This window comes from Pezoporus flaviventris, unplaced genomic scaffold (genome assembly GCF_033815535.1).
Source record: "Pezoporus flaviventris isolate CSIRO_AGI_PZ_B2104156 unplaced genomic scaffold, CSIRO_AGI_Pfla_v1 ptg000015l, whole genome shotgun sequence".
In the NCBI taxonomy this organism is placed as follows: Eukaryota; Metazoa; Chordata; class Aves; order Psittaciformes; family Psittacidae; genus Pezoporus; species Pezoporus flaviventris.
The window spans coordinates 39,678,846-40,255,561 of NW_026892563.1; the positions used below are offsets into that span (position 1 = coordinate 39,678,846).

The window sequence follows — 576,716 nt, forward strand, 5'->3', positions numbered from 1 at the left end:
AGTAAGTAGATTTTGTAATTTGCTACATTAACAGCACTCTAAATTTGTATTTAATAAAATGTCCTCATTGTATCTTGTACTTTGCTAAGCATTCATGTTTTATTTAGAGCTGGGAATTGAACGCATATTCAACTAAGAAAGGCTGATGGAAGAGAATTCAGCTCTATTTCCTCCTAATCAAAGATCAATCATACACTCTATAGTTTTCCTTCCTGCTTCCTTAAAGTAGTTGGGACCATAATTGGTTTGATATTTAAAGTAATTGAGGAAATGCAGACCAGTTCATCATAGACAGCAGGGCAGGTTCACAAAACATGAGTACTCACATGTGAGTTAATACTCACATGACCAACTGCTCTACATCAAGGTGATGGACCTGTGCATACACTAAAGTATAGACCTGTCCTTGTGGTCAAAGGCAAAATGATGTAACAAACGGCATGTGCTGAGAATTCAGAAGAGTGCAGTTGTTAATTCCTTCCCCAATTTTCTTCAGGCTCTCTTCTCCGAAACCATGCCAGAGATGACAGAGAATGAGACACCTACCAAGAAGCAACACCGGTGAGTTGTACTTCTGTACTCTGTGGTCGTGTCACAGGTGTGAAGTTTCTAGCTAAGAGTTTGCAATTGGGTATTGACAAGCAGTTCTGAGGGTTGACCAGGGTCATTATACCGTTTCCAGGTTTTTGTTCTTTTGTAGTAGCACACTGATCTAATACCTGATTGGTAGGGGAATCCTTCAGTCCCTGGTTAAATAGAGCATTCATCCTGTGCTAGGTACCCATGTAGGATCTGATTTATGATTGGAGAGAACATTGATTTGTCCTACAGATACTTTTTCAGTATTCGTGGATTTTGGGACTCTTTCTTACCCCACTAAATAGTGGGGTTTTTTGTATTCTGTATTGGTAGTGAGAATCAAAGGGCAACTGGGTGTCTCCATGAATTATTATTAGAAACTATTTAATACTAATGTCTAAGACCAGTCCTTGTGAGTGTGACTTCTGCTACATCCTTATTCACAGAGCAGAATATAATATTTAGTATTTTTACCTGTAAATAAAATAATAAGAGAAGTATTTGTTTGTATACAGATTTCTTTTCCTTTCTGTTTCACATCACTGCTTTCCCTTTGTGTTTCACAGAAAGAAAAACCGGGAAACACATAATGCAGGTAGGAACATTATGCTTTGTTGTTTGGTCTGGAAATAAGCACTGATGCTTTGAACTACTAAAACAGATCCTGCATGGAGAAGGTTCCTCTGAAGGAGTTTACTGCATTTAAAACCCCACCCTTCCAAACACTTTCTGTGTCCTTGCATATCTGTGTAGAAGGGCATCTTGGTTGTTTGCTGTTTTCCATAGTACAGGGTTGCAGTAGCACACCCAAGTATGAAAGCAGGACCATCCCACTGGCTTACCAATGCTAGTGAAGTAAGAATTAAACAATTTCAGTTGTATTTAATTCTAAAGGGAAATAAATGCACAGCATTCACACGGTAATGTGTGAAAAAACAGAGACAGATACCTGACCTGAGAGCTTCACGGGTTCCCTGTATTAGAAATATTCCTGTAACCTGTCCCTGAGGCACCCATCTGGATGTTGGCATCCCAGAAATTCTGTACACATACTGGCTGTATGTTGTAGGAGTTGCATCCCTCAGGCTGAGTCCTATAAAACTCAGTTTGAAAGCAGTATCAAAACCTGACTTCTGAGAGGTAGTAACAAGTCCTTTCCACAAAGGAGTCCAGAACATCCCCACCTGTTAAAGGTATTGCTGCTTATGTTTACAGCTCTTCATTCAGTATGTGAGGTTTACTTTAGAGGAATTTTTTTCCCCTCTCAAGTTACTGAGGGTTCCAGTATACCATGAAATAACGTATTTATGAGTCTTTACACTGGTACTAGTTGGGCTGCTGTTGTGGTGACTTGCCCAAGCAGATGACACAGCATGTGTTGGTTTTGCTTAGTGGAGAGACATCGAAAGAAGAAGATTAATGCTGGGATAAACAGAATCGGAGAACTCATTCCCTGCTCTCCAGCACTTAAGCAGGTGAGTGTCCATTCGGAGGTGTGTACAAGTTTCCTGTAAAATGCTTGTGTGTTTCCTTGTGCAAGGAAGTATAGTTACTTTGCTGTTTGTCTTAGGGTGAAGGCAAAACTGTGCGAATTCATATGCTCCAAAATCTTACTAGTATTTAAAAATTATTTGTAATAGAATTCCTTTTAGCAATTAAGAAGTGAACAAGAGGTTTTGCAGGCAAAGCAGTTTCATAAAGGGAAGATGATGAAGGGGTTATGGCATGTTTTCTTTTAACATATTCTTCAGTATATTACTTTCAAAGTTATGCATACACCTTCCTGGATAATTGTTCCTTGTTTGTTTCTTTCCTAAGAAAATATTTCCAAAGCGATATCCTGGAAATTTCATGATGTATATGTTTGTTTGTGAACACAAATTTCAGGCTGCTCAGCAAGAAATGATGCTTGTTGTTTGGGTTCCATTGCCTTAGTAGCTACCGTTGGGTGTTGGAAAATGTCAGCTCCAGCACTGAAAATGTTATTCTGTAAAAGCTCATGGCATTGGGGTCAGTAGTATCAATGGATCTACCAACTACAGACCTTTCTCCTAATTTTATCTGCATGTTTTCTTTCAAAGAGCAAGAACATGATCCTGGATCAGGCCTTTAAGTATATAACAGAAATGAAAAGACAGAATGATGAACTTCTGTTAAACGGAGGGAACAATGAACAGGGTAAGTACAGATGCTGCTGGAGGCTCTAGAATTTCTATCACTTGCTTCCAGTGTGTGTCTGTTCGTACGGACTAACAGCAAAGCCTGGATCAACACGCTTGGGAATTCCAAGACGTTGTGCACATACAGGAAAAACACAGTTGTTTAGAATATCCTGAAACAAGAAGCCAGCAAAATGCCCAAGTGTGTGTTCTTGTACATAGCTGAGAGAATATGGAGCAATTGTGTTGTGATGTAATTACAGAGCTTAGAGGTGATTCAGCATTATCTAGTAGATTCCATCCTGATTTAGTCTGCTGTAGTGACCAGAATGATTTCTGACAAACTTTAGTGAGATTTTTTTCCATCAAAACAGTGGAGTTTGTCATGCATAGAGCCATTTTTTTCCCTTTTAGATGCTGTAAATGATAACAGCCTATTTAATAAAAATGCATCATCTCAAACCTTCTTGAACAGATGCATACAAATATTGTGATGGAGGTATGACAGAAATAATGTCAGAGCTCATTTGCAGTTTGTGAGTTTTATTTCTACCCACAGAATGGAGTTCTTGATAGTTTATTTTTATCTTGGTGGTGTAATTTGGCTTGAAAAACCTAGGTGATTTTTCTAGTTAGGTGAGCTGTCTCCAAGTGCATTGCTAGGGTTTGTGGCTGAACGTAAGTGCTTTGTATTTAATTCTGATTATCATTTTTAGAAGTAATGAAACTTAATTGTCCTGCAAAACCACGAGATTATCAATTATATACAAATGGTTTTAGTGTTTGCAGAGGAGCAGGGGAGAGAGCAAGTTAAATTAATGTGCTCATCTTTCAGTAATTAAACAATTTAATGAGTGTTCAGTTTCATCTGAGTTTGTCCTGATGGTGTTTAATAACTAAATAGTTTGATATGTCTTGCTGTTGGCAATGGGATAGTGTATGAAGTTCATTCACTTTCCCACTTAAGTAAAGAGGCTTATCAGGATAAGAGTCTTCATTTTCATTATGTTACCCATTTGAAGAGGTCATACATAATTAACAACTTATTTCAATACTGCATAGCATTTACTGTGCAAGTCATGCGGTAATGTTACCTAGTATTTGCTCTGGTGCTGATGTAATGGAGTGCTCTCACTGTTTTGTAGCTGAAGAGATAAAGAAACTCCGAAAACAGCTGGATGAACTGCAAAAGGAGAACGGGAGATACATCGAGCTACTGAAAGCAAATGATATTTGCCTGTATGATGACCCTACAATCCACTGGAAGGGGAATCTCAAAAATGCCAAGGTCTCGGTTGTTATTCCCAGCGATCATGTTCAAAAGAACATCATTGTCTATTCAAATGGGAGTCAACCCAATGGAAATAACCAGGGAGCATCTGTCCAGGGAATAACATTTAATGTTGGTCATAATTTACAGAAGCAAACAGCCAATGTTGTGCCAGTCCAGAGAACTTGCAACCTAGTGACTCCTGTGACGATTTCTGGTATTTACCCCACAGAAAACAAGCCATGGCCACAAACTACAGTTTCTCCGGTGGCATCTGCTCAGACAGCTCCAGCAGGGAATGTTCTTGAGCTTTCCACCCCAGAGAATGAGCAAGGCGTGCTTACCACTGCTACCGCTGGCTCGCAGAGCGCATCTCGATCTGGAACAGAACAGGAACTCCAGTGTTCTTCAGGTAATGCACTACAGAATGATCAAAACCATCCCAAAGGTAAAACTGATGAGGAGGGCACTAAATTAACTAAGAAAACAGTCCTCCAGGGAATCAGCCTTCCTTCCAGTGCCTCCACGGAAGCCTCCAAAGTTCAACAAGTGAATGCAGCTTGCTCAGATGCACAGAATTCTAGGAGTGACCTTCAGGAAAGCTGTGTCGTTTCAACCACAGACACAGCTGGTGTGCCATCTGTGAGACTGTCTGCTGCAGATAGTTCTTCCTCTGTAAATGTCCTCAAAAGTACAGACTTAGTAAGTAGTGCTGGGATGCCTGTGACTTCTGCAGCAGAAGGAGTTAAGGCTGCGACGGCAATAAGCACTCTGCCTGCCGTTTCCCTGGAGAACTGCTGGTCTTTTTCAGGCTCTTCAGGTGTTGGCACTTCGGACTTGAAAAACATGAGTAGCCTTACACGGATGCCTTCAGCTGGAAACACACAGACCACATGGACAACTTTGCAGCTAGCAGGAAATACTGTTCAGCCACTAAGCCAAACACCATCTGGTATAATGACTGCAGTATTAAACGAGCCAGTTAATGGTGCTGGTACTGTACCTTCTGCTCACAGCAGGCCTTTGACTGCGAGTATCAGTTTGAATACTTCTCTGCCTGGGGATGGCCAGGCAGCTGAACAGATTGTAGTTACCTTGCCCTCGTGCCCATCTTTACCTATGCAGCCATTAATCAGCCAGCCACAGGTTAAAACTCAGGCTGCAGGAAATCTCCTTCCATTAAATTCAGCTATGCAGGTGATTCAGATGGCTCAGCCAGTTGCAGCAGCGGTTACAGGAGCACCGGCTAACCAGAATGTCATCATTCTCCAGCCTCCAAACCCCACTCCATGCCCTCCGATTGTGAGAGCGGAAGTTCCCAGCCAAACTGTTAGTCAGCAAATTGTGATTATACAAGCTGCTAACCAGAATCCTCTTCCCCTCCTCTCTGCTCAGCCCTCTGCTTCTGTGAGAGTTCCCATGAATGGGCCAACTGCAATTGCAAACTCCAGCAGCTCCATCCAAAATGTGTCACTTCCACAGACTTTCGGAGGGAAACACCTTGTCCATATATTGCCAAGACCATCTTCTTTACCATCTTCTAGCTCTACGCAAACGTTTTCAGTTACAATGTCCAATCAACAACATCCTCAAACTATCTCATTAAACGGGCAGCTTTTTGCATTGCAGCCTGTGATGTCTTCATCTGGAGCTTCCAATCAAGCCCCTATGCAAATTATTCAACCCACCACCAGCGAAGATCCAAATACCAATGTTGCCCTCAATACGTTTGGTGCTTTAGCTAACCTCAATCAGAGCATATCACAAATGGCTGGACAGAGCTGCTTACACTTGTCTCTCAACCATCCTTCCAATCCCACAACTGTCAGTAACCAGATTGCCACAGTTAACTGCGTGTCATTGCCAGCTTCTGTGGCAACTTCAGTACCTGCGGAGGTTTCGGTATTAACTACTGTGTCCAGTTCAATAAATGCTTCCCCCAAAAAAGCGGCTGGTGGCTTGCCAGCCAATGCAAAGTCCAGAAGGACAAACAAAAAGCCAAGTACGAAGAAACACCAAGCGGTTATCAGTAAAGTGTCCTGCCCAGCAGTTCCTTGCAAAGACGCAGGGAAGGTGGACTGTACCGCTGTGGAAACGGTGGCAAAGCATTCAAATGGCGAGGGGCTGCTTGAAACCGCTCCAGCAGCAGCAGAAGCTTTAACGACATCGCAGGCGAGTGGTACGGCAGCATCGAGTGGTGCCAGTGCTCCTGACTCTCCTTCCAAAGACACTGCACACTCTGAGCAGGCAGCGAAAACCTGCCCTGCCCCTGAGCTGAGCTCTGCAGAGGCACCCACTTCCTCGCTGCTGGAGTCCGTGGTGTCAGAGCAGCTGCCCCAGGTCCCACCAGCTGCCAAAGATGCTCTGCACCAGCAGGCCCAAGGATCTCCGAACCATCCATCAACCAGCTCTGCCTCATCGGAGTCTTCCAGACCCTGTGACCCCCCCAGCACCTTAACGTCCTCGCCTACTGAAGCACAGCCCCAGGTTGCTGGGCCGTCAGCAGCACAGAGCAGCACAGCAGGTCATCCTTCCAAGGCAGGAACGGTTTCAGAGCCCTGCAGCGTTGCGCAGGATTCCTCAGCTGTGATGCAAGATGCAGACTTGCTGGAAGGACAGGGTCTAACGAAAATGCTGTCTGATCTCACAAAAGAAAGAACAACTGTGGAAAAAAACTCTTCGTTTGCCATTCAGGGGGAGCATTCTGATTTTCCCGTGAAAAACTCTAAATCAGCAGAAGCAAATGTGGATTTGCCTGACAAGCAGGAACTCTTGCTAATGAGCACGGAAGGTGATGCTCTCTCCCAGCATCACTCCTGCATTTCTGATCAGGAAGTGGTCAGTGCTTCCCTTATCGCTAGCAGGCAGGCAGACTCCCCCATGTCAACTAGCTCTGGCAGCAGTCGAGGCTTCTCAGTTGCATCTATGCTGCCAGATACCACCAGAGAAGACATCACTAGCAGCACTTCAACCAGTACATGTAATAGCTGCACATTTTCAGAACAGACTGACATTGTAGCTCTTGCAGCAAGAGCTATTTTTGACCAGGAAAACCTTGAGAAAGGTGGCGGAGGAATACAGGTTAACGTGAGGGATGCCATCTCAAAGTCAACTGAGGTTGCACCTTTGGAGAGAGAACAACAGCCTTTTAAACCTCAGCCAGTGAAAGAAAACAATGCTGGGCCATTGGAAGCAGCACCAAACAAATTCAGTGCTAAAGATACAGTCCAGACAAATGCTGATAGACAGGTTGAGAATCCAAGCTGCTCTGTAGGAGGTGTGGAAGCATCAAACACTTCTCTGCAGATTTCCTCTTCCCAGGCACCAAGCCTAACCAGTTTAAGCGTGAATAATCTAATACACCAGAGTCGCATTGTCCATCCCCTTGTGAGCTGCTCAAGTTTATCCCAGTCTTCAGAGCCAGCAATAGTCCCTTCAACTGTGAACCTCTCCCTTCCATCTAGCACGTATGTCAATCAGTCTCCAGGACCCGCTATGATGAGTGAATATGCTCAGGAACAACTGAATGCTATTAGGGCAAGCACCATGCAGGCTTCCCAGCTGCAGGAATCACACTTAAAGCAGCAAAATCATGAAGGTCGCAAAGACTCTGCCAAGCGGGCTGTTCAAGACGACCTTCTGCTTTCAACAGCAAAGAGGCAAAAGCAGTGCCAGACAACACCCATAAGGCTTGAAGGGATGGCGTTGATGAACCGAACACCAGAGAGTATTGCTGATCAGACACAGATGCTGGTCAGTCAGGTTCCCCCTAATTCATCCAATTCGGTGGTACCAGTGAGCAATCAAGGGCATACTGATGGCCTTAATAGGTTGTTCCCACCCAACAGCAACTTCGTGACAGCAGCTCTGAGGCAAACTGAAGTTCAGTGCAGTTCTCAGCCGTCAATTTCAGAGCAGCAAGGCCAGGCAGGGCAGCACTTGCAGCCAATTCAACACGCTCCTGCTCAAGGCATATCTCACCTTCACAGTAATCACCCATACTTAAAGCAACAGCAGGCTGGTCAGTTAAGGGAAAGGCACCACTTGTATCAGCTGCAGCATCATGTTACACATGGGGAAAACTCAGTCCACTCTCAACCCCACGGTGTCCACCAACAGCGAACAATGCAGCAGGAGGTGCAGATGCAAAAGAAGCGAAATCTCATCCAGGGAACGCAAGCCACACAACTTTCTCTACAGCAAAAACACCACGGAAGTGACCAGGCACGGCAAAAAGGTGGTCAGCCTCATCCTCACCACCAGCAGATGCAGCAGCAGATGCAGCAGCACTTTGGAGCTTCCCAGCCTGAAAAGAACTGTGAAAATCCTGCAACAAGCAGGAACCACCATAACCACCCTCAGAGCCATATAAATCAGGATATTATGCATCAACAGCAACAGGATGTTAGCAGCAGGCCGCAAGGTTCAGGTTCTGAACACGTGTCAGGACACAGTCAGATGCAAAGGCTGATGACTTCAAGGGGCTTAGAGCAGCAAATGGTGTCCCAGGCAAGTATCGTAACCAGACCGTCAGATATGACATGCACCCCTCACAGGCAGGAAAGAAACAGAGTTTCCAGCTACTCTGCTGAGGCACTCATTGGGAAGACACCCTCAAATTCAGAACAGAGAATAGGAATATCTCTCCAAGGCCCTCGCGTTCCTGACCAGCTTGAAATGAGGAGCTATCTTGATGTTTCTAGGAATAAAGGGTTGGTGATTCATAATATGCAGGGCCGCTTACCTGTCGACCATACAGTTGGCTCAGACGTGCAGCGGCTTTCTGATTGTCAGACGTTTAAGTCAGCTGGACCAAACCAACAACCAACAGGCAACTTTGATGTACAGGCTTCAAGAAACAGTGAAATTGGTAACTCTGTGTCATCCCTCAGGGGCATGCAGTCCCAGGCGTTTCGGATCAGTCAAAACACTGGGCCGTCCATAGAGAGGCAGAAAAGATTGCCCTACCAGCCAGTGCAGGGTATTCCCACAGGAAATACCCTGCCATCAAGGGAAAATGAAAACACGTGCCACCAAACCTTTATGCAGAGTTTACTTGCCCCTCACCTTGGAGATCAAGTTAGTGGAAGCCAAAGATCGATCCCAGAACATCAAAGGAACACGCAGTGTGGTGCCTCCTCCACAATCGAATACAACTGTCCCCCGGCACGAGAGAGTGTACACATCCGAAGAGATGGTGATGCTCAGAGCAGGGAGAGCTGCGACATGTCTATTGGTGCAATTAACACAAGGAACAGTTCTTTGAGTATTCCTTTTTCAACTTCCTCGTCCTCGGGAGATATTCAGGGTCGCAATACAAGCCCAAACATCTCTGTGCAGAAGTCCAATCCCATGAGGATGACGGACAGTCATGGAACTAAGAGCCACATGAATACACCTGTTTCTAGCAACATGCACGGGGTTGTGAGGCCGACTCACCCTCACCCTGCAGTTTCTCATGGGAACGGCGAGCAAGGGCAACCTTCTGTTCGCCAGCCAAATTCTTCAGTGACTCAGCGCTCGAGGCATCCTCTGCAAGATAACGGAGGTTCTAAAATACGTCAGCCCGAAAGGAATCGATCCGGAAATCAAAGACATGGGAATGTCTTTGACCCTAGTCTTCCGCACCTTCCCCTGTCCACCAGCAGCAGTATGATCCTTGGGCGCCAGCAGTCTGCCATAGAAAAAAGAGGCAGCATTGTCCGATTTATGTCTGATGGCCCTCAAGTGTCTAACGACAACGCAGCCCCTGACCAACATACTCTTTCTCAGAATTTTGGGTTCCCTTTTATTCCGGAGGGCGGCATGAATCCACCAATAAATGCCAACGCCTCTTTCATCCCACCAGTCACTCAGCCCAGTGCCACTCGAACTCCGGCTCTCATCCCGGTTGATCCTCAGAATACTCTGCCGTCCTTCTATCCACCTTACTCTCCTGCCCATCCTACCCTTTCCAATGACATTTCTATCCCTTACTTTCCCAACCAAATGTTTCCTAACCCAACCACCGAGAAGCCGAGCAGTGGAAGTTTAAACAATCGATTCGGATCCATTTTGTCTCCTCCCAGGCCTGTTGGTTTTGCTCAGCCCAGTTTTCCTTTGCTCCCGGATATGCCACCGATGCACATGACCAACACCTCGCACTTATCCAATTTTAACTTAACATCTCTGTTTCCAGAAATAGCCACAGCTCTTCCTCCGGATGGTTCAGCAATGTCGCCTTTGCTGTCCATCGCAAACACATCTGCTTCAGATTCTTCCAAGCAGTCCTCGAACCGACCTGCCCACAATATAAGCCATATTCTAGGCCACGACTGCAGCTCAGCTGTATGAGAACTGATAGTCTGACTCCTGGTCTGATGCGTCATTTATATATTTAAGAAGAAAGCGGATCTCACTGACATCCCTGAAGAGATCATTCATAGCATCACTGTTTATTTGCCTAAATGTATGTATATGGGTACTTTTCGTATTTATATACACACTGTGTTTCCATCCACCTTACTAACTTTAAAGCACCAGTGCCTATAGCAATGCTTACTTGTAAACAGTAAGGATGTAACACTGAGAGCTGTGCAAATATTGGTTGTTGATTTTCCAACAGTCAAGTTTGATGTGCAGTTGTTCCGGGGTAAGGGCCACCCTCAGTAACACATGGAGTGAGAGCATCTCTATGGGGCTTGGGAAACATGCTGCAGGTTTGGTTTTGTTTCTGTTGTGTTTACCTGAAACTACAGACAAACTTGGAAGTGGCTTGGGTTTCTCTCTTCCCTTTTGTAAAGTATCTTCAGGAGCCTCAGCACAAGTCACGGCTGTGCTAGCCAGCATTGACAGGTAAAGGCATTTGTTGGGCAGCTTTTGGCTGCCTGAAGTTTGTCACATGAATTTGACTTAAGGCTGACCTCCCCTAGCAAAAAATTCCTGTGCGTTTCCATGGTCAGCAGTTCAAAACAGGTTTAGAAAATTCAGATTTCTTCAACCTATGACTTTCTGCTTCTAGAAAGAATTTTGTTTGGATCCATTTTAACAGCGGCTTCAGTTCCTGCTGGACGTGGTCACTGTTTTAATGTAGCTCATGACTCCTGGTGTAGTCAGCAGAGACAGCAGTTGTATTTGTTGCCATTTCAGTGTTCATATGCTGCAAGTTACCTCAGGGTGGGTTTGTACCTTGTTTAGCACCTTCTTAATGTCTGTCTTTTCTTTTTACACACACATACACACACACACACACACACCCCCCCCTTTTCTTTGGCCCCTGCTCAAACACCAGCTCTCTGGTTCCTGTGAGTGACAGCCCTTTGTTGTACCAGGTAGCACGTGAGAGGAGGACTGAGCCTGTGGCATCCTGCAGAATGAGCATGGGTCCCTGGGGACACAGCTTTTACATAATGTTGCTGATAGGATCTTGCTGACGGGATTGAGCCCAAGTTAATATCAGTATTCTGCACTGGAATGCACCTTTAGTCTAAACCTGTGTGGTTGCGGCTGGCAGTGAGGAACGTGAACATGTCAAGACTGAAGTGCTGCGCACCAAGAAGATGTGATTTGAGCACTACTAGGAAGGGGGATGCTTTGGATGTGCACGAGAGATGGAGTGAATGTGTGGTTGTTGGCTGAGTCTCCAGGACTGAGACAAATTTCAGTCCTGTTTCTTCTAAAGGAAAGGGGAAAAACTAGGTAAGTTTTATTTATTTAATGGCTCTGCAGTGTGCTTTTCCTTCAAACAAGGCAGTAATATTTGTCTCTTGTGTGCTTGGAAATGCCATTCTGGCTTTGATTCTCAGATAACATAGTCACTTCAGGTTTCCTTGTATGCAGTACTCCCAGGCTGCAAAATCTGCTCTGGTGCCTCTTCTCTGGGCACAGTAAGTTTGAAACACTTGTGCTGCCCACCAGTGCACGGTCTTGCTGCTCCTGGAACCTGCCACAGGTTCTTCCCCAAAGCCTCTCCTAGTGGAGAGCAGGGATTTTTGTGGGGATTTTCTTCTTTGAGAGGCAAAGAGGAAGTTAGAGACCAGGACCCACAAAAAGGGACCTGATAAACATTTTGCCATAGCTTGACTGCCCAGCCTTTCTTTTTGCTAAGTCTTTTTGTAGTGATCCAGGGAAGCAAAGAGGCTTCAGCATGAAAATTCATTGGACTGTGTCTGTAGTTCATCTTGACAATGTCTCTGCCCTTGTGACCTGCGGTCTGATGTTTTTCTGCAGTTAATGGCTCTGATTCAAATTGGAATCACTTTTTAATTCAGATGAAGCTTATCTTAGGACACTAAAAAGTAAGCGATGCATGAGTTCTCTGTGTTTCTTAAACAGATTGACTCTTTATTTCACTTCACAGCAAGGCAGCTTGCCTAAGTTCAACTGAAAGCCAGGCCACCAAAGTGTGGTTACTGGCTAAATGGCAGCAACTGGCCTGTGCAGAGCAGAAGGGTCAGGAAGGATGCTCAGCCCTCAACTCCAAACCAAGGGAACTGCAGGTCTGGGTCTTACTTGATGAGGCTCTTGATCAGATTGATTTCCCAAGCACAGTAGATTCCAAAGGGGCTCCCTTGAAGTGAGTTCCGTAACAATCAGTGGCTCCGTGAGTTCTGGCTGATAAAGACAGGGATATTGAAGCAGCAGCTACCTTGTGCATTACATACTCTCTGGACCTTGAGGAGGGAAGCAAAACAGCCATTCTTGCACTCTTTAAATGGCATTGTGTGTGCATTGGTGTATTTGGCTTTCAGGACAAAGTAGTGAGAAAGCCCTGGCTTCCAGGACTTTATATAATCCTGCTCATCATTCCAGACATTTATGTAGCACCACATTAGTCCTGTGCTGAGAAAACTACTCTGCTTCATGATGTCTTTGAGAACTGGGGTGAGCATACACAGACCAGCTGCAACAGTTGAATGTTCATGTGTCCACAAGGCCCAATGGGATTCACCCCAGAGTACTGAAGGATGTTACTGTAGGACTCCTCTGAATCATCTGCCAAAGGTCTTGGCACTTTGGTTATGTCCCTGCTGACTGGGAGCTAGGCAGTGTTATTCCAATGTATGGCAAGGGTGTGAGAGAAGAACAACTTGGGGAACTACGGTGCTGCGAGTCTAACCTTAGTTGCTAGTAAAATTATGGAGAAGACCATACCAGGTACTATTGAAAGGCATTTAAAGAACAATGTAATCACCAAGGCAGTCACCATGGGTTCACAAAGGAAGAGTTCTGCTTAATTGGGTATCCTTGTACAATAAGGTCACCTGCCTAGTAGGTGAAGGGCAGGTGGTGAATGGAGTTTTCCTGGACTTTAATAAGGCTTTTGATGCTGTCCCTCAGTATCCTTCTGCACAAGTTGCCCAGCTGTGGGATGAGCTAGTCCATGGTGCATTGGGTGAAGAACTGGATGAAGGACAGAGCTCAAAGGGCTGTAGTGAATGGAGCTGTATCTAGCTGGTGACCGGTCACCAGTGATGTTCCTCGGGGTTCAGTTTTAGGGCCAGTTCTGTTCAATATATTTATCAATGATCTGGATGCAGGAGATGAATGCCCCATAAGCAAGGTTGCTGATGATACCAAATTGGCAGGTCCTATTGACTCTCTTGAGAGACAGAAGACCTTGCAGAGGGATCTAGCTAGGCTGGAGCACTGGGCAATGATTAATGGGATGCAGTTTAACAAGTGGAAATGCGGGATGCTGCAGCTGGGACAGTTGCACTGGGCACAAGTACAGACAGAGAGGGGTGGCTGGAAGCAGCCCTGCAGGAAGGGCCTGGGAGTTCTGGTTGGGAGCAGCTCAGTAGGAGCCAGTGGGGTGCCCAGGCAGCCCACAGGGCAAACCCTATCCTGGTGCATCAAACGCAGCACAGGCAGAGGTCAAGAGAGGTGCTTGTCCCGCTGTTTTCAGTGTTGGTGCGGCCTCACCTTGAGTGCTGGGTGTGGTTCTGCACCCCACCGTGTAAGAAGGACGTGAAGGTCCTTGAATGGATCCAGAGGGTTGCACCAAAGCTGGTGACAGGGCTGGAAGGCAAGGCCTGTGAGGAGGGCTGAGTGCTTTGGGCTTGTCTGGTTTGCAGAGAAGGAGGTTGAGGTGCAGCCTCATCACACTACAGCTGCCTGAGGAGGGGAGGTGGATTAGAAGGTGCTGAGCTCTTCCATTGGCTATCCAGTGATAGAATATGTGGGAAGGGTTCAGACCTGTACATTGGACATTAGGAGGCATTTCTTCACTGCATTGTGGTGGTCAGACACTGGAACAGGCTTCCTAGAGCAGTGGTCAATGTCCCAAGCCTGTCAGTGTTCAAGAGGCATTTGGACAATGCCCTTACAACATGCTTTTAAGTTCTGGTCAGCCCAGAATAGGTCAGGCAGTTGGACTAGGTGAGCATTGGAGGGCCCTTCCAACTGAAATAGTCTAGTCTATACTGTATATTTATTGTTTCATATTAATTTCGTTATTCATTTCGTTGGTGTTACAGAGAGGTCAAATGTGATCCTGAGTGTTCAGCTGGGATTCAGCTTGGTTGGTTTTCTGTTAATGCTGTACATCATTTCCTGAAGAGGCAGTAGCTGTGTCAGTCACTTTCATGAGCCTCTTCTCTGTACAGAAAGACAGCCAAAAAGAGTGCCCTTATTCCCAGGGTGCCTGTAGTGCAGGTAATCACAGCACAGGCACTGCAGCGATACAGAGACTATCAGGATTCAGCAGGAACTGCACCGTTTTGTGGTATGTGCCTCTACAGTAATGCCCATCAGTCTTCTCTAGAGGATTGGACCTCACGTTGCTGTGACAGGGCATGGTGATTCCTGTGGCATCACCACGCCACTCTGTCTTCCTTCCCAGGGTTTCCTCTGCAACCTGCTGAGGCTAGAATGGAGAAATACCATTTCCTTACCCTCCTTCAATTGCTACTGAAGTTCAACCACACACCAGTGTGAGTCTTTCTGTGTACCATAATTGATGCTGAATGATCCTCTGGTGTTGATGTGGAGTCAGGAATACTGCTTTGAGAAGAAAGGTGGGCTTTGAGAGCCTCATGTGAACAAATTGTCTGAACTCGGTTCTTTACAGTGATGACTGGCTCTTAGATCAATTTAATTAAAGACAAACAGGTTCTGTTGTGCAGGCTTTTGGTCTAACTGACTATCCAAGATGGTCTTTGAATGCTTAATCTGGCTAGGTCCCCTGAGCAACTCACTGGTTTGCCACAGATTTCAGCTTCTCACACGCTGATATAGTTACATGCCTTTAGGAGGAACAGTGGGTATTTCACATCAAAAGAGAAGAAATTAGGTGTTAAGTAATTCTGATTAGTTTTTCATTATGAAATTGGTTTTGGTTTTCCTCTTTACCATAAACTAACCAGTCCCGTTTCACACTGACCAGGCCTCTTGCATTTAGTTTGTAGGTCCGTGTTTCTGCTTCCAACTCTTGGCCCTTTCCCAGGTCTTTGGGCTCTGCTCTTGGGAAGAAGAACAGTGGGAACACCTTTACCATTGAATGGAAACTCTTCGTCTTTTTCCTTCTTTTTTTTCTGTCCTTTTTCCTTTCCCCTACCCCTGAAGCTGTTGTGTTTTGGTACTGGGTTGTTATGATGTTAAGGAACGTTCACCTTCCCTTCATCTATGCCAGGAGAAGGGGTGAAGTTCACCAACAGATGCATTTTCTTCAGCAAAAATCTATGATGCCAACCTGGCAATTAACAGTCCCTTTGTCTTTCAAGGTATATTTGGAAAAGATCATGTGGGTTTAGTTGCAACGTGTTAGCCCAGGAATGGCATTTTGTCTTCCATAATACCTTTTAGATGGTTACTTACACTAAGTGGGGGTTTGGTTTAACTTTGAAGAAGTAAAAATACCCAGTCCTGATTAATTAACCAAATCAGGAGCAGAAGGGAGAGTGCTACCTCTAAAGTTGGACTGCCACCATTGTGGCATAGCTGTGGCTTTTAGCTTGGCCTAAGTGACTTCAGCAGACAATGGCAAAGGTTATAGGGCTGGATTGCATATATGTCAATGTAGCCCTTGATCAAGCCCATTAGTAGTCTGGGAGAGTAAGAGCAGAGTCAGACCGAGCTGAAAGCAGGCAATAGGAAAGTAACGTGTGAACATTTATCTACCCTTTCATTGAGAGAAAGGACCTCAGTTAAGGACAGCTAAGGACACTGATTTGAGCTGGTGGCCGAGCCTGACTGGAATGTTTCCTGCTCCCAGCTCCAGTCTCTACACTGCTGCCCAGGTGGAAGAGCATCTCTGATAAATAAACTCACGCTGTGCTAGTGCAGAGCCTCCTGAATGTATGCCAGACACGTTTCCTACTGCACTTTAAAGCTGCGCTGCTGCTGTGGTTGGTGACTGCTGCTGTTGCAGGAAATCAGTTGTGTGGCAGGGCAACTGCAGAGGCATTACTGGAGGAAAGGGGTTGTTTCCTTATCTCTGATCTCCTGTTGTCTTTTCACCTTATCCAGAGGTACTTGCGCAGCCCTGGCTCCAGGACTTGGCCCCAAACTCCTGCTGTTTCTGGATGACTTGAGTGTAGTCAGCTGTGCTGAGAGCCATGGTCTTTTGTTAGTCGCCAGATACGTTCCATGCTCATCACTTTATAGCGCTCTCACTTGGACTGGAAAGGTAGAGCAGCATTGAATCTACTTATACCAAATTGGTCACATTTGTGTTGTTTTCTGATACAGTGACATAAGGATCTCCATTCTGTATTGTCATGTAACACAAGTTATCTGCTACTGCTGTTCCCTTCTCCCACTGCCACTGATGGAGCAGCCTCAAGGACAGGAGTGCTAGTGCAGACACAGGTTTGCATGTGACGGGTGTTTGCCTTTGCAATCCTTAGGGTAAATGGAAAACCTCAGAGCACCAACACTTTCTTCCCTCTGGTCACACTAAGCTCAAGTTAGTCTGAACCAGGGAAAGATTTAGCAGAGGTTTTTGGTCATGGCAATACAAAACCGTATTCTCTCTGTGAGCAAGCCCTGGTTTTAGCTATACCGAAGCCATTATTTTATCTGCTGATACCAGTGTTTAGGAGAGAAATGTAAAATAAAATTAGGAAAAGGGCATTTCTTTCCGTCTCAGCAGAACTGTTTTTACCAGCAGGTTCCCAAGTTTGCAATACGCGCGGCTGGTTTTGGCAGTCACCACCATGAAACAACCGAGCTCGCAGTGGGTCGTACCCCTGTTCTGCCCGCTCGCTGGGAGAGAAGCAAAGATGGATTTTGCCACAGGAGATTAATCAAAGATGCTGTTGCCCTCCACGATAAATTATTTATATTCAGTCCAGTGTTTTCTGCTGTGCTTCTGTTTTCTACAGCTTGCATACAGTCCCACGGAAAGTCCTTACTATTTTGTAATGGCAAAAAGGAACTCTGCAGTAGAAATCTGTAATGACTGAACAGGAACATCACCTTCCTCTTGTAAATAAGATCTTGTCCTGTTTATTTTGACAGCTTTTTACAACTGTGTTGCATTCAGGTGTAAATATCCCAAACCACGATCTTGTTCAGAGTTCGGAGATTTCTATTGTTAAATGTAATACTTTGTTTAATAGTTGTAATAATTATTTGTATAGATATGAACATGATAGTATTTTATTAAAAAAGAAAAAGGAAAACCCTGGGAGTTGTGTGTCCGTGTTGATGCAGCTCCTTTCCCCAGGGAAAGCCGTGTCACGCTGCGAGATATAGGTAAAAATGGAAGCTTTGTTTTGAGCCTGGGAACGTACAGTTACACCTCTGCACTGCTCTATATTCTCTGTGTACACCAGAGTTATGCACCGCCTTATTTGGCTGTATAAAATCACCTGATCCCAAAGAAACCCAGACTGATAATGAAGTACCTAAGTAACATTCTTGTGGACCCAGAAGATGCCATTATGAAAGATTATGTTTTCTTTAATTAAAACTTAGTATTATGATAGATGAGCTTCCATTTTGTTCCTTCAGTGACAGGCAGAACTGCAGTTTAATGATGGGAGTTGTTCAGAGCTCACTGGGGTTCAGACTATCAAGAAGCTGTGTGCAGGACTACCAGTGGTCTCTGAACAGCCACAGTAACCTACTCCCAGCCTGTCTGCCCAGCCTTGAAAGGGCAGTTCTGGCCCAAGAGGTGGCAGGGAGGGCTGGTTAACTGCACCCAGCACTGCCCAGGAGCATCAGCCCCAATGTCAGTGGCAGCAATGCTGCCAGCACCCTGGGTAAAGGTGGCATTCCTGCCGTAGCAACCTGCTCTGTCACAGTAAAGGGAGGGGAAAGAGGACAGGAGCCATGGGCTGATGCCCTCACCCCTGGCTAACTGCAGTGGGTACAGTGATGTGTGGGACATGGAACAGGGCTGCTGTTGCAGTTTCTGTGAGACCCCAGCAGCACCCAAGGGCAGTGAGGTCCAGGCTGAAAGATGCTGGGGGCGAGGAGGGCCCTCAAGGCTCATACAAACACGTGGTGTGGCCACATGCACATGAAGGAAACCATATCCAGAAGCACAAGTGAAACAGGCTCAGAGTGTTTCTTCTCCCATCTTAAGCTGGAGCTGGAACACAGCCCCAGCACCACACCTCAGTCTCAAATACACCCTGTTAACAGCACTGCTAAACTCAGTTCGTGTTGCCGTCACTGCTAACCCCAAGATCCTTTTCCCTCAGTTTAACAAGCACAGATAGTCTGTATTTAACATCTCCCCTAAAACCATGCCCTCACAGTTCAAAATGTAGTGTGCTGCCCCTGCCTTGGCTGTTCTGCCATCTCAGAGGTGGTGGTAGTAGCTGTAACAGTGTCAGTTTGTGTGATCCTCATAATCCATAATTCACTTTTCTAAACTGTGAGGGAGTATTAGTATTATTATACAAAAGCTCTTTTCGTCACCTTTGAGTTGGCAGAACAACAACTTTGCCTCCATTTCCTGATGCAACAGGGAGCCTGGGATGGTGGTACCCACCCCCCCTGTGTACCCAGGGCAGCACAGCTCTGGGAGAGCGGGAGACACCTTCAGGAACTGTGGAAAGAGAAGAGTACAGAACAGGGAAGAGACAGGGGGGCAGGTAGAGCAGAGCCTACTGATCTCATGGCTGTGGAGCACCCAAAATCCCTTGACCCAACCACAGCACTGCACTTGGACAGGTGGGGGAGGCCCAGGGAAGGCGCTGCAGGAGCTGTAACACAACAATTATACTAAGCTGAGTGTTAACAGGGTTTTTGCTTGTAAAAACCAGCAAACATCAGCTTATTTGTCAAATCACAAGATGAGTATTTAATGAGGAACTGCAAGCAGCTTTGGGCAGTCGTTCCTGCGCAGGAATACAGTTATGCTGGCAGCCACCATTCCCAGACAGGCCCGTTCCTCAGCCCCTACAGTGAGATTAGGAACAATTCCTTCCCCAGAGGGTGCTCAGGCATTGGAACAGGCTGCCCAGGGCAGTGCTGCAGTCACCATCCCTGCATGTGTTCATAACCAGCATAGACGAGGCCCTCAGTGCCATGAGTTAGTGGTGGCCTTGGCATTCCTGGGGAATGGTTGAACTGGATGGTCTTAAAGGTCTTTTCCAACCTGGCTGATTCCATGATTCTCTGATTCTACCTTCCCTGAGGGCAGTCACCTGGAGGAGGACAGAAGCACTAACGGCACACGCTGCTGGTCAGGGGGGCTGCAGAGCAGAGCTTGACACGGAGCTGCCCGAGGGCCCAGCCAGGCACCCACCAGGCAGAACCATGAAGGCAGTGCTGCAGCTGCTGAGTCAGGCGGGGCCTGAAGAGCTGAAGTACAAGCACAGACCAGCAGACAGGGCAAAAGTGGAGGCACAGAAGCAGCAGGGAGACAATTCCATCCCTTTCTCCTGTCTCTGAGGCTAGAGCTGCCTTTCCTTGTATTTATTTAAAGTTACTGCATGTTTTCCTGCTTGTTCTGTGCTGTTCTCTGCCCTCCCTCCCTCACTACTACCACCTTCCCCTTTTTATACTGTGCTCATCCTTGCTTAGCTCAGTGAGCCCATATGTTGCTCTTCTACCTCCTACGTTGAGCCTTCCAACTGCTGTTCAACATGAGTTTTTTCTGACGTCCCTATTTATTGAAGATACCGGCTTTCCAGCTAGAAACAAAACAAGCTTGGAACAAGGTCTGAGATTATAAACTATGGAAGACGCACAGAGAAGGAATTAAAACGCACCCCCAAAACTGGACAAATTTTGAGGCACACAAGCCCTTCTTCAGTCTGGCACAGAAATGATTGTCCTACTATTCCAAGACCTTATCCCATGTCCTTGATGTCTGCACACCGCAAAATATACCAAGAGCAGAACATACCTGTAGAAGAGGAAAAGCTGCTCAGCCTTCTCCACACCTAAACACAGGGTAAGGACAGTCCTGCAAGGCCAAGAGCCCATCCTGTACCCGACTAAGCAGGGGCATGAAGACAGCACAGTGAGCAAAGAGCACTTCAGGTTAGACTCACAAACAGCAGGATCCAACACTGGATCCTCCAAGTCTTGCTCTCCACTCGCCTCAATACCTGTTTGCTCACCGGTTCTGACCGTCTGCCAAGACCAACGTGTGTTTGAACTAGTGCCGCTCTTCTCCCCATCTCTCTGTCTCAAGGGAACTGAGGGAGGCAGCATTTGCTAATTCTCATAAGAAACCACACAGGAGTCTCTGGTCAGACTTGTCCACTTCATATGAAGGCATTCAGTGAGCTCTGGAGCACTTTACAGCTGCAAGGTGTGACTGGTGTATGGACACCGGAGAAACCAGGCAGTTACAGGATTAAAAGGTAGTGAAGCTCCTACAAGAGGCAGATGCTGTAACTGCTGAGCCTCATGCAGCAGCAGGGCAGTATCTTCGCTTCAAGCACCTTTAATCACCCCAGAATTGCCTCCCACCTTTGTCAAGCTCCCATCTTAGATGAAATCTACACATCTCCCTCCAGCTCCCAGAGGAGCAAGACAAGCCTTGACTCCAGTGGAGGCTTCCCTTTGGTTTAGCACTTCTTGGGAGCTGGTGCTGAACCTGCTAGTGCTGGCAGGCACTTTCTGGGAAGAAAAGAAGCTGTGGGCAAGCCCGACTAGCCAAGAACATATGGCAAGGCTGCAGGGTGGCTGAATGCAAAGTGTGGGCTACCATAAGCTTGACGCTCCTCTGCTGGTGCTACTCAGACAAAAGCAAGCGTCATCTCCTTCCCTGCAGCCCATGTTAATGCTGTTAAGGAAGAGAAGCTTGTCCTTCACAACAAGCCTGAGAAATATGCTGCTATTTCCAACAAGAATCATTCACGACTCCATCCACATGGCAAACCTCCCACGTCATGCCCAAAGCACTGTAATGTAAGGCAGCACACAAGGACCACCACCTGCTCGTTCTGGCATGCCCTGCCTGAAACACAGCTCCATCTCTGGGAAGGTTAACAGCCAGCAGCCTCTTGTGTCATTCCTCCTCCAGCCCCTCCTCACCCTGCTGAAGGGGCCTCAGTGAGAAACAAGTGTCTGTTCTTTACTCTATTTAGCCTCACAAAGGCAGTTTGTAACCAAGCAGGTCATCTGCACCTAAGCTCAGCTTTGTGAGGGTCCTAGGGATGACAGCAGCTGTGTGACACCATTGGTACCCCTCTGCCCTGAGTGCTCTCGCTGCTGCTGCTGAAAGCTGGAGCAAGAAGAATTCAGCTCATTCTGCAGAGCAGAGAACCAGGAACATTCATTTTATTGACCATCTTGACAAACACCAACTTAGGAAAAGTAAAATAAACACCAACTGGTGCAAAACCTTACCAGGAGATGCAGACTTCTCCAAGTAGAAAATTGCCACCACCTTCTGCTTTGGTAAGCACAAGTGGAATGGAGCCTTTGCATCACCAGGTACATGCACATACTCCAAAGGAAAAATGCTCAGACAATGACAAGAATAAGGACAGCAGGCCTCAAAGAATACTTTTTTAATTCAAAATTAGCAAAACAGGTCACGTTTTAAGTGCAAGGCCTGAAATAATTCACACCTTATTCTTGTTTTTTAAATAACTAAGAACTGAGGAAGAATGCAGAAGCCATTTAAAAACTTATTCCAGATGCAGAAAAGTTGGAGAGCAGGGAAGTTTGGTCCAGATCTTTAGCCAAAGAGCTCAACCCCAACTGCCCCAAAACCTCCTCCACATTCCCAGCCCAAAAGGGATCCTGCTTTGCCAAGTTTACCTAAAGCCAGCTTGTGAAAGGAGAAAGTCTGAGGCTGCTGGATGGCCTCTCCCTTCCACCTTGTTCCTTCAACAAGCCCACACAGCAGGAACCAAGGGCACAAGGCTGCCCAGGCACAAGGCTGCAGCCTCGCCACACTTTCTTAGGGCCCCTTGAGGACAGCAGTTCTGGTGTTGTCACACTGACAAGTGCCTGCATAGAACCCACCAGAGAGAACTGATGCTGTTCAACACAAGTAAGAGAGGGGCTGCAGGAGCAAAGCAGGAGGTTCTGCCTCTGGCAGAGCACTGGTGGGCAACCCTAGTCCATCCTCTCCCTGCAACACTGCAGTGGTTTGTTACCATGGCTCCCCACCAGCTACAGGAGCAGCATCCCACTGCCACCTCAGTTTGAAGTCCTTTGCTTCCTTGGCAGCTGCAGGACAGGAACCGAACACTCTCCCCATGATGCCAAAGGAACTATCAGAGGGCAGCAGCCTGCAGGGCACAGGCCACCAGCTGCCAATGCAGGAGGACCTGCACTGCACTTCTCAAGCCCGCTCACCAGACAGGAAGCAGAGCACGTCAGCAGGGAGGAAGGGAAGCCAAGGTCTCAAACACACCTCCTGTTTCCTCCCTCTTCACTGGCTCCAGCACCTGCTGCACCTACAAGCCAAAGGGCTGTGCACGGGCCTCAGCGCTGGGTCACGCCTGCCCCAGAGGATGTGGTGAGAAAGGAGAAAATGGCATCTTCCCTCCCAGTCCCACCTCAGTTACTGCAGCACCTTCACGCTTGCTGTGGGATCCGGCTCCCCTGCTCCCACAGGGCTGTTGGCCACAGGAGCAGGCTCATTCCCCACAGATGCCAATGGCCCAATGGCTTTGGTTGAGCAGTTTGGGACGCCCCTGCGCCCCCATCCCCTAGCGTTCAGAACACCGGGATCTTGTCCCTGCGCACCACATCCAGGTCATCATCCAGGGTCAGCAGGACCTGAGGAGGAAAGCACGAGGCAGCTTCAGGTCTCACTGGCCAGCCCACAGCTGGGGAGACTGACCAGCTCCTCGCAGCATCTCATCACAGGGGGGTTCCACCTGGGCCACATCTCCAGCATGTACAGGTGTCACAACTGCAACCCATGGAGATAAGCCAGATTCATTTTGCTTCTGTAATGCTCCTAGCAAGTCACTCTAGCAGCACAGCTGACAGGTAGCTCTGCCTACAGTGCTGCCAGAACCTGAGCAGGTAATCATGCCTCAACTATGACAGGGATGCTGCTTGTAAACTGGTCCTAGCCTCTGGAGAGCCATCCAGGAGGCAGCAGGGTGGGAACTGCTTGACCACAGCTCAGGCATTGCAAGTGGCCAGGCAGCTCCTTCACAGTTTGCACCTTGTGCAGCTAGGGTTAAGGTCCCCCTTTTTACTTCCCCAAAACAATATGCTCTGACCCCATCACAGGGGATGCCTCCACCTTTGCCACTGCACAGACCATCAGGCCTGAAAAGAGGTTCCAAGTAAAGGAGCATAGGAGACAATTATGGAAGTGATGGAAAGCTGAGGAGAGAGGTGAGCTCCACACCAGTGACTCTAGTGCCTGGGTCAAAGGGGGTAGGGTCCCTTCCTGGGAGGTCCTCACAAACCTATGAGAGGGTTGATCACACCAGCAGCCCCTTAGCTTCCCCACAATAGCTGTGCGACCCACAGCCCAGAGGGAATTTGATGTCAGGAAGCACAGGGAGCAACAAGCCAACTGACAAAGCCTGATCCTACTGTGAAGGGTGTCAGGAGGCAGAGCCAAGCAGAGAAGTTGAGCACTTCTGTGGGGTCCTGAGGCAGCCACAGCTCCATGTACACAGAGGGACATGAAGGAAGAGGAGAGAGTGAGACCACAGAGCAGAGTGGAAGGCCCAGCAGGACTCACCAGAAAGGAGAAGAACAAGGCAGCTGCAGAGAGGAAGTGCCAAACATCATGGTCATCGAAGAAGCCCAGCAGGATGCACGGCCGGTTCTTTTCCCGGGACTCTGCTGGAGTCTCCTAGGGGAGCAGGCAAGGGGTCACTACCCAATAGCCACTCATACAGGGACCTTTCTGGCCATGTTGGACCCTCTGGAGAACGCCCTGTCTTAACTCTCCATGCAGAAGCCAGGAAAAAGGACAGTGCTGGCTGGACATGTGGCGAGAGAAGGGCAGGAATGCAACGTCGTACTTAGACCTGGAGATGAATCTGGGGCCACCGCCCACGGCTGGGTGTCCCTCTGGTCTCCACACCTGAGGTTCTGCATAGCATAAGCTGCACAGTCCCCACACAGCTTCCCATGCTCCCATCCCAGTCTGCTGAAGGGGTTGAACCCTTTCAGCTCTCCAGGAGCAGCCCAAGACTCTTCCCCAGAGTATCTTTTGTGTAAAACAAACAACAGGAAGGAAGAATGATGAGACAGAGACGGACAGAAGGTCAGGGAAAGGGAAACTTTACCTCCCAGCTGCTGAGGGTCTGGAAGAAGAAGTACAGGGCAGCTGCCCACACCACTGCTGTGGCCACAATGCAGAACATGGGGACGGGCAGGAGCTTCTCAGAGCTGCGGAGCTGCAGATAGGTAAGTAGCCTCACATCATCCCCTGAGCCCTTCCCAGCGTCTGGAGGCATGCACAGGAATGACATGCCAGCCAGGACCAGCTGCAGCTACAAAGGGCGCCCCATCCCAGGGAAATACAACCCAGCCACCCCAAGATGGCTACACAGCATCCCTCCCCAATACCAACACCTTGTCGCACCCTTAGCCCCACAAAGACCCATCCACATCCCTCAGCAGCACCACAGGAACACAAACTGCAGCCAGAAAAAGATGCCCATCCTTTCCCCTTTGAGACAGGTGCCCCAGGGACAGGACAGCTACAGCTGCCTCCCTTTACCTTCATGATGATGTAGAAAGCCAGATATAGCAAGAGGTTACAGATAAAGATCCCCAGTATGTAGGAGGCGAAGTCTCTGGGCCTATACACCAGCCCAAAGATGGCACTAAGAGAGAGGGAAAAAGGGATGTTAGACAGCCCTTTACACTGGGGACAGGGTACATCCCCAAACTGACAGCCACCCACTGCCCACCAACCACAAGGCACAACACCACTGCCACAGCTTCCCAGTTCCCTGCAGGAATTGCACTGTTTGCCTCTGCTCCCTGCCAAGCAAACTTGGCCATGGTCAATGCCTGAGAGCAACCAGAGACCCCAGGGGACAGGCAAGGGCCCTGGGTTGCTTCCAACCCACAGCCAAACACATCTCACCCAATAGGAGCTGGCTCCACACCTGTAGGTTTAGCAGAAGGCATGTCCCCGAGAAGCACCTTTTAGTGAAAAGCAAGAGCTTTTCATAATGATCTTAGGTCTCATCCAAGAGCTAACTCCTCCCATCCACACAGATACTGCTGAGCCAGGCTCTGTGACTGTGACTCACAAGTGTCTGTCAAGTCTCCTGCACCTTGGCTGCGCCAGACACCTTCCAGCTACACAGAAAGCACATGTACAGCACAGTGCAACACCATAGTACCAGACAGCCCTATACAAGCTCAACCAGATGCAAGCCACCAGCTGAAATGCTCAGGGATGCTTCACATAGCTCTGTAGTGCTGCACTGCATCCTGTGATAGGCTGAGAACATTGGGGCTGTTCAGCCTGGAGAAGAAAAGCTGTGTGGAGACCTCAGAGCAGCTTCCAGTGTCTGAAGGGGGCTACGAGAATGCTGGAGAGGGACTCTTCATCAGGGACTGCAGTGATAGGACAAGGGGCAGTGGGTTCAAGCTGAAACAGGGGAAGTTCAGGTTGGATATAAGGAAGAAGTTCTTTACTGTGAGGGTGGTGAGGCACTGGCACAGGTTTCCCCACCAATTCAGGCCACCTGTATATCACTATCCTGCTGCCCACGTTTACGCAAGACACCAGCACCCCACTACTTACAAGGACCAGTTGACCAGGTTTCCAACAATGAGCAGCACCATCCTGTCCTGGGAGAGAAGACACTGGTGATCATATGAAAGCAGAAGGAAATGCACAGAGGTTTCTGCCTCAGGAATTCATGATATCATTATGTAAGGATTTGGAATCTGGCTCCTGCAAACACATGTGCACCTGGCTCTGAAGTTTGCGCTGCAGGAGCTTTTTCCAGATGGAAACTGCTCTGGCCTTTGCAAATCTGAAGAAAGCATTGCGAGGAGACTAAATATCCAAAGAAGCACAAGCCTAACACTTAAGAATCAGCCCCAGGAGGTTCTGCAAAGCCTTTGACTGTTTCCACTATTTTTCTAGCAAGATTCCTTCCCTCCCTCCATTTTACAGAAAAATTATTGCACAGAGGGAGGACATGCTTGAAAGAGGCTGCAAGGGAAGCTTTGCAATACCATCCTGCACATAGCCACAGGGCCTGTTTTCATCCATCTCATCATTAGCTAGGGAAGCCCTGGAACTGCAGCAGGCAGACATACTAGATCTGTGGAGCACGTGCATTTATGCTTACAGCTGCTTTCATTAAGGTCCTTTCCAACCCTAACTATTCTACGACTCTAGGATGCAGCTATTTCAGTCCAGCCAGCCTTACTTTATGCCTGAGTGTACCAAGTTTGCTTGCAAAACTTGGGCTGACACTTATTCAGAGATAGGGGAGTACATTCATTGAAAAACATAAACAGGATGCTCATGGATAAAGCTTCATTTGGCTTCAAGCCCTCATTGGCACCCTGTGCCAAGAAGAAAGTCATCAGTGGGACACAAGCTAGCAGCTACCATTTCTTACCTTTTCTTGCTGTCTGCCCTGAGGTGCTGTAGAAATAGCAATAGCTATTGCTTAAGCCACTGAACAAAATAGTCACTGCCCTCCCCAAAGAGGCTGCACTGCACAGAGCCTCATAGCCATCCCTTTGAATTTTGGGGAAAGCAAGGAGGGGAAGCAGGGAGCATCATCCCTCAAACAGCCACATCTCTTTCCTCTGCACATTGCCTAAAAATGAGCAATTGCTAAGAGAGGTGCCAAGGTGACAAATCACCTACCATATACATTGGTCGACTGCACCGCTGGATACAGTCTGTGTACAGCACCATCACTGCCCGTCGAAACATCCCCAAGTCTGTCAAAGAAGAGGATAAAAAGCCAGAACAGCCAGCAGAGTGAGCTCTGAAATGCCTATGGGGGAAGACACAGACACCCACTAGCTGACAACAGAGAACCCAGCCTGGGGGTGGTCAAGGTGTCAGCAGATTCATTTCTTGCCCTTTGGGAGCAGAAGGGAAGCCTCCACAGGGCATGGATGGCATGTGGCCAGAACAACAGGTAAAGCTTTGCAATCTCATCTCTGGAAGAGATGTTTGTGCAGGAAGGGGGGAAAAAAATAATCACCTTCCACGGAACAAGCTGCCAGAGCAAGGAAACATCAGGAACAGATCCCACAGCCCTGAGAGGGTCCTAGAGGGCCAGAGCAGACTCAAGACACTCCTGCTCTGAAAATCACTGCAGAAGCTTCACTGGAGAGCCATCAGTAGCAGAGGGATTGATAGACATGCATACACACACACCAACCACAAATGTGGAGCTTGAAAAGGCTCCTGCACGAAGATTGGAGCTCTCCTGTGCTGCATCACCACCTTCCTGCCAAGGAACAGGACTGGCAGTGCTGCTGGCAAACTGACTTCACTTCTCAAGAGCCCACCCCAGGTGGCACACGAGCCTGCCTCCCTACACACATCCATGCATATCTGGCTGCTACACCCCTGCTCAATCAGTTCAACAGAGAAAAAATGAGAGCTGCTGACAGTTACCTGATTCAGAGCCATCTGAGGCAGACAGGAGCAGAAAAGGAAGGAGAAATACATTTGCAAGCAGAGCACAAGAGCCAGCTTCCCCACCAAACCCTCTTCCCTCTCATCCCATGATAGGGTTTTATGTAGCTCACTGCTCTGAGCACAGTGCTAGGGAGAGCTGTAGCTGAAGGGCAGGCACCCTCAGAGCCCAGCTCTTTTGCCCCCACAGTGCAAACAGGTCCTGCTGACTCCCATGGGTATGGGAAGCAGCAGCAGAGCACTTCAGAAGATGCCAGGAGAGCATCAGATGGATAAGAGGACAGGATAACCCAGAATACAAGCACAGAACATGAGACTGTGCTCACAGACATGCTGCATAGGCAACTCATGCAGCTGAGGGCAGGAGGCACCTGCACACCCGGGAGCAAGCTGGTTCAATCATAGCACTTACCGATCTTGAAGCGACCCATGTAGTAGATCTGCGTGCTGAGAGCCAGCGAGGCCAGAACATGGATTATTGAGAAAATGACCCAAAACCAGATGTCATTTTTCCCAAACACCTGAAAGCAAAGAGCTCAGTTATCAGCAGCCTAATCCTTTCCTGTCCTATATCATTGTGGGGCATTAGACAACCTCACTGAGTGTGGAAGAGAAACCCCTAACCTTCCAACCTGAAAACAGATCTATAAATGCAAAACAAAGTTTAGAGAAGCAAGAGGAGCTCAGTATTCTGGAGAGGAGACCATTCTTTCTAAACACCCCTTCAGTGAAAAACAGCAGCTGGTCCAGGGAGCAGAAATGGAGGGACCCTCAGGCCAGGGAAGTTTTTTCTGCTGAGCTGGAAAGGAGCTGGATTTCTACAGAGGCTGTCAGGGAACCAAACATTAACAACTGCACTGCAGTAGACCAAAAGGCACAAAACTGCCCTGCAGGCAATTGCTCCACACTTTCACTTTAAGATCTGGAAGTGAATTACAAATGCATGTTAATGCTATATTAAAACCTTAGTTTTTCATTATACATTAAGGAGTCCAGAAACTCGGGTCTGCCATCAGGCTCTCACCACACACTCCCCTGGGGCACAGCACTCACCTGAACTTTGGTGGGAGAATCAAGCAGAAAAGCCACCTCTATATCAACAAAGCAAGGGAAACATGCAGCTTACAAGCTCCACTGAGCAGCTTAAAAGTATCCCACAAGAGAAGATAATAATCCCATAATAAAACCCCAGTGTTTTGAACCTGGATGTACAGATCTACCAGAGCTACCAAGAGATTCTTAGAAGGTCTCAGGTTCACTAGGTGCTCCTGCATGCCTTATTGGACAGTCTCCTATTCAGAGGCCTATGCAGAATCAATTGATACTCTGCTTTACGTGTGGTAGTAAGGGGCTGACAGCCCACTGGGATCTAGCTGCTGCTTCAGAGCACCTGAATGGAAGTAAGTCCTTAAAAAGAAGGGAAGCAGAGACCTCCAAGGTAAAGCACAGGTTGGGGATTCATGCAGGCCCAGCTCAGTAATTGCAATGCTATGAGCAAATGGGCAAAGCCCTGTACAAATCTGACCTGTCTGTGACTACTGGTGCACAAGAGCAATTCTAGTGACTCCTTTTGCTCCAGTGCCTTCTACAAGCAGGTCCAAGCCAGAAACTTGCCTGGGAGCCCGCAGGCTGTTATTGCAGCCCTGCACTTCCCCAAAAATAGGAAAGCCAACTGCAGGAGTTGTGCCCAGAAAACTCAACGTTTTCCAAAGGGCAGAAAGAGGCACAAGCAATTTGGTAGGGCTTCTCCTGGAAGCTCAGCCAGCCTCAGCCTCCTCCTCCAAGTTGAGCCACCATGCAGGAGACCAGCTGCATGCTTGGACACACACACACACTGGATGCACAAATTTTTCCTCTTAAGAAGGAAGGCACGTGGTGGTCAAAGCCCAAAAAGGAGCCCAACTAGAGAAAACTGCTCTGCTCTTCCCCTCCCTGCAAGCCCAGGGGAAGGAAGAAGGAAAACCCAGTGTACCAGAAGTTCAAATGCTAGCAGCTGCTTAACACGCTCTTATCGTACTCTGCTGCTCTCCCCAGTCATTTGCCCACTTAAGCACATCATCTCCTTCCCACAGAAGCAGGTAGGTAAGAATGACCCATACCACTCCAAGGACGGCCAGACAGATCACCACAGCAAATGAGGCATAGGCAGAGTAGGCACTGGCATTGATGTCTGGGTGGCGAGTCTGGTAGAGCTTCAGCATGCACAGTCCTGCGATCATGTACATGAAAGAGGTGTCTATGGAGGGAGCACAACAGGAACAGTTAAAACAGGTACTGCCAGTAGTACATTTTCCTGTGTTCAGATGGAGTTTCCTGTGTTTTAATCTGTGGCCATTGCTTCTTGTTCTGCCACTGGGTACTACTAAGAAGAATCTGTCTCACTCATCTTCATTCTAATTGGGTATTTATGCACATAGACAAAAACCAGCCTCAGTCTTCTCTTCCTCAGGAAGCCAAAGGAGCCCACAGAGGAAATGTTCCACAGAGATGGCAAACAGATGCTTCCTAGGCTTGAGCACTTTGCCACTCAAGCTGTTTGCTTACTGTGTTCAAACACTGAGCTGCAAAAGGGAGATCTTGCCAGCAGTGCACTACCAGAGTCCCAGGGTCTGGAGAGGAGCCTGAAATGTGTTAGTCCCCAGTATCCAAAGCCAAAGCCTCACTGCCTCCTGACTGAGCCCTGGAACAGGCAGTCTCCAAGGAAGTTTGCAAAGGTAGAGGGGTGTGAAAAATGAGCAACTCAGCAGAAGACAAAGCATGCTAAATCCTACCTCCAGCTCAAACGCTTGAAGGAAATTCAGCTTACCAAACTGGAAATTGGAGTAATTAGGGCAGACGTGATAACAGGCACTGAGCACCCCTTCCATCATCAGAGCAATGCCCATAGCATAGAAGAGACCAAAATGCTTTGGGATCCCATAGTCCTGGAAGAGAGCAGAGCTGTATAGCAAGTACCCTCACTGTTCTGATGTCAAGCAAGCTTCCACTCTCCCTCACTCCACCCCTTCTAAACCCTACACACATCCTTCAGTCACCAGTGCAGCACAGAGACCTCTACTCATCTCCTTGTCTTTGCAAGCCCAGGCTGGATCACTAAGGCAGTATGGACATACTGTAAGCAGCCAAGTACTGGGGTGTGCAAGAATGTAAGCATCCCACTGAGACCCTTTTCCAGCGTTGGAAAAAACAGGAGGATTCAATTCTCCAGCAAGGAAGGCAGAGGGAAACCCACTGTGTATCACTCTGCTTTGCAAGCTCTCCCTGTCTTTTCTCCCTCCACTCAGCTCCATGCAGCCGTGCTTCCTACCAGCGTATAGACATCTTTCATCTCCATGGCGCGACGGTGGAGAATGTCCCTGCGCAACACAATGAGGAGGAACAGAAAGCCCAGCAGCATGTGGCCCACATTGCTGAGGATGTTGTTGAAGGCACTGCAGGGAAAAAGAAGGTTTAAGACAAAGGCAGCACAGCAGCAGGAAGCTGAACTCTGGGCCCTGATAAGCTGAATCCATTTTGCTCCCCCCCTCCCATCCTCCACCTCAGCAGCTACCAAACACCTGCCAGTTTTACACCCTGGATTGCAACTTTAGGTTGAGCAGTTCACTTGCAGAGAGAGTGTTAAATGCACTGGGGCAAGATCCCAACTCTGAGCTGTCTTTGCACTCCCACAGTAGTTCAGAGGAACACTGCACGGTAAGGTCTGATCTGAACTTCTTTGCTGCTCACTGGATACAAATGAAGGTGTCCGGAAGAGCATGGGAGCACCTCTCTGCTGTGCCATAGGTTTGATAGGAGAACCCACATGCCATTTGATCCTGGATGCATGTGTCTCACTGCAACAGAAAGCCACTACTGAGCAAAAGAGAAAGCTCAGAGCCCTAAACTCTCAGTGGTCTAAACACTCTTATTATGAACCTGGCAAGGATAATATCCTGACCTGGGCTCAGCACAAACTCTCAGGAGGCACAAGACAATAATGCAGTGACCACAGGGCTCACTCACCTCAGCACCCCAAGGGGATGAGCACACAGAAAGTTGTAGTAGCAGATGTCCTGATTGCCTGTCACATTCACTACCTGGACAAAGAGGAGGTGCAAGACCCAGTATTAGCATATCCTCCTTGTTCTGTGGGGTTTGCTTCATCCAAACACAGCATGTAACACAAGGTGTACCAGGACACAGCCTAGCTCTAACACTGGTGCAGTGGGGTACCGACATCTGCAGTGAAGCTTTTTGTGGGTGGACAATATTACAGAGGGGCTGGACTACATGACCTTTGAAGGTCCCTTCCAATCCAAACTGTTCTGTGATTCATAGAATCATAGAATGGTTAGCATTGGAAAGGACCTTAAAATCATCCAGTCCCAACCCCCTGCCATGGGCAGGGACACTTCACACTAGACCATGTCACCCAAGGCTCTGTTCAACCTGGCCTTGAACACTGCCAGGGATGGAGCACTTATCACTTCTCTCAGCACCCTGTGCCAGCCAGTGCCTCACCACCCTCACAGTAAGCAACTTCTTTCTTATATCTAATCTGAACTTTTCCTGTTCTAGTTTAAACCCATCACCCCTTGTCCTGTCGCTGTAGTCCCTGATGAAGAGTCCCTCTCCAGAACCCTTGTAGCCCCCTTCAGACACTGGAAGCTGCTCTGAGGTCTCCAGGCAGCTTACCTTCTCCAGGCTGAACAGCCCCAAGTTTCTCAGCCTGTCTTCATACAATAAGATCTTGCCACAGGCCACAAACCTGACAATGGACTTCAGAGGAAACACATTTTGTGCTCTCAACCCCACCACTAAAATAGATCTGCTTGCAGATACCTGAATAACAGCAGGATAGCAAGGGTGAGGAGAAAAGAAATCGCTCATATCATAGCAAACCCTACTTGCTTTCAGTTGTCTTTTAGATGTAACAGCAGATTCCTCCTGCCTTTAAAATGAAATAGGACCCAAATGAGACATCAGATGAGCAGGAAAGCCAGCTACACTCCCACTTCCCAAGCAAAACTAGCAGAACTGCAAGCTTGGAAAGCCATGCTACACTTGACACAGAGCAGAGAGAGCAGCTAAGGTAAGCTCCTCAGCCTAGCAGGATTCCCAGGTTTCACTGTGACTGCCACCCTTACACCATGCAACCACAGAGCAAGTTAAAGGACAAGAGGATCCAAACAAGGGGGACAGACAGAACCCAACTCACCGTCTGGTAAGTGATGACAAGTTGGATGACTGGCAGGGCATAAAACACTGCAATGGTGATGATGTTCCTGCAGAAAAGAGACAGTAGCAGCAGCTACATACACCAAAACAATTGGTGCACACCCAGGACAGATCCCCACAGTGTTTGTAGAGGAAGGTGTACACTTTGATGCCTAAGGGCACAGACCCTGCAAGATTTATACTTCTGGGTATGATCTTCTGAAGCAGGAGATTAAACAAACGTGAGGCAAATGCTAAAGGCACAAGAAAAAGCAGCATGTGGACCACAAACTCACATGTTTGAGAGCCAATTTCTCCCCTCCCCCAGTATGTTCCAGCACACTGGTTGTTACCACACTTTAAAGCAATTATGCAAATGAGAATCCATTGCCAGGATCACATGTGCACTGGTCCACAAATATCCTTATTTGAGGTATGTGGATCTGCAGTTACTGGTTGGAACAGGGTCAGAACGTGTAGCAGGGTGGTTCAAGGAATACCATCATGTCTAAAGTGTTGGTCAGAAGGGCATGTGGGCAGACTTCACAACCAGAGACTGGTTCCAGAGCTTGGGCCTTATCAGTTTGTCTTCTTCTTACCAGAAATAGATTTTGTATTTTTTGCTGACAATCCTTCGGTCCTTCCTGGACAGGTCTGACAGATAGAGGAACACCTAAAATGTTAGTGGGAAGCAAAAGATAGAACAGAAAAGAACTAATAAAGACTACAGAAGTATTGGGACAACATGCAGCTTGGTGTTATCTGGACCATTTTTTAAACAGTAAGCTCATTGTGTCCTTTGATCCTATGGGGAATGAGTTCTGCAAAACTCTCTGACCTCCAGGAATGGCTCTGACCACATGGGTTAACAAAAGAAGGCATTTTGAGAACTGCTAGCTTAAAGCTCATCTGCATATCCACTGTAGCCACACTGCTCATACCAGGTAAAGACCCACTATTGCATATTATTTTCTCCCTATGTTCTTGCACCTCCTTGGACTTTCTGGGACACTCTGTGCTTCTTCCTCCTTTCTCAATAGTTCCCAATACATTCTGATTTTCCACACTAAATTGCTCATTTCAGCAACACACTCAGTACAGCATGAAAACTTTCTAGACTCTGACAAACCCCACTAAACAGCACATTCAGCTTTATTAAATTAGATCCACCTAAAAGAGAGAATCTGAAACTGAAGTGACTAGTGCTGGTCCTGGCACAGGTGTGTCCATGGCCCAGCATCACGGCCACAACTGACGTGCCAGCCGTACCTTAGTGCGGATGATGTTCTTATCACTTTCAATCTCTGGCATGGTGTCAAAGTCACTCTCCTCCTCCACAGAGCTGTCTGTGTCAGAGCCAGCCCGCGGCCTGCCCTCTGGGGAAGAAAACCGTCGTCCACCACTGGAGCTTGACTCATCTGGAGCAGAGTGAGGAGAAGGAAACCGGCAGGGTAAAGGCTAAATCCCTCTATGCATAGCAAGAAGAAAGCTGCCAAGCTCCCAGCCAGCCCATTGCTCATCCTCACATGAGCAGAACAGAAGTTTCTTCTTCATTTCCCAAATGCTTTTAAAGCGTTTCCTTGGGAACTGGGGAAGGGGGACAGGATGGTGCTGAAGCCCTCTATTCCAGGACTTAAATCCTCCTGAATTTTTCCAAAACCCCATGAAGTATCAGTTCTGTGTTTCTTTGTCAAGCATTCCGAGATATCACACCTTCACAGTCTAATAACTGGATGACATCTGGAGTATCAGGGCTGACTTTATACCACAGTGAACAAATGCATCCTGAGCAAGGACCAAAAATTACACCGATATGAGCAGCTGCCTCATGCTGCCTTGGACCTGCACCACCTCACCCTGCAACCTGGGTCCCCAGGCTGTCAAATTCAAGGATTAAGCTCAGAAGCCCACAACACTGAGCTATTCAATACCAATCCCTCCACAGGAGGGAAAACTGCTAAGGACTGAGAAATACTCTGGCAAAGGAAGGCACTGCCTATCATCTCTGATCAACAGGACCACTGAGAGGTTTTCTTCCTCCTCTGCTACAAGGGAATAGTTCATCTGTGGACAGAATGACATTATTTCTCCTCTAATGAAATCACAATAAGCTGTGATTCTGTCTTGCCTTGCAGCACACACCAACACTTATCAGGTGACTGAGATGAACGTTTCCAGTGACAGAACCTCTCTGGGCACCTCTTCCAGAGATGTGTCACCTTTCTGATGTAGATGTTTTGCCCTAAAGTGCAACCTGAACTTCCCAAGCTGCTATTTATTTTTGTTTTCCCAAGTAGTTGCAAGCTGCTCCTAAAGCAGTTTGCTGGTTTACTCCTTTCTGGCTTTAAAGCACCTTAAAGTTTCTTCTGCTCCAAACAGAACCCTCCCCATGTTCTCAGTTCTGGAAGATACTGTACCAATAGCACCATAGCTGCTTCCCTCAGGGGTGCTGGCTGTGATGGGTTGTGAAGGCGTCATGATCCCAGATCCTGCCATGGAAGCAGACCCAAAAGGGACAATTAGTTTCACATCAATGCTTCGAATCGTATCTTTGAGGTGAATATGAACAGCTTGAAGAGCTGGAGGGCTTGGGAAATTTCTCCAAACAAGTGGCAGTCTCCCTCTAGGGGCATACTGTGCAAAAGGGAAACCTCTGCTTTGCAATGAGAAGCAAACCCATCTCTTTCAGCCTCCCCACAGGCTGCCAGCTCGACTCACAGAAGTACAGGCCTCCCTCCAGCTCCCTGTAGGGATCACATTATGGGGCTGTAAGACATAGCAAATTCTAGAGCAAGTCTCCCAGTACTCAGAGCACCCTTCTGTATTTCTAATTCTTCTCCTTCCCCACCTCATGCATTTGTCCATTCAAGTTCAAATTACTGCTTTCCTTCGACGCATTGACTGCACTGCTTGGGCTGTAGAGAGCTGGTCTCCATTTCAGCTTCTCTACCCTCCTGCCCCATCTCTCTGATTAGACAGTGAACAGCCCTGAGGAGCATCAGAAGCGGACAACATGGCACGGACTGAGAACAGAAGGAAGGCTCTGGCACACTGCAGTTCCCCATGTGACACCCCTTCAGCCCTGAGCTGGGATTAGCAGGATGCCATTGTAGGTTGACACAGGAGCAAGAGCCACCTTCTACTCATCACCCACTGTGCAACCCTCCCTCTCTCATGGCAGTTTTTCCTGTTGCTTTAAAGTCACTTGGAAATCCAGATCACTAGGAAGAGGCTGAAAGAAGCATTACCCCATGTTCATGGCACCATGCACAATTCCTGCTCCTGTCCATTCTACCCCATAGGAATGCTTCCTCCTAATTTGAGACCAGGCTTTGCCCTCTCAAGTGACCTGTCAACCTTCTCTCCCAAGTCACCAAGGAAAGATTTAAATCTGGACAAAGCAGGAATGCCAGGGGGAAGTGGTGCTCTGCCCCATCTCTAACAGCTGCTCTGGACCCAGCTCAGCCACTAATTTCAGTCCCACCTCACAGTGTGCAAGTGAGTCAGCAAAGTAAATGTACCACACTAGGTGTGGTTCCTCCACCTACTGCCTCTACCAGGTAGTGATGATGTGGAATGGGAGGCATGCCATGAGCTTAGATAAAATTTAACCGTAGAAGCTGGGCATAAGGTGGGTGCAAAGGAGCTTTTGCATATGTCCCTTTGCATAAGGAGCAAAGGGGCATATGTTGTTACAGGATATTTGAAAACAAAGGGCAGAGACAGATTGCTCAGCACCTCCATCCACACGTTCTTGGTTGGAGAGGGGAAAGGAAAGGGGAGCAATGAAGGTAACAAGATCAGGGGTACTTTAGAGGAAGAGAAATTCCAGTGGGTGGGAAGAGAAAAAAAAAACAACAAAGCAAAACAAAAGAAAAAAAAAAACCACAAGAGAGAAAGCCAGCATGCCCTTGGTGATGTGGAGGACAGGGGGATGCTAGTTACCATTTTATAGGCATCAGTCAGATACACACCCTGCAGAGACACAATAGAGAAAGCAACAGCATGTGGGTAGGACACAGCTCCTCCCCAGAGGAGACGTGGCTCTGATGTGCAGTGCCAAGCATGTGAAGGTGTCAGAGTACAAGGAACAGGACAGGTCACAGAAGGAGAGATACCTCTGGGAGGAGCTGTGAAGGAACTGTGCTCCTCTGCCCTGTCACAGGGCTGGTATTCAGGACTCTTCCCTGCCCTGGAACCCTCCAGATCTGTGCTGAGCACAGAGTTTGTGCCCTGCAGCTTCTGGAGGGACTTCCCAACCACCAGAATTTAACTTGCACCTCTCTCCGGGGCAGCTTGGAAAGCAGCTTCTGAGCTGCCTTCAGCACAGGAACCCTCAGCTCCAGCACCAGCAGCACTCCTTGAGGCTCCTGGTCTCAGGCAGCTGAGGCTGTGCCTCCTTGCCTTAGACAGTGATCCCTTGTCACCACCCTGGAGCTCTTTCATAGCCTTCAGCCTCTGCCAGGTCCTTTTGGCTTTCCCAAACTCCCGACACACAGGCCCTTCCCATTTTTCCAGTGGCTTAAGACCTACTGTTGTCTCACAGCAGGATCCATCCCAAATGACTTAAAATTAGACTATTTTTAAGAACATCTTTTACAGTCCCCTGCTCATTTGGTTGTGAAGAAAACCTTTACACACATTCCACATACAGGGATGAATATGTGGATCTCAGTGGCTGAAGAATCCATATATACTCAGGTCCTCAGCAGAAACATTAATCTAAGCAATGCCAGGTCAGAGTGAAGCTCCACTGCTGATCTTTTAAGTACAGCTCAGTTATAATCATATGCTTATCTGGTGGCATGCAGACCAGAGAGACTGAAGGAGCTGAGGATTAAAGAAGGGAACACACCAAGAACTTTTCGATGCTGCCAAAAAACAACATCTTCCCTTTCTCCAGGAGGAGAGTACAAATGACAATGTCCTTAACACCACCAGTGCTTTGAACTATTCTGCAGGCACTAAATATTTAAACAGCCTCCAACACTGCTCCGAAAAGCAGGAACTCCCAGTGCCCCTCCTCACATGATGAAAATTTCCATCTTCCACTGGTACCCTGTCAGCTGCAGCTATGTTTGTATAAAGCAGAAATCTGCAGCATGTTGAAAGGTGGGTGCAGGATAAAGTAAACTGAATCCAATACCACAAGTAAATACACAAGCAGCACAACCAAACTGTATCAGTCATTCATTCACTTGTTAAAATATTTTCCAGTTAAAAACAAACTAAAATATAAATTAAATTTAAAAAATCAGAGACCCTATGTTTAAAGCAGGGAGATGAAATCTTAAAACATAAGAGCTGGCTACTTCAGAGTGCCCTGCTTAGAAATGAACAGACCTGGCATCAAGAACATTAGTTGATAACAAGATCTAGCCAAGGTTTACCCTTCATCTACCCCTCTAAAAGCCAGCTCCTTGGGGTACGGGGTCAGGACCAGGTTCAGGGGAGCCTGCTTCAGGCACCCTTGTGAGGGCAGAGAGGAAGCTCTAACATCTTTTATTAGCACCAGGAACTACTTGGTATGTGTACAGGGAAAAAAGCTAGAAGGGACAGAATGTACTTGTTGTGCTATTCATTTAAAAGTTGTCACAGAGGAAAGAAAAACCTTACCATCCTCAGGACACAGTCTCCCAGCTGAAGCCTTCCTCTGAACCCTGAAAAGGAACACACAGCACTCATGAGATAGCCAACAAAGCCCATCACCTGCCAGCCATATCTAGGACGCCAATAGGTAAATATGGTACAACCTCTACAAAACAAACCAACCCAATATAGATAAACCATAAAAGAAACAAAAGCAATAAAAAAGGAAAACAGTTTGGACCAGCCATGGTTCAGCCATGACTGCCTGCTACCGACCTCTCCCATTTCCAAAGCAACAGAAGGGATTCTACCGTCTCAACTATCCAGCAGGACAACCAGTTACATGACCATCCCATCCTACACTGCTCAGCATGGTGGGAGAGATTTTATTTCCCCCTCCTCCCCCTTTTTTTTTTTCCCTAGAACAACCTGTCATGGTACCTGTGCCCAAGTTCACTTCAGACACAGATATTCTCCTCAACACAAGCCCAGGCACCAAAGTCTGGGGCAGGGGACACAGGTCAGGAAGGAAACCAGCACTCTCAGGACTCCAGGGCCCTATTTGAGTCACTGCCACGTATTGCAGTACTCAGTCCAGCACTGTGAAGTACCTTTTCTCCACAGTGCTCTGGCACACTGTATCACACTGCCATGATCCCCATCTGGCTCATGGTCAGTAGGTGCCTATACTGAGTAGTCATGGACTTCTTTCACTGCTCTGTTCAGATGCTTGCTGCCCCACTGGCCCCAAATGTACTGCAGGGTGAGGCATCTCCGAGATGAAAGGTTGCTCTTGTAAAACCCCTCAGCTCACCTGATGTAGTGCACAAAAGCAACAACCACTGAGCCCAGGTAAAAGGAGAGGAAACTCAGGAAGCTGAAGAACATGGCCTGGACATAAACAGACTCTGAGGAAGGAGACAGCGTTATCAGTCAATGCAGAGCAGAGACAGCTCCTCACAGAGCCAGAGCTCCCATCCTGCTCTTCCCACCACCACCTGGTGGCAACACCCAACTCAAAACAGCCCCCCAAAGCCCATCTGCTTTCCTCAAGAGGAATTGCCACAACCTGTTGCAAGGTCTCCCCCCATTTCTTCACCCCAGCACTAGCTGGTCTGCCCATGAGACCACCCTGTGCCACACAGCACCTCCTGGAAGGGATCAGGGCTGCAGCTGGGTTTTGACTCCTTTGCTAGTGCTTTCTTCACCATCCCATCAGAGGGCTGCCAGCCCAGCCATACCCTTCTACACAGAAGGGCCAAGTAAAGTTGCATTGCTCTGCCCAAAGGCACTGACTTTTAACAGAGGGCACAATCGTCACTTGAAGGTTCTTTGTCCGCTGCAGGTTCCAGGTACGGTTGACGTTCCCTGTGAGAGGCAAAGTGTACAGCAAATATAAAACCAAACATTAAATCCCTGGCTCTGATCTTGGTTCTCTGCACTTGCAAAAAACACCAGCATCTGGCTTTTCACTATCACCTCTGTGTGGTTTTGCTCTAAACCTTACTCAGACGTATCAACACACAGCCTTTACTTTCCCTTCCTCCCTATCCACAGCCTGGTTTTCAGATGAGAAATCCGTCCTTGACCCTTCCATACACTCTTCAGGTCTGAATGCCTGAATCCAAAGAGCATCTTATCTCCTATTCAACTAGTCCCCAGAGGGCACTTTCTCCCACTACAGGTACTGTGACACCATTTTTCTTTTGGCCAAAGCTCTGCTGGCAAATCATTTCTGTGCAGGTTGCCACACTCGTGACTGGCTCCGTTTCAGCAGGGCTCAGCACACCCTGCCAGTACAACTCTACCTGATCCTAAAACTACCAGCAAAGACACCCAGAAGGTGCCAACTCTTGTTTTAAGGGTGCAATTGGGAGATAGGTAGAAGGAAGGGGCCGTAGAGGGAGCCCAGTATATTTATTGGTTGCAGTCTAGCTTCTCATACAGGAGGAAGCCATCTGGCTTTGAGGATACAAATGTCCCCACTCCAGCTACAGCCACTACATTAGTGGTGAAGGCTTTGCTTTTACCACTGCACAGGAAGTGAACACAGTGTTTTCTGGTTGGGAAAGGCAATAGATTTGTTGACTTGTTCTACTGCCTTTCCCAACCAGAGAGACTTTAAAAGTATCTGTGAAATTATCATCCTAAAATGACTAACTTTTCCAAAAAGCTGTAAACAGCATTCCCTGGCCATCTCCCAAGACTCCAGTGACTCTTCTGACAAGCGCATAACCCTAGTAAGCCAGGCACTGTACCAGCCAGCCACCTCCTGTATTGGTCAAGACTTGTAACCTATCCAACAATATCAAGTTTATACTTCACTCTTCCTCACAGGTATGTGGAAGAGACAGAGCTATAAGACCAACCTGTGTCCTCCCACAATAAGGTCCCAAAGGACTCCTGCTGCTCCAACATCAACCAAATCCACCCCCTAGCACAACTTACCGTGAGCAGAAGAAGGCACAGAACCCCCACAGGCATAATCCTCTGGCTTGATGACGAATACAACGAAGAACTGCTCACCTGGAAAATCTTTTCTCTGCACAGAAGGATAGAAGAGGACAGACTCCCTAAGATGTGAAGAAGCCTCTCCCTCCAATGCAAAGCAGAGGCAGTGCTCCAAGAGGCCAGAAATCAGGTTTTAGTCACTAGACAGGCAGCAGCCTTCCAGAGATCTGCCTGTTCTGCACAGAGCTTGGCTTCTGGGGGTGTTCCTCTCCTCCTTGCTGACAATAAGCTGACTGAGTTCAACACTATGCAGTACAGCAGTGCCCCAGTACAAGCAAGCTAATACTTTTACCTAAGCTTTGCTTATTACGAAGGCTCTACGACCACCACTCAGTGGTAGAAGAGCCAGGTTCAAAGAGAAGGCACCTGGCTGCAGCCACTCTGATCTAGAACCTCAGTACCTAAAGCACAACACACCTACCTAAGCAAACATAAGCAAGGTTTTGTAGTAAAAGGTAATATCACTTCTTCCACTTAGATCAGCCGACCTAAAAAGCAAAAGCTCACAGCACACCAGCATCAAAAGCAAGCTAGGAATGCATAGGACAAGCCAGTAAAACAGACAAACAAAACCAAACCCAAAAATAACCCAAAACAACACTGGGACAAAAATCAGCATCTTACCTGCACCGTTATGGCTGCCTGCTTAGTCATAGACTGGTAAACACCATTGAACTCCACATTATGGTCCAGGTCATATACTGGGCACTAAAACAGACACAACTAAGGGTTAAACCAGGGGCAGAATCTGAACTAATTTCACAGGAAGCCTGCAGGAGAACAGACAATGCAGAACAGCAGAAAAAAGGCCCTGCTCAGGATAACAAGGGGAACAGAACAACCAGGACCCATTCAGAAGTGAGGAAAGCTGCTCTGAAGTCACCAGTTGTGGCCTGCACTTACTGATCTTGGCATTATCACAAGAGGGCTGCAGTTTAATCCTAGAAGCATTCAGCCAGATTGATCACTCCATCATTCCCACAGGGCAGTGCATATGCTCAGCTGTACACTGGTTGTGTCATGCTTTGCAGTCTGTACTATATGCCAAGTGCTTGCCCTCATTTTACTTTTTCCCACTATTCTTAATATCTAGTAGGTTGAAAATCACCTGTCAGTCTCCACTCCTGCCCTTCTACCATTCAAACACAAGGATGTGGGCAGGAGTTGATGTTACTCATTCCTCTCCTCACCACAGGTATTAAAGGTGACTGCCAGGATTTCAGAGCCAGCAGGCAAGGCTGCTGCACCTCTGTGCAGCACCATGCATCTCTGTCACCATCGTGCTGCTTCCACAGTGCAGGTTCTTGCATCATTCAGGGAGCTGGGAAAGGAGGATAAATATGGGGCTATTCCCAGCTACAAGCAACAGCCAACTTCTACGACAGGGAACAGCTGATCTCCCCTTCCCACAAAAAGGGATGAGTAACTGCATAGAGAGGAAATAGAATGGGAAAGGAGGAGACACCTGTCTGGAAGTCAGAAGCTCTCCATGCTGCCCTGAGCCAGGAGAAGGCTCCATCAAGGGAACAGCACTGTCCTCCCTCAGCCACCAGCATTCCATCCAACACCACTCCACAGAGACAAAGACCCATATCACAGTGCAGCAAGATATTAAACCTTACAAGGAGAACATAACAAATGCCCTGTGTACAGGCTGGAGACAAACAGCTTGTTCATCTGTTTACAATTATTATCTGGGTATAAGCAGCCCTGTCTTCGCCTCCTTCCCACAGTTTCTGTTCCTCTTTCAGGGAACCTCTCTTCACCACCACCACCACACTAGGGCAAAGCCCTAGTGAAAAAGGCCTAGAAAAGACCAGGTCTTTTCTCTTTGTTGGAGCAGAGCCCCCTTCACAGCAGGACACAATGCTCCAGCAGGCAACTCCTTACTCTTCTCTGCTCAGGCTTACCACAATGTCCTGGACGGAGACAACGGAGCATGGATAGACGGCATCAGACACCACTTTAATGATGACTGAATCGACATCCTGAGGAAATCTGTACAGAAAATACTGAGGAGAAAGCAGAATGCTGAGAGTTACGGTCCAGAAATCCCCCTTGCCAGGAGCTTCATAGCCTCCCTAAGGTACCTCTGCACAGCCAAAGCTGGGCTTTGGGCTTGGATGTGAAGGCCTCTCACAAAAATTCAGATTTCAAATAATAGGACCTTATGCTACAGAAGAGCGGATTAAATACGTACAGACAACTCCCCCCCTTGCACAGCACGCTGTTAGACACACACACCTTGAACATGCAAGATACAGCACAGCTTCGGCTCCCCTTAAGCTTTTTTCTACCTGATGAAGTTAAAGTGACTTCATTTTATACCCTACTCCATTTTATGTTGCCATGAACAATTTCCAGATGTTTCCATACTGCTAGCTGTACTTTATGAGGAACATATCATAAGAGTTTCTCTCAGATGAATTGCCTCAAAAAGAGACTGGGAGAAATATTAGGTCAAATGCTTGAAAGTCTGTCAAGTGTTTCATAAATAAGTGCCTGATATTTGTTGTAGGATTTAGGATTTTTGGGTTTGAGGGCAAAGGGTAATGGGGGTTTTCTCTTACCAGTTCAGCTTTAAAAATAATTCAGCTATAGCTCTGAAAAACCTGGGAGATGCTAACACCTGCCAATATTCCTACTTTTCCTCTGGGGGCAAGGAATGGTGAGGTTTGTGCTCCCATACTTTCAGCAGGCCCACAGGACAGTCTGTAGCGTCAGGAAATACCCTTCCTTGTCCTAGCAAGGGTCTTTTCAGATCTGGGCAAAAGATGTCCCAGGAAATAGCGTTATTTGCATCTTCTTCCATTAAAAGTTTGAGGTCCTACACCAACTGGCTGCTGAAGGAGGAGGGTGTTTTGTGCCAGCAGGCAGGCTTGTCACAAGGGCTCCCATCAACCTACCTGAAGCCCAGATGCGGCTGCACAGGCTCGCAACCACAGTTTCCACAAGGGGCTGATGGGCACCTCACCCCAGAGTTTACCCTTAGGAAGTTTTAGGTCCTTGAAGGAGTCACCCATGAGGACTTCTCTATCATCATCTTTTTAAGCCACGCTTATACCAGAGTACAGAATTAACATAAGGGGCATTGACACCTACAGTTTTCTGCTTCATAGGCTGTGTGTGGTATAAGCACATTCAGGCAATACTCCTGACCTATACAATCACTTCTAATTTCTCCTTCTGCCCTAAGGCATGAACTGAGTTCCAGACAACAACTCCTTCAGTTGTCCTTCAGTTTTTTTCCAGTCTTAGGGCTATTCCAACACCCATATAGTTTTTGAATTGCCTTTTTTCCCCCTGAAAACTACTTAATACTTTGATATACAAAAGCCTCAGCACTATAGGAATGAAGAAGCACCTTCTGCTCTTTAACATCTGGTCTGTAATTAAAGTCATCAATCTCATATTATTAATTGTGATAAATAACAGACCAAACTCACAAAGTTAATTCCAGGCCACATCCTAAAGACTCAACGTTCAAATTACAAGATCCTAAGTAACAAGGGTTTATAAAGAGTCACCACCATTTCCTATTGCTTCTATAATGTAAAATACTGCATGTAACTGCAAACCAGCTTAAGACATTTGACAGCAAAAAAGATTAGCTGGAATGCCTGGTAATAGGAAACCTAAAATTAAGTGGTGTTACTAACAGTGATAGCACAAACAGAACTGGGGTACCAGACAGCCTGAGTAAATTACATACTTCCCCAGTTCTAAGAGCTCCTGTATCACTATAGTTACTGCCAACAGCATTTTCATTCAAGAGAGGACTTGTAGTATCTGCAGGGCTCTAAACAGAGCTGCTCAGCTAGATGTGCTGAACATGTGTGCACTCTTCTGAAGTAATAATGAGGCATTTAGTTTAGCACCTCCAAAGTCACCTTGCTGCCATGAGCAAGGAACAGCAGTCTGAGTTCTGCTGTATCATTAGCTTATTTATTTTTCTCCAGTAAAGACTGCGTCTTGGCAAGTCACACTTAGGCAATTGAACCAGCAATGGCTGGAACAAGATACTGGTGCACACCATCTCCTTTCCCATTAAGTGTAGCAGTCCAATGGCCTCTGGCCTTCTGTACATTTCTGGAATTTCCTGAACTACAGACACTGCTCATTTGCTCTGGTCATGGTTTTTTGGTTTACTTAACTGCTTTGCAAGAGGACCAAACCATGCCCCTAGAGGGGCTAAAGCACTGTTACCTCTTTACTATATCCACAGAAAATTCAAGAGGAAGGAAGTTTCCCTGCATCCTAAGAGAAATTACCTAGTCATGTAAGGTTTTTGCTATCTCTAACAAAGGACTGCATCAACCATTTGGATGTGGTAAGACACACAGTACACCTCCTTACCTGGGGTTGAGATGGGCTGGCAGTGAAGTTAAAGGCTTTGTTGGTCCTACAAAAGAAATGCCAGCATGTTGAAGTCTAAAACTTTCAGAGCTGGAACTCAAAAAAATACCTTTAGATTAAGCAAAATAAAACATAATCTCCTTTTGTTGTTCTTAGAAGGAAAAAGGGAAGAGTCACAGCAGATTAACCAAATCCCTATGGAACAGATACATGAAGAAATTACATTTGTGTTCTCACATCCCAGCTTACTCAAGTTGGAAGTTCTCAAGCCTGGTGACTAGGAGCTCATACGCAATATTAAACGGTGCCATGGAAGCAACGTCCACAAATATGATCTGGTCAGCGGATCCTGTCTCAGGTGTTGGCTCAGAAGGACAGAGGGTACGACTCACTTCTTGGTAATTGTAGGTCCTCTGATACCTACAACAGCCAGGGGAAGGAAGGAAGGGGAAATTGGATGGAAAAAGAGAGAGAAAGCAGTTAAAAAGTTCCTTGGCAGTTCCAAGAATGACATAATCCTCTGCTTGCATAACTGAAATACTAATCTGAAAGACCAAGATCATCGAGCCTTTTATTTAGAGCTCAAACTCCACCTCTGTTGCATCTTGTGGTTTGCATCAGGGAGTAGCCATCCCCAACATTTCACTTCCCTCAAGGCTGCCTGCTCCATCTGCAGATCTAGCACATCTGCCATTTGCTGGAGGTAGAGAGAGCAATGGCAGCCCAGGACAGCCATCAGGCAAAAGACTGCAGGGTATCTGCTGCCAGGCACCAGCATTTCAGTGGCAGGATGAAATTTCCCACCTCAGGTGGTCTAAGATGCTTGCAACGTCTCAGTACTTGCAGCCTGATGGGCTTTGAGATTGCTGAAGATACACATCAGCATCACTTTCACAAAGAAAATATTCCCAAAACAACCACCAGCAGCCATAATAGACTCAGCTTAGATGTACCTGGTGTGAGAAACAGAGGAGAGCTCTTATTGCCCAAACGCACTGTAACACAGCAGTTAGGGTGCTCTTCTGAGAGCTTGCTCCAAACCTGAGCACAAGAACTGCTTGCACATACCGTAAGCAACTGTGGAAGTGACAACAGTGCTGTGTGTTAGATTCACTGACTAGCAATACAGGCAGATCCCCGGCAGACAGATATGAGAAACCAAGCAGGCTGCCAACTAAGAGGTTACCTACCAAATCCTAGTCTTCCTGTGTTCAGCTGACAGTTAGCAATCACGCTTTGCAACCAAGCCCTGTGGTCTACACAAGCAGCAAGATGTAGCACTTGAGGAAGGCTGATGAGGGATACAGCTGGCAGACAAGCGTGTTACAAGGAAGAGACTCCAGTACTTACAGGCCTCGAAAAATTAGTGGGACCTGCCATGACAGCACTCCCTTCTGTTGGCGAACTACAAACAGGACAGGATATTGGAGGTTCTCAGAGCTGCTGTTCACATACACCCGCACTGCATCAACCTGTGGGAAGAGAAAGGAAAGTCAGATGGGTGTTAGCCGAAGGGAAAGAACAAGACAGCTTCAAATCCAGGTGGAAGAAGCCTGCCCCCTTCCTCAGTCTGACCTAGATGCTGGCAATATCCACAGGGAGATCAACACTGTCACTGCACTGGTTATTCATTCAGATCCAGAGGTCATTTATAGAAATGCCTCCTTGCTGCTGCTCTAATCCGGAATCACAGCCCTGTTCCCAGGTCAGAGGGGACTGTCAGACAAGACACAATGGACAGATGCAGCAGATGTAATAAGACATTCACTTACCCAAATGGGAGCAACCTGAATAACCTGTGCTATGAAAGCAAGCAAACATACACACAAAACAGCGAGATGACTATAACCCATACATACACCACCTAACAAAACAAGAATACACTGCTGACTGCCCTCAGCTACACAAGGAAGGCTGCTTCAGGTTGTGAGCAAGGGTTTTAATGGAACCCACTGCACCAGCAACTGGAGTTTCTCCTTACATTATCTGGCCACCACACAGTTGCAGAGGTAGTATGGCTGTGGAGTAGAATGCCCTCAGTTTTCTATTTGCTTTGAGAAGCAAGCAAGCAGTCTGTATGCACCAAATGGCAATGCCACCATTTCCATTTGAAGAGAACATCCCTCTCTCCAGAGCTGCACACGTCGCTAAAGAAAACAGGGTGTGAGAATGTAACTTATCAGAAGAGACAGCACACCTCTGTTGATGACACTGATGACTGATGATATATGGATGATATGATGTGATATGAGAGCGTATGAAGTAGATAAGACACACACATTTTAAGCCCACCACATCTTGAAAAATTAGAATAGTCTCTCAGTTGATCAGTGAAACACAGATATCTTAACTGTATGTCCTCCAAGAACAGCAAAGTAGAAAAAATATCCAGAGGTAGCAAGGTAGCAGAAGAACAGCTCCTCTGGATTGCAGCTTAAGCATACATTGAGCAAGTACCTTCACAGGTAGCTCACCGTTTGATGAGACAAGCCCTTAAATCCAAAGAGGACAGGCAAGCCTTGGAGCCTAATTTCCTTTGGAGTCTCTATCAAAAACCCATTTTGAAACAGCAATTCCTGCCCTTGCAGGAGACAGTAATTCACAGCACCTAACATGACACAAGCATCCCATCCCCACCTTTTGTAAATTTACTGTATCTTGCTCGAGGCAAAGTTGCTCAGGGCTCAGTCAGGTTCTGGATATCTCCACAGATGGAGACTCCACAACCTCTCAAGCAATCTGTTCCAGTTTTTGACTGCCCTCACAGTTAGGAAAAAAGAAAGAACAAAAAAAGTTCATGCAGAATTTCCAGTGTTTCAGCTTATTGCCCCTTGTCCTGTCACTAATACCCATGGACCCATTGAGAAGAGGCCAGCTCCCCCTTCTTCCATCGGGTTTTTATACACAGTAATGAAATCCCCTCTTCGCTGGGCTGAACAGTGCCAACCCTTGCAACCTCTCCTCATAGGACTGGACTGGCAGTAAGTCCATACAATTGCTGTATTGAGGAGAACTAGACACAGTATTCCAGGTGTGAAAGCTTTGTAACTGCCCAAGGCTAACCTGGGGAGCATGTGACCCCCTCATCTTTTACAACACAAGGCCACCTCTGTAAGAACTTCCTAGACAAGCCCAACAGTTCAACTGCTCATACAGGGACTCATTAGTGCTCCATTCACACACACTTTTACCCAGACACCCTCTTGCTTGTCTTAATGTCCACTGTTGAATCTAGCATCATCTGGGCCAACCTTTCTAGGCACTGAGGATTTCTTTTTTGAGATCTTAAGCCTGCCCCACATAGTCTAAGCAGTCAATTTTCTTTCGAGGACGGGAGGGGTGGGGAGAGAGAAGGGAGGGAGAAACCTGCCTATGAATCCAAGCCTATTAGACATTTACTTCACTAACAATAAGCAATGCCAAGACTAATCCATGCTGTTAAAGACTGATCTTCTATTTCCATGCAGCCCTGCTGCTGTGGCAAGTGCCACGCGAGATGCCTGCAGGGCCTGCTGAGGTAAGCAAAGACTTGTGAGTTTTAGCTTCCCGCATATAGTTACTATGCAACTACTGAAAGGTCTCTTGATTCTGCAATGACATGCTATAATCATCTCCATTCTACAGATGCCGAGACTCAAGTGTGCAAGAAGAGGCAGAAGGGCACAAGCAACATGTTCAGAGATTAACTTGTGGTGGTGCCTGAGACATTCAAAGCCCGAGATCTTCTCCCTGTATAGTCTGTACTGCATGACCCTCAGAAACATCACGTTAAGAGGGACGGTATCATAAAGCCTGCAGCTCACAGCTCTGTCCCCTTCCTGCTGCAGTACTGAATGGCCAAGAAGCCACCACATTTGCAGCTACCTGGGGTGCATATTTCCCTCCCAAGTCACATCCCTCCGGCTCCTTCCAGCAGTTGCCCAGCAATACTCTGCTCCCCAGATGACAGATCTGTAGTCTCTCTTCTGGGCAGCACTCAAGCAACTCACTCTCTTCCTTCATGCTCTGCTGATATCTCACCTGGAGCCCCTTGCCTGTTTTTTGAACCCTGGTGCTCCCCAAAGCTCCAGTGTTTGCAAACACACCTCCAAGCAATTTTGTTCATGCAATTCCACGAATTATCATCCCAAGGTTGTTATAAAGTTAGTGGAAGTGACCTCCTCAAGACGAAACCTCCATCTAGCCTAATCTTTGATCCTGATGACCAAAGCTTGTGCAGGATGACTCTTGGAGGACACTCCTTTTGCACCGAGGCAGGGGCAGGACCGCTTCAGAGACTTCTGCTCCTCACATTCCTTCCCATTGCCAAGCCTCTGCCATGTGTGACTCCCCTCTTCAACATCCAAGCTGATCGCATTTTTGTTTCTCAGATGAGTGACCTTGAGGTTTTTTCTGTATTTTGAGGTGGCCAGAGCAGTCAGACAGCTGAATAAAGAGAGCGCTCTCAGCACTATATAAAAACGTGTTAGACCAGGAAAGACAAATATTTGTACTTTGTTTCTATCACCACCCTGGAGATAGGGGGAGGGGGGAAAAAGGAAAGAAATAAACATATCTGGATACCATACTCTAGATCGGAACAGGCAGAAGGAGCCGGGGCCTGAATTCACACAGCTGAACAGGAGCAACACGGCTGCAAACATAAAGGAGAACAAACCGGACTCTTGTTGACACAAAGAGTCCTTGGACTGTTTATTAAGTCTGCATTTCTCACAGAGATTACACATCAGCTTAAGACTGCGGGGATATGAATTTAAGGGCAGGCAGGAGGTTGCAACAAGAGTTCCTGCTGCAAGCAAAGCTTTTCCAGAGCTTTCCTGTGGATTCCTTTCCACCACCTCACACCAAGCAAAGCCTTCGAATCACACCAGGGCTCCACCACATTCTCTGCCACACCTAACACACAAGCCACTCCTTGCAAGACCTCTGGGGATTATCTGTCCAAATTGCAACAGCACTTGGGTATGGACCTGAGAAGGCATCAAGCCAAGCCAGTGGGCAGGGAACACATCCAGCAAGCACACAGGGAGGCTGCTAGTTACAATGGAAGGTCTCAGTGCAGGGTGCGTCTACAAATGCCATGGAACTGCTGCTGTTGCACAAGAAAGAGGTGCTTCATCATACGTAAACCCCAAAATTAAGTGAAGTAGGATGCAGTTGGATGGGCTACAGCAATTGAAGCAATGAATGAAGTACATAGTTGTCAGTACCAAACTAAGCTGCTCTTCCCACTAACACAACAGTGGGAAGCTGAGACCCTGAAGGAATAGATACGAGACAGTGACAGGCACTACAGAACCTCTTTCCTGCCCTCTTATGAGATATGAGCACTCCTTCTGTCTAACAGCAAAATAAATGGAGCTCAGAGGAGCATTCCCTTTCAGCCTTTCTCTGTCTTTGTGCCCTAACATCAATAAGTCTTAATTGCCAAAAGCCATCTGTCAAATAACCTTGGCCCACAGTTTTCTTCCAGCATTTCTGCCAGGAGAATTAAATACCCTAAGCAGCATAAACTAAGCAGCAGACTCAGTGTGTCAGGCACAGCCACAGCCACATTAATGTAATTGTTCCAGGATTCGTATTTTTCATTTCAAAGTTCCACTTTGCGCAAACATGCTCTGTGGATTTACTGTCTGCCGTGGTCATTCCCAGGAGTTCACTTGTTTGCAAGAGTATCTGTGCAGCATAAATGGAAGACAAATACAAAGCATGTTAATATTTACCTTTTCCTGGTTTTGAAATGTTGTCCTCTAACCAATGTCACTAGGGAGCCTCCAGGACAGCCAGAAAGAAAAACCAGGAGCAGGCATGCTGGATGAAGGAGGTGCCTGTTCCTGACTACCCTCAGGCTTCAGGAAGACATTAAAAGAAAATAAGTTCTTTTTTTGAAGAGCCAGTTAAGAAACAAACTGTTCTCTAATAAATAGCATCTTCCTAACCCACAGGAGCTGGAACGCTGGGTTAGGGCAACCCTTGAAACAAGGGTGTTTAGAATCTTCCCAAATCTGCTCCCACTCCAAGCTCACAGCAATAACTCCAGGGATTACGGTCACAACATCAACATCTGGTTTTTTTTCTTGGCTCCCAGGTTCTTCACCTCAGTGACACTTCAGCTGTGGACTGAGTTACATATCCTACATGTTGCCTTCATCTCTTTGTTTAAAACCGTTGTTCGTTTGTTTTAAAACAAACTGAAGTAGCTGTTTCCATGCCCAAAGAAAAACATAAGCATAAAGAAATGAAGGCCGTTTCTGAAATCCTGTGTTTCTCTAAGTACACACAGCAGAAAATAACATTTGCTTATGCAAACACACTAAACTATATTCTCAACCCAAGCAGATGGCACACCCTTGCAATACAGCTTTTACAGGCTGCACTTTCATTCCCTAAATATCCCCCAAAAGAGCAGATGAAGTCTGTGTAGGAAAAGCTTTCTACCCAACAACTTCTACACAAGTTATTTAAGGACATTTCAGGCTCCACTTTCAATGCAAATGTTTGTAATACAAATTGCTGCACTGTTCTTGGAAAGGGTTCAAACCCAGGGGGGACACTTTGATGAAGTTACTCTTATTCAGCAATTTTTAGCGTTTTAATCGAAACATTTTGGGGGTGGGAAAGGGGTGGCAGGGGGGAGGGACACAGACAACAAAACCTGAGTGTCTTTGATTTCAAACAACAGGGCAGCCCAACAAGAGAGTGATTTAAAGATTAAGAACAAAATTCAAAAGAGATGCTTCAGTTCAATGGCAAGTTACCAGGCTTGACAGCATCAACTTACACATTGGAAATAAAAGTAAAGTACTTGCCAGCACCAAAGCGACCATCCGAAGGTCTGCAGGCCACTCTGCAAGAAACCAGAGTGGATCTCAGGCTTTTTTCTTGAAGCCTGCAAACTGATACCCTCCTTCAAGATGTGCTCTCTTTTTCCCCTCCAGGTAGGGAAACCCACAAAGAACAAAATCCTACAATGTTAATTAATAACTTCAGTTGAAGGGATTTAAGGTGGGCACACAATCTCATCCCCAGCTCAAAGCGAAGCAACCTCCCATATCGCTCTTTCACTGAGGATTTCCAATTGTTGCCAGAGCCAAAGTTTCCAAGACTGTGTTTTTTCTGCTGCAGAAAACAACAGTCCAGCTTGTGTTTTCAGTACATCCCCACTCCACTTCTGTCATAGTGTACTTTTGCTTTCTTCTGTAAGCAAGAGCTTTTCACACAGGGTGAGGAGCAGCCAAGAAACCCCGCTAAGAAGCGGCAAGAGCATTCCAAGTGCTGTGTGCTCTACACTGCTATGCTGTCATCTCCTAGGGTTGGTTGTTTCCTTTAAAGGAGATTAATTAGATATACAAAAGTTATTCCAAAAGGATTCTGTTGAACCTTGCTTGGCTTCAGACTTTATATACTAGAACTTGCTTTGGTTTTCCTTGATCTGACATTGTGCCAACATTTCTACCTCGTAAGAAATTTAATACTAGGCTCCAGAAATGGTGTGCTGAGGCACTTCCAGCATCCTGTGGTGAACAGACTAGTTCCAGCAACTGAAAAGTAACAGTGTTCAGGTCCTGGAGACCCTGCAGTAACAAAAGCTCTACTGACCTTATGAATGTTTGAACAAGAAGATCTCCTAGTTGTCTCAACTTGTGTTTTACCTCCATCTTTGTGGCTAAAATGCTGGGCTTCCACTCACATTACTGGAAGACAAAACCTTACCTGTGCTGCCCAATATAGCTAAGGTTCAGCCACCCCCAAACAGAAGATAACAGTTTTATTGTATGCATGGAATAGCTGTAGGCTGAAACTTGAACTAGAGCCAAGATTAACATTATGGAGAAGGCGCACAGGAGAGCAAGGGAATGCTTTGAGGCAGTTTAGAAGAGTTCTATACATGAAGCCCAAAACCAGGTGAAAAAATGGTTTCTAGAGGTTTTTATAATGAACATGGCTGCTGCTGGAGTGGGACCTACATTCACCTGTGAAACAGAAGATTTAATCACTGCCACTTATTAAACCAGACTGCCCTGTAGCAGATCAAGGAGTTTCCCTATAGCTATGACAGATGGCTTTGGTCTAAGCAAGTGACTCATCACAAAACCCCAGAGGGTGAATTCCATTTCTGGCTCTTTGCCCAGAGCAAAGGAAGTGCAGCTGCCATCTACACCTGGGATATAAGAGACCCATTCACTAGGGAACAGAGGAATCCAAATGCATTATGCTCTCTGGGCTGGAAAAAGCACTTGGTCTCTATTAGAGGGTCACAAAGCTTAAGACGTCTAACTAAAAGAATTCTGTTCTTCCTAGTGTTGATTCCCCTCTTCCTTTAGATCAGCCAACTTTTTCACATCTGCAATCATAAAGGAAGGAAAGGTAATGATGTTAGCAACTCTCCATGGTGGCACACAGCCTCTGTCACTCATTCACTGAGAGTAATTCTTTCTTACTTACCATCCCTCAGACAGACTCCATATAGGAAAGAGGCACTCCAGAGCTACCCATCCTCACAGGGCACAAGAAGACACAGCTTAATCTACTGCCAATCACAGCTTACAGTAAGGCTGGGCCATATGGTAACATACTGAGGCTCTGTTCCTAGTCCTGGCAAGGGAAGAGGAGGAAGAGGAGGAAAATATCACCCACTCTTTCTCCTAAAATAGGTGCAGCCCACTGCTCAGCTTGAGCTCATCATATAGGTGCAAGCCCACTGCTCAGCTTTTGGGCTTATCACAACGAAGATGCACTGCATGAATGTCCAAGAGCTGTATCTGGATTACAGCAGCTTTGCTTACAAATGGAAAGATGGAAACTTGTTCTCCCGAGAGATACCTGGACTATAGTTAGGAAATCAAGTATTTCCCAAATCATGCCTACAGCTGACCTGAGCTCCAACTTAGGAAGAACTTTTGTTGTCTCCAGCAGTCTTCTTCCTCATAATACTGTCCTACGCCACTTGGGACATGGTACAGGAGATACTCACATACACAATATTAGTGGTATTTGTGTTTTCAGCAAATCAACCACTAGCAACTACCAGAGCTTACAGAGGTGGAGTCATTCACTTCGAATTCCTTTGGTACTCCCACACACTCATTTTTTGCCTTTTGCAAGCACAGAACTAAGCAGGGTCTCTCACTTGTCACATAAAGGCTTCTCCAGTCAATGGTAAATCTACCAGAAACATTCTACAACTCTTGTTCAGTCTTCTAGGTAGGAACACACTGCACAGGTAGCCCCAGCAAATCCGTTCTCCTTCCTTCCACCCTCCCAAGTTGAGTTTGTTGAATTGGAGATGTTCATGAGTGTGCTCATTTTTTCCCCATCCTGACTGACTCCAGTTTAAACAATACTAAAATAAGTAATCCTATTTGCTCAAGTAACTGTTAACCAGACTTGTGATAGTGCACATCTGCCTTTGCTGTTAGAACAGGGGTGCAGTGACAGGCACAACAGCTGGGTTTATTACTGTCCTTTTTACACTCACAGTTAAACATTAAACAAACAGCTGTGCAGAGGGGAAGATTCCCAAGTGCAGCCAGGAGGAGAAGGGAACTAGAAATGCAATAAGGCTACCTTAGAACAAATGGAGACTTTCCACCACGAGGAAGCAGTTTCTCACATCCCTCTGTTCACAGGCCATCTTGAGAAGACTTGCGGCACAGGTGGCTGTGCTTCTCCTTACACAGCTTCACCCTACAGTTCCACCTCAGGAATTAAGTCCTAACTGCCAAGTACAAAAAAAGCCTGACACCTCCCGCTTCAAGACACAAGATGAAGCTTGCATAGCACGTAGGAGGATTCCTCCCGCTCCACACACACAGAGACCTGGCAACATATATGTGCATCAGAGTTCCAGCTAGGTGACTTGAACAGCATACGAGTAACCTTATTTTCATTTTACACATCCAAGAGCTGCACAGAAGGGAAGTCATCTGCCTGTCTCAAAGCAGCTGTGCTCCAGAGGCCTAAGTTGTACTTTCTTAACCTTGTACGCATCTGCTCGTCAACAGTCTGGTAGGACTTGCTTTTCCCTTTCCCTTGTGCATGCATACTTGTATCCCAAGGAGTAAGGAAGATTATGTGGATGAAGAACATCCTTTGAGATCAGGCAAGCACAACACTTCTCAGAAAGTGGTAAGTCTCTAAAGCACCAAACAGGATGCCACATCCCTGGCAGTGTTCAAGGCCAGGCTGGATGGGGCTTTGAACAACCTGGTCTAGTGGAAGGTGTCCCTACCCATGGCAGGGGTGGTTAGAACTAGATGAGCTTTAAGGTCCCTTCCAGCCCAAACCATTCTCTGATTATATGGTTTTACAATATAATTACTTCCTTTCTCTCATCCATCATTCAAACACTTGCTATATCCAGCTGCACTGTTACATGTGCCCAGGCAGCCATAGCACATGTGCAACCAGAACAAATCCAAAGAATCATGGGTTCTCAGCTCTTACATCTTACCCTTGGCTCCATGTCATCCCTTGCTTTGTAGGGCTGCCCTCATGAGGGAGAACAGCAGAGAGGGCAAACCAGCAGAACTTACAGCTCAGGGAAAAAAAAAATATCCATTTCAGAGCCAGACCACTCTGGCCCTGACTTTGCTTCAGAGGGAAAGCCATTAAACTCACCCACTGCAACCCTTCCACATAGAAAATGCTCTTTTTATTCAATTATATTTCCTGTAACTCAGGTTAATGGTCCATGTGGTATCTGCCTCAAGGTATCAGAGGCTTCTGGCTGACCTGCCATCAGCACAGACAGGAAGAGACTGAGAAAGCCCAAGATGAGCAGAGAGCTTGCAAGTGGCAGGCAACCGGCAAACTATGGCTGACATTTCACTCACTAAGAGTTCAAGGCTAAAGATTGCAGTGGAAGGCAAACACCAGTACAATGAGTTTTTGCAGGACTTACATTCCTTCAGAAGACTCAATAACTACCCAGAGGACAGCACCTCCCTAAGTATCTACACAACTTTTGCACAAGAAATACCTGCCCACAAGAGCACGGTACCAGATTAAAATCAAGATTTCCACTATCAAGCTTCTAAACCTTAAACAACCCTCATCAGCAGGGAGGTGCAGGATCACCAGAACAGATCAACTTCTGCTTCTGACCAGGCTGGCAAGAGGAGACCCAGCCGTGTTTGGCTCTCATTAGTTCAGGGCTGTAGGGGGAAGGGGGCTGTGCATACCTGCAGCTATTATCCTAGTTATGCCAGACACCTTCTTGCAGGCTTCTGCTTCAGCTCAGGAACAGCATCTGTAGGGCTTCTCAGTGAGGAACCATAGAATGCTTTTAGTTGGAAGGGACCTTTAAAGATCATCTAGTCCAAACACCCTGCCATGGGCAGAGGGACATCTTCACTAGATCAGGTTCCTCAAAGCCCCGTCCAACTTGATTTTGCATGCTCCCAATGATGGGGCATCCACAACTTTTTAGAGCAACCTGTTCCAGTGTCTCACCACTCTCATTGTAAAAAAATTTCTTCCTTGCATCCAACTCAAATCTATCTTCATTTCAAAGCTGTAGCCCCTTGTTCTGTCACTACAGACTTGTAAAAAGCCTCTCTTCATCCTTCTGATAAGACCCCTTTATATACAGAAAGGCCACAATAAGGTCTCCCTGGAGCATTCTCTTCTCTAGGACCTTCTCTATCCTCACAACCTGTTCTGGGCATCCCATGCCAGAAAACCTGGAACTGTCAATCTTTAAGTGGTCTTTCTCCTCCAAATTAGGTTTCACAGCAGGAGCTGATTGCATGACCCTTTTAAAGCACATTCCTGGCAGTGCTTAGAGAGTTCTGCATTAAAAAAATATTAAGCCTCAAACCAGAGGTTTCCCATCTTAGATATGCCCTTGACCTGCTCAGCATCTCTGCAGAAATTTCACGTTCCAGCACACAGGAACATGGAGATCAGTCCACTCAAGTTTATGCTTAAATGCAGCAGTAGTCTGGACTAGGTGGCTCTTCACAGCCATAGGAATGGTCTAGTGCCATTGAGCAACAAATGCATTTCAATGCCCACAAACACCACGGAGCAGCCATGTGCTCCCTGACTGCCTCCTCCCACTCTGCCATCACCCTAGATCTCCTTCTTTATGGAACGTGTCTGGCAAACACACACTAACAGACATTAAATCAAAAGAACTAGATTCATTTTGGCTGCAGTCAGTACTTGAGCTGTCACTACTAACAAGCCCCACTAACACATGGTCTGCCAACAGACTCTCATCCTAATACCCAATACGTGTAACACCTGAAAAAGCCTAATGCACATCACCATCAGCTTCCACACAGAGGCTCATGCCCAAAGCATGCTTTTGGCCTACTGGGTTCAGTAGTGACACCTAAGAGGTAAGTAATGCTGGGCTCAGTTGCGTCACAGCCCTGACACGCAACTCCTGCCCCATAAATACCAGCTGCATTTTATTACATAGTAACACACGTAATAGAAGAAAGAGGAGTCTTTAAAGCTCTGGAATTTCAGAGTAAAGCAAAGCCTCCCAAAGGGATGGTTAACACTATCTCCCCCTGCTTCACCTCCTCCCCCTTTTATCATGCTCTCTACCAACTCCCTTCATATTGAAATATGACAAATACAGTGTGGGAAAAGCTGCATTTTCCAATTGTTCGTGTCCTGTGCAGCTGAGGACAGGAGCAAAGATTCGTTTGCCAGGTTCACCATCTTTTTGGTTCATCAGAACATCCTGCCCAGCAATTAAAACCCAATCCAAACAACGGGGACAGTTTCCAAGGTACCACTTAGCTCCTCAGATAAACACGACATTAAAAAGGGGGGGAAGGGGAAAAAAGCCGCAATAGCTATGAGAGGTTTCCTCCCCCCATCACTAAGCCATGGCTTTAGCAGTGCTGCTGGGCAGCCTCCTCACATAGCACCTTACTTGTCTCACCTTCCAGGGGAGCGAACCCTGATCCTACAGGAGTGTTAAAGCGTGGGAAATGGTATTTTAAAAGGCTTATTAACTGCACAAACACACACACCCCTTTTATATAGATATATGTATTTTAGATAGTACTATTATCCTCTTAATTCCCTTCTAGACTTTAAGCCCATGTTGCTGCTGGCAGCACTGGCTACCAAACCCCCATGCGGGAGGCTGTACCGCCCACCCTGTGTCCTCTGGCCCCTCAGCCCCGTGTGTCCCGGCCGTGCCAGGGAAGCCGGCGGGAGGACGAGCGGAGCCCACCGGTGCACCGCGGCCGGCTCCCGCGGCGGCAGGAGGATGCAGGCAGGACCCCCCGGCCGCTGAGGGGCAGCCCGGCCCCCTCCCGCAGAGCGGCGGAGACGCAGCGGCGCCGGTTCCCCCCACCTCCGGCCACATCGGCGGGAAGAGGGCGAGGGGCCCCGGTACACGTCCCTGCCGCGGGGAAGCCGGCGCTCCGCGGGAAGCTCCTACCTGCCCAGGCTGGCTGCGGTAAGCGAAGGCGTAGACCCGCTCCGCGCTGATGTTCACGTTGCCCCGGTAGACACGGCCGAAGGCGCCGGGTGCGGGGCTGCCCTCGGGGCCGGCCACCGCCGCTGCCGCCGCTGCCCAGAGCAGGGCGCAGAGCGAAGCCCCGGAGGCCGGGGCCGTCCCCCGGGCCATGGGCTCGTCCGCGCCGCTGCCAGTCCCACGGATCAACCTCACGCCGGCCGGCCGACCGGTGAAGCACCCGGACCCACCTCCCGCCAGCTGGGCGGGCGCTGAGCCGCTGTATTTGCAATTTAAATGAACAGCTCAGCCACACGAGGGGGGAGCAGTCCCACACCCCTGTCCAGAGAGGGACCCTCTGCAGCCCGGCCGGAGGCGAAGGGGAGGGAGGAAAGGGAAGGGAGTCCGGCGGGCTGGCCCCGGGGAGGAGGGTCTCCTGCCTGTGCCCGGCCCCAAATTCTGAGCCGGCTTTGGCAGATGGTTGTCAGGGAGCATTTCCCCCTGGGGAGCTGTGCTGTGAGCTCAGGGGCACCGTCAGGCACATGGATACGGGGCCGCGGCAGCAGCATCCGCGGGGCTTCAACACTCCCAAGCCCACCGAGTCAGCGCTCTGCCGGCTTGCACCTGCAATGTATCTTGCACGGGGCCGCCCCCAGCCTTCATTTTTGGCTGCTCGTAACTTTGGGATAAATGCCCTCGTCTTTTAGTTCTGTCCGAAGGTGTGAGAGGCTGCAGCAAAACGTAATTTCGTTAATTCAAGCATGGCTTGGTACATCTTGCATTCTTTGAGTCGTTCGTGAAACTGCTATGACTGTGATACCCTTAACCTTTTTCAGCAAGGTGGGAGAGATACTGTTGGGCTGCGAAAGCTCCAGGGGTCTCTTGCATGGCTTAACCCTTCTGTGTTCTGCTGAAAACACATCTGGGAAATGTGTCACATGCCATGGCAGAGATGCACTTCTAAGTCAGAGAAGATAGATCGTTACTAGAAGGCAACCAGAAAGGTTTTTCTGACTGAGGATGAACTTGCAGGAGACCCCGTTTTATAAAGCCAGTCTGCAGTCTCCAACGGTGGTGATGCTGGCCACAGAAGTTTTACAAGCTTAGGTTTTGGCTTCAAGACTGAGAGATTTCCTGGGGGTCACTTGGCATCTTCAGAGGAAAAGTTGCAAAGCTCAGTGAAAAGAGCCAGCATGTGTTACGCTGTAGTTTTGATCTTCGAGCCTTTGTGTGATATCTGCCAAAAGAAACAAAACCAAAACAGTTGTCAGTGATTTCCAGTGTTTGTCCTGAAGCAGGCTGCTGTTCAAGTCACCCTGCCTTTTCGCAGAATCCCAGGAGGGGGTAGCATTGAGGGCAAAAACATATTTGGGCTCTGCTAGAAGATGGACACTCAAACAGGAAGGTTTTGCCTCTCAGCCTGTATTATTATGCTGTGCAGACCAGGAGACCTGTGCAATGTCACCTCTGAGCTCTTGTGACTCTGTCTTGCCTCTTACTGGGACACAGTATGACCTGTCCTGAGGGGACTTCAAGCAGTGGTGGCACTGGGAGACTTGTGGCTTCCCTTCCTCACCCTGTGGAGCCCTGAGCTCCTGAATCTATAGCTCCCTTCTCACCCACTGCCCTCTGGCAGGGTGAGCAGCCCTTTAGCAACATCTTTTCCCAGAGAAGAGAGGCTTCATGCAACAGGAGGAGGTATGGCACAGGGAGAGCACATCAGAGCCATGACAGGTTGCTCAGAGCAGTATGACAGATGGCACAAGGCCAGTATTCTGCAAATCAAGGTAGTTTTGACTGCTGCAAATGATTTTTGTGTCATTTGGTGCTGTGTGTATTTCAAATTGGGAGATCACTGTGTTATCAGTGCACTGTCCCTTCCCAGTCATGCTGTCCTCATGATGAAGAAGTGGCTTTTTATATAGTCCACATTTTCCAATGTATAATTACAGATTTCTTAAAGTACTTGCCCTGAGAGGATATACTTTTTGGTATCTTACCAAAGGCTTCACATTTTTTTCTTGTTTTAAATTTGAGAATTCAGCTTTTAGAAGTGTAATACTTTGTTCTTGTCTTCACTGAGTTTCATCTCACCGGTTTGAGGCTCTTTCTGCCATTTAGTGATGTTCAAATCTTTGCCTCCAAAGTGTGGTACTGCCTGACTCCCTGTTATTTGCAGAAGTTTGACATCAAAGGTCAGTCACTAGTTAAAGTAATCAACCCTAGCAGACAGATCAGATCTCATAATTTGATGTACCTTCCTATAGACAGCAAAATAGCCACTGCTACAGTTTGGGAATTGTTTTTAAATGATACATACCTCTCATGTTAATACCACCTGAGACCTATTTGCCTTTAGGAGGGTGGTGTTCCAGGCAATGTCAAAAGCCCTACTGAAGTCAAAAGACATTTCATCTATTCCTTTCAGGACCTACTTAGTCAGTTATCTCAGCAAAGAAATAAATTAGGTTACTTCGACATAATTTGTTCTGGACAAATGCACACTGCCTGTTTCTCATTACTTTATTGTTATTTAATTGCTTGCACACTGATTGCCGAACAGCTTGTTCCATTATCTGTTCAAATAACAAAGGGAGGTCAGTTGCTTTATAACTCTTCACTCAGACCCTTTGATAAAGACGGGTATACTGTTTTCCCTTTTCACTTCTACTTGGATCTTGTTCTTAAATGGCAGCATGTATTCTGGAAAAAAAGAACTAGTCCTGTAAGAGACAATATGCTGATCTAGACAAACCATGGGTCTGAGGAAGTAGCCTGGTATTCCTGTATGTGCCACAATACTCTGGCATCAGGGGACAGTGAGGGCCAGCTGCTCTGTAAAGGACAGGGAGCTGAGTGCTGGGACATGGCCAGTGGAGCACAGACCTCACTGGCCAGGGCCTCATCCCACAGGATCTGTGCAAGGTGAGCAGGGCACGCCTAGAAACGGCAGCTGGGGTCAATGGATAGTCCAGATTGCTGGACAAGTACAGGGTGACGGGATAGGTCTGATGAGTCAGGTCAAGCGACAGCAGTTGGTGCTGGACACAGCCCCATGATCAGCAGGCAAGTCCATAGCAGTGAGGCAGGTCTGAGATCTGGCCAAGAAGCTGGTCAGCAGGTCCAGGGAGATACAGGCCTGGCTGTCACAGAGCTGCAGTGGTAGCTCAGGCAGAGCCCAGCACCAGAGCCTCCTTGAGGTCTCCCTGCAGCCCTGCCTCCAAGGTCGCTGCAGGGAAAGGGGCAGCCCTCAGCTGTACTATCTCTGTACTATCAGTGAGCCCAGGGTGTCAGACCTCCAGGAAGGGGGTGATGCTCTCAGGGCCCTTGCCTCTGGCTGTGTGTGGGGCACGTATTTCCCAATGTGGCCTGTTTTTCCAATATAAGCAAATCCTAGGGTTGTGAGTGTTTCAGGAGAAGGAGGAACTGTGCTGAACCAGAGGCTCACAAGAGAGTGGGTTTGGTGTTTTTTTCCCTTTTATTTCTTCTTTCTTCTTTTTTTTTTTCTTTTTTTGCTGTAGCACAGAAGTAGAAAATCTCGTTGCTACTGGGGAGAAAAAAAAACAAACCAACACAGCTGAGAAATTACATTTCTCCTGGTAACCAGGGCTGCAAAAACATCCAAGATAAAGGAAACATCTTTGTTACAAAGGAATTCCCCAAATCATACTAGCTTGGAAGGGGGTGAGAAGGAGTATAAATGTATAACAAACCAAATGGTTTGGTTTTAAATCACTGCTCTTTGAGTATGTTGTCTGCATCTTATGTAAGCTCTGCTGTGAGTTAATAGATGCTGTAGATGCTCAGCTGGCTTCTGCAGAGATAAAGCAACATTTTCAGACTTTGCTGTAGATGCATGTGAGGACCAAGAAGAACTCAAGGGTAAACAGGCTTTTACAACATCTGATAGGACCTGCTCCCCGTTTTCTTATAGGTGGCTGAAGTGTTTGAGAATAGGGTGGGTGAATGAGAAATACCTCTGTCTTGTATTAAGTATTTAATGTTTATATTTGATTGTTAATAATACTCGCAGAGAGGTTTAAGGGGTTTCAAAGTGGATGGTGTGTTGATCTATTTGTGACTTTGTAACTTTAGTAGACCTTATTCTTTAAGACAGTTTAAGTCCATATAGAATCATAGAATCATAGAATACTTTGGGTTGGAAAGGACCTTAAGGTCATCTAGTTCCAACCCCCCTGCCATGGGCAGGGACACCTCACACTAAACCATGTCACCCAAGGCTCCGTTCAACCTGGCCTTGAACACCGCCAGGGATGGAGCATTCAACTTCCCTGGGCAACCCATTCCAGTGCCTCACCACCCTTACAGGAAAGAATTTCTTATATCTAACCTGAACTTCCTCTGTTCAAGTTTTAACCCATTACCCTTTGTCCTGTCACTACAGTCCCTAATGAAGAGTCCCTCCTCAGCATCCCTATAGGCCCCCTTCAGACACTGGAAGGCTGCTATGAGGTCTCCACGCAGCCTTCTCTTCTCCAGGCTGAACAGCCCCAACTTTCTCAGCCTGTCTTCATATGGGAGGTGCTCCAGTCCCCTGATCATCCTCATGGCCTCCTCTGGACTTGTTCCAACAGTTCCGTGTCCTTTTGATGTTGAGGACCCCAGAACTGCACACAATACTCCAAGTGAGTCTCGCGAGAGCAGAGCAGAGGGGCAGGATTACCTCCTTTGACCTGCTGGTCACACTCCTTTTGATATTAGGAGAGAACTCCAGGTACACCCTTGATTCATGCTTTTTGGCTCCAAATTTTCAAGCAGGGATTAATTAATCCAGTTCATTCCCTTGCACATGTGCCTCAGAGCAAGGATTTGTTTTACCACAGGTGTTCATATGTTCAGTTTCAGGTTGTGAATGGTATCTATGTCTAGTGCCTAGGCAGAAACTGAAGTTCAGATGCAACCTCCAGTATTCACGAAGACTTAGCCACGTTTGCAGCACTTCAGCACAGGCAACTGCTGATAGTATTTCTCTGTCACTTTTTTCTCCCCTCATAACTTCAACCTTTTGTATCACATGCAATGCAGTTCCTTCCCTTGGCATATTAACCCTTCACACCTTCACATGAATCTTCCCACAGTGATGTTGGTAAAGCCAGAACAGGATAGATGAGGACCTCAAGCACCAGGAAACCCTGGTGAAAGGGAGTTTTTAAGGAAGGAGTTTTGAATGAAAGGCTGATCAATCCTATGTCTTCACTTTCCAGCTCCCACAGACAAAACACTAAGCTCATACCGTAATACAAGATGTTAATTCTAACCCTTCAGGGTAATTTACATCTCCAGGTATGTGACAGGGAGGTGGAGGAGCTGTTGCTTTTCTGTGGGGCAAGTCTATAGGAAATACACTGTGTAAGTTAAATGACTTGTTTAAAAACAGCCAGTTGCTTTGTGGAAGCCAGAAATTCCTTGTGGATATGGAAGTACACCCTTCCCCAGCGGCATAGCTAATGGGATCTATTCATTAATACACCGAGGGCCACTCTTTAATCTGATGGGCTCTTAATGTAATAGTTTGTGTGATGTCCTGCTCTCAGTCGTCCCTAATAGGACCTGAAATACATATTGTTGCATGGGGAAGTTTCCAAGGCTTCCTCAGAAGAGGCCTGGGAGGGTGTTTGCAGTGAAGAGGGCTATAAATGAAAGGAAAATTAATGCCGGAGGCGGAAGACACGGCTAATTGACAGCGCTAGGAGTAGCTCGTGGATTTTCCCTGTGGAGTATAAAGAACCCTGTCCATACAGGGCTGGAACTGCCAAGGCGCTGCCCTACTTCAGAGGCGAGGGAACCGGGGTTCCCTCTGCTCCCCTGCGGTACTGCCCAGCGTGGGGGGCAAGGCAGCGGCTGCTTCCCCACAGCAAACCGGTGATGGGAGGGGAGCCGCAGGCACCGGCGATACCCAACCCCCTGGAGGGGCCGGCGGGGGGAACACGGCGTGAGGTGAGCGCCAGCGAGGACGGCGGGCGGGTAATGGCGCCGTCCCCATGGCAACGGCGGGAGGCTCCAGCCGCCGCCGCGGTGCCGTTGCGTTCCCGCCCCCTTCCCGCGGCGGGGCTGGTCATGTCGCTGCTGCGCGGGCCGAGGCCCCGCGGCGCCGGCAGGAAGGGCCCTAGGAAGCCGCTGCCGGTGAAGCGGGACTGGGACGTAAGTGCTTCCCCCTCCCCGGGCCTGCTCCCGCATGGGCGGTGTTTCCTTGCGGGCAGCACGGCGGGCCCGGCGGCGGGGTTGTTTGAGCCGGGTGACGGGGAAGACGGAGCTAAGGCCTCTGGCCGGCTGGGGAAGGGCCAAGGAGTCTTCGTGCCCAGCGAGGTGCTGGCTGGGGGGGGGGGTCACATACGGGACGTTCTCGGTTTGTGTGTGGATTTGGCTTGGTAAGGGTGTCGGTTTTGCTGTTTGCCTGCCTCGCTGACGGTGGAATGCTTTACAGGGGCTTAAAAATTCACAGCTCTATACTGTATATGATAATTATATTGCAATTTAGAGTTTCGTTTTGTATTTTTAAATGAAAGTTGAAAAAAACCCTAGTTTGTACTCGGTTCTGGCTTTTGATGTGTTCTGTGGTTCCTGTTTGCAGAGCACCGTCCATGATCTGACAGTCCACCGTGCAACTCCTGAGGACATTGTAAGTGTAATAGCAGTTGCTGCAGCAAGGAGATTTAGCTGGTTATCTGACATAAATGTTTACCATACTTTGGGGGATATTTCCCCCCCGTTTAAGCTTTGGAAAATGCTCTCTCCTTAGTGTTAGTTCTCTGTTCATGATACCATGCGTCCCCCAGCTCTGGTGGTTGGTGGTTTTCAGTTTTGTGTTTCCCTGGGGAAGCAGTAGCCATCATTTTTATTTCAGTAAACTGTATCCCATCATAAAATCTCAGTGGGTTTTGAAGTTAAGTCTCATCTCTGCTGGAAGGCCTGAAAGCCATGCTTTATTTTAGGAATCTCTCTAATTCAGAGTGTACTCAATTTTCATTTAATGGCTTAACGTAACTTCTTTATACTGAAAGGCCTGCTCATCACAAAATATGTAAGCTCTATTTCATTTTCCTTGATCTCACTGATTACCAGGATGGAATAGCAATATGAGATGTTGTTGCTTATGAATTTTGACAGGTTAGTCAGGACAGAGGGACACAATAGCAGAGAGAGGCCTGGTTCTATAAATGGTTGACTTCAAAGCTTCCAGACACTTTAGTAAGTGTTAGAAGAGAGAATATTGCTGGTGACTGACAGTGTTAAATCGGGAAAATGCATTATGTCTTTTTATGTGCATTAGAGGTAAAAGTGTTTGGGTTTTTTCTCCCTCTACAGCTGAGACAACTCTTGCTGAGTCAGTGGTGTGGAGCAGGTGAAAACTATGAGAATTTTCCTATTCGTCTTCAGACCCACTAAATTTGACTGGTACTGATGGCATTGTAAGCTTCTAGATGCTTGTGAGGCTGTTATTGGTACTACCATGAAGTTAACTTAAACAGTATTCAGCGAATGAATGATAAAATCAAGAAGAGCTAGTTAGCATCACCCTGCAAATTCTGCTTTAGATCATCCCTTGATTTTTGAAATGGTTTCTTTCATGTTTATGTAGCTGCGTCGCCATGAAATACACAAGTCAAAAAACAAAGCACTGGCGCAGCTGGAACTGCAAGAGAAAGCACAGAAAAGAAAATGGAAGAAGCAAAAGGCCACTGATTCCTTGGAGAAAAGAAAATTGATTCTGATGCGTGAGGTGAGAGCTAAACCCACACTTTCAGCCTGCTGAAGATTATTTGCAGCAGTAGTGGAAAACTGCTCTTGCACATAGGTCAGCATTTGCTCCTCTTGTTGGATAACTTGACTTTGTATATGCATACACTCTCCCTCCTCTATGTGCTGTGTGTATGCAGTGATTGGTATAGGCTAACTCGTCTACACAATTGTACATTTGATCCTTGTTGCCTGGCTATGCCCTGTGTAATTTGCAGGCCTCCTGGCATCTCAACAGTAACTGTTTGCAGAGTTAAACTCTGTGTTGCGAAAAGTATCTATTCCTTGTGTTCTTACTGCTATCTTGCCCTTTCCTCCTCCTCTCTAGTATTTTTCTTTGATGGAAACATCAGTGTTTCTGGGAGGGACATCCTTATCTACCATAGCCGTTATAAACAGAGAAAATGCAGTCATAGAGGTTGAAGGGGCGAGGCAAGAAGTTGGTAAGAAAGAGCTTGTCTGGAAGGAAAATCAACACAACAGAGGTTGAGGAACTGTGGCTGCTAGCAGACAAGCTTATCATCTGGGAATTGAAAAGGTTGTTCTCTAGGCAGTCTGAAGCACTCTGACTGAAAATGTACTGCTTTAACTGCTTTTAAATACTGAACTGTAGCAGGAAACCTAAGCTTAGCTAACAGACAGTAGATGTCCCTACCTGGAAGATTTCAGTGGTAGACATCCTTTTGTTTCGTATACCAGACAACTCCTTGCCGTATGTTACAAAAACTAGTCTCAAAACATGGTTGTTAGCTTTCAGACCTCATCAGCACTTGGACAACCTGAGAATTTTCTTGTTGGTAGAAACTGCTAATGAACAATGTTTACCTAGCAGTTCAGATAAACATGATCTGGTAGTGGTATAAATGTGCAGTGAGTTAGCCGTCACAGACCCCTTCTCTCTTTCAGTTCCTCTGCATTTTCAGAAGTCTTCTTCTGATCTCTCAGAACATTCAGACATAGAAACAAATTTAAGTACTTGGAATTGAAGTTCACCTTCTAGTTTCCTGTTTGACACCTGCTTCTTTGCAATCCTAGTAGAATTTTTGTGTTAAGGATACCATGCTGATCAAGCCTCAAAAATTAATTTTTACCTTTGTTACCTTCATATTTTTCTGCCAAGTGCATTTTCGTGGAATATTCAGAAAAGCTACGGGCTTTTATGCAGATTTCTCTAATGTAGTAGAAAGTTAGTTTCAATAAGACTTCCCTGCAGAAATAAATGATTTATCACAAAGTTAGGTTTGATAGCTATCCCGCTACAATTTGGCTGTACTACCTGTTACGTGATTTTACTCATTTCACAGATGTAGAACTCATCGATAGTCTTCTGAAGTTATTGCCAGTTCTAATGATAATGCACAAATATCAGTTCTTCCTGAGTGGCTTTGCCCTTCATACTTAAGAGGTTAGTTTACTCAACATACTGTATGTCTACTTCTGAATCTGAGAAAAGATGCTTCCAGACAGGAGGACAACAGGAGATGATGCCAGGCAAGATAAAACCCATCTGGCTGTTGCTGTTTGAAACACTGGCGTCTTCTTGAGTGGAGAGAAAAATGAAATAGATGGAGGAGAGTCACCACTTCTTCCTGTCTGGAGCTTTAATCTTGTTGATTACTAGGTCCTGTTGTTCAGAGTAATTGGGGGGATTCTTCAGTCTGTGTCTCCCAGTACAAGACACCACTGTGGACTGTCTCCTTGTCTCTCTTACCTTGGTGATCTCTTTACTGCTGTGATTGTAGCTTCCTAAGCCTCTTGAATCCTACTCAGTTGCAACAGACTCAGAGGCAAAAACTAGGAAGGTGCTGCTGCTAGTGTGTGTTTATTCTTGTATTTTGAAAAGTTATGAAATAGATAAGCAAAATTTTAATATTTTGGGATTTGTCTGCCTAAAAATCTGAACGAAAAAAATAATATGAGCTTGCCCCTGTAACTGTGGATTGTGGATGTGGAGGTGCCACATATGTTAATTTGTTGCACTGAAGGGTAGGTGGTGAATGGATTATCACAGTGGGGAGGTTTTAGGATTAGTCCAGTCTTTAATAACAATTTAAAGAGAAGATGAATTTTAAGGAAATTCACAGCTGATACTAAACTGAGAGAAAGTACAGCATTTGTCAAGGGCATGTAAATGAGCCCAGAGGGGTTAGAAGGAGATACCAGATTGTTTTCTGCTGGTCTAAAATACATGTGAGCTAAGCTAACTTGGGAACAATGTTCTGAAATGTTCATAATGTGTTCATCAGCAGGGTGAAGCTTCAGAAGCTGTGATGCTGAAAGAGGTCTAGTAGGGAAAGTGAAAAATGAATTGGGATAGCTTTTGTCTGATTAAACACACCACCTTAGTTTTAATTGCTTTGGGGAAAGAAATTATGTTTTGGGACAGGTAAATTATTATTTCCATGCCTTCCCTGTCTTTCTTGCATTCTTCTTCCTTCAGATCTGGCATAAGTTTGTCTAAAAACCTGCATTGTTTTGACATCAGATGGTGGAATGGAAAGACTAAGTTTAGTTGTGTTCAAGTGTGAAAGTCAAGTAGTGATTTGGGAAAATAGATATGTGAGATGATTGAATATTCACTGGTTTGCTGAATTGCTTATGAGGAAAAGTATAATGTCGTGCAGTGTAATTCAGGCTCAGAAGATTAGAAAGACGTGGAAAGTAGGTATGTGGGGAAACTTCTTGACATAACAAAGCATACTAAGGTACGGGAGTGGGCAGCAGGTGAAGCTGCCACTGCCCAGAATTTTTTGAATGAGGCTGAACATAAACCAGCAAATTTATCAATGGACATTGACAGAAGCTTAGTGGAGATAGTGGCATATAGTGCTGTGAAACTGCTGCAGACAAGTCCCTGTTATGATTCCTGGGAGAGCAAGAAAGCTCACTCAGTTCTCTAATCTTGAGTAGGAGAGCATACATACACCTGTCTTTTCTGCAGGATCTTCTGAAGTGCTTGCGGCCTCTCCAGCTAAATTGAATTAACCACAATGAAGTGGAGGTCACTCGCACATCTGGTCTCTTCTCGGTCATACAAGAGTAACTACCTTCTTCCCAAGTTGTGGGGTGTAATTTTAATAAGTTGAAATTTCCAGCTTTGTGAAGAACACCGCGAGTCAGTGAGGAGTTTTAAATTGTGTTCAATTCAAACTGGGGACACATGAAGCCGTTTTCCCCACTCAGCTCTATTTCAGCTCACAGTAGCTGAATGCCTCTTGCTTTGCACTTTAAGGCCTCTGTGGTGCCAACGATGGACTTCAGATGCTGGGGGAGGGAGACCTTGAATACAGGATCTGTGCCTTGTGAGAAGTGTGTGGAGATTCCCAAAACATCTTCCGATGCCAGATGTAGTCAGCTGTGTTTATGTCTGTTGAAACTTCTGTGGTGGTCAGTGGCTTAAGTTTTTCAGCAGGATTTTCAGTAGTCAAGGCTGAATGAAGCAAGTCTGCCTGAATTGGTTTGGATCTCACCAAACAGTACAGTTTTGGTTGTCTGTCAGATGTAGATAAGTGTTCTATGACTTGACAGTATCATTATCACATCTGATTGTTATCATGATCAGATGTAGATAAGGGATTTTGACTCAGTATAATTATCTGATAATTGTCTTTTTAATAATGTTATTTATATATTATAATTAAACTATCATCTGATAATTATTATCAGATCATAGGATAGTTAAAGTTGGAAAGGAGATCTAGGTAAGTTTTCTTTGACTCATCATTACATCTGATAATGATACGTGTAGAACACTTACTGACAACTCAGATCAAATGGGTTGCGGATATATACTGGGTTTTTTTTTAATCACCAGCTCTATGTCTTTGCTTTGATGATTGTGTCAAACACTCCTGTGTTTGTGTCAAGCTGAAAGGAGAAGAGAGAGGATTAATGAGGAAGAGTCAGTGCAGATGTGGGCCCCACAAATAATGACTGTTTAATTTTTCCGAAACCCAAGAATGAAGGATGTTTTTCTGCTCCATCTTAATCAGGATCTAATTGCACAGTACAAATTTGCAAACATTGTCTTGTTGGCTGTTCTCTTGCTAGCTGTCAAAAGAGCAATACTAAAAAAAAACAAAGGAAAAGTTTGTCTGCTTAGTATGGAATATTTCCTTATATGCTATACTTTCAGATCCTGTCTGATCAATACCAGTTGCAAGATGTATTGGAGAGAACTGATCAGGTTATAGCTGTGGCAAAAGACTTGGTTGGGGATGCTCCTCGCACACGAACAGGTAGACCATCTTACTTAAATATGGTAGCACATTTAAGGTTATCTCCTTGCTTTTCCTAAATAGTCTCACTTTGCAAAGTGTTACTTTTAACTGTTTTCATCTCCTCATGTGACGTAGTACATCAGATCCTGTTCATGTTGGATAAAACACAGATAACACCTCCCATGGCAGGGTAGAGCAACCCATGGCTGATTATGCTGCTGTACTATGGAATTGTGGACCACTTGTGGAATTTCAGATCATTTAGTTTGAAACACCTCATGCTTACTGTTTCTCACAGCCAAGCTACTGGCCTGTACAAAGCACCAGTCTGAGCCACTGTAGTAGTTTTGATGGTCATTACCACGTTGGTTGACTGCTTGGGTACTGTGGAAAATTCATCAGCAATTTGTGAGCAAGGCTTTTCATTTTCTTATCCTGGTTTGTGGGTCTTTATGCTGCTGAAGGCAGGATTGGCTGTTTCCATGTGGAATGTTAAACATAGGTTATTTTCTCTGTAGGCTGTCATATTCTTTGTTTCATCCTACATGCTGCTTCTGCACAAATGTATTCACATAGATGAGAAGGACAAAAGCCTGGTACGTGGCCAGATGTATTAAGATAACAATATAGTTTGCCTTTGGCAGTTGCTTAAAGCATTGTACATCCCTGTGACCCTTTTTGTGATAAGTATGGGAACTTGCTTTTTGGTACAAAGTCTTGTTACATACTACAGACCGAGCCCTCTATGTTCTTCCCTGTTTTGTCTAATTCCTCTAGGTATCCCTAATGTAACAATGGCTCCTAACTGTGACCTAGAATCATCTCAAGGACCCATTGTACAAAGATGTGATGCTCCCACTCAGCTTTCCATCCTTAGCAAATCTGTCATGCGTTCCCAGGTAATGTGTGTCCTGTTCTGTGCACGTCCTGTGGCTTTTTTGTTTGCACAAAGGAAGAATATTCAAAGGCAGAGTTTCCAAGCAGAAACCTGTCTTCTGTGTGTTGTATACTATGTTGAGAACGTATGTAGAAAATTGTGTTAAATGGAGCTGAGTTGGTTTTGTGAGACTCTGGGAATTGTGATTTTTGATTTCTTAAACTTCGCATATGAGCAACAAACGTGGCATAGAAGTGCCCTCATGTTAGCATGCTCTCTCTTTGCAATCCTGGAATTAACAACGTGAGAACAAATTACAGACTAAGGCAACTCTTCTGTCACTTAACTAATTGTTACATACTGAAATGTATGTATATTTCAATATTTAATATGTTTATATATATACGTATAAATAGTATATTTAATATATAAAACATACCTCTGATTTTCTAATTATGTCTGCATATATAGGGACGTAGCCAGTTGGGCTCGAATTTGTTTCTGACAACACATGTACATGTACTCCAGTTACCTCCACTGTCTTGGTTAGTCCTACAAGTTAAAGTTTTAATACTTCACAGTATTTTACAATTATTTAGATCTGTTTAAAAAGTTTTGAAGGTGTTTAAATTTGTTTAAAATTCCATTTAGGTTGACCTTGTATTCTGTTTTCATAATGTGAGTTGTACCAGGAATGCTCACTGTGGCTTGAGAACAGGCATATGACACTCCCAGAAAACAGCTCACTGATGAAGACAAAAAGAGCTATGCGAGCACAAGTGATGGTGTCTTATTCTCATGGTTCTCTAATCCTGTTTCTGACTTGCACAAATATCTGCAATTGGAGTTGCAGTACTTCTCTGTCAAGTATTTCAGTGTGGTATTTGGTTTGGGTTTTTTTTTTAATATGAAGAATTAAGTGTAGCATCATTGGTGAGCTGTGTGTCTGAATGCGTGCTGTAGGATAAGCTTACACTGTGCAAAAGAAACACTTACCGAGAGTTGTCTGCTGAACTTCTGTGAGATTTTCTTGTCCTTATTTGCCTACAAAAATCATAGTTAAAGGCTCTCTGGTGAAGCCTATCTGGAAGCATAGAGATCTGGTATTTTGAAGAACCCTAGTTCCCAATTTGATTGCCTGTTTTCCTATGAATGTAGGGCATAGAATTTTATCTTGCTCTGGTTGCATTTCACACATGGAATATAAATGTAATTTTACAGCTGTCATTGCAAAGTTGTTTAGTTTGTAATTTCAAAAGGCTGGAATTGTAGAAATGCTGTACTTTAAGTTGCTTTTTCTATCCTCTGCCTGCTATATCTCTGTATTTGTTTTGGTGCAGTCTTTAAAGCTTTTTTTTATCCTACAGTGTGTGTGGTCTTTCTTATTTAATACAAATAATAAAACCCAATATTGGAAATTGAATTAATCACTTGCAGTGATATTTTCAGAGGCAATTGTTAGTATCAGGATTTCATAGGTGCTGAAGTCCCCAAAAATTCTTGCCACAGAGGACTAGATTTCTCTTTGTTTTTCTTTTTTTTCTTGTTTTTCTTCCTAATTTCATTGCAGAAGTGGAGACTGGAACAAATGTTTTTTGTTTTTCTTGGAAACAAAGATTTATCTCTAACTTATTCCTAAAAATAAACTGAAATTGCTCTGAAAGTCACTTTTGTTTCCTTTGTTGTCTCCTGAAAAGGCTCTTAATGAAGTTGAAGAGGAGGCATCATCAATCTGTCAATCGGAAGATGGACACAGTGACTCTCTGCGTTTCAAATCCAGCATCAGTTCTGACAGGTCAGTACAAATATATCCTGTCAGGTTTCCACCTCCTTAACACTGGAAGAAGATTTTTTAATCTTTAAGGTGTTGCATGGTTGTAGTTAAATTAGTTTTTCATTTTTCCCTTGTCCTCCTTTCCTGACCTCAGAATTCCAGGGAAAGCCTTCCTTGTAACATTCAGAGTGGGAATTAATTTGAGGAAGGAACTCACCTGAGCAATTACAGCTATTTTAAAAAGCTTTTTCCAGACTGTACAGATAACTTAGAATCATGCTTTTATCCTGTTACAATTCACTGTTATGCTTGTTTTGTCTGTAGACTACTTCGGTTGTTGAGAGAAGAAAATTCCTTGGTGAATTCCCAGTTGTGGGCTGAAAAGGATATGAGAAAAACTGCCTTATCACAGGAATCAAACATGCCTTTGACTCCAACTGCTTCTCCATCATGGGATCAGTCAGGTTGGATTTGCCAAATCAGCATCTTAGGGGTGGTTAAGGGAGTGAGAGACAGAGACATGCTTATTTGGCTTTGATGAATTTCCAGACTAAAAAGCCAGTTCTTCTAATAAAATTAGTTTATAACATATTAACATTCTGAATATTCCTGAAATATTTCACTTACGTATTTTTTGTGTTGTGTTTAAATCAGCCCTCAATGGTAGCAGTGTAGTCAAGAGAATTCATTCAAGACTTCACAAGGAAGATGAAGAAGAGACTGGAGACTCCACTTACAGTGTGAGACAAGTGCTGAACCCAAAGTCAAGGAAACAAAAGCAAAGCACAGCAAAAGGTTTAGTACTTACCTCCCTTTGACCAAGGTCCTCAGTATCATAAGGTGACATAGATTGAAAGGGATCTTTGGAAGTCATCACAGGGTTAACTGTTGGGTTATGGGGAACATTGTCCATATGAGTCTCAAGCATCTGTAAGGATGGGCAGTTCATAGCCCCTTGTGTAGCCTATTGCCCTCTATCCTGCACGTTCATTGGCAAAGCAAATTCCATAGGAATCTGGGAACCATAAATACAGCCCTTTGATGCCATCTGTTACTTTGCAAGCTGTGGAGTTCTTTGCTGTGCAGGGTTTTTCTATTTCTTAGAATCACAAAATGGTTTGGATTATGAGGGACCTTAAAAGCTCATCCAGTTCCAACTCCTGCCATGGGCAGGGACACCTTCACCTAGAGCAGGTTGCTCCAAGCCCCATTCAACCTGGCCTTGAGCATTGCCAGGGATGGGGCAGCCACATTGGGCAACCTGTGCCGTTGTCTCACTGTCCTCACAGTAAATAATTTCTTCCTACTATCTGAATCTACCCTCTGGCAGGTTAAAGCCATTCCCCCTTGTCCTGTCACTACGTGTCCTTGTAAAAAGTCCCTCTTCAGATTTCTTGTAGCCTCTTTAGGCACTGGGAGCTGCTCTAAGATCTCCCCAGAGCATTCTCTTCTCCAGGCTGAACAAGCCTGGCTCTTTCAGGCTGTCTTCACTGAAGAGGTGCTCCAGCCCTCACAGCATCTTCGTGACCCTTCTCTGGACTCGCTCCAACAGGTCCGTGTCCCTGTTGTGTTGGGAGCCCCAGAGCTGGATGCAGTACTGCAGATGGGGTCTCACAAGAGTAGAGTAGAGTATAGGGGAGAGAATCACCTCGCTCAGCCTGCTGGCCATGCTGCTTTTGATGCAGCCCAGGGTACATTTGGCTTTCTGGCCTGCAAGCGCACATTGATGGGTCATGTTGAGCTTCTCGTGAACCAGTTTCTGTTACAGCTTTCTGTTCTATGCTGCACAGACTTGTGATGCATTTCAGTACCCATATTCTACACGTATTTGTATGTGGGAACTGATATCAAATACAAACTGTAACATGAAAGGACTGTTGTAAAAGAGTTGCTCACTAAATATGAGACCTGAAAGCAGCTGGTATTTTTCACCAGCTGTTCACTGGCAAATGTTTCCGTGCTGTTAGCTGAGAAGGAGGAAAGTATAAACAGGTATCTAAGATAAAAGCACCAAGCAATCATACTTGAGAGATACTAATGTGGTGGTAGAAGATGTGCTTTTGATGATGTGAAAACTGAAATGACTGAAATGACATTCTTTGATGGTCCATTCCAGCTCAGGGCAAGAGAGGGCTTCTTTGATTTGCTTTAATAAACAATGTCATTTCTCTGGTACTGCAAAGCTCTTATAAAAGTTGAAATTCCAATTACACTTTTTATGGTTTTTTTTTTTTCTCCTCAGTGAAAAGGAAACAAACTGCACAGAACTCTGCGAGACAGAGGAGAGATGGTTCCCCAGGTAATTCAATTCCCATTGACCTTCAGAGGGACAATAAATCCAGCCTGGATGTTCTCAACCACATGATACATGAAGTGGAGCATGAACTGGAGGAATATGAGCGATGTACAGGTCGTGTGGTTCAGAAAACTGAGAGAAGTGAAGGGCTCACTGGGTTTACCTTGTCACTGGTCAACACTCTCTGTCGTCTGATGCGCTACCTCAAAGAGGTGAGAAGACTTTGAATTGCTTCTGTAGAGTGAATAAAAAAGGGTATAAAGTTACTTTACAGCCATGAACTTCGGTCTTTTTTGCTCCCAGTCAATTCACTTTGAAGTCTGATTATCGTTGCTTATTATTCGGATTGCATGCAATTCAGAGTTAGAACTTTGTTAGAAATAGGTATCCCTAGGGAAAAGAGAGGAGTTGATTACAGCAAATGTCTCTCAGTGGAAAGTACCAGTTGAAATTATGTGAAATTTGGAGATGGGGTGTATTTCTCTTATTCAGGGATTCCTTTGTGTAAATACAGGCATCCATCTGTGGAAGAGCTCCATCTGCTAATATTGATGTGCTTATTTGACTTTGCAGCCTCTATTCATTTGTAGTGGTGGTCCAAAAAGTAGCAGTCCATTTACCCATTAAAGGTGGAAGGGACGCTTTTATGAACAGGAATGTTTATGAGCAGGAATGGGACTCCTTTATGTACAGGAAGCCTGGCTACTGCAGTGGTCTGTTTCAAAATAATAGACTGATAATCTGTTTAGTAATTGATAATAAATGATAGTCTGGAGAGGGACCTTTTACAAGGGCCTTTAGGGACAGGACAAGAGGGAATGGCTTTAACCTGCCAGAGGGGAGATTGAGATGAGCTCTTAGGCAGAAGTTCTTCCCTGTTGCCCAGAGAAGCTGTGTCTGCCCCATCCCTGGCGGTGTTCAAGGCCAGGTTGGATCGGGCTTGGAGCAACCTGATCTAATGGAAGGTGTCCCTGCCCGTGGCAGGGGGTTGGAACTGGGTGAACATTAAGGTGCCTTCCAACCCAAACCAGTCTGGAACAATATGGTAATATCTTGAGGGCAAGAGGTTCATTACAGTAAGGTCTTTTTCCTCATGCTCAAGTTGATTATTTATCATATAAAATTTTTTGGCTTTTTTTAAATAAATAAAAAACTAAATAACTAAACCCTGTAGAACTTTTCCTGAGGGATCACATTAGAAAGCAAGTACTTTCTCTATTTAGTCAAATTTGTGTTCATTAATGAATTAAGGAAACTAAAGAATAGGCACAAGTAGCACAGGATACTGACAAGCATCAGCACATCTGGAGTTACTTGGTTACTGCACAAAGATTCAGTGACTGAAAAAACAATATCCATGGAGAGAGACAATGCTGGTAGGTACAGCCTGGAAACGTTGTAAAGGCAGAAGAAAAAAGATGTACAGGATTCCCTACAGTGTTCTGGAGCAACAAAGAAGGAACAGTAAGCTCTCTGACAGTTCTCAAGCCATGAAAATTGGATTTTGTGAATGTAATTAAGTCGATTGAGCCATAGTGGGAAGAGCTGTTGCAGTTCGAGCTCCTGTTGACCCGTTCCTGGTTCTAAATAGAAATCTGTATTGGGTTATAGTAGGTTTTTAACTTTTTCTCCCTCTTTAGAGTGAAATGCAGCTGCGTGAGAAGGAGGTGATGAGGCAGCAGCATGAGGAGACGCTGAATGAACACAGAGAACTCATTGATGCTCTGACTGCAGAAATACTTCTAGTCAGGGAGGAAAACAATACTATGCAGGTACTGAGCTCCTTGCCCATTAGGATGACTTGTAGGAATACTGAGTTGTGTTGCACATATGGGCTGAGATGCATTGTCTCATGTTCAAGAGATGATAAAACTGAATGAGGAGCCTGAGAATTCCAACAGCAGGTAGGAGATGTGGGGAAGGAATGTTTGGAAAGTCATTATTTTACCTTAATTTAAATTCAAAGCCTGAGGAAAATGATAGTTCTGCGAAACTGACCTTTACTTTATCAGTCTAAAAGCTTAAGCATTTTCCTCGGCAGTTCTGTGCTGGTAACACTGCTGGAGCAACTGAGTAACCTGGATGTAAGACTGCATTTTCTCTTTTTTTTCCAATTTGCAGTGAATGTAGATTTGTTCAGTTGTTATTTTGGGGAATGAAGCAATAAAGCAACATTGGAGAGGAAGTGGGGTTGTGAGTTAGGAAAAGGAAAACCAAATAATTTATTTGAGTCAGGAGAGGAAATAAATGAGAAACCTGGAAACACTGGTATTTAATACCTCACTGGAATCCTACAGACACATGCAGTGGTATTAAGAGGCCAAATTTCTTCACAGGGCTGTTTGTAGTACCTAATTTTCTAATTCGTGAAGTACAAATGCCCATATCCCTCTCTTCTTTTTTTTTTCTTCTTCCTCCTTTAGAAGAAGCTTCAGCAATACATGACAGTAACAGATGAACAGCTGATGTCTCTCACACAAGCATTTAAAGGCCTCCCTTTGGTAGAACCCAGAAGAGAACAAAGTCCAAACCATTTTGGAGTTACAGGCAAAGGCCCAGCAAATGGCCAAGGTGTGTGTATGTGTGTGTGAAGGATGAAACGGGAGTTGTGGCTCGTTTATCCTTGTAGTGGGAAATCTGGTACTTAATAGTTACTCAAGCAGACATCTATGCCTCGCATGAGTGTGAATCTCACTTCTGGTAGTTCATATGCCATGGGTTCTGGAGTCTTTTGCTACAGATTATTTTTCAACAATATTATAGGTTGTATTCCATCCCCATTGGCATCATTTGGTCCGGATCAGGACTTCAAGATTAACCTTAAAACAAAACCCAAACAAGCAAACAAGGAATTGGGATCTTGCCTTTCTGTTGCTGAGGCAGCCTGACAGTACGAGATTGGTTCTTCCATGAGACGCTGGAGGTCGCTGCTGATAAGAAATAGCAGGTTCTGAGGCCTGTTAGCTAACCAGACAGAAATCTGCTACTTGATACTTGTAAACTGAAACGGGAAGTTGAGGTTAGATGTAAGGAAGTTATTTACTGTGAAGGTGATGAGGCACTGGAACAGGTTGTGCAAAGAAGTGGTGAATGCTCCAGTCTGTGGCAGTGTTCAAGGCTGGGTTGGACAGAGCCTTGGGAGACTTACTAAGAAGTACGGCAAGGCAAGGGCTACCTGGAAGGAAAGGATCCTGTTCTGTCAGTGTTCTGCTCTGATTTTCTGGGGGATAGAAGAAAAACACCACACAACCACTCTCCCCACAATAAACAGCCAAAGCCCAAACCTCCCTAATCAACTGTGCTGCAGGAGTAGGATTTTCAAATCTTTCCTTATTGGTCTCTCTTCTGAGGAAAAGGCATCTTCCTGAGAGGAAAGCTTCCTAAAGTTATGGAAATGCTTCCCAAAGTTACAAAACTATTTCTTCCTTCTCCTCCTTCAGAAAGAGATCTCTTGTACCCTTAAGGCATCTGACTGGATGTGAAACATTTGAGATAGCTGGTTTAGGACATAAACCATGTGTAAGTTAACAGAGGACTTCTCTGGAGAGAGAAAGAATGACTGAGAAAGGAGGGAGGGATATCACAGTGACAAATAGCAAGTGGGGAGGGTACTTCATAAATGCAGTTCTATACAGTGAAGCAGAACAGGAAGATCTTGCTCATTTCTTGCCAGGATCATTGAATAATAGGTGGTAGGTTTTCAATTCAGTCGTAGAATATCAGTAATGTGAACCATAAGCAGTATTTTATGCGAACAGTCTCTTCTGGCTCTTTGCCTTTGAAGGGTGCTTTTTGACTCTTGCATTTTGGAATCAGGTACGTTTTGCTTAATTTCCCACTAACGTCTCTTCTGGGAACAAATGTCCCGAACAAAATCATTAAGGGACAATTCAAAGATGGCACTGGCAAAGCATACTACTGTACTCTCGTAGGTAGCTAAAACTTTGATTTCATGTTTTACATCTTCTGCCTCTCTGGTACATTCAAAATAGATGGCAGTGTAGACGTAAACTATTTGTAGATAAATACAGAAGAGTAATTATTGTTTTTTTTTAATGTAGGAGATGGCTGATTTGAATTAAGTCAGAAAAAGATCATCAGAGTTGTAAGGCCACATGTAAGAGCCCTTCTTGCTTTTAAGGGCAGTAAAGATTTTTATTATGCTTGAATGAAGGAGTTCTGTACCTGTGAATCAGAAGGAAGTTTGGAGTGTGTCTCGAGCATACTCTAGTCTGTCTTTTCAGATACCTGAACAGAAGAGTTGTTATTGAGATGTTTCCTTCCACTGCTATTGCACTAAAACTAATTGTTTTATTTATTTATTGTTACTTTATCCCTGCTTTGTCTTTTTCTTTAGAAAAACCTGACTTGAGCTATTCTGAGCCCAGGACTGATGCAGACAACAGGGAAAATATGCCGAAATTCCCACAGGAAGAACTTCCTTTCACGTGTACCCCAAGGCCAGGCGCCTCAGGTGGTGTGGGATCTGGTAGAGGCTTGCCAGCTCACATCTTCCAGCCAGCTGTGCTATTGTCACCCCCCCGGCAGAAGAGCAGTCAGGAATTGTCTCCCCTCCAGAATGGTGAGATCTCTCTGCCTCTGGTAGACTTGGGAGTCTGTAGGGTGTTGATGTTTCAATCTCACACTGCCTTTGGAGATAAATTATTTGAAGGACATGGAGCTGTTGGGGCAAGTCCAGAGGAGGCCATGAGGATGATCAGGGGGCTGGAGCACCTCCTGTATGAAGGCAGGCTGAGAAAGTTGGGGCTGTTCAACCTGGAGGAGAGAAGCTGCTTGGAGACCTCAGAGCAGCTTCCAGTGTCTGAAGGGGGCTACAAGAAGAGGGAATCTTCATCAGGGACTGTAGTGATAGAACAAGGGGTGATGGGTTTAAACTGAAACAAGGAAAGTTCAGGTTAGATATAAGGAAGAAGTTTTTTACTGTGGTGGTGAGACACTGGAACGGCTTGCCCAAAGAAGTTGTAAATGCTCCGTCCCTGGAGTGTTCAAGGCCAGATTGGACAGAGCCTTGGGCAACATGATCTGGTGTGAGGTGTCCCTGCCCATGGCAGGGCGTTGGAAGTGAATGATCTTAAGGTCCTTTCTGATGCAAACCATTCTGTGATTCCATGATTTTTCTATTGAAAGTTTTTAATCTGTATACTTAAACACATTAGTCCTGTATGGCTGGAACACCCAGCTTGTGCATCCACGTATGCATTTCTTTGATTTGTATGCCTTTTGCTAGATTTCCTTTAGACTTTCTGTCTCCTGCAGTTCTCCATCTGCTGCCTGTGGTCCTGTCAGTGGCCATCCAGACTGGCATTTTTATTTTGTACTGGTTTTGATTGTCACTTCTGTATTATTGCTGTAGCTCTTTGATATCATCACATCACCTCAAGATTGCCATCTGCTGTTGGTGTAATCCAGCCTCCATCACCTGTAACAGTGGGACCACTGAAGGCTGTAAATTCAATGCCTATGCATTCTATGCTGCAGGCAAACCTGGGTGTCTCTAGGTTGCATATTCTTGCTTTGAGCCAATCTTCCCATCAGAGCTTTTTCTAAAAGCTTTGGGAGCAGATTTCTGTTTGGTTTCATTTAATACACAGGAAGTGGCTTGAAGAAGTTTGGGGTGAATTTGGGTGGTGCAGGATAACCAGAATAACTCAGCCTTGTATCAGCATCCACAGGTTTCAGGAGTTTTACAGGTCATACACTCAATTCTGGTTGTTAGGAGGAAGAAAGTTCATCAGAGGTAATTAGGGAAGGTATTTAGGACCCTTTGTGACTCCCCAAATCAGCTGTTTCCTCCTGCAATTGTCATTGTAACCACATGCATCTTACTGGATGTGCTAGGCTTGTGTAATCCTCTGTGCTGACCAGAAGCAGGGTGAAGTGGTGGGGTTTTATATCTCTCCCCGCCTCAGCTGTGTGGCTTTGTAAGTCTTTTCCAAGTCAGAAAAATAACCCAAGAGTCCTTTTGATTTCTAAGGAGTTAGCAGGGTAATTGAAAGATTCTGTCTAATTTAACCTTCTGGTGGGCTGCTGTGAGTGAGAAGGCACATCAGGAGGATATGAGCTACAGGTAGTGTTCTGCAAAGAGCAGCATCTAGTTTCAGTCCCATTGAGAACTGTCAGATACTGTCTGTTATTTGAAACAAGAATATAAGACTGTATTCCTGGGCTTGGCTACAGTTCAGCTTTGTAGAAGTGTATTGTTACTCTTTTAAGACAGTGAAGGATGCTAAATGACTTAACCAGTGTTAAACTTCTTGAATGTTTCTTTATGAAAAACAATTTGTAAAGCAGATTTGTGTGTAACTTTTTAAATGTCATGCTCTGCTCAAGAGGCAAAAGCTAAAGCTTGGGAAGGGATAGGCTATTTGGTATATAAAATGTAGGAAATCTGCGTTTGATCACAAAATCCAGCTTGGATTTAAAACGTAGCAGCTGACAGTGCAGTAACATGCTTAATGTGTGGTGTGTTACCTGTTACTAATGATGACTACACCACTATTGAGGCCAGAGTGTGGAAGTCCCTTTCCTAGAGGCTGAGTAAGTAGCCAGTTTATTATGCCAGAAGTCTGTATTATTTCATTTTATTATTCTACAAGTTTCATTCCCAACTCAGTATAAATATCCGAGCTGAAACGCAAAGTTACGATCCATTAGGTAAAGTAAGTGTATTTTGGGAAATGGAGAACTATCTAAGAAGTGGTGTTTGATCTATCAGCTAAGAAATTCAAACCAATTTATCTTCTCTCTGACTTCTCTCTCAATCTCTAATTAAAACATTTAAATGTAAGACTGCTTATAATAGGAAATGTTAAACCTGGTGAGTTCTTCCAGCAGAGTCTTGGATAAGATGATTTTTGATCAGCAACATAACACCATTCAAGCTAGATGTTACAATCCAAATGCCTGCTTGATTCTAACTAACCTGATGCAGTAAAGTCACTGTCAGTTTCCTTGATGAGGATCACATGTCTGTTTCCCTACTGTTCCTTTGTTTCTTGTTTGCAGCATTCACAGTCATTCCTCAGTCTCCTGAAAACACTGAAAGAGAACCGTGCAAGGAAAGGAGCTCACCTTCCTCCCTGAGAGCACAGAGCACAGCTGAGAACTGTCTCATCTCTCAAAGGCAGCCAGTTCCTCCTGGAGACAGAGATCTGGACAGTTCCCATGAGAAAAGCAGTGTGTCCTGCCCCTCTGACACTAGGAAAAGCAGCCCAGCTGAAGAGTTACTTCCAAACAGTGATCTGCTGGGACAGATAGCTGAGCTCACACGGCAGAACTCTCTCATTAAAGCTCAACTCAGCAAATTCAGAGGCTTCTCTGAAGACACAAGTGACTACCTACATCAGTTAGACCCACTACAAAATGCAAATCCTAGTCCAGCCTCTTCACAAGGACAGGTGAGAATGTAACGTAAATTATGGATTCCCCTTTCTGCTGATCTGCTTTCCTATAGCTTACTGATTACTAATACTGTTCCTTTTCTGTTGTAAAGAGCAGCAAACCAAATATTCTTTTAATTCATTTGCTTGGAGGCTTGTGATTTTTATCCTTCCCTAGGAGCTTAACAGTAGTTTCTTATATTTGGCTTATGTTGTATATTGAGTGCTGGAAAGTATGCAGCACATTTGTAAGTTTAGGATAAGATTATAACGTAAAAAAGAAGTGTGATTGCAATGTCATCCTCTTGAATGTTGGATAATACTAGTGAAAGCACTGCACCAACCCACAGCTTCTTGTCAAGCTTGTAAATTACATATTTAAACCCATGCAAAAGATTTTTTCTGCTACTATGACCCTAAAGCCCATGTGATTGAAGTTAGTGCAGGTACATCTCTTGCAAATACTTGATTATAGTGTATGTACTAATTGGGTCTGCCTTGTTAGTCCTGCTGTGTGGTGAAAAGCCCAAGATTGTTGGGAAAGGGAGAACTTAAAGGCTTTGGTTCACATAGAAAACCTTTTAATCTGAAACTAAGCAGCTATTCAGTGGTGCCCCTGAGTGGAATGAACATCATAGAAATGCCTAATCCCTGCCCTTGCTACCGTCTTTACTTTGGTTCCATCACAGTGGCTGAATTACTGTTCAGTTAAGGATCGTAAAGATTTTAACTCCTCATGTAAATGCAGGCTGGGAGTGTTGTTCCTTTCCTCATTCTATTATGTTGTGTAATATTTACTCATTTAGTCATGCAAAATGATGCAAACTTTTTGAAGTGGTGTTTTTGTGGAAGCAGTTCTGAAGGGGAAGAGGTCAAAGTGAATGAAAACCTGGCTTAAAGATGAGTTCCAGGGTTTTGTTTCCCCGTACCCTCCTGAATATGTGTATCTCTGAGTAAATACTTTCTTAATGATGGTTAATTGCTGGATGGCTGGGGTTTCTTCATTTTTCTTTTTTCCCTTAAATGATGCAGACAACAGTTGTTTGGGTTTTTTTCCTATCTGTAGGAAGACCAGTTTAAAACACTGTTGTGTTTAGTCAATGAAGGAACTAGAGACAGGACAGTGGAAGTGACAAAATGAGGTGCTATATCATTATGTTTACTTTCAGTTTGCAAATGAAATCCACAGAGGTACTTGAAGTACACTGTATACTCTCCTTGAAGGTGCAAATTGTAAGTTTTTAATTGGAAGTCCTTATCCAAGTAGATTCATCTCATGGCATCAAAGAGCTTGGAGGAAAGAATAGCAGAGCTGAATCGTCAGAGTACGGAAGCACGTGATAAACTGTTGCAGCTAATAGAGCAGCAGAAGTTAGCTGCTGCTGATATGGTCCCTCCAATGACATCTCCTGTTCTGCCCCAATCCCTAAATTATCCTGGTAAGTACCCAGCTTCAGGAGTAAACAAAACTAATAAGACAATGTTTTTCCCCTTTTGAGAGTTCTCTGTCCTTTTCCGATTGGATCAGCAGTTGTGGTCAGCAGTACAGTGGCTGTTAATGTCTCTGTGGTTCAAACACTCCTTACTTCAGAGAGCCAAAAATAGGTCAGCTAAATTTCTCCTAAAGTTAGTTTCTTAGTAATCAGCCTGCTGCAAATATCATGCTTCATGGTAAATCTGTTGTTTGCTACATCCTTGTCTGCAGAACAGCTCTGCCACATAGTCACGGATGAGCAGAACTAGGCTTTTTAATCAGTCCTCTCTGCTGGAGAATCTTTTATTAAAAGACTCCAGTGTCTAAAGGGGCCTACAGGAAATCTGGAGAGGGACTTTATACAAGGACATGTAGTGATAGGACAAGGGGGAATGGCTTTAACTTGCCAGAGGGGAGACTGAGATGAGATCTTAGGCAGAAGCTCTTCCCTGTGAGGGTGCTGAGGTGCTGGCACTGGGTGCCCAGTGAAGCTGTGGCTGCCCCATACCTGGCAGTGTTCAAGGCCAGGTTGGACAGGGCTTGGAGCAACCTGGTCTCGTGGAAGGTGTCCCTGCCCGTGGCAGGGGGTGGGAACTGGGTGAACATTAAGGTCCTTTCTAACCCAAACCATTCTATGAGTCTATGATAAGATTAAGTATTTACATTAGGTTTCTAAACATCATGGTAGAGTGGTTATCCAGTTTTCAAGCACTTTTAGTTTTTGGTATTTTGGGTGCTCTTTCCATTAGACTACCTTGCTGAGTTACTGCCAGTGCTAATAGAAAGAAATAACTGGAGCTTTCCAGTCATCTGAAGAGGTAAATTAGCAAAGAGAATATTCTTGCTAAATCAAGACTCAATAGATAAGCTTCCATGTGTAACTATAAACAGAAATGCTTTCCAGCAGGTGAGGGCTGCTATATCTTTTCATGGAGTCATTGTAATGATGGGCAGAACGTGAGCATGTAGACATGCTGTGTCTAGGACACCTACCCTTTTCCCCTTCCTAAACCACAGAGGATGTATAAAGGAAAGGACTTGAGGGGGAGAGAAAGGAGGGGGAAGGAGTGGGCATGGGTTTGTGCATATACATGCAGGTGCATATGCAATGACTCGTGCTGTGGGATCATAACAGTTCTAACACTTCTACTGCTGTTGTAACGTAAGTTCAGCAAGATAAGTAAAATCTTAAAAGAACAAAGTAGAGAAATCAGAATTCTTTATGCCTCTGACTGCCAAACCCAGAAGGTTTATCTATGGAAGAATCATTCTATGTCTGTGCGCATTGTCCCTAGTTGCTCTGAGTATCAGCCTTCAATAGCTGTTGTTTTCAGAGACTGGGTATGGGGTTGATGTTTAGCCTGGTGTTTTATGTCTCATCTGTGTATTCTGTGCAATGATGGAGAGATATGTGATGCCCTCAAAAAAATGGGAAAATTAAGTGACTGTTGTGTGATGTTGCTGTGTTCTCATCAGAATCAAGCTATTCTTTATTGCCTAGAAAATTCCAGGAGGACAATTGAAGTGTCTGTTCCTGTGGCAGCTGCTATGGACAGTTCCAAAGAAGACAGTGTTTCCTCTGCCAGTATGGTCAGTATAAGAAGGTAAAAGTTAACCCTTTACTATTTCATTTTTGTGGTATTTTGATTACCCATGCAGCTGAACTTGTTCACAATGGAAAAATTGCCATGTTTTTAATTTGGCTTCATGGACTTCCCCTGACTTCATCACACTCAACTCTATGGATATGGGACAAAGGTCCAATAGCTTTTTCACAACTTCCATTGTTTGTATTTGAGATACCTGCAGTGCGACATAACCCAGATGACCTGGGTTGTTGAAGGCTACTGATGAGGGGTCCTAACACAGGATTTGACACATAATTCTAATAGTCACTTCCATTTTTCACTTTTTCAATCTCCTTTTCAATGTCTACAGGTCAGTAGGAGACTCTAGCAAACCCTGTTCACCCCTGAGTGCCACATCAGAAAGTGTGAAATCAACTCCTGTCAGCCAAAGGCCAAAGGTAAGACTGAAAAGTCTTCAGCCAGAAGGTTTGCTTGTGGTTGTCCTATAAGGAAAAAGCAAGCCTGGTAAAGAAGGGGAGAGAGCTCTGTCCTATCTTAAAACTACTGAGGTGAATAGTAATCAATTCATGGTGGTTTGGATTCATAGAATGCCAGACTAGTTTGGGTTGGAAGGGACCTTAACGCTCACCCAGTTCCAACCCCCTGCCATGGGTAGGGGCACCTTCCACTAGACCAGGTTGCTCCAAGCCACGTCCAGCCTGGCCTTGGACACTGCCAGGGATGGGGCAGCCACAGCTTCTCTGGGCACCCTGTGCCAGGGCCTCGGCACCCTCACAGGGAAGAATTCTGGACAATTGGTAAGGGAAGCCCTAAGTGCAGTGCTAGTGACATTAGTTGTTTGCTACCACAGAGCTGTTACTTAGAAGTGAGTAATCCTGTAACTACATTTTCTGCTGTGGCATCTTCCTGCATTAGAACTGGGAACCTCTGGCAGTCTTTTACTGGTGGCTTGAGAATTTCAAGTAATCATTATGCTGTATTGGTAAAGCTACATGTAAGAGGACAGCGAGCTCTTACCTAGCTTTGCACAAGTTAGTTGCTGAAGGATAAATAAATCCAAATGTAAAGAAAAATCCCTAATCTAGATTTCTGATTCCTGATGTGCAAAGAAGATAGACTACAGTGAAATGCTTTCATGGGGAACTCCAGGCAGTAGCACAGTCTGGTGAATCAGTCATATATCTGTTTATATGTCTGAAAGCAACCATGAGGAGATTTTAACCATCTTTCCTGATGTCCAGAACAACCTAAACTAGGAGAGATAAAGAGAAACAAGTTGGGGTCCAAGACTGCCTGTCCTGACAGCAAAGCACACATCCCCTGAAGGGAAATTTGGAATACCTAAAGTAGATGTGGCTTAAGCTAGGTGTCTAAAGTAGGTGGTGTGACTCCCTTCATGGTGGCAATGGCAGACAGTTGCTACGTATTGGTGAACTGATATGTACCAGCCCTATGCAAGCCAGAACTAACTAGCAAGTCTGTGGGAAATTTATGATATGAGTTTCAACTGATTTCTTCTTTGTGCAGGTGGAAAAGCACAAAGAGGAAGGCTGGTTTGCGTTGTCAATGCACGTCACATAAAGCAAGCTGCACTCAAGTCCTGTATTTTGTATGGTTTCTTTATGAACCACACTAGGTCATAGTAGTCCTCCTCTCCAGATGTACAGTTTAACTCTGAAGTGCTTTCCTGTCAATGCCATTCACATTCCATGTGAAACTTCCTGGGAATGAGTTTCTGAGGTAGACATGCTGCTGTGACATCAGGTCTTTGCACCAAATAACTCTTTCACAAGTGTAAACTCAGGTTGCTGCAGTAATACAGCTGAGCATCTGATACCTGTGCTTAGATGTGCTGAAGACAGGAGGTTTTGGAAATTCCATGTGAAACTTCCTGGTTCATGTATTCACACGGGATGGAAATAACTTGTTCCTTCTATGGTTTACACTTGCTCCTAGAAGTTGTTTTCTATATTGGGAATTACATCTGGACTCAAGGATTGCTTTTTAAAGATCCCATTTAATATTTTTATACTAAATCCAAGGTGACTATTTGAAGTTGAAATCAGAATCTCTATTTGCTGTGTACTAAGGTATGCTTTCTTTGATACAACAGAAAACTGATGTGAGTGCGACTCTATTAAGCTGGTTTGTTATGGGTGTATGTAATACTCTAATGGCTGTATTTTTATATTGGGTTTATTTGACTTTTTAAAGTAGCCATTATTTTATTATTAATGATTAACAATAAAATCTAGGACTGAAGAAATGCTGATACATCGGTTCCTTTATGGTGTAGCAGATCTGGGCAAAACCTTTTATAATGGAGATAAAATCTGCATGTTTGGGGAAGAAAATACCTGCAAGTCTCAAAACTAGATTTAAGAGTCAAGTTGGTTTAATGTTTTTCTATTTTAAAATGTTCAATTTGGGGGTGTTTGAAACGGATTTAGAATGGGATTCAAAAGAGGACCTGCTCAAGTATTCATTGACACCTCTGCAATTTCTTTTTCCAGTGGTAACTTTGGGAAGTGAAGAAGGCTTCTAGTCTTGTATTTTGTGAAGTAACAGTTAAAAATGCTTGGAAGATGTCCCCCAGTTCCTGCAGAGGCAGGAATGCCAAGGTTGGGATGGGCTACCATAACCATAGTGCCTACGCATTTATACCATTGCTTCTGACTAACTGCAAGCTATCAGTTGCTATGAATGCTCCGAAACCATCTAGACAGAAATCTCCTTTTGGAGCATGGGATTGATCTTTTGAGTCATCCTTTGGCTTCCTTAACTGAAAGCTGCTCTGTCACATAACTGTTTGTTTGTAAGTTGAATCATCTTGCTATTTTCCAGTCTAAAAACCACTTGGTGAGGTGAGAAATACTGCAGCTTTTCCTTTGCATTGTTAGTGAAATGCAAGTCTCCTTGAGATCAGTAGAACTCAGGTCCAGGAGGAGAGTCAGGACTAGGTGGGACTCTGTTACCCCAAAAACTAGCATCTGTGGTGCCAGGCACCCATTTTGTCCCCATCTGAATGACCAGGTCCATGCAGAGCTTCAGCCTGCCTCCCTAAAGCTGCATTAGCAGAGCAGTTTGTTCAGGCTAGTAACTCCTTCCACTTGGCACAGCTAACAAGCTCATGTGTCACCTTGTACTGATGTGGCTGGTCTGGTGCCAGTGCTTGCTTCCAACAGTGGCCGAGTGTGCTGTGCTTATCTCAGAAGGCAAGAATGTGCTACCAGGTGTCTAGTCACCTTCCCACCAACTCCTCCATAGCCTTTGGCTGGGGGTAGGCAGCCAAGCAGCAGGACATTTGGCTACAGACAAGGGGTAAGCACAGTAGTAAAGAGCAGGGGAAGGGAAGAGCCTTTGTTTTCTCTTGTCCTTCTCTTTTACGAGGTGTACCACATAGGAATTGGTTTCCCTTTGAAAACATCCCCTATGGAAAGCAGGGGAAAGTTTCCTGTACATATTTTGGAAGCTGCTCTGAGGTCTCCACACAGCTTCTCTTGTCCAGGCTGAACAGCCCCAGTTTTCTCAGCCTGTCTTCATAAAGGAGGTGTTTCAGCCTCTGATTATCCTCATGACCTCCTCTGGACTTGCTCCAACAGCTCCATGTCCTTTTTATGTTGAGGACACCAGAACTGCACACAGTGCTGCAAGTGGGGTCTCACGAGGGCAGAGTAGAGGTGCAGGATCACCTCCTTCGACCCGCTGGTCACGCTTCTTTTGATGCAGCCCAGCATACAGGGGGTTTCTGGGCGTAAGCACACACTGAAGCAGCTCCATGTTCAGTTTCTCATCAACCAACGCCCCCAAGGCCTTCTCGGGCTGCTCTGAATCTCCTCTCTGCCCAACCTGTAGCTGTGCCTGGGATTGCATAAGCTCTTTTTAAACAGAAGAATCTCAAATGAGAGTCTTTTCCCCTGGAACCTTTAGCTATTTGGAATTGCCAGCTCCTCTGTGAAGGCAACCTGCTCATGTTAATTCATGTTGCTTGGATGGGTGCGAAGGTGACCACCCCTACCGACAGCGATGTAGCCCTGCAGGTCAGCAGTGACAGGGCCTGGTGCCAAGATGTCTTTTCAACTGTGGAAGCAAAAGGTCTCTCTTACAGCCTAAAGAACCCTGTGAACACAGAAAGGGGAAGGCTGCTAGGACAAAATAAGATCTAATTTAAGGATGCTTTAAAAGCCACATTTATACCAAAAGGGAGAGGAAGGTGCACAGCTCTGTAAGTCCTGGAATACTGGAATATTTTACTACTGCAAGATGCTTAATCAGCATAGTGCATGAATGAAAATGTGCTGCTTTATTTATCTTAGCTTTTCTCAATTTGTTGTATAGTGTAATTCCGTATTGTGCTGGAGGCTAACCAAACTGATGCTGGGATGCTGCCTCAAAGCGGTCCCATCAGATGGCACACTGTGGTGCTGTGCGCTCACTCTGCAGACACACTCTGCTGCAGGATCTGTTCCTCCCCACACGCCCCCCCTTAGTTGTATGGTCTGTAGATGCTCTGTGAACATCAGAATGAATTGAGCCTGTTTGTCTCTGGAGTGCTTCCCCATTTTTCTAGTTGCACACCCCCCCCCCCCATGCACATGTAATATCCTACTGTAATATCCTCCTGTCCATCATGGTCCTGACAACAAATGGCACCATTATGTTCCCAATGTGAGGATTAAGTGTCTGACTTACAAATCTTCTCTTGCTTGTAGAAGCTTCCAGTCTTTCAGGTCACTTCCCCTGTCTCATATATGGCTGAAGGGGAGGTAAAACCTTCTTTGTGGCTGGACACCACAAAGAACTTTCTTCCTTAGAAAACTTGGCTTGAAAACAAATCCAGTTTCATCTTCCCTCCACAAAATGCAGGCAGGATTCAGAAGAGATTACAAAGGACATATATAGCAGCAGAAAGCTGAAAGCAGCAGCAGGTGGCTGGAAAGCTGCAGGGAGGAGGGAAAGGCAAGAGTTGCCTGGTCGGATGTCACTGCAAGGGCAAGTCTGCACAAAGCCAGTGGTGCTGGGTGGTTCAGCTGCAACTGCTTGTGATTCAGAGTGCTGCTGCCAACTGAAAGTAATGCTGCTTGATCATCTCAAACACTGTGCTTCCTGTCACAAATGGGGAGGACAAGAGAGATCCACCCATCTCTGGTGCCACTTTCTTCATGTGGTTCCCGTGTTACCAGCTGTCTGTATCCTGTTTGCTTCCAGTTTGCTGTTTTTGGGGTCAAGCCAAGCACCTGAGTGTGTTTTTTTGTGCCCCCTTCCATTATTCAGTGAGCAACACAGGTTTAGTCTGCTGGATGTGTAGTTTTGCTGCCTTCTTCCTTCACCTCTCCTGGGTCACACAGCAGTGGCTTAAGCACTTGTACTGGAGCTTGGGTTTGACATATGGCAGCAGCTTACAGAAACGTGGAGTCCAGCATGGACATGAAGAGACCTGGGCTTATGTAAAATGAGGTCTCCTGATTTTCAGCTTAGTTCATTCCCTTAAGATCAACACCACACTGAAGAGCAAAACCTACCAGCAAGTTTAAAAGAGAGTGTATTAAGTAGGTGTGTTTGTCAGTGAAGGTGTTTCTCCAAAGGGCGAGTATCCCCAGAAATGCCTTGTAGAAAGTCTATGGGAGATCCCAGGGCAGAAGTGCTTACTGTCCAGGCCGAGCAGTGTCCCCAGGCAGGGGATCAGCGCTGTCCTTTTGCAGCAGCTCACATACACCCATGCTGTCAGGTTGCACAAGGTTTGTTACATGAGCTTTGGGCCAGGGCAGTTTGCTCATGTGCCCTCCAGGCCCAGCACAGGCACAGCTTTGCTGGCCTCCTCCTGGTCCAAAGGCAGACCTGCTCACTGCAGCTTCAGCCCATGTGCTGGAGCAGGCCCACTCCTTCAGCTCTGACAGAGCTACTGTCTAGTAGCTAGACTGCTGCAGGAGACAAAGGAGACGCCAACTCAACCCAGAGGTTCAGGCTGAGAAAGGGACACACGAACCCTTTGTAACAAGGCACGCACCAGAATTGTGTCTGAGACACTGCGTACAAAACCTGGAGCCCTGGGAGGGTCTTGTTCACAGAGAGCACATTAATGACACCTACTGAGCCTGTTACCAGATCTAACCTTGCTTCTTCACACCCTGAGCTGATGGACAGGCTTGTATGAGCACCGGCTCAGTTTTGTGAACTCCCCAAATAAGCCATTTCCCACTTCCCTCTGGCTGCCCTATGCCAGGCCGTGGCTCTGTGAATAGGGTTCTTACTGTGAATAAGGTTCTTTCTGAGTACCTTTCAGAGCTGCTTCTTTATCATCAGTGAGCTTGGACCTTCCTGCAAGCCCAGAGATTGCAGGTCTGCTTCTCACTGGCCTGTTCACTAATGGCTTTGGCTTCACCACCTTTTCCATTTGTTTCTTATGGCAGGATATCCAGAACAGCTCCCTAAAATTAACCAAATAGGCAGGAACAGGGAAGTGTAAGGCATCCTGTTCAAGGTGTAATGCCTGCTTTATGCCCGTGCTCCTCACGAAGAGTCTAGGAAGGAAATTCTGCCTCAAAGATTTGGTTTTGGAATGTGATATAAGAAGTTTTACCAGCATTTCTTCAGAAAAGAACACAAATGGAAAAGGAGCATAAAGCTTCCCCCAGAACAGGCTAATTAGCAACTACAATAGAAATATTACTTAAGAGTCCTTGAAGGGAAAGGAACCATCAAATCTTCTATGTCTCTGTGTGATAATCCAGTCTTAATGGTAGGAAATGAGAAGCAGATAAACAGGAAAAAAAGGGGAAGGAGCTGGCAGCAAAAGTGTCGGGAAAGAACAGGTCACTCAGAGCAAGTACCCTGAGAGGCTGACAGACATCTCTAACAATAGGAGCAGGAAAATGAGTTTGAAGAGGATTCCATTTCAAGTAAATCATGGATCACCTAAGGATAATTAGCCACCTATCAACTCTTCTGAAATGCAGCAAAAGGAAAACATTATTGCTTAGTGTGAGTTTAATGACATATTTCCATTGTTTCATTTTTGTAACTATGCTCCTGTATTGCCCACCAGTGTTTGTAAGTCAACACTTTCTTTTTTTAAAGCCTTACCTTTTGGCCAGTTACAATGCAAGGAGAGAGGGCCTCCCAGGCCAGTTCTTGCAGTGCTTTCTTGAAGATATGCACAGGCAGCAGTATACACATCCATTGAGTTATCTTCCACAATTTAGGGCTGTTGTGAAATGGGGGCTTCCTCCACTGATGGGCAGTAGCGAAGAAAGCAGTATTATGGGGAAAGCAACCCAAACCAAAGCACGAGCCTGTACTAACACAGGCCACTGTTCAGGCGTGGGTGGTTTTTGGCATTTCTGCTTCTCTTTTCTCTCTCTGAGCCTCCCGGGGCTCTCGGGACCATTCTCTCCAGCCCATTTCACTACCATTTCCTCTAGTCATCAGGAGGTGGCTGCGGCTGCCAGCTGATGACTCAGGGATGCATTACTCAGCAGTGATCTGTTCTGTGCTCCAACCTGAGCAGCTGGAGGGCAGGTATCAGATCAGGTCTGCTGGGGTGAAAGAAACCTCAGGTTTCCTCTGCAGCTGCCAGCCATGGCTTATTTCGTCATCTCCCTGCAGTGATGGAAGACGCTGACATTATGATTCTCCTCCTGTTTCCTTCCCACACCCACACTGATAGTATAATTTGCTATTCCTTCCTCCAGCACCATTAGAAGAACCAGTCTTTCCTCTGCCACAATATCTAGTATCGTTATCAAGTCATCTCATTTCACAATGACTGCAACTTTTACCCTGTCCTCAGCAACCACTTCACTACTAGTTAATCTGAAAGGAGGCTGTTAGAACATCTTCCTTGTTTGATCAGCTTCAAGGCTGTAAACACTTGATCCCAAATATGGGATAACAACATAATAACAACATAAAAGACACAGAAATGTGTTGCATGAAGAAGACATTGCATCAAGACATTGTGCCATTATCAGAGGGTTGTTAAATTAAGTGACAAATTAAGTGTGTACAGATAGGTTTAGATATGTTGCACTCAGCAGTCCTAAGGAAACCTGACGAGATCTTTGCTTGTTCATTTTTAATACAACTTAGGGAACTTAAAATCCAGCAGTCTCAGATTGTGTTCGTATCACAGAAAGGGCCAGCAGGATAGGACAGATAAGATAGCCATGGTCCTAGGCAAACTAATGGAGAAGCTGGGACAACATTCAGTCAAGGGCTGAACACTGCACACTATAGGAGTATCACTGGTGCTAGTCAACATGGTTTATAGACAAGAGAACTAAAAAAAAACATTAATCTGTTTTAAATCCTGGGCTGCATCCAAAGGAGCGTGACCAGCAGGTCGAAGGAGGTGATCCTGCCCCTCTACTCTGCTCTCGTGATGACACGCGGATTGACTCCACAACTCATCAGAGTTGTAAAGGAGGTATGCTTTATTCAGCGCTGAGGCGCATGGGGGTTGCTCCTCCAAAAGCATGCGCACCCCCTTTGTCACTCAGTTCGTTTATATTACATATAATGATTACCTGAACATGAGATGGCTTCACGCCTAATACATATGCAAAACCTATTCCTGTCTAGTATTATAATTAGTTTTCTGGGATTCGTCCCATTGGTGCGCCTGCGCAGTGCCTCCTGGTGGTGGTCGTTAGGGGGTCGTGAGGATGAAGGCCTGTAGTTCCTCTTCATCACTGCGAGTAACCTCTTGCTTTCACGCAGACTCAATAGGATTTCGGCCCCTGTCCAAACCTCAGGTTCAGTATAAGCCGGTTTTATGTATCCTAAAGCAGAAACTTGTCAAGTTTGCAAATTTTGTTACTCTGGCTATCTTTTGTTCCTTTTCTTTCTAAAGATAACTGTTTGAACAAGAATGTCGTAAATATTAAGTTATGAATCTTATCTACTACAGTTCTGCCTAGCAGCTGTAACTCCTACAATTCTGCTTTACCATTCTAGCAACTTTGACTCCTACGGTTCTGCTTCACCAAGCACAGTGACTGCTTAAGCAAGCAGGCACAATGTTAACCCTTTATTTCCTGGTATCAGTGAGACCTCACTTGGAGTATTGTGTGCAGTTCTGGTGTCCTCAACATCAAAAGGACAGGAACTGTTGGAACAAGTCCAGAGGAGGCCACGAGGATGATCAGGGGACTGGAGCACCTCCTGTATGAAGACAGGCTGAGAAAGTTGGGGCTGTTCAGCCTGGAGAAGGCTGTGTGGAGACCTCATAGCAGCCTTCCAGTATCGGAAGAGGGCCTATAGGGATGCTGGGGAGGGACTCTTCATTAGGGACTGTAGTGACAGGACAAGGGGTAACGGGTTCAAACTTAAACAGGGGAAGTTTAGATATAAGATATAAGGAGGAAATTCTTTCCTGTAAGGGTGGTGAGGCACTGGAATGGGTTGCCCAGGGAGGTTGTGAGTGCTCCATCCCTGGCAATGTTCAAGGCCAGGTTGGACAGAGCCTTGGGTGACATGGTTTAGTGTGAGGTGTCCCTGCCCATGGCAGGGGGGTTGGAACTGGATGATCTTAAGGTCCTTTCCAACCCTAACTATTCTATGATTCTAATTCTTTGAGGAGCTTACAAATCACTTTGACAACAGCAATCATGCAGATACCATCGACGCCCAAGGAGCTTCATGTAGGACTCCAACAACGTCCTTATTTCAAAGCCTGCCTTCTGCAGGCACAGTGAATCAATGCAGGCAGGCACCAGGGGGAAGCCCGGCTGTGTTGCGTTATTTCCATTAAGACCTTCCCGAATATCCCTGAGCTGCTCAGCAAGTTCACCGGTGATCGGAAGGGAAAACCCTGACCCCCTGAAGGCAGGCAGCGGCCCGGCAAAGGTCTGGTGGCCACGGCCGGTCACAGCAGGCTCCATCAGGAGGTGAACCTCAAGGTTTTGAGCTGGCAGAGCTGGGAACACAAAGCGTGGGGTGGGGAAAGAGGCTGCTTCCCAGACAACTGGCTTGGAAAGCACGGGGCGTATGAGGTGGCAAGCGGCAGGAGAAAGAGAAAAGAAGGAAAGAGGGAAAAAACAAAGAGAAGAGGGAGAGGACAAAGCGGGCTGTTGGGTCCCCCCCGCTCTGATCTATTCGTCCCGTCCGTGATGGAGAAGCCCCGGGCTCTGCCCTCACTCCGCGGCCCCACCGCCTCTCGCAGAGCCGCCATTGCACGACGCTCCCCCTCCCCACAACCGTCGCCCCTAGCAACGGGGCAGCCCCGCGCCCAACGGCCGGTGGTGGCGCGATGCTCGGCCCAGCGGCTCCGCGGCGGCGGCCGCGCTGCCGCCATGGCGTCCGGGCCGCGCTGCCCGGTGTGCCACCAGCCCTGGGTGTCTCCGCGGCTGCTGCCCTGCCTGCACTCGCTGTGCTCGCCCTGCCTGCGGCGGCTCGGCACGCTGGCGGAACCCGGCCGCGCCGCCGCCCGCTCCGTCCTCTGCCCGGTGTGCGACGCCGAGGTGTCGCTGCCGCCCGGCGGCGTCGGGCAGCTCACCCCCGACTACCTGGCCCTGAGCCGCGGCGGGGCGGCGGCGGCGGCGGCAACGGCGAGCTGCGACCTGTGCGTGGACGGTGCGGCCGTGAGGCGGTGCCTGACGTGCGGGGCTGACCTCTGCCACTTCTGCTGCCAGGCACACAGGTGAGCGGGCGCGGAGGTGCTCGGGGCCCTGCGGAGGAGGCCAGACAGCCGCCGTGTCGCGGTGTTCGTTCAGTCCCCTTGTTCGTTCATCCTTGCCGGAGGATGCTCTCTGTGTTCATAACAGGGACAGGCATGCTGCTGAGCAGTGGGTTGGTCATCCCTGCTCAGGTGAAGCCATTAAGGCCAAAATCAGGCCGCTCTCTGCATGTGGGGGTGTCCACGACCATCGGTGGGTGGGGAGACTCGCAGTGCTCCCAGAGGTATAGGGTGTAGACAGAGTGCCTCGCATGCTGTGCTGACCTGCTTTGGAGAAGGCACATCTCCCAGGGGAAAATGGGGAAGTTCAGCTGCTGGGCTGCCCTTCTCCACTTCCAAAAACGTTTACGGTGTGTATGTGCAAATGCGCCCTCAGGAGAAGCGAAAGGAGATAGCTGGAAGTCCTGACGCTAGCCTGCCTACTGTGGGTGCTACCTCCTGATGATCGACCCGTGTGTTTGCCTGTTAACTGGTGTGTGCATGTGTCTTGTGTGCATCTTCAAGGCAAGTGCCAGCAGGATGGTGCCAGACTCTTCTCGGTGGTGCCCAGCGACAGGACAAGGAGCAGTGGCCATAAACTAGACCACAAGTTTCACCTCAACATGAGGAAGAACTTCTTTACGCTGAGGGTGTGAGAGCACTGGGACAGGCTGCCGAGGGGGTTGTGGAGTCTGCCTCTTTGGAGACATTTAAACCCCACCATGGACATGTTCCTGTGTGAGCTGCTCTGGGTGGCCCTGCCTTGGCAGGGGGTTGGACCTGCCGGAGGTTCCTTCCAACCCTGATGATTCTGAGTCTGTGTTTCAGCGCTTCTGTGGGGCCAGGAGCTGTAGCAGTGTGCCTGATGGTGCGGGGTTTAGTTCTCTTGGAATATGGGAAAACTGAAGAAGTGGCAGCTGTGTAGAGGGAGACACATCAGTAAGGTGGGAAGCAGAGATGACTGCAGCAGAGGTAGGAGTTGAAGAGGAGGCGGCCACAGTGGCTGTGAGCGCAGCAGAGGACAGGCAGCACTAAGGAAGAAAAGTGTTAGCAAGTCTGAATGGCCTTCTGAAGCAAGGAGGTCACAGGCAGGGTCGGCAGCACTAGCCAGGGAAGCCTCAGCCTGGGTTAATCAGCTCAGCCCATTCCATCCACGTTTGCTGCTCCTTTCCGCTTGATTAGCAAATCCTTTCCCCACAAAGACCTGGGACATACTCCTCGCTGCCCTGCCCTCCCTGCAGACATGGTGCCTTGGTGAAGTGGCTGAGATTCTTAGTTACCTTTCCACCCCAGGCTGTAATTTTCAGCATACCATTCAGATTAGATAGTGCTTCATACCCCAGCAAGTGCTGACGAGTGATAAACTGAGACCCTGAATAGCAACAGGCTGCTGCATAGACAGAAATAACTGCAGGAGGTGTAAAGCAGTAGAAGAATTGGCCCCAGAACCAGCTTCCTTATTTACTGCTACCGTTTTCACCCTGCTAGCATCTGCAGACTTGCACCTGATTCAGTTGATGGTTAGAGCAGAATGTGGACCAAGAAGACACATTTTGAAATGATTCCTTGGTGTGTCGGGAAGATATTTGAGTGCCACTGTTGTGCTCCTTGGGAATAAGTGAGAGGGGTCTTAGGCTGGAGTCAGGGAAGTGGGAATGTGAAGGGTGTTATACAGATATTGCTGGAAGGCTTTGAAAAAGTGCTGGGCCCCAAAGGAGATGAGTGAGAAGTGAAAGGAGTCGCAAAAGGGCTGTGTCCTGCCCTGCGATGAGGTTGCTTTGTGTTGCCAGAGTAACTCTATAGAGCTTGATCCTCAGAGTACTTCCTTATGGCTTGGAGCTCCAGAAGTCACCAGTGCAGGAGACAAGGAAGGAGAGAAGGTGTTTACATCCTTCGCAATAACTAGTTCACTGAGTCCAAAATAGCATAAAGTGGAAACATTCTAATGCTGCCTTGTGACCAGGTGGATGTCTGGGTCATATCAGGTTCTTTGTGTCCCGTCATTGGCCTCCTCTGTACAGGAGCTAACCTGGCAGCCAGAAGGAAATGGAGTTTGGCTTTGGGCATGTTAAATGTTTTACCACAGACTGTGTTCTGGCAGTGGCCTAAAATGGATTTTCCCCTGAGGAATGTTAGAGCTCATTTGCCTCAGCAAATTCAAAGCTGGTGAAAATCACAGGCTAAAGAGCCTGGCACCTCCTGTTCCTCTGCAGATGTGACTGTCAGTGACCAGTTCTGTGCTGAGACACCTCCTGCCAGCTCTCACTTTGCAGGGCTCAGCACCCTCCTGCTGGCACAGTGGGCTCTGGGGGTCATTCCAAGTATCCCACTTCTGCCAGGCTTCATGAAGGCGCCGCTGGTAGACCGCCCTGACAGCCCATTCCCTGCTCTGTGTGTGGCCATGGTGGGGCATGACGTTCTTGTGTTTGAAAACAGTGCTGACTGCATGCAGGGAGCTCGAGAGCAGCCTCTAATGAGCTGCTTGCACGTGCTGTCCTCTTTTGTGTGGAGCCTTGTCCTCGGGAGACACAAAGTCCCTTCATGCAGAGTGGATTTCGAGTGGAGACAGGAGGGAGCAGCTCACACTGATGTTTGTATTCCATATCCAACATGCATAAAGTGATGTGTGGTTGCTCTCTTCTAGGAGACAGAAGAAGACAGCCTCTCACACCGTGACAGAGCTAGAGAACAGCAAAGATTGCAACCAGGCTGGGGAGCCTCTCCTTTGCCCTTCCCATCCCACAGAAGAGCTGAGGCTGTTCTGCGAGCAGTGCGACCAGCCAGTGTGCCAGCACTGCGTTGTGGGCAGACACCGACAGCACCCCTGTGACTTCACTGGCAATGTCATCCACAAGCATGGGGATGCCCTACGTGAGCTGCTGAAGAGCACCCAGCAGCACATGGGCACCCTGGAGAGTGCGCTGAGCCAGATTGATGCCACGGGCAGTGCTGTCCACAGTCGTGCAGAGGCTGTGGCCACGGAGATCTGTCTCTTTGCCAGTGGCTATGTGAAGGCCATTGAAGAGCACCGGGACCGGCTGCTGAAGCAGCTGGAGGACTTGAAGATGCAGAAGGTAAACCTGCTGCGCTTGCAGAAGGCACAGCTGCAGCAGCTGCTGCTGGACATGAGGACAGGCGTAGGGTTCACAGAGCACTTGCTGGCGAGCGGCTCAGACCTGGAGATCCTCATCACCAAAGGAGTGGTGGCAAGCCGGCTGGCAAAGCTGAACAGAGTTGCTTACAACACCCACCCCAACATGGATGACGGGATCCAGTTCTCTCCCCAGGAGAAGGCAGGGCAGTGTTGCGGCTATGAAGTTTTTGGGGCCATTCTCAATAAAGCAGTTGATCCAGCCAGATGTACCCTGCATGGGGAAGGTAATGGGGAGCTGTACAACAGCTGAATGGGAACGCAGCACTCCCTGAAGTCATCTCTCTGTTCTCTGTACCTATGTGGTGTGCAGCTTAGGCACTGTGGGCTCCTTGCTGTCCAGGCATTGCCTAGGGGCAGAGGTAGAGCTCTGCCAGAGGTTGCTTTGCTTGCTGAGGGTCTATGGAATGGGGCAGGGAGGCAGAGGCCTATCCCCATCCAGATGTACAGAGCATGTTGGAGCTGCCCTCTGCAATATCACTGACCTCAGCATGGGGCTCAGGTGTGAGGAGAGCAACCCTTAGGACAAATACCAGAGCTTATTTGGGATGGGAATGGTGCCTACAGTGTCAGTTCTTCTTGTCTCCTGTTCTGCAGCGTGGGCCCCTGCAGATACCCAATCTGGCTGAGCAGATAGTTTCATTTCCCTTACTGCTTCTGCTGGAATTGCCATGGGAATAACTGGCATTGATGGTTTCATGGATATTTGCTTATTAAGGACCTGCGGCAGTGCCAGCAAACAGATAACGTTCAGACCAGCCCACAGAGCAGAGCCATCACTGGCCAAGCAGATGAGGCAGACCCAGAGCTTGTTTGTTCTCTTCCCTACCAAACTGTAGGTTCTGAGGTCTCGGGGGCTCTACGCTGCACAGTGGGGCTGTTCCTTCTCCCTCCTGGTTGCATTGTGCACCTTAAGACCTTCTGGGAAGATGCCAGCTGGGCTTGGAGGGGGCAGGAAGACCACCCAGGACCATAGAGACCTGAGCTAAGCCTGCCTGACATCTCTGTGCCTATGGTTGTCGACTCTCCTGATCCCCACTCATATATTTACTTTTCCCTTTGAGTGGAAGGAGCTGTGCACCCCAGCAGCAAGGTCCTGACTGTGCTCTGATGGGACCACAGCACTGCCAAATAGGTGGGAGGTGGCAGTCATGGCTGGAGTGAATCCTTTCTGGTCCTGTTCTTCTGCCTTGCAGATCTCCATAGTGCCCATCAGAACCAGCTGACTGGCTTCACCCTGCTCTGCAATGACACCATGGGGGAGCGGATGGAGCGAGGAGGAGAGGCTGTGCAGGTCACCATCACCCACAAGGATAAGAAGGACTGGTGGGTATTTCACCTGAGAACTCCCTGGTTCTTTGCCTTTCTGCCTCCCTTATCCTGGCTGCCTCTGTGCAGGTGGGAGAACATGCTTCAGCATGTGGGTCAGAGTCTGTTGCAAAGGGCACTACTCTTCTTTACACTGGTATAGCAGTGTTTCTTACTGGTTGTATTTTACTATGTGGAGCTTGACAGTGTTGGCTTAGGTATGTATTGAGTCTTTGAGTGATGTGAGACATAAAGAATTCAACTCTCAGTGGGTATTAGATATTGTCAGAATGAGCTGTTGCTCCTTCCCCTCCCTAGCAGCAGACATCCAGGACTCCTGCTTTTGTTAACACCTAATGAACATAAAACATCACAACCCCAGAATGACTGTCCCAGGTAGGACAGTCCACCAAGGCCAGGAGCCTCTGGCAAGTGATGGAAATGCCTAGTTCGTGTTCTGGAGAAAGACTGTGCTGGGACTTTGTTGTGCTTTCTCCTGCTGTTGCAAGCATTGGGCACGTCAACATGTTTGGAGGTTTTCTAGCAGAGGCAGGGAAGACTGCCCTTGAGTTCTTTAGTGTTTCCACAGGGAAATTACCGTGAACAATGGTAACAAATGATTTGTAACTGCTTCCAGGCTGCACTTGTTACTATAAAGCAGACAGGAACAGATACAGAGCCACCAACAGGAGAACCAACATGGACTCACTCTAACAGCTCCAAGTCCTCTGGTGCTGGGGGCCCCAGAGCTGAGTGCAGGACTGCAGGGGAGGTCTCATAAGAGCAGAGTAGAGGGGAAGAATCCCCTCCCTCCACCTTCTGCTCACAGTCCTTTTGATGCAGCCCAGCACATGGTGGGGGTTTCTGGGCTCAAGCGCACACTGAAGCCGGCTCATGTTCAGTTTCTTGTCAGCAAACACCCCCAAGTCCTCCTCAGGGCTGCTCTCAATCCATACTCCACCCAGCCTGTGTCTGGGATTGCCCCGACCCAGGGGCAGGACCTTGTGCTTGGCTTTGTTGTACTTAATGAGGTTTGCATTGGCGCCTCTCAAGCGTGTCAGGGTCCCTCTGGATCCCATCCCTTCCCTCCAGTGTGTCAAGGTTCACAGACAAGGTAAGAAGGTGTGCACACGAGGATTGTGCCTTATGGGTTGCTGTGGTGGCATTAACTCAGTTCCTTGTTCTTGCGTGCACGCAGTTGCTCCATTTGTTGCTGGAAGCTGGGTTTGGGTTGAGGCACAGCAGTGACAGATGAGTGTGAAGTATGACCACACAGTTCATGGCAGGATATGATGCAGGCAGCTGTATTGATGTGAAACGATGAGGGGTGGGGAGTACAGTCTGCACATCTGCAATATTCTAAACTGTCATAAATCACCAGACTAGTTAGTGGGGATTATGAAGAACACCTTCCTCTATGCAGAGCTGCCTGGTAATTGGCTGTGGAAAGCTGTTTCCATCTCTGAAGCAGGCAGCCTGTCCCTGAATAACTAGCTGATTCTGCTTTCTCCCTGGCACCCTGTCCACCAGAGTGTGTTCTTGTGGAACACAGTGAGCTTCGCTTTGGAGAGTTCACCAGCAGGGACCTACAACTCCTCAGAGTCAATGTGGCTGGGACAGTGGTTGAAGTGATTCAAACCTGCCCTGTTTATGTCCCGTCTTCTTCACAGGGTCTTCTGGAGGTAACTGCTCTCTGAGACTGTGAATTCACCCCATTTCTGAGGGCTCTTATCTGACAGGATAATCTGACCTGCAAGTGTCTCTCATCTGCTCTTTTCAGCACTCAGGGTTGCTGCAGATTCATGCTGTGCAGCTAGCTTTGTGTGACTTCCTCTGCATGGTTGTTGCAGCTCCTAGTAGCAGGAGTAGTAGCATGTATAAGCAACTCTGTGCTTGAGCATTGCTCATGCATCCTGTTAAGCTTGCTTGAGACCCACAAGGCTGAGGGTAAGGAGCTGACCACACATCTAGGCCAAACAGTGGTTCACATGGAGAGCAATATTTTGCCAGTCACTGACCTCTTGGACTTCTTTCTTCATAGTACAGTCAAGCCAACAGTGTGTGATAATGGTGATGGGACCTACCATGTATCCTACAGCCCTGAGGAGCCAGGCGTGTACGCCGTCTGTGTCTGTGTGAAAGGGCAACATGTACAGGTAGCATTTCTTGTTTCTCTTGCACTGCTGCTGCTTTACCTGCTTTTCTTTTTTACGTGTTTGCTTTCAGTCTTTCTAAAAGGAATACCTCTACCTGAGACACCATCTGATAGCATGCACTGCAGCAGCCTTTCTGCTTGCTTGTCCTCCACAGGGCTCTCCATTCACTGTGATGGTGAAGGGCAAGTTCCGTGAGCACCAAGGTGTGTTTCACTGCTGCACGTTCTGCTCCAGCGGAGGGCAGAAGTCTGCTCGCTGTGCCTGTGGCGGGACCATGCCAGGTGGGTGCTCAGCTTTCCCCACACTGCTTTCATCAGAATACATTGCATTTGGTCCTCCACAGTGTAAGATACTGTAGCCCAGCTCTTGCCTTGCACATGCCTCGGATCTGTGGTAACCTTTATGTACATATGTTCTGGTAGGATGCAACTGCAGCAGTGAGGAAATCAGTAGGACACAGTAAGGGTCTTTGCAGCACACCCCATAAACAGAGACCTGAGCTAACTGTGCAGGAGATGAGCAGCACACCTCTGTCTTTCAGCCCATCTCAGTGAGGCTAAGCAGCACTATGTCTATACTGTTCCTGTGCTGGTATGTCGGAGAAGCCTCCTTGTTCAGGATGAGAGTTCAACTCTCTTACTTGTTTAATCCCAATCAGCTTCCGTGTCCTTAACCTGTGTGTTTTGCATGGTTTTAGTATGGAACTGACCTCTTCCTTTTACCGTGCTTAATCTGTGTCTAGCTCTGGCCATAGCCATTAGCAGCTGGGATGGGGTTCTGCAGGCCTCTGTCTTGCATTACTCAACAGGCAGTGGGACAGAAATCTTAATCTTTCCCCAGCTATTGGAACAGGGAGGTTCTCCTCAGTTTTTCTCCTTTCTTTTTGGGGCCCTGGTACTTTTTTCCTTGAATATGCCATACTTTCATCAGCACGTGCATCCCCATCTTAGAGAAGTGTTGAGGCTGAAGCACTGTCTGAAAGCCTCTGATGCACTGGGATTTTCCGGCCCATTTTGGGCTGAGCTGATGGTACCTCTTCTCTTGCAGGTGGGTATCAGGGCTGTGGCCATGGACACAAAGGTCACCCTGGCTGCCCGCACTGGTCATGCTGTGGACAGGTGAAGAAGAGCTCAGAGTGTTTGGGTGGGCCACCCAGTGATGCCTTGCAGAGGAGCTTGCTCAGGACAGTGGCACTCTGAGCAGCCAGGTGAGCTCCTGCAGCCCGGGGCACTGCTGCTGCCTCTGCATGGTCATAGACCATGAGGATCCCCACCATCATTGCATAGCCTTGATGCCAGAGAACAACGTTGTGATGGGTGAGAGCTGGGAAAGGGGGATGAGGGAAAATAAAATTGTGCCTTATATTGCACCCAGGGGTGTGTGTGCAAAATTGTTTTGTGTCTGAACAGGAGCAGACTGGGAATTGTACTCGGAATCCTACATTTCTGAGGAGTCAGGCTCTAAGGGGAAACAATCTGAGCAGTTACCTCACAGGAGGGTCAAGATACATCTCATTCTGCAGGATTGACAGTCTCTGTTGTCCCTCTTGAAGAGGCCGAAGCTGCTTGTTGGGGCACATTCCAAAGGGTTTGTGTTTGTGCCTTGAAAAGGTTTGGCAGCCTGAATATGGCTTCTGCCTTCCTCTTAGATATACGGCTGGATTCCAGCCTGGGATGTGTGCATTATACGCATATAGCAGAGTCACACTCCTGGGAGCTGCTGTTGTGTTTGCAGCTCTCATATTTTCTCCACATAAGATGCAGTCTCATTACACCCTCCCTGCAAAGTAGGAACAAGGTGGGTTAGTAATATATCTGAAGGAAATCCAAGGAAAACCCACAGCACTGATGGAAACAGGAATTAGAAAGTCATTCACCCAGTCTGCATGTTCTCCATGGAGACGGTGTGGGACATAACTCTGTTGGGGGTCATGCAGGAGCTGGGAGAGCACCCAGCTCACCGAGGGAAGATTTGGGCACAGTGTGAGCATCAGTAGGAGCCATAGGCACAAGTTTGCAGGTGTTTGTCCTGAACTGGAGCAACTAGGCAAGAACAGCAATAGATGGAATGCTTCAGAACTCCTGGATTTGGCTCATGCAGTCTTGGCAGGGCTCTGTTTAGGAGACCTTGTCCCGTTTCCATAGGGGAGAGGTGGGTATATCTCCTGGGCTTATGCATGCCCTGCCAGGCTGTAGTTGGGTAAAAGCAATTTGTGATGAGGGGGAAGAGGCACTTCCCAGGAAGGGCAACTGCTAACCTGCTGCTCTCCTGGGTGAAGCCTGGATACCTTCCTTTGTGAAATGCACCCGTGTCGAGACTGGGAATGCTACTGGCCGGGGTTAACCTTGCTAGTAGGTGAGTGTTGCTTGGGGCTCCTAATACTGCCTGGGGAGCTGGGGACAAAGGTCTGACTGTTGGTCACTTGGGGAGAAGAATGCTGCTCCAGTGTCAACAGTAAGGACTAGTTCTTGCTTTATGGCTGAAGGTGTCTGGCTGATAAATAGTAGAAACATGTGCTGTCTGCTTGCTCCCACCTAGAAGACTCATTTGTTGTTTGTTGTTGCAAAGCCGGTTTTGGAACCTCTTGTGCCCAGCAAAGGAGATATATATCCTTATGCAAATGCTATTTATAGCTTTCCATTAATCATCCAGAAAGGGCTGTCAAACAAACGGGAGAAGGTTGGGCAGTTTAACTCTCCAGGTTAGGCAATAGTGTTCTGAAGTGCTGACTCTGACTTTTCAAAGTGAAAGTTGAATGGGAGTAAACCTTTAATGGAACAAACAAGAACTCATTTTTCTCCTTGCTATGTGTGTAGTCAGTGCTCAGTACAGAATGGGATGTAACTTGAAATGCCTCATTTTCTGCGTCTTTCTGTTTCTTGCCCCCCACATGTGCGGTGTTCTTTCTTGGAGCTCCCATGCTGTATTGCAGAGGGAACATGTAAGAATAGCACTACCTTCTAGTGCATTCTTTCTGTCTAAAAACATCTTAGCTCAGACAGGGGAATGTGTTTTCCATCTGTGTGAGGCATCCCTTACACACCTTGGTGCTGACATTGACCAAGGAGCTCTTTGTGAGAAATACACCAGCAAACATAGAAACCCTTCAGGGAGCCGAGGTCAACTTGTGCTGAGCCCTGTGTTTGACATGAGAAGAGCAGTTTCAGACAGCATGGGCTACTAATCCTGCCAGGGCCAGTCTCTTGGATGATTTTTGTTAGACTTGAAGGCTCAGGCAGTCCCAGGGGTATATAGGACTGACTGGCTACCGCTGTGTTTGTGCTGCACACAAGGACAGCTTGCAGAACCGCATGCAGATTACTTTGTGGGGTTAGGTGCGAGTGTCTTCCCATAATTTGCAAGCAGACTTTGCCCTCAGTGTTCATTGCTCAGAATGGTTTGCCAAATGAATATATCCTGCTAATGTGCTGGATTCTCGCTTCCAGTGCTTGGTTGATAACAGCCTTGGGCAGGCAGTGGGTATGGAAGTGCTGTTAGTCTGCTGAGCTATGTGGTGTTGTTTCTGACCACCTGGTCCTTGAGATAACTAAGGTGTTTTCAAGACAGACAGGCAGTGCTGACAGAACTGCACCTATTGATGTTTTTCTATTAACTATTTCCATTAACTATTGATAACTATTGGTAACTATTGATGTTTTTCACAGGAGAAAAGCTCCCTCTGATAAATCTGCCTGTCTCCAAAGCTTGGGAAATAAAAATAAAATGGGGATGAACATGAGGAGGGGCTCTGGGAGGCAGAAAAGAAGGACTTACTCCCTAGAGTAAGGAAAACACAGCAAGAACAAGAGACTGTGGAAGACCTGGAAGGGGCCCTGGAGCCTGGAAAGCTCCATGTCCGGTGCCTCTGGAGCTGGGTGTCATTCTAGGTATCTCTCCCTTCTCAGAGGAGGCAAAACACGCTGGTGACGCACTGTGCTTGTAGCTCTGTGAGTGAGTGCCTGCTTGTCCCCAGAAGATCGCAGGAGCAGTGCAGAAGCTGGCTCAGCAGGGCTTCTTGGCCTTCCCATGGCAGGTGATTCACAAGGGGTGCACCGTTTGGAATGCAGTGTCAAGCCAGATCCCAGCAGTGGCACTCTGCCCCTAGAATTAGCTGCCCACCAAACCATGAGGTGTGTCATTTCTGTGTTAAATCAGACACGTTTCTTTAGGTGTGGGAGGTCTCTCTTGTTGCCCCAGTGACTAACCAAACCTCTGCTTTTGACTGCTCTGGTCGGGGGGAGCTGAGATTCCCATTGCTTCCTCATTCCTGAGAGTTCACTGCCTGGGCTCACCACTCCTTAGCTGAGTTCAGTTATTTAAGCAGGACAGCCTGGGAGACTGTGTCATGTGAAGGAGAGGAGCCGTGCTGAACAGCGTGGGACCTTTGGGCACCTGGTGTGTGGCTTGTCTTCATAGATGAGGTGGCCATGGCATCCCAAGGCCAGGTTGTTTTCTGGAGGTATGGTATTACCTGTGTCTGCTTTGGGAGAGAGGAGGGAGGGAATTGCATTTTCCAGACTCCTTGTCTGTCTCACCCTGCTATCAGGAGCTTTCAAGACAGCAGTTCTTTACAGCTTGCCTCATACTGTGCTCACCCAAGATACCTGAACACCATTATGGCTTCTTTTATACAGTCAGTAAGGCCATATAGCTATCAGAACCCCGTGTGCAGGCCATCAACTGCAGCCAGGATGGAGATGTGTGTCCTAGAAATTGCGTGGCTATATTCCACTACCTTGGGTTTGAATGCTGTGGTAGGTCAGGGTATTAATGGCTTGAGAAAAGCTCTGTGTTCCTGCTGTTGTAGGTTGGGATATCAATGTGTGGGTCAGGAGTAAGAGCTGGGAAGATGTGCAAGCTGGTTTGTGCCTCTCATTTGAATGAGCCTGCTTCCTTTGGATCTATTGACCAAGCCCTGGTGAGCTACAGTCAGAAAAAGAAATATCAGGGGAAGGCCATAAAAATATCTGCCTCATATCCTTATCTCCTGACTCATTGAAAATAACCCCCACCGGATGGGTAAAGTGGCAAACTTGCTTCAGCCTCCAATGAACAGATCAAGTTTGCATCTAACCTTGACTGCTTGAACAGACACACCAACAAGCTGTTTCCTTCATCCCAAGCGGGGCTGTTTCTGGGATGGATGGAGGCAGAAGCTCCAGCAAGGTGTGTGGAACACCCCTGCTTGTGCTCATTCTGTCAGGAAGGTTTCAGCTGTGATGAGCATCCATCTCATCTGAGCTCAACAGCGGTGGGGAGAAGGACAGTGCACGTGAACAGAAGAGACCTCTCATGCGTGAGCTGTGCTCCAGCTTTCTCACACAGAGCATCAAGGAAGATCTAAATAGAACTAAATAGTGATATTATCTGCACCCTTTCACTGAGGAGAGTGAGATCACCAGTGGGCATAATGTAACACGGTGTGAATATTCACTGGGCATCGTATTCCTCATGCAGCTGGGATGCATGCAATAACCAGCTCTGTTGTTCCCAAGAGGCAGCCCAGCTGCTTTTGCCAGGGATATGCACCAAGAACCAGCCCCTGGCTCTGTCAGCACCTCTGTCCACTGTGTGTGGCTGCACACAGCCAGACAGCAGCTGGTCAGGGGAAGCAGTGGGGTCCTGCAGACCAAACCAGACCAACCCAACCTAAATACCCCCCCCCCCCAAACACTAAACAAGATAAAGCTGGAGTGCTGAGAACAGCTGAGCTCTGCCATCATTAACTGCTCACTGGAATGGAAATCCTTCTTCTTGGGTTGCCTCTGCCATGTTATTTCTTTTCCATGGTAAGCTTTGATAAAAGGAGGAAGGTAGGGGACCTTTAATCTCTTCCTTACAGGTTTTTTGGTCTTCACACCTCCAAACCCATTCCTGAAGCAAAGCTTACTCTGAGTGGAGCTAGAGATGAGAGGGATTATGCCTCTGCCGCCTGTCACAGCAGGGTGACAAGCCTCTCTGTCCCTGGGCTGTGCTTGGCAGCATTCAGGTGGGGAATGAATGAATTTCATGCCCAATTCTGTTTGGCTGATGAGGAATGGGACCATGGAAAAGAGGATAGGATGCATGGAGCAGCATCCCACAGGCTGCCGAAGCGGTGCTGGGAACTGAGGGTAGCAGCAGGGCTCCAGCTCGTGCAGCCCCAGCCGTCTGCATCCATCTGTTCCATGCCTCTGAAACGCTGGAAGTATGATGCTGATGCATGGGAAATTGCTGTTTACTTGAACTGCTGGACCAGCCCATTGCAAAACAGCTCCTGTCAGCATGTGGCTGGGTTGCCAGCACCCTCTTGTTCACCCTGTGCTCCACTCAGTACCTATGGGTGGCTCACAGGCAAATTCAGACCCCTTTGGTTCTTGGCTCTTGCAGTGTCTGCAGAGGACACTCCAAAGGGTCTGATTTCCCCTCATCCCTGGCGAGGGGTGCTGAAGGGGATGGTGACACCTGTGCACCCAGAACTGACATCAGCCCTGTTGCTGTCCTGAGCCAGGATGTGGAAGCAGCTCTCCAGATGCAGAGCTAGCACGGCTTTGCAGCTACAGGGGCACATGATGCCTATAGCCATGGGGGACAAAAGCGTTGGTGCTAGCCCGTTTGTGCTGGTCTGTGTTTGTCTGTGAGCAAGATGAAGATGGTTTTGCTCAGCAGAGGTGGTGGTCAGGCCAGAGGGTCCTTTGGAGCACCAGAGACAAGTGTGGTGGCACTGAAGCACCCAGGGACTGCACAGGAAGCATCCTGGCTCCTGGTCTCCTGCCATACCCTGTCTGGTATTCACTGATGCAATGCCTGCATCCCTCAGCTCCCAGCTATTTCCTCCTGCCCATTCCTGGGAAGGAGGATCTGAATCTAGAGGGGTGAAGGCAAGTCACAGCTTCTGTGTGTTAGCTCCATGCTTCCCAGGCGTGAGAGCTGGGGCTGTTCATGGCAACCTTGGCTGAGTTTATAGCAACTCTCTTGCCCTGGGATCAGCGCCGTAGAGCTCCTCAAGGAGGCGGATGTGATTCAGCACACGGAGGAGGCTTTGTGTCTTCCCCAGAACAGGAAAGCACATGGTTGTCCATGGGGATGGGTCACAGATGCCCAGTGCCTGCGGCTGGAGGTTGTCTAGGCCTTTCCTCCCTGGTATGGTGGGCTGTGACTGGGAGGCAGAGCACTGCTGTCCACCCTGGTGGCAAGCAAAGGCTGGTGAGATCAGGGGCTCTGAGGGCATCTATGCAGGGAGCACTTGATCCCTCCTCCTGAGCACGCTGGTGTGTGCAGACAGGGATTCCTCTGAGAACCCACTGCGGGCTTTAAGGATGAGGATGGAAGGGAGCCGGCGGGAGGGCAAGCAAGCCTTCTGCACCACCTCCGCTCCTCTCCATCCCCTCTTTCAACCTATCTTCCCTTTCTCCCTTCCCTGCTGCTCCCTGCAGGAGAGGTTTGCTCACATGGCTCCATTTCAGCCCTGTGATTGTGACATTTGCAGTGACTCCTCAGACATTGTGCAAGTGGCTGATGCAGGCACACAGTAACCATGGGAGGAGTTTGTGGTTGCACAGGCACGGATGGGCTCTCATGCGGAGGCTGCCAGATGTGTTGGGAAAGAGCGTGCTGCTGGCCCTGTTTCCAGCCTCCTCCTGCCCACTCCCTGGCTCACACTGGGTGTCTCCCGGGGTCAGAAGCCTGTCTCAGTGCTCTGCTCACCTCCCTGCACAAATGGTCCCTCTCAAGTACCACCAGGGACTTGCTTATGCCCCAGGGATGCAGAAATGAGCATCCTGCATTGGGGCCAGCTACCTCCTCTCAAAGGCAAAGCATGGGTCACCTCCTACAGCATGGTCCCACCTTTGATGGTGAGTGCTCCCCTGAATGTTCACCACTACTGTGGTCGTGGGCTTTGTCAGTCCACCTCGCTCAATGGCTGTGGCTTACCCATTTCAACCTCTTTCCTGCACCAGTGGTGTAAGTCGTGAAGGATGTTGGCTGCATGGTAATGTTGTCCTTTCTTTTTCCCCCATGTAGCTTGATTACAGTCATTGCCATTCTGGCTGTAGTGACTGTCCTGATCATCGGGTTTGGTGTCTCAGGTATGTGACTGCTCGGGTTTCTTGCTGTTACCTGTGGAATAATGAACGTCTGCCCTGCCTCTGCCTCCATCCCTCCATCCTGTGCATGGGCTGAGGTGTGATCTTGTGTGAAAGTGCCACCTACAACCCTTGGCTTGCTTTATGAAGCTTGCACACCAGGTGGCTGAGTTAAGAGTGCACAGGCGACTTCCATTGTGGTCTTTCTCAACAAGGTATGGCTCCATCGCATCAAACCAGCAGGAGCTGTGCTCGCCCTGGAAACTGTGAGCTCTTGTGGGTTGTAAATAGTGCAGAGATTTATAGACACTGGCACAGGGTGCCCAGCGAAGCTGTGGCTGCCCCATCCCTGGCAGTGTCCAAGGCCAGGGTGGATGGGGCTTGGAGCAACCTGGTCTAGAGGAAGGTGTCCCTGCCTGTGGCAGGGGGTTGGAACTGGATGAGCTTTAAGGTCCCTTCCAACCCAAACCACTCCATGATGCTGCGTTAGCTGAAATGTCACTGGGCTTGGAGCCCTAAGCTTACACATACAGAGAGTCCTGCACATCCTGTGCTCCTTCTCCCAGAGAGGAGACAGTGGTATTTCTCGGGAAGTTGGGCAGCATCTGCCAGGATGGGGACATTCCCCTGCTCCCCCAGCAATGTGTTGCTTTGGCGTTAGCAGCCTCCTTGGGGTGTGCTGAGCAAGTACGTGTAGGGAAGGGTTGCACGGGAAAAAGGAGTCAGCTCTGGGAAAGAATTTATTCTGCAGTTTGCTGGTTAGGATTTGACTTGGGAAGTGTCCCCAGGGAAGGGAAATGCTGACTTTTCTTAAATGAGAGAAACTGGTTTGGATTCCAGTAAGAATGAAAGAGCAGCCTCTTGTTTCTCTGCCAGCATTACGCCCTGCAGTCACATTTATACTGCAGAGAGGGAGGTCCTGACTGAGAAAAGACACAAAAATCTCACTCTTTTGGAAGCTGCAAAGAGAAAAATCCCTGATCTATGCAATCAAGCAAGAAAACAGCATGCAAAATCTTCTCAAATAAGAGGAGCTACTTTTTGAAGCATAGTGCTTGCTAAAGGAATGTTCCTGTGCTTCATTTTGGTATAGAAGCCATAGGAGGTGACCTCTGCTAGCGGCACTGGTACCTGCTGGTGGTGTCCTTGTCTGTCCAGCCTCGGGGCTGGCGCACGACAGCCTCAGGGTGGTCTGGCCTTTCTCTGCCCTTCCCACCTCACCTTCCTCACACCGCCTTGCTTTCCCCTTGCAGGACAGCGCTCCATTCGTGTGACAGCTCTCCCATCTCCGGGGATCATCGGCCAGCGCGGCGTCCTGGGCTGCGCTTTCCAGCCCGACATCCGGCTGGGCAGCATAGCGATCCGGTGGGACAAGGCGGGAGCAGCCGGGCTGGTTCATGAGTTCCGAGGTGGCCAGGACCAGCTGCAGGAGCAAGCTGCGCCGTTCCGGGGCCGCACGGCCCTGTTCATGGAGCAGGTGATGGGCGGCAATGCCTCCCTGGAACTGCGGGATGTGCGGCTCTCTGATGCCGGCGTTTACCGGTGCTCCGTCACCACGGCCAGCGGGAGCGGGGCAGCGCTGCTGCGCTACAGGACAGGAGGTGAGGGGTGCCAGGGATTCCATCCTGGGGCAAAGCACGTGTTGGCGTGGCTTGGCTGGACCCACGTGTAGTTATGCTGGTGCTGGCACCCCTCCGGCAGTCACCATCGGGCCCTGCGCTCCTGAGCAGGACTAGGGTAGTATTTTGGCTTTTACAGAAGTGGTCATGGCTTTACCTGCTCTTTTGACACCCTCGTTCCAGAAACTATTAGTATTGCAGTGCTCTCAGTTGTCCGTAACTGACTACAAAGAGACCCTAAGAATGGGATTAGCTAGTTGAGCTTCTAAAGATCCTGATTTTATACGTGCTAGAGATAACACAATAGCTTTTTCTCTCTAGAATCAAGATATATATCCAGCCAGGAGAAGTGATGCACAGCAACAACTGTAGCCTTTTTAATGCATGTTTTCTCTGTTTTACAAAGTATTCAGTTTAAAAAAAAGTATTTAAACATGATGTATCAGAGTTATCTGAAATACTCCATATTTGCTAGCATTAAGAGTAATTTGCTAGCCTTGTTAGGATTAAACCACAAAACATGCCCAGGCACAGACAAATCTTCAATTGTGGATGCTTAATTCTCCTGAATCCGGTGGGTCTGGTCACTATGTTCAGTGCTGGCACAAAGCAATGTGTTCCCACTGACAGGAGGATGAAGCCAGGAGGGGGCTGGTTTCTGCTCCCAAGGAACAAGGGATAGGACAAGAGGAAACAGGCTCAAGCTGCAGCAGGGCAGGTTTAGATGGAGATGAGGAACAATTCCTTTCCCAGAGGGTGCTCAGGCACTGGAACAAGCTGCCTAGGGCAGTGCTGGAATCCCCATCCCTGGAAGTGTTCACACACTGTGGAGACGAGGCCCTCAGTGACATGGGTGAGTGGTGGCCTTGGCACTGCTGGGGAATGGTTGGATTTGATGAGCTTAAAGGTCTTTTCCAACCTAAATGGTTCTATGATCCCATGAAACCACAGGTGTTGGTCAGGCTCCTGTCAGCCTGTAGTCTCCAGCAGAGGTGAGTGGAGTTGTGCCAGCTGTGGCTTCTGCTTGGGGAAGCCGGGTCATTCAGCAGGCACTGGCAGTCTCAGGCTGCCCAGGTCTTGAGTCCAGGAGCTCTTGGGAAATGCTTGGTTTATTAGTCCAGGAACCAGCTTCTAACAGTTAAGTACAGTCATTCAAAGCCACTAAAGCCATGCCACAACCTCAGCAGGTCTCATCAAACTGCACTATCTTGTTCTAGGCGTCCCAGGTCGATCCCATGCAGTTATCCCCTGTAGCCCAACCTGTACAATCCTTTGTGTTCGGTGTGGCTACGTGCGGTGCTACAATGCTGAGCAGCGAGTAGCCCAGAAACACCTGGGACTGACCAGCAGGTGCAGGTGAGTGTTTCATGCCCAGTTCCTGGATATTTGCCTTTTTCCCTCCCAAAGCCTTCAGCACCCCCAGGGTCCACGTGGAAAGCAGCAGCAGTGGGGACACGGTGCAATGCGAAGCCCCGCGCTGGTTCCCTCAACCCACGGTGCGCTGGACAGCCTACAGCGATGCTGGGGAGTACCTGCCTCACGTGTCCAACACCAGCTATGAGCTGAACGCTGGAAGCATCACTCTGAAAGTGGTTTCCTTTCTGCACAACATCACTGCTAACACCACCTATACCTGCGTGATTGAAAACAGCATTGCCAAGGCTACAGGCGACATCAAAGTGACAGGTAAGGTTGAATGCCACGCAGATACCGTGAGCACTGGGGAGAAGAGTTTAAGCAGTGAGCCTGTGTGTGCTGGGGGTTCCTGCAGCACCTGTGTCAGTCAAGGAAGGGGCTGAAACCCATGGCTAATCCCTGGGATGAAGGAACAGGTCTGTGCTTGGTCCTGCTACATCAGATGTTCTTCATGGTAATAGTTGCTCCATCAGCACGGGGACAGAACTGCCCAGGAATGAGAGGGAAGGACACACCTGAAAAGAATGTATTCCTTTGAATGTTAATCCAGCAAAAGAGGCAGGATCTATCTTTATCAATCCTCAGAAAAATGGGCAGGATTGAATACCCTCATTTTGCCCTCCCTGCTGTGTTCCCCATTCTGGTAGCCTCTCACTATTCTTCTGCTACAGATTTCAACATTACAAGGGTGACCAACTTGCAGCTGGTTAACCTGGACACAGAGTCAGTGTCCTCTTCCCTTCCAAGCTGTCACTGGATGCTTCTGCTTCCCTTGTATCTGCTGTTGACATAAAGCCTCCATGAAACAATCAGAAACACAGCTGGATGTGGAGGTAAGCCTGGAAAGGGAAACATAATACATGCTTGGTATATGTAGACCTTCTTGCTGAGGTTGGTTACAGCAGCAGACCTATCTCAAGCCAGAATGGGAGATCATGTCTTTCCCCTGTGCCCACCATTTCCCCATCCCCAGCTTTAGGTGGGACACATTGCTTGTCCCTCCCACAGGCTCCCTAATGGCTTCTCCCATCACTGTCTGCAACCTTATAGCTTGCTCTCGTACACCATCAATTGTCACCTCTTACTTGTTCCCTCATTGTCTTTTTCTTCCCTCCTCAACCTGATAGACGTCTGTCCTGCTGCTCTGTGCACCCTTGGGGCCTTGGTTACTGTTCAGGGCTGCGAGGCACTGTGGGCTTTTCTCTCACTCTTCTCATGAGGCTGCCGCAGTACAAGCTTTGCTTGCACCCATTTTACTCAGACAACTCTGCTGCACAGTGCAGTATCTTCAGGGAGTAATACCTACTATGAACACCTTTAATAGGGCTAGAGGGAGTTGCCAGCCTGAGCAATCCCACCTAGTCCTGGAATAAGGAGGACTGAAGACAGGCAAAGCACATCAGCTGTGGGTGAGGGCTCTAGAGGTGATGGAGAGCTACAGAAAATCAGCCCAAAGGAACATCTCTGTCCTTCCACACAGAAGAGTTACAACAGCTTCCCTGACGGCAGGACACGCTTCATGCTTTCTTCCCTCTTGGGCTGAGAACTTCAGGAGCTCCTCCCACTTCCAGAACATGCAGCAGCACAAACATGAAGTCATCCACTTTCCCTTGTGTTATTTCTTACCCATGAAAACAACAGAATACTTTGACTTAGGAAAGAGAGCGAGGGATGTGCTAGAGACTTGCATAAACAAAGGAAAAACACTGATTGCAGGAACAAGATGCGTTCTTGTCTGTAGTAACCCAGTGACCAGAACTCTGATCACGGGCAGAATCTCAAAGACAAACATGAAAAGAGTTTCCTGCAATACATCTGAGAACTGGTCCTTCAAACTCATGAGTAGTAAAAAGGAAGCAAATCTTAATTCCCCTCAAACACATTTGATTCACCTGCCTCCTGCCTTGTGATTCTCTAAATGTACTAATAAAACTGTAAATAAGAGAGCCAGTTAATCTAGCTTCTCAGAACTCCCCTTCTCAAAAAGATGTGAATAGCAAGAGAGTAATGGGTTAGAAAATAGATGACAGGTTTGGAATACGTCAGGTTTCCAACCTGGCAAAGGCTACCAGTGTGTCTGAAATTCTGTGTGAGGACTAATGATTGCATTTGTAATGTGACATGAAAGAGGAATGGGTCAGTAGTTAAGTGTGGCAGCAGACAGAAGACTAACATACATGAGGAGGAAAAGAGGAAGGCTATCCAGTAAGATAACTACTGGGAAGTTCAAATTCGGAAGTAAACACAGTTATTGAACCCAGATATAATTACAGAGACGAATTTGCCTTATATGTTTTTAAACAAGTCTCTGTTTTGGCAACCTCTTTTAGGATGGCATCTCAGAACTTTGTTGAATGGTGGCATCTGTCAGGTCTTGTGCCACTCATGCTTTGGTCTTGGAAGCAGCCAGCAAGCCTTGAGAGGGAAGATACTTTACACATGCTCAGTAAACCTACTGCCTGCAGTTTAATATATAGCTCAAACTAAGAGGGAAGGGAGAAAAGGCAGGGGAGAAGCACTGAACAAACAAAACCCAAACCAGAGTAGCTGTTCAGAGATGCTGTTGGCACTACACGATGCATAAGGCCAGGGAGTAATTGTGGGTGCAATTTACCAGCCTGGAGAACAGAGATGAAAGATGTGGATGTTATTTTGCCAAAAACACTTGGGTCATCACTGCAAGCAGATAGGGGAGGAATCTCTTCAAACAGTGATCTCACATGCTGCATGCTACCATGGACACTGGCACTGGCAGTCATCTCCTTCCTCATCAAGAAGAGATGGGCCAGTTTGTAGCACACTGAGTTTGTATCACAGCTCACTGCCTTCCTCTTGTTAATAGCCCCACATAATGTTCAGGCCACTGTTTAAGCTGCAAAACAATGGCTGTATAATCCTGTGCTTTAGTACCATGATTTAGTCTCCAAACTGTAATTTCTTCGCTTCCCCTCTGTTTTTTGAGGAAGAAAATGCTTTAAAACCAGCAGTTTAATAATTACAATTAGGTTAAGACTACTCTCCCCTGTGGCAACTGTAGCTGGTCTGCAGAACGCCTGGCTCTGGCTCATAAACCAAGGATCTATGTTCTACCTCATTCCTCTTACAGCAAAGCCCCCTTAATATTAAGACAGATAGACACAGTGTTATTTAAATGTCATTTTAATAGCTTTATTTAGTAGATACTACTGCATAAAGTTCACACATTGTGTGCCTTAGCCCCAAAGTAACGGCTATCACATAGGAAGCATTCAACATCTCTCTTCCAAACCGTAACCCAGCGTCGCTGGTGGCAATGGTCCAGAATGACTGTTCAGGAATTCCAGTCACAGCAGCTTCCTGGCTGCGCCCTTCACCCTGTGCTCACAGACCTGTGCTCCCACTAGAAAGGAGATTAAAAGAAACTCCTAATCCCAGCAGGCATTTCCATAATTCCTCTCCCACTGGGAGAGATGTTAAGCAGTGGCTCCCACTCAGCAGTGGCTAGACGTCCTTCTCATCCTCTTGCTGTTCAGATAGCTCAAGGTGTCTTGTTCCACTTCCTTCACATCCAGGCACAGCAGGCTCAGCCGAGGTCCCACTTGTGACACAAATTCCACTTCATCGCACCGAAAATTCCTGAGCTGCAGTGGATCTGAAGGGGAAAGATACAACTTAAACAACTCAGCCCAGGGCTCCTGCTCTGTTCTAGCACACAGCTGTAGGAGCTGCTGGGGGAGGAAGGCCTTACAGCAGCTGCTTGGCATCTGCTGAACCTCCAAGGACAGCATGATTAATGAATCCAGGATGTAAGCAGATGAAGGCATTTGGCCAGCACCCCTGCAGCTTGGAGGAAAATATACTACATTGTGAAATGCTGTGAACTATGTGCTGCTCACACAGCTGATGCACTGAGCTTCATACCTTCTATCACTATCAGCAACCTGGCCTTACAAACTGTGTTAAATGAGAGCCAAAAGATAATGTCTCCACAGGAGAACATTCTCTGGTTAGCTCAGCAAATCAACCCCTGCAGTGCCGGGACACATACTCAAATGTTAGTGCTAGAGCAAATGGCTAAGACAAATGTCCCTTAACACAGGAACTGCACAGTTATGGCAGCATGAGCTCAGACATCAGCATCTATGGATTCAAAACTTCTCAGCACTTTGAATTCTGTGGCCATGGTGAGGATTTCCAGGCCCACTCTTGACACTACGTGCTGTCCTGCCTAAAGTTAAAACCTGCTTGATTTGAGAGGGCTGCGCAGTAACTGGCTGGCCAGAATCCCTTCCCATCCATGGACAGGGAACCTTGCTCTAAACCAGCTCTATGTTTCTGTGTAAAGTAGAAAAAAAAAATCATATATAATACCGTTGCAGATAGTGACTTTTATATTATTTCTGTATTTTTGTAACCATGGTTCTGCTAAGACACATCTTAGCTCTACACTACAGTGTTCACAATTCCATGGAAATCCTCCACAGACCTCGCTTTGTGGCAACTCTCCTTCCCCAGCCTGATGAGATGCCTCCTCCCTTCCGTCCCAGGTTAAAGCCAACAGTGCTTGCTTACCAGGCTGCAGGATCTTAGAGGGCTTCCTGTCTAGGCTGAAATCCAGCAGAATAGGGCGACAGATGAGAGGACTCCTGCACAGGCTCCTTAGGTAGCAGGCAATGAGATCCTCAGGTTCCTCTACACACTGAGGAAGGAAAGGGTGTGTTGCCAGTTAATGTGCAGAAGGAGGCAGGGAGCCTCTGGAACATCTACAGCAAAGGGAAACCCAGTTCACCCGAGGCTCAAGCCCAGCACACTGCTATTGCTACTGGAATAACCCACTCACCCCTGTGCCGGTAGCTTCCCCATGCTGAATGGACACACTGCCCCTGCTCTGCACGCAGTTCTGCAGCGCTTCCCACTCGAGAAGGCTCAGGCCCAGCATTGCCGCCACGTGCTGGTTCCGGCACAGCACCAAAGCATCGCCTGTTCCATCCTCCACCACCACCCTAAGGAGAGAGCAGGCAGACCAAGATATGGAGGAGGTCAGGACAATGGCTTCACAAGGGTCATGTCCCAGACAATGGATCTCAGTAAAGAGAGTGGGAGTTTTGGTCACATCTGGGAAGACATGACAACTCTACCGTCCATCTTTGCTATTCTGTCCACATCTCATCCTTGATCTGATTTTCCTCTCCCCTCTGTAGTGTAATTTGTTCCCTCCTACACACCTCTTCCCATACCCAAGCTCTACAGTGCTTACCGTGCACTGGCTTGCCTCACTCCAGTGTGTGATGGACATGGTGGACTGTGTCGGGTGCACCTCCCCTGAAGGAAGAGTAAAGCTACAGCTATGTATAGGGAGGGGTATAACAGAGAGAAGGGAAGGGACACTGCTTCTTTTAGCCCTCCCTTAATTACATATGCAAAGGATTAAGAAACTTTACTGTATTTCCAATGAGAGTCTTGGGAAAGGTTTATATGGAGACAAAAATCATGTGCTGCAAACTGCTGAACCCTAACAGCAGTGAACATGGGAAAAGCACAGCATTAACAGAGCAGGATTCTCCCCTGCAGTATCCTCACTTCAGCTGCCAGCCTGCCTGTCATGAGATACATGCTTCTAATCAGTTGCCACTCTGGTCCCTTTTTAATATGCAAAACCTTTTCAGACACTGGAAAAAGAGGGTTTGGAATTGGGACAGGAACTCTTGTTTTTTTTCCCTACATGGTAGCAAAGGATGTGTCAGAGTAGAAAGTCTGCAAAGCTCCTCACAAATTATCCCTGTAGAAGCTTGAATACCTCTTTGAAGATGCTGTTGCAAAGTGAGCAAACCCACTGCAAGGACAGCGTCAGCACACAGGACAAGTGGCATAAAATCCGTGCCTGGGACAGGCTTTGCAGGTGACATTGCAGGCTGGATAGAAACACTAGTGAGGGGGAAGAGTTTTCTCCTGCAGGACTAGAAGAAACAGGAATGTGATAAGCTTGGAATACAGAAACCTTTCTTAGGACACTGTATGTTGGGAACAGAAGCTGAACTCACCTGGAAGGAAAAGGTAGGGGAGAAGCTGGCAGAGATATGATGCTCACACAGCTGGAGGCAATGTAGATGCAATAAACGTTACAGAATCTGCAATATGAAAGAGCAGATGTCAGAAAGAGCTTGTAGAAGCCAAACCTCTCAATTTTCTTGAGATGGCTGGGCTGATCATCTGTAACACGGTAGGAAAATAATTTGTAGTAAGGGATTGGGATACATGAAGGTATGGACAAAGAATAAAGCAAGTTCTCATAAGAGGAGAGATTAAGAAATGGTTTCAAAGACAGTAAGAGAGGTCAGCAGCCTAGATCAGGGCTCTAAAGACAGAGGTACCTTGAGATTTTGCGTTCCAAGTTCTGGAAGAGGATCGTGGCTCCAGGTAGCAAACCCCAGAGATGCTGCAGATAGGTGGAAGCAATGTAAACATCCAACACAGCAGGGGAGCCTGGTGCAACTGAGACGCTGAGCTTCACGGTGTGCTCATCGGCTAGCAGACTCCCTGAGAGGGCACAGCACCACACACGCCATGAGCTCACTCACATGCAGGTAAGCATAATCTGTCACGGAGCTGGATCTGCTAGAGGTGTTTTCCCTCCCATCACAACGAGGCTATCACTGTTCCACCTCCCAGATTTTCCAGGTAGAGTTTTCTCATTCCCATCCCAACACACAAGCAGCATAGTTTCCCAACCCTCTAACATGCAATGGGGTGCAACACCCTGGCATACTTCCACTGTTGTCAGATATAGGAGCACAGTTGGCACTGTCCCTGAAACAGAGAAAAGCAAGAATCAATCTGTTGTTACTTGACAGGCTGTCAAAATCTTACCTTTCTGCTTTTGAAGGCTGACAGTCACAGGTGGCTTCTCGGTCTTGGGAGAGGCACACAAGGTCCTCTCCACTACATTGCCAGAGAAGGAAGCAAGGGAACCTGTGAAACTGAGAGCAGACCAGGATTTCTGAAGACAAAGAGAGTGGATGAAGGCCTGCCTTCAAGATGGTTGTAAAGGACAGGGTGGAGTGCTGCTGCTTGACCCTGGTTTCAGGGGAACCTGCCTTTGAGCACCTGAGTTACTGGACTAAAGGTAGCTTACTGCATCCTACCCCACCGCAGGGTCAAGAGGCTCCTTTAACTTGCTTTCTGTTTCTTCAGGCTCAGCAGTGAAGAATTAAAATGGAGAGGCATTACAGCCTTCCTATCTGCTTAACTCCTAATTGTTTTCCTTAATTAGAGGAAGGAGTCAAGCAAATCAAAACTCAGTTTGCCGTAAGGCACTGGGGAAGATTTCAGTGTGCATGCCTGTCACTCCAGATTAAACATCTGAACATGCTCTTGAACAGACGATCTTCTAAGCCTAGTATTTGGGCAAATTATGTTACAACAACCAAAAAACAACAAAAGCCATCACACATTCAGCTTCAGTTTCCCTGATGTGTCTGTTCCTGCTTCTGACAGGAATTTAGCAGACACCTTTTGTGACCTAGTCCACACCAGCAGTAGCTCAAATTTTGTCTGGACACCATCCTGCAGTCTTGTCACCAGCACTTCCTTTAGCTTTGCTAGACAGAACAGGGGCAGACTGAACTGCTTGCACATAGGAGGGCTTCCAAACCATATTTCTAAGCCAGATAATTCATTGCTGCTTAATGTAATCTGTTTCCAGTAAAGATGAATACAGACCCATTCCCTAAGACAGTCACATGTAATCTGGAGCAGACCAACATACCTGTTGCTAAGTATTTCTGGAATGGAGGAAATTTTCTGGTCCATGCCTGTCAGCACTGACCTGGCTGCCAGCTAGAAGTGAGGGAGACACAGCATCAGATGGATTGCAGTTTATAGCTGTCCCCAGCCAGAGCAGTAAAGACAAGCTCTGCATGCTTAGAGCTAGGTCAAGCTACTGATGCTTTTTTCCCAGATTAATTCTGAGGCAGGAAAATGTGAAGCCCAGCATCCTTCTCTGATGAAGTTTAGAGCAGAACAGTCTCATCAACAAGACATTCTGTAGACAGTTTTCTGAGCTACTTCTAGAGACATCTACAAGTCACCCGTGAAAGCCCAGAGCAATCAGGCACTTACCTCAGGCAGACAGGAGATCCATGTCACATGCTGTAAGTGCCAGGTATCTTGGACAGGCAGGCACAGGGGGCAGGATGACCTGCTCAGGAACTTTACTGACACAGGTGGAAAACAAAGCTTGTCAAACACTTCCAAGTCCTGAAGGAAGAGCGGTAAGGCAAGAAAGAAGACTGTTAAAGAAAGGGATGAAAACTATGTAGGAAAAAAAAATGAAGAACAATGGTTTAAAGTTAAAAGAACACCTAACTTTTGAACTCAGAGCTCCAAGAATTTTAACCAAACACAGAACTGAAGGAGTTCCTTGGCAAGATGGATAGGAATTCCAAGCCTCAAAAAGAGCTTAGTCACCCTCTGACACCTTGACGTGCAGTTCAGCAAGTCTCCAAGAGGAAACAGCGAGACAATCTCTCTCTTACCAAGCAGTGGGGCACAATGAAGCGATACAGCCCATCCAGGTGCAGAAATGGAAACCATCGTAGAGACTTCCCCATAAACAGCAGTAGTGCCTGGCAGGGGGAGGGAGAGAGACAAAAGGTGATGACGAATGTTAGGAATAAGGTAGGAAACTTAAAAGACAGCGAGAAGAGAGCAAGCCCAGCAGAAGACGTCTTGAGAAGTAAGGTTAGCACCGTCGAGGGTAAGGGAAGGGGAATGCACTTACAGGAAGGTGACAGAGAAGAGATGGAACTCCCTTGGGATGGAACAAGGAAGTCACCTGCATAAACATGCATCTGTACCCAACACAGAAATCACTTTCCCATTGATTAGGAATCTAGATACTTCCTTATCACACGGGCTCCCTGAAGAGCCAGCTCCCAGCCTTATCAAACCACACCCCAAGGCCGTCTCCTGCCTCACTTCTTGCCGTGTCATGTCCTCTTCTCCATCACAGCCGCTCTCCTCCAGCTCTGCTAGACTCCCAGTTTCTCTGGGGTGGCTCCAGAGCCGAGGTCTGCCAAGCCACAACACCGTGGCTTGGAAACTGCGCTGCAGCTCCCATCCTTCTCCATCGTCTTTCCTGGGTAGCTGGTAATTGCGAAACATAAGACCCTCTTTCTGGGTAACCAAGAAGAGGTGAGATACACAGCTCTTTGTCCTAGCGCTGCTCTGCCCCTCCTGACAATTTTCATCTCTGCGAGTATCTGGCTTGGGATCTTCCAATTTGAGCATTTTTGCCTCTGGGGTTTCCAGCTCAGATGTTAAGCTGCCACCATCTGTTTTCCTCAAAGAGGAGCTGTTTCCTCTCCCAAGGCTTTTCTGCATTTGTCCTTCCGCAGCACGGAGAACCTGAACATCCTCATAGTAGAACTGCACGTAGACACTGAAATGACAAATTGTAGCAGTGGAACTCCCTGATCCTGATAGGTTGTTGTCCAAAACAAGCAGTTACCTGGGAAAAGCACTTCTGGTGAGTATCCCACGAGTAGTCAGCAGGAAAGGGTCCTATGTGCAGATCCCTTTCTGCACGTATCAAAGGACAGTTGCTTTGGCACAACATACTATGCTGATCAGCAGCTTTGCCATAGTCCAAAATACTTGTGGAACTGAAGAGGGATGATTTTACTTGTGCACCAAATAAAGGGACTCACCTATGTTTTTTCTCTCTTATATGCTCCAGATTTGCCAGGTGCTCCCAGGAGGGAAAATCAGTCTGAAGGAATCTCTCCACTATGAGCTGATAGGTCTCCACCTGCAAGAGTGATCCTGCAAACACAGAGAGGAGCTAATAAAAAGGAAACATAAAACTAGTAAGGTTGATTTCCTCATTTTACAGTCTCAAGGCCAGGCAGTGCCAGTTCTGCATCTCCATACTAAGTCTCTTCTTCCTTGTTTTGGAGCTGGATGGCAGAACACCAGAAACTCAGCACTTTCAAATTTAACTTAGTGGGACATACCTATGGCAGCTGTATAAGCAAAGGGGCTACCATCCCTATTGCATATCACACAGGGCAGCGTGCTGCTCTTGTCCTGCAGCTGGAGGGAACTGCTCCTGGAGGAGACTCTCAGCACACCCAGCAGTATCTGCAACAGAAAGGAAGCTGCAAGGAGCATCAAACACTTCCCATCTTGGAAGGTTATAAATCAAACTGCATATAGCAGCAGCCTGAATTTGGCCTGTGTCCAACACACAAGTGAGAAAAACAGTGTCATTGCCGAACAGGAAGAGGCATCCATCAAACAGGGTGCTGGAAGGCATGGGGAGATCTGGGAAATCTCAAGGCACAGACAGTAAAGGGAACAAGGCACTTACCAGTTGGGGCTGGAAACTTCCTGCTGAGAATGTGCAGTAGGACCAGGCCAGTCTGCGGTTCAGCTCCTGGGTGCCCATGTGCTGTTCCTCCAAGGGGGAGAGCAACTGTGATGGACTGAAGCCTTCCCAGCTCTTCTCTTCTGCCACATGGCAAACTGCAGACAGAGATGGGGCCTGGCATGGGGGGTTCAAGGTTGAATACTAAGAAAACAAGAAAGAACAAATGAACCAGCTGAGTTTCTTCCCATCAGACAAACAGGAAGCAGCTCACAGACCATTTATTCACCTTCTGCAGGGGACACTGGTGTTTTCTATCTAGGATTTCACTGTAAATATCTCTTGCTTCCTGTCTATCTGGGACCACAGCTTGTAGAAGGGGGACAAGGAACTTCTCAGCAGCTCCAGGGTTTCGGTGCATGGAGCGAAGCAACGGGTGACAGCGGCCAAAGAAACAAGAAAACCTGGAAAAGAATGATAACAAAAAGCATTAGCAGTCCTAGCTTCTTACTGAGTTTTGCATGTAACTCAAGTGTTCTTTCTGCTTGTTATGAGTGAATGTGCTCAGCAGGACAAGAACTAGGGATGGCACAAAAAGAACATGAAGTGACTAAAAAAGGAACATTTAAGGGTGATGCAGACTGATGTCAGACAAGGAAGAGGGAAATGTACAGAAATGGAAGGACTGGCAAAACCTCAAAACTCAAGTGGACAAAAAAACCCCACCCCAAAACACCTGAAAATAGTCTCCCTCTAAGCCCCACAAATGGACCCCCATGTATTTTGCCTAAGCTTGGTATGATTACTCATGTTAGGTACACCTGGCTTTCTTTTACAGGATGCAATAAATAAATAAATCACAAGACAGAAACAACCACAGGCTGCTCTGCTTCCAGCATTGTCCTTGCGTTGTGATCCTGTCTCAAGTTTAGCTCACTGCTTCTGAATGTCTGGAAGTGATCACACTGCCGGTCGAAACACGACAGAAAGTGAACTCAAAGAGAGGTAGCAACTAACTCACTGCAACAACTTCCAAGCAGCAGCAGGGCAAAGCAGTCACATTTATAGAAAGTGAAAAAGCTAATGAAAACTGAAACTTACAGCTAGCATCATTCCCAGGGCAAACCTGAAGCTGTTTGATTGGAAAGCATAAAAATTCCACGGTGCCCGTAAAGCACGGGAAGACTGAGCATTCCATAAACTGCTACTTGACTGCCTGAGATTGAATACATAAATGTTCCTTTTTGAAGTCCAAGGCTGCGGTTAAGGTTCCAGAACAAACCCAGAAATAAATCCAGAAACTGGCCCACAGCTGTTATGCAGTGCAGCTGTCAGGGAGAGCACGAAGCCGTCTGGAAGACCTCTGCTAAGACAGAGGCTCTCAAACAAATGCTTGCATACTCAGAATATATCAAAGTGGTTTGCTGAGCAGCTCCAGCTGCTCCTCTGAGCAGCAAGAACAAAAAAGCCTTTATATTTGTTGTTATCTGGTTGTAGCAGCAGTTTCCAACTCCAGCCTGCATCCACCTTGACTTGCCAAGCAAACCACGTTGGCAGGCAGACATCCCTACAGTGCTTCCATATGTCAGGACAAAACTTCCTAGGCAGGAGAACAGGAGCAGGAGTGCTGCAACTTCCTGCAAGCAGTGGGCACACTGCAAACGCACTTGAAAAAAGTACAGGATTTTCTTGTAAGAGCAAATGCAAGGTACAAGCAACTGGATACCGTGTGAAATCTAGACGAATGGCTTACTGAAGCCAGTAAACCAGAAGTAATTACTAGCGCTATTAGTATCCCTCACAGTAATTTTGTGACCCTTTGGTCTAGAAGACACCCAGGTAGCTTACGAAGCACATTCATACATAGGCTGACTTCAGAAGAACTGTCCTCACCTCTCCTCGAATGTCTCCAGGAGGCTCACCAGCCAGAGGTACAGTGGCATACCAAGATTGTAGCGGAAGAGCAGCTCTAAGTAGAGATTTCCTGAAGAGGCTGGTGGCTGGTAGGGGGTGCTGAGCCTTGAAAAACCCTTCAGCACAATAGTGCTGCTCAGGCAAGCACCAAGTACAATGAAAGGGAAGGATACCAGAGGCTTCTGCAGGAGGTGGACATCGATGAGCTGACACACACAAATGTACAACTTAAGAGAAGAGATAGCTGGTCTGCCACCACTCCCCAAAACTATCACCCCACCCCAAATCCTTTATCACTCTACTGGATTATCTATAAATCAAATGGGCCTGAGGAACCTGGCACTGCTTAGGGAGGAATCAGATAATCATCATTTCAACACCCATGCCCAAACCTAGACAGCAAGATCCCCAATTCTGTTCCAGATACTTGACTTGCTGAAATAATTCCAACATTTCCATAGTATTCTGTTAACCCACACACTCGTGAGATATGCCCCGGGCCCAAGTCTTTTACACTGAATGCTTTATGCCTTCCTAAGTCACAAGTTACCTCCACATATGCTCCTGGTCGGAGTCCACGTGCAGAGCTCAACAACTGCTGATAAGCAAGGCACAAGCAGACTTTGTTATCCAGTAAAAAGAGACCAGCTTGGATATTGAGTATTTTGGTGATAAATCCCTAAAACAGAAAGCAAACAGAAAGTTATATGAGTGTAGAGAGCCCCAGAACACAAGAGTCTCATAGGCCTGAGCAATAAGGAAATAAATTCATGATGAAAAATAAGATCTTGCAGGCCAGGAGCTGAAACCCTACAGCATGAGTGGGTGAAGGGTAACCCTACAAATCCTTACCACATATGAGATGATCTTGGACTCTTTGGTTGATCTTGGCCTCTCCTCTTCAACTCTCAGCTCCAAGATACCACTGAGCTGCTCAGCAGTCTCAAGGGAAGAAGACTGAGTGGATTCGTCTTGCCAAGCACTGTCCAGTGACTGCTCCCTCACTTGCTCTGCACAGTAGGGCAGAAGGTGGGAAGAATCACTGGTAACAAATGTCCTTTGTCCAGATTTCTTCAGGCTGGTCAGGCTCAGGCCTGTGATTGCATACCTGCGACCCAACTGGAGGGTATGATGCCATGCCAGCTGGCTGGGCTTCTAGAGCAGAGAAATCAAAAGCAACATCAGCATCTTCTGCACTGGAAAAACTTCTTCCCGACCCCGATAACCCCACTCCAAAAAACCTTTTCCTTCAAGAGGACTGCCTCACACACCTAGCAAAAAGGTGATATCTGCAAGATGTTTAGGAACACTGCAACTGCATAAGGAAGGAGGGCTATATTTCTTCAGGGTATAAAACTAGAGTATTAGACTTCTTACACACAAGAGCTATTGTAGGCTACATGGAATAAAATAACTAACTAACTAGTAAAAGGAAGACTAAATCAAACCAGGAAGTCAAGGGCAAGCTTCAAAGAATTAATCAAGTAGCACATACACAGATACAGACAGTGAGTATGTGAGCAAAATTCCAAGCACTTGCCTGCACCAGCACAGGGACCCGAACACCTGAGACACAGCACTTCAGAAACAGAAAGAAGAATGTCTTCCGGTGAATACAAAGGAGAGGCCCGCGTTGGGTCAATTCACCTGCCACAGGGAGCTTTGCTCTTTTCTTACACGGACTCCTGGAGGACAATTGAAGAGGCAAAGGAAATCAGAGATGAAAGAAGAACTCGGAAGTGTCTCAAAAGCAAAATAAACAAATCTGCAGCACGCACTTTCTGGAAATAAAGGATCCAATGTGGATCACCTCTCAGAGAGGTTTTCAGAACAATATCTGGCTTCAAAATTCTTTAGTTTTATATGCTAAAACCATCTGACACTTTACAAACCCCTCACGTTTGAATACAGCACATGATCCATGACAACAACCAGGTTTTAAAAAGCTTTACCACAAATAAGAGATTAATTAGAGATCAAAAGGGAAGGAGACGGGGGAAGTCACAAGCTTCAGCAGAAAAGAGAACTTGGCTTTGTAGCTCCATGGAACGTGACACCGTGGAAGATCTACACCTATAAACAAAAGAGGCTTGAGAGCATTAATGGAACCTTCCTAACAATCTTGGCACAGACTGAAAGAGCAGCAAAACCGAAAGTAGATGAGATGAGAGAGGAGAGAGAGGCGACATTTCTGCAGCCAAACTTTCATTTAAAAACTGAAAACCAAAAATTCAAACATTTGGCATTTTCAACTCCAACTGGACTTGAATATAGCCCTCTGTGAACAAACACACCCTTGATTCTAAACCACACACTGATCTACCTTTATGACTTCTTAAAAGGGAAGTCCACACACACTAACACCAGCAATTCATTGGTAACATTTCTTAAGAAAGAACATGGAAAATTGTTCAACTATCAGGTAACAGCAGCAGAGAAGCCGCTCTGAGAATGTACACTGAAATAGGGAAAGATTTCTTGTTTAGAAAGGTCTGGTGAGCTACATGAAACACTTCACCTTAAAGTAAAGCAGATATAGCCAAAAAAGAAACTGCAGCAGCCTGACTAGTGACATTTTATTGTTATTACACCAAGAATTCTCTACTCAAGAAGATAAAATATGATCTACCACAACCTGAAATTATCAACTTCAGTAAGATTTGCAATTCCATTGGCTATATTTTCACATACTATATTATTTCCACTAAAGACAAGTTAATCTTAGCAGCTGACATTTAACTGGCACCTTTATCTCAGCAATCTGACAAGAATTTGACCAGTGGTATATATTAATTCCCCATTACAATCTAGAATTACTTTCAATAATACTTATAATACTTTTGGTTCATGGTCAAAGAAAAGGTTGTGCTAATCAAAAGAATGAATTTCAGCCTCAGTGAAAGCTGAATCATCCCTTTGTTCTCATGTCCTTTCTGTAATATCAAAATACACCTGGAAATACTTAAATTTGCTTTAGTTTGTCAAAATACAGAATTAAAACTTCCAATAAATGTTCCTGGGAAGCAACTGATTAATGAAAAGCAGCTTAATTGTATTACTTTTACTTCCACCACTCACTGTTACGCTTCCACCTGTGGCAGAAACAGAATCCAGCTCTTCCTAAGGCCAGTGCTCCTCATGGTACCTGCCAAACCAGAGCAACAGCGCTATGATGGAGTTGAGCATGCTAAGTACTTACCTGGAGGTAAGCAGTGTCTTGGCTGATGCTTGGTAGGTGACTGGAATGCTGTCAGGTACTTTCTTGAGAAGATTTACTGGCACTGGGTCCAACAGGATTTCCAAATACCCTGCTGCACTCTTGTCTGTCTGTGGTATGTATGACCAGCTTGGGAAGACAAACAGTGACTCCAGCCACTCAAGTTCAAAATGCAGGAGCTAAGACAAAAGATAACAAGGTAAATGCTTGAGATGAGTTAAGAGTATGTTTTCTCAGCATTACTTACAATGTGCATTACTAATTTGCACTTGCAATGCACATCACAAACTCTTGTTCTACTGCGGGGCTTCATTTCTATATGAGAGTGGTGTTTTCCGCTGACACTCTTATCTTGCACGGAGAACTTTTGTCCTTCCAGATGGAAATCTGGAACAAATTTGCTGCGCTCTGCAGCTAGCATTTCCTGGGTTATAGCTGCATCCTCCTGGCTAGGTGATCGTTAATTCACTGCAAGGCTTAGCTATTTTCAGACTATTCTAGAATTCCCATCTGCTTTCTTTTCCCCTTTGTTTTCAGTTAGAAGTTCATACCAATATAGCTTTTTTTCTTCATCTCCTTGGAAAGCACAACCTCAGTGCTCTTTCGTCACCGCTTCTAAGGGTTACCTCTTGTCTAGACTCCCCATGCAATGACTTTCAGAAGGCTTTTAATTCAATTATCAAGCAAACTTCTTATTTCGTGGCAGTATGTCACCATTGCATCACTGAGCACCCAGTATGACTCTACAGAAAGTTACTTCTGCTCCACTAGTTAGATCAAACAGAGGAGAGTGCTATGACTTCCAGGTCCCCCAGGCTACTTTGTACTGTTGAGAATTTAACAGAATCATACATTAGACTGCCTCTTTTCTCCAGGCCAGTGCATCCAATATTTGCCCTCCTAGCAATGACAAATTTGACATGTCCTATCCTCTCCCTAGGACCTGTTTTCCTGCCGGTTATACAAGCGTGTTATTTCCCTCACTAAACTTTGGCAGACCGTTTGAAGCCCCTGGTGGTCTGTGACACTGCCCCATCAGTGAGAATAAAAGCCGGATTCCTCATACTGAGAACATACCTCACATGGGATTATCCCAGTATTGTCTTTCACATATAGACAACCATCTACCACCTTTTCTTTGCTCTCTTGCCTTCCATCTGTTAAATAGCCAACCAAAATGAGGTAAGCCCTTGGCAAAGTGCTCTGTGTGGGTATAGCAGCTTGTCCTTGATGAGCCCATTCTTTAAACTCATTAGTGCTCCAGGTCAGGTGGCTGCAGCATGGCACACACTGCTGATGCTGCAGGTCAGAGATGGAGATGAAACTGGAAAAAAAAAAGAGAAGCAAGACTATAGAAGGATGTAGGAAAAAGTCAAGTCTACAAACTTTAGAGATTACAGTGATCATTCCAGTGCACAAAGCCTGGCTAAGTCAAAAAAGCCTTAGCTATTGGTATGGTCTGATGATACCACATGGCAAGAACCAACTCATTCACTGGCATTTATCAATGATCTCTCTCAGCTCAGTCAACATGTGTGTGCTGCTTGAGCATCCTCTCTGAAAACAGACATCCTCTGCTACTATGGTTACCTGAGCAGGCATGCAGAAGGCTTGGGGAAAAAATAATTGAAGGGTAAGAAAACAGAACATATTTCCTAGTACATGTGTGTGGGGGGGGAAGTGGGAAGGAGAACAGTTATTAATTCAGGCATTTTTAGCTTGAATGGGAGACTGTGAGAAAACCCCAACAACTGTTTGAACAGTTTACATACCAGTTACGAACACAGGTAAATACAGACTAATTCCATCATTGTGGGCTCAAGTTGATGAACTGTGGTAAAAGCAGGGTTGAAAACTTCTAGATGAAGATTACGACAGTTTTGTGACAAATTCTCTCCTGTGAATAGCTTACACAGTACAAAACTGAGAGACAATAAGCCAGTAATCTTAGACTGGGACTTCACTTATAACATCAGAGCCAAGCTAGCCCTGAAACTTCCCACCTACGCTCCTGGCTTTGGAGAGTGAGGCGAGGAGATGTAACATCAAATTGGCATGAGGCCATCCATAGTTTAGCATCTATCAAGCTTAGACTGGCCACAGTACCAAGTATGGGAGAGCAAGGCAGCATTCTCAGTACATGCTAAGCCTTTCCAGTGTATGATCCTGGTAGCATTCATCGTCATTGTTTACTTCCTGGCTCTGCATTCTAGAGAATTAACAGAAGTACCCTCTCCATGATAGCATAAATACATTAGCAGAAGTCGCCTCTCCACAACAACATAAATACTGAAAGACTGAATACAAACTGGCCTCCAGCTAGTGATTTTGATACTTGTTTCCAGTGAGGTTTGCTGACAATTTTAGGTTGTGAAACTGGAACTCTGTTTCAACACCCACTTGCTCAGTAGCAGGACATAATCAAATTGAGAGAATATGAATTTGATGAGTTTCAGTTGATTAGTTAGGTATCAAAGGTTCAAAGACAGAAACCAGTCCAGATGAGCAATGGGTCTGGACCAGCAATATATCATAGAATCAAATAGGTTGGACGCTTTAAGATCATCAAGTCCAACCATTCCCCAGTACTGCCAAGGCCACCACTAAGCCATATCACTGAGGGCCTGTCTAGACAGATTTTGAACACTTGTTCAAGATTAGCTGAAAATAACATAAGCAAATTGCTTTGTACTCAGAGTCAGAACAGCACCAGTAATAATACTGGTCTATCTACGATCTACAAGGAGAACGCAGCACTGGTTGTGTTGACATCACATGTGCTGTCTGCTTTTTGAGAGAAACCAAAACTACAGGAGTGCACTGGATCCTGGTTATCACATCCAGAAACCTAAATCGGCTCTTCTGGTAATCCAGAGCTTGACAGTTAACTGTGGATGGAGAACGCTGCTCACAAACAGACCACTGGCCTCATGCAAGAGAAGTATCAGCTCTTCTTGATGAATTCTCCTGTACATAAACCAAACTCTGTTTTAAACACTGTGAAATACAGTCTATAGAAAAAATATGGCTTTGATGAAATCAGTTTAGCTGGTCTGAAAGATGCATCATCTACATTTATAAACTATTAGTACAAAATTAAAGGTCATAAGACCCTAATCAATTCCAGTTGACCTTCCCCAAACCAGCTGTGCCAGGGGTTTTAAGAGACATCCTTCGACCATAAATTGGAGCAAGAGAGAAATAGATCCAGAAGAGCCACATCTTCCAAATTGGATCTCTCAGCAAACTGTGTGTTTTTCATGACGGTAAACACCTAAAAGCCTTTTACCAGCTAAAATGTGGATCATGCTATCCTAGATTCCCCCCTTTGGGAGACCACACACTTGAATGTAGACCTCAGCTGGCCAGCAGCCCTGGAGACTATGGCCAGGCACAGCCTCCTCAGCAGACCAGCAGGATCAGCGAGGTGCCCCACTTCGGTCACACACTCTCCCTACCGCAGATACGGTGCGTAATCAATACCGCAACAGCGACCGGGGGCGCACCGAAGCCAAGAACGCGCACGTGGTTATCTGCCTTTGAAAACAACCCTCCCACACCCAGCATCCGGGGCAGACACCGCATATGAGCGAGCGGCCCTGGTCCAGCGGCAGCCGCCGTGCCGAGCTCCCAGCTCCCGGGAGGACCCCACCAGCCCCGTTCCACCGGCCGCCCACGGGCCCTTCACGTGTGTGCTTGTGTAACTTCCTCCTCCGGACCATGCCGCGGGCGTGAAGGGCGGTCCGACCATGCCCATTCGCCCCTCTCCACCCTTCCTCTTCTCTCCTCCCCTCTCCACCCTGCTGTCACCTGTAGCCGAGCGGCAGGTCCCCGCCAACTGCGCTGCGCAGGCACCGCAGCACCGCGTCCAGCAGCGGCGGCCCCTCCGGTGCGCCAGGCCCCTCTTGGGCCGGGAGCGCTCGGCGGCTGAAGTCCTGAGCCGCCTGCAGCCAGCGCTGCTCCTAGGGAGAAGCAGAGACACGGGCCTTCAGCACCATGGGGCGGGGAGGTGCGCGGAGCCGCGCTGGGTCACTCACTCACCGCCGCGCTGGGCTCCGCCATGACGGCACCCGGGCCGAACGTGCGAGTCACGGCACTACCATGGCTACGCGGCGGCGGGAAACGCGCAGGGCGCGTCTCCGCCCCCTCCCTCCGCTCAGGCCAATGGCCGCCGCCGGAGGCGGTCGTAGCTCCTGAGGTAAAGTGTTGCGATGGCGGCGGCGGGAGCGTTTCGGCTCACTGAGAAACGGTTCTTACCCCTCGCACTGCCGAGAAACGGAACCCGTGAGGGCTCCGCAGGCTGGAACACGGGGAGACAGCGGGGAGGGGGGGGGGGGGGCGGCGTGGCCTGACCAGTTCTGGGGAGAGATGGGAAGTGCGCTGAGGCGTTTGATATTAGTGTAAATGTCAAGCCTGCAGCGGGCTGTGAGATCGCTTTCCCGTGCGGAGTGCAGGAAGAGGGGTTCCTCCGACACTTTTGTTGTTCTGGAGAAATGCTTTTTCTTGTTGTGGAAGGCTGAAGCTCCACTGAAGAGTGTGCCTGCGCCACTCATATGACAGTATGGGATAAATCTGAAACAGCCCATTAAAAATGTGATTTCCTTCTCCACGAAATATACTTACTGGTGGTTGAGGATTTTTCCCTTAGGCGATAATTTTCCTAGAATCCCAGACTGGTTTGGGTTGAAAGAACCTTAAAGCTCACCCAGTTCCAACTCCCTGCCACAGGGTCCTGTGTCCACCCTGGCCTTGAACACTGCCAGGGATGGGGCAGCCACAGCTTCTCTGGGCACCCTGTGCCAGCACCTCAGCACCCTCACAGGGAAGAGCTTCTGCCTAAGAGCTCATCTCAATCTCTCCTCTGGCAGGTTAAAGTCATTCCCCTTGTTCTGTCCCTACAGGCTTTTGTCCAAAGCCCCTCTCCAGGTTTCTTGTAGCCCCTTTAGGCGCTGGGAGCTGCTCGAAGGTTTCCCTGGAGCCTTCTCAGGCTGTCCCCATAGGAGGGGGGCTCAAACCCCCTTCCATTTTTTTTTTGTATTTTCCCAATGTAAGGCAAGGAAAAGAACTAGACAAAACTCAGTAAATTGTTTCTATTTCTATCCCCGGAGATGGCTGCAGACTTATAACGTATTGTTCTATTTTCTTCCCACTTGCAACTGCAAAATCAGAGCTGCTCAAGCCTGAAGTGTGGAGGAGAGCTATGTAGCTGTGTGGCCTTTGTCCTTTTCTCCTCTGCATGTCCCATTGCTGGCTTCCACGCTGAGATAAGCAACTGCATAGTAGACATAGCCCATGGAGCTGTTTGGCTTTCTTCACAGCAGTTCAGGCAGTGAACGGAGTGAATTGTATGCAGATTTTGGGCTTACATACATGAAATGGGTATATTCTTTCCAAACAGTGCTTAGCACCTCAATTTAATGGCTTTGTATAACAGAGATAGGGCAGGAAATGGGGGAGCATTCCCTGTCACAACCCGATCACTGGGAAGTAGGTGCTGTGGCTGTTTCCATTCGGGATCCCTCCCATTCATGATACCTGCCTCTTGTGGTAACAACCAACCAATTCCTATCACCCTTAGCAGACAAGCAGTCAGGATGAGGTAACTAACCTGGCAGCTGGTTATGTCAACTGGGAATAGTTCTGAAACAACATGGTGGGATCTTAATGTGCAACATATAAAAGGGAGTGCTTTATCTGTTTGCCACCTAATCCTTACTGTGTTTTTAAACACTATAATTAAAAGCATGTATTAAATGAAGCAGAGCTCGCATAGAATGCTACATTAACTTTATATTTGCATTGTCAATGCAGCTGGATAATCGCAGCATACAAGCAAATGTGTGTTTTAAATTAAAAAGTATAGGCATATATACTCTAAATATGCTACTTTGGGCTGATAAATACCATTCTTGAGAATTATTTAGGTGCTGACAAGGCAGTTGAGGTGCAGTGTGTTACCATCTCACCACTACATGGTTAAGTTTCACATGAACTCAACATTAACAGTAGGAGGTAAAGGTGAATTACTGTAGGAAATTTTAAGATAGACTCATAGAAGGGTTTGGGTTGGAAAACGCTCATCCTGCCATGGGCAGGGACACCCTCTACTGAGGTGACTCCTTTTCCAGGTGTTTTCCAGCAGGTTTAGCCACGGGACACACCATCGGTCGTTTCTTTTTAGCTTGTTCATCTCAGGGTTAAAGGAACGCCGCCGACAGCGGTCGGTTTGCGCCGGTGGGTAGGCGGGGCTGGGCCGCCTCCCGCTTTCCTCCTGGCGCCCCTAGAAAGTTGGAGGAGCGCAGCTCCGCTCCGTGCTGCTCCGGCCGGGGCCGGGCAGAGCTGGGACGGCTTCCTCCGGGCTCCGCGGGATCCTGCCATGGGGACGTAGTGGGCCGCGGAGCCATGCGCGGCCCTGCGCTGCCCTGCAGCTCGCTGCGGACGGTAAGTCACGGCGGGACGGGTCCGGACCCTGAGATTCCTCAGTCAGTGGCGGCGGCTCCGCTCCCGCAGCGGACGGCCTGTGGGCTTTTCCGCCGGAGCTGCGAGGCTACAGCGCGCTGCCCGCCGCGGAACAATGGGGCCCGAGCTCCCTTCGATCCTCGTGGTCCCCGTCGTTCTGGGGTCCGCGTTCCCCTCCCACTGTCCGGGACTTTCGTTTCCCTCACGGCAGCCCCGAGTCTCGGCGGGGAGCGAAGGAAGGGCGGTGGCAGCTCCCAAGGAGCCGTTATCACCTGAGGTGGGAGGTCGTGAAGGGAGGGGGCGGCTTGGTGCCCTGCTGTTGAGGCCGGGCCCGGCCCGCGATGCCGGCTCCCGCCCGCCCACTGCTTGGCCCCTGGATTCGCCGGGGCCGTTTCCGGGCTTTATCCCTGAGTCAGGAGAAAAGGCGGCTGGATTTCCAGGAATGGAGGAGGATTTCCTGGAGCGAGGCGCTGGGTTGACCCTGCCTCTCGGACTGGGCTGGGCTCCGTTCCCGGTGAGCGGGGGTCGGGGCCGGATGCAGGCGGCAGGAGGACGAGCCGCCTCTAACTCATCGGGCGCGGCTGTACCGCCGCGGACGGGACGGAACGGAACGGAACGGAACGGGAGCGTCGGTGCCGCTTGAAGCGAGGGAAGTTGTGTTGCTGCTCTGCGGGCTTTTAAACAGAGATTAGCGGGCGGTGCATACGACCCAAACCGTGGGGTTTGTTTATCCTCACCGGTGAATTGTCATTTTCCTGTGTGTCGAGCATCTTCTTTTAGATTTGACACCGGGAACAGTGAGTTGTGCTGAAGAGCTTAGCCCCCTTTTGCATTAAATTTTAAGGAGAACAGAAAGCAAGTGACATGAGGTATGAAATAAGTTAACTTTTTAATCCACTTGGGGGTTGACAAAGTTATGAAAACATCCCACATGCCTGTATGTCTGCACATGATCACTGTCATTTGCTTTTGTTGTCAGCATCCCTGGTGGTATTTAGAAGGCATGTAGATGTGGTTCTGAGGGATGTGGTTTAGTGGTGGACTTAGCAGTGCGAGGTTAGCAGTTAGACTCCATGATCTGAAACGTCTTTTCCAGCCTCAGTGACTTTACAGTTCTTTGGTATCATAGGTGAAGATTTTTAAGCTGTCAGCTGTAACTCTGCAGGTGAAAAAGTTACTTGTAAAAGAAATTGTGAGTTTTATGAATAACCAGTGTTGGCAGATGTATGATAAAGCTATGACAGTAGAGGTGGCATCAGCGCCATGACATGGCTATAAATTCTGCTGTAGAAGTTACAAGATCAAACTCTTTATTCCCTAATAGCTGAGCATTCCTGTAACTTGCACTTGACTGCACTGGGTCAGTTGTAATGCTGGGTTAATTGTTAATTTGCTGTCAGAAAATTGTGACTCATGGCTCAAAAGTTTACTTCTTCCAGAAGCTGTATTTTTTTGCACCTGAAAGCTTTCGGAAACCAGGTAATAAATAGCATTGCATTTAGCACTGGCAGGACAACACAACTAAAGTGATGGAGTAGAAGTTTACACCTTGACTCTAATTGTGGATCATTTACCATCTTGGGACATAGGTAGGATACATAAACTGACTTGCATATAGATTTCAAAGCAGTTAGCAAACCTGGAAAAGTGGTTTAAGTGTTAAGTATAGTGGTGCATATATTTTGCTGTAATTCAGATAGTATATATGACAGTACTCATATTATTGGTGATAAAATGCACGCAAAAAAGAATTTACTGTATTCCCCAAATTCATTATTATTATCTTCAGTTCAATAATATGCTGGAGAAGAGTATCCATCCTTCAGTGGGATTTATGTTTCTTTTTGAGGACATTTTTCCTCTCTTATTTACATGTCATTTCAAGTTCTCAATAGCACCATCCTCACTCATTACAGATAATGTTTATCTTTTCCATGAAATAATACTATTTTTTTAAGTGCTAACAATTCTCCCTCTGTTGCGTGCCCTTCCATCCTCCATGTATTTTCCATATCGTCCTGCGTTTTGCCCTCATGGCCTTTCCTACTCCCTTGATGCCCCCCATTTTAGTTTTTGATTCCTTTACATTTCCACTGATTCTTCAAAATTTCCTGTTGGCTGTTTCCATGCATTTTCTCTTTTTGTGTGTCTTTAACCTTGTTTCCCGGTCCTTTGTGTTTTCCCTGTGGACTTCCAGCATTCACAGTGAATAAAAGGGCACCTGTCTCTGCTCAGGCCCTTTTGCTCACTGTGAGAGTTGGAAGTGCACAGGGAAGGAAGTGCACAGTGCTTCAAGCATTGATGCCTTTTGAAGATAAAGGGAGGAAATGCAATTTTGAAGTTAGAAGCTATGTTATATAAAAGTTGAAAACCAAGCCACCAAGAGCGTTGTAAGAAAGAACTGTTGGGCTTACCATCCTGTTTCCTCTAGTGGCCAACAGCATGTATCTACTAAGGGTTTTGGAGCAGGGGGAGTATAAAACAGTGAAAAATAAAACCACTTTCCCAGCTTCCAGTGGTCTGTGACTGTAGGAATTCCCAAGTTGAAATGGGAATTTTGGAGCCCCGAGTGTGTTTTTTTTCTTCTGCTAATGAATATGATGATGCTTTTGGTACACAGGCACATTTCTGGCACCCCCCAGCACTCTGACAGGGAGTCCCACACATCAGTTGTGTGTTGGATAAAAAAGTTCCTCCTTGTATGTGTTTCAGACCTTTCTCCTGCTTGTTTAATGGGATACCTCTTAGTTCTTGCATTGGGAGAGATAGAGAACAGCCATCCCAGTTCACATTCTTCATGGCATCCATGACTTTAGGGTCCACTATAGTATCCTCTACCAGTATTTTTAATAATTGCCTTTATGGCAGCTAGTCTGTGCCAGTGATCATCCTTGTTACCTTTCTTTGTATAATATATGGGTTAATATATATTCTCAGGATTGGGGAGCAGAAACACAGTCAGGATTCAGTCCTTATGGATTAACATATTGGCATAACAACACTGTCTGTTTTGCCCTCAAATATTTTCCTAATAATTCATTTGATTACATTTCTGACTGTTTTCTGGGGCAGCTGTGTTGTGTTCTCGTCCATAATTGTGTCCTCATCCCTGGATAACTGACTGCTTCCTTTGAACTCTTGGTAACACAGATCTTTCTATTGCGGTCTTGGGAACCTGAGAGTGGAAAGCACATCTCAAAGCAATGTTGCTACGTTTCTCTATTAAACCAGGAGTATTTTGGTTCCAATGAGTAGGACTCCACATGACAATGACTTTTCTACTTTTTATCTCTGCTAATATGAAACACAAATTTCTAGCTTTGTATGCTGTATATGTATATGCACACACATTTTGTGATGTGAAGTCCATGATCTTTATGAGTAAAGCTCGTTGTTGTTGTTGTTTTACAGTGAAGATTTCTAAGGCCTTTCTTCATGGCATGAAAGCTCTTCCCAGTCTCCTGATTTTAGACAGGGCCCCTGTCTGATCTTCATAAAATGGAGGACTCTTCATAATAATAGCTCTTACACCCTTCTTTTAACCTTTCCAGATTTTAGTGAGCAATGAGAAATAATTCCTGTAAATGTTGCTTTAATATACATTTCTCAATGTGTAAAGCAGAAGTTCTGGTTCCCTGTGCATCATTGTATAGCAAACAAAAAAAACAATGCAAATCTCAGAGCTTTTGGAAATGTCTGAAGCAGTCAGGGAGCGTAAAGGTAATCTTGCACCCTGATTTCTTTGGTACCTCACTATGAGCAGAATCTGCTTTCCTCTGAACTTCCAAGCTGGCTGATTTTTTTTTTTTTTTTTAATTTTTTTTTTTTTAATGACTCCTCAAAAAGGCTAAGATAGAACTGGTGCATAGATTACCTGTGCATTGGTGTTTACCATGCTGAATCCTTTTAAGCAAAGGGAAATTTCTATTAATATATGTTTGAGAAATTCTAATGACTGACTTGGAACGTCTTCCCTTTGCAGGAAGTTCTTCAGTTTAAAAATGGAAGTTGTAAACTGAATGTCTTTACTGAGAGAAGAGGTTGAATAAGCTGTTGTGGTGGGGAAACACTTTATTAAATGAGTATGTTACATACTAAAAAAGGAGTAAGCCTCCATCTCTGGATTTTAACAGCAGATCTGGATTTATAAAATCATTTTATTCTGAAATTTTCCACTTTATGCTTTTGTATTAAGGTTTTTTAAACTCTGGAAATTATTAATTTGGATTATTTTAAACATTAGCTTAGTGATGAGCAATACTATGTGAATTGTTTGAAATACTCGTACTTGAGCAGCTGCTCCAGCAAGTATTGCCTTCCTGTGAGTTCACGTGAACAGGCACTGGGGTTTCCAGGTGCTGTGGTGGGGGCAGGAGTAACTTCTCACCTGTTCAATCCCTCCCTTCCTAGTCAGTTTGCTTTCTGTGACTCACCTTGCTCCACTCTGGACACCTCTGAGCATCCACCAACTTTCCAGGAGAAGGGAGTCTTGCTCCCAACGTGACCCTCTCCATCTTCTCTTTCCTGTCATACTGTCATACCTGTGTGTCACTGTACCTGCTTCCTGTGCCCTTTTACCTGAGGGTGAGGAGCCTTGTAGGTAGCAGCAAGGCTACAGCTCTTCATTGGGAGGGCAGAGCAAATGAAACATACATTCCATGCTGAGTGATTTGATATTTCCTAGCCTTGTGGGCATTGGCAGATAACCCTGATATGCTGCACTTCCCTGTCCTTGTCCCTCTGTTTCAGGTACTGTGCTGCCTTGGAGTGAGTCCAGAGGAGGCCACAAAGATGATCAGAGGGCAGGAGCATCTCTCCTATGGAGCCAGGCTGAGTTGGGGTTGTTAAGCCTGGAGAAGAGAAGGCTCAGGGGAGACCTTGTAGCAGTGTTCGAATACCAAAAAAAGGGCTAGAAAAAATGTGGAGAGGGACTTTTTACAAAGGCATGTAGTGATAGGACAAGGGGGAATAGCTTTAACCTGACAGAGGGGAGACTCAGATTATATATAACAAAGAAGCTCTTCCCTGTGAGGGTGCTGAGGCGCTGGCACAGGCTGCCCAGAGAACTTGTGGCTGCCCCATCCCTGGCAGTGTTCAAGGCCAGGTTGTATGGGGCTTGGAGCAACCTGGTCTAGTGGAAGGTGTCCCTACCCATGGCAGGGGTTTAGAACTGGATAAGCTTTAAGGTCCCTTCCAACTTAAACCAGTCTGGGATTTTACGATTCTTTTTCCTTGGCCTGAGAACAGTGCTCTCAAGTTCTCTTCTTATTTCCACCCTGCCCTCCCGATCTTCCTTGCATCTTGCTACATTCTTCACTTTTATCTTTCCTGTTCCTTCCTTTTTTTGCCTTACTCTGTAGAGATGTCACCTCACAGTTCTCTGGTCTGGTGAGGCAGAAGCAGCAAGCAAGGGTGTGAATTGTAGCGTTGGCAGTAATTCAAGGATATTTGAGGTTGAAGATGTTACAGGGGCTCCAAACTCCTGTCTCAGCTGTCAAAACCTTCCATAGAAGAGCTGCTGGGCTTGTGCAATGTTGTGGATTTTTTTCACTGTAGCTGTCCAACAGTAAGTGCTCTCATGAGACATGAGAAGGAGCTATGGTTTCCTCACATCTGAGGGCACACAGCTGTCACCCTGAGGGGCAGAATGATTTAGGGAAGCAGCATTCTGGTTTTGTTGTGTTTATTTCATCAGCAATTGCAGAAGTAAAACCTAGAGTTTCTGCTTACTCTTCTTTCTCCTGGGCGCTCCCAGCTCACTAAGAACGTGAGTCACTGGTGTGCATGATGTGGTTTGGTGGTTTGAGTTACCACTCAGCTGACGCATGCTGTCCACTCTTCTATGCAGCATTGGTTAGTGGCTACTCGTTCTTTCTCCTGGCAAGTGAAAATGGAGCATGTTGTAAATCTAACAATGGAAAACCATTTTCAGTTGTAGAAATCTCTGAACTTTGCCTTGGTGAGCTCTTACCTATAACTTGAGGCTTCAGTGCTTTGTAAGTGGAGCTGTATCTAGCTGGTGACCGGTCACCAGTGATGTTCCTCGGGGTTCAGTTTTAGGGCCAGTTCTGTTCAATATATTTATCAATGATCTGGATGCAGATGATGAATGCTCCATAAGCAAGGTTGCTGATGATACCAAATTGGCAGGTCCTATTGACTCTCTTGAGAGACAGAAGACCTTGCAGAGGGATCTAGCTAGGCTGGAGCACTGGGCAATGATTAATGGGATGCAGTTTAACAAGTGGAAATGCCGGATGCGCAGCTGGGACAGTTGCACTGGGCACAAGTACAGACAGAGAGGGGTGGCTGGAAGCAGCCCTGCAGGAAGGGCCTGGGAGTTCTGGTTGGGAGCAGCTCAGTAGGAGCCAGTGGGGTGCCCAGGCAGCCCACAGGGCAAACCCTATCCTGGTGCATCAAACGCAGCACAGGCAGAGGTCAAGAGAGGTGCTTGTCCCGCTGTTTTCAGTGTTGGTGCGGCCTCACCTTGAGTGCTGGGTGTGGTTCTGCACCCCACCGTGTAAGAAGGACGTGAAGGTCCTTCAATGGATCCAGAGGGTTGCACCAAAGCTGGTGACAGGGCTGGAAGGCAAGGCCTGTGAGGAGGGCTGAGTGCTTTGGGCTTGTCTGGTTTGCAGAGAGCATGCTTTAATTTTTGGTCAGCTCAGAATAGGTCAGGTGTTTGGATTAGGTGATCATTGGAGGGTCCTTCCAACTGAAATAGTCTAGTCTATTAGTCTATTCAAAGTTAATGTATTTCCTGAATATCATGAAGTGTGCCCCTGTGTAAATCTGCAGCTGCTGGACGGCTTGGGGAGCTGCTGAAGATGGTGGTGGTGGGGGGTTTCTTCAGTGTGAATACATTTTTCTGGAAGGCCAAGTCATTAGTTTGTGAGTCACTTGTGGTCTGTGGCTCTCCGATTGTCATCAGTAATAATGTGTTAACTCTGGGTTGATTACACTTATACACATGCTTTCACTTAATCTGAAAAATTTAAAACACCTTTCCTGGTTTCTTTTGTGATTTAAGGTGTATTTGACCAATTTTCTGTGGTTTTGGCTTGGTCTTTGGTGCTTTTCTGTTATTTCTATTGCTGACTTGTCTGACTTATGGGCCTGCTGTATATATTGCTATGTTGGGGATTAATCATTGGCTAGAGAATCAGGATTCTTGCTGTCAGACCATCTGTATGAATGATCTTTTACCCGTTTTCTTGCAGTCAAATCAATCTGTAGGACTGTCAGTTGCTGAAATGAGTTTTATTTCTTGCTGGGTTGTTGTTGGAGTGCTTACATGTATCCTGTGGTCAGATAATTAAGTCTGGAACAATGGTATTTAAACATGTGGTTTTCTTTTTCCTGTTCACCATTTTAGCATCTGTCTATTGAATATGTCTTTGTATGACAGAGCCCTCTGAAAAATGGGGTTTTTGCTTTGTCAGAGTTGCAAACTCCTCTCTTGCTTGAGGTTTTGAGCTGCTTTCATGTATGTGCCTTTCTCCCCAAGGCTTTAATTTTGAGAGAGCAACAGGACAGCGTGGAGCTGTCATAGTTGTCTCATCTTGCATATCCTTTCTTAAGCTCACAACCACAAAATTGGTATCGGCACTGTGGTTTGCCCTTATTGCTTTACTTTGCTTTTGCTGTAACTCTCCTACCTGAAAATGCAAAAAGGAGCCAGACTCTAAAGCTACTCCTGTACAGGCATCTTACCTTGTCCACAAGAGCAAGCTGGGAAAACATTACAATGTAGGGAAGCTGGTGTAGTAAAACTCAGTGTGAGATCGTACAGACTGGCAGGGTGGTGTTTATTTGCAAAACCATGTATTGATTTTCATGAATTCACTCAATCTAATGCGCACAGACTACGCTAGCACACTCTCTGTGACATACTCAGAAGTACCAACAGGTATACGGCCAGATGATGTAGCCAGGATCACATGTGTGCAGCACAGACAGTAAGGGATGCTGTGGTGGTGTGATTGTGCCGCTGGGGTTCTTTATGGCACTACAGACTAGTTTTTGGACAAGTCCATCATACTCTTTGGGAGTCATTGGCTGGAATGGGATGGGCCTTTGCTGTAGAAACTGGCTGGCTTTAGGCTCTGTATATCTTGGGCCACGTTGTTTCCTGGCTTTGTTTTTTTAACTTATTTTTTTATTATTGTATGGTTTTTTTTTTCTTGTCTTAATGTGTGTTTGAAATAGATGCTGAGGATCTGTTCTGTTGGGCCAACAGGCAAAGGAATCGTGTTTTTGATCTGCTGCAGTCTCGTGACCATCCTCCTGGTGCCTCTTTCGCTGATGAGTCATCTACACTGTCCTCTCACCAGTGAGACCTTTTGGCCACAACATAAACAGCACATTTCTCAATTTCAGTGCTGGGAATAGTGTTCTGAAAACAATGGCCAGGGAAATGGTGTTCTTTGTTATCAGTGCAGGCTGCTCTTTTAACCCTTTGTTCTGTTGTTCCTTCCCATGTGTGTGTACACATGCTCCCTTACAGTCATACTGCAGTCATTCCAGTCTTAATATTCCTGTTAACATTCTTGACAACTGCCATCTTAAAAATTAAGAATAGCAAGTAAATCCTAAAGGAATAATAAAAAAAAGGGGGGAAAAGTGCACATTTTTGTGACAGACTCTTCAGAATGTTAGTGGCTGCAGTTTAAGAGGAAGAATATATGTTTGTCAGGGGGAAAATTGAAAACCTAACTTTCCCATGTTTCTAGGGCTTGCTTGCTCAGGCGAAGTTCTGGAAGTTTTTCTGTACTTTGCATGCAGTGAGATCCTTCTCTGCCTTCTTATTCCAGGCTTCCCATCTGGTTTATTTATTCAGTAGAACTGCAAGTACTGGTCGTGTTCTTCTCTCTGAAACTGTTTCTGGATGGGCAGTCTTACTGCCTCCCTTAATAAAAACACTCCTATGCTCTTGAGTAACTTTCTTGCAAGCTGCAGCATTTTCAAGGCATTCCATTTATAAATTGCACATCATAAAAAAGCATTTGCTTTATATACAGCCAGTTGGTCATAGAGACCATTGTATGGAGTATTAATAACACAAACGTCAGGCATGAGGGTTTTTTGGTTGTCTTTTTTTCCTAATACCAGAATTTGTCAAGTCAATTGAACTCCCTTTTCTAACATTTTAGCGCTGTGCAGTCTAACATTTTAGTCAGCTGTGCAGTCTGCAAGGGGATATGATGTTTTCTCTCTTCCTTTCCCTCTCCTTCTTTCTCCGTCTGTATTTACAGGTTATCCTAACATTTGTCTGCATGTTGACGAAGGAATCTGTAGAAATTTCTCCAGTACCATCTGATGGACTGCAAGTCCATCAGATACCTTTGGATGGAAGAAATCCCTCTAGCTCCTTGAGTGAAAAAAGGCAGATACAGTGTCAACTGGGACAATATCTACATCCCAGAGAGACCCACTGCTGCATGAGGTGCCATGCAGGTATGTAGAAAAGGACAGTAATAGTGACCTTAGAGCATTTCCCTGCATACTTGAACTGTCTCTGTCCTACAGCTACATCAGTGCTCTCTCTACTTGGCACATGTCCCTACTCAGATAAACTATTACTCCTGATCTTTTCTTTTGGGCTGTGTCCCTCACAGTGGTGAGAGCTCTGTCAGAGCTCCGATAAGTGATTTTATTGCAGGTACCTACAAGGCAAAAGACTGTGATCGGCCTGACCAGGCACCCGTCTGTCTTCCGTGTGCTAATGGCACATTCACAGCTGTGGATAACACTATGTCTAAATGCTTCCAGTGCACACGTTGCCGTAGAGGTGAGCTATCTATAGAACTGAGGAAAAAGGCTGGTAGTTGGAAAGTGGGGGCTTGAGGGGATGGCAAAGTGAGTAAGGAAGCTTGGAAAAATGAACAATTGATTGGGCAGAAGGACAGTGTATGGGAAGGGATTGGGGACAGCAGGAATAAGGGTTACCAAATGTCTACAGCCTGAGATATAGTTTGCAGGCCTTTTTGGCCTTTCCTGGGAAGATTAGGGGATCATGATGCATCCAGTTGTAATAGTGCTCTCAGCTGAAGGTGAAGGAAGAGGTTGGAATAATCACTTCTTTCTTTCCTCAGAATTCCAGCAGATAGTAGAGACTCCCTGCACCCCAAAGCAAGATACCGTATGTGGCTGTCGGAAGAACCAGTACCAGATTGGCCTGGCCGATCTCTTCCAGTGTAGGAACTGCAGCTCATGTGTCAATGGGACTATTACTGACTGTGAGTATGGCATGGACATGGTTCCAGTACAGTTATACTGTTCTAGGGTAGACATTAACAGCCCTCTGTTTACTTTCTGATATGCTTCAGCCCCTTGCCCTGAAGTGATTGTGGATCAACTCTTGGTCTTGCCTGCCCCATTTCCCCAGGAAGACTGCCATTTTTTGCCTGCCTTGGTATCAATCCCTGTTTTCTGTCATAGTTTCTGTCTTCCTTCTGTGAGTGGCTTCTTGATATTGCCTGTATGAGGAGATACTCTTTACTCAATTCTGGTACCTCTGCCTTGCATGTACTGCATGTCTTTATGCTCTAGAGCAGATGTCAAGAGATCAAGAAAGCTCAGGTAATGCTAACTATACACCCAGTGGCATCAGGCATGACCTGGGAATGGTGCAGGTGTCTGGGAAAAGTACCCGTGTTAGCTGTCCTAAGCTGCCTCATCTCCAGTCGGGAATTGGGTCTTGACCAGATACTGCTTATTGCCCTCCACTTCAAGCTACAGTCTTGTTCTGTTTGTGTGCCATACATTGGCCTCAAGCTGTCTCCTCTTCTTTGCAAATTCTGCTTCTCCTGACACCTTTCCTGTCTCATAGCCTGTAGTGAGGTTTGCTGTCCCACTGGTGCATGTGTTCCTTCTGGTGCTGGGTAATCTTTCTCTGTCAGTTTCCAAACTTATGCTTACCCTCAAGGGTCATCATATGCTGGCCTTGAGCAATTTCCTTTCCTCTTGGCTGATGTAGAACTATTTTAGTCCTGTCCCTCACTTGTCACAGAATGCATGCTGCTTGCTATAGTATCTTTTCCCCTCCTGCAAGTTTACGTCCTTCTATAACTATTCTTGTCTGCTCCTCCCTATGCTTGTTTTACTCAGTCTCCATACTGTGACTTGCTTAGAAGCCATACATCTTTGATTTCTTACCCCTTCCAGTCACAGCATTGCAGATCACAGGAGTGAACGTGTCCCATGGCTGGGAAGTGATTTCTCCTTGCCCTGAACTGACTTCCTCACCAGCCCCAGCTGCTACGGGACCACTTCTCCCTCATCTTTGCCTAACTAATGCGATTTCTTCTTCCTGTCACGCTTGAACTTGAGTGACTTCTCCTGCTTTTGCACTGGAACTGTCACTATCCTTTAGACCAGTTTCAGCTGCACTGTAATTTTAGTCCCTTTCCCTGCCTACCAGGACAGCGGTACCCTTATGTGTTATTATTTTTATCTTCTCCCAACCCTGTTCTCAAATGCAGACAGAGTTCTTCTTTCTGTTCTTCAGACTCTGAGGTAAAATCTCCCACCTATCTTGGAGTGGATTTTTCTCCTTTTGTTTCCTTCTCTGTCCAGATCATGACAATGTTTCCTTCTTTTCTCTACAGGTACAAAGAACAAAGACGCAGTTTGCAGGTGCAAGCCTGGATTCTTCCTGACACTTAATAATGTTTGCAAGCCTTGCAACAGGTGAGCATTTTTCTCTATATGCCCATGTACTGAAGGGGGCATACCCCTCATAGGAGAGACAGCAGACAGGAGCCCCTGGTGTGCTTTAAGCCCAGCTGGTAACTTAGCACCACGCAGCTGCACGCTCACTTCTCCCCTTCTTCCCTCCCCCTCCCCCTGCTCCCAGAGGGACTGGGAGCAGAATGGCAAGAATGTAAATCCCATGGGTTGAGAGAAGAACAGTCCAGTAACGGAGATATAATACAAAACCACTACCACTAATATTAATAGTAATAATAATAATAATAATAATAATAATAATGGGAATAACAAAGGGAGAGAATATGAAACTAAAAAGGGAAGGGGAAAAAAACATCAATAAACACAAGTGATGCACAACAGAATGGCTCACCACCTGCTGACCGATACCCAGGCTGACCCAAGGAGGATTTGGGCCTTACGGGTGACTCCCCCCAGTTTAGGTACTGGGCACGACATGCTGTGGTATGGAATACCCCTTTGGCTATTTTGGGTCAGGTGTCCTGTCTCTGTTTCCTCCCAGCTTCCCGTGCCCCTCCTCACTGGCAGAGCATGAGACTGAAAAGTCCTTGATCAGAGTAAGCAATACTGAACAACAACTAAAACATTGGTGTGTTATCAGCGTTGTTCTCAGGCTAAAGCCAAACCACAGCACTGTACCAGCTGCTGGGAAGGAGAAAAATAACTGTTACAGCTGAACCCAGGACAGCCCCACAGGAAGAAATTTTTCTCAAGGCTCTGTCCATCTCAACATAACTTTATAACATTCTGCCTTTCTGGGGCAATTGAGTCTTCTCCTCTGTGATCCTTGGTCTTCTCTTAGTAGGCATTGGCCCAGTAAGAACCCAGAGTCACTAGCCACACTCCATTGCTCTGCTTTGTAGGCTCATCTTGACTTGTCTGTTACTTAGGATTGTTGCAAATGGCTTCATTTCATGCATGCTCACCTCTGATTTGCCCTTTCAGCTGCATTGATGAAGAATGCTTGCTGTGTCATAGCCCGGTGACTGCTTCACCGACTTCAACTGGGCTCAGTGAGTACTGGGGGAACTGAGAGGCAGTGGTATCTTTTCAGTGCAGGCTTTTGTTCTGCTAATGCCTTTTGTAAAGTCATCTTTTCTCCATTCTCTCACACTGCTCTTTTTCTCCCTGCTACTTACACATCTTCACTTGCTGTTCTTCCTCTAGCAATTTCCTCCTTCTTTCTCAGTCACTCTATAATTTGCTGTCTTCCTTTTGTCCAGATGGGAGCCTTGTCCTTGGCATCATCGTTGCAATATTTGGAGTTATTTTCATCCTCTACATTGTAAAAAAAGTAGTGAAGCTCATCCAGAAAAAGAGGATAACATCATCTTCCTACTCCTGTGGTGAGTACAGCATATGTGGCAATGTTATTTGGGATCGACATCATTCTCTGTGTGTTTGTGTATGCACAAGTGTGAGGGAGGGCAAAAAGTGGGATCCCATTGCTCTGCTTTGGTGCAAGGGCAAAGGAATGTGAGAACTTGACAGCTAAGCTTTTTGGAGCAGTAGTTCCTGCAGTTCTGCATCCATGCCCATAGCTGTGACTGGAAGTGTGTTTGAGCTTATTGCTGGAAGATGTGTTTTGCTAGAAAACCTTTTTGTGGGCATGACTGTGAATAGCTGCTTTCCTGTTTTTTTTCTGGAATGAGAGGAAATTAAAATAATGTTTGCTTTCTCTTTCCTTTTCTTTAAAGTCACTTTGCCGGAGACAACCAAGGAGCCAGTGTCTGAGGTGAGCAAGATGATGGGTATAAGAGCTTTCCTTCTGCTCTCAATTATGTTATCCTGGGATCCAGAGTAACAGTTTTCCCCATGGGGCTGTTTTCAAATGAGCTGAGTAATAGGGCTGTTAAATTTAGAAGTTTTCTTGAGGGTGGAGCCAGTAACATTTTACTTCCCCTCTTCTAGAGGATGCTTTTCAAACTCCTGCCTTTTTCTTTCTTTAGGTGCTTTTTTTTTCCAGATAGCTGGTCCTTAATCCCTTTTCCTCCTTGTACACCCCAAGCTCAGAGGATTTAACTAATTTCACTTCACTTCAGATCTTGACCCTACAAACTAGTCAGTGTTGCCTCACAGTATTCTCTCAGGTCCATTGTTGTTCGTCAAGTAAGCAGTAGTTGAGGTGGGATTTTCACAGCCTTACAGGATGATGGGAATGGTGGCATGTGGAGCTCCTAAAATGGTGGTGATTTTGGATACCAGCTTTACTAGGTATGGTAAAGAAATAATTTCTTCCGGACTACAGTTTTTTGATGCCAGAAGGGAGTTAAATTCCTTGGGTTCTTCTGGGAGGAAATGTTTGGTGCCTTCTGCTCAAAAAAGGCATATAGGAAGAATTAAAACCTTAGTACCTGCTCCCCTCCATCTTGGATAAATGTTAATCTATAAAGCTAGTTGCTCCTTGCAGGAGACAGGTGTATTGTCCTGCTGCAGGTGATTCAGGACTAAGAAAATGTGTCTTTCAGGTTGAGGTAAAAAGAGGTGAAATTTCCATCCTTCTTCCTGAGTCCCGGAAAGAAACAGAATTGTTGGTGAATGCAACACCATCACCTGCACCTCTGCCGCAAAGCTCACATGAGTTCCCAGACTGTGTGAGACCTGCCAGGAAGAGGCAGCTTCCAGACAGTAAGTGAAACTCCCTCATCCTTCCCTCTTTCCCCAGGCAAATGAGAACCTGATTATGCAGATGCAGCTTGGGAGGATGTTGGACAGACCTCACCCAGTGTATATGACCTGTTTCTGTACTTAATGCATGGCACAAAGGCAGTGCAAAGCCAGAAGTACACCCAGAGCCTGTGAGGCTGTATATGCTAAATATCTCTGCTAGGGTTTTCTGCTGTCCTTTTTCCCTACCAGCAAAATGGTTTGTCATGCGTAGTGACATGCTGTCAGTCTTAATAGCTCTGGGATGGTGACACAGAGCATTTTGGCTTTGCTGTAATGTGTGGTAGCAAGGCCTAAACATGTGTGCTCAACTTTGCTCATAACTTTACACAAGAGCATGTGGAAGCATTCCCTTTGCTTTTTGAGTCACAAGAGCAAATCTATGTGACTCTGTAGAAGAAACAAACAGGAGTGGGCAATGCACAATCCCAAGGCACCATCCAGCCCTGGATTTATTCACATTCTCCTTGAGGCAGCAGAATCCTGTTTCTCAATGCTATTTCTTCTCTTTTCACAGGCCCTTCTATTCTCTACACTGTGGTGGATCATGTACCGCCATCTCGGTGGAAAGAATTTGTGAGGCGTCTGGGCCTGAGCGACCATGATCTAGAGCGAACTGAGATGGAGCACCGGTGTTTCAGAGATGCCCAGTATGAAATGCTTAGACAGTGGAAACTGCAGATGAGCCATGCAGCAACTGTGGAGCACATCAGCTGTGTTCTCAACCAGATGGAGCTGAGTGGCTGCAGTGAAGCCATTCAGGAGGCTTTGCTAAACCAGAGTTCTCAACCTTGCAGCTTCCACATCCATCATTAGTCTATTTCTGCTTCAGCTGCCCTGGCTGAGGCTGTTAAAAGATGATCATAAGTCCCTCCCTTTCTTGTCTTCCTTTTCTCATACCTCCCTGTCTTTCTAACACTCATCTGGATTTGTTGGGAACAGCAGCACATTATGCTGGAGGAAGGCTGAGGTTTGCTTCTCAGCCACCATATATTCAATGCCTTTAAGCCAAGGCAGATCAGAGTGACTTAGATCAGATGTTTTATGGACTAGCTGTTTCTGAAATAGGTGCTCCATGCAGCATATGTGGTAAGTGAACTTGTAGGGTGTCTTGGTTAAGCTGGCTGTTCATATGGTAAAGTACTTACTCACTTTTTGCAGATCTGTGTTTCTGCAAGATCAGACAGTTGAACTGGCTCACATTGCAGCCCTTGGATTGCTAAATCTGACTCTCAGGAAGTGGAGAGAGGTTGTGCTTTTCTGAGAATAGGAGAGGACTGCCCCCTTTCGGCATCAACGGGTTATCCCTGTGGCAAAAGAGGCGTGGAGATTCAGAAGCGGTGGCTGTGAGAAACGGGAGTATGTTACCCTTTGCACACCCCCATTTTCCTCAGGTTCAAGTGGAGCAAGGATTCTGAGGCAGTGAGTCAGATGAGAAGGTTGGTGCTTTTTTGTCAAGTTTTTATTTTCCTATACCTGGAAACCATGTATGATAGCATTAACAAAACACCAGCTTGTGTGTTTGTTCAAGTGCAGAAGAGGAAGGAATGTGTTCATCTCTCTGGGTGAGAAGGTACCTATGTACCTGGTAGCATGAGCACCTCTGCACATCTGTGCTTGCACACAGGTTGGTAGGCTTGTGTCTACCTGCTGATCTCTCTCTGAATGATTTGCTGGATCTGATCTAACTGCAAATGGGACTGTGTATGTGTACATATATATATGTATGTGTTTTTAGCAGCTGTTAAATAATTTCACACTACTTCCTGGGCTGTACTCTGTGATTACTGCCTGGGTGCAAGAGCCGTTTGGTACCCTCTCCCTGCTCACACCATCATTTTCTCAAGGGTATTACGCTGGGTAAAGTGTAAACAGCAAAAATCAATTAGCCTACATCAGGTGCAGGCTGATTTGTAATGTGGACTGGTTTTAGTCTCTCATCCCTTGGCTGGAGAGACACTTTCTACTGTAAATACAGTAAATGCTCTGAATTAAAATGCATATTTTTACCTCTGCCTCCGTTCTGGTTTCTCCATATCAACTTCTGTGATGGGGCGTGGGCAGAGAAAGGAGAATAACTTCCAGAAGTTGCCAGAGTGGGTGGCTTGATGGTCTGATTTAAAAATGAAACCAAAACCCTTAAACAAGAGAGGGTTTATGAACTCCTGTATGTTTTATGAACTCCTGTATGTAAAGCTTAGCTGCCCATAAGTCACAGGATGCTGACTGAGGGCAGGAATTGGGACTGAATTTAAACTGGGCTGCAGGTCTTCTCAGATATCCAAGAGTCAGAGGGGGAAGCTGGCATATTTAAAGTGACTTTTTTAAACAGTAGGCAATGAGTCATTTTCATTTGTATTTGGCTTTTTAAAGAGAAAATACCTTAAAATAGTAGATTAAATGTTAATGCTAATCTCACAGGACTCTGTCTGAGGAACCAAAGCACCGTGTTAAGGCAGTAAGGACTGTTCTGACTCCACTGATTGGGAAACTTGGAAGTCAGTGACAAAGCCAGGAATTGAAGTAAAGCTTTGTTTTGTTACGCTTACATCCTCTTTTAGTTGAGGCTGATTCTTTTTCTATTTTCTTAATCAAAGGAGACAATACAAAGCTCACTGTAATACACATTGTCTTTCATAATTGATGGTCACCAAGCACAACTGTATGATAATGTCCTGGGTTCAGCAGTAGCAGTGATTTTTCTCCTTCTTAGTAGCTGGTGCAGTGCTGTGGTTTTGACTTTCAGCCTGGGAACAGCGCTGATAACACCGATGGCTTTAGCTGCTGCTCAGTAACGCTTACATTGACCAAGGACCTTCTGAGTCTCATGCTCTGCCAGGAGGAAGCCGGGAGGAAGCAGAGACAGGACACCTGACCCAAACCAGCCAAAGAGGTATTCCATACCACAGCACGTCATGCCCAGGATGTAAACTGGGGGCAGTTACTCAGAAGGGTTAGATCATTGCTCGGGTCGGGCTGGGTATCGGTCGGCTCGTGGTGAGCGGCTGCGTTCTCTCCCCTTTCTCTCTCTCTTATCATTATTATTACTGGTAGTAGCGGTAGTGGTTTGTATTGGTTTGTGTTATACCTTAGTTACTGAACTGTTCTTATCTCAGCCTGTGGAAGTTACATTCTTTCCGTTCTCCTCCCCATCCCTCTGGGAGCAGGGGGAGGAAGAAGCAGGGAAGTGAGCGAGCGGCTGTATGCTTCCGAGTTACCGGTTGGGCTTAAATCACGAAACAAACACAGAAGAGATACCTTAAATTCTTCTTTCCAAGAAGAAGACCTTACCATAAGCAGTGTAGCAGCAAATGCCACTGGGTGTTTGATAAGGAGTGGTGAGGAAATGCTGTATGCTCTCTACGTTTCTGCAAAGTTCGTGCAGAGGGAACCCAAACCCCTTTCTTCCACCTTTGGGATCGCCACAGTCAAATGAGTGCGTGGTATAAAAGCTTTTATTGGTACGTTCTGAACATCCAGATTTATTTACAGGGGCACCCTGCAGCAGTGCCCAGTGTGCGGCCACCATGGGCAGGGACATCCCTCTGGGCCTCCAGGGCACAGGCCCTACCTCAGGGCCAGCACCCCAAAGGCCTTTCACCAAGGGATGCTGGGCGAGGGGGCAGCAGCAGGGCTGCGGTGGGCAGGGCTGCGGGGGAACCGTCACCCCCATGTCATAGCGCCAGCACCCGGCAACGCAGCATCACAATGCTCTGGGGCAGTGTAAGTCCAGCGCCCTCCCCTCTCCCACTGCCAGAGTGCCCGGCGCTGCCACCAGGACAGAGCTGGCAGCCTGAGGGCATCCGAGAGGAAGCCCTTGAGGCATCGGGGGAATTACTGGGAGGGGGAGGGAGCTGATGGGGGGAGCACTTGAAGCAGCACGAAGCTGCAGGAGGTTCGGTGCTGCTGTTCCAACTCCTGGAGGGACCACACTCAAAGCTCATCAAATGGATGGATGGATGGATGGATGGATGGATGGATGGATGGATGGATGGATAGAAATCCTGCTTCAGTCATCAGAGAGTTCACCATCCTCATCTCCTCAGCACCAGGGAATTAGGTGAGGAAGGTGCTGAAGGAGTGACCATGAAGCTGCAGGAGGTTCTCTGCTGCAGTTGCAGCTCTTGGAGGGGCCATGCTCAAAGCTCATCTGATGGATGGGTAGATGGATGCATGGATGGAAATCCTGCTTCAATCGTCGGGGAGCTCACCATCCTCATGTCCTCAGCACCAGGGAATTAGGTGAGGAGGGTGCTGAGGGAGGGAACATGAAGCTGCAGGAGGTTCTCTGCTGCAGTTGCAGCTCTTGGAGGGGCCATGCTCAAAGCTCATCTGATGGATGGATAGATGGATGCATGGATGGAAATCCTGCTTCAGTCGTCGGGGAGCTCACCACCCTCATGTCCTCAGCACCAGGGAATTAGGTGAGGAGGCTGCTGAGGGAGGGATCCTGAAGCTGCAGGAGGTTCTCTGCTGCAGTTGCAGCTCTTGGAGGGGCCATGCTCAAAGCTCGTCTGATGAATGGACAGATGGATGGATGGAAATCCTGCTTCAGTCGTCGGGGAGCTCACCATCCTAATGTCCTGGGGAGAGAGTGGTAGCAGCCGGAAGAAATAGGACGCACAGTTGGTTCAGTGCCCTCCCCCAGTGCTCTGGAGCTCCACTGCCAAGCACAGGAAGATTCTTGCTCTGGGGAGTCATCAGACCATTGGCGTTCTGGTGGTGTTGGAAGCCCCTGCGATGGCTCCAGGAGGAGGCAGAAAAGGCAGTGCCAGCGTCCCCTTGTCCTCTCAGAGGCATAAGCAGCGTGTGGACCAGGAGCAGGTCTTGCTCACATGCTCAGGGAGCAGCCGATCGCCAGCACTGGGGTCAGGAAGGAATTTTCCCCCGGGGCAGATTGGCACCGGTCCCCGGGGGTTTTTTGCCTTCCTCTGAGCACTGAGCATCACCACTTGTCAGGGCTCCTGGGGCCGTTCTGGCTGCGTTATCGCCTGGTGCTCGTGCACCACGAAGGTGGCCCCTCGTGTCCTGCAGCTGGGGGAGGGAAGGCTTTTTTCTCCCCAGGCTGGACTAGCAAGCGTCCCTGGGGTTTTTTGCCTTCCTCTGCAGCCGAGCACAGCCCCTTCATGGGGCTCCTTTGGCTCACTGTGTCCCAAAGGCAGCTGCTCGTGCTCCACGCAGGTGGCCCTCGTGCCCCGCATCCGGGGGGAGGCAGCCTCCTGGACTCCCACGGTGGCCCCAGCGTGGCCCCGGGACTCGCTGCTGTCCTCTGTAGCATTGAGCACCACCCCTTGTCAGCTCTTGCCTGGCCCTTTCTGGCTGGCTGCTTCCTGCACTGCTCTCGCACCACCAAGGCACCGCTCCTGCCCTGCCTTTCCTTTGTCAGGCTCTAATGGAGGTTTTTTCCAGCTCAAGTGAAGGGTCTAAACTAAACCAGACTGAAATCAACTAAACTAAGCTAAACTAAACCCAGACAACTAAAAGAACTTTATTTCTGAATAAAACACTCTTTCTACCTGTAACCGTTCTGATTTGTGTCTTTGAAAGTGCTTTCGGTGCTGGAATTCCCTTGGCAGTTTGAGTTAATAATGGTCTCCTCATTGTACAACTCATTGTGAGCGTAGGGAATAGAATGGAATGAAATAGAACAGAACAGCTATGCTAAACATTACCCTGTGGAACAAACTGGCCTGGGTTCAGCAGTAGCAGTGATTTTTTTTCTCCTTCTTAGTAGCTGATGCAGTGCTGTGGTTTTGACTTTCAGCCTGGGAACAGCGCTGATAACACCGATGGTTTTAGCTGCTGCTCAGTAACGCTTACATTGATCAAGGACCTTCTGAGTCTCATGCTCTGCCAGGAGGAAGTCGGAAGGAAGCAGAGACAGTACATGTGACCCAAACCAGCCAAAGAGGTATTCCATATCACAGCACGTCATGCCCACTATATAAACTGGGGCCAGTTACCTGGATGGGTTAGAGCAGTGCTGGGGTCGGCTGGGGTACTGGTCAGCGGGTGGTGAGCAGTTGTATTCTCTTCCCTTTTTACCTCCTTTATCAGTATTATTATTGGTGGTTGCAGCAGTGGTTTGTAACCTTAGTTACTGGACTGTTCGTAGTTAATACCTTCTGCTAGACCAGGTTACTCCAAGCCCCTCTGTCCAACCTGGCCTTGAACACTGCCAGGGATGGGGCAGCCACAGCTTCTCTGGGCACCCTGTGCCAGTGCCTCAGCACCCTCGCAGGGAAGAGCTTCTGCCTAAGAGCTCATCTCAGCCTCCCCTCTGTCATGTTAAAGCCATTCCCTCAACCTTAAGAAATCTTTTCAATGTAGTGGATGTGACTTGGGCAGGTGATGGCGGTGAATAGCAAAGAGTGGTCTGAGCCTGAACAGGACTTTCAGCTGCTTGCACCATTTTATTCTTTTATCTTTATTACTCATTGAGTATCTAACTCTGAGGCGACCAATGTATATGAAACACTCAGGTAAAGTGCCTTGGTCTCTTCTCTATTCGGCCTCCGGGGACTCACTGCTCCCCCTTCGGCGCCGTGCTCTATGGTCTGAGCAGGACGACGCCCGCCTCCCTCCACCCCCCTCCGCCTGCCGCTCCTTGGTACGCCCCAGGGCACCGCAGTGCGCGCCGGGAGCTGGGTCGGTCGGCCCGCCTGTGGCGGGGGACGGCGTTGGCCTGCTGCGCTCGGGCGCCGGTTCCTCTCTCCTCGCCGCCATGGCCCTCAACAAGTCCATGCACGTTCGCAACCGGTACAAGGACAAGCCACCCGACTTCGCCTACCTGGCGGGCAAGTACCCCGAGTTCCAGCAGCATGTGCAGACCACCCTCACCGGCAGGGTGAGGTACGGCCCGCGCGGCGGCGGGGGTAGGCCGGGCCGGGCTGTTTGTGGCGAGCGGGAGGGCGCTGGCTCCGCTTTAAGCGCTGATTTGTACCTTTCAGCCTGAACTTTAAGGACCCCGAGGCGGTGAGAGCTCTGACGTGCACCCTCCTGAAGGAGGATTTTGGGCTTACGATTGACATCCCCGTGGAAAGGCTTATTCCGACCGTTCCCTTGAGGTTGAACTACATCCACTGGGTGGAGGATCTCATCGGTCACCAGGATGCTGGCGAGCGAGTCGTCAGACGAGGCATTGATATAGGTACTTGGTAAAACGGAATGTTTGGTGTGCTGTTTGCTGTCAGTAAAACTAGCTGGTGAGGCTTGTAACACGTCTATATCTAAACGTGAATTTCGAGAGACAGAAAAAGCTGAGCTGTGCTTGCCATGGGGAAATGGGCAGTCTGACTGCATTGGTATGTCATTTGGTTTCTTGGGGGGCAGGGTTTCTCTGTGCAAACACAAGCATGGCCGTAGCAGGCAACTGTTCGGCTTTTTGTGGCCTTGAACTTTCTTGAGCATAGCTTTGTGTGGTATGTAAAAATGGTGCTGCCACTAACCCAGGCAAAAATGTCACTTCAAAGGAATTAAAACAAGAGAGCAACTCTTCTCAGTCTTTTACCTAGTGAATTATGTTAGCCGTTACTAACTTTGCATTAGATTTCTACGTGAGTTTGTGAGTTGCATAGCAATGTTTTCTAGCATTCCTTTTAACAATGTTTTTCTGTGGTTCCAGTTGTATTTGACAGATGATCTCACTTTATAAACTGTATTTTTTTTTTCCTCAATGCAGCTATTTTTATGAGCTAAATTGGAAAAGAGCCTTAGTTAGAAACCAGGGCAAATGCTGGCAAAGCTGTGTTTTGTTTGTAGATGGTCAAAAATTTTCTGTTTATTGTTGAAAACAAAATATTTTGTAAACTCTACTGAGCATCCACAGGTGGATGATGTTGCTTCCAGTGCCATTTGTTCAGTTTCAATATCTGGATTATTGAATCATAAAATCGAGGTTGGAACAGACCTTTAAGCTCAAGTCCAGCCGTTCCCCAGCACTGCCAAGGCCACCACTAACCCATGTCACTGCAGGGATGGTGACTGCAGCACTGCCCTGGGCAGCCTGTTCCAATGCCTGAGCACCCTCTGGGGAAGGAATTGCTCCTGATATCCAGTCTGAATGTCCCCTGTACAGCTTGAGGCCGTTTCCTCTTGTCGCTTGTTACTTGGGAGCAGAGATCAGCCGCAGATGATCCCATAGGCACCTCCTACTGGGTCATATCTGGACAATATGGATAAAGCAGCAGATTAATGTGAACAGTTACTCATTAGAGATGTGCGTTTATAAGATGTACACTTATGCACAGAATTTGGTTTTCATTAGGAAAAAAATGGCAAGCTTTGTAAGAGATGGAAACTATATTCCACATGCAGATAATAAAACTGGCATTTGGAGTCCACATTTTGGGTGATTCTGCATGAATCATTTAAAAGGCACCTGTGATAGTATGTTTGGATTTAGTTCACACCCTTTATTTTTGTTGATAGACTCTTCCCTTAAGATTTCAAATGTTTGTTTTTGAAGATTGTTTTCTGCTGAAGTAAACTCATAATGAAATTGAGAGAAGCTGGAATTTCCTCTCTAACTTGTGTTTTAATGGTTGATATTAAAACTTGGAAGTTACTGATGCCCTCAAAGCTTGGTACAGTTCTCTTAGTGTTTGCTAATATGATTTATTTTTTTATTTTTAATGGAATTTTTGATCTCCTGAAATGTACTGACTTGTACTTTTAGCTGTATTTGTGATGCATACAAGCTTTGTATCATCACATGCATGGTGTGTGCATAGCTGCTTTCCTTTCATAACTTTTAAACTTGTTAACCAGCTTGTATGCATTTGATAGTAGGTTTCATTTTTGAAAACAATTTCTATGAACTTCATCATGGGTAGAAGAGACAGATCCTTTAAATCCTCCAAATATTGCAAAATCTTCAGTTTGAGTCTGCAATGAGTGTTGATGTTCCAACTCCTCGGAAGCAGTAAGTCGTCCAGGAGGAATGTGGATGTTGCAGGCGTGCCTCAAATAACCACACGCTTTTGTATACTGACAGACTTAGTTATGCTTCAGTAAGTCAGTGTAACAGTAGACTCATGATACGCCTCTGAACTCAGGGTTTGTGGTGGTGAGGTACCTTTCCCTTTTCTTGTATCTCATTAGTCCTAAGTTTGACTGTCATGGGTAACATGATCACCTAGATATGCCATAATTATCAGGAGGAATTATTTTGTGCTGTTGTGTCTTTCTGTTTGTTACCAGATTTTTATCTGTTGCATCTGTCTTTTTAGATGTCTTAACTGGCATTTCTGTTTCTTCGACCATTTTGGGCATTAGGGAAATACAGTCTGAAGGTGGTGAGGCCCTGGAACAGGCTGCCCAGAGAAGTGGTAAATGCTCCATCCCTGGCACTGTTCAAGGCCAGGCTGGACAGAGCCTTGGGTGATGTGATCTAGAGTGAGGAGTCCCTGCGCATGGCAGGGGGTTGGAACTGGATGATCTTAACACCCCAAACCATTCTGTGATTCTATGGAACAGAAATGTTTGTAGGGTTTCTTTGGTTGTGGGTTTGGTTTGGGGGATTGCTGTATGCATCAAAATAATTTATTTGTGGCAGATAATAGAAAAATGCAGAAGAAATATATATATGTGATTGAGAGGTTCTTCTTTTTTTTTTCCCCAGTAAAACCAGAATGTATTTGGCTTTTGCTATATAAGTTAATCACTGTCATATAGAAAAAAAAATAGGTTGATAATTTACTAAAAATATTTATTCCAGATTATTACATTCTTTATTTTATTAAAAGTGTATATTTGACAATGCTGTATTTCAAATCAAGAAGATAAAGTTCATTAAAGAACTGAGTAGCAGATGATTGTTAATCAGTACTTTCTGAAATCAGTTCTTTTTGTTGTAAAAAGTACATACTTAACAGTCACGCTGTGTATAATAGCAGAGACTTCTTTTGCCTTTCTCATGCCTTTTCACTTCTGCAGGGACAGGGGCATCTTGCATATACCCGCTCCTAGGAGCAACTTTGAATGGCTGGTATTTTCTTGCAACAGAAGTGGATGATATGTGCTTCAATTATGCCAAGAAGAATGTGGAACAGAATAACTTGTCTGATCTTATAAAAGGTAAGAGGTAATAACATATTTAGTAGCACCGGGTGGTTCATCCATCAAATTTATGTCTCTCCAGTTTAGAGACAAGGATGTTGTGTAGGACAGTGTTACAAGGGAAACAGAACGGATATGCAAAGAGAACGCATAACATTTTAATGTCAGTAATTTTAAATGTGAAGAACTTAATACAGGGAGAAATACTAAGTGTTTAATTTAGATTATAAGCCAGTGAACAATATGTTAATGTATTTTTAAAATGAACCATCCTTCTATTCTCATAGGAGTTAAAATTTGTTTCTCTCTTGTCTGTAGATTTCTGTACTCTGAAATGCTTGTGACTTACAGAACTGCAGCTTTGAAGTTAGTTGGTGTTCTAGGTATTATTCTTGCTACATATCACTGGAACACCTTGGTGATGGTCTGCTACCCTAATGACTTTGTTTTCTTAGGATTGTGATAAACATGGTAAATGTTAGAGGAATGCCTTCTGCCTCTGTTGTAAATATCTTCATTCTGTGTGCATTATCTGTGAGTTGCAGGACTGGTAAAGTCTGTAAGAAGTCCTTCTTCTAATAGTCTTTACACATGCTTTAACTGGACTTCATCCATATTTAAATTCCTGCTCCTTGGGCTGGAGTTTCTGTGGTCTTCAGCATATGTGTTACAGGACTTGACCACAGTTTCCAAAGGAATGATAACAGCCTTTGGGGAAAGGCAGTGGAGATCTACATTGGATGTTTGCTTTCATCCTTGTGATGGTGGACCCTAGTAAGCAGAATGTTTTCCAGAAAGGAACTCTTATCTGTTTCTTTTGTTGTGATTCTGATAAATTGTTTAAGACTATAGTATGTTTAAGACTACAGTGGTTTTGGTGTGTTTGTAGTTGCATCAGAGAGCTCAGTATAACTCAGCAGTTCTGATTGTTTTAAACAGCCTGGTGTAATTCTGCTGCTGTATATAAACATACAGTTTGTTTGTATGCTAATCCTTGACCTGAAGTCTCTTTTTGCATGTTGAGATTTGTTAACAGTTTTTGGTAGAAAGTATTGTTTAGAAAGTGTGGGTTTTATACAGTGTATTGTTTCAAGACACACTGAAATGTGAATAGCGTGCTAGATAAAATATGAAGTTCCTTACTGACCAAATTCCTGTTTTCTATTAGTGGTTAAGGTACCACAGAAGACTCTTCTAATGGATGCACTGAAAGAAGAATCTGAGATCATTTACGATTTCTGCATGTGCAACCCCCCCTTTTTTGCCAACCAGCTGGAAGCGAAGGTAAGCTAACAAGCTAAATGTTGCATATACTCAGTGGTTAGTGAGTGGGAGGGTAGCACCAATTTAACCTCTTCCCTTGAGGGGAGGTTGAGTGGAAAATCCCAAATCATTATGACATAGCATTTAAGTTTTCTTTTTCCATACCCACTGGCTCCAGAGGAGTTCTGAAAAAGTTAAATGTTGCCCTTCCCAGAGTGGAGGATGACCTGTAGAATTCTTTCACAGGTTCTTGCTGTCTTAGAGCATTAGTTTGGAAAATAGCTACTACATCCAAAATCAGGCGCCTGTTGTGTACCAGTGGTACAGAGGAATTAGCTTCTGGCATTGTGCCTGTCTGTGCTTTTTGTTTCCTTAGTGATCTAAGCAATATCATATATGTCAGAACAGTTCTTTCAGTACCCACTGAATACAGTCCGAAATGTAACTGTATAATATAGGGCAGAAAAAAATTTAAGTGTTGAGATTAAACACTATAGATTGTGTAGATGCATGTAACTAGCATATCTTATATGTTTTTGAACCACATACTTCTTATTAGCAGGATAGTGATGTGACAAGTAACTTACCTAGGTTTGAGATTGTAGGGGATTCACTCAGTTATGCTTATTTTTAATGTATTTCTCTATTATCCATGGTTATTATGGGGTGGGGAGGGTAACTAGAGGTGCTTGCTATCCATTAAAGACAGAGGCAGGAAGCAGTGTATAAAGCAGCCTAATGTTTCATTAAATGTTCATCTCAAGTGCTCTTTTTCATCCAGGGAGTGAATTCTCGAAATCCACGGCGTCCTCCTCCCAGTTCTGTGAATACAGGGGGGATCACAGAAATTATGGCTGAGGGGGGAGAACTAGAATTTGTCAAAAGGATTATTCACGATAGTCTACAACTTAAAAAGAGGTTACGGTAAGTGCTTTATTCCAGTTAAAAAAACACCAAATCAACCCCCTTTTATCATTTGCACGTGATTTCTGCCAAAGAATCGGGTATTTTAAGTATGAATGTACCTGTGGTCTGGTGGTATCTGTTTGGTTTGTTTAATGATACATATACATCACAAATTAGTCTCAGTTTATGTAAGATTAGTTGTTCTTGAGCATGAAAGGGTTACAACTCATCACTGGAGGCCAAAAAAACCTGTACAAGTGACACCTGCAGCTTGCAGCTGAATTAGCACACATGCTTGCTAAAGACAGTCAGGTGGATTCTTAAGGGCTTCTGGGTTGGGGGAGGATTTATGGCATTGGCTGTTCATGATCTAAAAGTTTCTTTTTGTGGCAGAATGTTGGTAACTTGCAGCTAAAGGACACTATTGTACTGAATGCTGTCTTGGGTGAGCATAAGCTGCAGGAAAAAACGAGTTCTTCTTTTGAGCAAGATGAGCAGATGGCACATCCTCAGTTTTCTGACTATCAGACTTCTGCTCCTCCAGCTGTGTACATTATGATTCTGGCTCTTCTGCAAGGCTCCTTTTAGTTTTTTGGTTTTGTTCTAATACCCTTCTAAATTACAGCTACTAATTTCTTTGTGTGTGTGTGTTACTGCAGTTTCATCAGTGCCCTAAGCAGAGGAAATACAGTCTGCTTTTTGTACATTGAAGAAGTGTTTTGCTTTTCGTTTATTCAGACCCAGCTAGGCTTAGCATTGCCTTAAAACCTCATCTTCATCTGTCTAATACCAAATTTTTTCTTTAGAATGCTTGTTTTCTAGTAATGGGCCTGAAAAAAATCAGGCTATATTCAGTTTTGGGAAAGAACAAGGCAAAGCAAACTGCACTGGGCTCTGTTAGAAATGCTTCTATCTTCTAGTGTTTTGAAAACAGTTGAGAACATTTGCAGAGGCTGCAGTTTTGCAAACCTTGAAATGTGTGGCTTTTTGGGGCCTTTTTTTTTTCCTTTACATTATGGTCTTCCTTTCTTTGTCACCCTCAAATCTTACAAAGTATAAAAGTGGGATAGATAGTATGTCAGAATGGTAAAATAGAGGTTTTGATGTTCAGAAGTGGTTCTCTAAGGTAGGGCAGAGGATGCATTTGTGATGACTTATTGAAAGGCTGTAGCAGCATGATTTCTGGTTCCACATGTTGTGTGTAGATCCAGGAGAAACTTGCTTTTGATAAGTTGCCATTCGATGACCTTCAGAGGAGGAGCAAATGTAGTAGAGAAATGACTGATGTTACTTTCAAGGCAAGAAGTCTTTGCCTTGTAAAGGTGAGATGGAATTATGAGGAATGCATCATCCCTGTATTGCTCCTCTTGGCAACATCACTTCTCTAGGAAAGAGGAGGGTATCTCTTGATCTGATAAATTGCTTAAAGCATAGAACATACCCCGGATGCTAACTTTGTGTCGTAGTTAGGGAAAATAAGAGTCTGTTACAGAAAGAACAGTTCACTTCAAATACCGTTTCCTATTTTGTTAAAGATTAGGTTTGGCAACTCCACCAAAGGGCAGTGTAATGAACTGTTAGTAAATAGAGATTCCCTTGGGACAGGACATGGTCTTGACTTACTTACCCCCATCCTCACTTCAACTAGGAGTCACAGATTTAGGATGTTGTCATTTTGGGAAAGATGTGTGTTTTCATTTTGCCAGAAATCTTGGGGTTTCATTTAAGTATTGTTGCATGAAATTCTGTCTGTCTATTGCATTATGTGTGTGCGCTCGCAGCCCAGAAAGCCAACCATATCCTGGGCTGCATCAAAAGGAGAGTGACCAGCAAGTCGAAGGAGGTGATCCTGCCCCTCTACTCTGCTCTCGTGGGACCTCACTTGGAGCATTGTGTGCAGTTCTGGTGTCCTCAACATAAAAAGGACATGGAGCTGTTGGAACAAGTCCAGAGGAGGCCACGAGGATGATCAGGGAACTGGAGCACCTCCCGTATGACGATAGGCTGAGAAAGTTGGGGCTGTTCAGCCTGGAGAAGAGAAGGCTGCGTGGAGACCTCAGCAGCCTTGAAGTATCTGAAGGGGCTTATAAGGATGCTGGGGAGGGACTCTTCATTAGGGACTATAGCAATAGGACAAGGGATAGCTGGTTAAAACTTAAACTGGGGAAGTTTAGATTGGATATAAGGAGGAAGTTCTTTACTATGAGGGTGGTGAGGTGCTGTCACAGGCTGCCCAGAAAAGTGGTAAATGCTCCATCCCTGGCAGTGTCAAAGCCAGGTTGGACGGAGCCTTGGGTGACATGGTCTAGTGTGAGGCATCCCTGACCTCATGGTCAGGCAGGGGGTTGTAACTAGATGATCTTAAGGTCCTTTCCAACCCTAAGTATTCTATGATTGTATGATTATGAAGAAGGCAAATTTAAATAATTGTCCCTTAACACCGCTGATAATACTTTAGTGTACAATATATTTGTGTATGTGAGCAATTAAAGTGCTTGTCTTCAGCTTAAATGCATATTCTTGAGAAAAGTGTCCTTTGATAACTGGGCACTCTTTAACATTTAATTTATGAATGAGCTTTTTGGATCCAGTCATCAAATAAGTATGGAAGAGGGGATTGTTGAGCTCTACTAGTGATTGACATGAAGAGCAGAGGTGTAATGTTTAGATATATGAAAGACATGGAGCTGGGTGGAAGGATGAGATTCACCAGAAGGGAAAACAGATGTCTTTCCTTTTTTCCCCTGTTGGTGTTTCCTGATGAAGTATGGTTTAGGTGATGGAATCCCATATATCAAGTTAGAAATGAGCAAAAGTGGTAGTCGGGTGTTTCTGAGGCACAAATGCTTGTCAATAGTTGAATATTCCTTCTTATTCTGATTCATTCTGCAAAGAAAGTGGAGAAATTGAAACAAATTATTGAAAGGGGTAACATCTTCCACGTAACTGAAGTCACTCTTTGAAACAAGATTCTTGGTTGTTTAGGTGCTGTTTCAATAATAGCTTTCATAGAATCATAGAATGGTTTGGATTGGAAAGGACCATAAGATCATACAGTTCCTCCCCCCTGCCATGGGCAGGGATACCTCACCCTAGACCATGTTGTCCAAGGCTTTGTCCAGCCTGGCCTTGAACATTGCCAGGTGTGCCAGGCATGGAGCATTTATTTACTAAAACCTCAAAGAGATTCCCCTGTCCAGTTTGTCTTTAAGCCTTCTGTTCCAATATATGTTGTACCATGTCCTAACTGCTGTGTTTCAGAGTGTGATTTTTGTTGTTGTCTTTTTGTTGTGTTTTTGAAATCTCCTACTGTTCTTGCAGGTTTCTGAAGAAAGTAGTTCTTCCTGGTAGTTGCCACTTTCAGTTGACCTGTCTTTGTGACGTACTTTGTTAATGTGTTCTTTTGTAGATGGTACAGTTGCATGTTGGGGAAGAAATGCAGTTTAGCACCATTAAAAGAGGAACTTCGAATCCAAGGGGTAAGTTCATGCGTAGTACTGTATATGTTCTATACAATATGTACTGTGTTCAGTGCATGTGGGTAATTATTATTGAATTATTTTACTGAGGTTTTTATTTGCAAGACAAAACTGTGATTCCTTGTTAGAGGAGCACTCAAAGTGGTTGAGATTTAATTATTGTAGATTCAAAGCTGATACATAAATAGAACGTATTGTCTCCAGATTTATGTTTTTATCACATGTAGTAGCAGGTCTTTGTCATGCTAGAATGTACAGGGATCCTGCTTTAAAATAACTTTAACAGGGCTGTTGTTAACAACCACAAAAATATAATCTAGCTCTCTTTCCTCTTAGCTAACATGAAATCTAGCAATTTGCATGATAAAAAAAATGCTAACATCATTCAAGAGGCAGCACTGGTTTTTTTGTGTTCAATTCTGGCACCAAGTAAAATTGAACCTTCTGCTACTGTTCTCATGCAAGAAGGCTGTGTAAGGACTTCTTAATGGCTTTCTGAAGGAAGTGTAGTCTTCTCTAATTTCCATACAAAGAAAATGATTGAGAGAGTTGTTCTTGTATGTGGTGGAAGATGGAAGGAAAGAGAATGCCTGCGAAATCAGTTCCCAGAAGGATGAACTGCAGGCCAAAGGGAGTCTGTAAACTCAGTGCCAAAAGCAGGTGCTGAGCTAGGCACAAAATTTCAAGTATCTGACATCTTGGTTGTTTAGGTGCTGTTTCAATAATAGTCTTAATGTGTTTCATGGAATCATAGAATTGTTTGGATTGGAGAGGACCTTAAGATCATCCAGTTCCAACCCCCTGCCATGGGCAGGGATGCCTTACCCTAGACCGTGTCACCCAAGGCTCCATCCAGCCTGGCCTTGAACACTGCCAGGGATAGAGCATTTACCACTTCTTTGGGCAGCCTGTGCCAGTGCCTCACCACCTTCGCAGTAAAGAACTTCTTCCTTATATCCAAGCTGACATCCATGAGCCGTGTCAGAAAGGATCTCCATTTCTGTTACGAGAAAATGACTCTATGCTAACTTTGTATTTTTTAAATATTTGAAAATGTGTGCAGGGAAGCAGTGTTGTTTATGAATATAAAATGAAGCTTGGTGTTGCTGCTTTGCACAGGTTCCTAAAGTTACCCATACTGAATTCTGTCAAGGACGCACCATGAGATGGGCACTGGCATGGAGTTTCTACGATGATGTGCAAGTACCTGTAAGCTGCTTCATTCTGGTTTGCTTGTCACTATCTCTGCCTCTTACTTGAGGAAGGGCCTAATGAGCTAGGACCACTGTGAAACAAATTGTCCTTCTTCAGACCAGAATACTAGATGTGTGGTGGGATTTCTTAACTGGCCACCAGTCTGTTAGCAGTCATTAGATACGATTCAGGAATAACCTGTTTTTAGGAAGGTAAAAGAAGCCTGTATAGGAACTTACTGTAGGTTTCAGTGAAAGTAAGGATCATTTGTAATATACTTCAAATAGCAATGTTGTAGTACTAGAAATATGCCAAGTATGGGACCAGATTTGAGCTTTAAGCTTCCCTCTGAGAACTTGGTTTTAATTTACTGAATAGATTCAGTACCAGCTAGACTTGAACATGCCTATTTCAGACTTGCCTATGAGAATGTAAGTGGAGCTTATTTACCTTGCATGAGCCAGTTGCTTTTCTGGATCCATATGTACACATACTTGAAGATAGGTATAGACAATAACCAGCCTTATAGAAGATGCAAGTAAACCTTCAGTGAACTTTCATCAAAATGTGGATATTAGCACTATTCTCAAGAGTAACCACACTTTTTCATCTCACAGAGAATAGTTTGAAGGAACCAATGAAACATTTTGGCTAACGTCTGAAGATAAACTCCCTGTCCATCAGGCTAGTGTACGGTGCATGATCCTGCTAGCTGGTTTTATTTTCCTGTTAGCTGTTTTTAATCTAAAACTCTTCGAAGTGAAACACAGGCCATGTCAATGACTGTTTAGTGGATTACATTTTACTCTTCATAGAAGCATAGAATCAACCAGGTTGGAAAAGACCTTTAAGACCATTATCCCAGGACTGCCAGGACCACTGCTAAAACATATCACTCTTAATCCCATGTCTTCTGAGTACAAAAGTCCTCCCACTAACACTGCATAACTTTATAATTTGTTTTTCTTTCTTCTTCTAGTCACCTCCCTCTAAAAGAAGAAAATTAGAAAAACCACGAAAACCAATTACATTTATGGTCTTGGCTTCTACAGTCAAAGAGTTATCCATTAAAGCTGCAGCTATGGGTTGGGATGCTGTAGAAGCCATTGCTGTGGTTAGAGCCTGGGTAGAGAAGATTCTCACTGATCTGAAGGTACAGTATAAAGTGTTATATGTTAAAACAACACCCTACTTGAAAGCATACCTGTGAGGACAGTATGAAGTTCTGCTGTTTTCTGCAATAGGTTCAGCACAAACGTGTTCCCTGTGGAAAAGATGAAGTTAGCCTGTTTGTGACTGCCATTGAAAACTCCTGGATTCATTTGAGGAGAAAGAAGCGAGAGAGAGTAAGGCAATTACGAGAACTTCCTCGAGCTTCTGAAGATGTTCTGCAAGCAATGGAAGAGGAAAAAAACAGCCAGAAGAGTGAGAGCAATAATTCAGGTTGTGAAAACTCCAAGACTGAAGACTCTGAAATGGCGTTTATGGCACCTGATGAGGATGTCCAGTTGACCACAGGTGACGAGCTACCAGAAGAATCTGCTGCCAAAGAAGAATGTGGTGAGCACGTGAAGGAGAAGGAGACGGAAGCAAAGCAGGGAGAAACGTCACTTGGCAAAGGTTCCAGTAATGCAAAGGAGGAATCTTGCTCTTCAGAGGAATCTAGCAATCTGACAGTTGAAAAAGAACAAAGCCCCAAAGAAACTAGTAGATGTTTTCTCTTTAAGTGTTTAATGAATGTCAAGAAAGAAGGAAACGATGTATTAGTAGAAATGCATTGGGTTGAAGGGCAGAACAGAGACTTGATGAACCAGCTGTGCACATACTTACGGAACCAAATTCTTCGACTGGTTGCTAGTTAGCCCTTTTTCCTACTTTGGTAAAGTAAGTCAGTCCTCAAATTTTGTAAACTATTTTTAATGGATTAAAATTTTCAGTTAGCAACACCTGGCTTTCCCAATTAAAAATAATATTAAAATGGAGCTAGAAGTCCTGTTAATATTTTAAATAGCTTTGTCAAAGCTGCACTCCATTGGACATGAGGTCATGGGGAAGTAATACATTTTGTGCTGCAATTGTAAAGCTACATGTTAAAGTGAAATATGTCGGTTTGAGTATTTCAGATAGCAACAGTGCTTATTCTGGTATATTTTCTGGTATAATAGACTTATATATTGTTACTAAGTAGAAATCTTTACTGAAATATTTTCTTCAGTATTTTGTCAATAATAAAGCAGAAAATGGTTAGTCTGCTGTGGGAATTGTTTTCTGCAGCAAGGAGTCTTCAACAAAGGATTTACGTATGTCTCTGTTCCCTTTAATGCATTCAACCTTTGGTCTGCAGGGCTGGATGCATCCTCCAAGGGTCAATTCATTAAAATAATCAGTTCAGAAGAAACACATGTTGTACCTTTATGGTGCTTGGACTTTGAAACACAGAAGAGGCTACTGTTAGCATCTGATACTGTAAACTTTAACAACGAAATAAGCTTTTTTGAGTTGCTTGCTTTAAGGACGTTTTATCTATATTGGCTGTTCCATTAGACCATTCCTTACACTAATTCAAATAGAATTGTCTGAAATGACAGCAGTGTTCTTAAAGGATGTTGTTTCCCTTTAATATTTTAAGATAGCTTTAATGACAGGAATGAGAGCACATGCTCATCTTTGTGGGCCAGAAATTCCTTATGCAGGACAGAGGGTACAGAAGCTTTAGGCTGTTGCGGAGGCAGACAGCTAGAAAGAAGGCTGCTGCTTGCACACTTGACTCCCTGCTCCTTTTTACCACCAGCTGTTTTCCCAGTGTTCCTGGGCCAGTGACCAGTTCTTGTGAGGAGAGAGGATGAGGGACATGGGTCTTGGGTGCCTCAGAGAGGGTATGTGCATGTGTTTGAAATGATGTGCACTGGCAGTGCTTCACATGAAGTCAGCCTCCCAAGCTGTGATCTGTTTCTCTGTAGAGATGTACAGAATATGGAGAGAAAGTTCTCTCTAAGGAAGAAGCTCTTCCTGTGAGGGTGCTGAGGTGCTGGCACAGGGTGCCTGGAGAAACTGTGGCTGCCCCTTCCCTGACAAGTGTTCAAGGCCAGGTTGGATGTGGCTTGGGGCAACCTGATCTAGTGGCAGGGGGTTGGAACTGGAGGAGCTTTGAGGTCCCTTCAACCCAAACCATTCCAGGATTCTATGAAAGTCTTTCTGAGAAAGTGGAACGTGTGTGTGTGTCAACCACAGTAAGATACACTGCTGATGGACAGAAGGAAATGCTGCATATGTTCATGCCATTGGAAACACTTCAAATGTTCACCCCTAACTCCCGATGTTTCTGGAAAGATTAATACATTGTCTTAAGTTGAAATTAAAAGCAACTTGGAGAAGCCTTCGTTTTCTCCCTAGAGTCTTACTCATTATATATCATGCTTCCTAGCACTGCAGGTGAGGATGGACAGAGAGCTGCATTTTTTGGGTATTGCAGAGTTTTCACGTACCTGCTTCTGACACTGATGTCACTGGGGAGAGATAAAACTGCTCTTTTAGAATCCAAAGAGGTTATTTTGGCTAGCTGAGCCATTCAAACCAAAGCAAGGCCGTTTGTACTGTCCCATCTTTATAATTTCAGTCTCTTCCTGCAACGTTGAAGAAGCTCTACCAGGTTAAGTCTGTGTGCTTGTGGCAAGGTTGTTTTGTTAAAGCAGACTCCTTTACATTGCTTCGTTAATTACCTGTGTCTTTCACCTGTATGATAACATAACATACACTCCTGAGTGTTGCTTAAACAGCCCCAGGTATTTTTACACAGAAACCCAATCACCTGGGGTCTGGATAACCATTGTAGGAGTTCAGACATTGTCTTGACACTTCATTTAAAACAAATACTGTAGCAGGGTACTGTGAACTCATTACAGGTGAACTGATTACAGCAGTAATGGGTTCAAACTTAAACAGGGATAGTTCAGGTTAGATATAACGAAGAAGTTCTTTACTGTGAGGATGGTGAGGTGCTGGCACAGGCTGCCCAGAGAAGTCCTGGCAGCGTTCAAGGCCAGATTGGACAAAGCCTCGGCCAACCTGGTCTAGTGTGAGGCATCCCTGCCCATGGTAGGGGGTTGGAACTGGATGATCTTAAGGTCCATTCTGTGAAATTCATTGACAAAGGTGAGTGTGGCGCTTGGGAGCCAATCCTGTGTTGGGAACGAGGAGCAATTAAACCCTGTGAGCTGTGTGTGACCGCAGAAGCTGCCGCAGGAGCTGTGGGATGCACGGGCGTGCCGGGCGGTGGGTACCCAGCTCGCTGCGGGGATGCCTTCCCCACGGCGGGCATGCGGCGGTGCGCGGCTCCCCTGCGGCCGCCGCGGGGAGCTGTCCTGCGGCACCGAGCCCGCCCGGCGGCCGCTGCAGCTCGGGGGCGGAGCCGAGGTTTGAATGGCGCGGCGGGAAGATGGCGGCGTCCTCCCCAGGGGCGGCTCCGCACCCGCGGCCGCGGCGCTCGGCAGGGGCAGCTCGGGGGGCCCGGGGCAGGCTGGCCCGCCCGGTATCGCCGCTCCCTGCCGCCGCCCGGTGCTGAGTCCGCCGCCCGGCCTCGACCTCTCCCTGCGCGGCAGCGGCAGCTCCGCCACTGGCTCAGCAGGTACCGGGGCAGCCTCTTCCCATCCCTCCCTTCGCTCCGGGTAGGGACGTGCAGGGGGGCAAGGACAGCGGGGCTGTCCCGCTCGGCCTGCGGGTCGGTGCCCGCTGAGGGCATGGAGCTGGGGCGGGCCCGGGCGGTGCTGGAAGGGGTCAGGGGCTCTCTGAGCCGCTCCCGGGCCGGGATGCGGGGCCTTGGCCCGGGGTCTGCTCGCCGTCGGGTGGGAGTAGGGTGCCTTTCCCCCGCGACGGCAGCGGCTGCAGCCGGAGTACGTTCTGATGGTAGCATGAGCGGTAGCGCACGAGTAGGAATCGAAGGATCTGGCAGCCCTATTCACTCTCTGGTTGAGGAAGGCGAGAAAACGTGTGTTGTGTGCGCAACTTGTGAAGTCGCGCTGCTTTCACTGTGTGTCATGCACCAGCAGCCTCATTCTTGGCTTGGCCTCTAGGTGCTACCATAATACAGACAATCAGTATTGTCTGCGCTTTTTGGTGTATGATACAGGGCTGAATTGTGGTTTTAAATTGATTCAAGGACACAATAAGCTGATATTGTGCTTTAAGTGGTCCTGGTTTGTGCCCTGATACCTGCAAATGTAGAAAAGTGTTTTATTACATGATATCTTGACTGTATCTATACACACACACACACAAAATTTCCAGGATGTTATATAAACATCTCGTGTTATATAAATAGCTCGTGGCAAGATGTCATATAAAGTGGGCCTGTCACCAGCCAGGACCACTGAAAGGGATGCTTCTAAATGCAGTACCTCTTACTAGCTCATTGTGCTCTCGAATCGAGAGAGAAATCAAGGTGTACACAGCATCGTGGTGTATCTGACATCTAAAATCAAGGTGTTTATATAACATCCTGTAACTTCATCTCTTCTGCAGTTTTTCTGTAACCCTTCAAAGCATTTACATCCTTCAGCCTCTTTCCCAGTCCTGTCGCATTTTCTCCCTGCTATGATTATGTTCTGCGAGATCCAGTCTTGTCAGCTTCTGCAAATGGAGCTGAGGGAGGCAATGGGAGTATTTCCACAGGACAACTCCTCAAAGACCACTGAGTAAGTGGCACACTTGTCTCCAGCTGGCACCACTTTTTGGAAGGGTTTCCTTTTGGAGAAATCTGATGTCTGGGGCTTTTACATAACACTGTGCATCTTCCTCATTTTGAGTGTGCATTATCCTCATTCCTTAGCACTTTTTTGGTAGGTAAAAAAGAGATTAGTGTCAGTGATATAGTCCTGTACACAGATCTTTAAAAACCTAGGCACAGGTTTCCATCTCATGTTCAGTCCTGATCTACAGATGTTCTCCAAACAGCAGAATCATGTAATCCATTCCTTTTTTCATCTTTTACATGTAGTTCATTGGTTTTAACATTAAGAAAGAAGCTTGAGATCCCATTGTGGATGTTGTTTTTATGTTTCTGAATCCTAATTCTGCCCTGTGAATCACTGTATTGGGTTTGCATGGGAATGTTTTTGGAAGCAGGGGGGGCTACAGGGGTGGCTTCTGCAAGGAGCCGCTAGAAGCTTCCCCTGTGTCTGACAGAGCCAGTGTCAGCTGGCTCCAAGATGGACCCAGCACATGGACCTAAGGCCAAGCCCATCAGTGACAGTGGTAGCACATCTGGGATAATGTGTTTAAGAAGGAGAAAAGTTGCTGCACAGCAGCAATTGCAGTGGGAGAGAGGAGTGAGAATAAGTGAGAACAACAACTCATCAGATGCCCAGATCAGTGAAGAAGGAGGGCAGGAGGTGCTCCAGACACAGAGCAGAGGTTTCCCTGCAGCCCATGGAGGTCCATGTGGAGCAGATACCCATCTGCAGCCCATGGAGGACCCTATACTGGAGCAGGGGGATGCCGAAAGGAGATTGTGACCTGTGCGAAGCCTGCGCTGGAGCAGATCCTGGCAGGACCTGTGGCCCTGTGGAAAGAGGAGCCCCCACTGGAGCAGGTTTGCTGCAGGACTTGTGACCCCCACGGGGGACCCAGCCTGGAGCAGCCTGTTCCTGAAGGCTGCAGCCTGTGGAAGGGACCCATGCTCAAGCAGTCTGTGAAGGATGCACCCCATGGAAGGGACCCATGCTCAAAAACAGTAGCAGCTTATCCCCAGTAGTGTTTCTGATCTAGCCTGCCCTAGTGCTGTCAGCAATGGTGGGAAACTCTTCTCAGCTCCTGGAATGTGCCAGGAGAAGAATGGCTGCAATAGAGGCAGTACACAGAACTGCTCGTTTTGCATTTTAGTTTGACAAGGTCTTTCACAGCCTGTTTTGTGGGAACTGTGTAGTCACAGGGAAGGCATTCCTGTGGATCGGAAACCTCTATCTCAGATGAAGAAAGGGACAAAACGTTGTAGTTTTCTCACTGATTTGGAAAAAGGGAAGAGGAGGGAAGGGAGGAGGCAATATCTGTAGCCAGCTGAAAATCATTTAGGGTCATAAAGACAAGAAATGAGACAATAATTAAGCTAGAGGTACTGGCCGTGTGCTGGAGATTCTCATCAGTGCTGATAAACTGAAGTAACACACATTGTACAGAGTAGCTTGAGATGCTCGTTTGCTTTGTGCAGGTTTGTTCATACATTCATAAAGCAAGACAAAGGCTGGGCAGTTCTGTGGTCTCTGAGGATTACTGAACTCTCTGTAGCAGTATAGGTAAAGATGAGATGGCAAATATGTTGTAACGCTGTTATATTAATCAATGCTGAGTATGTATTTGGTAATGGCTGCTCTGTCTCAAAAGCAAATATCAGAGCAAGTGTTTGGTGAAGAAATTATTTGAATACAGAAAATCTTAGAGGAGGAAAACTTGAAAAAATAATTTCAGGGGATAAGCAGAATGGTGAGCCATCCATAGGAAATACTGAGGAAAAGAACAGGGAAGATGGTTTCTTCTTACCTTTCCTCATAATACAGGAGCTTGCAGAGAAGTTTGACATTTAGGTGTATAACCTAAGTGACCTCAGGTTCAAGGATGATACTTGACTTCTTTGGTTTTTCATTTTCTCATCCTAAAGGGCAACATCCACAGGTAAATATTCCTGAAGAACAAGCAGACAAGTTGCTCCTTGCAAGCTGGGGTCTTCCCAGAGCGGTTCTGAAGAAATACCACAGCCTGGGGGTAGTACAGATGTTTGAATGGCAAGCAGAATGCCTAATGCTCGGACACGTTCTCGAAGGGAAGAACCTGGTTTACTCAGGTATGCTGACAAGCCCAGTCCCCCCTGACATTCCCAGTGCCCTTTACAGGAATGTATTGGTTCTGAAGGGTTCTGATCTGGCAGATAAAAAGGTCAAGATCCTGTTTATCCTGGAGAGACCCCATTGAGACCTCTTCCACTGCAGTACCTCAGACCTGGCTTAATGGACTCCTTTCCAGATGTGATGAGAGACTTTTCCCCCCATTTTCTCTGTTAGTATTCTTTTAGAAACTGAAAATTAGGAGTCAGTTAATGACAACTCTCTTAACCAGGAATCTGGGAAATGACAAATTCAGTGTCTGCTCTTCATGGGAAGCAGGTCCCAGAGCAGCACTGGGAGGATGAAGAACTTAGAAGGCAGGTGGGTGATTTTCTTAGGCTTGGAGTTGAGTTTTATTTACTTGATTCCAGAAGACTTTGGGCCTGACTGCTAGGTAATGGCTGTCCCCTGGTATGTGGCATCTCCTCTGCGGTTTTCTATAGACGATGGATGGGAAACAGCAATGCTCACCAAGCAGGATGGGTTAATACATGGGCTAAGTCAGTAAACTTGTGGCTGATCTCTACTGTCTTTTGTTTGATTACTTTTATCCCTTGCTTATCTCTGAGGTGCTGTTGCTTCTGGAGCAGAGCTAAAAAGACAAGGTGTGGTAGCATGGTGGAAGAGGCTGGAAGAGAAATACTTTGCAGTCTTCTGGGGTTAACTGAAATGTGGTTGTGGCTGTGGGAGAGGGGCATCAGTTGAGAAGTCCTGCCCAAGTTCTCCAGTAACTGCTTTCTATGCTAACTTTATAAAGCTTCTTTCTTGGGTTTGATTTATGTATTTCTTTTTAATTCCAGCTCCTACCAGTGCAGGAAAGACTCTTGTTGCAGAATTGCTTATTTTGAAGCGAGTCCTGGAGACTCGTAAGAAAGCTCTTCTCATCCTTCCCTTTGTCTCTGTGGCCAAAGAGAAAAAAAGTTACCTGCAGGTAAGTAGCATTCTAAGAGGGTAAAGTTACACGTTGTGTTGTTGGGTCACGTTTTTTAAGCAGTTAGAAGTTTTATGCATGAATTTGAGGAAAAAATAATATCGCAGAGTTGTTTCAGAAAGGATTTGTAGGTAGTTTAAAATGTGTTCATTGTAAGTTGAAGATAAAAACCTGGCAGTTTTAGCTGAAAAAGGGAGACTTGGAAAAAATTTAAGGAGTTGATTAAAACAATTTAATTTCAGCTTTGACTTCTAAAGCTTTGTTACTTGCATTTATCATAGAACCATAGAATAGTTCAGGTTGGAAAGGACCTTAAGATCATCCAGTTCCACCCCCCTGCCATGGGCAGGGATGCCTCACACTAGACCATGTCACCCAAGGCTCTGTCCAACCTGGCCTTGAGCACTGCCACGGATGGAGCATTTACCACGTTTCTGGGCAGCCTGTGCCAGCACCTCACCATCCTCACAGTAAAGAACTCCTTCCTTATATTTAACCTGAACTTCAACTGTTTAAGTTTAAACCCATTACCCCTTGTCCTGTCACTGCAGTCCTCAATGAAGAGTCCCTCTCCAGCATCCTTGTAGCCCCTTTCAGATACTGGAAGCTGCTCTGAGGTCTCCATGCAGCCTTCTCTTCTCCAGGCTAAACAGCTCCAATGTTCTCAGCCCGTCTTCAAATGGGAGGTGCTCCAGCCCCTCATCATCCTCGTGGCCTCCTCTGGACTTGCTCCAACAGCTCCATGTCCTTCATGTGTTGAGGACACCAGAATTGTACACAATGCTCCAAGTGAGGTCTCACAAGAGCAGAGCAGAGGGACAGGATCACCTCCTTTGACCTGCTGGTCATGCTCCTTTTGATGCAGCCTGGGACACAGGTGGTTTCTGGACTCAAGCTCACACTGAAGCCGGCTCATGTTTATTTTCTCATCCACCAACACCCCCTTCTCCTCAGGGCAAATTTATTCACAGATTTTTATAATACACAAACTTTAAAGGGATTTTCTAATTAGAGATGTCATCTGAAAAAAACTACAAAGAGAAGGTGCCAACGTTATCTGAATGGATAAAAGGATATTTTAGCTTTCCTTGGGGGTGTTCCACCAGAATTTAGTGCCTTTGATTTCACTCTGACTTCACTACAACTTTGCACTGACAGAATGTGGTTATGTCTTGGCTTCCCCACCCCAGCTATTTGAAAACAAAATTACAGTGGGAACAGTCTTTTTAAAACAATAAAAAAGACTTTTTCTTGAAAGACTTTCATAGCAAATGTGAGCTAATATGTCAAAGTAGCGACACTTACTAAGGCCAAATACAAAACCAGCAGGCACTTTGATCAGTTTCTGACATTTAAGACATTTTGGGTGTTAATAAACTGGCATGGTACCTTAACCTTGCAAATTGCTAGGAGATGCTACAAATTGAGTGCAAAAGCTACTTTGTAGTGACTGATGATGGAGACATGCTTTTGCTTTAACCTTGTAAAGCTGGAGGATTTTCAATGCTGTGCTGTGCTACTCCTGGCCTAAGGTTTGGCTGTAGCTGCGTGTACTTGAAATCCTACGGTATCCTCCCCATCTAGTTCAAATCTCTGTACCTTTTGTTAATGCAGTGTGTAATATCCCAAAGCGTTGGCACTGCAGTGCCAAGCTGTGAGGAAAAGAAGTTGTTTCTTAACTTTCAGTGGGAGATGTGACATCTTTGTGTTTGGGGTACCACGTTTGGTATTTCTCAGGAGCAAGGCTCCATCCTACATAACCCACTGTTATTATAAACTGTTGCACTTGTGTTGCATGGTAAATGTTTAATACAAAACAGTCGTCCCCATCTCTTACTCAGCTATGCACACTTTATCCTGCAGTGTGTACTGTGTGGCTTGGAAATAAAAGATGACACTGGGGAAAAAAAAAAAGATGTAGCAGTAAATAGCTGAGCTGTGGCTTTAATCTCATTACTTGGCATTGTAAGTACTAGAAATCATGGTTGTAGGTTGCAGGCTTTTATGTGGTTCTAGGCATTGGTCAGAACGCAGAGTTGTAACCTTGGCGTGTCATTCTGTATCCTTGGAAAACAGGCACTATTTCAGGATGTGGATGTGAGAGTTGAAGGCTACATGGGAAGCATGTCTCCTGCTGGACGTTTCTCTGCCCTGGACATTGCTGTCTGCACCATTGAGAAAGCCAATGGTCTAATCAATAGATTAATAGAAGAAAACAAAATGGACTCACTGGGTAAAATACTAAGGCTTAACTGTTGTGGGGATGAGGTTTATCACATACTCTGAGTATATGTGAAGTCATGGGATAGTTCGTGTTTGCTCAGTTCTGTATGTGACAGGCATGCAAGATAAGAAAATTGAGCAGTTTTTCTTCCTCCAGAGCACCTCTAATTTGGATTTAGGAAGGCAGTCAGGACTATTCCGTGTAGCTTGGTGGCTGGGGTGTATAGGTAGAAGCTGCAGTTCTTAGCTTCTCTGGTATGGATGGCAATCCATGGGCAGTGATTAGCTGCATTAAGCGGTGATCCCCACAGCTAGAAAATGTCTTCTAATTAATAAAATTGAGTTAAATGCCTGGGATTTGTTGGAGTTCAAGAACGTATGTATGTTTGTTTTGGACAGAGACTGTTATCCAGCATCCGTGGTTTTCTTCAGTTAGCTCAAGGAAGAGGAGGAATTGTGTTTGGTGCACATCTGGGTCCAGATAAGTGGAATGAACACACAGAGCTCCTTTGGGTAGGGACAGTGACTAAGGAAGGCTGTGGCATTCATTTCTCTCTTGTAGCTCACTCAAAAGCCCACTGTTCTTGTAATGTAGACTTCTGGATCAGTGTGGCCCTGATGGCCACTGGATAATTGTAATACTCATTTAGTGTTTGGGAGGAGAAAGCCTGAAGAAGCTTTATGTTTCCTTTGGAGAGAGATGTGTTTTGCTAGTCCAGTCAGAAATCTATTAGCTTTGCTTCCCTGCTCAGTAAAGCTATACCCAATTATATTTTATACAGTAATCCCTCCCAGCTTCATTTTGGCCTGTAACATAGCTGGTTGCTATTTTAAGACTATAAAAATTGGAAAACTAGATGAGTGTCCAAGTGCTGTGAGACCTCCACTTATGAAACTGCTGTTCCACGGGCATCTGGTGTCACAGTATTCTGCAGCATTATATGCCAGAAGAGTTTATTAAATACAAGAGAGAATAAGGGAAATAAAGCCTTGCTGTTTTTTTTCAGAGTGCGCTATCATGAGATAACTCATTCACACCTGCATCTATAGGGGCTGAATCACCATGAATGCTTTAGACTGCCAGTGGGCTGGAAGATGAGTGGGTGATCATGGTTGTGCAGCATTTTAAGCTCATTCAAATGAAGGCTCCTGCAGTCCAGCCTGATTCTTGAATGTATATCTTCATCCCTTCCCTTGCAAGAGAATGTGATTGTGCGGTTAGTTATTTCAATATATGGTTACTCAGTTTAGGGGTTTTTAGTCTTGTTTTAAATAAGGTTAGTTTGATCCTAGGTCACCACACTGTACAAGCTGTACTGCCAGCAGAAGGCAGAGTGGGGTCATGATGTTCATATTTATGTTGGCTTGGAAGCATGCTCAGTATACTAAAATACATTATTTAATGATAACATCTTTCAGAAGCTAGAGATAAGCAAAATTCCTTTGGTTGGTACCTTCATTCCATCCCTCCATTTTGTTGTGCTCTCTCAGGTGAATGTACCCGAGAAGAGTCATATAACCAACAAAGTGATTACAAGATATGTATGAACATGTGTCCTCAACACCGATACATCTCTGTTGCAATCCCTCATTTCTCTTGTGCTCTAATATAACTGTATAACTGAAAGAAGGATAAAAATATTGTGGGTTCCTTTTCTTTATGTCCTTATTTGAAATGAATTTTTAAGTTAAATTTGAGGTTTAAAATTTGTCAAGTTCTCGCCTTAAAGATGAGGTTTTATTTGGAGAGAAGTTTTCTTAAAAGCTTCAAAATACAGGCATGAACTTAAAATGCCAGCTTAACTGTCACCTAAAGCAAGGCAGCATGTCTGAAACTGCAAGATTGTACCTTGTCTTCTAATTAAGTCTAAATTTAGACCAGTTCATAACGAGGGTGTTTTATCTTTTGAGATGAGTTACTGGAAGATGACTGCAGTTCTGGCTGGATTCCATCTCAAGCTTGAGCTGTTCCTTTTGTTGATGTCAACCCCATGCTGATAGCTCACGTTGCCTTTGGAAATCGTCGAGAGAAACTCAAATCCCATGCCTGGCAGAGCTCTCTTTGCTGTATGAAGCAGTTAAAAGCAATTTTGTGTGGCTAATTATAATAGAACGTGTGTCAGGTTTGAACATCCTGGTACACAAAAGATGCTGTTCCTCTTCTTGTTCCACCTCTTGACACTGATGCTAGGGAAATCTTTAGGAAAGTGGTTAGAGAAGAATCTGCTGCCCTCTCAGTGTGTCAGCAGGGAATGGGTTTGTGATGTGCTGTCATGATACTTAATTTGTTTCTCTTCTTAATTTAAACTTAAAATTAAAAAATTACTGGTTTAATTGTATTAAAAAAAGGGAATAATCACATCCTCCCTGCCTGCTATTCAGACCTTTTTTGTTTTAAGCAGGATGTGCACCTGAAGGAGCCTAGTTATGCTACAGTAAACATGTTGGATAGCTCTCGGGTACTTTTCTGTGGGTGCTTTTCAGCAGTCTTCTAGAGACCTACTTGCAGACAGAAACAGGAGACTGAGGCCTCATCCTCAGGAGCAACACAGCGCGATTCAATTCTGAGCTTGCTGTTGAGTAGAAAATGCCATTGCATGCTGGGACCTGAAGTCCTCCTTGGCTGCAATTCCATTTCCAGATGAAGATCCACTTTGTGGAAAACGTTGGTTGCCTGATGGCTGCTGCTGTGTTATCCCAGCGGGTGTGCTCTGAGCACAGCCTAACCAGAGGAGAGCACTGTGCATCTGTGCCATGCAGGTCTCACCGGCTTGCAGGCTGTCAGGGCAATACAGCACACAGGTTTAACGTGGGCTTGAGTATGTTTTCCAGCTGTGTAGCAGCAGAAGGTACACAACAAGTAGCCGAAGCATTCCCTGTGCTTTGGCTTGTAGGTACCACTAGTGTTCTGTGCTTCGTTTCAGGAAGCAAAATGTGCTGCTTGGCACAAAGACTGGGAAGGTAACTTGCATGCGTTCCACTTTGGTAGGTACCCGATTATACTGTCCTGTCTCAGCTCCTGGGAGCATTCAGATGACTGTTGCATGGGGAAGCAGGAAGAGGCTTTTTCTGGTGTCTGAATAAATATGTATTTGATGACCAACAAATTACCATTTTTTACAAGTGAGCACAGAACAGAGGAAGTACAGGAAGACAGAGGAGCTGGATGGGTGGGAGTTTGTACAAGAGGCTGATGAAGCATTGCAGCACTCTTTTCTAACTTAAGTGCTTTGGAAGAGAAGGGGGGAGAAAACAGACGGAGAGAGAAGGAACATATGTAGGAAGGAGAGAAAAAAAATGAGCAGGAAAAACAGCATTGAAACAGATAATAAAAGGTCACACTTGCCCTTAAGCTCCTGCTATTTTAGCTGTACTGGAAAGATATTGCATAGCTGCACCAAAGAGGGAAAAAAACTCCTCAGCAGCAGAACTAATGAAGTCTGGTGTCTTCTATGCCCTGCTTTCTTTTATTCAACCTTCCTTCAGCCTTTTCCATGGCCCTGTGACCCTGTCGGCTGGCCAGAAAGGGTGCATACTGCTGCTAGTTGGGATGTGTGCAGGAGGCAGCTGAGTTGCTGTGGCTTTACGTTTTCTCCTCCTAGTCTGCTCTGCTGTCTTCAGCTCCTGACAGTCAGAAAGCTTTTTAGACATTATTCTTTTCAATAGCTCTGCATTTCTCACACATTCGGTGGAGGTGGCTAATAGATCAAAAAGGAATTTGCAGGAAATAGGATGACAACAAAACAGTTGTATCAGGATTTTTCTCAATAGAAAGGCAAAGTTAAATAGTAGGGCTCATTCAGGTTTGGTTAGTGAAAAAAGGTAAAATAGGATGCAGGGTATGCCAGTGTAATTACATGTGCTCTAGGGGGTTTTATCTGACCTTACTGGATTAGTAAGGAGTGATGTTTTTACCAAAGCAGTGATGTCAACAGAGCTTTTGACTAGCTCTTTTGGGCTCCTTTCTAGATACTCTGAAGCCTGGGGGTTTTTGCTTGCAAAGTGGTTCCAGTATAGAGGCTGCAGTACTGTTTTGCATGGAGGCCAGACTAATACCTCAATCTGTTCATGTTTATTTTTGTAAGAGCTGGCTGTGTGTGTAAGAGGTTTTTGGGGTGGGAGGGTGAAATGCCATGACATTGGTCATAATTTGCCTCTCTCAGAAGCATCAGTGACAGAAGGAAGTGGTCTTAGTAAGCACAGCTGCATTTGTGGATATAAATTTCAGTTCATCATGTGGAATCAGAAAGGAAAGAGGCTATCTGTTCTTAGTTTGTCAGTTTGTCAAATATAACCTGAGTGCTTCTCTTTATCAGGAGTGGTGGTTGTGGATGAGTTGCACATGCTGGGAGACTCTCATCGAGGATATCTGCTGGAACTCCTCCTGACCAAAGTTAGATATGTTACAGAGAAGGTTGCAAAACGGTGGGTACACCAAGATGTTTGTCTCTTAATGCTAAATTATGGGTGGTTCTAAATATTCTGTTCTATAGGTGACAGGAAATTTGGGTTAGCTCCAGGTTTTCTGAGAGCGGTGACCTATTTTGGTTATTAGAGTCTCATCCTACCACCTCTCAGGGGCCTGCCATTGTAGTCAAAACCTCTTGTCCTCATGGCTTTCAATTTGTGTGCTGCCATGGGATTCATTCTCTCAGGAAAAGAAATAAGGCTGAAGCTTTCATTTACTTTTTTTAGCCTACTTATGTAAAACAGAAACCCCAAGCCTGGATTTCTTTTAATGTTTTTGCCAGCGAACTTGCTCTGCTTCATCTTTCAGTGTTTCATGGAATGGGGTATTTATACTGCTGAAGTGGTCAGGTACTGTGGAAGAGTGAGCATGCTGTTAACTTGTCAGTGGTGAACTGATCAGAAGACTTGAGAGGATGTGCCAGTAGTCTGCTTAGGTAGCACTGCTCAGGATGATCTTTAGTGTCATGTGCTATCATAGTGCTTTCATGGTTTCTTGCCTTTAGCACAACTGACTGGACACTGGAGAACAGATTTGGTGTTTCAGAAGAGCTTTAGAGGCTTTTAAGAATTCAGAATCTAGATTCCCAGCACCAAACTGCCATAGTGCTCAACCACTGACAAAGTCACATAGAGGAGATGGTGCATCAAGCTTCTTAACCTTTGTTGGTGGTGCTGAGAGAAAGTCAAAATCAACTGTTTCCTTAGAGCTAAAAGCCAGATTTTGCCAGTTTTCTCTGTCGCTTCCTGTCTGGAGTTGTGCCAGTGCTTGGCTAAGCACAGACTACCTATTTAGTGCTGGAGGAACTGCCATTTCTACACTGGCTCTCCAGCAGACATGTTAGCCAGTGTTTCCTATCCTGATTTCCAGGATCCAGCAATGTTCTGCATTTAATCACCTCTGACTTTTTCTCATATTGTGCCCATAAGTCCTGCAATCCAGTACACTTCAGAGCTGTGTGAGTGGCTGCCACTCCTTTTACCTTGGCTTATCATGCAGCTGCAGCACAGGTGAAGTCCACTCTCTGCTTTCATCCCTTGCACTGAAAAAGCAGAAGGGAGAAAACATTTGTCAGGGAAAAAGGGACAGATGTATCAAGGAATGTTCCTGGGAAGACACAGTACTTCAGCCTTCATCATATAGGCCCAAATGCCCAAATTCAGCACCTCTTTGTTATGGTCAAGTTGGCACTGGTTCCCTGTACCACTTACAGACACAAAGGAGGTGGCTGCTAGTTTGGTTTTGGAATCCACTTGAGATTCCTGGAGTTGGCGACCATGTTTTATCTCAAATGTCCTCCCAAGTCTTTGCTGCTTTCCTTTATCCAAATTCTTTAAACACTGTTCAGCCTGACTGATTATCAGAGTGACCAGTGCCTTTAAGAGTTTTTTAAGTGGTTAGCTGGACATCCCACTGAAGTATAAGGCTGTGTCTTCTCACCAAGAGGATATCATCTGATGGCCATTGCCAGTGTGTGTGCTTTGCTTCTCCATGAGGCTTCTGCAGAGCCAGTCAGAATTCTGCAGTGGATCTTTCTATTTCCCAGTCAAAGAGTGTGTTGTGGAGCTGTAGGGGGGAAAATCTTCAACCTAGATGGCAGAGCTGTCCTAACAAATGCTTGAAGAGCTTGGATCACAGAGTCTGCTTCTCCACATCCTCCTTTTTTCTGTCTCATCTACTGTAGCTTCTGAGTAGTCTTTTTTCCTTTATCTTTGCTAAGATTACCTGGATCTTGTAAGGAAGGTTCAAGTTATTTCTGAGCTCACAGTGATTTGTCAGACATTTTCGTTTTTTAAAGTCTCAATTTGTGGCTCAGTGCAATACAAATGAGGAGTTTTCAAATGTAGGCTTGGGAGCATAACCCCCCCCCATTGTGTGGATGTAAAAGCCTGAATTGAAATATAGATCTGGGCACCTAAATTAAGGTTTTGTTGTTTTCAGATCTGTTAAGAGTCCATTACTTCTCACTGCCTTTAGTGGAAGCTGCTGTTCAGCACTTTGAGAACTGAAGCTGCTTGCTTCCTTGCTGAACTAAGGGCTTTGGTTCCCAACTCCAGGAAGACCTTAGTTGAGTATTATTTGTTCTGAAATTGAAACAAATGGAAGTGTTTTAATTAAGGCATTTAAGCTTAGAAAGAACCATTCAGTGCTCAAGGCCAGGTTGGACAGAGCCTTGGGTGACATGATTTAGTGTGAGGTGTCCCTGCTGATGGCAGGGAGGTTAGAACTAGAAGATCTTAAGGTCTTTTCCAACCCTAGCTATTCTATTGATTCCTTTTTTCCATGTTTTTGTGTATGTCAAGGAAATAGTTGATTTATTTGTTTGTTTCCACTTTCTCCAAATATGTAGTCAGTTTATGGCTGTTGTTACCTAAAGAAGCTTCAAGTTTAGGTTCAAGATGATAAAAAGTTGTATTATTTTGTTACCAATGCATGACCTGACATGTGTTTGCTAAGAATAGAGTATGTCTTGTTTCTTTGTCGAGATGTTGAATGAAACAGCTTTGCACTTTAGCCGCTGGAAGGAAGTAGATTCAGTTAGCTTTTCTGAATCCTGTTTTCCAGGACAGGAGCCTGTGCTGTCACTAACTTTCTTGTTCTTTTAACCACTTCCAGACAGGTGAAGATGACCAGTCCAGAATCTGGCGGGATACAGATAATAGGCATGAGTGCTACCCTCCCTAACTTGGGACTCTTAGCCTCATGGTTAGATGCAGAGCTCTACTGTACAGATTTTCGGCCTGTGCCCCTCAAAGAGTGGGTGAAAATTGGCAGCAACATTTATGACTCCTCCATGAATTTAGTGCGAGAATTCCAGCCCAAGCTTCAGCTGAAGGTAACAAAACTGAGCAGTGGCTTTGGAATAACAACTTTTATACGGCTAATGTTAAACAGACAGATACTGGTACGGTTTTAATTGGTTTCTTTTGGTAATAGATGACATTCCCAACTTCATTGTTTACTTCACAGATTGTATGCTTAAACTGAGAACAAAATTGGGGTTTTTGTCCTCTCCTGATTTAAACAAAAACCAAACCAAAACACACTCACACGCATGAAGTTTCTTGACTCTGACTTGAAGGCAAAGTTGACTGCAGTTATCTTGTTTCTGAGCATGTGACGGGTACAAAGGGTTTGTTTTTTTCCCTTACCACCCTGTCTTGTGTCCTGTAATCCACTTCACTTTCATAACTGAAAATATTTCTTGGTTGGGCCAAGGAATTTGCATTAATCGTTGGGAGAATATATTTGCATTAAAATCTAGTATTGAACCTGCTTATGTTAAACTCCTAAATGATCTAATTTTGTCATTAAGGCAGATGTCGACCCTGATTCTTCTGAATCTGCTTTCAGTAGTTAACTGTTTTGTGCACTTGAAAAAGATATGATAAGTTATGGGTAAAATACTGTAATGATTTGGAAGAACCAAATGGGTAGAAAAGGGAAATTTGCACTTCCTAATTGTAGGCTCCTTTTCTGTGGAGTCTTGAAGGGCGAGTTCTCTCCTCAGTCCTTCCAACTGCTTTGTGTAATACTAGTGTAGTAATTGGATGATATGGGCTGAATGTGAGCAGTACTTTGGAATATTTGGCACACAGTTTCGTGGTGCACCATCATTCTGCTGCCAGTAGCTGGGTGGCACAGCAAAATAAAAATAACCTCAAAGCAAAAGGTTAACAGTTGTGACAAGAATATCTGGAAGGTTGCTTTCGAGGTCATATTGAGAAGGTGGTGTTGCATCTCCTTTTCTGGCTGTTTTTTGAAGCAGTTGCTTTGGGTAGGTACTAAATTAAGTGAGAGAAAGAAGTAAACTAGGCTCATGACTCAATGGTTTAAGGGAGCCAGCTTATTTTATAAGACCAGATGATCCTCTTGGGCTTGAAATCTGTCACTGGACCTGCAGACTTCTGTGCCTTAGACTGAACCAGGAGAGGGAACTTGACCTCACCAATTCTGCTGAATTTGGCTGAATCCTTACCAATCTTTTGCTGTGTATATGCAGTTCCTGCCATTGCTCCCCTGTTTTCATTTGCATTTTAGTGCTTTTTATTTCTTACTGTACACCTACATTTTTCTCTTCCTCATTTTTTTTTTTCTGGAAGAGAATCTGGCTTAGCCAACCAAAACAGATCAGTTGCAGGCACTCTGTTAGAATCTTAAAACCTAAAAGGCAAGATGAGAACAGTAGGGGTTTGCATGCACATCTATGTAAGTATCCATAAAAGCCTTCCATTTGCACTCTTTGGTCAGCAGTGCTTGCTGCATGCATCTTATTGGGTATGCTTAAGCTCCTAAATCTCATGCTTTTAGTTCAGACTTCCTAGTTGATAAGTCTTTCTTAGTTATTGCAGAGGAATGTTTTCCCTTGGGCCTCTTCCTTGTTCTTCATCACTTCTGTAAGCCATGATACAGAGGTTGCAGTGATTTTTTTTGTGCAGTGTGGCCTTCATTCAGAAACAGAGCTATGAAAGCAAGAGGCAGATTTAGGGCTGTCCTTAACAATGTGGTCATACTGGTGCTTGGACTTCCAAAAGCAGAGAGAAGCTAAGAAACAGTGCTCCATCTTCTTTGTTTGCTCCCCTTTATGACTTGAAGTAGAAGATTCATACTGTGACACGGAAGAATGACAGCATTTGCAAGCCCCATTCAGTGTGCGAGTGCATTGACAATATTTTGTCTCAATTCAGGGAGATGAAGACCATGTCGTGAGCCTGTGTTATGAGACTGTTTGTGGTGGCCATTCAGTCCTGCTTTTCTGTCCGTCCAAGAACTGGTGTGAGAAGCTGGCAGACATCATTGCCAGGGAGTTCTACAGTTTGCAACAGGCTGAGAGTAAGAGAAATGTAGTTGATAGAAGACTGAAGCGAAATGCACAGTGCCTTGAATGAAAATTAATTTTAATAGAAACTATAAATGTATTTTCTATCTCAAGGTTCTGGAAAAAACTCAACCCTGGCCCCAGTGGCTGTGGACAGAGAAGGGATCGATGAGGTTCTGGATCAGTTAAAGCGTTCTGTCTCAGGCCTGGACTCTGTGCTCCAATGTACTTTGCCATGGGGGGTGGCATTTCATCACGCAGGTATTCCTGAATCTCTTGGCCTTGATGGTCAAGTATTACGGGTTCTTTTTGCTGTAGTTATCAGTAATTTACCAGCTGCTTTTTGAAGCCTTCTGTAGCTTGTGAGTGAATTAAAATGCTTCAAGAACCTCACAGTTGGAGGTAAGCTTGAAATTGTTTTATTGAAGCCTAAGACTTGAATTCACTCATTGCTATGATAAATCTTCTCTTGATTATGTTGAGTAACAGCAACTTTTTAAACACAACTTAATTTTTTATTTTTTGTGAAAAATCAGCTGATTTGCAGCCCAGGCATTTTCAACTTGTCCCTAAAGCTGCCAGAGTATTTCAGAGCAGTTTTCCTCCACTTCATACTGAAATAGATGAGTAAATAGAAGAAGTATAACAATGAAAGCATAAATAAAAAGAGCATGCGCTGCAAACGTTTCTGGCTAGGTCTTCTATTTCTTACTTAAGTTGGCACTAGTGTATGTGACCTGTTGATCCGCTGAGAGACTGACTCTGGAGGAGAGAACACTATCTATGGCATTGAATATGTAGTGTAAGTAATTCCAAATGCTTGAGTGTGGATTTCTTTCTCAAGAATAAAATTGGCCTGAAGCCCTCGAGGAAATGTAGTAAGATACGTATTAGACCTCTAACCTAGAATGGAAACAATGAAGGAGGATTCCAGGTTTAGGATGGCAAATGACTAATTCCTAGTTTCCTACTGTTTCTTACATCCAGTTTGCCTCTTTTTGTTTTCTTTCTTTCTCCCTCACTTGCACTGCTTGTAGATATGGAATAGATAGTTGCTCATCTTGTTATGATGTGTACAAGAACCTTAGAAAAGCTAGTTTATAGCTGTTACTGTCAGTTGAATAATAAAAACTTCCTGGTGAAGTTTTGCTTCACTTACAGTTTGAAAGAAGTCAACTGATTTGGTGTTGTAAGTCCTGTTCCTAACACTGAAAGGCAAATATTCATTCACTTTGTTCTTCCCCTTGCTGCTCAGTAATATTATAAGCTCTTAAATGCAGTCTCACCTTTTCTAGATTCACTAAAATTCATCTCTCCTCAGGTCTTACTTTTGAGGAACGGGACATCATTGAAGGAGCCTTTCGCCAGGGCTTGATCAGAGTCCTAGCAGCAACCTCCACGCTCTCATCTGGAGTGAATTTGCCAGCACGCCGAGTTATTATCCGAACTCCTATGTTTGGTGGCAGACTGCTGGACATTCTCACTTACAAGCAGATGGCTGGAAGGGCTGGCAGGAAAGGAGTAGACACAGAGGGTAAGCAGAGGCTTTATTAACGTTCTCTAAGAACAGCGTTAACCCGCTTAAATCCAGTGCAGTGCTTTGCAATTAGTTGTTGATCATGATGAATTCCTTTGGTATTCAGTATGATTAAGTTAATCAAGATGAATTTGTTTGGTATTAATGGAAAAAAAAAGTAATTCCCAGGGGATTCTTTTGACTGCATGAGACTTTGGTATTTACATGTCAGTTACTTCAGGAATGGGCTATTTTCTGATTGAATACTTTTTAGCTTCTAAGACTGTGCTGTTCATTTGCCTTAGTTCTGGAAACCTTGGTCTGGGATCCATGATCCATGGTCAGTTTACTAAAGCATTTACGGTTTCAGTGAAAATATTTATGGTGAACTCTTATTTCACAGGCCTAAAATGTAAGAAATGCACTTAAAGTCTACAACTAGAATCTGAAAACTTCCTTTGTTGTCTGAAGTTCTTATTTGGGTTTCTTCAACTTCCACTAAACCATAACCACTAAACCTGGATCTTGAAAGTAGCAATGCAACAGTGAAGCAGGGGAAGAAGAGCAGTGGTTTGTGGATAACATGGGGTCTTCATGCATACAGCGGCACTGGTTGATGTTCAACAAAATAATCCTGCCAGCTATTTTAATTTGCAATGGAAATTTGTCTTCATGGATGATATTTGGAAAAGTTCAATTATACAAGTATAAACAGGGAATCAGAAGCTTAACAGAAGCGGGAAGTGAGATTTGCCCTACTGATGGTGTGATTGGTGCTTGCTGGAACCCTGTGTAAGCAGACTGTTCTTACATTTCACTTTCTATTTTTGCTGGAGTAGCGTAGCAACAGAGCATTTTGCGACCTATATCTTTGGGAGCTATCCCCATGTGTTAAAGCAAAAGGCAGCTGCATGCTGTATTCTGAAATTGTACAGGTTTTGTCATTTGAGTAAAATTACATTATTTCTTGAAGTTTCTCCCCCCCCCCCTTCAAGATACAATAATTGGAGCCCATTTTTGACAGTTGTGATGTGTCTGTGTTTTGCACTGTGATCACTTGAGTTTATGCTGATGATCTTCGTAAATTAACCGAGTCTTTTGGAGAGAACACAAAGCTACATTACCAGCTGCTGCTCTTTCACAGAGTAGGGACACTGGAGGATAGCAACTTCAGCTGGAAAAAATGCCTTATGTGGGTATGAAATTCAGCTGACCGACAGCAGAGAAATGCTGTTGGGTTGATTTTCCCCTCTCCTCGAACATTGTAGTGTTGGATTGTCTCAGGTTTTGATTTTTTTTTTGCTTTTTCTAATTTGATGGAAATTTAAACCCATCATTTTAGAGAATGAAATTGGGTTATTTTTGTGTTCACCAAAACTGTCGTGTTCCCAAGGTGAAATAGATAAAGCTGTTCGCAATCCCTGAACGCAACTTAGAAATATAATAGGGCCTTTTTTTGCTTTTAATGGAGTTCTCTGAGTAGATAGCCAAAGTTTTCTGGTGCTCGTCTCATCTAATGGTAACCTAGACTTCCCATCTCATCTGAAATGGTCAATAAGGGTTCTTCAAGTAGCTTAGTTCCTTCCCTCCCCTCCTCCCCAAAAGCACACATACACTGTTCATTAGGTTGCAATTACTGGCTTTAAGTTCTGAGTTGCATCTTGGGAAAGAGTTTCCTCCAAGTCTTGAATGACTGTCAGATAAAGTAGAGTCAAGTGGATACCCGTCTTCTCTTACATTTATCACACTGAAGAGTCAGTGCTTTTAGAGGGAATTGGAGGTCATATCAGAACCCAACTATGTAACAAGGGAACGTTCTTTATTGCTGCAATCAAAATAAGCTTTACTTTCACAGAACAGTGCTTAAGGCAGTTTGTCTTCTGTACTCTCAGCTCTGGCAAAAATACCTGGTCAATAGATGTTAAAAGTTTCACCTGGCAGGATAAAAAAGATCCCAGAGACACGTGCTCTGAGCATGCCTTTCATTCTGTAATTCATTCATGTAATACTGTTTAAGCTCTATTCTGTTACTCACCTACACTGCATTTGTGCTATTTATTCTGTTCATTAAAGTGCAGTTGTGTTTTCATTACCTCTGGATTTGCTCATTACGGTAACATTACCACAGCTATGGTTTTATCATAGCTTAACATTCCTAGGATCTTACTGAGATATCCACTACCAAAAGTACCTTGGTGTTCAGACAGTGTGCACTTAAATCTCAAGTAGCTGTCAGAAGCCTATCATGGCATTTATTGTACAGCTAATCATATCTAATGCTCTCTTCTTAGTCAAAGGCAAGCTTGTCCTACCCATAAGTCATTTATCCTGTGCCAACTGGCAAAACATTTTACTAGGCTAGATCTCCCAGGGACCTAGTTTCAAAGAATCATAGAATGGTTTGGGTTGGAAAGAACCTTAAGATTATCCAGTTCCAAGCCCCTGCCATGGGCAGACACCACACAGTAAACCCTCTGTAATGGCTTTGTTGAAAAGATCTCCTTTATATGGCGCTGCATTTTCCATGGGTAGTTAAGAGATTCTCTTAATGATGTCTGAGAGAATTTTCAGGTAAGGTATATTTGGATGTATTTTCAGTGGAAACTATTCAGGATACTTAAGATACTCAAGATCTTAAGTATCTATTTAGGATACTTAAGATATGTGTGTGTAGGTATATGTGCATATATGAAAGTTCAGAGGATGCATAGTTACTTAGATTAATAACTTTGGATTTCTGAATTACTTTGGTGTCTGTGTTATTTCAGCTCAGGAAGCTGGTTGACTTAACCAAGCTGTTAAAGTGCTGTTCAGCTTTTATGTTTTCTTCTTGCTTTTTGGGAATCTTTTCAGTTTAATAATGTAGCATAGAAGAAAAATTGATGCCACTGGATATTATGGTTCCAGTCCATTCCAGAACAAGAAGTGATAGTTGTTCATAGAATCATAGAATAGTTCAGCAGCAAAACAGATGAGCAGAGAGGCTGTGGAATCTCCTTAGGTGATTTGGCAAGACCCTGACCAGCATAATGTAACTTCTAAGTTTGCTCTGCTTTTAGTTCTGAAAGTATTATGCTTCTGTGGAGTTCTGGCATAGCAAGGGATACACACTGTTCAAAGTTGCAAAGGAGTTTCTCTTTTTTGGTGTTCAGCTTTTTAAATAATACCTATGGTTTTCCATTCCATTAACATGTCTGTGATGAAAAGCTATTACACTGCCAAGATGGGATAAGAAGGTCATTGTTTGTTTGCTTATTCTTGTTTTTCCTCGTAGGTGAGAGCATTTTAGTTTGCAAGCCCTCAGAAAGATCAAAAGGAACTGCTCTGCTTCAGGGATCTCTCAAGCCTGTTCGCAGTTGTTTGTTTAGAAGAGAAGGGGAAGGTGTTGCTTCTAGCATGAAAAGAGCAATACTTGAGGTATAGGACATGCGGAGAGGGGTTAGAACTGGGTGGGTTTTTTTGTGAGACCATGAAATGTTTTCTGTGCACTTTCTTTTTCTTCTGTTTCCTCCCTTGTCAACCCAAGCAGCTTCAGAAGAAAATTACTTGGGTATGCCCAGCTTGCTTAAATATTCAGCATTTTGTTTGATATGATTCAGTCTCTGCTTGCTGCGTATTACTTGAGCACAGTCGAACAAGGGTTACTAAGCTTTGCTATTGCATTTACATATGCTCAGACTTCAGGCAGAAATAATCACACAATCATGGAATGGTTTGGGTTGGAAGGGACCTTAAAGCTCATCCAGTTCAACCCCCTTCCATGGGCAGGGACACCTTCCACTTGAGCAGGTTGCTCCAAGCCCCATCCAATCTGGCCTTGAGCACTGCCAGGGATGGGGGAGCCCCTGTTTTTCTGGTCACCCTGTTCCACACATATTGTGAGTTTTATTAATCCTGATGGTGGAAGTTTCTTTTGTCTGCATGTAAACTGCACACACTGGATGAAGCATCACTCTGCAGATGTGACCTGTCTGTGTTAACTGAGAGATGCTTGTAAACTACAGATCCTGGAGACTTTGTAGACTGAATCGGGCCATTATGATATTTGTAGAACTTTGGAAGGTTCCTTATTTCCTTCCTCAACTTATCTACCTCTTTTGCACAGAAATGATTGAAGTTTTGTAAGTAGATTTTTGGTGAACAGGCAGGTGTGGTGCCTGATCTGCTCCCTCTAGCCTGCTCTCCTCTGTAGAGTTCCTACAGGAGTAAAAAGGGCCAGAGGGATCTTTTTTTTCCACATATGTGAGCTTATCTCCTTTTCCAGAGCTGCTTTTGGTCTTGAACTGAGCTTAGGCTCTTTAAATACAGCTCATTTGCTGTACTACTTCTACTGCCTTGTGAAAGCTGCTGTGGCACTTAGAACTTGGTTGTGATTGCATAGATTTTGAATTTTTAGCAGACCAATGGAATTTCTAAAGGCATTTTTCTACCTAAGAGCCATCTAAAAGATGGGGGTTCCTTTTTGGTAGTGTTGATTTATAACATGAAACAAATCCATTGAAACCATGAAAGAAAGTTCTTATTTAAACACCTTGCTAGCTCTAGAAAGATACACATATGGCACTGACTTGGAAAGAAAAAACAGTTATGAACCAAAAAGATAACAAAATCCAGAGAAAAAAAATCACTTTCAATCAGGACAACAATAGTGGGGTATAGCCCGTTTGTTAAGAGCAAACTTCAGTATGCTGAAGAGCCTTGGGAGAACTCCTCCTTTCTGCTTTGCTTTCTGTCTTCAGAAGATTGCAGTTTGTGTTCTAACCTTTTAAAAGGATTTCACAATGTTGGCTAAGCAAAATGGCAAGGCAAAGTCTCAAATCTAAATTGATAGTATATGTATGTCTGCTATCAAAATAAGATTTTATAATTCATTCTTTCCCATAGCTTAGTCCTTTTACTTCTATCTAAGGTGTTTTAAGTTCTTGCCAAGAAAGAAAACCTTGCTTAAAAGTTGGCAGTTGCTTTGCCTCATGTTCCCCTCTCATACTGGTTCTTTAAAACTTAGATATCTGATGGATCAGTGTCTTTGATTCTCTGATCTATGATGCATCCTAGTGCTTCTCTGTCAATGTGAACAAGTAGTTGTCTTCAACAGATCATAGTGGGGGGAGTGGCCAACACTCCAGATGATGTGAAGACCTACGCTTCTTGCACTCTTCTTGCATCCAGCTTGAAAGAAGGCAAGTGGGAAAATGAGAAAGCACAAGACAAAGTGCAGACTGGACCTATTGAGGCTTGCGTGGCTTGGTTGCTGGAAAATGAATTCATTCAGGTTCTGGACTCTGGCAATGATGTGAAAGGTAATGTTGGTGTTCTCATGTGTTTCAAGAAGTTTTTAGCTTTCTGACGGGTGTCTTTATACCTGCTTTAACAGTTTGTGCATGCGCATGTTCTTGGAAGCCCCCTCTGCCTATTACCTCTGGGACTGATGCATCCTTGTCTACAAATGCCCAAAACATCCTTAAACAAGGCAGGCATACTTCTACTGCAGGATTTCTGCCCATTATCTGCAGACTGTGATTTTTGTCTTTCTCAAGAAGAACCAGTAAATTCTAAGAGAACACAAGTCTCTTCTAGAGCTGCTGCTTGGTGTACATGGTTGTACTTTTTCCTGCTTTTCTTAAAATGGCTAAGGATGAGACTCTTACAGTAATGTCAGGTAATCCCCATGAAAATCCCCATTCCAGGTAGTTTGTATCTCTTTGACAAGATGATAGGAGATATTTTGTGTTTCTAAGAAAGAAATACTTAAAAGTGATAACTCCTAGGCAGGATGGCAGACGGGATTCCAGTGTTTCGGTTCAAAGAGTTGTCACAGCTGTTAGTCTGACTAGTTAGAGGGATAGAAGCTTGTGATCAGCCCTCTGAAAAAGGCTGGGTTAGACTTAGGCAAGTCTAAACCCTTTATTGTTTCCGTTTTCCTTCAGAATGGAAAAATATGCTATTTCTTCTTGAGAAAGCAGTTGGGAAAAGTGAGTAGAATTGATATCTATAAAATACTTTGCAGCCTGAAAGTGAGATAGAAACTTGCACTTCAATGTTCTTCTGTGGTTTTGTTTTCTTTTTTACACAGCGAAGGTTTATCATCCAACACATCTTGGCTCAGCTACTCTTTCCTCTTCTCTTTCACCAACTGAAGCCATGGAAATCTTTGCTGACCTGCAGCGAGCTATGAAAAGCTTTGTTCTGGAGAATGATCTACATATTGTCTACCTGGTAGGTTCCCCCTTCTGTGTTTTGTATTTTGTCCTGCCAAAACTCAAGGGCTCCATGAATGTAGGGAGGTGTTTTGTGCCCTGCTTCGCTCATGGAATCACAGAATCATCTTTCATGAGGAAAAGTTTCTAAATTGAATGTCCTTCAGAACTAGTCTGCTCCCATAGTTTGTGTTGTGGAAGCAGGTGCTCTCTTCCCATCTAAGCCCGTTGTGGCCACTCCTGACTTGGAAAGATTTTGGAACATTGTACATTTTGGGTGTGTAGAATAATGGTAATTTTTCTGAGACACTCAGAATCGGTTTGTTGTGTGTTTGGGATCAGCAGGCTGTATCACAGATTACTTCTGGAGGCTCAGAAAACCTTTGGGGTTCTATCATCTATTTTGCCTACAAAAAAGCCTCAGAGAACTACACTGCTGTATTCCTATGGGTGGGCCTTTCTTCAGTTCAGTAGCAGTGAAATTCATCTCTGATTCGGTTTACTTGCCTGGCGATGCTTCCAGGGATAAAGGGAGAAGCATGATAAATCTTTTGAGGGGAACGTGTCCCAAAGTTGGTCATGTGCTCAAACACTTAAGCTAAGCAATGCTATTTAAGACCTTTGGAGAGGAAGCCATGAACATGTGAAGATTACTGAAGGAACAAGATGGAATTTCAGTGAACATCTTAGTATTCATGGCTGCCAGAGGTCCATCATACAGTCATCATCCACAACTTGATAGTTGTCTTTAGCTTCCTTAAGTATAAAGTGAATTCTCTTTATGAGGCTGATAAATCAAAGACAGTGACGGCAATAGAGTTTTCTACCTTGTACTTTTTCATTCCATGTCTAATGCAGCATGTCTAATGTTATTTTTAGTCAAATACACTGTTGAACAGAATGTTCTTGAGATTCTCCTCCATTAGCTAGCCTGAAACACTTTCTTGCAAATCTGTTCATTTCCAAGGGTTTGATTGGTTTTTATGGCTCTTCCTTATTTTTTAAAGAATTGTTCCTTATAGGCTAAAGGGAATTTAAGGGACATCTGCTAAAGGGACATCTGCTATAATGCTTCTTAATTCTTTAAGGCTTGAATCTTCTACTTGTTACAAATAGGAAACTTAATTCCAGCACCTTATATTTTAGGCAAGTGGATTAAGCAAGTATTTGCTAGTCAAGAAGAACTTGCAACAAAAAGAGCAGCAAACAACAAGAGACAATCCGCAACCTTAACAGCGTTTGTTCTTATCAGCAGATGAAGGGACATGGATGATTTACAACTATGTAGACATCTGGTACTCTGTGTTATGTTAAATATTCCCCAAGAACTATTAGTTGTTTCAGACTCATTAATCTTGCAGTATATCGATACAGATATGAAGACATTTTGTCTCCTCTTACTGACACTGACTCTGTGCTGACTGAGCTATAACAGAATTGCTTTTCTGTCTAAAAGTGTTTGAATGCTCTGGGTGGCTTTTTTCTTAGTGTTAATCAAAGCTGAGTTTTCTTGTACTCCAGGTGAATGAAAGCTTCAGCAAGTTCTGGTGAAGGCTATGATCCCTCTGGCTTTGTCAGATGCTGTGGCAGTGGTTAATGTGGTTGCTACTGGGTTTAATACCTAGCTGTCAGTTTTGTTACAAACAGCATAAGGCTTAGTTTTGTTAAAGGAAAATAAAGATGGAACTTAAACATCTTCTAGTGGCTTGGATGTAGGGAGCAATCTGACCAAGATTCCAGATTGTTTGATCATTAGAGTACCCATATGAGTCAGATCTCCTCAGTACAAATACGAAAAAACTAGGTTAGAAGAGCTTTTGCTTTCTTCAGGGTACATGGTTATGACTCAGTGCCTCTGAGTAGTGTGTAGGATGCTCCAACCACATTCCCTAGGCTGTATTTTTGTTTACCCAGAGCTCTGTTCTGTTTGTCTCTCTGAAACATGTTTTTGCATTGTCTTCCTTTCTTTAGGTCACCCCAGTGTATGAGGAGTGGACCGCAATTGATTGGTACCAGTTTTTCTGTTTGTGGGAGAAGCTGCCTGCCTCAATGAAACGTGTGGCTGAGCTGGTGGGGATTGAAGAAGGTTTTCTGGCTCGCTCTGTAAAGGGCAAAATCATCGCTAGAACAGAGAAACAGCATAGACAAATGGCCATCCACAAAAGGTAACCACAGATCGGTGTGAATGTGTGAAGATTAGAGGCTATAACATGTGGAGTGAACAGGCTTTGTATCTGTTTCCAGGATCTGGCTCTCTTGCTGAGTGTGCTGATAGCTCAGAGAGACTGGATCTGGTCTGCTCTGGACTGAGAACACTGCTGGCATAAGATGTTTGAGCTGATATTCTTGGAAGCCACCTTCTTTGTTTCTTTTGTGTGCTATGCTATTAGTACCATTCTGCCCTATGCTGTCATGGTACATTTTGCCATGTACACTAATGTGCACTTGTTGATGATTTTATGTCCATGTGTACTACTACTGCAGGTTTTTCACCAGTCTTGCCCTTCTGGATTTAATCAGTGAGGTTCCTTTGAAGGATATGACAAAGAAATACGGCTGCAGTCGTGGTCAGCTTCAATCTTTGCAGCAATCTGCTGCCACCTATGCAGGTGAGTTGTCAGGGCAAAATACTCCAGCAGTCATAGGCTAGTCTGTTTTCTTTCCTTTCAGATAGGATTGTCATAGTGTGGTACTAACAACAAGCAGTCTTGTAAGACCACTTCCAGCTTGATAGCTTCATCTGCGGTTGCCCCTGCTTTGAGATGGAACCACAGAGTGTGCTGTGGGAAGGGGGCCAGCTGAGTGGAATCAAGCAGTGCTGTAGCATGCTGAGGTCTGTGGAAGCCATCTGTGTGCTGTGCAAGAATTTGGTTTGTTCAATACTAAGTGTGGAAATAAGTACAAGTCCATCCTGAAGCTTTACTCTATCAGGAAAGAGTACCTTTCAATATGGGTAAAGTTTGGAGTCTCCAAGACTTAACATGGCTTTCTCCTGTTTGCAATGTTAATTGGCCAGAAAGTGTAAGTTTGTAGTTTTGAAAACAGTGTGAGTAGTTTCTGGGTCATTTATCACCATATAACAAGAAGACAGATAGCTGTCACCTTGAACTTCATTTCCTTAGGAGGGCTGAGTAGCAGTAAAAGTAACAGCCCACCATGTGGATGAGACATGCCTAAGTCCTCTATTACTCCATAAGTGGGTCTTCAATTTTTAAGACATTTTTAGCTTGATTTGCAAAACCTTGTATGTGGGTTGAGCATGAGTCAAAGCCCCAGAATGAAAAGGTCACACCAAGTGATGCAGAGTTGTTCAAATTAATTCTGGTAGTAGAAATAACTTTTTGTTGTAGCAGTTTCATAATTCTCTATTCCCAGTATTCATCATTTTCACAAAAGTAATTTTGGAAGTAAAATGAACTATTGACATGGCATACAGTTAAGAGATGATAAAAGTTGTATTCTCTAATCACTGTAAAAGTAGTCAGAAATGTGTGTCTTTCCCTTATTTTCATATTCTGAAGATGGAATGTGTGAGTAAGAAACTGTCTTTCTCTGCTCTTTAACACCTTCCATCTGCTGGGACCTGCAGTCGTAACCTTTATCACAGACTTTGCTACCGCCTGTGATGCTCTCAGTAACTGAAGGCCAAGATCTACAGGCCAAGTTCTGCTCTTATGGACATCAGTGCTGGCTTTCCTCAAAGATCTGTGGCTTCTCTTAGTGCCTCTCATCACTGCTTTTTCTGTCTTCTTCAGTGTGTGATTCCTCAGACTCCTGTTACAGGATATGTATGTGCTTCACACTTTCAAGATCAGCATCTTTGAAAAAGCAGTGTCATTCAGAATCTATGCCTCACTGATAAACTAGTTAATTCTTGATTAGAATCATAGAATAGTTGGGGTTGGAAAGGACCTTAAGATCATCTAGTTTCAACCCCCCTGCCATGGGCAGGGACACCTCCCACTAAACATGTCGCCATGTCCAACCTGCTCTTGAACACTGCCAGAGATGGGGAACCCATTCCAGTGCCTCACCACCCTAACAGTAAAGAATTTCTTCCTTATATCCAATCTAAACTTCCCCTGTTTAAGTTTAAACCTGTTACCCCTTGTCCTGTCACTACAGTCCCTAATGAAGAGTTCCTCCCCAGCATCCCTATAGCCCCCCTTCAGATACTGGAAGGCTGCTATGAGATTGAGTTCTGCAAGACCAGCTCCTAGTCATAGTTAAAAATGAACATGAGTTAGTTTCTGTAAGTAATGGGAAGTGAATGTAGATCAGATAAGGGGGAAAAATGGATTCAGCTTGGTAGAGCTGGAGCTGGAGTTAAGGCATTGCTGTAATTCTGTGTTCCAGGAATGGTAACTGTTTTCTGTAATCGACTGGGCTGGCACAACATGGAGCTGTTGCTCTCTCAGTTCCAGAGCCGCCTCACTTTTGGGGTTCACAGGGAGCTTTGTGACCTGGTACGAGTGTCTCTGCTGAATGCACAGCGTGCGAGGATGCTTTACAACGCTGGTTTTGTCACCGTGGCTGATCTTGCTAAAGCCAGTCCTGATGAGGTGGCAACTGCTCTGAAGAATTCAGTACCATTTAAAAGGTGAGAAGTCACAAAGTACGCAAGTCAAGTAAAGGAGTTTGTCAGGTGAAAGATTACTGGATGAAACCTGTAATATAATGTGGCAACCTTTTGGTACTTGGTGTCAAGCATTAGTTAGAAATAACTTGTAGGTCTCTGTTACTGCTCACAGTCATTCCATAATTATTTTGAAATTAATAGAAGCATCTTTTATTTGCAGCATAAGTTTGTGAGACCTAAATTTTCTTCTTATTCCTCTTTTCAGTCTTGGGTGAATTGTTAATGCTTTCTGAAGACTTTTTACTGCCTCTAAAAGGCGGCTCCACCGTATGATCAAAGGAGATGATGATTTATTACTGTATATCATTTGAGATTCTCTTGTGATTTTCATGTTGGTGCAATGACAAGCTTCCTTGATCAAGTACTTGTTGGACTGTGCCATGACACTTGTCTGGTTCATGCTTCTGAAGTTTCCTTGCTTTGGAAAACAGTGCCTGAAGGAGGATTGATTCAGAGCGTGAATCTTCTCCTAGGAGGGAGGTGGGACTCATCTGGGGTACACGCTTGGGCACGGAAACCTGGGAATGCTTCTGGGGTATACAGGCAGTAATATCTTTAACCAGTATCAATTCACATATAGAAAACTGAACCAGTTAATAGGAAATAACTGGTTATTTCCTATTAAGTGCATTATATTTTGGATATAGTGCTGCTCTGAAGCTAGGAAGCTGTGAAACTAAATGAAAGGGGACTGGGGAGAATAGTGCCATCTCCTTGTGTTGTTTGTTATTTTATGCATAAATGTTTACATCTGTCTGTTACCTTTCCCATAGTGTTCGTAGGGCTGTGGATGAAGATGAAGAATCAGCAGAGGAGCGTCGGACTGTGCGCAGCATCTGGATGGCTGGAATGAAAGGTTTAACTGAAAGAGAAGCAGCTTCCCGCATTGTGGAGGAAGCCAGGGGACTTCTCCAGCAGGATTTGGCACTGATGGGAGTACAATGGAACCCGGAGTCTTTTCTTGAGACTGATACATCTTCTGTGATCAGCAGTGAGCCAGAACTGGAAGACAGACTACATAGATCGAGTGGAGAGCAGTCTTCTGAGTCTTCGAGGGTGTTAAACAAGAAAGGCTGCAGAGTTGAACATTGTAATGGCCTCAGTTCTCAAAATGGAAACTTATCCCTTAGTAAAAAAGGGCACAAAAGGCGACTAAGCAGTAGTACAGAAAACTCTAGATTTGAGAGTGAACTCCCAGGCAGGAGACAGGCTCGAGCAGAGGAAGGCAGTGATGATATTGTGTGCAGTGCTAGGAAACGGCCAAATAGGTGTGGAGATAATGAAAATGTAGGAAGAGTTTCTCCGGTCAAACCCAAGCTGGATTCTGGGAGAGCAATTCCAGAACTCCCTACTGAACAAGCAAAAACACCAGCATTGAGAACAAAGTCTTCAGTCTCCAGATTGCTAAAAAGCATGGACGTGCATTTAAACCGGATTAGGAACAGAAATACTGCTTCAAAACTGCAGAGGTCACTTCTTGAAGATTCAAATACACTTACCATAGACACACCAAAGCCACCTGCTTTCCACCCCACCATTAAAACAGATAATCATTTTTCAGACCAAAGTAGTAAGAAGTTTATGGAAACAGGGTCTGGAGGTCATCAAGTCTCAAATTCTGTACAGACAGGGGAAATGAACCTTGAGAGGAAACATAAAATGAAAGAGTTATTTCCAGAGCCTACCACCACCAATGAAGGTGTGCCTAAGGGGAGAGTGTGTTTGCAGGCACCTGGTACATTGCAGGGTACTGCACACATTAATGTGGAGAAACATAGTACTGCAGGAAGTCTGGTAATACCTGGCAGTGCAAGGACACAGAAAACCAATACTGATGATAAGCAGAATGAAATGAGTCAAATACAAGCAGATGCAAGATGTGCTGAGATGATGATGGGTAAGCAGCAGATGGCTTTAGACACAGTCCATGGTAATGTAACTGCTAGCTGCTCTGGAAGCAGCCATGTCCATTGTGGCAGCAGGATACAGAAGCCTCTGCATTTTTGTCCTGGCGAGGACAAATCCTGCCGTATTCAGATTCAGAATGGTGGCCAAAATGGGAATGAGAAACTCAATGGAGTATTGCCACAAGCTGGAGCATTGCAGAAAGCCAACAGTCATCCTAAAGACTCTCTAGTTAAATCCAGAGGTGTTTGCAATGCAGGTGAAGTTCGTAATGGTCCATTCTCTCATCTGTTTTCTGACTGTAGAGACTTTGAAGATAGCTTCCAGTTGGACACTCAAACTGAGATGCTAATAAAACAGGAGGGAGCAGCTGGAATCACAGGACAGCAGGGAATACAAGGTTCAGAGCTGGCCGCAGTGCCACAGCAGGAAATCCCCAAGAAACTGAGCACTTCACGGACTGATAATGCTCCTGATGAAAAGCTGGCTGCAACACTTAGGAAACTGGGCTTATCGAGTCTTATCACAACAAATAATATTACAAAAACCACATCTCAGCCCTGCAGTAATAAATCGTTGGAGTCTGGGGGCCTTACTTTACAGCCCATAGTGAAGGAAGCAGAATCTGCACGTTTCCATTTAGGAAGTGATTTCTCAGTGACCGACTCTCAGCTACACAGCTTTCTGCAAGATTTCCAGACCCAAAAGTCAGCGAAAGGAGAGAGTGTGTCTAAAGACCTTAATAAAGCAACCTCCCCTTTTGGTAAGGAGCACGCTGTACAAGTAGAATGCCACCCTGTCGCTGAAACAAGCCTGAATATGAGTGATAGCTTGCTGTTTGATGATAGCTTTGGTAATGTCAATGACCTTCCAGCTGCTCACATCACGGAAGCTGGCAAAAAGGACCCTGTGGAGAAGCAAGAGGCTTTGCTTCCTCCAGATGGTCTTTTGCAGAACCTAAAGCCTCTTCAGAATAAATTTGATGTCAGTGGCAATCAGAAAGAGCATGAGGATCCTGTGCAGCCTACCAGTGTGTCTCCAGCATTCTCTGATATAATAGTTGAAGTTTTAGATCATGCAAACTCCCCGTCTTTTCTGGGAGATCTTCCTTCTATGTTTCACAGTCAGTCAGGATTAAGAAACCCAGTGATTTCTAACAGTAACCCTTGTCCAAAGGCTTTAGTAGGAGATCAAAGTGAGAAGCTCCAGAGAAGCCATCAAACTGTAGACAAGAAAACCCATCCAGCAGTGTGGACTGACCACTCATTTGAACTAAGCCCAGGATTGCAGGATGTATTAGACAAATGGCCTAGTGCCTCAGGCACTGAACTGCTTTCAGTAAGCTCCTGTTTGAAAGGAAAGTTAATTGCTCCTGTTGTTAATCAAGAGCAAGATCCAGGTTTAGAATCTGGCTGTTGTCAGCCAGAGCCTGTGCCCACTTGCCAGCGTTTGGAAAGCTCTGTCAAAGTTAAAGAAAACGAAAGAGAAAACTTGGGTCTTCAGAAAACAGACTGCATAACACTTCCATTGAGAGGAAACAACAGAACATCCTGTCCTCCACCAGGCAGTAACAATGGGTTTATTCCTCCAGCACCCTGCAAAGAACTTTTTTGGATGAGTTCTTTTTCTCTCCCTGTGACATCTGCAAGGAAGAGACAAGTCACCTGCATGGATGAAGGGCAGCTGATTCAGCCACTGCAGAATAGCAAGGACAATGCAGAGCAGCAGGTTAAAACACTCCAGGGCAATCTTGGAAGCGTAGACTCAATTGAGACTGATGAGATAAAAGATGATTCCACTATAGACCAAGGCTTTTCACTGCAGCTCTCTCAGGATGTTTTTCCACTTGTTCCCCTAAGTGCTGAAAGTTTCACTATCATTGATGTAGCAAGCGACAAAGAACTTTTCCAGACTTTTATTGCAGAATGGAAGGAGAAGAGCAGATTCTCCATCTCAGTGGCATGTGAAAGGACAAAATGTCTTTTGTCCCCCAAATCAACGATCGGTGGTAAATTCAGGCAAGGTCAGTTCCATGTTCAGGGTATTATTTTGTGAACAGCAGGGTGGCATCTGCAGCTGAAAGCAGGAGTGGAGAAGGAAGGGGACTGCAAAAAAAAGGATCACGATTACTGATATTAATTGGATATTGCCAGCTGAGTCTTAGCAGAGGAAGGAGAATTAGGGTCAAGCATTTCATTAGTAGGTCTTTGGTTAATAGTAATGAAGTGTTAGCAGCTTGTTTGTATGTGAGAGCATCTAAACATTAACGTTTCATTGTGTCTGGCTTGTGCAGTCCCTTTATCCATGTCAGAAACGATCTTAGGATCTTTTAAAATGAATAATATATCCAGCAGTAAACTGTACAGATTGCTCAGAGTCTCCACGGAGTTACTTGTGGGATTGCCTCTTAACCGAGGTTCAATGTGCATGTGTGAAATTCACATCAGTCTCTGGGTTCTTACAGTATTGTTTCAGTTTTTCCACAGGAGTATTCATATGCTGCAGTTTGCTGCTGCTGCTGCTTTATAGAAATACTCTTCCTTTAAAATGACAAGATTAAGCAGAGTTGGATTCTTTGCTGTCATATTGCCATAACAACAACAACAACAGTGTTCCTTACCTGACAGAGCAATGAGAAATGTCCTTCAGAGTAGAAGGAGGGAATATATTTCTGTTTCAGCTCTTGAAGAGATTGCCAGGCTGGAGTTTTGCAGGAATGCTCTCTGAGTGGTTGTTTCTGTTAAGAGAAAGTTTTGCTATTCTAAATTGGTTTGGTTCTGTGATATTTTTTCCCCCAAAAGAAACACGGATTTTTCTCCCTATACATGAAAATGAAAATAAGAAATTTAGCCTTAACTGCATGTTATTCCGGATCCAATCTCTTCTGTATTTATGGATGCCATTTAATAATTGTAACTTTAAAATGATTTCTTTAGCAAGTTCTCCTCAGCGGATGCAAGTTAAAGATGATGGATTTCCTGTCCAAGGCTCTGAAGACATCCTGGTAGTTGGACTGGCAGTATGTTGGGGTGGAAAAGATGCCTACTATATCTCTTTGCAGCAGGTAGAAGACCAGACTGGTAAGTGGGTGGTCAGGCTGCACTGTGTTACCTGACACTGCAGTTCAGGAAAGTACCTTCAGTAGCTAGGTTCTTGGAATTGTTTTGAGTGTCCCAAGTGCAGCTCAGTTGTGTGATGAAGTAATTTAGCCAGATTATTCAGCAATCTTAAGCTTTGAACACCCTTCAACATGCTGTTGTGGAAGCATCCATGCTGCCATATAAGGCCAGGTAACTGGCTCAAGCACTGGACTGCTGAGCATGCATATGGCTAAAATGTTACTCCCCTTTTCTTTTTAGCTTACGTGCTTTTCTCTTTCAGCCTCTTCCAGTTTTTTCTCTCCAGAAGAAATACGACACTAGGATGCTGGTTTATAACCCAGTCTGTGCTATGCTGCCTCATGTTTGGTAGTACAGACACAGCATATTATTTTCAGAGCCTTGTCTGGTTTGATAAAATATGTAATATCCATATAGATACTGTAGGTTTTGTGCTTTAGGTGATTGCATTCAAGATTTTTCTCTTGCCTTTCTTATCACGCAGTGGGTAAAAAAAGGACTTTTGCGTGTATTTCCTGCCTTAGAAATCAGCATGAGTTTGGCACCACCACCTCTGGACAAAAACCTGTCTGTAACAGAGAGACTGTATCAACTGCAGCTGTACCTGCAGAAGAAGCCCCAGGAGGAGCGCTCACTTGTGATGTATAACTTTATTCAACACTACAAGACTCTGCTGATGGCTTGTGGCATCTCCTTGGAAGGAAGCTTTGAGGATCCAAAGGTTTGCAGGATTAAGAAATTTAGCTTGGGTAAAACTACTAGTTTAAACACACAAGAGGAAAGATAGGAATACCTTCTGGTATTGTTCCTTCTGTCATTGTGATTTGAATATTCACACCTCTCAAGAGGTTTAGTGACATTTTCTTCCAGTGGGAAATCTATAACAGTATTTAGAGAAGACTTCTGCTATTTGTATTCATGGTGCCAGCAGGAGAAACAGGGCAGGTTCAGTGATAGGTTAACACATTCATCTTTTACACCTGATTGCTTGTGTGGGGAGGATGAAGTTAACTCTTTCCCATGTACCAGTGGACAGGGCTAACCTCTTCTTTTGCTGCAATAAGAAGCCTGGGACTGAAATGGCGAAGAGCTTCTGGTCAGGTTATTGATTATAACAGCAGAACACTTTGTAAGCAAAGATTTGCCCACTATGAGTATGGACCACCTTGCTACCACTATTTTCTCAAAACAAAGTGTACATGTAATTTCAAAAGGTTTGGTTACCATTTGTAGCTCAGAAGAAACACTAGAAAGAGGTAAAAGCACCTTCTTGTCCTTGTTAGGAAACGCTCTACATGCATCGAATTTTCTAGTGTTGATTTTAAGAGCTTGTATCCCACTTGGGCTGGATAGCAGAATGTCAGTATTAAAATCTGCAAGTAAGTAGCTAAGGTATTCAACACAAGAACAAACTTAGCTTTTCATACTGACATATTTTTATTTTAGGATATATTTAAAGATCAGTAAAAGTTGTGCCTTTCTCTGCACCGTTTCTTGTATTAAATGAAGTCATATTCATATTTGGTCATTTCAGTGATGCAATGAGTATATACATACTCATCCCTCCTGGCACCCTATATGTATACATATGGTTTTTAGCTTCTGCTTGCATGGTAGAGACAGTGCAGAAACCTATGTTTGTCCTATTTTGACACAAGAAACTGAGATATAGCTGTGAGTGAAATAGCTTTGAAGACAGTGGGAGGTATGAGGCTTACTGTGAATAAAATTTGCCTTATAGAATTCTTGGTACTAGTGCTGATGTGTAAAACATAGGAGAGCTCAGCTTGACTAATATTCTAGATCAACAGCAAGTTCTGATTTTTACAAAGTCAGTTTTCAGATTAAACATGTTTTTGCTTCTGATTTTCGCATCTAATCCCCTTTGTGTTAGGTTTGAATAAGTGAAAAAAGCCTCAGGCCAACACTTCTAGATGTGTTTAGTTGACAGGGGATAAGGTTTTCAACTCTGGGTGAGAATGAAGCTTTTCAGTGACTTATGCCCTCTTGAAGGTTTTATCTGAAATCATGTAAATTTTCACAAGTTGTGCCAGTCTGCCTGCCAAATGAAGACAAAATAACCTCCACTTTGACCTTATATTAACCTGCACTTAAATAGTTAAAATTGGTGCGATGACTAAAATGGAAAAAAGGTCTCATGGAGGTCTCCCTTCTTAAGGTTGCGTGTTGGCTGCTTGATTCTGGCTCTAAGGAACGTACACTCCACAACATGGTGACCAACTTTCTCCCCAGCGAGCTACCCCTACTGGAAGGGGTGGGCACCGGCCAAGGGGTGCAGAGCCTGGGGCTTAGTGCCAGCGGAGACCATTCTGGGCGGTACAGAGCAGCGATAGAGTCTGTGCTTTGCTTCAATGTCATGAACCAGCTCCATAATGAATTACAGAAGGAAAATATGACAGGTAAAGAGAGCAACTCCACTTGGGGGCAAAGATGGAGGGTAAAGGTAGCTGTCCTACGACAGGCTGAATGATCAGTGAAGAGAGGAGATGTGGAAGTTCTTCTCTAAGTGTATTCTGTGGCAAACCATTTGTGAAGAGAAAAGAGGGAGCTTCCCTTGGAAGTACATCCGTTTTGTCAAAAAAAACACCCTAAAATTGAATTTTGTATTAAAAGAAGTTTTTTACATCCCAAATATCCACCAGTTCCATTGGTTAAAGCAGTTGCAGAGTCTTACTCTAAGTCTCTGAATTAAGCTGATCTCTATGTCCCAGGTTAGTCCTCTGGCCATTCTGAGGGGACTTGTGGGTCTGTCTATGGTTTCTCATGAAAATTTTCTAAACTTTTTGCATTTCCTTGTCACAAACAATTCCTAAAATCCTCAGATGTTTTCTGAAGGAGTTTCTTGCTTCTTGCCTGCCCACATAGCATTGTTTGCCGTGTAGGTGTTGCATCCATGGAGCTTCTGATTCCTATAGTGAACGATCCAGTGTGTTTACACTAAGATTTGCTGAGTGCTTGTCTCTGTTTAAAAACAAGCAAAAGGAACTCCCAAAAGCACATAACTACTGGTGGGCTTTGTGATTGTTGCCCCTAAGTTATATCCAAAGCCTAAGATGAGGGTCCAGTCTTACTGAAGCCTTGCAAGTTTACCACATCATTTCTGATGATGACAATTAAACCTTAGAACATTTTTAAAAGATGTGGGTGGTGGAATGAATCATAGATCATAGAATAGTCAGGGTTGGAAAGGACCTCAAGATCATCCAGTTCCAACCCCCTGCCATGGGAAGGGACTCCACACACTAGACCATGTCACCTAAGGCTCCGTCCAGCCTGGTCTTGAACACTGCCAGTGATTTACCACTTCTTTGGGCAACCTGTGCCAGTGCCTCACCTCCCTCACAGTAAAGAACTTCTTCCTTATATCCAACCTGAACTTCCACTGTTTCAGTTTGAACCCATCACCCCTTGTCCTATCTCTGCAGTCCCTGATGAAGAGTCCTTCTTCAGCTTCCTTGTAGGCCCCCTTCAGATACTGGAAGCTGCTCTGAGGTGCATCAAGTTGGAAAGCTTTAAATTAAGCATGTCTATGGTTTACAAGATGTTGATAGTACAAAGAGATGTGTATTTCTTAGGGGAAAAAAAAAAGGCTGTTATTCCCATAAATATTTTTGTGCTACAAAGTTCTGGAATACTTATTATGAAATATTTATTACTATGAAATAGTTCAGAAACAAAAGTATTTAAATCTGTATTGAAAGATTTCAGTGTGTCAGGACATTCAGGATGTAAAAACCTGAGGATTCCCCAGTTCTGGGGTTTTTTACTGCAGTTGATCTGGTTTTGTGGTTATAAAAGCTTTTCTTGGCATTTTTACTTACTACAGATGTATTTTCTAAAGTGGAGATGCCCTCCCATTACTGCTTGGCTCTGCTGGAGCTGAATGGCATCGGCTTTAGCACAACGGCATATGAAACCCAGAAACAAGTCATGCAAGCTAAACTGAGTGAGCTTGAGACCGAGGCGTATCAGCTGGCAGGCCACAGCTTCTCCTTGACCAGCCCTGATGACATTGCAGAGGTATGTAGGGGTTAGGGCAGGAGAGGGAGAACTTTTGCCCCCAAGAGGGTCAGAAAAAAGCGTTCTTGAGGGGACTGCATATGGGGAAAAGACAAAATGCAAACTGAGTGCTGCTCAGAGCTGATTTGTCTGTACGCTCATGATGAGCTTGCAAGATGCTCTGTGTCTCCTGCTTGGTACTGATCATTCTGACGTGGAAGTAAGCATGTTGGAAATAAAAACCGAGTGGAAATAAGCATGTTAGAGAGGACCTTGGCTTCTCATAGTGCTTCTCCGATGATCTGACAGTTAAATGCCTTCTGGAATATTTTTGGTGAATGGTGCGGGACTAGAGAAGCTTTTTTTGCAATACCAGTGCTCTCCACATGAGATGTGATGTCATGTAGTTCGAGTCTGAGAATGGTACTGAATAAGCTGCGTATTACCCTGGTCCCTACACAGGCATGAAAGAGGAGGAAAGACTGCTTTAACTGAATCAAGTACTGTTTGATTTTAAGAACTGGTATAGAACTGGTTTCTTTTAAAGCCTAACAAAGTTTTCTGTGTAAATTAGCAAGGCATTTATTCCTGAAGGACTTTAATATATACTTATTAATGTACGTTGCATGGAACCGTAGGAATAGATTCTAATCGCTGTGCATGCTTTTCCTCCCATTTCTTTCTTGTCTGTATACTAATTGCTTGCTGAGGGACTATACTTCATATGGAAGTAGTCAAAATGTGCAAGCAGCCACCACTAAAAGAAGTTCTACGGAAATAATTCTCCCTTTTTGCAAATGCAGTTTTGCTGGGTGACAGGAGTGCGAGTTGGAACTGCTGCGATAACGCTTGGCTCCAATTTCACTCCTCCTCATGGGGAAGGGAAAGGAAAGTTTTCTCAGATGTGCTGTTCTCTGAACTACAGAAGCTTGTTTCCCATGCGGAACCATGTAAAGTATCTTGTGTAGGTTAGTAGAGCTTTACCCTTCTAATTTTGTGTCAGTACAAGTTTCGTGCTCTATAAATGAGGAAGATAAAACCTTTCTGCCGCTTCTATTCCTTTCTGCCAGCTGTGAAATGCAGCACAATAGCTGCTAAATAGTGTGTAATGCTACGTAAATGCAAAACGAAGACCCATGTTCTGTCTGTCACTAAGTGAGCAGATACTTCATTTTCCAGTTCTTGGCAGTGTTTTAGGAAAATTAATATTCCGGCTATTCTATATTTATGCCCACCTCCTCCTGTGCCATTCCCGTGGCTCTGAAGCCTGCTCCCTACTAACACCTCTTTTTTTCACCAATGTTCTTCCCACTTTCAGTCATCTTACATCACATTTGATTACAGCTGCCTGTCAGCAGTAACCTTACTTCTTGGATGGAGGTAATTACCTTTTCTGAAAGCATACCTCAAAGCGTTCAGAAAATGAGAGTTTTAGATTCCATTTTGTAGTTAATTAAAATGAGAAGGAATGGTGGTGAAGGCAGAGATCCTTCATTAGCTTTTTAATTACCTGAAGAGTTCATCCTGTCCTGTGGTTGGAACAAGTGTTTGTCGTTTCAATGCTTGGTTGGTTTTTGTGTTCTCCTGCGTGTTGCATGCAGAAACTGAAAGGAAATGCTGACATTTTCCAGGTTTTGTTCCTGGAGCTGAAGTTGCCACAGAATGGAGATGTGAAGGTTCAAGGGAACAAGAAAACTCTGGGTTACACCAGAAGAACAACTGCTAAGGGAAACAGGCTTAGGTTAAGCAAGCAGTTGAGTACAACCAAGGTACAGTAAAGCTGGGTTCCGGTCTGTACAAATAACTCCCTCTTGCTTCACACATTTGCTGCTTGGATCTGTCAGAGTTGGGTATGCTGACTTAAATGAAAATACATTTTACTTGCCTTTTGCTTCTCCAGTTACCACTGGAAATTCAAATTGGATTCTACCTTCTCTGCTAGCAGCCATTAGCTCCTCCTACTCTCCTAAAGCCTTAGTGTAGTGAGGACATGACTATAAATAGCAGGCATCAATAAGAATGAATCGGGCAGAATTTGATTTCCCAAACCACATGTAAGACCAAAATAGCACAATAATTTTGTAAAGCCAATAGGAGAAGAATTTTTCAACATCAGCTTGAAAGGTACTTAAATACCATGGTGATAAATCCAGTATTTTGACTGCCTGGTACAACCATATCTGTATCTTGTGCTTTAGAGATGGCTGATCTGATGTGCTTCGAAATGGCTGATCTGATGGCTTAACAAATTTAGTATATCAAAAGCTTGTATATATGTGAAGGCTCTTGACATACTTGCTAGTTGATAAATATTGTGGAGTTGCATTAATACCAATTGCTGCGAGCTAATGAGTTCTCTTGCCAGACAAGTGATATTAGCAGATATATGTGCTCCCTGTTTTCAGGACTCATTAATCTGTGTTGTTTTCTTAGTTTCCCCTTGTTCAGTGTAGTCAGTGCTTGGAAGACAAGTATTGATTTCTGAAACTCAAGTGGCAGTGATGAAGTGAGTGCAGTGGTGGTGGCAGAGCAGACAGCAAGAAGCAAAGTGAGGATTTCCTTCTTTGGTGATATGGAGGGGTGAGCTGCCTGCTGCACACAAAAACAGCGTTATTTTAAGGTGTTGGTGTGCCACTGCCTTTTGAAATTCTCATTAGTCCCTTTGTGTTCTGATCGAACTGAAAGGATTTGATTGCTAGTGATCAGCTTTGTCTTTCAAGGAGCATGGTCAAGGGCTTCATTTTATATGTTCCTGGTGTACGGATAGGAGAGAGCAGGGAGAAAAATACAGAAGAAGCTGGAGGAGAAGCATTAACGCTGGACAAGAGGAGACAATGTAGGGGACCTATGGCAAGTGATGCTTTATTTGATCATTTCACATGATTTATTGGTTGGTGCAGACTCAAAGGGGTGATGAGGATGCAAAAGTCCGAAGGGAAGTGACTGTGTAAACAACCTGCAGCTGTGTCTCATGGTGCTTTGATTGCCCAGGTGTAGGTGGCATAACTGCAGGGGATATCCATCTCATTTTAAGGTAGTGACACTCGAAGCTCACGGTGGGTGAAGGAGTCACTTTTTCCTGCAGAACCTTTCTAAACCAAGCTTTAAAGGCAGTTGATAATAGTTGTGCCCTTTTCTCCCCACAAGGATGTCTTGGAGAAATTAAAGAAACTTCACCCATTGCCAGGGCTGATACTGGAATGGAGGAGGATCAACAATGCCATTACTAAAGTGGTGTTCCCACTACAGAGGGAAAAGCGATTGAATTCTGCATTAGGAATGGAAAGAATATATCCAGTGTCACAGACTCACACAGCTACAGGTAAAGAAAAGTGTGCATAATCCTTACTTCTTAATGATTTTTCTTTTGGGGGGGGGGGGCAGCTTTCCAATGGGAAAAGATGGAAACTCAAGCCTGCTCTACTTAAACCAAATGAAAATACTGAAATAGTATTTGACGTGAATTTGAAAGCGTAGGTGTGTTAAAATAGCTTTTGTGTTCACTGAGCAGGATTATTAATTTCTTGCCTATATTAGCATGTTAATCTCTGACCCCAGAAGATCTTCTGGATTTGGGAGTTTCTTATCAGTGCTACAGAAATGCTGCAGGGGAACCATCTCAAGCCCATTCAATCCACATTGTTTTGCCTTCAGTTTTCTCAGCGGTCATGTCCTGTCCTGCCCTCCTGCCCCTTGGTTTTTGGAGCTGCAGATGTGTGTTCAGCTGTGTTAAGTTAGAGAGACTCCTTTTGGACCCTTACTTAGTTCTGCCTTGTCTTCTTTCTCAGGTCGAATAACCTTCACAGAGCCAAATATCCAGAATGTGCCAAGAGATTTTGAGATTGAAATGCCAACTGTGGTTGAAGAAAGCCCACCTTCCCGAACCCATGGGAATGTTAATTCCTGTGCTGTTTCTGGGGCCAGGTAGGAGGATCTTGGCAAAGCTTCTGCCTGCTCTTCTGATCTTACTGTGATTGTCAAATTCCTCTGTTGTGATTTCACCTGTGGCTGCTGTCGTGTCAGTTTTGACTTGTTCCTCAGTGTTTCTCTTACAGGTTCAGAGGAATAAATACCTAAAACTCAGTGATACATGGAATACCTAATAATGCTAACAGCATGTGGCACCATGCAGCCACTTGCTTTTTGAAGTCCTTCATGTAATCCTACAGTGAAATTAGCATTATGCTTCCAATAGTTGGGTGGAAACCTGAGTCCGAAAAGGAACTAAACTGACGTTAGGGTCTGTTTTGACTTTCTTAAGAGCTAATCTGAAAGAGGATAGGATATTGTGGAAGGAGCAGAAGAAAATTTCTCTCTTTTATGTTGTGCAGCCCCCTGTGTAAGGGAGCATTGGTAAATCTATTTTTCATTCTTTGTTAATAATTTGATTTGTATTAATGATCCTGCAAAAGCTATCAGGTTAGCAGAAAGAGATACCTAAATCTGGTGTCTGTTAACCAAACACCCTGGTTTGACAGCATTACATGCCAGTGCCTAAACAGTTGTGAGGAAAGAATTTCTGATGAAATATCAAGGTGGATCTTTTAGCAGCTAGATTATGAGCTTTGGGGCTTCAGACTTGGTAGTGGTTTTCTGTCCTTTCAGTTTCTCTTTCTGTTCAAGTTTTTGTCCCACGTCTCACCTGAGTGACTTCCTATCTTTTTTCCCATAGCAAGATAGGAGAAATGTGAAAAGCTTTTGGCTCTTCTTTCTTTTCCTACCTCTACATGTTTAACATCCTCATGCCTTGAGTAGATCATGGGAAGAGAACTCAGGAGTAGCAGGACCTTGTCCATCTCTCTTCAGAAGAACCAGCCTAGCCATGGTGGCAGAAATGTTGCTCTAGCAGTGCTAAGGCTTGCAGCAGCTTTGCAGGATGGTTGGGGGGTAAGGTGGATTCTGAAGAGCAGCACACCATCAAAAGCATGGAGTGCTTGCTGAACATTGAGAGAGGTCTTTTTCTCGGACTGACTCTTGGGACTACATTCCTTAATTAAGCAGCCACAGTGTTAGGGAAAAGGGCAGTTGTAAAGGCACAGAAAGGACTTCTGGCACAAAAGAAGCTGCCATACAGCCCAAGTCTGATAGGCCTTCCGAACTTCGGTCCAAACTGTCTTTTATCTTACTATTATTACTCTTTCCTCTTGTAAGAAGCTTCTGACCAGAGGAGTGTGGCTAAATTAAATCATGGTAATTTAACTAAATTGGGAGCCTATGCTGGACACTATGGTTCTCTACAGTTCCCACACGTTGTCCCTGACCTTTATTTCTTGTGATAATTTATTCCTCTGATCTTTGTGCTATCTTTCATCAACTTGATCCCCACTGTCCCTGGAATGACGAGGTACAAGAAGAAAAGTGAGTGCACAAGGGGAGGCACAATGCCTTTTTCTGTGCTTTGCTGAAACCAGTCTTGTTCTCGGAGATACCTTTTTTTTTCCCTCCTGCTAAAGAAAATCAAGTTGCTTCGGGGCAACTTTTTACTCAGTCTGTAGAGAGGAAATGTGCAGAGTTTGGTGAGCATATCTTCTGCAACTTCTGCTCTGCTTTTACAGGCTTACTGGTGTGTGTTTGTACATGCATGTGAACAGTCATGAGGTTGATGTCGGGGAGGAATCTTTCTGTCTCTGCTAGGTATGTGAGAATGATGTTGAGGGAAGACTTGGCACTCGAGGTGGGGTGTTGAATTTTTAGGATTAGGCACTCATCGAAGGTCTGGGGCCTTTCATCTTACCTGTTTTGAAGTGGAATTATCAAATTTCTGGACCAAGCCCTGATAGTGCAAGAAAGATTTATCCCTAAATCTGTTCGGAGTCAGTAAATCTCTTCAGGTGTACATGTGGTCTCCATCCAGTTCTGCCATGGTCATATATAGGTAGGGATTGTCCACAAGAGTGGAATAGAGGCTACTGTCGCACTTGTTTTCACCGATTCTTTGTAACAAAAACGATTATGCATCTTGACATGTTTTAGAAATTGGTGAAGAAGTCATTCTTTGTCTCCACAGATACAGAAAGCGTTCCAGTATTGCACCTAATGGCCTGAAGGTTCAAGCTGAAGACAGATCCAAAGAAAGAGGAATACCATTTTCTGTTAGCATGAGGCATGCTTTTGTTCCCTTCCCAGGTACTGCCCAGATTCTGCTCTGTAATTGTTAAGGATATGGGTAATGAAATATCCTAGGCCTAATGAAGAGTTAAGAATTGATGACAGTATATATCTAATTGAACAGCCTGCTTGGAAAACTAATGCAGTAGTTAGCATGCCCTCAAACTTTTTCACAAGACTGTAAAGGATAGAGTTTCAGTTGGGGAAGGTATTCAAATGTTCACACCTTCATTTCCTCTTTAAGAATACCTGGGTTTAAAGAGAGAGCTTAGATAGATCTTAATACACAACCTGAGTCCTTCCTGTCCAAACGTCAGTTCTCACGTTGCCTGCCCTGCCTCAGCACAAGTCTGCTGGTCTGATCCCTGTGCCGGTCATTCCGACGAGGTGCTACACTTTTACACAGACACCTGGATGGATACTTGTCTATGTGGTTTTGATGGATTCTAGATGGAAGGGCTAGATTGAAAGCAGGCATACCTGGGCATTGGGAAAACAAGCAAAACTTTGATAGACACGGCTGCGGAAAACTTTCAGAGCAGAAGGCACAAGGATAACTTCAGTCTTGCTTGCTGGTATTATGTTGGTTGGAATGGTGTTGAGTAATTTATATAATAATTTCTGCTAACTTCTTGCCTTCAGGTGGCTTAATCTTGGCTGCTGATTACTCTCAGCTTGAACTGAGGATCCTTGCTCATTTGTCTTGCGACTGTCGACTCATTCAAGCCTTGAACAGTGGTACTGATGTCTTTAAGAGTATTGCAGCAGAATGGAAAATGATTGATCCTGAAGCTGTTGGAGACAGGACAAGGCAACAAGCAAAACAGGTAAATTTTAGGAATAAAAATCAACAGCAGCTTTCTTACCAGGAAGGTTCAGTGTTCAAAACATCAGGAACTAACTATAGAATGGCTTTCATTTTGAGTTCAGCCCTGACTGGTCAGTAATTGCTTTGTATGTACCCCCACTCTTGGTACGTTTCAACTGGAACTGTCTGGGTTTTGGGGAATGAAGGTGGAAAAAACCAGTGTGAATGGCTTTCATTCAGAGGTAGTGTCTCTTCTTGAGTGCTTGCCCTTGTTCCCAATCGCTTGTCCATTGAATCACATTTTGATTTGGCTTTGCTTTCTCCGCATGACTCGCCATATGGTTATGGTTCTTCACACCATCCTCTGGCAGATTTGCTATGGAATCATCTATGGAATAGGAGCAAAATCTTTAGGCGAGCAGATGGGGATTGATGAAAATGAAGCTGCCAGTTACATTGAATCCTTCAAGTCGAGATATACAGGTTTGGATACGGCTGGTTGGGCGCTGTGTGGTGATGGTGCTGGTTGTTTTTAATCCCTTCTTTCCATGTCTCTTCAAATCCTAAATTTGTCTCAGCCCTCTACTATTTATGTCTCGTTTGAAAAAGTCTAGTGCATGAACACAGAGTTTGTTACTCTGTAGTGTTTTACTCTAAACTCCGGTTTGAATCATTTTTAGGACCTTGTCCCTTTCTCCCTCCTTATATTCATTATTTTGTTGGGGATTTTTTTAATTCATTAATAAGCTCTGGGGATTCCTTTTAAAGCTCTCAACTTTCTGAATAAGGAACCCTTTTCCTTACTAAAACACACAGCTTCAAAGGATATGCAGTACAGCTTTAGACCACACTTCTTTCTAAAGATGACCATTTCTCTCTACTCTTCTTGTCTTTTGCTTTATTTCTTTAGGAGATGGATGCTGAGAAACGGGGTCCTATTAAGAATCTGCTTAGTCCCCAGTAATTTCTAGGTAGTCTGGCCTTCCTGACCATTAGAAATGACTTCCTGCTTCTTTCCTCTCTGTACATGTACATACACACAAACTGCAACCTACCTTATATTTTAACTCCACTTCTTACGAATTTTCACCTCTGTGTATTGCCAGGCTGACACACTGAATTTTATACTTAACGAAGTGACTAATGGCCATGCTGACCATGACATAGTCTTGGCCTTGAATAGCTCCTGTTACATTTTATGTTCTGTAAACCTTGGAAAGAAATTGCCTAAAGTTAACTTTTTGCACTTCAGCGCAGTTGTTACCTGAACTTGCAGCGAAAAGGGCTCTTCCTATCTCGTCTTTCTTTCACATAAGTTTCTTTTTAATGCTCTTGGTGGATTCACTCCTTCCCTTGCAAAGTGCAGGTGGATGAGTTTCTTTCATCCTAGAATCTGAAGTGACACAGCCTGAAGTCAGGCAGCCTGAGGCATCAAGGACTTAGACTTCTGCTTTCAACTTACCCCCTTCCTACTACTTGTCTCTCTAGTGCTGGTTTAGGTCCTGACCTCTCAATTATCAGTAATGCACGTATTACTCTGTGCCTGGGCACTGTGCAGCATGGACTTCCTGTGTCCTTGTGCACAGCCGGATATCCCGACACTACACACTCTCTTCTACCTCAAAAGCCTTACTTAGGTTTCCCAGCAGAGCTGCAGATAGGCTAAAGGAGTGATCGTGTGCCCTTGTCCCTTGACATGGTCTAGGAAATGCAAAGAATTACCTTGGTGCTGTTTGAGCATCCCAGACTCCTTTCAGTGACCCCAGTGAGAAGTCCACAAGGAACATCAGCTGTGTTAGGGAAAACTTTTTCTCTTTCCTTTCACAGGGATTCAGAAATTCTTGAGGGAGACAGTGAGGAACTGCAGAAGAGATGGATTTGTGCAGACCATCCTGGGAAGACGGAGATACCTGCCAGCTATCAAAGATCCAAACCCCTACAGTAAAGCTCATGTATGTTGAGTGCAGTACAGGTTCTAGTTATTTATTAACTTTTTAAAGTATTGGATTTCTTTGCACATCTAGCTGTGGTTTTACAGGGTCTGTGAGCCATCTGGGTCATGACCTTCCACTTTTCACTTAGTTCATTGTTTCCTTGGTTGTGCTTTGAATAACAGAGCTTTTGTCATGGTCTGCTTGACGCAAGTCTGCTATGACTGGGTGTACAGCTGTCATCATGTGCTAAGCTCACTTCAAAACTCCCACGTTAGAACTGGAGTGAGTAATTTAGTGGAATAAGTGGACATGATTTTAAGAAGCCTCCACGCAGTGATGTGCTTTAACTCTTCAGGTAGTGCTCTTCAGTGGGAGCACTGAGTTGCTCCCACTCATCAGGCTTTGAATATTATATGCTGTCAGCACCTGAACAAGAAAGGGCATTTAAGTGCTATAATTTTTAGTATTTGTTCCTTATTTCCCCTCAAAGAAAACCCAAGCCTGTTAGATAAATAATTACTTAATATAAGCCTTTGTGTTGGCATTAATTTTTTCCAAGGTCATTTTGGACACACTTGTCTAACTCTACTTCAGTAAGTGTGAATTGACACACTGGGGTAATGCTGGCACATTTCTGTGGGGAGGAAGCATTATACTTCTCAGTAGGAAGCTGGATTAGGTTGTGTGGAATTGAAGACTTGAGTGGAAGGGAGAGGAATTGGGGGAGTTTATTGTACTCCAAGTGGTTGAAAGGGAAACAAGGAGACTTTCAAAAGACCTTTGAGATAATGTGACTGTTTAATCTGAAGGATACTTCAGCATGAAGCTTTGTAGATGCCCCTTCTGTTCAACTTTGATTTGTTCTTTAAAATCCTATTGAAGACCAGTTAATGAATTATCTTCACTTTCATGTCAGCTTCCTTGTAACTTTTTGCATGCATTTTGGCTCTAATCAAAGAGAGAGGAACCTTTGAATGTAGTTTTCTTATCTGACAGTTTGCTTGCGTGGGAGGAAATGCCACTGTGTCACAGTGTGGTCTGGTGTGGTTTTGCACAGCTGTAATGCTCTGGCAGTCAGGATTCAGTGCAGCAGACCAGGTTATTATAATGTTCATGAAGTCCAGCTTCTTACCTTTGGTTTCTGATGGTTTTGAAGATAGGCAGAATGGTACTTGGATGAACTGAGAGGTTTTTCTGCTCCTGAAGAAACTATTGCCATGTGTATATACTTCTCCATCTTGTAGCTTGTGACTCTTGCAGGTTATTACCCTTGATATTAATTCATTTTAAATTAGTGGGAATCCTGCTTCTGTCAGTCACCTGGAGAAATCTTCTGTCTGAAGCTAGTCTATAGCATCTCTTTCTTTCAGGCAAATGAAACAAACTCTATGTGAAGGGTTTCCTGTGCCTGTATTTAGCCATGTATTCATTAGTTTTAATGATGTCCAAGTGGCATGCAGGATTTGACTTATTTTTGAGGGTGACTTTTGAGAACATCTCTCTCTGTTTAGGCAGAGCGACAGGCTGTGAACACAACTGTTCAGGGATCTGCTGCTGACATTGTCAAAACAGCCACTGTGAACATTCAGAGGTGCCTGGAAGCTTTCTCCTCTGTGATCAAGTCCCATGGACATCTGGAGAGCTTCCTCCAGAGAGATCAGACTGGTAAGCTTGCCTCTTTCTTGCACACTAGGGCAAAACCTTCAGCAAATTGCCTGCAAAACCAAAAAAGCTAGGGCTTTTGGGCTAGGGGTGGATGACAGAATCATAGAATGATTTGGGTTGGAAAGGACCTCATGATCATCCGTTCCAACCCCCTGCCGTGGCAGGGACACCTCACACTAGACCAGGTTTCTCAAAGCCCCTTCCAACCTGGCTTTGAACACTGCCAGGGATGGGACATCCACAGATTCCTTGGGCAGCCTGTTCCAGTGCCTCACCACCCTCACAGTGAAGAGCTTCTGCCCTGTTTCTACCCTGAATTTCCCCTGTTATAGCATAAACCCATCACTCCTTGTCCTATGTCTACAGTCCCTGATGAAGAGTCCCTCTCCAGCATCCTTGTAGACTCCCTTCAGATACTGGAAGGCTGCTTTGAGGTCTCCACGCAGCCTTCTCTTCTCCAGGCTGAACAGCCCCAACTTTCACAGCCTGTCTTTGTATGGGAGGTGCTCCAGTTGCTGGTCATCCTCGTGGCCTCCTCTGGACTTGTTCCAACAGCTCCATGTCCTTCTTATGTTGAGGACACCAGAACTGTACACAATACTCCAGGTGGGGTCACAGGGGAATGAAATCTCATTGCTAACGTTGTTGTGCTTTTAGAAAACCAAGGATGGCTCATTTCATTTCGTGTAAAGTGGTGGCTTTTAGCTTGAAAAGACTATTGACATAGCGTCAATTAGAAATTATTGTACTAATAAGAGGAAAAGTATATTTGCTGCAGTATTAACCGTGCATTTCTATGTACATGGAACAGAAGCCTATCTAGTTTATCAAAGCAAAAGGAAATTTTCTTGTTACATGAAAATATCTTCCATGTAAATGAAAAGGCCTGATCTAAATGAAGCCAACAAACAAACTGCGAACTATGACACTTGAGGGAAATACGTAGGGAGAACGTCTGCTCAACACACAAACTAAAGCCAATGCTGTGATCAGATCAGAACCCCCAGCTGTCTCAAAGCAGATCTTCCAAAGGCTGGCAGTGGGAGTTCGTATGTGAGATGGACCATGATGCCACCCCAGAATTGTTCAAAAGCAGGAAGGTGAAACTGAGCACGTGTTCTGCCTTCAGAGGCAGTGTAAAGATAGAATGGAACAACTTCGGGTTCCAAAATACAGTTTTTTGTTAAAATCAAGTCTGGAAGTTGATGTCCAGAGGCTCCAGAGCAGTATTCTGTAAGTACTTAGCAGCATAGATTTCTCCTGGGTGCAGACAGCAAAGCTATGCTGGGGTACTTATTCCCAGAGGAGTGCTACGAAGGTTTTCTTTTGAACATAAAACAGTGTTTTGTTCATCAGTCTTGTGTTTTTAGAAAGGCAGCTGAAGGGGTGCAGTGCTGTATTTCTGTGGTAGTTCTTGTGCTTCAGGTGAAACATGAAGCTGTCTTAATAGGAGTATTCAGTCCTAAGGAATTAATCAGGGAGTTTTTATTTTACAGACAAGATTCAGAGGTCTGCTATGGGTAGAAGGCACGTGCTTAGCAGAGCTTCCCATCCCTTCCAGGAGCAGCAGCTCCTGGCCTTTGGTCCGGTAGTTGTAGGAAGGGAAGGAGATGCTTTTGTGACAGTTTTTGCTCCTTTGACAATAGCTGGTTTCAAGAACGGGAAGAAATTCCCTAAGTTCTCTTTCAGCACATTCTAAATGCCTGTGCCATCAGAGAAGGACCCTGCATCATGTGGCTTCCTCAACATTGATGCTCCAGTGTGAGGCTTGCGCAAGGAACTGATGATGCTGTGAAACCCTCCCTGTAGTTGTGAACCGGAGTCCTCCTGGTAGCTAACCTGAGCCATAAATAACTTGAGGCTCCGTGTGTGAGGTTGTGTTTGTTTCTTTCTTTTGGAAAGCTTTCAGCAGGGAACAGTTTGTTCTGCTTTATTTTCATCAGGCAAATGACAAAACGGGTTATTCAGCTGCTTGTTTATTCAAAAACTGCTCTTTTCGCTTCCCTTGTTTTCATCAGGAGCAGTAGCTGCGGTTCCAGATAACTGCGTTTGGGAGGAGGCTTGCTGCCTTTTTAGACTAGCCAGTAAAATGGATTTGGAGGAAAAGCAGAACTGTCATTCACTGCCAGAGAGGATGTTGGGCACTAACTCCTGATTAAACTTGACAGGATTTTGTTTAAACTTTGCTTTTTCAACAGATGGTTTCAGGAGACGCAACTGTCTCCTGTTTCTGTTCTGATTCATAGCTTTGTAATGGAAGGCTGAAATGTTTGTATCTAAAATGCTTCTCATTAACATTTTTCCCTCAGTAGCTGTACAAATATTGATAGAACAGTAGTGCTTTGCGGCTTTATCTGTAGGCATGGGCTTTTGCATTTTAAAGTTCTTTTGCTCCACATTAGGAATGTGGAAGGTTTCTTTGATACAAGAAACATGCCTTTTCATAATGGTATCTAATGAACTGTGCTCTTCACCTTTGTAGGAAGGCTAGGGAGGAAGAGAAGCAGAGGGATGTTACAGCCCACCAGCGGAGCTTTCTTTATCCTCCAACTCCATGATGAGCTCCTCTATGAAGTTGCAGAGGACAATGTCATCCAGGTATGGCCATGCTTTCTCAGCTATCTATGATGTTTGAAACCAGCCTTCTAGGGGTTCAGCTGCTCTTCCCTGCATCTCCTCTTGCTGTGTGCTAGAAGGTCTGTGAAAACAAAGCTGAACTGGATGAAAAATTCTGTTTGTATTCTTGACCCCTTTGTTTTCAGGCTCAAGCCATCCCATTAGCTGAAGTTCTTCACTGCTTCTAACAGCAGCTCGTACAACTTCTCTGCAAGACTCCATGAGTCAAGTCGCTTAATATCGGTGACAGGAGTGGGGCGAAGTGCTTGCTTTGTTTGGAGGTATTTTTGCCTCCCTGTTCACACTTGGGTTTTCTGGTGCCCAACTCAGAACATGTGTTGTTAGAGCTCTGGTTTGTACTCTGTGTAGGGAAAGGAGAATGCTGTACGCCAGGTACTTGTTTCCTCATTCTCACCCTACCTGTCTTTCTGGTAGGAGAGTTTCGGTGCTGAGGAGCAGCATGGTAGATGTAAGGAACATGCTGTGTGGACTGTGGTTGGTATCTGTATGGCAGCGTTCAGTAGCAAGTGTATTAGCTGGATTTTGGCAGCTCAGTGTTTTTCCAAGTCAGCACAAAAGCAAGAAGGCTTCCATAGCTTGGGGATGTCTTTGCCCGCTTCTGTTCCGTGCATACACATCTGTAATGACAAAAGGCCATTTCCTCATGGCAAGCAGTGACTCCTGATCTGAGGGACCCTGCAGCAGCCCTGACTGGTTTGAGCACGTTTTTAGAACACATTTTATTAAGAACAAAAGGTTTAATGTTTTCCTGTTGCATCTCAGCTCCGGCTTCTGCTCATTTTGCCAGCTCCATTCATATGTCTGCTGCTTCAATCTGGGCAGGCTGGTTTAGAGATGAAAAAGCTTCTGTATTTCCTTCAGTCGAAAACTGAAATCCCCTGAGTATAGGCGTTTATGTCTTTAGATACTGACATCAAGTTATCACAGTGTCTCCAGAAGAACTGGGGCCAAGAGAGTGGATTTCCTTATTATTCATGGTATTACATTTTCTCAGTAACAATTTCAACTATCACCAGCTTTTCTAACTTCCTTCAGCTCTATTTCAGTCCATAGATGCTCTGGGCAGTCACTTAAACCAGCATATGTGCACAAAGCATGTTTCCTAGACTCGGATTTCCCTTTGGCATGCCAGATTTGCTTGGTTTTCAAGGATTCCTGTCTAGATAAGACAACGGGGTACTTCTTACCCCTTTGATTAAATGTTTTTAGGGCCAGAAAGGATCTTAAAGGTCTTTTCCAACCTAAGGGATTCTAGGATTCTGTGATTTTTTTGGTGGTAATATTGCTTGCTGTGCTTTCAGATGCGCCATTAGGATTATCCCATAGTAGAAAGGTCTAGGTTTGAAAGGATCTCTTGAAGTCTGTCCCTCTTAAGGCCCCTCAAAGTAGGGTCTGACTGAATTAGACCTTTTGATCTACAATACACATTTTAGTGAGCAAGGAGTGAGCATTTCTTGGTTTCTGTATTGCTGAGGAGGGCTTTGTTCACATCTTGCTGGCACTAAAACTTTATTCTACAGTAAATCATGTATTTCTTGGCTGCAACAGCAATTTTTACGCAGACAAGTTAGTCCGGTCACAGGCTTGATGCTGGCTCAAGCTTATTGCCAGCTGCTGAAGTGCATAGAAGAAAATAAAGTGATCTTTCCATGCATATGTGAGTTTGTGTTTTGATCAGGGTGCCCTTACAGATGGTCTGTAAGAGAAACAATGCTAGTGAGTGTTCTTGTTTCATTCTCACTCTCTCAGTGAGCTAGCTTGCCTCTGTCAGAAAGGCCACACTAGGGTAATACCTGTTTGTTCTTGTGCTGAAGGTGTGAAATGCCTTGGGCACCAGACCTTTTCCAGGCTGTACAGCATGTCAAGGTGAAGAGGATGAGCTTTCGGGCCGTATCACAAAACCAAGGTTGTAGCAGTATTGCCAAAGGTGGTAGAAGAGGCTTGACCTTCTATTTGTTGTCAACCCAGCAATGAGAAACCAGGTAGGGACATAAAGGCAGGGACTAAATTCGGATTCAAAGGCTAGATGCTTTTTAAACTGCTTGCTTATTCCCAGTGGCATTGCAGGGATGTTTTTAAGATGCCCATTTTAGCTGAGTGCTGAGAGCCCTGAAATGGTGCTGTTTGCTTCACATACAGGGAATTCAGAGTCCCGAGCCCCCCCAAGCTCAGGTTGTTGGTGCATGTCCTGTCTCGTTCCATTGGCTTCCCCAGGAGCCTCGTTCAGGTTGTCGTGGCTCCCTTGTTCTAGGTGCAGCAGCCCTTACGTGATATTTCTGCTAGTGGTAGTGCAGGAGCTGCAGCTGTTCTCAAGGAATCTCCCTGCATGTGGTTCGTGTTTCCTTTGTAATACTGATGCGTGGGTAGACTCCACAACTTGTTAAAGTTGTAAAGTAGGTATGCTTTTATTCAGCGCTGAGGCGCATGGGGGATCGCTCCTCCAAAGGCATGCGCACCCCAGCGTTATTCTCCTCTAGTTTTTCCTCTAAACTGGGCCCCAAACTTGAGCATGGCTGGAGTGGATTGAACAGAGTGGGGAACGGATCTGTGTGTCACACAAGCAGCTTTTTCTGTGTTGCATTTGCTTTTTTTCTCACAGCAGTGCCTTGCTTAAGCCTTATCTAGTTTTTAATCTTGGATAACCCTGTTTTTTTTCCTGCTCAGGCAGTTATTTTTCATCCTACTTTTGAACAGTAGATTATTTCTGTGCCAATTTTCTACCCTGCTTCTTTCTGCTCTGCACTTGTCTGTGCTGAATTACATCCTATTTATTTTAAAGCAATTTGCTAGGTCATCAAGATCAGTTTGAAATGTGGTACGTAAGGGCATTGGGTTTGGGAAGACAAATCTCCCCCTAGTTCTTAATGCTGTTGTAAACACTTGTGCTCTGATCTCTTCAAATCCCCTCCTCCATTCCCCAGTAAGAGCTGTGGAGGAATTTGACTGTGAATACCTGTGAGGGGATTATGAAGCTGTGTGGAAGGGTCAGAAAGGTGGAGTAGTTCCTGTGCTGACACAGCGGCTGGGCTGAAATGGCAATAGTTTCAAAGCCTTTTTCACTCTGCTGTGGAAAGGGTCCATGGGATGGGTGTGGATCAAAAGATGCATTCCAATAAGCAATCCGGGACAGGTTGGATTCCACATGGGTCCAGGGGGAATGGATTTACAGTCAGGAAAAAAAGAAATCAGGTCTTTTACAATCCAAAAAGTCTCAAGCAAACATACCTTCTGGTCCTGTGTGTACTGGGATGAGGGTTTTCTTAGGAATACTCTTGGAATACTTGGAACTCTTGGAATACTTAGGAATACTCTTGGAACTTTCTTAGGAATACTCAGCAAACAAATTAGTGAGGGGGAAGCTGGGTGGTATTTTAGCACCTGCACTGAATGTGATCTGCTTTCCTTGAGGTTTGTAGTCTGTGTTTCAGAGTGCCTTTTGTGCCGACACCTTGAGAAGGAACACCGTTCCCTGCCTCTGGTGCATTTGCTTTGTGCCTTGCTTTCAGTACATTTCTGAGTAGTCTTAGTGCAGAATTAGTCACAACTCTGTGCTGCATTAAATATCACTGGCTTCATACAGTTTCTCCATTCATAAACCCCCATCAGGATCAAAATGCTCAGTTACATTCCCGGTGGTGGCAAGCGAGTGTGAGTAAATGCATGAGGTGATTCCAGGGGTCCAGCCAGCCCAGCTACTGCGAGGCAAACAGAGCACTGTATGACATGTGCATCTGACATTCCGCGTCTCCTCCTAGGTCGCGCAGATTGTCAAGCAGGAGATGGAAAATGCCGTCAAGCTCTCGGTAAAGCTGAGTGTTAAAGTGAAAATTGGACCTAGCTGGGGAGACCTGCAGGACCTGGAGCTCTGAGGTGGAACTGGGTAGGTTTGTGCACCGTGGACTGGGCAGGGCCAGTGCCTGGGACGGACCGGTGTGCGGTGACATCCTCCTGTACCGGGTTCGTACACGTCGTCGCAAGCTGCCTCCTGAGACGTGTGGTTGAAGCTGGTAGGAGTTCACCGAGGCAAACTCTTCAAAGGCCAGGCAGCACCGTGGAGCATGGACAGAACTGTGAAACGATTGCTAAAAGCACAGGATTTCAATGAATTCTGTTAAAATGTGCTTGATCCTGCCTTTTAAACCAGAACCCCAATGCCTAATGAATTTATTACACATGAAGTGAGCTGGATTATTCTATTAAAAGATGATTTGGCAGTTCTTGTGTTGTAACTGTGTCTAGGGTAAAAAGAATGCAAAGTCTGTGTGCACTGAACGTTGGATTCTCCAGGCCTCTGCTGGGATTGTTTTGTACTGGATTCACTGATGATATTCAGGTGCCGACATGGCCTTCCAGCTGGCTGGGTTTCTCACTGAGCAGCTGTGCAGCAGTCACAGTGCGTGGAACCAGTGCTTGGTTGGCCTCCAACTTTGAGGAAAGCATTTTGGTGACTGATTGCCGTCATTCATCCTACTGCTACCTTCCAAACTGGCCTTGACAGGGATGCTCTTTGAACACCCTTATAGTGAACACAAAATCACCAGCAAAACCATTCCTTTTTAAAGAATGAAACACAATTGAGTGGCTAAAAACTTACTTAATGGCAATTGGTACTTTTGTGAGGAAAAATCCTATCTCAGTGTGGGCAGCTAAGGTGACAGCCCCGCTGGGGTTTGAGGTCTGGTGCCGTAGAGAGCCGTGGTGGGTGACCTGTGGCTCTTTACTCAGAGAGCTCCCTGGGGAAGCCTCCTACCTTGAGCTAACAAGTGCTCAGGTTTCCCCTGTGCTTTGCTTCAGCACCTTTGACTCCATCCCTGTGACCAGGCAGGAAGTTTTCCTGGGAGATAGGGCTGGTCAAGCTGAGCTTGGTGCCGAGTCTGACTGCTGGGGTCAAGTGCTTCAAAAGAGGGGGCAAGGAGGGAGCTTGCAGGGAATTCATCTGCTGCTATTCAGTGTTACTCTCCTCACTAACACCTGGTCTGGCTGAACCTCACGTCACATGGTTCTGTTTCCCTTTCACATGGTGGCAACGGTTATACAAGTCCAGCTGCTTTTGTTCATTTCATACAATGCCTGACCTTGAATCTTGTTATTCTCATCATGTAGCTCTTGTATGTTCCAAGAAAAGGAGGACAGGTGCCTCCCGTCAGCTTCTTGATACCTCTAATGAAATTATCCCATCTTTCTTCTGTGGTTCCTCCTCAACAGAAGCAATCTCCATCTTCCCATTCTTGTCTCCTGTGAGAAATTGCCAAGCCCCTCGTTACTGTTTCCTTTCTGAACCTCTGCCGGCTCCTTTTTCAGAAGTGTACTTTTGAAGTTGCCTTTTCCAGCCTGATCCGAGGGGATGCAGGCTTGGCTTTCAACAGCCTGAGAGCCTGCTTGAGCTTGTTCACTTCAAAGGCGGCGCTGTTGGTGCGGCCGTTGTCCCGACATCAGAAGTACCTGGCTCCGAGGCTTCAAGACCATGGTGAGTTTTAAAGGATCTTAATGGGGCCTGTGTATAAAAGGCCACATCCTGGACTCTGATCCACCACCTGCCCACTGTGCAGCAAAACAGACACGTGGTATCGAGCCAAAGCCCCAGGCGAGGATGCTGCGACTGTCCTCAGCCTTGAGAGACCTGGCCTGCTTTCCTGTTTCTTGTTTCACTGCACATTGGGATGTTTGGTTTCCCTCCTGCCTCCTCTGTGCTGTGGTTTTCTACCACATCTGTCACTGGATGGATGAGCTCTTTATGCACAGCACTTGGTTGATGGACAGTTCTTTCTTTGCTTAGCTTATTAAAGCTTTTGTTATTAACAGAGCTGAGCTCCGGCACCCTGGTGTCTGACCATTTGTGTGCTCTGCCTGTGATGCTGCTGGGTTGGACTCATTATCGGTTCACATGATTTCCTGTCCCTGGGTGTCATGCAGTGACACACCTGTGCTCTATTTCAGGCCTCACTGGAGCTGCTGGAATGTGCTTGTTCTTTGGCACATTACAGCGTGTTCCTCCCGCCTGTGGCATTTCAGAAGGATGTATTTCCCAACAAGGTCTCCAGACACGCTGATGCTCATCAATAAGGGATTGACACAGACCTGAAGTTATTTTGCTCACCAAACTCGATGAGTTCATTTTAATTAAGCACTAATTTGGAGCAAACGAGAAGATAAAAGGTAGCTGCTGCTCTGTGAACGAGGCAGCAGTGGCATTTGAGTCATGATATTAGAACTGGTTCTGAGCTGTTGCCTGACTGCTGCTATTTATGTACCTTAGTTCTGATTAGACTTTAACTATTAATGAGACTGATCAGGGCAAGCGGGGAGGGCTTGGGTCAGGAGAGCAGAACTGAGCACAAGAGAATACCTGTTGTTTTCTGAAGGTGGTAGGAGACTGGCTGCTCGAGCTTACCTTTGCCTGTGGGCTCCTCTTCCCCAGCCCTGGGTGGGCTGGGGCCTGTGTTTAGCTGGAGACTGGGCTTTGTTCTAGCTCAGGACCTGATAACCTGAGTGCAGGTTACTCTCCGTCTTCTTGCGGACAGGATGGGACGCATCGGGTTGCGTCTGTTCTGTTCCTCAGCTGGTTCGTGTGTTTCTCTCTTTGCAGCCTGCTCCAGCCTCCTGCTGGTTGGTGCTGCACAGCACACGCAGTTAACACGCGTGGTCCCGCAGCCCGAGAAGGCAACGGATGGATGCTGTGGAAGGGGCAGGAGTTCTGTTTGTGATGGCAGCCCTGCCACTTGGTGTGCACAGAACGGCTGCTGCAGCCCAGTCCCGCCTTGTGCTGCCCTTGCCAGGCTGCTGCACCAGCAGGTGGGTCTCTGGAGCCCCCCCCCCCCCATTTCTTTTGGCAGACAAATGGCTGGTGTCACCAGGAACACTTTGTCTTCACATCATGTGAACCTGTGTGACTCAGCTCCTCGCAGGGAGAGCCCAGCCCCTGGACTGAGCAGCCTTGTGCTGTTCGGTTTCTATCCACTGTCTCATTAGAATGGCTGAGATTTCAGTTCAGCCTGCTGGTATGGGGCGAGTTATCGGTTGGCTGGTGCTGAGGTGTTGTATTCTCTTCCCTTGTTATTTCCTTTATCATTATTATCATTGGTGGTAGCAGTAGTGATTTGTGTTATACCTTAGTTACTAAACTGTTCTTATCTCAACCCGTGGGAGTTGCATTCTTTTTGATTCTGCTCTCCCTCCATCCCTCCAGGAGAAGGGATAGGGCAAGAAAGGGGGGAGTGAGTGAACGAGCTGAACGAGCCCTCTGACTGGTTTAAACCACGCTACCCGGCCCCCTGCAAGTGCTTTGTGCACTGTCTTGTAGCTGGGCAGTGGTGGGAGAGAGGCCGGTGACAAACGATGACACTTGCAATCGGATGTGTGCTGGTCCTTTTGCTTTTTGCCCGTGATATTTGTGTTTCATCAGGACGAGAACCATGGAGCCTTTCCTGCAGATCCATAGCTGAAAAGAAGGAGCTGGAAGCTTTGGCTGATGTTTTTGAGCCTCTCCTGGCAGAGCAAAACAAAGGTGTTGGTAAGCGCCCTTCAGTGTGCTCACTCCTGCCCTCCTGACAGTGCAGGTGGTAGGTGATGGCTTTGAACCCCAAGTGGAAGTGGCAGTTGGTGGGGAAGCCCGGGTCCAAGGCTGGCATTGCTGGGGCTGGTGCTGCGGTTATGAGCTCCCTGCAGTAAAGCACAGGAGCATGAGCTGGGGTCCAGGTTTTGTCCCTGTGTGAGCTGCTGGAGGGAGGGAGGTGGCCATCCCTGCCCCAGCAGCAACGGTGGCTGCGTTTCCATGTGCCTGAGTGAGTAGTGTGAACTCCATCCAAAGGCTTTCCATAAACCACTCACCTTTGACATACTATAAAGAATCCAGGAGTTGAAAGAAAAAAGGAGATCTACACCAGCCAATATCAATTCTTGCCTTTATTTTCCTTCCCTCTTCTTACTTTTTTGGTTGTCACTGGGGACTCAAAACAGCCTCAGTTAAAGATGCCTTGTTTTAACTTTTGTGATGCTGACTGAGGATACCTGTGCAAACAGGCCATGGTTAGTGCAGGAGTGTTCACCCTTCGGTCCGAAATACAGGTAACGCCTCGATAACAAACCCCACACGTATTCTGTCCGCGTCTCCTTGTCACTGAATCTGAATATTGGTTGCTATTTAAAAAAGTACAATGTTTGATTTGTTGATTTAATCACAAAACAAAACACATGGATGGAAACACTCATTTACGTGACTATTGCTTATACACCTAAGATGAAGAGTTGACTACAAATGGCCACACGTAGCTCCTTAACGAGAGAGAGTGTGTTCTTACTGAGACCATGCCAAGGCAGAAGAACACTGTGGACTGAGGCATGCTGTGCTTGAATTCACCTTTAGGCTATGGAGGAGGACGTATGGGGAGCACAGGGTGGGCATTTAAGGGCCATAAGTATCTGAAATGTGGGGGTTTTGCCTGTGTTACAATACACACGGTTTATATATGGAGTCCTGAGGCTGACACAGCTGCTCTTTAAGCTGCAGTGCTTTCTCCTTAAACTGTATACTGATAAAACCATTTTTGTATGTGTATCTTCATTACAATGCACACACTGTGGTGCAAAAGGGCTTCTCCAGAGGAATATGTAAACTGTTTTAGAGTAGTTCTGTATGTGCTAATTTTATGTGTTGTAAATAGAGTGTTTCTGTTAAACATTTGTATAACAAGCTGTATTTTGCTAATAGAGGAAATGTCTTATTGATACAAATAGTTGAAATGCGGAACCGTAAAAAGAATTTAGGAAACAGTTGATGATACAAAGCAAAACCTGATTTTCAAATTTTCCTTAATCAAGGTTTTGAATTTAGGATTTGAAGCAGAATTTAAGGCTCTAGGAAATGGATTTTATTCTTTTTTCATACAATAGCTTGTAATTCATTGAAGACTTGTCAACTCTCAGACCTTATAAATAACCTCACGGGTTTGCTCTGCATCCTCTGTCTACCTAAAGCTCTGGGCCTAAGTTTAAAAACATCTGGTTGGCGGCAGATGTGTGTGTCTGTGTGTGTATCTGGGTGTGGGTGGGATAGAGAGCTGAGGGAACAGGGTATCCAAATGCATTTGAAATCCAGCTAATATTCCCAGCCAATGGGGTCTATTGTAACAGGGGGTTGCGATGCTGAAGATAAGGCTGTGGTTAGGATTTTGCCTGAGGAGGTGCTGTCTTAAGGGGGAAGGTGAAAGCACATGATTTTGACAGCCAGTGTCCTCAGTGTTCTAATGGCAAGTCAGGTCAGATGCTGAGCTTGTTGCTTGGAATGCTGCATCTTTGTGCCTTTAGTAGTGGTCGGGTCAGGCCTCAACAATCCCACACTCCCCCTCATTTCACAATAAACCAAGCAGGCCAGAGGACTTCCTCCTCCCTCACTGATGTGTTTAAGTGAAGGCTGTTTGTTTTTTACACATACATGGTAAATCTGGATAGAAAGCATTTAACAGTGTGCACTAACAAACTTATACAACATATACATTACATATATATATTTATATATATAGAATGTTCTATATACAAACATATACAACGTTTTAGATCTCTACAGACTACAAGAAAATCGATAATTATAGTCACAAGTGGTGAACTTAACAGAAACAGCAATTTGTAACTGTCTGGCAAGATGTAAAATACAGAAGAGTGGAAAGCAAGATGCAGCTGTGCCCTGCTGGGCAGTGCGAGGGGAAGGCTGCTTCCAGGTTTACTGTTAAAAAGTGTCAGTTTGAGGGACGCTAAATTCTCACTTCTCTGTTGCATAAAAAGTGGAAATCTACTGGCAGGTTCCTCCCCCCCAATCCCTGGTGTTAAACTTGAGCCTGCTGGCAGCCAGAGGCAGTCAGGCTTTGCGTGAAAGACTCGCTGAGGTCAATCCTCTCTGGATGTGCTGCAGTGATCAGCAATTAGAAGTTGCTCTTACATTTTAAGCTGTGATGCTCAAAGCAGTGACCAGCTCAGGCTCCAAGCCTGGAGCCGTTCCCACTGGACTCGGTGTTAACCACACACGCGAGGTACAGCTGAGAACTGACACAGGACAGGCAGCTTCCTTGTCACTGAAGTGAGCCACATGCCAGCACTCATGGGGCTGCCTCCTGAACACCAGCTCATGGCCACGCTGGACTTGGTGATGGCCTTTCTGTCTGCACCAGCTCTGCAGCAGCAGACGGACCAAATGCTGGTGGCATGGCCTTGGTTTGGGGCCAGTGAAGACTGCTTTGCTTCTCTGTAAAAGCGGAGAAGGCAGAAAGAATAAGGGCTTGAAAGCTGGCTGGAGGGTTTGAATGCTGCCCCAAATGGTTTTTGGTGCCCAGGTTTGGAGCACAGGCCAGAGTCCAGGAAGGAGAAATGCACATTTAAACAGAAGATAGAATTGCTATAATGTTGTTATTTATTTCTCATTCTAGAGAATGAGAAAACAGGAATAAATGTGCTTCCTCACAGATGCAAGTGGCCAGTTCTGTGACCCAGTTGCTGCCAGGAGTTGCCCAGTTCCTGTTGCTATCGGGGGGTGAGTTTGCTGTTTCCTCAAACACTCAGAGACATCCTCTCAGCTCACAGACAATTCCAATTCCTTTACCCTTGGCAGAAACCCAGGCTTTGACCTTTTTCCCTGCAAGTTTCAAAGGTTCTGACAATTGTAGAGCAGTTTCCTCCATGACAGAGAGGAACTTGTTGAGGCTCAGTCCCAGCTGAGCTAGACCCGGCAGGGCCATCGTTTTGGTTTTGCCCACAGAGCAGTGTGAAAGTCCTGCAAACCATGACATTGCTGTGGTGCTACAATGTGGATTTAAAACTTAACGCCTCTGATGTGCTCCAGCCCTTTAACTTGCGCAGCTGGGCTGATGGTGAAGCCAGGCTTCTGGATGTACACCTTCCCAGGCTCCGTTTTATTGTAACAAAAGCAAGGATATGGGAAGGGCATCATCTGAACACTGGGGTGATAGAGACATGAGTGAAGTCAAGGTCTAGTTAGGAGGGGGATGCTGCCCCTCTGCACCAGTGTCTGTGAAGACCCTATGAAGGGACAGAGGTCCTCATTCTTCTCTTATAGAAAAACTTTTAAGTGCTGCTTCTCCACCTTTTCCTCTCTTTCTTGATTCGAAGCTGTGTCCAGGCACATGCAACCAAGCCTTCAGTGCCTTGTTTCCAAGCCAGTCTTGGAAAGACTTCTAACTTAACAGTTGACCTGTGTGGCACTGAGGCTCTTGTAGCACGCTCATGGACTTGGGCTCTAGTGGTGTAGACAGGTAATAGGTTCTACATACTGTTCTCTTCTCTAGCTGCAGGTTGGGGCCTTTTCTGCAGAGTTCATTAGCAATCAAACAAGCCACTTTGAAGCAGAAGCAAATGATGGTTAGCAGCATGTTTAGAATCTGAAGTGCTGCTCACCCATGGTGTCATTTCTAGATGTGTTATATGTGCATGTTGCCAATCGTTTTCATGCTCTTTCCCTGGCCCATCATTTAGTCTTGCTGCTGTGATCTTTGCCCCAGCCTTAGGGGGGTTACCATGCAGTTTCCTTAGCATCATTTCAACTGACCACTGGTGCACAAGCAGCTTCTGCCAGCAGAACTTGACAGGGCTGTGCTTTCCCATCTTGCTTTTCCTCACTTGGAATATGCCATTTCCTAAGCTGGTTTGCTATTCTGTGACTGGGAAATAAGGCAACCAAGTGACGCAGATGCCATGGGAATGACAACTGCCATAGCCCCCTTCAAGGACAACTGAGATGAATCTAGAGCACATGTTAGAAAGTACAGCTAAGGATGACACGTTGTGCTCTGAAGTGCAAATAAGCCTTCTATGCTCATGTTTTCATGACATTTCAGATAGTGTCTGTCTCGCTAGTTAAAAAAATCTGTAAATTTTGGGTATAGGATTTTGAATTTATTTATTCTTCTGGTGTGAGTTAGAGAGCACTGATTTCAAATAAGGGTTTTCAAGGGAAATAAATAGCAGATAGGTAAGAAAATGCAGCTCAACTAATTTTTATGTTGAAAACAATAGCAAACATGCTTGAAATGCACTGGCTTTTCGTAATGTCACTTCTAAAAAATAAAGATTTTTGCCATTTAAGTGTTTGGTTTGGTTTTTTTTTTTGTCTTGGAATAGAAATAAATCCCATTTGTCTTCGGTCACAACATGCTTTCTTTTTCTCTTTTTTTTTTTTGTTTTTGTTTTTTAAGATGTCACTCATGCAAAGGTTTATAAGTAAGTGCATTAACATTGGAGTTTGTACAGAGTATTTTCAACCAGATGCACTCCCCACAGTTCATACCTCTGAGAAACTACATGCCACAGTGATGCTTTCGGGAAAAAATTGTCTACCACATGAGCCAGCTGCTGGAGTAAGACCCACGTCATTTCAGCTTCCATCTCATGGTCTGTAACATTTCTCCTTGACTCCCACTGCGATGAATCCAATAATAGTAACAGGAAAACATCTTCTAGGAGAAAAAAAGCCTGTCTCTGGCCAGTGACTGGTAGATTTGGGAATGACTGTCACTTCCCTGAACAGTGTTCTTAAAGCCACAAGTAGCTTCTGTGAAAGTCTAAAACTGGTACCACTTTTTGTCCTTGTATTTCAGCATCACCTGCAGAAACAGGAAACAGACAAAGTGATATAAACCACTGCTCTGCAAAGATTCTGCCCTGTGAGGGTGCTGAGGCGCTGGCACAGGGTGCCCAGAGAAGCTGTGGCTGCCCCATCCCTGGCAGTGTTCAAGGCCAGGTTGGACACAGGGGCTTGGAGCAAGCTGCTCTAGTGGAAGGTGTCCCTGCCCGTGGCAGGGATTGGAACTGGATGAGCTTTAAGGTCCTTTCCAACCCAAACCAGTCTGGGATTCTATATCTCACACATGACGTGGGCCCAGTAACTGTCACAGCCCTCCGTAAGTTAAAAAGGAAGAGCAATGTGGTACTTTACCAGCAGTGTCATCAGGTCTCGAGTCCACTGAGGCCTCATCTTGAATTTCATAATTAATTGTGACATTTAAAACCAATAATTTTAAGAAGTGCCCTGCTCTTGCTGGGCACTGGGAGAGTTTTCCTGAGGAGCTTTGATTCATTTTCTACTGCAAAAAGTACAGAGCTATGGGAATAACCAGGAACTTTCTTTTTATTCCTTATAGAAAGAAGCTTGCTTAGGGAACACAGCAGATACACCCTGAATATAGAAACTTTCTGCATTTTAGGGCAGATTCTTTCTGTTAGTTTGGGGGAGTTTGGGGTTTTTTAGTGGTTGGTTTTGTTTTGGGTTTTTTTTTGTCATTAGACTTAAACAATGAAAATGTAAAGGTCTTGTCCAGAGATGCGATGGATGTTAAATAAAACCCATGCATTTTGAGAAGTATCCTTTAATGATTTATCTCCAAGGAAAATCACTGTGGTTGATTCCCAGCCTTAACAGCGTAGGATGGAAGAACTTTCCATTTCCAGCTCTAAGCACAGAAGTGTCTGTTCCAGGCAAGCCCTATTCTATAGAACTGTACCACAGGGTTGTACAAGAAACGTTCTCCTCCTCTTCCCAGTCGGATCTGTAAAGGTTCCTGTATACACATCCACCTACCTGTTTTCTGCCCTACTGCATAGATGTGCTGCACTGAGAGGCTTAAAAAAAACACCCCAACAGAATAAGAAAGGCGAGAGATGAGAAGTGCCGTGTTCTAAATTCAGAGGCTAGCAATGGATGCTCATTTAAGAAAACATGAAGGGAAGAGCTGTGCAATGGAAGTTTATTTTGGGTGTTCTCATTGTTTGGAAGCAGGAAAGATGGTGTGCCAGTTAACATGAGTACACCTAAACCAACTCGACCGGATGAACTGGGAGAACCATATCTGACTTTCCCAAAGGGAAGCAAAAGCTTGGTTGCAGGGTGGCAGTTCCTAGCTCTGGGTGTGTGGTGCCAGGGCCCCTACCTCATGTGCATGCTTGGAGAACGCCTCGGCGCTGGCCATCATGCTCGCAGTCCTTTCGTCCAGCTCTCCCAGCTTCTGTCCTCTCTCATCAAGGGCAATGCGTGCACGAGTCAAGTCCCCGATGACGCCTCCTGCAGCACCTCTCACACCTTCAATCCCACCCGATCCAGGGATGTGCTGGGCAAGACTGCGAGAGGCTTTTCCTGCTGTGGCCTCGCCAACTGCAAAAGAGAAATGGACAGAGAGAGAGGAATGAGTCCCTGGCCGTGGCTCTGTCGGTGCTTCTCATCCTCGAGCTGCAGGCCCACGGCGGTGATGCCATTCGATGCACAGGTGGCACGTGTGGAAGACGCTGCTCTCTGCACAGCTACACCACAGTTGTGCCGCACCCCATCCTCAACTGCTGGAGAGGAGCTGCCGAGGTGAAGGAATGGTGAGAGGCAGCTGAGGACCCTCCCCCTTGTTCATCTTTACTTTTTCATCCATGATCTGAACCTTGTGTACCACTCCATTCAGAGGTTAACAATGGATGGATGCTGAGACACTGAAACAATGGAAGGGGGGTGAGGCCCTGGCACAGGGTTCTCACCATGTGAAATGCCCCATCCCTGTCAGCGTCCAAGGCTAGGCTGGATGGGGCTTGGAGCAACCTGCTCTAGTGGAAGGTGTCCCTGCCCATGGCAGGGGGTTGGAACTGGATGAGTTTTAATGTCCCTTCCAACCCACATCAGTCTACAATTCCTCTATGACAAGGGCAGGGGATCCCATGAATTAATTTCTGAAAAGAAACCAGCCCAACCCCAAATTACTTACAAAGCTCCTCTCTATCAAAAGCTTGTCCACTTCCTCCAAAAAGTCCTTTGAGAAAGCCTCTGTTTTGGGCTTCTGGTGTTTCCACAGGAGTAAACAAATCCCCAAGCATGTCCTAGTAAAGTTAGACAAAAGTCCATGGGAAAAATTAGTGAGATGGAAGCAGTTCTGGGTGTTTTCTTTATTTGCATTAATGAGTCCACATGCATTGCATCTAATTGGCTCATTTTAAAAGGTTCTGTTGTGCAAACACTATTGAGTACTTAGCATTTGTGCTTCGTGACAGGCAGACTAACCAGACTAATAGACTAACCAGATTCACTCATGCTTTCAGAGGGACTTGGTTTGTCACTGCCCAGCCTTATGTTCATTACCACAGAGAAAAAAAATCCATATGCACTACAGAGTGTAAATACCAGTGATAAGATCACATTTTGCTTAGAAACAGCAGAGGCAACACTGTAATTGAATACACAAGCAGGGCAGTCAATCCTTGTTTTCCTTTTAGAGCTTACCTAACGTCAGCGCTTCCGAGCAGCTCACAGAGTTTGCTGGTTTCTTGTTTGGTTGGTTTCTGTGGGCTTCTGTTTGCTTAAAAATTAAGCAAATCCCACCACCTTCCATACAACCTCCCCATGTACTCCTCTGGTGGTGTGTATGGTGGCAGTGGCATCAGTAATGCTAAATAAGCTGAAGGCACTGTCATGGTTGTAGACCTTGGAGCTGTTGGCCCAACCAACTCTGATGCTCAGACTGATTTGCAGCAGTACTGGGAAAAGGGAGCTCTCCAGAATCAAACTGGGTTAGAAAGCATGCAATCCTACCCGTGTTTGGAACCGGAACACTCGCTGCCCTGTCGCTCAACTCTATTTGCTCACCCAAGCCCCAACACGGTGTTGTGCGGCACAGAGCACTGCTCCCGGGACAGTGAGTGCTGAGGGCAGCAGTGCTTCTGCTCCTCTGAACAGGCACCTGCTCTGGGAGAAAAATCACTGCAGCCCTTAGAGCCCAAGCAGAGGCACTCGTGAACCTGGCTCTGTTTTCCCAGGCAGGAGGTGACACCGGGTCATCTGCTCTGGGTACACACATGATGACCGGACAAGCCTTCTACCATCCTCTTAACATAAAGCCAAGGTATCAGCAGCCGCAGTATGGCAGCACAGAGAAGCAAGGGCTGAGCTTCCCTTTGGTTGTTTGCCATATGATGCTATTAAGGTTAATAAACAAAATGATGTAGCTTGTAAGAGCCTCTCACTGCAGGTCCATATTCTAAGGTACCTGGATCAAACCTTGTGATCATTTTATGGCTGGTTCCGTGCAAAACAGCCTCTTCTTCAATGTGCAAAACCTTGTGTGCAATGCTCGCTATTCACAGGGCTTTTTCAGACTTGAGACAGGCAGTGCTGTGATGGGGGATGAGCAGCTCAGCACATGTTATTCCATGGGGCATAATGAGTGCTGGCAGGACCATTTCTTTTATATTTCTATCCTAGTTCATTGCTAATTATATAACCTAGAGTTTACCCCCCCTCCTTTTTTTCCCCTTTTATTACTGCTTTTCTCCCTGTAACCTCTCACAATTCCTCCTCTTCAGTAAATGAAATTTTAATTTGCATTTTTATTGTAAAAAAAAACCAAACCAAATCCAACATTCTCACATTGTAAAGACCTTTTGCTCAAATTAATTCTTTTAATTAGATCTTTTCTACAGCTTCTGTATTTTAATGTACAATGGGAGATGCTTTCCTCGTGTGGAAGAAGGGGAGTACCAATTATTGGAGTAAAAACAATGGTAAATAATTAAAAATTAGATTAAAACAGAGCATAGTTTTTGCTGCTGACCACACTGGTTTGTCTCCTGCTCGCACTGATCTCCTGCAAGCTGCAGGTTAAAATCAAAAATGATTAAAAGTACAGGAAGGTATTCATATTGTTACTGAGGCAGTTTCTGTGGCTGGACACATGCTGGTACCAACCGTTGTAGCTGCTATCCATGTGTAGCTTCCCCTTCGTTCCCTTCAGTCATTTCTAACAGTTTTTCTTTCATACGGTAGGACTTAGAGAACTGGGCTGTGAAGAGTCCCACATGGGCACAAATCTGCCTCTGTATGGAGCCAGCAGAGACTGCAGCTAAATGTGGGCAAGATGTAGGCTCAGGGACAGGAGTAAAGTGACAGTGCCATGGAAAGGTCCAAACAGCAACAGAGCTGCTTTGGCATCATTCAGCCATGGCGAGTGGAGAGGAACATGCCTGTGCTGCTCCTGCAGCACAGCCTGCACTTCAGATACTGAAATCCAACAGGGAATATGTGGCAATTTGCACCTGATGCAACAGGCCCCCAGCCCTCCCACATGAGCACCAAGGGACCACAGCAAGAGTTTGAGCCTTACCTGCAGATTATCACACATCTCCTGGCTGTAAGTCAGGCGCTGGATCTCTGTGGGAGAGCTGAGATACAAAGCTTGCCCTTCGTTAGTGAAACAAAAGGTCCGTGCTATCCTCATGTCTGTTACTGGCAAGTAGTTGACATCCAGCAGTGGGCGAAGGCTGGGCAAGCTGCAGGGAAGCAGATACCCACGTTAGTTCACCGGTTGCCACTCCTGGTACACCTGCTTTGGGGCTGCATTTTAAACCAACATTTAAGTTCATACTTTCCATAACTGGAATAGTTAAAGCAGAGCTCTAAGCTGAAAGCTCTGCCATCAGCGTGTTCCCTTCCCACCATACTTTGCTTCCTTGGCTGAAGAAGTTTCAGCTGCCTCAATAACCCTTAATCTGCTGCTGCTGTCCAGGTCTGGGATGTGTATGACTTGTGCTATGGGGCTAGGCAGTTTGCAGGGTAAGGTCTGCCCCCAGTTATCACATGGGCATGGCCCCACTTCCAGGCCCTGCTCCCCCACCGCCTTCACTGTCCTCCAGCTTCCCCTGGCTTGCCATTTTGGCAAACCACTTCCAAAATGTAAATGGCCTGGCTGGGAAAATGGAGCGTGGAAGGCGAGGGCACAGCTAGAGGGCTACTGTGCAGCCAGCTCACTGATGGAGGTGACAATGAAGGGAAACCAGGTGCTCTAAGCAGAAAAGCTGAAATGGCAAGAGTGAGACTTGCTGCTTCACACCAGATGAACAGGACCCTTTGTGCCCGAGTTTTTCTGTCCTCCTCCCTACCTGACCTACCATAACTGAGCAAAATTATAAGGGTTTTCTTTCATGACAGTTAAAAATCATCAGCCATTAGTCATCATGTTGGGGGGGGGGTATGACTATGAAAGAACAGTCTGCTTTGCTACGCGACTGCCTTAACTCCCTGTGCGGAGACAGGCCAAGGAACACGTATGGCAGTGGCAAGGCAGGGCATTAAATGCACCCCCCAGGGAATTAATGCAAAGCATTAGGCGCTCTGGAGCAAACTCAAGTGGAATGTGACAGCACTGTGCCACCTCTTTGCTTAGTTTTGCCCCAAGGTGAGTTAGATAAGTACCTCAGTGTCATGATGTGCCCATTGGCACAAAAGCACGCCAGACAGACGCTGTTACAGAGGGTGACCACATCTGCTCTCAATAAAAAGGACGTTTCGGTGATGTTGTGGACATAAAGACACGTTTGGGAAGGCAATGAGAAGACTTTGGCTTGTTTTTCTGAACAAATGACCGCAAATTGATGATCACCCATGTCCTGGGAGGAGGAAGGGGAATGCATGACAAGCTTCCTTCTCCTTGTCTTTTCACCATCATCAGCACTGTGTGGGTCCCTCCATACTTCATACGGTGGATGTGTCAATGTCCCCATGCAGTCCAAGCACGCGAAGGTCAGCACAGCTCCTTTCAGTGTCAGAACTGTGCCTGCAAAACATAATTTGCTCTCACTGATGCTGGCCCCACAATGAGGCTGGTTGTCAGCACCGTGAACGCGTGCAGCACAGCTGATGTTCAGCTCTTCTAAACAGAGCAAACACATTCATCTAGCTGACAAGCCTTGCGTGCTTTGCTCTTCCTGACCACACAACAAGGTGAACAAACAGGCTGCCAATACTGAAAAAGTCTTAGGCAAGAGATACTAGATAATCTATATAGTACGTGCTATTGAATACCATAAAGATAGGCTGTTGTCTTTACATTACACTCGTAGGATATTTGTTCCCTAGCAGTAAAATTGCTGCTTTTAGTCTGGTGACCTTCCGCATTGCTCTTCTAAAGAAGCTGGTGGGTAGGAAACCCTCTATTCCTGCACATTCCCTGATTTTTGTCATGATTTTGCTTTAAAGGTTCTAAGTGCATACTGCCTCTCCTCGGACCTGACCTCTCCCAGCCCTCTGTTCTCTCTCCTACACCATCTGTCACTCACTCAGCCAAGGATCTCTCCAGGTACCTCAACCTGCCAACTTTTTTGTTTCCTTTTCTGAACTCCCTTCTGCCTCTCTGCAGCTTTCTGACACATAGACAGTGAATCACTTCCCAGCATTCCAGACAGGACTGCTACAGGATCAGAGCTGTTATGCAGGACTGTAATTTCACAATATGAAGGAACTTGCTAATTTTCCTGTCCTTACAAGAAATGTGTAACTTTGCCCATGACACACAGTACTCTTCAGAACCAACATAACTGAAGCATCTCAGTTCATGAAGCTGCAGGTCTCCCACGGCATCTGTATTTACCTGTGTGCCTTTAGTGTACTGAGTAACCATTGCTTCATACATGGATTAAGAAATTCCTGCCCCAAAGGCCATACAAAATCATGCAGTTATTCCCCCCTTGTACCAAGGCAGGTAATAGCCAGGAAAAGAGTTGCACTCTTACCACTTGGTGACACCATGACCGGCTCTGACTGCCGTAGCTCATCGCTAGCAGGCAGATTAAGGGACAGGATTAAGACCATACCAAGGCCCGTCCCAACCCAGAGACATGAGGAGACAGCAGAGTCGTTCTTTCGGGCAAAGGACTCCATGAAGTACAAAGCAGTAATTGCCTCCTTGGAGTCCCTGTCGATACTGGACACGCTGGAGCTTCGGGAACGGCTGAAGGAGTTTTCCCTATTTTCTGCATAAATAAATACAAGCAAACAGGCATAAATTGGCAATCCTCGAAGAGGCACAAGCCTGCAGCAAATACAAACTCCCTGTAGAGTACAGAAAATAGAGAGTTTCTGTAACCTGAGCAAACATTCTGATACCAGCTTGCTGCCAGTGTATAAGTGTGAAAAATGCTGTCAGACCTCATCAGTTAGATCTGCATTAGAAATAGCTGCTTATTATGGAGATTAGCATAGACTAATTAGAATTTACAACAGCCCTAGCTCAAAGGACTTGTTCTAAAGAGCATGGAATAATTTTAGACCCATATGTTACCAATGCATTTTAAATTAATCCATGTATCTCACTGCTGTAGGACATGAAGGGGGACACCATTACCAACTTCAGAGCATGTGTCCTTTGCTCTGCCCTTCTTTCCACTGCTAGGACGTTCTAGCACTGTGTTCATAGCCATCTTTTATTGTCAAGCTGTTAATAACTGCTCCCTGGGGAAAAGACTGTTAAACTGATCCCAGCATCCAAAACATCCTGGGGTAGAAATCAACTCTGTGCTCCCAGGGAGCAAAGAGAGAAACCTGCTCTGTGCCGCTGGCAACAACTGCATGGTGAGCCTGGGCTGACTGCTTCATCTTTCTGCCTAAGCTTCAGCAGGCAACAGCAGGAGCCAGCTGAAGGCAAAGTTGTATTGTCCTCACTGCAAATACATAGGTTTGGAGACTCTCTCCGAGCTTCTCAGAGAGGAACAGCTACAAACAGGGTCTAAGCTGCTGTAGGGCTAGGGATCTATGCTCTGCTTTGCCTAGTGCCAGGAAGGAAGCACAAAGCTGTGCAAAGGAGCTCCTGGCATTAGCAGGGACTGCAGGTGGTCACGCACTAGAGGCCATATAGCACACTGAGGCTAAAAGGTTACCAAAGAGTAGAGGAGCCAGAGGGATGAAGAGAGTAGGGCTGGCTGCTAGCACAGTCTTTGCAAAACAATCTGTGCTGTCAACTAGCCTGCAGTCAAACATACGGCTAGATCATTGGAAACCTCACATGTTCTTCTGAAACAATAACTAGAGGACCAGGAGGCTCTGGAGATGGAGAAATAGTTGAAGCTGTTGGACTTCACATAAAAGGCTCGCTTCTGAACCTATCATTATGAAGTAGATCTGTATCTGGTATGAAATGATCCTTGTTATAGCTCAGAAGAGAGAGAGAACTATTTCTTCAGAGCCAGTAGAAATGTCTAAAATGAGGAACACTTTCCGCCACAGCTGAAGAATAGAACTAGAAAAGAACTTTCTCACATACTCCAACTTACAACTGGGCTAAGCCTTATATTGTGTACATGGTTCCAGCTCTCCCCCCGAAGCAGCAGTTTTGCTGGTGAACCTTTTCCTCACGTCATGCACTGCAGCATTACATTCCTGTACTCAGATGACTCAGTGTAAACTGCTTTGAAATGATCCTCTTCACAGCAACTACCTGGGAAAGGCTGGAGACAACCATGGCAAAGCACTGCTGGAACCACACCAAGTGCTACCACATTTGCTACCTTAAAAGGTGGCACTCAGGGATGGGATGGGGGGGGGAATAGATTCTCCTGCTGCTCTTTCACACTTGGGCCAATTTCTGTTCCTTGAGGGCACCTGTAACTCGTCAAACAGGAGCTCCACAGGAATAGCCACCCCTGGCACTCATGGAAGAGAAAAGTACATGTACTTGACCTTCCAAAAGCTGCCCTCACCCTGTTTCACCTTCATGTAGGCACTGTTGTAGCTCTCTAGTTGTGGTTCAGTATTGCTAAATATATCTGCATAAAACTGGGATTGTTTATTCATGTGCAAACACAGCTTCGAATACCTTGAAAGTTAGTGTCTCCTATAACCCCTAGCACTTTGTACTTTGTCCCCCTGATTTGCCCAGCTTCTTCCTAAGCACAGTGACAGTTGCCAGGTAAAGAAGGGGAAGACAATAATTTCAAGTCAGAGATCACAGATCCGCATATATATATATATATATTTATATAGATTTTTTCCCCCCAAAGGGTACCTAATTTAAAGAAAATGTTATTATGTTATTCCTTTTCCCTTTAACAGGTGTATTAATATCACAGTCACACAGAATTCAACTATGGTGGTGCTCAAACTGAGAAAGATGTTGAAAGGACAAATGCAGTTAGTGTGGGCGACACACACGGAACTTAAAATATATGATGTGCCATTTGCATGTGTCATCAAGCTTTCTCCCTCCCTAAATTAACAAGAACTGTTCCTCACTCCTGTGCTCAGTTAACCAATACATCTTTGCAGAACTGCCTCTAACAGGCAGAATCTTTGGGACTCTTCTGAGAACACACTGTGCCATTTTGTATTAAATGAACTACTCAAACTGAAATTCTGAACACCAGTGTGATAAATGTCAAATTTTGATGTCATTAAACATATGTGAACAGTGACCCAAACCCCATGAAAGGCTGCAATCACTGCAATCACTGTGTGGCTTTACTGGTTAGCTCTAAAGCACAGTAGAAATCTCTTCCTCTTTCAGGATAAAATCCACCCTGGGGCTCCTTTCTCAAATTGATTCTACCCCAAATTCTCTATTTAGAAACCACCCAATTGTGTCCTGGAGAAATAGAAAACCGCTTTCTTTGGGAAATTTTAGAATTTGCCATATCCTTCCCTAGCATGATCAAAATGATGTCCCATTGTTTAAAGGCTGACCTGTATGAACACTGCCTATCTGTAGCAATCCTTAACCCATGCGCCATATTCCAGGTTTTCTCTTACATTTTTCTTTTCTCTCAGTGCATTCTGACTGTAGCCACAATGTCAGCTACAGCATCTTTCTACACAAGCCTGAACCAGGACCACATCTAGGTAACCCCTGCAACCTAGGTCAAACAAAGTTTATTTGGACCCCTTGCTTCAGTAAGGGGATAGGATGATGTATGTGAAAAGCAGGCACTTTTCTTCTCCTCAGTTCTTTCCCTCTTCTCCTCCTCTGCAGAACATCCTGTTAAATGACACTTCCTCATAAATGTGCTCCTGCCTCTGAATTGTCTCCTGCTTTGAGTCCAGGATTCCTTTTCTCCGAGAGGCACATATCCAACTCCCAGGATCCTTCTGCTCCCTCCCAGCCATCTCTCTCAGACGACCGTGTCCTTTTTCGTCCTCTTACACTTGCAGACCTGGATTTCCAAATAGGTCTCTAGGCTGCTCCAGCAGCTAGCAGCAGAGGGGCTGAGAGCACCAGACTAGTCCAGCATCCCCTGGGAGCTAACATGTGAGTCTCATTTGGGAGATGCTGCTATTCACGCTGTTAAGACTATGAGCAGCTCTGAGCAAAAGCATTATCATCTGCAGCCAGTGCATTTTAGAAAGCTGCATTCCATCGGTCAAAAGCATACAACACCACTATCACCACTAGAGTCTTGCTTTCTTCAAGGTGTTTTCATTCAGCCCTGTCCTAGGTATGGTTTGGGTTAGTGAGATGCAGATGGAAACTCAGGATCCAACTTCCTTGGTAACACCAGACTGATTGATAAACTCCAGCCATGAGCAGCAGCACACAGATAGAAGGCTTCTGATTTAAAAGCAACTGCAAAACTTCTGCTAGCGACCTCACTGACAGAAACACACGGAAGACTTCAACTCACATGCTAGGATAAAAACGAAGTCAGTGGTTTTGGGTCTTACCTTTGTTCATCCATGTGTGAGCAGTATAGTGACGCTCGTCGTGTGAGAATTTACTGATTCGATGTAATTGCTGAAGCATTGCCCGTCTGGAAATGTGACCTACTGCCACAAAATGCATGCATTGCAAAAGGACAAGAACAATTGAGCCAACCGTCATCATGACATTTATACGAAAGCAGCCCTGAGCAGTTATTGCCCTAGCTCTCTCCTTACATGACAGAGCTGTCCCACTGCAGCGCCCTGGTGTCCAGGAGATTTAATTCAGGGGGTTGGGGCTTTTCTGAGAATTTAAAAGAAACTCTTCCCTGTGAGGGTGCTGAGGCGCTGGCACAGGGTGCCCAGAGAAGCTGTGGCTGCCCCATCCCTGGCAGTGTTCAAGGCCAGGTTGGACACAGGGGCTTGGAGCAACCTGCTCTAGTGGAAGGTGTCCCTGCCTGTGGCAGGGGGCTAGGACTGGATGAGCTTTAAGATCCCTTCCAACCCAAACCAGTCTGGGATTCTGTGAGTAAATGATTCCATATGTTTCAAGATTGCAGAGATACACTTTTTTTATCTTAAACTTCCTTTTGTTTAGTGGAAATAAAACTGGAATTTCATTATTTTCCACAGAATTAGAAAAAAAAAGAAATAAAGGAAGGAGGATATTAATGAAAAACATGGACGCATCTTCAGGAGAATGTTCTGCCCTCTCTATTCTCAGCTGCAGCAAAGGCTTTGTAAAGGGAACACATCCTCACCTATCATCTTTTCCAAGAAATTTTCATTGTGACTATTCTAAAATAGTGGAGTTAGCTCTAACATGGAAGCACAAACTGATTTTGTTTTGGAAGTTAGGCTTTATGAAAGGAAAAGTATCAGTTGTTATGAGCAATGAAAAAAACCCGAAAAACCTGCCAGTGACCAAGATCAATATTTTCACAGCAAATGTTCAAATTCATTACTGAAGGGTTTTGCAATTGACTTGGATGCTATTTATAGGTACTTTCCCAGTTTTAACATGCCAAGTAATTGAGCTGCTTATAAAACACAGACAAAAATTGACCTTTTTTAATATGGAAACTGATACTTTCTGGAAACCAAATTAAATGGTTGCTGTTCTCCTCACTTTGAGATTTCTAACAGTTTTAAGGCCAAATATTAGAGCTAAGAGAAGCCAATGGAACTATTAAAACATTTGCCACTTCAAGGATCATCATCTGAAAACTTTAAGAGAAATCTGTCACTTTTAGAATGATATAGTCAGGAAAGCATGCAAAGCTCTGAATGCCTGTGTGGACATACAGTAAAGGAATTATACTTCAAACACGAATTTGCAGACATTAACATCAGAGACACACAGAGACTGACCCAGATTACTGATGGCAATGCTTCAGCAACACAGAGGAGAAAGGGGCAGGAAGTAACGCTGCAGGGCTTTCACACAGTTAAGAACACTGCACATTTACTTGGCTACAAACATCTTTGAACACATTTTAATAGCACCACTCTAAAGCTGCATTCCACATAAAGCAACTCGCTAAAAAGCAGCAGAAGTTGTCTTAAAGCACAAACAGCACAGTAATAATCTGGGATTTTCCTGTGAATGATTTCCTACTGGAGCAAATCAAGTAAGTTTCCCTAAGACTATGTTGAATAGCCTGTGTATACATGGCTTGCAGAGCATTCAAACCAGGGTGGTTATGTCTGCTCTTACACAAGCTCACAGCTGTGGGGTGCTCAGCCCTCCCTGGAAAAAGTTCTGCCACGTATTACCCTGAAGTTATAGCAGTGTAATCTGACTGGCTTCATGGAATCATGAATGATACAAGGCTGATGTAAATGATGGCAAATAAAGGCCTGAAAGAGAAAAGAGATCCAAGCCACCAGACTTGGATCTTTATTTTGATATTTCCAGAATATGGTAAAGTTCAGGCTTAGGTTTTAGTTCAACATGTTTTAAAAACCAGAAGGGAACTGTTAGGGCAGACCTATTCTTTACATTGAAAGTGAAGTAGAAATAAGCATTTTTTATGGAAAGATAAAAATGCAGGAGATCTTTACAGTAAGCAGTCTCTCAAACTTCCATATTCAATTGTATGAATCACTTCCCTTGACTTACACAAGCAACTGTCTTCACATTCAGATTACTAAGAGCAAGATCAATTTGGTATAGGTTGTAAGCTTGGAAATGTATTTTTTAATCTAAGATATCACAAGTCTCTAAAACTTAAATCTCAACCTAAAAATACCCATTCTGCTGAAGCGACTTTTGTAGCATTGATGGTTTGGGAAATAATAGGATGTTGCATAACTTTCATATGTGGAAGTACCCAAGAATAAGGTGGACACAAAAGGCATTATAGAAGAAAAACCTTGAGTTCATTCAATAACAAAGTCAAAATTGTTAATGTTATAACGAAGCAAATGGAAGCATTTTAAAGGACTCTTTTTAATCCCCCCACCCCATCCCCGCCCCATACATCTGCTTCTGTAACTGCAGTTAGAAAAGCTTTGGTTTTAAAAAACCCTTTGGAGCAGCTATTATCAGATAATGAACAATCTCAGAATATTCCCATACTCTTCCCTAGTTCTCTATACAGAACAGCCCACCACCTATTCCTTTCTGCCACCAAAGTACCAGGAACCACCCAATGGTGTGTCCCACTTCCAAAAATGTTTCCAATATATTTCAGATGTAAAAAAATGGCTTATGTTGATCTAAAGTGATTGCCAACAAGCACAGAAATGTTAAAGCTGAGCATGCAGTGCAAACTCTACATGCCTGGAGTACAGTGTGAAAAAGCTTAACTTGGAATCAACTCCAACTGAAAGCCTTTCAGTGGAATACGAACAAGTCAATTTTCATTAGTTGATGGTTTTAAAAACAAGAAAAAACTGCAGAGTCCTGTGAGAAACAAGTGGATCCTAACATCCCATAGAACCTGACAGAAAACGTACTCCAAGAAAAATCAAACATGAACTCTTACCTAGCCCAACAGAGTTTGATTTTAGACACCAGCAGCTCACAAGCATCCATGCAAGGCTCTTCTCCATTTCCTCCCAGGCTTTTCCTGAGACATGCTCTTTCACAAGGCACCACAGTCTATAGACAACCTCTCTCCATTACTTTTTCCGGGGACAGAAGATATTGAAAGCTCTATTGTGAACACAGTGAGGTGGATACACACTTAAATGCCACTTAAACATCTGACCTAACCTTAAGCCAGTGGTTAAATCCAATGAAGATCATGATTCCATCTAAATGACAACAGCACCACTGGCTTTTTGCAGTGGAGGATTTTATTTTACCTACAGTAGAATACAAGCACACACACTCTCAATCATAACTGAAAAAGAACTTAAGACTATGGACAAGTCACTTCTGGAAACAATTGTATTATCTCAAGAATAACCTATGGATTTTATAGTTCAGTGTTCAAATGGAATACTTGGATATAAAAACCTTACAGAAGATGCTCTAATATCCTTCCGTGGAGCTTTTTTGGTGCCAAATGTTTTTATTATAGCCATGCAGAATTTGCTGTTCTGAAAACCTGGAGTTCCGTGTCCATTAGAACAGAAGTGCTGTGATTTTGCTAAATACTGGAAAAAATAATTTCAGCTTCCTAACAACTTCTTTTTTATTTGGATAATGATTTGTGCAGTAAGGAACAGACTGTCTACAGATAGAACAGGTCATCTATACAACAACAAAATGTGGTCTATGCAACATTTTTATCTGCTTCTCTGCACAGACAAGAAACGTGGTGGCAAACTGAGCAGTCAGTGGAGACCATGGTTTACTATATTGTCTACTGTATATACTATATTGTATATGTAAGTTACTTCCTATTATAATATTCTTACCGTACTAGTTACAATGACGTAAAGTAACTTCAAATGAAATGATTCAGAAGGAAAACCAACATCATAAAACCCTCGGGTTTTCCATCTGCTCTGAAAACCTAGCTGTGAAAAGCCATGGCACCTAGGGGCCTCCTGCAATGTGCTCCCATGATTCCTGTAACATGCCCAGTGCTTCGGGTAGGTGTCAGTTTGGCTGGTTGCTTGGGCAAGGAAGTTTACCAAAATCATCCACTCTGCAGTATGGCAAGGCACGGCAAAAGGAATGCAGTGAGAGCAGGGAATACGAGCTGTTCTCAAAACTTGCTTGAGATGCAATAACCTCCTCAGGGGATCCATTTCTGTGGTTAACTGCCCTTGTGATAAAAATTCATCTCTGATTGTCTCCCTGAAGTCACGTCTCTGCCTCAGTAATTTACGTCCATTGCGTCCTGTCCTTTTCTCAGCAGCCAGGGACAGCAGATTATTCCCTTCCTCTCTGCAGTACCCTGCCAGGCATCTGAATAATTTCGTGCTTTTTCTTCAGTATTTTTCTAGATCAAACCACCAGCTCGTTTCTCTCTTCCCTTGGAGGCCCAGGAACTGCTGCCTTTGAGAACTGCAGTAATAAACTTCTAGGCCCCTGAGTTCAGACCCACGTGTGGGCTTCAGAGCCAACAGACCCAAGAAAAAAGGAGCTAATGATAAAACCAGAAATGTTCTATGACACAGGACATCGTGCTCAGCAAATAAAGCCGGGCGAAGAAGCTGGGAGTGGGGGGGACATTCAAAGTTCTGCCTTCCCAAGTAGCCATTATGCGTGATGGAGCCCTGCCTTCCTGGAGATGGCTAACCATCTGCCTGCTGGTGAGAATGAGTGAATGAATTAACTGGTTTGCTTTGCCTGTGTCGCAGCTTCTGCTTTACCTATTAAATTGTCTTTTTTTTATGTCAACCCATGAGTTTTCTCACTTTGTACCCTTCTGATTCTCTCCATTGTCCCACTGCAGGGGAGTGAGCGAGTGAGTGGCTGTGTTGCTGGCTGGGGTTATACCACAGCAAGAAAATCCTGCAATATGCAGCATGACATCAGCTAGGGCTGGTTTCTCAGGCTGCAGATGTTTTATAAGGTATCACATTTCCAAGACAGCACATTGGGCTTGTGAGAGCAATTTTCAGCCCTTTTCTATGGCTTCACACACAGATTTACAGGCTAATACTATTTAGGTAGATCAATCCTAAGACTTTGGAAACCTTGTTATAGAAACAACAGACCAAAGGCACAGGCTGCCATACATACACAGAAAATCTGCTGAATCTAAAAGCCAAAAGCCTCAAAAACCTCAGCACCAAAACCTAGACCAAAATCTATGGGGAAAAATGTCTGGAAACCCCTACCAGGCTGTCTATGAGGCTTCTTACGGGGATCCTCACAAAGACTTCTGACTAATAAAAGAAGTTTATAGTATACAGCAACTACTACCCGTTTCCAAGAATCATGCAAGACAACTTATCCCCCAAACACTTTTAGTCCCATATGAGATACAAAGGAAAATCTTCAAGTATAAAAAGTATACTGGATCTATTCGATTAAAATGGAAATTGTATTGTACTTGCCATAGAATTTTTGATTAGGTTATTAAAGATAATGACTAAATATTCCTGAGTGGTTTATTTTGCCAGCTCACAGTGACATTTCAAGTGCTCTATATCAAATTTTAACTACATATAATCAAGAGTTAATCCAAAAGCTGAGGTAAATGCTGAAAAGGAATTATTTTAAAGACAAGCTAAAGCACATTCAAAGACTCTTCCCTTAGCATTCCTAGCAAAATGCACAGCAAATCCTTGTTAGGATTCCTTGTTGAGAGGCAAGTTTGTAGCACTAAGACCTAAATGGCCTTTCTAGTCAAGGGAGATTAAGCTGGACTAATTAAAAACTACATAACGAGAAAGAAAAACAATAAGAAAAAAAGGAAGACGGTTTTCTCCAAGAGAAAACAGATTTCCAAACACAACATTTCAAAGGAAAAACTCCACTCTGTTTCTACTGTCTTCCCTAGAGGTATGATATAACCGCAGATGGACGATGGGCATACATATACAGAATGCCCCAATTTCTGTATGAATGCAGGCAAGGAGGTACAAAGGGCAGAGCCTGCCAGCGCGAGCTCTCGATGGCAGCAAGCAAGTCATGGAGAATGCAAACTTGCTTAAAAAAAGAGAATGTTTATAAAAAAAGCAATAACCAAGAAGTACCAAGCCTGAGAGACTTCTCAGAGTTGGTTCTCAGTTATAAAAGCAAAGAGGAGGACTGTGTGCTAGCGTATGTATCTGTGCACACATCCATGTACCCTCCAGCTATACAAGTGTAACCGCACTGAGTTCCCTCCCTCCCACAACAGTTTTATTTTTATTCTTTAATGTCAGTGTTTTCCTTAATCTAAAATTACAATTAAAAAGTTGACTGAAATACAGCTTTTGTTTTCCTATGCAGAAAAAGAGCAGATGTTTTGGGCCTATTCATCTACACTGAAATTCTTGATCAGGCCGAGATCTCTGCTGCTCTAGATGGAAAGGGGGCTTTAACAGGTTTAACAACTATGTGGTATTAGCTCTTAGACTGAGATGCAGTGTTTTAGGTCTATCTCACAGGACAGAAGGCAAGCCAGGTAGGGGTACACATTTCCTCCAAAGAAGCTAAACAGAAGGTTAATATAATCTGTATTCCAATGTTTCTGTCAGGATACCTGCAGACGAAATAGGGTGCTAGTCAGAGGTCAGAGCTGGAACAGGCCAAGACACGATGAGTGCAAATGGCCACAGCCATCACTAACTCCTAAAATCTCTAAAATGCCTGGTCAAAAAGGACTAGAAGAAGTGGAAAACTTTGGAGTTCAGCAATGGAATTTCCCATATTTGTGGGTTTGTTTACAATGCAAATAAATTCTTATATTATGGCAAGGAAGAAACAGCTTAATCAAAAGTATGTGAAAACAAGATTGTTTAGAATCAAGAACATGTTATTACGATCTTGTAAAGTTCTAATTTCTTGCTAAATTAGTGAATTTTGAGAATTGCACAGAATATTGAGAAACTACAGAATTCACTAGTAAAGCATCAGGATACCGCATTTATAAACCCAGAAGATGCTACAGAACAACAGGTAACATTTTAAATAGCATAAATGGTATTTGAGAAGTGCTGTATTGAATGTCTGGCTAATTACCAACAGAGATGTAACCCTAACAAGCTATTTGATCATGATACCAGTGTTTCGGGGGAAAAAATAAACCCAGGCTTTGAACTTGAAAGAGCAGTAATCCTTAGCTTGGAAGAAAATTTACTTGAGTTTAAGAAGTCGTAGAGCTTTTCAAGTTTTAACATGTTAGATGAGGATACTGGTAAAGTCATAGGTTTAAGCAGTAACAGTAACCATGATTGAAAGACATGTCTCTGCTGCTGTTACTCGGCTTTTGAATTACTCTGAGTGTGGAAGAAGTATCAGCACTTTATGAAACTGAACAGTTTGCAATATTTGGACCAGCAGAAAACCAGACACTCGCCCTCCCTCAATTCCCTTCCTATGATTCATCATTGCAAAACTGTTCTTCAAAAATGCTTTTCTATATCAGGAATCCTTCTGCACGTACGAAGAGGTAAGAGTCAGCAAAACCTTGACAATCAGCTAACAGGAATGAAGTCAGAAGAATTTATTGTGTGAAAATTGCTTGAAAACACACTTGACGAAAATGCTGGAAATGCAGTTCCTCTTGCACCAAAAAGATCAGATTTAAATAGGCAGATTTTGAAATCCAGTGTGAGAGGTGAAGACTGATTTATTCTTCTAAAAGGTATCTTATGATTAGCCACCAAAACGTATTATCTTTGTAATCAAATAATTAGGAGAGGATGTAAATAGCAGGAACTGGAAGCATGCATATTAAAAAATCTCCAGGTGTTTTTGGTGCCTCAGGGACAGACTCAAGGGAAGGTAAGAACCATTTACCCCCACACAAAGGCACATTTTAGTTTTAATGTAAAAAAAGGGTTTAACACTACGCCTCTCATCAAAATTCTACTCAGGTACAACAATAAAACCCTAGCAAATCCTAACCAGAAATACTACCTCTCGAGCAAGGACATAAAATGTGTATCTTGATTCACCACAGGAGAATATCTATATATACAGAAAAAGAATTTCTTAGGAATACATCTATTGTTTATTGCAGCATATGCTCTGAAGTAATCAATATACTCCTATCACAGAGAGGATTGTTTGATTTCTTTTGGAACAGCCCAACCAGGTGGTTTAGATTAAAGCCAGTTGCACATTTTGGAGAGAATGCTTATTCTCAATATATTCTTTCTCAAACCTTCTAACTCCTCATCTTCCTTCTCCCTCCCCCTCCTCTTTATCCCTAAGTGAAGACTTTCAAGGATCATGCCACCTTCCTTCCACCATATTATTTAGTATAAACACCTTCAGAAATAAATCAAACCACTTGCCAAAGCAGCATGTCTGGAAATTCAAGATGCATGAAGAACAGGGGAATGTCAAGTCATTCTAGCCAGCTCAGTTAGTAGAGCTAGAATACCACAGAATGCAAATACAATGGGCATCTAATAAATAAGTGTAGACAAGTTTGACAGATGGCTTTGTTTTAATGAGAGAATATAAATAATCAGACAATTATTGTAGTCTACAGGCCGGCTGGAAGGTGACTTGTACAAAAACCTCCGCACTCAACAACAAACCCAAACCATGCTCCATCTTATTACATGCTAGTATCAATTATTCTAAAGACTGTCTATCTCTTTCTTGCAACACTCATTTCACTGAACTTAATAAGGGTTGTAATATCATTTAAATAACATCACTCACACATCTAAATAGGGATTTCTTATGTCACAATCCTCATCCCTGAAAGAAAGTTATGATTATCTCTAGAAAGAGATATCCTTTAATAGTAAACCTGACAGGTATCTTTCATGACACAGAGATCATCATCATACCATCAAAAGTATCACTGTCTTAATAAACGTTTTGCACACAAGGATCACTGGGACCTTAAAGGGTTAAGGCTCTGCTTCTCAGTGACCCTACTTACTCTCAGCATTTGGGAGGGAAAAGAAAGGAAGCTGCATATAAGAATTAGGTAGTATCACGTCCTGGTTATGTGCAGGTAGTGCTGATGTTGTAGCAGTATCTGCCTACAAGAATTCCAGAAGAGTTTGGTACTACATAAGATGAAGAAAAACACACAGCAATAGAAACCCCTGTGGCAGTGATGTATTTTCCACCATGAGCTATCATACGACAATGGTACTTACCATATCTGTGTGGTTCATGAAGAGAGATAGATGAAAGGGTTATGCTACAAACACCATCAATAACTAATGTGGAGGAAAAAATGGTGATTATGCAGATGAAAACTGCCTTTATGTACAGGAATTTACAAACCCCTCAGAGGTCTGTAAATCTGCTTTAGTGCAATGTTCACACAGGAGCCATTAAATAATCCAAGTGAAAACTGAAATTTATAGTAGGTTTGGTATTTAAACAGGGTTACTTCTTATAACTGATTGCTGAGGATTACTCTTAGTTATATGCAGCCTACAATGCAATTTAACATTCCTGATGTTTACCCCATGAATCTTTGAAGAGTTCAAAACATTGTAATGTTCTCCTAAAGAAGAGATTGTTGGATGGTCACTGAAGAAACAGCAGTGTCAGTTGCAGTGTCACTGTTACCCAAGTTTCTGACCCTGCATAAGGTGAATACTAAACTAGTAAAGTCAGACAGATCATGTGGGCACTTCTCATTTGCTTTAGTGTAAATGGAAAAGCTGTTTAAGGAAAATGTTTCTGTATTTAAGCAGAAATTAACAACTCAAAGGATTTAATCTTTCACCAGTATCTGTCCTCCTGTGATAACCTCTAGTGATGGGAGGTCACTTCTAACAGAGACCTAAGGATAGCTAGAAGATAGTATCACCTTCAGTGAGCAGAGCCATTTTGCAGAGAGCCTCTAACCATGCTTTGCTCTTTATCTCACGAATGTAGGCAAATGCTGTCTTAAATAAAACTGAAGGAGCTGCTAGAGGACACTGCAACAGACCTAGGATATCAGCTCCATTCCAGCCAAGAACATAATCTTGGAACCCTCTATGCCAAATTAGGATGTTTTCTTACAGGGTCACACACACATAGACACTACTTGTTTTGTTGTATGCTCACTACATAAGTCAGAAGGGCCAAAAAAGTATTTGCTATTTTATATTATTGTAAATAAAAAAAAAGCAATCACAGATTCTAGCAATTTTCCACTAGTAACAAAGGTATTTGCAACAACTGCATTTAAAAAATACAAAATTAGATGCTGATTGATGCAATTTCTTTTGCTCTGTAACATTAAGAACCAGCAAAATTACAAAGTACTGGTTCCAGCTGTACAGAACTTCTGTCATGAAGACACCTTTGCAGGCAGGCAGGTTAGGGTACAAATGCCTCTGACAAGACAGAGGGCTTGTAGGGTCATGGTGCTGTCAACTGACTATCACTTGTACCATCACAGGGGGTCCTAGTGGTACTTGTAGCACCACAGGCCATGCTACAGCCCAGACAACAGCCACAGGAGATTATTATCTCCTAGGCACTTAAGAAATTATTCTGCAACTTGATTAAAATAAAAAGCTAGATTTTTAAAAGGCTTGTTAAAATTAATTATTTTATTATGAAAACAATAAACTAACTTCTGTTGTTTAAATACTGAATTTTTACCTATTATTAAAATGGAATACAATCAACACTTCTGTCCTACACCATTTATTTTGATGCTATGCTCTTTCAGTTTCTGATAGACTGAAGCGTTTCTGAGCAGACAATGCATTGTTCTATTGCAAGAATGCGGGGGAGCTGGAAGCATGGGAGACAAGGGTCAACGATACTACCAGCAGAGCTGGAACACTATCAAGGTTGAAGAAAAACACATCAGCTGAACACTTCTACTTAAATGATTTGCAATGAAACAGCTGCCACTGCTAAAATTAAAACGGGCTTCTGCTAAGTTTGAAGTCCAATGCATTGCCACTTTGTGTATCCCATCTTCATCCAGTCTCTGCACTTGGGTAGATTAGGATTTGAAGACTGTTTTTCAAGCATTAAAAGAAGAAACTTATGATAAACAAAAGAAACTGATCAGAGAATGGGCTATAAATTCACCAGAAACAGTGGCCAGAAATTGTGGAATTTTAGAGCGTCTTCAGCACCAATAAAGAAAGAAATAAAAATGTGCAAAGCCTGAACTCACATTCTAAAAATATCTTACTCCTTTTCAGACTTGGTAAGTAGAGACAATGAGAGTTTAAAACGTTAGTACTACCAGCTCTCACAATCACTGTGCATAAGCTGCTATGAACAATCGCACCCGATCGATCCAGGCGAGGGGACGGCTGTGAGAGTTTGGTGAGGTTCGGCATACTGCATCCCTAGGCAGCCCAGAGCTCAGGAACAGGCTTGTTAGTAACAACACTAACACACAGGGGTTGTTCTAATTCTAAACAGTCAAATGAACACAGCAGTTCAGGGCAAGGACAAAGGATCATGCTAAACTTATTTGCTTTCGCACCCAGCAAGAGATCCACAAATACCTAGCAGAATATTCACTGCCACCCACCTTCTGTGGTGACGGGGAGAGAAATCTCCATGCAGGCTGCAGACTGTGCTTTCCTGAAGGGGGGCCGCCCGGGCCCGCGGCGGTTTGCTTTGGAGACGTCTGCGCTGGAAAGTCGTTTTCCTGAGCTGCAGCTCTGGGATGTTGGACTTGTACAGTGACCATTCACGTGATCTGGAAGGTGAATGCAACAAGTGCCAGGTAAAGGGCCAGCTCCGACAGTTCCGAATGGAAAGGGGATGTATGTTCTGATATTTAAGAATGGGTTAAATCAAATCTGAGACTAACTACTTATTTACCAACCCAGCAAGTATATGTAAGAATAACTCACCATATCTTTGAGCTATACTTGAAAAAAACACCAAAACCGAGGGACAATAGAACTGGTTCTTACAGTTGCAGATCCCCCAGTGTTTTCTCGACCTAGGCTTGCTGGAAATCTATCAAGATGCTGGAAATCTATCAAGATACTGGAAATCTATCAAGATACTGCTGGTAACAATGTCATCCCTGATGCTGTGTCTCCTCACAGATACCAAACGCATCTGAAAACTCTCTTTCCTTTTTTGTTCTCATAAAGAACTGCAAGTGTAATTACGACAGGATGGAATTCAGAGCCAGACATCTTCCCTACCTGATTCAAGGCTCCATGAAACGGGAGGCACTGAAGTGCCACTAGTCAGGATAGTTGTAAAACTAGCCATAATATTGCTAAGTGTTTTATTCTTCATATACTGCACAGATTTATTTTACTGCTAAGGAAACTGACTGCTGAACAATTGACTTGATTGCTACAGATCTAAAGATATGAAACTAAGTCCTTGGACCCCTGATAGAGGCCACGGTCATTCAGCACAGCACATGCTGCTGTCTGATGAGGTGAGAAACAAAGCACATCTGCTTTAAACTCTGCCTGTGTTTGTCCTTTCTTCCTCACTTACTCACTGGCAACAGGTCTTTAAAACACAACAACTCACTGATCAAGGGTTAGATCAGAGTGGGTTGTACTAGACTACAAAACATTCATGCAATACTCCTCTCACGTTGGATAATGCAACAAGACAATAATTACTGAATACCATTTTCCGCTCAACCTATGAAAGGATACACACGCAGGTATCACAGAGTTAGTTTTGGTCAGCAGGTCATTCATACTTACTAATCGAAGTAAAGAGCAGGTAATAAGCATAACAGATTTATGCAAGCACTACTGAGTATTTCTATTCAAAACTATGGAAACTCAATACTATAGGTAAGAACAAGCTTGGAGTTTCTGACTTCATTTTAAGTATCTGAGAATTAGATTAGTCTTTATGATTCTGTATAGAAGTATCATATTCAGTTAACTCTCTTTGATTTATATTGTATCTAAGGAAAAGATGAATGTTAATAAGCCAAGAAAATTTATTTCTTGGTTACCATACCATGATAGCTCCACTGTACATGATGAAAAGCTGTTTCTGTATCAAGATGATAAAAAACATAGTCGGTATTTAATACAGCATATAGTGTGCTATTCTACTAGTCTTTCATTGTGTAAGTCATGTCCTTCCCATACGAAAGCAGTTCAGTGTTAATGAACAAAATTGGAAAGAATTATAGTTTGAAAAGCAATTTAGTATCTGTACTGCATAATGAGACGGCTCTGCAGGAGACACAACTTTTGTGATTCTTATCGTGTTTCTTAATACATGGCTATTAACTGAGCTAACAGCATATATAAAACTGGTGTGGGTGATTCATTCAACTTATAGTTAGGGAATTTTCCAAAACAGGCTGGAGCTATTCATATATTTCAGTAGAAAGTCCTCTGAGATCGGGGGCTTTGTTCAAGGGCACAGGCTGCCTGTTCAACCTCAGCAACAGATACATCGTCATCCAGCTGCTTCCTTTCTTCACAATTCAGTTTGTATGAAGGAGTTTCAGCATGATATCTAATTATCTCCAGGGGGATCCTAGGAAGCGGTGAGGAACATAACAGAGTAAAAAAGAATCATATTCTATAGAAACATCAACAACATTTGTGAGTCCCTTTCCCTGAACATTGTACAGAATGGGCACAATTCATCTAAATCCTTACACGCCACATCAAATGTGAAGAGAAATACTGCTATGTTTCTCTTAGTATACTTGCTTGTCTTAGTTACCTTCAAAGGCCCAAATGAAACAAAAATGGTAAGTGAGGTCTGGGCGCCTAAAATCCCTTCAGTTGTTTCGACAATGCCTTTCTGAATGAGCAAAGAAACCTCCTTGTGTAGTAAAAAAATCAGGGCTCATCCTAGAAGCTGCAGAGATAGCCCTTCAAGTACTGAAGCTCGTGAAATGTTAGTGAGTGCTACAATGGGTGGAACAGGGATTTTATTGATCAGCTACACACTTTTCTATATTTTAATACTGTTCTGTTCTTCTGATTAGATATGATTATCTTTTAAAGGTATACAAGGAGAAATGCAGCTCTTCAAACCTTACTAAAACCAAAAAGACACTGCAGAAAGAGTAATATAATTATGGAAGTATGACTGCAACACTTTTGCTGAGAAGCTGATAAGAATCATGCAGATAAAGACCACCCAAAATCTATGAGAAAATCTTATGTATTAAAAAATTGATGTTTCATGTTTTTTATGGTATAAGCTCAGTGGTACAAAGCATTTCTAAAGAAAGCTTACAGGCTATTTAAGAAAGGGTTCCTTACTGTGTTGGCTCTAAAATGAAGTATGCAAAAAAAGTGCTAATTAAAAACCAATACTTACTTCCTCCAGTGTGCTTTCTAAGGGAGGCTGTGAGAATGCTCAAGCTATTACACCTTTCCAAAATGACTGTAGTGATAAAGCAATGATGGCTATGAACTGTAAGAGGGTATATCTAGAACAGACACTAGGACGAAGTTCTCCCTGTGAGGTTGCTGAGGCTCTGGCACAGGCTGCCCAGAGAAGCTGTGTCTGCCCCATCCCTGGCAGTGTTCAAGGCCAGGTTGGACGGGGCTTGAAGCAACCTGGTCTAGTGGAAGGTGTCCCTGCCCGTGGCAGGGGGTTGGAATTGGATGGGCTTTAAGGTCACTTCCAACCCAAAACAGTCTGGGATTCTAAGATTTACCAACTCTCTGATAAGTGAATCACTTGATCCTCCCTTGCCATGACAAATGTCTTCGAATCACCCAAAGAACAGATAGAGGAGACTTGTAAAAACCTGGCTTTTTTTCCAGCTTTGTTCCATTTGTAAGGAAAAATGTCAAAATGTCATTTTAGCTTTTTTTTGTCTTGCCGGCTTACTGCTTTTGTCCTGTGGTCTCTGGAGCTTTTCTCATACCAGAAATAGTCGATACTAAGCAGCAGCTGATATTGCAGACATTAGCATTGGTACTTAAGAACCAGTGCATGGATTGCTCTGGGCTGTTGATTTAATAGAGCAACAGCTCCTAACTCTCCTTCTTGAGAAGGCAGAGCGTAGTTGCTTGGGGAGAAAGCACTGCACAAAAAGCCCCTTTGTCTTTTCTACGCTTTTCCACCACTGTATTTGCCTTGCCTCCCATCCCCTCCCATGGGTGCTGCTGCCCATGAAGTTAAGGGAATTTGCATTACACTCTCTAGTACTCCTAGATTCCAGCAGCAAGTACCAGAGTAACTAATGCACTACAAATGGGCATCCTGGCTCAGCAGAACTTACCCCTGAAGCAGTCTCCAAACAGTGTAATAGCCATTCTGCCATGCCAGGGCAGCAGCCTCTTCTCCTGTTTGTGGAGTGAACTAAAAAGCCAGGGCTCAGTTTTGCAGCCATTATGTTTGTTAATGTAAAAATGTAAGGCTCATGCAAGCCGTTGGAATTAATCATGACAGATTACCCCATGCTACGTTAGTCCATTTTATGCTAATTTAACTGCCCCAATTTAACAAAGCAGTGAGTAATACATTGTATCTAAAATGTATTAAAATACATAAAAGAGAAGATCATGACAAAATTCTCTAATGTTCTCATTGTGCTGTTTCTACAGCACAGGTCCTGGTTGTTTGCCTTTATCAGGGCTTATGGCATTACCCATATGAACTAGAGATACTTTAGCTACACCTGTTAGCAAACAGTGGGACCATTCAGTGCAGTCTGCAGCACAAAAACTGCTTAAGAAAAGAAACAGAACTGCACTGAATGGAAGGCCAGTGAGTCACACCATCAGTGAGATGATAAGATTAAAAGGAGATGAAGAATTGACCTTAGCTACTGTGAACTTGGTGGAACTTGTGAGATGCTGTATGAAAGCTGCAATGTGCAACATGAGAGCAGCAAGCCTGCAGGAAAGCCTTGGATTAATCTTACTTTAGGTATTACATAGATAGGGAACGTATTATACACACACACTGATTTTAGTTTAGACACAGTAACATGTATGTGTCACAACTTGTGTTGTCATACAGCTATTTTAAACTACTTGGTTCCCCCTGCACAAAGGAAAAGGAACCCACTATTTACAAGGGAAAAGCTGAACCAAATGTATTAAAAAATGTCAGTAAGAAAGGAGAAACAAGCATGTGCAGTTGCTGCCCATCAAATTGTGTAACACCAGATGTAACAACAAAACCATTAAGACCAACCATTTTTTTAAGTTCTTACAAAAGGGATAAATTCACAGAGAAAAACTAGCTGAAAACCAGTTGTCACTAATGATCTGAGAGAGGCTGAGAACAAAGGAATTTAAATCTGACTAATCAGAAGCATTATCATCGTCTGCTGTACGGAAGTAAACGATAAAAGAGCAGGCAAGAAGACCAGAGAGAAATGCTTTAACGTGGAGCAGAAAGAACCTGAAAAATGAGTCCCAGAGAATCTCCTCAACAAATTCTGAGGAATGCAATCTCTGCTGTTAAAGGGAGGAAAAGTTCATTTGTTTCCCCTGGGGGAAGGTCAAGGGAGGTGATTCTGCCCCTATGCTCTGCTGAGGCCCCACTGGAAGTCCTTAGCACAGGAAAGACATGGACCTGTTGGAGAGGGTCCAGAGGAGGGACAAAAAAAAACGATCAGAGGGATGGAGCACCTCTGCTGTGAGGGAAGGCTGAGAGTTGGGGGTGTTCAGCTGGAGAAGACTCTGAGGAGACCTTACTGTGGCCTTTCAGTTCTTAAAAGGTGCCTATAAGAAAAATCGTGAGGGACTTTTAGCAGGGCGCGTTGTGAAAAGATGAGGGGTGATGGTTTTAAGCTAAAAGGGGAGATTCAGGCTAGATGTGAGGGAAAAATTCTTTACAATGATGGTGATAAAACACTGGCACAGGCTGCCTAAAGAGGTGGTGAATGCCCCATCCCTGCAGACACTCAACACCAGGGTGGATGTGGTTCTGGGCAACCTGATCTAGTGCAGATCTAGACCTTTGAAGGTCCCTTCCAACCCAAACTATTCTATGATTCTGTGATTTTTGTGTGTGATCAGTAAATTAAGCTCTGCGTAATAATTATGGGTATGACAAGCCTCTTTTTCTTTACACAGCAGAGATACACATTTAAATCAAGGGAAAAACTGCACAAATGGCCTGAAGAGCAGTCTCAGGTTTGCATGTAAAGTAACAAAAATGTCTGTAAAAGTAGTGTAACCATTCATTACTGAGAATATAAACTGACACCATAAATTACTCTTGAAAGGAAATCCCTCACAAAGTCAGGATCACCATTTTCTCTTGGTGCAGATCTGTGAAGCAGGCAGGAGAGGAGGTGTGAGCCTTAGCAGAAGAGGTTAGTGCAGGTGTGACTGACAGCAAAAGAGTATATTTACCATTATGTCTTCAGCAGTTTGAAGAGGAAGGATGAATTGCTCTATTGACGTACTGCTAGTACATTTAGGTCCACATTAAGAGTGTAACAGCTATCATTGTAATATACTGCCTATGTAATATAATGGTATTCTTATTATGGTAATCAACTTTTACCACATGCCTGATCCTGTATGTAATTTTTCTTTTCAAACAGGGTCAGCAGATACATTTGTCAAAGAAGCAAAATACTGTGAAGTGGTTTGGACCGTTCGGTGTGTTGTCACTGACAGAGCCCCTTTTAAAACGAGTATTTTTGCCTGCAGTTATGAACAATGACACCAAAATACAAAATAAGCATTATCCAAAGGAAGATCACTAAGAACGTATGTCCTAACATCCCCTTGACATCACCATACCCCAAAAAACCGAACCTAACAGTGCGAATCTGAAAATAAATCAAGCTTTGTTCCCTGAGAGCAGTGGGAAAACTTTGGACTACTTGGATGTAAACTCTGCTGAGTTTCGAGTGATCATATAACAACATATTCTGGCCTGTCTGTCTCAAAAAGGATGCAGCACTCAGTGTGCCTCAACAGAATACCATAACATACATGGTTGCTATGCTTCGTGCAATAAACAGCAAAACACAGACAGAAAACTCGATTTCAGTCTGAAATAAGCGTGAGACGCGACACATCCTGAGCTGCACAGAGGACAACACTGAAACATGCAATTAAAGTGGATGAACCACAGGGCGACCTAGGATTTCAACAACTACTCCTGAGCACCCTCATTAGAAGCACTGCATCTGCCTTTTTAAGATAAAAAGAAAATCTGAGTTTAATTCTCTGGTTTTGAAAGTGAAAAATTCATTCTTCCAAGAGGTTGGACTGGAAACGTTTTTTCAACTTGAATGTAACAAAGTCTGACACGTATGACCTGGAGTCTTTCTAAACAAAACTCCAGCATTCCAGCTGGAATCATGAAGGAATAAAACGGAAGATGTTACAACTAAAGTGTTTGTAGTCTATTCTAACTAGATTCTCCCAGAGATTCTTCCCCTAATTTTTCTGCAAATCATTGTTTTTAACTAGAGTTAAGAATATCTGAAATAATTGAGCTAGCATGACTCCATAGATACTAACACAGAAATAATTTGCTTGCAAATACTCAACAGCAAAAGGGACAGACAAGGTCAAACAAGGCATTCCAAACAGAATTCAGTTGATACACAATTTTTTATGCAGTAATTAAACAATTCTAAAAAAAAAAAAATAAATGCAGGTTTTTCCAAACTTACCATTATGCATCGTAGATTTTTGAGATTTCAGACCACATTATTGTAATAAATAAACTAGCGACAATTATTCATTCTTATTTTAATGTTGCAAAACCAGATTTTATCATTGACATCTTCTAATTTAGGGTTTCAATTTATCCTTCTTTTGTTACGACTTTGTTGTCAAAATAATTATTCATGGAAAATTATTACTTTCTAAATGTTCTTCTCCTTGCACACACAAGTCAGTTACTAAAACTGGATATCGCCTTAAGTCCAAACAAGGTGACAGGACCATCTGTCTCATGCCCGAGTCTCTGCCTACAGAAACTACAGGCTGTGTGAGAGCTCAATCCCAATCTGAATTACTTCCTATAGAGGACATCTTGGTCCAGGCAAGTCTAGTAGATCAATGTGTAGCCCCAGATTTTGACTGCTGTGAAGTACTACAACCTGGGGAGTGTATAGAGACCACAGAATGGAAGAATGCTACATATGTGTTTACAGTGCTTGAAAGGAGTGGAGAATTACTTACCTTTGAGAATTCTTGGTAAGGAATTCTGCTTTAAGTAAAACCAGAGAGCATAGGAACAGTGAAAATCTATTACATGGTGAGCCTAGCAGTTGCCTCTCATTTTGTTATTATCAGCTCTTAAATGTATAATGATATTTTCTGCTTGAGTTGTTTCAGCTAAGAAATTTTACTGTCTTTCCTTTGTGACTAAATGTCACTGTACCAGTTATAAACGTTTTAGTTAGGGTATCATCTTGGTAATTTTAAACACTTACCTTTCCTTTAGACTACTTCCTTGTTAAATCTCCCATATAGCAGCCCCTTCCTCCATTTGAAATATAACCACACACCATGTGCCTAATCTGCTGGTCAGCTCTTGTTGCCATTTTCTACTCCAGTTATTTGAACTGGCAGATTGCTAACATATCTGTTGATATAGGTTTTCTTTTAAACCTGTTTGACCATAAACCTTCTCTTGCTTAATTAAAGAAGAAACTGGTGTTGTCATACACCTACCTGACCTTCAGCAGATGAAAGAAACTTTTGTCTAGGAAGGTCCCAGCTACAGAATATCAAAATCCAAGCCTGAAAATGTGAAATTGCAGAGGGACCAAACATTTGAAAGCATTTCTGTAAAAGTGAAAGACTTTAGTTCAACCCTTAATGTTTTTCATCCTAATAGTGATCAAACTCGCAGCAAAAAAGGCAAAGAGCATCCTTCACTGAATCAGCGGGAGCACAGCCAGGAGTTTGAGAGATGTCATCTTTCCCCTCTATCATTTTTAGACTACATCTCAAGCCCTGTGCCCAGTTTTGGGCTCCCCATTACATGTAAGACGCTTACTGTGTGTAAGATATACACAGGCTTGAGTTCAGCAGGGGCTCACCAAGCCAGCAAGGGAGTTGTCATGCATCATGTAAGAGAAGAGTTTGAGATCTGCTTTTTTTTTTCTCAGCCTTAAGAAGGGAAGACTAGGGGAGACCTTATTGCTGTCTGCAACTACCTGATCCAAGCACATGCAGAAGATCGAGCCAGATGCTTCTCAGAGGTGCGCACTGGTCAGATGAGAGGCAAAGGACATGTCTTGGAAGATGGGAAATTTAGGTTAAACATTAGGAAAAACTTCTTTTCCCCTGTGGATGATGCAAAACTGGAAGAGATTGCTCAGAGAGATTGGGAACCCCCTGTCATTGGAGGCATTCAAGACTCAATCGGATGCTGCCCTCACCTAGCTGAGGTAACTAAACCTGCTTTGAGTATGGTGAGGGCCTAAACAACCTCTAGAGGTCCCTTCCAACTTTATTATGCTGTAATTCTAACTACAAGCAGAGTTTAGTTGACTCCTCAATTCAGCTGGTATTTTCAGACTGAAAAGTGAATAGAAATTACTCTTTCCTTCTAGGAGACATGTACTGAACAGTCTATAACATCCTTTGCATGTAGAAATACATACCATTTCCAATGTATATTGCCACGTCATTCAAGAAAAGCATTGTTACAGCTGGATGTCTGAATTGCCTTTTCTAGAAACGTCAGACCAAGAAGGAAAGCAACACATGCCCGTTCAAAACTTCTGAAGTGGTGTTTAGCACTGTAAACAGCATTAAACATCAGGGCCAGACAAACCAGTGCAGGATGCACCTCTCACAAGCTCCCAGCTTGGCCAATGCAGCAGTAAAACAAAGGCACATTAAAAGATTCAAAACTTTGCCAGTGTCTAAAGGCTGCTGTAAAACACTTTGAAAAGGGAAAGCAAGAACTACTGTAACCCCACTGCTCACTTGTAAAATCAAAATGAGGTCTTGTTTACAATATCCAGGTACTGTTTCACAGGCTTGGGAGCATTCCATTGCAATGAAATACAAGAGCATCAAATGGTGGCATCAGCATCAGAAGACATTTCTCAAATCCTTGAGAAAACTGAGATTATTTGGCACTTTGTCTAGTTTTTCACTGCTGTGTAAAATGGAATACATTAACTCTGACCTGGTAAAGAATTCATTCACCGCTTGTGAATATCTGAAGAAAGAATGGGGAATCGTATTCATCTTTTAAAGATCACAGCTTGCAAGAAGAAGCAGTGATGACTGTCTCTAGTTGTATTTTCTTGTGTTCCTTGGCTAATAAAGTCTAGGTGATAACAGAATTTCCTACAGTGAAACCATCTGTTCACAGGAATGAAATAAAAATCAGCAGTTACCCAGTATCTCCACCTTTAGTCAGGACTTCTGTCCAGCTCCCTGTGATTACCTGGAAACTTTGAAAGCTTTTAATGAAATCAGCAGAAGTACTTCCTAAAAGAAAAACACAAACTGATGCTTAAAGTGGCTGGTGAGGCAAAGTAAGAAAACTCTCATATAAAAGCAGTTGTATCTGCCATGGTATGTCCTAGATTCTCCACTTGATTAAATTAGATGAGGATTATCCCCATAACTCATTTCACTGCAGCAGTGCATGGAAGTGTAGATGATCTTTTCAGCAAAATACAGATACTACTATTCAGAGCTGCTTCTGAAGGATAATAGGGAAGCTGTACATTATATGCAACATCAATGTCACATCCCTGCTACTCAAAAAAAGCTGTGGACAGGTTGGAGAGGGACCAGAAGAGCCACAGTGAGAGAACTGGGAAGCCTGCCACATGAGAGAAGGCTGAGAGAACTGGGTTTGTTCAGGCTTGAGAAAAGAAAGCTCAGGGGGGCCTTACTACCATGTTCCAGTATTTAATGGGTGGCTGCAAAGAAGATGGAAACTCCTTTTCTACAATGAGTCACATGGACAAGACAAGGGGTAATGGGTAGAAGATACTCCCAGAGAGATTCTGGTTGGACACAAGAGATTTTCCAATGAGTCATTGGAATAATCTTCCCAGGGAAATGGTGGATTCCTCAACGTTGGAAACTTTTAAGATGCAGCTGGACAGAGTGCTGAGACATCTAGTAGGTCATGCTAGAAGGCTTGGACCAGATGATCCTTGAGGTCCCTTCCAACCTGATGTTTTAGGATTCTATGATCTTCCTTCTGGACAACTCAGATAAACACTGGGTTACTCAGATCTGCAGTAGGTGAAACTATCAAGAAGTTCCAATGTATGCCCCCAGTGTATGTAGGGTAATTCTCACATTTCTGTGTGAAGATATGGCATCCAGGGCAACAAGTTCTTGAGCAAGGATAGATAATAACCATTACATCAAAATAATAAGATGCTGAGGTCAGCTTTACCAGTCATACAAAGATCAAAATGGAGTCCCAAAGTACCTTTAAGTCACAAAAATCCTGACAAGGTTTAACTAGAACACCCTGAGTCATCAGATCACACATTATTCCCTTCAATCCTAGCAAACTATTCCCCAAGTAATTCTCAGTACAGGCAGCACCTCCACCAGAAATAGATTTAACTTCTACTTAACCTCTACTATTACAATTCAAAGCAAAGTGGAAGCAAGGACGTTACATGAGCCAGATCCTAAGACGGGAGCAGAACTGTAAACTGCCAAATGCTAATGTATTTCCCAATTAGCTGCAGTTGGTACTGAGAGTAGGTGATTTATCAGCACTCTGTAAAAAGCTATGAGCCAGAGCCGATGGGATGGATGCACAGCATCTTTGCATTTGAAAGCGGTGACCTGAACATCCTTACAAGAAGCGTGGGCCAGAGAGAATTGTTATTCCCTGTATATTCAGACTATGGGTATAATCCCAGGAAACAATCAAACAGTGGATAAATAATCTCAAAGAGCTCTGCCAGTGTAGCCAAGACATTTTGGAGCAGATACAAACGAAATGCATGTATTATTCACCTTTTCCAGGAACTCCCATTTAAATTTAGCTCCTTCCATTGAGAAAGAGATGCTTTTTCCAGCCTGTTGTAAACTAAGCAACCTATAATTCAGCACAGTTTTAATGGCTAGAAAAATAAACAGGAATCTGCCCTTCTAAGACAATCATGAAGGAGAACTGAAATAAGGTTTTTTGTTTTGTTTCAGGGGGAGGGTTTTCGGCTTTCCTCTGTAGTTGATCAGCCGGGAGTATCTGCCAGCTTATACACTGCATGCTGCTTCCACATGCTTTATCCTTAGCAATCCATCAGGCTGCTTGGTGATACTAGGACAGAGTACTGTGGAAGTACTGTGGAAGTGGCAACAAACAGAATGTTTAAGTGATAATTTTGTAATTTGATGTTAATGGAGTTCTGTGTTCTACGTTATTCAAATAAACCACTAGTACAAGTAAATCGTGGCATGGCAGAAATATGACTGTGATGAAACCAAAAGCACATACAGGGTTATGCGCTCCAAACTTCCCTATGTATGTCGTATATTTCTGATGGATCATCATGCCTCCTAATCTTGTAGGCTGAATTTCTCTAACTCATACAGCTTTCATTTTTGGCACAGTCAGCCTGCTCCCTAGTCCTTGGGGTTTTGTGGTTTTTTTTTCCGTGTTGTGGGTTTTGGTTTGGGGGTTTTTGTGTGTTTGTTGTCCAGCTCCTGGCGTGATTACAGGAAAGCTGATGGTAAGGCAGGGTTTTTTCCTTTGTTATGCAACTTTTTTATATTACACTACAAAACCTTCAGCACTTTAAGTTACATTGGTTTGTTTCTTGCTTTTCTAAAAACCGATAAACCCAGTCTTTGACACGGCAGATTTATCTTTCTCTTGTGTTATGATTCAGAATATAAATCTATTTCATGCATGTTTAGCCTTAGATCCTACCCCATGGCTATTTTAATACCTTAAATATCAAGTACCTTTCCTCTTAATAGCTGCCCATTTATTTAGTGATAAATATTAATTCTAAAGGTCTCTAGCTGCCTACATCACTCCTTTTTGGAGTATTAAGAGTATTATAATTTTCCACTCTGATTTTTTTTGTGTGCGCATTCCTACCTTCCTACTTTCTGAAACATCACTGCTAATGACGGAGAGAGCTATTTCAACAAAATCACTGAAATCTGCACAGCATGGATTGAATTTCCCAATGATTTTTCAATGTTTATTTCCTTAATCTTTACCAGGAGCTATTAGCAGTTTTCCAAGTTCATCAGCCATCTATAATGTGGAAGACATTTATTCTCAACTTTTGCCTTGGGGAACAGTGCTGCATTGCTTAATATATGCACATGATTCCTAGTGACAGAAATTAAGTTTGGCTGCATTATGCAAGGATATGTTCTAACTATAATTTCTATCTCTAAAAAGACAAAGTAATGCGAAAAAGCTACATGGTTTTTCAGTCACCTGACATAAGAAATTTCCCATGAGAGCAAAACCAGAAAGGACTCCTTGAGACTGAGAATATTTAAAGACAACCATAAAAGCAATAATGGGAACCACACATTCCAACACAAATGCCAGGAGCAATCCCCTTTACTTGGATACTTAAGAGGGCATGATCTGCCCTAAACATTTTTAGGTTATGCAAGATGTTGAATTTTCATTTGAGGTTTTTGGAGGTGAAAGTTCTGCTCTCACTATGCATTTCCACTGAAATATAAAAGAAGAATTGAGGAAAAGATTACAGCAAACTGGCTGAGGTAAGTCTCAAGGAGAGGACCAAGACACACCATAAAATACAGATATTCAACTGTCTGATCACAGTTGTGGCACAGAATTTGTACATCGAAAAGAAAACAGACTAGCGCATGCATTGGGTGTTATAGGCAGAGATAAACATCACTGACAACCAGTTATAATGGCTCAAGCATGTAGAAAGTTCTGGAGCCTTTTCATCATAAAATACTACACACCCAGTGTGTAATGATTGGCAAAATATGTCTACATGAAATACATGAATATTAAACAAGCAAAATGCTGAGAGCTGCCAACAGAACTGTATGGGTTAATAGGTGGTTTTTAGAAAGCCTTTTCAGACAAAGCCTCCGAAGGTTATTGTGTTATCTCATGAATCAGTAAAATGTTTTGCCAATGAATGTAAGGAAGTTTAAAGCTGTTGGCTTTCGCCTACCGTACCAAGATCAGTCTTAAGATCTGTTGGCAGACTTAACTTTCTTGATCCTTTAACTGAAACAACAGAAAAAGGAGAAAGGCAGTTGTTAATCAGTAAGAAAGAAAAAGGAGTGAGGGAAAACAACATGCCATCTTCTGGTTAACACCATATTGCAAATTTGTAGAATGTTGTTTTGGTTATTTTTTTCAATCAGCATCTAGAGGAAGAATTCTGGTTTCAATATTTTAACGTCCACCATTCAGCAAAAGAAATGTAACTGAACAAAAAAGCACTGGAAAAACCTTACTCCAGAAGTGAATGGTGTTTTGCACAGCTTTGGCTGTGTGCTGCAATATCTTACCTTGTGATGACAGGAATGATTAAAAAAAACCCAAACGAGCTGAAGGCAAATATTGCAAGTGCTGCTTATGCAGCACGTCACAAATATTTAAACACCTGGAAACCAATCTAATAACAGGGTGCAATGAAATGACGAGTTCTGACAACTTCATACCTCAAGACACCATTTGAACAAGAGAGGGCATATTGTACAGATGATGGAGACAGAACACACTATTGTAATATTACGGAAAGGAAGACAGATTGCACAGAAACGAAATACAAGAGCGTCAGGATACAATGTGGTGTTATCTAGACATCCAAATACTGCTCTGAATTGACTTCAGATTTCATTGTCTGTTGTGTTCCAATTATGCCCTCAAAACTATGATTTTGCTTCTGTTCAAAAATGTTTTCATTTCCTTACACAAGAGCACATTTTCAACAATGAACACCAAAGGACTGAAATGAAGCATGTCTTGTAGCAGTCAAAGTGGCATTACATTTATTAAAAGAATTCCTTAAGAAATCTTTAACTAATTATTCAAAAGACTTAATTTCCAATATGGTTCTTTCATTTTGCACTCAGTCAGTACTTTTCCACATTGTTTTCTGGCTTTTACCCCTTACCCATACTGTCTGTTACTGGAAGCAAACAATGCAGTAGTTGTCAGCTAGCTATTATACCTCTGAAGAAAGTCCCACATGGTAAGCATCACAGTGATAGGAACACTGGGACATATGAATACAAGGAACAAAACCTTTGTAATTTTAATTTAATAAGCTTTTAGGTCAGAAGGATGCCCAAAACAGCCACTTACCATTTCAAGTCACAAAGCTCCTAAACAGAATTTCTGCTGCATTCTTTTGCAGTGTTATAAGCTACAAAGCCTGCAATGTGGCAGAAGAAAAAACCAGCTGGCACTTAGGTTAGATGGTTTTCTTTCTTTCTTCAGAGAAGAGAAGGGGAGCCCTTTAGGCTCTTGAGCAACATTTTGGTACCAGCAGAACCAGCAGAGCCCTCCCAGTAACCCACTTCTAGCTGCCACTTTAACTGGACGCTTTGGGACAAAGCAAAGAGATCTCTTCAGGTCAACCCAACATCAATATATATATCACTAACACTACTACATGAAATTTCTCAAATTTGGATACCAAGTGTTCAGCTCCTACATCCTACACTAGGCACTCTCACAAAGGGCAGCTTGATTTTCAGAACAGCCTTTTAAAAACTTTCCATTTATCTGAGCAGCTGTCATACACAGGTTGTGAATACTACTCCAGAAAATCAGTGCTTTGCTATACAGAAAGAAGCATCACTTGTGAGATAATCTCCTTTGAAGGAAAGGACAACATCTGGTCCAACTAACCCTCTGAAAAAGGGTTACCAATTCCTAAGGAAGACTGTAGGGCAACTTTACTTACAGGTGAGGATCTAGGTTAGGGTATTTCAGAACTACAAAACCTAGCTGCATTTAACACCAGGGAGTTTTCATTAGTGCTGTCATCATAGAGCCTTTGAGCTTTGCAAATCAGTGGTTTAACCTCTTCTGTTAAAAGGTGTTTCTGTATAACAAGAATTATGCCTTGTGTTATATGCCACAGATGTTCCCAAGTTATGGTATTTATGTCTGACTGCAAGACCGCAGAAATAGCTCCCAGCTATTTGTGTGCAGTCTCATACAGCACATGCAAAGTATGCACTTTCCGATTCCCCTGGAGGACTGGAAACAGGCTTGATTTGGGAGCTGCCACAGCTGTGCACAGCCAATACTGAAGGCTGCAATCTAACACAGTCTCAGGATGCTGAAAAGACAGGATCAGAAAGGAGGATGCAGTTGATCAGTCAGTTTACAGGTACATGAGTAGAGGACATGGAGAGTAGGGGGCTAAAAGACAAAAGAGACACACAGGATGAGGAAATGAAGGAGGTGCAGTTGAGGAAGCCAGCAGTTACTCCTACCACTGCTTCCACCACCAAATTTGGAATTTTTTGGTGTAGGACACGATTGTGCTAGGAAAAGCATGGACCACTGTCAAGACCACAAGTGTAAAAACAAAAGGAGTAGCTGGTTGCTTTCATGCTTTACTGTGATTAAAGCTGTGCCTATTATTTTTGCAGGGTAAAACTAACTTCACTATTCAACAGTGTGGATATTATCATATCACTATCATCCTATAACCTATTTTTAGTACTTAAATCGTGTGTTTTACTATCTCTACATTTATTATGAAGGAGGATCATGCATGTAAACCTCTCTTGCTGAGAAAGAGATTCTGAAATCCAGTGTAAGTATGCAGCAGAGTACAAAGGTTCAGGAGGCTAGCAGAGCTGTTTGTTACCATTATTTGTTTGCATTCATGCTGGAAGCAGCTGTTTCAAATTGTGATGCCACGGTGAAACGCAAGACAGACCCTCCCCAAAGAGCTTAATGTGTCAACAGTCAAGTTATCCAACTGTAGGGTGAGAAGGAAGTGCTGACAGAGTTAATAGGTATGGTCTGGCAGCTAGCTAAGCTGAGCACCCAGTTTCCTCACCTGACAGTGTGGTATCTTGTAACAATATAGTTCCCATCAGTCTTTCAGTGAAAACAAGAAGGCACAACCAACAAACACACTAATGCGTGCTCGCAGCGATGACATTCAGTGGTGTGTTCCCCTCAGCTGTTACAGCAGGACTGTATTCAGAGAACTTAGTCAAAATGAATACAGCTCTTCATACAGCTCTTTCTCTTAGGGAGCTTCTGTCTGTAACACTTTTGAATGTCAGTCCTAGTTCCTCACTGCTAAAACATGGATTTAAGAGCCTAATGTTTAGCTACTCAATTGGACAAGGTACACAGTAAGGTCCTGGACATTTGGCTACTGGGGCTCCGAGCCAATGTAGAGACAGCCCTTTTCCTTTGGTGGCCTCAGGCAGAGCACCCCAGGCAGTGCTTTCCTGTGGGAGCTACTTTCAAGCTTAACTTCACTCTTGCTGTGCCCTGAGCTACAGCTACGGCTGCACTGCTGCACTCCTGTGCCAGGCCATGGCCTTGCTGATCCTCCCTTGTCCCTGGTGATCACCAGGTAGTGCTCAGCCCTGGTCACCCTCCCCAGAGCTGCCCTGCTCCCTTGCTTAGCTCCTGTCTCCATTGTTCACAGGGGCTGTTGGCCTCTGCTGGGGGGCTCAGGCCCCACTGAGCCCGGCACCATGGGCTGCATGGGGGCCACCCATGCTGCTCTCTCTAACCCAAACTCCAAAGCCCAAATGCAGATCCCCATTTCCTTCCCTTTGCCAGCTCATACTGCTCTCCGTTCCTTGCTAATCCTTATGTGTCTCAAGATCTTAAGCAAGCATGAATTCACCAGGCCAGAAAACCCCCTCATCACATATCACAAAAAGTGATAAAATGCACCTTGTATTCACAGTGCAGGAGCTAACCTCTCTTTAATGACTAATTTGCCTTCTGACTAGTCAACATTCTTCTGATACATGAGAAAATGGTTATTCTGGCAGTTATCAATTATAACGTTACAAAGTAAATGACATTCTATGTCTTACACACACAAAATGTTTCCAAACATTTACTTTCTTGCGCATGAGAATAGTTTTCAAACTCAGTAAAATCTCTTCGGCTACTTTGAAGTTACCCATAAGTGACTGTGTTAGAAACTTAATAATACTCTTTTTGAAACAAAGCTATTTAAGCACATTTCCTGCAGGGAAGTTGGAGTTTGGCATGAGCCTAACCCAGCAGATGTAACCAGTGGAATGCACCAGGGTAACAGCACTTGGAAATCACAGCATATATAAATACTCATAATGTTGCCATTAGGGACCTGTTCTAAAGCTCATGGGAATCAATTGTGGAAATACTTACATAGCCTGCTCTAAGATCTATAGTCTTAAAAGCATTTTGGATGTGAGCCCCCAGTATGAAGGTGATTCCTTAAGAAAAAACACAAATGCACTTTCATTTGAGAACACACACTTGAGAGGTCACTCTCCTGTACATGGACTGACGGTCTTTGAAAGAAGTCTAAACTGCCCATTGCATCTTACACACCAAAATTAAATGACCTCTCAAAGATGCCCTTTCTTGTGCTCACAGTGTATTTGCAACTATACACTTCAATATAAAGCTGCGTATATATGGCTAAAACAATAAGGGACACATATTATATAATTATGTATATTATATTCCTAAGGACCACTGAATAAATTTTCCTAATGAGGTGATAAAAATAAAGCTAAACTTTATTGGAACGGGTACTGGGTTTAACATATTATATAGTAATTAACTCCAGCACTGGATGTAGCATCATTTACACTATGAGTACTCACAAGGCCTCAGAGTTCTTTATGTTGTTTCAGGGCTACTGAGTTCTCACATGCCACTTCAGAGCGAACGTAGTACAAAGCCCTAACCTACAATCTCCAAATCACAGCAATCAAAATGCAGTTTGATTTTCTCTATTGAAAGAACATGGCCTGCATGACAAAGATATTCTGATGGTATTGAAAAATCCTGATCTCCACTGTTCTGAGTGATCCGAGAGGTGTTTTTAAGCCAGTCAAATACCATTAGATGGCATGCCATGCTGCACCACTGTCCTCACAAAGTGTACTTTACATAGGTAAGTATTTAGGGTTTTTTTGAAGTTTTTTGTTCCACAATTTTTAGCAATGTTATTCCATGAATATCACTATTCCTGCGATACTTTTTATTTGCAACGGAAACTGCCACCACTCAGATATTCATAAGGAAGCAGATACCTTTCAAATGGCTTTAGGGACTTTTTTCTTCCTGTACGATATTGAAAAATGCATCACTATAGTATTTAATTACTAATTTAATTAAAATAAAAATACTAGTGGTTAAAGAGGCTTATTCCTCTTTGCCTACAAATCTTACAAAGCAAGGCTGGCGTTTCTCCACTTGCTGCTACCCCCTGTGTGGCTAGTCCTGTGCATTTCAGAAACATTTTCATCAAATGGTTTCATTTCATGTTCTAGTTGAAAGACCTTCAGAACAGGAATCTCTCCAGAGTACAGCACGCTTCCGTAACAGAGCTTCTGTGCCTTGCACTTTATACCAAAGGCAAGACTGGAATTAAAAGGATCCTTACTGATGAATCCGTAACTATGCAGATTCATCAGTTGTGTGCTACAAGAAAGAAATGTTAGCCAGTGCAGAGGCTGATGCAACTGGGAGGCTATGCTGAGAAGCACAAGGTAGCTCCACTCCCAAGTTCTTCACAATTTTGAGGTCTTTTGTTGCAGATGACTAGACTGGGTTTTGCCCAGTTTAAGAGCAGGTATGCCAAAGCAATATTGTTTTAATTTTCCATTAAAAAAAAAAATAACAAATCTCTCATGGTAAAAGTAAGTTCTATTTTTAAAAAAGCAGTTACTTCTAATAATAGTTGCTACCTACAGCATTGCACCTGATTTCACATTTTAAAGATTCCAAAGCAGCTTGGAAAATCACAGGGAAGGGCTAAAATAGGAAACATTCATAAATATGCCATATTTTCCATGCTGAATAATCTCCAAAACAGAAAAGCAGTATAAATTTTGGAGCAAATGATCTTAAATTTATCTAAAATTGGTATTTTTGATCAATAGCAGAATGAAAAATTGAACTGCACAAAAAGTAAATTGCCATAGCTGTCATTTATCATTATAAAACTAAGCACATACACACATGTGTACCAAAAGTCAGTGATCTCCTAGTTTTCAGTAAAAGGAAAAAGAGAGAAGGCAGCTCATTTCTGGAAAGAAGACTAAAAAGATGAATCCCAGGGAGCTCCCAAATAAATAGCCTGATTATACTGAGTAATCTATCAAATGTTTGATTTTGAAGCCCATATCACGAGTTTCTGAGGCCCAGCTCAGTGTTATACCACTACTATTACAGATTATTTCACTTTGCTATTCCCATGTCTACAGAATTTAGGTCGAGAAGAGTGGAAGGAAATACATCTTTCAAAACAGCTATTTTCTTTTAGATGTTTTGTGGAAATACTTTTATTAGCTTTAGGTTTTTGTGAATTACTGATTAGTGGCCTTCATTCAAGATGAGCGTGTCCTGTTGCAATAAAGTAAAATGTGTGAAATAGTAAGAGAGGACTTGAATAGCATATTTGTGGGAACTTGTTAACATAACTAAGGAAAATACTTACCAAACTATAAGGAAAAGTAGTGTGATACACATACCACAAGCAAAATGAATGTATCATAGAATCACAGAATGGTTTGGGTTGGAAAGGACCTTAAGATCATCCAGTTCCAACCCCCCTGCCATGGACAGGGACACCACACACTAAAACATGTCACCCAAGGCTCTGTCCAACCTGGCCTTGAACACTGCCAGGGATGGAGCATTCACAACATTCTTGGGCAACCTGCTCCATCATCCATCCTGTTCAAGTTACACATCCTTATTTTCCATCACATTTAAAAGTCAGCTATTAGAAAAAAGCTGTAAGCAACTATCTTTAAGACAGTGAACTCACATTAAAGAGATTAATGCAGACTAGGCACTTGCAGAAAAAGTCTCTCAAAATGAGACGAACTCCACCTTCTGAAGGACTATGGGTAAAATGGGAAACACTTATTCATTTTCAAATGGCCAAAGTTTCACTGCCGGGTCAAAGTAGTTGCTAAGCAAATATTTTGATTTGAGGTTACGTTTCTGTTGCAAATGACATAACTTAGGCACTGTGTCTTAATGGTTCAAATTCATCATCTCCATGTGGTTCAAATTCATCATCTCCATATTGCTGGGTTTTAAAACTGATTTCTCTATGTGCACATATGCATAATAGATATAGATAAAGACTCTCTACTGAAAAAAAGAAGTCAGAAAGCCTTTTAACAAAGCAGAGAAAAAAGCCTCTAGTAGGAGGATATAGAAATATATCTGCATGATGTATCTGCACAATATATGATATTTGTTAAATGTTTTCATGCTCTTCACCTCGAGATGCACCACGTACATTTAATTTTCCTTTAAGTAAACAGACTTAGGCTTTAATTGTGCTATGTAATAAGCACTTCTGCAGTAAATTCTTCTTGCTGGAATTGTAACTATGCACTTCACTTCTTAGGGACTAATGAAACACAGTGATGCATGACATGAATGGCTTATACAGACTGCAGGAAGAGAAGCCAATCACCTTTACCTGAAGTGGGAGACTTGCAACGCTCTAGCTCCAGGGAAACTGGACTGTCACTGAGTTCAGTCAGGCCTGAAAAAATGGAGTTAAAAAGTTAAGTTACAATCTAACAGGGCATGCTTCAACTTTCTTGGTTGATGATATTCTGCACTTCAAAGTCAATTTGGAGAAAGGAATGGTGTGAAACGTGAGGAAAAAAGGTATTTCAGATAACAGCAGTTATCAGGCTGTCGCTGCAGGAATTTAGGTCTGATTTTAAAATCACACCTTTTGCCAACTCAGATTTGTTTTCCGAGCCCGTAAGGGTAGACAAATAGTCACTGTATTTAACTAGAGAAAACAAGTAAATAGAGCTTAAGATTTAAATGTCTATGATGTAAATCAAACCAATTCATCCCTGTCAAACTGATGTGGCAGCAACTCTATGCTTTTAACTGCTGCAGAATACAGGAAGAAAACCTTAAAACAGGGGGGGAGATGCTGTCTGAATAGAAGAATTTTTGTGCAAGATCCTGATATATTGTTTAGAAGCATTTGTGAGGAACTCTACCACGGAAGACAGCAAGAAGTAGAGTAATCTTAATTTACATTGCTTAAGCTCAGGCTTGTTACTGTGATCAAACTAAGATCCATCCTTGGCACGAGTTGCATGTACAAGTTTAACATGCCTTTTGGCATGCTAGGGAGAAAAAGCCTGAGCTTGTGCTACTCTCTGGCATGGGCTAACTGTGGATGAACTGGGCATGGCCACACCTTTCCAGATGTACCCTTCGTATATATCCAAAGGTGCCCAATGGCTTGTATCAAGTGGTTCACACTTGATATATGGAGCTCTGACACTTCATGCTGTTAGGCTACTTGGGACTGGCAGACAGCCCAGCACCAGACATCCATCTGCTAGCAGTGGGGACTCATTACTCAGGTCATACAGCCTAGTGAACATTAGCCCACACTCATGTGCATTACTGTCATACTGATACTGTGTTTACAGACACTTTGAGGATGTTGTGTACTAGAAGTCAAACATCTATCATGACCTTTCAATATGCTTTAATCTGGCACCATACCTCCTGCAACGTGACATGGGTTAATTTTTATGGCTTCTGGACCCTCAGGTTCAGAGACCCCCATCTCTAAAACTCACAGACTCCTGTTTTTGGTCACCAGTGCCGTTCTTTTTGTATTAAAACAGTGGGATCCTAGTGTAAATACTGATATTTTTCTTACAGTGTAATTTTGAACTGCTCTGAGAAATGGGGAGAATCTAGAGCCCCAGCCAGCAGAATGAAAAGTTTCTACCATGAACAAAACTATGTGAGTGCTAGAGCACCTTTGAGCACTTTGAAAAACCAGTATTGATTTGGCTTGTTAAGTCAGTAGCAATGATGTTTGCTCCTGACTTTTAAACAGTGAAAGATCAGTCTAGACATTAATGTGGCAAACTGAAAACTTTGTATTTTGAGAAACATATTTGAATCTTTCTTAAATTCAACTTTGAATTTGTGAGAGAATTTTATATTCCAATAATTATGAGTCCAGTCACTTTTGATGTTACAAGAGAATTCAGGAACTGCAGCCATTCAGGGAGCCTCTCTATGCACAGCTTTCTTACCAAAGCCTGGAGTCAGGCAGTACAATTTGCTGTATGTACCTAGAGATTTGGAATGTAATTGCTTTTTGCTGCAGAACTGTCTGCAAGGTACAGTGGGAGCGAGTCTGGCACATCTGCATAGCATCAGAGGCCTTGGAGAAACAAAATGAATTATTGAACCGTTTCTATTGTAAACGCAGTATTGGAAATATTAAAGTTTTAACACTCTGGCTATGATGTTGTGATTAATGAAATTCTTCTAAGCTTTGCCCGGTTACTATTGATGGTATTTACAATGTCAACTGCCAGGTCTGATTTTGCATCTAAATAGTTTCTTTTTTCCTTTTTGTTATGATGCCATTGACTTACATAAGTAGGAAAGAAACCAAATCACTGTTCTGAAAATGCAAGAGCAACCACTGGGAGAACACCACAAGCTCTTTATGTTTGGCAACAGCTGTACAACATACAACAGTAAAGGTTTTATGCTGTGGTATTTAAGAAGGGTGAACATGTGAACTTCTCTACAAATCTGGACTTGCTGTCAAGCTCTATCACATCTAACAATGACCAAACCCCCAAACAAACCCAAAACCAAACCAAGAAGTGCAGTAAGCCCCCATTTTAAGCCTAAGTGGTGATTTGTGCCCTGCACAAGGGCATGAATCTCAGACACTTAGATTTGCTTAAGCACTGCCACTTGCAGATTTTCTCCTGCCATAAACCTTTCTTGCTCAGAAATACTATGAGTTCTTCTAATCATCCATCTATACATCTAAAGTATCTTTTAATCTTATGAATTCTAAATCCCACATGCTATATGCAATGAAGCACGCAACTGTCATTCACTGAAAGGAATAAACATATACTTGTCAAATTTCGTGTTACCTTTGATTCCATTACATGTTGTCTTTTGTTTCCCTTTCAAAGCTCTCATGCTTTTCTTTGTACTCCTGCTTATTTTCTACCGTTGCTTCCTTTTTAAGGGAACCAAGCTAAATCTTTGCAATAATTTCTCATGTATAAGTATTTCCACACAACTCAGCTTCCCTTGAACATGTGAGAGACTAAAACAGCTCCTGAACTTGGATTACAAAACTATTTTCACTTTTGATTTTGGAGCTCTGCAGGCCCAATATGTGCCCCAAAAGACTTTAGCTTTAGCCACAAAAGCCCCTGTGACAGTAAATTTTGAGCTCAGGTACTGCAAGAGCATAGCAGCAAAGCTGAGCACAAAGAACTGAGATTGGCAATGTAAAGGACCACCTGTGAGAAGATACGTCCATTGACATTATAAAGAAACTGGTTTTGATTTAAACAAATTATAGACATGTGAAAATAATGCAAGATGTAAATATAACATAAGGCATTATGGATACTTTTTAAGGTTTACGCTTATTCCCATTTCCTTTTTATTAAAGGACAGAAAAATGTACTGCCTAGGATGGGGTAACAACTTTCATGAGCTCCTAATTTTAAATAATTTTTGAAATTTTAAATTTTTATCTCTGATTAAATGGTTCAGACTGATCACTGAATTAAAACCACCCAAAGTCTTTGCTTATAAATAAATGAATTATAAATAAATCATCATAAATATTCACAAGCCAATATGTAAGACTGGTATTATCTTATTCATAGAATCATAGGATGGTTAGAGTTGGAAAGGACCTTAAGATCATCTAGTTCCAACTCCCCTGCCATGGGCAGGGACGCCTCTTCACACTGAATTACCATACTGTTTCCTTTATGTTTAAGTAGGATGCATTCTTTGGGAATGACAGTTCAGAATTTAGCTGTCAATTTAAAACTTAACCTGTATTAGCTTCTACTGTGTTTTCAGGAGGGATTTAAAGCGTCAATTACTAATACGTAATGACTCATAGCACACCGTTTTCTGTGTCCTGCTGTCAGACCAAGGTTGCTTTTGCTCACATCCCCTCTAGGGAGTGGCCTGGATTAGGAACAAGGAGTTCGCACTGAAAAGTCTCCATTTTGAAAACTATTTTCCAATGGATCAACATCCTTTGAACTTGCCAACTCTTTAGATGCTTCATAAAGCCTATTTATTTTCTTGTTTTACCAACAGATGGTACGAATTTCTAGTAGGAGATGCAAATTTCTTTTGCAAGTCGGTATTTTTACATTCTGCTGCACTATTTTTCTAGATGCTGTAAATGTACTTGTTTTAATATTTGAATATGTTATCTATCACTAAGTACCACATGTACAACTTGATTTTAATTGAAGAAAATAACAACCAAACAACAATATTGTTGTGCGCTACTGCAGAGAGAGCTTATTTGTTTTGGCTCGGCATTTATTCTTGCTACAAAGGAAGGTGGCTGCCAGCAGATGTTACATCAAATGGAACAGGACATCAACACCAGAAAGCTACCTCCAGCTCCGCACTTACCCTCATCTGAGCCTCTTGTTTTCCCCAAATTAATTCCCCTGATAAGACAATTGCTTCCATCTCTCCCATTATGTATGTCTAGAACTGATTTCTCCCATGTTTCTCCTTCTAATTTCTTCCCTTCTTGTTTCCCCCTTCCCACTTCCACTTCTCAGACCAGAGAATGTTCTGTCTTAATGCTCTAAGTCCACCCTAGATGCTTCTGAGTCTAGCTTACACACGTATATGTTACTCTTATCAAGCTTTTTATAGATTTATTGCTAAAATTCAAAACAATTATTCCACCAGTGTGTTCTGCATATTGGATGCTGCCCTTGACACTGTTGATTATGTCTTTCCTTTGGAAAACATCTCTTCTCCGACATATTGCTTCTTTTCCCAGTTTGATCCCCCCCTCACCTTCCTTCTTCAGTTGCAGAACATCAACACTTCCTTTATCTCTCTATTCCAGTATTTGAGGAGACACTCAACTATTAGCAAGGCAATAAATACCTTGTTGATGTTAATGATTCATGACTACACATTTCTACTTTGGATTCCTTCCATCCAAGTTAGAGTAGCACCCCTATCTTTCTAAAATTGACTCACAAATGTCCAGACATGAACTTAACATTGTCAAGATGAACCCTTGTTTTTTATCTTTGTGCTGAAGTCTTCTCTTTGCTACTACAGCACAGTTAACAGCAACACTCTCTTCCCTGATTAGCTAATTTGTAATATTGTGTGGAGCATCACACTTTAGTATCCAGCCTGAATCTGAGAATTAGTCCGTTTCTTCCCGCAAATCACCTCCAAAATGACAACAAAAGTCCGAGTATCTTGCTCACTGATAATCTCCTCTTTGCCTTCAGTGCCTGCAAGTCTTATTCTCTCAAACTGATCCTCATGAAATTATCTTCCTGGTTCCTTTCTTAATTGAATCAATCCCTGATATGTCTTCCCATTAACTTCCAGTTTCATTTATATCATCCTCAAAACTTTAGTCCTAATGCTTATGTTAGTGCATGACTGCTCCTGCTTCTGCCTTAATAATATCAGCTTCAACTGCACAATTTCCAAAAATAATGTGTTTTTCTTTTCCCATCATCATCACTTACGAGAAGAGAGAAATAAATCCATTCTCAAAACCCCTCTTAAAACTCTTATCTCAGGTAAATCACATAACAAAGCATAACTTAAGAATGACTTAGCATGATATTTGTAGTCTATGACATGTTCTTGCCCTGTTCTTTGCTGCCTGGTGCATCTTTCATATCATACAGTACTTACTCCTGTAGAAGTACTGAATGGCAAAAGCAACAACCAAATAATTTTTGAGGGAAGAAATGGAGCTGTCAATGATCTTGCACACGAGTCAGACTCGTACTCTTCAATTGCAATGTATACAGAAAGATTTTGTGGACTTTCCTGATTTTGGGCTTGAAGATGGAAACAGGATCATATATTTTCAGCTATGAGAAACTCTATTTGTAATTTTTATGAAAATGTTGGTGATTTTGGTCTTAGAATTTATTATTTTTTCTAAGCCTCTAAATCTTTGACTGCTGTTTACCCTCAGGTTCTCTGTTGCAGACTTGAAAGCAGTAAGACCAGACTAGTATACTTTAAGACATTATACACCAAACCTTTTTATGGACTGCTGAATTTGTAAGTAGACTTGTCTTTTAACTAAACAGGCCACTTTTTATGAAGCACTATGAAACAAAATCATAGCAATCAGCTGTTGAGTAATCAGTCTAGACAGATGGAATAGAATTTCTTGTGCAAGTGTACAAATGCATTTCAATAGCTCCACAACTCCATACTTATGCGAGATGATAAAACAACTGCCACCCCTTTATCTTGCCTATACTGAGTATTTAATGTAAAATGGCCTAACCAGTTGTTCTGTGAAAACAACTTTAAAAAGAGATTAATAAGAGGCATCCTAGAGACCTAATTACATATAAGCACTGCAGTTAATTAAGATACATACAGCTCATCTGTTGAAAAGTCATTTTTGCAAAATTAATTATAGCTTTGTTCATTGAATGCCACAGTGATGAATACTAATATTTAATTTGCCTATCACTAGAATTCAAAATTTACAGATAATAAAAACATTAATTTTCATAGCTCTCTTTGATGTACATATTTCTATGCCCATTTTACTTTCTCTGCTAAAGATCAGAGGCATGAGATGGCTCCCCAAAGCCAAATATGCCAGTACCAAACAAAGATTAAAATTGTAAATTTCATAGCACACAATCCAATCAGTTCTCTTTTAAGCCACATTGTTCTTCTGAAAATAGGCAAGAATGAATTAATAGCTAGAACCAGACAGTGCCATTGCAAAACAAGAAATGCTTCATATAAGTAGATGTACACCGAAACAAATATAAACCCAAAGAAAGATACTGTCATCAAGAACATAATATAGTTGAGAAATCATTTTTAAGGCCCTTGTAAGTCACTGAGCTTTTCTCATTGACTCATTTGGAAAAAAAACCCCAAGATTTGAAATATCTGTATAATAAAGATAATTGTCAATATCAAGCATGGTTAACATCACAAAATACAGTAAATTTGCATGCATGCTGAATGTGTTTAAATAAAACACATTACAAAGCACAAACACATGGGTTTAAGTCAGGCATAGTCCAATCACGATAAAGCTATTTGCCTAACCTTCATAGAACTTACTCTGATAGGAAGTACGGATCCGTTTCGTTAAATCTGGATAAAAGTTAGACAGGCCACGCATGCAAAAGTTGTCTTTGGAACATGCCAGTACACCAGCATCAGCAGCAGGCAGAGGAAAGAGAGAAAAAACAGTCTAAAGTGAAAGGAAGTGATATCATAACCAGCATCTAGAACAGCCAAGGTGAAGAAATTTCAGCAGATGCTTACCTTCCAATTGGGAGATAGAACAAGAAAAATAATCAAAAAAGTAAAGGATGTGGGATGGATGGTGAGAAAGCAGCTGAGGCTTTTTTTTAGGTGCATAGTTTCTATGAGCAATCTAGAAGTGGGTATTCCTTATCCCCAGTGGGCTCCATTCTAGCAGCGCTTAATAGCTTGAATGTTGCCTTAAAGGACTGACCAAGACTGACACAGAGAAACCCTATGTGGCACAGTGCTGATAACAGCTATTTCTACACCAGATACCCTCTGCTTTATGTAGGGAGCTCTGCAGCATGTTGCCTGTGGCTAGCTGCTTAAACTACTTTGGGAGCTGCTGTGAGGCTGGCTGAACCAGAGAGAGAAGTTGAAGGTAGCTTAAAGCTGCTTGTCTCTTCTCTCCTCAGCTGTGCCAAATTTACATCTTTTAAGACTTGGCACAGATGAGAAATAAGCTTGCCGTGATTAAATGCCTAGAAAGTGAGATAAACAGACTTTCAGGAACTGAAGCAGCCCTGAAGACTTAAATTTTATTCTCTATATTTTACTTTTTGTTTGAAGTACAAACATGTTCCCAGTTTATAGAAGTTTCCATTCACTCTATGGAGAAATAGGATTTGATGATGTAGTAGTGCAGTCTGGTGATGAAAATGCTGATGTCACAAGTCCACTATAATCTGCTGCTTTTAGAATTTTATGGTTAGATTTAAAACAACATTTTCAAACAGATTTTAAAATCTAATTCTAAACTCCACAGCTACATAAAACACATGTCGTAATTGTGTCTGGCTCCATCTAGGATGTTTTATGGAATATGTAGAGTAAAATGACCTGAAACATAAAAGACCTGATTTTTTTCTCATAGAAGTAAATATTTTTTTAGATAACCAAAGGGATATGGTATATTTTAGCTGCATTGATGGACTAATATTTCTAACACACAATGCATAAGAATAGCTGTAACTTACATAAAGGATCACAAATGTGATCCTCTTGGCATTAAATTTTAAAATATGGTAAAGTTTCAATTCATTAACAAAGTGGCTATTCTGAGCTAATGTGCATGTCTCTCAGGTGTTACCCTTCTCCAGACACAACTGCTTATTCAAATACCAATGAAAAGCACTTGGCAGAAGATACAATTAAATTTAAATTGAATTCTTCCCTACCAGTATGAACTTATTCAAACCAGAAAGAAAATAGCATACAGACTACTCTTCAAGTGCCTGCCAGAGAAATAATTGACTGCTCTGCTCATTATGATTTGCTACAGGCTCAGCTGAGAGAATTACTTGCTGACCTCCATCCCCAAAGAATAAACTTCATAAAACATTTTGTTTCTGAGAACATGTCAGGTTTCTTTCGTCAAGTTACAGAAATTCCACTGGCCAGCAAATAGTCATGCATTTCAAAAGCACTATAGAAAGCCACAGGCAAAAAAAATCAAAGAACATAACAGGCTTATAGCCACGATAATTCATTTCCTACCTGCAGCAAATTGCCTGTTTTTGCGAGGTGAACGGGGTTGACGTTGGTACGGATCACTTGATCCATATAGGTCAAGGGTTCCCATGCTCAGTAGTACTGTCTTCTGCATAAAGTCCACAACAGCCAAACCATTGCAGTTTCCAAATGCCACTCTGAGAAAAGAAATGTTTCTCAAAGGTATTAGTAATATGTAATTAAGTGGTGCAAACAATTACTATTATTTATTATTATGGATTCTCCACAAACATTTCCTTCAGAAACTACTCAAAGCCTACATTTCATCATTCTTTCAGATTTGCAATCCTCAATTTATATGACTGTGTCACGAAAGACAGGAGGCGATTTTCCAGAAAGCAGACTTTCCACTTTAATCAAGTTTCTGTGCCAAATGCACTGCAATGATGTCTAAATGTTGCTTTACTGAAAGGTATAATTCTAGTAATAATGATGTAAATTAAGCCTACAAATCTGGATGTAGACCTGAAAAAGTGTTTACATCTATATAAAATATGAAAATAAATTAAAATATAAAAACAAATACATGTATAAATAATTAATTTAAATGTAAATGATATTAAATATATTAAGCTGTACTGTGGAGACACCCAAATCTGAAAGGTATTTATAAAATTTTCTTCCAACTCTGTCAATGGGGCTGCAGTATAGATTGTTGCTAAAGCAGGCTCTACCCCTCTAACGTGCTTCTACAAATGGCATTTTGATGGTGGTTTGATTCATAAGCAAGATTTTTCAACAGGTGTGAGACTGCCTGAGATGCTGACTGCAGTACGGTCATAAGGATAAAGAGTCGGAGCAATTTATTTCTTTTGCTGCCTATAAAGCCCTTTCTGAAGCATTCTGCCACAATTCTTCTCTATTGCTTCTACCAACTTCCTTCTGACAAAGAGGGAAGAAGTTGTGTTGGACCAGCAGCAGTTTCTCCTCCTCTCCCATAAAAATGTTTTCTGGTCTTGCTTTTTCCCCAGCTTGGAAGGGGGGAAGATTGAGGGGGGAGAAGGAAGCAGACAATGCATCTCTCTACGGAAAAGAAAAAAGGTACTAAACATGCCTATAAGACCTGGGAGAAAGTCTAAAGTTAAACATGGCATATCGAAACACACATAATCTCAGCAGATAATATCTTTGCTGCATCCATTCTTTAATATGAGAAAGCTCTTCCCTGTGAGGGTGGTGAAGCCCTAGCACAGGGTGCCCAGGGAAGCTGTGGCTGTTCCATCCCTGGCAGTGTCCAAGGCCAGGCTGGACGGGGCTTGGAGCAACCTGGTCTAGTGGAAGGTGTCTCTGCCTGTGGCAGGGGGTTGGAACTGGGTGAGCTTTAACATCCCTTCCAACCTAAATTCTTCTATGATTTATACTCTCACTAAAGCATTAAACCTATTTAAGATTGAATATTAAAACAGACAAGAAAAATTGACTCATTTCTTTCTTTTTTAAGTAATGACAAATAAATCCAGACAGCATATGACTATTGAAAGGATTCATATGCCAAAATCCTGACACTGCATTTTTTGGAGACTTGATTTAAGCAGGAATATTAAATTCTAACTATTATTCTATGGATGTCTTTCTTTTTCTATCAGACTGCAATTTAACTTCCAGATAGAACTGGGTATAGCCACAGGAAACTCAAAATCCCAAGCCAGATTCAATCAGATTAGGAATAATTTGTGATCAAGTTTCATGATTTTATGTAAAAGTGATTAAGATGGACAGTTCAAAGCCCTGCAAAACATAAAACACTTAGTTTTCACACTAAAAGTGAGCTCTGCACTGAACTCCACCTGACTTCTTAATATAGCTCCAAAATATCTTAAAGGAGATATATGAATTTGTGTGTGGAAAAACAGAGAGAAGTAACAAGATGGAGGAAGGGGAAGCAGTGTAGATGATAGAACATTTTCGTCCGTTGTACCTGTTCTTCCTCTGCTTCCTTTATAAAAAAGAGGGTTCCATATAACAAATAGAAAAGGTAAAGGGTGAAAATGAGGTGAGTTTTCTCATTTATCAAACTGGGAAATTAAGGCATCATCTACAACAGTGGCTCAAATTCTACTGGTTGTTACTACACCATGTTTTCTACTCTTGATTGAACACTGACTTCAGTACAACATCTATGGCAATATCATGAACATACTCCTTTTTTCCCCATTGACTTTTCACTGATCAGCAGCTTTAGGAGCTATTAATACACACCAGCTTTAAGTTGTACAAATACACTTTTATTTGGCAGTATTTTATGCTTATGTGAAAAGATCTGAAGGTAAACTGAGGAATAAACTCTATGTTTCATGAATGTAGAGTAATACCTGTTTCAGAAATTACTAAAGCCTCTTTTAATTAATTTATTAATTTTGCTTAATAGCAGAACAGAGAGTTTCCCTGGGACTCTGTCACATTTGCCAGATCACTCTGTGCACGGTTTTATGTCTTCATGCTTCTTGACACAAACTGACTAATAAAGAAGAATAAAAAAAAACCCTTTTGCTATCTGTTTTAGGCATTCTTGTATTTTGCTTTAAAGCATATGTTTATAGGCATTGCCAGGGAAAGGATATTGAAGTAAAAGAGATTACTAGTGCAAAATGTGACAGCAATTCCTGTGTTCATAAGTCGCTGTGTTCTAAGCAGACAAGAGAAATAAAGGACTGAAAAAGACGAGTGCCAACCTGATTTGTTAATACTTGAGGGAACAAAACTTACAGCCATCTGCCTTTTGGAAATGATTAACCTGAGATTTATTAATTTTGGAGAACACGAGTCACAAAAAGAGCTAGTGACCATTCACTGCGGGCAGCAAATTAACTGGAGCATCGCTTCCTGGTCTGCATTTTTCTCCTTCTCTTAAGTTCACACACAAGCATGGGTATGGTATTTCTAACACCTGAAAAAAATACTTTCCCAAGAAAAATCAGAAATTGCTTCTTAATTTTATAACACTACTGAGGAACAATAATAAAATCTAGACACAACATTACTAATAATGAAGCTTAAGAAAAAGTGCTAAAATCCAAGTCTTTATGAAATATACAATAAGCACCACGAATTTCTCAGTTTTGAGTGATGAACAGAATTACTTGCTAGGATATGTTCTATTCTGGTATCTATCTATCTCTATCTATGTATCTATCTATCTCTGTGTATCCGTCTATCTATATCTGGGTATCTTTCACAGAAATGTCATGAAATTCTCATCATTCTTGACAGTTCTATATAGATTGGCCAAAAGATTTTAATCATGAGCTGGTAATACATTTCGAGGGACTGCTTTCAGTTCAAATGTACATACTTTAAACCAAATTGATTATTTGTATTTAATCTTGTAGATCTTCAGTGCTAACTGATGCATTTTGTAATTGTTTCTTTTCTCCTTTCATAACATAAGGAAGTTTTTTGGTGATTCAATTCAAGAGCAATAGAATGGGTGTTCATACTTTCTGTTTATAGCTCGGTCCTTTTAAAAGTAGGGAAATTGTCTTAAATAAAGTTTCACGATGCCTGAAGACTTTTATCTTTGCTGGGGGTCAATTTTAGTTGTATCTCGCTTTAGTTCTGTCATGGCTGCAGTAACATCAGTAACAGTTAGAGACATCAAAGAAATTAAAAGAATACTGGAAGCAAACACTCCAGAACACACTATCTTATGCCTTCCTACTAGTTAAACTGATTAGTATAGCGAAAAAAACTGGTATGCAAAAGATGAGTCAAATAACCCTACAGATAGCAAAGCAAAAATGATACAGTCTCAAGCTTCATGCTGAAGTAGCACAGTTTTTTCACTGTGAGGCTAGATAAAAGGTAGGATTGTACCTTGTTGTAGACCCAAGGAAAAAGTTGAGAGGGGCAAGAGAGAGGGAGAGAGAAGAGATTCTGCACAAGAAATTTCAATAGGCCTTTCTTTGGTAGTTTTGTGGGAAAGTTAGATTTGAGTTATTGGGCTTTTTTATTAATAAATGCATTTACTGCTGAAACACTCAAGTGTAACATAGCACTCTAGTGTAATAACCACAGTTATTATATGGTGTTTTAGAGGAGGATATCCTGTAAACTATTACTGCTCCTAGCAAAGCACACAATTGAAAAAAATTGATTGAATCAGGTGTGTGTAGGAAACCACTACGAGTGCCATGAAAACTGGAACTTGTCAGTAGTTTACAGGTACAGGAATGGTGTGATTATTCCTCAAGTCAGATGCTGCCTTAAAACTAAGCAAACCCTAACAATTGGCAAATGCATCTAGGTATGGTAGAACAAAAGAAATCCCATCCCTGGCAGTGTTCAGGGCCAGGTTGGACAGGGCTTAGAGCAACCTGCTCTAGTGGAAGGTGTCCCTGCCCGTGGCAGGGGGGTGGAACTGGATGAGCTTTGTGGTCCTTTCCAACCCAAAGCAGCCTATGATTCTATGAAACTTTTAGAGTTCATGAATAGGAAGTTGTCTGGAAATTGAAGCCAAAGGCTTGACGAAACAGCCCTCCAATTACAGTATTTTTGCACAAAAGTAAAGGCCACGCATAAAATTTCCAAAGGCTCTGAAGAGAGTCAAGTGATTTACTGAAAATCAGTGGGTGTCAGATACTTAACACCCATTACAGCCTATAGTCTTTACTAGAGTAACACCTTTTGCAGGGAAAACCGTTTTAATATATCTGGGCATTTCTCAGTGACAGAAAACATTAACAATTGGCAAATAAATTGAACCCAAGGGAAAAATATACCCAGATATGCTCACTTGCATTTCCATACAGGATTTAGCATCTGAATGCTCCTTATTCCACTTTCAATTTCAGGTCATTGGTTCTCTTGCAAACAGAAATTAGCACAGTCAGAAAAATGCTATTCTTAGAAGATAATTTCTACCTAAGATATAATGTCATGTTAAATGACATTTAACACTTAATCACATCACTTTAATGAAATGTATTTCACGTTGGTGATCCTTTCAAACTAACTTTAAAATGCACAGATTTGAAGCCAGATTTCTTTTTAAAGGGTAAACAGAATAACGTGAAAAGATTCAGTCTTTTAGACAGGAACAGTAAAAATACTGGCAAGAATGGCAGATTAACAGCTCATGTTCCAATCCTTATGCGAGTACAAATCATTTTTCCCCATGAGTCTTGCTCCTAGCACCTTTTGATTACTTTTACTTTAATTGTCTGTGGGAAACCTCAAAGTATAATTGGAAAAGACATTATCTAGTGCAATAAAGAAAAAAATGCAACCTTAATTCTGAGTTACTTACAGTCCATAAGCAGAGTTTACAGCAAGACTGGTAATCTGCTGTGGGGGCTCACCATCCACCCACACCAACTGAATAACAAGATCTGCTTGGTATCCAGGAGGCATTCGCACAGGACGAGTCTTCACGCTAAAAACAAGATGTACAAAATAAGAACAAACAAACAAATAAACTGAGCCATGATTAACAAGTGCTTCTCTTGAGAAAATACTAGTGAAGCACAGTCCCTTAATAAGTACAAAGCAGTACCAGCACTTGCAGCATACTACGCATATACCCATACATTGAAATGAGGCATTCTCATGAGAACAGGGCTATTTTGGAGGAATTCCAGGGTTTGACTTTCAGGTCTGTTGTGGAAACAAATCTTCCATGTTCCCTACAAGAGAAATTCTGGAGAAGTTGTGGCGGGTGGAGGGGGGGGAGTGTGTATTAAAAATTATTCCTGCATAATCATTTTATTTTCTATTTTCAGAATATTTTCTAAAACCCTATAATACACACTTTTAAAATCACCATGAACAATCAACTGGAATGGAAAACCTAAAATACTTCCTTCTGAAACGTTGACACAGGACATTTCTGTACTTTTGGGACTTCCTTGCTCTGAAGTAAAGCATTCAAGACTAGGTTAGACAAAGCCTTGGGTGACAAGGTCTAGGGTGAGGTGCCTCTGCTGATGGCAGGGGGTTGGAACCTGATGATCTTAAGGTCCTTTCCAACCCAAAACCATTCTATGATCCTATTACTCTATGACAGAAAAAAAGGAAAGAGGCAAGAGAAAATCAGAGGATGTATTTTTCTGTAGTGGTCCTCACCATTGTACATACAAAACTTACTCACTTGGCAATTCTATTTGTCCATCTAGTGCAAACAAATGCTGTTTTCTTCTTAGCAGTATGATCACCTAATATGCGATGTAGTCTTAATGAATGAATGCTTCCTACATAAATCTGATATAATTATTAACACCGCTTCATATTCTGTTATGGCTGGTTCAGTGACTTGCAAAGCAGGTAGTAAAGGTGTACATATTCAGGGGGAGTGTGAGAACTGAACGCTTCCATATGGCTGCTTTATGCATGTTCTTGACTGGTAGAACACAACATGATGATACACTGAAAGAAGATCTATGCAAAACCAGCAATACTTGAAGTATTCCAGATATTCATTAGCACACTCCCATTGTAGGCAGTCATTTATACATAAAGCAAACAGACCAGACCATTTTTGCTGTAGCTGTAAATGGTGAGAGTGCTTACATTGCACCCCTCTGCACATAGTCACAATAGGGCAGTCTATCACATATAATACTCTATCCCTGTGAAAAATAGTGCCAAAAGAAAAACTAAGAATCGGAAGAAAAAGGGGAGTAATCAGTTAATATACACCTGGACAACACACTCTGAAGAATTGCAGTTTTTGGCACATAGTATTTCTTTCTGCTGTAAGTGCTGCTATGTTGATATATCTCCATCATAAATAGTTGAAGTAGCATTATCCTATGTACTGGATCTTAAAGAATAGATCTTTGATAACTGATGATGAAGACTATTTCCTGAATGTGACTTCGATGTGACTCAGCAAGCTTCCCAAGCAGCCCTGGCCTGTGTACCTGAGAAGATGATGGATCAGACTGGAAAAGAACCCACATAACTTCTAGTCTGAAGCAGGTAAGTAAGCACTTCTTTCAAGAGAGGATACCCAAACTCCTCATTAAAATAACAAGGGCTATTAAGTTTTTGTAGCTACACTGACTGCACCTTTTGGGATGGAGGCCGTGGTGACAAATAGGGCTATTGGAAACCTTGGAAAATTGAAGATAGATGCAGAAAAAGAAAATAAAATGAAGCAAAATGCAATACTAGAATGACACCAAGGCAGCCCCCCCACCAGCAACTGGGCACCTGCCCCTGATACAACATCTGTCTCAAATTGTTTAACCATTTCCATAATACAGTTTGTACTGCTTGTATTTTTATTGTAGAGGCTTCACTCTCCCTGCCAAACCTTTCCCTTATTTATTATTTAATGACAAAGTCATTCCTCATCTATCTTTCTAAATGCTTTACTTCAACAGCAGCTTGGCACACTATTCTATTTCTTTTGCTTGTTGTACAGTTCAGACCTTACATATCCATTTATCTGGAGCAGCAATCAGCCACTTGGCTCAGATCTTGTCATAGGAAAGACTTGACAGCACAGTTCACCAAGCAGAATGCTTTCTCCTCTCCTCCTCTTCCTCCCTCCTGATTGTCCAGGACCAGTGGCCCTGTCTGGACTACCACTGCTCCCTTCCCCAGTCAGGATTGCTTCAGTCACACAAGCAAAAGGAAACAACTAATAGCCACAGTCTTGACCCAGATTTGAAGGGAATCTCATTGTGACAATGTGTAAATGAAGATGAAGTGCACTTTATTTGCCTAGTTAGAGACAAGAAAGTAACTGCTTTCATTGTCTTGCATAAGAAGCCTTGTTACCCATGGTTGGTGACAGACTGCAACAGACACAGTAATATACAACGCTAGCATGCCAAAAAGTTATGGGAGCCAAAAAGCAGTCATAGCAGTAGTGAGGTAAGACTTTCTGAAGTGCAGGTTGACCAAGCCAGAGTAAGCACATGGTATAGTTGTGTTGCACAAGACACCTTGTTAGAGCTAATATATGGTTGGGTCAAGCAAGAGAAACAGGAGTGCAAGTGAAGCTTCAACTGATGCAGCTGGTGAAGGAGTCAAACAGTTTACTGTTAGATCTGTGATGTCTTTCACAGTCATCTGCAACTTTCTCATGTCCTGCAGCCTTCACAAACTCCATAGCCCTATCAGAGTGTATCTATTCTACTAAGGATATGGGGTCACACCTTTGGGTATCACATTATCTGGATACTATCGAAGAACATATACAAGATTTCAGGATGAGGAACGAGATCTTCACTTGGATTTCCAAGACATGAACATCTCTCCCCTTCATGACCCTGCACAGCTCCTACCTTTTCCCCTTTCAGACTGCAGAAGTACAGAAGTTGGCAAGGTTTTGGAAGTGGAGGGCAGAGGGGACCACTGCAAGAAGCCGGGGCTGCTCCATGCATGACACAGTCTCATTCTACCTGATTCCAGCTGTCTGTGCCACAGACCCACGGCAGGATGCAGCTGAGCCCCTCAAACAAGCAGGTGGTATCTCTGGGAAAACCAATTTAAGAAAGGGCAGAAAATGTTACCTGGGAGCAAGAAGTGAGGGAAAAAGAAATGTGAGAAACAGCAGTGCAAGTACCAAGGTGAAAGAACTAGGAGAGGGAGTGCTCCAAGTACAGGAGCAGAGATTCCCCCAGAGCCTGTGGAGAGGATCACGGTGGAGAAGATACCCATACTGCAGCCCTTGGAGGACCCTATGGTGGAGCAAGTGGATATTTCCTGAGGGAATTGTGGCTTCCAGAGAGCCCATACTGGAGCAGGTTTATCCTGAAGGACTGTACCCTGTGGGAAGGACCCCACACCAGGGCAGGGAAAGTGTGAGGAGGAAGGAATGGCAGAGGAGAGGAACTGTGACATCCTGACCGCAACCACCACCCACCATACCCTCTGCAGTGCTTGGGGTAGAGAAGGTAGAGGAGTTAGGAATGAAGGAGTGAAGATGGGGACAAAGGAGGGTGGAAGGCAGGTGTTTCAGTTGCTGGTTTTGATTCTCACTCTATTTTAATTGTCAATAAATGATCCTTCTTTTCCCCAAGTTGAGTATACTTTGCCTACAACAGTAATTGGTAAATGATCTTGTTCTTGTTATGCTACACCGATTCTGGTTGTTGCAAAGCCTTGGGTTTTAGTTTTCTTCACGAGATAATCACAGGCCTTTATCATTTTGGAGCTACTGTCAAAACCCTTGATTGAATTACTTTTGGGATGATACACTTAATGTCTGGGAACAAAGACTTACATTCTGGGTACAGCCTTTTGCTGACAGTATTTGCATCAAAAATATTTATCTGCATAATCACAAATACATCAATTTCTTAGATTAATATAGCTGCATATCTCATTCTAAAATCTTCTGAAATAAGCAAGGACAGTATTTATTCCACACTGCTGCTTGCCTCTCTTGGAAACATTTACTTCTGAGTTCAGAGGACTGCCAAGTTTTCAGTACTTCAACCCCTTCAATCACTTTCTTTCTAGTACCCATACGCAGACACAAACATGTTCAGTCATTCTGAATTCTGAGTAGCCAAAATTACGTCGAGTGCCACCCATTTCCTCTAACAAAGTTGAGGAGAAGATATGAAAATAAACACAATGAAGCCAAGATTAAAAGCTAGTCTGTATATAAAGTTTTATGTAGATTATAAACATAGCTCAAGTTATGCACTCACCCTGCACGTGTAGGTGGCTGCAGCTTTAAGTTATTATTGCTGTATCTTAGATGCTGTACTGCTGCCCACCTGAATGACTTGCATATAAAGTCAACAGCATCATCCAGGTTTCTACTGGGGTTTCTGTGTTTCCAGCACTACTTCCATTTTATCATCAGAATTCTGCTTAGAACAGAAGTTTTTTGACACACAAGGAATGTGGACCCAATTAGGGTTTGGGAGAAAAGTATGGATATTTATATGCCTTTCCCCATTGGAAAGGATGAGAGTGTACACATTTTATATAAAACTGTATTTTATATAAGCTATAAGAGGGACCATGCCAGCAGTTCTAGTAGTAGAATTATTTTTACTTTGAACAAATCACTTTTCTGTCAAAATAAATTTTCACTTACTTTGAGTAAAATGGGACAAAAATCAGCTGGCAGCTTAAGGTGAGGTTACGTGGAGATAAGCAAACTAACCAGCGGAACCTCTACTGTTTCATTACAGATCTTCTGCCCCCAGGATAAACAATTCCTCTCCTCCCCAGACAAAATCAACTAAGAATGCCTTAAAGGAAAATCTTAGCCACTGAAAGAATCAATTGCATTCTTGCTGATTTCAATGTCATAAATGGATTTCTGATTGGGATTTTTTTAGTAACTTCTCTTTGCTTTTTGTAATGATTTTCATGGTTTTCATTAGGATTAAACTGAGGTCTGTGGTTCAACTGCCTGACTGAATGAGGGAGAAACATAAACAGGATGCCAGAAAGTATTGTTAATTTTACAAGAACAGTGTCATGTTATTGCTTTTCAATGCTAATGCTGTCTTCAGGAGCTCAACAGCCCAAAGTATCTGCAAAGTCAGGCGATGTTCATTTAAACTGCCTTTGAAATAATTGAGGCATTTAAAATATTTAATAATAATTAGACTGAAATAATAATGAATTCATTAAAATGAGAGCAATTGTTATCAGCACTGCACTATAATTGCTGCAAAATTACAGTTTATGGAGTTCTGTACAGAATTCTGTTTTGAGTCTGTTCAAACCTATAATTTATCTGCCTTATTAGTAAGAACATATCAATCTACTCCAAATGTACTCTAGCAGACAACAATTTGCTTCTTTCTAAACTCGTGAGACCCACTTGCTGTGTGCACTTCTGGGGTCCTCAACATAAGAAGGACATGGAGTTGTGGGAGCAAGTCCAGAGGAGGCCATGACAATGATCAGGGGCTGGAGCACCTTCTGTATGAAGGCAGACTGAGAACATTGGGGCTGTTCAGCCTGGAGAAGAGAAGCTGCATGGACACCTCACAGCAGCTTCCTCTGTCTGAAGGGGGCCTAGGATGCTGGAGAAGGAATCTTCATCAGGAACTGTAGCAATAGGATAAGGCATGATGGGTTCAAACTGAAACAGGGGAAGTTCAGGTTTGATATAAGGAAGAAGTTCTTTACTGTGAGGGTGGTGAGGCACTGGCACAGGTAGCCCAGGGAAATGGTAAATGCTCCATCCCTGTCAGTGTTCAAAGCCAGGTTGGACACAGCCTTGGGCAACTTGGTCTAGCGTGAGGCACCCCTGCCCATGGCAAAGGGTTGGAACTGGATAATCTTAAGGTTCTTTCCAATCTAAACTATTCTGTGATTCTATGCTTCTATGAAACATTAAACATACACTTCTACACAGTGCATCTTTTTCAGAATTGTATAATTTATAGATTTTTTTCATGACTATGAACAAAGTTTCTATTCCTTACATACCATAAAATGCATATACTTATTTCACAAAGAAAGATTTTAGTGTTATGCTGAGTAGCCAAGGACAGGAAGCTTTGCATGTGTCAGCTTTATGGAAATCTCTTTGTGGCCTCCAAAGAAAAGTTGCTCAGAAATGTGTCAACGTGTGCTGCAGTGCTTGTATTCCGTTCCAAATCACAGGTATGAGGTGAAGATTTACTCCCAGATAATACTAGAAAATTACAGCCAAGTCTTTACTGTAACAGTTTATCTTCACAGTTACTTCTGGCCTTTAAAATCCCTTGTTGATTATTTTGCCTCAATCATTTTGTTTGTTCCATATTCTGATTTCTTCTCATTTTGTGTTTCATACATATGATTCATCACTTGCTTTATATAGTTGATGGATTGTTAATACAACAGATAGGAATGCTTTTTAGAAAGATAAATCTTTGAACAACAGCACAGACTTACCTAAGACATGGGATACTATCCTTCATTGTTCCTTCACATGTGACAGTGTTGGTACTGCCTGAAAGGCTCTTTAAAGAAGGAAGCTGGGAGGAGGCATCTGGAAATGAAGGAATCATTTCCGGTTCAGGAGTAATGATATCTTCTACTTCAGACTGAAGTCGTACCTCTAATGACTGAAATAAAGAAAAAGCTCAGTTACAATTTAACAGAGAAAACTGCTGAAAGTTCGGTTACTTTCAAATAAATATCAGCCAGCTTTTATTAAAAAAATAATATACACTCCCCCCATTTATCATTATCATTTGCAGGCGAAGAACTGTCAGGATCAGAGAGGAAGCAGTCATCTACCCTATACGGATGGAGAAATTGTGTGCTGATTTCTTCCAATGCTGGCTTTGATGCAAGCCTTTTGCTGTATGTGAAAGGCAGTAATACAGCTTTCCAGAACTTACTATGAAAAGAGAAACTGATCATTCCTACACACACACTCCCTCTCCCAGTAATATTTTGGCATAAGAAGGCACCATTCAGGATTATTTTCTGCCTATTGTCTGTTGTCTTTTTCCTAAGCACCTAACTCTGCCTCTTTATTGCTTGTATAACAAGGTCTCTGCAAGACAGGGTTTATCTAGTGTTCAGATGTCTGACAGTGTGCGTAGTACTGATGAATGAACATTTGTCCATGGGTAGGGGTCAGGAAATCAGTGATAAGAGCACCAAGAGTTCAACTCTTCAGAGGACAGACAATTCCTCAGACTGAACATGAGTTTGGCAGAAAGTGAAGTTCAAACCAGTTACCCTTTTGCTTTCCTTCTGGGCTCTCTAGATAGAGACAAGGAGACCAGCCCGGCTGAAACACCTTTCAATTCTTTCCACTAGTTCAGGAAACCCTAACAGAAGGACTCCAAAACACGAAGGAAACAGGACAGGGAGCTCAAATCCATAAAAGTAACCACCTCAAAGAATCACAGTAAATACTGGGCAATTCTACCTCATAAATTGCCCAAGGAGATCCCCATTTTGTAAAGAATAAAAAACAAGGTACAGTCCTCAAAGAGGGTCTTGGGATTGCCAGTTGAACAGTAATTTCAGTGCTGACACCCTGAAGTGATCAGAAGCAATTGCAGGTATAGATACTGCAAACTTCATCTTAGTGACCTCTCACTGAGTAACCGTCAGTAACAGAATGGAGCTTAAGAAAATACCTACTTTCAATAAGAATCAGGAGATAAAGAACAGTTCTGAAAGCTCCCCTATTTTGCAATCACTGTGTTAAACCACAGAAGATTTCAGAAAGAAGTTACTCTGCTCAACCATGGCAATGACTCTAAGGTTGGATATAAAGCAGAATTGGTCTCATGCACATTACTCGCCCCCAAAATCTGATATGGAACGATGCAAATAATATTTCTATTGAGGAAATCCCAAGCACAGCCTATGCTTCTAAGGCATATTCAGCAGCAGACTTCCCTGCTACATGCAGAAACCTTTGAGTAGCCTCCATGCTTCCCATTTACCGCAGCAGTAACATTACAAGACTGACATCAGGCAGTCAAACCAACATGGAGTCCTTCAAATGCTGGGATTCATAGACTGAATTCAAGGTGACTTCAGGCTGCCTGTTAGAGAAGGAAGTACACTAAGTGCTAGAACCTGGGCTCGCCTCAGGCAGCAAAGAAGTCCTTGAGACCGACAGCTCAGACTCAGTGTAGACAAAGCCAGACAGCCTAAATTCAGGTACATATTCAAACAAAGCCTCCCATGCTTTTTCTTAACATATCTCCCCCAGACTTTAATAGTGGAGATTTGAATGCCTGTAGGAAAAATGTGGGGAAGAAAGGAGATAAGGCCTATCTCAGGGATCCAGGAGAACTCAGTGACTATGATCAGATATTAAAGCAACTCTTCAGAGAACAATTCCTCATATAAATGCTTCTTAATTACAGCTGAAACCTGAGAAACTGTTAAATTGCACATATTAACACTTTAAAAAACACCAGTTCAGACCCAATTCAGCCACAAAAGACAGCAAAATAAAGAAATTAAATTATAGGTAATAAAAGATAAGGTACATTTGCTATGGAACAATGTAAGATACTGAAATGTAGTAATTTTAGCAGCATTATACATGAGCTGGTCAGTGATATTACTGTTCATTAGTTTTAAAACTTCCCTGAAAGGATACATTCAGCTAGCTTCATAATTGCTTCTAAGGGGAAAAATAAGAGGAGAACAATGGAACAGCTACAGGTAATGAATTTCCTTACCAGATGGCACATGGCTACAGGCCAAAAGTGAAAGACTTTCTAAAGTACGTCAGAATAGTATGAAATGGAAAGGAACTGTAGTCAAGGAAGGTGGAAAATGAAAGCAACATTTTGGGTCAACTTCTGGGGTTTGTTGAGATCTCGCAGACACAAAAAACTACTTTCTGGCAAGAGACTGTCTGGAGCTGCAAACCATTCTCCAGCACCAGAGAATGGCAAGCTTGAAGTAGAGGCAGTCATGTTTAGTTTGGCTTTGCCTTTAGATTAGTCTCCCATAGACTTAAGAAAGACTAAAACTTAAGTCTCTTCTTAGAATTAAGAAAGAATGTTTTGTGCTATAACTCCTGTTCAGCCATGCTGTTAGCTGTGGTTGTGGCTCCTGTGCAGAAAACCAAGCTTTAAACCAAAGTCAGACTTGCTGTACAACAGTAAGTAGAAGGTGACTGCAGAGCAGTTAAGACAACGTCAACTGTATGATTCTACCTAAAATAAGGGGACTGCTTAAGATGTGAAAGGAGTATTTGAGCAGGATAAAGCAACAGAAAACTAGGGATGATTTTCAGTCCCCTTGTAGTATAAACACTATGAACATAAATTAGATAGATGAAATACTGGAGTTAAAAAGACCATTATTATGTACAATCATAATGTAATCTGATAAAAACATACAGCAGCCAGTATTTTTAGAGCAGTTAAGTACAATTTAGACATTTACTGTGTCATAAAGTCTTAAAAGCAAATTATGTCTGAAACCTCTACTGTACGTTACTATTAAAGCAAAAAAGTAGAGAGTGGGTTGGCTCCCAAAAACTCAGATTTTTGTCACTAACTTAAGTAGGATCACAATTTCCCTCAGAAGGTTTAAAATGGAATGTGCCTCAACCTATATTTAAACAGCTTAACGTTAATTTTATTCAGGTATATGATCACAGACACAGCCAGGCAATTTGCTTTAGAAATGCTGTTCTTTTATAAGAAATTCTGAAGGACTTACTGCAATTTCTGTATTTACTTCATGTTTGCTGAACCTGTAAACAATCACATAGGCAGAAACTCCTGCCACACAGAAAATTCGGCTTTCAGGACACCAGTACATCATCTGAACAGCAAATGGGTCTTCTTCCACAATCTCAGCCGTTGCTTTTCCTTCTCCCACTTTCTGTTTTTCAAAGACCTTTGATGTTTTTAATTTGTACAACATCTGTAGAGTAACTGGAATATATTAAAACATAAAAAATACTGACTAACATGAAACAAGTAAGCCTCAAAATTCCTTGGTTCTCATTTTCTATTCAGTTCTGGCATAACAAAAAGTCTTATGAAGGCCTACAAGGAGAAGATGGGCATTGTACAATATAAATATTACTCTGGTGTGCAGTACTGGTAGGATATGTATTTGATACTTCAAAATGGGTATTTGTCTCTGAAATACTTAGTACTTTCTGGGACAGGATGTCATTGGTGAATGTTACCCATTATGTCCATAATTGTTGGTCTTATACTCAATGCTATAGCGAGGCTGTGATAAAGCTGCTATTTTCCTAATGAGATGTGAAACTAAGATTTTGCTCAAAGTAGAAACTATGTGGCACTTCAAAAGCAACCATGAGGGAAGTATTCTGATGGCCTGGACAACACAATAAACACAAGTTCCTTCTGAGTTCTATAATGTTTTGAATTTCCTGACTAATAAGTATAGTCTTTCTACTTGTATAAAAAACCTTAATATCTAGAAGCCTTTGCCAAGACTAGAACTTGAGTGCCTTGAAGTCTGGAGGTAAGGGAAGGATTATAAGTAACCCTATCTTGTATTATTGAGATTCCTCCCTGCTTTTTACTACTTTTACATTCATTTCTCAGTGGCATTATTTAATAACTGAGTAAGGTCAGAAAAGTGTTTTTTTTCCATAACTTAATAAAAATTTGCTTAATTTCACCTCATTATTCCTAATGGTATAATATAATTCCCAGGTATTACTACTCCTATTGTTAAATATCATATTTTATATATATATATACACACGTGTGTTATTTGTCAGCATTATATAGAAGCGAACTTTAGAAACTTACTGGCAGAAGCATCCCAAAACTTTACTGATCCATCTGCATGGCTTAAAGAAAAGATGAAAATTGAATGTGTTAAAACAAGAAGGAAACAGCATGCACCATAGTTGAGTAACTTTTGTTTTAAAGGACGGCTCCTTGAAAATCCATCACTCATTGTTCATGGGGCTTCTACTGCAATCTGAGCCTTTCTATGCCTTTTCACTGTGGATTGTCTCTCCACTCACAAGGTGAAATTCATCCCAGTTCACCACACCCTCACTAATGCCAGGATATTAAAAAGAATTCCTAAACAGTCTCCAGATACAAAGTCCCCAGAAAGCCAAAGGACAACAGCTATAGAAGAGCAGCTGCTCCCATTTTCAATGCTGTTCTTTATGCCCTTCAAGGCCAAAATACACTCTTGCAAAGGATTCTCATTTCCAAAGACCCCACCTTCACAAGTATATAAACTTTCTGTCTAACTCTGGGGCCTCAAATGGTAATTCTTAATGGTAGTTCATCCCCAAGGACAAAGGTTATTTTCTACAGCAAATGGGATGTCTCAACACAATGTCTGTGACGACTCAACAGAAGGAAAAAACTATGTACCTCAAATGAAAAGGCCAGGCTATGCATACTGTGTGAAGGGTCAACTCTTATCTACAGCTAACCCACAATCAAAAGTTGTAGACACTAACATTTTAAAAGTAGCAATCCTCAGTTTCATTCTCACCCTGTAATAATGATTTCAGGATATGTCTGAGCTCCAAGATTCCATGCTCCACCACTGACAGGCCATTCCTGAGCAAACAAGAGTACAGATAATCACAACTAATTCTGATTAATCTTTCTTGGTTAATTTTTAAGCTCAGGAGCAGACAACATCTATCTCCAAAAAGCAATAGAACTCCTAAAAGGCATTCAAGGCTTTTAAAACTTATTTACGTTTTTATATTTTCAATAAAGGCTTTTGAAACAGTAACATTTTTACATTATCAGTTAAAGTTCTATGCTTTAAAAGTATTTCTGCACAGCCAAAACTAGAACTAGTTCTAGTTCCAAAACAGGAACTAGAAGAAGGAGTATCAAACAGTTCTGCTACTCTCTTCAGATGGCTTGGCTCTTGGAGTTTCTACAGAACACCGAATAGACTGAGAACTTATTTGAAGATGAATATTACTGAAGAAACTGGCCCAGAAACAAGTATCTGAGCATGAGGCCACGAGATAGGAGAAAAAGGAATGCAACTTTCACAAAACATATGAAATCAGCATCTCCTCTCTGCCTTTTGTTTACTTGTGGGAAGACTCCCATTCTCTTCCTTGGTCTAGGCTGGTAGAGCGAAATGCTGGTCTGTGCCTAAAGCTTGATTTGTATGGACACCAGATACAGGATGTGGAGGATGACATATGTGTAGAGTGGGGGAGGATGTGTGCAGAGTGTGAATAGGTCGAAAAATCCTGGGAGCACAAACTGGTTGTGTGGATACATGGAGTGGGTGCTTGTGGGTACAGAAATGGGTGGGTGGCAAATGAGAGGATACCTACATTCAGAGGATATATTTGTATGTGCGCAAATAAAGCAAGGGGACAAGAAGGTGTGCGACTGAATACAGGTAGGTGGTGAAAGTTTCAGAAACTATGTATATGAGGTAAGGACAGGAAAGCAGTCGAATTCAAGAGAGAAAAAAAAGTCTTTTCTGAAGTACTCTGCTGGATCAAGATCCAAAAAGAAGTAGATAGAGCCCAGTTTCTCAGTTCAGAGAAAACAAGGCAGCTCCAAAGAGAATAATTCTGTTAGCATGAGCAGAAAACTGATGATGTCCGATTTGTTTAACCAATATACTTTCTAATTTATTTATTATGATGGATTAGTTCTAGTCCAAACATAAACCAGATTAAGGCTTGAAATTTATAAAATAATTGCATTTCCTTTTTATATTTCTGCAGCTTGTCTCATTTCTAAAAGCATTATGTAAAGACTTTGGTAGCCCAGTAGAATAATTATTAATATCCCTATTTAATAAAACTCTTACAGACCTGCTGCCAATCCTCAACTTTCACTGAAGATCTTCTGCTGACTTCTTCCAGTTATAGTGTTTTCAGTTTTTTCTTTGATAGAGATAACTTATCCACACATATTTGAATTGTATACTGATAGCTTTCCTTTAAGTCAATCTGGCGTAACTCCATCACCCTAACGATTAAGCCCTATATAATGGTTATTAACAGTTGTGCTTAATAGATGATGTTTTTGAGGGATAAATATCAGGCTATCAGCATGCTGCTAAGCTGCTTGTTGGACCAACTTGAAAGTAGTCATTAAAGAAGTAAAATGAAAATTATTTGGTAAAATGTTCCAAAAACATAGGTAGTACTTCCACTTGTTTCTCCTTATAGAAAGATTGGCTTTGCTTACCTTATTGCTGTATCCTTGCTTTTTATGTTTTGCTCCTACAGAATAGAGCACAGGAATCAAATCTGGAGGACAGTCCGCAAAATATTCTGTGCAGGTAACAGGTGACTCATGAATGTCAATAGGATATGGATTTTCAAAGATTGGAAAACTAGTTAAGGAAGACAATTTATTAGAAGCACTGTGACACACTGAGCCATAGAATAAAACATATTCTTATATTAAAGTGTGTAACAGAATCTAAGTAAAATCATAAGTAATAAAGTACATTTCCCCTTATTTATTAAAATATCTACATTGGTTTAATGTCAATAATAATGTGTAGTTACTCAAATAAAGATATAAAAATTTCATTACTGTGACAAGAATTGTAACATAAATACCCATCGATGTGAATAGGACTCCTTGTGTGAATGAACTAATTAGGAACTCATTTTTCCCAACATCTCAAAAATCTTATTTATACAGAACTGACACATTTTTTAGAAGCTTCAGGTCAATGCATATGATATATACTATGACCTAAGAACTACTTATACAACCACGTATTTTACACTGAGCAGCTTAGCTCATTAAGTTGGTAGATTAATGATTCTACAATAAACAATTGCAGTAACAGATGATCTCAGTTTATTTCCTACTTTCACCAGTTTGGACAGTCTGATAAGAAGGGAGGCCTCACTTCTGGCATATCACACAATGTTATTCACAATTCAAAAATGTAGGACATTTGGTTCTGATTTCAGTTCCATCCATTTTGTATGCTAGGATAATTTGAAATATTCTTGAAAGTGAGATCAGAATATGAGTCACTTAAAATGTTCCAAGACATTAAGGGCAAAATCTGTTCCTAGTCACACCATTGTGAAAGTGGATGCACACTAATGGTAGTGTTGGAGGTAGAACAAAGTAAGAATTAGATTCTGCATTACACGATGCATAGTTTCTTTTTGATATGAATATTGATTCCGATGTGAAAGAACTAGCTGTCATTTAAACCACTAACTAGATCACGAAATAATCCTGTAGATTCACTATAAATCAATGCCATTTTTTATTAAGATACTGAAATAAATACTTCAGTGGTAGTCCCTGTGAAGCCCAATGAAGTTAGGAGTGCATAAAAGTAGTAATTGTATCTGATTTCCAAAACACACATTCATGTCAGGATTCAGCATGTGACCAAATGTTACTTAACTTCAACGTTGAGTGAAGGTTTGAGGGTTATGCTGAAAGGTCAGGAGATTCAAATTTATTCCCCAAATTAAGAACAAATATTGTTTGTTGATTAGCCGACCCTAGCTCTTAAGATGGAGGTAAACACATAGAGTGAATTATCACCAGGAGTGAATGATCTTGGACAGTAAATGACATTGCATGATAATATCTGGATGTTTATTACAATTTCCTGGACAGTTAAGATACATAAATAACTTCAGATAAGAATTTATACTTACTTGCTTTGTGTCAGGTCAACAACAATGAGATCTTTTTCCAAAAGCACAACTACAGCATAGGGTTCTTGAAATTCTGTAAGTAAGGAATCAGGCATAAAGACATGGAATTCTCCTATGTATTAGTAATTTTAAGCAAGTAAGTCGTAATTATGTTCTCTAAACATTCACAGTGTATTAAACAAAAGTTTTAAGGTTTTCTCTGTATCAAATCCTAGACATATCCACAAACTAGACATACCTGCAAACCAGGGCCAGACAGGAACTGGGAAATGACTTTTGGCTACTACTGCTGATCAACATATGCAGCGGAAACAGAATCAGCATATTCTAACATGCCAGCATGAGGGTATAATGAAAGTAAAGAAATAGAATATGAGCAAGTTGTGTGCATCACTGCATTGCTGAATCCAATTATTATAGAGAAAATGTATTTTTGCTGTTCAGTAGTAACACTTCTAACTGTTATTCAAAACCAGATGGTGAACAGCTGGTCCAGTCCACTTGATGATAGACCATGCCTTCACTTCTAAAGCAATTCCAAAGGAATCCTGTAAGGCTGCTGTGTTCAATTCACATACTGATACGTTCCTTCCTCCCATACACTCTTAAGTAGATTATATTGTTTGGTTTTTTATTTAATGCCTTTTTTCATTTATCAAAAATAAACAATTAAAATGACGAATGCATCCCTTGGTGCATAGGGTGTGTTAGTTTACAGAGGAGAAAAGTGATTTTAAAAAGTATGTGAAATTATGACTCCTTCTTTGTGGCCTCTTTATACAAGGCTAGGAATAACACAGGTTAATCCCCCATTTTTAAATATTACCGTATAAGCAGAGGAAGGGGCTACAAAATCTTAGTAGTATCACTTTATTTGACACATTTTAGCAGTTTAATTCAGGCTGAAGTGTAAGAACTTTTTTTGCAGATAGGTGATACTTTAATGTTCTATAATTTAGCAATCTGTATATTTTAAGCCTCATGGAAAATGTCAGAAATATAAGCACATGCTTGATTAATAGCAATATTTCCTCACACTAGCCCATGTGTTTCAAGCTTATATCTGGAGATACATGCATGCTTTATTGCCCACTCATTACTTGCTTCCTATATTGAGAATGCAAACAGGTTCCAGTTACTTTCAGTGCTGTGGTTTTCTTGAGGTGGAGACAACTGTGAGAATGGAAGTCCCTGGAATGGAATTAAGGTATGAGAGAAGATCACTTCAGTTATATTCTCCATAACAGCATTCTGCTTAATAAACTCACCATTTGGATATGGGGTTTCACAAAGAGTTAAAAAATCAACTATAGGATGATCCATTTCAAGAACTGTAATTGCTTTCCCATGCATGATTGTTAAACTGGGTCTTCGACATGCCTTATCATATGACAATCCACCAGAAAATATCACAAATGGTTCACTGTATTAAAAAAATCAACATAATTATTATAAGTTTACATAGTAAGATGCAAATTTACATTACAGGTTTAATACCTTTAAACAATAATAAATTTCTTTGTGAAAAGAAAGTGTGAAAGATTCTAAAAGGACTTTAACTTAGGAATGTAACACGGAGTTAATTACAGAAAGAAAACCATACCTGTTTTTACAGGTCTTGTACTCTACTTTCAGAATTGGTTTACAAGATTCAGGTTTTTTTCCATCTCTTTGAATTTTTCCTGAGGCAAGAACGAAGATGAAAACTGCATTAAAACATCACGATAACAGAACTATCAAGCTAAAACATATGCATTGAAGCAACTGTATAAACAGGAAGAAAATGTACTTCAAAGCCACAGAAGATAATGGGCACTAGCTCCTACTTCCATAAAATATGCATTTGTCTAAGTTAATTATATTTGTTATGACTTTTCTGTTTTTACTGCCACAGACCATACTTCAGAGACATCTAAACCCCATGCAGATTACCGAGGATGACACTGAACTAATAATTAATGAATTACACCAAATGCACATGTTTTTTTCTGAGCACATTATGAGCATAAACACCTTATTTTTTTTCCTAAGCCACTCTTGGATTGACACAATTCCTTTTGTTGAGGAAATGTTACATTCTCTGGAGTGTAACTCGTTGAGTGATACTTACAATTGAAATTCATGGGTTCTTTGTTAATTCTGGCTCAGTACTTCTCTTCAAGAGAAAAGTCACTTGTAAACCAAAAACCCAACAATTTAGTTTGGTTTTTGTTTATTTGTTTGTTTAGTTTGAAAAGTCTGTGCTTGCCTTCAACAACAACCTGATTGAAGGATAAAGTGTAGATGGAGCCAGACTGCTCCCAGAGGGGCACAGTGACATGACAGGAGGCAAAGGACTCAAGTTGTGAACTGGGAAATTCTCCTTTGATGTTAGCATTTGTACCATGAGCGTTATTAAATGGTAGAAGATGTTTCCCAGAGACAATTTGTCATTAGAAGTCTTCAAGTATCCAGTGTCAACTGGACACTGCCCTGAGCTAATGGATCTAATCAGGCCTGTTTTGAGCTGGGGGACCTCTGAGAGATCCCTTCTGACTTAAAGTACAATTCTACAGCTAAAAAAGATAAAAGGAATTAGGAATTCAAGAAAATGCTATAACTTTCCTGGGCTACATAGATCTTGCATTCTCTTTCTTCCTTTCTCTCCCCCCAGTCTGGCTTCTTGGTAATGTACTCATTTGCAATGGATTCAATACCTTTTTACCTCATTTATAGGAAGCACTGATATATAAAATCCCAGCCATAAAAGACACAGGCATTTCTAAATATGACTCCTTTAAATTCTTCTTTGCAATGACTTGGGAAGCCTTGTACCATCTCTATAACAAGCCACACAGTGCCTGGTACAAAATGTATTACTACTCGTGAAAATTGCACATACAAGTATGTAAGTACAAAATATAAAAGAAAGGAATGTGACAATCCCATAGCCCAGCAAACCCCAAAGACCAGCAGTAGGCTCTTAAGATGAACTGGATAAAAGAAGACTTTTGAGCAATATTATCCAGTAATAGGTATTTATGACACCAATTAAAACAAAGTTTGATCAAAACTGTTCTCTGACTTTTATATTTTGAAGCTGCGTTGCAAATTAAAATACTTATGCAAGAAGCAACTCTGGATCTAGGCTACAATAAAAAATGAAATAAACACAGTTATTAGCAAACAGCATGGAGAATATTGTCTTGTTTCTTAGCTATACATTTTAACTATCAAAATTACCATGTGGAATTGTGGTCTGGAATGGTCTGTTAGGACTTTTCAGATTCCATAGGGTCAAGCTGCCATCAGAGTGACTGCACATGAACTGTTTTCCTTCATGATGCCAAGCAACAGAATGAATAGCCTACAGAAATGAAAGAAGAACTTGAGACTGAAATGAAATACAGTGTTTACACTAATGGTGTTTTAACGTATTACTTTGGATTAATCTAATGGTATATCAATACTCGGGCAGGTCTTGTTTGTCTGAAGTCCAGTACCAGCATGTTTTAGTAACCAGTGGCTGTAACCTACTGCTAGTCAAGCAAAACAATTCATTATAAATGCTAACATAACACAAGAATGGAAGAAAGCCTGTACTGAATCAGACCAAACTTGAAGGAACAGGCTATTAAGGTAAAACTATAAGAACAAGGGATATACACTGCAGTCGTAGTATGTCTGATCTCTTTTCATTTGGCAAACGTACAGGAAATTCTGTGCAACAAGTTTTACAGGTAACATGCAACATATGCAGTATTCCCAAGATGACTGTAGAAACAGTACTCTGGTCTTGAATGTTTCCCCCTTCTTCCCCCTAAGTTTCAGAGCAGATACACAGAAATCTAGGATGTTGAATATAAAACCAAAACCACTAGAGAGACCAGGATCGTTTAACTTGTATAGGAAATTACCAAAACAATGATGCAAGATACTTCTGGAACAGATAGTGCTTCAGAGAAGAGGGATATCACACTCCAATGTACTCAATGCAAGTACCACATGCTGAATGTTATCTATGCCAAAAAGCAACACTTCAAAAATTCATTTTGTGCATAATTAGTGGAACTGACTGGAAATATCCATAATTACATCAGACCAGCTGAAAGGATAATGGTGTAAGTCCTTCCTTTTCACTGGTATGTGCTGGAAACTAACAAAACAAGGGCATGCGGTGACAGAAATGTAAAGCCCTCTTCTGTCAAAACAAAGTATTGGTTCATTGTATAGCACAGTTTCTCACATGCTCCCCTCAGAAGCACAAACTGACAGGATTTTCCCTTGAATCCATTTCCCTTCCAGAGATATGAGCTGCCAAATAGCAAAACCCATAATATATTTGTATGTAAATGTAAATAAGAGACCTATTTTTGAATGCAGTTTAATACATTTCCTTTTTTTTTCCAAGCCAGTAATTGCTAAGGCCTTGCATGCACTTACAATTGCATCTGGGCATTTACCTGATTTATTCTAATCACTTTAAAATCATGCCTGGGTATTCATAAGTCAGCACTGGAGCTGTTCATATCAATTCTGCTTAAGCTGACAAGAAATAAACCTAAGTGCTCCTGCTCACTATTCAGAACTCCCTGTTGATCTTCTCTTTTAATCAGTATATTGATTGTTATGGTTGGTAACAACTTACGACCTGGAGGGAATATCAGAACACATCAATGAAGAAGCCCTTTACCAATACTTTGCTCATCTGCTGAGGCTGGACAGCACAAATGAGCCTTTGCACTAAGATGACCCAGATGTTTTAATGGAACTCTGACATCCCTTGTATATGAATGCTTTGCTAATGTACTGGGAAGCTAGTCATGCCAATAAAACCTCAACAAACAGAGCTGAGCAAAGTATACTCTAAATATTTATCTTTGAGTGACATAATGGGTGTCACTCAAACTTCTACCTTCCAAAGGGGGCTTGACACACAATTCCTCTTACGGACCCAGAAGATGTCAAACTATAACTGAGGCAACAAAAGACAATGCAGAAAGATGCTTCATACAGGGTCCATTGCCCTCAGGTAGTACAAACCTTAGATCTGTGGGGAGCGCTGCTTCACTTACACTGTCTCTCCTCACACAAATTAATCCTGACATGAGCTTATTCATGCTTGCTCCTATGCCAAATTTGAATCTGCTTTTGATGTGTTATCACACACAGAAGCATTTCACATGGTTACAGTCGCTAACTGTATCTGAGCAGGAGCTAGTAACTAGTAGCTGAAAATTGTACCAAGCTTGCTTGTTAAGCTGCCTCTCAGCTACTAGGTGCCACCTGCCAGCATAAACCTCCTGCTGAGTGGAGCTGAGGTGGGATGCTCCTGTCACAGACACTTGGCATAGCAGCAGCTCAACTCACCTGTTAGACTTTGCCCTGAAACAGGCAAGAAATACTCCGAATGGCTTTTGGAGGTCTCAGCTGGGAGCCACGACTAATACTGAAAGGTGGTTTTCTCTCTGCTAGAATGTGTCTAGCATTCTAATCCACTTCTTTAGCATACACACAGAAAAGGAGCAGTTATTTTCTTAGAACAGGAGTTCATCATGGTGGGTGACTCATGTGAATGTTCACACACTGTATGCACATAAAGCATATCACTCCAGATTGGGTACATTTCTCCTTCTGCAATACCCACAGTGGTTGCACACATATTCCATCTTCTCTCATACTCAGCATGTACTAAAATTAATCACACCGAACACCATTTCAGTTCCCTCCCAACCACAACCCTCCTCTACTGAAAAGAACTCATGGGAACTCTAAGACCATTTTTAACTATCGTTTGAAAAACCACCAAACTCATCTTATTCTACTGCTTGAATCTTAAGAATCCTATATGTTAGAAGTACTCATTACAGACCATTACAAGGCTACATCTGATTTGACACTTCCATAATGGCATAGTTCCTGATAAAGCCAGGGGGATGTCATTTGGCAGATATTAGAGTTTACAAACTCTGCAGCTTCATTTTGGAGATATGTTCTAATGAAAGATGATGACTACGCTTCAGGAAGCTCTGAATGTGCATTGACATAAGCTGTCAAACTTTCAAACAGTCTGTGTATGAAGACGGCTGGTTTTTTGGATCTGCCAACTACCAATAATAACTTGAGAATCCTTTAAGGACCTGCCTTGTTTATGTATTCTGTTTTATACCAATTGATGGAAACAAACTTTTGAAGGAATTCAGAAAAGGGCTTGCAAGGAAAGCCTTTTACAGAGGGCAGCATAGAGAGCATTGACTGAAAGGTTCTCAGTATCTCATACGTATCACCACTGAGAAAATGACCATCATCATACAAAGAAACAAATTTGCAGCTGATACCTTGAAGAACAGACGCAAGATTCCTTAGCAGCAGGTTCAAGCTCTGGGACCAGGTGTCTCACAAGCGAGAACAGTTTAGTCTCTAGAGAAGCTTTGACACAGTAGGGAAGAAAACACAGAAACTCCTTGGGTCAGGAACTGATGAAGTGAGGCAGGCTCTAAGAGGTATCAGTGGGGCTAAAAGAGAGACTTGGCTACTTTTAGCTCCAGTGAGTAAACCACAAGTATCAGAGATAAGCTAAAAGGGCAGATACAGGCTTACAAGAACACCAAGCAAAAAAGTTGCAGATGATGCAACGTGTACAGCCTTTTTTGTCCTTGGAGAGAAGCTCTCTCATTTGAAATGAGCAGGCATATTTTATCTACAAAATGTTCCTAGCCTTCAAGGCATGAAGTAGGGAGTGCAGCTGTAAAAGCTATAATTGCAGGTCTGTGAATAGGGGCAGGGTCTTCAGCTCCAACACTTATGAGCTATTAGGTTATCTCAGTGAGCTGTTTATTCTGGATGCAATGTGTCCATGACATTAATCTGGATGACAAGGATAACGACAGGGCATACTTGTGCAAATACTGGAAAGATCCTGCTAATATTGTAGGAAACAACTCCCCTCTCTGTCATAAGATTACCAGGAGATGCCTGCAATGTGTCTTGTACTCACATATGCAAGTCTTAAGTGATGTGCAGTGTCACACTAGTACAAAAATGCCATGCAGCCAAGAAAGGATAGGCAAGATTTCACAGTGGTGATATCCTTGTGGATTGAGAACCATTGATGATCTTTTTGTTAGCCAGCTGTTCAAGTGTGCAAATAAAGGGGACCTACTCCATCTGAGCCAACTGTTCACTACTTCTAAGACCTCAATTAAAAAGCCAGCACTCAACATTGTGAAAAAATTCAATGGAAAATACCTTCTAAAAATGTTTCTCAGTGACAATGCAACAAAAGCATTTTCTTTGTGGCACTGTGAAAATAAGTACCTTTAAATTCATGAGATACAAAATTATTCCTTCTCTATAAGAATTGAATGTCAGCAGATACAGACCCCATCTTGAATTTAAAAAGGAAGCATATTTAGATTTGTAGATAGACAGTAACCAGCATCCTTTCCACTTCTGCATCAAAAAATATCTGCTGTTAAGCTCTTGCTTCTGTGCTGCACAGTGACAGGTTCAACAGACCTAAATAACAACAGCAGACCGAAATAACAACAGAAGACCTCCTTCTCAATGGCTGGTCTGGGGAGACTGAAGTCCAATGCTGTCAAGGATAACAGAGAAGAAATCCAGTTAAAGCTTGATCCTGTGAAAGGATGAGTACTTGGATGGAGTCTTAAGGGTGCTGACATTTAGTTTGAGTGACATTACCAAGCTGGTCAGTTATCTGAAGATTACAGAGAAGCAAGAACTTGCCTCAGTGATGAGCACTGACAGTCCATCAAAGACAAGAAAATCAGTTGTTTCTCAAAGTAGACACCAAGTGCTAACGGAGAAGCCTGGTGCCACTGGAATTTCTGATACTAAGCAGAAGTATCTGCTCCACTGATAAGCCAGAAAAAGACTGTGCCATCAGACTATCCTTAAAGGTGCCCAAAGAGAAAGTGGAGAGGTAAGAGGAGATTTCCAGTTCTTTCACTGTGAAACAGGCCAACCATGTTAGTATTAAAACCAGTGCTAAAGAAAGTATGACACTTAGATAAATGCAGCTGGATTAATTTTGCTCAGACCCCATTCATAGTGGCCCTTTGGTATTCAATGAAGGTAAAAAAACATTTACAACAACTTATCTGAGACCTTACAGATACCCAGCAATTGCAACTTGTTAGCTCAGTGCCACAACAATGATACTGGAAGATCAGTCAGCTGTCATGAAGCACAGAGACCTTGCATCAGTCCAGATAGAATAGGGAAGGGAAGCAGGAACAATTAATGTTTTCAGGACTGTGACCTTGGGCAACCAATCTGTAAGAAGAGGCTTAGGTTTGAAACCTTGGGTTTGTGCCACATACCAAGTGGCACATGCCAACCTAATGATTTGTGACTCTCAAAAGCCATGTAACCAAGGATTTAAAAAGGAACCCTTTTAGGGGTTCCCTAGGGGAACCTTAGCAGATCTGGAACATTATCAATCTGGAGCCTGAAAGTCTGGGATAAAGCACAACCCTTTTAAAGACAAAATAAGAATCTTGCAGCCTTTTCAGTAGACCACAGCAAGCCATCACAAGTTGCACAAAGCGGAATAATGACACAGCAAGTAACCACTGAGGAGGAAAACACATGACTGATAAAAATACCAAAAAATGTTCCTGAGGATGGATCCAAAAAATGTGAAACAACTGAACTGTACAGAGAAATTTTCAACACCCCCCCCAAAAAAAAAGAATCAATATTATGAAGATCCTGTTTTATGTAAGTCTCATTCTGACCACGAGAGAGGAAAATGAGTGAACCGATTCCCCTCTGCAGGAGACCTATGAAATGAAAAGGTTGTCCTGCCTTAAATAATAGCACAGGTGCAATTTCACAAGTGGATGCAGAGGTGGACTGTCACTTAGAGGCAATTTAGTGGGGCTATCTTGAGGCTTAAGTGCTGGCCTGTTTAAACTCTGAATAACCCTATCCTTTAGAACATTTACTAGGTGGATGCTCAGAATTGTGACCTTGAAGCTTATTGTATTGTTAATGGGTCTGTGAAAATGGGCCTGAAAGAGTGCAGGACTCAAATATGTTCCGATTACTTCTTAGAGTGAAAATAAATGTGTACACTTTGTACATGCAATAGGGCAGCAAGATGAAGAAGGGAACTACAGGAAGCCAATTACTGCCTGGCTCACTTTAAAGAAAATGTCCTTTTCTAGCTTCAGCTGGAAACATTCATTCACCTATGCGTGAACCTCACAGAAGGGCTGGAAGAACAAAGCATGTTTTTTTCCCCAGGGCTAGTACTAAAACGATAATAACTCAGTAGATATCTGTTTCTGAAGCAGCCTGTTTATCGACACAACAGTGTCCATGATTGATATAACCTGCTTACTAAAGGCAAGAGACCATTGCCTGATAAAACTATCAGAATCCAATTTTGGAAACCTTTTATTCAGATCTTGAGTACTAGGCAATACCAACAGCTCTACAAAGTAATTTGCCTTTCAGTGTAATTAATGTTCTAGTAAATTACTGATAATTATATAATTCCTAATGTAGCTATATCTCAGGTCAGCTCATTACTACACTCTTTCCAACAGATCTTCATACAGAAACTGATGGACTTGCCAGAATCAAGGGGAAGAGACTATGCCATAGAACACACTCGCAAGAGCTAACGCATTAGAAGTAGAGATTTCAGGTTTTGATTTCTACTGGCAAAAGCACAGCACAAACAGTATTTCCAAAACAAGCAATGCCTTCAGATAAATATTCAATTGCTTGACACAACACACAAAAACCTGCTGAGTAACAGCTTTTCTGAATTAATGGAAATTGCTTACCTCATCATAATAAGCTCTTAAATCAGCTCTTTTAGATCGCAAGTCCCAGAATACGATAGTCCCATTTTCATAGCCTATCAACAGCTGGAGGAGGGAAACAAACACAGTTATAGTTTCTGATTCCAAAGGCATTAATAAATGCTGAAGAACTTCATGGGTTTAAGAGATTTTAAAGAAAACAAATAAGCACTATAAAAAGAAATGCCAAACTGATGTTCAGGTTTGTAACTGGCTCTCTTTGTAACACCCTGCTTTCAAATTACCTTTCAACAGAAATTCTCATTACTGACAAGTTAACTTCCCTGCAAGATTACGTGTCTGGGTAGTCTCTACAAGCGTACATTTACTAAGAAAATAAGACCATAGCATGTTCCTGTCCACTCTTACTTTCTTTGCCCCTGGTTAGAGGGAAAACTGACACCAAAGGGATTATTTGAACAATTTCAAACCAGAGAGTCTCCAGATTAAACTCTTATCCAGCTACTTACATTCCTTTGATTTCTGCTTTCTATTGCTTAAAAACATTCTTAAGATCTCCCCTTGCAGAAAATAAACTGCTTGCTTTCTTAGAAACTGAAAAGAATTTAACTGGCATGCCAGTTTTTACTTCTTCTGGAACTGGGATGTCGCATCTGCATGCACACCTGAAAAATACTGGGGAAGAAGGTTTGTGAAAAGAGAAAGAGAAGAAAAACAATGCCCAGGATAAAAAAAGGATGAGCACAGTCCCTTTGCCTTGTCTCTGTTGAAAAGAACTGAATTCTTGATCTGGCACAATATTCATCTCTCTCTGTCTGAACACAATTAATTTCAGATCTTATGGACGACATGAGGTCTAGCCTACTTAAGTCTCCTGGAAATTGCTTCCCATAGAGCCTGTCTTCCTAGGAATCTATCCGAACATGAAGACTGGGAATGGCTAAACTGGCAGACTCACACATTTCTGCTATAGAATATTTCATACAACTGGCAGTGGTAACTGCAGTTGTTCTTTATCCATAAACACATGAATCACAGAATGCAGGCAAGAATTTACAGTTTCTATATTAAGAATTTGAGCAGAAGAAAGACAAAATTATCTCTTAGTCTGTGAAACCTTACCAGCATCTTTGCCATCACCCATTTTAGCTGCATAACTCATAAAAATGAAACTTGGCTGGACTGCTAAACAAGATATCACTGTTCCCAAGTTAAGTATAACTGATACATCAATACTACTATAAAAGAGTCTGGGAATACTCTTAGTCCTACTAAATAGGATTCTTTATATTGCCAGGAGAATATTCATTATGTGAAGATGCATTACCTAATTTGGGAATGATTTATAGTTACTATATTTAATACCTGAATATGAAAAATACTTGATTACTTAAGAATTCTGCTCCTGAGAAAAATTCAAACTGTCCTGGAGAAATTCCACAGTATTTATCATTTTTGCTCTGGATGGGTCCGTATGGGATCCTGGAGCAGAGTAAATACGAAAAGACATCCTGTTCAGAAAGCATGCAACTAACTGGATAGCACTTGTGTCAGGATGCCATATGGTAATCTGGGATAATAGATTGCCACTGAGAGTGAACAAAGAAGTGTCTGACTGTGAATGCTTTTACTGTTAGTGTAGTGATCCTAAATGGAAGACTTATTATATCCAGGAGCTAGTGATCCACATAGCAGTTAACTTGAGTAGGTGAGGCCTGTTCTCTGTTATGTTGTGCTGTGCATATTCCTTGGCCACAAGATAAACTTAACTGGCTAATTCTAAAGAAGAGTGTAGGCAGCCCCTGCATGCTAAGGGCAATTACAGTATTCTTGTGTCTTTGCCTTTATCTTAATATAAGGCAGTATGTCTCATGTGAACACCCTTTTTCCTGATAGTAGAAATGGATATTAAAAAAAACCACCTTTTATCTTCTGAGCTCTCCAAAGATCAAAATGCTGGCAAACTCCTCACACAGGGGACCAGCACAGTGTGTTGTGTCCTTATAGAAGGTTCATCCAATGCTGCACAACTTGGGGTTCCCATCATCCTTTTTCTATAACTTCAAAAACCAGTATTTTAATCAATATGTCACGGAATCAGAGTGCCTTCCTTAACTGTCACCATAACAGACACTCGCACTAGTACAATACAGGTGGGTACCAGACCAGTTGAGCTCAGTTCCTATCAGCATTCTTTTCACCTCAGCTTTTGTACAAATATATTCAGGAAACTGAAAGAACAGAAAAGCATTTAGTCTGTGACCCTGTACCTTAACAAGCCTTTCTCCCTGGTGAAGCAGGGATTTTTATCAATCTCTTTTTTGCAAAGATATCACACTATAGGTGATTCCTAAAAGGTTAAAAACCTCCTGTCAGAGACTGCATTTCATGTGATCTACTGCTGAAACACTTAATGCACAACAGCACTACAGAGCTGCAAGACACAAAGTGCTGTGATTTCAGGGAAGGGGGCCTGCAAGGATGCCAGAGAGGGACTCTTCATTAGGGACTGCAGCAACAGGACATCATGGAATGGGTTTAAACTGAAACAGGGGAAGTTTAGGTTAGATATAAGGAAGAAGTTCTTCCCTGTGAGGGTGGTGAGGTGCTGGAACAGGATGGCCAAAGAAGCTATGAATGCTCCAACCCTGGCAGCATTCAAGGCCAGGTTGTACAGAGCCTTGGGCAACATGGTCTAGTGTGAGGTGTCTTTGCCCAGGGCAGGGGGTTGGAACTGGGTGATCTTAAGGTCCTTTCCAACCCAAACCATTCCATGATTCTGTGATTTGCTGCATAGCTGGGAATCTCTTTCTCTTTGCTCTGATGGTAGCCATGCTGCTTAACTACTAGTACTGGGTGACTGTGATTAGTCTCATTGCCAGTATATTTCTGATGGTTCAAATTCTGATCTGTTTGAACCATAAGAAACTCAAACATTCACATTCTTCTTGGCTATGGTGAGCACCTGAGAGATCTGTTATGACAGGCTTTATGTTTGCAACAGAGGTAGAAAGAAAAATTCATAAATGAAGTTGGAGAGGAAAACACAAAGGAGAAAAATATATGTAAATATGGGTAAAGAGAATCAAGGAAACAACCCAAAGATTTCTCTTCAGCTGGTGGTTCCTGGCACCTTGTTTAATTACTTAGGCTTAATTAGGCTAAGAAATATGCAAAAAGCTGAACAGAATTTGAAGGAGGGAGGAGTTCTGGCAAGAGCTTCCTTGTCTTGTGGAGTTGTTCCGCATTTTGTCTTAAATCCTGCTTCATGAAATGCTTTTGATGATGGCGTTTTAGGGAGACTTCTCTTTTAAAGTGAACTAATTGCATCTTGGTACATGCCAGCCAGCCCCTTTCTTGTCCTGGTAGCACAAAACAACTGAGAGAAAAAAAACTAAGCCTTCTAAATAGACTGTGTTAGGTGTTATTAGATCTCAGAACACAGACTCAGAGATAGAAAGTTTAGTCCACCAGCTAATACTTAATAACATTAAACTGTTTCCTACTAAGATTTCTCCACTTGCTGGGAAACTGCAGATCACTAGAGTTAATGTCTTCTCCTGCGTCAGCAAGAGAAATCATGTTTGCTACAGATCTGCCACTTAAAACTGGCTATGCACTTCAGTCTGTTCCTAAGTACCCTTACTCATTTATTTGGCAGGCATAGTTATATTTCATGAACTTAAACACTAGGACCCCAAATTATTTTTCAGCACCCCATTAAATGCCCAAAATCTCCTTGTTGTCTGTCTTCCAGCCACAGCTTGCTAGGTTTGTAAAAGAAACTGTCTCCAAAGTCTGCCTTGACAGTTTGCCTGGAAGGCACTCTGAAAAAAATGTGGATGGCAGAAATCTTCTGGAATGACATTCAGTGCTTTGCTGCAGACAAAGTGGTCATGGGTCACTGATAGAAACCGGAAATGTTAGCAATTTTAAGTATTTTTAAAAGATGAACATACAGTCAGCACACAAATTCCCCAGGCTTTTAAAAAGAGATCTTACAATTGTCCTACATTTGGAAAGGTTTGTCTGGTTTAGGACTCAACAACTCACTGCCCACAGGAAAACGCTACCTACTTACTTCAGCGAAACATACCCAGATCTGTAAACAACTGTGATACACAGGGAAAGACATATCACTGGACCCTTGCAAAGTATACTATCCTCATACTTGTAGGGTACAACAATATCTGTATAAGGATGACTGATTTGTATCCATACTTTGTATCCATTCAAGTCCTGAAGCATATGTAAAAAACATTTTTATCTAATCCCGCTCATGAAGTGATACAGGGAATCTAATTTCTCCCACTAACACCTCTTGGTGCTCTTTGGTTAACTAGAACCTGAAGAACTAAGCAGAACATGTAGTATTATATTGAAACAGCTCTATCACCTAAGAACAACTCTGCTATATTAAACAAAAGGTCTACCTATTGCAGTATCTTGTACTGAAATGGCCAAGAGCAAATAATGAAGAACAATATAGGAAGAAGGAAATTGCTTTTCATATTTTCACATATTCTTGCAGCCTAAGTAATTTTCTTACTACAGGAAAATGGAATTTACTTCTGTTGAAGTAAAAATATTTTAGGTTCCTCTTTGGCTGTGGTGTACAACATTCCTGTAAGAGATGTTCACTTACAAGACCATTTTTTTCTTTTAGTATCACATCCTTTCTACCTACACCATATACTTTAGGTAGGTCAGCAGCGATTTCTGTTGTAGTCAGCAAATAAGAGTTATGCCTCATCGATAAACCTTTCTTTTTATCAGGTATTTTGCCACAGATAGTTAAATAGCATTTCTTGACGGCTTCTGGTTTGAGGCTAAAACACTACACTTTATAGTGTTCAACTACTTTATTTGCTGTATTATAAATTGCATGATCTATTGGGATACTTCCAAAAAAGCTTAGACATCCAATCTCACTTGTTGAAGGGTTAGCTGGCAAGTGCATTTTTTGTGCATAGGTCTCCTTACAATAGGAATAAATCTAAGGATGGATAATGCAAATGAAATTCAGATGTAGTCATCAGTGTTCTTCCAGGTACCCATATTAATTTCAGTATAATATGCTTCATATCAGTATCAGAAATTCAAACTGCTGCTAGTTTCCAATAACTATTAGCTGTACGTGGGGCACACTGTCAAATAGATACACCATTTTATAAGATGCAGTCCCGTATAAAGGCACAGTAAAATGCAATTGGTGAATGCAATCAAAACCAATGAGATAGTTAAATGTCCCTTCCACACAAGCAAAATGCTCCAAAATCCAGTAACGACACATAAATCAAAAAGCTGTCATAAAAACTGCTATTCTGGCAACCAAGTTTCATTTTGAAAAAGCTACCATACAAACAAAGCCAACTCTGATTTTGCCTCCTGATGTTACCCATCACAACTCTGTATGTTTTGCTTCCACTTGTTGACAGCTCTTCGCTATTCTCAACTTTGTTCACAAACAGTAGCAAGTTCCAAATGTGGGTTACATTCGTTATTATTCTTGCATAAGAAAATACTTACTATCTTCTGAAAACTCACACCAATGCCTTCATAATAGCACGTTTATCCAAGTACTTAAGTCATGATACAGCTTTTAGTCAATTCTTACTTAAGCAAAGGCAAGTTTATTTAATCAGGAAAGATGTCGGTTGGCTATAGGTTTCGAAGAACAGTATGTTGTCTGTATCACGCAATTTGACTCATTAAAATTGTACAAAGAGAATTTGTTTCTTAAAACCTGTAAAACAGTAAAAGTGACCTTGCAAATATAGAAAGAAAGCAGATGGCAAAATTACTGAGTACACAAGAAGAGTGAGCTATCAAGGCAAATAAAGCCTATGAAATGTTTTATACCATTGGTTGTACTCACTTTGCCTTCATCTCTTGGGCTGTCACTTAAATGTACAACTGGCCCAGGGTGAGTCTTTGTGGATCTGCAAGACAAAAATCAATTCAAATCTGTAAATGTTTTTTGTATGAAGAGCTAGATGCTTACCTTAATTCCTAGGTGTGTTACCAACATGTAACTCCAACAGTTCAAAAGTCATTCTAAGATTCCCAGCAGGGGAAGATATCTACCTGAAAGCTACTGGTATCTTTTCATGTGCTCTTCTATCTCCCATTTTGCCATTATAGGCAAAGATTCTTCTTTGCTGATTAATCCTTTCTTTTGTTTTTTGGGGGTTTTGTTTGTTTGCTTGTTTGAAATCTCACTATTCCTCCTATTACAGTACTTCCCCCTCTCATTTCCAAGGCTTTTTTGCCTTTCCTAGTCTCCATGCCTTCTCTTTCTGCCCTCCCTCCTCATTTGCTCAATGTCAAGGCTAATCTAGCAAGTATTTGCAAAGTCTTCACTGGATTCATTTCAAATACTGCTAACAAGACTCGCCAATTGTATAATGACAGGGCCATGAGTCTTTGTAAGCCTCTATAAAGATTACTTCTTGCTCTTGCTGTTCCATCTTTTTTTGTAACCTGTACCAACAATGAAGCATGCAACTTAGTACAGGGACTGTTGCTTAAGTCATTGATGTCCAGCACCTGAGAGTAAATGCAAATCAGAGGAAGCTGAATGGACAGATGAAGATTTTTCAACTGTCATCTTTTCTGACCAAACCTTTAGGCCCTGGCAGTCATACAGAGCAAGAAGACAAGCACCAGTCCATAGAACTTCAGGCTATGTGAATTCTTGAACAGAACAGGACCTTTCTTCCATCTAGGCTCTGGGGTCAGAGCAGAGTTGTTGAAGTTCAGCTTAGGATCTAGACTTGCATGGTCTTGGTTCACCAAAGGTCACCAGGAAAAAAAATATGGCAGAGATTGACAGTACCCATAAAGCTAAGAATTTATCTGGAAGCCAAACCTAAAATCACCTGGGCTCTGAGCTTTAAAGCAATTTGCAAGAGAATTAAAGAAGCAAACCAAAACAAGGTTCTCCAGACAAATTGCTCAAAGGTTTTCCTTAGATTAATAACATCCCTCTCTCTTTGGCTCAAATACTACACTTAGCAAAACTGGCCTCTCTTCTACCAGGTCAGACTTCAAATCAAGATTGAGAGTGCTATGCAAAAATTTGAAGGGAACTCAAACATTAAAATACTGTAGAGTAATCCATATCCTTATAGATTCATCCTTCCTTAAACCAGTATGTCCCAGCAGTCTTGAAAGCACGCACACTTTCCTCTGGCCTCCATTTTTTGCCTCTAGAATGTTTTAAATATTTCAACTATTGGATTATACACTAAAACTAGGCCAAAGCAGAGTAGTAAAGACTTGTCTGATATTTATCCCTCAGCTAAAGACAGTGAAAAATTACTCCAGACATCCTTTGACCTTCCAAACTATGTCTATTCCAGGCCAAAGGTATAGAGAACTTCAGGGCACCTAAAGACCAAACAACTCCATCCTTTCACTTGTATTTTACCATTATTGCTAGCTGAATACACAAAGATAGCCACAGCGTGGCAAACCCTTTTCCTTGGTGAACCTTCTCCGCAAGATGGTCCCATGCCACCATCTTCAGCTTTGGCAGATCCTGTTTCCACAGATACCTGCAGTATGTTACTTTTCCACATGAGATTTCCGTGAGCAAGGTTTCTGCAAGAGCGTTTTGCAACATATCACAGCACAGAAGTGAGATGAGCAGGAAAGCAGCAGCCAGCCAATTTATACAGTAATATTCTATACACACAGTCTTTAATGGTGCCAGCAGCAGCTACCCATTTGGCTTGAGACTTGGCACTCAACCATTTTTGCAGAGATGCAGTTAGCAGGAGATCTGGCTGTCATTCCTATCCAAGACAGCTGACCAGTTGGGGCTGAGCTTCTGTTTGTGAGTAACCTGTACTGGAATAAAAAAGTCATTTCCACACCACCAGACTTTGGAGCAGGCCGGGTAGGCAGACAATGAGGGGTAAACAAGGGGTAAGATGAGGACATTTGCAAACAAGACTTGCACATCTGTCCTCAAGAGAGTGACATCTTGGGACATTCTAGTCTGCTTTGAACTTTGTTTCTGACATAGGTTCACCTACCTGGACTGGTCAGAGTATGTTGATGGAAAGAACTAGGCCTGTTTGGGGTACGTGCTGCTTGTGGCATGAGAGGCAAAGTAGGAAAGATAAGAATAAGAGAGGAAAACAAAACCAGGAAGAGAAGAGGCAGCATAATAAATGTTACTGTTTAGCCAGATGAGAACTGCTGACAGATGACAGAAAAGGGAGCAGAGCCACATAAACAGCAGGCATGACTAAGCTGGCAACAGCCACAGTGGTGGAAAGAGCACACACACGGGCTGACAAGGCAGTTTGGGCAGTTATCCCAGGCCATTAAACTATCCAGTATGCAGGCTGGGTTGCTTGACCTTACCAGTATTAGTACTTCACCAGGAATATTGGCAAAACTGGGGCAAATGAAGGGAGAAGGGGAAAGCACATATGGTCTTTCTAAGGTAAAGGTTGATCCCACCCAGCCTGCCCTTTGTACCTACCAATTTTAAAAGTCAAGAACAATTCCGATAAATCTGTGCAATCAGTTTTCTTCTTAAGATACATACGTCATTGCTTACCAAAGAATGTGTCCATTTATCTTTGGGTAGCATCCAACTCTTACATGAACTGCAGTCACTATACATTACATTAAACTTTAGGCTAAACATATTTTCATTATCACAAAACTAGTTGTTCCCAGTAGGCAGCTGGGTGAGGGTCTTGCAATCAGCCAGGGTCTACCTGCCACAGACACCTTGATTGCTTAACAGCTGACAGCTTTTATTATATACAGGTGAAAGGAAACAGAGTCTATTAAGTTTGGCAGACATAACACTAATTCTGTCGGGAAATGAGAAAGGATCTTCTTCAAACAGCTGTATATCCTGGAAGTCATTTCAGATGTGTCATTGCAGATAAGATCACCTACAGAGTTTCTGGGGTGATGACAACAGATGTTCCTGAAGCTTTTTGGACTTGTAGAGCCTACTTCCTGGCAGTCGTCCTGCACTGCCTTTCCAGGGCTCCAAGAAATATTGGGTTTTAGACATACAAAATAAAGTATCTGCATCAAAACTAACTCCTTTTTGGACTAAACAACAAGGAATATTCACGAGTGGCAGCACAAAGCTTTTGGTTTGGTTTAGGACAGAACATCCCCCATCTTGGAAGAGATGTCTGGGAGAGGATATACTGATACAAAATAATACCAGTTCAGAAGGAGCAGGGGAGAAAACTCTGTGTGAAAGGGTTGTAAGTTTCTCCATCCTCCATGGTCTTTTGCTTGTTGCTCTCAACCTGCCCTATGGCTGGATCCAGGAGAGACATGACAAATCTCTGGCAATACATCTATCTCGCTTCTCCTGAAAAGATGCTATCTCTTTCCTAGCGCAGGACTGTCTAGGAACCCAAAGCTAATTCTTTGGCACAGTAAGGCCAGGAATTGTCTGTCAAAGGCAAATCAGTGCCTTACTTCTTGCATCTCCTTATCTCCTCAAGGAAAGTATGTATAAACCAGAAGGAAGACCAGTATTTTTTTTGATCCCTAGAGAAGTGTTGCTGGCAAAAAGTGTGTCAGGCATTACACTTTACAGTCAATTTCTCCTAAGGGTAGACACCACGACTGCACTAGAAGTAGGATTAAATGAAGCAATTTAGTTAACTATATTATATTGATAATATTAGTTTACTCTAATGAAACTCTATCAGAGCTACTGATACAGTAATTACTACTTTCATACAGAAAATTATACTGCATGTGGAAATGTCTACAAGCAAAAACATTTTGCCTCGTGGAGTTTTAGCGTGTATAAACTGTTCTGTTTCCCCTTATCACTATTACAGTAGAATAGTCCAGGAGAATGGAAGGTTATATGCTGGCATTTTGGAACAGCCTACAAAGAAAGAAGAACACAGCTGAATTACATTAAAAGCAAAAGCGGAGATCCAGTAGCTCCTGGAAAGGATGAAGAGGTGCTGGGAAACCAACCACACTTGAAGCTATCATGAATAAAACACACTACTGTTGATGGCAGACACTTGCATACAGGCATTCCTTCAAGCTGTGTAAAAACTAGCTAGACCCTATCCCTCGAGAAAGGGAAAAATAAGGCATAAGTGAAACAGTTGAGCAGAGAATTCTTTACTTTTAAATCCTAGCTGAGGTACAGCTCAGAATGAGAAAACAGAAGCTCTGAAGAGACATGAAAAGGATAAGACACAAAGCCAAGTCTAAACAAAGCAGAAATGATAAAAAAATGAAAGTCAAGTCAAAAGAATACCAGCAATGATTCAGAGTAAAAAATTCCTGAAGCAAAAGCTACCTTGAACTGAGCAAGAAGAAAGTATGAGCTAATGATACACAAGACTGCAAAATTTCATAGCTTTCACTGACCTTTAAGCCCACAAAACCAGACTGAAACACTGAAAAATGGAACCAAAGGTTCCCATGGTAGCTATACAGAACTAGAAGTTTGTTGTGAAATTAGGGATACTTGAAGCTGTTTTGAACTTCTTCAGAAGTTATTCCTGACAGCAGCAGGTATTCATTCATTTGGTGCGTGCTCATTTCTGGGAGAGGAGAGAGCTGGTTTGCTGTAATCCTTGACTCCTACTCAGAAGAACAGGACTGAGAAGAAGAAACCATTCACAGTAACACAGCAGCCTTCAAAATACTTGCAAGGATAGAAAAAATTATGTAATTATTTTATTCTAAAACCAGAAAACTCAAAAAGAAGTTTTCAGCAATGTTAGAATTTGGACCCCAGAAAATGTGGTAAAAAACATAGATGGTGGATTCCTCCCCCAGTCTGGGAATGTTTTATGCACTCTAAGAAACAGAGTGACTTAAATAAGACCTTCAAATATCAAGACAATCTTAAAGCAGGTAAAAGTAATTTAAGACAAAATGGAATCAAATCAAGAGAAAACATCTTCCTTTTGAAAAAAGTACCCCAGTTCCAGAAGCACTGTAATGATTTCTGAGCAGAATGAAAACCTGGTGGTAGAAAGCAGCAGGAGGTAGGAGAGAGGGGAAAGAAACCGAACCCCAAAACCATCTATCTTAGTCACTGTTACAGAGTTGACTGAATGTGACAGTGCTGAGAAAAGCATGTGCATAAGCTGATACTTTTGCAGTGCCAGTAGTCAGACATCTTCCACAATTCTGCTTTCCATAAAGGTGCAGTGCACCAGAGATTTTAAGACTTTCTTTTCATTGGCATAATTACAGAGAAATTCAAATGAGTAAGTTAGATACATCATGCATAGGCTGTATGTAGATCAAAACTGGGAACTGGAGTAAGTAAGAATAAGTACAATCTCAAGATGCAACTTCTAGAATGTCTAGAAGGATGCCTTGCAACTTGCACTTGCTTTATACCTGCAAGTATTTCCAGTTAGGTTCACACACAGAGAGGGTAGCAGTTGCTCCTAACTGCTACTTCTCCTGTGTACTGCTTTCCCTCACTGCTGTGGAACTGCTGGCTCTGATACACATCCAGGAAATGGGGATGGGCAAGGAAAGAGCTAAGAAAGGAAAGACCCAGTTATGGTGCTATCATAACTGAGTTCCAATTTTCCCAATTCTTTGATATTCCAAATCCCATACATTTTGTCAAGGTTCAAGTATTCATTCATTATTTAGTGGGGTGTTCAAACACTGGAATCTGCATGCTTGCAAAGAGGGCTTACAACACATATTTCGCATTTTTGGAGTTCCACAGACTCATATCAAGATCTTCCTTTACTTCCCAATACCAGATGACCTTCCAAAATGTATGATCCTGCAGGCTGAGAAAATTAATCTCACTGTAGTTGGAATAAATGGAGACATGCTGGCCCTACTGACCATTTTACTCCTCCAGACCTGTTTCCAAACATTTTTAAGGGAAAGAGAGAAACTGTTTGCTTATTAGAGTAGAAACCCAAACCATATCATGAGCCCAAACATGGCTGGCAAAAGACTAGCTTTGCTACATGACAGAGAAAGGACAAGTGAAAAGGTCTGGAGTTATTCTTCATTCTTAGCTGACGAGATGCTTCAGTGTGGTCTGAGGTAGTGACGATGCACGAGATGGCAGAAGTGGCTGCAACAAGGATTGCCAGACAAAATGTTTTTAAAACTCCTCATGTTCTAATGTTTTCTGTCAGCTATGGACAAGGCCAGGTCCACTGAAACTTAAGAGAGTGCACATGATTTATAAAGAACACGGGTCCTTTATAACACAGGTATTCTGACCTCTTCAGGTTACCTTGGCCATGGCATTTTAGCAATGTATATGGAAACCCTCTTCAACCATGTTTTACTCACAAAATGAGCTGTAATCTGCCTTTACAGTGACTTCAATGGGGTAATATTCAGGTTAACATTCCAAAGTCAAAACATTCTAGGTTTTTTTTTAAAATGAACCAGTTCAATCTCCTATTGGTTGTTACTGTAAAGCCTTGAAATCTTAGTGACAACTGAGTTAAATTCAAGTTATGACAATTCATGGCGCTTTCATTAGAAGTAGGGGTGAGTCAGTGAAGAAAATGAGGAGGAATTTTGAAAGAAAGTCAAGTTGTTTTGGCAGACTTAGTCTGCAGTTTTGCAAACTGGATGAGAATTGCACTAAAAAGGGAAGAGCTTCTTTGTGCAGATGACACACAAACCTGACACTCAAAATTCTATCTCTATATCCTCCATCTAAACTGAGGACTTCAATACAGCAGCAGAGCAGTCACTTTTACTGTTCTTTCCTTGCCAGTAAGTTTGACACAAATTTGCTTGGACAAAAGGCAAACTCTCTCCTTCCAAGCTTGATAGAGAATAGTAACATCTTCAAACTAATCCCATACTCTGAAATGATATAAACGATCTCAGAATGAAAAACAATGTTATGAGCACTATTACCACTGTTCATGCTAAGCTGAAGGTATTCCATACAAACATGAAGTTTTACATACATACGTTTTCCTATTTTCTTTCATCTTTTAAAGTATCTAACATCAACAAGCCCTCTGAACTCATAAAGCCCTGAACAATCTGGTCTCACAGCTGATCTTACTGCGAGCAGGTTGTAAGTAAGCAGCCCTTCTTTCCCATGTACTTTTCATTGAAGAGAGGCACCGTTCTGTTCTCATTAAAAGGTTGTTGTGGCCATTAAAATAAAACTTATCCAAAAGAATTTTGAAAGAAGTAGGAAGTAGGAAGTGAAACTTGGTGGAAGGCTTCTACATTATAAAAAAGTTACAGGTTTATTTCCATGCACAATAAAAATACCTTAATGTCTGGAGGAAAGAAAATTCCAAGTGCACACAAAATGTTCTCCAAGCTTCAAAGGCATTATCTACTCAATACAGTATATAACCATTTTAAAATATAGGAATCAAAAAAACTCTTAAGATGTCAACATCACCAAAACAGAGTGAGAAAGAGAAAGTAACTGAGCTAACTCTCACCTGAAGAGCTCAAAGTGAACGTATTTATTCTGCTTTGCATTAAACCACATTTTCCACCAGTAATTTTTCAGCCAAAACTCCCAAGCAAAGTCTTACAAAGGCAGCACAAACAAACATTCCAAAATCAAGAACTGGATAAAAGATTCCCTAGCAGACTGGGTCCTGATTACCATTTGAAACTTTGGTTTTATCTCTTTTGAAGATGGAAGTTGGTTCTTATGACTGTACCTATGAAGTCTGGTGGGGGCAGAGAGGAGGAAAGAAAACGAGGCATGAGTTTTGTCAACCTGGGGGACACAGTGATTAGTGAAAGTCAGTCATAATAGTGGGGGGGGTAAGGGGAGAATTTTGGAGAAAAGAAGCTCCTATCAATGTGATGTCTGCTTGGGGCAGAGAATTAGATCCACCACTGGAGGCCTGTAATCCTATTTGTAGATACTGTCCTCTTGGTTCACTGAGCTTGGTGAATTTCAGTTTACTACCAGAGCTCGCAGGGACCTCACAACATGAAGAAGATGTCTCAGAAACTATATGAAATACTACAAGTTTGCCCACAGCAGTTCCTCTTGCTGGAACTTCACAGAGGAAACAGCCCAGAAAGAATGTTTTCTTTCTGCCGAGGCTTTTAACTTGCAAGAAATGGAGATTTATCCAGCTCAGATTTTTATAGGTCTCCCTCCTTCATACCCATGACACAGGCACCTGGGCTAGCCTGTCAGAGAAGTGTCATTTAACAGACACTTCCCTATCACTTCATCAGGTTTTGATGAGCCTGATTTAACTTTGAAATTAGTCCTGTGTTGAGCAGGAGGCTTGGCCTAGAGACCTCCAGTTCAGTTTCACCTAAATGATTCTATGTTTCATTGAAGAAAAGTTCTCCATAGAGTCTTAGGGGCAAATATACTCCATTATACTCTTTATAGGATGTTTGGAGGAGATGGTGATCCAACTACCCTTATAAAAATAGCAAAATCTGAATTTATGAGATTAATGGGTATCTGTATTTCAAGGAACTTTATAGTTAAACAGATTGCCAAATAACTTTTTCTTTTCTATAATATATAATTGCGTGGTCTCTGTCACAAACCTGGATTCCCAATGTCCTGGAATAAAACAGTTAATACTGCATGCGCATCGTTAAAATAAAAGGTTCTCAAAGGATTTGTTAATATTTGTAAAAAGAAATTATTCTTAAAAAGCAGATCTTAAGACAGCTGTGAAAATGACTAAGGACACAAATGCAAAACAGTCAGCACTTACAGTTCTATTGCCTTGTTCCACATGATAACATATCCAGAAAGAATGAAGGACTCGATATTTACAATGTGTGTATTTCCCCTCTCTGTTCCAACATAAAGCCATTTACTCTGGAAAGGTAGATGGCAGTAAGTAATCCTGGAAGGGAGAAACAAAAGAAGTGACAGAATATTGCATTAACAGTATTTTTTATCACTTCTTTAGATGAAATAATTGTTCTAGTCTATAACCTGAGAAAAGCCTGCCCAGCAGATGCAGTGTTCTGAAAATTGTGCAGGTTTTGGAGGTCATCTCCAGAAAAAAATAGAACAGAACATGAAACAAAACAGGGTCAATCCTGCCTGCCTGCCTATATAAAGGGCAGGAAGAAAAAGCTCTATGCCTTGAGAACTGAAGTAAGTCATGTTACCTCCAAGAGCACGTAAATTGTACTATGATGGTATCCAACACTCAAGTTAGGCTTTCTTATTTCCTTTTTTAGAAGAAGCAGTTTTTGCAGTTCAACAAACAGAAGTTAATGGACATCAGCAGGATGAACGTTTTGTACATCAGAAGTGTAACACCATCATTCACACAAGAAAACATTCAATTTATTTGCTATCTGGGAGAGCAGAGCACAAGATAACGGCATTATCAAGCGCAGTTAAGTATTTTATCACGGACACGCCGAAACCTAGACTCATATCATCTTACAGGTGATGAACCAGTGCTATATTAGCTCAGAAAGATACGACATTTTCTCATTATAAGACATAAAAGTTTTCACAGATGATAAATGAGTAGGTTCAGGTTTGATATTCTAGTTATTATATAGATATTACGTACATTCACGCAGGTACTTTGCTTGGTATGCCGTACGTTATGATATTTATCATTCAGTTCCCCAAGCAGTCTATTTCTAGCTTTTCTATACAAAACTCATTTATCCTCAACACCTTCCTCCCCCACAAATGCACAAACATTATTTAAGAACACAGATATTTCAACTTTTTATTCTCATGGTACAGTGGTCTTTCTGAACTAATGAGAAAGGAGTGAGAAAGATGCTGGCTGTCTTCCAGTGATGTGGCTCTCTCAGTCATATAAAGTCCTCTGAGTAGAACATCTGTCACCCTTTGAATTAAAGGAATTGTTCACTATGTATATACATTTCACATACTTTCTGTAATTGTTCCCTGGAAGGTACTCTCAACAAACAGTACGATTCCAAACAGATTTTACACAGGATTTGGATAGTTCTGCAGTTTTCCAAGTATCTAATCATGTGTCAGAACATCTACCATTAAATTAATTCAGGTGAGAAATTATTACTTTTGCCATATGTATCACACAGTTGAAATGTACAGACCTCACATCCTCATTTATGGGAAAACTATTACTGACTCACGACTCCAGAATATGGCTTTACCCTTCACAGAAATCTTGTTCTGTTGATTAAAGTGAGACTTACGTATCATATAGCCTTTGTTCTATCTCTCTATACAGTGTTATGTTTTATCATTAGTTGTCTAAATTTGGCAGTAATTCCAGTGCTCTTAGGGGAAAGAGAACCAAGTTCTATTATGAGAATTGCTTTGACGACGGTACAGCTTAGTATGAATAAATGAAATGCCTTCAACAGCAACTTAGTACTTACGTTGTGGGTGCAGTCAGATTGACAAATGACTGACAGGGAGAACTGCAGAATGTATAGGCTACCTACATATTCCTTGCTGGAGTTAAAGCTGTTAGCTTTATTGTTATGTTCTTCCCAGATGCAAAGAACAATTTGCCCTTTGTAGCTTTGTAGTTTTACAAATGTGAAGCCAATTTTCACATCTTTCCTCATCCTTCTCATTAAACAACTCAACTTCTTTCTCTCCAGACACACCATTTGCTACACGTCTCCTTAGTTTGATATTTAGTCCAAATATATTTTGTTTCTTGTATATCTGTATTTGCTTTGCTTCTTTTTTTTGTCTTGCACTCCAAAGCAAATGCATACTCTGTTAGGTCCCAGCCCATGCAAAAAACTTTCCTGCTCCCTCAGATAAATCCTCTTAGCCACTTCACACTGATGCTCATTCAGCACTCGTTTGCAGCAAACTGTTAAGTTACAGGAAGAGAAGATATTCATGACTTTGGAAGTGTTGAAAATGTACCTGTCGAGTGACTGACAAACAACTTACGAGTTACAAAGTGAACCTTAGTTGACTAAAATGCTGCTATTCCAAATTCCTGCAGTTATGTCATCAGACATAAGCAGGTTCAAGTGCACCCAGGACCATATTCATTTTAGTCCTCTGATAAATCCATTCACAAGCCAGTATGCTGTACTGTGGAAAACTTGGTCTCCAAACTGCAAGACTGAATCCAACTCAAAATCACCTCAGACCCCATATGAGGCTGCTTTGGTCTGCTTGTTTCCCTTTTATAAATCTGCTTGGAGGCTATGATCTCGAGCATGTACTGCAACAGCAACCATCAGACTAAATGGAAGTCTCATCTCCCAGCTCCTGCACGTCCCCCTTTTGTCTGCCTTAGGCTGAAAATTTCAAGAACATAGTATTTCAAGAGCAAGGTCCTACACTAAGAGCAAAAGTACTAACTACTGCCCATCAGTTACTAGACTTATTTTCCTACTGGCCTATCTGGAATCCCAGGCACCAGTAGGTAGTTAAGTCTGGATGTATAGTCTGAAGAACCAGAAGAGAATTAGGCATTGCTAAAGAATGAAGAAAATGATCACAAATTTTCCTGTTTTCTTGAGCTCAGCTGCTTCCTCTTAAGTAATTTCATTTTCTTCTGAAAGATTCATGGGACAGCCATGAATATGCAGGAAGTATTCTGCATATTCCTTCTCCCACAATTAAAACTACCCTATGAGTCTTCATTGTTTACCCAAACTGTTATGAGATATTATCAAATACCATCTTTTGCAATATTTGAGCTTATAATGCTATTCCCTTAAAGACAATACACTTCTGTAACAAGGATTGCTAAGCATTTTAACATATGTTGTTAGGCTTCACCAAATCCATATGATTTTCCGGTTCTCAGAAAACTATGTATTGCTCTGTAGTAGTTTTCTTTTACATTACATAAATTAAATGCAAACTGCTTTATGTATTATTGACTCTTCACTTTTACAGAAAATATTAACTTGACTTTGAGGTTTGAAAGCTTTGAAGCAAGACTCAGATTTTTAATGAACATATTCCATTTCAGTAAGTACTGAAACTGCATTAGGATTTTTTCCAGAAAAAACAATGAGCTCTCATACTGTAGTTTTCACGGTGGATGAAAGGTATCCTTCTATTAGTCATCTATACCACAAGCCAATTAGGATGTACTTTGATACCTTCACGAAATCCAGTCAATTAGCCAGAAAGAAAGGCTATTTTTCTCTTTAAGAAGATAGGGGTTGTGGTGATTTATGCCAGTATGAAGGGCTTCTGCCAAAATTTAATCAGATTGTCAATCTGATTGAGATAACATGGACCCCAACTAAATGGAGACCTGAGAATTTGCTTAGCATTAAGCACTTAACAGAAAGCCAGCCAGAAATGTGGATATTACACATTTTTATCAGCAAACCACAATATGAATGTCATTGATCATTATAAGAAACAGTAAAAAACATGGACTGAGACCAAAACAGGTGTTCCTACGCTGCCAAAACAGTCTGGAATATTGTATCAGTTTTCCAATGTATTCAAAGCACAAAACTGCATATAAAATTTAATGTAAAATAAGCAATAGTTGACAAACAAAACATCTAAATCTGATTTTTTTTTAAGCAAAGACTCTTTAGCAGAAATCCTGAAAACACTTCTGAATTTATGTAAGCAATAAGAAAGAAAACAGAATAACTTAAAGAGGCTTCGTCAAAAGGAACATATTCTGACCAGCAGCTCTTGAAAAGGTATATTTCTCAGAAAATCACAGCACTCTACAGTCTCACAGCTCTGACCAGAAAACCTCACTGCATACGAGTAGAACACTGCAATGTTATAATAACTGAGACTGCTGCATCCACTGAAACATTAGTAAAGTGGCCTGAAAACATCTTTATTACACTAAGCTTGTTGCTCTAAGAAAAAGATAATGTTGAGAACTCTTCCTTCTGCTCTTGCTTTTTTTAAATTTTTTTTTCTGTTTTTAGCATGAAGAATTTCCCTGGAACACTATTCCTGGTGGGGAGCGGAGAGAGCTGCAAAAGCAGGGAGAAGAAACTGCATTTTTGTCCAAATGATGGACAGTTTTTTCCAATGTAATTATTTAACTGCTCATTCCTTGATATAAAAACTGCAAATAAATGTATACTATGCTTTTTCCCTTTGTACAGATAACCTTCAGTAAGGACAGCAGTATGTATAGCCCTTTTGTCCAGCATTGACTGGCAAAAGGGTTCTGTTTCTTTAAGTCCCTAAAAAAAATCCCATCAGTTTGAACTCCACTCATAATCTTACCTGGACAAACTGCACCATCCACATGCTCAGAAAAGATGGGAAGCTCACAAATTCACAGACGAGGAAGACAAAACATGAAGGAGGGTGAACTTGGAACATGAGTAGCTGACAGAAAGCAAACTCAGCTGCAAGGCACACCAGCTGTGGTCCTGGCCCAGCTGCCTTCTCTCAGTAAGCACTAAGTTACAGGCACTGTCTTACACCCAAGTTACAATGCATTGTCCCAGCATGGATGAGCTCAGCTGCTGAGAAGGTTAATCACCTTCTTAAGAAGGTTATGTATACCAAAAGCCTACCCTTTCATTAGTGATTACAGCTCCCTCCCAGCTTAAGGAAACTCCAGCATCTTCTGATGCTTGCAGTACTCTCCACTAATTTATGTTACTTACCTCAGCTGGTCATCACCACAAGCTGTTTTCTTGGCACTGCCACTTGATAGACTGACCATCCTCTGGGTACTAGCCAATGACTAGCTGATGTTCTGGTAGGTCCTCTTTCAAAGCAGGTCTTTATAGAGAGGAATCTGTGGCCTGTGTAGCCCTCAACAAAAATCCACCACAGAGGAAAAACACTAGATAAGCCCTTCCCTTCCCTTCCTTCTTGACTTCTGCAGGATTTATTCTCCCCAGCAATGAAAACTACGGCTGCCAAGGGTGCCTCCTAACTCTGTATACAGTCCCCTTCTCCCTCCAGGAGCAAGCACAAATTATTTCCACACAACTTATTTATCCCTTGCTAGTCCCTTAACCTTTTGGTATTTTTAAACAAAATTACTATGAAAAGTCCTTACTGACAAAGAAGACCAGACCCATTGAATGCCCCTCCTTCTCCAGTGGTTGAAGGCAGACTGGCCTATCTGAGGGGGCTTCTGGCTCCTGAATTCTCAGAAAGGGTCAGGTTGCTTTTCTGTCCATTAACAAACAAATGTTACAGCTGAGATTATTGCTTTGAGCCATGAAATGCACACAAGAAGATTTAGACAGATATTCAAGCAAAATAATTTGTAGCTGACCTCAAGTGCCTATACAGAAGCACAGGGTAAAGCTACAGACAATGAAGAAAAGGAGCTGTCTCCAGTAGATCAAGCAAACATGTAAATTACAAGCTATTTGGCTTTTGGAGGTATTTACTCTTCTTCCTGGACTATGTACAAATTTGGAGCTCATCAGCTCTCTAGGACATGTAAAAGACACGTACAACAGCAGCAATCCATGCAGTCTGACATCCATATCATGTGATGTTTTTGCAGCAGTTGGTTGTACAGTTCCTCAGACAGACATGAGCTGGGTTTGTGCATAGTAATGGTAACAGTGTTTCCCCCCAGAATGGCCTGTTTGAGTGACTATATACCAGGAAGTCCTAGGAAGGCAGAAATCCAAGATGAACTCCATTATTAGGATTTCCAGTGTTAAAGTTTTAGTTTCATTTACTTGAAGTGTATGCGCAGTCTCTAGGGCTGACATCAGAATACAGAAGTATTTTAAATTATTAACTGGCAGGACTGAGAGTCATAGAATCATAGAATAGTTAAGGTTGGAAAGGAATTTAAGATCATCTAGTTCCAACCCCCCTGCCATGGGCAGCGACACCTCACACTAAACCATGTCACCCAAGGCTCTGTCCAACCTGGCCTTGAACACCATAGAAAAAATGAAGTATATAGCAGTTCAGTACACCTGGGCAGCTTTTCCTTTCAGGGTCTTGGTGATACTCTATCACCACATGAAGTCTTTTCCTATTCAAATGAGTTTCTCCACATACCACACTAGATCATTAAAACATTTATAGTAGCCACTCACACAGATCCCAGCAGATGGTGAATGAACTAAGCATGCCTTTGAGACTGATTCTTGTGGTCCACCTGGTTTTTAATAGTGCTATTTAGTTTCAATTTACATTAAGAAAACCCTTCTGTTTAACATCTATTTTCTGCTAGCATCATCAGTCATGATGACAGCATAACAAAAGCATTGGATTATTAAAGCCCATTGTTATTTAGGGGTATCTGAACACAAGAATAAATTATGTTCTCAAAATACTGCATGAATATTTCCATATCTGTTTTTTTTCCAGTTGGGCATTATACAGACTGCTCAAATATTCTTAGTTGTGTTAAGAATATAGTGCATACACTGCAATTAAAGTTTATGACAGACATGCGTAGGTGAAGAATATCTAATGAAGAGTGTAATAATTAGAACTTAGTTCTATTTTTCCATCAAATTAATCAGGAGCTGAATGTGACTGTTCTGTTTATAACTACTCAGTGAATCATATTTAACAATAAATTCTAGTTTATAAATGAAAGTCACAAACTATTTACAATTAAACACTGTGAAACAAGTCATCATTTAGCTCATATGCTGCTGTGCCTATTTCCTGGCTGAACTTCAATACTTGCAAACAGAAGGACCACTTGAATACATTACTTAAGCTTAGCCCTCTTAAAGTAGTCTGTAGAGATCAGTGATGTAAAGAAAGAGACAGTAAATGAATTGCTTTACATTAGGCAATTCAATACATGTTCCTTACGAAGGAACATGAATGAACTACCGGGTCAAATCCGTGGCAGCAGCTACTTTCTAGTGTTACCCATCTGCTTGCAATGTCCCCTTCAAGTCTGGTATCTCACATTCAGTTTATGTAACTGGTTCATAGAACAGTTTTATTTGTCTTTATATTGCTTTAGCTACAAGTATTTATTACAGTCATTATTTGCACCAACAGTGGTAACTGTGATACAGGAAATATACATTTGGTGCTCCTCTGTTTTGCTTTACACAGTCCATCAGTTTCCTGCAAATTAATCACTGCTTGAACTAGAACAATTTACTAAGATACCTGTCTTGATTTCAATAACATCAATAATGGAAGATTCCTTCCAAATGCTGAGGTACAACAAATCCGGATTCCATCTCTAAACTATAATGTCAATATAAATACATCCAAAGCAAAGTATTCCTCTAGCTGTTTCTGAGCGGGCTGTATATAATGAACAGACACACACGCCTCCCCAGTCCTATAAATTGTACTTGCAAAAAATGGTAAGAAAATATTTTGACTTTCTAAGTTTGTTTTAGGCAAATAGGCTTGAATAGTGCTGCTTGATACTTTATGCAGCTATTGTGTTGTGACAAAGCAAAAAGGCTTATGCAGTCATTCTCATGCAAACTTCTTAGGCATGTCACCTGGCTGGTGGTACGCTGCTGTTCTCAAAGTGCTTAAGACATATATACACTTTCATGTTGCCCCTTACCTGAAATATTATACCAAAACAATCTACAAGAATAAGAAAGAGAAATATAAGACGCAGAAAAAAGTGGTCAAATGTTAAGAAATGCGCATCTCAAGATATTTTGTGTCTAACTGGGTTTCTTCTTTTTTCTTTGGATTTACTGGCACATTCTGAAACATCCTGATTTTTAGAAACTGGGTTTGATTCTTAATCCTTTGAAGTGTAAAAAACTAAACTATAGAGTGCAAGCGAAGCAATATCAATAGTACACTCAGCTCCTCATTTTCCTTCTTTCCTATTAAAACAATCAAGAGTAAAATGAGGCTGTTCTTCTGTTTCTTCAAGACCTAGAAGTTCCCGTGCAAAACTTCTGGACAGGTGAAGTAACCCTATAAGCCTAAAGTTAGGTCTATTCTTGATTTGTGACCTTACTGTTTTGGATGAATTTGCAATTACAAGTGTAGTTAATATTTTACAACGTTCCATAAATATTTGGCTTAAGATACAAACGCTTATCTTAGCTACACAAAATGCTACTGTTGCAACTATGGGAGCATTTATAGCAGGTGTTAACATAATTTACAAACAGTTAACGGAAACTTAATAAATCAGGAAAAAGGATGGTTTTGTATTAGATGTGTTACATTTTATTAGATTAGTAAACCCAGAGAACTCCCTTGAATAAAGACTGAACTTATGTATTTAACTTATTAAAACCTTATGAGGTCATCATGAGCATTCACAAGGACAGTCAAAGTATACAGCATGCAACAGGTCCCTTGGTGTTTAACAGTTTTATCTCTTACAGCTAACCTTACAACTCCACGGAAGATCATCCAGGCCTGCTCAACATGCCATAACAAATACAGCTACACTATAACTTCCTATCATACAAGATTCAGGCATCTAAATTCACACCTTCTGTGACTCAATGGCTATCTGCTTTGGCAGCAGCACTGCATCATGTTACCTGGCATTACTGGGCCCCAGAACAACTTCAGAGTCACTCTTGAAATCCCAGTGTGCCACGGGATGACAACGTTTGTAGCCTGCACTACTAATAATTTGTTTAATCTTCAGGATGACAGAAAATTACCTTCCTTCCTCTTAGATGAATACGAAGCAAAGAGACACCCACTTTTGTCAACTCTTTCTTATGGTTTTGACTGTAAACACACAGGGACATCTTACATGTGGGAGCAGGATCATTGACAATGACAGTGGCATATTCTCCCTGGCTAGATCTTTAGTATCTTAGTATCATAGAATCATAGAATAGTTAGGGTTGGAAAGGACCTCAAGATCATCCAGTTCCAACCCCCTGCCATGGGCAGGGACACCTCACATTAAACCATGTCGCCCAAGGTGACCAAAGGTACACAATGGTAGTCCAGTGGATTGAACAGATTTAACACGCAGACTTGGATCCAAGAAAAAAAAAGGCAGGAAAATAAAATGCAGTCTTGCTTCCTTAAACAGTAAAAGATGCTGGAAGAAACCAGAATACATTTCATTGGCTTCATTCTGGCGTCAATTCAAGGTCACTGTACAACAACAAGAAGAATAGAAGTTTGACAGAATCAGTAAAGCGAGCAAATTAATGAAACAGGGTTGGCAAATAGACTCTTGCTTTCACTTCTAGGGGAAAGACAATGTACATGATTTTTCTCTTGTTTACTGGGTTGTGAAATCACCATTTCTTATTTGTAGTACTTCATTTGTTCTCCATTAAGTTCTATGAAGGTTAAATAAAAATGGAGTTGTAATACCAAGCATAGTGACAGTGATGGGCAATACAGACCACAACAAGAGCCACTGAGTTCTTTAGTAACAAAAGAAAGCCAAAAACCAAAGGATGGAAGAGGGAGATGACGTTCTCAAAAGAGAAAGTTTTTGATCCTTTTCTTTCATTGATTTTGTGGCAGCTGCATTAAAAACTAAACCAAACCAAAAAACCACCTAAAGGTGGATTTTCTCACATCCTGAAGCTGTAAATCAAAAACACAGTTTTTGCTTCCCAATCCCATAGTTTCAAAAAAGTAAACTGGGATTTAGCTCAAAGACGAAAGCCTGAAATTTGCCTTCTGCTAAGCAGCTTGACTTTACAGACCTGTTAGGAAAGCAAACCAAATATACGGTACCATTTCATTCCCTGCTTGCTGCAACACACATAAATCTGTGTTTGTTATGCATTCTTACTATAATAATATGATTTTATAGAAATATAAACTATTTTATAATACATAATATTTTATAATATAAAATAGTTTAAACCTTATTTTATATCAGTACTGATCAAGTTCTTTTGAATGACTCTCTACAATCAGGGTAAGACTGAAATACATTTTTTCATGTGTCTAGTTTTTCTATGTATATACACTTCTTACCAGCTTCCATCAATTAAATCATGTAGACTTATTGGAGACCAGCTGTTCTCATTTGTTATGCTTCAGTAGACAGGGACTCTGTGATTAATGGTCCTTGTTTTGCTGCAATCTGTAGTCTCTCTTCTCTTCCTGCTCATGTACTGTTTAATGAGATAATCTCAACACTGACATTACTAGCTCTATTTCTGATTTACCGGAATAATACCCAGAGTTTTATTGTGACAGAAGGAAAAGTATCCTACATCATTGCATTGGATTCTGCTTGAAGCTGACATGTGCCATAGGCAGGAAAGGGGTGGTGTGGTTTCCAAGAATCAAATGACTTAGTGCAACAGAATGGGTGCATGGTCTTCGCTGCTTTAATATATGATTGGAAATCTAATGTAACAAAGAGCGAAGGATAGATCTCAACTGGACTACAAAAAGTGTCTCCAAACTCAGATTTCAAAGCTTCAAAAAATAAACCCACTGATTTCCTGTAACTAACTTGCAAGCTGAAAATTCCAACTGATAAGTTAGTCTGTTTACACTGTCTGAACCTGTTTCCATTTTAAAAGACATCTTTTTGCTTGCTATTGTCTAATATGGCTATGTATGAGATGAAGTTCTTGATGCATTTTTGTCTCACAATACTGGACTTCTCATTTGCTATGACTACGGCCGCTAAACACGGCTGTTCAATGCATGGCTGTGTGGATGCATGCATTTTAAAGTTTGCTATCTAAACCTGGATTTAGAGCAATCTGGCAACACAGCTGCTATGTGAAAACATGTTACCGTGTGTTTTCTCAAAAAAAGCATGAAGCTACTGACAAACATGCTTTATTTTCTGCAAAGCATTAGAAACAACAAGCACACTGCTCAGCACATCAGCACATGATCTAACGTTTTCCAGTCTACTGCTAAGAGCTGATTAAGTTACTCAGGCAGGCAATGAGAAGTGGCCAGATGACATAAAAATTAAATCAATCAGAGGATGTTTTTCTTCCCTATTGAACTAAAAACAAAACAAATTTCTTTCACAAAATGGATTTTTGAAGAGATACCTGTTTTCTCGTAGAAATAATAGGAGGAGCTACACTACAGCCAGGGTGACAACAGAGGGAGAAGCAAACTGGGAAAGTGGGTTTGCCAGGTCAGAGAGCCCTCAACTCCTTGTACTGTTGTTAAGTCCTCAGGTTAAATGTGCTAGTTACGCGTTTTCTCCAGTAGTTCTATGGGTCATGATGATTTCATGTGTGTGTGTGTCTATGAACATGTACACACACACACATATATGTGCGCTGACATACATGCATATACATAAAGCAAATTCATGAAGTTATTTCATTAGCTGCTATAAGTAAATTTCACTTTTTAAACATTTTAACTGCTGTATTTCTAGTCACATTTGGCCTACCACTAGCTAGAACAAGCGTTTTGTTGCTTTAGAGTTGAGGGAGTTCTTGTTTAAAATCCTTCACCTGATCACTTTGCACAGTCTCAGATCAAATCTCAGACTCTTTTATGTACTTGCCAAAATATTTTATGTAAAAAGCTTTAAATAAAGTCAAATTAATAGCTCAGGGATGGGCTGGGGGGAGCAGAGGCTATCCAGTACAGTTTTAGCAATAGGGGAAAGTAGAAGTGATGGGTTGTGAGTAATCTTTCAGGTTTTTTGGTCCCTGTGCTGTTAAATACAGCTGTTATATCTAAGAATATAACAATGGCTCATAGCATATAAGCCATTTTCTGTTAACGGGCTTTTAATGCACTGCTATGAGGAAAACATGAATTGATTTGCTATTTATTGATAACCATGAAAACAGAAAAACACTTGCCAAATTATTCATAATACTTTGTAATGTCTTAAGTCCTGTACACATGCTTTTTAAATGAAGGTATGTATGTAACCTATGTAACATGGCAACTGTATTTGGTGTTTTGAGACTTTTCTGAGTAGTTACCAAAAATAAAATTACCATCTACTGTGCCATTGTTATTATTGCATATTTGAAAGGCTCATTATGGAAATAGAACCTTTATGTACAGAGCTGTGTAAAAATAGACCTTAAATATGTTAAACAGCTCCATTTGCCTTCAGAGAAGTCATTTTGCAAACAGATATAAAAGCAGATACTGTGGCATAATGCATTTTAGGACATTTCAAATGGAAATGAAACTATAAATAATAATATTGGCAGAATCCTGGTGGACTAAAAATTACTTTGGAGAACAACTGTGAAAGTCACCATTAAAAAGAGATTGGAGAGTCTTAACTTCAAGGCTGGACCTGGATATAAACAGAGATCTTTTTAATATTCTAGAATGAAAAATATGACCAGAATTTCTGTCATTAAAAGCGAGCTTATTGCATCATGTACAGAAAAGAAGTATGGTTCCCAACTGAAGGGTCTCGATATTCCTGGAAATGGCAACCAACTGATTTCTCTTCTAAGCAGTCAATGGATCAATAAAAGGTGACATCTACCCTGGGGTAATTTAATCATAGAGAAACCAACCTACTTTTAAACCAGCCAGCTTAAGTTCTTGCAGCACTTTTTCTGCAGTGGCACCAACCCAGATTGCATTACAATTACCCAAGAAGGTAAGCACAAAAAAATTAAACCCAAGAGAAATAAAGTTAAGCCATGTTGTCATCTCTGAGGTTGTGACCATAATATTATCACTACTTGCTCAAATATACTTAAACCCACACACTATCCAAGGTTTTGAGTTTCAAAAGGACACATTTTGAAAAGTTATAGTAAAATAGGGAAGCTCGGTCTACCAAAGGTAGGCTATTCCAGAATATTCCCTTGGTAGGATATCTAGCATATGTCAACACTAAATACAGCATTTATAAAAAACGCTGCTATAAAATTCTTTTTTTAATGTCTATTTTCCACCTGATTTTACTGGAAAAGGAAATATTTTTCTGCATATTTGAGGGATTCACAATTATTAGGTTTACAGCTGATCTTGTCATTTCACAGTATCACAGTATGCTAGAGATTGGAAGGGACCTCGAAAGATCATCTAGTCCAATCCCCCTGCCGGAGCAGGAACACCTAGATAATGTTACACAGGAATTTCCTTTACGATCTTGGTACTAAGACTAAGGGAACATCTTCGGGACACACTATGACAAAGGAAGGATAATCTGCCCAAGTAGAGTGGAAGAAATAGAACGGAATTTAAAATGCAAAGGGCAAGGCCTCAAACTTCAGAGAGTAAGAACTTCTACTTGGAATTCATGATACAGAAGTGATGGGAAAAGATACTTCCAATTTCACTTGTCTTGCTTTGCTTCCGCTCTTACAGGCTTGCACTGAAAAGCAGCACTCCCTGCCAGCTAGATATACATCAGTGAAGAAGTGTAATGGGTGTATTAGTCAATCTCAGCAAGACCACAAGCAGTGATAAAATGAAACCATGTAAAAGTAAGGTGTTATTATGGTAAGCATCAGTAAACATATTCCTGCAGAGATTAAAAAAGAAAATGGTAATAATGGCAACCTCCACAGCACAGATGGGACCATATATAGAACATGTTCCTTGTCTAATCATTAGGTCAGATGTGTGAAGAAAGGCCAAAGAAAAGGGAATGAAGACACAAATTTAGAAAGCAAAACATGTAATCTTGATTTTTGTAGTGAAAATAATAAAAAAAAGAAGGAAAGAAAAAAGCAGGTTGTGAATGGATATGAATGAGCTGTTTAACTGCAAAGGAGAGACAAGATATTTAAAATGCATGACAATGCAGATACCAGAATATCATCGTAAGTGGGAATAACAGAGCCACAAAGATAAATCTAGTCTTGAAGCTGGAAGGTTTCTTGCCATCAGAAGGATGAAATTAGCATGGAGCAATTTTCCCTAACAGGAGGAGTAGACTTAAGCTTGAATAGTTATTTAATAGTGTCACGATGCTGGCTGGGAGACCACTGTGTGTGGAGTTAGTGATCCACCCAGCAGCTAACCGGAGTAGGCACAAGCCTGTGTGGTACTATGCTGCATTTACTTTGTGGCATTCAGGCTGGGCTGTGCTGCACATACCCCTTGGGTGCAGGATAAATGCATCAGTTTGCTGCAACAGAGAAGCCTGCAGGCAGTTCCCACTTGGTGACTGCACCACCTGCATGGCCTTTCCTTTCTCTAACAGTGCAGAAAGAAGTTCCAGTGTGAATGGCTTTTCTGCTCTGCTTGGTAGTAGAAATAATGAATACAGTTGTTTTCTTATTAAAAGATCCTGTAATAACCTGAATGACTGAAATAGGGTAAGCCGAACTATGGATGGGGTCTGCACAACCTCCTGACTGGAGGCCTGTTTGATGAAGCACAACTCAGGATTCCCAGCATCTACAGGAATGTAAGCCTATATATTATCCTCTTGGTTTTTATAGTGCTTGCTTTAATAAACAGCATTTTGAACAATAACTTACAGAGACCAAGGGCCTTTCTCACTGGCATCATAAGGGACCAGTATCTCTTGATGCAAAACATATTCTGCTTCTTCATTATACAAAGGGAGGTATATGAGTTGTCCAGTCTGCAACTGCAGGGAACTACAACAAGGAGGTCCCTTCAGCTCCACTCCAAACAAGGCCCTCTTATTTAAGATCCATCAAAAAGAAAACCTTAGGCATCATGTGAGTTTTCATTCTCCTTTAGTGGAATTGCATAATCTCAGGAATCCATCATATCAAACCTGCTGATTCTTGCCATCAACAAGCTAATCTTAGCTTTTAATTTTGCTCTTTGTTGAGTGTTTAGCTGATGTGTGTTGAAGAACAAAACCCAAAAAAGCTTGTGCTGGGCTTCCTTTTATGTCCAAGATGTTCATCATTTCAACTAGGTTGCATACAACCTTACCAGGAAGAGCTTATGGCCCTCATCAATCCTACATGTCATATGTCCAATGAAATTTTCTATAACATGATGTAAGACCTAAAAAAAGAATATAATGTAATTTTTTAAATATGATTTTGTTTTTGTAACAGAGAAGTCAGGTGTGTGGTAACGACATGAACGTGATTTGGGTCAGTCTCACTGGACAAACTTTTCATCCAGTCTTTGGTCTTTCTGAAGTGACATTTGACAAAGTTCACTTTCCTGCCCTGCAGTGCTAAGGCACAGCCCTATAGAGCAGACATGTTCTTTGAGAGCTTCAGGAATCTTTCCAAGCTCAATAATTGCACACAAACAACATTAACTGGTATCGTGGTTTAATCCCTGCTGGCAGCTAAGCATCACACAGCCACTTGCTCCCTGCCCCTGACAGCATGGGGGAGAGAATCAGAAGGGTAAACATGAGAAAACTCCTGGGCTGAGATAAAGGCAGTTTAACAGGTAAAGCAAAAGCCATGCATATAAGCAAAGCAAACCAAGGAATTCATTCACTGCTTCCCATGGGCAGGCGGGTGTTCAGCCATCTCCAGGACAGCAGGGCTCCAGCACACGGACCAATTTCTTGGGAAGACAAATACCATCATCCCAAATGTCCCCTGTCCCATCCCCCCCTTTTCCTTATTCTTCCCCCAGCTTTATATGCTGAGCACAACACCGTGTGGTTTGTAATACCACTTTGGTCACTTGGGGTCAGCTGTCCCTGCTGTGTCCCCTCCCAACTCCTTGTGCACCCCCAGCCATTTGTTGGTGGAGTGGGGTGAGTGGCAGAGGTGGCCTTGGCTCTGTGTAAGCACTGCTCAGTAGTTACTAAAACACTGCTGTTTTATCAACATTGTTAACAGCACAAATCCAAAACACAGCCCCAGCCTAGCCACTATGAAGAAAACTAACTCCATGCCAACAGAACCCACCAAACAGTTACTGAAATGCCTAAGCATCACACTTCCAAAAGTGACAAGTGCTGATGCAAGACCATGCCACGCATATTTAATATGTATTTATGCATTTCAGGTCCGTGCTGTCTTCACACTTCACTACACACTTCATAAGGCAATAAAAAATTAATACATCTGCACAAGCAAGTTCTGTGAGAACTTCCTCAAGATGTGGAAGCGAATGTCAAACAGCAGCATGGCTTCTTTTGCTTTCCTCAGGTTTTGCCATTATAAATCCAAGAAAGTTTAAATCCTTTCCATAAGCTGTGGCAGGATTGCATGGTGAAATACTGCTTCATATTTGAATTCTGTGGTTCTTTGGAATAGATAAATGCTGCACCACACCATGTAATCAGATTGTTTTGCGGCTGTGCAACTGCACTGAACCTAATAACTACTTTCACGCTTGATGACAGATCTCTGACTGCAAGTCAGAAAGTACATAAACAGAGTTCACATTTATACAGTATGAACCTGGAGGCTCATTTATGAGCAGGCAAGATATCACAGGAATTCAGTTCTTTGAACAGCCAAGGAGACAGATCATCTAAGTTTAGTAACTCACAAGTCCCTAACACACACGCAAACAGGTACAGGTACTGTTGAGACTGTGCAGCCAGTCACTGTCATTCACTCAATAGCCTCTTGCTGTCATTTTGATGAGGTGAGCTCTTAGTAAGACAGAACACAAAATCCTGCAAAGATACAACAAGCATGAATATAGAACACCACAGAAAAGTCACCAGATCAAAAAACACCTGGTTTTACTCTTTGACTCCAAGCATTGCAGTAATACTTTCGATTATCTTGTTCAAATACTGCAAAATAGTCAGATTTCTAATTACCAGTAAGTTACAGCTGAGAATTGCTTTAAAAGTCACCCACTTAAAGGGCTCATCTTCCTCCATGCCAAGATACCCTCAACACTATAAAGAATGTGTTAGAGATCAGAACCCCAAAGCCAGTTATACAGATTCTGTTACCTTGTGATACCCCTGCAGAAGGGCACTTAGAGTATTTTCATGGCATTAGAGCACAGTATGTGCAGATGGATTTAAAGACCCAAAATAACTGTCTTAATGTATGCTGAGTAGAAGTTAGTGGATAAACTGCTGTAGTGCTGCTGGCTCACTTGTAACACACCGATCAGCACTGTCTAGAAGAAGAAAAAGAGGAGGGCTATTTCCTACATCAGTGAACACAAATGAACTAGCTCAGCTTCTGAATGACAGGAGATGAGCTGTGTTCCTAAGTGAAACAAGAGCATGCAGGCCCAAAGGGTTTGGATTTCACACTGTAATCCTTGCTGTTTTCTCCTGTCCCAGTTGCACTAATCTTATATGGGAAAGCTATGTGAACTGGTGTATAATTAAATCTATACTTGCTGAAGTCTGCTCTATGTTAAAAATAACTAAGGCCTATAATAGTTTCCAGTGGTTCTTTGCGTCAGAGAGAGACAGTTACAGTAACTGAGTTATTTATTTTGCCTAAAATGTCTACTGAAGATGAATATGGCATCTCCTATGACATCAGGAAAGCAGGAATTAACATAAGGAATGTCACCATAATGTTAACCTTCAAAAATACCAAAGTGATTCGTGTACATTCTTTCCAGAGGTTAAAAAATTTTACCTGTCCATTCCACTTGTATACGGAAAGGCAAATCATACATTATCAGTCATATGCTACTGTCAAGCATCTCTTTGAGTAACTGTTATCATTACAGCTCTTGGCACAGGGCTGAGCACTGAAACGCACTGCTTACATTTAAATTTTCTTTAAGGTTCTTAATGCATTGTATACCGTTCCAATTGCAGCAATAAAAATGAAAGATTGTAACCTTGTATTGTGATATCAGGCAAAACCATATAATTTGCTAAAAGGTCCAGGGACCTACACTGTAGAACAAAAATACGTTTGCCATTATGCCTCATCCTTCAGGATTCCTTCTATGCCTGATCCAAAGAGGCACTTTGTAAAGGAGAGACAAGTTAACAATACTTATGTTGCACCATCATTAGTTTAACAATAGGTCACAAGAAGAAAAAAAATATCTGGAGAGGTTGCAAAGTATGACTTCATGGCTACAAAAAAGCATTTCTTAGTGAATTATTATTCCTAAACCATTCAGGGGCTTAATATTGGATGCTACATGATAAGTGAAATATAACCACTGTGCTGCATTAAAGAGTCTTTACTCTGCACCAGTTTTTACCAAAACTTAAAGAACAAATATGGTTTGCAGTTTTGTGGAAAAAAAAAAAAAGGAGAAATATATATATATGTATACACTTGGCAAAATTTGACCCAAGTAGTTGAATAAACATACACAGCAACACTGCTAAGAGCAGGGTTTTAGTCCATCATCCTGCAATCTTAAATGTCAAGAAGCAGAAGCAAATTGCAATTTAAACAGTTCAACCGTATGAAGACTGGTGCAGTGAGTAATAGCCAAAGACTTAAGCAGCACTCATCCATCTAACAGAATCTAAAAGTTGTATGGTTCGTGCATCAAATATTTTAAACCCTCTGAATAAAATGATTCTACATGAAATCTGATTAACTTAGGTCAAATTAATCAAGAGTTTGGACTAATACAGTCTTTGACGGTCTAAACTGCACGGCCTTCTTCAACAGCTGCTTTCTGAAAACATGAACCAGTATTTTAAAACCTCTTCTCTGCCAGCTAGCATTTCTCCCTGCTTAAGAAACATCAAAACCAACCCATTCATTGTGTCGCAAACTTAAGACCAAAGACCATCTCTCCTCAGCATAAATCTTGCCTCCCCTTCATCTCCCCCTGCAAGAGGATTAAAATAAAATATTAACAGTTCCAACACCAAAGAAAACTTAAGTTTTGGAAGAACAAACCTTGGAATTTCTTGAAGAAAATTGATTTTTTAATCTTATCAGCCTCCCCAATTCCCATACGTCCATTTTGCCCCAAATTTCTTCTAGTTAAGGCAATCATTATTAGCCATTTCTCTGAGCATCACATAATTTATAACTTCTGTGCTCTAGCACAAAAATATATTCAGAAAAAAGAGGAAACTCTCTTTCAGACTTAGTTCTGAAATGTTCGAAATTAATGAGAGGAGGAATTAGGATTTTAGCCCTACTTTTTTGCTACTTGCCCAAAGGCTTTTGTTGAGTTTTATATCCTGAATTTGTAATCAAGCTTAGAAAATTGAGTTAGATTGAAATTAATTGGTATGTATATTAACAGAAAACATAATAAAAATCAAAAGTCTGAGCAGTGGGTGGATGGATGTGATCCTGCCCCTCTACTCTGCTCTCGTGAGACCCCACTTGCAGCACTGTGTGCAGTTCTGGTGTCCTCAACATAAAAAGGACACAGAGCTGTGGGAGCAAGTCCAGAGGAGGCCACGAGGATGATCAGGGGCTGGAGCGCCTGAGACAGGCTGAGAAAGTTGGGGCTGTTTAGCCTGGAGAAGAGAAGGCTGCATGGAGACCTCATAGCAGCTTCCAGTATCTGAAGGGGGCCTACAGGGATGCTGGAGAGGAACAATTCATCAGGGACTGTAGTGACAGGACAAGGGGTGATGGGTTCAAACTGAAACAGGGGAAGTTCAGGGTAGATATTAGGCAGAAGTTCTTTACTGTGAGGGTGGTGAGGCACTGGCACAGGTTGCCCAAGGAAGTTGCAAACGCTCCATCCCTGGTGGTGCTCAAGGCCAGGCTAGACGGAGCCTTGGGCGACACGATCTAGTGTGAGGTGTCCCTGCCCATGGCACGGGGTTGGAACTGGATGATCTTAAGCTCCTTTCTAACCCAAAGCATTCTATGATTCTATGAAAAATGAAAAGGTTTCATTCTGGAGCCAAGTGCCTGAATACAAAACCCCAGAAACTCAGGGCAGTGCTAGTCAATACTGAGAAAAACGGAGCTGCCTACAAAGTTATTTCTTTATGCTTTTGAAAACTCCTTTTTAATTTAAAACTGGACTTGCTGCCTTGATAATATTATATGGAGGTGTATCAGGGTATTTGCTAATATGCTAATAAAAGTTATTTAAGTGGCAGTGATTGTAACAGTTACTTAAAATATGCATGAAACAATATTTGTTTTTTTACTTACAACTTACTATGAGTTATATTTGCTTACACTGAGACTTTGATAAAAGGCCGTACAGCTAGCTATGCATTTGCTCCAAATAACTACGTCCTCATACCTGATTAAAAACCTCAGTCCAAAAATGTCATTACACTAAATTTGCCTTTATGCTCAGTTTCCAGTATTCCAAATAACTTGCTTCCAAATATTTTCCCCATTTTTTTAGGCTGTCAGAAGCAAAAGAAGATTTAGACAAATGTGATGCCACAAACGTTGCTCTCAGCAATGCCTAAATGTGTGTGACTTTAATTTATCAAGAAATTCTGACAAAATTCTGACCAAGATACCACGCTAGTGTCTCTGAAGAGAAATAACAGGCAAACTGCTGAACAGACACTGCATTCCTATAAGTATTGATCCCTTAGGTTGTATAGCAAGTTGCTGTCTGGGAGAGCTAGACCAGGATGCACTGCAATAAATTCTACAAGTCAGATTTATCAATGACAAGCTGTGGATAATGTACCTGCACGGTAAGAATACCAAGATTAAAATATTTCAACGTGTGTAAAATGATAACTTACTGCTCAGAAGCAGCTAGCATATGGACATAGCATTTTAGTTTTTCATCTTCCCCCACACCGTCCCAAAACACTGCATATACTTTTGCAATAGGTTATATTAACTTGGAATCAGGATGTATATTTTCTAGATTATTATGTATCTATGTATTCAAACTTCAAAAAGGTCCATGCCAAAGATGAACTACAGAATAACTGTATTGCCCAAGGACTCTCAACTGCTGCACTTCTGCACTGAATCTTGCTCTGCTGACCTAATTCCTTAATAGAAACATAGAACTTTTTCGTATTATTAGTAGAAAGGTAGCATTCAAACTCCATAATATTGCACCAGGTTTTACTTGGGTAACCAAATACAGACTCAATTGCTCAGCTTCTGGTTGAATTTGAAAATCACAACCACTCATTTAACTTACTATCAGTAGGGATTTCTACAGTTAGGTACTGATAAAACAGAATTTAGAGAAGCAGTCTCTGACTCATTTGCCATTTGCCAGTTTCCCAAACCCACAATTTATTTCTGCCCAACTTCCACTATTTTACAACTTAAAACCCTTTCAAGATAAAGAAAATAATTATTTCCCTAATACAGGCAGCTGAGGCACTCTGGCTAGAACTGAACAAGAAGTCAGCTGAAAGGATCACAGTGCTTGTGTTTGGTCATAAGGAAAACAAATACACTACTGTCATAGCAGTTAATGCAAAAAGAAGGTAAAATGAAAAACATTTTGATGAAAAGCGGACGAAATTTGTCTAGTTCTGAGAAGGGTGCAGGAAGAGAAAGTGAGGTTTTGTTCTATGGAAACAGGACTCTAACAATGGAAAACTAGATTACCCTTAGAAAGACAAACTAATAAGTGTCTATTATCAGAAATTCAGAAAGTAAGCTTGGTTTTTGAAAAAAATAATACATTTATTTTGTCAGAGAGTCTTACCTTTCCCTGTTAAATTTCAGAGAATGTAGGATAGCTGGTCGCTTCTGTCGGAGATTCCACAAATGAAGTGCATCATCTGCACTTGCACTGACCAAAGCACCCTAGAGCAGACACAAAATACAGCACAACATATTACTTTTCTGCAGATCCTGCCTTATTTTTCAGTGATCCTGACTGGTAATGATCTACCCATAGAAAATGATATAGTTTATGGAAAATGTTTGTTTTCTTCTAGAAAAAAAAATACATATTCTACTGTAAATAACAGTCAATTCGAATTGATCTGGTAAGTGTAAATGTTTTAAATGAGTTCCAGTTCAGCCAAAGTTAAATCAAAACTCCATCAATTTAAAGCTTTATAGTAAGGTTACATGTGAAGGTACATGGGAACTTTCATGTATTTCCACATAAGCATAGAGATAACAAAATGGAGAACAGACAACATTTACTTTAAAAGGTGAGTGTGAAGGGTATCTAAAGGATAAAGGGGTTAGTGCACACACTGTCACACAAGTGATGGTGCCAAGCACAGTTCAGCAACCCTATCAAGACAACATGAAACTCAGAAGTGGAACTGTGAAAAGAAAATGCAGGCAAGAACACAGGGTCAGGTAGCAGAGGGAGAAGACCTAGGAAAAAGTAAGAGATGTAGACAAAAGGAGAGTCTTTATCACAGATAAGAAATACTCTGAAGACTGGTTCTGCTTCTGGTGCCCCCAAAATGGGCATCTTCCAAAGTCCAGACCTCTACCTGCCTGGGCAGCTTGATGTGAAGTTACTCTATCTCCTTTCTACTATCTTTCTTCTCACCATGGAACAGTGACGCTATGTGAAAATGGACTGCAGAGGCAGCTCCCTACAGCTGCTGCAGTGATTTATTACATTTACACCTCAGATCAGTTCTAATACAAAAGATCCGTCCCTGTGTATTATTATGGCAGAGAGGAACTAGATATTGCCCAAACAGAAGGCAATGCTGTATTCTGAGGAAGGGTGAGGATGTAACTGAAAAAAAAATCAGTTCATACCAACTATGACTGACCCATAAACTTCTCTTTCTGCATCTTGAATTTCCTTCCTAATCCTAGCAACTTTTCAATGTTGACATTTGCAGGTGACACTTCTCTAATTCAGTATAATCCATGCTTTAATTCTCATCTCCAGTTTGGACCAGTGTCAGAGAGAATCTCCACCACAGAAATCAAACTGATCTTATGTATTAGGGGTTCTAGGGATCACCTAATAAAAAGAAAGAACAATGATGCAAAGCTTGGCCTCCCCGTTTTCATCTCTGCCTTCCTCTAAAGAATTCCACTGGACTGTTTCTGAAGTTTCAGTCCCACCTCCTCAGTTTCTGTGGTTCAGGCAGTTTCTCCAAACAAAGGTATAAAAAAAAAATAATTTCTCAGGTTTAAAAAACTGCAAAACTAGAACTTTTTTACTGAGAAGCTCTAAGATGTCCATGCTTAGAAAGAGGACTTGAAACTATCAAAATTTTTCCCTTATTTCATGGGAGAAAAATGAATTAAAACTGAACTACGACTAGCTTATCATTTGGACAAGCTAAGAGGTTCTAGGAAAAAAACCAAAACCGGTCTATATGCTCCAGAAAGTCCCTTGACTGTTACCATCTCTAGAGATCTTCTGCACAGAGCATGCTATAATCTGTCACTGTTTCTTCATGTTGTCTAAACTTGATTTTGACAAACCACTTGCAAAAACTAAGCATGCTGGCTTGATTGATGACCCCTTCAATTGCTTTTCCTTGTTTCAAGTAGTAGCATATTCCCAAATATTGAATTTTCAACCAATAACCATCAATATATTTCCACAGAAAGATTTATCCCATTTATTAATTTCTATTCGAATCAGGACTGTGCAGCACATTTAGTAATTTAATGGATTTTACATCTACATGAACACATTCATATATTAACTGCCTTTTGTTCAGTACTTCATACTGATGTATACGAAGGCAATACTTTCCCTGCATGCAGTCCCATAAATAATCTTCTAAAAGGCTGTATGGTGAATCTCCTCTGGAGGTATGCCACTTATTTGTTGGCACAATTTGTCAATGTGAAAGTTATATCACTCAATTACAAGACATGAATTGACTTATTGAACTAAATTCATACTGAAGAATCTGAGTAAGTATGTCCTTACCTCATTGATTAAGAACTGGAGCTGCAGAACTGCAGCACCACTTTCATGCTGGCAGTAGCAATCAACACCAGGCCTGCCCAATCTGTTGGCATCACAGTCAAGGACTCTAAGATTCCTGTTATCACCAGGAGTAAGAGGGGGAAAAAAAGAACTACCAATTAAATTCTAATTAACCTCTAATTAACCTCAATTCTTCTTGCTTTCTGTAAAACAAAAGGAGTCATGCTGACTTGCCACTGTTCTAATGAAAGCACCAACACCAGCAGGCTGAAACACATGCAACTGTGACTGATCTCTTCTTCCCTGTTTTTTTTTTTTGCCTGTGAAAAAAGATATATGAATTAACACAAAAATTCAGCAGGATACATCTTAAATATCTTTTTACATATTACTGATTCATATACACATAAATATATTAGATTTTTGTTCTTATCAAGACATTATAAAATTAACAATAACAGATCTGTAGCAGGCTTTCTTTTTTAAATCTGAGAGAATGCTTTATGAGTGCATCGTTTCACACTTAAAGCTCACGTTACTATTGCTCTGCCTCATCAACAGAAGTACAATGCAGTGAAATGGAGTTACCAAAGTCTAGCTATGAACTACATTACCTAATCCAATCCACAGTTTGAGTCAAACCACTTATACTGCTTCTGGCAACCTAACTAGTTCACCTGGAATTAACGCAGACACACTGCTTTGCAGCAGTATCTTCTTGTCCAGATGTATCATGAATGTAGCTTTCCCTCTGTTCTCTTTGGGTCTTTTTCTCTGCATGCTGAATTGCTGTCTCCCTAACTCAAATCGGCCCTTTCCCACCTGGGTCAGAGACTTTAACAAGAAAATGCTGTTGCAGGAAATTATCAAAGATAAAAAGTAAAACAAGAGAGGCATATGAAACATGTTATTAACAAACATGTTGTAGGTGAAAAATCTTATGCATTCAAACATCAAGATTATGATTAGAAACAAGATTTTCCAGCATAAAGCCCTATCTACTTGTTATATTTAATCATGGAATCATAGAATTCCTTAGGTTAGAAAAGAGATTTAAGATCATTGCATTGACCCATAAACCACCACTAAACCATGGTTCCCTAGGTGCCACATCTGCACATCTTTTAAATACCTCCAGGGACAGTGACTCCACCGCTGCCCTGGGCAGCCTGTTCCAATGCCTGAGCACCCTCTGAGTGACAAAATTGTTCCTAAGCTCCAGTCTAATCCTCCCAGCGCAGCCTGAGGCCATTTCTTCTTGTCCTGTCACTTGCTCCCTGGGAGAAGAGACCAACCCCACCTCACTACAACCTCCTGTCAGCCAGTTGTAGGGAACGATAAGGTGTCCCCCCCTCTCCCCAAGCCTTCTCTTCTCCAGACTTAACCCCCCAGGTCCCTCAACCATTCCCCATCACACTTGTGTTCCAGGCCCTGCACCAGCTCCATTGGCCTTCTCTGGACCCACTCCAGCACCTCCATGTCTCTCTTGCAGGGAGGGACCCAGAACTGAACACAGCATATTGTAAATTCCTGAATACAAAAGTGCCAACTGAGCACCTATACTGCAGGCAAATGTCAGAAACTTTACTCCCCCTTTCACAAGTGAAGATACTTGCAGTAAACTATTCTAAAATTGGCCTCAGGGAAGTAGAGTCCATAGCTTAGCAAATGTGAGGGTGAAAACTTTAAAGTATTAAGCAATTGCTTTTCCAGTTGCTAAACAAGCAGTTTTAAGAGAGACCACTGACCTTAACAGACCTGAGCTCTACTCCTGATGTTGTCAACTCTCTACTGGATAACCTCAGGGTAAAAAAAAAAGTACCTTTTCTTCCCTGTGCTTTCATTTCCCTATTTGTAAGGTGGAGATAGTATTTTACATAAGAATACAATATTTCCTTTGAGAGTGATCTCAGTGCACTGGTATTTCCAGATGAAAAGCTGTGTATAAAACTTCATAACTACATTATAGGACTGAAAGGTGGAAAAATACTGGAAGTAACTCTATTTGCAACTTGTTCCCAAAATGTGGTCCCGAATACAACCATAACCAATGAAATAATAAAAACCTGTGCATCATTTAAACAACCTGTTTAAAATGGACAATAAAGACAGATGTCAAGGATACTTTTTAAGGGTTGATTGTAATTCTCTGGCCCATTCTGAATGAGTTCTCTGTGGCACTCCTTCTTTCATATCGTTCCCCACTTCTTGTAAAGTGAGAGGAAGAAAGACTGGCACTAAACCCAACAGGGACTTCAAACTGAGTGGAAGTTTTAAGAGGTAAGTGCTTTCCCTTTAACTTAAGCTTTATATTCAGTATAAATACATGGTATTAGCTAATGACTGTTCTTAATGAAAATTACACTAGTATTGCCCTGATTAAGCTGCTGTCGCCCTTCAGCATAAGTATCATGCTAAATCAGTTTTCTAGGAAAAATCCTAACAGAGTAGATGATTTCATTCAGTGTATCACAAAGAAAGCACTCTCCAGTAATTCACATTTATTTGCATAAGTGTTCAGACTGAAATACTTCACGAATTACTAGAATAAGAGAGAAATTGTGCTGTCTGAGTCAGTCTGGCCAGTTGCCCTAAAGTAAGGACTGGTGCTTAAATAGCAGCTTTCTTACTGACTGATGTTGGTTTTCAAACATTCTGGGAGCTGCAGTGAGGTCCTTTCAGCAGAAGTAGCTGGAGAGATACGATGGCTTGGTACATGCTCTTGCACTTTAGTCCATCTTCTGAAATTCTGTGCTTTGCTGCCAAGCACGGAGGACTGCAACCTTACCTCATTAAATCTTTTCATACCAGCGAACTCTACCAGGACACAGAGCAGAAGTAGCTACAGTACAGGCTTCTGACTGAATTTATTCTTTCACTTTTGCTTTTTTTGTTAAATAATGATGCTGCTATCAGGGAGAGCGGAATATCTCTGAGGATATTAAAAAGGGGGACTAACACAGAAGCACCTGAATACCTTGAAGTAGACATCATGGGTTTCAAGGATAAAAACCAGTCACCATCTTCTCTCTCATCAGTATGTTGGATCTCTCAGAGGCTTTCACAGACATGCCAGATTATCCTAACTTATATATAAGAGGGAAAAAGATGAATACTAAGTCTGGATATCTGTGGGGATCTAGAGTGAAACAAGTAAAATCAAAATTACGTGCATCAAGCAGTAAAATTGTGACAGCAGTAACAATCAAATGGAAAAATGTTAGTCCTGAAAATATGTTTAATCCTGGTTTTAATATCTATGTATGTGAAATAGGGTATTTTGCTCTGTATTCACTTGTATGCAACAGAGTATTTCAACATCCTGTTATTCAAAAATTTATCATTATTTTATGGGGAAAAAAACTTGAATTCAGCTTCCCAGATGAAGACTTCTATGATAGCATAATAAATTATTAATAAAGACTTCACAGTCTCATGTCTTGGGCCATTCCATCGCAAATTAAAAATAATTTCCACTTCCAAACATTACAACCCAATTCAGATCTTTCCTGCAAATCCTTTTGGTCACTTGTATAAAGATCAGTTAGCATGTATCTGATACTCCCATGTCATATCCATACTCATCTTGTATGCCTGATGTCAAAGCACATGCATATATGGGTATGTTTTACTGGAAACCAAAGTTACCAGTGAATGATTGCATACACAGGAGAGGTATCAATGGGCAAAGGTTCTCATAAGCCTGATCTATGATCAAACTTTCCACAGCATGCCACAGCTTCCATGACTCATTTTTACTACATGATACATACAGATCTGATGTCTGTCCTTTTTCTCAGTGGTTAGTACTAACGGCATTTGAAGACTTGAAAGTCTTGTGCGTTAGCTGAGAACCAAAAGTGCAGATGCGTTAGAACTGATTGGAGTTGAGACCAGTGTTACCTGCAGTAGGTATTTAAATTCTTCGGACCAGAAGGGGCAGAGGTAAGACATATTTTTCTGCATTAAGATGGGCGATTCTTTATTAGTGTCAGTTTAAATCTTTCTGCAGTAACAAGAACTGCAGTCTGATTTGATCCTCCTTGCAAGACAGAGGAACTGAAGCAATGGTACCATAAAGGACCTCCTGCCAAAGCATGCCAAGCAGCTAACAAACATCCCCTGTTGAATAAAAACTGTTAAATTATATATGGCATCTTTTTCAAAACCAAAATTCTCCCATAGAAGAAAATTACACCAAGCTATGTATTTTTCAACCACTTCTTCTATGACTAAAACCAATCTATGTACAGCAATGAGCACTAAATTAAGGGGTTATAATTATTATGCAGAAACAAGGTTCTCACATCCACTGCTTTATTAAAAGACACACTTAAATCAGGCAATCCCTATTTATAGCCTCTCCTTTAAAACATTTGGGAATTGTGGGGTGCTGCTTGAAGAAGTCCTGTCATCTGATCTGCACTGACTGGTACATGTTTGAGTAGGAATATGCAGCACCCTAAAAGCAGATGCTTGTGGGCTGGTGTTACTCCATTACATAAACCAACTGTAAAATTGATTTAGTGTGCAACTGGAATATAGAACAGCTTCTTCTTGCAGAAGACCTATGCCACTGCGTGATTGAAAACCCACCAATTATTTAGCCAAATAATTAACAGAACGGTTGAAGAATTCAAACATACCACTAACCAACTAAACCAACCACAGGTTAGTCAGCTGTATCTGTGTCACAGGATGGATTTTGTTCAAAACATAACCATTATGAGAACACCACCATTACGAAAATATCACCTTTATCAACTAGATTTGTAGTTCTGAACATAGCTACTTTCAGTTCCTGGAATATAGTTTTACAGGTCCTTCGTGGGATTTCTGTAAGTCTCACATACATTTATTTTCTGTCTAATAAGGAAAGAGTATATTTTGGTACAAATAAATGGCACAGCCCTAGGTTTTGTACCTCAAATGGTCTTCAAAAGGATTTTTTTTCTCTCTTTTCATAAGATATTCTATCCTCGTGATTTCCGAAGCATATTGCTCCAGCGTTCACTTCTCCTCACTATTAAGAATGTCATGCTATATGTAGAATCAATACATTTAGCTTCAGTTTCAAGCCTTTGGATCTCATTATGCCTTTATGTGCTAAATTAAACAACTTCCTCCCAGCAGAAATTTCCTGCTTTGAAACTGTGATCAAGCTGTATCATATCCATCTTCTGCATAAATAAAACCAAAATACCCTGAGCTCCTTTATTTTCATGTCACAGCAATTTTGTTAGCTCTTGAATGGCTCTCATGGGGTTTTTTAATACAGATTTTAGAATATGCTCTCAACTTCCAGTATGAAAAGAGCTACACATCATTTGGAAATGGTTTCTTTAAGACAGTGTAAAAATGCACATGGCATTTTATTATTTGTTAAATTCAATATAGGTCTCCGTTCCTTTTCCAAAAATAAGCACCCCCTTACAAAGCTTCATTTTGTTAAATACATGTAAGCTGAGCTCACTGAATTCCTTAAAAAGAACATGCAACTTAATCCTAGCTTTATGGCCTTCTATTTGCTGTGCATTCACTGGACACTGCTTCATTAAACAGCTCTTAGTGGGTCTTGTTTAAAATATAAAGGACTCAGTTTTACAATGAGCTTCACTTTTACTTGAGCAGTCATCTGATAATAAAGATCTCTTCTTTTTTTCCCCTTCACTAAGGAAAGATGGAATCTCTCAGGATGCTCAGCGTGATGTATTTTATACATACAGACCTTTTTGGCACCAGTAAGAGTGAGCTTTTGGTCTACAATAACCTTTGCCTTGTTTATTTCTCTTGACATAAATTTCTCTGTTCGTGCATACAAATTATGTAAGAATTCATCTCAGGAACAGCTAAATATCCATTATGATATATATAGGCAGAAAAAATTGCTTTTGGCAACTTTGATTTCTTCCAGGTTAAAGCCCTCATGGGTAGCTGGCATTTAATGGCAAGTCTATATATATAGACTACAGTTGGATAGCTGAATGAATGCTGTGAAAAATATGACCATTTATTCAAGTAACATGCAAATTCACATCAACACTATTCACATTTTTTTTTATTCTTATGAATTTAGAAGCTATTTTAATTCCCAAAATATCTGCAGATACCACAAGAATTACCAGCACTTATAGGGCTACATATTTTCATCTCTTTGTGAGACCGCCTTTCAGATCTTTGTCATTTTGGGAATCATCTGTTCTGGAAACAGAACATGAATACAATCACCATGTGACTGAACTCAATCAACCCTAAACCTGAAATAGCAAATTGTGAAAAGCAGATACTCAGAGGTAACGACTCTCGCACTGTTTCGCAAATAACACATAGATAAATAAGTTCATACCCCATTTGAGGAGTATCACTAATTTTCGATTTCCATTTGTATATGCATATATACATACATCTATAGTCATTAACAGAAACCATCCAGCTCTAAAGTCACCTCCAAAAAAGGAGCCATTTAGTTACCAGTCTGTAAAAGCTCCACATTGCCAGGCCTGAAAGATCTATATTTTGAGGCTGTTATTTCTTGCAGTAGTAACAAACAACTGTAAGAGCTTGCACTTACAGTGGGCGTCCTCTACTTTTTTGCATGTAGACATAAACCTCAGCAATCTCCCTGACACATACAGATACAAACAAGAAAGGCAATAGCAAGTGAAAACTGAAATCTGTAGAAGTGAGGGAAGAGCTTACTGACTGTACTCACAGGGGCTGTTGTTTCAAAGAAGTTTACAAATGCTGACACAAGTTTAGCCAAAGGCATGACAAATAAGGGAATAGAAGCAAAAGCCTGTCAATTAAGCTTGTTTACAAACACATCTGGTAAAAAACCACAGACAGGATAAGCTGGGATAGAATAGTACTCTTGTCCTAATGCACACTGGAGGTGACAGAAAACTAAACTGGGCCACAAAATGAGGGCTGTGTATTTTGGAACATCCAAAAGCCAGAAAGTCACTTAAACATAACCAAAAGTCTGCACAACAACATATAGAGATATAGATCTAAAAACTGGTAACAACTGCATTTATTCAATTTATTGCTTTTTAAGAGGACTATGCAAATGATACCGTATGCTGGCCATTTATATGCACTGGGCATAGACAGTAGACTAAAATACTCTCCCTTACAAAAGAAACCAAGCAGGTAGCTTTAACTCAGCCTTCAGATATTAATATTTAACACAGTTTGCTCCATGTGTATCTGAACACCCAGAACACACATAACAGATGCAGGTTACCACGTGTGCGGTCACTGACAAATGCAACCATCCACAATGCTTTCATACTAAACCCCAGCACATGTAAAAGTTAATGTGTGTTAGTATTCACGTTACGCCTGCTTGTCCGCTCAGGCACTGAACTTGTTGATAACGTGTTTAGAGAAGGTCACTGAATTTTTAGCCATTTGTAACAGTGATCACAAGGTGCTGCTTTTCCTCATAGCTCCCAGTAATGAAGAATGACTGGTGAGAAAAGAAGATAAAATGTAAAGTGATCACTTTGTAAGTCTTTCAAAAAAAAGGTCAAAAGATCTGTCAAACTCCTTGTTTCTAAAAAGACATTTTTCCAAACATTAATTCTTCCTGTAGCTGCTATGGAAAAGCCACACTACTAAAAAAATACATTAAACCTTCAGCCATGTCATGACAGAGTTTGAAAATACACACTAGACTTTCTCTTTTAAACAAAGACAGCAATTAGCCATTACTGGAAATCTTTAAAACAAGGCTGCATTTGTTCCCAAATTTTACTTCAACCACTGGACTAAGAATTAGGTAATGAAGGTCCTAAGGCAAACACTGTAGCCCGCAGGAGATGAGAATAGATGGTTAAATAGTGTTCCCTCTTAATCTGAAACTGTTTTACAATCTGTTTTGGCTAATACAGATACAGAGTGAAAACTTCTTTTTCAGGGGTGTTAGAATAATAAACAGTTGCTCTGCTTACTTCTTATTAATTCTTCATGCTAGGTACTTCACAGCAATGAGTCCCCCACAACTACAGTTCTGTGTTTCATGTGCAATTATGGAGGTCTAGGATGAGCTCTGCTCTGTGCACTGTCTTACTCCCAATCTGGTCAAAGCAGAAGCAATGAGGCGCACAGATACTTTTTTCAAAGTTAAATTCACAATTACACGTACTACGTAATAAATCATAGAATCATAGATTCATAGAATAGTTAGCATAGGAAAAGACCTTAAGATCATCCAGTTTCAACCCCCTACCATGGGCAGGGATGCCTCACACTAGATCATGTCACCCAAGGCTCTGTCCAACCCGGCCTTGAACACCACCAGGGATGGAGCATTCACAACTTTCCTGGGCAACCTGTACCAGCACCTCACCATCCTCACAGGAAAAGAACTTCTTCTTTATATCTAACCTGAACTTTCCCTGTTTCAATTTGAACCCATCACCTCTTGTCCTGTCATTACAGGATGAAGAGTCAGTCCCTCTCCAGGATCCTTGTAGGCCCCCTTCATATACAAGCAAACAAAAAAATCCCAGATTTTAAGAAATCTAGTCCCTGAAAGTGTCCAAACCACCAGCCATGAAGACAGTTATCAGTTATGCAAGTGAAGCAATTGTCCAATAATAGATCATTAGCAGAACTTGCATTCTGATCCACGTATCTACTGTAAGAACTCAACTTCACATATTATCATTCTGTTAAATTTTCTGATTATGCTGGAATAAGCAGCAGGGTATACTGTGCGGATATAACCCTGAGGCACTGAAGTCAAAGTGGACTATTCGATGATGCCCAGTGAGAATACATTTTCAGTCTTACCCAGTAGTATGCCAGAAAATTTCCATGTATAACAACACATGACACTTGTGTTTAACTGAGAGATCTGAGTATAATTATGTATAACCTTAGAGAGATATATTATGCAAGGGCACTTTACTCAGAAAAAAATGCACTAACACACGGGTACTAATGCACTGAGACAGACAGTACCTGATCGTGGCTCAGGCTTTGCAAGAGGTAAGTGTTTTAGAGGTTCATTCCCTTGACTGTCTGAACATTTCCACGGTTTCAAGGAATGCGCCCTATAACATCAATATGCCAAAAAAAATTACTTACTTTAAAAGCCTTTCATTCAGACATTTCAGTGTTTACCCAACTACAAGATGATGCAGATGCTGAGCTCATTCACCACGGTCTTCTTAGGCAGAGCAGCGCTGCCTGAAATATTAAATAATTTTATTAATTAACAGGAAGCTGCTTGTAGCTTCTCAGTTTATGAGCAATTCCTCACATTCATCACCTGCATCAGCTCTATTATCATCTCTTTAGTATTGGATGATTCCAGGTTGTCTCTTGTACAACACAGAAATCACTTCACATTCAAAACCTTATTAAGAAGAGGTTCAATATGTTAAATTAGGCAGTAATTTTGTTTCTGCCCCAGAAAAACAGATGAAAGACATTTCTATGCATTCCAGTTACACCCTATTAATACTCAGCACTTTTGCCAACCAATATACTTATTTTTACACTTAATAAGGAAAAATAAAAACATAGAATTTCATTTATTAAACAAGAATTGACAGGTAAAACATGGGAACTCACGTGCTATCAACAGGAGTCAAACCAGCAATGAAGCTATTCAACAGTCAGTTTGTCTTCTGTTACTGTAAAACTCATGGGTTTCTAAGAAAAGTTTTCAGTAACAGATTACATGGAAGAGGCATTGTTTTTTTCCTAGTGCAAGACAAAGGTTAAATGTTACCTACATTTCATCACTCATAGAATCCTCCTGAGTCACATACTTATTGTATCAGATTTTGAAACAAAGTACACTATAGACCATAGTTCATCAGCCCTTCCATCCAATTTGTATGAAACAGGTAACCAGCAGCTGGTTATCATGTATTTCAGGAAGCCCTTTTGGGGCAAATGAGTATGAACTATGACTTTTCCGCTTTAAACAGATACTTGTAGATTATTTTATGCAAACTACGCTCATGTTTGTTAGGAGCTGTGTTAAGCATTTATGTTTTATTTGAATTAAAATTTATAATCATATTAGTTAACATGGGTTAAAACATGAGTAAAGGTTTGAAAGCCTAGTTGGTGAATACTAAGTAATGTTCAAAGAGCATTTTCAGTTTAAGAAAAGACTGACTACTCCTGGGAATAAAACAGGATGTAGCAGAAATCTCTAAGGATCCCAGTTTTTCCATGCCAGTTACTGAAGCCTGCATGTTTCAGTGAAGCAGGATGCTGTTTCAGAACTTACTATACTAATACAGTATTATCACAGAATAACCCAATTCTAGACCCTGTTGGACAAGAATCAAAAGGGATCAAAACTACTTTTAGACTTCCTTAGCAATCCAAATCAAAAAGACAGAGCTCTGCCTCCCTCCAAGGGATTATTCTTTGCAGAATTAGAGAGAACTGAAATACTGCCATAGTTGAAGTACAGTTCTCCTGCTGAGGCTCTGTCAGGTGCTACTGGGCAAGGTGGTGCTACTAGGGGCAGTGACTACCAATAATCCAAATCCCTCACTACAGAATGAAGAGAGGCAGCAGAGACTGTTGAGGCTGGATGGCTATCAATCCAGCCCTGCTTTACCACTGCTATAATCTTTGGCAAGAACTACAGGTTTTGTAGAAGATCTGCAGGAATATCTTCTTCAGGAAGTAGATCTGCAGTAACAGATCAATAGGAAACACCATCAGGGCCCTCATTTCTACTCAAGCTGAAGAGAAAAATACCTTAAGCCTATCTAATTTGTGCTTCTGCAGTGTGATGTGAGGGAGGAATCCTACAGGGGAACTAACTGTGCAGAGGAAGCAAGACATGGTGTCCATACTGCCTGCTGAAGAATTCTCCATATCAATTTTATTAAGCTTCGTTTCTCCAGGGGAGACAGCTTTCACAACCTAAACAGAATCCTAAGAGCAATCTATCATACATATAGCATGAGCAAAAGAGAAGAGAAACCTGGAGAAACAGGGAGAAATCCAGTTTGACAGTGTACACACACATCCATTGTGTGAGCTTCTCCTCACATAGATTTTCACAAGTTGGAGACACTACTCGCATAGCCATATAGAAGTTTTAGTATTGTCCTGGGTTCAGCAGTAGCAGTCATGTTTCTCCTCCTTGGTAGCTGGTGCAGTGCAGTGTTTTGACTTTCGGCTCGGGAACAGAGCTGATAGAGATGTTTTGGTTTGGCCAAGGACTTTGTGAGCCTCATGCTCTGCCAGGGAGGAGGGGAAGCTGGGAGGAAGCAGAGACAGGACACCTGACCCAAACTGACCAAAGAGCTATTCCATACCACAGCACGTCATGCCCAGGATGTAACTGGGAGTTAGCCGGAAGGGCTGGGAGACTGCAGGGTTGGAGGAGGTATCGGTTGGAGCTTGGTCGGGCTTGGGGGGCGGCAAGTTATCGGTCGGCTGGTGCTGAGGTGTTGTATTCTCTTCCCTTGTTATTTCCTTTATCATTATTATCATTGGTGGTAGCAGTAGTGATTTGTGTTATATCTTAGTTACTAAACTGCTCTTATCTCAACCCGTGGGAGTTGCATTCTTTTCGATTCTCCTCTCCGTCCCTCCGGGAGCAGGGGGAGGGCAAGAAAAGGGGGGGAAGTGAGTGAACGAATACCTGACTGGGTTTAAACCACGACAAGTATATAAACTGTAGGGAGGATGAGGAAGGGTGACCACTGCCTAGTTAAAGCCTTTTATTCTCACTAATGTGAAAGTCAAATCAGAAATCTTTGGGAGGTTAAACATGGAGACGTACTGTTAGCTTCCATTTTGTTAAACCCTAACAAACAGCACTGAACATTCAGTGACACAGAATATGTATCTATCCTGTTCTACCCCACAAACAATAATCACAAAAGTCACATTTCTTTAATCCTATATTGTCTACAAGACTTGAACAGCAGATTAAAATATAAAGAGTACCTCTGCACAGACCCATCTTCTGCCCTCTACGTTCCTGATTTGCTAATGCAAATTTACTAAGGGAAAAATAAAACAAACCCTTTAATTTTTCCTAGCACTGTTGTTTCACATTCAGCATAAGAACTAGCATCTAGATTCATTTTAAGGTAGATACAAGAATTTAAATACATAAGGTTCATAGGGAGCAAAGTCTAGGGGAAGAAAGATACTTATCTCCATTTCATTTCAATGCACATAACCCAATTGCTCAGGATGTCTGTCTAGGAAAACACGGGGGTGATTTTGAATTTGGAAACTGGACTGCCTGCTTTCAGTTGTCACCTCCTGCCCTGTGACATAACTTCCCGAAGGGAGTAGGAGATTTCCAATACTTAAAACTCGAGAGTCTATCAACTACACCTGGGTTGGAGCAATCCTAGGCACAGCTACAAGTTGGGCAAAGAAGAGATCCAGAGCAGCCCTGTGGAGAAGCACTTGGGGGTGTCGGTCAATGAGAAAATGAACATGAGCCGGCTTCAGTGTGTGCTTGCAGCCCAGAAAGGCAACCATATCCTGGGCTGCATCAAAAGGAGCGTGACCAGCAGGTCGAAGGAGGTGATCCTGCCCCTCTACTCTGCTCTCGTGAGACCTCCCTTGGAGCATTGTGTGCAGTTCTGGTGTCCTCAACATCAAAAGGACATGGAACTGTTGGAACAAGTCCAGAGGAGGCCACGAGGATGATCAGGGGACTGGAGCACCTCCTGTATGAAGACAGGCTGAGAAAGTTGGGGCTGTTCAGCCTGGAGAAGAGAAGGCTGCGTGGAGACCTCATAGCAGCTTCCAGTGTCTGAAGGGGGGCTATAGGGATGCTGGGGAGGGACTCTTCATTAGGGACTGTAGTGACAGGACAAGGGGTAACGGGTTCAAACTTAATCAGAGGAAGTTTAGATTGGATATAAAGAAGAAGTTCTTTCCTGTAAGGGTGGTGAGGCACTGGAATGGGTTGCCCAGGGAGGTTGTGAATGCTCCATCCCTGGCGGTGTTCAAGGCCGGGTTGTACAGAGCCTTGGGTGAGATGGTTTAGTGTGAGGTGTCCCTGCCCATGGCAGAGGGGTTGGAACTAGATGATCTTAAGGTCCTTTCCAACCCTAACCATTGTATGATTCTAACTTTCTAAGTGAATATTATTAGAGAAGCTGCTGTAAAACCACATTAGACTTCCTAAATTAGCTCCAAAAACTTAATCAGACTGGGAGAGACAAGCACACACACAGACACACTCGGCTGGAGAGAAACATCTAAAAGATGGGGGAAATATGAAGATACCAAGGAAAAGAAGGATATAGCTGATTAGTGCTTGCAAGAGGCAGAAGAATGAGATTATTCCTGCCAGGAAGTCACTCACAGCATAGGGCAATGCAAACTATCACACAAAAAATTAAGAATTAAGGAATGGCAGTGGAGCAGAAAGTTTACTTCCTGATGAAAAAAACCCCAAACCTAACCCAAACAAAAAAAAACTACCTTAAACAAAAATACACAAGCACACACACACACCCCTGTTCTCTTCAGTGCACACTTCTCATGTTGTGATTTTTATGCTTTGGAAGGACTCTGAAACTTCAAAGAGTAGGTAAACAGATTCAGAGTTTAGGTTTGCACAAGGAAATAACAGTATCTGCATAGATAAAGAAGAAGCCATACAAGAAGGTCTTCTGAGAATACTGATGTGTTAGAACAAGCATTGACAAGACATACTCACAGCTATTGACAATGCTTGAGGCTCTCTTGTCCAAATTTGCTGATGGATCTCTGTTAAAGATGAGATATTCTCACATTCTAATATGTGATAAAAATGTAAGGCCATGGTTTGGATCAAGTTACATATTTTACATCACAGCACTGATTTGTAGTGTGAAAAACTGAACTGACCAGTAAGGAAATGGAAAGAGGAGAACTGACGCTGAAAGGGATGATGTCAAACTGGCCACACTTAAAGGCAGATGTTTATTCTTACTGGGCCTTGCCACTCCTCTCTGCCAAAGGTAAGCATCGGAACTTGAAATTGTGTCCCATTGTCCTTGTGGCTTGATTTCGATTTTGTTTGTCTTAAAACTATCAGCTGTTGAGAAGGAGCCCTAGCTTTAGCCTATAAACAAGCATTTCCCATGCCAACCGGTCAAGTGTTAAGAGAACTGTAAATTCACCACACCGAAGCTTGTCCTGCGACTGAGATCTGCATTTCCCTGACTACAAAGAGTTAGATGGCACTGACTGCTCAACATAGTTTCTATGATCCCACAATAAAATGATATTTTGTTTCTTTAAATTAAGGCACGGACCATGGACAAAAAAGCAGATTTTAAATCCGATTCACAAGGAAATTTCTATTTCCCACAGTCTATTCTAATCTTTAACATTCACATTAATTGCACAATAATAATATGACAGACATAATAATAGTACTGTAAAATGATATAGTTATCAAAATTAAGTGGTCACTGTGACATCAAAAAAGAATATATTCAACAGTATTTATCAAATAGAAGTTAGAAATCTCCAAAAGGTTTATCTACCTCATAATTCAAATATATACTATAGATTTCATACATTTTTATTTTGCAAATCAGTAAAATGATAAAGTCTCCTATGTTAAAGTTGAGATTATGCTTACTGTAGACAATAGAAAGAGTAGTCTACCAGCTTTAGGAAGATCATTTTTTTCACTGGCAAAGTACAGCACATCAGAATCAAAGGTTACAAGTCAAGCTATGCTTTTCCTTTACTACGTCATGACAGTAAATACTTGTATTTTTACTTCCTTCTGAATTACAACTCTGCAATGAGGGTACATAAAATCTACCTGCTGACTCTACAACAATTACTACAGCCATTTTGTTTCATTTGGAAAGTCCAAGCTCTTCTATTCACGATGTACATAATGTCCCTGCCATATTTGTTCATTAATGAACAGGATCCATAAATGAAAATGTGGTAAGAAATTTCTTGCTACATTTCCTATTATTTCCTCTATTCTGGCTATTACTTATTCTGGCACCATTACTACAGTGGCAGAAGGAGGAAAATAGCTTTTGATACTTAGAGATTCAAGGAAAAAAATGTTGTTCCTTGTGGGTTTGGGAAGGGATGGGTTTGGGAAGTAATACAGGCAATACCTGAATTTCAGTCAACTTCAAGGTATGCGTGCTCTTGGATGACCATTATGCATCCTGCTTTACCTAACAGAGTCCAGGACAGTGACATCAGCTTTAATGCACTCTACTGCAATGTTTTTAAAACCGTTTCCTGTAACAGACATTATCTTTGGATACAATGTACTCTGCTGCTGGCCATATTTGTCCACAATGATATCCCCAGCAATACTGTTCCTCTAGCACAATGCACGTGCCACAGCTGGACCCTGGGTTCAGTGCTCTGCAGCCTGCTGAATACAAGAAATTCTTCAAATGAAGGAAATGGTGAAGAGCAAAGCTACTGGTAATGTTTACTAGCAAAGGCCTGGTAGAAATGCAAGTCACAAAGCATAAATCAAGGCAGCTCCTCCTTTGTTTCAAACCTCATTTGAATCATATACCACAAATTCCAAGCTCTGCACCAAGGATCTCTATGTCAAAATGTCCTGCGTTAATTTAGGTATGTTCTGACAATTTCTTTTTTGCAAGACAGATTATGAAACCTGAACCAGATTCATACTTAATTTGCCAGGATTCTCTTACTTTCTCTAGTGCTGAACTTATTTCAGGTCACTGTGTAACATATCACGTTGTTATAAAAGGTATGAGTAGCCAAAGCTCTCATAGGTATGATTGTCTAACCAAAACTCTTACTATAATATCCCTTCATCATGAGCTTTCTTCTGATTCCAGCTCCAGTTTTACAGAGCATGCTAGAATTCCTGGATTAACATTAAAACAAATTATAATAATAAGGAAAAAAAGAAAGTACTAGACAAAGTACTAACAAAAGAGATTACTCTGGCTGATATTAGATTTTAGTACTAATATTCTTGGATAGCTAATGGAGAAAAAGCAAATATTCTTGGTTGCTGGAGCATGAAAACAAGTAGTTCAAATCCTTGTATTACCTCAGTGATGCAACACTGTCTTTTTAACAGAAGCCTGTCTTCCAGAAAAGCAATAAAATTTAAGATTTCAAGAAATTAAGACCCTATGATTTTCCTTGGGAATTCACTGCAAAGACTAACTACAGATAAGGCTAAAACTATTAAGGCAATTTGTCAGACTTGAATTTCAAGCCACCAATGCGTTTCTCTGTTAGAAAACCTTCAAATGGCCATTTTATTCCTGAGAAGGGACATGTACAAAGCAGTAAATCCATCATTCAGTCTTCTTTTTAACAAACTAAATCAGAGTGAGATCTGCAAGTCTGTCATTATAACATACTTCGTCCAGCCAAATTATTTTTCTCTCCCTTCTCTAAATCAATCAAGATTTCTATAGTTGTCCTTCCCATTCAAAGAAACAAGAAGACAAGGCAAGCAAAAGAGAGAGAAAACAGTGAAAACTTCCCTAACTAACCCTTCTGGTTACATAGCCCTTACCTAAGATTTCACAAACTGGTAATTTATACCTCCACCATAAGAAAGACCTCAACCAGAATTAAACTAGTAATGCAGCAGTTGTCTGTTAAACTTCAGTGCCATTAACACACACTTCTGTTGGTAAGGTAATTAACCAGCTCTCCAAGTAATAACCCTTATATTAAGGTACAGCACCATGGAGAGCTGTACCATGAATTCACTTCTCAAGAAAATGAGGGATGCATTCTGCTTCTTCATGGGAAATAAATTGGCTGATTTTATCTTTATCTAAATTACTAACTGCTTCGTGAGAAGACAGCCTTGTCTCTGGAGATGAAGTAATCTACTGGCATTTTTGTGCAGTCCCTTCAGAGACCTCCTGATACCGTCATCATGAACGCCAGGGGCAGTGAGCATGCCCCAGATCAGAAAAAGGAAATACAAACTCTTTCTCTTTGCACCCTCTTTTCAGGTAGAGATTAGACTGAGCTTTGACTTTGTTTGGCAGGTATGAAGTCTCCAGTCTGTAAACCACAGCTGCTGTTGGTCACAAAAGTACTGGAGTTTCCGGGATGGTTTAGGCTGCCACCTATAATCAGACTTGTGGGCTTCCTAACTAGGAAGGCTGCCATAAAAGTAATAGCCTGTAGCTAGCTGGTATAATCAAAACCTCTGCTATCGTGCAGCAGGGAGAGAGAGACTGCCACATAAATTTTTAGGACATTTTGGGAACATTTCTTTACAAGTAATAGATTTCTCAGTGTTAATTCTTTTGCTGTCTCTTCCTTGTCTCCCCTCCTCTGGCTTCTAAAACAAGTGATTTATAAGACAGGGAGACTTTTCTAAATCACAGACTACTCCTGCACAGTCTGTGATTCAAAATGGCAGTTATCTCAGCTATTGGATTTGTATCACATTCAAAACTGGACTTCTAATTAATCCCACTATCATCTCCAGACTGATGGTAATAGAGACTATTTACCCATTCCTAAAGCAGGTTCTCAGAGTATGTTCGTTAGCTATAAAATTACTCTACTAACTACAATCCTACTAAATTGTTTGATGGCATCATTCAAGGTATTGTGTTCAACCTATAAAGCTTGACTAATCTGAAAGCTCATTAATGAAACACTTTCAGCCTTATAGTATAGTCAAGCACCAAGAAGCTGAGGAATGTTTTCTTCAGCTCTAATAGTACCTCTCATTTTGAGGATTAATCTTCATGTAGTTCGTGAATGTGATTGTGGTTTAGAAGCTCCTTTTTCTTCCTTATTAGTGAGAAAGAAACAGACAAAACTCACAATTATTGTATCAGTAGTGAACTACATAAAATTCCTTTTGCTTCAAAGAAAGCATCTAAGCCTTTAAAAATTCACATTTTGCTATACACTAAAAAAGAACTATCTCTCAAGCACAACAGCAGGATTTTACAAGAAGTGGGACATTACTAACCCTTAACCACTGTGACTGATTTTTCACTACACAGTTCTCACCGAGTGCTGCTAATTCCATGCCTTTCACTAACAAATTAAGGTAACATAGAAAATAACAAAGACATCATAACAAAGACATCATAACAAAGACATCATTTCTTGGGACTTTTGACTCTCTAACTATATAAATGCATTATTTAAAAAAAATCAGTGGAAAATTTCAGGTGGACAAAAGTAACACAGATCATGGCAGGTAAGCAACGGTACAGGAGATCTGCCTGGTATGTTGAAATCAGAGTATTCCCTGTAGTCCTTCTAATTATCTCATCCCTCACATAGCATGAAAGCATGTATGTATTCTCCAAATCAACGCTGTTTAATCATTAACCAGCTCGAACACAGCACTCAGAAGAGACTGAGAAACATTTTCTGCAGTATACATTTCAACCGACTTTCAAAGAGGAGCATGGTGAACAAGAAAGATCACTTTGTTACAGCAAAACACTCTTAACCCAGTAAATAGTCCTTGAAACAACTTTTGAAAAAGTCCATTTGAAATGACACAGGTAGGAAAGCTTCTAACTTCACACTGAAATCTGTTCTCCAAGCTCTGAGGTCTGATACAGGGTCTGATACGTAGCCTGTTCCAGGTGCACATGGTAAAAGGTCACTGAAGCAGAAACGGACACAATCTGTGAAGACTCCGCTTGGTGACTAATACTGTGAGACTAAAAGGCTAATTTGTTTAGAAGTCTGAAACCACAGGGAACTCAGGACAAGCCTGAATACAATTTTGTAATCATGAGAGATAAGGAAGAGCAGGAGTTCTTCCCATCCTTCAGGCCACATTTCTCTTAAGGAAGAAGATAAGAGAACAGAAGGAGGTAGCCACTGAGTAGAAAGAGAAGATCTATCAAATTATGGAAAGCTACCCCAAGACTGCAGAAAAGAGAGGCTTACATTTGTAGAAAGCACAAAACACTGCTTCAAACATTTCCCAAGGGTGGAGGGAGGGAACACTACACAGCCTTGCCTCTCTTCTTCCTGCAAATTTCCAGTCATGAACACAGGAGAAGCACTACCCCATGGCCCCGCCACAATCACATAGTACAGGAGAACTGCCTGGTCCCTTCCTCCCAAGCGGGTGACTCCAAGAGCTCCCTAAAGTCTCAGAATTACTGACATTAGCTCTTCTCAGAGCATAAACCAAAACAAGGGAGAAGGAGAAAACTGGACTCATTGGGAGTGAAGGTGCTCCAAATACAAGTTAACAAGGAGAAACCTCCATGCTGGTACACCTGCAGAGTGGCACATTGTCACTATAGAGCTCCTCTTTGGCATGGACAAAAGGTATCTTCTTTCTCTTCCACCAGACCCACATGTGCACCAAGCTCCTGGGAGGGCTGTCTCCCACTCCCTACTCTTTCCCGCCACAGCTGGAAAATTCCCATGGCTGAAAGGTCTCAGCATACCAGGACACAACCTTCCCCCCAGGGATCCAGCCAGCAAGGAAGGTAGATGGAACCAACACAAGGTAAATGGAAGATCTCTTTCAGCTGTCCAGCACAACCATTTATCAAAACATAATGAATCAAGCAAAAGTGGTGCAGCCTGTTATAATTACGTCTGTTGGCTTTAGAATAAAAAAGAGATGTCTCTTCGACATTGCTGGTGCATCAGAATCAGAACAAGCAAACGAGAGCATTCTGCTGGGGAAGGTAAGTGGACCAACTAAAGGGCTGTAACATTGCTACTCTACTCCAAGGGGATTCTGCGGAACTGTTCTTCCACAATGCTCTAAAATTTAATCTGAATAGTTCGAGGATAGCACAGTTCCAAGTACTGCAAGGCCATGTGCACTTTGATTTCTAGTGCAGATACATCATCTGCCTGTTGCTTCAACATAACTGCTGTGCTGCTGTCAGTCACTATTTTCCTCATGAGGCTATAAAAGAGAAGCAAAAGACACTTTTGTGACAAAAAACCTGCTCCAAATTCTGACCCGCTGATGCAGACTAAGATATAGAATCACAAAATCACAGAATAGTTCGGGTTGGAAGGGACCACCAAAGCTCATCTAGTCCAACCCCCTGCAGTAAGAAGGAACATCTTCAACTAGATCAGGCTGCCCAGAACGACATCCAGCCTGGCCCTGAATGTCTCCAGGGACAGAGCAACCTGTGCCAATGTGTTAGCACCCTCATTGTAAAGAATTTTTTCCTCACATCCAGTCTGAGTCATAGAACCATAGAATGGTTTGGGTTGGAAAGGACCAACCCCCCTGCCATGGGCAGGGACACCTCACGCTAGACCACATCACCCAAGACTCAGTCCATCCTGGGTGGGTGTTCAAGTCCAGCATTGAACACTGCCAGGAATGGAGCATTTATCACTTCTTATCTTCCCTCTTTTAGTTTAAAACCATCATCCCTGTCCTGTTGCAACAAGCCCTGCTAAGAAAGCGCCTCCCCATCTTTCTTGTAGGCCCCTTTTAAGAACTGAAAGTCAGCAACAAGGTCTCCCCCGAGTCTTGTTCTTCACCAGGCTGAACAACCCCAACTCAGCCCTTCCTCATAGGACAGGCATTCTTCCTGAGTCTGTTTCTCTTGAACCTGTACAAGGTCTCAGCAAGCACAGTTTGCACTCTGAATACAAGCTGTCATTAATAGAAGTGACAGGGCGAACAGAACTCACCCACATGGTTCTTGGCAAATTTGTTAATGACTAATGTGCTCCCACAAGGAGGAAGATCATACTATGCTCATACTATGCCTCCATACCTATGGGGGACTCTATACTTGATGTTATCCAAAACACATATGGGATTTCTTAGAAATTCATAATTTTTGTGATTTGGGATCTGGAAAATAATTTGGGAAGCATATGGGATTCTTCTCATATTTTCAGTTATGTCACAGAATAAGTCTTTTCAACAGTTACTTTTGTTGTCAGATGATCTCTGTAAGGTATTGCACTATTCCCATGATTACTAAGCTATTTTAAAAAATGTATCAGCTATACAGCAATTTATTATTTTTGGTTGGCTTTAATGAGATGTGAAGCTCTGCAGACAGCTGAACATCATTCCATCACTACAGTATCTGGGCTATATAAATACGTGCAAAAGCATGCTACACATTTTAAACATACTATCTTGATGTCATTATTTTACTTCATAGACTCAGAAAGAATCAGACTGAGTAGATATACTGATCCTCAAAGAACGCCTCGGATAGTTATTTTATATTACTAAAAACTTGGACTTTTTTCTGACTTTATATTTTGAGGTTTTGCTTTCAACTGACTGAAAAGAAAACCTCATTTTTTTCCCAGAATGTCATCTTCTACCCTTCACAAATTATGCATCTGGAAGTAAAACAAGAGATTTCATCACATTCTACAGATATCAATTTGACTTGAATTGTCCTTACATACATACAGTTTTCAATCCAGCAAACCATTTGTGTTATTTACATACAGTATCAGTCATTAGTGCTTATATATTCCTTTCCTTTCCCTTCTCCTCTCCCCTTCCCTTTCCTTTTTCCTTTCCTTTCCTTTCTCCTTCCCTTTTTCCTTTCTTTTCTCTCTTTTCTCATAAAGAAAATATGTATGAGGTCTAATGTGTATGTGTGTGTGTATATATACACACAAATACACATATAAATACAATACCTACATATAAATAAAATAGATACATATGTGTATAATGTGTATCTATGTTAGAACCTCCAATTTTCAGTGACAAATTCTTTGTGGCCAAATTCCTATGAAAAAGTAAACTGTAATTACCTTTGAGGTATCTGTGAGGTACCCAAAATCAGCAGAACAGGATCTGACATATGAAAACTGCACACAATATGGTACATAAACGTGGTAGCAAAACCAGAAATATTTTGAAATTTCAAGACTTTAAATACAAGATCTGTGAAATACAGTGGCTGTTTATTGCTATAGATCACTTGTGATATTTTATAGTTTGGTCTACAGTAATAATATATGTTATAAATTTTACGTGTTTTCTACTATTGCTATATGTACTTTAAAATGTGGGTTATCTTGTAATTTATACAATTATAGAAAGTATTCATGTGGTTCTGTAATTGAATAAATACTACTTATTAAAATAGCAAAGGCTGTAATTTATCTTTCACTATCAACTTGTAATCCCTTTTTGTTTCAGAGTTTCAGTACAACAGTTCACTATTCTTATTTCTTCAGAATGAAAACCTGATAATTAAACAGAAGGTATTCTTACACTGTGTGAAAATTCCCATGGATCACTAAATGGGAAGTGGAAAGACTGCACTAGAGAGCAAACAGTATTCAGACATCCACAGCCTACAGAACAAAGTAAGGCAGTATAGCGGAGAGAAGCAACAGGAAATAGTCTAGTTTCACTTCAAACCTAGCCTCCCTAAAACCAGATCAGACATGCTGTCATGCACTGTGATTCCCTATATAAGTCACATGTAAACAAAGCTGAGAAGCTGCAACCTTTTGTGCCTGTTTGCTCCTCCAAAACAGGCAGTGAACCCTAGACCTCCCCTCTTCTTTTTCTCACGGATTGCTGTTTGGAAGGTGTTTCTTCCACAGTTCCAGAAAACAAGAACAAAAGCCACCCAGCCTAGGAACAATTCTCCAGGTAAGCAAACCAAACTCAATTTGTTCACTGCTGCATTTGGCACATAGTCAATGTCTGCTCAATGAGTGAAGACCCTGCTCAGTCACAGCGAGATTTAGACTTTTGTAGAGGACAAATGAAGACCACAGAGTCTTTAAAGCTTTCAAACATAATGCTTGGATAGGCAATCTCCAGAGCCACAAAGCTTACTTTGGAAAACATCAATGTCACTGCCAACGATTGCAGAAACTGCAGAAATCCCTAAAATGTTCTTTCATAGTGTTTCATCTGACTCACCCTGCAGTAAGTTTCCAGTGCTGCTTCTCCATTCTTCAGACGCAGGAGTCACCGGATTTTTCAAAGACCACTTTCAAAGTTCTGAAGACTCAGTATTTAACTAGCACAAGCCACACTACAAAACTGACTCTGCAGTACTGATATGGTCATCTCCCATTATGAACTACAAACTACTACAGTAACGAGGGGAGAAACCAATAAGGTAATGGTAAAAAGCCGGTAAAAGCTGGACTGCACAAAATACTGAGAAAATACAAGAAACTGCCTCAAAAAAAGCAAGTAAAAAATCAGAAATATTAGGAATAACATGAAAGCAAACTGCAGCACTCTATGTGGTCAATGTGTTGCATTCGCCCAAATCAGTTAAAGGCTGAGTGACCCCAGAGAAACTGAAAAAGAGGAAAAGAATATATCTCAACCTGGAGAACAGTCAGGGACAAACACACCTTTATGAAATTCTGTTTCTGAACTACTGAACCTCCGTGTCAGACTGATACGTATGTACACACCCCTAGCACACAGAAGAATTTTACAGTGAAAATCCTTTCCATTTACATCCTTGAGACCTTGGAAACAAGATGGAAGTAAAAAGAGAAGAGACTAGAAAAGCCTAAAGTAGGGGCAAAGGAGGTTAAAAGACTTCTAAGGAATCCATGTCTTAAAGGACAATATTTCCTGAGCCACCTCTATTAACAACATGACTCTAAGTCAGTAGCCTTCTGCTCAACCACTTTCTCTTTTTAGCAGTCAGCATGACCTTTGGTCACAAGAGGAACCAGATCAATAGTATCAACATGAACTAATCCTTGCTGAAGCATTTCTTTCTTCCTTGTCCTTTGCTAAGCCAGAAAGCAAAATTGCCTCAACTCCCCAATAACGAGCTGAAGATGATACACCTGAAGTTCTGTGCTTAGACAGGTTTAAAAGTAATTATTTTTTTTAGAGCCAAGCAACTCAGTATTTCCCTTGCATGCTGATCTGAACATTGCTGTGGTCAGAAAGTGCGTGTTCTCAGTTTTGGCAGCAATGGTTTACAGACCAAATCATTTCTACATGCCACATCGTTATAACTTTCACAGTTTGTAGAATTAAAAACCCGTGTGGATGTATGATAACAGAAATCCAATTTTAGAATCATAGAATGATAGAACGGTTTGGGTTGGAAAGGACCTTAAGTTCCAAGGGAACTTGGAAAGGACCTAGTTCCAACCCCCTGCCATGGGCAGGGACACCTCACACTAAACCATGTCACCCAAGGCTCTGTCCAACCTGGCCTTGAACACTGCCAGAGATGGAGCATTCACAACTTCCCTAGGCATTTCCTGGACTTAATCCTAATCCGCATACATTATTTGGTTATCCTATTGATACATACAGCAAAAAATGTGGTAAAATCTTATTCAAGTAAAATGACCAAAATATAGTAAAATAGAAAGATTTTTAAGAATGTTTTAAACTGGAAATCCAAGATATTACAAACAATGCTGACTATACTCATGCTAGATGTTAAGTTTCTAATGTCTAATTGCATATGGCATACATGTAGGAGAGAAAAACACATTAAAGTATGTATCACCATCTGAAGTAGTAAAACCACACACATAAAGGAAGATTTCTATTGGAAACGGCAAAACAGGATAGACAAGTAATGCGTATTTAGATGTAAGGTTGTAGGAGAACATATTTTATGTAATTTTTTTAATTGTCTGCAGCCAAGGCATTCCTCATAATGTAGAAAAAAATAGGTAGAACTCGGAATAAAGAGATCAAAAGACTTCAAAAAAATCACCTAGTCCATCCTCTTCTCCTGCACTGCTCTAACTGATGTCCAAAAATCATTAACTGGACTTCTTCAGCTTCCTTACAAAACCTTTATGTGATAAAAAAGGTAAGTTCCTGCCACTTATTTTCTATGGAGATTGGTCCACTTTCCTTTTTTTTTTTTCTTCCTTTTGAAGCAGTAAACATATAAAGAAACTATTCAAAAGCGGTAGCTTAATTTTCTGGACTTTCAAGGTTCTGGAAACTTAAAAAGAGTCTTCTCTTTCTGTGTTACCACGTCTTTTTCTCCAGCAGCAAGTTACCTATTTTGTCCTGCTAATACTACAACATCTCACTTGTGTGATGTTAGCGCTGGTGAGAATACCTGCTGTGTACTCACCATGGTGACGCAAATATCTGTATCTAAGTGGAAACACTGTCTACAGACCCATTACTCTTGCTGTTGCATTAAAGGATTCAACATAGAACACTACAGTAGGCAGACATTTTAAGCTTCAGCAATCCTACCTTTGAGACAGGGTAATGAAATTTGGTCAACAAAGGTTAGAACTGTAAAGCATAAGGAAATGATGAGAACAAATCAAAGAAAGAAAGGAGATGAGATTTCAGGCCTTCTTGATTTCTAACTTATTAAGGAAAGAAGCAGAGGGCAGATCATTCCACAGATTTTGTGATTCCTGAAACGTTGTGTTTTGAGAGCTCATTCTAATAATATCAATGAGTAACCTAAATAGATGAAACAAACTAATAAAATCTATGCATTTTTTCTCCTCGAAAGAGCAGCAATTAAGGAAAAGGCAAACACTGCATGAGCTTTTTAAAAAGCCTGCCAAAATTCTGCTCATTTTCATTCCTCAGCTATTTAATAATTCAGGCAGCACACTGCAGTCAAAAAGCCCATTTGCCATTTTTGCATTTGTATAAAGCATTAGTCAGTGTTTTTTAGTCATGTTGCCTATCTTTGGGACTGCCATTGCCCTTCCTCATTTTGCTACTCTGAGGAGAAAGACCAGTGATAACAGTTTTCATGCCTTGCAAACAAACACGCAGTGCTACCTGGGTTTTGTAAAAGAGAATATACATTCTAAATTTCATGCTCACAACCTTCCAAAACGATGATTTATCCTCACACTCCCATGAGGTAAAGCTACTTCTAAATGGCTCTGCTTGTTCGATTCTCCTATTGTTTCCATTTGAACCGATCAGTTAAGTCTACCCAGACAGAAAACTGCAGTAAAACTCATCTTTTTTGAGGGGCTGCAAGCAGACCACATGCATGCCACATCCATGCCTTGGAAGCCATGTATCAGCATTACTATAGCAGCAAGTTTGTGCTAACAGGGAAGAGTACTCTAAAAAGAAAATGCAAGAAAACCCCAAAACCCATTCTTCGCAACATTTGAGCACAGAAGAATAACTATGATAGAGGTAAGCAAGCAAATAACGTTCATAAAATTACTGAACATATAGCTTATCCTAAACTAATCCATCAGCTAACTTTAGTGGTGTTAAGGATCCTGTGGAAAAAACCCTGCATGTTCAAGGTTATTAAAGATCACCTCTCGAGTATTTCCCAGAGAAAGAATTAAAATTATAGCGGCAGATATAAGCATGACAATCTTCTATTTTAAACACATGGCTTCCTGAGTTATATTTGTTCTTATTATCATAAGAAAAATTGTTTTTCCAGTCTCTCTAAATTAAAATAAATACTTTAAAGGATCTAATATCACCATTAGGTAACAGATACATGGAAAATGGTCAATTCATTGTGTATGAACTCATTGTGAGAACCTTGAAATGTTTCCTCGTGCAAGGATAATTCTGGTGATGCAGTGATTTACTGCAGCTTGCCTATAAGTTTGCACTCAGCAATTATGCAACAGATTTCACTCTTAAAATCTAAGGAACCTCCAGAAATGATACTAGTTTAAACTCCGAACTTCCTAGCCTACAGAAAAAGAAAAGGTCTAAACAGCATCTCAAAAAGCCATTCTGGAACTAGGAGCAAAGATAACCCAGCTTCATTTTAGACTGTGACAATTTAGAAATATCAAGTTATGGAGTATATTTTTGGTCCTATTAAGTTTGATAATACGTTGCTCGGAAACAGCAAAGGAAATAGTTTCACCTAATGAAATTATCTGATAGCAGGATCTTTGGAATCGCTTCAAAAGGCATAGGAACAAATGACTGGAAAATGGAGTAGCCTTCCTGATTTCGTGTGTGATGATTTGTTAATGATTACATTAAAAAGAAAGTGATTCTTAATGAGCTTTTAAAACAAAAGAGGATTATTACAATGAGATAATTATATATTTCACATAATACAGGTATAGGGTTTTGTTATGTGGTTCTTGCATTATTGTGATTCTGTTTTAACAGGCATATGTGAGTTAGAAAGAGACTGGTATAGCTTTAAAGATGTCAACACTAAGCACTATTCAACAGTTCAGATTATGCATCCTCCCTTCTTACACTGAGCTGCAGAACTGTCTTATAAAACCATATTCAGACAAGAGCCTTGCATGAAGATGGTCTCATTCTCTTACTTGATACAGAGAAATACATGCTTCTTGCTGTCTCTTTCCTCTTCCCAAACCACACATCCTGTGGTCATGCAAAACTATGACAAGGAAGGTGGATACCTCTGTCAACATGAAGTCACTTCCTCAAACAGAAAACACCTACAATCAAATTATTTGCTTCCTTCTAGAGGTTTCTCTGCATTTTTGCTTATGGAAAACTAGGCAACAGTATTTCATCAGATAAACAGTGATTTGGGAGATATAATTAAAAATTAATGACTACTAGATAAATCTCCCAAACCAAGAAGTGGAACACACCATAAAATTTATACAGTCCTTTAGAGTGGATGTATTGCATACCACCAGCAGGTCTTGAGAAAGCTACCTAAACCATAATCCAGATCACTAACATGGCACTCTTTTAACCAGCGAAGATAACCTTCCTAGACAGATGTAAGGCAAGGCTGTCAAAGTCCACTCCTCAGAGATCATTGGGTGATCCCAAAATGCCTTTATCCATATGCATTATTAACCAGACAGAAACAAAGGTATCAGGTAATTTCATGAGGTTCTTTCTGTCATCAGAGAGATGATGCTTCTAGTGAGGCTCCACAGAGTCACTGAGTAGGTCAAGGTAAAACTACCAGGGCTGGTAAAATCTGCGAGTAACACAAAGGCTATTGTTCAAGGAAAAATTCCTGCTGAATTCCAGAGCCTGTGGCCCAGGCAAACAATATGGAGCACTGACTCCTAAAAAGTAGTGACTAAATAGGATTGAGGCATCATAACACACCAGCAATTCATTCTGAACTACTTCTAAAAACAAAGGCTACCATGGAGACATGGATAAGTGCAATGACATCAGAGAAAATGTTAAAAGAGCTAATGGAATATTGTGATATTCACAGATAAAAAAGGGAAAATGGACAGAATAGAATCAAAGCGAGTATATAAGCTAGCAGTACAGTTCATTAAAAAGAAGACTGAGATAGTTTGCTTATTGTCTGTAAATCTGCTTCAAGAAGAAAATACTACTAAAGAGCACTTTAATCTTTATTAAGAAGCAATTCCTGAAAGCTGAATTTGAAAAAGAAGCAAATTGGAAACATGGAACAAAATTTTTGTCGTTTGTTAACTAATGATCTTAATAGTGGAACCTAGTGAAAAAGGGTGAATTGTGCATTTTCTGTCTTCACATCAAGTCTTATTCTTACTGATCAGGTAATAATAAATAAAGAACAAAGTATGAGATCTTTATTTACTAATATGATACTTCATTGACAACATGGGAAGACAGGAAGGGTTTCAAAGATCACGGAATGTACAGAGAACAGGTATCTTGTGTACCATTTAAAATTAATGTCATGGTGCCTTTACTAATTCAGTGACTGTAAAAATAACAAAATCCATGGGGGACAGCAGTTGGCTGACAGGCTGGAGGAGCACAGTCTTTAACTAAGGTGCCTGGTTCCAGGGAAAGACCTCAGTGGCTTTGCCATAGTTGATGTAACTCCTGGGTAATTAGGCAGGTACCTTTAAGTAGCCAAACTGCCTGATACTGACAACCGCCATCAAATGCATTTGTGTCTAGGGTTTAAATCCAAGGGAATATAAATGCAATAGATAAAAGTGAAAGTAGTTCAAAATGTAAGGAGCACTTGGAAGGCAGAGTACTGCATTCACTCTCCTAAGTAAATACCCATGAGCAAAGCTAGGAGCAAATTCCCTGACTGCCCATGCGACGTAATTGTTACTTAGCTCCCAGGCTCTGTTTGGAAGAGATGCATTTAGCTCACTCTGAGACCTAACCAGGGAGTGGTTCAGAGGGAGGAATATTCCAAGGAGCACTCACCATAGGCAACGTGAAAAATCTGTGACTGGTTTGGCTTCTTCTGCTCGATACAGTTTTTCAGCTCTATCCCCAAAGCTTTTTCATCCTTATATACCACTGCATGCATTCCTGCTGCATTCTAGAGTTTGTAAGACACACATTTGTCTTGTGTTATACAAATACTGTGCTGTAGGGCTGAAACGCAGCCCTCCTAGTCAGGCTTTGAAGTGAAAAGAGCAAACAAAAGAAAAAACACCTTAGGCCCACAGCAGACCTCAGTCAAGTGTTATGCTGGGTGACGTCTCAGGAAACAGACCTGAGTAGTTTTGAGGTAAGATACTCCATTCCTTGGAGTTCAACAAGCATTCCCTCAGATGGACACACCATTGCATTGTCCATTAATCCTCTGAGTCACCACTACTCACAGCTAAATGAAAAAAAAAGTGAAAAAAGGATTTAGGTGGAGGAAAAGTGAAAAAAGGATTTAGGTGGAGGAAATTTGAAATAGGGGAAGAGATTCTGTCATTGACAATTGATTGGGAAAAGAGACAACAACTAATTAGGTGCAGACTAGAATCTTGTTCATCAAACCCTGAACATCAGCACTGCTAACTAAAATCTTTGCTTTAATATTAAAGCCAGTAGAGTGTCGAAAAGCAAGATGAACTATGGTAAAAAAAAGGCAAGCTAAGAATGCTCTGCTTCTAGAGGTTAAAAAAAAAAAAAAGAAAAGAATCCTAAAGGATTTGCTTCTATGAATGTTGAAAGAATTGTTTCAGAACCTAAGGGCTGTGGAATCCTTTCCCAGGACTGCAAAAGGTCAGTAGAATGTGCAGTTTGCTTAAGCTTTTAAAAAAATAAGTATAGATGGTAAAAAATCTCCCTGCTATAGGAAAATCCTGAAGCATGGCAGATGTCTATTCTGAATGTTTCCGGATTCACTCCCATGTATTTCTTCTATATTTACAGTCTAGAGGGCAACATCCAGCATACAAATCGGCTGAGGTCTTTTCTGCTTGTACAACAGGAAACTGCTGCCTTAGCTGCTCACATCCTACATTCTGAGGATGCAAGGGCATGTACTCAGCAAGCTCGCTGGCACTTGAAGCACAGAATATAACATAGGTGATTTAATACCTTTTGACTATTTGAGTTTAGCAACCTTTTGGCACTTAAACTATGAAACATGACTTGAATATTACTTCAGCATACTGCGTTTTTGAAATTAAGTCAGTTTGGAAATGAAAGGTCCCAGAGCATTTGCTCTGTTCCATGTGTATTTTTCCATGCATCCTGTTTTCCATAACATACATGTATATTATACAACTGTTGTGTGCATTGTGTTTGATTTCTAATCTTTGTTAAACTGTAAAATTGTGCCTGACTGATGAAACACACCTGCTTTTATACACAAGAAAAACTACTTTGATTGAGAACTCTTTCTATATGTAAAAGATTGCCTTTGACAATAATGAAACTAAACACGGAAATAAAAGGAACAAAAGCTCAAAGAGTGATATCTGGATATTATAAAACAGCTTAAAACTCAGCCACTCGATGAAGAACAGATTGTTATGCATAAAATTACACTCACAAGAGGAAAGTGTTCATTCGGAGTTAGATAATAGCAATACAAAAGAAAAAGGGACAGAGCAAAGACAGAGTCATAACACTTCACGCTTCCATCACAAGCTATCAGTAATACAATAAGATCTGACATAATTAGCTAAATAGTCTAAGATAAAGAACAGGTTGACGTGAAAAATTGTGTTGACTATGTAAATGCCACATATCATTCAATATCATTCTAAAGAGCATTTGTCTCGGGCACTGAGGGTGATGTTTTAAAAAGAACTGTGCATTATATTTGTAGCCTTTATGAAGATCATGCAGCTGCCAATGCACTGTCAAAATTAAAGAACAAACCTCTCATGGCTAACTTCCCAGGACCTTTTTTCTACTCTTATTGTCATCATCAAACACACAGGAGCAGTAAACAATTTGTAGACATGTAATCTTTGCCCTATGGGAATGTGCTTTTAACTGATTCAGGAATGATGTCAACAGTAGCCCACTTCTGGTAGTAAACTGCAAAATGTTGATGGTTCAACGCCCATGACAAAGTACTGGGAAATGAAAGGGTAAAGGGAGAGGAGAATGAAAATTAGCGACTCAGGCAAGTATTAAAATCATGGATATTAAGATACATATTCGTGCTTCAGGATCATCTGTATTATCTCAAGGAATGAAAACAATATAAAACGAAAATGTGGTTAAAGGTATCTATATAAAGAACTGTCAAAGTTAGGAAGGGCACAGTCACATTCTCCATAACATCTCAATTGGAAAGTTAAGGCTTACAACTACAGCATCATTTAAACCTGACTAACTAAGTAACTCCTGCAGACATTACTCTTTCGAAGACAGTGGCAACAAGCTTTGTACTTGGTATAGATATACTGGTATAGATATACTGGTACAGATATAGTTCAGAAATAAAAAAGAAATTGTCTAGACAGGCCTTGTATGTGGAAACTGTGACTAAAAAATAGCCATCCTGCATCCCAAGAGAAGCTGCTGAAAACAGGCATGTTCCTCATTGAATTTTGCAGTCAGTGACCAACACATGTCAACAACATCTAGACTGTTAGTTACATATTTGCACTCAATCATTTGAAACTTACTATATTTGGAACTCTGTGACTGTCCTGCTTCGTTACCTGATCTTTCTGCTTTACCCTGTCTTTCTGATGGTAAACCATGTTTGCAAGATGCCTGACAAAGTGAAAATCAACCTAGTTAATACCTCCACAGCATCCAATGTTAGACAGCAAATGGGGAAATCCTGTTGTGTGGTTTCATGATTGGTCTGAACAAATTTAAGTCCACGCTATCAACGAAAGTGATGCTCCTGACTTTCTCATTACTGTCCATGGCTGAGCAGTTCAATCTTCCTTGTGCTGACACTACGGCTCATTCCACTGCTACACAAAACAAAACAGGGAAGCATTTGTGCTGGAAAGCAGCTCCACAACGTAAGACAAAACAACTCCTTCCCTGAGGATTGCAGTCCCCACTTCACAGATCTGGCTCACCAGGCAGCAAGAGGGAGGGATGGGAATGCTGGTTGGTGGCTAAGGGTACTGAATAGAACCAGCCCTCAAAGTAGGAACACTCTCAGATTAGATTCTATTAATTGTGTGGCTGCACCCTTTGACACAATGTTAAATATTCTATTCCAACATTTTCACCTTTTAGTCCTGAACTCCTCAAATCTAAAAGTAAGATTAAAAGGGGGAAAACACTTGATTTTTATCAGTGTTCATGATAAAAAAAGATCTTACTAAATTAAATTACCTTGGGTCTGTTGGATTGTCACTTCAGAAAAAAGTCAACACATCCTTATCTGCCTATAGACTAGAAACCTAACACAACATACCCAGGTTCTAAAATATCATAACAATACTTCAGTGGGTTTTCCCACTACTTTCTTTAGTATATTTAACTTCTCTGTGGTATTGTTGTTTCCAAGTTAGATTTGTTTCTGTAGATTTTGGTAATACAGTAGTGACAATCAAAATGACAATGTGACAATCAAAAGTGAAACCATCATACTTTATATCAGTGTATATTATAAAGCAAGAAGTGAGCAAGTAAAAGCAACCAGCAAGTGATTCTATATTAATCTTATTTCCAATTTCTAACAATATTTTACAAAGGAGAATACTTGAAATTGATACCTTGTCTAAAGGGAGAGTATGCAAACAGAAATAACCCACATTTTTTATTATTCCTTGCACTATTTGCATCAGCACAAAACAGTTCCAGCAAAGAGATTTCCAGTCATTCACCCTACCAACAGAATAAAACTAATAATGTGATTAGAGCTTCAAGCAAAGCTTTCAGCGAGCTCAGGGATGATGGAGAGAGATCTTAAGCTTTAGGCAAATATACATAACCTGCCATACAAATGTTAATGGCTGAAGAATCTTAAAAAAGAAAAAAACATCTTGAAGTGTTTAAATCAAAAGTGACTTTATTTAACGTGTGAGTTGGCCCTGAACACATTAAAGCAGCAAAGCGAGAACACATTTTTGCTGCAAGGTTTTCTTTCCTTCCTTTCTTGTATTAAGTGTATCAAGTAGATATCTAGGAGGACATCTTTAAATGTAACTATTCACTGTGGCATAGTATGGTCCTGATCTTATTCCAAAATTGCTTGAGTTATTTTGACCCTGTATTCTGAAAGAGGCATTCTAAGAGAAATCCAATTACAGGACAAAAAAAAAACTGGATCCACATAAACTTAGGAACTTACTAAAGTGAAACAGTATCATGATTTCAGTACTTTTTTTCTGACCTTCCCTGTGGAGGTGCTACAAGAAGACCCCTCTTAAGCTTTTCCCCAGCACAGTGGAAAAACATAAGGTAAAAAGAAGCAAATAGAGAAGATCTAATGAGAGAAAGTGGTGGCGAAAAGGACAGTTGCAGGAATTGCAGCACCACTCTTCCTTGGTACTTTCTTATCAGACTGGTTATGCAGAGCTGCTCACCATTTCCAGTTACTCAGGTGACCTCTAAGAAGGTCAAACACCCAACCTCAGCAACCCAAGCACCCATTAAGGCACGAATCCATAAGATTTCTAGGAATTACATCAAGCACATACGATCCCATTCTGAGAAGAGAATGCTTACAGATAAACAAGATGTATTTTCCAACTGGTTCTGAAAAAATGTTTGCCCATGGTCACAAGTCAAGAAATCACTGCCTTAAATGGCTTTTTGATGTGGATGTTTAAAAATAAAACTGCATCAGAATTCTCTAGTGCTGCTCCTAGTATTTTATCTTGGGGCTGCTTTTCCTCTCCAGAAACCACTTCAGTCTGGTAAGTCATGGACAAGGGATGAATAAGAAATACATGATGTCTACATCTGTGAAGGAAAAAAAAACCCAAACACATCTGTAGAAAAGGAGAATTCTAGCCCAAGATTTCTTCACATTTGAATAGCTGTGAAGGGTCATTTTTCTTTAGCCATTATGAAACAACATGCATCCAAGTGTAAAGTCGTTTCATAAACAGGAAGCACAAACGTGGGGACCCAGTGCACTGCTAACCAAGGTAACTCACGTGTAAATACTTCTTATGATGCATTAGATGTGTCAGCATATTTCCAGGCTAAGAATAGAGTGGAATAGGCAGTTCATTATTTTTTTTCCCCATGCAAACAGATTGGAATTCATACTGCATATTACTCATGCAACTAGAAAACCGCAATCTTACATGTTTTCAGTTTTACTGCTTCTCTTTGCCAAACTGACTGAAATCCATTAAGGTGACACATTATGAAAATCATTGCACATAACAAATTCATAACTTCAAGAGCAGAAGCAGCACTAATTGCTCAAAAACTGTCTTAAACATTTATGAGTTACTGTAAAGTATGAAAAGAACACAGCCTCTAGTTACAAAAAGACAATCATACAGCCGGCAAAGATGTAACTACAGTTCAGGCAGGTAATTCACAATGAGCTCACCAAGCTTAGGTACTGTAATAATGTTATCTGCAGCAGCATGATCATTAGTGTGGCCTGACCTCCCAACGTGTTGCTTGTGTTAAATACCAATTATTGGCTTTTTACATGTTGCTTTCACATTAACTGCTATCTCACAATTTCAATACTTCTACTTAAAGAAGCTGTCAAGGAAAATTCTTAAGGGCAAGGAATGGCTGAGGTTGCTTGTCTTGTTCAGCTTGGAGAAGGTTGAGGGGTGACCTCCTTGCATTCTACACCTTGCTCAAAGGGGGCAGCGGAGGGGTACGTGTTGGTAGGATGCAAGAAAATAGAATGAAGCTGCTGTCCCACATGGGACACTGGGAAAAGCTCCTTCACTGAGAGGGTGTCAGTTGCTGGAACAGGCTCCCCAGGGAAGTGGTCATGTCACTCAACCTGTCACAGTTCAAGGAGCATCTGGATGACACTCCTAGTCATATGGTTTAGTTTTAGGTAGTCCTGTGAGGAGCAGAGTTGAACTCAATGATCCTTACGGGTCCCTTCCAACTTGAAATATTCCATGATTCCATGATTCACATTCTCAGGTAGAATGTGAGTCCATTCACTGAGTTCTTTCCTACCCCAGTTGTGCTCCAGACACATTACTTAGGTATGCCCACAGCTGGTGGAGCCTGCAGGGTGTTACAACCCAAGAGGTTTCAAAGTTTTTATAAAGACTGGAAAAAAACTACTTGAAACTGCAAGAGTATTTGAACAACCTCTGGAGACTTGCTGATGAATTCAGAAAACTGATGATATTTATTCTCCTCCTCCTTTCAACTGATCAAATTGCATTAAAATTAGTTAAAAATAGTACTTGTTTTTCTTTTTGATATTCCATTGTTAGCAAATTTTTGTCACTGGAATATTCTTTAATTGCAAGTAGAAGGAATTGCTCCCTTACTTTAGGACCACCAAATCTTCAAGTTCTATATTTAACACAAATAATTTATGGCGCTATTTGTAATCCTTTGTGTTCAGCTCCAAGTATCAGTGCATATGGTCAATATAGCCTGCTGCAAACAGTAGGAAAAGAAGGTCACATTTCTGCAAAACTTGGCAGCTCTGGCAGATGAACGAACAAGGTAATTCTCACTGGGTATACTGAAATTCTGAGACACTTTAGAATGAAAGGCAATTATCAGACCTCAGAAACTCGCAGAGGCATAGTAACATGCAGAGGAGTACTAGGCAGGTAGGAGTAAAGGACTCCTAGGTTTGCTAAGACAGCTTTAATGTGGGTAACTGCTGATACTGAGAGGATGCAGGAGAGTGGTTGCAGATTTGTAGAACAGCAGAATAAGCAGTCTGAAGATGCTGGAATATTAGATTTTCCTGCAATAGCAGGACAGTATTCTACAGCAGAAGACTTCTGGAGGACTGTCCTTACCCTAAGATTATGTTGTTTCAGATTCCTTCTCTCCTGGTTATCTTCTCTTGTTAGATCTCAGCAGAATGGCCAGATGGGCAATACCAGGCTTCCAGTCTAGGAAGTATGCCAGACATTACATGTGCAGAGCTACTAACATGTGCAGTGCTACAGAAAAACACCTACTGCTTTCCTAAAGTTTTGCAGAACACGAGAGAGCAGCAGAATACAAGCTGCATTTCAGGGTTTTAAGATGTGAAGTACCTGGTAGCTTTTTGTGATTTAGTGGGAATGCTGCCCAGGTAACTGAAATTAGTAAGAAAACATAGCTGGAGACTAAGAAAGAGGAAGAGGACTTGCCTATGAAGGCTTTTCCTTTAAGATGTGATTCACACTGAGGACTGAGGATTCTAGACTGCCAACAGTAGTAGTATCAATGTGCCTCTGGAAGCTGTGGTCTTCATACATGCATTCATAATTTCCATGCATGTTCAATGCTTAATCCTGCCTCATCCTTCAGAGAGAAAAGATAGGGAAGAAGTGACAAAGGAGAACCTGAAAGCTTCTCATTCCTTGCTTGGGAGAACGGTAATGAGAGAAACCAACAATGGGATTCTACAGTATGGATGGTAAGTTTGGCAGTTGCTTGAACCCATAAGCAATAGTGATTAAAATTTGCCACTGTGACTAAAATGAAAGAAGTGTTAGTGAGATGAAAGAGAACTCTGAAAGGAGGTTTTTAATATGTAGGTTTACAGAACCTAAAAACTAACAGAGAGATACCAAAGAGCCAGTTCTGTCCTTCTGAGACTCTGATATTCTAACACACAGTGCAAACAATTTATTCAGCCTTTTATTACATGGGATATCACTCTTTTTTCTTCTGTTAATGTTCTGAACAACTAAGATCAAGGCTGGAGAGAGGTGGTAATTTTCCTGACAGGTGGCCACATTACACAGCATTTTCCCAAATTCTCTCCCCTCAAATGCAAATGCAATCTGGAAGTATACAACTGCTAAGACTATCTTTTCTCTTTGTGTGCATACTGTTTTCTTTTTCCTCACTTCAGATAGGAGCTAAAATAACACACAGTGACGCACATTTGGGCAATGAATTTTTTACAACCTCTTCTTACATGTGAGGAAAGTGCACCCTGAATCTATTTATCCCGGGATTTTACATAGCATTTCTGTATGTAGCAGAACATTAAACAAATGCCTGTGTATGCCATCAAGAGTGCTCAAAACCTGACCCTGAGAACAATTTCCATGTGTGCTATATATGCCATTCAATGATTGTAATACGTAACCTAAAACCTATGGATCAAGCCTCATCAAAAGTTAAGTCTACGGGGAAAATAAGATCTAGGATGTACTTGATTTATCCTTAACACATTACATTGTTATGTCACTATTAAAGCAGCACGACGCAGAAGAGTAAGGGAATCAATCCTGAATTCCTTACAATCCGGAAGAGAACACAAAAAAGTATCATCAGAAACATGCACACAAGCTTTCAGGCTAAATGCCACTGAATTAAACAGCTCGAGGCTGAACTGCCGGTCTGGAAATCAAAGAATCTATGTTTTTAACCATCTCTCATTAAACACTGGGTCAAGACACTTTGCCACTCAGTGCCTCAGTCTCCCCAGCAGTAAAACCGGGATGGATACCCATTTTAATCTTTCTGATACTTGTTGATTAGAGGTTTCCTGAAGAGATACTATTTTTTCCCCATTCTACAGCGCGGCTTTTTGTAATTTTAATTCTTGTCAGCATATATGATAAAATACTGATTTAGAATAATTGCATTTTCTATTTGACAAATAAATTCTGATTTTCTAATTGAAAATCAGTACAAAGGCAAAATGGAAGCATTAAAAAACTAAGGAATTCTGTCTTCCTTTACATGCAATACTTCTCTTAAACTTCCTTTCAAAACAAAACTGACTGAGATCCAAGAGAACTATATGATTCCCTGCACTTTGCTTGGTGTTACTCCCATAGGCAATGGTAAATAAGAGTTTTTTCTTTGTTTTAAAAGACCCTGGGAGCCCAAAATAATTTCAAGTAAAGGTTATGTTACCTATTAAAAACAATGGCACCACTATGGGTGCCATTTTTCCTGCAAAAAGAAGAAAATATTTACAGTGGGGATTTTATGATTTCAAGAACAGGAGCTGGGCTAACAGTCCAACCTTCTTTATGCACAACCAATTTTTAATACAACTCTTTGCTCATTATCGTGAAAAGCAAATATATATTCTTCAAATATTTTATTTTAATGAGGAGAATAAAATCTGGGGGGAAATGCAGTCAAATCATGCAGAGGTGGAAGGTACAACTATCTGGAATAACCACATTCAACTTAGAACTCTAACAGAGTACTCTCTGTAAGGAGGGTAGATTTAGATTAGATAGTAAGAAAAAATGGTTCCCTGTGAGGCTGCTGAGGCACTGGCAGAGGGTGCCCAGAGAAGCTGTGGCTGTCCCATCCCTGGCAGTGTTCAAGGCCAGGCTGGACAGAGGGGCTTGGAGCAACCTGCTCTAGTGGAAGGTGTCCTGCTCATGGCAGGGGGCTGGAACTGGATGAGCTTTAAAGGTCCTTTCCAACCCAAACCATTCTATGATTGAGTCATCTAATAATAAAAGCACAGTGAATCTGAAATTGGTGTGTCTCAGCTCAGACTACATAATTTAGCCAATCCTTGTTTATTTACTGAAGCAATTGAAATATGTAAATATAATGTCACGGAGGTATCAATTTTACATTGTACAAAGTAACAGCTAAATAACAAAACAGAAACTCAAACTCCTCTGAAAGCTTTAGCATTTAAAATGCACCTGCTGTAGCTGCTTAAAATCTAGCACTGTAGTGGGTGATAAGGGCTTTAACTTGCTCTGAGCTATCAAAAAAAAAAAACAACCAACAAAACCAACCCAGAAATCAACCATATTACAAAATAATCAAATTCCAGTATTTCCTTCTTATGTTATCTGTGAGCAATTTTACAGCTAATGTTGAACAGCAACACACAAATATACCCAACATCCCACATACGGTTTACTGGAAAGCACAGTTATCAGTAATTAGAGAGAAGACTGTGAAATCTTGTTTCTGCTCAAGTCAGCAGTTTGAAAAGCACATGAAGATCACTGGATTTCCAGTCCTCACTGCCTGAAAACCACAACTTTTCAACCAAACAGTACTGAGGAATTTTTGAGAAGTGTAAGTGAGTCTGCCTGCGATGGAGCTGATTTGCTTCCTGACGGCGTGCAAGGTGGTGTGGCTTGGATATGTGACTAAAACAGTGCTGAGAACATACCTGAATTTTACTGCTGTGGAGCAGTGCTTGCACAGCATTGGGTTTTTCTATTTTGTGCATTCTGCTCCTGCAGTGAGTAAGGCTGGGGCACACAAGAGTCTGAGGGTGGACACAGCCAAAGCGACCAAAGGATTATCCGATATTATACAACATCATGCTCAGTATGATGCTCAGGATGTTGGGACATTTGTAGATAGAGCATTTGTCTTCCCAAGTGACTGTTTCACATGCTGAGGCCCTGGTTTTCAAGATGTGGCTGGACACCTGCATGCTGATGGGAAATAGCGAATGAATTTTACTTTGCTTGCAGGCACAGCTCTGCTCCACTTATTAAAATGTCTCAATCTGAAGAGGGACTTATTCCACAAATGTTTGCTTACTTCGTTACAGGCTATCTAGGGAGCGCTACACTGGCCTTCCCACAGATGACATTAGCACTGCATTGCCTATGTGATTTCACATGTTACCACTGCCCAGGGAAGGTCTTTCTTTTTTCTAATTCTCTTGTATCTGCTTGTACCATTTCTGAATGGCACAATGGTGCCTGCTTCCTGGCCTGCCTCCCCATGGACAACATACTCTGTGAGATGCTCCAGAAGAAGAATGTGATTTAACCTTGCATCTGCAGAAGCCATGTTGGAAGTATATTTTAATGAGACCATCCTCCTGGACCTCTTTTTCTGTGGAAGAAGACAGGCAGAATGATTTTTCAGTAATCCTTGCCACCAAGATTGCTTTACGTATGTTTGACTGGAGGCTCTGGTCCCACAAAACAAGCTTGGATTTCTGTGGCAGCATTATCCTCTAGATGGGAAATCAGCAGCAGTTAATGGAAAATTTTCAGCTGTAGAGCAGAGTTGTAGAGCCCCTCGGCTGTAAGCTACTACTATGACCATCACCCTTTCATGTAGTCTTGGAAGTCCATGCCTGATTTCAAGAGTGTCAATCACCCTGTGAAGCCCTGCAACTCCAACTCAGTTGCCAGTTTGCAATGAGTAAGTCCACCAGTGGCGATGACTGACTGCCTCAGACGTTATCCTTCAAACTGTCTTCCTTCAAATAGTAATAGCAGGAGACACCAACAAAATCTTCCAAGTCTTTGATCTCTGTGAGTGCATGAATTATGAAGTGGAAGCCACATTTCAGGAGTACTATAACTACCTAAGCCTCATGACTATCACTTCCTGCTATGCAAGTCTTGAAGGGCAGTCAGTATAGACTTACAAGTATCTTTAACAGGCTTCACTAAAGGCATGATGCTTGTGCCTTATCTAACTTTGGCCTAAGAGCTGATGAAGACTAATGCTTATTTACCATCAAGTACATCTTTAACACTGTTTGGGTGCTTGTCTACACCAGAAGAGATGCTGGTGGCTCATAATTTGCCTTGACAATGATGGAACCCACTTCTGGTTAAACTGACCCTTAGGACATGTGGGCATGAAGTCAGAAGTGCTTGTCTTGCGTACAAGAGGTTATGTAAGAGACTGGGGTTAATGTTCACAGTTCTCAATCTTAGGTGCCTGCTGTCCCCTGTAAAACCTCTGTAAGGAATCAGGGCAGCTTTTCTATTCAGACAAGAATACTAAGGATCAGTTCTTTTTGAAGTACTACCTTCTACATTCTCCAGACAATGCAGGCACTGAGGATGGTACTCATGTACACGATTGAGGAGGGCTATGAACTTACTATATGTCCAGAACAGGTTTGAGTGGGTTGGTAGAAATAGTGCTTAAGTAGTGATGGCTTCTATGCATACATTTCTAAACTACTTTTGATCTCCACAATAACACTAAAAAGCAACAGGCTCCCAAAATTTCTGGGTCATTTCTCCTTCCTGCGCTCCCTCTGGATGCGGTTGAGGCTATGGAGGCTATGCTTACATTCTTTGATGCCACCTAATGATCCACAATCTGTTTTGGACAAACTTGGTTTCTTCTGTGATGCTCTTTTTTTTGATTCTTCTTTCTGTACTCATGTGTGGCTTTGAATGTTATATCTGAAGCACCCAGGAAACATCTCATTTCCTGACTTGAAGAGATTTATTAGAAAGATATGTCATTCAGAGGCCGCTTTGCACAGGTCAGGAGAAAGGTGGACATTGAAAGAATATTGCTTGTTTGCTGCCACTAAAAAACAAGACTGGTCAGGGCTGAGGAATAGAAACACAAGAACTATGAGAACTGGAGTGAAACTAGGTCACAGCTAGAGAAGGAGAGATTGAGCTGGTTATGGATGGGGGAAAAGAACCTCCTCAAAGTAACCTTTCCCTCCCCTCTCCTGAATGAGATCATAGCTTCTGTTTTGTCTATCTCCCCATTTTTCAGACCTCAGGAAAAATTATGCATGTCCTATATCTATACCTAAGCTTTTGGCTGAAAGTGTGTGATTATGTTTGTCCTGCCTCATACTGAACCACCAACATGGGGTACGTGCTCCTTGCTGCAGAAGATCCTCACAGCCAGATTTCTTTGGTTCCAGAAACTTTGAAAGATCTTCTACACTGCTATTCCCACTGTAGAGAAAATTATTCAGTCATTATAGCCTTTCCTTTCTACCCCATGATGGGTATTGAACCCTCCACAGCTCCCTTTTGTCCATGCCCTCCCTCCATAAAGAAGTGGGCAAGAAAGGCACTTTGACTTCAAGAAGTCAACAAGACTTTACAATGGAAAGAATGCTAGACAGAAATAGGTCTCTCTTCACAACACCCAGTGCATGTAAGTATGTGCTTATGTACTTCAGGTTTTTCTTCTTGCTATTAATTTTCCTAAATTATTTGAAGAAATGTTAATTTTCTCTCCATCAAGAGTATTTGAAAATTAAAGCAAAAGAAGAAAAGAGTAAAAAGAAATAGATAAGTGCAGAGTATGACTACAAATTTCTGTGGCTTAAGGATGTTTGCTAAATTTAGGTCACGGATATTTGTCTAAAAGATATCATTAGCAGCCTGGAAAGGAGGGCAAGTTGATGTGCTTTATCTCCTATGCATGACAAGGCTTCTGAACAAAAAAGGCAGGGAAAGCTCTAAAGCTCACACAAAGTTTAATTAAGACACATCACTTCTTTATAAATGGCTGACTATCACCACTAGTCATCACTGCAATATCACAGTAAATTGGGGGTTTTTATTAAATTCAATGAAATTCTTGCAAGAAACATCCAGAAAGCATTTTTTCAGATAGTGATCACAAATGCAGCCATCAGCTCCAATTAAAATGCTGCCAGGTCTATCCACCTCTATGCCATTCTTATGTGCATCTCCAAATATATGAAAATCTATTTTTTTCTTAGTAAATTTGACTGCAGATGTCGCTTCCTTTTTTACCACCTGGATAAACACCAACTGAAAGTGAAGGAAGCCCAGTACATTTCACTGTAACATATTTAACCTGATTAATTCAAAAGCATCAAAGATGCTTGTGAGACCAATGGACCCAAATTTATGCATATAGGCAGAGACTCAATATGTATACATATGTGAGTGCAGCATAACCAGATGCATGGTAATCTCAGCATAGATCTTAAATTCCCCAAATTCTGGTTCTGTCAAATTTAATCACACAGGCATAGTTTATTCTTTCTGTATATTTTATGATGGTTTTTATTCTTGACTGATAATAAATTCATTTCAGCAATAACCTACTTGGCTATCCATACATCTATACACTTCTATGTACATGTTGATTCCCATGGGAATTTCTAAAAGAACTTATATGAGGACTACTGACTCTTGGTGAGGCTTGTGTTCCTGAGTCACTCAAGTGCTCTGGAAAAATCCCAAATATATTCTACAGGGAGATAAAGATGAAATTCATCAATGATTCTTCCAAGTCAAACAACAGAACTTCGGGTTTATGATCTTGCCTGTGCTTCCCCCATTCCATCTGCCCAATAAATCACATAGAGTAAACAGCACGGAACACAGTTGGCTTATTTTAAGGATAAAGATCTACTGAAACCTTGTTTAGATCAAGAGACAGCAGTTCCAGGGACAGTAAATCTGTCACACTTTATATGTTATGCCATCCTTCTCACAGACCAAAACCTCAAGTTACATTCTCGTTTTACATTACATCCAACCTGATGTCAAACATTTTTTACCTCACTTCCTTTAACTACTGCAAAATTCCGTGCCTCCTCAGAACTCTGCAGGCAACGATTTAATTAGTGCTATTTGGGTTTTCTGCCTGATTTTTCACTAGAGCACACAAACAGCCGCAGTTTTACCTCCCAGTAATATAGTCAGTATGTGTACATCAGCTGCTGAGGATCCACGCTGTTCAACAGAGCTATCTTAGGTTTAAATCTCACCTTCTCCTCTACTTGGGATAGTAACTCTGGAATCAAATATATGATTGTCTGTTTCATAGAAAGAGCTGAGATAATCTTATAGAATCATATAGCTGGAAAAGACCCTTAAGATCAAGTCTAACCATTAACTACCAAGTCTATCACTACACTATATCCCTAAGCACCACATCTACATGTCTTTTAAATACCTCCAGGGATAGCGACTTCTCCATTGCCCTGGGCAGCCTGTTCCAGCACCTGACAACCCTTTAGGGGAAGAAATTGCTCCTAATACCCAATCCAAACCTCCTCTGATGCAACTTGAGGCTGTTTTGTCCTGTCCTGTCAGTTGGGAGAAGAGAGTGACTCCACTGCACTGTAACCTCCTGTCAGGTATTGTAGAGAGCAATAAGGTCTCCCCTGAGCCTTCTCTTCTCCAGACTAACCCCCCCCAGTCCCTCAGCTGCTCCTCATAAGTTCTGTGCTCCAGGCCCTTCACCAGCTTCATTACTCTTCTCTGTACCCTCTCCACAACTCTGTATCTTTCTTGTAGTCAGGAGCCCAGAACTGAACACAGGATCTGAGGTGCAGCCTCACCAGTGCTGAGTACAGGGGGTGCTGTTAGCATTCTTGGCCATCTTGAAGCCATTTGTTTATCTCAAAATGTACCTATTAAAGTAAGTATTTCTGTACTGTATTTGAAGTTCAGAAATCAGCCTTGTTACCAAAGCACCGAAAGAAATTCATAAAACAGATCAGAAAAATTAGTTCAAATATGATCCTAAAGCAGAATCTCCTTGAGCAGAGCCTTGTGATTTGCAGATAGCTTTACAAGAAGAAGAGTTTTTACATGTAAGCAAAAGCTAGGCCATCTTTCATACCACACAAACCTGAAAGGCTATTTCTACATTTTGTAGCAAATTTCATGGACTACTGCATTGTGCCATAGCTGAATTCTGTGATGCAATTTCACACAGTAAAACAAGCCAATTCTTACTGCCAACATTTCTATTTCTCCTCTATCTCCCTCTCTGTCCAGTCCCAACTACACACAGCAAAGAAGAACAAGTATTTTGCCAGGTTAGTGAATTGGTCTGCTTATAGAAATATGTGATGAGCACCACAGTCAGAGCAATGAAAGTGTCTGGGCCATGCAGTTAAGCGAAAGGTGGGGGCAGAGCAACAATTCTAGTTCATGTGCTAGTGAGAATAATTTTGTTTCAGTATAAAATGGCTACTGTATTACCTCATAACATAGGAAAACAGGAACCTGTCATGTTGCATGAGTTCTGGGTGGCTTACTTTTTTGCTCAAGCAACAAAGAGTGAAAATGAAGATTTACATGCCCCATAACCTGCATCCATGGCAACATGAAGCCCATCAGTCTAAAGAGTATGTATGAATGACAACAAACAACACTAATACATAATTATACATATACCAATTTAACCCATTGATGATAAATAAGCTTTCACTGGTGTGGAGTCCATTTTGGACCCAGTAAGTTGTTTTCTTTGCACTGGATAAGACAAACTTTCATTTCTTAATAAGCAAAGACCATAATATCTGCAGAAGAGTCTCTTTCAGAATTTCTTATTGCAGCTGACTACCAACTAATCAGCACCTCAATACAAAAATATGTAGATATCCTATTCTATATATTTGAAGTAGGTGGCTGTACTGGCTAAGCACATCTTTGAAATGATGGAATTCCAAAGGAAAGGACTCGGTGACTCCAGAAAGTACCTAAAATGAATTTTAACAAGCATTTGTGAACTGAATAAATGACAGTATAGAAATCTGAGAGCCACATGTTACTTCTTCAGATCTGATACTGGAATAATCATGGCTCCATTCCTGGCAGTGTTCAAGTCAGGCTGGACAGAGCCTTGGTGACATGGTCTAGGGTGAGGCATCCCAGCCCATGGCAGAGGGTTGGAACTAGATGATCTTATGGTCCTTTCCAAACCAAATCATTCTGTGATTGCTCACAACACTGATTTCAATCTATTTATTCAGATTGAGAATGTAACAAACCCCCAGACTTCTCCTTTTCCTCTGAAAAGAGAGACTTAAGTCTGACAGTCTCTTAATTTCTTGCTCCCTTGTATGGTGACATGGAACCTTCTCTGATAGTAACCAGAGACTGCACACTTCATTTTATTGTGAGCAATGTCAGAAGGTTCTCTGAACTGGGACTATGGAAGAAGGACATGGAGATAATAAGAAAATGAATTCAATTTCATAGCTCCTCTTCATCTAAATGTGCTTGCCTAAAACAAAGATAGTGCAGGTAGAGTGGTATCAAGAATTGACCTGAGCAGTGATCAAAGGTATGGGAGCTGGGAACAGCCTTCAAACAGGAAAAAAGTCCTTGGAAGGGAAATGAAATCTGCTGTGTTTAGGACAAGGTAAAAGAATGACCAGATGGCACAGCAACTGTCTCAAGAGGGCTTCTTTTGCCCTTTACTTGCAGATTTTAACTTGTGTTGGTAATAGGAAGATACTCTTCCATCAATGATTTGCAGTGCACTCTCATTCTGTGGGCTGGAGCATTGCTGTTCCTATGAGGATCCAGTACTCAGCAGTCATCAGTATAGGTAAAACCTATGTTGTTGTTTGAAGTTCCTTGAGAATCCCACAGAGACTACTAGGATCAGTAGAGCACAGCAACAGCAATTCCCACTGCTATAGAAGCTATAGCAGTTGCATCTAAAGCAGCCTGAAAAAGAAATCTAGGAGAAGACAAATTGACTGTCAGACCAACATGAACTTTCATTTATCTGTGTACTCTCTAATGGTGACTTCTGAATAATATACTCTATTTCAGACCAGTTCAGCACAGTCAGCTTTAGTACTGCTACAGGATCATTTGAAATGATCACCTGAAGGTGAGATGCTAACCATTAACTCACAACATGTACAGAGGTACATGCTTCATTTTCTTTGGAAACAGCTTATCTCTTGAGAGCTGTTAACTTGTGACCCATAGAAATACCAATACTTTATGAATCTTTTAGAAAGACAGGGAAGCATCAATACCATGATAAGGCTTACACTGGTCACAGGAAAACTTGGTCTACATCATTACATGAATGAATTCTGTCTTGCTATGCCTTTATGCTGCCCAGCAAAACACTCTGATCCAAACAAAAAAGCCCTTTTGGTGCTACCAATAAACAAACAACTGAATAATTCAGTTTATTTCTCTGACAACAGCAAAGGTAGTTTGTCCTTTCAGTCCATCCATACTACTGTTCAGAAGCAGCCAAACAGAACGTATGTGTGAAACAAATTCTCTCTTTTCATTACCTAACACATTGATATCAGAATGAAATTATAGAGCTCTGTATTTTACAGGATACTGTGGAAGACACAGAGCCATTGAAATCAAACTTTTTTTAGTTTGCTTAAAAAAAAATCCATTATTAATTATATTTTCAGATGTAATGCTAACCTGTTCCATCTTGACTTGAATTTTATTGCCCAATTTCAACAAGTACAAATGGTTGCAGCAAGATTGGCTTAAACAAATGGTGTTGTGTTTGTGGTCCTCGGCCTGTTTCATTGATTACTGTTCAGCCTTGTGTACAAATGCAGTTATTAGTCCACAGCTAGGCTTTTAATGCAAGATGTTCTGTGAAGCTTTCAGAACCAAGCAGAGAAGCCTTAGTTAAGATGAATAAGTAATTCGTTTTATGGCACCCTCTGTCTTCAAAGCACAGCTTCCAGCTTAATTAAGCAAACCAGGTTCTGTGTGCCCAAGCTGAGAAGCATTTATGTTATGAGATGACAACACTTTAAAAACAAAAAAAATCCCTGGTAATTTTGATGCTCTTCTTTGATTCAGATACTAGAACTGGTAGCAAATTTTCTATGAATGAGGTAGGGGATTGCTGGAGAGGATATATATTCAAGGGAAGGGTGCTTTAAAAAACTTTTTATTCCCTTCTTTTTCTCACCTTTATAATCCATTTCCATAGAAGATGCATAGATAGTTTTATGTAAAGTTAGGCATATAGGTCATTATCCACTGCATGTTCTATTTCAGTGGCAGGGAACATGCAGGTTTAACTTAATTCTACACAAATCTGCATTAATTCAGGCTCTGTACCTACATTTTTCTCAAAGGAGGAATTTATAAAGGTATGACATGCCTAGCCAGAAACAGTACTGCCCCTACAAAATCCAGGTTGCTGAGATGGAAAGAAGAGGTGTGATTGGAAGTCAATCTTCTGCAAGGTCTTCTTCCTACACCTAAATTACCATGAAATACGCAATACCCCCTCCCTCATATGCGGTCTCAGTGAAGCTTCCAGAGACAAAGCTACAGCTTACAGGAAACATGACCACTACACCTGCACCTTCCCACAACTGCACAAATTCAAGGGGATTTTCCTCTTTGAAATCAAAAAGAATATATTTAATCTAATTCATACAAGTAAATATTACGAGTAGAACTATTAAAGCAAAGTCTGTCACATAACTAGAGGTTTAGCTGAGTCTTGTGAGAAGTGCCGGACCAAATAGAAAATAAAGCTTATGAAAAATGCAAGAACAAAAGCACCAAAAACCAGAGGAAATCAAGTATTAATCATCTTACACGAAGCACAGACATCTCCAGGACGAGATTTTCTTTACTTTGTAACCTGTCTTTGGATTCATTAGGTTTATAGTTACCTTGGGAACAGTGGTAGCAAAAGAACCAGAAAATATTCGGTTGCTGTTTTATACCCAGAATTTATTTAGCTACAAAAAGGTTGTAGGAAATATTGGTTAATTACTTCCATATCCTGTAACTTCTAAACCTTTCTGAATGTTCTTTCTTCTTTTTTCCCCCTTTTATGCATTTTCACTAAATTTGAATACATTTGAACCATGACAAACTAAGAAAATGATGCAGAGAAACATTTTGAAATACACATCTAAATACTCTGATTTTTTTTTATTCAAAATTTTCAGATATTTCATTACATTTATATTCAATTCATTCTGTGTAGACTTCCAACTTTAAATTCCTACTATATAAAAAAAATATATGAAGTGCTGGCACTGATATACCTTTAGAATTAATGAAAACAAACAGGTATTTTCAGAGTGTTTCACCTTCTCCTCTAATGGTGATTCTGCCCTAAAATCACTTCTTTGCCACCATTCACTTGGAAGAGTCTGAACAACATCTCATACCTAGATATCAAGAATGAAGGTGCCCACAGTTCATTGCTGAGATGCAGCTAGCCAACTTACTTATTGCCAGCACAACATTCACAACTTGCTCATCACCACTTTGTAGTCTACCTTTATGTACTGAAGAGTGTCTACTTTTCATGCTGAAACTCAAAATTAATTCTAGTTTACATTAGCAATATATGCCAAAACCATACACCAAAAACTCAAGCAAAACCTTTTCTTTGGACACCTGAAGGAACTAATGGTTATCCCTCAACAGCACATTCTTTTCCAGTCCATCTAGTAAAGCAAAATGAGGTAGAACATAACAATATAAACTGTAACCTTACCTGAGTGCTTGTAGAAGATGATTCATGTCAATGTATTACAAATACACAAAAAAGGTGCAAACTCTGAATGAGAAAGGATACATTCGTATGGCTCCTGTCCTTGTTCCAATTGCCAGGATTTTCTGCACTGGGTCAAAAGCTAAGGCAGTGGGTAGGTAAGGAAAGCCATGGCGAACCGTCTGAAACAGAACAAATGAGCAAAGTGATTAAGCTGCACCCACACATAACAGCATGCATGCATAACAGCACTTATACTTTGCTATATGTTGTACTACTTGCAATGAATTTCAAGAAAAGTATTACTAGAATCACAGAATGATTTGGGCTGGAAAGGACATAAGATCACCCAGTTCCAACCTCCCTGCCATGGGCAGGGACACCTCACACTAAACCATGTCACCCAAGACTCAGTCCAACCTGGCCTTGAACACTGCCAGGGATGGAGCATTCACAACTTCCCTGGGCAACCCATTCCAGTGCCTCAGCACCCTTACAGTAAAGAACTTTTTCCTTATATCTACCCTGAACTTCTTCTGTTTCAGTTTAAACCCATCACCCCTTGGCCTATCACTACAGTCCCTTATGAAGAGTCCCTCTCCAGCGTCCTTGTAGGCCCCTTCAGACACTGGAAGCTGCTCTGAGGTCTCCATGCAGCTTTTATTCTCCAGGCTGAACAGCTGCAACTTTCTCAGCCTGTCTTCATACGGGAGGTGCTCCAGCCCTGATCATCCTTGTGGCCTCCTCTGGACTTGCTCCAATAGCTCCATGTCCTTATGCTGAGGACACGAGAACCGCACACAGTGCTCCAAGTGGGGTCTCACGAGAGCAGAATAGAGGGGCAGGATCACCTCCTTCAACCTGCTGGTCAGGCTTCTCTTGATACAGTTGTATAGTATTTTGAATAGGGGCGAGTCTCGCTCATGTCAATTTCTAGATATGGTCCTTAGTGATATTTTAAATGGTTTTCTTGCAACAAAGTAGATTGCAACGCAAATGCCAATATACAACTGACACATATTGCTTATATTGTATAATGAAAGATAACCTCAATATGCAATGTGGCTGAATTAGAAATTGAAGAAAGACACATAATATGCTTTGAAAACACTGCCACAAATAACCTTAGCCTCCACAGAAGAGCTTCAGCAGAAAGAAACAGAACACATCCAGGAGAAGAGGTCAAACCAACCAATAAACTGAATTGAGTCTACGAGGTAAAAATCCTCAATATAAATTTAAAAAACAAAGATGCCAGAGATGCTCTTAAAATAAGCAACTGAACCACTCACCCCTTCTTAGCATTTATTTGTAATACTATGCTTTTCATTCTAATTTTTGCATAGATATGTTGGGGAATAAATGAATTGAGCATGATGCAACACATCCTTGAGTTTGAAGACCACCTCAAATAACATGTTAATTTACCTTAACCTGGAGGTTCTGACCAACATGACCTGCCTGATTCTTATGAAGAAAAATCTGATGTGGGAGAACACTAACATAAGAAAAAAACTGGACATAACTAGAGTAGAATATACAAATACACCTCCAGATTAACTGATTCATTTTGTGTGTGACTGCTTACTGAAAATTGGCTAACAAATAATATATTTCTTTTGTATAATATTAATGATTTATAATGTTTAATAGAATATTGAACTTGATTATTGACTCTTTTTTTTTTAGTACATGATTAGGATTGCAGGGGAAGTACTTTGGACTGAATTAAATTTAACTTTTTAAGACATCTTTTTCTTCCTTGACAGGATCTGGCTTATGAACTGTGTCCACTAAAGCATTCATCAGTCTCTATGGAACAACTTCAACAAACAGGATTCCTTATTTGCAGACCTGTTGAGTAAAAGGCAGCTGGTGATTCCTACAGCTGTATCACTCCAACTCTTCCAGTACAGCTGGAAGCACTTGAACCAATATTGCTAAGCAGCTTGGGAACAACCAAATGTATGTTTTTCAGCACATAACCACCTCCTTAAAAGAAATCTTACTGATCTCCAATCTTAATTATTGATGATAGTGGATGTTGTTTAAAAGAATGTCTAATTATTAGTTTCTAGATTGCAAAAATCCAGAAACGTGCTACTTCAGCAAGCTGTAGAAAAGTAATTCACTTCTTATGTCAATGGAGACATTTGTCAAAGATCTCCACAACTGTGTTTCTGGCTTAGTTTGCTTTGAGGTTTTTTACCACTTTGTCATGTGGTAGGATCACCCAAATATAACTTTTTTGACATCTAAGCTGGAACTCAACTTATATACTATAAAAATGGTTTTGCCTCTCATGCCACAAACACATCAGGAAATACAAACTGTAGTATTTTCTAGTGTGCTGAATGTCTGGCCTAACTTGCACTACTAATTCCCTATTACATTTGAGATTTCTGGGTTCTTGGGAATAGATCTTCCTTTTCCAGAAGAAAAACTCCAGACAAAAAAAAAAAAACAAAACATATACTGCAAAAATGATCTTTTTCATTATTAATTTTTAGATAAGAAAGTTTGAATTTCTAGTAATCCCAGGCACAGTATTTGTTTCTGATGTTTAGCCAGGACTCAAGCTTTCAGCACTACTTTTTAGAGCTAAGAACGCAAAGATCAGTGAGTTTAAAGTCTTACTTGCATTCTTGCCCATATGTATTTAACATAGGCTTTGTATTTTCAGTATTTTTGCAATCTCCAGTCAGACTTTTCATTTGGAAATTTTAATTCAGTCCTGTTACTGAGACAAAACAATGGTTTAGAAGTAGAGCCAAAACTCCCAAACTCTAGGATATACTCAGAAGTGTTCTTTCTGTTTCGCAGCCATCTTCCAAATGTGAGTATTTCCAGTAATGCCAATTGGGAAGTTCTTGGGAATGCAAAATTCTGCTGTTTGTAGAATTAAAAAAAAAAAAAAAAATCAAAAAAACACAACATAGAATCATAGAATAGTTAGGGTTGGAAAGGACCTTAAGATCATCTAGTTCCAAACCCCCTGCCATGGGCAGGGACACCTCACACTAAATCATATCACCCAAGGCCTCGTCCAACCTGGTCTTGAACACTGCCAGGGATGGAGCATTCACAACCTCCCTGGGCAACCCATTCCTGTGCCTCACCACCCTTACAGGAAAGAATTTCCTTCTTATATCCAACCTAAACTTCCCCTGTTAATGGGTTTTAACCCATTACCCCTTGTCCTATCACTACAGTCCCTAATGAAGAGTCTCTCCCCAGCATCCCTATAGGCCCCCTTCAGATACTGGAAGGCTGCTATGAGGTCTCCACGCAGCCTTCTCTTCTCCAGGATGAACAGCCCCAACTTCCTCAGCCTGTCTTCATATGGGAGGTGCTCCAGTCCCCTGATCATCCTCATGGCCCTTCTCTGGACTTGTTCCAACAGTTCCGTGTCCTTTTTATGTTGAGGACACCAGAACTGCACACAATACTCCAAGGGAGGTCTCACAAGAGCAGAGTAGAGGGGCAGGATCACCTCCTTCGACCTGCTGGTCACGCTCCTTTTAATGCGGCCCAGGATACGGTTGCCTTTCTGGGCTGCAAGCGCCCACTGCCGGCTCATGTTCATTTTCCCATCAACCAGCACCCCAAGTCCTTCTCCGCAGGGCTGCTCTGAATCTCTTCTCTGCCCAACCTGTAGCTGTGCCTGGGATTGCTCCGACCCAGGTGTAGGACCTTGCACTTGGCATGGTTAAACTTCATGAGGTTGGCATCAGCCCACCTCAGAAGCGTGTCGAGGTCCCTCTGGATGGCATTCCTTCCCTCCAGCATATAATCCGAACCACACAGCTTGGTGTCATCAGCAAACTTGCTGAGGGTGCATTGAACATCCAAGTAAATGACAATTTTCAAGCAAAACATTTAAATTCACTAAGACTCTAAATAAAGGACAAATGCAGTTTGGCTGGAGAGCCAAGCTACAGTGTACACAATTAAGGCAGAAAAAGATGCCTTTATGATTGAAATTTTGGCACAAATGAGAGCAGTCTCCAAAATGGTTCTGAAGATCAAAGAGAAGAACAGGGACAAGTTGTAACACTTCAGGCCCTCAGACTCTTCTCCTTAGCCTTGGTCCAATATCCTTTCTATTTCCAAGGACTGTGAAGAAATGACAAGCTAACACTTGAAGTGGATACGAGCATACATCTAAGAATTAGGAATGATTTTAGAACTGCATCTGTGCTTCCGTAGAGCATTCACTAATACAGATCAAGAAGAGGGGAAGGCCACAAAATTAACTTGATTCGAGGGTGACAAGAAAAAATTTGTTCATACTTAATCTGAGTTGTGGCTGGTAAGAACAATGTAGACCGAAACTACCAATGGTGAGCAGAAAACACAAGGCAAAGCATATATTTTTTCCAAAATGAAACCATCTCAATGACAGATCAAAGGAGGAAAAAGGATCTTAAAAACATCAGTTTGCGTTCAAGGAAAGACGGGACCTCCCTACCCTGGATGGCCTAAGAAAGAAAAAAAAAGAAGAGAAAAAGCAGACAGCAGATGGAGCCAGGGCTGCTTTTCTCCACATTATCCAGCTTTCTTCTCTATCTCCTCTGCTAGCATGCAGTCTCTAGGGGCAGTCTGCCCTCCCTATGACAAACAGTTTCTGTGCAGTATGTGAAATAATTTTGAAACAGAGCAGTTAGAAATGCCACAACAATTTCAGCACTAATTATTGTTCAGCTTTGTTATTCTCTTTCAAATTTTTCTTTTAAACCATTGTAAGCAAATACTCTTACGGTGAATTGCATATATCTATATATATCGTTAAAGTAACCTTCACACAACCAGTTTACCTATATGAATATAGGAAATGGATTATTTGGGCTTACTAGTGTTCTACCACAGAACACTTTAATATGCTGTACAGAACATAACAATCTCTTTCCCAGATACTTATCTTACTCAGATATTAAGGAGGGCCACCCAGATGAGCAGGGGACTGGAGCACCTCCCATATGGACACAGGCTGAGAAAGTTGGGGCTGTTCAGTCTGGAGAAGAGAAGTTGCGTGGAGACCTCAGAGCAGCTTCCAGTGCCTGAAAGGGGCCTATGAGGGTGCTGAAGAGGGACTCATCATCAGGGCCTTGGGCAATAGGACAAGGGGTGATGGGTATAAACTAAACCAGGGCAAGTTCAGGTTAGATATAAAGAAGAAGTTCTTTACTGTGAGGGTGGTGAGGCACTGGCACAGGGTGCCCAGAGAAGCTGTAAATGCTCCACCCCGGCAGTGTTCAAGGCCTGGTTGGGCAGAGCCTTGGGCAACATGGTCTAGTGTGAGGCATTTCTGCCCATGGGAGGGGGCTGGAACTGGATGATCTTAAGGTCCTTTCCAACCCAAACCATTCTATGATTCTATGCCATGATATATGTCATTAACTGAGAAAAGAAAATCTCACTAGTATAATATATATTATCCACTATAATTTTCACATGGTTTGTAATACAATCTTCCAGAAGATTTTTTAATTTTTTTCTTCCTATGGCAGTTTTGTATTAGACTGCAAGGACCATTTTTTCAAAGTGATTTTTTTAATTGTCTAAATAGCTTCAAAAATACAAGACTAAACTTGAACCAAGTCAATTAAGTAATAGGGTTTATAGTCAAATCTGTCCCTGCCATTTGCATAAACTTAAAATTTGTAACTCTTCTACTAGTGTTTTACAGCTACCCAGTTTATCAGACAGTAAAACCTACTTACTTAGCTAAATATTTTTTAGATGTCTGTTTGCTAAAACTGACCTCTGTAGTCTAAGCCTGTGACTCTGGATGGAAAATCTACATCCAAGCTGTGACCAGCATGTCACATGCAAAAACCTCACTGAAGCAAGTAACTGATTGGTTTACCAGCTAGAGGATGAATGTTGACTGAAACCTGTATAGCCTCTTACACAGCTATATAGGAAATTAAGAAATGCCAATGATTACAGCTTTCACCAAGGTTGCAGTGGTGAAAATAGGTGCTTACAAAGATAAGCTGCCATGTATTGCATTGCTTTAAGACAATGACATCCCTCATTTGTGCCTGGAATCTCTGTTAAGATTGTTGCCTGCTCACAAAAGACGGAAAGAGGACAAAGTATCAGTAGGCTTTCAACCTGGAAAAAAAAAATTAAAATGTATCCCTCCTGTATTGTTTTCTTATTAGTTAAATTTTCATTTTGTAAAAGGAATATTTTTCATAAAAACCTAGCTTCACTAAAAGTTTCCAAAATTTAAAACCCAAGCCGCAGATTCCATGTAACCTACATTAGGAACCAAGGCTTCTGAGCATCTTCACAGGATATCCTAAAAATTATCTAAGAAAAAAGAATAACCAACCCCCAAAACCCCAGGTTAATACACCCACAGGCAGCAATTTTACTCTGTGTAAAGCTTAGATGATCTATGTTCCTTTCCAACCCTAACTATTCTATGATTCTATGAAACAGTCATACAGGAAAAAACACCTATTCTGGAGCTATAAACTGGGAAGGTTGATTGCTGTCTCCTGCAAGATGGTATAATAAAGACTAATGCAGCATATGGATAAAAACCTTTACAGAAGCCAGTAGAGCTTCTACAATAGCAAATCCTCACTAACTTGTTTTCTCCAATTCTATGAAGCTGTCAGCATGCATGTAATTAAAGAGAATATGAATAGAATCGCAGAATGGCTTGGGCTGGAAAGGACCTTAAGGTCACCTGGTTCCAACCCCCTGCCATGGGCAGGGACACCTACCACTAGACCAGGCTGCTGAAGGCTCTGTCCAACCTGACCTTGAACAGTGTCAGCAACAGAGCATTCACAAGTTCCGTGGGCAGCCTGTGCCAATGCCTCACCACTTCCACAGTAAAGAACTTTTCCTTATACCTAACCTGAACTTCCCCTGCTTCAGTTTAAACCCATTACCCCTTGCCCTATTACTATAGTCCCTGATACAAAGGACTGTATGTAACAATTTATGTAAGAGAATATGCATATGTAAGAGAATACATATAATTATTCCAAAAGCCTTCCTGTAACATTCCACAGCAACATTATTAATGAAATAAAGTTGTCATGGGAGTCAAAAAAAAGGTTTTTTGGTGGACTGAAAGCTGGTTAGGTAACAGAAAATAAAGGATAGGGTTTAACAGATTAAATTACCATTAAGAAAATTCAAAAAGTAGGGTACTCCATGGAGAAGTGCTTGGACCACTTTTATTCATCATTTTTAATTATCTGTAAGAGGTAGTGAACACTGAAATCTCTAAGTTCATAGCTGATAGCAAGTTCCTTTGCATAGTGAAATTCACTGCTGATGGTTATCAGCTCCTGAAAGACCTCATCAGCCTGAGTAAGTGTGCAAGAAGGTGATAAATGAGATTCAGTGTGGACAGATGTAAGATCAGGAACCTAAAGATAAAAACCCCGCAACTCTTCATTAGATTTCCACAATGCTGAATTTGCAAATAGCATTTACAAGTCAGGAAAGTGATTTTGTGGGCATGGCTGGCATTCCTCTGAAATCTATGGCTTAATGTGCAGCAGCAACCCAAAAAGCCAAGTAATATTGGACATATTTCATCAGGAAGAGCATAAAGAAAAACAGAGGGCACTGTTTTGCTGCTATATAAAACCTCTGTGAGACCGTTACTTGAGTACTATGAAGCTCTGGTCTCCACCTGAAGGTCTCTACCTGAAGTAGTCAAGTCAAAGCCGATACAGAGAAGGCAACCAATGCTCAGGGTGTCGGACACAAGCCTTATCAGGAAGGACTAAAACTTCCAAAACTTCAGTTTGGAGAGAAGAAGGCTGTGAAGGGATATGACAGATTTTCATCATCAAAAGAGTGGATAAGCTAAACATGGAACTGTTATTCAGCTAAACCACAGAGCAATTCAAAATAAATGAAAGTAAGTTTAAAACTCAAAACACCAAACCAAAACTTCCTTATACAACAGGTAATGAAACTTGCCACTGTGAAGGCTAACAGTATCAGCAAGTTCAAAAAGCATTAGACAAATTCATGGACATTACTGAAATGGATTACAAAAGGACTGGCTAGGGATACACTTTCTGACGTCTCCAATCAAGTGATGGTGGATGATGGGACATTAGAAAGGGAATGGTCTATAGAAAGTGATCTAACTTAACTACTCTCCCTCAATGACATATTCTATTTCCACTGTCAGAGACTGACTGCTGGGCGATAGGGACCATTGGTTTGTCTCAGCAGGGTATTTCTCATAAGCTTATTATCTTCACCAGCAGCAGTGCATCTGAGAGAGGGCTGGAAAGGAGAGCATCCTCCGTGAAGAAAGACACAGTAGAGAAAAAAACATGGAAAATGTGGGTACATGAAGGAAAAAGAAATGTTGCTGAATTAGGTAATACAGAGGCAGGAAGAAAAGCTATGCACAGCAAACAATAGGATTAGTAAAATATGTTCCTAACATTTACATACACAACTTTTGGAATAGAAGAATAATACTTTCAGCAATAGGCAAATCTGGGTTGTATTTTAATTCTGAAAATTTACAAATTTTACAGAGCTTACTTTGCTATAAAAGGTCCCTCAATAAGCTACAGTAGATTTTTGAGAAGAATCTGTGTCCTGGACAAGAAGCAGACTTCAAACACAACCTGAATTTTTACAGTTTTGTTCCACAAATATCATACACTGAAAATTATATGAAAAATTCAGTGCTAGAGTATTTAAACAACCTGGACATCAGATATTTTTGTACTATGAACATATGAAATATTTGTACTATTTAATATGAACATATGAAATATTTTTCCCTTTGCAAACAGCTTAACGTACTTAGAAGATGTAAAACATAAAGCTGCAAAAAGTAGCATCAAGTCTATATTTTAATATGTATCGTTTTCACTCTACTAGTTTTAAAAAGCCTGGATGCAGACCATATGACTGGTTTTTGAAACATGCTAGTTCTACCACACATTACATAATTTTTCAGTTTCCTCATACAGATCAGCCCTGAAAATGAAAGTACATCAAAAAGGCATCTTCCAGACAACAACCTTAAGAAATAAATATCTAAAATGTAGAAGTCCTTCCTAAAATTCCTCTTTTCATGACCAAAATCTCTGCAGCAACTTCAGAGATATTTTTTTTTCACTGTCAGTTTCAGTTCAGCAAACTGGATGTTGAGAATTATCATCAAATAAGAATGGTCCTATTCACACAGGATTCATATTTATACAAACAGCCAAGTTAAGTGAACCACGGAGGAAAAATAAGGCCTTCTGAATTTCGAAAAGCACTCTCATTCTTTGAAATATGCTGTAGCATATCAAAAATACACAACTAATATATTCAGACAAAAACCTACAAATAAGTAAAACGACACTGATCCTCGAAGAAGGATGCTGGAAAGGGACTCTTCATCAGGGGCTGGAGCAATATGATGAGGGGTGATGGGTTTAACCTTAAACAGGGGAAGTTCATGTTAGATATAAGGAAGAAAGAAATTCTTTGCTGTGAGGGTGGTAAGGTGCTGGCACAGGTTGCCCAGAGAAGTGGTAAATGCTCCATCCCCAGCAGTGTTCAGAGTTGGACACGGCCTTGGTTGACATCATCTAGTATGAGGCACCCCTGCCCATTGCAGGGGGTTGGAAATGGATGATCTTCAGGTCCTTTCCAACCCAAAATGTTCTATGATACTATGAACTGCATTATTCTCAGTCCAAAGCAGAGATGAGGTTGGAGGGGAATTCTGCAGACTGTCTAGTCCAACTCCCCCTGCCCAAAACAGTGTTTGGATTTTAATTTGATTGATCTATTTAAATCAGTTTTGCTGTGGCCAAGCAACCACTTGACAACTACACCACCTTGCCACATCTACCACAGCACTGAGTCACAGCTTTATAGTAAGTTAATAAAATAAGTTACAGGATAATACATGAATATAATCATTCCAAAGTAGGTATTACTCCCTTTGGAGAAATCTTAAATTCAAGAGAAACATTGTATGCAAATGTTTTCACATTTTTTATTCCCATTCTTTCTAAAAAGAAGTCCACCAAGTTTTAAATAAAAAAAATTACAAAAAGGGAAGAAAATGGAGAACACAACAATGAAGGAATTGCATCCATTTTCAGTAAATATGTTATAGCAGACTCCTCACTCTTACCATTTAAACTGGCAAGAAGAAATGAGGCATCAACCTATAGAAAACGCCACAGCCTTTAATAGGATTATATTTTGCCTTGGCTTTAATGTAAAATACTAACAATAAAAAATCCAACCCTAAACCACTGATTTCAAACCCTGATTTGTCCTACCTACTTAAGTAAGGCTTCTGTCCAAATGGCAATCATTATAGCCAAAGTAACTCAAATAATAGTTCATACTGATTTTGTTGTTGTTGTTGCCTCATTTAACCATATTACTCTATAACTTGAAATAGTTTGGTTCAGAATATCATCTGTCTGATGGAGATCTGGCTTATAGGGATTTACAAGAATTGTAAAATCATTCAACATAGCCAAGAGCCTTGAAAGAAAATATTTTTGTCGTCACTATGACTGTGGATGCAGAAAATAACATAATTTCATAACTTTAACGGAGAAAAAAACTCATCTATTTTTATTAAGGTTCTACCAGAACAACATAGCAATAACTCTAATTCGTTTTGCATGTCTTCTCACTTCTTGATTTTCTGTGACTTTGCCACTTTAGGCTGATTTTGTCGTGTTCTATTCTAGCCGATTGTGGTTCCTGTTCTGAAGCAGATGCTTTGTTTGCTGCTTTCAGAATATTTCAATTAAAAAAAAAACCCTCACAAAAAAACACACCCACACAAAACACAAAAATTCAAAAACCCCAAAAGAGCCATAAAAATTTTTGCACAAAAACGTCCTGCTGCTGTGATACAAGAAAACTGCTACTCTGCTAAAGTTCTTGAAGGTTGATTTTTCTATTATTACTTTTTAAATCTATAGAAACACAGTGTTAAAACCCTACTTTGCTATAATCTATATTCTTGATGTATTTCCATGGAAATCTTTCATTTTGCAACAAAATTTGGCATTCTTACATGCTAAGATCATTACCAGATTTCATTACTAGCATCTACAACACATTTACTACTTATTTCTAGCTCATAATTAATATTCTCCTACCTCCTTTCTGTATGCATATTGTATGCAATGAGGACTTTTTTTTTCTGATGTTGAATGGAGAATTTAAGCAGAAGATACTGGCCAGCATCCCATCTCACATATGGTGAAGATATACTCCAGATTAACTTGGGATATTTTGTGGCAGGTTTTGCCCTCTAAAGCAGTGAAATCCAGCAGATCTTGCACACTACTATCCCCTGCTGCATTGCCCATAATGCTACCAAGGGCACAGCTCACAGACACAAATGAAGGCACTATATCTAAAGACGGTAAGAATCAGATCTCTGTTTACATAACCACATGCCAGCTTTCCTGCCTTTGCCTCATTCAGGGAGCATTTCAAGACATATGCAGGGACAAACGAGGAATAAACTAGGATTCTTTGGACTCACAACAATTAACCTTTATCCACAGCTACAGTGGAATGTATCTGAAATACAACTGAAAGCACATATCCATCCTTAAGGGATGCAATAGATAGAATGTGATGAACAAAGCCAAGATGAGCATTCATAATTTATTTAGAATGAATCTTTGTTGACGCCCAGTGGATAATGCAGAGACTTTATCTCACAGGAACACACAGTGAGTAACACCCATCCTTCCCACATGCTGTGTTCTCTTCAAACCAAATGTGGTGGTGGACAGGAACAAAATATAAGCAGACACTTCAAGAAAATAAAAGGTGCTATAAAGACTAGACTGCCACACATACAGAGTTAAGTGCATACCAGCTGCATAAGGAACCTGACTTCTGAGTATTTGACCTCATGGCACTCTTCTATAGCATATTTTTTAATGTAACAAAAAAAAATTGGTCTTAATTGATTGGATTCAAATTCTGCAAGAAGACATGCTACCATATACACCTCCATCTGCACATATACCACTGAATTCAGTAAGGCTACTTTTGAGGACATGCATTCATCAATTCAAAGCCTTAAATATTAAGGGTCAATTTTTTTTCCAGTACTGTATACAACTTAACTTCAAAGGAAGCATAACAAGTGTACCTCAGCAGACTTTGACCCTAGCTACAGGCGACAGATTGTCTCTAGCATTTTTTACTATTCATAGTCTATGCTGGTGATCTGCTAGGAATGGACACAGCACTGCACAAAGATAACATCTTATTACATTTAAGCATATTTACTAGCCATCTGTACCTAACAATATTGCTTTCTCTCCTCTCCACAGATGCACATTACTTTTACTTCCAATCATAAAATCCTCTAACTTTCCCCTATAATGACTCTAACATACATTTTGACAAATTAATACATCCCTATAACCTGCTTTTCTAAACACTTTTTCTTAGAATAGCCAATAGACCAGTACATTCATGTAGCTTAGGGTATTTTAGTTCACTTTTCTACTGCTTCTTTTTCTCTGTTTCCAAAGTGAATGTACTAACTTTTCACAGTATTTTCACACAGACCTTGCAAAGGGATCTGGGCATATACTATACACCAGGCAGTGTCACATGTCTCAGAATAAGCGTCAGATATGAACAGAGATTCATCTGAAATAACCGAGTTAGAAGAGGCTGTCTTAGATTTAGTCCATTCCACTGAGGATAACGGCATGTTTTACGTAGCCTACATATTTCTATTTGGAAAAACAAAAAAATCTCCTATTACTTCATAGTTTTATTCATGAACTTCTAAGTAATTTCTCAGTCATTTCTTTAAATTAATGAAGTACAACTTCTTCTTTCATAAAAAAGTAGGAAAGGTTGCTTATACAGCCAATGTTTTACACAACAGTTCTAAGATCAGAACACTCCCTAAGATATAGGCCAACCAGGCTGAACGCCCTCCATCCTCCCAGAAGAGATTCAAACCCCCTTTTCCCATTAAAGAGTGAGAAAATGCCTAACCAGTGGCTCACAGGTGAGGTGAGGTATATCCAATCCAGTGTGTCCAATTCCACTACCAGGGAGTAACAGTTAAGAGGATAAAAATCATGGAATAAAGGAGAGACAAGAAGAGCAAACTTGGGAACAGGAATTAGCTTAGTGAGAAAAGCCCTGTGTCCCAGGTATAAACTCAGCACAATTCTCACAAGATGAAAGCTGGCACCACCACAGCAGGCCTGAGCTATGTAAACATGAAGACACTGCATCCTTCAGTATGTTTCATGGGTTTTTTTCACCATTTCTAGGATAATCCATAGATTTACCAGTGCAATAATTAGCTCAGGGAAGGAAGACTGTAGTTCTGCTATGATGATCTGATCTCTGAACAACTGCCTGTGAAAAAGTGACCCCTGAACCAAGGGAGTATTAACCTATGCCTAACATGCACTCTCAGTGAGGACGGACATTCTTTCTCATGAGGAAAACACATATCCCGATTTCAATTTTTCATCCAAGGGCTCTATGTGATTGAAATGAAAGAATCCTTGAAATAAAACAAACAAAAACACCCTGAAACAAACAAATCCACAAACCAAAAGCAAAATAACCCCACTTGAAATGGCACACAAAATTACAGCAAATAGTCTAACTTTTAGATTATCCTGTATGGAGTCAGGAGTTGAACTCTGTGATCTTCATGTGTCTACTCCAACTCAGGATATTCTATGATTCTTATATTGCTAAAAAATGCAAGATCAACCAAAAAAAAAAGCAGAAAATTTAGAACATACGTGCACTAAGATAATCTATGCAACCTGTACTTCTTCCCCTCTTATAGGAATCAAATTCTCTTTTTCTGTCATAGAACTTCTGCCTCACTCCATGCATAGTACAGTCTAGTCTGTTGCATGGTTAAACCAAAAGTGAACCATCGAAGAACTGTTGTCTGCCAAATTTGTGTACTTGGCACAAACCAGGAAGGCGAAAGGTACAATTCAGATAGAATTTCCTTTCTGCGATTCTCTATCGATGCTCTTATCATTTAGTTTTATAAATGAGCAAGCCAAGGGCCATGAATTAAGCTTTTCATATGTGGCTGCTAATCATGTTTCCATTTTGTGATTGACCAATTTGAGATAATTGAGGTTGATGATATTCAGACATCTTCAGTACAATTCACAGGTCCAGTACGGAGCCAGAATTCCATCTGTAGTTATTTGAGACAGGAAGGAAATTCAGAACCATTCCAAGGTGGACACATAAATTGAGATGTGACTAACAAGCCTAAAGACTCTCTATTCTGTCCACAATACTTGCAACAAAATGTGAAAACAATAGGAGGCATAATGGGAAGACATAAGTGGTATAAAAACATTAAATATGCTAAAAAAAATATCAGATTCAAATCAGGTGAAGCTGGAAGCTCAAAACAGTGGACTCTAAACAACCTAGCATTTGGGATTTTCATCTATACTGCAGGAATAATAATACCTCCATCTCACAGAAATATTATGAAGGTCAATTCATTAATGTTCATAAAGCTTGCAAAACTACAGTGGTAAGCACTTCTGTTGCAAAAGTCCATGAGGAACTTAATATTCAGGCATGCTCTGAGCTCTAATTATGCAGAGAAATACTGGAGTGCTTTCTATTGAGCAAACACTATTCATTTTACTAAATTAAACCCATAGAAGAAATACTGATCTTGTAATTAAAGGTTGTATGCACAAACTACATTTAAGAAATCTGGAACTTCTGAGTGCGTTGTTTTGCAACCTTAAAAGTCTTCAAATCGTTTTGAAGTTGTAATTGCATGCGTTGGCCATGAAGGGTCTACATTAATGCATTTAGGATTAATATTTGATTAATGAGCATAGTGATGCAAAAAGATAAGTATTTGCAAAAAACAGAAGAAGAGAGTCCACTTATACTACTATAGGTTGCTTCAAATCTTCTAAGTTCTTAAAGAAGCTTTTAATGTGCTCTGCTCTTCAGCACTGAAGAGTCCGGGTTGTAATTAATGCAAACGTTCAAAAAAGAAAAGTATGTTACGCTTATCACACATTTCATAAAATTACTATCATCTAATTACAGAAGTGTCATTTACGCCTCTCTAGTTTTAAACAGAATAGGGGTTTGCACCTAGCATTAGATCCAAACTGTAGTATATAGGAAAAATCCTCCCGAAATTATCTTATTTACCACTAAAGTAACTCTGTTCATTTATCATTAAATGAACTCTGAGCACTTACAAGTAAGGGTTAATACTTTTTTTTAACATGGGTTTTCTCTGAAATGTAGCACTTCACATACTTCTGTTTCCCCTGAATAACCTTATTAAGAAGCAACTCAGATTAACTAAACAGCTCAAGCTAACTAAAACACTATGAATAGCTTATAACAAAGAATTTTCATTATTATTCATAGCAAAACATAGAACTATGTGCTATCACAGAATTGTTCTTAAACTGTCACTCCAAAATTCGTCTTCATTATCGTTGAACTATAATGTCATGTTGCATCTGCAGTTAAAGTATCTCCTTGACTGTTGTCAAGTACAGGTGACTAAATGTTCATCTTCGCTGGTCAACAAAATACAGTATTACCATCTATAAACTGGGGGAATTAAAATTTAAGAGCACCTTATAGGAAATGCAGATAGAATCATAGGATGGTTCAGGTTGGAAGGGAGCTTAAAACTCATCCAGTTCCAACCCCCTGCCACAAGGGCACCTTCCACTAGAGCAAGTTGCTCCAAGCCCTGTCCAACCTGGCCTTGAACACTGCCAGGGACAGGGCAGCCACAACTTCCTTGTTCATTCATGCAGGCCTCCTTAAGTTACTTAAATTGGCTACTGAGATATCAAAGATAAGGAGGGTTAGGAAAGCACAGATGCAATGGGCCATGAGCTTCCATACCAGTTTCAACAAAAACCTAACACTATTCTGCCTGCATGGATTTTGTACAAAGACTCGGTAATGTGTCTACTGAAACTGTGACTATACTACCAATGTGAATGATACAGCAAGATTCAAAGGGATGTTTATTAGATAGCAAGACTACTCAGTAATTGACACTAAAGACCAGTTTTGGACAGAATACAAATCTTGTGCTTCAGGGTTTAAAGGTAGTCTATAACAATCAGCATTTAGGGAATAACTCTGTGGGAAGATGATTAGTTCAGCTGTTCTTAAACCTTTTCTAGGGTATCAGGTTGTTAAAGAAAATATTCTACATTAACAGTACATCTACTAAAGTGCAACTGTTACTGTGCTCTAAACTGAGGTCTTGATTTCAAACATTTTCTGCACAGTTATTAACAACATGCTCTACAAATTAAAACCCCATGATTGTTATTCAAGAAAGTCTCCCACAGAAAACTCTTTGAGCTTTATTTTCATGAAAAATATGTACTTTCTGTTCAAAAAAATGTACATCTTCATTCTTACTCAGTTTTTCCCAACTGCACTACCCTCTAACAATCAAGCTTCTGCAAAAGTAATAAGAACACTGCTTTCACCTTTTATCTTCTTTCTGTTTGAAGTTCTACTCAAATAATTTACAACATCCTAATTGTGATCTTCCCACTTCCTATATTAATAGCAGGTATCTCCCCAGTGCTGTATTTTAGTTTCTAAATGCTACGGACAAACACAGGTGAACCTAAAATATCATTTCCAACATATATACAGTGGGAAAATATAAAGGAGCAAACCCGAGGAAACTAGATCTATCCTTGTTAAAATTAACATACGCTTTACTAACATATTCTACTGGATCATGCCTAGTTTTTGGCATGATGCTGCTATCTGACATGCTGAACTTAATTAATGTGAACGATAATCAATACTTTCATGATTTCCACTTGGATACTCAAATCCCAGCCCTAGATATAAGAAGCTAAACCTCAGCTTCCTGTTATCACAAAATACAGCTTTGACCAAATTTGATATTACGTGAATACTTTGAAAAGGGTGCCACTGATTCCTTAGTACAGTTACCAACCTAGAGATTTATCGTGCTTAAAAAAGGCCAGTTCATTCATATGTAATAGTTTCAACAATATTTCATTTTTTTACTTTCAATACAGAAGAATAAATTAATGATTGAAACATAAATGCCAAAAGTAAGTTATTGTATACATCTCAGTGTAAAATGAAATATTCAATTTACTTTTATTAAGTTCTGAACCCATATCTCAGAAAGACACTGTGATAATAACCATCCTAAAAACATCACAAAACAGAGAGACAGCTTTCAGGTGTGTTACTAACGAAATCAGGTGTGTTACCAATAGAAAGAGTTTTGGTAGAGGGCTGGATCTGTGATTTTAGCCAAGCACACCTCCCACAAACTTCAGAAAGACGATTTATTTAAATAAAAACTGCAGGGTAATGCTCTTTAATTCTCAAGTATGAGTCAGCGTTTATGTTTCATATTTAAATAAAGATTTTATAATCAGCAAAGAAAGAAAAACAAGTTTGAAGTGCTACTTAGACTGTGAGCCCATCTGCCTTGATCCTGCAGATCATAACAAACCAAACCTGCCATTAGCTTTACTCAGTTCTGTGTGCAGCAGGATCACAGATCATGGATCCTGAAATATGCAGCCTATGTAACTTATGTAACTTAACATGAAAATACACAATCAAAACACCAGACATTCTACACAACACAAGCTCAGGGAAGGCAATGCTTGGATTGTATGTGCCTTGCTGTATTTTTAATTTAATTCAAATTGAATGAGGTACGAATTCTGGCTCGGATCCTGCACCCTGAAGCACGCAGGATGAAAGCTGCGCCTGCGTCAAGTCCCACTGCCTTCAGTACACTTGCATAGTACATAATGCAGGATGGGGGCCTGTGGGGCTTTGTTGGTTCACTCAAACATGCTTGTAACATTATTAAACTGCAGTACAGCTGATTAAGGAGAGGCTGTTGAATAAACATTGCAGTATTTTATGAGCACATAATCACCAAGTATTTTGGAAGGCTTTTTTAGAATACTCTTGTACCTTGAAAAAAGGAAGCTGATGGTTTGTATACTATAGAGTAGACTTCTGCAGTACCATGCATTCATAAGCAAGTGCTGCTGCAAGCAATCAAAAGCCTTCCTATATGCAAATACTTACTTTGCTGAGAACATTTTAACCTGATGGCTAAGACAAACAAATACTGCCCACTGAAATCTTCTCAAAAATGACATATACCTATGCACCAAGCAGATCTACCAGATCCATTTCCAAGTGCATCTAGCAGATTAGGCAGAAAACTAATTTCTTTTAATCTCACGTTGCCTATTTTTGCAAATATATCATACAAACCAAAAACATTATCATGCTAAATACAGATCTTTGGCCCTATCAAATGACTTAAACACAGAAAACTATGTTTTTAGCCTTACTTAAAAGTCCCAAAACGTCAGACCTTCTAATGATATTTTAATATGTCTTAATTATCTGCATTATTGTTTTACTGAATTTTCACTGAAGTGGCAACAATGGGAAATCACTGTACTGAATACCTGGAGTCTCACAAAATGCTGTATTACTGGGAACATAAGCAAAAGGAGTCAAATTCAACCCTGGGAAACAGGTATAACTCTAATGCACTGATCACTGCCACTCTATTAAACTACTGAATAATTTGACTTAAAAGGCCTGAACCTGTTTTAGTTCAGGATGGCAAAGAAGTACAAAACCTTCAGAAATTAGAATTATGTAGAACCTATTTCAAAGGTCTCCAACTGTTAAGTCATAGTGGCTCACCCTTCTTCCCCTGAACTCTGTAGGAGTTTTGACACTAGCTATAGCTGAAAACCAAACAGAATTGGAATGATGATATCCAAGATGAGAAAGGCTGTGTTTCACAAGGATCAGATCTGCACACAGTCTTACAGGCTTGTCTTACTGATTGTTTATATTTCTTCCTTCTCCCCAAAACACAAAAAGAAATGAGAATGCACTTGAGTTGGCCATAACCTAAACTTTAAATCAATTGGTATCTAGCTAATAGCTAATTTTATTAGCTATTTCCTAGCTAATAAAAGTATACTGCATAAGTGAAGCTCATTTACCCTCAATAAGGTAAACTGCACTAATTAAAAATTCTGCATTTGAACCTTTTAAGCAAAACACATAAGCAAACAAAACTTCTAGTAAAGTCTACTGAATAACATCAAAGTTAAATGCAACAGCAGAGGACTGTAATATAATCTCTCCTTTCGTTTTTGATCTTCCTTCCAAAAGTCTAATTTTTGTATTCCAGAGTTGGTCAGAAGTACCAAATAGTTTGTGCTGATTTTACTTCTGCAATTAAGGAACACCAGTGAAAACTTTGTTGCAGAAAAATGATACAAAACATAAAATACACAGGGATATTGTATGTTTTCTACTCAAAGAAAATCCTCAGTTAAGGACCTAACCAATACATAAAACCCAATGCCAATCAGATTTGGCAACTTTTGACATTTAGGCTGCCCCACTAAGTTTGTTGTCATATAATCTTCAGTACTAATGCTAAAAACACCCACCCTAAATCTATATCCAGTTCCTCACAAATCATTGAGGTGCACATCCAGTAATCACTGTGTTGTTTTTTATCTCTAGTTGGTGCCTTTTTCTTAAAAAAGGGAAGGAAAGGACGAGGATGAGAAGAATGAGGAGGGGAAGCAGATGCATACAATTTTGAATTTCTAATCACTTGTAAATGTTATCTGTACTAGCACCAATTGATTTGCTTTCCTGCCCTCAACCTACTTTCTACTTTGGGGTCCAAGCATGGACTCAGGATTTGGCCTTGAATGCTGAAATCAAGATTTGTATTAATTTACTGACCACCCCAACTCTGCAGCAGGAAGAAAAAAAGCATCAACGAGACCTCTGCCTTTTCATCCCGAAGTCCTTACACAACCACTGCAGTTCTCAAGTAAAAGGCTTACTGGCATCATATTACTGCCCCCACACACCACACAGCTTTTCTTATTTCCATAGCAAAAGAAAAATAGAATAAATTACAGCCCTTACCTTACAAATCTGGAAATAATCTGAAGTGAGCGTCTCCTGGATCTCATCTCTGGGTGTCCCTGCAGCTCCTGCAGTCCCTCCTGGGTGCAAGGAGCCTCCACCAGCCCCGCTTCCACCACCACTGCCACCACCACTGCTTCCTCCAGGGGATGAGGCAGTTAAACCGTCCAAAACTTTGCGAAAATTAAATTTCTTCATTTTGGAAAAATCTTTCGGAAGATTGAGGGGGAGAGAAAAGATGTGTCGTAACACATTCAGCTACATGGAGCGAAAAAGAAAGTCTTTAATGGTCCTCTGAGTGAGGCAGCACTTACAAGTCTCTTGTACCCAACACAACGTCAGTATTAGGTATAATTGATTGAAAAATACAAAGGCTTCATTTTGTCAGCTACCTGGAAAGGTCCTTTTAAAAAATAAATAAATAAATAAAAAATAATCCACAAGCAGCAGAACTAAGATTTAATTCAAATAAGGAACAGCGGAACAACCGCCATCGGGTTCTCTCACAAAATCCACATTTAGCAGTGGCTAAAAACGAAAAGTAAACAAAAAATTCAAGCCGGCATCCAAAACAGTAGGCTCCATCTCTCTACCTTTCCTGCCTAAGGTTTGCCTTCGGTACTTGATTATTTAGCAGAACTACAAAGAGTTGGCTACATTAGACTTCCTCCTCCCCTCAAGCCCCTTGCAGCCTGGGTACCTCTGCCTCCAGGGCTCCAGAGGAGCGGGCTCCCTCTCCCTGCCCGCAGCCGCGACTTCGCTCCCAAGCGATGTGCCCGCCCCGCCGCTACCGGCAGCCGCTGCCGCGCTGGATCCTCCTCTTTCCCCCTCGTGCTCCCGCCGGGAGGGTGCGCGGCGGCCCCACCGCGGGCTGCGAGCCCCGCACTTTCCCGCCACCGACCCGCCCTGTGAGGACCGACCGGCGGTAACGAGCCCTAAGCCAGCCCGGCCGGTCCTGGGCTGACCACTGGTCCCGTCCCTGAGGTGACGGACCCCCTCAAACCCTCCCGGTCCCAGCTCCCAGTTCCCCTGCCGGTCACCGAGCCTGTGCCGTCGCCGTGCCCCCAGAGGCCGCTCCAGGGGGACCGGACTCCCTCGGCGACAGGGGAGGTAACCGGGGCGACCACTCGCTCTAAGGCAATGGCTCCTAATGGTCCCCGGGGGCGCCTGTGGGAGCGCGGGAGAGGGGCTGAGGGGACTGGGGCGAAAGAGCGGAGAGGGTGAGCGGAGGGCGGCGCTGCCAGCCAGCTGCGACAGCGGGAGCACTCGCAGCCGTTCTCCGCGGTACTGAAACCTCCGCCGGCAGCAGCAGCCGCAGCTCCTCCTCCTTTTCCCTTCCTCTCCTCCTCCGTCCTCCACGCCCCGCCCGCCGCATCAGCGCGGAACCGAGAACCGAACCCGCCCCTCACCTCCACTGCCATGGGTGACGGGGGGAGGGCGGGACTAAGGCTGGTGATTGACAGCAGCGGCAGGTTCCGATTGGTTGCTGAGGTCCAGTTGGGTGGATGTGACTGGCGGAGAGGGGAGGTGGGCGGAGCCTCAGGCCGGCACTTGCTATGGTGAGAGACAGCGCGGCTTCACCGCCGCTGTGATCCGCGGCATCTGATTGGGGCGTTCTGCAAAGATGGGCAAGCTCTCCAACCAATGGGAAAGGCCGAACCGCCAGTTTCCCGCCCCCAGGGAACCTGTGAGGCGCCTTCCTTCCGCGACGCCCCGCCCCTGAGCTGAGCCGGGAGTGAGGCGTCTGGGGGCGGGGCTTCTCCCGCGTCGGCCACGCCCCACTGCGGCGGGTGCGCTGCGGCCGCTCTGAGGGGGAAGAGCTCCCCGCGGCGGAGGGTGAGAGCTGCGTGGCGGCGGGGCCTGAAACCCGCTTTGTTTCGGGTCAGTGGGGAGAGCTGAAGTTCGTTCTCAGCCTCTGCGGCGAGCGCAAACCCAAACAGCCCCAAAATGTTACGGGAGGTAGCGGGCCTGGCGAGGGGGAGCCTCCGTTCCCTGCCGGGGAGAAGAGCAGCGTGTGCGGGTCGGTGGCCAGCCCGGCTTCTCACACTGTGTACAAATCCCCTTTTCCAAACCGAGGGGAGTAAAACCAGCCACTGCCGCGCTTCCAGGCTCCAAACTGATGGAAGTTGGCGTGGGACGGCGCTCCGGCTTCTGAAGTGCGGTGCAGCGCAAGGAGCGTTAAACTGTGCACAAGACGCTACATAAAGAAGGTTGTTCAGGTCGGAAACAAATGAGTTAGTTATTAAAAGTGACTCATGGCACAGCGCTGTTAACGTAGTTGGAAGGTTGGAACTGACTAAAATGGTGTAAGGTTACAAATGAAGTAATTTAAGATGAAGAAAGTGTCATGGACAGACGTGGAGAAAAAGAGATTAGAGTAGGAGTCAGAGGGTGCCAGAGGCAGATAGCTTTGGAGTTCTAGGGAGGACAGAGATAAGATAGTTAATTTTAACTGAAGGAAGGACCAAAGTTAGAAGAATGATAAAAAGCCTTTGGAAGTGGAATAAGATGCATACACTTTTGGAATATCCCCAGCATTCATCTTTCTGAGAATCAGTATGAGGAGCTGGGTATTGGCGATTAGATACTATGTCAAGAGTATCCAAAAGGGCAAATACAAACCCCAAAACCAGATACTGCCCAACGAAACAGTAAGCAGACCTGCTTAAAAACTCGTGCATGTGAGGCATATAGGTCCCTTCTGAAAAGTTTGCTCTAAGCTGAATGCAAGTCCAGAGCAGGGGCAGAGCGATGGAAATGAGAGTGGTGGAGTGGGAGACAAGACAGCGGAGGATGTAGGAAAACTCAGTAACAGTGATGGCATGCACAGAAAGGGGTCCCACTGAATAATATAGCTGGTGAGGAGTTTTGTCAGGAAAAAATAAAAAGGAAAAACCAAAAAGGAATGGTTTGGTTTTGGCATAAAAAAAGACACTTGCTTTTTGTTTAGTGGAGAAAAAAAAAACAACAGTAAACAGGTGATGCTTTCAGTTGCTGTTTTACACTGTGTTTGGGATGTTATTGATGTTTAATAGGACACCTCTGAGGTTGCACAGTTTTGACACCAAGAGTTTTAAAGGGTTTGTAAAATGATGAAAATGTGGAAAGATTTTTAGATGTTAAATTGATGTATAACAAATGAAATAAGGCATCCCAATGTACTGTGGGATATAGGTATCTGAATCTGTATTTTATCCGAAATAATACAGAATCATATAATAGGGTTGGAAAGGACCTTAAGATCATCCGGTTATCTTTACTATCCAGTAAGGAGAGAGTATATTCTTCAGCGTTTTAATCTTTTGTATTTAGCAGTAATCTTATTCTTCAAAGTCAAACAGAAACCAAATGTTAAAAGGGTAACAGTTTGCTAGCAAGTTTTTTTCTGAGAAAGAGAGCATCTTTAACAGTCTACATCATAAAAACCAGTATGAACTCTTATTTTGATTTTTGCTTAGGTAAGCTTGTTACTATGTGTAGTAACATAAAAGGATTGGTCAGAATCAAACCTAGCAAAGGGACTAACATTAATTCATCATTGTCTAATCTCAGTCTGATTTAAGAGCTGACCAAGAAAATGGAGAATCAGGAAAGATGTGCTTACATCACCTGACCAGAAAGTGATAGTAGTAGATTGTATATGCTTTGTATATGGCTGATCATTAGTGTTCTGGTCAATTCTGTCTTGGGTGTTTTTGCTTACCTCATCTGGCTTTCTTGTTTGGTTGTTTTTTTGGCTTTTTTTAGCAAATTCTGCTTCAGTCAATGGGCTAGAATATGCAGACTTTGTAAAGCAGCAAACATACTTTAATCTCAGGCTCATACTCTTGGTTGTTTAAATAAAGACATGTAGAGGTGTGCAGTAAATGGTGATTTCACAGTTCACGCTTTTTAAATGATTCATACTATTCCTTTTGATAATACAGTAGTAAGTAGTTAAGATACAGTCAGTAGTTAAGATTGATGACCCTTGAGAGAAATCATTGTATGCTCACCAGCAGCTGACTAGACCACAGCCTTGCAGCTGTGCCCTGCAGGAGAACCTGGGCTTGTGCAGAACTGAAGAGAAAGAACACAATCAACTACCAGCAACACATATATGCCAATGCAGGCAAAACTCTGACTTACCATAGCTTCCCATCTCATTAGACTTTGGGACATTTGCCAATACTATCCGTGTTTCTGTCTAATTCCAGAACATCAAATGGCAGCAAGCATAGTGTTCCTGCCTGCAGAGCCCCACTAAAAATATCCCCAGTCAGTGCTGAGTATCTGGTTAGAACAGCTTGCTGAACTCTATCAATTAGCCAGATCTTAATCTATTTAATGTGTTTTATTAAGGCTGTATAATCCTAATGTTTTAATCAAAATGTCAAGCAGTACTAAATCAAATTCATTAGGAAGGTCCAAGTCTATCACTCCATGTGGTTACCTTGATCAAACAAACCTGTAATCTCATCAAAAATTGAAGTCAGGCCTGCTTGTCAAGACTTGTTTCCATAAAGCCATGTGGACTTGCTTTCATTATATTCCTACCCTTTAACTCCTTATTGATTGTATCACACATAGCATGACTGCTTTAATTCACATAACATCACTGTTTTGTCTAGGTTTACTTAGGATGCCAGGTCTGTTATTACCTTGGTCATTCTGCTTGACTCTTGGAATAACATGAGGTTTCCTTTGTCCCTTCAAATTTGTAGCTGTACAGAGAGCTGTTAAAGATTAACATTAGAAGGCTGGAAGTCTCCTACTGTTTTAGGCTCTTTGGATACTCAGGTGCCACAGAGACTGCTGATTGAAAAACAGCAGTGCCATTTTCATCCTCCATAGGTGTCAATGGCTAGAAAAACAATTCAGCATCCTCATGTAATATTAATACTTTTTTTCTCTCATGAGTACAGGATAGAAATGTTTACCATAAAAATTAGATCTTTTTTGCATGCTCAGAGACCAGATTTCGCAATGAAGAAACTGTGACGAGGTGGGAAGTGCCTGTACAAACCTGAGAATGTAATTTTGTAATAAGAACTCCATTTTGCACAGTGGGCCAAGTACACATGTAAATTAGCCCATGTATAGAGTTACCTGTTACAGCTTGAGGTGATTTGTTCTTGATGCTGTTGAAAAGGAAGGTCCTGCATCTGCTTGAGCCCTGGGTTTTTTTGCCCCTTGGCCTTTCAGCAGCAAAAGAATTTCCCAGGAAAGTCAATAGTTTTTGCTTGGGTTAGTGATCTGGATTAGCTCTGCACAGGATCAGGCTGTGCAAAGTCAGTGCAAAAAAAAAAAGGCTTGGATGGAAGGATGGGAGTAGTCTCCCTTTGTTAATTCAGCTCAGGCATGCACTATAACTTCATCACAATGTTGGCCTATTGGGTTATATTCTAAATATAAGCCCTACCCAGGAAGGGCTGCATATCAGTGAAGAACTATCACAAGCCACCTAAACAGCAGTCAGGGGCATAGAATTATTCTTAGACTGTCCTGTTGCAGTAGAACAATGTATTTCTTGCAGAGGGTTCTCCTAAAGCTAAGGTAGGACTCAATCTAGATACGTTTGCTCTGGAAGCAGGGGTCTTTTTCTAACAGATTGTGGGGTACAGGCTGTAACAGAAGCCTCAGAAGAGTTAAAGCCTCAGTGATTGTTATCTGCACAGCAGTTGCTTGCTGTATCTTTACGATAGGCAAATACGGAAAACTCTGGGCATCTAATAGAGATAACTTGAGTTCTAGTCATGACAACGTGGGGCCTTACCTGGGACACAAAACTGGTCTAAGATGCTCAGTAAATACTAGGGTAGTTAATATATGCCATATACCATGTCGCCACAGATGTCAGCCTTCATTGCAGTTCTCAGGCTGACCTTCTGGTTTTCTCTCTGCAGCCAGGTTGCATTGTATTCCATGCACAGTTTTCTAGTTTTTCCTCGAGCCTTTTTTTCTTTACACTTCATTTTATAGATCACTGTCTGTCACATAGCTTAGTTACCCATTTCACCTCTTACCCCTTCAGAGAGGATTAGACAAAAGAGTCTGGTTTACCCAGGTCCTGCTGTGAGTCAGGCCATTTGAACTTCTAATGACCCAGGTTTGCAATCCAGCCTGTGCACATCAAATATATCTAAAGGTGTAATAGTTCATTAAAACATTTTTAGTAACTGGCACAGACTGTTGGAAAGGAGAGTTGTTATTTTCTTACTCTGCACTTTTAATTTCCGCCAAGCTTGTGTCTGACTTTTGATCAATACACACCTTTTCTGAAGTTTTTTCAGCATATTTTCATTGCTGCTTTTTCCATTCGGAACATTTTCATCTTTTCCAGAGGCCGCAGAACAGCAGGAACCGATGCCTTTTCAAAGTCAGTTGTTATTAGTTCTGAGAACAGCTTTCAGAAAAAAAGACAGCTACGAAAATGGAATAGCCACTAGCTTTTCAACAGAAAGAACTAGTGCCCTAGACCAAATATGCACCTACATGGGTAATACATAGCCAGAATACCAAACTGACCAATCACCCTCACAGACACGTTAGCAAAAGAGCGCAGATTTCCAAGTCATCAAGGATAAGTTTTCAGATAAAGAAGTTACAAAGCATTAGTTGAGCATGTTAGATAATCTACTGTATTTAAATCCTTTGAGAGAAGAAGATCCTTTATTAAAGCAGAATCAGTAAGAGCTTTAGCAAGTCAGGAAGACTGTAATTCACAGTGAATATTCTTTTTGTTATCAGCTTTGCTACAAATTTGACGTTTCCCATTACTGCTCAGAGTGTTTTGCAAATTATCACTGGCATTTGAAATGACAGCTAATGTATTCCAAATTGTTAGTTCATTTTACTAGATTCTGCACTAACAAAGGTCTCAGTTAGGACTAGGCTACTTGTCTTGGTTGCTTTCAAACCCACACAGTCTTGAAAGTTTGAAACATAATCTTGGAATTCATATTTCACTTACAGGAGAGTATAAAATAAAAGCTTAAAGAGTTAGAAAAAAAGAGAAAAGAATAAATTCAATGAGTCTATACTTGCTTTATAGAAAAGCCATCAGCACAGTTTGCATTTTGGGGGGATTTCTTCCAATAGGTGCAGAAAAAGAGACTGACTTTTAGCTGGGGAAAATTTCAACTGCCCTTCAATATCCTTCAGTCTAAATTATAGGGTAAAAAGGTTCATACACTCAAACTAGTCTGATGAATCATAGGAACCAAAAATATAATGTGTCAGTTCACAAAACATCAGATATCACATCCTTGGTCTCTGTGCAAAAAAATCTTCATAGAAAAGTCTAGACCTGCTGTAACCCTGGTTCAGGAGCAGGTGACTGACATTTCATATAGATAGCCTTAAATTTAGTGTAGATATTTGCATAAAATAAGAGTTGGTAAGATGAAAACAAAGAGAGAAAAGGAGAAGAGCAAAGGGAAAATGGGGCCCACATTTCAGTATTTCAGTCCTTCTGTCATTAAAAGCTTTCAGATTTATGTCTGCATCTTTCATTTTTAACAATTGAGATGTTCTGTAAATACATTACTATTGACCTGCAAGACCAATACTCTTTGTCTCTTCTAGCCTAAGCAATACTTCATAACAAACAGCCTCAACAGAAGATTCCAAGTGAAGAAATGCTACCTGCAGTCTGATTTTCAACCCTTTTTTGAAGTCTGTGACAAAAAGCTAGCCAATGCTCTGTGGCATCACTCCCCTAAGTCGTCCCCCAAACCAGGGCCACATTCTGACCACAGCCAGATCCTTTATCACAGAAGGACTGCAAACCACCACATCAGCTTCCTAAGGATTTCATCAGGCTGAGCTAGTCTGTGGGTAAATTTGATCACTGCAATGGCTCTTATGCCTTCCTTCCCACCCTCCCTTCATCATGCTTTTTTACCTCCTTTAATCTTAATTTAAGAACAAGTTGAAGGCAGATTGGACTGTTATGTCTCCTCTGCAAGTATCCTATGAAATATTCCACCCTAGTCTCAACACTTCATTGAAAGGAAGTCTGGCAAAAATGTTAGCAGGGAAAATCCAATCAGTCCTGGAAGTTAAAAAAAATGTGTCTTTATGCCATGAATGACAGCTGTATTATTCCTCAGCCCTTGGTCTGTCTTTCAGGCCGGGATTTTCTTTATGCCAGTGTGATACATCAAACAGGGATTTGGTGTATAGTGCCTGGATTGGCTTGGATTGGCTAGAACTGTCTCAGGGACTATCCCATCCGCATCCTTCAGGTAATGGATATTTGCAGAGTGCTTTTCCAGCTAAGTTAGTGCAATGTTGGTCTACAATACAATGCCGCATGCCTGTCCCTCTGCAATTTGTATGCTGTGTGTAATCCTATAAATGGCTATTTCTTCAAGCACTGAAGGAAATGAAAATGCCCACTGTCCACCACAGCCCGGAGTTTATTTATACACTCTTCAGTGTATAATCAGAACAATATTTTAATTAGGGTGACAGGAATCATTTGTTTTCCAGTTCAGAAGCTCAAACCAGTGTTAAAATATTTGTAAATACATTGTAATAAGTGTTAAAATATTTGTAAATGTATTGTAGTAAATGTCTAAGTGTAAATTAAGATAGGAGATGTCTGCTTTGAAATTAGAAGGGGCATTTTTTCAGACTGTTGCTTGCATTCTATTTGCACAAGAACTATGTTCTAAACGTGACATACTCGTTCAAGTTTTCCCATTGACTCAAACTAGTCCAAAATATCTGTCTCAGCTCCTGTCCTTTATAAGGGATTTGTCAGTGACTCAGGTCTGTTCAACTCCAGCTTCACTTCTTTCATTTAAAAAACTTCAGAGCACTCAGGTCTATTCCATTTTGAGGGACAGTCTGCAGCTCAGTTGTTCTGAGCTCCCTGTTCCACTGTACTCCCATGATAAGGGATTTCAATCAAAAGCTGACAAAAGAATATTCTCTTCTAAGGAAAAATGGAGTAAGAGCCAGGATGCCCTGATTCCTTGTCTCATCACACTGGTGGCTGTTTCCGTTTCTTCTTACTGAGCAAGGTTTCTCATTTTTGCTGTAGGAAAAGATACCTGTTCTCCTCACCTTACCTGCTTAGGTGGTCCTCTTTTTGCTCCTCAAAGACTGACCAGCCTGTCACATACACCATGCATCTCCAGACCACACGACTGAGGGAAATGTGATCCATTGGTTCTGCTGCAGGACTGAATCTAAATATGAGGAAGGGTCTGTTTGAACTGACATTTAGGGATGAGCACGAGAACCTTTCAATCTGAGTGACAGAAGGGAGGTGCAGAACCTAGAAAGCAGAAGCAGGAGGCTGTGGCACAGGTCCTAGGGTAGGCAACTGCCCTGCAGCACTGAAGCATGGGGAAAGTCCCATGATCTTGGCAAGAAAAGGACAAGTTGGCCATCAAGCTCCACCTCTGAACCTAATTCACATCAGGTTCTCAAGCTTGGGCAGGAGCTATTGGCCAGTTCGTTGGGCTGAGAGATGAAGTTACTGAGTTAGCAAGTCTATGTGTGAGGGAGAGTTTAATATTGGCCAGACTGTCAGTGAAAGTCTATCCTAACCTTGGCCAGTTTGATGCCTTTGTCAGTGCAGAATTAAACACGGCTGTCCTATGTCTCAAGCTTTGTGTGATGACCACTGAACCAAATGAGTTTCCCAAAATGCTGCAGGAGGAATTTTCTGAATTATCTGGTAGAGACCATGCTCCCATATTGCAAATTCAAATCTGCCTTCAGGGTGGGATAAACCAGATGGATGTGCTTGCTTATCCTATCTGTGTCATAAAGCCATGCTTTATTGCCCAAATCCAGGAAAAGAATTTAAGAATCTTTAGCTATTGTTCTGCTAAGTGACTAGCAAGTAACTGCATAGCCCACTCACGTACGTCACATCGTGCTCATCTCTATCCACAAGGAAGATCATGTTTTATCTATGGCTCCAGCGCTAGGAAAGTTTTCAGGCTGATAAATCATATGGAACATTTTGATAGCTTCTTCATAATAGAATTCATTTTTCTGTATTTCTGAGAATTATTTTCTCATTTCTGTAAAGTAACTCAAACAATAAATCCTGGTCTAAAGGATAACACTAAAAACCTGTCAGTTATTAAATAACCAGACCAAAGTACATTCCCTTTCACTCATTTGTCATGTATTTTAGTCATTTGTTTCACCTCTTGGCAGATTTGAAGGTGAATGGGTATAACAGATGCAAACACTAATCTGTCAGGTATTTAAGTTTGCATTGTGGTGCCTCGACTGTAGGAGTCTGGGTGATTTATCAAAGGCTCCTTACTTTTGTCCCCCAGACAGCACAGATTCTGACCTTATGAGCCCAGCATTTCTTGACAAATTGGGGGGAAGCATCTCTAAACATCCCATTCTTGGGTAACACATACACAGCATCCTAGCTCTACCTTGCTTCTGCCGTGGGCTTACAGACAAGGTGTAAACCACAACTTCTCTCTCATTTTGAACATGAAGTTCCCCAGACGTTTTATGGATTGTGTAGCTTCTGAATTGTTCAGTTTTGATCAGGTGCACATACACTTCCCATTCGTTGCTCAGCAATATAACCTATGGAAGATGATTGGCATTCATACTAGGAATGCATTATGCTTTCCTACCAGTATGAATTATTGCTTTCATCTCTGAATTTACATACACTGATGCTTGTGCAGATTCTAGACACATTAGGAATGAAGTGCATTTCAAGTGACTGATGGAACAAAGGTTTCTACTTCTCATCAGTCTATTCTTTGTATCACATAACTGACTCACTTGGTATTTTGATCACTGCATTCAGTTTAGGCTCACCAAAACTGATTCTATCAAGGTGGATTTGTCTTTTCTTTCCAGGGATTTGTGTTAGAATTCAATCTGTGCTGCATCCCTAGGAAAAACCTCGGTATTTTAAGGTTTTTCTATTCTCATGCTACCCTTTGCTCACATAGTTGGGATTTGAGTCCTCTGCTCAAGAAATGTTTTTGTCTCAGTGTTAGGTTGCACATTTTGCTGGCTCTGTACTTTGCTCTGTTACACTAAAGGACACTGCAGATGGAGATGGTTGCTGTGATGTACACCCATGACAGGACCCAATGCTTCAGCATTTACTTATTCATAGGTGTGGGACTCATGGAAGCAGCAGGAAGTATTCTGTCTCTTCACCAACTCATATTTTTCATCTGCGCTGTATGATTCAAGTAGGTTTTCCCTCTCCCTTGATTTTACTATTTCTGATGTAAATACATAAAAGCTTGAACTCTGGATGCATGTTGTATTTGACAGGCTAATTGACCCACTTAAATTAATTGTCTTTAACTCACACATAAGAGATCACCTCTCTTATAAGTAGCTTTTAAAGAATCCAGTCATTAATCTTCTTAAGCAGCTGTTCTGTTCTAGCTTCCTCTAAGGCATTTGCTCACAGCCTCCACACTAGATTCATCCAGCAAGGAAATCCCCTAAGACTGTTCGCTGAGCTCTGGGAGACTGCTACCTCACAGAATTGTTCCTGGAAGAGGTCCTCATTTACCTCAGGAAAGATGGCTGAATTAAGCTCAGTCCAACATGCTTTTGAATTTTCTCCAACTTTGAGGAACAATTACACATAAAATACTGGGAGATAGGTAAGGCGCTTTATCACACTCTTCCTGATACTACATTAAAATCACTTTTAAGTACAAAATACACCATTTACAATCCCTTGCTGTCATGCTGAGATAAAAATATTACTTGTATTAATTTTAAATAAGCTTTGACAACATAAAAGCAAAAACCATACTGAGCAGTAGGTTTTGCCTGGCATTACTCACAGATACAGATGTCCTGAAGCTGGATGCTCTCATGCTTTTTGTCTGGCTGCATCACAGATATTTTTTGAAACATCTTGTTTGGGCCTCACTTGCTTCTTCTGACATGCAGCCTGCTCTGGGTGGTAAGTAGGAAGATACTAATGTGGTAAGAATATAGTAAAATCTCTATTCTCACTGCCTTAATGGCAAGCAGGAGCTGATAAACTGATAGCATATGAGAGATGTTGGGGGCTGGAATTAGATGATCATAAGGTCCTTTCCAACCCTAACTATTCTATGATTCTATGTTGTTGGGTCAAAGAACAGGACAGGCTGGATTTCAGAATAATACATAATGGGAGCCAGCAGAACTTAAACAGAACTGGGGTGAGAGACTTGGGAGAAAGCTGATTGACAATAGATCTTAGGAGGAGGGCATAGGTTTTCAGTGTTTTGGGAAAGAGGGAGTAATAGAGAAGGAGAGGAAAAAAAAAAAACCACAGCAAAAGGAGAAGGGGAAAAACCCCAAATCAGCAGCTTTCTGGTTTGGCCATGCTGAATTTAAGTTGATAGCCAGCTAGCCCCAAAACTATGTTAGACAAAAGCTGAAATGATAGCTTATTTTGGACAGGACCCTGACACCAGTCAGTGCTGTGTTTGTTAGTATAGTGGTGGTTGGCTGTAGTTGAACTTACCCTCAGTGAGCCTGCAGAGGGAAAAAGAGGTTTAAGGCCAAAGCTATGGAACCACCACCACAAGGCTACTGCTCTGAGTGTCTCTAAGTTGAGTCATGTATGACCGCTCAGGACAGTCCTTGCCTGACCTAATCTTACTTTACACCAGCCGTCTCTTCCTTGCCTTTGCTCCATCCATTGTATAAGATCTTGCAAGGTCATGGGCATCAGATCAGCGTGGTGAAACTGTCTGCTTCTTTGGCTGTGTTAGTTTTCTGACAAATCAGCTTCTTCATTCAGCTCATCCCACAGTTGCACAACCTCTAGAGCTTAGTGCTAACGCAAGGAAAGCTGCAGGAGCGCACAGCAGGGACAGGGGAGCAGCCACTGGGCAAAGTGCAAAGAGCAGCACTGGAGCTGGGCTCCCTGTCATTAGGGGATGACACAGGCAGTGCTTTAAACCCAAGTTACTAGAGTGCAAAGCTGCAGTTGTCTATTAACATGTATTAACAGTAAAACTACTAATTGCCTTGTCTCTGATGTGCTTTTTTGCACATTCCTCTTCATTGTGTATGAAGCAAACACTGTTTATATTCTCTTCTGTAGGCAAAGTTTACACAAAGGTCTGCCTGTAGATATTTTTTGTCTACAAAGTGTGCACAATCACGTTCAAGCTCCAAGATGAACAGATACACTCAGCAGTACTTCCTCTCCAGCTTTAGCTGCGTTTTTACACTAAATAAACCAAGAAAGCAAAGTGCTCAGAGCAGGGTGCAGTTTTCAACTTTAAGACCAGTCAGTAGGTGGGAGGTGGGAAGGATCTGCCAGTGTGACCTGGGGGATAATAGGTGAAAGTATTTTGACACTGCATGTTTCTCTCATGTACTGTGCCTGCCTCCTCTCACCTTGATTATAAAGTTTAAAAAAACCCAATTCTTCACCACCTACACACATGCTATTAAAATCATGATGTGTATTAACAAGAAAATCTTTCCCAGCTGGATGGGAAACTGCTGATAGCATTGCTAACAACAGAAGCCAGCTCTTCATTATGCAGCCATCCACCACGATGCCATAAAACCAAAGCCTGGCAGGCTTTACAGTTATAGAAATTGCCAGTTTCTCATCCACCCCTCCATCTTTCCTTCTGGTTGTATTGTTTCGCCTCCTCTCTCCCTGGATAAATATAAACTGCCAGGATCATGGGTAGTGGTGACAAAGCATGATGGAGAGGTGACCAAATACTCTATCAAATGTTCCATTGTTCTGGGGGATGATGTGGGAAGGAGCACAGGCAGACCTGCATTCTGGGTCGCAGCTCAAGAGGACCCAGAGGTTACAATTACCGATGATCCCTCCTGACCCTCCCTCCAGGTATGGAAGTGAATGATTCTTAGGGCTAAGCTATTTTTAAGAGAGTAACAAACTCTGTCTGAGAAGGAGCAGTTCTGAAACAAGTCCCTAGGCCCATAGAATCCTTCAAAGTTCAGGAAGTTCAGACCTAAGTTCAAACTTCAGTTCTGTTCTACTCTCGTAAGGCACCACCTGATAGTTCTGGTTGTGCATTTTAACTGGGGTTAGAAGGTGATATCACAAGTTTCAGCCCCTTGCCAGTCTTAAGTACCTACCTGTGGAAAAATACTGGTTTGCTTCTTAGAAACTTAAACCCTCACTAATTCCTATTATTTTTCTCTGAGATTTTGTCAAATTTATAACAAAAAATAATGGCCAAGTGAATGAGAAAGAATAATAAAGCTGCTCATTAGGAGGAGAGAACTTTCTCTAGAATTCAGTCCAGTGACAGCTACTGCTACTTCAGTGTACTTTTTGGGGTAGAATTCAAATGCTGAATGTCACATACCTCCTTGTGCTGGCTTTTAACAGCTGTAGTCCTGAATGGCTCAGTCTATGCTGGAAGGATTGCTCTGTTCTTAGTAGTCTTATTTCTGCTGCTGTATTTGAGACACTGTGAAATGGAGGTGATTGACACATGGATCGAAGTAAAGGCTCCTAGGTAAATTGTAAGCAGTTAATTCCCACTCCAAAAAGAAACGCATCAAGAAACATTAAGGTATAAATAAAAAACACATCTCTCCGTCAAACCAGAACCCACAGCTGCAAGCAAAAGTAATTCTATTGCTGCTGTCTTCTGAGCCCAAAGGGGACTAAAGCAAGTAATTAATGAGATATCTCCTTGTGTCTGGGTGTTGCAGGTACTTTTCAGCAGTTGCTGAATATTTCCTCTTCTTTCATTTATCTTCTCCCAGCACTTTACACCAAATAACGGTTTGCACTTAGTAATTAAGGCCTGCCTTGCAAGCAGAACAGATTCATCTTCTGCAGAGCTGTGGGACACACCTTCTCTGCTCAAAAGAAGCTGATCTGAAACATGTGAGCTGAATCGCTATCTGGGACAGCAGAGCTGGGACTGGAGAATGAAATGCCTCCACCAGCCTTTATGGCATGTGCACAGGTGGGGATGCAGTGCAGAATTAAGAATACCTCACACTGAGTGTTGGGTGAGGGTGTTTTACAAACCAAATGGGCCCAGATTTGCTGATTCTTGCATTCTTTCGTCTCATTTCTATCCATTTAGCTTACGAATTTTTTGAATTGTGCTGACCAAGACATACTTCAATACTCTCCAGCTACATCACTTGCTTGAAGTCAGACAAATATCCATTTGATAAAGCATTTTGTGCAGTTGTGCCAGCCACATCTACCCCCTTGACTATGTACTCACTAACCCTATGACTCTTTTCTGTGATCTGTCCATTTCTCTGTACTCATGTTTATTCATCTCTTCCTTTATACTTATTGGGGTTGAACTTCAATTTATTGACTCCAGTTCATTCCTCTAGCTTGCACTTTGTGTATTCTCACCTTCTGGAGTTACGTACATGCTTCTATCTCACTACCCTGCTATCCTCGCATACCTGCAGGATCTTGCTATCCTACATGTATGGTTAGGCTCTTCACAGTCTGTTCTCATGCTGAGGGGCGTTGCCTGGCCATGACAAGAGACCTTGTTTAATCTTCCACCTCTAACAGTTCTCCTGGGTGTTTGGCTATTTTTCACGAGATTTTATACAAAGCAGATATATCAACTGTATTGCCCCCCCCTTGACATTCCTATAGTAGACACTCTACTGTCATCTCCTATAGGAATAGCTTTGCTTGTTTCCTTATTGTTCAACCTAAAGATAAGAGAGGACTCATAGAGTGCAAAGTCATATAGAGTGAAACTGACAGCAGAAACTACTAGGAGATAGAGTTCAATCACTTGCTCCACACCTTCTCAGGAGAAATGGACCAAACTGTTCTTGTGTGACCTCTCCTGAGAAGATGGCTTTTTGTCCTCCTCCAGTAGCAAGCAAGAGTGAGGCTCATGAATTTTCTAGTACCTCTGTGTTAACATGTATCTGATCCATGTCATGCCACACCTGGCTCATGTTTTTAGCTCCTAGCAGTGATACTAACAAAGTCCTTGTGCTATAAATCCATGGGGTTTATAGACCTCAAACCAGAACACAGGGAACAAATACCTGTTACTGTAGTAGTACCAGTGTACTGACCATGGCTAGTGTTTCAAATAGAGTTCTGTAACTTCTTCAGAGACTGTCTGACATGGCATGGCATTACTTAAATTTACACCATTCCCTATACACTGCCCCTTGCTAGTTGTCTGAAGGCGTATTACAAAGGCTAGGGAAAGATCCCCTTCCATGCTGGCTGAAAGAAGTAAGGGTGCATGGACAATGTCACCTCCCAGCAAAGGAGAAAGGCAGCAAGGGGAGTGAACCTTTGGGCAATAGCCTCTTGATGAATTTGGAAGAGGGCATCTGTTCACAGCTCCAACAACTTTTCCACCTCCCACAAACTGCCAACTACCATCCAATGGCAAAATAAACCAAGATTATGTGCATACCTCTACTGGCTGCCCTAATAGCAAAACATAGGCATAGCTGTGGTTTTGAGCCCCTCTGGAACATTGACATTTAAGATTCAAATCCTTCTTATGAAAAAGGATATGGTGTAATCCACTTTTTACTCAGGGGCTTTAGTAAGCTTGTAGATTGAGAAAACATCCTTAAAACAGTCGTGTAGTTTAAAATGACTGTTGGCTGCAAAACACTGCATTTGGCACACATGGGAAGAGCAAGAGCTTGAGAAGTACCATTCAGGTTTCAGTAATTCTCATATAAAGACATCTCAGGGAACTATACAAAGAGCTACTGTGAAGTATTTTATGTCCACTAGGCTTGTTATCCTGTCAAAGAATATAATTAAGTTGGTTTGCCATGTTCATTATAAGCCCCAGTTGCTTGCTATTTATCACCCTATTTTGTCCTAGCTGCTTACACAACAACTACTTCATTAATTCCTATTTGTTAGTTAATGATGTAGTGTCCTTTGCATTCTAGTTCCCTGTCCTCCATTACCTGTATAGAGAGGAAGACATCTCTTTTCTTGGAAGGAAAAGTTGTTTTAGACTCTTTCCTGACAGAAAACATTGAGGGTCACACTTGTGTTTCAGGAATGCTCACAAGCGATCGTCAGCAGTTGTGAAAATTCAGCTGGTTACCCAGCTTAAAGTCTGTTATGCCACACTGAGTAGTGGTCTGCATTCAAGCTTTCTGTGTCTTCATGTTCAAGTGGTTGCTTCATAGTTTTGTTTTGTGACTTGTCTCATTGCTTCCTACCTGCTACTAGGTAAGACTTTCTCAAGGTGGTGTGCTCTCCAGTGGAAAATAGTTATGTGCTTTCATCTTCATATGACCAAAGTAAAACAAAATAGTCTGCCTGTCTTTCCTGTAGTAACTGAAGGGTATATGTCCTGGGTTCAGTAGTAGCAGTGTTTTTTCTCCTTCTTAGTAGCTGATGCAGTGCTGTGGTTTTGACTTTCAGCCTGGGAACAGCGCTGATAACACCGATGGTTTTAGTTGCTGCTCAGTAACGCTTACATTGACCAAGGACCTTCTGAGTCTCATGCTCTGCCAGGGAGGAGGGGAAGCCGGAAGGAAGCAGAGACAGGACACCTGACCCAAACTGACCAAAGAGGTATTCCATACCACAGCACGTCATGCCCACTATATAAACTGGGGCCAGTTACCCGGAAGGGTTAGATCACTGCTTGGGTTGGCCTGGGTGTAAGTCGGCAGGTGGTGAGCGGCTGTATTCTCTCCCCTTTCTATCTCTCTTATTATTACTGGTAGTATCAGTAGTGGTTTGTATTATACCTTAGTTACTGGACTGTTCTTATCTCAACCCATGGGAGTTACATTCTTGCCATTCTCCTCCCCATCCAGGAGCTGCGGGGAGGAAGGGGCTGGGGGTGTGAGCAAAGTGCTGTGTGGCTGAGTTGCCGACTGGGCTTAAACCATGACAGTATCCAACCACTTTATTGATACGAACTAATATGTCCTCAACAGCCCCTCGGTAATAAGTGAGTATCATTATTTTATCTCTTAGGAAATGCAAACTGGGGCACCGAAAGGGTGTAGAATTGTTCCCAGTTCATTGAGAGCAGCATGCTACCATTGAAATCTCTAGTATCTCCCTCAGAGTGGCCACAATATCATATATAGTGCAAAAGCAGTTCAGAGGCAGATTTCTCAGTTCTGTGAGACGCTGACAACTGATGAGATCCTGTGGAGTGCTAGAAATCGCTCCGACCAAGGCTGCAGGCCTGCATCATGCTTTTGGTGGAGCTATACAGCACCAGAGGTTATACAAGAGCGGCCTTACATCAATTAAAGCGGGAAACTTTGGTTGTTCTGTTGCCATCAGCTGTTTCAGTATAGCTGAGAATGGTCTGCAGATCTGTTCCTCAGTGTCACAGACCCTTGCTTTTGAAGTCTCTTATCTGCTGTTAGCAGATAGCATCTATTAACCTGCTGTTGTGCAGAGGATTCATCACAGTTACAAATTACCCAGAGTTTTTATTTGTCCCTTCTTAAGACCACCTGAATGGTGGCACTTGTATCTAGTTGTCCATGTCTGTGTCCTACTTGTCCATGCCTGTGTCTTAGTTGTCCATGCCTGTGTCTGGTTGTCCATTTTGCACAACAACATAGGAGTATGAGATTCTGCTCTCCAACTTCAGGAACACGAAGGAGGTTTTGAAGCACCTTTCCCCAGTCCTGTGTCTCGTGATCCCACTCAGCGGAACTCCCACTTTCCTGGGTGGGGAAGACACACACTTGCAGAGAAGACACTGAGAAGACAGTGTCACCTCGGACAGGAGACTCATGGAGGTAGCAAAACCATATTTTTTCAGCCTGTTTTGCCTAAGCCATAGAAAGCCAAGTTACATGGTGCTGCTGAAAGAAAAGCTTGAGTCTTTGGAACTGGTGGGAAACAGCAAGGCTTGGAGGTACAAATAGGCACCCTCTCTTCTTAGCAGCAAAAAACACGTCTCTCAGAGGGTTTATGCTGTTTCTTCCTCCCAGACCTCTCCTTTTTCCTCTCTCCTTTTCCCAAGACCCTAAACCCTGGAATAGTAAAATTCAGTTTTGCGCAAGTCCCTGCAGCACTGAGCCATTCCTGAGCTATAACCAGTCTGGACAGCTCACATTTTCCATGCTCCAGCATCTGAGGTGAAAGCTTCTATTCTTAAACAAAAAGGAAGGTTCTATTAAATACGCTTCCAGGCCCAGAACGCAGAGGGTGAATAAACATTCAAACTTTATGTTCTCAAATGTCATGGATTTTAAAGACATTTGTATTTTGAGAACTGACGCATTCTTCTTTATCATTTGGAGTTGGCAAAAGTATAAGCATCTGGGGAAGCCTTAAATCCTGTTTACATTATAAATGGAGTATATTGCTCCTATTCCTCACTTCTCCCCCCATATCAGCTGTGGTGGGTCTTTAGAAAGTGCCCATCAGGAATATGAGCTTTCCTCCTTCTGGTGAGGGGGTAGCAGGAGTGCCTCTAAAATCATCACATATATCCTCTAGAAATTGAGCTGCACAGGTGAAATCAGGCCTCACAGAAGGAATACTGACATGGAGGAGCTGCAAGAGGGATAAAACAGCTTGGAGCTGCCACCAGTGACACAGTGATACAGGCGGTCAAGTGCTAGGCATTTCCGGGATGCGATGGCAGAGGAAGCCAGCTCTCTCTGCCTGCACAAAGCAGCAGCTGAGATATTACCCCATGCCGCTGCAAGCACTGAGTTCTCTCAAAATGAAACTGAGATGGTTGTAAAGGGCAGTGGAGATGCAGGGTTAACTGTGATATCCTGCAGGAGAAGATAATATTGAAGTGTTGCAAGTGCTTGCATGCACCCCAGTCATTACATCTTTGTGTTCAACACAATGGCCAGCAAGGGAGCGCAGTACTTAAGGCTCAGAAAGAGGAGGATGTAGGGGCAGAGGTAGCTAAAAAGCTTGGAAGTCAGAGAAGAGAAGGAAAAACATTTGCAGGGGGCTTGGAACTGGATGATCTTAAGATCCTTTCCAACCTTAACTATTCTCTGATTCTATGTTTCTCACAGAAACTTGATCAATGATCCTGGAACACAGACACTGCTGCAGCCAGGAAAAAGATGCAAAACCAACAACCAAATGCCCTGGGTTTAGGAAACAGTGAGGAGCTAGACTGAAAACCACGTGCGTTTCAGAATAAATTCAGTGCTTTGAAAGCAATGATGTGAAAGGCACACGAGCCCCAGTAATAAAATGCGATATGAGCCATTACTGTAAACAAGGAGGAATAATTGACAGGGAACTAAAACAGATCCGCAGAGCATTCATAGCCCAAGGCTCTGCAAACCTATGGCTGAATGAGACGAAGAGGAGTGGCATGGGGAGAATTCAGAGAAAGACTTAACAAATCACAGGTGAAGAATAAATAAATGATACAACAGCCCTTGATCCTGAGACCAGAAATTCACCTGGGGTCACTCCATAGTCCCATGGTGGATCAGGAGGAAGGAACAGGAAGCATGCAAGGCAGTCTCCCCCCAAAATAAAGAAAACCAAATGTCTTTTGGGCTGAAGGGGAAAGTCAGGGTTTGTGAAAGGAGTAACCAGTTTGTTTCATCTTTTGGACAAGGGTGCTATCTCAAACCTGTAGCTTAATCTGCAGGGCAAAGTGGCCAATTTGGGTGTGGAGAGGAGAAAAGCCATGGCTGGGGTCTGAGACACAGCACTACAGACAAAAGCTCTTTGGGTGTGTTGATGTCTGGTGTGCTGATGGAGCAGCCAGGAATGCATGATATGCACAGGGGGCAGAAAGCTGCAGCTGAGCAAAGGCTCTTCAGGTTATCTGGCAGGTTATTACATCCTCCTGACACATACCATAGACACATGGAAGTACACATGTGCATATACGTGTGTGTTTATGGATTTCAAAACCACCTGAGAATAACCTGTGAACAGTTGGGCAGTAGAAAGCTGTTCCAGCAGGGAAGAGAGGCACTCTTGGTGGTGGTATTTCACAGTTCAGCACAGTGATGCTGCATAGCCCCTTTCATGGAAATCAAACCCCCAAAATGCTCAGCAAGGTAAATAATACAGGCACTGCTTTAAATATTACATAGTAGTGTAGAAATAAAGGATGTTAAGAGACTGCAGGAAAGGAAAACCAGTGATGTTTTCAGCTAAGATTAGAGAAAGATGGAGGGGGAGATGGGCATTTGTGACTGACCCACTAGAAGAGAAGGCCAGTGAAGCTGCCGGCTGGTGTTAGTTAGGTAAGATATAAAACCTCTAGTGCGAAAAGGGATCAAATCCCCACAGCACATGGGGAGCCAGTTACAGCAAGGGGATATAGTCATGCTACCTGGTGTGCACACAGAGTGTTAGCTCACAGGCATCAGAAAAACCAGGATCTTTTACTATTGCCACTACTACAGCCACAGACAGGCTCACACAGATGGGTGATGATGGTATCACTTATTCTCGTTGCATTTGTATTTGTGATGTTTTCTCCCTCTGCGACTGTTGCAGCACCCACTGCTGCCATTTCTCAAGCAGTCTCTGCAAGTTTCGCTGTACCTGGTAAGCCCCAAGGTTTACACCTTAATGGGGATGTAGAGTTTTCAGTGCTGCTTCTGCATAACTAAAATGTCCTTTTATAAATGCAAAGAGAAGTATGTCATCCTTTTATCATCACTACTTTGCCAGTAACCATGCCCTCCTAATATATCAATGCCTATTGCCATGTCATTTCCTGGCATCCAGTGAATATTAGAAGAGATGGGGAGATAAAGAACAAGAACTGAAATGAAATTCTGAAGTTAAATACAAACTCCTGCCATTACAGCATATTCATGCCATGTCGTAAGCCAACTGAAATTGTCTGGGCATGCCTACTGCAGGCATTCTCCTTCCCTGTCTGCTGAAAACCAGAATAGAGGAAAGCAAAAAAAAAGCCATTGATGACCAGAGGGAGAAAGAGTAGAATAAAAGACCTCTGCCTCACGAAACCTTGGGATTTAACACTTCATGGTGCTTGATTCTCCAAGCAGTCAATGAGAGGTAGGAGCTTCCATCACCTCAAAGAGCTTAGAGCTTTGTAGACTGAGCCCTGTATCCTTGACGGATGTTGTGATTTGTTTGCTGAGCTCTGTAGGACAGATAGGTGGATCTCTCTTCCCTGCTCATACAGAGTCTCCCACTCTGTGTGCCTTAATTTTGTGGTCATTTTAGAAAAACATATTATTGTGATACATCTAAGTCAGTTTGCTTCACATAGTGGGAAATAGCTCTGTGGGTCTCTTCAGAGCGTCATCAAAGATGAAAGACATTTCCATAAACTTCCACAGTTTTGGATCAGATTCTGCAGCATATGCCCCACACTGATTTTGCATTAAAACAGATACTTCTATACACTAAGATTCAGCATTTTCAGAGAGGGTCAGCTCCACAGGAGAGAATGTGCTTGTGGCATTTTTATTTCCTTCCAGTGGCATATGAAGACACCATGGAGTATATATATGCATTTTGTTCAAGCTACCCATGTAAGTGAAGAGAAAAAAAGGGAATGAGCAAGATTATCCTTCCTTATCAGCCATGGTGTGATTAGGAACAGAAGCTCCATCACTTTAACAGCAGATGTAAGAGTCTGGCACCCTTACAAAGTCGATGACCGTCTGTGATGCCTTGAAGGAAAAAAAAAGCTTTTCCTGTTAAGCAACCTCTCCGTAAGGAAAAAAATGGTGATAGCAATTCTTGTCACAGTTTGATAACCCTAAATATTCATCTCCTTTAGTCTCCTGCACACTGCAGAAAGAGCGTCCGTAGGTGTCTGAGCATCAGCAGTTTAGTTTAGGTGGGCACTCCTGGTGAGACTTTCCTGGTTGCCTTCCATTTCCTGCTTTGGCTGGCAGAGTGGAGCAGCCTTGGAGCACACAAGCAGATTCCTTTCATGTGAAATGGAAGCCAAAGGCATGCTTTAGAAACACTCCTAACAAAAAGGTAGTCTGAACCAGCCTCTCCACCCTAAACACCAACTGTTTCACTCCATAGGTCTGCTCTGATGCTACTTCACCACTGGCTTATGAAATAGTGCCTGGGATGCCATTACCACAACTACTCCTTTGTGCATCTATTTGTTTCAAAAGCAAAAGCCTGCTTATCCACTAAGCAGCAACCATGCAGCGCAGCAGATGCTGGATGGCATTGGTGGTTTTGGCAGGGCCAAGATGATCCTACCAGGAAAGCATTTGTTCTTATTCAGAAGTCCTGTGGGCATTGCTGGTCAGCAGTGTCTGCCTGTTAGTTTATTCCCCTTGTCCCATCATTTTGTGCTTCTCAGTCTTTTGAGATGAGATCCTTAAGGAGCAGGTTAAACAGATTTGTCCCTTCCTAAGGTAACTTTCATGGAAGTTGCTGAAATACCAGCCTGTGGTGCAGAGCTCTTGCTGGTGCTCTGCAGTCCTCTGGGAACTGAGGGGCTCACCACCTAGGGAGCTTGTAAAGATACATGTCCTGTGGTGTGAGCTGGCACCACTGGTGCTCCGTGTGGAATTAAACCCAAGCAATTAAGATGGAAAGACACCCATGCCCCTTTCCAAAATGGCAAGGCACATGAAGATCCCCTGAGTCGGACTTGCTGCCTGGTGATGGCCGCCAGCTCTCACAGGGGCTGCCAGCATAGAGTTTGTCTGGGCAAACAGCAGTCCAGGGTTTTGAACAGTGGTGAATCCACTATTGGCCTACTGAGCTGGTCTAAACATCAGCTGCTCCCTGCTTGAAATCTCTCCTTCTTCCTACCTGGCACTTGTATGGACCAGTAGCATTGGTCTTAGCTACACCACTGTACAGATCTGTCTTAGGTAGATGATAGAAGTGTCTACTGCCAGAAATTGTTGCCCTTGTGTGTATTTATAGATCACAATCAAAGTCAGTTCTTGATCTTCTCTGGAGTGAACCTGAGGCTGTCATGAAAACTACTTACTGAGCTCTTTTTCCTTGACAATTACTTGGACATCTATGATCCAGTCTTTAATCTCATCAGTGCAGTAGAGGCTGCACTGATTTTTTTTTATTGCTTTTTTTAAAGTTGGAAGGGCACATGAAGCTGTCAAATAGTCATCTCTGGTTTCCAGCGATCTATAAAGGTAACTTTAATCAGATAAATATGAAATCTCATTTTTATAAGAGGTTTCATTGATTGCTTTTAAGAAAATAGGTTTTGGCATTGGCTGGCACTGACTGTGCTACCACTCATTAATGCTTTATTTGCCTCCCATACCTCCTTAGCTCTAGTTTTGCCTAGGACTAGTGTCAGACCAGTTTGGCTTGGGAAATCCAGGTCATCTCAATAGCATCTTTAAGTGTGGACTCAAGGTTTGAAGGGGTTGGTGTGCTGCTGGCTAGTATGTGATTAGCATGACACAGGCAGGCTGTACCAGCTTGCATAGGTGCTCGGTCTCTCTGCAGGAGAGACCAGATAGACATAAAACCAAGTCTTCTGTACATGCAGAGGAGCAGTGCCCGGGACATCCTGATTTCTGAGGAGAGCCCTGGTTCATGCTGTTTAATCAATAGTGTAACTTCAGCACTTCTCCGGTCCTTTGTAGCTTCCCTTGTCTTTCAGTCTTTGTTACAAATCACTGTCAGTGATTCAGGAAGCCCCTCAGACACAGATTTTCTGGTACTGCTACTGTACATTGCTATAATGGTTGCTATATGACATCTTCCATCGCTACTGATGAGATTAAAGTATTTCTTTCTTCCTGTGAAATACCACATCCCATTTCTTTCCAAATGCAGAAAATAAATATTCAGTGGTTATTTCTCATGTTCATGTATCACAATTCTCAACTCTGCCTTCCTTAACACTGGACCTGCAGGGACTAACAAAGGGAAGAGACGTTACTTAACTTGGTAAGTGATGTTTTTGTCAGAGAAAATTGGTGTGAAATGCTGACAAACAAATGTAGGTAGGAAATCACAAGGAGGTTATAACCAACCAAATTACCGGGTTCTAAAATGGTTCTGCACTCCCCTCCACCTCTTGGGATCTCAGGACAAAAAGAACTGCTTTAAGATAAATACACTATTTCCATGAAGACGATTATTTGGTGTGGCACTACAAATACCATGAGGATTTGATGATCCAAGAGGTCCCTTTGAATCCAATTCTCCTGCATGACAGCAAGGATTTCATTAGGTCTTAGTATACTTAAATAATGCTTTCTTGCCCTTAATCTTTAAACCCAGGATTTTTTCATTAATGGTTTATCTTCAGCTGCCTCTTTCCTCCCTGTTGACTTGTTTGCACAGCTCTCAGACCTTCTGTTACTCACATTTGTTATGTATAATAAGGTTTTTAATGATCGTTATTGGTTGCCACTTTCACTTCTTGTCTCTCCTAAGATGGGTTCGAGACCAATAAACCTCTCCTAGAACGACAGGTTGTGGGTTTGTGGGTATCTAATTAGGTTTTTCAAGACCAATATTCATATTTTTATGCTAACATTTGTCCTCATAACCATTACTTGACTGTAGCTGACCTCTGTCTTGGGAAGGACCAAATGAACTATTGCAGGCTTGATGTAGTCTGTCTTCACACAGCATTTCCATGGAGGGAGCCACCAGTTTCTACCTCTCTGAGTGACTCGGTTTTACCCTTTCTAGCAGAAAGTGCCATCCCCAGCAAGTACAAGATTGTGCCAGCTCCAAACCCGAAGCACCCAGCTCCTCTGCTGGGACTTTGTCATTTACCCAAGCTACAGGGGTGAGCTGCCAGGTCCAACAGCCTGGGACTGCTGCATCCCAACTGCATCCCAGCCTGGAAGTGCTGGCAGGTGAGGCAAGGTACGCAGATGCATCATTCCTCACCAGGGAACGGCTCCCAGGGATCTTTTCAACAGTTTTAGGTAGAGCAGCACAGGGCTTCTGGCTGTACAGAGTGTGCGATACATGGCTTGCATGGCAAGGAAGCCCGGGCACCCCTGATGAAGAATAGACAGGCTTTAATGGAATCCTTTTCAGTTTATAATCTGCTGATGGTTTAGCTTCAGGAGTGTCAGAGAAACCCCCGTGTGCTGAAGAAATGCAACAGCTCCAGTCAGGCAAAGGTGTTTCTCATACACGACCTGCAGAAAATTGCTGCTTTATGTTGGAACTTCAGCTCTTCATTAGCAGCGGGGTCCTTGGCTGTTCCTTCCTATGGAAACCACACAGGCGCCACGAAGCGCTGGAGTTAAGCAGGAGTAAGCACTTTTCCATCAGCACTGAGCTGCATGAAACGGAGCCTGCGGCAGCAGCATAAAGCCTTCCATGAGGCACAGCCCTGCAGCAAACCCAGCCCTGGTGTCCCCATCCTCAGCTGCAGCGGGCAGCACAGTGCCCAGGGGCAGCAGCAGACAGGGGTTACACAGGGTGGGACTCAGCATCTTCATCTGTTCTTCAAGCTTGCTGCTCATTTGCAGTCCAAAATGGAACGTTTGGCTGCGGTGGCATAAATAACAGGTGACATTTACAACACGGTGCGGAAAAGCTTTGAACATTGATGAGTTATGGGAGGCCAGTGTGAGTCGTGTGAGGTTCATTCATTCGCCTCTCTTGAGGCAGCCGCCTGTTTGCTTCTGAAAACAAATGCTCAGTTAAAACCCACTCATACGCATTGAAAACAGCTTCTCAGGAGCATTTCTGATGCTCCAGAATGGCAGAGCTATAACTCTGAGTGAGTGAATGCTGAAGGATGAGAGATGGTTATGAAGAGAAGCATCCCATGTGCACGTGTTGTGAGCAGTGGGATGGGACTTGCTCCTGATAATTCAGCCTTCTGGACATGGAGACTTGGCTTTAACAACAGGGTTTGTTTGTAAAACGCATCTTCTCTGTTGAAGTCTGCCTCCAAGTGACCTGGGTCTTTCACACTGCAGTAGAATTAAATGGAATATATATATATACACATGCATAATACAGCAAACCCTTGTCTCACTGCCAGCCCCTTGCTTTTTCTACATGGCACAATAATTAAGGTGAGTGATTTATCACAGGAATACACAAAAAGTCTGATAACAGAGGGGTAAACCCATCAGTCACAAATATAAATAGTGAAAGTACTGAAAGTCTGTACTTGAATCCAAATCACCTTGATAATTTTAAGCCATTTAGCACTATTTAACAAGCTCTTCAAGCCACTAAAGACATTACCGTGCTGCCTGCCAATACCAGCAGCACACACCAGGGAGGGAGGGCTCTGCAGTCCCTCCCTTTTCCTTCTCCTCCTTCCTGCCTCAAAGCAGGTCTGCTTCTGAACCCCCACCATGTCAGCTCCATCACCCCTTCCCCTGCTGCCCACCCACTCTGTGCCAGAGAAGGGATCTGCTGAACTTCCATAGTGCCAAGAAAAAGACCAGCCCGGAGGGAAAAAAGGCTCCCCCATGGCTCCCAGGTTGTCCATCCCCAGCCTTCCTCCTTCACCTGGAAGAGCCATGGCACATCAAAGGTTGTGCATTTATAGTCTTTAAGCTCTTATTTGATGTCATTTATCCAGGTAGTTTTACCTCCACAGCCCCCTCCTGCGTTGAGGTTTGTTGCAAAGTCTGTTCCCTGTTTTTCCTCCCACCCTGTGATTTGCTGCCACTGTGGTCATCCCACGGGAAGGGGAATGGGCTGCACTCCTCCTGGCAGCACTGCTCACAACCAGGCTGCACTCAAACCTCACACCCAACTGCTGCCTTTGCTGTGGTGTGCACAAACACTTGCATTTTGAAGACTATTCAAAGCCTGGGCCCGTGCAGTTTGGACTCGTGGTTGATCCGATGCCTGCTCCTAGTCTTATTTTTAATCAATCTGCTTAAACTCTTCTTTTTCCTTACAAAATTCCTGCAAAATCCCCAGTCTGGTTATGGGTCAGGGAGATGGAAACTTCTTATCCTGAGACCAGCAACATGACCAAGAACTAGAGACATCCAGTGAAATCCCATAAGCAAGTGAGTAATGCTTCCTCTGGGGGCTTTACCTGCTTTTTTTTGCTGGGCAACTATCTTCATTTAGTTTCTCCTCCTAGAGGGACCATTCTCTATCTTCCCTCTGTCTAACTCCAGGACCTGGCAGTGCTGCTGGGCTCTCAGGTCTGGGTCCTCCCAGCTCCATCACTGCTACTCAGCACATTCCACTCCCTTAAAATGTGCTGGAAACACAGCTGAAAACAGACAGGCAGGTCCCTGTGTAAGAACCATGGAAATCAGACACTGAAGTGACAGTAATCCTGTGGGATTTGTCATCCCCTTTGAGAATGATATAACACGGAGGACAGCAGCCCATATTCCAAGATACGGACATACCCTGTGATTACAGGGTCCTGCTCTGCACCTTGCTCCTCTCTGGGTAGTTGCCACACTTCTGTGTCCCTTTATGATCACTTCTGAATTCTGCTCAGTCTTCCAGAGGCAGCAGTGACTTTTTCCAGAGCATCCTGTCTCCAGTGGGAGAGCTGAATTTATCTTCCCACCTTTGCTTCCAATCTCATCCTTAGTTTTGTTGTGAGCATTTAATGGGTTGGAGAAAGTGTGGGATACCAGCAGGATTTCCCTTCTGTGCATGCTTGGTGACCCCTTTAATAGCACTTTGAGTAGCAAAGTGCAGCTCCTGCCGAAGAACTTCTAGTGATGCTGTTTGCGATGGTCCCAAGAACTCATTAATTCTATTTATTCCAGTTTCCACTGTGTGATAAGCATGGAAATCACATCCTGTAAAGAAATCAGACACTTTCCTCCTGCTGCTGCTCTAGTACACAGGCTGTGAGTCTGTGCTACGTTGCCAAGAGCATGGTCGCAGGCTTGCTTCTCCTTCTCCACCATCAGACTTGGCAGGCAGGGAGCTGCGCCAGGCAGAACTGCTCTGACCACCCTCTGAGGCTGCCTGTTAATCAACAACGAAGAGAAGAAACGACAATGTCCCTGTTTCCATGTGGAACAGATGAACCACCAGCAAGTACGAGCAACACCATGCATTTTAGCATCAAATGCCAGTAAAATTACTTAGATGCAAGACAGCCCATAGGTTCCAGGGCTAGCAAATCACAGTTACAAAGCTGTAGTGTTGGGCCTGATAACTTTGTATGAGGTTTGAAATCAGGTAAGCCCTGAGTTAACTTAGTGGTACCTAATTATGGGAGCTAAGACAACCTCAGTAAGGGCACTGTATCCCACACCTCGCCTCTCATGCAAAGGAGAACTTCTAAGAGGCAAGCCATGCATTTCTTCCTGGTAGAAGTAATTTAATAGCCTATCTATATAAATGTTCATAAGCACAAACACAGGCACACATACTTACAGTCTCACCTTCAGCTTGGGATTTGTTAGTGTTTGCATTCACAGCACTAGAGCACAGTGCTATGGGTGCAAACAAAACAAGACGTGGTGTTTCAACCTGATCTGCTCAAAGGGATGTGTAGGATATACAGAAAGAGTGACTCCTTAAGCTTTCAAGGTTATGGTGATTCCTGTCAATATCCAGCTTTCCCCAGCAGGAACTTACTTCTGTGTGACAAGTTCTTTACAAAGCTTGCTTAGAAGAAAAACCCATCAGCAGCAGTGACAGGGCAGGGCACCCTGCGGGTCAGGTGGAGGCAATCATAGGACCATAGAATAGTTTGGGTTGGAAAGGACCTTAAGATCATCCAGTTCCAACCCCCCTGCCATGGGCAGGGACACCTCACACTAAACCATGGCACCCAAGGCTCTGTCCAACCTGGCCTTGAATGCTGCCAGGGATGGAGCATTCACAACTTCCCTGGGCAACCCATTCCAGTGCCTCACCACCCTAACAGGAAAGAACTTCTTCCTTATATCCAATCTAAAATGCAATGGGATTTAGTCTTATGTGCACCAGAAAAGAAATCAGGTTGCATTTTTCAGGCTGACGTTGCAGTTCCTTGCAACATGGGAATTGAAGGTACTGGGTTCATCAGACTTACATCATCCTTTCTAAGCCACCCTTCAAGTGCCCGAGCTCAGAGGCATCTCACACATGCTCTCAGCTGGCATTATTTCTCCTGCCTGTTTAGTTGCAAGACTATTTGTCCATCTTTGAATGATGTTTGACATCTCCCTGTAAATAGTCTGGGTTATAAATATCTCAGGTGTCAAAGTCTGAGTGGTTTTGCCTGCCATTCTGGTTCGCACCTCTTTCTTATCCTGTCTGTTCAGCAGCTGTGTCCTTGGTGATGGCTGTGTTTGAACTTGGGATCTGATTCAGACCCAGGCTGGCTATTAACCTGTTAGCAGAGCTGGCTGCAAGATGAATATTCAGCTCCAAACCAGGACAAACTGCTCCAGAAGGGCTGGCAAGGAGCAGGGGACCTGGAGGCCATGAGCACGTGGCTGCTGAGGAGACACAGGGCTGGGAACTGGGGCTCAGTCCCACTGTGGATGAAGTCACTTGATGAGCCAGGCACGTCCTTGCTCTGCCTGCTTCTGGCAGGGTTTTGGTATGGCCACATTCCCGAAGGATTTCCTGCCACTCCTGGTCAGAAGTGCAGGCTCATCCAGGCAGGTGAGGGCCACTCTTCACATGGGAGATCTGTACCCATCCAGCTCAGCCTGATGTTGAGAGCCAGCCAACCTGCAGTAGGCTGGACACTGGCCAGCAGGAAGTATCTGATCCAGCATCCATTCAGGGGCCAACATTCTCAAAGCACAGAGACTTGCATCATTATTGTATAGGATTTAAATGAAAACAGTAATTCATCAGAACTGTGTAAGGGAGTGTCTCTCCATTGGATAGACATTCTTCCCATAGTAAAAAGAGACACAGAAGCAATTATCTTCATTTGCCTTTTCCTGGCAAGTGGATTAGTGTCATACCTCTGTGTCAGGAGATACTCAAACGTGACTTGGGATTGGTTCGCTTGCAGGACACGGGGAGTGGATGCTGGGAGCACGTACGCTTCCTGCTCCAGGCATCCCGAAGTGACAAAAGAGGAACATTTCACCAGCAAGACCTTTTGGTCTCGGTGGGGAAGGGGAACTGAAGCCCAGCGTGGGAACTGCAGTGCAGAGAGCACAGAACAATGCAACCCAATGTAAGTGCTTGTAATTGTCACTACCACCTCATGCAGGGAATGGCCTCTAATGTCCAGCAGCAGTGGAAGGGCTACCGAGAGGTTCCCACAGATGCTGCACATTGTGCATGTGACTATTTAAACTCAGGGTACCTGTAAATCAACAGCAGTGATTTACAGCACCAAGTCTGGTGGTGGCAGCAGTTAGAGTGACCCTACTTTCAGTGGCTTCCAGTTCATTACAGGTACCTAGGCTGCAGCTTTCCACCCCCTGCCACTGCAGTGAGAGGTGTTGGAAAGAAGGCTAGGACTTAAAAGAGCACAGGAAGACTGAGCAAGATGATGGGATGAACTTGAGAAGACATAAGGAAGTAGATACTGGACAAGTAACGAGAGGGGAATAAATACCTGCTCATGCAGAGGGGCTGGGAGCAGGGGGAAGATGGCGAATGGAGCTTGGGATTTTCTTCAGGAGGCACCCAGGCACAGCAATCCTTCCCTGCAGAGCTGCCACAGCAGTTTCTCAGCGCTGGCATGTACTCAAGCCTCCCTCCTGTGCCAGGTAAGCTGCCACCGCTCTTCATCCGGCATCTCCCCAGGAGCTGAGGATGGAGCAGCAGCACCCTCTTCCTCCCTGAAGCCTCTCGAGTCAGACCAACACTGAATGGAAGGAGGCTTTGGTATCTCAGTGGCAGGCTGACAGCATTATGGCAGACCACCACTGCTTATCCTCCCTTCCCTCCCAGCCCATCACAGGACGGGTTGGTCCCATCTACCCATGCAGATTTTCCAGTCTATTGACCAGGGCTCCCTCTGCCAACCCTGTTCCCCAGCTGCTGCCTTTGTTTCATTCCCAGTGGATCATTGCTGAGCACAGAGCTGAGCTCCCCTTTCCCACCTCCTGCAGAGAAGGTTGAGGTTGCCCCACTCCCCCCCAGCCCTTACCTTGCTGCAGGCATTTGGGCAAGGAGAAGCTGTGCAGTGTCTTCTGCCTCCATGCAGAGGGGCCCCTGCTTCTGATCATTCATGTATGAGCTCACACGTGTCAGTCTCCGAGGATAAATTCACTTGAGATCAAAGCAGAAAAGTGTCAGTGTCCCTTAACTCCAGCTCAACGCCTTCCTTGAGCTTTTTGTACCAGCTCAACACCTTCCTTGAGCTTTCTGTACCAGCTCGTAGCTCCCTGTGAAGTGCAGCTTTAATGGGATCTCCCAGCTGTTAGTGACTATTTCTATTTTAGAAACTGGAGAAGGACTTAGTGGAATGCAAAGAAGGGGAAGAAAAGAGCTGACCTTTGAGAAAAACCTCAAGGAAAAAGGAAACAGCCAAACCCATGACCGTGCATCAGCCAGAGCAGAGTAGCAATTGTCCATCTGCCTGCTACTGCCCTGTGCAGGACAGCAGGTATCGCAGCAGAGCTGCTGATGGAAGAACTGCACCATAATCTGTGTTACCACGGGGGAAAGAGCACAGCGACACAGAGGTGCCTTCCTGCCCAAGGTGGCTGCTGTGTGTGCCTCAGCCTCTAGCCACCATATCTCAGAGCTCTGTGCAGTGATCACCTCATTAGTCCCCATTCCCTACCCCTACAGCCAGTGCTGAGAGAGGACCTCCTGATCTTCTCGTTCTCCTGATGGGGGAAGATGCAGCACAGTAAACTTCAGTGGTTCACTCCTGATCAGCGTGAGCAGGGACCTGCAGAGAGGAAGCTGATGCTGAGACCCCCCCAAAGTAAAATACAGGGGAATAAAGAAGGCATCTCAATGAGCTGGACTCCTTCTTGCCAGCATCCCCCTGCACCTCACTGTGCCCAGAGGACAATTAAATTACACCGCTGTTTCCCTTTCATTGTGATCCGATTTACAGGGAGATTAATGGGGGAGAGGAAGGGGCCTGTGTGAAGCCAGAGCCAGGGCAACTGCAGCCTCCTCAAGAAACACGGTGCCTGCCAGGATGCCTTTGTTAGAGAGGAGAAGGGAAGGAGCTGCTGTGGGAATGGAAGGCAGATGCAGACATCAGCCCTGCGTGCAGCAGGGATTTCGCCCCGGTGCAGCTGAACCCTTCTGTTCAAAGCCCCCCCGCAGGCATCTGCCACCAGCACAGGCTGGAAGAAGAATCACAGCTGAGACCCATTGGTGTCTGCATGCAGAAGGTCTGTGAAAGGTGTTTGGCTCAATTGATAGCAGAACTCACGTGATGCCTTTGAGTGATGATTTCCCAGTCTTCCTTGAGGACCTGCTCCTCCCCTGCCCTCACAGCATCACCATACCCTTGGAGCAGCCTGCAGCAGCCTTCTCCTCCACTGACAGTGCCTGATGGGTGACTGAGCGTGCCATGGTGCCTCTCACCCGAACAGGGCAGCTGGTTGCTGTGATGGAGACACACGTACTTGGAAACAGCACAGAATCCCAGCTTCTCACAGGTCGTTTGTCCAGGCTGTGGGTTTGCTGAGCTGCAGATAGACACATGGAAGCTGGCTCTTGTACTGCCATCTTAATGGTGGTGTTATGGCTTGGATGCCCCACTTCACAAGCCCAGCCATTGCTGCTATTACTAAGTACTTTGGCAGCTCTTGCATGCCATGAAGCCACAGTGATCAACCCATGGAGCCAGTGAGCTCTGTGCAGGATGTATGAGGATGTTCTGCATAAAGCCAGGTAGACTCCAGAGGCATCTGGTGCGATGGCACTCCTGCTGCTCGAGACCTCCTGTCCTGGGAGCAGTGCTGTGTGGTGCTCAGAGGGAACAGGGGAGTGCAGGAGTTGGTAGGAAAAAGAGGAACCTCAGTTTCTCATCGACCAACACCCCCAAGTCCTTCTCCGCAGGGCTGCTCTGAATCACTTCTTTGCCCAACCTGTAGCTGTGCCTGGGATTGCCCCGACCCAGGTGTAGGACCTTGCACTTGGCTTGGTTGAACTTCATGAGATTGGCACTGGTCACCTCTCAAGCGCATCCAGGTCCCTCTGGATGCTATTTGCTTTCTCCCAACAGACACGTTAGCTTTGCCCATAGCACTTGAAGCTCAGGGTTTGGAGTTGAGTTCACAGTATTAGTTCCAGTTGTGGCAGAGCTGCCCTCTTCATTAGCACCTACAAACCAGCTGGTCTTGAAGGGGGTGCAGCCATCCCCTCCACTTAGTGACAGAGAAAGCAGAAAGCCCATTATACCCACCTGTACTGCAGTCACCTGGGGCAGGGCAGTTCAGGCATCCTGGATAAACTCCTGACATGATGAAAATCACTGCTTTTCCTGGTGGTTTCCTTATCGCATCCTTGCTGAAAGTACCACCAAATTGAGATCCTATGGCCCAGGAATGTAGCCAGCATTAAAACTCATTCCATTAAGGTATATCATTATATCATATAGGTTGTTCCACCTCCACTTCCCAGTTGTAAACAGCGCTTTTACTCACCAAAACCTTCCTGGTGAGCTCCCATCTGTGCTCAGCCACTCATGGCGCCAGGACAGAGATCACCTCTTGTCTTCAGCCATACATTTTGGAGCCTTCCTTCTGATGAAAAGGCACTCAGAGACCCAAACACATGCTTTAGGGACGTCCCTGCAGGGTTTTATGCAGGTCACATCAATAACTGGTCAAGCCACCTCTTTGACTGTCTTTGGCTGCAGAAGAGCTGTGGTTCTTGCTCATGCGCTTTGTGCATATGCCCTGGCGATGGTCAAGCGCTGCAGCAAGTACCCATAGTGCAATAAAACACAGACCGATCTCCTCAGGCTAAAGTGACTCCAGAAGGAGCACCCTCCTGAGTCCATCTGGAATTGCTGAGGGACACACTCAGGAAATTTCAGGATTGGCCTTGGCACTAACGGGACAAAACCAGGTTATTAAATCCCATGGCTGGCTAAAAGCAACCATGAGCCTTGCTCCTTTGGCTGCCTCTTATAGCCCAGATACACTGGGAGCACTTCCTTATATCCCCAGCTTCTTGGTCCTGCCAGGTGAGAGGAATGTTTCCAAGATTTCATTTAACATCTGTGTTTAATCCATTAGCTCTCCCTGCAGGCCTTCTGAGTGCTGGGCTGTGATGAAGGAGGACATAAGTGCCCTGTTTATTGCTCTCCTGATAGTTCTCCACTTTTCTCTCACTTCCATGGGCAGTTTTTGCCCCATAGTCTTGCAGTGCTTCAGAAATGTGTATGGGACCCCCCCTGCTCTGTCTCCTTGGCATGGGTTGAAGAGGAGCCTGTGCTACAGTAAGATGTTCCACTTGCCATAGAGAGGGAAGCTTCGCAGGCAGCACTGCTGGGCAGTAAAGGGAGCAGATGTGAGAGCAAAGCCCAGGCTCCAAGCATCCATACCTCTGAACAGGTATCTGTGTCATCAGGAGTAGCCAGCATGGATTCACCAAGGGGAAGATGTGCTGGACCAACCTGGTAATCTTCCTTGAAGAAGGGACTGGACTGGTGGCTGAGGGGAACAGTGGATATTGTCTACCTGGACTTCAGGAAGGGCTCTGACACTCTCTCCTATAAGATCCTAATAGAGAGACTGATGAAGAACAGGCTGGGTGTGCAGACAACGAGGGGGACTGAAGAGTGGCTGAAGGGCTGGGCCCAGGGGTGGTGATCACTGACACCAAGTCTAGTTGGAGGCCAGTAGCCAGGGGTGTACCACAGGGGTCAGCACTGGGTCTGGTCCCGTTTCATTACTGATCTGGATGATGGGACAGAGTGTGCCTTCAGTGTTTGCTGGTGACACCAAACTGGGAGGAGTGGCTCCCAGTGACCAGAGGGACCTGGACAGCCTGGAGAAATGGGCTGATGGGAACAAAAAGGCTCAGTTCCACAAGGGTAAAGTCCCTGGGAGGAACGATTTGATGCACCAATATATCCTGGGGGCCACCCAGCTGAAAAGCAGCTTTGCAGAAAAGGACCTGAGGGTCCCGATGGACATGAAGTTGAACGTGAAGCAACAATGTGCCCTTGTCACAAGGAAGGCTAATGGTATCCTGGGCTGTGTTAGGTAAAGCATTGGGAGCAGGTCAAAGGAGATGATCCTTCCCCTTTATTCAGCACTAGTAAAACCATACTTGGGAGTCCTGTGTTCAGTTTTGGGCTCCCCAGTATGAGAGAGATGGACGTACTGGAGAGAGTCCAATGAAGGGCTACAATGATGAAGGGACTGGAGCATCACTCCTATGTGGAGAGGCTGAAGAGCTGGGGCTGTTAGCCTGGAGCAGAGAAGGCTTCTGAGGGGGTAGGGGGATCTTATTAAGGTATGTAGATACCTGAAGGGAGAGTGTGAGGAGGATGGAGCCAGGCTGTTCTCCAGTGACAGGAATAGAGGCAATGGGAACAAACTGGAACACAAGAGACTCCATATGAACATTGGGAAATGCTTTTACTGTGAGGGGACGGAGCACTGGCCCAGGTTGTCCAGGGAGGTTGTGGGTTCTCTATCCTTGGAGGTATTCAGAAGCTCTCTGGGCATGGCCCTGGGTGCAGCCTGCTCAGGGTGGTCCTACCTGACCTACAGTCGTTGGCATGAGGCAAAGTTACCGGCACGATGGACCCGGAGTCCCCTGCCACCATCTGTTCTCCTCGATTTCTTGCCATTAAGCCATAGGTTTGGGAATCACCTGTTCCATTCTCCTGGTTTAAATCTGATGGGTTTCATCTTTCCCTCCCTTCAGAATAAAAGGAGAGGGCTGGGAGAGGAGAGGAGGAAGTGGCGAGGCCAGGAGGGAATGAGCACACCCATCTCCAGCAGGCCATGCTCCACACACAGCTCTTCTGCTAACGTGCTCAATGATGTCTGCAGCATGGCCCTGGCTCCTGTACAAGCCGGAGAGGATGACTGTGACTCAATCACAGCAGCTCTCGCTGGGCTCCTGCAGCTGTTGTCTCACTGAAGGTTTGGCTCCTTTCTAGCACTAAAAAAATGCGGGGTTTCCCATTCAGAGCAATCCGTTGGTCAGAGTGGTTCATTTCTGCTTCACCAAAGGGGGTTTCATAGGGGACAGGGGAAGGTTCCGGTTCACTGCCCCTTTCTACTCAAAAGAATCATAAATAAAGCCTTAGTAATGCCTGATTGATTTTCCTTCCAATGTGGATTTCCAGTGGGAATTGCTCTGTTTATTACTGAGCTAGACATGAAGCTGGTTTTATGGCCACTGTGGACTTAAGTGCACTTGACACTTCCTGCAAGCGGGGAGCCATTCATCTCTTGCTGTGCCCATTGGTTTTGACCACCTGAACAAATGTTCTTCCACACACAGGATTCCTTGGGCTTCTTTTGGGGATTTCTGGTGGCTGATTCCCACCTTTCCTGGGGCACACTCCACTGACATGTGCACTGCAATCCCACAAGCAGCTCATTAGTACAGTGCCAAGCTGGAGCTCTTTAGTTCATGGTAGCGCTCGGTTGCTGATGCACCAAAAGTGGTGTTGCCTGCTGCATGAGGAGCAAAGGAACGCAGAGAGTTAAAAAACTCCAAGCCCACATTAAAAGAGCTGAAAACGTGGCATTTTGGCCACGTGGAAGAATCCATGCAGGCCATCTACGAAGATAAGCTCTTCTGTTCTTTAGACAGGCTGCAATGATGTGACTGTCTAGATAACAAAAACTCCAACTACTATTTGCTGCTCTTGGCACTATCTCCTACCTAAACCATAGGAAATCCTTTATCTGTTAACATTCCCAAAGGGAGATATGTTTCAGGAGGGCTGGGCACCCCCCTACATGACTTTATTTGCTTGTTTCTCATGCAGAGACAGAACATGCTCAGGTGAAACCTTTAAAGAAAGAGGTAGGTTTTGATGTGACACCAAACTCGTTTTGGCAGTTCATCACTGGGAGGTGTTCTTGCACCAAACCTTCCAACACCGTGGAAGTAGGAGCCAAGATCATTCCAATGGATCTGCAGGCTCCTGCTGAAGTTGCTGGCTTGAGACCTTCCTTGATGCCTTTGGATACCTTCCAAGAGGCTGGCTCACTGAGAGAATATTACCCTTCCTAATGGGCTCTGAGGCAAGGGAATATGCCAGGATAAAAGCTCCGTGAGCCAAGTCCCTCTTCAGCACATTGTATGTTTCTTTGCTTGGATACAGCACCCATGTGGCCAGGGAGAGTGCACACAAGTGGAATTTCTCTCAAGACACATCATTTTCTAAAGGCCAAATTTCCCTCTACCACCATTTCCTCCTCCTCCTCCCTGCTGCAATGGGGATGCTTTCCATCTTCTGACATCACCAGAAGGGCCGAGAGATGCCGAAAGCACCACTTCTTGGAAGAAAGCATTGCATGGCAAAGGAAGAACACTGTGATGATGGCACAGGGGGAGCAGAGATGCCTCCCTAAAAAGCACTTTAGAGGTGTCATATTTATAAGAAAGCATGGTTTCTGTTAGAAAAGGCAGGGAAACATGAGGAATTCAGCAATCCACAATATTTGCTGGGCGTGGGGGGAAATGAGAGAAAACTGGGGCCTAACACAAGTTGTGTTATTATAGAAACCTTTTTAAGGTAAAATACAGTTACCACTTTCAGCATGGGATGCATGGAATCCACTCCACCATGGTTCCCTGGGCAACACAACCTGCAGGAGCAATGGAGGGGAGAGTGGAGCAGGGACACTGCGGCCAGGCGCTGTTGTACTCCCTGAGGACTGAGAACTTGATGGTACCCTGCAGCTGATGAGCCACGCAGCAGCTGTCAAACGGGACATGGAAGAGATGCCCATTGCTGAGCCAGTGGCGAAATCACTCCCCTTGGGTGAACCTCACTCATTATAATCCTAACACACTCCTACATCCCAAAGTTCCCACCTCCATGGAACAACCCCTCCTCACCCAGCGCTTTGTATTTTGTATTGGCTCTGTCTTTAAATGAGAAATGAGAGAATTTTACACCAATAACATCATAAAATAGTAATGTGTGACCAGAGTCACTCAAGCTCCACCTGCAAGGAAAGAACAGCATAAAAGCGAATGAGAGAGGGGGGAGATAGGGAAGACTTCACAGTAACTTCTGGGATCAGTCAATGGGTTGAACCCATCTTCTCCCCCACAGGGACACCCACTGCATAAGAACTTTATCTCGTGAGCGCTCAATAACTAACTCATGCCTCTGTTGCTGCGTATCACTTCAAGCTTGTTTTTGCAGGTTATCACCAGCAATCAGGACCCTGAATTTGTCACCGTTTTATATTAATAGCATTATGCCATAAACTGTCCGTGTTGGTCCTTTGTGGGTGCCAGCAACAGCTGCCAGTGGGTTACATAAAGTGGACACAGCCACTGAGGGGTCCCCTGATGCTGTTGGCATGTTTCCCTGAGCCAGTGAGTGGAATTGCCCTCTGATCCGGCAGGACTGCTCACTGAAGGGTCCCTATAATGGGATGCTGACAGACTGCATGGGCAGAAAGGTCTCAGCTTTCCTGGGGTGCTGACAGACAGAACAAACACGAGCAGTGGAGAAAACCTGCCCCCTTTTCACGTGACACAAGGGACAAAAAGAACATGGGTTAAAATAATTAATACAAATAATCAAATCCAGTTCTACCAAATCACACCAAGTTCAAGGCAAAAAGACTGTGTGTAAGGGAATGACCAGCTTGGGGCTGATGCTGCTTCCCTCCCTGCTGTAGGGAATTAGGAAGCCCCAAGCCCAGCCAAAGTCTCACATCTGGAGAAGGCATAGACCTACCAGGCATTAAACCTCTTTGCCAGGACGTGGTATGGCCGAAGGCAGTCATGGCCAAGACCTGTCTGGTGGACCTCAGCATGACAGTGCCACATGCCCCCAGCGAGGACATGGCACAAGCCAGAGCTGCTTGGTGGTGGTGAAGGGGCTGAAATGTCATCTTAAATTGAGACCTGTTGTGATCACAGAGGGATTGAGTTTATGAGAGCCCATCAGCACTGAGTGGGAGACAAAGAGCAGCAACCTTTGGGAAGTGCACGTATGGAGAATCCAACCAAAAGGACCCAACCTGTCAGTCTCCCAGATGGGACAAGGCTGGGTCAGACACTGCAACCAAGGAGTACCCAGGTCAGATGGTTGCAGCCATTAAACGGTATTTGGCATACTTTTCCCCCATAATGTATGTATGTATGTTAAGAGGACATAGGAAAAGCATGGACCCTGCTACCAGCGCCTGGCAAGTTTGGCATCGGATCAGGAGGATCCCTTTACCAGGTAGCACTGAGCCAGGCTCCTCGGCTCTATGCACAATTTTACCTCACTGCAAAATTACCACTGCTCACTCTCCTTCCAGCAAGTCATGGGATGGCAGAGGCTAGCGAGATGGATTCCAGGGGAAGAAAAAGCAGAAGCAGTATGTCAGGGCTCTGATCACATCTGTACGAGACGTGATTGTTCCTCCTTGCCAGGTGAGTGCACAGACATTAATGCTCATGAAACGGTATTTGACCAACCCTCATTTTTTGGCTGGATCCCTGCCTGTTTCTCTGCCTGAGCAGCCTCAGGTTTCCTGCTGCTGTTGTGGCCAGCACTGGGCAGGATCTGTGTGCAGCCGGGGTCTCTAATGCACTGCAGTGGAGCCGAGTCACTTCCCATGCAGCTGGCTCAGCCTCCTCTCTGCCATCCCTGGCTGGTTCATTAGCATCCAACTGTTCAAAGGGATGGAAATTACATTATATTTAGGTCACAAACGTATTTTAAGCAAAAATACCTGTTATATTTAAAGCACCTTGTTCAGAGACTCTGTCTGCTGCTTCCAGGATGGCTGCACAAATACTCGCTGTCCTTAATACGTTATTTAATGATACAGCAGGCGCTTCCAAAATCTGATTTTTGTTTAAATATAAATTAGGTTCATTCACTCAATTGAATTAATGCTGGTAAATAAGAAACCACTTTCTGGCAGCTCATTTAGCTATCCCAAACAGGCAAAAGCCCAGAATACCACAGTGACAGGGTTGTAGTCTGGGACAACTCTGCTCTCTGCTCTGCTCCCTGCAGGCAGGCAGCTTTCCAGGAGCACCAGCAGTCAGGTATCGCTCCCCACGCCTTGGGCTGCAGCTCCTTGTAGGCAGTGACCTCTCCACAGCTCTCCGTGCAATCACATCTTGAACAGCTCAAGCATCTGGCTGTGCCTCCTACCAGGACTGTGTGAGTGACAATCTCCTTGCACTTCATTGTATTGATCATTCTTCTGGAAGCAGCTCAGAAAGCGGAAGCTGCTCTTCAGCCCCAGCTCCTGTGCTCCTGAAGAAGAGGCTGTGTTGACTCACAGTCAATATATTTGAAACTAGAGTGTATTGTGATGCTCAAGCATCTTATGCTTAGATCGACTCCCAAAACCTCCTGTAAACAAGCCAGGGACGTGGTTAGCTTTCTGTGATCTTCCAGTTGGGATAAGGTAGTACCAGTCCTAGAATAGCCCAGAATAACTTCTTAAAGCACTGCACGACACATCCCTTCTCCAAGGGACTGTGCCCACAGCCTCCCTCATTTATATTGACACGTACCAGAACAGAGCATCAGGGCTGCTGCTGCTGCTTCTCCTCTGCAACCCCGCCAGGAGAGCACAGCCCACCGGCTTGCCCTGCTGCTGTCATGTCCTTCCATCAGCCCATAAACTTCCCATGTCCACGAAGGCTTCATCTTGCATCTTGATTCCTGAGGCAATTTTTCTCTCTCCTCCTGTGGGGACACAGTGGGAGACAGAGACTGGAGCGCAGGAGGCTGCTCTTCCCCCCTCCAGCCCTGCAACGTGTCCCCAGCATGCGCTGGCACTGCAGGCATCACCGAGGCAGGGCTCTTTAGATGTCTCAGGAAGGAGGTGATGACGTTTTCCTGCCCTTCCTCCAGGGAATCTTCAAATCCCTCAACTCTCAGAGAGCAACAGTCTGTTTAATGTGTGTGAAAGAGGCAGCAGCACAGGAAGAGCTGGATGGAGGAAACCAGGGTTTGGGAGTTTAGTAGAAAAGATTAAAACACTCCTGTTCTCCAGCATTGACAGTCATCTTCCCATCAACATCAGCTTCACAGATCTGCTCTGGCATGCTATGCTGTGCCAGGGAGGACATCACTGCTGTGGTTTCCCTGACCCACAACAGGAGCAGGGACATAGGCAGCTCTCACCCAGCTGGGAGAAACACCTCCAACCTTTGAGAAGAGAATATGAACAGATTTGTGTTGATTTCCAGCCTCAGTTGCAGTGCCCTGGCCTCAAGGGCACGCATCAGATAAAATGCACTTGAGGCTGAAAGCAGATACAGCGACTGGTTTGAATGGAGTTAGAACATTCACCCAGGAAGGCTTCAGTGCTCAGCCATGCTCCTGGTGTTATTAGGTTAGCCTTAATGCAGCACATGTGGTCCAGCAGCCAGAGGAAATGGCTGGGACCTTCCTTGGAATTGATGGCTTTATCCCTTTGCATTAACACTGATCTGGCATTGCCTGCAGCAGTGGCCACTCTTCCTCTCCTGGCACACGTGCACAGCCCTGCTTTGACTGCAGAAAACAAAGAGGCACTACTGACTGTATGTGCTGCTGTTGATCTAAGCAGTGCTTGTAATGACAGCCCCAACTGGCTGGAACAGAGCAGAACAGCCATCCTTGCTGAGAGCCAGAAGCTTTTAGAGAGGGCAGGAAACGATGACAGCCTCTGCTCATGTACCCTGACCTCCCGAGTCCTCCCTGTGATGGATGAGGGATGGAAGGCATGCCCTATACACCACCACGCTGATTCCCTCACGTGCAGGACGTGCCTCGCTGAATAACAAAATTACAACTGCTGTACAAACCAAACTGAATGTGTTTATTAAGTAAAAACACTACTTCATAGGTGATTATTCTGGATACAGATGCAGTATCAGTGCTCTCGTGGTAAACCCCAGTATTTCTTCACTTCAGCTTCAATAAACCTATAGTTTGATTTTGCAGACTAAAATCTCAGTCTAAGATATTGAGTTACAAGCATGAGTAACTGTACTGTATTCAGGATTAGTTCTCAGTTTCTGTCTTTGTCTCCTTATACATCTGCCTGCTTTTCTCCAGTGTTAACCTTGATTTCAACCAGATTAAACCCAGACAGAATCAGTACAGCACCTTTTTTCTGGTACCTGATCACTGAATCTGACTTACCAGCCCTGCGGTTTGAGATCTAGAAGCGTGACACCAGATCTCAGGTGTCTCTCTACACAAGAGTGCCACTTCAACTATCAATACGATGTCTGTGAGACCTCCACCATGGGCCTTTGCTTCCCTCAAGGAAGGAGAAAAAGAACGGAAGTCCTCACCAAAAAGGGCCTCCCACAGCACCATAATGAAACATCCTTTTTGGAAATGCAGGAGATTCCAGGAGATGGTCAAGGAAGCTCTGGTGAGGAGAAACAATGTGTGGCAGGATTTCAAGTACTCCATCCCTCAAAGGAGAGCCTCAAAGTGATGTTTCCTCTTGAATCAAGTGACTCAAAATGATAAGCAGACAACATTCCCAACATGACAAACTGGTAATGACAAAGGGGAGAAGTTTCTGTTTATTTGTTCCTCTTAAAACAGCTTAAAAGCAAATATGTCCTATTTTAAAAAAGAGGGGATTCAGAGTGTCCAGAAGCTGGAAATAAAACCACGAAGGAGGCATTACATGGTCAGCAGAACACAGAAAGCCGAGGGTATAAAACAAATTTAGTCTCAGTGAATAGTGGATGGGTGCTGCCCATGGGAAGTGGAATAGCACATAACACTGCCTCTGCCCTCTGAAACACAAACCCTGATATCAGTTTGCTTTACTGCAGTACTTGATAGGAAAGCACACCCATACTGAAAAACCATTGTCAATTGGAAGAGAAAAACATTACAAACCTGCTATTGCTCCGTAGGCACTGATTCATGGAGTTCTATGGGGAAAGGGCGTGCCCAAGCAGAATTCGGAATTGCATAATTCCTCTTAAAATGAGATAGCCCTGGTGTGACTGCAAATATAAAGTAGCCAGGCTGTTCCTCTGGCACTGCCTGGCTGCAGACCTGACCACTAGGAACCGCCTGCAACACTGGAGTTTGGACAGGGCTAGGCAGAAGCAACAGGCAGCAATACTGGGAAGTTAAGGTATCTCCTGATAAGCCAGAGTGCTCAGAGAGTTAAAGCCCACAAAGGGCTTCTATCACACTGACAAAGAGTGGCCCTGAGGGGCCTAGGAAGCAAGAAAAGGTTGCTACCTACAGGCCTGCTTAGAAAGAGCCACTCTGGTGGCCAGTGGCTGGTAGGAGCTCAGCTAACAAGCCCTGCCCAAGCTTGCCATTAGCAGATAAGCGCTTCCCTCTCCTCAATCCTCACTGAGCACGGGCAGTATAATTTCATTTATGTCCTCCTCTGCAGAGCACTCTGATCAGACTACAGAGCCCTTTCATCCTCTGTGGACAGGGATCTGGACTTCAATAGGATCTGCAGTAAGAATCAACTCAAAGCAACTGGGGGGAGGCAGCTGCTGGGGCCTCGGAGAAGGTTAAAGCAGTGCCTGTGCAGGGCACCCTGAAGCAGATTTTCATCTTCATCCTCACTTCTGAGACTTGTCCTACCCCACGGTTTGGCACATGCAGCCTTCCTGCTCCCCCACTCTGGTAAGCAAGATACCTGAGATTAGCAGTCCCAAGCGCCAGTGTCCCTGCACACAGGGGAGGAAAGGTGCGCTTCAGTCTTGTGTTTCACTAGGGAGTTTCTGGCTTAAAAAGTCACTTGTTGAAAAACACCATGGCGGGACAGCAGTTAATCAAACATGTCCTCAAACATGCGCTGCCCCATGGCTATGTAAACCTCTTTTTCCTCCGGCGTCATCTGGGCCACCAGCTCAGGGCGCTGGCTCACTTGGCTGTACGAGTGTGGGCGCCCAGCCACCGTCACAGTGGGGTCTTCTGCCACCACCTCGAACTCTTCATCCTCATCCTCATCCTCCAGCCCGTACATTGAGGTGGCCGTTGTGGGAGGGCGGGGAGGGGATTCCTCCTCCGACTCGCTTGTCTCACTCTCGGAGTCACTAGCGTTGGGACCGGAGAGAGGAGCGCCGCCTCCGACAGTGACTGCTGAAGCAGAAGGGGTCTTCTTCTCGTGGATGAGCAGGGCACGCATCACCTCCTCGTTATCATCCAGAGCTGCCCGGCCCTCCTCACGCTCCTGGAAGGCATCCAGATCCCTGCCCCCTGCAAAGAGACACAAAGGAATGATTGTTTCCTCACTGAGATTCTGGGACACGGACCTGAAGGCTTTCTGGACCCGTGTAAATTGCTGCCACTGAGCACACTCGACCAAGTCACACCTTTTTTTTTTATGCCAGTTCCTCTGCTCCTTTAAAAGACAAGAGATAGTTATGGTTTTTTCTCTCATAACAGCAGAGCAAGTATTGACATTTCCTAGGAGCTGGGAGGCCTGGAGTCACTGTGGCTCCCAGCTGGGAGCCTTGGCCAGGAGCACATGGCAAGAGAAAGCAACAAACACATGATAGGCAGGCACCTGGAAAAGACTCCCCCTCCCATTCCTGAGCTGTCAGCTCGGGTGCCCCTCAGCTGGGCTGATGCACTTTCCTTACTGTGGAGTAGAAAGCAATCTTTGGGTTCTAAATCCAGGCTTCCGGATGCCTGTATCATTTGAGCACCTAATGATGATGCTTGCCAGCGATACAACAAGCACCTCAGTGCTGTTTCACAGATGAACAAGCACAAGCTCTTTCTTCTTGTTCCTTTGTTTCTGGGTTGTATGACCAGAGCCTGAAGGACTTGCTGTGATGACCAAAATCACAGGGTGCTGCCAGCAGAGACCATAAATACAGATCCAAACCCAGGCGCTGCCCTGCTGAGCTCCCCATCTCTACGGGTTAAGGTGGAGAAGCTGATGAATCCAGGCAGACACAGGGTACATGGAAACCATGTATTATGAAACAACATTCAAAGAAACCCATGTCTGGTAAGCCACAGGAAAGGAGTGACCACGAATTCCCTTGGCTTTTAGTGCTAAATGAAAGACTTCCTTAGTTCACCTGTTTCACAGCATTTTTTCATTCTGTGTTGAAAGAAACCCATAACCAACGCAGACTGCACCCTACAGCAGAGAAAAGCTTGGGCACCACCTGCACGGAAGTAGTGCTGAAAACCATGGAGGTCCTGCCAAAGAAATGCACCACTAACTTCACTGAACTTGTGTTTTATAGAATCACAGAATGGAAGGGGCCTTAAAGCTCATTCAGTTCCAACCCCTGCCACAGGCAGGGACACCTTCCACTACACCAGGTTGCTCCAAGCCCTGTCCAACCTGGCCTTGGACACTGCCAGGGATGGGGCAGCCACAGCTTCTCTGGGCACCCTGTGCCAGCGCCTCAGCACCCTCACAGGGAAGAACTTCTGCCTACAACATTACCTCAATCCCCCTTCTGTCAGTTTAAAGCCATTCCTCCTTGTCCTGTCACTACATGCCCTTTAAAAAGTCCCTCTCCAGGTTTCTTGTATCCCCTTTAGGCACTGGGAGCTGCTCTAAGGTATCCTCACAGCTTCTCTTCTCCAGGCTGAACAGCCTGTCTTGATAGGGTAGGTGCTGCAGCCCCCTGATCATCTTTGTGGCCTCCTCTGGACTTACTCCAACAGCTCCACATCCCTGTTGTGTTGAGGACACCAGAACTGCACATAGCACTGCAAGTGAGGTCTCATGAGAGCAGAGCAGAGGGGCAGGATCACCTCCTTTGACCTGCTGGTCACTCTCCTTTTGATGCAGCCCAGGATACGGTTAGTTTCTGGGCTGCGAGAGCACACTGAAGCCAGCTCATGTTCATTTTCTCATCGACCAACACCTGCAAGTCCTTCTCTGCCCAGCCTGTAGCTGTGCCTGGGATTGCTCTGACTCAGGTGTAGGACCTTGCACTTGTCATGTTTAAACTCCATGAGGTTGGCACTGGCCACCTCACAAGCGTGTTGAGGTTCCCTCTGGATGGCATTCCTTCCCTCTAGCGTATCAACAGAACCACACAGCTTGGTGTCATCACGAACTTGCTCAGGGTGCATCAATCCCAGTGTTCATGACACCGACAAAGATGTCATACAGGATCAGTCCCAACACTGACCCCCCTGAGGGACACCACTCGTTACCTGTCTCCACTTGGACCTTGAGCTGCTGACCACAACTCTTTGAGTGTGACCATCCAGCCAATTCTTTATCACCAAGTGATCCATCTGTCAAATCCATGCCACTCCAGTTCAGAGACAAGGATGTTTTCATGGTAAATAAAGTTGTAGTAGTAGGTGATGGCTACATCTTCTAGTACTACTGGCAAAATTCTTCATAGGAAGCAAGAATAAAGGTGTTGTGTTGGCAGCTTTGCGCTCAGCTCACTGCTTGTGATTGCAGAGCATAAGAGGCTATTGGACAGCATCTCCATGAAATTATATCAAGGTTCATCACACTGAGAGCTGTTAAGTGACAACAGCCTGAGGTAGCTCCACAGAGTCTGATTTCGTGACTCAGGAGTGGGGCTGTCTCTTGCAAGGACTGTTCCTTCCAGATCCAAGCATTGAATCTTGTCTGTCAGTGGTCCCAAGTTTCCGTTCTCCCTGTTTATGTCATCCAAGAGTTGTAGAAATGTGTTGCAGCAGCAATTTCAGGCTATTTCCAAAAGTGCCTTCTTCATTCTTCAGTAGTGGTGGAGGTTAAGCAGTGATGCCACCATGCTGAAAGAAGATATGCTCCCCCCTCCATGTCACTCAGTGGTATCTGAGAAACATTTATGCTGTGTACACCAGAAGTCATGTCAAGAAGCCAATTTAACACTACAGGTGAATTGGTGATTTGAACGTCTCGCAGAAAAATGGGGTGAGAATTCACCATGGCTGATGAGTAACAACAACATCTGCTACAGACGGTAGGAAGAGGGTGCTCCAGTCAGCTCACTTTCTTTATTTGGAAAATGCTTTGGGATCCGTATGCTTTTGGGATCCAAGGTGTTATATGCGAACAAGATCATCTGATATCTTCTGAGTGTTATTCCACATCCGTGTTCTTCACTTCCTCTAGACGTGTATGCTTCACTTCTCTTCGGAGCACTGCTGTTTCCGAGGTCTCATGCTCACCTGTGCAGTTGCCTTTGCCATCTTCCCTTCCAAAGCATAAACATTTTTGGTCTATAATGCTGAAATGACTTGGAATATTGCATCTACTGATTCACTCTTGTAAAAATCATACAAGGTCTCCGCTTCCTGTTTTTAGTGGTAAGCTTAAATAGCACCCTTACCAAAGCCGAATGCTTCTATTGGTGGCTACAGGATCTTGACTATGGTCTGTGGACAATCTGAGCCCAACATGAATGAAGATAGAAGCAAAGATAACGAGAAACAAACAGAAAGCAATACAGACTCACCTGCCATGGTGACAGACCTTCCTACTGTACTTCCAGAAGCTGTATTTCTGACATGCTCTTCATAGTGTGAGGTGTCCCTGCCCATGGCAGGGGGGTTGGAACTAATTGATCTTAAGCTCCTTTCCAATCCTAACTATTCTATGATTCTATATAAAACACATTTTGAAAACCAACTGGCAAGAGGAAGGCTGGCAGCACAAACCCACTGCTGGTAGCTTTGGTAGGCTTCAGAGTCACTGAATGTTATTAAATGTTATTTTTCAGCAGCGACCTAATAAAGAGGCAGCCTTTCAGGTGAAGACCTTCATCCAGAAGCAATGAGGTTTCAACATGGAAGTTGTTAACAGATAATTAACATCTTAGAAGCCCAGGAACCATTTTTTGGACAGTTCGGTTTTACTGACCCCGATTTCAATCCTGGATCTAATAAATCAGGATTTTTTAAGTCTATCTACACACAGGTGCTTTGCATAGCAAAGGGGAGCAGACAAAATCTGGAGTGTTGGGAGCAGCAGCTCTAAACACACAGGGGAACACGGTTTTGACAGCATTCTAAAAGCATCATGTAAGCAAAGCAGTACTTCTGCTCTGTGAATTTTCTTACCGTCTTTGATTTCATCAGGGTCATAAGCCCCCTGCACCGTGCTCTCCCGTAACCAAATTGGCCTTTCTCTGGCTGGTCTTCCTTCACCTGCAGACCGACTGATATCTTCCTGGTCCTCCATGTTGATGACAACATTCTGGGTATACAAGTCCTCATATGATGGTCCTTTTGTAGTCCATGCTTCCCGATGGTGTCCACCTGCAAGACCAGCTGCTGTCCCTGAACCAGGACCAGCTGCACGCTCCTTGCTACATAAAGAGATAAAAACAGAGCATTCAGAACAAGGCCCTCCTCAGCCAGCACTGCAACACTTAAAACTATGCTCAGTTATGTCCCATAGTCTGCACCAAGAATTTGCATTGTCATTTCTAACATCTGGTGCTAGGAATTTCTATACCAGCTTGCTGATTTGGGGAACTTGGGGATCTCAAGTGGGAAAACCTGCATAAAGCCATGGCAACTTCCACCACAGACACTGACGAGACAGCACTAAAGCTGCTGATGCACTCATTTAAAAACAAATATAAAATCCCAGAATGCCCTGAAATAAAAGTCACAGCAGCAGAACACTGTTGAACAGTAATGTGGTATTTGGAAAAGCCTCTTTTTGGCCTTCATACAGAAACAATATACCATATAAAAAAAGCACTAAAGTTTAAAGAAGTCAGAGCCCAGAGAGACAGCATGCTTAGACCTGAGAACCATTATTACCCACAGGACTCATGAAGCAGTTAACCCACCATGAGAAACACAGATCAAACCTTTCTTGAATTGTGAGTGACAATACATATAAGTCACATCTCCCGAATTACAGAGGAGATCTGTACCACCCACAGATGCTGCCTTGGGAGGACCAGGGAGTCCAGGCAGAGAAGAAAGATGAGAGGGCACCCTCAAACCAGAGGACCAGAGGGCTGGCCAAAGGGCTTTTTGTGGTGATGGTGTGTGGGAGGAGGCAAGACAGAGCTATCTTCATTGTGGAAAAGCTGGAGACAGAAAGGCTATCACTGATGTGAAGGGTATGCAGTCAAAGCCTAGGCTGCCTCTGTTTTCTGAGAGGAGCTGCAGCCAGCACATTTTCCTCTAGGGTCCCTTCTAGCTCAGGAGACTGATAGAGGAAAGAAGCATTCCTGCTTGGATCTGATGGAAAGAGGATGTCAGGTGGAGTACTTTCTGCACAGTGATGGCAAGGAGCACAGGCATTCTCTGGCCTGTGCTGTTACCTGTGGATTGATAAGGGAAATCAGCTGAATGGAAACTCGCTCCTCTCTGCAGACTGCACCCACCCTCAACCATATCATTTCAGTCATCTGATTGCCAGTGGTGCCTATTGCTTTTCACAGCTAACAGCTCTGCCTGGGCTCCTCCTCTTGTCCAAAGCAAATCTACCAAGGATACTCAGCATCCCTGCTCTGCTGCCAGCTGAGCAGACAGCTCTCATCAGTGAGCATGGTTCCATCCCTGCTACCACCTCAACAACCTTTCCTCCAACTGAGAAGCTTAAATAAGGTTGCAGCTGGAGAAGACCTGAGTAATATGCAATATTTTAAATGCAGCAAGGACTTCACCACTGCTTGCTGGGCTAATTTTGCTGAATTGGTAGGGGAAAATATGCAGATAGGTGGTGATTTCTCTTCCCCAGAAAACAATACTGGTATGTTCAGCCACGGTTTGGATTGAGGGGTACTCACAGCTTCCCAGTAGTGAGCTTGCTGGGGTTTGTTAGCTAAATACTCCACGGCACCCATGTTAGCATGTGCCCACACAGTAGCCAGTTCTCTCCTGCAGCCATCCCTGCTAGGAGAGCTTCACAGCCGCCTCAAATTTTGGGGCAGCAGTCTCATACACATGTACTGCTTATATAACCTAAGGAGCCACACAGAGACCTTCTTCCCAGGGCATTATTTCAAGTGTTGGTACCTTTCAGCTCTCCAAGACAGGCGCGTGTTCTGTGAAAAGCACCTCTCTGCTTCCCACACAATAGATATCTCTAACTAGCATCTCCCTGACGATTTTATATAATCGACTTTCCTCATAAGGTACACAATGCAACTCTCTCCCAAGCTCTCCCTCCCCACGGCTGCAGTGTGACAGCTAAATACTCAGTAGTGCCAGGAGCTGCCTGATAATACCTTTGCACTGAGGTCCCTGTGAGCATTCCTGAAATGGACTTTTTTTTCCTATGTGGTATCATTTGGCAGCAAAACATGAAGTCGGGAACATTTCAGAAGTGAAAGTAATAACTCTAAGAGACACCTACATTACTAATTACTTGAAGCCATCTACTTCAATGTCCCACACTTAGGTGGGACCATCTTGACATGTTCTGTCTACTTTCAGATCCCAGTGAGCTTTGCACTTCACTTCGGTGTTGCACCTTCAGAGACGCTGTCGGTTGGAGCGTGCAGCGCCTCAAGACTACACAACTGGGGAAGTATTCCTTACTGCAAGAACAGATCTGACTGTTCAGCAACCCTGTTCCAAAGTATAGACTTAAACACTGTGGATTGGGCACCAGAAAAAAGGCCAGCTGCCCTGCAGGCTGCACAGAGCAGATGAGGGGAGTGCACTCTTAAATCTGTCTCTCTCTCAGATCCAAGATCTGCTTTTTTTCATCTAGTTCTAGACTTTATATGGCCATCCTGCAATCAGGAACTGTGGCAGCTCAGTGGCCCAGATGCAGCTCATTTGTTACCCTCTGGTTGTTTTACCCTGATGGAAATCCCTTCATCGGTGTTTAGCTGCCTTTAAAGGCAACATAAATAATCCCTGGCATAGCTGAGGTATGGCCCACAGAAACCACACTGTGCAGTGGGAAAACAACATGAAATTTTCATCTCAATGCTGCCCAGACTATTAAGAAAAGGTCTTGCATAACAGGGATAACTCCTTTTGTGCCTTTTCCCTTTTTCACTTTGCTGCTCTTAAGAGCTTCAACTTCACAACAGAGAACCCATGGCCCTTGGTAGCATGACCACAGCAAATCAATTCTGTGAAGATTTTTGTTATATAAAATCATGCTATTTTGACATAAGAAAATGGAGGGGTTATTAGAATCTTTCTATTTTAGAAAACCACAGCAAAGGGCTTAGGTTAAGCAGGTTTGTTTCAAAGGCTGTGGGGCTAAGTCATGCTCTGTCAAGATTAAGAAAATTAATGGCCTCTTATGAAGATTTAAATGACGATCTGCCCAGTTTCCCACAGCAGGTGAATGACAGTTATGCAATGTCAACATGGTCGCTCAGGGCTGTAACTCTTCTGAAAGCACATGAAGGTGCCTGTCGCAGTGCAAAGAGGAGAGGCAGGCGCTGTGTGACCTTTTCTGTTTGTTTCAGCATCACCGGATGTCAGGTTTGTGAATGATGTCAAGACTCCATAAAAACAGAGAGAATAAATAACCCCCCCAAAATAAAAACCTCACAGCAGTGTTTTCATGCAATTAGCTGCTTTGAATTAGTAAGTGTTGATAAATAATTGAATTATTGTATGTGCTGAAGCAAGTTGTGTTCAAGTAAGCATTTAAAAAGCTGCCTATTTATTTTGTCATGCTCCGCACAGAGTAATTAATCTTTTACAGTGTTTTTTAAGTACTTAAGAGTCAAGTTAGTGGGTGCTGCTATTTAATCATGGGACTGCACCAGGCTTCTGCTGTGCTAATTTCCTGTGCACAGAAGGGGAAGACTGAGAAATCACCTTCTTTTTGGTTATCCCAGTTCTACTACTTAAACTACAGAAAAGGGTTTTTAAAGCAAAGTCTAGTGATTCAGCTTGGGCATAAAGACTTCCAATACCCCCCATATCACCAAAGACATATTGAGTGACCTTGGAAAAACCTCTTCCTCTCTATATTGCTTCTGTTTTTCTATCAGAATGATGAGGAAAATTAGCCACCTTCATGGCTAGAGGAAGACTATGGAGAGATAAAAAGTTTATTTCTATATTAATTAGAAATTGTCTAGCATGAATATCTGAGGAACATTATCTCTCAAGGTTAACCTGAAACAAAAAAAAAGAGCATACTGCTTGCTCTCCCATTAAGTACAGCCAAGCACCTCAAGGCACCTCAAGGAATGCTTCCCTCGTGGTACTTCCCTTCCCCCTCCACGTGTTAATTTAATTTCTTTCTTAAACACAGAGAACTGCATCACATTTCACCACAGCTGACAAAATTGACAGCTCCCCACATCTTGCTGCATTATTTAAACATCATCTGTTTTTGTACAGCTAGGAATGTTCTGAAAGAAAGTGTCATTCCCCATGGGTAGGAACATTTAAAAGAGTTTTTGACTATAACATGGCCTCCTCCCAAAAAATAAGAGGCATATAACAAGAAGGAGAAAGTCAGAAATAAAAACCAGCCTTATTACAAGCAATGTCTTTGAACTAGAATGTTGTTATATGTGCATTCGAAACACGAAGTACAGAATGCAGATAACTTAGTTTCAAAAGCTGGGTAGAAGAGAAAGGAATAGATGAAGGGTAAGGGTTTGAGCGAAAGAAGGGAGTGCAGATGGCACTTTCAGAGCTTTGCCAAATGGTTGCAATTTCCTTTTCTTAAGTACTGGGCAAGGGTTTATATACACACCAACTGCAGCACAGCAAACGGCAGGTCATTTGAGTACTGCACCCCACAAAAAACTACCTGACCAGAGGAACAGTCCTTAGCCCTGTCTAGTAAAAAATGGTTATGGCCCTTTGTCTCCTTATAAATCACACATTCCTTGGGGAAATCTGTCAGTTGCTTGCATAGCTGATGCTGAACAAGTAAGTCCTCAATGTGGGCAGAGGCTGCGCAAGGCTGGGGAAAGCCTCACAGGGCAGACAAATGCACTACAAGGAAACAGCACAACGAGAGAAGACCAGGAGCATTCCTACCTCTGCTTCAGGGCAGGGATCTCTGTGGGTTCTGGCTCCAGGATTTCATAGGCTAAATTAACGTCTTCTGTCTCACGAAGCAGGGCATAAATGGGCTCAATCTGCTCATTGAATCTTGCCACCAGTGTCCTTGCATCCTTTTTAGGCATTGCCGACTCATCTTCTTCCACTTCAGTCTCACAGAAAGTACATCGGAAAGTTCCTAAAACGAAAGAAGTTGCTAAGCACTGGGAAGAAAGCATCAGGTCTGGCTCTATACAGCCTTTAGAACAGCAACACTTTGCTGTTTCCTTGCTAAATAGCTTTTCCCCCTGACAATCTTTCCCCACACACAGTGTACCTGGCTATTATTTAAGCAGGTGACAAAGCAAGCATTTTGATTGCCATCCAGCAATACCCAGCTGGGCTCAGTTTCTCGCTCTGAAAAGCCCAGATGTGCGGCAGTACCTCTACTGAGACACCTCCTAATCTCAATCCCTCTTTCTTGATGCACATTTTAAATGATAGCCATGACTGGGCTGTGATAAAAAGCTATACAATATACTCTTAGGAGTTCAAATATTGTTGTGTTTCAGGTGCTTGCGCTGATACCTCCCAGGCCCCAAGAACAGGCTAATTTCACAATGAAATAGGGTGTAGTTTCAAACTGCACCAAACAGCCTGCAGTAACTGCTAGTATAACCATTTTCACTCTGCGACTAATGAAAAAAGATGGCTTTTCCTTCTGCTTGAGGGCTAAAACATGCAAAATAGTCATTAATGCAGAGCAGCAAGAGCAAAAACTTATCCCACCTCACCCCCATACTAACTTACTGAAATTAAGAATGGCAAGATAAGAACTGCGTGAATGGCAGTCAAGACTGGTTTACAGACCTCATCAGGATCCATAAAAACAGGTCAAACATAAAGGTAACTTAAATGGTTCTACGGCAATGCAGTTACAAGAGCCCCTACTGAACTCCTGCACAGCAGGCTTTTCAGTTTCATCGCTCCATTTGTGAGTAGGACCCTTGAGGCAGGACATGCACAATAGGACCTTACCATATGGCCCACTGTGAGGGGAGCAGCACAGTGTAACTACTTATCCTTGCAAATGCTGGACTGAGAAGGTAACATTGCCTCTTCAGAACACTTACATCCAGAGCAATGCTCACAGGCTTCTTCTTATTTATCCATTCTGTGACACCTATGCACATTTAGCATCATCTCTCAATACCCCAATGAAGTGATTTATACCAATAGGGAGCTTGGCCATATCAGGGAAATGATAAGCTTATGTCTAAAAATCACAGTAAGTCTCAGTATTGAAGCCTGCTATATCACCGATGCCATGTAGAAACACAGTCAAAAGACTGGGTTTCCCAGGGTACACAGGGTATGATGTAATGAGACAGACTGGCAAGCCAGGGCTTCTCGTGTCATGTTTTGCTGCTTACATAGATTTGCTAGTCTTGTCACTTAATTTTTCAGGGTACCTCCTCCTCTGCCTGTAATACAGCAATAAAACCAGACCTAACTTCTTCACTGACGGCCGTGAGGGCTAGACAATGCCTCCTGGAAAACACATACAAGTACCGTTTATAACAAGAGGCAGATCTGTTGCCTCTCACCACAGTCTGTAGAGATGCAGTTTTCTATCTCAGCACCATCTGAAGTAGCTTTTGCTCAGTGTTACTCATAAATTAATGCAAGTGTGTCGTATTTGTGCTCTCCCTGTAATATGTACATGTTTCCTGCAGCAAACTCTCTTTAGGAAGTTTGTTTTAACCACATGTAAAAGCTAGAACACCCAACAGCAGCAGTATGGAAAGTACAGGATAAGGGGATAAAGTGCTCTTCTCTCCCATCCAAGCATGAAACACTCTGCTTGTATTGTCAGGCTGTAAAAATTGCCCCTACTGATTCAAAATCTGTCAGACTGGCTGTCAGACCAGCAAAAACTGAAGCTGAAGCTTGGTCTCCTTAGCCCACCTCTGAAGTTATCAGCATGACACGCTGGCAAACAAGTTGAATCAAATGAAAATAATTAGCACATCCATGTTGCCATAATGGACTAAATGAACAAACACAGGTTAATGAGGAAAACTTCCCTCTTTTTACACCCCCCCTCCCAAAAGTCCTGTTACATGTTCCCAAGGCAGCTCAGACTTTTCACGCTTCCATCTGTGAACCCCATGAGTATTTGCAGAAGACTGAGATCACAGGGAGAATAGTTCCAATTCAGAGTACCACAAAATCAGAAAGTAAATACAGCTCTAATGAAACAGAACTTCTAAAGCTATCTTAGATAGCTGCAACTTCCACCAGGGTTATTCATAAGCAAAAGAAGTTACTAGATGAATTATATAAAGAATCTGGGAATGAGTGAAATGACCAGTTTCCTCCATTAATACGCTGATTTTGTTTTTTGAGGTGATGCAGCATTTCACAAGAGACATATACTATTAGAGAACTGGGAAGTTACTTTGCTGTGACAGATGGCATTTATACATTGCAAGCCTCTTCTGTTAGACTTTAAGAGGTCATTAAATGTCACCAGAGCTTTCATGACATGGCATATCGCATCAGTGGTGACACATGTTCCTTACAGAGATGAACTGCATGTGACAAACATGAAGTGGAGGCCATTCAAAGGCTGAGAATGGCAATGTGCCCATTCCAGTGATGTATTTCTTCCTTCAGCCCTTACACAACTGAGTTTTCCACTCAAATATGCTGCATAAACCAGGAAAAGTAGATATCCTGGAGCAAAAAGACATGATGCTTTGTTGCATCTTGGAAATACCAGTGGAGGGTGCATATATCCCCTCCTCTGCACACATGCTCAGGCACTCAACAGACCTCTTTGGCTGCATGTTAAAAACCACCCATCTGAAAGAGATCTCCTCATCTCCTCCCAGAGTCTCCAGGGGAGACACGCTGGTAATCTGGCTCCCCAAGGCATATTAAGATTAAAGCAGCTCAAGCGCTGAAGTATAGGGCCAGGGTATTGAGAGGTAATTCCTAATGACTTGATTTCACTTGAGAGAAGGAAAAGGTCAACTGCCCATATGCATTGCTTGCATGATGACCAAGCGTGCGTGCTGCATCTGAACTGGCTACAGCCCCCTGAATCAGAGCCCAGGTCCTGCTCACATCCTTCTCAAAGGGTTCAAAAGCCTCACCTCCAGCAACAAGGCGTCATCCTTCCACTCTGTTCTTTGGGATACTGCCCCAGACTCTCACTAATCTCATACTTATAAACTATTTCATTTTCAACCTTAACTCCTATCCATTTCAAACCTATTTACTGTTGTGCCAAAAACTGGACCTTAGCTCAGCTAGCTTCCATCTTGCTGCTAACCCTTCAGGTATATTTACAAGCTGCTATCTTCCTCATCCCACTATCTTCATTTTGCAATGTTCAATAAGCCACACATTTTTCTTTGCCTTTTAAAACCAAACCCCATTCCTCCAGCCATGCTGTCAGCCTCATCAGGCACTTTCTCCAGTAGCACTTTCTCTTCTTTCTGCTGTAAAGCTGGAAGTATACACAAGTGTCCAGACGAGCTCTCCCAAAAGCCCAATGGTATTAAGTGCTTCTCTGATAGCCACTGAGACCTTTTAACATCACAGTGTAACAGGTCATGAAAGTGCTGCCTCAATTATCACAAGATCTAGCAATGCTCCCAGATCTTCCTTCCTCCTTTTAGTCTTCCAGTTGAAAAACTCCATGTTTATGCAAGACATTTGTGTTAGATGCTAGGTGCCTAACACTGTACTTTGTAATATTTCAGATCCTTTTTATTCCTCCAGCCTTCATCCTCATCCCATTCTTCACTGCGGCACAAAGCATTAAGCCAATTTATTCTCCAAATCTCCCACAACCTTCTTTCAGAAGTAGCGTTATCACCATTACACGGAGAGTGAGCTGAGGTACAGATGGCACAATTTCAGAAGTATCTGCTGATTTGAGCAGTACTTGATTTGAGATGCCTACAAAATGCTTCCTAAAACCTATGCTTCAGAAAAGAGCATGCAGTACTTCTACCAATCTTCTTCCAGGCTCTAGAACCGAGCATCTCAAACAAGTTAGGTACAACAGCTAATGATAGCCTTTGAAAAGTTTAGCTCAAAATAACTAGTCCAACACCACACAAACTCAGCCAGCCTGGAGGATCAGATCGTGGTCCTGTGGCTACTACAGCCATTTTCTTCAAGTAATTCCCTGACTCTCACACTGCATGTTTCCCTTCTACAGCAAGCCAGACAAAAAGTGCATCACATGCACACAGCTTCTCTCTCACTGAGTGAAGCACATGTTTTGTGTGGAAAAACAAGTATGTTGCAGCGCAAAAGTTACAGGATACGCAAGCATTCCCTAACCCTGAGTGCTTCATCTGACGTTAAAATGAGAGTATTAAGACCCTGAGGAAAGGACAGGAGTTTCCTCGGTTCCTCCCAACAGGAAGCCAGACAAATGCCTCCCGCCACTGATGCCATGCTGACACCAGACCCGGAGCCCTCAGTTCCGCACAAGCCTCCACCACTTGACCCAACAAAGAGAAGATGGCAACCTGCTAGTGCTGCGTGGGGGGGGGGCAGGATGCCTTGCCAGCTTGCTTTCTGGCAACAAAGGAAGGATGAGAAGGAAACACCTTGGGTCTTCCTCTAGGTTCTGGAAGAGATATGCTTTGTGGGAACCTGTTAGCCCCAAGCCTGAGGTTTTCTGCCCAGCTCTTCCATCCCAGTTCTGGGCTTATCCCCACTCTGATGATCCTGTTCTCCGTGCTAGCAAGTCTTGCCTATCAAGTCCTGCTTTCTCAGAGCCTGGGTTTCTCTCACTTCTCAGACTGCGTTCGTCCTTCTTTTCCTGGGCTGCTTTTGCCATACTCCACCTCTCCCCACTCCTGTGCATCTCTGCCCCACACTCTTTGATCAGCTAATACTGCTTCTCAATTTCAGCCCTGGTCATGACATCAATTTCCTATTTCAAGCCAGAGCAATGGAAGCTCTTTTCACAGAACAACCTGTTGTTCAGAACAACAGAATACAGGCAAAGGAATATACATTTCTCCGGTCTCCTCTTCCACCTTCTCATCAGCCCATTCTTCACTACTGGTTTTTGACTGAATTTTCCTAAGCAATTTAAATGTAGTTGGATGCACAGAATGGGAAAAAAAAAACCTCCAAAACCCCTCAGCATAAGTATTTGACAAAGTTTTGAACAGGAAAAAAAGCCCAGAGCATTTCCTACGCCCGCCCTCCACAAACAATCCAAGCTCATGCAATGGAAATACTCAGCAACCTAAGTAATAGGGAGTGCTGTCAGCACAAATTATAATTAACTTCATTTCTCATTGATTTTCAAGATTCACAGGACTGCTTACGACAACACCTAAAGGCACTTCTCTCCTGAATCATTAAAGACACAAATGGTTGTCCAAGTGGCTACAACAGACATGGATCATTAGTTGCCGTAACATACTCCACGTTAGGATACAGGGATACTCACCTACTAGAAGCAGCAAAACACAAGCGGTTAAATCAAAGCAAAGAGAGTTTTAATGACCTTAATGGACTGAGCTAGTAACAGAGTTAAACCAGTTGATGTTAAGTGGATTAATGATAATACAGATTAAACTGTAGGAGTTGTTGATCTTTTGTGACTCCCAGACTTAAACAGACTTCTCAGCTATCATTAAACCATCCTCACTATCTCAATGAGAAAGCAACCTAGTGTGTCCAAGTGGGAAAAACGCCCCTGCCCCACAGAAAGATGAGTCTCCTGTTGATTTTATCAAGTAGTTTTCCCTGGCCCCATCTCTCTTCCCATATTAGAGACCTATAGTCCCAAGCACATTTGTATTCACGTTTGACTTCCAAAACTCCTGTTGCTTTAGGCAAAAAAATAGAGAAATCCATCAATAAAAACTGTCTCCTGAACACCACAGCAATACTGTTATCTCTTGCAAGTAATTCAGTGTTCCTACAGATGCATTAGAAGAGCCAGTGACAGAGCACAGTGTGCTGCATAAAACGTAATGCCACATCTCAGCTTTCTGAGACAGGTTTCATGGGCCACTGGATCTCAAGCTGTTGGGGACACGCCACAGCCCAGGGCTGACTGCAGCACTCTGTGACACAGAAAGTGTATGTTTTTGTATTAGTCCTGTTTGGACTAATATCCTGTTTGGAATAGTCCAGAGCAGACACTGCTGTCAGAGCTTCTTATGGTACAAGAACAAACACTGGAACCTGTGTAGGGAATGTCAGCATTTTGGACAGATTTGCCTACCCTACTTCTGCAAATGCATCAGGCTTCATCCCAGTCCAAAAAAAAAGTCCAAAAATCAAATTTCTAACTATAGAAAAGATAAAGTACATTGAAACTGAGCTGAGTAATGTTGGTCAGGGATGGTTACAGAGCAAAACCTGAACATGTGGGTGATATCTGAGAGCACAGAACCAAAAAGTACATGGGATGGTGCTGCCCAGAGAAGCTGGTCAGTGCAATGGCTCTAGTTTGAAGCTGAGTACGCAGCACCCCGTGAAACAAATAGTGATTCTTGCCAGATGAGGCCTTAGCAGACGTGAACATGGACAGCTAAATACAGCACCCTGCCCCCAAAACTGACAGCTGTCTTCATAACAAGCTGAGAAAGGATAGCATCTCCTCCACCATTCTCCTCCTGTCCTGAAGAAGTACCACTTGGGTACATTAGGATTATGGGCAGGAAGGATAGCAACAACCGATACTAAAAGCTGCGTGACACATCCTGTTATCAGATCCTAGACTGAAACTTGCTAAAACATCTTTTACATCACATTCTGCCTCAGATGAGTGAGGAGTGTGTGGAATGCACATTTATAAAATGTCAAGCACAGCAGTTCAGTTAAAAATGGGGCTAGGAATGAACACTGTAACTAATATTGTTATCTGAAGAGAGATTTTCATCTCTTTATGAATTTTTCTTAATTCCTAAGAATTCACAAGGAATTTCTGTTATCTACTGCTTACAAACAGGATCAAGACCCTAAAATGAAGGGGGGGGGGGAGGCATTTCCTTTTAACTTTATATGCCCCAAATCTAGATTCAGTTTTCCTAGGTCTGTACATTTTCTAGCATAAATCCTATTGAGCCAACAGCTATGAGATCGATACTTCTCAGTATTGGACCATAAGGTTTTAAGATGGATTGCTATGAGTAAGGGAATGAGCAAGGATTGCTCACCTGCAAAGAGGATAAAATCCAGGTCCTTGGATCAGCATTCAACTGTCTAGTCCACATGCCTGACAGGTTTGGGAAGGAATCTCCTAAACTCTACTTATATACTCTTTTGAAGGTTCCAAATCAGCCTTCAAAAAAGGTGTACTCCATGAATTCAGTGCAAACCCCAGTATTTCATTACACAATTCAACACTATTTCATAATACATGCACACCAAAAGACAACCCTAACTTTTGAGGACAAGATTTTGAGCCTTAATAATGCTTAAACATTTTTCTTGTTTAATATAGATGCAGAATATTGAATTGCCCATCAGGTATTAAACAGAAAGTAAACATTTCATCTGGGATTAATGTCAATCAGTTTCTTTTCAAAGCTTCTATTATTGTAAAATAGATGTAGCCGACACAGCATTTAAAGGCATTTATACAGGAGCATTATTTCTGATTCAGATGAGGTAACTGTGCCAAACCTGCAACTTACCAACATATGCAAAATGATTAAAACAATTTGTTTAAAACCAAAAACAAGATGGCAATTTACAACACAAAAGAGAGACAAAGGCACACTCCTGAACATGCAGCAGGATTAGCAAAAGATGAAAGAAATGTATTTTATAACTACCATTAACCAGTGTCTCACTATAATCAGGAGGAAATTTCACTTAGCCAGTGCATATGTTCATGTATCATTTATTCTCCCTGAGAGCAGTGCGTAAATGTATAAAAGCCAAGGGACTGGCAGTCCTGGAAACAGAAGGTCTCTCTGTTCAGCTGTAGAGCAGATTTTACTCAAGCAGTTACATTATCCTGGCCATAATCTGGAAAAATAGTGGTGCTGGAATTTTATTACAGATCACCACAAACAGTGTCCAGCACTTGTTCTGGACCCTTCTGGCACAAAATGAACCCTGCTGTTAACAATAAAAGTAGGCATTGCTGATATAAGATACCCTTGGCAACATCTTCGAATACGCAAGGACAGCATTTTTGTTCCCTGAAAATTTCAAGCATTTAGGGACAGGGAAACAGAAGGTTTCAGAGGCTTATTCCAAACCCCTTGTTTCAGGCAATGGCAAAAATGAAATAATTCCCACACCTGAGATCCATTTGTTAAACCACACAAGTCTTCTTCTGGAAGAGATCTATTCTTCCATTTTTGCTGCCACTTCCGAGTCCCTTCAGTAACATACAACAGATTCCCTGTGGAGAGATATTTACAACTCTGGCATACCTACCATGCTACTTGTAACTCAAATAGGCTTCAAATTCAATAGGGAGTGGCTCAGAAATGCCAACAACTGAAATCCTTTACTTTCAAATTCTCTTCAGAGTTAATGTGTAGCAAGAAAAATTCCCTATTGCGTAAGCTTCCTCCACAAAGATACTAGGGCCACCAACAGAGAACAATACAGATTAATACCCAAAAAATAACATGTCATTTTCTCATTGTAATAAACTCCAGTTTTAAAAAAGGGTACCCGAAGGAATATGCTGTGGATGCTGACATGCTGCACTTCATGCAAATCTGTTCGTGTACACACAAGATATCTATTCAAGAACAAAGAACAAGAATGAAATCCTTAAATCATCGTCCCAAGGCAGTAAGCAGTTGAAAGGCAAACAGGGCAATGTCAGAAGCATGTGTTTCCATACCAGGGCTTCAAGCAGTGGTGAGACTTGGGATGGCAGCAGCTGGCAGCAGTGAGAAAGCAAGCAGCCTTATTCTCAATGGCATCACACAACACCAACAGGATAAGCTGTTCCTCAGTCTGCTTTTCCCTTTTTGTTTTCCAAGAGGCTTCAGAGGCCCCTCACAAGGAACAAAGTAGGTTTTTCAGATGCTGGGTACTTAAAAACAAAGACAGCCTATTATCAAAATAGATGCCATGTTACCCTCCTTCCTGAAGGTCTGGGATGGCTCATGGGCAACACTCACTAGCTATTTACTAGTGGAACAGATCAAACTCCTAGCCTGCAGTTTTTGAAAGGCACCCAGCACTGCAACAATATACATGAGTATGTGTTGTGAATGAGTCCTGCTTTCCAGTTGACTCTTAGCAATTCACATTTTGCTGGGAATACAAAAGGCAACGCAAGTTACCATCTTCAACAAAACTCATCTGTATCTTCAGCTATCCAACAGGTAACAGATCCTCTTCTGAAACAGGCACCTACCCTTTGCCTGGAAGTCCCACCTTTTAACTGCTGCCTTAGACAGCGTTTTTATAAATCTATTGAATCTTTTCACATTTCTCACATAAAGCTTTACTTGTTAACCCACCATCAAGAAAACTGGATTATCCATGTATTCTTTTTCGTACCTTTAAAGGTTTTCCTTGATAGTCATGCCACCCTGTTTTCTTTTCTCCTTAATACTATGCCATTTAAAAACTCCTTCATGCAAAAGTTCTTTCTCTCAAAGGAGGCATCTTTCCTCCCTTCCCTGTGAAAACTGGGCATGCCACATGAGACCCCCCAAATCAGTCCAGGTAATGCTACCTCTTCTGGTTGGGAAAGGATTTACAGCCAAGTCAAATCCCACCTGCAGGAAACCCTGTATATAACCCAGCGCCCAGCGCTCTGGCCAGTGCTGGCAGAAGGGAGTGAAGAGAAGTCCAAAGCTCCCTCTAAAGACAGTGAGTGCATTCAGTGCCTGACCACCCTTCTTCGCTCTCTGCCCATGCAAGCCCATTAGAGTAACTGGAGTGGCTCTGAAAGCTCGGCTGAGGCAGTGACTGGCAGGAAGGACTGCATTTTCTTATTAAATAGAAGAGAGATCAAATGGAAAGAGGCTCCTTGGGACTCCAAACTGCAGGGTGGTGCCAGAAATGCCATGGAGAGAAAAAAGTTAGCAGTTTCTAAGTGAAAGAGTGACCTGGATGCCAGGAGGTAACCTGGAGCACAAAGGGAAGCTAACACGAGAAAAAGGAAGTCGTGGGGGTGGGAATAACAGGGCACCAGGTGAAATGTGCAGGAGAAATTGCTGAGGCTGCTCAAAAGCTGGCCCATGACACCAGGCAGGATCCTGCGTGAAGCCCGGACAGAGGTCTGGGTAGCTCTCACTGACACTGCTGGCTCAGAGAAAGAAGCAATAGTGTAGATTTATTTACCTCCCAAGAGAACAATTTTATCTATCCCTTTTCTCAGGGATAGACTCATGCAACATGAACCATATGTGCCTACAAAGGTGAGAGGGACTAAAATGACAGCACAGCCTAGTAAGACAGTTGCAAGTGCCATGGGCACATGCTAAAAACGGTTTCTGCTAACAAGCCTTCTGCTAACAACCCCTCAAAGACCAAATTCCCAGCACTCCTACCTCTACTTCCTGCCTTGGAAAGGATGTGCTGTTTTCAAATACTGCTCTTTTTAGAGGAAAAATATCTCTCATCACAGGTATCATGGTATAAATGAGTAATGCTCACTGATGGAGCCAGGCACCTCTACACTAACAGGGTTTGTACATAACCTTTCCTTAAGCTGTCCTCTCGCTCCAGCAACTTGCTTCCCAAAAGAAACAGTTTGCAAGGGCAAGAACAATAAAATGAACTGGAGCCTGAGATCATTTCAGTTACTTAAAAAGTAAGACAGGACATTCCAGGTGCTGGAGATGCGAAATACTGAGAGTCTGACTTTCCTGCAGTAGCACACAGAACTGATCAGAAACAAAGCCATTGAGACCAGTTTTCCAGTCCAGCCTGACCTATGCATAACAAGAAATAAGCCAGTAAAGTAATTTATTTCCATTAGCATCATTTGCAACAACAGCAACAGAAAAGGACTCGTTAGTATCAGGAGTATCTATCTTACCAGCGTTCCTGACCTAAAGATCACTGCTGTTGCAGATTAGCCAATAGTGATTTGCCATTTTACTCATGGAACTGTTAAAAGAGGGATATTGATGGAAGATTATAGTAATGTCAGACAAAGCAATGAATAGCCTTCCTGACATCTGCAGATTTTGAGAGTCCAGTGGGACCATGTCTTTTTATGTCATTCTATCTTATTTCTGCTTTAAATGAATTTCTTCTTACTGCTAACAGGTCAGATCACAGGAAAAATAAGAGCTGAAGAAGTTTAATTCAGCCTTGCCTTGTCTTCTATTCACTGTTACATGCAGACAGAGCCTTCAGATTACTTTCATAGAATCAAAGAATAGTTAGGGTTGGAAAGGACCTTAAGATCACTTAGTTCCAACCCCCTTCAGACACACCTCACACTAAACCATGTCATGTCATATTTGCATAGGAAAACACCTCTTTAACAACGTTAAACCAGCACTGCCATTTAAAAAGAAGGTATAAAAGAAGAGCAGTTTTAAAATATGAACAAAGAGCAAATTTTATCCCACCTTTTGTATTTTACAATGTATGTTTGTGAAGTATGTGCTACTTAAGGTAGACTGCACAGACTTGATGGTCTTAAAGTACTTAATGTATCACCTGAAACGTCTTTCAAAACAAAAGCGTAAGTTTTCCATAACTGCACCACGGCAAAATGTACCTTTGGACACCAGACTGAATGTACACTGAAAGGAGATGCCATGGCAACCTGGACAAAACAAGCTGAGGACACAAAATAAGAAATGTAGTTTAACAAATGTTACTAGGCTAACAAAACACACTGACAGGTTACCTAAGTGATCAAAATTTACTGTTGATTTCCATTACAAAACAATAACCAAAAATGTACTCCCTATTGTAGTTCTTAATATGATCAAATAAAATACCTGTTTATTCTCATGCTATTTCATCAATCTGGTTAGTCATACCGGAAAAAAACCCCACAAAGGTAACAAGTATAAACCACCTTTCAGATTCCGGAAGCATCACAACTCTGGAGTTGTTATCTCATACTGCCTTTCAGCTCAAAGGGTTGAGTCAGCATTCACCTTGTCTGTTTTGTGAGCATATAGAGAATTAACATTTCTGAAGTGTTCCAAGCACAGTAAGTTTCAAGTCCTTTTTTCTCTGACACAGATCACAAAGCCAAACCAGGCGTTATAAGTTGCATACTGTAATTATAGCTAGTAATTGTAAGGTCCTACAGACCTCTTACTTGTTATGCTAGGCATACCTGCAGATATACAAAAGAGTGTGAGTGCATTTAAATTAAACACTTAAAACCATTCCTGTTTTGTTTTTTTTTACGTAGTCTTGTCTCCATCAGAAACTTCTCTTATCCTCAAAAACAAGTGCTTCTCCAAAAACTCATTTTACAGAGCTGCTTCTCTGTTCTTCCTTCCCTTTTCCCAGGGGGAGCAGTGGCTTCACTGATCATGCACCACAACAGTTCCTGATTAATTCTGATAGACAACCAGCAGTTAGCTGGCACACCATCATCATCGCCCCAGGATGAACAATAATCTCCCTCACCATCTGCTCCCAGATTTATTTTTAACCAGCCATCGGTCCCTCCAGTGCAGCAGCATGACAGGAACGGCACCCTTCCCCCTGGAATTGGTGTGCTGTGAGGCAGGGGGTAAAGGGGGAATGTCCATGCGTGCGGCCCCGAGCATCACAGTGGATAGGAAATAACATGGATGGATAAATGCGGTATCAGAGGAAAGAAAAGAAAAATCACTTCTTCACCATAGGGGCAGGCAACTGCCTGTTCTCTTCCAGCAGACAGCGGGAGTGCCTGCTGGTTTTTCAATTCTTCGGGCAAGTTTGATAATGTTAAATGGTCCAACATAGTAGAGGAGGGGGAGGTGATGTATGTTGACCATTTACTGATGGGAATATGAATCCCTGCATTTACTGAGGCCCATGCAAAATTACAGCATTAAAAGCTATTTTGATCACTGTGATCCACCTCTGAAAGTTAAAATTATACAGTATTCCCAGCCAGACACTGCCCCGAGCAAGCTGTGCTCTTGTGCCAGTTAGCCCCAACCTATGACATCCCTTGTGTAGCATAAACTTGATTCATTAACTTCAAAGATGAGCACCAAGATGTTACATCAACATGGGTAGCAAGCTAGGAGCCATGGGAAGGACATAAGCACAGGCTTGATAAAGTCATAAAAGAATGAGGAGGTTAAATTTATAACTGCACGGGCCTGTTGGCTGCCATCACACTTGCTTTCAGGTACAGAAATACAGTCCAGGAGGTGACAGTAACAGTGGCACTGTGGCTATGCCGGTGCTGAGAAGTGCTGGTGTCACCAGCAAACTGCAGGTGGACAATGATATATATGGAAACTGATGTCATGTCGTAATAGAGACTTAGAAACCAGGCGGAGCGTAAAGCTTTGTACAGCTGGTAAAACGAACTACACATCTTTGATGTACTGTCAGCAAGATCTGATGATGATCACCCTACAGAAAACAGGGAAGTGTTTAAAGCAGTCTCTGGGATATGAAGAACTGTCAAAATCTCGGAAGGAGAAACACAAAGGGCAGAAAGAAAAGATCTGAGGGATCTAAGAAAGAGTAGAAATGCAGAGGGACCTTAGCAATCCAGCCTCCTGCTCAAGCCAGGGCAATCAGACTTGACTGCTCATGACCTTATCCAGCCATGAAACCTTCCAAGCACAACCTCTCTGGGCAATCTGCTGCTCTTGGCTTGACCATCCTCCTCACAGTGAAAAGGGCTTATATCAGCTTGGAACCTCCTGCTTTGATTTACAGCCATCACCTCTTGTCCTCCCACCAGGTACCACTGTGAAGATCCTGACTTTGTCTTCCTGGTCATCTCTTGTAAGGGCTGAAAGACAGCTATCACATTGGGCCAGAAGGGGATAATCATTTCGGCAGCACACTACAAAAACCTCAGGTTTGTACCAGAGGACAAAACCAGCAACCAACAGTGTTGTGCTGAAAAGCAGAAGAAAATTTGGCTGCTACATCTATTAATAAATATGTCATGCGAAGTATGAGAGAACACTATGCTATCCTGCTTTATTCAGCCCTATGGATACCTCTGCTGACAAATCAATCGTATCTTCAGATCCCATACTTGAAGATGGGGACCAACTGTAACAATTCCAATGGAACAAAATGACACAGCTTAAAACATGTTTCATTAGGGAAAAAATGGAAAGACTTGTTTTGTTTTAAGAAGGTGGTGGTAGGGAACATCAAATGTTGGATATTTAGTATGCTACAGTAATGAAAACAGTGACAAACTGTTCTTCAATTTCACACGTACACACACAAAAGATTACTCACAGCTTTAATTTAGGGTAAAAAACCTTTAGGTTAGGGTATTAAGACAAACTGATTATAATAAGCCTGGAATATGCTAGCCACGGAGGTTAAATTTACCCTGCTTTAGAATAGGCTGATGGGCTATCTCATCTAGCCCTACACTGTATCTGAAAATAGCCTTCAGCACATTCTGAAATGCAGATATCTCTTACTGTACACTCATTCCCTACCCTGTACCTACTTTTTAAAGCAGAAACAAACACAACATTTTTAAAGCCACAAGCATAAAATTGTCAAATGAAAAATTCAAACAGCATTTTCCTTCCACCTCTGAGGGCTGTTTAATAAACAAGATTGCTAACAACAGCTGTCCTTGGAAAACAGGATTCTGCATCATTGTTCTAGTTCACAAAGAAGTGCTTTATCTCTTGTTTTAGGCTTTCTTCTGGACATTTTAATCAACAGATTGCTAATTTTAGAACAGGTCCTTCCACTATGCTTATGCTAAAAGCCAGTAAGGCAGGGTCGCAGTAAGTGCAGTAAGTGAAGGGTACAAAACTGCACATCACCTCTGGAGCACTGCACTCCTTACTCAAACTAACCCATAAGTGGTGCAAAAACAGTGTCCAGAAAGAACTGGTTCAATATACAAACTCCATGCAACAGTGTACATGCAGATGGACAATTGGGCCCCTTTAGAAGAGACTAACTAGAATCACGGCAAATGATCAGGTCAACTACCCCTTAGCAAGCACAGCAGTCATTTGAGAGCTATGAGATACACCTTTCCCTTGCTGGGAAAGGAAGGAACAACACAGGCTGCTTTGTCTCAACAGCTGCATTCTGTAATGATCCTAGCCAGGAGATTACTTCATACACTCAGTGATCCAGAGAACAATTCAGTCAAGTAGGTGCAATCTGCGCTGTGCAGCACATACACCCTGGCTGCAGGATAAACTTAGCCAGTTCATCATACCAGAGGATGCTAATACAGCAATTACACCACGTCTTTACCTTACAGTGAAGGAGCACGCTCTCATGCAATCTTTATTTTACTCAAAACCAGAAATTACTGATAAAACGTTCTTCATAGAAAAGCCCTCAAAAGAATGGTGAAGACCATCATGTCGGCAGCCCTCTCCACACAAGGGGTTCTGCACATTGTGCAGTGTCCCAACTGGGGGTCTGCCCAGTGCTGCATGACATGAGATTCCCGACATTGGAAGGGTGTAAGATTATCTATTCACTCCTTCCTTCTTGTTAGTTGCAATGAATGGTATTCTAATCAATACCTCACAGAGTCTGAATGTCTTTCTTACTGGGATCATCATAGCAAGCACCTGTACCAGTACCTCACACATCACTGACACAGACCATCTGCTAACCTGCTTGAGTGAAACTCATAGCAGTGCTTTTTACTTTAACGCAGTATTTCATGTCTCACGCAGCACTGAACATCTCATGATGCTTTTGTCCTGTTCTCCCAGTCTCCCAACACATGTAGGCTGAAAGAAGAGTATGATATTGCAGTTTGAATCCTATGAGGAATTCTTGACCCTCACATTCTTTTCTGTTGCTCATAGCACACTCACAAAGTATGCTGTAAGACACGCACTCACCCTTAGAGAGACTATGGATAGAGGGAACTTGCCGATTTGAAAGTGGAATGGAAGACAGATTAATCCAGCTTGAATTCATTTAAGTGATCACCACTAAAAACCCCAAACTGGTAACATTCTTGATCCTCTGCACTTTCAAGCAGCTTCAGGGGTGAATACAAAAAGTTACAGATAAGGATTGCTATCAAAAGTTCACACTCAGAACACCATCCAGAATCTGAGCCAAGGTATTTGTGATCTCAGTTTGTTATATGAAACGTTTTCAATCAAAGGTAGCAGGCCAGAATAGTGAGCATAAAACTGAAGCAAGAATCAATAAATATCTGGCAAGATGGAACATTATGAAAACATGTTTGCTGCATCTTCTAAAGCATACTACAATCTTACAATATTAAAGCAAAGATAATAAGCTTATTTATGGGGGACACAGTGTAGTCCACATAAAAAAGGGGTAGGGGATGGGAATCACATAATAAAAACAAAAAACATGCGAATTCTCAAGGGATTTCTCCCACACAGATTATTTTTGCTTTTCAGGTAAAAAGACAATGTGCAGCAGTTCTGAATTTCACATTCTCACTATTTACATTTTGTACCCAGTTTTTCAATGTGTGCAGTTCTCACTGGGAATATAACCCTCAAGGAGTCACTAAGCAAAGCAACATCTTTAGCCTGTTAAACCTGGGAATCCTCCTGTTGCAAGGAGACATTGAAGAAATTTGGCCAGAGCAGCCAAAAAGCAAAAGGATGGGGGATTTTGAAGAGTGCGCAGGGTTATGGATATCAGTAGAGACATGCAAACAAGACTGTACAAGTAACATAAGGAAAACGGATGACAAAAATCCAGGCTTGCCCACAAGAATTGAAGTTATTTGTTCAGATTTGGCAGTAAAATACTGCACCATCTTCTGTCCTACTGAGTGGCTTCAGTCGAGACTTAACTAGATAAATGGGTCACCAGATTTCATTGCTCATCAAGCAATTTCCAGTCATGTTCTAAGAGACTTGGATTTAGCTGCTGCCTAGATAAAATTAAAAGCTCCTTCTTTCATAGGTGCTACCAGCATACTCTCTTTATAGTAATCAAAATACTTCCCTTTCTTAATATTCTATGCCACTAACAGAAGTCAGTTTAAGCACCTATTTTTTATACAACCCCCCCCTAATAATTTAGTGCAGCTGTTGCACTGACTGTTTCATTGTTTGTCCTGTTCTAATAACAGATCTATTGTAGGTGGTTTTAAAAATACAGTTGAATAATAATGGCTGTCATAAAAACTATTTTAAGCTCAAGTGATCGAGTTTGGGTTTACAATTTTATTTTACATTTTTTACTGAATAGCTTTCATAAATGAAAAGCAAACCCTATTATTTTTGTGGGACAGTTAGGTGTCACTGCTGGGTTGGTCTGTTCTATACAAAAGAGAAGTTTAACATACACCAGACCATACGTGAGCTTGATTTTAACATGTGCCAGTTTAAAAGGCCTTCCAGAGTCACAGAATTAAAGTGGCTTTTATACGGTGCACGTGACAGCTGAGAGAGCTCTTCCCACTGGACTTAAGACACTTAAAACCAGACATGAACAGGGCAGTTACTAGTCCATAGGCCTCCCTTAACTGGCAGCAGAACATGCAACAAAACCAGTATTCTGAGTACTTCTCTATTCTTGTATTAAATATACCTTTTTACAGGGCAAGTCTCCATCCACAATTTCCTTTTCCACACAATCCAAGATCCTCTCCATTACTTTTGCATAAAAAAAACCCTCAGATTTTCCAAAAGAGCTTCAAATTAATTTTGCCTCATTCACAATCTAGGGAACGAAGCAGTTTGTTCTGGTTCCATTTGAACACACAAGGACCAAGGGATGTTTTGCCTTAGAGCTATGACTAAATAAGCCAAAGAGAGAAAAACAAAAGCAAGACCCCAAACCGCACAACCTCACTCTGCAGGCACCTGCACCCCTCACTTGCTGCAGTGAGAAAAGCAGAGCTTTTAATGGGAAGCAGGCACAAAAGCAACCACTTGTTATCACTGCAATGCCAAACCAGAACATTCTCAATTCTCCTTGGGCACAAGATGAAGAACAACACTACAGAGTTAGTGGCATCCTCTTCTGTGTGCTCCAAGGACTACTTTTCAGCTAGTTCATCATGTAAAAATCACAGCCATCCCCATTTAATCTGTTCATTGTCTGCCGGATGCACATCCAAAGAGATTCACAAAAACACTGCAATACAGGTCAAAGACGCAAGACAAATCTCTCTACATTTCACAACAAAGTATTCGCTACTTATAAAGGATTTACTTCAGGGTCAAGGAAAAACAGACAAAAGATTTCAGTGGAAGCAAGAAGAAACATTCAGGTTTTGGACAAAAGCAGTCAGCAAGGGATCAAGGTACTTTATAAAAACCATGCCAGTCTTCCAAAGAGACCAAACACTGCCTTTCAAACTGATAAACAAATCTGGGGGCTGATTTAACCCCTAAATAACAAAATGATGATGCTCTGGATTTTCAGAACCAATTCCAAGACAAAAAGATGCTGGCACTGGGAAAAGGACTGAAAGCTATCTTTGGGAGTGAAAGGAGGAAATCTGAAGCTCCAGATCACCAATACCCAAACTGTATGACTGCACACCCCATCAGTAAAAAAATTTTTTATCACCCCCCTCCTCAAAATAAGGGTATTTACTTATAAATTACATCCATGCACTACTGCAATAGTATGCACTTTAAAAAGCATTCACAAAAATTGGAATAGGTTGAGATAAAGATGAAAAACTGGGTTATAATTTTTTTTTATTAATAGTACAAAAAATATTTTCTTCATAGAATCACAGACTGATTTGGGTGGGAAAGGACCTTAAGATCATCTAGCTTCAACACCCTGCTACAGGCAGGGATGCCTCACACTAGACCAGGCTGCCCAAGACTGTCCAACCTGGCCTTGACCACTGCAAGGGATGGGACATTTACCACTTCTCTGGGCAACCTGTGTCAGTGCCTCACCACCCCCACAGTAAAGAACTTTTGCCTAATATCTACCCTGAACTTCCCCTGTTTCAGTTTGAACCCATCACCCCTTGTCCTATTGCTACAGTCCCTCTCCAACACCCTTGTAGATCCCTTCAGACACTGGAAGCTGCTCTGAGGTCTCCATGCAGCCTTCTCTTCTCTAGGCTGAAAAATGCCAACTTTCTCAGCCTGTCTTCATACGGGAGGTGCTCCAGCCCCTGATCATCCTCATGGTCCTCTCTGGACTCCATGTCCTTCTTACATTGAGGACCCCAGAACCGCACACAGTGCTCCAAGTGGAGTCTCATAAGAGCAGAGCAGAGCCGCAGGATCACCTCCTTCCACCTGCTGGTCATGCCTCGACCCCAATGGACTGTTTCACATGCAACCCCACATTGGAGGATGCTGCAGACAACCTTTTCTCCTCCCTTCTGCTCCCAAGGACATTATATACTCTCTTCCAGCCCAGCAGGGAACAGAATTCACCTTGAGCTAACACAGAGAAAAACAACTATGACAGTAGCAAACCCTGCAAGTGGCATTCAGGATTTGAGGAAGGGTGAAGGAGAACTGAGACTCACAGCCCATGTTGTTCGGGATTATATTTCATAACACACTTGAGAAACACTTGATGTTGGTGGAGGCCAAAGCACAGATGTGAATTTACTTGTATGGAGGGAACTGAGCAGGAATGCGAGTTATCATAGAAAAAAAGAGAAGTGAGCCCAATCCTAAGTTTTGAAGAAGCTATAGGATAATGGAAAGATGGGAAGCAAATCTGTTTTGATTGGGGAAAGGGAGGATGTTCAACTGCTTTGGATGCTCACCAGCAAACTAAAGAACCAGTCCAGAAATTCATCAGAAAATGATTGCATAACTGGTGGAGAACACCACTTTTAGGAAAACAATCATGGCTCACTGTCAACTTCGGAGAGTGTTTCAAGGGTCTACCCTAGTTCACTTCTGTTTCATGATTTTTATTAAGGACTTCGCTTGTAGAATTGCAAGCACATATACAATATACTAATAAGATAATATTGGGAAAGGAAGCAAAACCTTGGTAGAAGATCCAACTGGAATGAAAAACTGTCTTTAGAAACTACAGAAATTGTCAGCAGTCAACAAGGTGATGTTTACCAAGGTCCAGAGCATCACACTTTTAATATTATTCACCCATACCCATACTTCTATACTGCCTACAGAAGACCACTGTGAGCCTTATAAAAGCATCTTTACATTGGCAGGATAGGTATGAAAATGTTGTTGTTCTGACACTGCAGCATTAGGGCACTTACAAGGACGTACACAGGCAAGATCAAAGTGAGTACCTATGCTTTGAGACTATACCACTAGGAATATTCTCAAACAAGATCACTTCTGAGTAAGATACCAATTCCAAGCTTTAGCTGCTATAACCTGAAAAGAAAAAGCGTATCACAAAATGTATTAAAAGATTTCGCATCACAACTGACAGCAGCTCCTAAACGAAGAACCATCACAAGTGGAGGAATCAACGTTTTGACACTGAGAGATTGTATAGTATACCTGTAAGCAAACACTGCCATTATGGTAAAGAAAGTAACTTAATATAGTCTTCACAGATACAGGCAGTGATCTGAGAGGAAGAAAAACAAACACATAAACAAATGCTCAGACACAGACTTCCAAACCCAATTTCCTGTCTCTGGGCATTCAGAAGCTTACAGGGTCTTAATGCTCCTTTTCAAACTGATTATAAACAAACATAGGGACATTAATTGCAAATCTCTCAGCTCTCACAGGGAGTTCTGAATAGAGGGCCTGCTGTGCTGTTTACTTGCATTTGCTTTCCCTCTCTTTAAGTAGCACTCATTCTTGGTACCACAAATGCTTCTACCAGAGCAAGTGGCATTGGCACGACTCCAAGGTAAATTGCCATCGTGCTTATAGAAATGCGTTGTGCACAGATTTAACTTGTATTTTACCAGATTTGATATAGCTGAGCTAATAAATTAAAATTCAAAGAGATTAAGAGAAACAAGCTCTTATCCCTTTCCTTCACAGGTGGCAGAGCAGCAGTACACCAAAGAACCTGAATTTGTGATGTAACACGTCACTTGTACTCTACAGAGGGAGAAGCAGGGTATAAAAGATTCATTTTTGCCAAAGATAACAAAGTCTCTTTAAGTCCACAAAGGCAGAAAAACCTCAGAAATTTGTGAACACTTGTTTATGATTTTGGTTTCTAGATTAATATAAACTAGAAAGATGACATTTTGGGACAGTGTTAGTGAAGACTAGCAGAGACTCATTGTTATATCTGAAGCATCAGTCCTATTCAAACAGGATACAGAGGCTGAGAGTGACACAGAATTTAAGATGTACAAAAAATACTTGGCAAACAAATGCTGCATCTAAAACTGTTGGTCCAGCCAGAAGCATCAAGCAAATGTGAAGAAAAGGTGTTATACATTTATCATTTTGAGGATGGAGAGCCAAAGCAGTATGTCATAAAGCCATTTGAGCATGTGGCAGAAAGGGGATCTCTGTAGCTCATGCCCAGTATGTCAACCTGCAAGTTTCTGCTGTGGTATCAAAATGACAGTCACCCAAGGAACATTCAGGAGAATCCTAATGCTGATGCGCATGTGTCAAGCTCAGGATCAGCTCAGCCACAACTTCTCTGGTTCTACAACTGAAGCTGTTAGCCCCTGCGTTAGACTGTAACCACTAGAGTGTTGACAACACACAAGCTGGCAAATCCTCGACACTCAAATTCCTGAATGTAATACTACAGATTCAGATGATCATTAGGATTACATCTTGGAAGCAAATATTAAACTGCTGAGGAGCACTGCAGCCTTCATTGCTTGAAAGCAGCAAGTTCATGTCTGTTTTACAAGGCACTGCTCTTGGCGGTCATTAACTTTTAGCTCCAGGAAGACTAAAATGAAACACTACAGCATTTACCAGTGGCAAGACCCTTGGCCATGAGGAAGGACGACAGGCAGGACTGAGGAACTCATTCCTCTGTAAAAACATTCCAGCCTGGACACCCATTATTCACTATCAGATAAAAATACTTGGGTGATAGTAAGCAGCTCAACTATGCGTTGAGCACAAACAGATCTCCCAGTTAAATACTTCAAAGTCCTCAAAAGGATCAATTCAAGCACAGAACCAGTCCAAAGTTTTAGCTGATACAACATCACATATAGCAGGTGGGGTTATTTCCTCTTTCTTCATCAGCTTCTCTGACATTTGTAAGTGTCATGGTTTAAGCCCAGCTGGGCTTAAACACAGCACAAAAAAGTCAAAACCACAGCACTGCACCGGCTACTAAGAAGGAGAAAAATGCTACTGCTGAACCCAGGACAGTAAGATTTACATCACTAATTTTATATACACATACACATCTGAAAATTTAATAACAACTGTTACTGACTTCTCACATGAAAAAAAAAAAGGGATTTGTTTACTTTTAAAATAGACATGCTCTGTTCCCAACAATAATCACCCATTCCCAGGATCTTGTTCACAGAGCAGGAAGCATCCGTGACACTGTCATCTGTACATGTCAGCTTGAGCGAAGCATCACGAGTAACCTAATTCTTTGTCTTTTATGGTCCAGTTATATCCCTGCCCTCCACTCACTGCAAGATCCTATATCCGCTTTTTCTGTCTGCCCTTAGGTTTAAGGGCAAACAAGCAGATCCCTTTTTAAACTGTTTCACCACCTCAGTGCAATTATTATGAAAATTAAAAAGCAGGTTTCTCTTCTCTCAATGACAGTGAATTACACTCAGAAGTTGTTAATCTTCTCTTTCCAACTTAAAACTACAGTATTCAAGTATACCCATAACCACAGATGTTAAGAGTTCATGTGCTCTAGAGTTCATGTGCTAAAGTCATGCAGTAAAACTGCTTAATGCATTTATCTATTCGTAAAATTGTTTTCAGAAGTAGTTTAACCCCTTTTCTCAGCCTCGACACAGGAAACTGGATCATATCATTTTCTTACCAGCAGCAAAGGTAATAAGGAAAAGACAGCTTCGTTCCAACTAAGTTCCAACCTTGGTTGTGCAAGCACAACCAAGGGACTTGTATTAAGCATAGTTAAGTCCCCAGGAACAAGCAGAAGAGTAAGAATAAAACTATTAACCAGCCCAGGAGGAAGAGAAATTTTGACTGCAAAGAGGGAAAATTCTTCCATGCTGCAATTTTAAATTGGCATTATCAGAGTGGATTTGTGTTACTGAGCTTTCTCCTGCTCTGCCAAAGCAGATGCCTATTTCCTTCCTGCACCCAGATTTCCTTTAATCATTGCAGACAGGATGCTGTGTTCTGACGAAATGGCTTTCCTGGCCATCCCTGGTGGAGGGAATTAAAAACCTAGCCAATCCTTTTGAAATGCAAATCTTCACCAAGTAGGTTTCATGCCTCTCGCTATTGTTGCCTTCCCTGAAGAGCACTGTTAGGTGGAACAGTGAACAGTGGACTGTTTACTTTCCTAATAAATAAATATTGTATACATTATATAATTATATATATTATACAATAACATAAGGAATATACATTATTGTATAATTATATAATAATGAAATAACATATAATTATATAATAATGAAATAACATATAATTATATAGTAAAGATATTATTACATAAAGAATAAATATCGTCTTGCACTTGCGATCCCCATATCCCTCCATTTCATTTGCCTTTCCTAAATCTCACATTTGTCAAGCAAAAAAGCTTGTTACCTCTAGATGGCAAAAAAACCAAAGCCTGATCCTCTGACAGCAACATCTTAATTCTCTTATCTGCAGCACCAATATGGCTCGATAGAATTTTTCTTCAAATGTTAACTATTTTTGTTACCTGAGACCTTAGCAGAATAAACATCAGCCCACATCCTTCATTTTGTGTTAACAGAAAAATCTTCCTCTGCCCCTTTTCGGGGAGCATAGGTAGGGGAATAGCATTTTAATTAGAATGAGAAAGAAGCACACAGAACAATAATCCAATATATGATAGGAGGAGATGCTGAACCTGACCCTCCCAGGGAGCAAGGAAGTGTCAATAAGAAGACTCCTAGCATATTTTTGTTCTCTGGGTTCAATTGCAGCCCACGGTTGTGGGGGACGATGCAGATAGAAAGATAATTATTTCCAAACATGAAAGATAAAGTTTTGTGCAACAGAACAAAGTTCTCCAGATAAAATCTTCTGCACTGCAAACCATTCTCCTTGAAGTCAGCGATGAGGGCTATAGTGAATCGTTAGAATGGTGGAAACGAGACTGAAAAATACAGTCAAAATACATATTTATGAGCAATTCCAGCCTAATGGAAGTGGGGTTCAGAAGGTTTATTTCCCTTTAGGGACAGAAATTCAGAATTTTACACTGTTTGACAATGATAGGTTAGGATCAGTAAGAACTTACAGACTCTAACATAAAGCTTTCAACAAATTCAAACAGAAATTTCAACGTTCATGGCTGGTAACAGACTAGCAGCATGTTTAACAATACAAACATTCCCTTATTTCTGGCTTTATTTTGTAATATTACCTAGCTGCGTTCTGAGTTGCATCCCATTCCTCACAAAACATGGTTAACAAGAACCAGAATAAGCACTATACTGCTTGTGGAACACTTTTATCAGGCCATGGTTAAGCAGAACCACCAACGTATATCACCCCTGAGCTAGCTGGCTGCCTTGTAGGCTCATGTGTCCAGGTTCAGCAAGAGTATTTCTGAGGCAATATTCCAATTCATACACCTAACCTTTCTGAACTGTGCAATAGTTTCAGACACAGTGGAAGGTCAGGCTCCCTTGTAGCTCAACAGAAGGCTAACAGAAGCAAAGAACATTTGCTTCTCTCCCTAACTTTGTAGTTCACTTAAATCTCTGGACCAAGTTTCACAAATGCTATGCCTATATTTCTCCATATACTATACTGACATTACCTGTCAATAGTATCTACAACACTGAACATGCACACAGCTTCACAGCAGTTAGCCACTCTCTTGGAAAAGCAGAATGTCTTGCCCCAAAACATCACACAAGGCAGAAGGAACCAGCAACTTCCTATTAAAATGAACTTCAATATTGCTTTAAATTCAAGATTGCTGTTGGTAACCTGCAACCCATCTATCATATGTAAGAACCAAATTGACACTGGCAGGGACACAAATAGTTCTTATTCTTGTAAGTGAAAGAAAGCAGATTTTGTGCACTGGCAGGGCCCATGTGGATGGCAACTGCAAAAAGTATATGTTTGGCATACAGGGAGATGCATCAAGCATTTCCATTAGGGCACCTGCTCCAGTTTTGCTTGGCATGCTCCTGCAAGCAACTTGGTCCTCACAGTACTCAGCTCTTGTGAAAACTGGCTAGCAGAAATCATCCTCACTGCAGTCCCTGCAGCACAACTGATCAGCTCACTATAGAAGCCCCATGTTTCTCATTCATTCATACCGTTGATATTTCTCGGTAAGCTGGGAAAGCAGTCTGAGCTGACATGATGGCAGAAAGAACAGCTTGAATGTTGCCAGAGGGGAAGCTGTTAATTTTTCAGACAATGTTACAGATTAACAGGAAAGGATATTTGTCCAAACTCTCAGTGCACACCTCCTGAGTACAGAATTAAGTGGCAGTAGGGATAAACTTTGACCTTCTCTTCAACACGTAACAATGCATTCATGTCTTTAACATGTGAAAAGCTAAATGAAAAGAAAAAACCTAAACAACCCAAACAAACAAAACACCCAACCCAAACCCACCAAAAAAATCCCCCCCAAAAATGCACACACCCCCAAACCAACACCCCCCCCCCTCCAATCTAACAGCGCTTTAGCAGACTGGTAAGAGGAAGACTCTCCTTGTTTTCATATCCCTCAAGAGGAAGAGATTTCACTCTTCTGCCAGAGTCACTTTTCATCAGGTTATTCTCAAATACAGGCCTTGGGATGGCTGGGTGGGGAAACAGTCACAGAACAGATTACTTCACTAGACATACTAAAACTTAAGTCCACCTTAGAATGCATCTTCCTTTACCAAGAAGCAGCTGAACTTGGAACACTTTGCCTTGCAAGGCAGGGTATAACATCTTAGCATGCAAGCTGATACAATTTCTGCTTCTGTTTGTAGAGGACCTACAGTTCATCCTCAAAAAAAAAAATACTATAAAGTTCCAAACATCCAAACCAAGGAAGTCAGAACTCCTCTAACCATGGAACTGGCTTCAGCAAACCACTGTGGGCACCTTTCATTTGTCTTCTAGAGTTCGTGCACAGCTTAGTAATGTTTTCAAGATGTCTATGTCTTCTTGCTTTTGAGCACGTTTTGGTCCTTCACATGGGCCAGAAGTTCCTGCTGTTTGCCCACACACAGGAGAAAGACAGACACATCTGTGGTGTGTCTGAGAGGTACATGCAGAAAATGGGGAACAAAAAAATTCCTTAAGCAAAATACTTCCTCTTGAAGAAATACAAGAGGACCACAGATACTTTGTCTTTCCATTTCACCCTCTAGAACTTGTGAATAGTTGAAGCAAAACTCATTGAATCTACCCGGTTAAGTACTTCATGGTAAAGCCCTTGTTCTCACCAATCTTACAAGACTTCTTTATAGACTCATGAAGCATTTAGATTTCACTGTTACTTCATCCTGACTTACCATTTCTGACACCACAGTTATGTTAGCACTATGCCATCTCATGACCTGTAAGGCAACACTGAGAGTGCATCAGTATCACACCTGACATGTTGTGTGTGCTGGAAGATGTACTTCAAGTACAAGATGGGCATACTTGGGCCTCTGACTTCTACCCTGATGGCATTTTGGGTGAAAACACAACACTCTGTATTACCGTGATCTTAATTTGAAAACCAAAGACACTAGCTTCACCTGGCCAAGAACCAAGTACAGCTATGCAAAGGCAGTCCAGGGGCCCAGTCAGCAGTTTGAAATACATTGCTCAGAGCATTATATGGGATACAAGCTAATAAGCTCTGCCAGAAGACCACAGCAGGTTATCAATGGAGAATGAGGCATGGCAGGTGCTCTAAGGACACAGCAGTGCTGTAACTCAGTTGTGAAATAGCAACTTGATCACCGCCTGCAATGTATATGTGGAATTACCTACATGTATTTATTGCCTGGGCATAGTTTAAATAGTAAACTCCAGGAAAACCAAAAGATATCAACCAAATTTGCTTCCACATTTCACAACAATATCAATTCACATTTCATGCTGCAGCTTCCCCTTCCTGCTGACCTGGGTTTGCAATTGAAGAAGGGAAGCAATTCAACATTTAATGTCTTCAAAAGACAAAAAAGAAAATTGGAAAATAAGCACCTTCAGAACCACTTTCTATTCTCTAGAGGAACACTGAGGGGCTCATTCATTTTGGGGTGCACCAGTTTTAGCTCAGCTAAATTAAAAATCCTGTACAGACCTTTTGAGCAAAGACATTTCTCTTGAACAGGTAAACTGAACTTTTCAATGGGCTGCATGAGACACAGCAACTTATGCCTTTCTCAGAAGCAACTGGGATTTAATATGTATTCAATATAAAATTGGAAAAGAGAGGGATCCTTTCCCCTTCTCAGAAAGAGCTATTTCTGCTCCAGTTCATATACACAACCTCAGCAGCTCTGAGCTGACAAAGTTGTTCCTCCTGTCCCACTGGATACATTAAGCCAGCCAGTAAGCAGAGAGTTGCAACTGGACAGAGCGAATATCCAAAGGAAGCTCATTAGGAAATTAAAGAACTATATTTTTTTTTACTTCAACCAAGAAGACTATGCCAAAATACCACCTAAGCCAACATACTATACCCTCAAATTGCACCCAACAGCAGAGAGACTGCAACACAAGTAACAGGATTCTCCATGAGCTCCTGATCTGACTTCAGATACCCATACCTGAACGGATGACACACTGCACATGGTATTACCAAGGACGCAGTTTCAAAAGAACAGCAAGTTACTAGAGTAAAAGATAGGAATGCTGCAGTCCAGCTTTTATCACTGCAAACAGCTTAGCAATATTCACAGATTTTACAGAGATCTTCTTGCTGTTATCTATTTCAATTTACAAAGCCAAGAGAAAAGTTGTGATAACCTTTACTGGAAGGGCAATTATTCTTGCAGTTCTAATAATAAAATGTCCTTTGCAGACAAAAGGAAGGTATAAATACTGTAAGCCAGGGCATGCATTTATCAGACCCTTTTTTTTAATCTAAGAGACACAGCACACCAGCCAGAGGTCAACGTGGAACACAGGGAAGAGACCAACCAGCACTCTACAGGCATCAGCTTTTCTGAGCTACTCCAGTGGCTTATAACCCTCTGGTCTGATGTTCTGCACAGCACAGGCTCTAACACTACCTTCACCTATTTCTCCACCAAGCTGGGAATTCCATGGTTAGACTAGATGGTTATCTTTCAGGCAGCACGTCCAACCCGCTGAGAATGAGTTCAAGTCACAGACAAAACCTACACATCCCTTTTAAGTCCTTCCAAAGAGTATTCTTCATTTTAGCAAAGCATGCGTTAATTCTGATCTGTTTTCTCAGCTTTCCTTTCCCTGTGGCTCTAAGCCTTATCACACTGAAGCAGTGTAAAGCCGACAGGAATACTCTTGGAGCTTTTGCCAGAAGTCTGAACAGAAACAGAGAAACTAAGCAGAGCATGGGCAGTTTCCTTCTGTTGGTGTCTGCCAAAAGCTCTCAGTGGCAGCACAGACAAACAAAATGTGCCTGTAAAGTCAAGGGAGAAGAAAATCACACTGATGGGCTTTACAGACACTTGGAGAACTAACAACAAGTTCTGTGAAGATTTGGTTGAAGTTGTTCAAAATGGAACTGCTCTGAATCCTTTCTTATTCAAGGGAAGTTTCTGGTATGCCAATTTACAATAAGCCTTTTAAAGTCCTCATTTTAGCTGGTAAAAAGCTGTAAATTGTTGTACTAGTAATATCATATAGCACATTCACACATAGTACATGGCAAACAAAGCTACCCAGAATGCTTTTTTCAGAATGAAACAAAGGTACATGGTAAACAAAGCTACCCAGAATGATTTTCAGATGTTCTGAAAATCACTAAACCCAAAGGCCAGGAATCAACAGCATAAAGATCAAATAGGATTGACTAAGTAGTGTAGATATAAAGAATAAATAGCTCTAAGAGAGAGGAGGGCCACGAGAATGATCAGGGGCTGGAGCACCTCCCAGGTGAAGACAGGTTGGGAAAGTTGGGGCTGTTCAGCCTGGAAAAGAGAAGCTGCGTGGAGATGTCAGAGCAGCTTCCAGTGTCTGAAAGGGCCTAGAAGGATGCTGGAGAGGGACTCTTCATTAGGGACTGCAGTGATAGGACAAGGGGTGATGGGCTCAAACTGAAACAGAGTAAGTTCAGGTTAGATATAAGGAAGAAGTTCTTTACCATGATAGTGGTGAGGCACTGGCACAGATTGCTCAAGGAAATTGTGAATGAGCCAACCCTGGCAGTGTTCAAGGCCAGGTTGGACAGAACCTTTGGTGACACGGTCTAGTGTGAGGTGTTCTGCTCATGGTAGGGGGTTGGAACTGGATGATCTTAAGGCCCTTTCCAACTTGAACCATTCTGTATGTGATTCACTTTCTCTAATGGCTGGCAGGGACAAAAAAGAAAAAGAGATGTACCGGAAATGGACAAGAGCTCCACAAGCAAAGGCAAGACAAAAAAACAGGGAGAAGGGAAACATAAGGAAAAATTTACAAACTAGATAGGACAGGCTCAAAAGTTATTTGAATCAGATGAGGAAGATTTGAAGCTAGTGTAGAACTTGCCTGAGGAAGTGGAAATATCAAAACAAGAGAGAAGACAGATGTGTTCCGAATAGCTCACTGGGGATAAAGCGAAAGAAGCTGAGCACCCAGAAGAAAAGGCAGTAGCTCTAGAAGTCAACACAGAAGACCAAAGCAAAAAAAAAAAAAAAAAAAAAAAATCAAACACTAGGCAAATTTCTGATCTCAGTAACAGGGCCCAAACCACACAAATGCTCTGCTGCATTGAGCCTGCCTGAATGCAACATGAAAGGTGCCTTGTGACAGGTACAGAAAACCAGCCTCTGAACACATTAAGTGCAATCCTGTTATGAAGTACACATCTGACATGCAAGAGGCTGACAGTAAACAAGCAGGGTTAAAATGAAACTCAAGGTGTTATCTTCCCTTCTACAAAACCGATACTGCCACCTTCAATCTGTTCTTCCCAAATTAAATTTAGTATCAGTACAGAGAGTAAGAAAGGGATACAGTATGTTACTATTACAGTGCATTTTCAGTAAAATAGCTATAACCAAAATCATTCACCAAACCAAGAGCAAACTGTGGGAGAGCAAAGCATAGACAAATATTTAGCTGCTATGATTTCCACTAACAACAAAAGACTCCAGTGATTACAACTGCAATTAAGAACATCCCAACAGCATCGTCTTCCTGATTCACATTACTCACTTGTCTTCCATCCTTTTCTTTCAACTATTATTCATGTCTTATCTAACTGAATGTTATGGTGAGGACACTTAATATATAGATGTATGTGAGAGACCAGCTGTAATTACAATTTACTGTTAACCTTAAGAATATTCTTCACAGTAACAGAACTAATAGAAACACAAGACTGGATAAAAATTATATTGTAAAGGTAGAAGAGAACAAAGGAAAAGCTATTTCAGCTAGCCTTATATTTTCTTTCTAATATCAAATTCACCTGCTGACACAGTTTGGTATTTAGAATACCTAAGGAGATCCAGGGCCAAATAACGGTGTGATTCACTGTGGGATCTGTTCTTTCACTCCTTCACTTCAACCCCACTCTTCCTTTTGCAGTTTCTAGTCACATACTTTCTCTCAAATTGACCTTGAATTTGACAGTCGACTCCAACACTACACTAGATTTACAAATATGATTAGGGTATAAGAACAGGATACATCAGAGAGACCTTCCCCAGCTAATCAATTAATCATGCTACAGAACACATATCCATGAACATAATTTCCAGTTTTGTGACATTTAATGTATTAATCAAGCCAAGCCCAGAGGTACAGAGCAAAGACGGCTCACTCTGCTGGGAGAGCCAGTGCAGCTCCTTCTGTCCTGCCCCCACACTCCACACAACAGGCTTGTGTGCATCTAATTCTCCAAGCTTATTTTAGTTTGAATCAGATTCACAAGATGGTATCAAGTTGTTGAGATTGCTCTGCAATTTCAGGAAGTGGCCTACGGAAACTAAATTTCTGTAGTTTTTACATTTAAAAGCACAGAGAAGAAAATTCTGCCCAGAGGTCTGTGTAAGCGCCTGATGAACACCCTTATCTCTAGGTGAAACACTTGAAAACCCAGCATCTCTTATGTCAGTGTTCCCTGCCAGCCCAGGTCTGGAAATTGACAGAGTTCAGCAGCGTTATTCACAGTATGTTTTATAAGATCTGAATTATCTTAATGCTACAGTTACACTCTTTCTTGTATGCCCTTGCCTCAAGAGGTAGCCTTTATTTAATGGCTGCAGCTTTCCATCTGCATGAGGCTTCATCACAACAGCAGCTCACGCAAATGCTAGCATGCCGAAAAAAGAGTGATGAAATATCAGAGCACAGGTAGACAGCAGGTGATGGCAGAGACCTGTATTTCAAATGCTTATATTAGGATCTTCTAGGAAAACTACAGTCTCTTTTCTTTCTCAGTCATCCCATCTGAAACACAAGTCCAGAAGTAACACTTTTCATTCTTACAGAGTTCGTGGTTTTCTTTCTGTAGATCTCAAAACACAAAAGCAGGTAAGAACTGTCTGTTCAGCCTGTAATAACCCTGCCTGCACTAATTCCTGTCAAAGGCACTGCCAGGTCAATAGGCAAACCCCAAACCTGTCATTTCAGTCAGAAAGTTCTTCTTAGCTTTGCTTCAAGTTTCCATAGCAAACATTTGCAAAGTAAAAGGAGGCTGTGTCCAAGCTGCTTGCCTCTAAAAGCAGAAGTTATTGATGCTGCTTCTTTGGAGGCAACAGTAAAACTGCCACTGGGGAGAAAGTGTGATACCTGGAGCTCTTCATTCAGAATAGATGGGGCTAAACCTCATGACCTGGGCAAGCTGTACTTAGAGCCAAAAGACTCATTGGTCAGAAAACCAAGTGACTCCTTCACCACAAAATGCTCCTTTTCACTTTTCAAAAGATCCCTTTGTGACATGAAACAGCAGCAAAACTCCAGCTTTTTTGTCACCTTCCACCATCTGACAGTTTCTTTAACATTACACAATTCCTATGAGTAGCAGGCGACACTTGTTCAACCTTTTGACAGCATAGTAGGTTTTCGGAGCTTTTTTGTGTCGAGATGTTTAAGGGCAGAAAAAAGGATTGAGAAAAATCATATATAGAGTCATCACGCTCCCCAAGTAATAGTTTTACCTTTTAAAAGCTACATTTAAAATTACCTTTAGTGGCAAACTTTATACTCTGTTTAAAAAAGTCTTTCAAAATTAATAGGGTAAACAGCAACCAAAGCACGTCTATACCTCTGTGCCCTGCAAACGTACCTTTCTTACTACCAATTCTTTTCTCTCCTTCTGAAACCACCAATAATCACATCCTCTAATGAAAAACCAAACACCTCAATTTATTTCAAAATTAGTCACAAATGGAGCGAGCTAAAAAAGCCTCCATTTGACAGCTGGTGACCTGTAAGAAACAGACCTCTGCTAAAGCTGAGACAGACACAGATGATGTGGTAAAATTTAAAGAGCAGTAAGGATCCAACCTACGGACAGGCTTTTTGCAAACAGTCTTAATTCACAAATTGCAATAGAATGACTACAGTCATAGAGACATTCTGGAAGGCTCTCCACCATCACTGAATAAGGAAAGGCAAGAGTAATAGGCTCCACTTCTAACCCTTTCTTTCTACACCAATTGCTCAGAGTTTGCATTTGAGTTCTAACTAGAGAAGAGGAAAGCGAAGCAGAAGAAAACACAGCACATCTAAAACCATTCCAATCTCTGAGTGACAAGGACAAAAAGCAGACAACGAAACAGGATGTCTTTTAACAACAGATCACCAATTTAAGTGCAGCTTAGTCTAGACTATTGCAGAGGATGCCTTCCATGCTCTACCTGCCCTAAGAGCTAACAGGCTTTGGCCCTGCAGGCCTTTTAAACAACAAAATTTGATCAACATGCAGTCTAGGAGCAGCTCAGGTCAGCCGTGACTGAAACTCACGTGGCTTTCAGGCACCCTGCAGCAGTTGCACTGCCCTAAGTTTCAATGAGTGGGAGAAATTTCTGTATAGCACTGATAAGGGCTAAAGACATCTTTGGAAAAGGATGGCTAGCCACTCTCCAATAAACCTTGTTTCTCTACATGCCTTGTCCTCATTAGCTCCCTCTGCGAGGCACCCAAAGGTGTCCCACTTTTTTCCAATACAGAATTCCAGAGCAGCAGTAAACACGCAAACAACAGAATCCTCTGCAATATAAAGCAGACATTCTCACTAACAATGCAGAACAAAAAATTTGCCACTTATTCACCTGGAATGAAAACAAACACTTTACTCATGGTTTAGAGACAGCATGACACCTTCCTAAACAGTAAAGTGGAGAGCACCATCCAAACTGATATTCCATGTAAAAGCTCTTGTGAAGCAACAGTATCATCATGCACTATCCAGATGAAACTATCATTGACTTAAGTGTTAGAAAAGGAGAAACAATATACAAAAATTCTATATAGGTATATTCTTACTGAAAGTAAGTGAAGTAATTGGCTATCTTGTTATTTACATTAATAGTGACAGAAACAAACTGCTGGGAAGTGCTGGAAAACAGAACTCAACCTTTCCATCAGGAAAACCACAAAACACTCCATGTGCCAGTGAACGATTTCACATCGTGGAGAAAGCCAGTGCCTGCGCTGTAGACAAATCCTTGGTTGACCTCATCAGCTCCTGGAGCACAGGCCTTGCTGTCAAAGCCAAATCCCAGCATTATTGTCTTCTGCATCTCCCTGACAGCCACTTCTTTGCTCTTGGACATCACCACCCACAGAGGCAGGAGGATTCACCTGCAAAGTGTTACAGGTCCCTTTGGGATCAGCATCTCACACTCCCACTGTATTTGTTCTCTGCACAGGTTCTCTACTGTCCTTACTGAAGCAAATTGCAAGAGCCCTATTCATCTTCGGCCCAACACCCATGACCGTGGCTGCCACAGGTACATTACTATACCTAGCACACCTAGTTTCCATACTCAGTGGTATGGAAAATTCTGTGCTGGCGCAGCTGGTTTTGGTGCTCCATGAGGGAGCAACTCCTACTTGGAGAGCTGCACAGGATTACAGCAATAACTGTTAACTTGACTTCATGGATTCTGCTTCTCTAGTACTAAATATAATTTCCATGGTTGTTTAAGTAAAGAGTTTCACAGCTCTTGATCCTTGGAGGCAGGAAAGAGGGAAAAAGCCTGAACTTTTGTTGGGCGTTTGCCCTTCCCCAAAGCAGATTAGACATCAGTAACCCTGCATTAAAAGCTTCAATACCACTAAACAGTGAATTTTTAGTTTCCCATCATGATAACTGAGACAATGCACCACATCTCAATGTTTCTGATATACTTCCCAACTGGCTTACTTATTTCTGCTCCCCGCCTTTCTCCCCACCCAGATAATCACAGATTAGACTAGTGAAGTAGGATCTCATCAGGTGCAGGTGTTCCTCCTTTTCTTCCCTGGCACAAAGCACAGAGTATTTGGACAGCCCCGGTAGACAGTAACACACAGAAAAGATTCTTATTTCATATGCATGAGACATATCTGCAGCTCCACCGGGACTGACACACAGACTGGAAAAAGAATCTTGTTTACTCTCAACCACAGACAAGTCTAATTAATTTCTTTTAACTTCCACGAGACTGCCTTACCCTGCAGAATCAAGGGTGTGCAGTGTAAATGAACTGGACAGAAGAAAATTAAACAGTAGCAACTCATTCCTTGCATGACCATCTCCAAATTTAAACTTTTTGCAGACCAAAGGCAACTCAACATATGCCCTCTCTGCAAACTACCGGCAAGTCATACAGTTTACAAGCAAGAGCAGGTTACACTGAAAAACCTTCAGCTTCTGACAAGGACAGACTGCTTTATTCACCTTTGAAGGCTGTTGCGATAAGACCTCCATTTCCCTACTGTTTGCCACTTGAGCATTTTAGCAACACTGCTATTTGCCTGTACAGACTGATTAAGTCTGTATACATTACGTCTGTGGTTTGTTGAAACATTTACCACCTGCAGAAACAGAGTGCCCTCTAGCTCCGGACAAACTCGAGAATTTTCCTGTTTCCTTCAAGTCCAGCAGCTACAAAGGAGACAGCAAGAGCATTCTGTTACCTGTTCCCTGTACTCTTACCTGTCCTGGGGTCAAACAGCTGGTTGGCCTCCAAGTCTGTGAAGGTGCTGAAGCAAATGGGACATTTAAAAGAGGCACGATTGGTGGAGTCTCTCTCATCTGTCTCAATCCTCCTCCTCATGTGGTCTAGCTTGTACTTCACCACGTTAACCAGAAGGCGGTAGTTGATGAAGTAGTAGTTATGACGGGTGGTTTTGCCATCTGGAGCTGTCTCTACCCTCATCCTGCATTTGATGAACTTGTCACCCTTGAGGGTGTTGAGGACAGCCCGCAACTGCTTCCTATCAAACTTAAGGAGCTCTAACATGTCCTCTTCCTTCACACAGGGGTTCCTGATGAGAATGTCCAGAGCCAAAGCATGTTCAATGCCATAAAAGCCACGCACCACATATTTGGCAAGGCGTTTGAGAGCTGCTGGGACCTCAGTGAGAACGTCTGGGTCAGTCATAGCAGGTTCAGATCCTGAGCTTCATGTATACTGCAATAAAAAAGGCAGACAGATTCTTAGGTAGTCTTCTGACTTCAGAAGTTTAATCTCAAAGCTAAGAAAATAATGGGGTGCTTCCCATTTCTCTTTCCCAAGCCTTGCACTGTCTTCTTGGGTATTACTAATGACACTGCTACAGAAGTAGAACTAGGAAATGGTACCTCTCATTCAAACAAAATGATTGAAAACTTAAAGCCAAAAGAAGTTGTTACCATAACATACAGCAGATTTCATTTCTACTCAGTTACAGCCAACAGGGCTGGAATAAGAAAGCTGTCTTGAAGCTAAGCTCCAGGAGACAGCTTCATGATCAGTTGAGACTTGAAGCTTGGGAGAAGCTGAAAAAGGCTACAGCAAGAGAGGTCTTAACACAGCCCAAGAGTGGAGTAGTCTTGTGGTCCCAGTTGACATCACTTTGTCACACTGTAAGTAGCTCTGCCTGGTTCTACTCCTCAGGCATCGCTGGGAAGAGATATTACATGAGGACAGCTTGCTAGTACAGGCTGGTATGCACTCAAACAGAAGCCCCCAGCTGCACAATGCAAACAAATAGACTTTTCCCCTACTTTCTTATAAATGGACCCTAGTCAAGCATTTGCAGCATGAAAACTGTTAGCACTGCCAACTTCTGTATCACAGACTGCTTTAGCCTTGATCTTAGATGAGCAAATAGGACCTTACAAGGACTGAGCCTTCATTTGAAGTGTCTCACATTTAGGCCTTAAGAAGCCCATGAATAATACAGCATGATAAATGAAGTAAAAATGAAGACTTAATGAACATGAAAAGATGATGTGTTTAAAAAAAAAATAATATTCCAGAAGTATCCTTTGAGATAGTTACCAGGGCTCACCACGTTGCCTGTGACAAGACAGTCATTTCTAAATACTGTATTTTCACTTCATTTTAATTCACCTTGACATCAAATGGCACAAATAGTCACAAAAATTATATGCTTCTGGGACATACACTGGATCGTATACAGGACCATATAATGCAAGGAATTCCTCAGATTGTCACCTCTGCCACAGACATAGCCAAAAATCAAACCCCAGCAGGCAAGTAACAGCAGTGACTCTTTTGAAGTAGCCAGTTTTGTCCACTGGAGAGAGAAAGGAAAGCAACACCATAAGGCACATAACAAAGGCTCACTGTCATTTCACAGAGTGGCTTTGCATATTTCCCTTCCACTCTTTCAAGTCTGCAGGTAATAAAATTTCTCCTCTGCTCATAATGCACTAGGATTCTCATATATGAAAGGTTTCAGATAAGCATGATGTATTATATGTGGTTTTGAAATACCCTTTCAGGGGGCTGTACTTCCAGTTAACTTCAAATAAAATTTGAAACAGCTTTTTACAATGAGACTCCTATGCTAGTTCAGGATATGAATAACTACTTCTTAAGCAAAAGGTTCCTTCAACTGAAGAAAAACCCCACACCTTAATTTCTGTTTGTTCGTCATTGCCAAGCAATTTTTATCTGTGAACCAATACCATAAATAGCAAAACTCTGCCAATCTCAAGTTTTGCTATCATTAGATATTTCACACATTGTATATGCACCTCCCTAGCATTCAGGACTCAAAGGAAAGAGGAGACTGACAGCAGAAGAAAGGATCTGAATGGGTATCCTGTTTTCTAAATCTTTATCATAAAACCTGCAATATCTTTTCTGACAAACAGAACTTTTCTATATTCCCCGCACTAAGACATCCCCCTGAAATCACCAAGCTCTATATGTAACCAAGCAGCTGATGACTCACTTCCATCAGCTAAGACTACTCAAAAATCTGTGATCACTTATCACATTTGTCTGCTTGGATATTTTTGGTTTCATATGAGAAACACTGCCCTCTCAAAAAACTTTAAGCAACCTTACCCACTGAAGCTTTATTACTCTCCAGACCCTCTTCTGCAACTAAGGTGGTATGTTCCTCTCATGAGTTAGCACAGTACAACTGCAAAGCAATTAGGCTGTGGATTGTCCTGTCTTTTCTGCCTTTTGGGTAAGAAAAAACCCCACACTCTCTTCTTTTAAAATGCTTTCCTGCTTGAGCTTTTCTTCTTCTCTAACTTAGGGTCAAATGGTATTCACAGTGCTCAAATTGAAATGGGACTGCACATTTGCTGACTGCTAGAGTGCAGGCTGAGTATAGCTTACAGAAAACTGCTTGGATGCCCAGCTCCAGCTTTCCTTCAAGGAAATTAAAGTATGTTTATTATGGAATGAATTAGCTGTGAAACAAGTACTTCTACAGTCAGCTTTCTTTTGCATGCCAGATACATAATGATTTCTCTTACACAAAGGATGGGTTTGCATTAAAGGTAAAAGCATTAGCAATAAAGGATGCCCCATCATGAGTTAGTACTTTTGAATTTGTAAATCAGACCCAATCTGAACACCACCACAGAATGCTGCCCTTGAAAAACAGTTTCCATTGGAATTATTACAGTCTTTCAGTCACTTAAAGATGAATCTTGCTTTTGACTGTCTGTCAGCTACATACTGATAGTACAAAACAATGTCAATGCAGAAGCAGACCACAAGCTTGAATTTGATTAAACATTACTTAGTTTAAGCACATTACAACACTAATGTAAAGATCAATTTTAAATAAAAACTAGCACCCCAGGAGAGATTTTAAAAGTGAAAAGGTTCTTCACCCCTTCTCTCCTCACTGTTCCCTGAAATTCCCTTGCAGAAAACCCTGGAATGCAACCTGCAGTGAGTGGGCACTCACTGAAAACTGGTTTTAAATAAGCACATTTCACCCTGGATACCTCACCTGAGAGCCAAGAGAAAGCGTTTTCTCTCCAAGAATCTCACTGCTAAGGCAGCTGCAGATTTCCACAGGCACTTTCAAAACAGGTTTAAAGTACAATTTCCCAAATATTGTACTCAAACAGCTTCAGCTGAGGCTTACAAGGGACTAATAAGTAAAACCACCTCTAAGAGTCTATGCTTTCCCCTTGGTTTTCAGCAATAATTAAAGGTTTAATAATATTTCTTAGTGTCAATCTCTAGAAAACATTTTTTTTTCACCTAAAGAGGTGAAACCAGGAGTTTTTACACAATTATTTCCCCTCCTTTAATAGAGATTTTTAGTGATGTCCTCAGGTAATAGTGGGCATCTTGAGTGCAACACTGATTTTCTTCCAGGCATGGACATACGGACATGCAAACATTCTAGAAACACCACAAACCATTCTTTCCCACTAATCTCCACTTCAGAAAGTGGAGTAACACAGATTAAGTTTTAAGTCCTGAAGAAGACAGCCATTGGGTGAGAGAACCAAGAAACTAGTGTCAGCTTTAAGACAGAAAAGAAGAAAAAAAAAATAAAATCAAGAAATAAAGCCAAAGAACACCCTTGTCAAGCTTTGTTACATGAAAGGCAGCAGCGCTGAGCACATCTAACTTAGCTCTAAAAATAAGCTTGGACACATGTTGAGCAAGCACCAGTTTTGATATTACATTAAGGCCTAATGCCAGACTGATCAAAAGTAAGGGTTCGAACAAGATCTGTATGGCTGGATGAAGGACATGTTTTGCAACATCATTCTTGATGATCATGTAAACTAGACAATACAGAATGATGGCACAAGACAAGCACTTCCAGAACTCTCCAGGCCAGGGACTAACACTGTTTCTCTAGAAAAAGCTGACTTCTGACCCATGAAGAATCCCAGCCTACAGCATAAGCACTGCAAATCCTTACTACCTTTCAGTAGGCAAGAAAGACAGTGATGCAGCTCACAAGCTGTAATCCAGTGCCACAAGAATATCAGTTTAAAATTCAAAAGCAGAGGACTTCAGCGCTGCAACCTTGAGCAGTGATTTCACCTTCTATCAAAGCAGCAAGTCAAGCCTGAATTAATTACATGTGCAAAGAAATATGATAACAACTTCTAACAAGGTTTTAATGGACCTGCATCTGTTTCCTAATAATGTCTGTACTTCATTAATAATGTACGAACATCAAGGGATATTGTCAGGGAAAAAAAAAAAACAGAAAAAGAAAAGCAATGGCCAAGATACACCACAACGCAGTAAGCACCTACAGCACCAATAATAAAGCACACTGAGAAGGATGAGACTCAGACACCCAAAAGGAGTATTTTCCATATTTAAGAACGGGTTTAAGAGACAGCTGTTGGGGAACTGTTCTGGGGAAATAAGTGAATACAATGAAATATTATGGGAACACAGATCTGCCTGTGTTATTGCAGTAGGACAGCAAGCCTAAATACACACAGGTCTTGGGCATAACTTAAGATGCCAGAAAGGAAACTGAGAGAGCAGGTGACCATCAAAAACACATTCAGTCTGATCAAAGACAATTTAGAAGCCAGAAATTCAACTGAGCAAACATCTCCACTGGTCAGGACGTTCCTGATGCAGCATCGAAGCAACTCAACTCTTCTTCTCTGTGTACCAAGACTTCAAGAATACTTTTGCAAGCTCAACCAGGAATTGTGCTAAGGATACTGAATCTGTTTTGCTTCCTGCTTTTCCTGACTAAAGCTGAGATGAAAGACAAAAAAGTCCTAAAAAAGGTGATACCTAGAAAGCACAAAGTAGATGAAACTAGAACTACAAGTTATGAAAGCATAAGTCAGCCAGTGAATTAACCCGAATTTTTACCTAATACTCCAAATGAATATCACTTTAACATAACTCTGAGGCTCATATTAATTCCACTAGTAATTTTACCTCAAGCAAATTAATGAAGTCTCACTGTTCATACATTTGACAATGAAAACAGTGTAAGAGCAGAATCTGGAAAAAGGAAGCAGACTCCTCTTCACTCATTTTGGTATAGAAACCCTTTTTAACGCTCCAGAGCTCTTTTGGAGGAAAACCTGAGAGTTGCAGGGTTGGCTTGGAACTTAGGTCTATCAGACATACTGTTAAATCCTGGAAAGGTGCTTCCTCCTTTTCCCCACATCTAATTTAAATCATTAGTGCTCTTTTTCACTAAATCTTCAGGCTGGATTTTGGTGATCTAGTGTGAGACATTCCTGCCCATGGCAGGGGGCTGGAACTGGATGATCTTAAGGTCTTTTCCAACCCAAACCATCCTGTGATTTGTCTGGAAAACATTTGTGCAGGCTTCCGCCATAAGACTTCTTTAAAAGAAAAAAAAATTAATTGCTTATACCACTGACACAATTTCTTCAGGAAAAATCAAAATCAGGTTGTAAGAAGAGTCCCTTGCTTGTAAACATGGCAAGTACAACAGCCTCTTGTGAGCCAGTGTATACCATATCCCACTTCAGTAGTTACTTGCAAACACCAGATCCTAGTTTTGTAGTCTCTCACTCTAATAAAATCTAGAATTCTGTCTTCCAGAAGACGATGAGGTTATGCTGAGGGATGATTCTAAATCTTCCCAACTACAGGGAAGGAAGGCACAAATTTTAGAACTATAGTGGGAAAACATGCTATCAAGATTTTAAATGTCTGTACAATGTAACCTCAGACACTACTCATCCTTTCCAGAAACTGGGAAATGGCACAGAATCTGCCATTTTCAAGTCTGCTTTTTCATTTTTCTCTGTAGAGAGTGGGTGATCTGTGCAATATGTCCCTATTATCCTGAACTGCCTTTATCCCATATCAGTTGCAAACCCAAAGTCTTCTGGCATTTTATCAGAAGCTTATGGAATTTCATTCCCTGGTGACTTAGGAACACTACTGCTCAGCCTTCCATCTGCACGAGAAGTCATGTATCTTCATTGCAAGACCTGCTCTGAAGTATTAAAGGAGAAAAGAACAAATTGCTTTCACTCAAATAGTACCTCCCTATTGGCATTCCATAAAGTGAAACCAAGAGGCCACAAGTATCAATGGGTTTTCTTCACTGAAGATGAAAAGTTGAACTACAGCAGCACACAGAAAGGCTGAAGGGCCTAGCTGAAATTAGGACATTTTTCACCTAATTTCACAAGTAAAAATATATGGAACCACATATAAGGCCACACGGTCTGCCCATGCAAGGCAGAAATTGAACAATGCAGGCTCAGGATTTAATTCTCAGTCACATTCATAATCTAAACCTGACCTAGAAAATAGCAAGATGTCAGTAAATTAAAGGACTATCTATGTGCATGTATACAAACAGATACAGTACTCAGAAGTCCTTCAAATACATGTTAGCATTAACAAACTATTTACAGTTGTAGACAAAAAAATTACAAGTGCACTATATATGGAAGGCCAAACTTAGTGGCTAGAATAGTGAAGGTACAGTTTTCTGTTCCACCTTAAGTCTAATTATACCCTCCCTCCCACCAAGAAATCTTTCTTTCCCTTCCCAGCCTCCAGCAACAACCCCCACCATTCCGGGCTCATTTTGACACTTGCCTGTTCATGTTGAAAGGTGAATTAAGTTGGTAAAAAGTGAAAAACTGATGTGCCAAAAAGCAATAAATAGGGTATTTTTGAGGGAGAGCAAGGGGGAAAGCTCAAAAACTGGATCACTCACATGACCAATGAAAAACCTACACAAAACACAGAGAAGAAAGCATGGCTGGGGTGTGGAAGAGCGAGCTTTCTCCATGAGGTGGCATAGATGTTAAAGTGACTCAGTTGTGATGTATAGCCACTAGAACATTTTAACCATAGAAATCAGAAACTATTACAAGAAATAAGAGCACTTGTCACAAACATCAAGCTTCAGGTAGTCATGATTACACCAAAATACACTGGGCTTAACCCCAGCATTCCTTGTTAAGTTTCTGACAAGAAGAAAGAAAGAATTATTTGTCATATGCTGCATTCAATGGGACCTGGGCCACCACACCTCTCATCATTATAGATGATATGAGTGCTACTGTCTGATTTTCAGGAATTTCAGATGAAGATTTATGCAAGTATTAGGTTCAGAAATGTTTTAGTGCATCGGGGTGTAGCAAACAAGTGCATACACTAGGGATTTAAGCAATAAAGAAACAGAAAAACTAAGTAACAAAATACCAGATAACTAAGTAACAAGATACCATTCATGCAGTTTCTTGTTTAGTGAAGAATTCACTAAAGCATCCTGTGTGAAAGCAAGCTGTAAATGGTATCTTAAAGGATGTAGAAGGTAGGAATGAAATTCCCATCATCCCTTATTGCTTCCAGAAAGGTATTTCCTCCTCTCCCAAGCACACGCCTCTGCTCTCTCCCATGCCAGCTCTAGCACTCAGAAGGCCTGCCTGTGCACCGATTTGCATCACTAAAAGGCATAAAAGTACCTCTTCTACTACCCCTTTTACTAGTTTTTTTTTTGACAGTTTAATGAGCTAGCGGAAAAGTCTGATGAGCAAGAGAAACAAGAGATGTGAGAGGATGCCAGTGCAGGGGAAAAGATGAAAGAAAAAATTCCACCTTTTGCAACTGAAAAATATGCCACCTGTATTATGTGAAAATGTGCCTTAACTATGCACTGCTGAACACCTTTTTCAGAATGCTGATCTTCCTTCTGAACCACCTGTAAGGATACAAGTTTGGCAGCTGGGTCCATTTAACAGCTCAGGGCCATTATATGTGACATTCATCTGCTTCACAAGGAAGCAGCAAGCTCGTGAAGCCAAAAGAAAGCTAATGCTTAAAACAAAAATACCTTGCTGACCTGGAGAACTGAATGCTTTCACCATATGGGCTCAACCAGTGGTCAAACCTGGAAAAAAAAAGGGATGAGCTACATTTGTTACAGTGCGCCAGTTATGACCCAGATTCCCCTAATTTTGCAGCTTCCTTGAGATTACAAATCACAGAATCAACTCAGTTGGAAAAGACCTTTAAGCTCATCAAGTCCAAACTTTACCCCAGCCCTGCTAAGGCCACCATTAACCCATGGTCACCGAGGCCCTTGTCTACACAATGTGTGAACACTTCCAAGGATGGTGACTCCACCACTGCCCTGGGCAGCCTGAGCCTTTTCTTCTCCACACTGACCCCCTCCCAGGTCCCTCAACCGTTCCCCATCACACTTGTGCTCCAGGCCCTGCATCAGCTCCATTGCCCTTCTCTGGCCCCACTCCAGCACCTCAATGTCTCCCTTGTAATGAGAGGCCCAGAAGTGAACACAAGATTCGAGGTGGGGCCTCACCAGTGCCCAGTACAGGGGGACGATCACTGCCCTGGCCCTACTGGCTACACTATAATTGCACAGATTTCATAGATCGTTGTAGCAGACTAATCTTTCAAGCCAAGCAAAGCAGAGAAGCCCTTATGCTACCTGCACAGCTTCCTATTCCATACCCGCTTTTACATGTTTAAACATTCAATCGTGCAGGCTCCTGTAGGAGACAGAGGGAAAGGGGCTTAGACAGTATTCCCTAAAACAAATACCCCAAACAATCAAGGAAACCCTCCAAACCACGCCAGAGGAGGGGCACACGGTGGCACCGAGCCTGAGGCAAAGCGAGCTGTGAGGGCAACGGCCCAGCCAGACAGCACTCGGGGAACACGAACCCCGAGAACACGAACCCCAAACAACTGGGAAAGGGGGGCACAGAGCGCCGAGCCGGGAGCTCCTGAGGAGCCGCCTCAGCCCACCGCGGCGGGGCCAAGAGGGGAGGAGCGGGGGAGAGGGCGCTTGGCTGTTTGCCCCAGCGCTACCGCGTAAATGGCGGCTCAGGAGGCCGCGGCCCAGCGAGGAGACGCCGACGGCCGGGAGCGGGACCGTTGTGTGTCCGCAGGGGAAGGAGGGTCACGTCGGCCGCTGCCCGGGGCCGGCACTGACCTGCAGCAGCCGGCGGCTCTGCCCGCTCTGAGCGACGCTTCCGGCGTCAGAGCCTCGCGCGCTAGCTGACATCACAACGCGACGCGCACTCCCTGCCCGTAGAACCAACACGAAAACCATCCAATCGGAGCCTCGCAAACCCTCTCCCACCGCGAGCGGTTCCCGCCCATCACTGGAGTCGAACCAATCAGAAGTGAAAGTTTGAGCAGCCAGCCAATAGGCTGAGGGAAGCGGCAGGAACGTGCGCTGCGATTGGCGGAGGTGTCCGGGGTGGTTGCCAGCCTGGGATAAGATGGCGGCCTTGGACAGGGTCAAGGTGCTGGTGTTGGGCGACTCCGGTGAGTGTCGCTCCCCGCGCACGCTGAGGGCGGGGGGCGGCCCCTTTCCCCGCTATCGAGGAGCCGGGACGGGGCGGCCTCCGGAGGCGCATATGCGGTGCGCCGCCCCCCTCATCCGCTCGGCCCTGCCTGGCCGCCTCCTGACTGGAGACCGGCCGGGGGGAGCCCCCGTGTGTGTGCCATGGGAGACCCCTTCCCTCTTTGCCCTGAGGGTTGGTCACTGACAGGCGGCTGTTAACGGTTGCTGAGTTGAGTTAGAACTTCTGAATTAGGGGAGGTTCAGACTGGAGATCAGGAGTAATCCCTTCCCTAGAGGGTGCTCAGACATTGGAACAGGCTGCCCAGGGCAGTGCTGCAGTCACCGTCCCTGGAAGTAGATGAGGCCCACAGTATCATGGGTTAGTGGTGGCCTTGGCGGTGCTGGGGTAATGGTTGGACTTGATGAGCTTAAAGGTCTTTTCCAACCGAGCTGATTCTGTGATTGTGCCCAGCTGCTCTTTGGCGTTTTCTCTGGCTTTGTGTGATCTCCCAGGAGTTGTTCTCTGTGTGCACTTGCAGGTGTCGGGAAGTCTTCGCTTGTTCACCTCTTATGCCACAACCAAGTGTTGGGAAACCCATCCTGGACGGTGGGCTGCTCGGTGGATGTTCGAGTAGGTGATGTGCCTGACTTCTGGGTAGCCCTAACTTGAAGTGTAAGGGAAGTGCCTTGACTTTTTTACCTTTTCATTATTTACTGCTCCAGGAAAAGGTGTATTTTGATGTTCTGTTCTGCTGAGGGCTTAATTTGTTGAAGCAAACAGGAATAAATGTGAGCCAAGCACTTGCGTGAGCAAGTTTTCTCCTTACTAGGCTGTCAAAATCAGGCAGGATATTTGTCATTTGTAGTACCTCTCCTGACTGCAGTGGTCCCTGGCATGTTACAAGTCATGGAGCAGACTTCTAGAAGTCAGAAGGCACAGAACTGAAACCACGCTTCCGTAAGAAGCAGTCGATGCACAGCCAAACTGTCAGCCAGACACGCTGGGGAAAAGAAATTTGCTTGTTTAATTTGAGGGCGCTGGCTGTGATCATAGGATTGCTTCTCCTCCTGTGTGCTCATTGCAGAACCTGCTGTCAGAGGAATGAGGATATTAATATAACAAGCTTTTGGCCCAACCTACAATCCTCATGGGATAGTAATAAATGGTTTTTTTTTCCTTCATTGCTCTTTGCTATATTCTCCTTGAAATATGCAGCCACAGGTTAGGAATATATTTCCAAAATTTGGGGAGAAGAAACATGGTGACCCTGTTTGACTGTGGAGCAAAACTTAACGCAGGGGCAAAAATTAACCCAGTTGAGATGTCAATGAGAATTTGGAGAGGAAGAAGATGTGATCAGTTGGAATCAGTGTGGGCCCCTATGTTAATATTCTTGCAGTACTACCATGTAGGAAGTCATGGCCTTACTTTTTCATCTGCTTTAGCAATGCGCTATTTCTAAGCACGTCAGGAGGCATTAGGTTTGTTAATACTGAGGTAGAAAGGATATTCCCTGCACATTCTCAAAGCTCCACCTCATACAGGAGCTGTAGTATCCAGTGGCCACTGCTTGACTCATTCCATCCCTCTTCTATTTAAGAGATTTGAAATGGTGTCAACATGAGCATTTACAAGATTCTATCCAAGTACAATAATCCTTCCAGCTGACTACCCATGTGTTTTGTGTATTAACTCCTGTGAGCTGCTGTTGTGGTTATGTATGATGTGAATTTGTCATCAGATCCATGACTACAAAGAGGGGACTCCAGAAGAGAAGACCTACTACATTGAGCTGTGGGATGTTGGAGGTTCTGTGGGTAGTGCCACTAGTGTGAAAAGCACACGAGCAGTATTTTATAATTTGCTGAATGGTAAGTTTGCTTGCTGTAAATCTGGTTTTATCGCTCTTTCTGTTGAGCTGTCTCTTGGTTCTGGGGCAGGATTCCTTTAAGTGTTGTTCTCTTTTCTGATTTCAATGCATTCATACAGAAAAAAAAATGATACAATTCATAGGGAGAATTTGATGGATTCAGTTTTGAACTGGAAAGCTATTTTAGGCAGACCTGTGCAGATGAGCTTCATTAGCTTTTAGCTTCAGTCTTGTGCAGCTGGTGCAGCAGGGACTCACTGACGCTGTAGTGATGTCCCTTACAGCTACGCTTGCAGGCATAAAGGTTCTCTTCACATTTCCAGGACTGATATGCATGCAGAAATATGATTTATATTTTCTTGTCTGTTCAGTTCCGAAACCTGCCTCAGGAAAATAATTATTTGAATTTATATGAATTTCAATAATTATATCTTACCCTGGCAAATCTGAATTGTCCCATAAAATTGCAATATGCTAATAACCATCTTGCCATGTTTATTTCATTTGACAAATTATCTTTCAGAATTGGATCTTGCAACTTGCTCTACATAGAAAGTAGTATTTTTAGGCCTTCTATTGAGATGCTGACTTAAAGGCCGAGTAGTTCATCAGAACCAGCAGTAAGAGCACGCAAGAGATTATAAACATAACAAAGCAGTATTTCAGTTGTTACTTTTGGGCATCCCGGGATTGTTCATTACAAATAGATGTATACAAGATTAAAAACTGCTTCTGAAAAACTGTCTCAAATGTTCTGTTGGATTTTCTTTTCTTGTTCCAAATCATTCAAGGGTCTTTCAGTAATGTGTTAAGCCATACAATAAACATCTTTGCTCTATGACTCTTTAGCTAGTTATTTCTTTCTCCTTTCTCAGGAGGAAAAATGTGTGTAGGTACCTCTTGCTTATGCTGTTAACCAGACCTCTGTAAGTAAGGTCTGAGTTAAGTTGAGCTCTCAAAGCAAGCTTCTTTGGTATATGTTTAAGATGGATTTCTTTTTGACACCAAGTTCACAGCATGCCAGTGAGCGTGGGTCAGACTTGGGAATACCCTACAAGAACCCATTAGGAGATGAAATCCTGAACTTACGTGTCTGAATTATGATTGATGACGTTATTAAAATAGGGTTGTTTATCTCCACTGCCCCAAAGTTATTATTAGGCAGCTCACATTTGGAAAATGTTGACTTTGGTAGTTTGTCTTGGCTCTGGTTTCTTTCATTAGATTAATTTCTTCATTAGAGCTTGTCTCACAAATTGCCTCTGTTTGACCTGATTTAAGAAGAGAAGATGAATGTGTTCCCTCTGCCTGACTGCTTGTGCTTTCTGGCCTTGCAGTGATCTGAAAACCCGAGATCAAAAAGCAATTGATGTTTGGTTGTGGCAGCATCTGTGCAGGCTGTCAGAGACCTGGTTGTTGACAAGCTTAGGTGTAGTTTGCTTTTAGTTTGACTGCAGGTCTTGTGCTTTGGTGACCCCCCATCTGGTGTGCAGACTGTGGTAGTCTAGGACAGTGACTGGACACTAAGGCTGTGGATTGCAGACCTTAATGGGGGAGGAACATTTCCTTGGGTAGTCATTGGTCCTGCCTGCTCTTTTTTGATGTTGACACAGTTTTTTTTCTGCTGGTGCAACTAACTCTTTTGGTTTTCAGTGAAGCAGATAAGGGAACTAACCAATCCAAAACATAACTGAGGAAGAGTGGAAGTGGGGAGGGTTTCTCACAGGTTGTGCAGCAGTGCCTCTGAATTTGTTGCTGTATGCCAAGTCATCTTGTATCTCACTTTTTCTCCCTGCATTGGGAGTGGACACACAGTTGAGTTGCCTTTTTACACTCTTACTGAGATAAATGCTTTGAAATAGAGCTATGGCTGTGATATGCCCAGAACTCTCATAGGAGAGTCTGTGCACAGTGGTATGGGGTAGTGGGTAGTGGAAAATGTTTGTGGAAATGTGGGTTTTTTTCCATAGTGTGTGCAGTGGGTGGCATCTTCGGGAGTTCAGATGAAAGATAAAATTAATACTTTTTCTCCACATGTAGGCTGTGAAGTGTGTTGAGAATGCATCCTGATGAAGATAAGGGTTATAATTCCATTTTTTTCCTTGAATTGTTAGTTTAAAGTCTAAAAGAAGTGGGAACATTCTACAGGTCATAGAAGGTGTGAATAAATAGAAGAAATTTACTAGCAGGAGTTGGTAATTGAGTTAAGAACTGTGGTTATCAGAAGTGGGTGTCTGTTAATAGCACAACTAGGAAGTTTGGCTGGCTGTTTCTCAGAATTTACATTCTGAAGGATCATGGTAATGAAAAATGCTAGAAGCTTCATCTTAAAAACATGAAATCTTATTAATTCATGTTTCTACCAGCCATTTGGTGGACAGTGAAAGTTTATCAGAGACTGGTACCTTTGGATACCTCCCCAGGTACATAGCATTGTTCTTGAAAATGCAGGAATGTAACAATGCTCTCTAAACTCTTTGAAACAAACAGCCTTTAGACTTCTTGGATGGTGTAATAAAAAGATAGTTGTGTTTACCAGTTAGGTAAACCAGAGAAAGGCTGAATTATCTGCTGCAGTAATACAGAGTTTCAGTATCATTAGGACCAGACAGAGCAGAATGAGGAAATACCCACAGGCATCTTGTGGATTAAACTTTGAGGTGTCTGTCCCTTTCCTCCTTTTATGATATTTTTCTCTTAGCTCTTCCTGAATTCCTGATAAGCAGCTTTAAAAGCGTGTCGCATCCTGGTATTTTCAGCTTTACTCGTTCACTGTAACTGAACCGGTTATGCGTCCCTTTCTTCATTCTCAGATAGCTGGGAACCTACAGATGTCATTTGGGTAAGATAAGGAAAAAATGTATATCACTAAATAGGATCTTGCTGCCTTCTCTTTCACTTTAGGGATAATATTAGTGCATGACTTAACCAATAAGAAATCATCCCAGAATTTGTATCGCTGGTCTTTGGAAGCACTCAACAGAGATATCGCTCCAACAGGAGTTCTCGTGACAAATGGGTGAGTGAAAAACATACGTGCAGGGTTAAAACATCATTCCAAGTTGTTATGGAAGACTTTGTTCATCTCTGAGGCTGCTTGAAGTCCACATGAAATTGGATGTGGTTAGACTTAAAGAAAGAAAGAATAAAATGGGGGATATAAAAGAAAATCTCTGGGTTTTGTTTTGTTTTGGGTTTTTTTACGTTACCCATCAGACCATTCTGCTGGTAGGGAAGAGGTGTTATTATACATCCTTCATTTATCTGAGGCCTCTCTCAGAGTGGGTCCAGTCCCTGATGCCTGAAGATGTGTCTCTGTACTGTGAAGAGCCCTTGTACAGGAAGTGTGATGGGATGGCATGCCTCTGTTCCAAAAGGCTTTCCCTCCATGCACCAGCACTGAGGAACTTCACTTTTTTTTATTTGGGTGATGAGGGAATTGCTTCAGGAGTATGGCTAAAAGTTTGCTTAGGAAACTGCTTAAACAGCCTATTTGCTTGTAAAATTCTTACCAAGTATTTCCTCCTGTACCTCAATGCCCCTGTTATACATACCATCAAGGAGGTTTTAAGATCATTGATAAACCTCACGTGTGAGCAGGGAGGCAATAGTAAGGGGTAGCTTTTTTGTGGGAAGAGTATCAGTTGCTTATCTGCCTGTGCTGGTATACACAGGTAGAAACATGGGAAAAGGAAAAGAGTATTTGCCTTATAAAACCTGCAGATTTCTCCAGGTTTTCCACGTGCAGGTTCTTCACTATTTTTTTAATTCTCAAAAGCTGAACCTCTGCCAGGGACAGATGCTCAGCCATTAGTACAAGTTGTTGCTGTTGGTTGTAAAATTACTTTCTGAAAACTTGGTTTAGGTAAAAGTAAAGACAAGCACTGATCCTAGCTGAGGAGAAGGATTGGAGCTTGGATTTGTGAAGACAATTAATTGCAAAATTATTTCTTTTATAAAGGCTATCTTTGATCATTATTTGTATCTGAATCAAAGCTTGTTGGAATTCAGCTTATGGTGGCTACCTTTACTTGAATGTAGGATTAGTTACTTGACACCAGACAATTGCTATTTCAGCCCTCTTTGATCTAAGCTGGAAAAGGGGTGGTGTTTCACAGTTGCAATTTATTTCACATTCTTATTTCATTGTCCATCTTTAAAAAGTGTGTGTATGTATGTAGGAACTTTAGATGTTCAGAGATGCCAGCTCTCTCATCTGTCTCCGATGCCTGCATATGCCTTGTGCAATACTGGAATTCCTGTTTATTTCCTGCTTGTGTTAGCATTTGTTCTGCAGTTCATCTGTGTTGAAAAGAAATCCAACTCGTGGTTTCTTTGCTCTTTCCTTTCAATTTCTCTGTAGTGACCTAGATGCAAAAGCCCTTCTTAAATTTACAGATGCAGCACATTCTCACTTAGATAAATAATGACCCGTAATAAGTGACCATTATTTGAAAGGGCAGGGGAGCTGAATGTGCCCCCGTGCCGACTTGCATGACCATCACTTCATTCAGGAGTGTATGTTTCCCTTATCAGGGACTATGACCGTGAACAGTTTGCTGATAACCAGATTCCACTGCTGGTAATAGGAACTAAGCTGGATCAGATCCCAGAAACTAAACGGAATGAAGTTTTGACCAGAACAGCTTTTTTGGCTGAGGATTTCAACGCTGAAGAGATTAATTTGGTTAGTATCCTTGTCACAAGGGTTGTTTTTCTTTTATACAGGAGTCTGATTTTTAGTAAGTAAAGATGTTGTGACAAAAATTGGGCTTTTGGGGATTTTCTCAGTGATGCTGGAGTCATGCACATTTTGATAGGCTGTCCCCCTTGCTTGATGAAGCTATCATCTTTGTTTCACTAGAGATGTAGGGAGTGTTAGATAAAGTCACCAAAGCTTAGAATTGATGACTGGGAGTTGTTTTCTCTTCCCTGTACTTAGTTCTGATGCAGACTATCTTTGAATGAAACATCAAGATCATTTTATTTTTATATACATGTGTATATATAAGATGTATATATATGCATATAAAAATATACACACTTGCTGTGTGAATGCTTGTATATGCACACACACACAAGCACACACAATCTCGTGTAGCATGTACAAATGATTAGCTGACTGTATAGCTGGTGGCAGAAGGAACGTGTGGAGCACATAAGGGGGTGATTAGAATTCTCTGGTTGATTCACAGAACAGAAGTTGGCCTTTTCTCTCAAATGATTCTGGAGCAGAAATGAGCAGATACACTGTGTTTTCCCTGGCTGACTCCATATGCCTGTATCAGGGAAGGGGTATGTTGATTTCCATGTGCAGGGCTTCCTTGCATTGTGCTTGGTTTGTTGTCTTTCATGTGTTCTAGGATTGCACCAATCCTCGTTACCTGGCTGCAGGTTCATCCAATGCTGTCAAACTAAGCAGGTTTTTTGATAAGGTAAGTCAAGTCAATTAAATTACGCTTTATAGTTCTATGTATTGTATGCTGGGGGAGGCCAGAGATTGGTCTGCATTAACAAACATCCAGAAGATATCTTGAATATTTGATTCTTGATCTGCATAGAGCAATGAAAAATAATGTTCAAAGGCAGTCTGCGTAGGTTTTTGGAGTCCTTTGGCAGGCCAGAGGGTTTGCAGTGTGCTAAGGCAGTAATGTGGGGAGCTCCAAGACTATGGTTAGCTCTGTTAATCCTGGTTAAAGCATATTACTCTCCCTTCCTGCAAAAGAGAGTGTCAAGGCCTACAGTGAAAGTGATAGAAGGAATGCTTTGGTTTAAGCATCCCCTCAACAAAGATACCATAGTGAAGCAGATCATGCATGTAACAGATCATGCTTTAGAGGAAAATTTAGCTTGAATTTTCTTTGGAGGAGAGTGTGGATTGTACAGTGATACAAATAACCTTTTGGTTCTTAGATTGATGGTACCGCCTACATAGGTATCCTTCTACTTCTTCTCAAGCATCACCCATGCGCAGGGGCTACTCAGAACTCCTAAAGTTACGTACATGCAGAATGAGCTTTTTCAAGTGGTCAGAACTGCTGCACATGCAGAGAGGGACTGGAATAATATAGTAAGGAGGCACCCCAACCATCACCTCTGTTACTAAGTGGTCTAACTAAATGAGGCGTGTTTGAGTTGAGAATAACACAGCTTTACTAAGAATGGCTGGAGGTGCCAACTCCTTCTGTGGGTAATAGGGCATTGCACTTAAAGCAATAGGCCTGGAGCAGGTGACGTGGGTTTAGACCTTGTCCCAGTTAGCTGTGAGTTTCAGTGTTCACATGTGAAGTGTTGATTGGAATCTGAGGCTATGCATATGCCTGCCAACTAAGGTCATTCTCTGTTTTTCTCAGGTCATAGAGAAGAGATACTTCTTAAGAGATGGCAATCAGGTTTGTCATTTTTCCTCCTCTTTTTTTGTTTCTCCCTGTGTCATGAAAACAGTTGTCAGAGTCCTGTTAAAACATGGGCTTCGCATGGCTTAAGTGATAACCTGGGCTGGTAATTGAGTTTTTAAATCTGTGGAAGCGCAGCTGTTTTAGATAGACAGAATAATGGCAGACTTTGGAGACCTCGTAGCAGCCTTACAGTATCTGAAGGGGGCCTATGAGGATGCTGGGGAGGAACTCTTCATTAGGGACTGTAGTGATAGGACAAGAGGTAATGGGTTAAAACTTAAACAGGGGAAGTTTAGATTGGATATAAGGAAGAAGTTCTTTACTGTAAGGGTGGTGAGGCACTGGAATGGGTTGCCCAGGGAAACTGTGAATGAGCCAACCCTGGCAGTGTTCAAGGCTGGGTTGGTTTAGTGTGAGGTGTCCCTGCCCATGGCAGGGAGGTTGGAACTAGATGATCTTAAGGTCCTTTCCAACCCTAACTATTCTATGATTCTCTGACTTTTGTCAGCTGAAGTATTTGTCTTTAATGTGATTGGCAGTGAAATAATTAAGTATGCTAACATAGGAGAAGTTGGAAGGGTAAGGTAAAATAGGCAAATATGATTTCTTTCAGGTGTCTTAGTTTCAGGCTGCTTGGTTTCAGGTTTAGGCCAGAGATGCTGCCCCGAAAGTCAACGAAAAGGCTTTTTTTGCACAGCTGGAACTAGTATTTTATGGGTTTTGTATGGGTAGTTTTCACAGAACCAGTGGAGCCACAAGGGAAATAGCAGTATGATACCACCTTGTAGTTAATCCCTAAATGGCCGTATTAACTGTTTTCAGTACAGCTGGTGAAGAACCAGCAAAATGACTCTTCTGGTTTGGGTAGGCCACACTTCAACTTTTTTAGCTCCACACCTTCCCATGTGCAGTCTATCCTGCAGCGAGTAGCGAGGTTCCACTTACTGTATCTGTGAGGTGCTTGCAAATTACTGTGAATAGCACCACTAAAATACAGTCAAATGTATGGTTAGCTGTAGCTGTGCTGAAAGCCCCTTAGGGAGAGTGGAGGAAAAAATAGTCACAAAATGCTTACTTTCTTTGAAGTGTTTTTTTTTTGTGCCTTTTAAAAACAAATTGGCTTTTTCCTCCTTCAGTTCTGCATGATGCTTTTTTCCTCCTCTCTTCCCTCTTCCCTGCATTCTTACGAAGGGAAGTCTCTCCCTTCCATGGAGATAATAGCTTAACGCTAGAAATCTGCTTGTGTGCTGGTTGTCCTTGATGCATGATGTAAGGTTTTTATTTTTCTTATTTAATCATTTTTAGTGGCTAGCCAGGGATTAACTTTATATTTGTTATGGCCACATGTCAAAGATTACAGCTTGCTGATGACTGCTTTCATCTGCCTCACTGACAACAGCTCAAAAGCTTAAAACAAATCTTAAGTAGTGGACAATTCTATTTAAAGAGACAGAATCCAAATTGGAACCAGGGATTTCAGTACAACCTCTTGATGTTTATGTTTTAAGTTATCTACTTAATGTAAATCTTATGAATGTGTTTGTGGGTCTTCTACAGTAGGTCCCTTTGATCACTTGTGTTTCGAGGTATTTCTACTGTAGACTTCTTTAGGAGTAAAAGAATGAGAAGTTTCAAATTGGAGCTCTGATTTTGATCAGATCTCTGATAAGTAAATAATGGTTATTCTTAATTAGTGACTTTGATATCAAAAATGCTAAAGCAGATGGTGTTTTACCTCTGGTGTCATGCTATGATTTAGTTGTGACTGCATTCCTGAATGAATACCTTGCATATCTGTTTGCATTTTGGGCCTGAAAACCCCAACTACATGTAAATTGGGGGGGGGGGGGGGTGTCAGTGGATTTCCGTTTTGGATAAGCTCTAGCTTTCTCAGTTCACCCATGAAGTGTGTAACTTAAGCAGTCTGCTTTGTATTCTAAGTTAGACATTCATCCCATACCATCCGTAAATGCCATGTTCTCCTGGCATGATGTGTAGTGCTTGGTTGACACCTTCCATTTTCATATACTGTGTTTCTTATAATAGTGTGGAATGGTTTTGGGAGATGGCTGGGCCTGCTGTTTGTGCTTGTTTGAAGTTAGCTATCTAAAAGTTTCCCCGGACTGTAATCAAATAGTTTTATGATGCCAATAGACAGAGATCTTACAGAGTATTAGAAAGCAGTGGATCTCTTTCTTTTGGGGTAATTCATGGGTGCACTGCATTGCAAATCTGTTTGGAATACCATTAAGCTAGAGAAGCTTCTGATGGTTTGAAGGAGCTTTTCTTTGTGAGCACTCATTGATACAGTGTAAGCAGCATCTCCAGTTTGGCTGCAAAAGCAGGGTTGCTAATCACTTGCATCCTTGTAGCCGTTTCTATTATGATGGTTGTTTTAAAGCTTTCAGCAATTGTTGAAACTGCTTTAAACTACCAGTGAAGTGCTCCTCTTTCAGGTTAGAAGGCGTTAAGTCTCAACAGCTCTTCAATAAGACTTGGGAATACTGTTTTATAGTTGTAAAAATTAACAAAGGAGAAATTCTTGTTTGCGTTTAAATCTGGGGGAGAAACAATGGACTTTGAAATCTGTAATTAACTGGTTTAGGATTTGCCTGAGAAATTAAGGCTTTCATTGTGGCCCTTGCCAAAAAGCCACATTAAAAATGAGCCATATTCAAGTTTTGGAGCTTATTTAATTAATGGTGCTCCTCTAGCCATAAGCTGAAGCTTCTTAGTCCTGGTTCTGGAGACAGTGTGGAAGGGGAAGAAAGACATTTTTGCAGTTGGCTTGGTAACAGGCACTGAGATGTGGGCTAGAGGGAGCTCATGCTGATGCTGATATAATGACTTGTCTTTCATGTCTCTAGATTCCTGGCTTCTCTGAAAGGAAAAGATTTGGAGGAGGAACACTGAAGAGCCTTCATTATGACTGAACACTTAAGAAGTGGAGGGTGACCTCTCAGAGTTCCTAACAACATTCCTATTCCGACTGGATGCTTAAAGACAATAATGCTTATATCAAGCAGAATAAAATGATATAGGCTGCTGAAGCTACTTTTGCTGGAAAAGACTTAAGGAAAAATTCCCAAAACTTTCTAATCAGAAACCTAGAGTGTTTCTTAGGATTGCAGGCCTTGTGGATATATGGGAACATTTGGGGAAAGCGTGCAATAAATTGAATGCCTCTCACACTGCTGTGGGAAACTTTATCATACACAGCACATATATATGACATCTTTGTCTCCATTTTGGAAAACTTATGGACAGTCTTTGCAATGAATTACATACATCATGCGTTCTCTGAAGGAGAGATGACACTGAGTGGACTTCTTAATTACAGTAAAGTGAACAAACAAGCAAGTAAAATGTAAGAATGGGTAAGGAACTGTCTGGAAAATAGTAGAATGCCTTCACTAAATGAATAGTTGTGTTTCACCTGGAACATACTGTTCAGCCCTATTCAAAAGGGATAAAAGAAGTAGGCAAGGGAAAGAGATGAAAAAAGACTAAGCCTTAGAAAGAAAATCATGAGGAGAAAACAAGTGGTATTAATTCTGCTGCTTAAAATTGTTTACTTTGGAGAGGATGAAGTGAATCTGTTTCTCTTTCCATAATTGAGTGTGGTCTTTTCAATTAAAAGACATTGAAATCTGGTGGAAAAAAATGTTTTTATAAAATGCTTATTTGGAACATAAGCCTGAGGGCTTAGCAGATTGAGAAAATATGAAAATATAAGAAACACCCTCTGAATTACAATAGATTGAAATTTAAAAGGGATATCAAGTCCTGTAAAAAGTAGGAACTGAAAATGGTTAGAAGGAAGGGATGTTTCCTTTTCATATTTAGTAGTGAGGATAAAGGAGACTTGTCCTGGTCTGATGTGCTGTGCAGGGTGTTGTCTTCCTAAATAGCCCAAGCTTTGCGTGATTTCTCACCTCCCCAGAATTATATGGAGTGGTAAAAGCCTGATTTATGGCAGTTTCTTCTTTCCTCTCCTTCCTTACAGTCACCTCTAATGGTTAAGCCTCTGGCAAAGGCTAAGAGCTGGAGTTAGATATAAATACAGATTAATAATAAATGGGAATTGAAGAAAGTTGGTGTGAAATTGACAGGGAGCAGAGTCTGCAGTTTCCAGATTACATCCGCCTGCAGCTCTTCTCTAGCAGCTGCTTAGAAATAAATGGCAAACTGCCTGTTGCCACTAATCAGGAACAAAAATGACAGCTAGGTGCACCAGTCAAACTTACTAAAATATGGATGCTTTGCTTCTCCTTAGGCCATTTCCAGAAAGGTGCATTTGGAGCATTTGCGAACGTGAGTGCAGTAAGTTTTAGATGCCTATATGAAATCTGTTACTAGTTTATATTTAGTTTACAACCAGGGAAAATAAGGTACCAAAATATTCCTAGCAGATAACCAGTATCTGAGCTGTGCAGCTTGTGACGGCACCGATGTCTCTTTGCTCTTAGCTGGAATTATTTTCTCAAGGTTAGGTGCTGCCATAGGGTAAAAAGATCTGGGCTCCCTCAGGTTACTAAGGAACTGCAGAGCAGGACAAGCAAGCTAGGGCTATTTCTTCCTTCACCCCCTCTATCTTTAGGAGAATGGGAAGTATTGCAGAGTAAAGGAGGCCATTAAGTTTAAGATGCTGCATGAAGGAACAATTGCATAGGTCTTTCCAAAGTAGCCCTCTTCAGTTAATCACAAGAAGAACATTGCTCAGCATATGATGTAGGGTGGCCTAAGCCCTACTTGCAGCTTACATGTATTTGTGTATTTCAATCCTCAGGCTCAATAAAGAAGAAACAGTCTTTGTATGAGAAATCTTGTGAAGGTCAATTCATGCTCCAGGAAGAGGAGAGGATGCACAAGTCCTGTGCATCAGTGGGGCTGAAGGTAATGACAATCAGGATCTAGAAGCAAATTAAAGATACTGTTGTGGTAGGAGCCAGATAAGATAAAGGGAGTAGCACTGAGGAAAAGTAGAGCATGTGAGTGGTAGAAGGTTAGCAGACTGGTGGAGAGGAGTGGTTGAGGCTGTGGCTTCTCTAGACTCAGTCAAGTCTGCTTGACCCCCCTTGTCCAGCTGTGAGCCATAAAAACTCCTCATAGGGTGCCTTCATCCACTCTTGAACTGATGTGTGTGGTTTGACAAGTGGCTTACTTCATGATCAGTCTCACTGTTCTACCTGCAAAATGAAGGCGGCTTCCCTGGAGGCACGGCTCTGATGTATCTGCTTATCAGGTTGTGGTTTCAGTACATGAGGAGTTAAAGGGTTCACCCTTTTTTATTTTAGTCTGGATGTTTAACTTGAAGGCAATGAGAACCAGAGTTGTTGCAAGATGTTTGTGTTGTCACAGTATTTACTCTGATATCGCCACCCTTAACTTGGTCCTGCCATGGTTTAGTGGGAGGTGTCCCTGTCCAGGGCAGGGGGGTTGGAACTGGATGATCTTAAGGTCCTTTCCAACCCTAACTATTCTATGATTCTGTAAACAGATCATTTAACTGAAATAGTATTAATGCTCTCAAATCCTTTATACAGCTGTCTTTTTGTTACTATTCTAAAGGGTAGAGGTTAAATTTCTGTGCTGTCACCATCAATAGTCCTGAAAAATGATTGCAGACTCATCTCACTGTAATTGCAGTGTTCCAGCATTTGTGGTCTCAGATTGGAGCAGATTGCTTTGTAAAACACTTCTGTGGGGTTTTTTCATGTGTTTTTACCCACTTTTCTGCTGATATTTCATCGGGGCCAAGTTAAGGATATTAGCATATTCAAATCAGGTTTAAATACGATCCTGAAGTTGCATGGGCTTCCCATGCTTGGGGTTTGTGTAATTGCACTATACCTGCTTTGTGGGGTTTATATTTGTGTGGCTGACACACACTGCAGCTTTCTTGAAAGCTTGGCATTTGCTTGGCACGGTTCTATTTTCCTAAATGTAATGCAGAGGCAGAATGGACTGATAATTACAAATTAGACCAACCACGGGAATGGCAGACGTTGTTGAAGGCACCATTAGCCTGCTGAGTAGGTGTAGTGTGGGATTAGGAGCATCTTTCTCTCAGTTTTAATCAGAGGTGGTTGCTCCATACACAAGCGCCACCAGTTTAGCACCATAACTTGGTTGTACCCTTATTGTTGTTGTGTGCAGAGCAAGATGCCTTACCTCTGCTGTGGTGTGTTTCAAATGTCAGGGTCCAGTAAGTAATGTGGAGTGACCATCCCTGTTTTTATTGCCTTTACCCTTACTCACTGCCTCATCCCTTCCATGCTTCTGCTTTACTTCTGTCTTAAAATGTCTAAAGATCAGTTTTAAAATGTCACTTAAAAAACCCCAAAAGCTGTGTTGATCTTGCCAACATTCATTGTCCAGCCAAACCCTTTCCGGTTTTTGGATCCCAGGCTTGAGTGCGGTGGTTGTCTTACACCTGTGTTAATGTAGTATCATGAATCCAGCATCTTTGCTACTTTAATACAAATAGGTCTCCGGTCCAGGTTAAGTTCTTTATTTGTTCAAATCTCATCAAGTAAGCACAATTGGGTATAGTTTTCCTTTTAGGACAAGGTGATGTGTAATGGAGTCATGTATGTTCTTGGTGTTACATGTATTTTGAAAGGAAGCGCTAGCTTCTTGTCAGAATCGGGAGTGCTTGAGCAGCCAGAGTTAATTGTATTGCTGTTTGCACCTTACCTGTTTCAGCTGCCCAAAAGAGGTTCATCTCCATGCCTGGGCTGTTACACCAGACAATTTCCATGTGTCACACTTTGCTCCTGCTTCTATGTGTTTCAGTTTATATTCTCTGTGGCCTCCTGCCCCCCATGACCCTGTGTCTTGCCTCTGTCCAACCATACCCTCATTCCCTGTTCCTCCAGCTCCCTTTCCCCAAAGTTCTATCCTTCTTTCTTTTCCCACTTCCCATGTCCCACCTGTCTGACCCTTCTTTGTCACCTGTGCTCACAAAGACCCCTCTCTTTGTACCCCCTGCTCCATCCTCTGCTTTGCCCTTTCTTCTCTTTTTTTCTTTTTGTTTCTTTCTGCTGCCCTTCTCACTTGATTTCTCTATCTCTCTCTTTGCCTCTCTCTGCCTGTCTCTGTTTTCCTACATCCCTTCTCCTGTCTGTCTCTCTGGTGTCTGTCACAGGCACATGCATTTCACATCAAAGCACTTTTACCTAGTTCCTTTAAACTGGAGCTAATCAGTCCCTCTGTGTTATTTTCCAGGCAGAAATATATGCCTGGGAAATACATGTACCAGATGTGTCAGTGAAGATGGCTCATACAGGTACATCTGAGATGTGTTAGACTTCCCATGTACACATAGGTGAAATGTATAGCAAATAAGCCCTCTTCCCAAGGGGCTCAGCAGAGCTTTCTGGTTGATTTATAACTGGTTTAATGACTGAGAGGATAATCAGAAGTGTGAATATGTACTGAATAGGGAAAATCCCCCAAATCTGCCCCTTTCGATTCCCATGCAGAAAAGTAGGAAACCTAGGTGTACCTGAATTCTTGTGTATATGTTTTTGTTCTTGTAGCAACGGGTTTTCTCTCTCCTTGCCAACAGTCTTCAGCAAAGCTGCCGCTGGCTTTAAGCATGTGAAACCTACCCAGGATACTGGGGTTTGGGTGCAACCTTAATACAAATTTTCATTATTGATAGTATTTGCAGAGGCAGCTGCAGTATGCTCCATTTGTCACAAATGAGATCTGAGCTGCTGTGTCATCACCTGCAGCCAATAGATTTTTCAGTGAAGTAGAGCGAAGTTGGGGCTATCACAATTGATAAGGAGGTGATGGACTTCACTGGTTGAATACCTGCCTCTGCTTTTCAGCAAAGGGAGCTTAATCCTTCTATTTCTTTTGTTAGTCAGCTCTTCCCATTAGAAGTCATGTTCCTGTCTCACTTTCCTTACGAGGATGCTGGTTACTTTGATTCCTTTATAGGGCTGAGCAAGTCTGTGGCTTAGTGCACTGGTTTTCTTTGGCAAAAAGCCATTATCATTATTGATGAACCTGTCACTGGCTGGCAAGTAACCAGAAAGTGCTCAGAGGAAGAGCTTTCCTTAGGGTGTGCTTTGCTGCAGCACAGGGTGTTAGGTCCTCAGAGAGACGCTACTTTTGGGTTCCTTAATGTCAAGTGTCCAGTGGCAAAGCTCTCCTGCCTAGTGGGGGCCTGACATGTACCGAAAAGTATTAGTATTATCAACTTGTGCTGCTGTGGGTTTATTCTAACATCTGATCAGGAAATGGGGAAAATAGGTTTCTTTCTGGTACATGAGAACCCTCTGAAGAAGTTAAGAAGTCTTCCATCACTAACTGTCAGTATGTGAGTTAGGGCTTTCCAGCTGTGTAGGCAAACCTGCAATAAACTGTTGAGTCTCAGGACCAGAATCTAAATGGATCTTGAAGTTTGTTGTAGTTCTCTAACAGTGGGAGTGATGACACCCAAAACAGTTAATAGAAAAAAGCAGATTTGCCATCCTTTGGGATTTTTCAGGGTAGAATGAGTAGCTTTCTGAAAGGCATGCTTTAGCACAGCTTTGAGGAAAAGTCCCCCAACATGTTTGTAAGGAAGTTGGTTTAGATGATCAGAGCTGTCTGTGGCACCAAAGAGACAGTGAACTCTAGCTTTGGCAGTTCAGCTGCTTAGCCAACCCCTGCTGCAAATACTATTAAGGCTAGAAATGTGTTTTCTTTTTCCTGCTTTGGCATTCTATCACTGAGATAAAGCTTGTTGTGCCCCGTGGGGTTATCAGTGCACAGAAGCTCTGGCTCGATACCTCCTGAAATTGTACAGGGAAATTCCTTTTTGGTGCACTACCATGGACTTCTCTCAAGAAGATGTCGAGTGTAAGACAAGCTCATAAATAAAATCACATGCCCTTTCTTGCCTGGAGCAACCAAATGAAAGCCCAGGCTGAGTGGGCGATCTAAGTCGAAGTTCAGTCTTTGTTTTTGACTAGGAGGAACATGAAGTGCATCGTTAACCCCTGCACATCTCTGTTCCCTTTGACCCGAAAGTTAACGTTTACAAAGTGAAAATCCATTGCTAGATTTGGGTTAAAGATTTATTAAAGGGCAAAGGGGCCAAATAGCTTTGAAGGCTAGGGCTGCAGTCAGGGGTTTTATCTTGCTGTCTGATGTCAGCCTCTCTTCCTGAGGCTTGTTTGGCTGTGGGCGTGGTGGGCTGTCCTGCCCTTGCTAAATAAAAGGTCAGATGATGAAATTCAAGGCTTGTGCAAAATTAGCATCCTCTTTAGCTGCTGCATCAGGTGGGGAGAAGGACACAATAGGGCAAGGTGACTAAATCTTCTCACTCCTAGAAGTGGTTCTTCTAGCCTGAAGGCAGAAGCATCACAGCAAGGTACACAGATGGCTTCTCTAGCCTCTGTTCATGCAGCATCTGCTTTTTGGTGACAAGGAGTATGTGTTCTCTGCTGCAGGCAACTCTTATAATCTTTCCTGCACAAATAAATGCTAATAATTAACCTGTCTGGCATCTGCTGCTGAATGCTCCCAGAAAAATGACACAGACATATTTCATAAGAGCCATTCTGCAAGAAAGTAGATGTTATTTAAAAGATACCTTATTTTTTTTTTGCCACAAAGCTGTCAGCAGTGATAAAAAAGTATAAATATTATTGCTTTATTTTCTCATCTTATGAGATTAAATCCCCTGATCTGTTAGTAGTACACTAACAGATCAACAGACAGCTGCTCTAGAGAGCTCCTGGCCTGTTTGGCAGTGTGTAAAGGGTTAAAAAAGAGAAGAAATGCAAGTTGAGGAAGCTAAGATTATGGAGACAGGTCTGAATGAATATATTAATAAATATGTAAATATATTAATACATTCTAGTTGTATGAACATAGGCAGGAGCAGAGGTTGGTCCTTTGCTGTCCATTCTTGTGAAAAGGAATGGACCATTGCAACAGTGAGTCCACAGCCACATTGGAAAGGATCTGTCTCGGTTGCTTCTTGCATGCATTGTTCCCAGGATGCAGGAGCTTTACTTTTGGAACTGGCCAGCCACTCACTACAAGAAGTGGTGGTGAGCTGTGATCCAGTGATTGTACTCATCATAGCAGCACTGGCACACTGCAGTCCATGCTGGGAAGCACTGCTCTGAGCATTGAGTAGAAATTTATGAAGGTGTCAGCCCTGCTCTGGAAAGTCTATACCAAATAGGGACAGGGAAGAAACTACAGTCTTGTCTCTGCCACGTGGCATGAAATACACATTGCATAGGAAAATGCTAATGGAGAACATAGGGAAGCAAAGGGACTTGCTGTCCCATGACTCTCCTTTCTTTTTCTCCCAGTGAAAATTCACTACCTGAACTTGCAAATGATACAGCAGGAAACAAAAGGCTTCTTAATGCACATGCTGTGAATTTTGAGTCTCTGTCTACTGGATCAAATACAAGTTAAATCATCTTCTATCTGAAAGTTTTTTTCCATTCCCCTCCTCATCTTTCATTCACCCCTGAGATGTTGAACACCAGCTGTTAAACTTTCAAGCAAGCCCCTTGGTACTTTCTCTTACTGTGCCTCTGACTTAGATGAGCTCCTTGCACCTCTCCATCATGATGCCTAAGAGAACAGTTCACGTCTAATAAGCTGCTGGTATGCAGGTACCATACAGTAGCATATACGTCATGTGGTAGCAAATACTGTTGTGTTGATGGCTAACGCTTTATCTCTCTTTTGGGCCTTGTTATGTATTTCAGCTGGAATCTCCTTGGACTAAAGGCTATGCACAGCATGCACTAGACAGATGTCATAAATCCAGAAAGGTAGCTCAGAAGACACCGAGCACTTCTAATGCTCATTCTTCCATGCTTAATTCATTGTGTTTATGAATCATGTTTATGTGATAACAATTCATTGTGTTTCTGAGTCATATTTATCTGATAACAAAGGCTGTTGCTAAAATATTAATGAAGTACATCTATACTTAATGTTTCAGGAGATCTATATGTAAGAGCTGCTGCCACTAACTATAAAGAGCTTGTTTAAGCTAAATCACAGAACCACTGAGGTTAGAAGTGACTCTAGAGATCACATAGTCCAACTCCCCAAGCAGGGTCAGCTGGAGCAGGCTGCCCAGCACCATGTCCAGTTGTGTTTTGATCATCTGCACAGCTAGAGAATACACAACTTTTCGCATTTGTGGTTTGCAAAACTGGATTCAAGCCTATAAATCTTCACTGTCAAAAAATAAGCGAGATGAACTCTTTACTCTGAAGTATTGTCTGGTAGGGAAGGAGTTTCAAGGGTAGGTGGCCGGTGCCAGGTACTCTATTTCTTTGGCAATGACAAATGATACTTGCATCCTCTGCCTTGAGCTGGAGAATCCCTCACTGCCTATGTGGGTTTTTTTTATGGCAAAGCTGAAAGAGGCCACGGTATAGAGAAAGCCTTCCTGGGCAAATGGGAAAATAAGGGACACCTAAAGACTTTTAACTTGGAGATAACCCAGCCTGTGTTCTTCTAGCGCCTCACCTAAGGGGGTCCAGGTCTGTGGTTCAGAACTTTCAGATACTGCTGTAATAAACCGATGGAAATTCCCAGTTATCCTTATCCTCAGCCCACCCACATTGCAATGGAGCTAAATATTCTCTGTTTCAGAGCAAACATTACCCAATATTGTACAGCCAGGTTAACTGAGTCTGTTCCTGGTGACTGTGCAATAAAGCCATTAGCGTCATGAAAACAGAAGAGCCCAGCTCAGCCCCTGTACTGTCCCTGAGCTGAGAGAGTCAAGGTGGCTCTCAAGCAGGCAGAAAGTCCCAGCAGAGGTTAGGAAAGGACAGGACTTACTTTAGGTCATCTCTCCACAACACTCTTAGTAGTTGATTGTGAGACACCAACTCCAGCCCCTGCCACCAGTAAGTCTTGCTACTTTCCAGCCAAGTCTTCAGCTGCAGCTGTCTCCATTTCTGAGTAATGCTCTGGCTCACTGTGTCTCCAGGGCTGTATCTCTGCTTGCTTTGTTGACATTTGCTCAGTGTTTGCTATGAGCAAAACTGTGTGCAAAAATGATGACAGAACTGGCTCAAAACAGCAGTGTAGATAAGCAGACAAAGAAATGCAGAAGCAGGGGAGGTGGTGTGGCCTGCTGGGGCTCTGGTGTTCCTGCTCTAGGAAGACAAGCATTGGATGGGAAATGGAGATCCTATGTCTGGTCTGGGGGCTCCAAACACAGGAAACTGATCCAACAGGATCAACTGCAGCAGTGGCCCACCATGCTGGCCTGGGGCTGGAGTCCACAGTTCTGTGAGGGACGGGGCTTGATTCAGCCTGGGAAGAGACGGCTCTGGGGGAACCAGGCAGCACCTTCCAATAACTCTGGAGAGGTTGCCAAGTAGATGAAGCGTGGCTCTTCAGAGCAGTGCTTGGTAGGAGGATGAGAGACAACTGCCATCAGCTGAAACTAGGGAAGCTCAAGCTCTATGTAAGGAAAAGCTTTTCAACCGTGAGGGCAATCAAGCAGTGGATCAAGCTGTCCAGCAAGGCCATTCTGTCTCCATCCTTGGAAGTTTGTAAGAACAGGTTAGATACAATTCTGAGCAGCCTGGTCTGACCTCGGAGCTGACCCTGCTTTAAGCTGAAAGTTGGGCTAGTGCCCTTCTGAAGTACTTTCTGATGTGAATTATCTTTTGACCCTGTGATCCTAAGACCAGAGGGGACATGCAAGGAAAGCTAGCTCTCCCTCCTCGTCTCCATAACCAATGTCTCTCCATACACCCCATCTCCTCCCTTGCAGCAGCCAACCTATTTTGCCAAACCTTAAAAGGTGGCAGCTCTTGGTGGCTCTATCACATTGCTCAGGGTGATGTGGGGAGGTGCCAGCTTTTAGAGAAGACAAAACCATTAAGACCTGTCCCTCTCACAGCCCAAGCTCTCGCTGGCTCTGCTGGGCCACACAAGCTGGTAACTGCTGTGGGGAGGGAAGGCTTCCGGGATGCTCTAGGAGAGCAGGAGGCATTAACTCCAGGGTTATGTTGGAATCTCCTCTGTGTGCCTCCTAGAGCAGGGCTTACAGTAGAGCAGGTTACAGAAACAGGGAAAAATACTGCTGCTTTTTCTTTTTTGGGGGGGGGGGGGAGAGATGAGAATTCAAAGTGAAAACATCAAATCAATTGATCTTTTCCCCTGCGCCTTCTGGAAAGGCAGAGCTACTTTCATTTGTATTCCATGGGTAAATGCTGCTGCTCCTTCCTCAGCAACAGCTTCCTGGAAAAATATGAGTATTTCAGCATCTATAAAGTCCCCCCTTCGCTACCTCCAATCACAGGAATGCAAAATCTTCCCCTACTTTGGGCTTCAAAATGCTGTTTAATATTGCCACAGTAGCTCACAAATATCACTACCTCCACCAGGATGGGACTGGGATCCTTTCTATTCCCCAATGTAACATGGCACAGAAGCATAATGAAAACCCCCATTTGTTACACCTTCAGAGGGCTGTGTATGAGAACCCTTTAAGGAGGTTATCATAAACAGGGAGAGAGGTATAATTTATGAAGGAAGCTTATAAAACAGTTGCAAAAAATGGATTTTCTTTGTTCTTAAACAGCTTGTTATTCCCTCCCCCCCCTGCCATGTGTGAGAACTACAACCGCATCTGAAGAGGAAAAGGAGCTGTGAGGGAGCCCTGTACCCCTCTCCCCCTGTTTATTATCTTCAAATCGACCCTGGGGTTGTTTCTGTGGAGTAGGGCTGGCGTTTGGTTAAACACAGACTGGGCTGAGCAAACAGCTTAAAAACTCCCTTGGACTTTCACTTCCAGCACTGTCAGCCTGCCACTGGCCCGTCTCACTTCACCAGCTGGAAGCTTTGTTTGGCAGCCAACTTGACCAGATAGCTGCTTGGGTTTGTGTCTGCTCCAAGAAGAGGAGGACCAGGAGAAGGATGACAGGCTTGCAGGTAAGGGGTCAGGCACGCACAGCCCACTGGTGCTGGCTGTGAACACCCCTTCCTTCTCTGCTGACACCGGTGCTTTGGTGTCTGTGTCATTTTAACGTGCCCCTCGTCTGTGTTTCAGAGTGTATGTTTTTAAAGTTCACTTGGGATAAAGGATTTTGCTGCATTTTGTCTACCAACAGGCTTGCTTTTCCTTTTCTTTGGAAATCATCCTTGGTTAGGCTGTACAGGCACAGGACCTCTTTGTTGTGGGGTTTGTCCTGCACACACCCTCTGCACACACCCCTTCTCCCCCCCTCGGCTGCCAGGAGGTGTTTCCCCCATCAGCCTATGAAATGTGGCTGGCAGCATCTACCCAGGTGTTGCAACCCTGACCCCTCTTCCTGGCAGCCAGGGCAGGAGCAGTTCCATTCCAGGGCAGCTCCATCACAGGGCACACTGGCATAGCGGGGCTCCGGCCGTGCCCTCTGCTCTGAGTCCCAGCACAGAAGCTGATGGGAGCTTTCCTTGCTGTCCTTTGGCAGAGCATGGGGGAGTTTAGGGAAAAGGCCAGGATGTGGTAGGTTTATGGCTTGTGTGAAGGAACATGAGACCCACATTCCCAAGCCTCATCAGCACCTCGCAGTTGTTTTGGGGCTGTCGGGGTACATGGGTAATGTTGCAGCAGGCAGGGGTGGCAAGGGCTCACGGTAGTTCTCAGCAGCTTGTGCAGGGCCATCGTGTTTCTACCCAGGCTTTGGGGTTGTTGTTGTTACTAATCCTCTTTCTAGCTCTGGATATGCCTGAGATGGGTATATCTGTGTGTGCTCCTTCACCACCTTCTCTGATGGTTGTTATTTTACAGTGCTCCTGCAGGTCTTACTCATCTCTGAAGAATCCTGTCTCCTCATACAGTAAAATTTTGCCATGTTTCTTTCTTGTCTGTCCCTGACACCCTCCAGCTCTCACCACCCTTTCAGCACTGGAGCATCCTTGCTTCTGTACCACTCCAGATGAGTGGCCAACTGGTTTCTGTCATGGCCGTGACAGCATCTTTCCTATCCATCTTCAACTCACTCCTAGCAGGCCCTACCGCCTTGCTGGCTGATGTGACTGTGGCTCAGGTTGAGTGTGAGTCTTCTTCCCAGAGCTAGCCGTGGGAACAGGTTGCTCTGCCAGCACCTCCTCTCCTCTCCATTACATACATCTGTACCCTGTCACCACCTCTCCCCACCCCATCTTCTCTTGGCATCTTTTCTTCAAAGCCATTGTTTCACCCTTCTTCTCTCCTCCTCCTGGCTTCTGTCCCTCTCGTGCCTCCTCCACTGTATGTGCTGACTCACCCTGGAGCTGGGCAGGTCCTTTCAGGAAGGATCTGCCTCTGGACTATACCCAGCACATTTGAAGCAGAGGGTTGGTGTGATGGTGGAGGGATGGCATCTCCTGCAGGGGATACTGGTCCTGTGGCACTGGGGCAGCACCAGTGCAGAGCTCTGTTTTGGGTGCTTTGATTTTACCTGACAAGGAGGCTGTGGAGCTCTGCACAGAGGGTGAAGGACCTGCTGTGCTCATTGCCCACATGCTCATGGCCCTATTTCTATGGGTTAGTGTTAGATGCTTCGGTGTTGACTGGACTGAGCTGATACAAGGTGCCATGTGTTTTGTCTAGAGATGAATGCTGTTTTCCTGTGTTCTGTAGCAGGAGCTGATAGAGAAATGTATTATGCAGTGTTTGAAGAAGGGCCTTAATTATTTTGCAGTTTGTGTGCTCAGACTTCAAATGTGTTTTCCCCATACCTGCTGTCTAATCCTGTAAACAAAAGGTTATGGTTTATAGGTCAGAGCGTGACACCCATTGCTTTGAGTCGTGGTTATTCCAATCAATGAGCTTTGCTGAATTTTTTACGCTGTGCTGGGCTTTTATCTCTCCCATTTTATTGGAAAACTACAAAACAAGAAACAAAGTGGAGGCAGATGAATTCCTAACATCCTCTTTGCATAAAAAGCTACAGGATCTCCAACAAAATAACAACAGTAATTGACAGCAGAACTGAAAATGAAAGATCAGAGAGAACTTTGAGTTTTACAGAGAAGCCACCTGCCCAGCTATCAGATTAGTGCCCCAAACCTACTCAATCTGATGATCATAGAACCATAGAATGGTTTGGGTTTGGGTTGGAAAGGACCTTAAGACTATCCAGTTCCAACCCCCTGCCATGGGCAGGGACACCTTCCACTAGACCACATCATCCAAGGCTCTGTCCAACCTGGCCAGGGATGGAGCATTTACCACTTTTTTGCGCAACCTGTGCCAGGGCTTCACTGCCTTCACAGTAATAGACTTCCTCCTTGTATCTAACCTGAACTTCCCTTGTTTTGGTTTGAGCCCATCACCCCTTGTCCTATCACTACAGTCCGTCTAGATACTTAGAACATGCCTAGGAATTACGGAGACCCAGCAGACTCCTAGAGGGGGGTGACTTTGGACTAAAAAGAGTGATGTAGAGCTGTTGGAGCAAGTCCAAAGGAGGCCACAGAGATGCTTCAAGGGCTGGAGCAGCTCTGCTCTGGAGCCAGGCTGAGAGAGCTGGGTTTGTTCAGCCTGGAGAAGGGAAGGCTTCTTAAGGGGAGACCTTAGTGACTCAGTCACCTCCAGTTACTAAAGAGGCTGCAGGAAACATGGAGAGGGGCTTTGGACAAGGGCCTGAAGGGACAGGTCAAGGGAGAATGGCTTTAACCTGCCAGAGGGGAGATTGAGATGAGCTCTTAGGCAGAAGCTCTTTCCTGTGAGAGTGCTGAGGTGTTAACACAGGGTGCCCATAGAAGCTGTGGGTGCCCAATCCCTGGCAGTGTTCAAGGCCAGGGTGGACAGGGCTTGGAGCAACCTGGTCTAGTGGAAGGTGTCCCTGCCCGTGGCAGGGGTTGGAACTGGAGGAGCTTTGAGGTCCCTTTTACCCCAAACCATTCTGTGATTCTATGAAAAACACAGTGCTGTTTCACAGAGAAGGGTTTCTTTCCATCCTTCCAGATTTGTTTAGCCCGGGAAGGATGCTCTGGTGTGGATGCTGAGCGACCAGAGAGGGGTCAGTTCCCCTGGCTTGGGTAACCCTGTGCAATGCAAACTGAGAGGTGGGAGAGGTTAGAGAGTCAGCCGGGAGATGGGCTGTGGTGCTCCTGGCCCTTTGCTGCTCCCGACCGACCTGCACCAGCACGGCACCTCCGTGGTGTTCTAGAGCCCTGCAGCACGTACACCTCCGATGCACTCTGGGCTGGTGTGGCGCAGCTATTTTTGGCAGCCCAAAGTACTGTTTGACACTGACCCCTAAAGGCATGGAAAGGAGACGAACCTCTCTGAGGTCTGCCACAGGCAACGGCAGAAGAAAACGAGTGAATGAGAAAAGCTACACGGAAGATGCAGGCAAAGTCTTGGAGCCACACTCGGGGTGATATCCACCACTGTCAGGACAGTGTCTGCCCCCTGCAGCTGCATTCCTGCCAATACCATATTCCAGCCCTCCTTGCAGTTACTTGAGGATTATTCTTTTCTTGGCAAGGAAGATTTGATGTGACCCAGCAATAATGCAGCTGCTTCTGCTCCTGCTCTCAGGGCAGGGGTGATGCCACCTTCTCCCAAACACTGTGTCTTCCCCCTGCCCCAGCCTCCTGCGTCCCTGGGCCGTGACCAGTGGCTCTGCAGCCCACAGGGGTGCACAGCCAGGGAAGGCAGCATCTCTCCATCCAGCCCAGTGGGAAGCTGCCTGCATCCCTGCACTTGGAGCCAGCCAGCCCATGCGGGGTTGGGTGAGGTGCTGTGCAACACCAGCGTGGGCAGAGAGCATCTCCTGGCACAGACGCTTGCTGCCGAGTTGGTTTTCCATCCTTCCCAGGCCCAGGAGCAGGAGTGAAGGGGACTGGGGAATGTGGATAGGGAGGTCAGCTCTGCAGGGCACCCACTCTCGAGCCTGAGGATGGATTTCTCACAGCAAAATCCCTGTGCTAGAGGCTGCACACTGGTTACTGGGTACACAACCCACTGAAGAACCACACACCCTCCCCTCCCAGCTCTCCACCAGCTTTAAGTCCAGCATTTTCCAGGTGATGCTCAGCAAAGGAGCCTGTGTGTTGCATTAACCCTCTCCTTGCTGCTCTAATGGCAGAGCCTGCAGGGCCTTGCTGGCTGTCCCTCAATAAAATCACCATGCCCCCCTTCCTCCTCCTCCTCTTTCCTCTTTTCAGCAAGGCAAATGCTCCCACCACCTTTACTTTGTTGGATGCAGTGCGGAGGTCTCAGTTAATCCTGGAACTGCTGCAGTCCCATCAGATATTGCTGCATTTCCGTTTAAAAGAGGGGAGGGAAAAAAAAAAGCTAAAGAAATGCTCCGGTACAATACATTTGCCAAGGCTGCTTAGGTGACCTGCTGCTTTGCATATCAATATGCTTGTTGCAGAGCCCACTGGAGAGCAGAGTCCTGCCAATGTACAGTTGTTTGTAAGAAGGAGAGAAATATGCTCCCTGAACCAATGGAAACGGAGATGTTTTTAGGTCCAGGCTGAGCAGGGCTTCCAGCCAGCCCACCTGCCCCTGGGAATGGGCTGGAAATGCCTGAGGAAAGCACAGGGGTTTCTCAGGAGGTTTCAGGTTTGCTCTGCACAGGGTGGTTTCTAGGGGGGCTGCAAATTGCACGAGGCTGAGAGACCCTGGAGGAAGTAATCCAGGCGCGATCATAATGTAATGAACCCAGTATAGGGGCTTTGTCACCCCATCTCCCCTCCCGGGCTGTCACTCTGCATCTGCAGCTGATTCAGGGTTTCTCAGTGCTGGAGCTGCTGAGGTGCAGCAGCATCGCAGTGCCGCAGCCACTCCATCACACAGAGCGTGTGTGTCAGCGAGGGCTGGGATGCCAGGGCTCTGCTATCCCAGTGGTGCTGTGTGAAGGCAGACCCACAACCCGGCTGCTCTTGCAGCTGATAGTGAGGAGCAGTTATTTACATGGAGCTGAACTACTGATTGCTGCCAAAACGTCTCTGCATGCACACACAGTTCAACAGAGTTGCTTCATGCCTTTCTATAGTGTCTGAGGGGACTGTGTTTACATTTCTGTCAGGGCAAAGCTAAGGTCTCTGCTGTATCTGCTTCCCTGTGTATCTCAGGTGTATTATGGGGCTTTTCTCAGTGCTGCAGAGCTGGGAGCTGCATCCTCCAGGGTCCTGTGACTTTTAGCCACGCTCAGACCCTGGCAGCTGTAGCAGGGCAGGCATGGGAGGGCATGCAGGTCTGTTCCATCCATGGGTCTCTCAGAATACATCACCTAGAAAACCAGATTAGCACCTGGTAATAGATTAATTCTTGCTTAGTACCATGGTGAACAGTTCATACCCAACTGGGCAATACTTGTTTAGGGCAAATCAGTGACACAGTTCAAGTCTCAGCTGAGTTTCCCTTCCTTCCTCATCCCAACTGTGTCCTGACTTCTCTATTAATGGTCATGGGGATGTACTGCAAAAACCCAATAACCAAACAGGTCCCAGTTTCAATCCCTGAGCATCTGAGGACTCAGTGCATGAATTTGCAAGTCAGTCTGCAGATTTGGGAACATCCATGATTCAAGCAAAGTCAGATTTAGCTTGCATGCTGCTAGCACGCCTCCATAGTGTTGGTTTTGGTGTTGCAGTTCTTCCTATACCTCACCCTGTTGTTCTTGAGTCTCACTGTAATGTGATATTTGGCTTATTTCTCAAGTGCCTTCATGCCGCAGAGTGTGGTCAAAATAGACATGCAGATTTAGCAGGAGATCAAATCCTGACTGTGCTTCTCACTCCACCACGTGGTAAGCTCATGAAGCAAACCCAAGAGCTATGAAATCGGTCTGGAGCAGTACACAAGTAGATCACTTGAGAAAGCCTTAATGCACACAAAGAGCCTGGGAAATGCCTGGGGAGGCAATGGATGGTTGTTTGGAGAGGGGTCGCTCGTGTTCTCAAAGTGCTGATGGGCTGTGTGCTTTATTTTACAGTACATGTCAGGATTTGGAAATGAGCATGTTTCTGAGGATCCACGCTGTCCAGGAGCCCTACCGGAGGGACAGGTACTGAGGGGTTTTAAAGTGCTTTATGGGAATGACATGGAACTGAGTGAAAATCTGTTCCCTGGGCATCTTTGCATCTTAACATGTTTCCTTTCTCTCTGCTACCCCGAAGTCTCCAGGAATCTTCTTCATTATTGAATAATAAGATGATGGCAAAGATCAGAATTAAAGATTCCCGTTCATCTGTTCTATTTCTAAGTTCCTCATGAGCTTCCAAGTCTCAACCTTGGGGGTTAAGACTTGCCTCAATTGCCTCAACAGCAGGTTTCTTTCCAAAAGGAGCCTGCAACACAAGTGGCTTGGCCACACCAAGAAGGAAGCCATTGGCTCTGGAACAGACCAGAGCAAAAGGTTGAAGGCTGGCAGAAAGACATGCTCCTGCAGGAGAGGCAGCTGTAGGAACTGGGTTCAATGGAACTGGCTTATGAGCCTTTGGCAGGAGAGCAGCTTCTTTGTAGGGAGAGGACATCAATGCCTATAGCAGTAAACATTCATTCTTAAAAGAAACTTCTGAACATGGTGAAAATAACTTACATGGGGTTGTTCTGTTTTAAAGAGAGGAATCACAATCACTGTGATGCCACCCAATCTGCAGAGGCAAGAATGAAACCCTGAAGAGTGAAAGCTCTCCCATCTGTCTCCTTTGTGCTGGTCTCCTTTACACCAGCACACGTTGTGAGGCTGACTGCGCCCTCCCTTGGATCTCCTGCAGTCCCCTGGACTTGAATGGCAGCATTTTATGCTCAGTCAGTGACATCCCTTGATTCTCTCTTTACCCTCTGTGCAGAGAGACCAGTGGAATTAAGGTCAAACAGGGAGCTGCACCCTTCATGAATTTTCAGGATCCCTCCAGTTCTGATGTTTTACACGCTGTGCGCCAGTGGGGGTAGTGGCACACAACACAAGGACACATTAAATATGTATGTATGTCCTCTAGGCCTGCATTGCAGCCTGCAGCGTGCCCACAAGAAAGGCGAACCACTGTGCCAGATCAGACGGATGGCTCAGCAGTGCAGTGGCTTGATTCTGAGACTGGCTGTAGCAGATGGGGGGAGAAAAAAGTGAGAAAGAAGCACCTCAAATGTGGGAGATCAATAGCAGTGGCTGCTGCTCGGAACAGGCCGTGGGCTGTGTTGGATGCGATGGCCCAGAGCAGCAGGAGGAGGTGCTCTAGCCTCTGTGCCAGAAGAGTGAACAGAACAACCTGAAAAGGAGTTACAACAAAAAGCATCTCCAGTCCTAGGGGTGGATCCTTTCTCCTCTGCAGTGTTTGTAAGACTGGCATCTGCAGTACGGCTGCCTAAGATCAAATAAACAAGGGCTATTGATCCCCCTGCTTCACTGTATACCCATGCCAGAGAGATGGACTTTGAGGGCTGCAAGCTACATGGGTTATGAGAGCCTTACCTGTTCCTTCTGCCCACCGGTCTGGGCAGTGTGGATGGCTGGCATTCCCTAAGGACAGCTGATCCCCACAGCCGCAGCAGGATGACAGGATGCTAAACTAGACCTTGCAAGGGGGTACTCGGAATAGCAAATGGTGTATGACTGTCCCACCAGGGTACTTCCTGCAGTTCTTGGATGCCTTTGCTTCTTGCTGATCTCAAACAAATAGATGCTGGCCTACTTAGATCAAAATACTTGGTTTCTGTTCTCTGTAAAGGAGGAATCTGCCCTTCAGTTACAAACACACAAGGGCTGCTAAACTTGTGCTGGTCGTACCCACGGCTCTGCAAAGGGGAAAGTGCCCACTTTGTACTCCAGTGCAGAAGGCCTGTGGCAAAGCAAAGGCTCCCAGGAAGGTCACTCCTGCTCTTGGGCAACAAATGACACTGCGCGGAGGAAGCAGCACACCTCCGAAATGCCTTCTGTGAGCACCCATTTCTCTGGGAAGAGGGAAGGAGGAGACGGAGGTGTTTAGTGCACAGGAGAGGAGAAACAAAGGTGCAGCTGCTGTATGTCTTTATCAGCCCTTTGGAAAGCCAGCCAGACATTGATGCTGTGGGTCAATCCCTCTGCACACTTGGGTCTCAAAAACATTTGTGCATAACAACAGTCTGCTTTGCAGTCTGTAAGTGTTGGGAATAATCCCCTTTTCCCTGGTGTTTTGATTGCCAGCCCTACTGAGCACCACCCCTTGCAGCTTGCTCCAGCAGCAGGTGTGTTGCCTCAACGCCTGTGCCAACTCCTTAGGGCACCTGTGTGTCCTCTTGCTTGTGGGAATTGGATGTGGGGTCTGTCTGGCACCCTTGGGGCACCCAGCCTCATAGGAGCAGGAAGACACAACTACCAGGGCCGATGCATAGATTCAGCACGGCTCATCCCATGGGATCAGGGTGCTGGGCGCCTGCCAGGGTGCTCTTCCAGGGGTTCCAGAACTAAATCACTTGCTGCTCCTTCTCACTTCTTGTTTTCCCTTCTGCTTCCATTCAGAATAACCCGCAAGTCTGCCCGTATGGCCTGTACGCGGAGCAGCTCTCAGGCTCTGCCTTCACCTGCCCCCGGCCCACCAACAAGAGAAGGTACCGTGACCCCTGGCTGTGGGTGGGTGACATGGGGTGCTGGGGTGAGAGTCGGGGAGCCATGGGGTGGCTGCAGCACTGCCACCAGCGAGCCAGGCGGGTGAAGAGCCTCCTCTGTGCATGAGGAGAGAGGCAAGGGCAGAAACCCACTGGGGAGGGAGAGGAGCAGCTATGGGAGGGTAATGGGTTACGACAGTGCTGAGCAAGGGGGGATCGGGATGGGAAAGAAACTGGTTTTATGAGCGAGGTGAAGAAGGGGAAGGGATGCTCACAGGGACCAGATGGTCCTGAGCGGGGTGTGAGTGCTGTGCAAAAAACCTCAGGGTCTCAGCCCTGCTGCTGCTGGGAATATATCACCTCTGTGGCTGGCACTGGTACACACCTAATGGAGAGTATCAAAACCAAGCCTTTGAGCAGGACTTGTTCCTCCTCCTAAAGGATGCTCCTATGCACTAGGGCTGATGAGGCGCTAGCTCAGACTGTACCTTGTTTTGGGTCTGACCAGGGCCTCAGGCCAGTGCCAGGCACCCAGCATACTGCTTACCACCCCATGCTCCCAGCGATTCTAGGGCCAGCTTGTTCCAGCTGGCAGCAAATGTCCCAGAACTCTATTCTGGTCATCATGCTCTGTGTCCTGATCATCACGTTCTGTATCCTGGTCATCATGCTCTGGCCATGACCAGATTGCAGAGGAGGGGTTTCTCATTTTGCTTCTCCTGCAGCAGCTTTTCCCTCTCATCCGTTGTTGGTTCGAATGAAAGGCAAATGCATCATCTGAGCTGCCAGCAGAGCTCTGCTCTCCAGGCTGGTGCCAGCTTGTGGTGTGTGTGGGAAAGGGATGAATCATTGTTTGCTGCACGAAGATGTCCTTGATGGAAATTTTCCAGCTCTCAAGGGAGAGCTCCCTCCTCCCTTCTCCCACCTACCCAAACTGCAGCCACCTCTGGTAACACATCAAAGGCACTGGCAGCCCTGCCTAGCTCAGGTCTGCCTGATTACCTTACCTCTGCTGTCCTGCCTAACTAAAAGCTCAGCTTCAGGCTTGGCTGCACCTGTGCATGGTATGCAGGGGCTGCAGCCATGGATACAGGAGGCAGCAAGGGAGGAGAGTGATGGTCCAGGTGGTGCTGGAGGCATGGGGGACCTCCTACAGCAGTAGGAAGCATCATCCCACATAAAGCCCACATCAGATCCCCACTGATCTTCACTGCATGGGCTTGCTGGTGGTCCTAAGGGCATGGCCAGCCAGGCATAGGATGCTAATTTCAGTAACTCATCCAAATTCAAACACTGGCTGTGAACTTCTGTCTCCTGAAAGCTCCTCTGCACTTCCAGTTAGACAGTATGCTCATCCCTGTCTTGCCTGAACTGCTTTGTAGCTGTGTTTAAATAGGCTTTTATTACACCTCAGAGATTGCTGCATTTCAGCCACAGATAAAGCTGTATCTTTTATATATATATACACACATATGTATGTGTTTCTGAATGTAAACATATGTAATTATATGTAAACACACATATAGTCATTTACGTACATATAACAGCATATACTTGTATTTAGAGCCTATAATAAAAAGCCATCCCTCTGGAAGTCTCTGGCTGTGAGCTGGTATTTGATATTTAATACACCTTTTGGTTCAGTTGCTACCAATGTAAATGTTATCCATGCCTTTAGGAGCTCAATCAGCCAGCAGCCACCCACAGGGTCTAACCTCTTCCTCAGGATAATCCAGATCTTTTCCTTCTTTGTAGCTGGCTGTATCGGATCCTGCCTTCAGTCTGCCACAAACCCTTCGAGCCTCTCGAGGAGGGACACTTGACACACAACTGGGATGAAGTTGAGCCTGACCCCAACCAGGTAACAGTGCTGAAAAGACCCCTGGTCCTGCCAGGGACAGTCAAATATTAAGCTAACGAGGGGTACAAAGGCACTGGGCTGCAAGAGGTCTAAGGAGAAATGTAGAGAGCTGGAGGTCCAGCCAACACAGGACCTGGGTCCCAAATGCCACCTGCCCCTCACCTATGGGTCATGCAAGGAAGAACAGTCCTCAATGCGATGCTTGTTGCTTCCCAGCCTGATGGATGGTTGTGCTGCCCCCCAGCAGTGTCACAAGGTTTGACCTGCGCTACCTAGCATCTCCCCTGGGGGCTCCTGTTGGCTGCCTCTCAGGCTGCTCTTTCCTTTTCAGTGTCCCCCATCAGAGGCTGATGGTGCTTCAGCCCGGCAGGCAGAGCAGCAGCATGTCTTTGCCATCCATCTCCTCCTTCCCTGCTCTTTTGGAGGGGCTGCTGGCTGCCAGCCCATTTCTCTCTGCAGCCCTCATGGGAAATCAGGATTCATTCTGGAGAGTCTCACAGAGACATGGCATTTGTCTTCCTCTGTTACAGCCTTGCCATCATCTTTAATCATGATTTCTTCCCTGCCAGCCCCAGAACGTTCGGCTTTGCTGATCTGACTCTCCTCCTGCCGCTCTCTCAACATCTCTGAGCCTCCTCTCGTGGTCACTGGTTTTTATCCCTCTCAGTTTTGCCCTTTGATACATAATCATTAGCTATTTTCCAGCCTCCCAGCAGCTTTGCCATTTGTCTACTTTCCCAGCTCTGCTGGAATACGTTTTCCAGCCATTAACCGAGGAGGGGAGACAGGCTCGTATTTACGTGCCTTTGGTGGTGCTCCATCCCATATGAGGCGCCAATGATTTCTGTTACCACTTCGTCCATCCCTGATGCCCTCATCTTTCACAGCCCTCATCTACAATTACAGTTATGTATGATTACAGTAACTCCAAGATACCTAGCTCTCTTGTAAGCTCAAACCACTTACATTTAGTACATCTTTTACCTAGGGGAACAGCAACAAAGCTTCTGCCCCCTCTCTCACTGCTTTCAATGGCAATCATCAGACTCAGAGGGGTTATTTCCTAGCAGTAAGTGGGAGTCAACTTCCTGCTTTCCTTCTCATCCTCTCTGAAGCAGAGCCAGAGACTGGGTTCAGTCTGTCGGACAAGATGGACTCTTTCCTGTGGTGCTTTGTGTTTCACCCAGCTCAGTTGAGGAGCTTTCCCGATCGTCATCCATCTAAAAGGATGGCCATATGGAGGTACCTTATGCAAAGCCCATTGAAGTCAATGGGAAAAAAATATCCTCTAACGCTGCCTGAAGACAATAGCAGAGTTATGAAAGGCACAGGGGACAAAAGAGGAAAGGGGGTGAAGGTGCTGAAAAAATAGAGGTTGGCAACCGTGCAAGAAATGGTGGAAGAGACGCAAGCTCTCCTGACTGGAACAGAGGTGACCGAGGGAAGCTGTGATTGAGAGGCAGGGAGGACATGAATAGCCATACCAAACGCCAAGTTTAAAAAACCAAATGCATCAGCTGTGGCTGTTCTTGTCAGAGGATGCAGTGATTGGACAAACCTCAGGGACACAAGGAGCCTGTCATGTAACAGGTGCTCTCACCAGTCTCTTGCATCACACAGCGGGGAAAGAACACCAAGAGCTTCCCCATTTTAAGCACCTGGCACTGGCTGGGGCTGCCTTTCTCAGACTTCTGGCTCAGGGCACTTGTTCTTCTCTTCTTGCACTGGTGAAACCCAAATGCGGCAGAAACATGCAGGATGATGGGCATGCAGGGCCAGGTAGTGGCTATGCAGTTTACAAGCATTTTGAAGGATAGGGGCCAGACACCATTTTCAGTTGCAACCAATGGGCTGGATGACAGATTTCCTGCATTCCTTATCCCACAGGAATGACAACTGTGGAGGTGTCCACAGGGACCAAAGTGAAAATGAAACTGTAATGCAGGAGCCGCATATACTTATAACTTTATCTGTAGGCTTACTGACATCTTCCGTATTCGTCAGTGAGAAAAGTTTCTTCTCTTTGGATAATCTTTATACCTGACACCTATTTCCCTTCTTTTGCCCATTCTCCCTTCCTTTCTCTCCCCCCTCAGCCTTCAGGGTCTTCTCTCTTTGTCCCTCCACATCCTTTCTGTCAGTATTTCTCAATGGTTTCTGTCAACTGGGTCCCAATTCCCAACCCTGAAGGCTTCTCCAAACACTCTTTAGAGGAACAGTTCACATCAAGATACCACCGCTGCCCTTCAGAGCTGCCACAAAGTGAATGGGAGCTGGGGAAGGTTCCACTGCTGCGAATGGAGCAAGCTCTAGAGCACCTTCTGGCCATGCTTTGCATTGGCTCAGGTTCATGTCTGGAAGATTGCTGTGGAAACCAAGGAGAAACATGCTTTAAAGAAGTCCAAAAGCAAAGCCCATGTTCAGCACTATCTCACTGACTCCTCTGGGAGCGTTTGGTGTCTCCATCCAGAATATGCAGCTTCTCCAGTTGCCTCTCTCCCTCTGCTCAGCACCCAGCAGTGTGACCCTGAGCAGGACCCATCATGGAGCTACCCAGGTCTCCCAGGGAGGAAAACTTGCCATGCCTGGCAGTAAATGGGATGAGGGGAGGAAGAGACAGGGGATGGATCCAACCCAGATGACCCAAGGCTGTGGTGGCGGGATGCCCTTGGGAAGCAGATGGCTTTGGAAAGCAGAGCGGAAAGGGACAAGTAGTAGGGCCAGGCCTGTGGTGCAGCTGATGCATTAGAGATGAGCCCCTGCTTCGCTCAGCTTTGCTGGCAGATGCATTCACTGGACGCAGTTCCCTGCTTCCTCTTGAGGCTGGCCCTTCAGGAGAGTCTGGATTTTGATTTGGGTTTGGAAACCCTCATGATGCTTGGGGAAATTCAGTATCTTTAGAATCCCTTTCAAATTTAGCTCAGACTTCACATAGTTCACATGTTTTGGGAACAGCAGGCACAGACACAGGGTTGCCCGAGCTTGGTTTTCTCACGGCAACAGCCCAAAAACATGCTAAGAACCATTAGGTCGGGTAAATTAAAGCACGAAAATGTTCTTGATGCCCAGAGTCACAGGTACTTCCATCTGGGATCAAGAATCTTGATTCAGGGGTATATCTGGAACTGGCCACATCAACATCCTTCTAATTTGGGGTGTTTGGGTTGGTGTGCATTGAACTCACACCCCCAGAGAGGGTCTTTAGGCTGCAGCATCTTGTTCCCAAGAGTTGCAAAGACCCTTAATATGATCCTGAGCTTAACATGATAAATTCTTTTGACTCCTCCGGCACCTTCTGCCTGAGGATCTTGACAGGCTTTGCAAGAAATAATTGGTGCTGCTCACAGCTCCCACTCAGCAGGTAGAGATATTTCTGCTTCAGATGTGGGGAAAATGAGGTGGAGCAAACAGGAATGTTCCGCTCGGGTCATGGAGGGAGTGAATCACTCAGCACAGAGTGGAGCACAGGACCGTAACAATTTGGCTGTGGAAAGCTGGCTCATCTGAATTTCTTTGCTCTCAGTGGTGTTGTTGGTAATAGAGGAAGAGACAGGTTTAAAATAGGGTTTTCTTTTTAACCTTGGCACTACACACGCCTGCCAATTATTTTACAAGATTATGATTAAAAAGGAAGAAAAACTTCATAAGCCAAAAGAAACCTGTGAACCAAATGAAGCAAGGCAAAGAGGAAAGACAAAGCTACCTCAGCTCACAGAGGGCAGGGAAGCAGGGGGAGGATGAGGTTCTGCTTCCTTGTAAATTGCCACCATTTGCATTATAACCACTGGCATCTCTTTCTTGCTTTTTGTTTGCTTCCATCTAGGTCCGATGGAAACCCTTCGAGATCCCAAAAGCCCTTCAGAATAAGCTGGACTTTGTGAACGTAAGTTCAGGGGGATAGGGCATGGGGGATCCTCCAGCCCTGCTCCTTCGGTGGGGCTGTGGGGCACGTGGGATGCTCAGCACTGGGCTAACAGCACTGGTTTTGATACCACTGGGCTTGCAGAGCATCCATGGCAGGGGAGAGGATCCCAGATTCCAACCAGCTGGCAATGGACTTGATTTTCTTCATTGCCTTTCCAGGAACTCTCAATTAAAAAAGCCCCAGCCTCAGCTCTCCTAGTCTGTGAACTGGGACACACCAGCCTCCATGGATTTTTAAGAAACATTTAATATAGAATCACAGAATCATGAATGATTTGGGTTGGAAAGGACCTTAAGATCACCCAGTTCCTACCCCCTCCCATGGGCAGGGACACCTTCCATTAGACCAGGTTGCTTCAAGCCCCATGCAGCCTTGCCTTGACCACTGCACAGCTTCTCTGGGCACCCTCTGCCAGCACTTCACCACCCTCACAGTAAAGAACTTACTCCCTATATATAACCTGAACTTCCCCTGTTTCCGTTTGAACCAATCATCCCTTGTCCTATCACTACAGTCCCTGATGATGAGTCCCTCTCCATCATCCTTGTAGCCCCCTTCAGACACTGGAAGCTGCTCTGAGGTCTCCATTCAGCTTCTCTTCTCCAGGCTGAACAGCCCCAGTTTGTCTCTGTATGTGAGGTGCAAAACCAACATGTTTGGCAGAGGCCATACAAGGAAAGGCTGGTAGTGGTACGGGAAGCAGGGAGAGGGGGAGAGTCACAGCAGGGGATGAGGGGAGGAAAGGGGGCTGCCCCTGCCCTGCTGCCTGTGCTCACTCCTGATGGTTGGGTTTGCCCGTAGGGACTGCACACCCTGTGTGGTGCCGGTGAGCCCAGAGGACGCAATGGCATCTCCATCCATATCTTCGTCTGCAACACGTCTATGCTCAACAGGTCAGTGCCTGCTATGCTGGAGGGTGCTGTGCTGGAGTCCAGCTGCTCCCGGCATCACTGTCTCTATGTCCCTGTGCTCCTGTGTGCACAGGGAAGGTGCTCATGGTAGCCACAGCAGGTTCTGCTCCATGGCCAAGCACTGGGGGAGTGGGTGAGGAGCCACCAAGAGAAGGAGGGAGATGGGCATGGGAATGCAGCGAGGGGGGATGTGTTGCATCCAGGTGCTTTCATCCCAGAGCTGCTCCTCAGAGGTCAACATGACTCAGAGGCCTCTAGTGGGCATTGCTACCCCTGCAGTGGCTCCTGCAGGAAGTCAGCCAGGCACATTAAACGTCCCTCCTCTGCACTGGCCAGTATATTGCATTCACTGACTTGCAGATAGCATTCCTGGTGCCAAAGGGAGACCTCTGCCATGTCAATATTCCAGCTGTGGTCATGGTGTGAGCAAGTGCCTGGGGCTTACGTCACCTTGACCTTCCTGTTCTTCCTTTTTAGGTGCCTTTATAATTCGGATGGTGACTTCCTGATTGGTAACTACTTTGGCTTTTCCTTTCCCCCCACAAGGGTTTACCTGGGTTGCCACTTGCCTGGCATTTTGTTCTTCCAGAGCCCTGGGCCCTACAGCCGATGTTTGGAGGAGAGGGTTGGCTTTACCCTCATGCCATCCACATTGGGTGGTCTGGCACTAGCTGGGCTGCTGGGGAGGTTGCACTACTCCTGCTCAGCTCACAGAGCACATCTCTATGCCAGACCGCAACTTTGGCTCTGAGCAGTGACCCAGCTTCATTGGTATGGTGCTCAGGGGTCATTTCCCAGTGCTTCCCAGGCTGGTATGAGGCACACCACAGGTGGAGGCTTTCTGGAAAACATCGACCTCAGGATTTCTGAACAGCTGATAGCTAGATGCCTTCATTGCTTCAGTCCAACAGTATCTGGCACGGCAGCTTAGCTCCCATGCTCTGCTAGCCTCAGGCAACCAGACTGCCACAGTGAGTGCTGAGGTTGGCACATGAGGTGTGTACCTGCTGAAAAACATTCTGAGCAGTATCACAGAAGTCTGATATTTGCTTGTATCTTTCTTGACCAAGGGACAGAAATGCCTTCAGGTCACCAACAGAAACATTTCTCCCATCAAATAGCTATTAAATTGTTCTCACTCACCTCCCTCACTACCGTGAAGTAAAGGTGCCAGGGCAGGTTTTGTAAATCTGCTAGTTTTCCAGCTCAAAATGTGAGCTCTCCTACACCAGACAAGTCACAGAAAAGAATGCAGATATTAGAGAAGCATTGCTTCTACCCTTAGGAAGCAGGGAGAATTAGTTATTCCCAAGCATCTCACACTGCTACAGTCATGACAAGGATGGGTACATGCACCGTTTTGAATAAGGATCATGAGACAGACAGGTATGGCCCCAAATGCATCAAATACCATTTATTTGGACTGTGGCACAAACACTACATCAAGTGACCACGAAGTAATGGATGGTCCAACCTCACACAAGTATGCTGTTACTTAGGGACCATGGGGCTGGTTTCAAAGCTCTCCCTCCAGTGTGGTCACCTCTGTTGCAAGGCTCTGCAAGGGAGAGGGAGCCCAGTCCTGCTGTGAAGCAGGGCCAGAAAGAGCCCATTGCTCTTCTGTTCAGCCTAGGTGCTCTGGAGGAGCAGAGAAGATGGCAATCACCATGTTGCTTTAGCTCTTCTGCCTGCATTTTGTTTCCACAGTGCCCCAGCAAGGGAAACTGCTCATCACAACCGAGTTTGGGAAGATGCTAGTGGAGCCCAATGAAATCTGTGTTATCCAGGTAAGGGCTGACTGCACCCTGTCTATAGCTCAGAGCCCGATGCTGGAGCAAGCCAGCTCCTGCATTCAGCCATTCATGGTTTGTCAGCAAAGTCCTGGGAGGATCCTAGTTATCTTCCTTTATTTTCCAGCAAGGAATGCGTTTCAGTGTGGAGGTTTTTGGAGAGACCAGAGGCTACATCCTGGAGGTGTATGGAGCACACTTTGAGCTGCCTGACCTGGGACCCATTGGTAACAATCTCCAGTCACAGCTGCAGTGGATTTCATAGGGACAGACATGAACTGCAGGCCCAAATCTGCCCTTTTATATCCTATGAAATGCATCCTCCCATGCACATGCTCCTTCACAAAGATGCTTTCCACCCATCAGAGCAAGCATCCCCTTCCAAAAAATGTGACAGCCCAGTTGTCTCAAGATTCCCCTGTCACTGAAGGGAACGCTTCTCTCCCACCCCTTTTTCCACTTTCTCTCTTCCCTTCTAGTCTGCAAGTCCCCATCTGCTAGCTCTGAACCTGTTCCTACCAAAAGAAACTCAAAGGCCATCATCACTGATGCCTCTCACTTGTAGATGTGGCATAAACTGGGGTGATAGCAAAGAATTTACTTGGTAAAAGGAAAGACAGATTTCAAAGGCAACAGATATTCTTAAAGCCCAGTTTTAGATGTAATCACATGGGTTTTTTTTCCCCCATCCCTGTTAATGGAGGCACCTTTGAGCTCAAGAGCCTAGAGCACGTTAGTGTCAGAAGCTGTTCCCCTTGGAGAACTAGAAATCAATAACATGAACTGCACAGCACTTGGATCAGCAACACGTTCACATCTCCATGTTGTGCTGCCAGGGGCAGATCTGTGTTCACTGAGCACAGGTCTAGCTCTCATAAATCACAGCTCCTCTGTGCCAGCTGCCTCCTGCTCTGTGCAATGTCCCATATCGCAGAGGCACAGCCTCTTGCTGCAGTGAAGATACCACGAGGGTGCTTGGCATCGAAGCCCCACCATCCCTGCTGTGATTTCTGGAGCTGCTCAGCTCAGCTTATTTACTTTCCTTATCAATTATCTCAGGGAAGGGAAGTGAAACTCCCCTTGTAAGAGGTAAAATACAAAACGGGTACCAATAGTTCTCCACTTTCAGAGCAGTGTTTTGGGATTGGTTGGTTTTCATTTTCGGTTGGGTTGTTTCTTTTCCCCAGCAGACTAGGCTTGTTTTACAGTTCTCAGTGAGAACTAAAAGACTGGCCATGCTTGAAGTAAACCACCTAGGTATTATCAGTCAGTAACAAACTTGGCATGGCCCATCTGCATTCAGTGCGCCTTTGCAAACATCTCATGGCCATAGTGAAACTGAAGCCGGTCATTCTTGCAGTGGGGAGCTGATCTGATTTGCAGCTGTTTGTTGGGATTTCTCCCATCTCTCCCGTATGACATGCTGGGCACATCTCTTTCCACAAGGAGCCTACAATGATTTTTTAGCAGCTTTTCTTTCAGCTAGATAAGATTACCTGTCTTTACCCACTTCCTACACTCTCTGCCTGCTTCACTTGATTATTGATAGCGCTGCCCCAGCCTGTTTGTAACAAGCTTTCCCATTAGCTAGTTTTCCAGACACTATTGGACTTTGGGGATTTGGGGCTTTAGTATTTTTTTGATTTTCAGAAGGCAGGAATCTATTCTAAAGTTTACTTTCTGGAGAAAAGAAAATGAATAGAACTTGCCTGTAAACCTTTTCAGGAGGTGGTAATTATAAGAGCTTCTCTTCTCACCACCTACCCACCTTTCCCTCAGAGACCAAGATCCTTTGTATTTCAGTCTTACTTTATTCTAACTTCACTTTTCACTTGGAAACTGACAGCTGGAGAAAAGCACTGGCTGTTAAACCTTAGCAGCAAGTAGTAATGTCTGCATTTTTATCCAAGAAATTCAAAACCACTTTGTAACAATAATACTAATGAGGTGAAGAAGAACACTTCAGCACCCATATGGTGCTTTGCACTTTGAAAACGCTCTCCTCACACTAACCAACCCCTCAGTGTGCCCAGAGTCTGTAGGTATATCACTAGCCCTTATATTATTACCCTTTCTGCAAGCATTTGGAAGTGTATTTGCCCCTCATGACATGACACATAAATTCTGCGTGGCTAAAGGTCCAACCAGAAGGATGTCCAGGAACAGAGAGCAATTCACCTTCCATTTTTTGTAACAGAAACATAGAATGGTTTGGGTTGGAAAGGACCTTAAAGTTCATCCAGCTCCAACTCCCCCTGCCATGGGCAGGGACACCTTCCATTAGACCAGGTTGCTCCAAGCCCCTGTGTCCAACCTGGCCTTGAACACTGCCAGGGATGGGGCAGCCACAGCTTCTCTGGGCACCCTGTGCTAGCTCCTCAGCACTCTCACAGGGAAGAATTGCTTAATTTTTGCTTAACTCCTAGTTGTTACATGCCTTTAATTGAAGATGACATACTAATCTTGTTCAGAAGGCAAATGTCTTCATCACATAAGGGAAGCATGGACTTAAATACTGGGATGTATTACAGTTACATCCTTATCGGAGCAGAAGAAGTACATGACTATTTCAGGTTTCCTTGTGGGCCAAGCAGCAGCAGGGTCATTCATGATGCAGAAGGGCACCCACAAAACCAGGGACTTGCACCAGCCTCTCACTTTACTAGCAGTTTGCCCAAAGAGCTTTGGTATCTCTCTTTTGCAGGAGCCAATGGCTTGGCCAACCCGCGTGACTTCTTGGTGCCCGTCGCATGGTACGAGGACCGCCAAGTGCCAGGGGGCTACACGGTGATCAGCAAGTACCAGGGCAAGCTGTTTGCAGCCCAGCAGGTGAGGATGTGCCGGGGGAACAGGTAATGCTGAAGTGCAGCGACTGCCAGTGTGTGGCCTGGGGTATGCAGCTTGGTACCCTGCATGTAGTCTCAGGAGGTCCTGCCAGGTTAAGTGGAGCAGGATTTCACCTGATGGACCTTGGTTTGCTGGGACAAACATCTTCCCAGCTGAGGCGCCTCAGTCTGGAAAAAAAAAGTGCTTGTGAAGACTTGGTTGCCCAAAGACTCAGTGATGGTTTTTGCCTCACTCTTTCCATACTGTTTACAGTGATAGGGTAGGAGAGAGAAGCTGGGGCTGCTCTGACAAGCCAGGATTTCCTTACGAGAGAGCCAGTGCTGCAGCTGGCCTTGTTCAAGCACTGCCTGTGCACTCAAAAGACGTTAGAGAGCAAGCCCCAGCAGGAGAGCTGAGGTTCACCAAGTGGAAATTGTAAGGAAAACCACATCCTTGCAGTGCTGGGCTGTCCCTAAAGGGCTTCATGCTCCAGACTGATCGTGTACATCTCCCCAGCACTAATTAGGCAAAGAGCAGTGCCCTGCGTATGTGCAGCAAGTTGGAAGGCTGTATATGGTAACCCTTTGTCTTTTTGCTTTGGTAGGATTTCTCTCCCTTCAATGTTGTAGCCTGGCACGGGAACTACACACCATACAAATACCATCTGGAAAAATTCATGGTCATTAACTCTGTTGCTTTTGACCATGCGGTAAGTTCTGGAGCTGGGCAAGGCAAAGCGATGCTTTGTGGATACCATACCAGGCAAACCCCTCCTGAGCACAAAGGGCCTGTTAAAGTGCTCTAAGAAACCCAGGGAAATCTCTTCCACTGCTTTCCCTGGGCCCAAACCAAGCTCTTGCAGAGAAAGACATCCTCCTTTGTGGTACAAAGACATAACTGGAGGTTGGTCAGCTTCTGAAGCAGCTTTATGCAGCTTAGCGTAGAATTCCTGTGCCCAGGAGGAGGGCTGAATACTGAAGCCAACACACACTGTGCAATCAGCCAAAGGACTTTTGCTTCATGTTCTTGCCTTAATTTATTTCTGGCAATTGCACAGACTTCTTGCCCTGGTTTCTCTGCGCCCAGCACTGAAATTCATTGGAGGAGCTGGCAGCTTTCACTGCAACCATTTCTAGGTCTTGCAGAAAATAACTAAAGCCAAAACTAATGTGAGCAGCTCTTCTAAAAAGGAAACCATCCCAGTGGGAGAGGTGCCTGCAGCGATGCCATCTCTTGGCACTGCTTCTGTAAGTGGGTGTGCAAGGAGACTGGAGCACTTCTAGTGAGAAAACCAATGGAAAGTATTGTATAAACTCCAGGAGAACCTGGCAGTAGAAGGATGGTTTGGGGATCAAAGCCCAGAACATCACTTTACTGGACTAGAGACTTCAGAAACCTTTGAAGCAAGGCCCAATTTCTCATCAAATTTCTTCTCCTTGATTGTAAATGAACAGGGCTTGTGGCTAAATGTCTCCAGTAGGATGTTCCTGTCCTCTGGAAACAGTAAGGAAGAGGTGCAATTTCATGGTAGGAGGAGTACTAAAGACTGCTCCTGGAGTTACAGTACCCATCTTGCAGGGCTGTCCCTCCCCTACATCTGTGTCGCTGGCTCCAAGGGTGTTTGGCCAGGGTGGGGAAGGCTCTCCAAAGCTGCTCAAAGGAAGAACCATCCAGTCCCATCCCCCATGTTCAGAATGGGATCAAAATGCTGGGTGCTATCACAAATCTCACCCACACCACCAGCTGTAGGTTGCAAGAAGTGTTTAGGCAAGGGAGAAGCTGTATCAGGCAGGCTCTATTGGCTGGATGACCTGAGCAGACAGCTGGGGGCCCTGCTCTGTTTCATGCCTTTTGCCTTGCTTTTTTCAGGATCCTTCTATTTTCACTGTCCTGACAGCCAAGTCGACCCGTCTTGGAGTGGCACTCGCTGACTTTGTCATATTCCCCCCGCGATGGGGGGTAGCTAACAACACCTTCCGGCCGCCTTACTACCACCGTACGTCTGCTCTTTGTTGGTTGTGCTTGACTACAGGACTGCAGAGACAGAAACAAGCCTTCACTGATTTGAGAGCATGTGTAGGGAACAAGCAGTCTGATTTGTTGCCCTTGGCACCATTAGAGTCAGCTTCTAGGAGGCAGCCACTCCTCCCTGAAAAATGAACAAACCCAAAGATGTTCCTATTTAGAGCATCTCAGGAAAACTCAGAGGTGATAGACTGGTTGTGTCTGCATAGATAGATGCATGTGTACTCAAGGGGCTCCCATGGAGACTGGGTGCGTATTGAACTTGGCATTACACAAATTCATCAGCAACTGTCCTGTCATCCAGCCATGAATTACTTAATCTCATTAGAGTACAGAGATAAAGGGGAATATGCTATCACAAGTGGTGAGAAGCACAGAGAGATTTAGAGCTGCCCAAGCCCACATATAGGTCAGATCATTACAGTGAAGGAGTGAACTGGCTTTCCTGAGCCCTTCTTCACCACCTGCACAGTTATAAAGGTACCTCTGGCATTTAAGAAGCCAGAGGTCAGGAACTGGGCTCCTTCTCAAGCAGAAAGATGGTTGATGTTTTGGGGATTTGGTTGCCATCACCAATGCTGTTTCTTTTTGGTGGCAGTTTTTGGTTCCATTTTGGCTGAGCATGGCCACATGTTGCATTGAATGGATAGTAGAAATCCAGTTCTACACAAAGGACTGCCCTTCAGGGTGGGGATGAGGCACCCTGCTCTATGAGACTGAGGGGGAAAGCTCACCCATCCTGCATCCCTTCTGTCTGCCCCATCTCAGAAGCTATCAAGGTCATACTATGGTCACTTTGAAGTGCGGAGGGGCTTTCTGCACAGTTTAATAGCCAGCTTCTCCTGCTACTTAGATATATTTCCAAGCCTCTTGAGGGCTGGCAGAATTAGTGTCACTTGCAAGCATAGCAGGCAGCTGTGCAGCCATCGGAGTAAATCTCACAGGCAAAGTCCTGCCTCATCATTCTGCTTTCATTTGCAGTAATGAGTGTGACATGGAAACATGTCTCTTGACATGCTGGGATAGTGCCAAGTCACTTTTGTTAGACCCTCGGAGGTGAGACATGCTGCGTGTTAATCAGGATTAAGGTGCTGCTTATCAACAGAGCTTTGCTAACCTTCCATGGATGCACTGTGAGCCATAACAACCATGAAGTTGTTCAGCCTTGCTTTGTCTTTGGTAAAAGACAGATGAATTAACTCTCATTCTCTTCTCCATGTTGTGATCTAAGAGTACCCATGCAGAAAGCTACCGCAGCTGCTCACTTGACCACAGTACCTCAACCATAGGCTTGAGCACTAAGTTACTGATGAGCAGGTTGGTTGTCTACTCTATCCCAGCCATGCAGCAGCAAAGCTTGAGTGGGTAAGGCAGCCATCAGTCTGCCAACAGTCAACAGTCAGACAACAGTCAATTATCAAGACACTGCACATGTTTGTTCCCTCTAAAATTAGTGCTGTGATGAAAATCTTGTACCATTAAGAGAGGGAGAACAAGACAGAGCAGCTCATTTTCTGTCTTGCATTACCTTTGCCCCAAGTATAAATATGGCAATGATGGGCCAAAAATATTCCCCCCAGACACTGCAACAATTTCATGTGCAAAGGTGGTGCAGCTCATAAATACTGACTTCTCTTGGTCACCTTTCTACCTGCTTGGAAGCTGTGAAGTACTCCTAGGGTCCTAGGATCACACATTGAAAAATGTTTGATGCAGTTTTTATGCTGTGGGCATACGTTGCACCTGTGTCTGCGAGAGTACTTGTGCAATTCTTTCAAGGCTGGACTTAATATCTAATGGCCACTAAGGGATTCTAATGTCACAACATCCTGCTTGTAGAAGACAATGTGATTTCACCAATAGGGAATGGAGCACACCTAAGTTGTTGGGGGTCATGCAGGAATGAACAAGAAACTGGACTCAGCTCATCTCTGAAGTCCCAGCCTTGTTTCCTACCCACCTGCCCATGCTTTCTAAGTGATGTTATGAGTCCTGTCACAGAAGCATTGGCAGTTCAGGTCTTGGGGCCTGTACGGCAGCCTGAATGCCAAGCACTAATGAAAAGCTTGTAACAAGCCAGTCTTAATGAGACACTGACAACTTGGGATGAAAATTAATGAATGTTTGCATACATATGCAGGCCAATTCTGCTTTGAGCTAAATTAGTTTTGTTGTTAAACATTTCAGACCTGGATTGTGCTTACAAAGCAAACTAGTGGTTAAAAAGGGCTATAGATGATAACATAGCTACAGAAGCATGTCCTGGTTTTGCAAAAACTGACCACTAAGCAGAATGTTGCCATATTGTTTAGTCACATCAGGTCTGCTAAAGGTGAAAGGCAGTTGGGATGGCAGTTGTTACAGTATTTCACATGCAGGGAACATAACTCAGTGAGTACTGAATTACTTGATATAGCCATCGTCACCTAAGTTAGTGGTTTCAGAGGGTCTACTTATTCTTCCTCAGGGAAGGACAGCATTTGGCTCCTTGTCTCTGGTCATACAGTATCTCTTGAGAAACAGGTAACACAAAACAAAAGCATAAGGTACTGAAGGGGCTGGCTGGACTAGAGGGGGTGAAAGGGTATAAAACAAAATGATTCCATGCTTATATCCTGGGACAGCAGACCAGGCTCTCTTGCCAGACTGTTGGCCCTGCAGTTTGTGCCTGTAACACAGGGATGATTGTACAGACCTTCGTTTGCAGTACTTTAAGATATCTAATCCAAGTCTCTAAATACCAGGTTACACTGTGCAGTCCATGTGCAGGTGTAGTACTTACATAGCTTGAGGTGGTAGGGAAAGTACAGGAGTGCCATCAAGGAACCTTCATCAGGCAGCTGTATTTCTGAATCCAGATAATTAAAAGTGGAGTAAAACCTGTACAGCTTTACAAGCATTGCCTGTAGGATCCCAGATGGCCTCTCATGCGGTACCCTGCTTAGGAACCTCCACTCCACCCAGCCCAGTTTAGCTTGTGGGTTTCGAAGTGCTAATAGCCCAGCTGTGATGTGTTGCAACCTCTTCTCTCTGCCTCCTGCAGGGAACTGCATGAGTGAATTCATGGGGCTCATCAAAGGCCACTATGAAGCAAAGGAGGAAGGTTTCCAGCCTGGAGGGGCCAGCTTGCACAGCATGATGACTCCTCACGGGCCGGACGCTGAGTGTTTTGAGAAGGCGAGCAAAGCCAAGCTGGAGCCTGAGAGGGTTGCAGAAGGGACCATGGTAAGGAGCCAGTGGAGCTAGTAAGATTTTGAGTACAGCATGGCAAGTACTTGGACAAAACTGCTGCAGCATTCTGCTCCCAGGAGCTGCCCTGGAGATATGGGATGGCAGCAGCTTTGCTCATCTGCCCACGTACATTGTTGCCTGAGCAGGAAGCTGGGACTTCTCATGCTGCTTCAGTTTTGTCTTAGGCTATGGACAAAGAAGTGAAACCCCTGACTGTCCTCCTTTCTCCACCCCCTAAAAACCTAATGATGATGATGAGCAGACCTTGAACTAGGGCTTTTGGAACAACCTGGCTTTCCTGGGCATGAAGGGAGTTTCAAAGTCACTCCTGGGATCTGCTTAATACCAGCATTGCAATGCCGGCTCCAAACAGCTTTCTCTCCCCAGGCTGAATCAAGCTGTTTGTGGTAGAGCAAAGCCACCCTGTCTGGATGTAAACTCCCGCTCCCTTGGCCTAACCTGCCTTCCCTCTTCCCAACAGGCCTTCATGTTCGAATCATCCCTCAGCCTTGCCATCACCAAATGGGGCCTCCAGACCTCCAAACGCCTAGATAAAAACTACTACAAGTGCTGGGAAGCTCTGAAAAGCCATTTTAACTCTAAGCGCAAGTAAAGAGAAGTACCTGTTGCTTGCAGTAAGTGAGCGAAGGCAGGGAAATCCAGCATACCTACGTGGGGTGGCACGGTTGACTCCAGCACAGAATAGCATTTCCAGCAGCCACTGAGCCACGAAAATGATGATCCCTATTTAACTTGGGAAATGCAATAAAAAATGCACCATTATTCTTAACTTTCAAGTATCCCATTAAAGCTTTCCTGGTGACACGCTGAAGCTGAAGTATTTACACAGCTCTCACCACACACAGTTGGTGTGAATGCTGTACCTTGTGTGGACACGAGGAGACGGTCAGCTCCCTCCACAGGGCCTCCTGAAAATGTGATGTGTGTTCCACAGGGAGCAGCTAGGGATCTACAAAGCATTTTATGCCGTCTGTAGGGTAGAACTTTACAGAGCTGAAGGCTCTACCATACCTAAGCCTCCTATTACAGCAGGCCACTTCAACCTGCTGATCTGTGGAGAGCTGCCAAGGGAAGACTTTGATTGTCAGAAAAGTAGACTGCAAATTAGAAAAGGTGGGAGAATCCAAAACACTTCACTGCTGAGGGAAAGTTTCCTTTCCAATCCCACGCTCCAGCCATCCTTCAACATTGACTTGTTTGTCGGTACTTGTCAAATATCTCTCCCTACTCAAAGTTCTGATTTGCAGCACAGCAAATGTGAAAGGGCTTGTCTGGCCAGTCCAGGCATTTGTTCCTGGCACCCTGAAGAAAGCTCAAGTGCAGACAACATCACAAAGGACCTCAACATTCATTGTGGTATGCAAGCCTTATTCCCAGGTGACAAGTTCCACAGGGTCAATGCAGAAAGTGAAGCCTCAAATACAGTGGGAACCAGGGGCACAGCCCAGGCACCCCAAACCTCACACCTACACTTTAGCACATACCCATGTAAACAGTTAATAAGCTTGGTGCCAGCAAGATCTATGTTTCTTACTTCCCAAGACAAACAATCCTCAGTTTTCCAAAAGAGAAAGAAAAACAGAGCTGCGACTCCTAACTTCAGTTATACCCATCATCAGTTTTGGATCTGCACCAGATCCTTGGCGGGGGGGAGTATCAGCTTTGAGCAAAGTATTATAATATAAAATCTACAGGGAGATGTTTACTCTAAAATAGCCAGTTCAGAAAAGAACATCCAGAAGAATCAATTTGCTGGAGAAGTTGATTTAATCAGACTGATCCAGGGCTCAATGAGGTCTGAAAATTTCACAGGCAGTGGGGAAAAGCTTGTTTCTTGTTTGGGACCTAAACTATCATCCAGTGACCTGCAGGCTCGAGTTTCTCTTGCTATGCATTCATCACTGAAGCAGAAATGGGTGGTAACACATCAAGTCAAGGGTAAAATTCCACAAGGCACATTCACTCTCCTGTCTTCACCCTACATTTCTGAAGGGAAACTCCCCCCTCCTTCCTCTACACACTCTGCACCACTGCCTCAACCAACCCCACCTCCAGTAGCATCACACATTTGTTTCTTGCAAGAAAAGCAGCTCGGAGAGTTCTGCAAAGAACAAGAGAGAAAAGTAGGGCAGCCTTTCCCCAAGCACCACACTCAAATCTGCAGGGACATAGCATCAGACACTTGCGATGGCAAAGGGAAGGGCTGTGGCAGGTGCCACAAGCATCAGTCCAAGGCTGGCCTAAACGACTAATGGCACTGCTCTCATCTACAACCCATTCTGAACCATTTGCTCAGCTGGCCTGAAACAAATACAGCTGTGAGGGAGAGTTTACATGTGTGGCAACTCAAGTTCCAATTAGCTGAGGAAATGGGTCCTGGGAGATCAAATTATTTTGTGGCAGCAGGAAGACAGTTAATTTAGCATGCTCAGACAAGCAATTACTTCTTTCCCTAAATACCACTTTCTCCATGCGCTGATGCCTCTCCGCACTGACCCACAGCAGAAACCTTAATATCATTTGTGACAGTCTTTTAGAAGCTGTTCTGCAGAGAGAACAATCTGGGTTTGCTTTAGTTAAGTGAGCAGAAGAAAAAGCCACGAGGACAGATATAAGAGGGTTGCTGGGAACACACATGGGATTGCAAAAGCAGGCCATGGCCTTGTACAGCTGCTGCAAAACCTTAGTCCCAAGCTCCTCACAGTCTGAGCATCTGATGTGCCAGACAGGAAAGGGAAGAGCTGCAGCAGGAAACAAAGAAACAAAACCCCCTTTTTTTACTGTGAGGGTGACCAAGCACCAGCACAGGCTGTACAGAGAGGTTGCATAGTCTCCATCCTTGGAGATACTCAAAAGCCATTTGCACACTGTCCTGGGCAACCTACTTTAGGGGTCTCTCGTTAAGCAGGGTCTTGGACCAGGTAATGCCCAAAACGTCCCTTACCACCTCAAGCATTTTGTGGTTACATGAAAAGACTCATCAACTCATTCTGATGGAGAGGGACTTCAAACAGCCAGTATCTACATCTTAATCATACAGCAAGGGACGTGGTAGAGCTGCTTTTGCTGACTTCACACAGGCTGCTTTCCCAGCAAACAGAGGGAAGGTTTCAACTTTTGCATCAGACTGAGATCTTGGCATTGACCTCAACATCTGAGAAAAAAACCTGTGCAATGTCTTAACGAATGATGGTTGGTTGGATCATTGATAGCTCCTACAGGCCATGTGAAAAGTCTGGGTTAAAAATCTTTCCCTTGCATTCATGTTCTGGTACTTTGACAGTAACAATTCCAAAGCCCCTTCTACCAGTTGACTTTAGGCAGAAACAACCTTTGTTCTTATAAAAAGAAGCAGAGAAGGCACCTTTGTGGGCACAAGGTTTAGCTATGCTTGGATTTTTTAATCATGGCCCATTTTCAGGGATGAAATGGAATTCTTCTGTAGTGAATCAGTGTCAAAAATAAAAATCCTTATCATTACTTGTCTCCCACTCACAGGAATGACAGTGGAAATGCCAGTCACCTAGAGCATGACATCATCCAGCTTGTTATTTCCAAGTCTGCTATGATAATTTTATCCCAAAGTTTACTGCAAGAAAGACATGGTTTAGGCTTGCTTTTTATTAGGGAAAAGAAAAACTTATTAAGAGCAGTTAGGAAGGCTCCTGAAGTTACTAAAGATTACCACAGAACTTGCCTATTATCCGATTAGGGCAAACTACAGTTAAACTGATGCCAAGAATACATACCTAGTAAGCAAGCAGCAGTTCTGTAGGAACTGCTCTGGGCCTGCTTAATATTTCAGCTTGTGCTGCTCTGACAGCAGCAACTTCCACAGTTTAAGAGGCCTCTGTATGTAGACCAAAGGAGTACAGTGGTTTTGTTCAGGGCACTCTGTATCTATCTGTTAGATATACAGATCCTGCATTTCTGCACTTTCAGTAACTGTTATAGATGCAAGACAACCAACAAACTGTTAAGATTTATTCTTATGAAGGAGAAACATCAGCAAGTAACAATACATCTTATTTTATTTATATGCCATCAGCAGCACTGCAGTTCCAGGAGCTTAAAATAAACTGAACGGTCGCTCGTATTTACCTTCCTTGATAAGCTTCTCTCTGTGATCCTGTGGAAGAAAGAACATTCATCAGCATCCTATTAAAGAAGTTTTAATCAACCTGGGATAAGAGAAAAGCAGTTCTAGTATTTCAGCATGGACTATAGGAAGATGGCATCATATGTGATCTTAGGGGTCTTTTCCAGCCTAAATGATTCTATAAGCACAAACTTAACAGCTGATGAGGTTAAAAAGTGAAAAAGAACAAGGCATTTAGCTTCACCTAGCTTCTGAGCTACAGAAGACGTGCTCAGATTGACATCTCTGCAAATCCAGCCACTCTCACAGGCCAGCAGAGACCAATTCCTTCGGATGTATTTTTCACCTAACTAACTAGTTGTGTCGCAGGGAATTTATACATAGTCTTTACCTCCTCCTTCCGCCTGAGCAATCCAGTTACAAAGAAACTTTGTAGTAACTTGCCCAAATATACCTGTGTTAACATTCAGCCCATTTGTATCTCACCCTGCAGTCACAGACTTTGCTGACAAGTATTGTTACAGTACACAGACACTACAGATACTGTACTTTACACACCACCACAAAAAACCCCAAACATCAGTAAAGGAACTGGAATAACGGAAAACAATTTTTTCTTGGGACTAGATTGAAGAGTTCATCTTAAATATTCCCAGGCAATTATGACTGGATTTCACCCACACAGGTTTATTGTCAAGCACTCACAAGCTAAGCCACACTTGGTGGCTAAGCCCAGCTGTGGCTTCACATACAAAACCAAACCACCATGACAAAATACTGTGGAGATACTGAAGTCTCAATAACATTTCTATCAACATGCTGTATTTCCTAAAACCTGCATTTTTGATCCATCCTAGCAAACAACGTTCCCTACAAATATTCTATTCATTTTAATTAATGTTTGTGCTTTCTGGTGTATGACTTGATCTAAAAATGCTACTTTTGTGCAAAAGAGTGAAACAGCCACAGATTCACTAGTGAACACAGCCACTGTCTGCCCATTACACAGCGTTTTCTTATGTATGTATGTAGCTGAGTTTTTTTCAGAATTGCTCAGATTCTGAAGTCTGCATTTCAGGAGTTAGACCAGAAGTGAGATAAACCTTAACATCTTAACCATGCTGCTGAGATGAGGCACTGTAATCAGCACAAGTACTCCTCCCCATTTGCTTCATGAGTTTAGAGAAATGGTCAAGCATTTACAGAGACACTGAGAGGTCTGTTATCCATAAGCTCCCTATTTATTTATTTTAGAAAGCATAGCTACTGCATGTCAACAGCTGAAAAGAATGGTATTTTATGATTAATTTGTACTGTCAGTGCTACAGAGAGCTTTATTGTAGCAAAATATCTTAATCAGGGAAACTGTGACTGGCCATACCCCAGGGTACAATAGAGGGCTCTCAGCACTACAGGACTTTGCAACCAGTTCTGAGGCTTTGAGACAGCAGGCTCAGTAGCAACCTTCCCTCCCTCATTACTTTAACGGTATTAATCATCCTCAGGTGCAAGAGGATTCCATCCATTCAGTCTCCAAGCAGATCTTCACTTTACACTGGGACGTTCACATCGCCAACTCACCCTTTCAAACTTGAAGACAGCAGCCCAGAAGAGGAGAGGGCCTAGGCCAAAAACAAGCCCTAGGAAGGACGTCTTCGGTGTCGGGCGGAAGGTAGGGTACACATTGTGCGTCCGGGCGTAGACCCAGCGGGTCAGGGCAGGGTTTTCCTGGGTTGGAAACAAACCCCACAGTGAGGCCTCAGGGCCCCTGCTCACCTCCGCGCAGCCCCTTCCCCCGCCGCTGGGGCCTGCAAAGCCAGGCCGGGAAGGACACCAAGGTCACGGGGAGGACAGAGCAGCGCCCCGCCCGCACGGCGCCATGCCCGGGACACCGGGCGCTGCGGACAAGCCCCGCGTTTCCCTGTCCCCGCTGCCCCGTCCCCACTCACGATGACTGGCGGACGGTTGGGGTTGTTCAGCTGCAGCTGGTACTGCCGCTTGAGCCGGGCGCGGATAGCTAAGCGCTCGGCCTCAGCACGGCGGCCCTCCGGCGACACGTCGAAGGTGTTGCGGTCGAGCTCGGCCGGCAGCGAGACGAAGCGGTTGGGCCGGTAGCGCTCGGCGGCGGTCACAG

The 576,716-nt window shown here is 43.2% G+C and overlaps 13 protein-coding genes across 40 annotated transcripts in view; 8 read left to right on the plus strand and 5 right to left on the minus strand.

The window, feature by feature from the left end:
* Window positions 1–10,719, plus strand: part of USF3 (upstream transcription factor family member 3) — a 23,632-nt gene extending 12,913 nt beyond the window's left edge. For 3 of the 4 annotated variants that reach the window (XM_061454208.1, XM_061454209.1, XM_061454210.1), the window contains exons 2-6: window positions 497–561; window positions 1,146–1,174; window positions 1,972–2,054; window positions 2,661–2,757; window positions 3,884–10,719. In XM_061454208.1, coding sequence (XP_061310192.1) covers window positions 497–561; window positions 1,146–1,174; window positions 1,972–2,054; window positions 2,661–2,757; window positions 3,884–10,341 — 6,732 coding nt within the window. In that variant the 3' untranslated portion in view covers window positions 10,342–10,719. Of the gene's footprint in view, window positions 1–495; window positions 562–1,145; window positions 1,175–1,942; window positions 2,055–2,660; window positions 2,758–3,883 lie in introns of those variants that run through there. The other variant, XM_061454211.1, reaches the window with a different exon arrangement.
* Window positions 10,720–21,896: 11,177 nt separating this feature from the next.
* SIDT1 (SID1 transmembrane family member 1) lies at window positions 21,897–59,182 on the minus strand. Of its 7 annotated transcripts, XM_061454212.1 has the most exons (26): window positions 59,028–59,182; window positions 46,967–47,088; window positions 45,866–46,036; window positions 45,617–45,662; window positions 43,171–43,272; window positions 41,885–41,968; window positions 41,198–41,291; window positions 40,046–40,117; window positions 39,564–39,657; window positions 38,777–38,820; window positions 35,578–35,649; window positions 34,430–34,578; window positions 33,760–33,833; window positions 33,162–33,228; window positions 31,967–32,040; window positions 31,272–31,395; window positions 30,771–30,888; window positions 30,064–30,200; window positions 28,377–28,485; window positions 27,944–27,958; window positions 27,179–27,255; window positions 26,093–26,139; window positions 25,052–25,157; window positions 24,615–24,725; window positions 24,062–24,175; window positions 21,897–23,133 (listed from the first exon to the last, which is right to left on the minus strand). In XM_061454212.1, the coding sequence occupies exons 3-26, from the start codon at window positions 45,925–45,927 to the stop codon at window positions 23,071–23,073; spliced, it is 2,055 nt and encodes a 684-aa protein (XP_061310196.1). In that variant the 5' UTR covers window positions 45,928–46,036; window positions 46,967–47,088; window positions 59,028–59,182; the 3' UTR covers window positions 21,897–23,070. The 7 variants fall into 7 exon arrangements, 4 of the variants coding, with proteins under 4 accessions (XP_061310196.1, XP_061310197.1, XP_061310198.1 ...); XM_061454213.1 differs by lacking the exon at window positions 27,944–27,958; XM_061454214.1 differs by lacking the exon at window positions 25,052–25,157.
* Window positions 59,183–64,768: 5,586 nt separating this feature from the next.
* LOC133269658 (E3 ubiquitin-protein ligase TRIM45-like) lies at window positions 64,769–105,068 on the plus strand. 4 transcript variants are annotated; one of them, XM_061454200.1, is made up of 17 exons: window positions 64,769–65,204; window positions 65,635–65,682; window positions 66,643–66,783; window positions 70,936–71,038; window positions 71,798–71,919; window positions 73,595–73,692; window positions 73,996–74,135; window positions 74,326–74,466; window positions 75,914–76,179; window positions 77,608–77,739; window positions 78,391–78,538; window positions 80,325–80,549; window positions 82,994–83,385; window positions 84,635–84,806; window positions 86,343–86,445; window positions 86,780–86,867; window positions 99,729–100,050. In XM_061454200.1, exons 1-17 carry the CDS (start codon window positions 64,929–64,931, stop codon window positions 99,912–99,914), a joined length of 2,781 nt encoding a protein of 926 aa, XP_061310184.1. In that variant the 5' UTR covers window positions 64,769–64,928; the 3' UTR covers window positions 99,915–100,050. The 4 variants fall into 4 exon arrangements, with proteins under 4 accessions (XP_061310184.1, XP_061310185.1, XP_061310186.1 ...); XM_061454201.1 differs by lacking the exon at window positions 99,729–100,050 and adding an exon at window positions 87,958–88,354; XM_061454202.1 differs by lacking the exons at window positions 86,343–86,445; window positions 86,780–86,867; window positions 99,729–100,050 and having other exon boundaries at window positions 84,592–84,725.
* Window positions 105,069–111,106: 6,038 nt separating this feature from the next.
* On the plus strand, window positions 111,107–116,476 carry VTCN1 (V-set domain containing T cell activation inhibitor 1). 2 transcript variants are annotated; one of them, XM_061454205.1, is made up of 5 exons: window positions 111,107–111,768; window positions 113,019–113,366; window positions 114,792–115,070; window positions 115,448–115,633; window positions 116,281–116,476. In XM_061454205.1, exons 1-4 carry the CDS (start codon window positions 111,669–111,671, stop codon window positions 115,591–115,593), a joined length of 873 nt encoding a protein of 290 aa, XP_061310189.1. In that variant the 5' UTR covers window positions 111,107–111,668; the 3' UTR covers window positions 115,594–115,633; window positions 116,281–116,476. The 2 variants fall into 2 exon arrangements, with proteins under 2 accessions (XP_061310189.1, XP_061310188.1); XM_061454204.1 differs by having other exon boundaries at window positions 115,472–115,633.
* A 1,465-nt stretch (window positions 116,477–117,941) lies between these two features.
* CTC1 (CST telomere replication complex component 1) lies at window positions 117,942–134,447 on the minus strand. The gene is made up of 24 exons (XM_061454207.1): window positions 134,318–134,447; window positions 134,087–134,238; window positions 131,354–131,600; window positions 130,259–130,455; window positions 128,600–128,744; window positions 127,912–128,214; window positions 127,610–127,738; window positions 127,039–127,265; window positions 125,435–125,609; window positions 125,149–125,349; window positions 124,793–124,919; window positions 124,487–124,601; window positions 123,756–124,218; window positions 123,314–123,403; window positions 122,898–123,035; window positions 122,545–122,615; window positions 121,647–121,756; window positions 121,151–121,316; window positions 120,821–120,907; window positions 120,577–120,736; window positions 120,037–120,101; window positions 119,620–119,782; window positions 119,352–119,478; window positions 117,942–118,431 (listed from the first exon to the last, which is right to left on the minus strand). The coding sequence occupies exons 1-24, from the start codon at window positions 134,336–134,338 to the stop codon at window positions 118,271–118,273; spliced, it is 3,840 nt and encodes a 1,279-aa protein (XP_061310191.1). The 5' UTR covers window positions 134,339–134,447; the 3' UTR covers window positions 117,942–118,270.
* A 2,088-nt stretch (window positions 134,448–136,535) lies between these two features.
* Window positions 136,536–153,141, plus strand: LOC133269661 (tumor necrosis factor receptor superfamily member 1A-like). Its single transcript, XM_061454206.1, has 10 exons — window positions 136,536–136,717; window positions 145,990–146,191; window positions 146,397–146,525; window positions 146,830–146,973; window positions 148,345–148,426; window positions 149,411–149,478; window positions 149,689–149,811; window positions 150,163–150,200; window positions 150,934–151,093; window positions 151,650–153,141. Exons 1-10 carry the CDS (start codon window positions 136,679–136,681, stop codon window positions 151,946–151,948), a joined length of 1,284 nt encoding a protein of 427 aa, XP_061310190.1. The 5' UTR covers window positions 136,536–136,678; the 3' UTR covers window positions 151,949–153,141.
* A 4,695-nt stretch (window positions 153,142–157,836) lies between these two features.
* Window positions 157,837–170,280, plus strand: METTL16 (methyltransferase 16, RNA N6-adenosine). The gene is made up of 9 exons (XM_061454219.1): window positions 157,837–157,984; window positions 158,083–158,282; window positions 161,069–161,209; window positions 162,360–162,475; window positions 163,236–163,378; window positions 166,770–166,839; window positions 167,959–168,048; window positions 169,013–169,186; window positions 169,278–170,280. The coding sequence occupies exons 1-9, from the start codon at window positions 157,857–157,859 to the stop codon at window positions 169,893–169,895; spliced, it is 1,680 nt and encodes a 559-aa protein (XP_061310203.1). The 5' UTR covers window positions 157,837–157,856; the 3' UTR covers window positions 169,896–170,280.
* Window positions 170,281–172,418: 2,138 nt separating this feature from the next.
* POLQ (DNA polymerase theta) lies at window positions 172,419–226,983 on the plus strand. 3 transcript variants are annotated; one of them, XM_061454229.1, is made up of 30 exons: window positions 172,422–172,657; window positions 175,682–175,864; window positions 176,705–176,835; window positions 178,912–179,068; window positions 183,375–183,483; window positions 186,143–186,362; window positions 188,215–188,359; window positions 188,460–188,606; window positions 189,667–189,879; window positions 193,136–193,278; window positions 194,957–195,161; window positions 195,935–196,077; window positions 198,030–198,223; window positions 198,543–198,667; window positions 200,415–200,658; window positions 201,471–204,625; window positions 205,539–205,682; window positions 206,246–206,442; window positions 207,901–208,141; window positions 209,569–209,762; window positions 211,373–211,510; window positions 212,889–213,063; window positions 213,530–213,665; window positions 215,749–215,867; window positions 216,492–216,676; window positions 217,029–217,140; window positions 218,485–218,609; window positions 220,103–220,256; window positions 222,739–222,854; window positions 226,649–226,983. In XM_061454229.1, the coding sequence occupies exons 1-30, from the start codon at window positions 172,453–172,455 to the stop codon at window positions 226,760–226,762; spliced, it is 7,869 nt and encodes a 2,622-aa protein (XP_061310213.1). In that variant the 5' UTR covers window positions 172,422–172,452; the 3' UTR covers window positions 226,763–226,983. The 3 variants fall into 3 exon arrangements, with proteins under 3 accessions (XP_061310215.1, XP_061310213.1, XP_061310214.1); XM_061454230.1 differs by lacking the exons at window positions 172,422–172,657; window positions 175,682–175,864; window positions 178,912–179,068 and having other exon boundaries at window positions 176,719–176,835; XM_061454231.1 differs by lacking the exons at window positions 212,889–213,063; window positions 213,530–213,665; window positions 215,749–215,867; ... (4 more) ...; window positions 222,739–222,854; window positions 226,649–226,983 and adding an exon at window positions 212,462–212,845 and having other exon boundaries at window positions 172,419–172,657.
* Window positions 226,984–234,776: 7,793 nt separating this feature from the next.
* Window positions 234,777–425,594, minus strand: STXBP5L (syntaxin binding protein 5L). 10 transcript variants are annotated; one of them, XM_061454241.1, is made up of 30 exons: window positions 425,415–425,594; window positions 424,375–424,777; window positions 404,440–404,537; window positions 355,323–355,404; window positions 353,157–353,257; window positions 331,675–331,809; window positions 322,857–322,920; window positions 317,000–317,083; window positions 310,422–310,545; window positions 308,803–308,881; window positions 308,468–308,622; window positions 307,200–307,272; window positions 305,746–305,893; window positions 304,061–304,128; window positions 303,352–303,392; window positions 302,276–302,493; window positions 299,015–299,187; window positions 292,458–292,583; window positions 287,198–287,349; window positions 285,512–285,583; window positions 278,829–278,894; window positions 271,343–271,393; window positions 257,844–258,014; window positions 246,343–246,441; window positions 242,427–242,666; window positions 241,111–241,471; window positions 240,023–240,188; window positions 237,635–237,746; window positions 236,822–237,042; window positions 234,777–235,498 (listed from the first exon to the last, which is right to left on the minus strand). In XM_061454241.1, exons 2-30 carry the CDS (start codon window positions 424,570–424,572, stop codon window positions 235,457–235,459), a joined length of 3,720 nt encoding a protein of 1,239 aa, XP_061310225.1. In that variant the 5' UTR covers window positions 424,573–424,777; window positions 425,415–425,594; the 3' UTR covers window positions 234,777–235,456. The 10 variants fall into 10 exon arrangements, with proteins under 10 accessions (XP_061310225.1, XP_061310224.1, XP_061310227.1 ...); XM_061454240.1 differs by having other exon boundaries at window positions 424,375–425,594; XM_061454243.1 differs by lacking the exon at window positions 278,829–278,894 and having other exon boundaries at window positions 424,375–425,594.
* Window positions 425,595–467,741: 42,147 nt separating this feature from the next.
* On the minus strand, window positions 467,742–522,685 carry GTF2E1 (general transcription factor IIE subunit 1). Of its 4 annotated transcripts, XM_061454257.1 has the most exons (7): window positions 522,625–522,685; window positions 522,242–522,302; window positions 521,624–521,680; window positions 513,525–514,002; window positions 478,101–478,302; window positions 473,226–473,473; window positions 467,742–469,424 (listed from the first exon to the last, which is right to left on the minus strand). In XM_061454257.1, the coding sequence occupies exons 4-7, from the start codon at window positions 513,970–513,972 to the stop codon at window positions 468,994–468,996; spliced, it is 1,329 nt and encodes a 442-aa protein (XP_061310241.1). In that variant the 5' UTR covers window positions 513,973–514,002; window positions 521,624–521,680; window positions 522,242–522,302; window positions 522,625–522,685; the 3' UTR covers window positions 467,742–468,993. The 4 variants fall into 4 exon arrangements, with proteins under 4 accessions (XP_061310241.1, XP_061310242.1, XP_061310245.1 ...); XM_061454258.1 differs by lacking the exon at window positions 522,242–522,302 and having other exon boundaries at window positions 522,625–522,660; XM_061454261.1 differs by lacking the exons at window positions 521,624–521,680; window positions 522,625–522,685.
* Window positions 522,686–522,970: 285 nt separating this feature from the next.
* RABL3 (RAB, member of RAS oncogene family like 3) lies at window positions 522,971–534,592 on the plus strand. Its single transcript, XM_061454272.1, has 8 exons — window positions 522,971–523,086; window positions 523,645–523,736; window positions 524,848–524,977; window positions 527,881–527,995; window positions 529,513–529,663; window positions 530,340–530,411; window positions 531,330–531,368; window positions 534,242–534,592. Exons 1-8 carry the CDS (start codon window positions 523,041–523,043, stop codon window positions 534,305–534,307), a joined length of 711 nt encoding a protein of 236 aa, XP_061310256.1. The 5' UTR covers window positions 522,971–523,040; the 3' UTR covers window positions 534,308–534,592.
* Window positions 534,593–545,175: 10,583 nt separating this feature from the next.
* On the plus strand, window positions 545,176–571,252 carry HGD (homogentisate 1,2-dioxygenase). Its single transcript, XM_061454262.1, has 14 exons — window positions 545,176–545,312; window positions 551,303–551,374; window positions 553,808–553,896; window positions 555,649–555,754; window positions 559,578–559,637; window positions 560,481–560,572; window positions 561,068–561,102; window positions 562,298–562,377; window positions 562,508–562,607; window positions 565,085–565,209; window positions 565,811–565,915; window positions 567,076–567,202; window positions 570,275–570,456; window positions 570,944–571,252. The coding sequence occupies exons 1-14, from the start codon at window positions 545,298–545,300 to the stop codon at window positions 571,073–571,075; spliced, it is 1,320 nt and encodes a 439-aa protein (XP_061310246.1). The 5' UTR covers window positions 545,176–545,297; the 3' UTR covers window positions 571,076–571,252.
* A 3,244-nt stretch (window positions 571,253–574,496) lies between these two features.
* Window positions 574,497–576,716, minus strand: part of NDUFB4 (NADH:ubiquinone oxidoreductase subunit B4) — a 2,257-nt gene continuing 37 nt past the window's right edge. Inside the window, exons 1-3 of the mRNA XM_061454273.1 lie at window positions 576,532–576,716; window positions 576,164–576,310; window positions 574,497–574,612 (exon numbers count right to left, since the gene is read on the minus strand). The exon at window positions 576,532–576,716 is cut by the window's right edge and continues 37 nt beyond it. Of these exons, the coding sequence (XP_061310257.1) occupies window positions 574,553–574,612; window positions 576,164–576,310; window positions 576,532–576,716 (392 nt within the window). The 3' untranslated portion in view covers window positions 574,497–574,552. The remainder of the gene's footprint in view (window positions 574,613–576,163; window positions 576,311–576,531) is intronic.

Coding starts and splice junctions, on each gene's coding strand:
- CTC1 (XM_061454207.1), bottom strand. CDS start 134,338: ATGGCGGAGCCCAGCGCGGCG. Junction 125,610..127,038: donor CTGGAGACATTCGAGGAGAG/GTGAGGACAGTT, acceptor ATTCTTTTCCAG/GTTTTCTTGTTTCTTTGGCC. Junction 121,317..121,646: donor CAGCCTTCAAAAGCAGAAAG/GTAAGATTTTGA, acceptor GTGCCCTCTCAG/GGAGTCTGCTAGCCGATGAG.
- STXBP5L (XM_061454241.1), bottom strand. CDS start 424,572: ATGAAGAAATTTAATTTTCGCAAAGTTTTGGACGGTTTAACTGCCTCA. Junction 304,129..305,745: donor AGCAAGGATACAGCAATAAG/GTAAGCAAAGCC, acceptor TTGTTTGCTCAG/GAATGGCCTGTCAGTGGTGG. Junction 237,747..240,022: donor AGATGTGTGATAATCTGCAG/GTAAGGCTCAAA, acceptor TAACTTTACTAG/GACATGCTTGGGGATTTGTT.
- GTF2E1 (XM_061454257.1), bottom strand. CDS start 513,972: ATGACTGACCCAGACGTTCTCACTGAGGTCCCAGCAGCTCTCAAACGC. Junction 478,303..513,524: donor GCTGTTTGACCCCAGGACAG/GTAAGAGTACAG, acceptor CTTTCGTTTTAG/GAACTTTCCGATGTACTTTC. Junction 469,425..473,225: donor CCCTGATGAAATCAAAGACG/GTAAGAAAATTC, acceptor GTCTCTTTGCAG/GGGGCAGGGATCTGGATGCC.
- LOC133269658 (XM_061454200.1), top strand. CDS start 64,929: ATGGGAGGGGAGCCGCAGGCACCGGCGATACCCAACCCCCTGGAGGGG. Junction 77,740..78,390: donor AGGAAAACAATACTATGCAG/GTACTGAGCTCC, acceptor TTCCTCCTTTAG/AAGAAGCTTCAGCAATACAT. Junction 84,807..86,342: donor CCAATCCCTAAATTATCCTG/GTAAGTACCCAG, acceptor TTTATTGCCTAG/AAAATTCCAGGAGGACAATT.
- HGD (XM_061454262.1), top strand. Junction 561,103..562,297: donor GGATGGTGACTTCCTGATTG/GTAACTACTTTG, acceptor TTGTTTCCACAG/TGCCCCAGCAAGGGAAACTG. Junction 565,210..565,810: donor AGCTGTTTGCAGCCCAGCAG/GTGAGGATGTGC, acceptor TTGCTTTGGTAG/GATTTCTCTCCCTTCAATGT.
- LOC133269661 (XM_061454206.1), top strand. CDS start 136,679: ATGCGCGGCCCTGCGCTGCCCTGCAGCTCGCTGCGGACG. Junction 146,974..148,344: donor CAATGGGACTATTACTGACT/GTGAGTATGGCA, acceptor TTTTCTCTACAG/GTACAAAGAACAAAGACGCA. Junction 148,427..149,410: donor GTTTGCAAGCCTTGCAACAG/GTGAGCATTTTT, acceptor TTGCCCTTTCAG/CTGCATTGATGAAGAATGCT.
- METTL16 (XM_061454219.1), top strand. CDS start 157,857: ATGGCCCTCAACAAGTCCATGCACGTTCGCAACCGGTACAAGGACAAG. Junction 158,283..161,068: donor CAGACGAGGCATTGATATAG/GTACTTGGTAAA, acceptor TCACTTCTGCAG/GGACAGGGGCATCTTGCATA. Junction 162,476..163,235: donor CCAACCAGCTGGAAGCGAAG/GTAAGCTAACAA, acceptor TTTTTCATCCAG/GGAGTGAATTCTCGAAATCC.
- VTCN1 (XM_061454205.1), top strand. CDS start 111,669: ATGGTAATGTTGTCCTTTCTTTTTCCCCCATGTAGCTTGATTACAGTC. Junction 111,769..113,018: donor CATCGGGTTTGGTGTCTCAG/GTATGTGACTGC, acceptor TTCCCCTTGCAG/GACAGCGCTCCATTCGTGTG. Junction 113,367..114,791: donor GCTGCGCTACAGGACAGGAG/GTGAGGGGTGCC, acceptor TCCCTCCCAAAG/CCTTCAGCACCCCCAGGGTC.
- POLQ (XM_061454229.1), top strand. CDS start 172,453: ATGGCGCGGCGGGAAGATGGCGGCGTCCTCCCCAGGGGCGGCTCCGCA. Junction 198,668..200,414: donor ATCTGCTGCCACCTATGCAG/GTGAGTTGTCAG, acceptor TCTGTGTTCCAG/GAATGGTAACTGTTTTCTGT. Junction 222,855..226,648: donor CAGAGGACAATGTCATCCAG/GTATGGCCATGC, acceptor GTCTCCTCCTAG/GTCGCGCAGATTGTCAAGCA.
- RABL3 (XM_061454272.1), top strand. CDS start 523,041: ATGGCGGCCTTGGACAGGGTCAAGGTGCTGGTGTTGGGCGACTCCG. Junction 530,412..531,329: donor TAAGCAGGTTTTTTGATAAG/GTAAGTCAAGTC, acceptor TGTTTTTCTCAG/GTCATAGAGAAGAGATACTT. Junction 531,369..534,241: donor TCTTAAGAGATGGCAATCAG/GTTTGTCATTTT, acceptor TCATGTCTCTAG/ATTCCTGGCTTCTCTGAAAG.
- SIDT1 (XM_061454212.1), bottom strand. CDS start 45,927: ATGGCACCGTTTAATATTGCGTATGAGCTCCTAGTCACCAGGCTTGAG. Junction 30,201..30,770: donor TTACTCCAATTTCCAGTTTG/GTAAGCTGAATT, acceptor CTCCCTCCATAG/ACACCTCTTTCATGTACATG. Junction 23,134..24,061: donor CCTTGTTCTTCTCCTTTCTG/GTGAGTCCTGCT, acceptor TTTCCTCCTCAG/GTCCTGCTGACCCTGGATGA.